Source organism: Homo sapiens, chromosome 2 (genome assembly GCF_000001405.40).
Source record: "Homo sapiens chromosome 2, GRCh38.p14 Primary Assembly".
Classification (NCBI taxonomy): Eukaryota; Metazoa; Chordata; class Mammalia; order Primates; family Hominidae; genus Homo; species Homo sapiens.
Window position 1 is genome coordinate 100,812,753 of NC_000002.12, and position 570,508 is coordinate 101,383,260.

Genomic DNA, 570,508 nt, shown 5'->3' on the forward strand with positions numbered 1-570,508 from the left:
AGGCCCACGTGTCCAACCTGGCTCTGCTCCCTGCCAGCCATGTTGCCTTATGCAAGTAACTCCACATCTCTAGGCCTCCATTCCATCATCTGTCAAATCGGATAATAAGAAAATTGCCCTCAGGGGGTAGGCGTGAAGATTAAATAAGTTAATGCTCTTAGCCCAGGGCCTGGCACAGGAAGATCAATACAATTAGTGCAAACCACAGGAGAGTTGAATAACCCCCTACTAGCCTCATCACCAACTGTATAAACCAGTGGACCTCGAATGAACTTCATGTGCATTGGAATCTCCAGAAAGGTTGTTTGACAGAGATTGCTGGGCTGGCACCCCAGGGTTTCAGGTTCCGCAGGTCTGGGGTAGTGCTTCTAAATTTGCATTTCTAACAAGTTCACAGGTGACACTGATGCTGTTCTTCCAAAGAACATACTTTGAAGACCACTACTCTGAATTATGAAGGGTCAGGAAAACAAAATGCCACTTATTGGCATTTTAAATTCTCAAGTGAAAAGTCTTTAAATAAAAGCCCTAATAACTGATCCCGGATATAGGCACCCTGAACCATCTGGAACTCACTAATAGAAAGAAAAGGTGACTTTAATTACCAATTTCTGGAATGTAAAAATACAATCAAGCCTAGTTGCCACGATAAAAGTGTCCTTTAAAGCCTTTATTTGACTGGAAAGGAAGAAATCTGAAGCAACATGTAATAGCACATGTGCATTAACAACATCAAATGAGGTTGTCTTTACCATGGAATCGTGTTCACTGTCCACACAAGTGCTCAACTGGGGCCATTGAGAAAAGCTTTTTTCTCACCAAAATCTTGCAACAAAACATACTAATAAAACAATGCTTACCCATACAGGAAATGCGTTGTCTGCTGTCTACTTGGGAGGGGCTATAAATAGCTCCTTGGAGAACATTGTTCTATAATTAGCTTTCACTTCAAGTGAACTATGTGTAATGAATTTCATATCACTAGATGTTCTTCCTGGGCAAAGTATATGGCAGATTATGCATCTGTTAATGTTGAAACTGAACAAACGGCATTGCACGGAAGTCAGAGAATTTTTAAATGAGACAGAGATGGAAACCACACTATGAAATTGACTGGAAGTGCCCATTTGGGGTGTATGTGCTCTTACAAACAGACGTGTGCAAACACATTAAATTACCTCTTCATAGTTGAGTTAAACAGGCAGGTGTTGAGAGCAACTAAAGACAATGGCTGCTTGAGCCTCCATACAGCTGTTTCTTGGCCCTATTCTTAAAGGGTGTTCCTTGCACTTTTTAGAAAAGTGCAAATCTCAAATTTGTTTGAGTCTCCACGAAGGAGGGCCAGGGCAAACACCTGAAAGAGCTGAAATGGATTTTTCTACATTCAATGCACTTTAGTTCCAATTCCACAGTGACTTCTGAAATCCTCTCAGCTAATTGCAGGAGCTAAACAACACCTCCCATTCTTCTGGTACATTTACAGTTCCCCCACATTTGCTGCCCTCGCACCTTCCTCCCCCCACAACTCCCAGCACCCTGCTACACAAAAGACTTTTCTTCATTCTATTTTCCACATGCTCTGAAATCAGTGTCCCTTCTGCATTCCATAGGTTCCCTCTTGATGGCTGTTTGGCTAGGATGGGGTCATTTAAATGCCTCCCTGGAGCACTCAGAATTTGCGCTGACCATTGAAAAATGTTCCTGTTCCAGTGAGAAAGGCTCCATCCCCGGCCACTACCTTAACCAGCAGGATGACCGGAGGTAACAGCTGAGCAAAGCCCCTGCCTTGGGCTGACCTGCACTGGTCCCATATTCTTGGGCCAAGATGAGCATGCCTGACCTGCACCCAAACTTTCCATTTAATGAGAGGAACTTGCATCCTTTCCCAACCTGAAGCCCAGAGCTGGTTTGAAGATTGCATATGTTTACAAAAGAACACTCCCATCCAGTCTGTTGCCAAAGTCCAAACAGTGCCCTTGGTGAGATGCCAGTAGGCCAATAACCCATGTATCGACCCACTGACTTCATTTCCTTATATGAATGATCAGGACCTAGTATTGCTCTTTTGCCAATCCAATCCTTTATCCTGGAATTCTATTTCAAGCACTTGGAAGACAGCTGCTTTAAGAATGGAGTAAAGATATTAATAACTGATGCACTGATGGGAGGATGAGAGAAAACAGAGACAAGAAGTGTGTAACACTGCTTTGGTATCAGTTCATTACCCAGCAAGATCTCATGGGGAGTGAATGATGCCGTGAATATCTTTGTGTTGGCATTGGATGTGGCGATGTGCTGGGCTGGGTGGGAGAAAGCCCGGGCTTGGCAGTCATCAGGGTCAGTTTCAAGTCCTGCTCTGTCTTGCATTTGCCAAGGGACTGAGGGCACCTTGAGCCTCTAAGTCAGATTCCTTATCTGCCAACTGGAAATAATTAAACACTTTTTTTGTACAGGACCTTATGAAGATGAAATGAGGTAATGTAAATACCTTGGCATATAAGTATTAGATAAATGTCACCTTTTATTCCTGAAAACATTATTAAGTAAAATATCATTTAAAAATTCTCTTATCCAGATGATGGAATAGTATTCAATGCTTTTAAAAAAAAGTGCTATCAAGCCACAAAAGACATGAAGGAACCTTAAATGCATACTACTAACTGAAAGGAGCCAATTTGAAAAGGTACGCACCATATGATTCCAACTCTATGACATTCCAGAGAAGGTAAAACTATGGAGACAATAAAAAGATCAGTGGCTGCCAGTAGTTGGGGGGAGGAAGGGATGAATAGGCACAGAATAGAGGATTTTTAGGGCAGTGGAGCTATTCTGTATTATACTATTATACCTTAATGGTGGATTTGTGTCATTACACATTTGACCAAACACACCAAGAGTGAACCCTCATGTCAACTATGGACTCTAGGTGATTATGATGTGTCAATGTATACAACAAACCTAGCACTGAGGGAGGGGATGCTGATAGTGGGGGAGGCTGTACATGGGAGGGGGGGTGTATGGGACCTTTCTGTATTTCCTCTCAGTTATTTAGAGTCAAAAGCTGCTCAAAACAATAATGTCTATTTATGAAAATCCTCTTAGAAGTAGATAGGATCTAAAATCACACTTTATTGTTAGAGAAAATGTACATGAAAGAACTTCCTCAGCGGGGCTTAAGCATAAGGAAATATTATTCTCAAGTGCCGGTATTGGCAATAATCTCACCTCTTTTTCAGATTTGTGTATATGTTTGTGCTAAGGCTTTAGGGCTTTGTCACCTCCAGACTCCTCCAGCCCTGTTTTCCTCCCTGGCTCCTCCACACGGTCTTTGTAAGGAAATCTTACTTCATTCTTTAGTTTGCCAACCACATGATCTAATAGGCACAAAAACCAAGTTAAGTCTTAACCCTACCAGGCAGGCTGTACAAGGCCTTGATTGTCTCCTGGTAGCATCCTCTGGCCCAGGCGGGAGGGCGAGAGCCTGCTGCCTCCTGCGCTCTTCTATTCTATGAAGCTTATGCAGAAACAGCACATCAAGGTGCTAACCTTGATATTGTTTCTTTTTTTAATTAATTAATTAATTTTTTTTTTTTTTTGAGAGACGGAGTTTCACCATGTTGCCCAGGCTGGTCTCGAACTTCTGAGCTCAAGCAATTTGCCCACCTCAGCCTCCCAAAGTGCTGGGGATTAGACATGAGCCACTGTCACGGCCTAATCTTGATATTTGAAACACATGATAGGCGTTCCTCAGTCTTGCTTTCAAAGGTACTCTTCATAAGCCCTGGCCTCTGAGTCAGTCTCCAATTATTGGGTTCTAAAGCCTCTTCTTCACGTTTATACTGACCCAACTTCCCTTTGCCTTGGTTGCTACAATTTTCTTCTCTAGCATAATGTTATTCTATCCAATGATGCGTGGTATTGTGTTTTTTCTTTTGAGTTTTGAAGTGAAAACTGATAATCAGAGGTAAGAATCCACAAATGGGCTTCTGGACATTCACATGAAGAAAGAGGGCCTTCCCACCTTGTGATTAACTAGAAAAACTGTGCTAACATCTGGCATGGAACCCTGTTCTTATTGTCTGTTCCAAAGCTTATGCTGAAGTCATTGAATGTATACATCCAACAAGAGTCCCAAGCCCTGGGCTAGTGCTGTAATTCGTATAGCAGCCCACACATTCTTGCCCTTGTGTAATACCACGAATGAACACCCATAGTCACCCAATACATATTTTGAAAATTTAATGTGTGCATATTTAAAATGAGGATATGCCACAGATTCAACTTCTATGATGGAAAAGAATATCCAATTTGACTGTGAGAACTTTGAATTATTTCACCGATACCTCTAAAGACTGATAAAATTGACTGCAAAAATTTTTTTATCCTCCCTTCCATACATTTGGATTCTTTGAAAAATATCTGGAGTTCCTGAATACATCAAGGCAACATTCAATCAGTAAAGCCATGTTCTTTTAAAGGCCCAATGACTGGAACTCAGTGAGAATGTCCCAAAACTGGCAATGCAGTTTTGAAATGGCTCTTTTGCTCCATGCTGCACATTTTGAACAATGCATAGATGATCTATTGTAGCTTGGCTTTGTTATTTGGTTAACGAAAAATCCAAGCACCAATGTCACCTCTTCCAAGAAGCTCATCCTGAGTCCTTCCTCGGCACCCATGGGACATCTGCTTTTGGCTTGGAGGGCTTTTCTGACCCTAGCCCTATTTGGCTGGTGTTTATGCCTGCCTCAACATAGTAAACCCTTTGTGTATAGAAACTGCCTTAATGTTCCCTTGATCCCTCACAGGCCAAGCCCAGCCTGACTCATGGCAAGCCTTCAACAGATGTCAGTAAAAGGAACTCAACCGTCAAATGCATAGAATGAACATGGGGTCAACTCTCCTCCGTAGCTCTCTTCCGCATGTGGGGGAAAGGGCCTAGTCTAACTGGCTTCTGTGATGCAGAATCCACTCTGCCTTATGGTCAGATAGGATATGTGGCCTATCTTAGAGGTATCCTTCCCATCTGGGTGAGATTAACATTAGGACACGGGATGGAGTTTGGAATAAATACGACAACCACATACACGTCATCTCCAGGACTAAAAAGGCAGAAACCACATTTAGTAGGGGCATCTACTGGACAACAGAGAAAAAGAGACCACAGCAAAAACACTTTTTGTACTGCAGAATTATTTGATGAGTTACTACTACAGGACATTCCAGGTTTCCTAAAAGAAAATTTAATGATTGTTCAACAAGTTCCCAAAAGGGAGTAGGAAAAGGGAGTTGGAATCTCTTCCAAAGCAAAAAAGGAAGGGAGGTGACTTTAAATAATGCTTTAAAACCGGTTAGAAGTACACAATTTCATCCTTTAGTAATATTAGTCATGGCCACGCTCTAAAGGCGGGGTGAAACCTACTTGCCTGGAGGAAAAGGACGGGGTAGAAAAACAAAGCAAAATAAAATCCATCAAACAAAAGTTTCTTCTTTTGGAAAGGGAGGGACTTCAAAATCATGACAGGCCAAATGCCTCCTCCTCTTTCTTGAAAAGCCCTCCAAGTCAGAAGCAAGCCTGAGAATAACAGCTGCTCTTAGGATGCTCAAAGCTCCTTGCAGCTGATTATTTTTCAGGAGGAGAATTAGACACAAATAATACAAGTGGGAAATAAAGAGAATGACCTACTTTACAGGGGGGGTAAAAAGGAGCTCTGTGTGAGCGTTTTGATCTAATTGACGGTGTGGGGTTGCATGCCCAAATAAGGCGCTGCTGGTCGGATCTGCGAGGGAGAGGGCACGTCTCAAACTCGAGGGAGAGGACGAGACAGCGAGAGGAACAGCGTCCGGGGCGACCCCCAGTCCACCGCGGGGGCCTGGCGCGCTTGGGGCAAAGGCCCTAGGAGACCCCTTCTGGCCACAAAATCGAGTATGACAGAAAAGGGCCAGCGGGGGCGCTTTCCTTCCAGGGCCACTTGCCGGAATGTAAGAGGGACGGAGAGACGTCCGGAAAAGGCTGCCACGCTCGGAGCGCTGCGCCAGGCCAGGCACCTAGGCCAGGGGAGCGGAGACCTCGTGGGAGCGGGCAGGGGGACCTTTCCCCTCTCCCGGGCTTCCACCCAGGCGCCTCCCCGCTGTGAACGCCGCCGCCCAGGTGAAGGGGAAACCGGCCACGTTTCCGGACCTCGGCGGGGCACACGGTCTCCGGTTTTCACCGGCTCTGTCTTGGAGCCCCGAAGGGCATCAGACAGCAGCCCCGGCACCCGGGGATTATTCCTGTACCTCTGCCTCCCTCCGCTTGGCGTTTGCGGGAACCTTGGTAAAATCCTCCCTGTTTCTCGCGCGCGCCTCTCTCTCCAGCTTCTTTTTCTTGGATTCTCGCCTGTCTCCTCCCACAGAGGAAAAAAAAAAAAAGGTCACGTATGTTTGGAAAAATATGTAGGTCAGTGGAACATTTCCTGCACTGGTGCAAAAGGAGAGGAGGGCAGCGGAGGAGGGGAGGGAGAGGCAGAGTGGAGCTCCAAGTGCCCGCTCCTGGCCGCAGCCCCACACCCCACGTGCCCCTGCCGGGGAGGGGGGCAATTAGCCGGTTCCTTTCCATCCTTGACCCATTTTCCGGACCAGCTACGTTCGCCTTAGGACAGGCACTGGTTATTCCTCCCCAGCAGTCGCTGCTGTCCTCCGCCGACCACCGCTCGCCCGCATCTTCCCCGACCCCCGCCTCCCACCTGCCCCCGGGCCGCACCCCCGCCGCTCATTGAGAAATCGCAGTGGTCCCCGCAGAGACGCGCTTTGTGCCCTGGGTCGAGACCTGCGCGCAACCCTGCCCCTGGAGGACAGTGTGGAGGGGGTGACAGTCGCGTGCTCGTCCCCCTTCATCCCCTGCGCGGGACAGCAGGGTGGCGGCCCGCACTGCGAGGGTCTACACTAGGCGGGGGCGGCAGATTCCTTGTTCCCCCCGAGTGACAACTTTAATGGGACCTCGGCTGGCAGCCTCTAGTCCACTTGCCTCTCCTCTGGGCCGGCTCACCTGGAAGCACAACCCCCCCCTCCCCCAGCCCCGGCGCCCAACCCCGACCCTGCGCCCCAGGCCCGACCCCGCCGCGCGTCCCTGGCAGCCCAGCAGAGGCTGCGGCGGCCTGGGGACTCGCGGGTGTCTGCGCCGCCCAGGGAAGCCGGGGGTCTAGGGGGCCGGGGGTCCGTCTGCCTGCGGCGCGCGCGGGGTGCTTGTCCCAGGCTGGGTCGGGGCCAGGAGAGACCCCGCAGGCGGAGGCAGGCGAGGGGAGGAGGAGGAGGGTGGGGGTAGGAGGGGGAGGTGGAGAGGGAGGAGGGTGGAGGGAGGAGGCAGGGGAGGAGGCAGAGGCGGAGGCGGCTCTCCCCGCCGGCTCTGCGTGCGGAAGAGTTTGCCGCGCGAGCAGCCGGCCTCTCGCAGGAGCCGAGGGACCCGCGCGGCTGCGGCCCAGGAGCGGCGGCCGCGGAGCCCGGAGACCCGCAGCCGCGGCGGCGGCGGCGGCGGCGGCAGCAGCTAGAGCAGCGCCTCCCGCCGCCGCCCGGGAGGAGCTCGCCGCGCCCGCTCGCCGCCTCGTCTCCCAGCGGCGGCGGGAGGCGCGTCTCCCCGGCCCAGTCCGCGCCCGGCCCCGCGGGGCCGCTCCGGCCCGCTCCGAGGTAAGGGGCCGCGCCTAGGGGCGCGGGGGACCCAGGGTGGGTAGTACGTGCGCGCGGGGTCGCAGGACTCGGTCACCTGCTCGCCAGCGTGGAGGACGCGCGGGGGCGGAGGGGCGCTCAGGCGCGAGGCTGCGCGGCACCGGGGACCCCGGACGCGGGGGCGCGGAGAGGTGGGTTCCCCTCCACAGTCAGGCCGCTGGGGGCTTCGCGTCCTGCAGGAGGTAGCAATCGCTGGGCCGGTGGGCTCCGGGCGCGTCTCGACGCAGAAGACAGAGGACTGGGCATCCGAGCCTCGGAATTTGGGGGTCCTCGGGGTGTCCGACAGGGTGGAGAAGGATCGTGCCCCAGGGCAACAGCTTTGGGGATTGCCCGTGGTTGTCTTCGAGACCCATCGCGCTACCCTCCGAAACGTCGGGCGTCCTGGACCCCCGGAGAGTGCGGCGTGCGCGCCCTGGGCCCGCGGTCTCTCGGAGTCCCTGGGTCGGAATTGGTTCCGGGCCGGATTGGGTGCGGAATCGGTGCCCCCAACCCCCGTGTGCGCAGACAGCGTGCAGCCTGGCTCCTCACGTCGCTGCCGCCCCCCCACCCCAACTCCGGAGCTCCCCAGGTTGGATGTATGCGTATGGTTTTGTTGGGAGATGTGCCCCTTTCCCAGCCGAGGAGGGACGCACCTTTGACCTTTCTGAAGAGCTGGGCAGGTCGGTAACCAGGGAAGGGACAGGCACCACCCGGCTAAATTCAGAACCAGTCCCGCTCCTCTGCTTGCCACTCCTTAATTGCTCAAGGTAAGAAAGTTTGTTTCAGCCCTGTGATTCATAAATAATTAGTAACTAGTTTTGTTGATTAAGCAAGATGGAAACCTTGAATATACGCACGCACTTCCACAAAGTCTAAACACTCCCGAGCTTGTGTCCGGGAGGCTTTAGTACGGAAAGTTAGAAGCCCTGGAGTTCAACAGGTGTTCAGGAGGGTCCCGGAGAGGAGTTTCGTCTTTACGCGTTGCTTTGGCATCCACCCCAACTTCATTAAAGTGGTTAGCCTGTTTTCCTACAGGTAAAACATTGATCACTTATTAAATTAACTTAATCAGCAGAGACGAGCTAAACCGTCTTGATCATTTAGAACCCAAACCTTATTTTCCTTAATAGAAAGGTTTTTCCTGTTTGAACTTCCCAGGTAATTAGTTCTAAAGTAGTTCCCAGCAAGACATCTCTGCCAGCATCTCTCTCTCACTGTAGCTTGGTCCCCATCAGTGAATTGACCAACTAATTATGGCTTGCATTAAACACAGAGCTGCCCTCCTTGGGAGGCACTGTTCACATTCAAGCGCACACACTAGCTCCATCTTCCTGCCACTAAGATGTCCTTAAAGGAAAAAGTTAGCCAAAAATAACCCCCAAATAAATAGTGTAATGTTTAAAAGAGTTATCCTGACCTGCGCCACTATTTTATAAAAGCAAAAATTCAGTGTTTCATTACAGCGCTAAACCAGGACCAGTAGAAGTATTGGTATCTCTCAGCAGTCTACTTAAATATTTAGTTAAAAATAAAGTGTGCAAAGTAAAGACGTTCAGTAATTATCTTCCATCTCACAGAGAGATGTGGAGTATGGCTTAGAAGAATTGTAAATGCGCTGCTTTTAGCCGTTTTCTTCTTGGAAATCGATGCCTCTATTTATTTGCTGATCTGTCCCACTGTGCGTAAATGTAGAATCGGTTTTATTCTCACTGCTTCCCAGAGGGGCTCCTGTGGAGGTGAAAGAAGGAAATACGTTCTAGAGGAAATATGTTATTAATAAAACGTTACCCCCAAAGAGTTAACCACGCCAAAAATAACCAAGTGAGGCTTTACTAATTAGTGGTCTGATGAGAGAGTGTTCAGATGATGACTAAAGAATTGATCTTTATGTAGAAAACAACAATTGTTTTTAAGCTCATTTGGTTCTCTTAAAACAGTTTGGGCCCTTTAAAAAAATTTCTGGCTGTTTAATAATGCAAATGATGAAAATCGTTAAAGATAACACATATAACCTGATGTGTGCCATGTTTAAGTTGAATTCACCCTATTTTTTTGAACAATCTTTCTTAACTCTTGGTAATCTTTATAGCTCACTCAACACTGCAACTTATTAGATTAAAAACTGAAAGTTAATTTTTTCAGAATAAAATAATAAGGCATGCGTATACTTTTTAATTTAACCATCTTTATATGTTCATTTTTTCAGAGTCTTGCTTTTGAATCTTAAGAACCCAAAGGGCTAAGTCTTCTTTCTTAATTTTTAAAACAAGCATGTGTTTTGTTCTTTACATGAATCGTCGGTTCTCCCAGTGTGATCACGACACTGTCCCATGCTGATTCCATGCACGGTGCAACTCTTTCCCAAGAGAGGTCAGATTTCGAGGTGTTGAAAATAGCCCAGTGACTCAGTATTCTTGGCTGCTTTATGCCAACGGTTTAATTGGCTGCATCATAGCAAGCATCTAATTGAGTTTCACATTTAAATAGTGGATAGGGTACTTGGTGCATTATTTGCTTACAGAAGTGTCTGATTAGCATGTTCCTGATCCTCGTTCTATTTGTAGCAAAGATGGGAGGTCAGGGACTGTCACATTTCATATTCCCCACAGCATCTCATCTCGATGGGGCCTTGTTCAGAATAGATGCTCAGTAAATAGGTGTGGGAAATGAGCTGAATTGTTGGTGGTCACTATCCAAAGGTGAGAAATTTCTGAATGCTAATGGGGTACTTAACTATGAGTAATTCTATTTTAAATCTCAAGGTGATGATGATTAATAGTATCTCAGGGCACTAAATAAACATGTATTAAATATGAGCGTATGTTTAAAGGGGGAGTTTTTAATGCAGTCTTTAAGGCACAACTGCTTCTCACTTGAATTCTTTAACTGAGATTAAGGAGTCCTTGGCATTTTAAGCAAAGTCATTTCTTAGGTAAAGTTCCCCCAGAGACCACTTGAACTTTTGCAAGTCTTAAAACAATGGGTGGTTCCATTTGATGGTTCAGAATAGAAAGGAGAGTGTTGATCCTCTACACTGGTATGAAAAAAACTGTATAAGGAGATGGAGGATGCTGGATATCATAGTGCCCGAGAATCACCTGGGGCCCTTGTCAAACACAGATTCTAACTCAGGACACCTGGGAGAGGACCCGAGCTGCATTTCTCACAGCTACCAGATGCTGCACGCTGGCAAGGTTTTGGGATGCACTGAATCCAGTTCAGCATGTTTACTGAGCATATACCACATAGAGAGCCCAGATGATAAAAAAATGAGAAGATGGGTTGTACCTGCCCTTGAGGAGCTAACAAGGTGAGGTGGCAGGGAGAGAGAGAGGGATTGTAAACTGAAAATGAGGTTCTGGGATGCCATTCTCTGGGGTGGTGGCCAGAAAGGGGCCCAGGAAAGGAGAGTTGCTGGTAGGGCTTCCACATTGCTGACCTTGACCTGTAGTCATATTTGAATGGAGAGCCTTGTGACTTGGCAAGAAATAAAATGCAGATTTTGAAGTCAGACAGACCTGGGGTAGCCTCCCAGCTCAGCTATGGCAACTTTTAACCTGAGACTCAGAGTCCTTGTCAGAAAAACAGTGCAAATGATGCTTACCTTGCCAAGTTTGTAGAATTACCAGTAAAGGACGCGTGTTAGGCCTAACAAAAGTGATTGCTTTTATTACTGTTGATAGGAGAGAGGAGGCTGGAAAGCAAGGAGGACGAAGAGGTTACTAAAATATGTTCCATGTAGTTCACCAATTAGAGATTCAATTTGGTTTACCAGCAAACCCAAGGCCGGCCGTGGAGAACCGGGCCAGGGCTGGAGGGCAGGCAGCTGTGGAAGCTAATCAGAGGCAAAATGGAAAATTATTGGGAGCATGCTTATCTCCACCCTCTCCTGCAGTCCCTGGCTTCTGGTTTGCTTTGTTGATAGCCCTTCCTAGGATATTTTCATCTGAAGCTTTTCTTGGTACTTAAGCTGTAGGTTCTGTTGATCAAGACTGCTAGTGGCAATCAAGCGCTCTTTAAAAATGTAGTGGAGAGGACAAACACCTCTCCTCTTTGAGGGGCATTGGTCTATTCTGTGGTGGGTCACTTTCCAGGATCAAAGCCATCAATCTGTCTTTCCACCATAGTACGAGTTACTTGAAACTAGTGCCGAGCGTGTTGGAATTCACCTGGGGTGCCTTTTATGCTTTGCACTCTAAGATATTGCTTCCTCCTGCCATCTAGGAGAGATGGATATTGCAAGGCAATGGTGTCCTTCACCCTGATATTAGGAGGGGTCACCTGGGTGGCCCTGAAAACACTTCAACCAACATCACTCTGATTTTTTAAAATATATTTTGGGATTCCATTTATTATTTGCAAAGGCGATTTCTCTGCTACCATTTGCCTTCCACGCTCCCTGAAAGTAAATCTTGAAAACCAAGTTCTAAGAGAATGGCAATGGCAGTTTGATGTTTAGGGGGAAGGAAAAGCAGAGGAACCCCCTGGAGCCAAGGCAGGCCTGGGTGAGGGTGGAGACGAGAGAGGGAAAGGAAGGCATCGTCAGGCATGGGAGTACCAGGATGGAAATGGGAGCAGTGGTGGGGGCTGAAGCTGAGAGGTTGGACCCTAGGACTCAATTTGTGGACTTTGTTGCTTTGCTGAAGGCCGTGGCAGATAATGTTCCCAGACCACTGAAAATCATCCAGGCTTCCAGAAAACACAGGCCCATCTAAAGACAGACAGGTGACGAGGTGACAGAACCTAGTGGCGTGATTCTTCTAGCCTCTTCTGAGCCAAAAATGACATGCACAATTTTATGAATGATATTTGTGCCCCTTGGTGATAAAATATTAAGAGCTCGAGGTCATCTGAAAATTATTGGTTTTTTGTTTATAAAAGTACATAGTTTTTGGAAAAGATAGAAAAGAAGGAAAAAACCCCACAATTTCAAGATATATTTTCCGTTCAGTGTTTTTTCTATGCATTGAAATATTTTTATATTAGTTTATCTTAAAAAGCACATGGATATAATCTTGTAAAAATTTTCAAATAGCACAGAACCATTTCTAGTAGAAAGAAAAAAAATTCCCTTCATCCTTGTGGCCTACCCATAATCATCGCCCTATCTTTTATTTGCCTAGCAGAAACTGGATTTTGTACAGTAGACTGCCAACCCACACCTGCCTCTGGAGGTTTATCAGATTGGCCACTCAACCCTGGTGAGGGTGGGGCTGCTGCCCTTGCCAGTGACTGGCTCAGGGTGAGCATGCGGACCCTGTTCTAGCCAATAAAATGTGAGGGTGGGCCACTGGGAGGCTTCTGGGAAAGTTTCCCTGCTCTCAAAAGAGACAAGGAAGGAAACAGTCCTTTCCTTCCACTAGATACTGTGATATGTGGCCATAATGCCTGCAAACTGGGCAGCCATCAGCCACCAGAGGGGCTGGGCCAGGTCTCAGCTGACCTGCGGAAGAATGCAAAGGTGAAGAAGGGCAGGGGGCGGGGAGGTCTCCGTGGTGCCCTTGACTTTCTGAATTACACAAAGAAGAGTCTGTTTTTGAACATGTGTGAGATCATGAAACCATTACCAGATGAAGCAAACTGAGCTAGTTTTTCTGTTGTAGCCAAAAGCATCCCATAACTCTCCACCTTTCTCAGGAGGTAATGACTGATAACCATGGGGCATGTTCTGCTAGTCATTTTTGGCGCATTTACATATACACACACATATGTACACTTTTAAAAACTAAGGCCGGGTGCACTGACTCACGCCTGTAATCCCAGCACTTTGGGAGGCCGAGGCGGGCGGATCACGAGGTCAGGAGTTCGAGACAATCCTGGCCAACATGGTGAAACCCTGTCTCTACTAAAAATATAAAAATTAGCTGGGCATGGTGGCACATGTCTGTAATCCTGGCTACTCAGGAGGCTGAGGCAGGAGAATCACTTGAACCAGCGAGTCGGAGGTTGAAGTGAGCCAAGATCCTGCCACTGCACTCCAGCCTGGCAACAGAGCAAGACTTTGTCTCAAAAAAATAAAATTAAACTAAAAAATAAAAACAAAAACTGAACTCATTTTATGTATATTATTTAGCAACTTAATATGGCATGGATTTTTAATGACATACCTTTTTCTTTATTTTTAAAGGCTACAGAGTATTATTCAGAAGTACAAATAGGACGTTATTTAACCCATCCCTATTAATAAATAATCTATTGAGTTGACTGTTACAGTTTTTGTATTAACTTCCTTATCTGTATATCTTTATGTACATTTCAAGATTTTCTAGGTCAGGGATTATTAGGCCTGGGTAAAGGCACACCTGTTTGAAATATTGATAGATGCTGCCAAATTGGGGGCTAAAAAAAGCTATGCCTGTTAACCTCCCCATCTACAGTGTGTAAGGCCGCCTTGTCTCCATATCTTAACTAACACAAGATATTTTCCAGCTTTTAAATCTTTTTTGTGCATTTTCACATGTTTGAGGTAGTACCATTTATAGTTTTCTATTCTGATTGTTTTGACGTGAACATAAGCATTTTTCCATGACATAAACAATTTAAATTAAATTTTATTGGCTACATAATAGTTATACTTGTTTTGGGAGTGTATCGATGGTACATGAAGACGCAAAGGGAAATATTTGAAATAGAGGTTGTCTATGAAAATTAAGTGGCTATGATCGACCTTGCAGTAAACCTGAAAGATTTTCTGGAAATGGTGTTGGGAGACACACCCCTCCAGTGATATGTTTCCAAGAAAACCCTGAGGAGATGACCTTCCAGGCCTTTCTCAATCCAGTCAGATGGTAGGCTGCCCCAAGCATTTCTAAGAAGCTTTGTTGCTTTTAGAATCCATCAGATTTACAGTCAGACAGGTTCTAAATTCAGTTCTCTGAATGTACAGTAGTTACGTAAACACTTCGTACATTGCATGAGACAGCTGAAAAGTAAATTTGCTGTATTCTTTTAATTTTTTCGACTTTTATTTTAGATTCAGGGGATACATGTGCAGGTTTGTTACCTGGGTATATTGCATGATACTGAGGTGTGGGGTATGAATGATCCTATCACCCAGGTACTGATGTAGTACCCAATAGTTAGGTTTTCAGTCCTTATCCCCTGGCTCCCTGCTCCCTCCAGTAGTCTTCAGTACCTGTTGTTGCCATCTTTATGTCCACAAGTACCCAATGTTTAGCTACCACTTATAAGTGAGAACATGCAGTATTTGGTTTTCTATTTCTGCATTAATTCACTTAGGATAATGGCCTCCAGCTGCATCCACGTTGCTGTAAAGGACATGGCTTCATTCTTTTTATGGCTGCATAGTATTCCATAGTATATATGTAACACATTTTCTTTATCCAGTTCACTGTTGATGGGCATCTAGGTTGATTCCATGTCCAGTAGACATGGACATGGAATCACGATTGCTATTGTGAATAGTGCTGTGATGAACATGTGAATGCATATATCTTTTTGGTAAAATGATTTGTTTTCTTTTGGATAGATACTACTATCAGTAGTGGGATGGCTGGGTCAAATTAGTAGCTCTGTTTTAAGTTCTTTGAGAAAGCTCCAAACTGCATTCCACAGTGGCTGAACTAATTTACATTCCAGTCAACAGTGCATTAGTGTTCTCTTGTCTCCACAGTCTCTCCAGCATGTGTTTTTTGACTTTTTAGTAATAGCCATTCTGGCTGGTGTGAGATGGTACCTTATTGAGGTTTTGATTTGCATTTATCTGATGATTAGTGATATGGAGCATTTTTTTCATGTTTGTATGTCTTCTTTTGAGAAGTGTCTGTTCATGTATTTTGCCTATTTTTAAATATGGTTTTTGTTTTTTTTGCTTGTTCAGTTGTTTAAGTTCCTTATAGATTCTGGATATTAGACCTTTGTTGAATGAATAGTTTGTAAATATGTTCTCCCATTTATGTAGGTTGTCTGTTTACTCTGTTGATAGGTTCTTTTTCTGTGCAGAAGCTCTTTAGTTTAATTAGGTCCCACTTGTTAATTTTTGTTTTTGTTGCAATGGCTTTTGAGGACTTTCTTTCCCAAGGCCAGTGTCCAGACTGATGTTTCCTAGGCTTTTCTCTAGGATTCTTATGATTGAAGTCTTACATTTAAATCCTTAATTCATCTTCAGTTAATTTTTGTATATGGTGAAAGGTAGGGGTCCAGTTTCATTCTTCTGCATATGGCTAGCTAAATATCCTAGCCCCATTTACTGAAGAGAGAGTCCTTTCCCCATTGCTTATTTTTGTCAACTTTGTTGATGCTCAGATGGCTGCAGGTGTGTGGCTTTATTTCTGAGTCCTCTCTTCTATTCCATTGGTATATGTGCCTGTTTTTGTACCAGTACCATGCTGTTTTGGTTACTGTAGCCTTATAGTATAGTTAGAAGTTGGGTAATATGATGTCTCCAGCTTCGTTCTTTCTGCTTAGGATTCCTTTGGCTATTCAAGCTCTTTTTTGGTTCCCTATGAATTTTAGAAGAGTTTTTTCTAGTTCTGTGAAAAATGACATTGGTTGTTTGATAGGAATAGCACTGAATCTGTAGATTGCTTTGGGCAGTATGAGCATTTTAATAATATTGATTCTTCCAATCCATGAGCATGGAATGTTTCTCCATTTGTTTCTGTCATCTATGTTTTCTTTTAGAAGTGTTTTATAGTTCTCATTGTAGAGATCTTTCACCTCTTTGGTTAGCTGTATTCCTATGTATTTTATATTTTAATGGCTGCTGCAAATGGAACTGTGTGTGTTTTGTTGTTTTTTTTTTTTTTTTGAGACAGAGTCTCATTCTGTCGCCCAGGCTGGATTGCAGTGGCGCAATCTCAGCTCACTACAACCTCAGCCTCCTGAGTAGTTGGGACTACAGGCACGCACCACCATGCCTGGCTAATTTTTGTATTTTTAGTAGAGATGAGGTTTTGCCATGTTGGCCAGGCTGGTCTCGAACTCCTGACCTCAAGTGATCCGCCCGCCTGATCCCAGCACTTTGGAACTGTGTTCTTGATTTGGCTCTCAGTTTGGACGTTATTGGTGTGAAATAATGTAGAAATGCTACTAATTTTTGCACATTGATTTTGTATCCTGAAACTTTATCGAAGTCATTTGTCAGTTCTAGGGGCCTTTTGGTGGAGTTTTTCGGGGTTTTCTAGCCATAGAATCATATCAGCAGCAAAGAGAGAGAGTCTGACTTCTTCGTTTCCTATTTGGATGCCTTTACTTTCTTTCTGTTGCCTGATTACTCTGACTAGCACTTCCAGTACTATGTTGAATAGAAGTGGTGAGAGTGGGCATCCTCATCTTGTTCCAGTTATCCAGGGGAATGCTCTTAAAACATTTTCAATTCTGCTAGAGAAGAGAGGAAGGCAAATGAAATGGATAAAACTCATAAGAAATGTTAATCACCCTTCAGGCAAGGGCACATTTGAAAAGCACCACTCTTGGGCATGGACCTCTGATCATCCTTCTACTTCCTCACTCCTAAGTGATAGTGCATAGCCCAGGAACACCCACCACCTGCTGTCCTCCAATAGGAAAGGAAAAGGCAAGATGACAAAAGAAAAAACCTTCTCAGAGTCAACAGACCACACAAGAAAAAGATACCTTGAAAGCAAAAACAACCTATCAGTAGACTTCCTGGGGACATCATGAGGCAGCCAGCATAGCTCTTTGGTCTTTGTTGCATGCATTGAGGCATCCCAAATATCCTAACGCGAATAGAATTGTTAGTCATCAGACTACGTGCAATAACATGACAGGTGGTAGAAGAAACTTTGAGACCACGAAGAAATGAGAATGCCTCTATTTTTTATTAATTTTTATGAATGCCTATATTTTTTGGCATACAAATGCAAACATTTGTTTTCTCCTTAATTCAGATGGGTTAACTCCATTTCTTTTTATTTTATTTTTATACTATAAGTTCTAGGGTACATGTGCACAATGCGCAGGTTAGTTACATATGTATACATGTGCCATGTTGGTGTGCTGCACCCATTAACTCGTCATTTACATTAGGTATTTCTACTAATGCTATCCCTCCCCCTCCCCCGACCCCACAACAGGCCCTGGTGTGTGATGTTCCCTGCCCTGTGTCCCAAGTGTTCTCATTGTTCAGTTCCCACCTATGAGTGAGAACATGCGGTGTTTGGTTTTCTGTCCTTGGATAGTTTGCTCAGAATGATGGTTTCTAGCTTCATCCAACCCAGCAGCTAGTCATGGTTCTCCGACATGGGCTGGAGTCCTTTTGGAGTATTTTCACAAATAGTCCCCGTCAGTAGAAGTCAGATCTGTCTTTAGTGTTGTATAGAAACATCCATCCATTATTTTTTCAATCTCAGAACTTGATGGCTTCAATTTTCCATTATCCATCATGGAGGGTGAAGACCTTTTAGAAGCAGACAGCATCATACGTCCACATAGGTCACGGGACAAACAGTGCTGATCACTGCCTGTTGACAAAGTGTTGACAGTAAGGGAGGGGAGGAAACATTTTCTTGTAGCTAGAGAGGTTTTTTGAGGAGGTGGGTTGGAGTGAGGACAAGGGGAAGCCAGTCTGGCTGCTACATTGACCTACCAAATCTTGTGTTTGGGCTGGGCACAGTGGCTCATGCCTGTAATCCTAGCACTTTGGGAGGCTGAGGCAGGTGGATCACCTGAGGTCAGGAGTTCAAGACCAGCCTGGGCAACATGGTGAAACCGCTTCTGTACTAAAAATACAAAAATTAGCCGGGTGTGGTGATGGCTGTAATCCCAGCTACTCGGAAGGCTGAGGCAGGACAATCACTTGAACCCAGGAGGCGGAGGTTGCGGTGGACTGAGATTGCGCCATTGCACTCCAGCCTGGGTGACAAAGCAAGACTCTGTCTCAAAAAATAAATAAATAAAAATAAAAATAAATTGTGTGTTTGCCACGTCAGCACTTCAGTTTGTGTTGTCTACGAAAGACATGGCATACAGTATCATAAGTTACTGCAAAAGATGCCTAATTCCCTGGAGATCAAGATCTAATAACAAATACGAGGAAAACTTTAAACCCCAAGTTGTGGGGTGTGTGGTAAGGTGGGGGCGGATGTGTCAGCTAGAACCTTGCTGAGAACGATTGCTCTGCAGCTCTGTCATCTCAGCTCATCTAATGACCAAAAGCAGATGGAAGTTTTTGTGTGACCTCTCCAAGGCCTTCTTAATGGTCAGAGAGAATTTTCCTTTTATGGCCTCCCCCCTTTCCCCTTCATAGCATTGTGGGAGAGAGAGATTCATTCACAACCAATTTGCATGGCAATTTTTTAGAGGTTTTATGATCTCTCAAGCAAAATAAAATCTTCTTTACTTTCATTTGATCTGAAAAGGTACCACTTTTGGAAACTGTCCAGGGGAAGCACGGGACCCCTGGATTTGGATCCAGTTCAAGGTGGCCTTGATGAAAATAGACCCCTATCCTGCATTTTACATCTCCTTCCTGGCTTTTCTATTCTCTCAAACCTGCAAACCCATATTCTTTTTGCCTTCGTTTGCTGTCATTTACCCCCTAGCATGCTGATTCTCAGCTGCCAGGGCCCCAAGTCCTTAACTTGCTCTCCAGTTATTCCTGGGATGCTTCCTGGCAAGGCTCCAGCTGCTGGCATCATTGCTCTTGTCCTGATGTGTGTGTGTGTGATTCTCATGACCAAGCTGGGCTCTGCCTGGGCCTGCGATCCCCGCTGAATCCCCTGCACCTCATGTAGGGTAGGCACATCGGCATTCTATCACATTCCATGGAGAGAATGAGAGAAGAACTGTGCTGATTCCTGACTGCCAGACAGCAGATATGAGCCCCTCAAAGAGAGTCTCAGGAAACTCACAGCACCCTGAGCCACCTGTATCTCCCTTCCCACCCTGGGCAGGTCATTCATCATCCTTGTCCCCTGATTTCTGTAGAGACCTGCTCCAAGCGCTTACCTGACGGTTGCCATGTTGTACCTGCCCTGGCAATTGTTGGCTCCTCCTCAGCCAAGGCCTGCTGCTATTGCTGTACCAGTTCAGGGAGTCATGTTCCCGGTGCTCTGTGAAAAATGGGGATTTATTGGGCAGCAAGGTGGTGCGCTCCAGTGTGCGCCACATCTGTTTGGTCTTGTACTGTTTGGTATATACACAGTCCCTCGGTGGGAGTTGTTGGTTAGCCTTCCAACTGTGCAGTAGGTTTTTCTCCTCTCGCCATGCCTGGTCTAGTAGCATTCTCCCCAGAAGAACGTTGCTGCTGGTCTGCTTAAGAGACCTGGATGGGCCCCTGCCTGGCAATGACCCAGGAAACAATGGGGGTGCTAGTGCAGGAGACACCATGCTTAAATTTTAAAAGGAATAGTTAATTCTTCTTGGGCTCCCAGTTTCTGGGAAGCTGTGCTGTGTTTGTGTGAGTTAGGTGTCCAAAGTGGTCAGCTATCTAACCTCTCTGTACAAAATCTCCTTATGTTTTCCTCGTGCCATGTGTCTAAGCACATATCTCTATGAAGCAACGGCATCTCTTTGCCCATTTTGTACTTCTTTGGGTGGTATCATTCGGATGTGCTTCCCTGAGGCGATGTCTGTGTTTTCTAACAGCTCAGACTTTGGCAGCTCTTGCATCTATTGCAGCCTGTTTATATGAGACACCTATAAAAACATTCAGCCTGCACCGTGGGTGTGCCAGCAGCACCCTATGACCTGATTTTAAATCACAGTGTGTGAGTGGCCATCGTCTTATGGGCCAGGGCATTTTTAAATGGTGTAACGAGGACAGCGCATGGCCCATAGCAGAAAGCTTTGACGCCCTGATATGGTCACTGTGACCAAGTGGCCTTGGCAAGTTGCATAAACCCCATGACTCAGTTTCTTCGTCTGTGAAAGGGAGATATTGATACTCAGGATGAGAATCAAGAGGAGAGAATGCTTGTTAGAGTTTCATAAAAATGAAAAGTAGTGCTATTGATTTATTTTGCGCTGTGACCAGTTCACTCAAACTCTTGCACACCCAGCTGGGTAAATGCCAGCCTCAAGGTGTTTTCTTCTTGAATGAAGTACTTGGTTTTTTCAGACAAGGTACATTCTAGCAAGTAAAACCCCAACATATCCCAGTGTTCTCTTGAAAGCTAACATGAAGTGGGGGAAGTGAAATACTTCAACTCTAGAAGCCAAACACTCAGAATGTCTTGGCAGTTGCTTGGGGCTGCACAGTGTGCTTTTGAAAGCTTTTGCCATTTATAAGAGCAAAGTACCCTGATAACCTTTTGTGTCTGGGATTTCAGTCCAAATCAAATAGCCTCTGTGTATCCCATGGATTCTGAAATTTTTATGGGATGTGTGGGGCTGTTTTGCCATGATGAATGTGACATGTGCTACTTCATGTGGCCTTTCTTTTTTATCTAAAGAGGCTTGGCTTGCAGAATGGAGGCTCAGCTCCCACAGTTCTTAAAGGATCCTATTGTTTGTCTCCTATGTCAGCATCCCCTGAAGAATAAGGATCACCTGGTTTTCAACGGAACCAGGAGTTTATTCTTCAGATTGGAGACACACTCCCAATTCTGGTTAATAAGCTGGTTTTGAGGTGGAAGGAAAGGACCCTAGTGATCATCTGGTACAACGTGGTGCACCTTTTCCAGGTAAAAACTAGAGGCTCAGAAAGCAAAGAGGCCTTTGCTGACTCCTGGAGCTTGCCCGGCACCGAACAGACCAGCCGACCCCTTCCTGGTGGCTCAGTGCTTCTCTTTCTCTGATGAGTCCTGAAGAGGCTTCCTCACCTGGAGAATCAGGGGTTTCTCAGGCCCTGCTTCCAGAGAATCCATAAGAATGAGGCTTTCTGGGCTCAGCCGGCGCACTCTCCACCCAGAGGTTTTGGGAGGGCCACGCCACAGGCCAACTACCCACTCTGCCTGAATCGCCTTATCTCTCTGTGTGCTCTCCACAATCTGCTCTCTGCCGTGAGTAGCATAAGATAAGGAAGGCTGGGTGCTAGAGGCAGCTGGGTACAGGGAGAAACAAGGACAAGGATGGACACGGACCGTCCACTTGACTTGTGGGAACCAGCTGACTCTCTTAGGTGCGGACATCTGACTTTTTTCAGATAGACTGAACGCACAGAGCTCATTCATGCCTATGAAGGAGACTAAACTGCCTACTTACTTGACCAGCTTTTAATAGTGCTTCTCATGTATGCCAGGCGGGGTCAGGGTCAGCTGCAGGATTTTCTCACCCGTACTTTTTAATCCCATAACATTGCCATCCTTGGCCATCCCTTTATCATTTTTCTTTTCTTTTCTTTTCTTTTTTTTTGAGATGGAGTCTCACTCTGTTGCCCAGGCTGGAGGAGTGCAGTGATGTGATATTGGCTCATTGCAACTTCCACGTCCCAGGTTCGAGCCATTCTCCTGCCTCAGCCTCCCAAGTAGCTGGGATTACAGGCATGCGCCACCATGCCCAGCTAATTTTTTATTTTTTATTTTAATTTTTGTATTTTTAGTAGAGACCGGGTTTCACCATGTTGGCCAGGCTGGTCTCAAACTCCTGACCTCAAGTGATCTGCATGCCTTGGCCTCCCAAAGTGCTGGGATTACAGGCGTGAGCCACTGCGCCTGGCCCCTTTATCATTTTTCCATAACAATTTAGGCAAGGTAAAAATATCATCAGGTCCAAGGATCATTTGGGAGGGGGGACCCTGTGTTCGACAGTCATCGTTACAGACACGAGTTTGCTCATTTGCTTTGACAGCAGTCACTTGGAGGGAAGCACTATGCTCTTCCCATTTTCCATACAGGCCACCGGGGCGCAGATAAGTTAAATGACTGGCATGAGGACAGTCAGAACAGGAACTTGAATTTCACTGTTTAGAGAAGAACCAGAAATAGAACAGCTCGTTTTTATTTACTTTTTCTGAAATGTTGCTTTGAAGAAAATAGGATGTGTGTAAATCAAATCCAGCATCTGAACCTGCCTTCTTTAGCTTCAGCAGGTTTTTCTTGAGCAGGAGGTCACTGTGCGGCGGCTGGGTGCATGCCGGAGTAGGAAACCACTCCAGTTTGGTGTCCGTGCTCGACTCCACCCTTCGGAGGAGGAGGCTGCGTGTGAAAGGGTACAAAAGAGGAACGCTTGCAGGAAAATCTTTTTTAGGACAAAATCATTATTCTGTTCCTTGCTGTCTTTTAGTAGCGATCCAGCTTTCCAAAATTGTTTCTCTGGCTGTAATAAGGATTGTTAAATCAGGACACTCATTATGTCTCTCCTCATTTTGGAGTCAGGTACATCTTTCTTCAGCTGAGCTTAACCTAGAAGCCAGCATGGAAAGGTAGGGGTCACCTGGACCACATTTGTCAAACAGCTTTTCACCTGGGTCTCATCATCCCGGGCCTGGAAAACCCGAGATGGACTGAATTTATGGGGAAGCCTCCTAGAAGTCACTCAGGGTCACCCCAAAACATATCCTCCTGCCCCTCTTCCCCTCCACAGCTGAGCACAGACCTCAGCACTCAATGTAATATAAAGGAAATACATGCAAGCAAGATATTACCGACTTTTGAGTAACAGGGTTTTCTAAGTCATTGTTCCTCGGTTTGACTCCTGGGGAGTATCTCCGTAGTGATTCACTTAACTGATTAAGGGCAGTTCAGAGCATCCTAACCCCACTCCCGCCACCAGCCTTGGTTGTAAGCAGAGATGCCAGGCTCTCTTTGCAGGATGGCAGTGAGGAGCCCAGTTAGGTTACTTCCACTTTGTCTACCTTCCTGCTGCTACCGTTTATGAAAACAGAAGCAAAATCTGAACATAAACATCAATAAAGTAATTTGATTGACATACATATACACACACAAAATCAAATTTGCCCTAGCGACCTCACTTCGATGTGTACCACCCCCATCCCAGAGAGGTGGGATCAGCCACCCAGTGCCTTCTCAGAATAAGCATATTACCCTGACCCGAGCCATTTCTGTTTTGTTTTCTTCTCCCCACCTGGAATCCTTGAATAACATCTGTCTGAATTATTCTGGGCTGTATATCATTTCAGAGAGTTCTAGGAAACAACACTGAAACTGATTTAAGAAGGCTTTTCAGCTGGAAGACATGGCCACTCAACGCCTGCGCCTGGGGACAGTGGTGGTAGGGGAGGGTGAGGTTGGGATGACCTGTGGTAGGACCAACCATGGAATAACAGGGTCAGGAGTTAACGATTCAAGGGGTGCCTCCGAGTTCCCATTGTGCAGGTCAGGGGTGGCTCTACCGAGTGAATGCCCTTCTTCTTTCTTCCGTACGCACGGAACTGTTTTGCATCTTGGTTCCAATGCCTCCCTGGGTTCTATGGCATTGCAGCTTTGCCCCGTCGTGAAGGCAAGTCCCCGGGCCACATGTATAATGTTGGGGGAAAGAGGTATACAGGGTTTGGGAGGAATGGGGTTTTCCTCCATTTTCCCAGATAGGGAAATGTGTGGTCAGAAATATGAAAGAACTTTGAAAAGAACATGAGATGAGGTCTGTGAATTGTGAAACATGGTGCTCCTCTTAGTTCTGGGGCAGATTTTTCAGGATCAAGAACTAAAACCAAGAATACCTTTGAACACTTTAGTGTGGCTCATCTGGTGGCCACACTCACATTGCTATTTCCAGTAAATTACATCGCTTACAGACACTAGAGCCATACAGCAGCGGGACCCCATCCTTCCAGAGTTATTAATGTTCTAGGACAAATCTAGTATCCCAAGGAGATTTTCTTTCAGCTAAAGCAGAAGCCTGAATTCACTTGAGTTCGGGCAGAATAGATAATTCATCCAGATTACTTGAGGCCCCAAATGGATCTGACAGTCTAAAAGTTAGATTGTAAAAGGCCGTATTGATCCTAATATCTTATTCTCTTTCTTATACCTAACTAGGGATTGCCATTTTTATTTATTTTGTTTTTTTGAGATGAATTTTTGCTCTTGTCACCCAGGCTGGAATGCAATGGTGCGATCTTGGCTCACTGCAACCTCTGCCTTCTGGGTTCCAGCTATTCTCCTGGGATTACAGGCATGCGCCATCACGTCCAGCTAATTTTTTTGTATTTTTAGTAGAGACGGTTTTGTATTTTTAGTAGAGACGAGGTTTCTCCATGTTGGCCAGGCTGATCTCGAACTCCTGACCTCAGGTGATCCACCCGCCTTGGCCTCCCAAAATGCTGCGATTACAGGCATGAGCCACCGCACCTGGCCTGGATTGCCATTTTTAGACACACAGTTTACCTTTTAATTTTGCACTGTCCTGTTTTGATAACTACCTGGAAAATACTTGGGGTTAGCTGCTAATCTGATTGAAGATAAATGGAGTTTTCCTCAGATTGGTCTTTTTGCCCTTTTCAAGCTGAAGTAAAGAACAGTTGGGCGTATGCTGGGAGGAGGAGATATGGAAGAGAGACACTGTTGTCCTCAACTGTGATTCTAATCCAGGAAGTGTCCTTTAGAGAGGAGGGTCAGGGAATGACAGAGCTGGACGAGACCTTAGAGGTCAGGAAGCCAGCACCATCATTTTACAGAAGGGGAAACTGAGGCTGAGGCTCATCAGTGGCAGAACCCAGGGTGGGAACAGGTCTTCAGCCTTCTGTCATGAGGTCACCATCTGCCTTTCCACCTCATTCTCTGCAGCACCCTTTCTTTCTTGCCCTACCTGTCTTTCAGTGGCAGTGTTAATTATTTTAGACACAAGAACGTGATTGTAGCTGTGACATCAGAAAACGACTATCTTTCAAGCCCTGAAATTGTCATCCCTGGGTTAGCTTTTTTTTTTTTTTTTAATAATTCCCCTAAGTCAGATGGGTTATAATAAACATTTAAGATTTGCTTTTCATGAATATGTGTGCTGATTTAATTTTTCCTGAAGATTATTTCTTTTTTATTTGAGACAGAGTTTTGCTCTTGTTGCCCAGGCTGGAGTGTAGTGGTGCAATCTCAGCTCACTGAAACCTCCACCTCCTGGGTTCACACGATTCTTCTGCCTCCACCTCCTGAGTAGCTGGGATTACAGGCACCCACCACCACGCCTGACTAATTTTTGTATTTTTAGTAGAGAAGAGGTTTCACCATGTTACCCAGGCTGGTCTCGAATTCCTGACCTCAGGTGATCTGCCTGCCTCGGCCTCCCAAAGTACTGGGATTACAGATGTGAGCCACCATGCCTGGCCTTTCTCTTGAAGATTGATTTGCATAGTCAGTACGCTGAGATGGAGAGAGCAGGACACCGGGGTCAGAAGACCCCTGGTCTAGGCCCTTTTAGCTGCAGAGAAGTGACTGACTTTACATCCTCTGAGAAATTGAGATAACAAGGCCTGCCTTCTCAAAGGGGTGTTCATAATAATCGGAGGAGATAATGAGGGTGAATTTGCTTTGAAAATTGTTAGTACTGCTTAGAAAGTTTAAGGGGTGCTTTGCTCCATTGCTTTGGATCAGTTATTTTTTAATATACAGAGAAGAGATTAAATTTTAGAAATATATATTAAATATATATTTACAGTTGACCCTTGAACAACAGAGGTTTGAACTGTGTGGAATCACTTATATGCAGCTTTACTTTCAATAAAAGTTATAGTGAATGTGCCTGACTCTCCTGCCTCCCCTTCCCTTCCTCCGTCTCTCCCACCCCTGAGACAGCAAGACAAACCCCTCCTTTTCCTCCTCTTCCTCCTTCTTGGCCTACTCTACATGAAGATGATGAGGATGAAGACTTGTTTTGTTGTTATTGTTGTTGTTGTTTTTGAGACAGTCTCTCTCTGTTGCCCAGGCTGGAGTGCAGTGGCACAATCTTGGCTCACTGCAACCTCCACCTCCTGGGTTCAAGGGATTCTCCTGCCTCAGCCTCCTGAGTAACAGGGACTACAGGTACCTACCACCATACCCAGCTAATTTTTGCATTTTTAGTAGAGACAGGGTTTCAGCATGTTGGCCAGGTTGCTCTCAAACTCCTGACCTCAGGTGATCCACCTGCCTGAGCCTCCCAAAGTGCTGGGATTACAGGTGTGAGCCACCGCGCCTGGCCTGAGAATGAAGACCTTTATCTTGATGCACTTCCATTTAGTGAAGAGTAGATAGATCTCCTCTTTCTTATGATTTTCTTAATAACATTTTTTCTCTAGCTTAGTTTATTTTAAGAATATGGGGTATGATATATATAAATGAAATACGTGTTAATTGACTGTTATCAGTAAGGCTTCTGGTCAACAGTAGGTTATTCATAGTTAAGTTTTGGGGGAATCAAAGGTTATATACTCATATTTTCAACTTCATGAGAGTTGGTGCCCCTGACCCCTGCATTGTTCAAGAGTCAGCCATATTTCTATACAGATTATTTTTGTAATCCTTCGAATTTTTTATGCTTTCATTTTATTTTTATCAAAAATTGCTGCCAGGCATGTCTAGAGTTTTTGTTTCATATCAGTTAAGAATATTTGTGCTTCACTTTTGAAGTCCATCTTCTTCTATAGATACTCTTAGAACCGTAAACAGCTACTCTATGTTTAAATAATATTTTTTTCTTTTTGATGGAATTTAGGATTAACTTGAAAATTGCTCATGGTTAGTAGATGCAGAGTGCGTGAAGGCAGATTTTTCTCATCTATATTCAGGGAATTTTATGCTTTACATGAACAGCAGATGTTAGTGGCATTACTCCGTTCACCTATCCAGGCCCCGGGGCCTTTGCTCATACTGTTACTGCTGCCCTGGAACACCCTTCCTTCCGTCGTTGCTTGCCAATTCTTGTTCACCCTTTCGGACAGCTCTGGCTTCTAAGATCCTGCCCACAGGGGTCGAATGTCTGTCCTCTGGGCTCTGACAGAGACTCCTGCATGTCTGTTACATGGCAGTATCTAAATTTTACAGTTCCAAGGTTACCGGTGTGGCTCTCCTTCACTTAACTACAGCGAAGACTGTAGGTTCCCGGGAGTGGGGACCACGTGTTTTTTCTCCTGTCTTTTAGGAGCTGCTGTAGAGTAGACTTGCTCTATCCATGTTTATTGAACTGCGCTGAAGGACAGGAAGCCTCTGCTCATTTGAATGGAGACCCATCTTTTAAAATTATTCATTTTTAGGTCCTTGAGACGCACCATTTTATTAAATCCACTGTGTTCACAGACCCGGCTTCCTCACAACCCTCTAATGCAACCTTCTGGTAGCCGCTTTATACCCTGGACAATCTTCTCTCCACAGCCCCCATTTTTTTTTTTAATCTTAACCCCCACAGCAACCTGATGTTCCTGAGGCTTTGTTTGGGGTTTAGAATCTGGAATTCCAGAGTCGATCTGTCAGAGAACATCAGATGCCTGTGAAGTCATCAGTTTCACAGTGGTGGGGCAGGGAACATTGAGAACCATATCCATCAGAGAAAGTCACATGTGCGAAGGGAAAGAGCAAGGGGCAAACAGCAGTTTGATTCCATTTTTGTTTAAAAAAATGGAAAAGTGAAAAGAATGATCGTCTAAAAATAAGCACGAGGAAGTCTAGAACACGGTGCTTACCAGTCAAGTTTGGAGTCAGGCAGCTGGGGTTTGCATCTCTGCTCCACTTCTGATTGGCTGTGCAACTTAGGAAAGTGGCTTCAGTCCAGGGTCTCCATTCCTCCTCTGTACAGTGGGGATAATTGTAGGATCTGCTTCAGGATGTTGTTCTGAGGATTCACGGAGACAACATATGCAAAGCCCTACAGTTGTGCCTGGCATATAGTGAGCAAACAGTGCCTATTACTTGTTACTGTTCAATTTTCTAGACTGGGCGCGACAGCTCACACCTGTAATCCTAGCACTTTGGGAGGCCGAGGCAGGTGGATCACCTGAGGTCAGGAGTTCAAGAACAGCCTGGCCAACATGGCAAAACTCTTTCTCTACTAAAAATACAAAAAAAATTAGCCAGGCATGGTGGCAGGCGCCTATAATCCCAGCTACTTTGGAGACTGAGGCAGGAGAATTGCTTGATGAACCCGGGGGGTGGAGGTTGCAGTGAGCCGAGATTGCGCCACTGCACTCCAGCCTGGATGAAAGAGCGAAACTCCGTCTCAAAAGAAAAGAAAAGAATTTTCTACAGTGACTGTGTATGCCCATGCCAAATATACCTATGAAAAATTTGGAGAAAGTGTTAAAACAAGCATAATCCCTATTTGTGTGCCTAAGATCTTGCTGTGGGCCTGTGTAAAGTGGCCAGAGGGGCTGGTGACTAGTTGATGTGACCAGTGACTAAAGGTTAGAACATTCGATAACCAGACTGACCCTCCAGAATTCCATCTACACACACATACATACACACACAAATACATTTACACATACACATATACAAACATGCATATACACGTACCACATGCATACATACCTGCATATGTGTATATACATGCACACATATGCATACACACACGCATGCACAAATACATGTATATACCCACAGAAAGACACATACATATGCACATACATGCACAGCGTATACACATGCACATATGCGCATGTACACAAATACATGTAAAGGTGCACACATATAACTGCACATGTATGTATACCATATACATAAGTGCATGTACATATACACAAGCATGCACAGCATATTCACATCCACATATGCATTCACACAGTACACATATACACACATGCATGTATGCACACCATATACATGTGCACATGCATGTTCATGCATGAGTGTGCATGTACGCGCACACACACACACACACACACACACACACTTAAGCCCCCAGGTGCCAGGAAGACTGCAGCACTGTCTTCCTAGGTATTTACATGTCCAAAGGGATGAAGCCTAGATCTTAGAGACAATTCTAGGTCATAAAAGCCCAGACTCATGAGGCTTTCTGACCCCTGGAGATATTTTATTTATACTTTAAAAGGTTGGGGTGAGAACCCAGGATCCTTTCCATCCCATCTCCAAGGAGCTAAAGGTTTCTCTCCCTTCTTTCTACTTGGGGAGGGAGGCAGCTACTCCTGCACGTAGACAGAATGCATCGTGCGCCATCCCTTGTCAATGGGAGCTAGTCTGCGCCCACATAGAAAGTTTCCTTCGACTGTCATCATCTTGCTTGTGGTCTGGGTGTCGGGGCTGCTGCTGCAGTTACTCTGGCTGTTAGTCAGGGTGTGAGTGTCAGTAAAGAAAGGGCCCTTTTCCCTGACCCAGCTGCCTCCTCTTTCTGCAGTATTCACTTATATAAAGTCCTTAGTCGTGCAAGGTGGGCAGCATCTCAGACCCTACACAGTTTCACAAAGCGGGTCCATATAACTGAGCACTTCACTGGCCTAGAGAAACCTGTGTCCTTGTCTCTGGGATGTGTTTGAGGAACTGGACGACAGGTCAGCACAGCCCACAGGTGCATTGTTGACAACAGGAGGCTCCATGTGGCCCCACCAGTGTTGCTTCTTTTAGCAAAGACATTCAGTGCCTCAACAAACAGCCAGTTTTTACACATTGTAGCTGGATTCTTTTTACAGAAAAGTACAGCTCTATCATAATGAAGTGATTCTGTCCTAAGCTGTTCCTGAGAGGAGTAGGAAATGCTGGGATCGGCCAGGTGTGGTGGCTCATGCCTGTAATCCCAGCACTTTGGGAGTCTGAGGCAGGCAGATCATGAGGTCAAGAGATTGAGACCATCCTGGCCAACATGGAGAAACCCCATCTCTATTAAAAATACAAAAATTAGCTGGGTGTGGTGGTGCATGCCTGTAGTCCCAGCTACTCGGGAGGCTGAGGCAGGAGGATCGCTTGAACCCGGGAGGCGGAGGTTGCAGTGAGCTGAGATCGCACCACTGCACTCCAGCCTGGTGACAGAGTGAGACTCTGTCTCAAAAAAAAAAAAAATGCTGGCATCTGTTCCCTGGTGTCCCCACTTTTGGTCAGCCTCACCTGGGAATTTCATACATTTTCTGATCAAAGTCCAAAGTCTCTGCTTTGCTTGAGCTTTAATCATTGGCTATAAAGCCTCCCCTGCCCCCAACATTGCACACACATTAAAATTAGATTACAGCCAAACAGCAATATAGTTTTGGGGATTGAGGGGGCAGGTAAGAAGCACATTTTTAGATAAATAGGGAATCAGAACCTCCATTATGGGAAGATGTTTTGATAGTCTCAGGTAAAAGTCTGCTTAGAAAAATTTTCACTGCAAGTTTTCAGTATGTTTTGAGATAGTTTGTCCTATATACTGATATTTGTTCATTGTTGAAATGGCTCTGACCCTTGTTTTCTGTTATTTAACACTTATGTTAAGCAGAAGAAACATAAAATGCTTTCCACACTTCAGTGTTCACTTTAACATTTTCTTGATTAAGAAAAATTTCCATTTATCTTAAGGAAGTAGATGACATTTATAAAGAGATCTAAAGGATCTCTTTATAAAGGAAAATGGATGAGGTTTAGAAAGGACTCTGGCATGAAGGAATAATTCCTTTTCAGAGTGTCCTTTATCTCACCCATCAATCAGTTGTTCAGATGGTTTGGCAAATGAGAAGATGGTGTCCTGATAAGCCATTCCAGAACTAAGGAATTCCAGCACCCATGTCCTCCGTTTGCTCAGAAGGAGACAGAAATGGAAGATTCCAATGATTAGATACACCAAGAAGAGGTGAGAAGAGAAATGGTGGTGAAGATGCCCACCCTGATAGGGCCGGGCTGCCCATAGTACACAGACTCCCAGGGCCGTGTCAGCTCTCACTGTCTGCAGGCTCACAGCCTGGCCACCCAATTTCTCCTTCAATACTGACCCAATTAATATAGGGTTTGTGTCATCATCCCCATAGTTAGTGAAGTGATTTATCTACCCAGCAACCACCATGCCCAGCTCTGTGCTGGGTGTGGGTACCACTGAAGGGGGACTCCATGGGGTCAAGGGGAGGCTCGGGGCTCAGAAGGACCCTAGGGACCCTTACCCAGGATGTTGGGAGAGTCAGGGGTTTTGATCAGCAAGTATTTTGATAAATCTCCTTAACCATATATTTTATACTTGGAACACCAATTTTCAGAGAATTAGAAGAAATAAGTATACATAAATGTTACAGAAAAGTTCACCTTTCTTTGCTCAGTTAGCCTCCAGTGGTACCGAGGAGGAGGGGCCCGTGATTCTGAACAGTTTTCTGCATGATTCCCCGCCAGCTCTGCAGGTATAAAAGGTGTAGGGTACCACACTGATATGCATCGACTGCAGAGTACATTTTGAAACAAACCCTTAATATTAATTTTTCTTTTTCATTTAGCTCTTATGTCGCCACATGAATATAGGGGAACGTTTGGTTGTTTGAAATCTAGATCAGTGAGTATTTCATATTGATGCTGTCCGGATGAGTCATACTTACTACTAGAAAGTGAGATGAGAGTGTTTTGTGATCATTCAAATGGGTTGTGTATAGTTGCGCCTCTTTCCAGAGCAACAGTTGACTTTTTCACTGAAATTAACTACTTTTCCTTTGCCACTTTCGTTAGAGAAGGAGACAGAGAGTCAAGGGTGAGGAAGGGATGAGAGACATTGTACTGTGGGAATAAACAAAGACCACCCAAATGAGAACAAGCAGAGGCCATTTATCCAGAGCTTGCACTAGTGAGGGTGTCGGCCACCAGCACTTGTGTTTGGCAGAGACTTAGAGGCAGGCAGGGGGTGGGAAAGCCTCACAGTGGAAAGAAGGGAAGGCTGCAAGCATGCCCTGATTGGAGGCTGTTGGCATGGGGGAGCTGCTGGTAACTAACTAGAAATGGGGCCTCCTGTGTGATCCGTTAGGGGAGCATGTTTGGCTCTCTCTGGTTGGTTCTAAGTTGGAAGCAGTGGATCGGGGTGGAATTAGGGCAGCTGTCATTTATTAATCAACTCCTGGCCATTTGGGGCTGATCATTATAGTTTGGCTTCGTGGATGGTGGCTGCAGATAGAGGTCTGACTTCTTCCAAGTCTGACGTGGAGCAGGCTGGCTCCATGCTGATTATTGTAGATGAGGGGCTGGCTTCCTGTACAGGTTGCTGCAGGCTGGGGATCAGGTTCTGTTTTTACATGTGGTCTGCCCATTGTCCATTTGTACATTCAGTCTCTCAGTGCCAATGTAGCACTGGCTAAGAACAAACAACAGACCCAGCACACCGGTTGGCATAGGCTAGCATGGAAGCCACCCAGCCAGGCAGCTGACTACATGCACTCAGGCACCCAGGCTGCTCTGGGTGGATGCCAGCTGGGGCCACACTGCAGCCATCCAATGTCAGCCCTGGTGGGCAGTTTCATACTTGGCCATGGGGCTTGTTGACAGTGCAGTGTCTTTGTGCTGTGAGCTCCTAACTGCCTTCCTTCAATTTGGGATTCACATCAGAGAACTGCTTCTCTGAGAGGCATGCTGTTTTATTGGGCAAGGCAGCTCTAGCTCAGATTTTAGCCCATTTTTGGTAGTGACCAGCTGTCTTTGTCATCTAGGGATCCCCTGACAGTAAAAGATTCTCCTGCATGTCATCATGCTCCTGTTCTCAGCTCTCACCTGGTTCCTCACCATGGCAGAGGGTTTTCTGGTCAGGAATGGATTATTCCAAACCACTCTGGAATTTCTGTAGGAACCGACCCCTCCTTCAGTCAGTTTCTTGCCACCCCTGCAAGTTCAATGCTGTGGCTTCCCCACCCTGGGTGCGGTGTCAGGCCCAAGGTGAATGGAGACAGTGCCCAAATGGCTTGGCCATGTGGGCCAGCCCTCGGTGCCCACGATTTCAGCACCTGCAGGCCCACATGTGGTTTTCTGAAGGTCATGCCCCTCCCCCATGGTTTTCTGCTTATATGTTTCTTGTGTGTTTTCTCCAACATTTAGGGAAAATTCTAGGGTGGTAACATCATTGGTAGTCAAGGGAGACACTGGAATCTTTTATTTTGCTAGAAGATATGAATAAAAAGTTTCCAGAGTTTAAGGCATTAAGTTTTACATAAAATGCGCTTAAAGTATTAAAGTTTTATAAATAAACTCTAAAAATGTGATGTTGGGTTTTGAAAGACATCTGTAATTTTTGAAGAGGGGATGGTTTTAAAAAGGCATTTCTTCTCTTGTCTTTGTGTGTGTTTGTACGTTTAAATTAAATGACATCCACTGTGTGTAGGAGTTAAAAGAGTGTTTTTTTCTCCTAATAACAACTCTTGTACCATTGACTACCAAGAATAACAATAAGCCTTCTTTTTAAGTTAAAAAAGAATATTTATTTTTGTCACTGAAAGAACAATTATTCATGTCTTTAAGTTAAAGTATTTTTATGAATTCTAAAACATTTTGATGTTTAGCTGCACACAATAAAAATGTCATATTAGTTGGTCCTTCAACTAAAATATTTTGGTTGCAGGATCTTGGCCTTTCAATAATACTAAGTATCATTTAATGAGGACTTATTTGTGCCATAAAGTGTTGAAAATGCCTTACATATGTTAACTCATCTACTCATGCTATTCTCATTTTATAGCTTGTAAACTGAGGCCCAGAAAGGTTCAGCCATCTGCCTGAGGTCACACAGCCACAGTTTGGACCTGAGCCATCAATCATCCACCAAAAGCCTGCATTGACCCTAGAAGATTCCATTGCATGTTGTCAAGGCGCTTAGTTTCTCTCTTGTGTCTCCCCAAAACATAAACCTGGAATGGAAGAGAGCCACTTACTCTATAGATGCTTTTAGCTCAGAACGCTTCAAGCTTTTGGAGTATGAGAAATAATAACAATCATTCCATTCTTTCCTGGAGTTTGATCTCAGCTGTTGGTGATATTGTTGGGACTGATTTGCTATCTATAAAGCCAAATTTGAGAAAAGACAGGTTAAAAATAAACAGGGAGGATGATGGTAGTAAAAATAACGTGACTGTCTTCTTATCTTGGAATTCTTTTTTAGTTTTTAGCAGAGTTACATTTCTTCGTTGTGGTAAAATACTTAATGCCACTGAACTGTCACTTAAAATGGTTAAAATTGTGCACTTTAGATTATGTATACTTTACCACAATAAAAATGAATTTTTTTTTTTTTGAGACGGAGTCTCGCTCTTTCGCCCAGGCTGGAGTGCAGTGGTGTGATCTCAGCTCACTGCAAGCTCCGCCTCCCGGGTTCACACCATTCTCCTGCCTCAGCCTCCGGAGTAGCTGGGACTATAGGCACCCACCACCGCGCCTGGCTAATTTTTTTGTATTTTTAGTAGAGACGGGGTTTCACCATGTTAGCCAGGATGGTCTCAATCTCCTGACCTCGTGATCCGCCCACCTTGGCCTCCCAAAGTGCTGGGATTACAGGTGTGAGCCACCATGCCTGGCCATAAATACTTTTTTTATAAAGCCAGTGAGCTGATGGGGAACCCGGCAAGGTGTGACATCTGTAGGACTCAAAGGTTGTAGTGAAGTTTTCTCCTAGCACGTTAATGTTCTGTGTTGATGACACATGTAATCAGAACGCCTTCGCCATATATGAAGACCTTTAGGAAAAAGCCAAGAATAGTGTAGAAGGGCCTTCTTTTGGTACAAGAAGTGGCTGATTTCGTGGCCTCAAGAACCACTTTGGTTTCTACTGTGTTTGGGGAAGCTACAAGTACAGATAAAGACACTGTGAATATATGTCTTTCTGTGTTTAAAAGAAGAGGAAAGAAAAGAGTTGATGCAGAGGGGACCCCTGGACCTTATTTTTAGTGTTGACAAATCTGGTATCATTTAGAAGTGGATGTTTTCAAGGGCTTTCCCCTTAAAGGAGGAAGCAGAGGCCCAGGGAAGGAGCTTGCATTGGGTGGGCCATTGTGATGCTGTGGCTGGGCCTGGGAGATTCGACTGGACTCATGTTTTTATTGGGATTGTTTTCGATTTTGCAAAGACCCTGGTTACAAAGTCCGGTGGGTCCTCAGTGGTCTGCCCAGCCCTGCTTTTCCCATTGGCCCAGTTTTTCTTAGGGTGTGATCTTCCAGGATCATATAGTATTCTAGAAGAGATTCCTGTATCATACTTGGGAGGTAATGTGAATGGAAAGTTCTTATAGACACAAATCTTATAGGAAAGATCTGGATGAAGCCTTGAGTGTTTGCCTTTCTGGGATCCAAGGAAACTCATGAAACAGGGAGGATTTAAAGGAGGAGGAAAGGGAAGTGAAAAGAGAATTCCCAAAGCCTGGAATTGACCCACACAGTTTGGCATGAAATGGTCACTTCCGCATCTAGAGCACACATTATTTTTCTGAAGCACCCTGTTGAATGAGAGGAATACATACGTGCCATCATAGGTTGAAAAAGTGATCTTTTCAGCATAAATTGGTGGGTGTTTGAGAGCATTACTTGCACAGTTCAACAATACAGAGCTGGAAATGCATAAAGAGGACATTCCCTGCTAGTCAACGAATACATAGATCTGTAGCTGGAAATTAGTTTTAACTTTCAAGTAGTCAAGAAACTTTTATGTCCAATAAGACTCTCTCTACGTAATTTTAGGCTGTACACTGGTTAAAATAATTCTATTTGGGGAAAATCTTGTGGTTGTTTGTCCCAAATCGCCCTGACATGTTCTCTGCCTTGAGTCCCCAAATCCCTGCCGTGGGGCGCAGCCTGTCATGCATGGGCCAGGAGGACAGCCAGCACACGGGGCAGATGCCGCAGGTCATCCAGCTACGTTTTCTGTGCATTCATCTCAGGAATACGGGTTTCCCTGCACACTTAAATCTACGTGTAACCCAAGTTTATAGACCTGCTGGGAAGTGGAAGGCAGTTGGTTGCCTTTCTCAAAGGCTGCTCCATGAGCAAGATGCCTTTCATCTAGACCATTCCGCTGGAAGCATCTGTCAGACCAGAGTAGTGCATCAGTCTAAAGTCAGCTCTCTCTTCTCTGGTTTAGGGTGGTAGTTGTGTGCTTTGGTTCTGTTTAGCTGAGTGGGTGAATGAAAGTAATTAAGATACCCTAAATAGGGTCTTTAGCTAAACGGTCACCTCCCTGCCTAATTGTGACACCAATAAATCCAAGAAAGGGGAGGACAGTGGCAGCAGGTCACAGTGGGAGGATCATGGCTTGGAGCAAAGACAAGGGCTGTGAGTTCCAGCCCTGCCACCATTAGCTGCAGTGTTTGCGCAGTTGGTTTCACCTCCCAGGTCTTCAGGTTCTTCATAGGGTCAGAACTCCAGGTAGATCATTCCTGGGCTTCCTTCACCTTGAAAAATCTCTGCCTCAACCATATTCTAATCACAACATTACTATAAAATGATAGGCATGACTTCTATATTTACAAAAAGCCATAATGTATTTCCTCACTCTCTGTAGGAAGACATTTGAATTGTTACATTCTTTACTTTGCTCTAAAGCAAGGTTGTGGAAGGTTTCAGGTGCCAGCAGGTTTCTCAGGGCTAGAGTCTGTAACAAAGAGATCCTGGAAAACTGGAGAGAGGTTGGGGAGGAGAGGAATGGACACAGCGTGGTTCTGGTCCCACAGAGGTCCTATTGTCTGTAAGAATTTGATGTTGGCTAAAAGAGACATCAGGAGTCACTGGGGAGGGAGAAATTATGCTGTAATGGTCAGGGAAAGTGGTTAGACTTTTTCAAAAACAAACAAAATGTAAAATTTTACATCTTCACTTTACCCTATATAGCCAACTTAAACTCCAAGATAGATCTAACAGTAACTCTTTTTGTAAAAAAAAAAAAAAAAAAAAAAAAAAGCAAGAGAAAATAGAAAAAAAAATTTGTGAAATTCAGTGTATAGAATTTTCTAAGATTCAATGAAATCACTAAAGAACATACTGACAGATTTGAGTTAAACTCATATACTTCATAAAAGGTAATCAAAATGTAAAGATCATTAACCTTTAGAGGAATTTGCAGAAAAGAATTAACATCTTCAGTATAAGGAAAATAAACAAATTTTAAAACTGATACTATAATCGAGTTCTCATATTCTGGCCCAAGAATAGGTTGCATCAGATTTAGTTTCAAGTGTAGATTCCTGTCCTCTGTCAAACTCTTCTGCCAAGTCTTCAGCCTCCAAAGGTTGGGATCCTTTCTCTTCTCTGGCAGAAGGCATTCATTCATGTGAGGGTACAAAAGAGGAAGGAATGGTATATGGTTAACAGGAAAATGGAAGTCAATAATGTGCAAAGAAAAAGGACGAGATCATTTTGTATCAAGGTATCCAAAAAAATGTTACAGGGCTGTACATCCAAGGTTCATACCAACATTATTCTCAGTCACCAAAAGGTGTAAGCAACCCGTGTGTCTGTCACTGGATGAATGGATAAATAAAATATGGTTTATAGGTACAGTGGAATATCCTTCAGCCTTAAAAACGAAGGACAGGCCAGGTACGGTGGCTCATGCCTGTAATCCCAGCACTTTAGGAGGCCGAGGTGGGAGGATCACTTGAGATCAGGCATTCGAGGCCAGCCTGGCCAACATGGTGAAACCCCGTCTCTACAAAAAATACAAAAATTAGCCAGGCATGGTGGTGGGTGCCTGTAATCCCAGCTACTCAGGAGGCTGAGGCAGGAGAATCACTTGAACCCAGGAGGTGGAGGTTGCAGTGAGCCAAGATCGCACCATTGTACTCTAGCCTGGGCAACAAGAGTGAAACTCTGTCTCAAAAAAAAAAAAAAAAAAAAAAAAAAAGGAAGGACATTCTGACCCATGCTACCACATGGATGAATATTGAGGACACTATGCTAAGTGAAATAAGCCAGTCCCAAAGGACAAACACTGCATGATTCCACCTAGATGAGGTACTCAGAATAGTCAAATCCAAAGACGGGAAGTAGAATGGGAGTTGCGGGGGCTGGAGAGAGGGAGGAATGGAGAGATACCATTTAATAGGAATAAAGTTTAAGTTTTGCAAGATTGAGAAGTTCTGGACGTAGTTTACACAACAGTGTGAACAGTACTGAGCTGTACACTTAAAAATGGTTAACATGGTAAATTCTGTGTTATATGTCTTTTACCACAATTTTTAAAAATCAAAAATCCTGAAAGGTACTTCCTGTGGATGTGCAATGGGCTTTCCGCAGCATTGCTTATGGCATGAGCACAGGGAAAGCCTTCTGCAGTATACATCAAGGTCCTTGACAAGTTCACACTCTGAATGCCGTCATTCTGCTTCGGGGACTCCTCCCAAGGGAGTAAGCCCAACTCAAGGAAAGGCTTTACTAACCAGCGTTGTTCATGTTAGCAAAAAGTTGGAAGCCAAGACTCTTGAAAAGCTTTGTGTGGTTAAATAAACCCTGAGCACCCACTGGCCAGAAACACATGCAGCTATGGAAAGTGTTGTTTCTCGAGACTACAGAGTGACATGCGGAAATGCATATAATGTTCAGTGAAAAAGAGAATAAGCCAAATTATATCTACAGCATGATCTCAACTATGCAAAATGGTCCCATGCCCAGGAATGAAAACACAAAACATTAATAGTGGTTGTCTGGGGTCATGAGTCCATGGAAGATTTAACATTTTTGTTTTTTACTTGTCTGGGTCTTCCGGGTTTTTGAATGAGTGAGTAGTCTTATTGGGAAGGTGCATGGTAGATGGGAACACAGTCAAAAATGATCTTTAGTGAAGGAAAAGAAAGGAAAGCAATTGCCTGCTACAGGTAGACCCTGGTGGAGGAGGCTGTTCAGGGAGTCTCACGTTAGCTACATGGTTCTTGCAATAACCAAATCAGGCAGCTGGTGTTGTGCTCCCATTTTGAACAGGAAAAAGTGAGGTTCCAGCAGGTTAGATAACTTGCCTTGGGTTTAGCAAATAAAAGTTTTTGGCCGGGCACGGTGGCTCCTGCCTGTAATCCCAGCACTTTGGGAGGTCAAGGCGGGCGGATCACGAGGTCAGGAGATCAAGACCATCCTGGCTAACACGGTGAAACCCCGTCTCTCCTAAAAAATACAAAAAATTAGCCGGGCGTGGTGGTGGGTGCCTGTAGTCCCAGCTAATCGGGAGGCTGAGGCAGGAGAATGGCGTGAACCCGGGAGGCAGAGCTTGCAGTGAGCTGAGATCGCACCACTGCGCTCCAGCCTGGGTGACAGAGCGAGACTCCATCTCAAAAAAAATAAAAATAAAAATAAAAAAAGTTTTGAAAGCCTCCAGGAATGGGTGTCTGGCCATTTTGAGGCAAGAATTTTCCCCCATGGAACTCTGCCCATCCACGTAAGAACAGGACTTGTTTTACAGATGTTTGCATCTGTCAATGCAGGGACCCCTGGCTAGCACAGCATACCCCATTTGGCCCCACAAACCTGTCCTTGTCTAGCTAGAGTGGAAAGAAGGGAGACAATGAGACCACTTGTGATGGAGCACTGCAGGAAGGGATTCATGCACTCACAGTGGAGTCACCGCCTCTACATTGCAAGAGAGATGGGAGGCACTGATCCCTGCCCTGGTGTCCTGCACTGTTCAGAGCTACAGGAGAAAAATGAGCAAAATCGCAAGTATGGACCCTTTCTGCCTGCCCCCTGCACAGGCACCAGACTCGGTAGGTTAGCACTAGTTCCTGCAGGGGCGTTCAGTGCTTTCTTTAAAAAAATAAAATAAAATAAATAAAAGACAAAAAAACCCGCTAATGGCTTGATATGAATTTCACTCATTATCTTCCCATAGCCCTTAAAACATCATTAAGTATTAAATTAGCAAGCTGAACTTCCTAAGAGGAGCAAGAATAATTTGAACTCTGGATTTTAATTACTTATCTTATAAACTTCTATCATGTGAGGTAGAGTGAAGAGCCCTGTCTACACCCCTGTGGACTTTCAAAGCAGCTATTTAAGATTTCATAAGACTATCCATTGTGACTACAGTGAATAAATTGTGGTCAAGGGAGTGTATCGATCAAACACCAGAAGGCTCCTCTCAGCTTCTGTCGCAATCTTGCACAGGAGAGAACTAGACCTAAACAGGAGGAAGAGTTGATAAGCAGTAAGCGAACGAATCTTGGTTCTGAAAAGAACAGCATCATATGTAAATTTCAATTTACATTTATTAGAATTTGCTCAGTAAATTGTGCTCTACGATGGAGTCAAGGCCAGATTGGGCTCTATTTCCACAACCCCCTAAGGAGTAGCTCACCAGTGTCCTAAGTGGCTGTTTCCTGGGTGAACATAGTACATATTTGCTGTCACGCTGGGAATACCAGTGAGAATCTCATGCATGGACAGAGGACATGATCATCTTTATGTTTGTAACCTCGGGCCTGGAACAGTCTCCTTTTGTGTTCACTTGATTCTGAAAGGTCAGTGTTTTAGAACAGGCTTTTCACATGGTTCACCAGGAGGCCAGTTAGATCCTGTAGTGAAAGGGCAAACTCATGGCACCCTTCTGCTTCTCAAGGCAGGATGCTGCAGGGGCAGTGAGGTAAGACGGTGGACACGTGGAGGAGAACAAAGGGGAGCCCCAGGGGCATCTGCAGCCAGGTGGAGCCGTTCAGCCTTCTGGCACACATCTGTTGGCTGGGTGGAGGTATGAGGGCGCAGATCTGAAAACCAAGTGGTGACCTAGGGAGGGAACAAGCGCTGTGCAGCATTGATGAAACTTAAAAGATGAAGTCCTGGTCCGGGCACGGTGGCTCACTTCTGTAATTCCAACACTTTGGGAGGCCGAGGCAGGAAGATGGCTTCAGCCCACGACAAAAAAAAAAAAAAAAACACAAAAAATTAGCAGGGCGTGGTGACATGTGCCTCTAGTCTCAGTTACTCGGGAGGCTGAGGTTGGGAGATCAGTTGAGCCTGGGAGGTCAAGGCTGCAGTGAGCAGAGATTGCACCACTGCACTCCAGCCTCGACAACAGGCTTTTGGACATAGCCTGCCTCAACAAAAAAAAAAAAAAAAAAAAAAAAAGATGGAGTCCTGCCTTTGAGTCTGGCTGGTGACCTCTCTGTGGCGTGGCATGTAGCCTTAGAGACGGGCTCCTAGGCATGGAGTGGGAGGACATGGCCATGGGCCGGAGTTGTGGGAGTGGCTGAAACCCAAGCCTAAGTGGCTTAAGGAAGTGAGAGCAACTACTGGGAAGGAAGTGGAGTAGGTGGCTGAATCCAAGCAAGAGAGAGAGACCTCAACCAGGGCCTCAGGGCATGGAACTAGGGTGTTTCTTTGCCTTTTCATGACCCCATCCTGAGACAGACTATGACTCTAGATCTCTATGATAGGGAGAGACCTAGACTCTACCCCAGCAACCCCAGGGGAAAGAGAAAGCATTTTCCCCCCAGCTTTTATACATCAGTCCTAGGGAAAGATTCTAATTGGCCTTGCCTGGTCACAAGGCCCTTCTCTTGGACTCCAGCATTAGCCTGAATTATGATTAGGAGGCCAGGGTCAGGTGCTCACCCTGCGAGTGAGGTGACAAGTACTGTGAGTGACAACCTTGTTAAAACTGTATGGCAGGAATCCACAGGAAATAAATGCAGGCCAAAATAACTGAAGCCCCACAAAGGGAGTACACTCCAAACCTGCTGCTTCGTTTGGTGATACCCATTGTTGGTACGTGCATTCACCTGTCTCTACAGCTGTGCACAGTGTGGCTATTGAGACGCTGAAATGTTGAGTGCTGGACCCTGAAACGCTGTGTGAGATGTGCTGTCAGTGTAAAGTGCATACTGGATTTAAAAGATTTAGTAGGAAAAACGAATGCAAGCTCTGCTATTATTTTTTAATATTGATTATATGTTGAAATAACATTTTGTGTATGTTAGGTGAAATAAAGTGTATTTTCAAAATTATACTCACCCATATAGCTTTACTTGTAAAAATGTGGCTTGTAGGCATTTGAAATTACATATGTGACTCATATTATATTTCTCTTCACACCGCTGTTCTAGACTGTGTTCATATTTCTACCTTGGGGGTATTAATCCTTAAGTCACTATCCACTGGGTCATTAATTTTGTTTTCCTTGACATTATTTCCTCAGACTTCAATGTGCACCCCTGTTTGAGTGTTGGGGGTTTCAGTGAGTCATTGTTTGCCCTTCGTGATTCCTAGACAATTCTCCTAACTTGCTTAGCCTGTCTCACGAAGGCCTCGACCGCGGGTAGAGCTGGAACCACCTGAGATTCGAGGGGAAAAGAGTGAGTGATAGGTGTCACAACTTTTGGAATCTCATTCTTGGATCCTATTTGTGAAGGTTTGCATGTCTCCATGAAAAGCACTAGCATTCCGAGTTGCTTGTCTGTGTTCTTACACATTTTGTTTTTACCTCATTGTTGACCCATCATGCATTTATTCCACAATCCAGATGTGAGAAAGCACTTCAGAGCCTAATCAAAATGGCAGCTCTTTGCCCTCTTGTTGCTCTCATGTTTATCTCCCTCCATTCAGCCTTCTGTCTGTCCTTCCATCCATTCTTTTATCAAGTTGTGACAGCCCCTAGTATGAGCCAGGCATAGGGCCGAATTCAGCAGTGAGGCAACCAGGCCCATTCCCCAAACTCACAGGGCTAGCAGATGGTAGCACCAGCTTCAGCTTTGCTGCATGTCTGATGAATCACTGGCTCTTGACCAACTTTCCCCAAAACTCTTGGAGGAAAAGTGCACAATGCCTAGTACAGAGGGTCTCAGCCCACTCAGCTTGAATGGGGAAGGTTAAGGTAAGGGTTGGAGTCCGTACTGCCTTCTCCCAAGGACTCCTCTGAGAAATAACCCCTCGAAATAACCCCCCTCCCTCCAAACACATTCTACTTATCACATCTTCCAGTAATACATTTTGATTAGAGGGATTGGAGCTAAGAGCCCTACTTAAGCAAAATTAAGGAGCTTTGTCTAAAATTGACATATTGAGAGAAACCCATCCAAAACCAGAACAGAAAAATGGATCCAGCTCTCTCTGGCAATTACAGGTAACTCTCCCTGTGGCATGTAACTGCCCAGTAAAAGTCAGACAAGACCATCCATTAGGATTTAAGTGTCACGTGTTTAATTCTGCTTGCTAATTAGTAGCCTTTCTTTTCCTGAATTAAACGTGTGGTTAATTCTGGTTGAGAACTGTTTCGTTACATGACTATCCACATTCCCGAGCACAGGCTCCCAATGCTGTCTGCTTTCTCACAAGCCCCCGGTCCTTGGTGCAGATCCAGTTAGAGGGGACCTGTGTTACCTGCTGGTTGGGTGTGGAAAAAGTATTCTTTGATAAGCATTTAAATGTTCATTTAGATCTAATTGGAAGTAAATTAGTAAAGACTCAGGGTAAAGAAAAGAAAATATTTTTCATTCAGACTTTGAAATTGATTTTTCAAAATTTGATGTTTATAAAGAAAAGAAGTGGAAATAATGCTCACAGAATTCAAGCCATGCGGCACACTCCGAGTGCATTGCATCTGCTTTAGCAGCTCGGACTTCGGAAGCAATGTAGAGAGAATGTGTGTATGGGCGGGGTGGGGGCGGGGGCGGGGGCATGTGTTTAGCAGAATCATAACCCCTGTGAATCAAAAGGAAGCACCTGTGGTGCCAGGGAAGGACCAAACATGAAAAGAGAGAGGTGTCCACGCTGCTTGCACCCTGACCTTTTCAGATGAGCTATGAGTCATTTAAAAATTTCAGAGCAGGTAGTAAGACAGCACCTGGGTGAGGAAGTAGGGCAGGTGATGGAGAGTGGTAGGGCGTGCATTTCTGCCAGAATTGGGAGTGGCTGGTGCGGCATGGATAGGACAGGCTGTCCAAGCACAAGCTTAAGATGTTGTCATTCCTGGCCGGGCACAGTGGCTTACGCCTATAATCCCAGCACTTTGGGAGGCCGAGGTGGGCGGATCACCTGAGGGCAGGAGTTCGAGACCAGCCTGGTCAATATGGTGAAATCCCATCTCTACTAAAAATACAAAAATTAGCCAGGCGGGCGCCTATAATCCCAGCTACTTGGGAGGCTGAGGCAGGAGAATCACTTGAATCCAGGAGGCGGAGGTTGCAGTGAGCCGAGATCACGCCATTGCACTCCAGCCTGGGCGACAAGAGTGAAACTCCTTCTCAAAAAAAAAAAAAAAAAAAGATGTTATCATTCCCTGAGATCGCCCCTGAGCTTTCATTTGTTGAAAACATTTGCTGAGCCCTTCCATATAGTAGATGGCAGGGACATGGAAATAAAAAGCTCAGTCCTTGCTCTCAAGGAGCTGGCTAATGAGAGAGCAGCCCAGTGGATTGTCAGTCAGTGTGGTGGCTGCCCTCAGATGTGGCCATGGGGCTTCCTGGGTCCATATTTAGGAACAGGCCAGAGCAGGCCACTGCAGTGACTTGGTAACCATTGGATAGGTCACTAGATATGTGTTTCAGGGAGGGTTCTAATCGTGAAAGGCCACTGCCTCCAAGAGTGGGAGCCTGGCCAAGTCTCCGCAAATGGGTGGCGTGAAAACACGCTCCTGTTAACCTGGGCTGCATGACCACAGCAAGTGTTTCTGTGCACCCGGCGTCTGCTACAGGGCAGGCCACAGTTTACTCTTGAACTTCGCTTTCCTTCAGTTCTCACCAAATGACTCTTTGTCCCACTGAAACAACCACATGTGTATATTTTGTGATCTGTAACACTTGGTCTCTCTTATGTCTGCTTCGGAGAGCTCAAGCTGCCTCCTGGCATTGAAGAAGAAGCACATTGCCTTAATTTTGTGTATTTGGCCATTATCAGCTGTAGGCAAGTTGGAAAACTGGTTGTAAAACATCCTTTAGGAATCTGGAAGAAAAAGTCAGTACTCAAGAGAAGGAAATGATGCAGCTCTTTATAAAACATGATTCAGTGTTAACCAGTTTGTTTGCATGATAGTCCTAGACAAAGAGGCCAGGGGTTAAGTCATGGAAAAGAGGTCTCGTTGCCTCTCTTTTGCATCATATCAGGGACTTTGCTGTAATTTCTAGTTCCTTCTCACTGTGAAAGCTACAGGCCATCTGACTCAGCCTCTGTCTTCAGGGATGAGGATGCTATCCATATTTTAAAACCGTGACCAGCAAGACGTAGAGAAAGAAAGTGATTTGCCAGGCTGGTAGGTGGTGATAATGGTTAGACTGGAATTCGAGTCTCTTGCCCTTGTCTCTCCCTTTGTCATCTGCTTTAATGCTTAAAAAACTGCAGAGAAAAACAAACTCCTTCCAGCGTGCACTCTCACTTCTATTAGTTACTTTAATTTCCTCGCTGAGCAGAGAAAGCATTGTCACACTAAAGTTTTTGCTGTGAGGGTCTCTGTTTCCAGTGGTCTCTGTGTTCCCTTTCGTTATGGGGAAGGCTGGCCTGATGTGGTGGGGCTGGAAGAGTTAGGGGTGCTGAGCAAGGAGCAATTCAGAAGGTGGCGGGGAGTTCCCAGGACTGCACATAAAAATTAATTACAGAAAAGAAATACATCATTAACGTCAGATCTCACAATAGGTCCCAGTGTGACTATTATGTGAAATTAATTACTCCCTACTTTATTTTTTTAATCACCTTCTCCGTACTCTGAAAATAGTCCTAATTACTGACATTAGTTGTTTAAGTCATTAAGGGTGATCATGTTACACGTCAGTGTGCACGCCCCGTCCTGTTTATTTGGATTTAAATATAGCAGCCCTTGCCCTCCATAGTGTAATTTTCCTGCTCAATAAGATATTTAGTAAAACTAAGTAAGGTTGCATAATCAACGCCTCAAGAATATAAGTTGTTGGAGTAAAATAATAAAAACACATGCATTTGTCTGGGCACGGTGGCTCACGCCTGTAATCCCAGCACTTTGGGAGGCCAAGGCAGGTGGATCACTTGAGGTCAGGAGTTCAAGACCAGCCTGGCCAACAAGGCGAAACCCTGTATCTACAAAAAATACAAAATTAGCCGGGCATGGTAACATGCGCCTGTGATCCTAGCTCAGGTGGCTGAAAGGCATGAGAATCGCCTGAACCCGAGAGGCGGAGGTTGCAGTGAGCCGAGATCATGCTACTGCGCTCCAGCCTGGGTGACAGAGCGAGACTCCATCTCAAAAAAAATAGCATGCATTTGTGATGGAAAGACCACTGCCTCCAAGAGTGGAAGCCAGGTCAAGTCTCTGTGGTCGAGATCTTTTGTTCAGTCCTTTATTCCAGAAAATATGCTTCAGCCCTGGGAATTGAAAGTGAGGAAAACAAGTCAAACCCAGAGCTCATAGAATAGTGGGATAGATGGGCATTAAATGGATAATCACCTAAATCAGTGTAGAATATCACCTTGTGATGGGGAGTTCGGTCCAGTCTAGGGGACAGGGGTGGCCCTTCGAGGAAGTGGATGGATTTGAACTTAGACCTGAATGGTGGGAAGGGAGTAGGAACCAGTGACGCCAGGGGAGCGAGCAGAGCTTTTCAGGTAGAGGGAACAGCATAGAAGGACACCTTGGGTGGAGAGGATGGGAAATGTTCCTTGAGGGGTGGTTAGAGGTATAGGTGCAGATTACCAAGGCCCTGGTAGTTTTGCCAGAAGTGCAGTGGGAAAGCGGTAAGGGTGGGTGGGTTGGTTGGTTGGTGTTAACTTTTTATTTAGAATCATTTCAAACTTAAGAGAAAAGTTGTAAGAATAGGGCAACTAGCTTCCTTATAGCCTTTGCTAAGAATGTTAACATTTGATCACAGTTGCCTATCATGTTCTGTATTTATATTACTGTTTTTTACTAAACCATTTGAAGGTAAGTTGCAGATATGAGGCTTAAGGACACTTTCCTGTGTATGTATCCATGATTCAGTCATCAAAAGAAGGCAATTAACACTGATACAGTATTTCTTTCTAATGCTTGGTCCCCTTTGGAATTCCACAGATTGTCCCAATAATGTCCTCTACAGATTCAGGATCCAATACAGGATCACACGTTGCATTTCGTTGTCTTCTGGTGTTTAGTTTCTTCCTTCTGGGATGGTTCTCTAAGTCTTCACTTGTTTTTTGTGACCTAGATGTTTTGGAAGATTACAGGTCATTTCCTTCATAGAATGACCCTCAGTTGGGGTTTGTCTTATGTGTTCTAATGATTAGATTCAGATTCTGTACTTCTGGCAGGAATATCAGAGTGATGCAGTGTATCAGACGACCATGCTGTTGATTAGTCCCATGACTGGTGATGTTAACTTTGATCTCTTGATTAAGGCGGTATCTGCCAGGTTTCTCCGCTGAACTATTTTTCCTTTTAATTATTATGTTGTGGGAGATATCCTGAGACTATGTAAATATATTGTTTCTCATCAAGCCTCACCCACTAGTTTTAGTATCCATTGATTTTTCTTGCTTGAAACATTACTATGGTGGTTGCCAAATGGTAAGTTTCTAATTCAATCCTCCCTTCTACGTGTGTTAGTTGGCAGTCTACTTGAAGGAGGAGCTTTCCTTCTCCTCCATCCATTCATTCTTTGTTTATTCTCTATATCAGTATGGGTTTGTAGATTTCTTTTATTTGGTGGATTATAATTACAGTTTGGGTTCTCAGATTGTCCCAGATTTGGCTGGGGAGAGCTCTTTCCAGCTGGCTTCTGACGTGTCCGCATCATTCTTTGAGCTCTTCTGACTTTCCAGGCTCATTCTGTACTTTCCTTCCTCCCCACTGGACTTAGCATGGTTTTTTTTTATTGTTTGTTGTTGTTGTTTGTTTGTTTGTTTTGTTTTGTGTTTTGAGACAGGGTCTTGCTCTTTTGCCCAAGCTGGAGTACAGTGGCTCATTGCAGCCTGGAACTCCAGGGCTCAAGCGATCCTCTCACCTCAGATTCCCTACAGGTACACACCACCACCCCCAGCTAATTTTTTTTTTTTTTGAAGACGAGGTCTCACTTTGTTGCCCAGGCTGGTCTCGAACACCTGGCCTCAAGGGATCCTCCCATCTCAGCCTCCCAAAGCACTGGGATTATAGCTGTGAGCCACCATGCCTGGCCCAGCCTGGCTCTTTTCGAGAAGAGTGAGGCACTGAAGGGTTCCGAGCTGCTCAGTGGCCTGATCTGATTGGCATTTCTAACATATTACTGTGTCTACCCTTGAGGAGCACATTGAAGAGAAGCAGGAGACAAACCGGGGAGAACACTTGGAAAACTTTAGGGTGTAGCTCAGTCTGCTGGCTTGGGCTTGATATTCATAGTGCAGACAGAGAATGGGATGGATTTAAGGTAGATTTTGAAGCTGGAACCGACAGAATTGTGATGGGTGGGATGTCGGGGAGAACAGAGGTGTCCTTTTCTGACAAAAGAAACACAAGGGGAGGAGGGGAGCCGCCTTGGACAGGGAAGATGGAAGGTTCTGATTCGGGCCTGTGCAGCTTGAGAGTTGTTTGTCAGCCAGGCAGTCATGTGAGGGGCAGGTGGGCTCAGGGGTCTGGGACACAGGAAGGAGGCCTGGGCTGGAGATGCATATCTGAGAAGGGTGAGATTTGACCACACACCTGGGGGCCTCTTCTACAGGTATTGAATCAGGCTGTCCTGGGTAGAAGAGTGTGTCCTTCAACTCATATTCTGCCTTGTTTTCCCTTTGCAATGCTTGGCAGATGCTTGGCATTTTCACAACAGATATGAAAGCCTTTGGGCATGTTTTCTGGGTCTGGCTGTTGGTATGTGTATCAAGAAAAAGAAATGTAAACAGATTACCTCTCTGCACCATCCTATGACTACCAACCCGGTGGACTGGGGAAGATGTCAACAGGAATTGTCACTTTTTTTGTATTAAGGGATCTGTGTTAAGAAAAGAATGTGTGTATATGTATGTATACATATGTATGTCTATATGTAGTATTTAAAATCTTTGCTGTCAAAAAATACATTATGTCAAAATTAAAATTGATAAGGGGTAATTAAAAATAGATTGTGGATAAAGAATTTATGATGAGGAAACTATAATCATAGCATTCTCACAACCTATCGGATGGGTAAAAGGAAAAAAAAGAATACATCTCAAAGAAAGCTGTAGTCAGAGCTACTGCTAAGTAGATGCGTAGTTCACAAACACAGTGGTTTTGTTGTCTGATCAGACCTCGGAAGGGGATCTGGCTTCTATGCAGTAGGTTCAATCATTTCTGTAGATACAGATGTTGTTTGTTTTGGCATTTTTGGTAATGTTTACTTGAGGGTTGGTTGGGGTTTTTTTTGCCTCTAAATCAGAAACAGCTGATATTCATCGGGCTGTATTTAACTTCTGCTTTTGTCTGAAAAGCAAAGTTGGAGGGTTTCATTGCCTCGTAGCTTAATTTTTATTTCAAATCAAGGGCTGGTATTAACCATAGCTTGGCAGTGCAGAAGGCTGTGGTCAGGTCTGGAGGTCAGGGCATGGTGATCCAGCGGCTGCCTGACAGTCACTGCCCAGAGCTTCCCTTACCATAACCTTCCTCAGTAGACTAGAAAAGGTTTTCAGGTTTGCCCAGGTTATCCACACGTACCATGGCATAGTTTCTCCAGCAAGTCAGCACACTGCCGTTCCTTTTTCACACCTGAAACACGCATTGGGCCTGGCTTTTGCATATAGTTTGGCTTTAGATTCTATGTGGAAAGGGGCAGACAGTGCTCCACTTCCTGTTGATGAGCTCTTCCTTTTACGGGAGTTGCTCTTGTACGCCTCCCATTTTGTGTCCTCCCCAGACCAGACATGGCAGTGAGGGGGACGTATGTGAGTGACCCTCTTCTTACCCTGCCTTTTGGCAGCATTAATAACAGCTATGTATGGAGCTGTTAGTGAAATGGTGTTGTCGGGTCAGGAAGGAGTAAGCTCTGCCTTGCTATAAGGTCGTGAGGAAGGATGTATCTTCACTTCCGTGTCAAGAGCCTTAGCCCGTGCACAGCAGTGCCACCATGGCAGTCACCTATCCTCTTGGTTAATCTGATGCCTCTGAAAGCCTACTTTGAAACAACAGCCCGACCTTCTCACTGTCTAAAATAAGAGCTAGAGCAGAAGGGGCTAGTCTACCGCTAGTAGCACTTAGCACAATGACCCAAGTGCTGGAGCATCTCACACAGGTGTAGGAGTTGGATGCTCAGCCACACTGGTTCCATTCAAGCAAAAGAGGGCCATGGCTGCTAGACTCTGCTTCCTCTTCCCTGCTTTGATGGTGGGTTGCTTGGTTGATTAGTTGGTTGGTTGGTTTGATGGGAACCCCATGCAGTTACCTATGAGCCCTTTCCTGAGTTGCTATCTGTGTGTTAGAGAAAGAGATCCTGGCAGATAGAAAGATGTGCATATCAGTGGCCACACAGTCCGTGGGCCCACAGATCTGTGCCCCATGTTTGGAGGAGTGGTTGCTTTTTTCAACATCCTAGAGGGATGTGAAGCCCAGCTTGAGCGTCTCATGGGGAATTATATCTAATGGGTCAGAATGGCATGAGAATGACTCTAAATAGCTTTTCTTTCTTTCTTCCTGCTAGTCTAAACACAGGAATGAGAAATAAATGCTAACGAGTTGCATCCTTAAATACAGTTGGACCATTTTCACGCAATGGTGAAGACATGTTTTTTTGTGCAAATATTTTATATCTTTGCCATTTTGACCATTCTTATTTTAGTTTCTTCCATCTGTGAGCTCTAATGTATATATGTATATAATTTATATAGCCCTCCTTGCATTCCACTTTGTAGTGTGAGGATTGCTGCAGATCTCCTTCTCTCTCTCTCATGGACAGTGTCCTCCATCAGTATAAGCTTTTGACCTAAAGCACACCTTAATTTGTCACGCTGCCAAATCCAAGCCAAACACAACTCAGCACTTAGAAATTGTCTGAAATGTGAATGAAAATATTTCTATCATATCGAGACTGGGCTAATTGTGAAAGCATTATGCCGAGATGTCATGAAGATGGGATGTGTAGTGAGCTATCAGTAGCTAGATGCTTGGTGGGAATTTGGTTGACTTACATGATTATGAATTAGCATCCTATTTCTCTGTGAGTTATTCATAATTCAGAGCCCATGTGGGATACCTTTTATCTTTTCGGCTTGTTGATTTGTATGTTGGTTTTGTAGAGGAAGAGTGCTCATCTGAATGTCAGAAAAACATTTTGTGGTTATTGTTTTAGTTGTTTACCAAATTACCTTAAGTTCTAGACTGAGTAGTCCATCAGGATAAAATATTAGTATATTTAAATTGCTCACAAATTTCCCTGATCTCTTCCAAAACTGTGTGATATAATAATATTCGGATATAAATAAAGCCTCTCCCGCATTTAATGGTGCTGGGTTCAGCATTAAGTTTCCATACGATTAGCCAACAACTCCTTGGAATAAAAAGTCCACGAGAACCTTACCTTGGGACACGTGGGAAGTGTCTTCCTTGAAACTCTGGAGCCATTTCTGAGGCACCAAGGAACATGGCATTGAAAAATGGTTGACAAGTCTTTTATATTGCTTGAACATCTACATAACAAAGAAAAAATGGGGCACAACACCCCCTTAGTCTTTAAAGTGACTGTTAAGTATTTCTGGTAAGTGTCAACATTTGTAACCAAGGATTTATGTTGAAAATTTAGAGCAGCAGTTCCCAAACTTGTTGATTTCAGGCTTCTTTTACATTCTTCAGAATTATTGAGAATCCCAAAGAGGTTTTGTTTATGTGGGTTTATCTATGAGTATTTATCACCTTATAAATGAAAACTGAGAACATTTAAAAATGTTTATTAATTCATTTAAAAATAATAAGTGCATTGCATTTTAACACAAAAATAATAACTACGTTTCCCCAAACAGTATAATTTAGTGAGAAGAGTAGCATTGTTTTAATTTTTGCAAATCTCTTCAATGTCCAGCTTCACAGAAGGCAAATATCACGTGCCAGTGTCCTCTGGGAAACTCCACTGTACATTTGTGAGAAAATGAGATTGAGAAAGACAGATAATGTCTTGGCTTTATTATGAAAATAGTTTAGACTTTATGGATCCCCTTAAAATGTCATGAGCTCCCAAGGGGTCACCAGACCACACTTTGAGAACTGCTAATACAGAGTAATTAGTTGAACTGGAATATTCTTGAACATAAGAACCCTGAACTCAACTACGAATCTGTTCTCTGTCCATGAAGTTGGGAGTCCGTGGGAGGAAGCAGGTCGTGCTGCCGCCTGAGCCAGCATGCTCCTTTGGATGCATGTTCAACCTTCCCTCTGTACTGGGAACGTAGCCTGGACTCCTGTCTGCTTGTGTGGAGCTGAGGCCCCACTTACCTGCTATGTGTTCTTAGACTACTGCTGCCTGCACTGTTGACCTTTCGGAAGCTCACAATTCACCTGGTTCCCTGACCGGTGACTGCTGACATAGTCTACTTTGTAGGACACCTTTGCTCAAGTCGGGTAACCTGGCCACACCAATCACCACCATGACTTCTAGTTAAAATAAGAAGGTAAGCTCTTAAACACTCAGAACCCTTGTTGAAAATCCACCTTCTGACCCCATTTCAGAGAAGAATTTGGAAAGGGGGCAATTCCAAGTGCCTGGTGTTACTGACTGGATCTCCAATGCACATGCAGGAAGTCATGCTTCCATTTAACTTGGAAACTCAAGGAGCTCTGTCCAGGAAGGACAACTGCTGACTTTGGGAACAAGGAGACTCCTATTTGGACCATACTCTCTAAGTTCTGGAAGGTCACACCTGAGGCAGTACTATAGATGGAAACCTTGAACTACCTCCCGCTAAAATTGTTACCAGTCCCAAGTGCTTGCCTAGACCCTGGCCCTGATATCTCTTTATTCCTGTCTCTTCACTGATTTTGACGCCAGCCTGGACCCAACCCTCAGCCTGACAGCCCAGGGTGACCCGCCCCTCTTCAGTCAATGTTCATGCTCAGCAATTCCGTTTATGAATGGATGGTTTCTCTGTTGCTCTGGTCCCTGCAGCTGTCTGGCCACACACTCTGCAGGGCCCTAGCTGTGCCATCAGTGAGGCCTGAAAGATTGGAAGTGGAGTGAGCACTGTGGCAGAGGAGTTGAGGGGGTGATGGGGAGAGAACAGTTGATCAGGGCAAAGCATTCTTACTCATCTTCTGCATTTCTCCTTGGATACTCCTGACACAGTTTGTCAAGAGCAGGCGACTCATGAGTCATTTGTTGACTGTGTGATTTTATTCCCCTCCCTGTAAGAAAAATACTAGAGAAGTAGAGCTAAGTTCACTTTTGTTTTATCTACCCTCTTTCTGCTTTTCCCAGCAGGCTTTGCTGCCATGAGCAAGCCCAGATATGTCCATCATGGCATCTTTTTCTTTGTCCAGCAGTCTCAGAGTTAACCTGGCATCAGGAGCACAAAAAAGCAACGCAGATGTTGGGTGCTTTCTTTCCAAAATACCATGTCTGAACCTAAATGTGGGATGATTAGGTCACTCACTTGCCAAGTAGCATATACATCACAAAATATTCAGAATTATTACAGTGCCACAGGGAAAGGCAAAGAACATCTAGTAGTAGTGTAGGATCTTCATTCATTTATTCAACCAATCATTCAGAAGTATTTATCAAATGCTGTTATGCACTAGATGATACATCTGTGAACAAAACAAAGATTCCTGCTCTCATTTTACTGACATTCTATCCAGCAAGTAACAAATCAACATTCTCCAAGATTTGGGGTGAAGTGAATCTTTTATCTAGGTTCTCAATGGTCATTTTAGGAGTTGTAGCTTCTATACTCTTTCTAATTTGCTGTTTATTTGCTCAGTCCAGTGAGTTGTGTGAGCGGGGAAAACAATTCTTGTTCTTTGGGGTGACATTAAGCACACCATTTTAAAGAGAGTCATTTACAGGTTAGTTAATTTATTTTGTAGCCAGTGTAATATTTGGTCACCTGACAAATAGCTGAATTTGAAGTGGATGCTCCAAATCCCCTGTTAGGAGGACTGAAACATAGTCTACTGTGACCTAAAACAGCGTCTTCCTAAATGGTCAATATTTGTTTGTTGCGTGCTTGAAGAGAATGTTTATTCTCCCATTATTGGGTATAATATTCCATATTTGTCCATTAGATCTGTGCTGCTCAATTTTATTTATCCTAATTGTTGTGTTGCCTGATATATCACTTATGAGATATGTCAGAAATTTATGACTATGATAGAGTTGTCAGTTTTTCTTTGAGGTATGGTGCTTTTTGCTTTATATAATTTGAGGCTATATTATTAGGTGCATGTAAGTTTAGGATTATCTTCTCTTCCAAGTAAGTTGAAACTTTTATCTTTGTTTTGTGGCCCTCTCTGATGTCAAAGTTATGCTTATATGCTACTAAGTTATGTTTATTGCCTTAAAGTCTGTCTGACATTAACAGATGTATGGTAGATTCCTTTTGTTAGTATTTACCTGGTATTTGTTTTTTCTCCTTTTACTCTTTAAGTTTTCTGTTTTTAGATTTCAGATGTGTTTCTTGAGAACAATGTTTGCTAGGTTTTAAAACATCCTGTGTGATGACTCTTAAATCTTTTTAACTGGAGAGATTATATGTTTATTATGATTACTAAAGTACTTTTTGTTTTGTTTTGTTTTTGTTTTGTAGACAAGGTGTCACTTTGTTGCTCAGGCCAGTCTCACAAACTCCTGGGCTCAAGTGATCCTCCCTCGTAGGTCTCCCAAAGTGCTGGGACTACAGACATGAGCCACTGTGCTCAGCTGAAGTACTTATTTATTTTTAACTATTTTATATTATAGTTGGTATTTGTCCCATTTTTTTCTGCCTTTTTTTCCCCTTTATTACATTTTTCCTCTACTAATTGGAACTTCTGTTCAAATTAATTAATTAAATTTCAATTTAATTAATGAAAATTTTAAGTTAATTTTTCTCCTCCCAAATATGAAGACCTTAGAATGATTTATTACTTACATGTTACTGTTATCCAGTATTATTTTCTATGAAGCACACTATATTTCCTCACTTTTTTGTCTTGCCTCTCAAAATTCCCATCTGGGACAATTTCCTTTTGCCTCAAGGGCATTATTTAGATTTACTTTAGTGAGATTTTGTTAGTAGCAAACTTTTTTCTTCATCTAAAATATCTCTATTTTATCAATTGTTGAAAGATAGTTTTGCAGGGTATACAAATCTAGGGTGATGGTGATGTTCTCTCAGCACATTGAAGGGATTCTTTTCCTGTTGTCTGGCTTCCATGGTTGCTCTTGAAAGTCCTGCTGCCCATCCAGTTGCTGTTCCTTATTAGATAATCAGTGTTTTCTCTGGCTGCATTTAAGATGATTCCCTTGACTTTGGTAATCTGCAGTGTCATGGTGATTGTCTCCAGGAATAGATACATTTTAAATTATTCTGCTTGGGGTTGTTAGGCTTCCTGAATCTAAGAATTGGTGGTTTTCATAAATTTTGGAAAATTTTCTTTTGAATATTTCCTAGACCCCATTCCCTCGAATATCTCTTGCTAGAACTTGAGTTTTGCATGTGTTAGGTCACTGTCTGTTGATTTTACTCTCCCTTTTATATTTTCTGTCTTTTGTCTCTGCATTCTGCAATCTGGATAATTCCTTCAGATCTGTGTTAAACTTTAGTAATTCTCACTCTACCTGTGTCTCAGCTTCTTTTTAACCAATCTATTGGGGTTTTTAAGAAAAATTAATAAATTCTTATTCCAGAAATTATCTTTTCTTCTTTTCTCAAATTTCAAATTGCTTGGTCTTCATTTTCTAAAAATAATCCCTTCTTCCTTGCTTTATTTTTAAGCCTCATGTTTATATCTTTAAACATATTAAACATACTTATTTTATTTTATTTTTTTGAGATGGAATCTCATTCTGCACCCAGTCTGGAGTGCAGTGGTGTAATCTCAGCTCGCTGCAACCTTCTCCCAGGTTCAAGCGATTCTCGTGCCTCAGCCTCCTGAGTAGCTAGGATTATAGGCATGCACCATCACACCTGGCTAATTTTTGTATTTTTTTTTTTTTGCAGAGACAGGGTTTCACCCTGTTGGCCAGGCTGGTCTCAAACTCCTGACCTCAAGTGATCCACCTGCCTCGGCCTCCCAAAGTTTTGGGATTACAGGCGTGAGCCACCATGCTTGGTCTAAACATGCTTATTTTATAACTGACATATGATCCTCAAGTATTTGAGGTCATTGTGAATCTGATTTTGTTCTTTGTTGTTTCTGCTGGATCCCATCCAGGGTGACCTTTTTCCTTGTACATTTGGTGAAATTTGACCAGGATCCTAATCCTTGGAACTTGATCTGTGAGAATTTTTTGAAGGCTGGGTTAAAGTTACCTCTGCAGAGGATTTGTGTTTGTTCTGCTACACACCTGCAGGCTGTCAACCTGAAACCACTCGAAATGATCTCTTAAGGATTTTCAAACCACGCAGTGGGAATTTGGGCCTGAACCTTGTGTGAAGGTCAGTTTGGGACTAGGACTATTTGGGAGAGGCTAACTTTCTCCTTGGCATTGAAAAAGGCATGTTCCCTTCCTGTCCCTTCCGTGTGGGCGGGTTTATTCCTCATGTCCATTAATACTGAGCACATCCTTCCTTTGAGGTCGAGCTTTACAAGCAAGGGTCTCTTCTTAGGCATACCCCTCCCCTCCAAGGATGGGCTTCATCTCTGGCCTCCTGCCTTATCCACACAATATCAAAAAGGCTTGGGCCGGGGCTCCCCTCCTGTGAGCATGCTAGTTCAACCCTGTTACTCTCAGGACCCCACTTCCTCTCTGTGTTTGGCCCCAGCAGACTCCTGACTTCTTTTTTTTTTTTTTTTTTTTTTGAGATGGAGTCTCGCTCTGTCGCCCAGGCTGGAGTGCAGTGGCACGATCTTGGCTCACTGCAAGCTCTGCCTCCCGGGTTCACGCCATTCTCCTGCCTCAGCCTTCTGAGTAGCTGGGACTACAGGTGTCTGCGACCACGCCAGGCTAATTTTTTGTTTTCAGAGATGGGGTTTCACCGTGTTAGCCAGGATGGTCTCAATCTCCTGACCTGGTGATCCGCCCGCCTTGGCCTCCCAAAGTGCTGGGATTACAGGCGTGAGCCACCGCACCTGGCCCAGACTCCTGACTTTCATATTAGCTCAACAGTTATTCAGAAGTTTCCTATTCTCTTATTCTTTTTAGCTGACTTCAGTAGGAGGCTGTCCAGGGTATACACTGAAACCACATGCAGTTAATAAGTGTTCTGTATTGTTAAGGCCAAGGGGCCCCATCTTTTTTCTTACAGGGACCAACTTCTCTGCTTAGTTCTCACCCCACCCCTCATTTTTTTGAGACAGGGTCTTGCTCTGTTGCCCAGGCTGGAGTGCAGTGGCACGATCTTGGCTCACTGCAACCTCTGCTTCCCAGGCTCAAGTGATCCTCCTACCTCCACCTCCCGAGTAGCTGGGACTATAGATGCCTGCCACCACACCTGGTGAATTTTTGTGTTTTTGTAGAGATGGGGTTTTGCCATGTTGCCCAGGCTGGTCTCAAACTCAACTCAAGCAATCCTCCTGCCTTGGCCTCCCAAAGTACTGGGATTACAGGCGTGAGTCACCACTCCCAGCCTTCTCTGCTTAGTTCCTCTAGCTGAGGGTGATATAGGCAGGTCCCTTCTTCTTCCATGTTGTCTGTAGTTGGGCACACACCCCCAACCAGCACTATGGTGTGAGGGGCTGTGCATGTACCAACAGATATGCTTGTGGCAAGCGCTGATGCTTCAGTCCCATCTAGGTGAAGATTCCTGTGGGGAGTCAATGCTTCCTCTCATCTCTGAATTCAGCTGTGTGCCCTCTAGTGGCACCTTGGACTTTGGACCAGTCAAGTCTTTTATCATTCAGAAGATCAATGACTTTTGTGCTTTCCTGTTAACGCTGTTCTGACAGCCTTCTGCCAGCTAGCCTGGGTGTCCCATCACACTGCCCTGGGCAACCTGTTGCCTTCTCTTCAATGCCATGCTCTAAGGCAGGGGTTGGCCAACCACTGCCTGTGGGCCACATCTCACCCACTCACCCACAGCTTATTTTTGTAAATAAAGTTTTATTGGAACACAGCCACACCCGTTCATATTACCTTTGGCTACTTTCCCACTGTGGTAGCCCATCAAACTGAAAATATTTACCATATCTCACTTTGCAAAGAGTTTTTCAGCCTGGCTTTAAGGTCCTGAGCTAGGATGCTTGCTGCCCACCTCTTCTTCTTCCTTGTTTTTTTTTTTTTTTTTTTTAAAGACAGTCTTACTCTGTCACCCAGGCTGAAGTGCAGTGATGTGATCTCTGCTCACTGCAACCTCTGCCTCCCAGATTCAAGCGATTCTTGCACCCCAGCCTCCTGAGTAGCTGGAATTACAGGCACATGCTGCTGTGCTTGGCTAATTTTTGTATTTTTGGTAGAGACAAGGTTTCTCCGTGTTGGCCAGGTTGGTCTTGAACTCCTGGCCTCAAGTGATCTGCCCGCCTTATCCTCCCAAAGTGCTAGGATTACGGATGTGAGCCACCACGCCTGGCCTGCCTACTTCTCTCTTCTTAACTCTTCCCTAGAGCATCCTGTATCCAGGCCTTCACCTCCTCATTAACCACACTTGTCACCTCTTCAGCTCCAGCGTTGCTCCACTGAACTTTTCCTGCTGTCCTCAGCTTGCTCATGATTTGCCCTTTGAAACACTAGAAATTCATCTCTGCATGCTGAAAGACATTGTAGTAGCTTGCCCTTGGAAACCCTTACTTAATTTAGTTAGACGCTTAAAGTCTCTCCACTCCACATCAGGGACCTCATTCCACTCTTCATGGGTCTTCTGTTGCAGACCCTTTGGGGGAAGGCAGATATCTTGACTCCATCCATTTACACATTCAGTCCAAATACACATTTCAAGCAGCAGATAGTCTTGGGAATGCAACAGCAACAACAAACTTGTAACACAGCAAGTTAAATAGCATTTAATGGCACTAGAGGAGTTCTCCTTTTGAGTCATCAGCTTGAGCAGTGAAGAATTAATTTGTACTGGAAACCATCACCAGCAAGTGTGTTTTGTGTAAGTGTTCACCAATATGCTTTCTGTGGCTGCAAGAGCACAGGCTGTTGATGGCCTTGTGGTCAGAAGTGTGCAACCTGGAATCAGACTGCTTAGTTGGGAATCCTTGCTCTGCACTGACTAACCAGTGGGCATTGGCAAGTCACTCTCACTGTGCCTCAGTTTCCTCATCTGGACAAAGGCAAACATGACAAAATGAGATAATATATTTTAAACTACTTAGAACCATGCCTGCAACCTAGGAAGCCGTCAAATGTAATTCATTATCATAATATATTATTTAATCTTTCTGACTTTGTCTTTCCTGCTGTAAAATGGAAATCATAATAACAAACTTTTATTTTAAGGAGTAACCATGATAGATTTAAAGCACCAAAGCAGGAGACACTGTAGGAGCCAAATACATGGTAGATAGATACCATTTTCTGGGGTTTCATTTATATTTGTTCTCTATCTCCCTTTTCCTACTGAGGCTATTTATAAATTCCTTTTTCAAAGGAAATGGTTTCTAGAAACATCTAGAACCTAGTGGCCATCCTCAGCATGGTGGATCTTTGGTAGCTTCTTACTGCCTCACTCTAGAGCTGAACACTGGATGAGAAGCCCAGAAAAGTTTGGTCTCTTGTCTGCTAACTCTGTTTACCAAGACTCAGCATCCACCTCCAGGAAGTCCTCCCTGATCCCTAACCCCCTACCACCTTGGTGCGTCTGTGGCATCCTGAGATCCTATTTGTCTTCTGGAGCAGAGACTGGTGTCATTCATCTGCATATCTATTGTGACTAACAGACTAAGTTCTAGTAAGTACCAAAGACTTCCTGGTTCAATGAATGAATAAATGAATGCCAGTTAAAATCTATTTGAAAACTGGCCAGGCGCAGTGTCTCATGCCTGTAACCCTAGCACTTTGGGAGGCTGGGGTGGGCAGATCACTTGAGGTCAGAAGTTTGACACCAGCCTGGCCAATATCGTGAAACCTCATCTCTACTAAAATTAAAAAAATTAGCCAGAAATTGCTTGAACCCAGGAGGCGGAGGTTGCAGCGAGCCAAGACTGTGCCACTGCACTCCAGCCTGGGCGACAGAGCGAGACTTCATCTCAAAAAAAAAAAAAAAAAAAAATACATATATATATATATATATATATATATATATATACACACACACACACACACACACACACACACACACATATATACATACACACATATGTGTATATATATATATTTTTTCAAATATATATATATTTGAAAACACACAAGGAAGCTACCTTAAGAAATTTGCAGTATGATTCATTTTCTCAATACAACAATACTGAATCTCACAAGAGCACTATATATTGTATCCCTTTTTTTAACCTATCTCCAAATTTCACAGTTAATGGAAATATGCCCAGAAAGTAACCCCCAAAGTATATGCCAACTCAGCTACATAGATAGTCCTTTAAACCTCTGTATTTTCTCCTTTACATTTTGTTGAAACACCATTTCATTTTCTTATGCTCTCTATAAAAATATTTTGTAACTACGATATTATAAAGTGCTTACTTTCATAGCAATGGAGCGGGGATTCATTTGTGAGTGGATTAGGATTGCAGTTTGAGCAGGGCTGCTGCACAGGTGTAATGGATGCACAAGTAAGCTCCAAAATCCCAACCGCTATCATACCTGAGCATCATACCTGCCCTGTTCCTCCCCATCATAACTGTCTGTAGCTTTAAAGGCTTAAAGACAGAAATGTCTTCCCATTTTGGTCAACCTGAAAAATAAGAGGGGCTTCTAGAAGCCTTTGTTCAGCTGGCAGTTTTATATATAACCAACTCTTTTTTTTGTTTTTTGTTTTTTTTTGAGATGGAGTCTTGCTCTTGTTGCCCAGGCTGGAGTGCAGTGGCGTGATCTCGGCTCACTGCAGCCTTCACCACCTGGGTTCGAGCCTTCTGTGTAGCTGCCTCAGCCTTCTGAGTAGTTGGGACTACAGGTGCATGCCACCACACCTGGCTAATTTTTTTATCTTTAGTAAAGACAGGGTTTTACCATGTTGGCCAGGCTGGTCTCAAACTCATGACCTCAAGCAATCCGCCTGCCTCGGCCTCCCAAAGTATATATAACCAACTCTTAATTGTTGAGCAAGTAGAGGAAAGTAATGGAGTACAACCCACATGATGGAGCAGAACAACGATTGGTCATGTTTGATTTTGCCATATGCGGAGCACCCCACATTGCCTTGTACAAGGTGGAGGCATAGTCTCTGCTTTACCCAAGAAGCTGAGAATTCTCATATAGCAACTACCACTTAAAAAGATAAAAATGGGCTGGGCACGGTGGCTCATGCCTGTAATCCTAGCACTTTGGGAGGCTGAGGAGGACAGATCACTTGAGGTCAGGAGTTCGAGACCAGCCTGACCAGCATGGTGAAACCCTGTCTCTACTAAAAATACAAAAATTAGCCAGGTGTGGTGGCGCACACCTGTAATCCCAGCTACTCAGGAGGCTGGGGCAGGAGAACCACTTGAACCCGGGAGGCGGAGGTTGCAGTGAGCTGAGATCACACCATTGCACTCCAGCCTGGGGGACAGGAGTGAAACTCCATCTCAAAAAAAAAGATAAAAATGAAGTAAACATCAGTTTTCTGCAAGCGTTCTCACAGCCCTGCAAAATGTGGCCAAGGCAGAGAATGCCCAGAACCCGGGGCCGTTTCCTCCAGGCTGTCTCCTATCCTAGAATTCCAGGGGCTCTCATGCCAGGCCCCACACCAAGGACCCAAGGAGACGGATGGGCCCCGGTGACTGTGGTGGGCCTCATGCTGGATCATTTGTCTATTAAGTTTCTATTTATTGAAAATGAATGTGGAATCCAAGACATACAACAGGTTGATATTTTTATCATTTTTAGGATGAAAAGCTTAAGCCCATGTGCTCTATCCATACAATACAGTGGAATATTACTCAGCCTTGAAAAGGAAGGAAATTCTGACGCATGCTACAACATGGATGAACCTTATGGGCGTTATGCTAAGTGACATAAGCCAGTCACAGAAGGACAAATGCTGCATGATTCCACCTACCTGAGTCACTTAGAGTTGTCAGATTCCTAGATACAAAAAGCAGAATGGTGGTTGCCAAACGCTGGGGAAAGCAGGCAATGGGGAGTTAGTGTTTAGTGGGTGCAGTTTCTGTCTGATGGTTGCACAATAGTGCAAATGGACTTAATGCCATTGAACTGTACATTTAAAGACAGTTAAAATGGTAAATTTTTAATTATATGTATTTTACCACAATTTTTAAAAATAAAATTTTTAAAAATTAAAAGCTTACACACACACACACACACACACACACACACACACACACACACACAGCATGTAGGGATCACACAGATGTGAGCATGATGCCCCAGTGTTGGCATGAGACAGTCGCTTTCCTTAGCTGGTTCCTACACAGCGCGGCTCCTGGACGCGCAGCTTGTCGAGGCTTGAAAGGCGCGGGCAGGGCTGCCTCCCCTTAGCTTTGTAGACCGAAGGTCGTTTACTTTGGCATTTTTAACAAAGATTTAAAGTTTCTGGAATTTGCCAGCCTGCTTGGTCCCGAGGCCCAGATTAAGCAGCATGCACTTTTTTCCTTAAACGCAGAACAATGGCAGACGGCATGAAAGCTTTCCCAGGGTTATTTTTCCCTTGAAGTAACAAAAGGGGAGACGGATGAGGAAAAAACACCCACATGGAATCAAATACCGCAGAAAGCAAACTTCAAGCCACGTGATATTAGCACAGAAGGGAAATGGGAGGATGGGTTAAAACCGTGTGAAGTGCTCAGAGTTCTGAAGTGAGGGCTCTTAAGCTATTTTTAGCCTCAAAAATGCTATAAATCCTGTTATCCCATTACACTCCAGTGGATCGAATTATTTGCTTTTCTCTACCTTTACCACTCTAATTTTTTTTTGTTTGAGTAAATGAGAGCAGGCCTTCTCAGAGGCAGCTGACATCAGACAGAGACTTCCTTTGCGGCCTCTCTGGTTCTGTTCCTCTCTTCCCCGTAGCTGGTATTTGTAGTGACACCTGGGAGCCACAGATTTGCTTAGCAACCTTTCTCCAGGGTGAACAGGGTATTCACAACTCCTGAACCAAGGCGTGTGGCTGGTATCATTTTGTGGGGCCAGAACGCATTGCGTGGAGAAATTCAGTGATGACCTGGTCCCCACGCCTGCTGCTCAGGGCCCCATCACCCTCGTGACTGTCAGTGGTGCTGCTTCCCACGTCTCCTAAGAGGGCTTCAGGAGAACGTAGAACGAGGTATCTGTCTCTTCCTTTCGGACCTGGCCTTTCCATTTGGCCATATGTCAGAATTTCCAGCTGCCCTAGGGGCCCAGGAATCTGTATTTTAGTTGCTTTCCAAATAATTCTGCTGCCCAGCTGTATTTGGAGACTATAGCCTTAAATCAGTGATTCCCCGTCAGTGGTGACTCATGAAGAGCTTAGATGTGGGCCTGGTGTGTGGTTGGTGGCAAGGGGAGTCTTTCAGATCCCTTCTGCTTGTTGCTGTTGGTGGCAGGAGCGTGCATGTTATGGTGGCTCAGGCCTAATCCCATCTGTTTGGGCATCTCGCCTGTCTGGAAAACAGGTCCCGGAGCCATGCACACCAAGCTCCTAGGGAAGGCAGAGAGCACTCCCCGACTCTTAACAAAGACATGTGGAGGTGGACGTCTGCCCTTAAGCACTCAGGGTTCAAGAAATGCTGCAAAGAACAAGAGCTGCAGCCACCAGGAGATGCAGGTGACTCCCATGGACCAGAAAAAGGACAGAAACATGACAGAAAACTGGTAGAAGAACCAAAGAGGTTTGGCATTTCACAGGGCACCTGACTCTGGAGCCCACAGTCACCCTCCTCGGGGCCCTCTCCATCAACGTCATGGATCAAGTTCCTCCTGATGACCAAGCCACCAAAGAGAGCTGATGGTTATGTTCAGTTGACTCTGCTGAGGCAGTCAGGGCAGTGTGATCTCCTCCTGGGAATTGCTGTATTTGAAATGATTGAAATAGGCTGGGCGCAGTGGCTTATGCCTGTAATCCCAGCACTTGGGAGGCTGAGGCAGGCGGATCACGAGGTCAGGAGATCAAGACCATCCTGGCTAACACAGTGAAACCCCGCCTCTACTAAAAATACAAAAAAATTAGCCAGGCGTGGTGGCAGGTGCCTGTAGTCCCAGCTACTCTGGAGGCTGAGGCAGAAGAATGGCATGAACCTGGGAGGCGGAGCTTGCAGTGAGCCGAGATCGCGCCACTAGAGTGAGACTCCGTCTCAAAAAAAAAAAAAAAAAAAAAAGAAATGGTTGAAATAAGAGAGCTTTCTGGAAGAGTTGCTTCTAAAGATTGTTTTTCTTTACAGTTGGAGCCATGCAAGCATTGGCCAAGCAGCCTTCAGCCTCCCCTCCCCTCAGGTGGGCTCACAGCCCCAAGGGTTTTCACGGGGGACCTTGTCACTTGAGAGTATCCTGTGAGTGTCATAGCACCCATTTTACACAGCACCATGTGCATTTTCTGATATGTTTTTGCACCCTGTGATTACTGTTCCAACCTTCATTGGTCAATTGAATATGGCGTGACTCATCACCGAAGCAGCTTGGCTTGGCATCCCTCTTAGGGAACCCCATCATTTGGCTCAAGTGCAGCCGTGTCTTCAGCCGGTGCATCCTTTTTATTTCATTTCACATACTGCCTTGTAAGAATGCCAAGGACCTTCTCTTGTACAATACCAGGGACCAAGTAAAATGAAATTATCAAACAGTAAACATGGCTGAAACACTACATAAAAAGTGCTGGAAACTTATAGTCTGGGGCCTGCAGAATTTATCAGTTACGTGTGGTATAGCTAATACCAGAGTGCTGTTCTTTGTAGGCCCCGTGGACCTGCCGTGATTGCAAAAAGTGGTGACGAGTCAGCATTCCCCTATGTCCACGGAAGGTTGTTTGGCAGCAGCTGAGACAAGCAGCCTGTGACAGAAGACAGCCTCCAGGGACCAGGTCAGTGCGTGTGGCCGTGCAAGGAGCAGTGGCCCTGGCTCCAGATGCTAGGGAAAGCTGGGCAGAAGGCAAAAAAATATAGAGGACTGTCCGAGGAGCTCGGGAGGGAGCCAGGAGTGAGGCAAGCAGCATTCCCTGACATTTCTGCCTAAGCAAGGGCTCTGCAGGCCAGGAGGAGACTGTCACCCACAACGGAATGTCCTTCTTTGGAAGCAGCTGAGGACCTGGAAAACCAGCAGTTCCTCTTTCCAGCGTTGGACAAGGACATGAGAAAGACCCACAGCAACAAGCTGGAGAATAGCTCCCTCTGTGACATTGAAGCAAGAAGAAAAGGCATGGAGAGATTTGGCTACTTTGTTTGTTCTTCTAAAGGAACACCTGGTTTTAACCGTCAACTGAAATGGCCGTGTGTGGTACATTAAGTTCAGTAAGAATATACACTTTCAGCTATCTGCTAACAGAATCAAGGTAACTTTGCGGTTTTGTTTCAAAAAAAGTTTTCTAATTTTGGTGGCATTGATTTTGTAGATTCTCACTGATACCCAACTATAAGGGAGAGATGTTTACTTGTTTGAAATTCATCTGAGTCCAAATAATATAACCTGGGTTTTAAACGTTCACCGCTAATTTTTTTAAAGACACTGTAAATTATTTAAAAGAAAATGCCTTCTGGCCAGGCACGGTGGTTCATGCCTGTAATCCCAGCACTTTGGGAGGCTGAGGCGGGTGGATCACTTGAGGTCAGGAGTTCAAGACCAGCCTCGCCAACATGGTGAAACCCCCATCTCTACTAAAAATACAAAAATTAGCCAGGCATGGTGGCATACAATGTAATCTCAGCTACTTGGTAGGCTGAGGCAGGAGAATCACTTGAACCTGGGAGGTTGCAGTGAGCGGAGATCGCACCACTGTGTTCCAGCCTGGGCGACAGAGCGAGACTCTGTCTCAAAAAAAAAGAAAAAAAAAAAAAGCCTTCTAAATATTTTCATGAAGGTGCAATAGATCTCCAGGGCACATGTTGCTAAACATGAATCATTTGCTTCATTGATAATTATATTTTAAGATAAATGTTATTGTATTTAGGGTTTACAACGTATTACGGGATATGTATAGACAGGAAACGGGTTACTATAGTGAAGCAAGTTAACATATCCATCATGTTACAGTTACTTTTTTGTGTGACAAGAGGAGCTAAAAATATACTTATTTAACAACAGTTCCTAATGCACTACAATGTTATTAACTACAATCCTCATGTTACTCTAGCCTTGCTGACCCCCCCTCACCTGCTACTTTGTATCCTTTGAACTCTACTTCCTCCTTTTCTCTCTCCCTTCCTTCCATCCGTCCCAAACCCCTGGTAACCACTATTTTCTTCTCTTATCTCTGTTTTTTTAATTCCGCATGTAAGTGAGATCATGCAGTATTTTTCTTTCTGTGTCTGACTTACTTTGCTTAGCATAATGTCCTCCAGGCCCGACCATGTTGTGGGAAATGGCAGGACCTCCTGATTCCCTTTTTAGAGACAGTGCTCACTGTGGCCAGGCCTTTCTTAATATCGTGCTTCACACTGGATATGGTGCTGTGTTCTTTGCAAAAGGATTTCACTTTTTTAGGTTAAAAAACAACCATCAACAAGGGACAAGATGTGTCCTAGCAGCCACTCAAGGAGAGAGGCTCCGAATCAGTGGTCAGGAGAGTCAGCTCTGGGGTTGGCCACTGGTGGCCTGCACGGCTGAGGGCTGGTCCCTCCACACAGGGACACCGGGCCCACTTCTGAAAACCACATTTCAGGGTGTCTTTGACAGTCAAGAAGTGGGGAGCAACTGAAGATATTTGGCCTGAAATGGGGGACCTCTGGGGGGGACAAGATCACTCTGCTCCAATATCTGAAGGCCAACTGCATCCCTCGGATGGCTTTAATTTAAAAGAATTCTTTTGAAATAGAAAATAACAAGTGTTGGTGAGCATATGGAGAGATTGGAACACTCATACATGGCTGGTAGGAATGTAAACTGGTGCAGCCGCTGTGGAAAACAGTTTGGTGGCTCCTCAAACCGTTAAAACATAGAATTACCATATGACCCAGCAGTTCCACTCCTTGGTCTATACCCAAGAGAAATGAAAACATATGTCCCTGCAGAAACTTATGTTAACTTATGAACAATGTTCACAGCAGCGTTATTCATAATAGCCAAAATATGGAAGCGACCCAAGCACCCATCAGTGGATGAATGAAGAAAATGTGGTACCATATGTATATATATAGGAATATTATTCAGTCTTAAAGAGGAAGCAAATTCTGAAATATGCCCGAATGTGGAGGGACCTCGAAAGCATTATGCTAAATGAAAGACGCCATGGCAAAAGGTTGTATAGTCCCTCTCTGTGAATATCCAGAAAAAGAAAATCCCTTGAGACAGGGAATTGGGGGAGGTGGGAGTGAGAGCATAGCTCAGTGGGTACAGGCTGTTTCTCTGAGGAAATAAGAAGGTTTTGAATCCAGAGAAAGGTGGTAGTTGCACAACATTATGAATGCAGTGAACACCACTGAATTGTACATTTTTAAATGGTTAATTCTATGTTATGTGAATTTTACCTCAATTTAAACAATAATCTGAGGGCTGTCATTCTGTGTGACCCCTGGACATATGGCAAGAGGAAATGAGTAGAAGCTCCAGGAGCACAGCAGGGAGGAGGGAGAGCAGTATTTTTGCTCAGCAGGAAAAACTGACTCATAAATACAACTAGTAGGAAATTGAAGAGGCCGCCCAAGAAAGCAGCAAGTGCAGGGGACTGTAGAGTGCCTGTCGGGTGCTGCACTCAACCCCGAGAGCAGCAGTTCTCACCCCGAGGACACGTGGGATTCACTTGGTGGCACAAGAAAGCCACACTTGGGCCCCACCCCAGGGATGCTGACGCTGTTGGCCTAAGGTGTGGACTGGGCATCCGGACAAAGGCCCCTGGTGTCTTAGCTTTAGGTGGAAACAGATGACCTTTTGTGTCCCTCCCATCCTACCTCGGCCCCAACAGGGATTTCTGTTTTAATGACTGTGGTGCCTGCGAGCCTAGGATCATCACTGTTCAGTGTGAGTGGTGTACCCACAGCATCCGCCTCACCTGGAAGCTGGCTGGGAATGCAGCGTCTCCCCTCCCCACCCCCGCCCAGTCAGAATCCATACTTTAGCAAGATCCCAGGGGACCTGTGTGCCCATCTGAGTTTCAGAAGTGCTGCTGGGCCGGGGCATGGGGGCTCACCCCTGTGCTCCCAGCACTTTGGGAGGCCAAGGCAGGCAGATCACTTGAGGCCAGGAGTTTGAGACCAGGCTGGCCAACGTGGCGAAACCCCATCTCTAGTAAAAATACAAAAATTAGTCAGGCGTGGTGGCAGGTGCCTGTAATCCCAGCTACTCGGAAGGCTGAGGCAGGAGAATCACTTGAACCCAGGAGGCGGAGGTTGCGGTGAGCTGAGATCACAGCACTGCACTCCAGCCTGGGCCACAGAGTGAGACTTCATCTCAAAAAAAAAAAAAGTGCTGCTGTCGATCTTTATTTACAAGACACTTCGAGGTGCTTTTCCTCATTTTATCTTCTGAACAATCGCTGGTTTGTTCAGCTGTTTGACAGGGGAGGAAGTCCAGGCGCAGAGGGCTTCACTCACTCCACATGCCACGGACAGTGCTGGTCTCCCACGTGCCCCATTCAGGGCCTTCTCCCCCAGGTCCAGGGCCTGCTTCAGCTCTCTGTGACACCCACCACCTCCCTCATGTGCTCGCAGTGCCCTGCCCGGAGCCCAGGCTGGGTAATTATTGGGTATGCTGAAACTGCTGGGGCTGGGGAGACCCCGTGCCTCAGCTTGGAGCCTGATGCCATGGGAATCCTCAATGCATGGCTCAGCTTGTCATTAGCTTTTCCCTTTCTTTTTTCATTCTTTGTTTTGAAATAATTATAGATTCAAAGGAAGTCACCAAGAGGTTCAAGTTCAGTGTACCCACCACCTGGTTTCCCCCAGTGGCAACATCTTAACGTCACTATAGCACAATATCACCCCCAGGAAGGCGGCACTGCCACAGGGGCCTGTAGAATTGTGTCATTTGCCACATTTGTGGATTTGCGTAACCACCACCCATTTCTTTCCTTGACTTAAAACAAAAAAACAAACAGCCGGGCGCAGTGGCTCATGCCTGTAATCCCAGCACTTTGGGAGGCCAAGGTGGGCGGATCACAAGGTCAGGAGTTCGAGACCATCCTGGCTAACACAGTGAAACCCCATCTCTACTAAAAATACAAAAAAAATTAGCCGGGCGTAGGTGGTGCATGCCTGTAGTCCCAGCTACTCGGGAGGCTGAGGCAGGAGAATGGCGTAAAACCCGGGAGGCGGAGGTTGCAGTGAGCCGAGATCGCACCACTGCGCTCCAGCCTGGGAGACAGAGCGAGACTCCGTCTCAAAACAAACAAACAAACAAAAAACGATGGGGTCCCCGAAAACACACTTTATAAAGACTGATTTCCTGCTGGCAGGAGAGAGAGCTGCTGTACATCACAAAGCAAGGCGGCCCACTAGAGTGGTATGGTCAGCGACCTCTGCCTTGCCTGGGTGAAGTGTCTCTCTCTCTGTCTCTGTCTCTCTCTCACACGCACACATGCACGCACACACATGCCATGCACTTTCTCTGTGGAAGACTTCAAAGTGTTTGGTGGCTGTTCTGAGACCTGTTCCTCCTCGGCTGGGCTAGGGGAGGGGCCCACTCCTTTTACCTGTGTTTCTTTTTAGAGGAGAAACTGACACAAAGTCAGATAGTCTTGGGGATGGAAGTTGCTCTCATCTGTAAGAAAAGGAAACTGACCTAACCAGCAGGTAATCACTTGAAATCACTTGTGTCCCGTGCTGGAAACAGCTCCACAGCAGTGTCTATGATGGATTGGAACCTACACAGCTAGAGGAAGAATTTGCATCCAGAAACCACAGGAGCAGATGACCCACAAGTGTAGCTATTTTACTTCTTTCATGTTAAATTCCAAATAAAAGGATGATTATCTTTGAACTGACCCCAGTCCAAAGTACAAATGCCTGGCTGAGATCCACCAAGGCCAGATGTTGTCATCAGTGACTGGGTTTATGCCAGGCTATCGGTGAACTGGGTCAGAGATGGTGCAGGCAAGGTTGCTGGGTCAGGGCAGGTTCACAGCCCAGTCATTCCTAACCAAGAACATCAGCACCTGACTGGAGGGTGGGAATGAGGTTCCTGACCTGCTGACTCATTTGCAGAGTGGTGTGTCAGAGCCACACACGGTAGCAGCATAAACCTGAACTTCAGGTAACCACACGCCATGGGATGCTGCAGATTTATGTGCCCACTGCTTGCAGCTGAGAGGACCAGCATGAATGGCTCTAATTTGTCACCATGGCACAGTCACAGATGGAGAATGCTCTGTCATAACCAGCGCTCCCAGTCTCCATAGGTTCTTAGCACCCTTCCCCATCCATGTTTACCTGTACAGCCACCTGTGCAGGTCATTCTTGCCCAGAATAGTACATGAGCTAAACAGCCATCTTCAGGTGGTTATAAAACCTCATATTTATATGAGGTTTCATAGTTTACAAAAGTTACTTCTTATTCCACCTAATGAAGAAACCACAGTCCAGAAAAGTTTGGTGCCTCCCCCGAGGCCACCTACCTGGTCAGTGATGGATCAGCACCACAGTTCCCATCTTCTCATTACACCTCCCTACTGGTTAGGCCCCAGCCCACACAGAGAAGTGTTTCTGTTTCACCCCTGGAGAGGGCCCTGAAGCATCTTGTGAGTTTGTGGAAAGAGAAGAGGAGCAGCTCTTGCTTCCGTGGGGAGCACAGCCAGACTCCTGTCTTCATGTCCTGTCCCTTAAATGCCCTCCAAAACCGGGGGCAGGTGCTCGAGAGAACTTGACCCTGATTCCGGATTATGGGGTTTTCTAAACTCAGTACTGTGGCTGAGATCTGTGGGGCATTTTGCAAGCTGCTTGCTTTTGTGTGAAACCCCTATATTTGTCAGTATTTTAAGTTTCTGTGAGGCTGTTCTTGAATTCAGTTCCTTTCTCTTTGCCTAAATGCAAGCCACACCCTCATCTCCTCCCGTTGACCATATAAGAGGTCTCAAGGGCACTGAGGAACTTAGCAGAAAGCAAACAGTACCTTCAGAAGATTAAAAAAAAATTATTGCATTTGTTTTTCTACAACCAAGATAAGAGACAGTAGATAAAGGAATGTGTATGTCTTGTACAGCTCACTAGCCCCACCATCTCTGATACGGACCAGTTCTTCCTGCCCCTTGAATAAGTATCCCTTGTCTTATCATAGTTTACATCCTGCTGTGATGCCATGTGACATACATGCTCTCGCACACACATTATTAAGACTTCACTCCTTGTGATCAAGGCTGAGAAAGATTGTGGTGGTGTTATTGTTAATATAAGATTTATGACCTCAAAATGTTTGCAAGCTTGGGGTCAGAGATGGAGCATTCCTCAGAGGGAGTCAGCCTGGGGTCCTTCTTACATAGACATGAACATAGTTTCTCCAGAGCAAGGCAGAATACACAGTTTAAACCATGGGAAGGAGGAAAGACTCAAAGGAGTGATTTAGTAAGAGTATAGGTAAAGAAGGGAGAAAATATTAGTATTTCTAGGAGAGTTAGAAGGACTTAGTACTTCTGCCGTTTTGTTTTAAAATATATTTTTTTAATATATAAAGAGACATCTTGGCTCTCCCTAACGAAAATGGCCTAAGATCCTTTATATATATATATAATTTTTTTTTTTTTGAGACGGAGTCTCACTCTTTCACCCAGGCTAGAGCGCAGTGGCACAGTCTTGGCTCACTGCAAGCTTCACCTTCTGGGTTCACGCCATTCTCCTGCCTCAGCCTCCCGCGTAGCTGGGACTACAGGTGCCCACCAGCACGCCCAGCTAATTTTTTTTGTATTTTTAGTAGAGATGGGGTTTCACCCTGTTAGCCAGGATGGTCTCTGTCTCCTGACCTCATGATCCGCCTGCCTCGGCCTCCCAAAGTGCTGGGATTACAGGCGTGAGCCACCGCGCCCAGCCGATCCTTTGTATTCTTAATGAAAGAGGGAATGAATTGCAATGAATATGTACTGCTTCTCCAGAAAACAGAAAAATTTTTAATGTTTTTATTTAAACCAGACATATACTTTTTTATTTATTTCCTTGTTGGTTTCTTTTTCTTCCAAATAGGTTGCAAAAATGAAATTTCTGTTTAAATTTATAACATGCAAGAGTATATGTGTATGTGGCCTTGGAATGATTATTTAGTTTTGTTCCAAAGATCTGATAGTTTTTAAATGAACTCTATAATTTAGGGTACTCTGGGAATTGAAAACTTCGTGCTTTATTTAGGTAAAGATATCCTGAATTGCTTACTTAAGTAAGTCAAGTAAATGGAACGTTCTTTGTGATAATGCTGTTGCATTATAAGAAATGCTTTGAATCATAGGTAGGACTAATGTATAGCCTATTTATTTATTTATGAGATGGAGTCTTGCTCTGTCACCCAGACTGGCATGCAATGGTGTGATCTTAGCTCACTGCAACCTCCCCCAGCCAGGTTCAAGTGATTCTTCTGCCTCAGCCTCCTGAGTAGCTGGGATTACAGGCACCTGGCTAATTTTTCTATTTTTAGTAGAGACAGCCTAGCCATGTTGGCCAGGCTGGCCTCAAACTCCCGACCTCAGGTGATCTGCCTGCCTCAGCCTCCCAAAGTACTGGGATTACAGGCATGAGCCACCGAACCCGGCTAGCCAATTTATTTTAACAGCATTTCACTTTCAATTTTGTTAAATTTGGCTAGACATGTAAAATCATTTATTTAAAATTTAAAAATCCAAACTTCTCCCTATTTTGTCCAGAATTTCAAAATTGCAGTGAGTTGTGGTCGCCTGGAAACCAGGTGTATGATACTTTGTTAAGCACACTAATTGGCAGCTTGGAGTTTTGCATTGCAGAAGGCTCGTTAGTGAGGGTGGGTGGGAATCCACACTCCTCCAATTAGTGGGCCCCCAAGCCACTCGCACATTTAAAGTATGATTCACTTTACCCAAGTTTGTTTGTCTTCAGCTCTTCAGGAAAACACTGTTACACAAGCCAAGGTCTCCTATCCAGCAACCTTTTGGATCCCGAGGTCTGCACATAAAAGGACTTGCTCTGCAGGCTCCCTGGTAGCTGGTGAATATCTTGGGAATTTAAATATGAAGATAGTTGATGTCCATAGCTAGGATCTGTTATTTAAATGTAGAAGCATTTAAATATGCCTTTGGAGTTGTTTTTTTGCATTGTGATAGTAGCCACCACCTGAGCTAACAATTCATTGAGTTTTATGCTGTCCCACATTCTAGCTGCTTTAAGGGATTGTGTTCTCAGGTCTCACAGATGGCCTGTGAAGGGGAGAAACTGAGGCAGAGAGGGTTAGGAACTTGCCTAAGCTAGTTAAGCAACAGTCACGATTAGAAGCCAGGATCTTTCAGGACTGTTCCCACGTTATGCGAGAGTCCTTGCCTCTCTTCATAAATGGTAGATTTCCCATCTCCTTTAATATCCTCTAGATGAATTCATGAACAAAGGCCAAGGGACAGGAGAAAGAGAGAAAGGAGGAAGAAATGATGTCAGCTCTTTCCTTCAGTTCTTAAAAATGCCAAAGACAAAACTTTCAGACAAGGTCGTTTCCTGGAAGAGGTGGGGTAAACATTCCCAGAGTCATGAGTTTTTAGATTTGAATGTTTCTAAAATGTTGATTGACAGAACCTTCTAATACATTTGTTATAAACGTGACATAAAGGGGAAAAATGTCCAGCATTTTGAGGAAGAAAGGGCTCTAAATATACATAACTGCATTTGAACAGATTCCTTTGCTTCCTCGTTGGCCTGGGCTGCAAGGCCACTGTCCTCTTATGAGCCCTAGGAAGCAGGACTGGCCTCCTGAGGACCCCAGCATTAGCCTCCAGGTTTGTGCTGGGCCCTCCTGAGACAACCCCAATCCAGACACTAGCTCCTATAAGTAGAGCACCTGAGACTCAGGGGAATTCCCTCAAAGCGTTCCAGCTTCTGAGCCAGAGAGGCCAGAAGTGGAAGCCTTTCTGTCGGACAGCTACAGCCCAGACTGGATGCAGGAACAGCAGGAACAGAGCAGTGGCCTCCTCCGTGGCATGGGGCCTTGTGCCCACCAATCCTGGCACCACTGAACCACTGACTCAAGTCCGTCCTCAGCTCCAGTGAGCCTCTTGTTATTGCCAGTGGCTGACGGAGAGGTGAGGGGAGAGGACGTCATGCAGGCGAGCTGGGAGGTAGCACCACGGTTTCTCAGCAGTGTTCGTGCAAATTATCACTATAATGCACCCGTGCAGGCCCAGCAGCCTGTGCAAGTATCACAGCACCATACAGACATGAATTCATGTGTCTTTAATAACAGGGAAATGGCAATGTGTCAATTTACACAGTTGTTTTTCTGCAGTTTTTTCTTTTTCTTTTTTTTTTTTTGAGCCATCTTCCCAAGTGTTCTCTGGGTTTTCCTCTTACCCGGGTCCCCTGTCTGCCATCCACAGGCTGGCATGAGCCACCCAGGCTGGGTCTGGGATCAGCCGAGGGCCTGGGCTGGTGCCGGCACCGCCCCTCTCCGCGAACGGGCCCTGCATTCGCATCATTAGTTCATCACCATGGAAGAACTGGGCTGTCAAGCTGACCTACTTTTCTTGTTTGCCCACAGCAGGCTAAGCCTGTTTAGCCTCATCCAGAGGGGCTGGGCAGAGCAAGTTGCTTTCCGAGTCATACAGATGGCAGTCTTCTGAGTGAGTGTGGTTGAATCTGTTTGCCCTTTTTGCCCTTAGTCTGCAGAGTTAGGGCCCAGCACCCAGGATGGCTTGAGTCCAGGTCCAAGCACAGGGGCATCCTGCAACCCATATTCAGCCTCTCCCGAAGAGATCCTGCATTAGGATGAATTATTGCGGGAACCAATGCCAGGCTTCTTTCCAAACTTTAAACACAGATTCCTAAATGGAAGCTCTTCATATTCTATACTAAGCCCTAAGAACATCAGCCACTTGCAGAGATGCCAGGAGGGTGGGACCCATGCCTGTGCTTGAGGGGTTTACCATCCAGTGGGGGAGGGTTGTGAACAGCTAAAGCCAAGGAGAAGCAGAAACAGAAGAGGATAGGGATGAGCCGTGGGGGCGGAGGAAGATGCGCTAGTAGGGTAGAAAGTGTTGGAGAGGGGGACAATGTGATGAGGATGGGGCTAAAGTCACAGACTGGCAGCTTGTCATCTGAGGGTTTGAATGCTACGATATGGAACCATGTGAAGTGCTAGTAGATGTACATGTTATCCCCCCACCCCATAGTTACTACCTTTATTCTTTGCTGAAATATTGCTATATTGCTGCCTGTGAACATAGGATAGTATCTGTTAGAGTTGTTCAGGGGAAAATAGTTAAGATCAGACCCAGACTGTCATGATTAAATAAGCTAATGTACAAGAAAACCACTAGCCAGAGCTTCATGTGTAGTTTATCTCTCAAGCTCATGGATTTTGTGTGTAGCAACATGCCTTGGGTCCTGGGCCTGTGCCTTCTAATTCTGATGCCATGACTTCTGACTCAGGCGGACATGTCTTGGACTCTCCTTGACACCCCGAAGCCACCACCCAGAGCTTTGGAGGAGGAATCGGGCCAGTGGGTGAATTATGCCTTAACTGGGGCCACTTCTTTAGACATTTGCAGAAGGAGGAACTCAGTCTCTTTTTAAAAAGAAAAATATGTACTTCTCTTTTCTCTTGCAGTTTCCCCAGCATTATTCAGAGGCAGAGTGACAGATGTAAGGAGAGGGATCTAAAACATCTTTAATATACAACATGAATATCTGAATGGACATTGAGAAACTGGAGATTTCTAGTCCTGCTGAGGCAAAACCCAGATGACCTAGAGATGACATAAAAGTCAGTCATTTCTACCTGTCCCATTACCGGTGATGGTAATGTTTGTCACTCAATTAAGGCAGTAGCTCTTCTTTAGACATTCAGCAAACATTTGTTGAATACCTGCATGGGACTCTGAGTCTTGGTGTTCGAAGAGGGAAAATGGAAATACTCGGCCCTACATTGCCTAAGCCCCTCACTAGGGAGAGCTGTAAGCTCTTGGGAAGGGCTTGCCACGGGGCTTTCTGTTTGTTGAGGTTCACCCTGTATCCAGTGGCTCTTCTAGCACAGGCAGAGACATGCCCTTTGCCGTGTGACATTCGAGGAGACGACCAGTTTTTTTCCCTACTGACCTATGATCCCCACATCCCAGCTTCTCTGCCTACTGGTTGGTCTTCCTGACATTAGTTTTGTTCTTGTGTATTTGATCCATGCACACATTTTTACCACACCGGATATCCTGAAGTTGGGCTGGTTGGGGTTTTGGGAGAGGCATGTCTAGGGTTGGTTCACTCTGTGGATTAGGATCTAGTTTTATCAAGGTGGTGGGAGAAAGGCCTCACCAGGCAGCAATCACCAATGGATCCCAAATTCCCAGCTGGGCCTGCATCCAACACAACCAACCAGGGTTTTCAGACAACTCAGATTTTAAAAAGAAAAGCAGCAACCTGTCAGTTTGGTGACCTAGCAGATACATCTCAATGCTTTTTACTTTTTAATTGACTTTTTAAAAATGGTGAATTAATGCCATTTTCCGTATGAATGCATCATTGTGTAGATTTGTGTAGATGCCTTGGAGACGTCCCCTGAGATTGAGAGCGTGGGGTGGGCATGTTCGGGGGCGGGGAGGGATATGTAGAGCAACTAGAAGGATTGAGGTTTTCCTTGCGTGCACACCCTCCTCCTGGCAGCGTGCAGTGGTGAGTTCCTGGTTCATTGGGAGTGAAATGGGCACCCTCCTGCTTCTGTGTGCATACTGTATGAGGTATGTAGCTTTGCCAGATCTTAGTGTGACACACCAGGATGACAGCTAGCAAGGTCACGTCTCTGAGGGTTGTTAGGCCCCAGCCCTGGTATAATGCCTCTGCAAGGCATGTTGGTCCCCTACAGTGGGCCGGCTGTGTCCAGGGAGCAGGCTGGGCTCAGAGGTAGTGCGAGCTCTCAGCTGGCCTCAGGGCCCAGCCAAGGCCCCTCATCATCTCTGACTATAGGGACAGGTGGGTGCAGGGAAGGGGTGGCAAACTTAGTAACGTTGATCTCCTTGATAGTTTCTACCCCTGAATGCACCTCCACACAAAATTGTGCAGGCCTTCCCAGGGACCCTAGCCTACGGGGAATCTCGGGGCAAGGAGAGGTGCAGGTGCTCTGGGCAGTACCACAGGTGTCCCTGTACCCTCAGGTCATCAGGCCCAAATACAGTGAGGAGCCAGCCACTCAGAGCCACTTGAGGGGCTCCAAATGCCCCATTTTCTCATGCCCCAGGGCCTTTGAACAAACCATTCCTTCTGCTTGCATGCCTCTTCCAGGCTCAGCTGAATTGCATGATACAGTGACAGTGGAAGGAGTGGAGGAGGATCCAACATCACAGATACTTTAACAGTGAATATGTTAAATCTAATACATCATAAGAGAGTCCCGGGTGTGAAGGAAGAGTGCTCCTTGCTGCTGGTGCTGTCCCATCTGCTCCCTGCGGGGCCCCTTGCAGCCCGTGAGCTTGACTTGGCCTTGGCTGAGTCAGCAGGGGTGGTGGGCAGGAGACCCCTGGCTGCACAGGGAGGGCCAGCAGTGTGCTGTCTGCTTAAACTGTAAGTAAAAGAAGTGAGGATGGTCCAGGCGCAGTGGCTCACGCCTGTAATCCCAGCACTTTGGGAGGCCAAGGCGGGTGGATCATGAGGTCAGGAGATCGAGACCATCCTGGCTAACACGGTGAAACCCCGTCTCTACTAAAAATACAAAAAATTAGCCGGGCGTGGTGGCAGGTGCCTGTAGTCCCAGCTACTCGGGAGGCTGAGGCAGGAGAATGGCGTGAACCCGGGGGGTGGAGCTTGCAGTGAGCCAAGATTGCGCCACTGCACTCCAGCCTGGGCGACAGAATGAGACTCCATCTCAAAAAAAAAAAAAAAGAAGTGAGGATGACAGGAGAAGGTAGATGGTGCAACATGAGGGTGCTTTCTACCAACAAGGTGTGCAGCATTGGACACGCATGACCACGTGACCTGCAGCTCTGATGGTGCAACATGAGGGTATGTCCTACCAACAAGGTGTGCAGCATTGGACATACTTGACCACGTGACCTGCGGCTCTGAAGGTCCCACCTGTTCTCGTTCTAAAGTCACCATTTCTGACCGCTGTGCTGTGGAAGGGGAGGCAATTAACCAGATGAGGCGTCCCAACAGATTCTCCTATCGATTGTGAAAAGTGGGTCCACTTCAGCTTACAGATGAGGTCATCATGCCCAGGCTCCAAGGCCACCACACAAGTGAAGGCAAGAGCACTGAGGACATTTCAACCTAGATCTGGCTAGTTTCCAAACTAATTCTGCTGCCTCAATTAGCAATTCACATCAAACCTCCTACGTTTTGATTAAATGTTATTTGAAACTCTTGATATTAAACCCAAGATTCCACAGTCTAGGTGTCCAAAACTAATTTGACTTCCTGTTTCAAGGGCACCTACTTTTTCTCTCCTTGCAAACTTGAGCACAGTGAAGATGAGCATTTCTGGACCTGAAGGAGCATTTGGGGAACAGTTCCATGGAGGGAGATGCTTGCTGGAGCAGTATTTTGTGGATTCATTTCGGCTTGTCTGTGGCAGCCGAACAGCGGTTTCCAACAAAGGCTTTCACTGACTCAGCTCCAAGCATGACTCGTAAATCTCCTTTTCCCCTCTTGCTGATTTTTCTAGGCATCTATTGTCCACACCCTGACCACACACTGTCACCCATCAGAGTCCCCAGTTGACTCAGGTTTACACTGTGCCATCCGAACTCTTGATAGAGAGTCCCCCTAAAAGGAACCTGAGGTGATTGCAACATAAATGTCAAAGGTTGCAAGAATAATATGTTGTGTTAGGATGGCCCTTCCATCCAGATATCATGGCCGTTTCTATCTTGAGAATTATTTGCTGACCAAACGATGTTACGGTACATTTACTTAATAACAAATTTTTCAACTTTCTTCATCCATTCCTTCACTGCATATGTCACCCTCTCTCTGAATAATGAATCATCAGATTCTTGGAAAAAGGAAATCATGAAGGAGGAACCATGGTTGTAACAGGCAGATAAAGCTTCAGCTTGGTTTTTTAGACACTCATGGTAGCGTTTGCGTATGGTCACGACGCTCATGAGAGTCTTGTCTTGGTTTCTTCTAGCCATCTGGCTCTATGAGGCTCCAGCAAGCACTGTGAGACCCGGCTCCTTGGGACAAGGCTGGAGAGGGCTAGTGTTAGGATTGGATCTGTCCGCCTTGCCGTTTCCAGGTCAGAGAATGTGCCAGAATGCGATGAGAACTCCCTAGTTGGAGGGGAATTGGGATTGCAGGAGCTGCCGGCTCTCAGGCTTTCACTGTCCATCTCCTTTAGAAATTTATTTTTTATTTTATTTATTTATTTTTGAGACAGAGTCTCGCTCTGTCGCCCAGGCTGGAATGCAGTGGCGTGATCTCAGCTCGTTGCGGCCTTTGGCTCAGGTTCGAGTAATTCTCCTGCCTCAGCCTCTTGAGTAGCTGGGATTACAGGCGTGCACCAACACACCCGGCTAATTTTTTGTATTTTCAGTAGAGACAGGGTTTCACCATGTTGGCCAGCTGGTCTAGAACTCCTGACCTCAAGTGATCCTCCCACCTCAGCCTCCCAAAGTGCTGGGATTACAGGCATGAGCCACTGTGCTTGGCCTTAGAAATTTATCTTTTCTCACTGAATGAATCATTGCAACACCAAAAGCCATTCCCTGGAGAGGAAGAATCACAATATGGAAGTTATTTCCTAGCTTCCCCAAATGACAAAGGAAGATAAGTGAGCGTCGCAGTTCATCAGCAACTGTTGCTCAAAGGCTTTTTATTCCTTAACATAATGAGGAAAAATCATTACCAAGCTCCCATGTGTGAGATACAGACGTTAATCCAAAACGACATGAGGTCCCCTCACCAGGGACTGGCTGGGAGGACAGAAGGTACACACTCTGTCAGCAATAAATAAACCCCCATCAATTGGGGAGATGTGTGTGCTCGGTTTTGCCTTTTATGATTCCAACTTGTTCTTGTTTTCTGTATTTTTTTCTTTTGATTAAATTCTACCAGGCTTGGTTGGTATGGTGGGGAAGAGTGTTAGGATTTTCCAGCTAACTTGGGACCTGTAATTCAAACCAGTTCTCAGCCAATTTCAATACATCATGATTTTATGTTTGTGAAAACATAGGCCTTGCAACACAACAGGCTTGGGGTAGTCATTTCAGGGAAAATTCATGATGATACAAAGTGACCCACTGGGCCTATAAAGACTTTACAAAAAATTCTAAATTAAAAGACACTGAAGAGGAAAGTTTAGTCATGATTCCAGTGATTCTTTAACATGGTTTGGCAAACTGCTGTCTGGGGACCAAATCTGGCCCACAACCTGTTTTCGTAAATAAAGTTTTATTGAAACACAGCCATGCCCACTCATTTACATGTTGTCTATGGCTGCATTGCACTATAATGGCAGAGTTGAGTGGTTGCAACAAAGACTGGATGCTCTGCACCTAAAATAGTTACCAGGTGGCCCTTTGGAGAAAAGGGTTGCTACCTCCTGCATGAGTGGAGTAACATGCCTTTCCGTGCGTGCTGCATGAGGCCCTCTCTGGAGACCTGGGTGAGCTGCTAGTCCCTGGGGGAGACTGTCACTTGTATGACTCATTAGTCTTCTGTCTCACTGCTGACGCACTTGGGACCCAGGGCGGATATGCCGTGACAAAATAATCCTGCTGCCATTTCCAGGTCCCCATTTGCCAGGGGCCAGAATTCTAATCAGTTGTGTAGTAGGTGGCTGTGAGAAAGAATGTTCTAAAGCCTTTGGGGCAGAAATTTCACCTGGGTGTGTGAATGTCATTTGCAGGCTTCACTTTTGTCCTTTGCTTCAGTTAGAGTCAACAGATTTTTTGAGGGTCTGCTGTGTGAAGGAAAACCCCAGTCATTTCACCTGATAGTCATTCCATTCCCTTCTCTCCTTCCTCACAACCTCACAATGGCCGGTTGCTTTCCTGTTTAGTTATGAGCGGCTCAGGGTCAGTGATAACCAGGTCCATGCATGTTTGTGTCTCTCCACAAGGTCAGACTTTTATTGACGTGATTTCAATCACAAAAGCTGGAAGCTCCATTGAGTTCCCAAGGAGGAACTTCCCCTTACTACTTCCCATTCACTTAGGAGTCAGAGCCGCGGGCACACAGGCTCAAGCCACTCCACAGGTCAGTCAGTGTTGCAAACCATGCATAATAGTACACTTATCAATAAATAAATGATTAAACATTTCACAATAAATGAAGTAACATTTAACATCAAAAGAAAAGGGTTAATGGACCAGTCCAGGGAGAGCAACATGAAAAAAAAAAGAATGTCCTGGCCTGGTCTGGGCAGTCCATTGGTCTCACAAGGAAGAGTCTTTGATGTGGGCAGAGCATTGGGCAGTGGATGCTGGGTGCTGATCACAAGCGACAGCAAGATGGAGTCTGTGGGGACAGCCATTTCTAGCTGGTGAAGTACTGCTCTTATGGCCGCAGAGTCCTCTGGTGAGGACTGAGTGGAGGAATGTACTTGGTTATGTCCTTGTTGGAAGCAGTCTTCATTGATTAGGCAAAACATCCAGTCTTGTTGGCAAGGTGCCTTTTAAAATGTAAGATGGAGTCTTTCTCTAAGATGGAGTTTACTGTGTCAAGGGTACTGTATACAGTTATCACTAGCTAGTCCAGTATTCTAGACAGCGTATGTGTGTCTGTCTGTCCATCATGCGTACACACACACACATACACATTTTCAACACTGGTAGAAGGGAATGATTATCCTGTTTCTCCCAAAGACACTTGTTGGGCTTAAGTACCAGTTTCTACTGTGAGCCCTTTAATTCATGATCATTAGTGATAGTGTGATTAAAATTCTGCAGCTACAATTTTGTGATGACTTATTTGTGCCGGGGACTGTGCTGGGGGCTTCCCTTGGACTCTCTTATGCTGTCTCACAGCCAAACAGTGAGAAAAGCTCTTCTGTTCTCTCACTTTGCAGTTGGGGAGCTAGGGCTGGGAGCATCACACTTGTCCAAGGTTATACAGAGATACTGAAGGGCAAAGCCTGGGTCGGTCTCAGTTTGGGTCGCCTGACCCCAGGCCACCACTGCCTTTCTCCCTTTCACAGATGTGGATGCTGGACCCAGGAACTCTGACACCCAGTGTGCCCCAGTAGCTCTGCCTGCCAGCAGCAGGGGTGGCTGTCTGCCAATTCCCTTAGGAGTTCCAGCCCTCCTCCCCGCCCCTCCACACTCAGTGCTCCACTGGCCTTGCTTGATTAGATTCCCCAGCTGGTCTGTTTACTGGGCCTGGCAGAGCTCCTTACCCCCATGCCCCCACTCAGTGGTCCTCACAGTCCTGTTTGCAGCAGCCACAGGTAGTCCCTAGGGGTGGGGCAGACTCAGGCTTCAGCTGGAGCCCCTGCCTGCGGGTGCCTCTTGGCTGTAAGGCACTCTTCCTACCAATATGGCCTTTTCTGTCTCTGTTTAGGAGCCCCTCTCTGAAACCTTAGGTCTGTGTGACCCCAGAGTCCATTTCTGTTTCACCCCTGGTGACCTCCTTACTGTGCAGAGAATGTGTTCGTTGAAATTCAAAGTAGATAAGAAAGGCTGAAGCTCAGTGTCACCTCCCTTAGCAGGGGCTCAGTGGCCACAGTGTGAACAGAAGGGGTAGGACAGTTAGGTGGGGCAGGTGTGCAATGAATGGAACTCACCTAGAGCTTTCTGTGCCCCAGGCATCATGCTGGGTCCTTTATTGCACACATACCTGTGACCTGCTTCCTGTTTGCACCTTGCACAATTGCTGCCTGGTGGGTGTTAGCTGCATTGTGTTAGGAATGAGGGGAACGGGCTCATGAGGTTTAAGGGGCCTACTCAAGATCATAGAGCAAGTAGGTTGGAATGGAGATTTAAATCAGACTGACTCTGAAGTCGGAAACCCCCTATTCTGAGCAGCAGTGGCTGGAGAAAGGCCTCCTGAGTCAGTGCCAGGAGGCAGAGCCCAGGGTCTGCTCTGTCCCCAAGCCTGTGTCTGTGGGCAGGCCACTTAGCCTTGCTGGGGGGTGGTGCTGCCTGATTTATGAGTGGAGGATAACTATAGCCAGCCCATTCCACCCACAGAACTGATGGAGACAAAATGAGATTATGTTTTTTCAGAACTTGGCAGCTGCCAGGGGTTGGTGAGGGACCCATTGGGCCTTCCTGAAGAGCCCTGGCTGCCAGTGCTGTCTGAGTGGATTTTCCCTCTAGTCAGTAGCTCCTGCACATGCAGAAGTTTTTGTTTTAATTTTAGTCACCAGGATATAACTGTCCCTTCAAATGTACTTTGTAAGCACTATTACCTTGGAGCCACCACGATCATGGGGAGGTTTGTGGGAGTGAATGTCAGGTAGTGGCACAGGAATTCAGATGGGGGTTTGGCCCTGGCTTTGTCCTTCCTTTCCTCCCTCCCTCCCTTCCTCCCTTCCTTTTCTTCTTCATTCCTCATGCATTTATTGAGCACCTAATATGGGTAAGGAGCTTGTATTAGTCCATTCTCATGCTGCTATAAAGGACTGCCTGAGACTGGGTACTTTATAAAGAAAAGAGGTTTAATTGATCCACAGTTCACATGGCTGAGGAGGCCGCAGGAAACTTACAATCATGGCGGAAGGGGAAGCAAACACGTCCTTCTTCACATGATGGCAGGAAGGAGAATTGCTGAGCAAAATGGGGAAAAGCCCCTTATAAAACCATCAGATCTCATGAGCACCCACTCCTATCATGAGAATAGCATGAGGGTAACTGCCCCCATGATTCAATTACCTCCCACCTGGTCCCTCCCAGGACACATGGGGATTATGGGAACTAAATTCAAGATGAGATTTCAGTGGGGACACAGCCAAACCATATCATAGCTGGGCGAGCCATCGTGAAATGGGTGAAGATGCAATTTGCCTAATCCTTGCCATCAAAGTAGAGAACCTGTTTTTGAGTGTCTGCTGCAGGCCAGACTTTGCAAACTTAAGTTCATTTAAGTTTCACCGCTGTCCTCTGAGATAGGTGTCTGTCACTCATGTTCAAAACCTCCAGTGCCTTCCCGTCTCACATAAAGCAAAAGCCACAATGCCCCTCTGCCCCTGGCTCCACCTCCCCCTCACCAAAGCAATCACCGGGCTGGCCTCTGGGCTGTTCCTCGCTTTCCTTGCTGTCTGGGGGAGGCACCCTCACTGCTCACTCCCACACTCCCTTCAGGTCACAGCTCACATAGCATCTCATCAAGGAGGTCTTCCAAGACTCCCTAAAACATCAGAACAAGACTCCCCGAACCCCGTCCCACCCAGGATTCACCTTTTCCTGCACTGCAGTGATAACCAAAGAACAGGCTCTGTGTTTACTTATTTGCTTGCCTGCAGTTTTCCCCAACTCCCCTGACACATGCATCCCCCGCCTCATGTAAGCACCATGAGAGTAGCGGCTTTGCTCACAGTGGGTTCCCCCTTGCCCAGGCACTCAGGGAGTATCTGTTGAATCACTGTATATCACATGCAGTTGGCACATTTGTGCTTTGGCATATACATTCTCCTGCCTCATCACAGAGCCCAAGAGGAGAGGCAAATAGAAGGAGATAGTACACACGGTGCATGGATCAGAGACCTGCACATTGTTAGTTTTCCTAAAATTGATCCCCAAATTCAATTCATTCTCAATCAAAATCGCATCAAGCTATCACTTTTTTTTTTTGAGGCACAGGGTTTCACTCTGTTGTTTAGGCTGGTGCTCACTGTAACCTTGAACTCCGGGCTCAAGCAGTGTTCTTGCCTCATCCTCCCAAGTAGCTAGGACCACAGGTATGCACCACCATGACAAGCTAATTTTTACTTTTTTGTAGAGACGGAATCTTGCTGTGTTGCCCAGACGACTCGTGGCCTCAGGCAATCCTCATGCCCCAACCTCCCAAAGCAATGATATTATGGGCATGAGCCACTGCACCCAGCTGCATCAGGCATTTCTATAGAAATTGACAAGCTAATTCTAAAATTTATGTGGCTGTGCAACGACTTAGAATGGCCAAGGTAAACTTGAATAAGAACAACGTTGGAAGGCCCACCCTACATTTATGTCAGTAATTACTGCACAACTTTAGGAGTTAAGATAGTGTGGTACCGGCATAACAATAGACAAAGGGTGTGGTGGAATTGGGAAACATGGAGTTAGTTTGTTTAAACAACAGAGGAGTTATATTTTCAAGTGAAATGCTCAATATATTTCCAGATGAAGGGCCTCTAAATGTAAAGCAATGGCTCCAATTGTTAATCTGATACAGGTTCACTCATTATATATCTAAGTCCAAAAGTACAGGCAAAAATCATATAATTTTTTTCAGCGTAATAATTGGATCTACCACTTTAAATTTAGATGTCTTTCACCTAAAAAAAAAAAAAAACAAACCTGAAAGTTGAAGGAAAACACATTGTGCATATTACATGTAAATGTAACTAACATACCTCTTATGAGTGAGTTTATCGCCACTTCAGTCGGGTGGCCAAGGCTGGCATCCACAGTGACAAGCCATGTTGACAGCATGATGTGATAAGAAGGACACTTTATTTCCTGGGTCTTCCTCTCAAAAACCCGTATTCTGAGCCTGACTTTGAGAAAAACATCAGACAAACCCGAACTGAAGAACATTCTACAGATACTCCTCAAAATTGTCAAGGCCTGAGAAACTCGCAGAGCCAAGGGGTGTCTAAGGAGATGTGCTGACAAAGCGTGCTGGGGTGTCCTGGATAGAGTGCTAGAGTGGAAAACGGACGTTACGTAAAAACTGAGGAAGTCTGAGCAAGTTTGTCTGAAAATTATGGACTTCTTTTTTTTTTTTTTTTTTGAGACAGAGTCTGGCTCTGTCGCCCAAGCTGGAGTGCAGTGGCGTGATCACGGTGCACTGCAACCTCTGCCTCTCAGGCTCAAGCGATTCTCCTGCCTCACCCTCCCAAGTAGCTGGGATTACAGGTGTGTACCATCACATGGGCTAATTTTTGTATTTTTAGTAGAGATGGGGTTTCACCGTGTTTCCCAGGCTGGTCTCGAACTCCTGACCTCAGCTGATCCACCTACCTTGGCTTCCCAAAGTGCTGGGATTACAGGTGTGAGCCACTGGCACCTGGCCTGGACTTTTCTTAATAAGAAGGTATCAGTGTTGCGACAAATGCACCATACTAATGTAAAATGTTAATAACAGGAAACTGGGTGTGGGGATAAGGGAACTTTCTCTACTCTCTTTGCATTTTCTGTAAATCTAAAGTTGTTCTTAAAAATGCGGTTTATTTTTTAATAAGTTTATCTTATGTGTCTTTCACCCCACAGACATCCTGATTCTGTCCTGCAGAATTGAGACACATAGGATAAATGAAGCTAAATATAGTCCATAAATAATGCATATAAGATCACACACTATTTGATGAAAGTGCTAATGCAATTCAACAGGGAAATAAATGCCTTTTAAACAAACTATTCTGGAGGGATGTCCATATTGGGGGCGTGGTGGGGGTGGTGGTGAATAATGTCCGAGCCCTATCCAACACTACACATAAAATTTAAGTTGCAATGGACTGTGGATCAAAATGTGAAAGCTAAGTGATGAAGCTTCTAGAGGAAAACATAGGATAATTCTTCACGACATTGAGGTGGCAAATATATTTTAGAATACAAAAATCGCTAACCATAAAATAAAAGGTTGATAAATTAGACTTTATCAAAATTTAAAACTGCTCATCAGAAGACACCATCCAAAAAGCACCAAGGCCACCCACAGACTGGGAGAAAATGTTCACCATTCATATTTTCTGACAAAGTACTTGTACCTGGTAGAGATAAACTTCTATGATCAGTATGATGAAGACTAACAGTCCAATTTTTTTAAGCAGGCAAAAGAATTAGACATCTTACAAAAGAAGATATCTAAATAGCCAGTGAAAAGTGCTCTGCATCATTAGTCATCAGGGAAATGCAAATCCCAATGAGATATCATAACACACCCACGTAAATTACTAAAATTAAGAAATATTACATGTTAGAATGGAGCCACTGGAACTCCTTGTACACTACTGGTGCAAATATGAAATTGTACGTTCACTTTGGAAAACAGCCTGGCAGTTTTTAATAAAGTAAGCATACAGCTACCCCGTGTTCCAAGAATGACACTCCTAGATATATACACCCAAGAGGAACGAGTGCTTATTTCCACAGAGACTTCTATATGACTCAACACTGGTGATGTTAATGTTGACCAGTAGGTGAAAGTGGTGTCTGCCAACCTTCTTCCCTGTAAAATGTTTTTCTTTTGTAATTAATAAATACCTTGAGAGAGATACTTTGAAACTCTGCAAATATCCTGTTTCTCCCCAAGCTTTTTCACATTAATTTTAGCATCCATCGGTGGATCTTGCCTGCAACAATGATTACTATGGTATGCCGATGGTGATTTTCTTTTCTTTTCTTTTCCCCTCCCCTCCCCTCCCTTCTCCTCTTCTCTTCTCTTCTTTTTCCTTTTTGTGGAGAACAGTGCCTCACTATATTCCCCAGGCAGGTCTCAAACTCCTGGGTTCAAGCTATCCTTCCCACTCTCCCACCCTAAGGGCTGGGATTACAGGCATGAAGCATGAAGCATGATGGTGATTTTCTATTGCCATTGTTCCTTCTACATTTATTAATTGGAATCTTCTGTAAGAGGAAGCTGTCTCCCTCCCTCCTTCTACCTCCCCATTTGTTTATTTATCTGGGGGCTCTTTGTAAAGGTGTGGGTGGAGAGTAGGGAACCAAGAGGGACAGTGTGGTTACCTGAGGTGGGGAACGATAAAACAAATAAATAAGACTCATGAGTATTTAGTTTGTGGCACAGGCTATAATCAATACGGTTGTCACTCATTTTGTTGCTCAGGTTGTTCTGGGAACCCCTCTCAGCCTCTCCTTTCATCAGGCTCCCATAATTATTGTTACTGTTGATCATGATTTCTTGTGTGGTCAGTTGCTAGGTGCAGATGCCTGGATTTCAAACTGGGGGGGATGTTACAAAGCTTAAAAAGACTCCGGAGAGTTTGTGTTCTAGGAAAACCCAAGAAACCCAGAACTGGAAGAGCCCCAGAGAGATGAATGTTACCGGGCGTGTTCCCTTCTCTCTTCCCTGACGCTCCCCTGTGCAGAGGATCCTGCAGACATGGCTAAAGGAGATGCAGCAGGAGATCAGAGGGTGGGTGGAGAATGAGAGTGTTTATTCCCTTGGCTCCCTTCTTGTCCCTTCACTGAAGGCCGCCTCCTATGGGACACACTCCTTCCAGGTTTGGGAAGTAATTTCCCTCTTGTCCCTTCCCCTTACAGGTGTTCACAGCTCTGCCGTTCCCCACCTCAGGTAACCACACTGTCCCTCTTGGTTCCCTACTCCCCACCCACACCTTTACAAAGAGCCCCCCTGTAAGTCAGCACTCCTCAGAGGATCCCACCCGCCTTCTGCTTTCCTGTTGGGACCCTGATTCACACACCTCGTGACTGTCTACGCCACGTAGGACACATGGTTATCTGGGGTAAAGGCTGTACGGCATCCCTCCATTGTTCACTCTGGGGGTTCATCACCTCAACCATTATGTCTCAGCTCCAAACAAAATCTCCTCTGCTTTCATTTAAGCTCCTTTTCTGTTTTCTGGCACTCTGTGATCAAAATAAAAAAAAAAGTAGATGCTCAAAATCCTTCTCACTGAAAACTTTATACGGTTGAGAAGAGTCATTGTCACCCCCTAAACTTCTCTGTGATTCCTTTAACCTGACCTCAGAGGACTGCTTTTCTTCCCTTCCATCCTGTTCCTTGTTTGCCTTCAAGCTGGTTCCAGATCCTATTATTAAGTAAAAGGGTGACTCTAAAACGCAAGGGGGGATGGACACCCACACTCAACAGCAGCCGAGGTGGAAGTAGCCCATGTCCATGGACAGATGAATGGGCAAGCAAAACACTGCGTTTCCGTGCAATGGGATATCACTCGGCCTTAAAAAGGAAGGAGAGTGTGACCCATGCAGCAACATGGATGAACCCTGAGGACATTACGCTGTGTGAAATAAGCCAAATACTGTCTGGTTGCACTTACATGACAGACCTGGAATAGTCAAATTTATAGAGACAGAAAGTAGAAGGGCAGTTGCGAAGCCTGGAGTGAGTAGGGAATGGGGACTTCTTGTTGAATGAATAGTTTATGCTTTGCAAGGGCAAAGAGATCTGGAATGGATGGTGGTGATGGTTGCCTAACAGTATGAATGTGCTTAATGCCACTGAGCTGGGCACTCAGCAGTGGTTAAGATGGTAAATTTCTGAGGTGTATTTTATCACAATTTTTTAAGTGAAAAAATAACATGGTAGACAACAGAGGTGACAAAATAGTAAAAATATCAGCACGGAGCTTCTGTGACAGGTGCAATGGGAACTCAGCTTAGAGGCCCTCTCCTCACACTGGGTGCAGCTCAGCTGAATGGCTTAGTCGGGTCAAGTGAGAGGAACGGGGCAGGGAAATGAGAGGGATGCTGAAGAAGAGGAAATGGGTGTAGAGCATCCAGGTTTTATAGATTCAGGAAATGTCTGCGGGATAAACATACAAATCACAGAAGATGTGGTTGATAAAGAAGAGCTATTAGTCATTTTTAGATGTTTAGTTTATGACTCAGCAACCCTGGTCATCCAAACAGGATCCCAGGAGCTCAGGAGAGTGGACTGAGGAGCAGCAGCCAGCCCTCCTGTGGACAAGCTCTGTCCAGGGGCCCCTGGTAAAGAACACAGCGTGGCCGGGTCCTTGCTCATGCCCTGGGGCTTTGATCAGCCACCATTCTCCTTGGAAGCACAGGCTTGGGGTAGGGCATCATTCAATGAATTGACATAAAACTTTGAACAGATTCCATCTGGAAAACATTAAGCACAGGCCTGTTTGCAGATGTGTTAACGCTGACTCAATTGTAATACAGGCTTTAACTTCTAAGCAGCATTTCTTGCTAGTCCATTGTGGAATATGCCTGCTGTTGACTGCATGGGCATTATGTGAACAGGGGCTGTGGCTGCAGAATTCATCTTTGCTTTGGCTCAGACCCATGTTTGTGTACGTAGGTGACCAAAATCACAAAACTAAATGAGCTCAGAGAAAGATTGATTGGCTCCATTGAAAATTTTTATCTGAAACTTTATATTTCAAGAGTAATTGGTGGTGCATTTGCGAAGTGCTGGTTTGGGAGTTCCGACTGAAGACCCTGTGTGTTGAGCGTAGAAGCGGGTGGGCAGTGGTGATTCAGCTTCTCCATGGTCCCCACCTTTACCTCGATCACACTTTGCCCTCCCAGCCACCGCAGCCTTCAGCCTCCCACTCCCACAGCTGGCATTGGCCTCATGAGTGCCCTGAGAACGGTTCTGCTTGATGTGCTGACTTGGGGGGCGCACCCCAGACAGGTGGGGCTCTGGGAAATGTGTGAATGAAGAAAGGAGCCAGGGCTATGCAGCTCTGAGGGGTGGAGGGAACCCAGGCCTGCGTGTGGTAGGAGAGGAAGCTGGATCTGTGGGCCTGAGAAGCATCAAGCCAGTGGCCTGGGAGAGTAGAGGCTCCGGTGTTGAGGAAGAACATTCCTGGATTGTTACGTAATCTTTCACATCTGTGCACCTTCGCTGTCTCAAGGAGAGTAAACGCCCTAAGGGAGGAACTGCGGATTACACTCCTTTGGGGCTGATTCTTCCAGGCCACTTGTCAGAGGAGCTTGTGTGGTTTGAATGGACAGATAAACACTCTCCTTTAGGATGTCATAGGCCACTGGGGTCCTGCAAGCAGGAGTGAACAAGGCCCGCTGTGGTGTCGCTAACGGATCCCAGGCAGGCACTGGGAGGTGCGTGCGACCTAAGGCTTGAGAGGAACAGATGCTGCTTCACTGAGCAGGTCTGGACAGCACTTCTCAAAGTGTGGTCTGAAGACCCTTGGGGTCCTTGAGGTCAAGACATTTTTTCAAAATATAATTAACTCGTTATTTGCTCCTTTTAAAAGAGCTCTCCTTGTCTCATGAGTGTACACGACATAATTGTTCTGACTTTTCCAGAAGTTACTTGACATCTGATGACTTCATTGCTCCGATGCCCAATGAAAGAGTGCCTGTGCATTTAAACATTTCTCAGCCTTAACCCACATACACAGAAGTGCTTTGGAGACCTCAGTCCATTTTGAGAGTGTAAAGGGGTGCCAGGACCAACAAGTTTGAGAACCACTGGGCTAAGACCAAAATGACAACAACCTGAAAGACTTTTAAGAAAGATGTAGAAGCAGACAGTAATTATCCATTCTTTTTAATTTTTTTTTTTTTTTTTGCAGGAAAAACTGCATAGAAAATCTAATGGATGAAGATGAGAAAGACAGAGCCAAGAGGTAAGATGCAGCTGTCCCCCTGCTCAGCAGAGCTCTCTGGCCCCCGGGGGTCTGCCTGGCAGAATCTCGCTGGCTTTCACTCTGTGCAGGTGAGGCCACCAGCAAGATAGGCAGCTGTAGGACACACTCTCTGTGACATATTGCAGTGCTCCATGAGAAACCTTCTAGAGAGCTCACTCAGCCCTGCCCCTCACTGTGAAATGACACATTGTCTAGGACTGGCTGAGTGGTCTGGGTTTTTGTCATGCTCCTGTGTACCCCTGTTGACACTGGTCATCTTTCAGGGCTTCTGGTTACTGCTTTTCCAGGACAGACACTGCTTGACAAGTCAGGCTGACTGGAGCCCAGCAGGCCTGGATTCAAGTCCTAACTCAGTTGCTGGGGCTCTGTCTGGCTTTGGATAATAATAATGATCATTGCCACACAGTGAGCATGCAGTCATCACCCAGCACTGTGCTAAGCACTTTTGTATACATAGATTAGCTCAGTTTCCTCGGCTGTAGATTGGAGATGTCATAGACACCTTGCGCTGTGGTTGGGTCAACTAAAAATACTAACTTGGCAGCTGGCATGTGAGAGCCCTGATAACCTGTCTATGTTGATTCCTTCATTGGACATGTATTGAATGCCTACTAGATATGCAGTGGAATCATAACAGTGACATTGAGAGGGTCAGGAACAGTTGAATGTCATCAGTTTCACACGATTCACCCAAGTCGGCAGTTACTGTGCCATGCTCTGGGGAAAAAAACGTGAGCAGGAAGCTCCTCAGTGGCTCACTGCAGGTCATTCGGGTGGAGGCCCAGCCACGAGCCTTGGCAGCAGGGGACATCCTCTCTGGAGACACTCTTCATTGCAACCCCACTGGACCAGCCTCCTTGCTGTGATCTCACCCCTTTCTGCCTCTGCCACTGCTTGTGTGTGGCAGGGCTCTCCGTCCTCTGTGACAGCCTCGTGAGCCTGCAGAGCTAAAGGGTTTGCCCACTTCCCTTCACAGAACCCACTGCTTGCTTGTCACCTGTAAATGGTAGTGCCCTCAGGTACCACCCAGCTCTGTGGCTGCAGGGCAGCTGTCGTTCCATGTCACCTGGAGAGGCAGCCATGAGAACCACAAATCCCTGGCCACCCCCAGACCTGCCAGACCTGAGTCTGCAAGGCATAAGGGGAGTCTGGGTTGTTTTAAACTCCCCCAATATTTCCTTTAAAAAAATCAGGGAGCAGAGGAAATGGCCAGAAGTGTAGACAGAACAGCCTTCATCCCAGGATCTGGGAGATCAGCACTGGGGACTCTTAGTACTCTTTACTTTTGCATATGTTTGCAAATTTCTGCAATAAAAATTCAAACAGGCATCAGTGCATAGAACTCCCCAGCTTATCCTGAAGTGACAAGCCCTTTACTTGGCATTGGGACCCAGGTGCTTTGCAAACTGTAGGTCACAACCTACAAGGGTTGCAAAATCCACTTGGGTTCCAAGCAACAAATGAATAGACTAGATTAGACCAGACTAGAGTTCCTTCCTCTGGGATGTTTTGGTTTCCTCCAGCATAGCTATGGATGGAGCGCTGGAGACAGATGTGAGCTGCATTCCTGGCCTGCCCTGTGCTAGCTGATGAATTCCAACTGACCCCTCATCTCTCAAAGCCTCTGTTTTCTCACCTGCAATGTAAGGGTAGTAGTGTCTGTCCTGCTTTCCTCACTGGTTATTTTGGAAATTAGCTACAAAATACACTGAGTAGTGCTTTTTAAATATTCATCATTACATGTGTATGAATATGCAGCACACTTTACAGTAATACATTTACAGGGCAATCTTTTTTGTGTGTGATGGAGTCTCACCCTGTTGCCTAGGCTGGAGTGTAGTGGCGCGATCTTGGCTCACTGCAACCTCCCTCTCCCGGGTTCAAGCGCAGGCCATTCTTATTAGAAATGATGGAAAGAACAGCAGTGGTAGCCAGCATTCGCTGGGTGCCCACAGTACTGAGCTAAGTCCTTTTATGTACGTCATCTCATATTATCTTCTCAACATTCCTTTGAAGTGTGTATCATTCTTATTCCCATTTTACAGGTGAGAAGACTAAAGTTCAACAAGGTTGAGTACATTGTCAGAGATCAGAAAGCTCTAGGAAGTGGCAGAATGAGAACTTCAATACAGACTTCTTTAATCTTAGACTCTATTCTTATCCCCAGACCACAAGAGGCTTTTCATATAAGACCAAACTCAATCTACCTGGCCGACTAGACAAAGAGCTGCATTCTGGCATGACTAAGGAGTTCATAGGAGTTTTACTTTTGCTGTTGTCATCTTTAATATCACCCTCCAAACCCCTTCTAGTCCCATCCCTGCCTCTCTCCTGCACCGCTTACCTCTAAATCAGGAAGAGATAAAAATGCATGTTTAGGCTCTACCATACGCAGAAATCAGCAAATATAGACATGCCAAAAAAAATCTGGGCTAAAAGTTCCTAGAAATAAATCAGTTTGTATGCAGTTTCTTTTCATTCATTCCCCTCCCCATTTGCTTTGGGCCATAAGCATACCTCCCCCACCCAAAAACTTCTCTACTTGGAAATCTTTGCACAGAGACCTGTGTAGTGAGGCTGGGGCCCACACTCCTCCCTTGTACTCAGATGGAAAAAGGAGTTTAGAACGTTTGGTGGTACCCAGAAATAGCAAGGACGCAGTACCCCTCCTAACACTTGGGAACACACACACACACACACACACACACACACACACCCCTAAGATCGTATTCTTTTCAAAGTAGTTTTTATAGCAGTAACATGGGAGGCCCTTCCCCTAATCCCACCTGGAGGCCTGGCATGAATTGTTTTTACTCACCCATTATTTTTGATGAGATTAGAAATGTTTAACTTGAGATCAAAACTCTCATTGCCTCCAGAAAACATGCTTTGTGTTAGGCAAGGCTTTCGATGCTTTAGGGAATTCATGGTGTATTTGGGTTGTTTGATCAAGTATTCCAAACAAGGGCACGGTTCCACTTTCTTCCGTGAATTTCCATGTAAATCCAGGGAGTATTAATTGAGTGTCTATTGTGTGTTCAGAACTGAGTGCTCTATTCTTCAGGGAAGACGCAAAAATATAGTCCTTGTACTCAAGAAGGAAACAGCTTGATTGAGAGATATTTGTAATCCCTAGATAATGAAGTTCACAGCTTTTTCTGTATTCCAGTTATAAGCATGTCTTTCTAATTCTGATGTGAAACAGTGTTGTAGGGTGTGTGTGTGTGCACGTGCATGCGCGTGCATTTGTGGTCATCCAGGAAGCAGTGTGGGGTAGCAGGAAGTGCGCAGGGTTAGAATCAGACAGGCCTGGCTTTGATTCTTGCCAATGTTTACTGTCTGTCCTTGGGCAAGTCACTAAATCTCTCTTAGCCTCAGTTTCTTCTTCTGTCAAGTGGGGTGATAATAGTAGCTACTTATTGCAGAAATTAAATGTAGCTGCGTCTGATCCCCTGGCACAGTGCAGTATGCAGTGCTGATAGGGAAAGCTAAAATTTGCAGAGCGCTCACAGCCTGCCTGGAGCATTTTACATGCAGTAATTCTCCAAGCCTTACAACACCTCCTCACAAAATAGGTTATTCTTAGCCCCATTTTACAGTTGAGAAACCTGAGGCTCAGGGATTGCACAGCCAGTTGGCAGCAGGCAGGGATTCAAATGCACACATCTGTTTCTAAAGTCTGGGCTCCTAACAGCGTCTGTGACATTCAGTAAATGGAAGCCGCTCCTTTTGAGTCACCACCTTCCCAAGGGGTAGAGAAAATAAGTTCTGATAGGAATTCTTGCTTTCCAAAGAAAGCAATTATCTAACTTTGCCGTATTGCAAAATCCAGCTTACTCCATTTCTTGACAGAAATGAGCACCTGTTGGCTAAGAAGAAACTGCTTCATATTCACCTCTTCCTTTAATCCAGTGTTAAATGAGTCCATGACCTCCTCTCTCCAGTCAGCTGTGAGGTTGTTTCCATAGTCCCATACCTTTGGTTGAGAGACGGAGAGTAGAAGGGGAGTTTATGGCTCTGCTGCCTTTGTTCATGAGAATCAAAAGTGTCAGGTCAGATTCGCTGATTCTTGGGGCTCTTAATGGAGTGGATGCTGGTTCTGAAACATCAGCTAAACAATTTTATGATTCTTTGACCCTAATTCTTAGTCTCAATGTCAATAAAGTGGTTCAGATGAGAGGGAAGAGTTCAAACATAAGCAAACAAGAAGCCTACGCATGCCATTTTGCAGAAGCAGATATTTCAGAAGGAAAAGGTTTAGCCATTTGGTTATTTCTTCTGGTCCCCCTGGGGTGGAGGAAAAGGATAGGGTAGTTTAATGACATGGACCAATGAATGGCTGAGACCATCCCATCTGTATTTGTTGACTAAGTGATGTGGTGAGCAAGTGGATGTTACAGATGAGGATACATAGCATTATCCTGCCCTCAGAGCGCTTTCAGGCAAGTTAGAGATGCATTCATGAAAATAAGCATAAAGAAGGAAAAGAAAACACTTTCTGCAGAGTCTGTTTTAGGCCAAGACAGGATGGAGATCGAAATTTGTAAACTCAACCCTTTCAGCCAATTGCTCTTTCAGGGAGAGTAATGTGGCAAAGAAGAGAGACTGTTCTCGTTTCATTTGTACCATTTCTTTGGATATAAATTCTGTAGGTCTGAAAGCAAAGGTCTGCCCAGAAAGGCTGTAGCCCTTTTGGAGGACTCCAGCCCCATGCACACTTGCAGAGTGCCCCTGCATGCAGGCACAGTGCAGTGAGAACCCCGGGCCCTCAGCATTGGACAGTGGGCTGATGCTCCCAGCTGGAGCCTGTCGTGCTAATTTTGCTGTGATTTCCTTTCATAGGCTTTGGATTGGGTTTTACTTACATCATCATAAGCTCCCACACGGGGGGAAAAAATGGCAGTAAAACATCTCTGAGGCTTCCTCTTTGTTTTTTTTTTTTTTATGGTTAAGGCAGCAGCAGGCATTGTGAGAACGCAGGAGGTAATAGGACATGCGATTCGTGTATATTACCTTGTAATTTCCAGATGAGTGATTCTGTTCTCAAAACAAAGGGGAAAGTAGAACTGTACTTGCAGGCAGAATGCTAATTCTTCCTGTAGCCCAGTAAACGATGGAATGGAAAAGGGGCCTCCCTCTGCTGAGGGGCTTTTGGCTTTTACCCTGCTAGCGTTCTTTGATTGGCTCAGAGGAGTTGTCAGAGAAGCGTGGTGTCTGGCAGGCTTAGAAACTTGGGAATGTCTTCGTTCAAGGAGATCCAGAACCTCTCTGGGGGCATCTGAGGCAAAAGGCAGTTTACTAAAGCCTTTTCAATAATTTCAGTAAATTTTAAATTGAAAAGAGATGATCAGGAATGCACCACTTGAAAATGCTGCCTTTCTTTAGAAAAGGCTAAACGTTTCTTTTTAGAATTTTGGTGACAAGTTCCTAACTATCATGTTCCAATTAAATGGTGCCTGTGTTACTGTTAACTAAGAGTCACTATGAAATTAGGCCAGCTTCCCATTTGGGCCCAGACACTTTCTGCTAACTGTGGTTAAGAGTAAAGCTGTTCTGTTGCTTCTCGGGAGAATAGACAGCCTCAGCTGCTCTCAGTCACCCCCAGACGCTTTGCTAAGTCTCTGCAATAGTTCCCTAAGTTCTCCATGAGGTGAGGATGGTATCAGCCCTTCCTGCTGGGGCAACTTTTCTCCCCACACAGCCAGATGACATCTTCTTTTTTTTTTTTTTTTTAAGACAGAGACTCTGTCTCACTCTGCTACCCAGGCTGGAGTGCAATGGCGTGATCTCAGCTCACTGCAACCTCTGCCTCCTGGGTTCAAGTGATTCTCCTCCCACAGCCTCCCAAGTAGCTGGGATTACAGGCGTCCACCACCATGTCTGGCTAATTTTGTATTTTTAGTAGAGTTGGGGTTTCACCATGTTGGCCAGGCTGGTCTTGAACTCCTGACCTCAAGTGATCCACCTGTCTCAGCCTCCCATAATGTTGGGATTACAGGCATGAGCCACCATGCCCAGCCTAATGTCTTCTTCTTACACCAAACTTCTTGAGACTCTGAGCCCAGTGATGCCCCCAAACCGCATGGCCTCAGCATGCAGGGATGCTGCCTGGGCTATGGAAGTGAGGGGTTGTGCACCTGTCTCCAGACTCTAAGCCTGGGCACAGGAGGGGACTGCACTGACCTTATATGGACCTTGATTTATGCCGAAGTTACCCAAAATGTATTATGGAGAATATTAATCCCAGGAAATGCCCCCAAAATAATTGCGGACTGTATGTTTACTGTTTCTCCCTTGTGGAGAATTTTAGGGCTTCTCAGCACATTAAAGATGCTAAGACTGCAATTAGCAAATAACCAAAAATCATACAATCCTGCATTTAAAAAATTATCCTGAAAAATAAAAACATAGTGGCAAGAAAATAACCTCCTCTGGCCATGGTCCTTCCCCTTTCTTCAAGTAATTCTTCATGATTTTCCACAGAAGACCCATTGACCAACACTATCTTAGGCAATAGATATGTCATCTGTATTCCCATTATAATTATACATTTTCTTATATATAAAAAATTCCAAAACAACATTTGAAAAATTCTGAAATGTTTGAAGATGTGAGCAAAGATTATTTATTTATTGAGACGGAGTTTTGCTCTTATTGCCCAGACTAGAGTGCAGTGGCGCAATCATGGCTCACTGCAACCTCCGCTTCCCAGGTTCAAGCAATTCTCCTGCCCGGCCACAAAGATCATTTAGAATCATACCACCTGGAGATAGCCACTGTTAATATTATAGCATATTCTCTGTCAGCCTTTCTTATACATTTCCATTCAATTTTTTTTTTTTGAGACAGAGTCTAGCTCTGTTGCCCAGGCTGGAGTGCAGTGGCACAATGTCGGCTCACTGCAACCTCCACCTCCCGGGTTCAAGCCATCCTCCTGTCTCAGCCTTCTGAGTAGCTGGGATTACATGCATGTACCACCACGCCAGGCTAATTTTTGTATTTTTAGTGGAGATGGGGTTTCACCGTGTTAGCCAGGCTGGTCTCAAACTCCTGGCCTCAAGTGATCCACCAGCCTTGGCCTCCCAAAGTGCTGGGATTACAGGTGTGAGCAATGGCGCCCGGCTTCCAGTCAGTTTTAATAGGAATGCTCATAGATGCTCTTTGTTAATGTGCATGACCAGCTCTAATGTATTCTTTAGGAAAGTTCACCTTTTATGGACAGCACTGTCTTCACTGAGCATCGTGTGCTGCAGTTGCCTCTTAAAACTGTGAGCACCTATTTGGTATATTTCAGTTCTACCAGAAATGTGTGTTCCTTCTACAACCTCAGTCGTAGGCACTGTGGAGACTACAAAGGAAGAATAAGGCCTAGTCCTGATATGCCTTCTAGAAAGGTTCAGTTTGCTCCATTTATTTATTTATTTATTTATTTATTTATTTATTTATTTATTATTATTATTTTGCTCAGTTTATAAAACTCAGATTTGAGAAGCCTAGTGCTGCACCCTTTTCAGTTCCTGTCCCATCCTATAATGCAGAACTAGTGACCCCAGGTAAGATATGCCAGAATTCCCCGTCTGGAAGGAACTTGGGTATCAGTGTGTCTTTGGTTTAGGCATTAACTATTCTGGGTTTCTGTTGCTATGTAACAAACCACCCCAAAATGTGAGGGATTAAAGCAATGGCATTCATTTTGCTCATGGATCTTTGACTAGGGTAGGGCTTGGCAGGGAGTGCCTGTTTCGTTCCAGGTGGTATCAGCCAGAGTAGCTCAAAGATGGTGGGTAGAACCCCCTGAAGACACGCTCACTCCCACACCTTTGGTTGATGTTGGCTTTCAACCAGCATGTCCACTGGAAGTAGCTTTCCCTATGGAGATATGGCTTCCTCACAACACGTGGTTGCATTCAAGGGCGAATGTCACGGGGAAGCTCTATCTCCTCTTAGTACCTGGCTTTGGAAGCCAAACATTGTCACTGCTGCTGCTATCTATTCATCAGGAGCCAGCCTCCAAGTCCAGCCTTTATTCAAGGGAAGGAGAATTAGAACCCATCTTTTGATGGGAGAGCTTCAGAGAATTTAAATGCTGTGTGTCAGAATCACCATATCAATGTCCTCACTGTTTTTTAAGAGGAAACTGAGGAACGTGTGGTTGGGAGTGCCTTGCTTACTCTCTCCTGGCTTAGGTGCCGAACGAGGATGAGAACTCACATCTTCTGAAGTCTGTCTAGTGCTCATCTCAGCCAAGCCAAATTGTCTGGATTCTCTTCTTCCCTCCACCTCTCTTCAGCTCCCGGTGGGAATTGGGAACATGAAAATAGGATGCCTCATAGAATGCCTTTAGCTCCTCACCATAGAGACCCTCCAAGGGCAAGAAGTCACTCTTCAGAGAGCTGCACATCTATCTGCATACCTATTTGTACCTCTTGTTCAAATACCAGCTCTTCTTGGCAGCAAGGGAGCCTGCTAGTGCTCCCTTCACCAGTTCCGAACATAGCTTTCCAACTTGATTGGAAAGCATTTAATTTATGAGCTTTCACTCCATTTGGTCAACTGTCTTTGATTCAGAGAGCATCTTCTATATTCCCCCATCAGGATGCCCTATTTACTCAGTTAACAGAACTAGACTTAGTGGAGCCAGTTTAAAAGATGGCACCCTTGGGAAGAGGCACCAGGAAAAGCATCTTAGTAGCAGGGAAGCCTGATAGACGTTATGGATAGTTTCCCAATGGATACCAGAGATGCATAAGCTGAAGACATTGCCAGCCAGAGCAGTCCACATATGAAATGGATTAAAAGGAAGAGCTTCCTAGGAATGATAGTTTTTCCCCCCTCTTTTCTCTTTTTACTGCCTTTTATCCTCATTCCTGATCCAGCTCACAGATGAGGAGTTCCGATTCAATGGTTTTTAATTTTTTCCCAAGGGAAACATAGGACTTTTGGTGATGTATAAAATGTACCTGCACCACTATGCATGCGTTCTTGTGAATTTAAGGAAGACAGAGGGCCAAGGACACAAACTTGGGGGTGCTCGATGTCATTCACCTGCATGCTCAAAGTATTCTTGGCACAGGGTCTCTCCCAGCAGGATGGGAAATGAGCATCTTCCTTCCTCCTCTGTGCCACAGGCCTCTCAGAAGGACCTGATCCCCATCCCAGCTACAGCCATGCATCTTGGGCAGCTGGGTGTGAAGTCCAGTCTTGCACACTAAGTGTGCACACCTGTATCATCTCTTCACCAAGAAGGAGGGGAGAGAAGCATTGAGTATGGTGTAAATAATATGCATTTGTCTTATGAAATCCTCTCAGAGAAGCGCCTCCAAGATTCCACCTGTGGGAGAAACCCAAGGGGTATGGGTGTGGGTGTGTGTGTGACACTTTGCCTTGGAACCATGGCCCTCTCCTGCCTTGCATTATGTGGTGACTCTCCTTCCTTCAGCCTTCCTGAAATACCACAGACACAGCCCCTTTGTAAGAGTATGGGGCTACTGTGCTAGGACTCGCTTGGATCCTGAGCTGCAAGTACAACCCTCCTCTGGATTCCAGAGTTCTAGAGAGCTACGCCTGAGGTGCACATCTACTCTCAGAGGGTAGGGAAGCATAGGACAGTAGTTTTATTGGGTTAGTAAAACTCCATGTTGATGTGCAATGGCGGATTCCTTTTGATGCTTTTTTAATGTTAGCTCATTCCAGAGTGATACACTAATACCAAGGGAAGAAGGGCCTGCCCAGTTCGTCTGTCATTCTCTTTGTTCTGCAAGAGCTACCCAGAAATATGTTTCTTCAAGAGTCTCTTATAATTACAGTCCAGCTCACCCCATACGCTTTTCTGCAAAAGGATCTTATTAACAGCCCCTGCCACCAGGCTTTTATATTCTCTGTTCCCACCCTTTGATTTCTATGGGTTTTTTACAAACTCATTAAAAAATATATGAAAAGATATATGAGAGTTTTGGATCTTGGTAAGATGGAGTTAGCCTACTCCGTCCTGTCCATCACACTGAATGCAGCTGTAAAGCGTGAGCAGAATGCATGAAACAGCCATTTGAGGACCCTGAAGAGTAAATAGTAGGGTGCAGATTGGGGAAGCACTACCAAACCAGCAGCGAGTTCACCATTTTTTCCCCTGTAATATCTCCTAGCCTAGACTCAATGCAGCCCCACACCCAGAAGTGGGCCTCTGCTGACAGAGAGAGGACCAGGAGCTCTAGTACTGGCTTAAGGAGCAGGAACAAGGTCTCCTAATGCTCAGATTGTGCAAGGTTAAATCTGCCCTTTTTTGTTTTTTATTTATTTCCTTGCATCCCAGAAGCAATCCTCCAACAGCAGCATAGCAGGAGCAACAGTGGCCATCAGAATCCACATGAAACCTTTTATGCAGAGGAAGGGGAACCTCTCTCCAGACAGAGCAGCTACACTTCCAAGAGGGTGGGATGAAACCCTGCTGCTTTCTTCCCCCTTGCTCTCTATCTTCCTACTGCTTGGCCCCAGATGAAAGCGCAGATGTAGGTAGTATGAGGAAGGGCAGGATAAATAGAGCCAGCTTTCTGGCCAACGGAACAGAAAGGGAGCCTGGGAACCAGAAGGTACTGGGCAGATTTCAGAGAGGGAGGTGCTCAGGAAAGTGACTCTATAAAGCTGGTTGTGAGTTTCTGAGCTCACCCCTGAGCTGAATCTGCATGGATCTGATCTTGAGCAGCATACCATAGACCCTCAGGTCTGAACTTCAGAATAGACCACCACCCAAGGTCTATGACTGGCCATGTGGAACATATTTTAGTAGCACTATGGATTTCTCATCAGAAAACAGGGAAGCCTTCTGATAGGGGTAAAATATTTTTTAAATGTTAAAAGAAAAGAGCTATTAACCCAGAATTCAACATGCAGTGAAAATATCCTTCAGGAATGAAGGTAAAATGAAGATTACTCTCAAATGAACGAAAACTTCCTGTCAAGAGACCTGCTCTGAGAGAATTACTAAAGGAAGTTTTTCAGCAGAAAGGAAATGACACTAGATAGAAACTTGGAATAGGAAGAATAAAGGAAGAAAACAGAAATGGTAAATATTTGACAAAAACAGCATAATCTGATAGGGTATATTTAGTGTATGTATAGATAGTACATAAGACAATTGCAGCATAAAAGAGGGGAGAAGGTAGAGGGGGCTATATAGAGAAAAGTTTCTAGATTCCATTTGAAATGATAAAATATTCTAAGTGGACTTTGAAAAGACAAGTTTGTATATTACAGTCCCTAGAATTATTACTAAAAGTCATACAAAGAAATATGGAGGGGAAAACAATAGATAAATTAAAATGGAATACTAAAAAATGTTTAAATAATCCAAAAGAAAGCAGGAAAGGGGAAATAAACAATAACCCAAAACAAAGAATGTACAAACAGAAAGCATGTTAAAATAGAAAATGTAAATCCAAACATATGTGATTACATTAAATGTAAATTGTCTAAATATGCCAACTAAAAAACAGATTTTGTTCCAATGATTTTTTTCAGTAACCTAAATACCTAAATATATGCTGTCTACAAGACATTCAACTCAAATATGATGCTATAGGTAGAGGGTAAAAGTAAAACTATGGAAAATGATATACCAAACAAACACTAATTAAAGAAAGCCAAAATGGTTCTATTAATATCAAATGAAATAGATTTCAGAGCAAAGAAATTTACTAGGAATAAAGAGTGACATTACGTATGATACAGGATCAATTCACCAAGAACAGATAATAGCTCTAATATGTATACACCTAAAAACAAAGCTTCAAAGTACAGGAAGCACAACCTGAAGAAGTTAGATGAGTCTTTAACATGCTCCTCTTAGTAATAGAACTAGTAGAGTAAACTTCAGCAAGGATATAGAAGAACTGAAAAATGCCATCAACCAACAGAATCTGATTGGTATTTATACAACATTCCACTCAGCAATAACAGAATACACATATTTTCAAGTACATATTGAACATTTACCAAGCTAGACCAAACCCTGCTTCATAAAACAAATGTAAATAAATTCAAATGAAAAAATTAGAAACAGAAAGATAGCGGGAAAAATATCTCCACATCTTGGAAATTAAACAACAAACTGTGTAGTAATCCATGGGTCAAAGAGAAAGTCTCAAGGATATTAGAAAATATTTTAGCTAAATAAAAATGAACATACATTTCAAAATTAGTGGGTTGCCGCTACAGCAATGCTTAGAGGGAAACTTGCAACATTAAATGCTCTTATTAGAAAAAAAGGAAAGGTCTCAAATCAACAACTAATCTCTACCTTAAGAAACTAGAAACAGAAAAGCAAAATAAACTCACAGCAAGAAAGATGGAAATTAGATATAAACACAGAAAGTAATAAAATTAGAAACAGAAAAACAATATAGAAAAATCAACTAAACTAAAAGGTGATTTTTTAAAAGATTGGCAAGGCATGGTGGCTCATGCCTGTAATCCCAGCAGGTTGAGAGGCCAAGGTAAGGGGATCATTTGAGGTCAGGAGTTCAAGACCAGCCTGATCAACATAGTGAAACCCCCGTCTCTACTAAAAATACAAAAATTAGCCAGGCGTGGTGGCGGGCACCTGTAATTCCAGCTACTTGGGAGGCTGAAGCAGGAGAATCACTTGAACCTGGGAGGTGGAGGTTGCAGTGAGCCGAGATCGTGCCATTGCACTTCAGCCTGGGTGACAAGAGCGAAACTCCATCTAAAAAAATAATAAAAATAATAAAAGTTCAATAAAATTGGTAAGTCTATCAAGGGACTGAAAAAGACACGATTTATCAATAGCAGGAATAAGAAGGCCTATCATTAGATATTCCTGAGAAATTCAAAGGGCCATAAGGAAATACTATGAACAATTAGAGCCGCATAAAATCCAACCACTTAGATGAAATGGGCCAATTACTTAAAAACCACGACTACCAAACTCACAAAAGATGAACGAGAAAACCTAGAGTCCTATAACTAAGAAATTGAATTTGTATTTGAAAACCTGAACAGGAAATCTCCAGACCCAGATGATTTCACTGGTGAATTCTGCCAGACATTAAAAGAAGAAATATCACCAATTCTGTTCACACTCTTCCAGAAAGTTGAAGATAAGGAAATACTTTGGAGTTTATTTTATGAGACCAGCATTACCCAAAGACAGTATGAGAAAGGAAATCTACAGAACAGCATTTTTCATAAGTGTAGATACAAAATTTCTCAACAAAACATTAGCAAATTATATCCAACTATATATATTTATATATATTTTAAATTACAATCAAGTGGAGCTTATCTAGGGAATGCAAGGCTATTCAGAATTCAAAAATCAATGTAATCCGTTATGTTATGAAGTTACAAAAGAAAAACCACATGATTATATCAATTGATGCAGAAAAAGACTTTGGCAAAATGCAACATCTATTCATGAAATAAAAATCAATACTGAAATTATAAATCTAAATGTAAAATACGTAAAACTGTAAAACCATAAGAAGAAAAAATAGAAAGTCTTTGTAGTCTATAAGGTTAGGCAAAGAGTTCCTAGACCTAACACCAAAAGTACAACTCGTAAGAGAAAAAATTGTTAAACCTGGACCTCATCAAAATTAAAAACTCACTCTGTAAGTTACTATTAAGAGATTGAAAAGGCAAGCTATAGTCGGGTAGAAAATACTGACAAATCACATTTCTGACAAAAGACTTGTATCCAGAAAATACAAGCAACTGTCAAAACTCAATAGTAAGGAAATAGACAACCCAATTTTAAAATGGGCAAAAGATATGAACAGATGCTTCCTCAAAGAGGGTCTACAGATGTCAAAAAAAGTGAAAAGATGTCCACTGCCATTAGCCATTAGATACATGCAAATTAAACCTCTAATAATGTACCACCGCAACTTTCTTAGATTAGCTAAAATTTAAAGTACTGACAATATTAATTCCCTTTAAGGTTGTAGAACGCTGGATCACTCATACATTGCTGGTAGGGAGGTAAAATGGCATGGCCACTCTGGAAAACGGTTTGGTAGTTTCTTATAAACATATAGTTTCCATATGACCCAGACGTTCTAGTCCTGGATTCTTTACTTCAGAAAAATACAAACACGTTCACTGAAAAACCTGTACACCAATGGGCATAGTAGCTGTATTCATAATTACCCAAACTGGAAACAACCCACATTTCCTCAATGGGTGAATGCATAAACCGGCTGTGGAACACCCGTACAGTAGAAAACTACTCACCAATGAGAAGGCACACGGTATTGACAGACACAAGTTGAATAAATCTCAAAGGCATTATGCTGGGTAGAAGCAGCCAGGCTCAAAAGGTTACATGCTATAGGATTATACTTTTACGACATTCTTGAAAAGAGCATAGGGATGGAGAACAGAACCGAGCTGGCCAGAGTTTTGTGGGAGTGGAGGGCATGAGAGTTTTGTAGAGAGCTCTCTCTCGTCTTGATGGTGATGACGGTTGCATACCTTTATACATGTGCTAAAACGTATAGAACCGTGTCCCCGAAGAAAAAGTCAGGCTCACTGTGTGTTAATTTTAAGGGGAAAAAAAACAAAAACAAAAACAAAAAAACGTTTTAAAGCACCCACCGTCAGCGTCACTTTTTCGAGGCTAATGAAGTTTGACTGAGCCTTGCTTGGCTCTTTCCCTACATCCCCCGCTGGGGGCGGTAGGGAGCAGCAGCGCCGTGCTGTGCTTTGGGGTGGAGGAGCCTCACGGACCCTTCCTGTCTCTACTCACTTCCCCTTTAAGTTGGGTCCCTCATCCTTTCCTGAGGACCCATTTCATTTCCTTTCCCTGTCCCCACTCATCCAAAAGCTCAGACCAGGTTGCTTGGCCTACCATTCACGACTGCGCCGTCGGTCTCCCCGTGCCTCCCCACCCTATCCTTTCCTTCTCCAATTGAGCCCAACTCTGCTGCCAAACTTGACCACCCAGCTTTCCCCTGGGCTGTCCTCTCCACCCCTGACTATGCACCCCTCAAAGCCACCTCATGTTCTTGCCTCTAGGGGCTCCGTGGCTGGGCTCCCTCCTTGGTGAGCACCCTTGGCGATTCGTTGGAACTTCTCACCGGGCAGTATTGTATTGCACCCCCTATACCAGCTTCTGAGGAATGAGTTCCATCTCTTCCTCTAGACACTGAGCTGCTTTTAGTTGAGGGCCAAGACCTCTTCATTGCCGCCTCCTCCATATCGCTTGATGGAGCGCCTTGTGCACAGAAGGTGCTAATCAGAGAATATAGAACAAATACTCTTCCTGTCTCTAATTGCCCTTGTCCAGAGAACCCTCAAGTCAGAAGTGGAAGAGGGTCCTCCTGTCAAAGGGGGAGGGAGTGGGGAGATGTTAGTCAAAGGGTAGAAAGCTTCAGTTAGACAGGAGGAATCAGGTTTTGAGATCTATCACACAGCAGGGTGACTGTAGTTAATAATAACGTACAGTGTTGTATATTTCAAAATTGCAAGGAGAGTAAATGTCAAATGTCTCACCACAAATAAGTGAAGTGACTGATATGGTAATTAGCTTAATTTAATCATTCCATGTTGTATATATATATATCAAAACATCACATTGTACCCCATAAACATGTACAGTTTTTAAGGGTACTGGAAGGTAACCTGTGCCCCACTTCCCTGGAGGTCTGTCTGTATTGCATTTAATAACTGGATGTTTGAGTTCCACCCATGAGTGCCTTTCTGCTCAATCCCCTACTATGTGTATCCAGATAGACTAGTTGGGCTATGTGGCCCACAATCCCCATATCTCAGTAAAGCTGACGTGCTCATCACAGAGCTGCTGGCCCCTTACTATAAAGTGTCCTCACCCAAGGACCCAGGCTGACAGAGGCTTCACCTCCCATTGCCAAGGGAGGTGAATGGAAAAAGGAATGAAACAGATTTTGCACTGACTCTTCATGCTTCTCCCTGGGAACTGACACATGGCACTTGTGCGTACGTGTTCTTGGCCAAGCGAAGGGGCAGGGAAGCACAATCCTGCTCTCTCCAGAAGACAAACTGGAAATATTTGGTGAACAGCAATCCTAACACCACAGGTGACCACGACAGTGGGAAAGGCCACTCCTCCTAGGAGCTGAAGCGAAGGTCGCAGTCTTCCCTTGATTTCCCGCAGTACCCTTCCCCAACGGGGAACACAAACACCAGCCTCCTGTTAGTGTGTGGCACTGTTTCTCTGCACGGTGTGCTTAGTTTTTGTGCTATAAACTCAAGCAGCCAGAATTAGTCACTCTCAGTTCTGTGTTCCCAGAACACTGGGTCCGTAGGTCCATAACAGATCCCGCCACAGTGATTTGGAGGGAGCTGTAGGAAGTGGCAGGAGGGTGCACGGCCTCACAGCGTGGGCACTGGAGCCAGCCTGTGGCACCACTTCCCAGACCTGTGATGGTGGTGAGTTACACAGCCTCTCAGTGCCTCGCTCCTTCCCCTTGGAATGGAAATGCAATAGTACCTGCCTTAAAGGGTTGCCATGAGAATTGAAGGAATGAATGGATGTAAAGCTCTTAACATGGTGCCCGTTACATACATAGTAAGTGCCCAGCAAATATTCCTTGTGTAACCAGACCCAAACTCCCCAAGATGCCCGATGATGGACGCTTCAGAACCAGATAACTTGGGGTTTTTGAGCCCCACATTCAAAAATCAATATCCATGTATATTTAAAACACACACATACCTTCCCTTCCTCCCTCCCTTGGTCTCTCTCTTACTCTCTCTTTCTTAAACTCAATAAGATGATGACAAACAGCCCAACTGGAAAATAGGCAGAAGATTTGAACAAACGCCTCACAAAATAAGATACATAAATGGCCATTAAGCATGTAAAAAGATGTTCGACATTACTAGTCACTAGGAAAATGCAAATCCAAGCCGCAGTAAGGTAACATTTCAACGGCTAAACATTTCAATGCACTGTATGTCAGTGCAGCCGTGTCTTATCAGGTTAAACATACGCTTAGCAGATGACCCAGCAATTCCATGCCTCTGTATTCACCCAAGAGAAATGAATGCCTATATCTACACACAGATCTGTACATGAGTGTTCAGAACGGCATTATTCTTATTACCCCTGAACTGGAAATGAACCAGATGTTGTGGCATATTCATACACAGGAATGCTAGTCATCAGGAAAAAGGAATGGGGTGTTAATATGTGCAGCAACATGATGCAACTCAAAAATGTCATGCTAAATCAAAAAGACTGTATACTCTGATTCCAGGTCTGTTAAATTCTAGACCAGGTGAAACTACACTACCAGCAGATCAGTGGTTGGTTGCCTGTGGCTATGGCTGGGGGTGGGCGGATCAATCACAAAGACACAGGAGAAACCTCTTTAGGATGAAGGAACTGTTGTTTATCTTGATTTTGGTGGTAGTTACCCAACTAATACACCAAACTATGCACTAAAATGGATGAATTTTATTGAATTTAAAAAATGCCTTATAACTCCAAAGCCTGGCCAGGCATGGTGGCTCATGCCTGTAATCCCAGCACATTTGTGGAGGCCGAGGCTGGTGGATCACCTGAGGTCAGGAGTTCGAGACCAGCCTGGTCAACATGGTGAAACCCTGTCTCTCCTAAAAAATACAAAAATTAGCCGGGTGTGGTGGTGCATGCCTGTAATCCCAGCTTCTTGGGACGCTGAGGCAGGAGAATCCCTTGAACCCGGGAGGTGGAGGTTGTAGTGAGCTGAGATCGCGTCACTGCACTCCAGCCTGGGCAACAAGAGTGAGACTCTGTCTCAAAAACAAAAACCCAAAGCCTGGTTGTTGGGGTTGTTGGAGTGTCTTTCAAAACCTTCGTCCCAGTGTCTGTGTGTGGTGGTCTCGGGGCCTGCCGAGAGGACCTTCTTTTTGGAAATAAGGTCATTCCAGGCTCATTTTCTTTCTCTTGCCTGATAGCAGTGGAACCAGCTGACAGCGACCAGTTTCCAGTGGACACCACAGTGTGTCCCAGCCGGAGGCGGATGGAAACAAGCTTGTGTCTCTGTCACTAACGATAGGAGCCTTCGTCGGAGTTGCTACCAGGCCATGTTGGTCGTCATTACACCCATTGAAGACGAGAACAGAGCAGTAATGAGCTGGGTGTTATCAGCTCACAAATAATTTATAATGGGCAAACTAGGACAGGAACAGAGCTTTTTTTGGCTAAGGAGGTTGCATGTCACTCTTTAAAATCTAGGCCAAAAAATTATTTATAATGCATAGACATTCACTCTGAAAGTTAAAGGATTCCTTTCTTCTCTCCCATGTGTTTGAACATGGTCTTTTAGCCTGGACTAGCAACAAGACTCCGCAACATCTTGCTGCCACGCCTGCAGTTAGTGTGTGATGTGAGAGAGTGCAGGTAAAGAGAGTGGCTCGGCGAGGGACAGGGCCTTTGTAGAAGGCCAAGAACAGACAGGGAGGAGGGGAGAGGCAGGAAAAGACCCCTAGGTAAAGGGTAGTGACCACACACGTTAGCTGAGCTTTGAAGAATTGCCCAAATGTTATCAGGAAACAGCCTAAACTGAGATAGGACCGGTAAAAGATGGGTTGTGAACATGTGTGTTGAAATAAAGGCAGGTTGTGTGCAATTAGGCAGGGGCAAACTGAGTGGTTATGGTCCTCGTGATGTCTAGGGAAAGGGTTTTGGAAATACGTCCTTTTGTGTCCAAGGGCTGTTTATTGATACTGTTACCTATAGATACTTACACCTGCTCCAAGGGAGGTGAATCAGAATCCAGCAGCACACTCTGTCCTGACCACACATTGGCCAGGAGCCTCCTGGTGAAGGATTTGCTCCCCTGAGAACCATGACCCCGGGCCCAAGGTGCCTGGAAAAGCAGCAATGTTTTATGGGCCTGGCCTCTGGGGCCCCTGTTCTCTCTCAGAGAGTTGACTTCTGGAACAAGTCTGTCTTCAGTGAACTGGGGAGGAGTGAGCCAGCTTTCTCAGCCCTGGATCACCTTCAAATACGTGGATTGTTGATGAAGGGCCTGTGGCGTGTCATTGAAGATGGAGGCCCCTCGAGTAGCACTGCTTCCGGACTTTTCAGGAGGGCTTTTTGCATCACGTGTTCCTTGTTCGTTGTTAATTAGAGCATTCCTGAGAGCCACGATTCCCTACTCAAGTTCCTGAGGATCTCAGGGTCCTCAGAGGTGCTTGGGTGGCTTGGGGGAGGCCCCTCCTCTCTAACCAAGCAGCTTCCCTTTGATCTCTCCTATAAGTGTGCAGCACAGGGTGTCACTTATTTAAAATAGACTTTATTTTTTGGAGCATTTTTAGGCTCACAGACAAACTGAGTGAAAGACACAGAGCGTTCCCATATCCCCCTGAGCCCTCCCTAGACACACTCAGCCTCCCCCATTATCAGCATCCCCCACCAGAGTGGTGCATTAGTTATAGCTGATAAGCTTACACTGATACATTGTTACCATTCAGAGTTAACATCAAGGCACACTCTTGTGTTGTACATTCTCCAAGTCTAGACAAATGTGTTGACACACATCCACCAGTATGGTGTCATACAGAGTGGATTCACTGCCCTAAAAATCCTCTGTTCATCCCTCCTAACCCCTAGCAACCACTGATCTTTGTGCTGTCTCTGTAGTTTTGCATTTTCCAGAATGTCATATACTTGCTATCATACAGTGTGTAGCTTTTTCAGACTGGCTTCTCCAACTTAGTAATATGTGTTTAACTTTCCTCCATGTCATTTTAAAAAGTGTTCGTCTGCTCTTAGCAGCTTGACAGCCATGGTGCAGTACCTGTCATACCTCTGCCCTGGGTCTGTACAGCCCTGGCTGTTGTAGGCAGGGTGTGTCTTGCCTCCCCCAACAGGGCGATGAGCTCTTTGGAGCAGGGGCCAGGACATATGCACTGGTGGCACACGGGATACCTGGCCACCCCGTGGGCCCTGGAACCAGGCTGGGTGTTCTGGATTGAAGGGGACTTGGTTTGAGTCTTAGGAAGGGCTCTCCGAGCACAGCCATCTCAGTCAGCAGTGTGTCCTTTGCTCTCTGAAAGTGAAAGCTCTATGAGATCCGAATGAGCAGCATCCGGCCTCAGAGCTAATCTGTCAGATTTTGCGTCTGAGTCAGAACTTACTGGTTATTAATGCTGTCTGTCTTTGTGGCCAAGAGTCTAGCAAAACATTTTCTATCCTCCTGCCTTGGAAATGTGGCCAGCGTGACCTTCCTGAAAGAGTTTTTTGATAAGATAGATGATCACAATAGAATGTGCTCTAATAGAAAGTGCTTTTGTTTCATCACAAAGCCTTTGTGACGTGGAATGTTCCAGTAACCTGCTCGTTTTGTGTTTACAGAGCTTCTCGAAACAAGTCTGAGAAGAAGCGTCGGGACCAGTTCAATGTTCTCATCAAAGAGCTCAGTTCCATGCTCCCTGGCAACACGCGGAAAATGGACAAAACCACCGTGTTGGAAAAGGTCATCGGATTTTTGCAGAAACACAATGGTAAAGGTCACCCTTCTCTCTGTTTTTTTTCCACCCTGCCCCGTCCATGTGGTGATGACTTCACCAATCTGGGCTGCCTGGTTGGTTTTGTCTCCCCAGCCAGGCCCAGCCTTACCGGTCGAGGGCTTCCCATTGTAAAGACACTCCACCCTCTATCAGCCCGTCTCTGGCTGGGTGGGGAGAGGGCACACACCTCCCAATTGCATTATAAGCCAGACGAGAGAATCCAAAACAACCTCACAGGTAGCACCCAGCCGAAGCAGCGTGGCATTCACAGTGACAACATCTTGATCAAAAATCCCTGGAACAAGTGTCTTTTATTCAATGCTGAACAGATGCAGTGGCTGAATACTCACTTCCTGTGGGATCAGACTATGTGGGCCTTTTCATCCCTCTCTGCCACTGCCCTCGAACTCTTTGGTCTTTTGCGCTACATCATGAAAAAATACATTGAAAAGAATTTATTTTCTTAATGTCACATTCATTCTGTTTTTATTGAGATATAATGTTTATACCATAAAATTCACCATTTTAAAGTGTAGAGTGCAGTGGTCTTCAGTATATTCACAAGGTGGTGTAACCATCACCACTCTCTAATTTCATCATGCCAAAAAAGAAACCCTGTATCCATTAGCCATCATTTCCCATTCTTCCCCCTCCCTCCAGATCCTGGCAACCACGAATCTGTTTTCTGTCTCCATCAATTCCCCTATTCTAGGCATTTTATACAAGTAGAATCATACGGTATGTGGTCTTTTTGTATCTGGCTTCTTTCACGTAGCATCTGTGTTTTAGCATGTGTGAGTACTTCATTCCGTTTCATGGACCAACAATATTCCATTGTATGGATATATTAATATCATATTTTGATTAACCATTCATCAGTTGATGGATATTTGGGTTGTTTACAATTTTTGGAAATTATGAATGATGCTGCTGTGAACATTCATGTACAAATTTTTGAGTTGATATATGTTTTCACTTCTTTTGTTTGTATTCCTAGGAGGGGAATTGCTGCATTAAATGGTAGTGTTTAGCTTTCTGAGGAACTGCCAAACTGTTTTCCAAGGTGGCTTGTACCTATTTATATTCCCAGCAGCAATGTATGAGGGTTCCAATTTCTCCACATCCTTGGCAACACTTATTACTGTCTTCTTTTATTATGACTATTATTAATATAATCTCCCTAGTGGGTATGAAGTGATATCTTATGTGACTTTGATTTGAATTTCCCAATAACTGATCATGTTTTCCTTTTCGTGATCTTTTCATGTACTTATTGGCTATTTGTGTATCTTCTTTGGAGAGATGTCCAAATCCATGGCCCCTTTTTAAATCATTGATTTTTCTTTTTATGCTGGAGTGGTAAGAGTTCTCCATGTATTCTAGATACTAGACCCTTATCTGGTATAGAATTCGAAAATATCTTCCCCCATTCTGTGGATTGTCTTTTTACTTTTCAAGTGATACTCTTTGACACACGAAGGTTTTAAATTTTAATCAGTTAATGTCAAATTTATTTTTTTCTTTTGACTACTTGTGCTTGAGGCATTCTATCTAAGAAATCATTGCCTAATCTAAGGTAATGAAGATTTATATCTATGTTTTCTTCTAAAAGGTTTATAACCTTTTTTCTTTTTTTCTTTCTTTTTTTTTTTTTTTTTGAGACAGTCTTGTTCTGTCACCAAGACTGGAGTGCAGCGGCGTGATCTAGGCTCACTGCAAGCTCCGCCTCCAGGGTTCACACCATTCTCCTGCCTCAGCCTCCTGAGTAGCTGGGACTAGAGGTGCCACCACACCCGGCTAATTTTTTCTATTTTTAGTAGAGAAGGGGTTTCACCATGTTAGCCAGGATAGTCTCAATCTCCTGACCTCGTGATTCACCCGCCCCGGCCTCCCAAAGTGCTGGGATTGCAGGTGTGAGCCACCACGCCCAGCCTAAAAGGTTTATAATTTTAAACTGTAGGTTAAGCATAGATATTTGATCCATTTTGTGTTCGTTTTTGTAGATGTCGTAAGGTGGGCTATGAAAATTCATCCTTTTGCATGTGGATTTCCAGTTATCCTGGCACTCCATTCTTTTTCTAACTTTGTAATACTTTATAAAAGTAACACATACAGAGAATATACAAATCATAACTGTACAGTTGAATTAATTATCACAAAGCAGACACAGCCAGGGAACCAACGACCCAGGTCAAGAAATAGAAGCTCCTTCCTGTCTTCCTCTGCTTTCCCAAAAGAAGGAACCTCTGTGCTGACTTCTAACCCCATAGGTTGCTTTTGCCTGTTGGAACCTTATTCAGATGGAACCATGAATTATACACATGATGTTTATGAGATTCCTCCCATTCTTCCCATGCTATTGCTAGTTCCCTTTCATTAGTGTATAGTATTCCATCACACGATCACCTGCATATGCCACTTGAACTCATCCTTGAGCTCACATCTTTCTCAAATCATTCTCTCTCCCTTTTCCTCTCCTTCAAACACTTTTACCTGTTAGTGTGTGGTCACACCTACCCTGCCAGTCACCCAGGATGTTACAAAAAGTCACAGAATAGTTAAGAGGGCTCAGAACCTATTAGCAAGCAGGAAGAGCAGAATTCTTTTTTCTTTAATCATGACACCAAACATAATAAGTCAGAAATGTCAGAATTAGTGAGGAAATAATTACAGTTCTTCCATGCAGGCAGTGATGTGTCTCTTCCACTGAACATTTTCCTAGACAAGATGATTTCATAAAAGAGGGTGCGGCTGGGACATCAGAAAGTTTCATTATACTTCTTAGTCTTTTATTATTTCTTTGATGATCATATATACCTATTAAAAATGTGACAGTGATGATATATCCTCATATTATTTTTTCCAAAGCTGCCCAGGAGAGAGTAAAGAACATGTTAATTGCTTTTGTTAAAAGTCAGGAAAGACCAATCAAGCAGGATTGGAACGAAGTGTTACAGCAGTATTTGATTGCCCTGATAATTTAATCAAATGGTTATATTTCCTAAATAATGATTTAGCCAAGTGAAATAGCAGGTTGGTTTGATTGCCAAGATATTTTGTGCAAATTACTCAAACTAGGTCATTGCCACCGAGAAGCAGGACAGCTGTTAAATAGGACAGCTGGGATCAAGTTCATCAGCCTGACATTTATGCCGGGCTCTGTCCACTGTGGAATTACAGAATTGTCAAATCTGGGCCCTGGAAAGGATAAGTCAGCAGAAATGCAGCCTCCAAATACCGGGAGAGCCTGCTTCAGCTCGCCTTTTTCATAAGATGAAGGCCTACTCCGCACAACCTGCTTAAACACAATGAGGATCATGCCAGGATCTCACTCATCTCTGTGATTTCATATTCAAAATAAAGCAGAAAATTCATGGTACGTTTTTTGGGGAAGTAGAGTTGTTGGAGCAAAACTTGGATTAAAGCAAAAAACAAAGCAATCACTTTCCTTTACTTGCAGTCCAAATGGACATGAACTCTGCAGGCACCTGCAACAGAGTAGAGAATACTGACCGTAAGCATCTGTTCAGGGCTTGCTATGAGCTGGGCAATATTCTAAGAGCTCTACCTACAGGAACTCCTCTACATAGAGCTCCTCTTCATGGCAGCACTTTCTTTTGGGAGACAGAGTCTTGGTCTGTCACCCAGGCTAGAGTGCAGTGGTGCAATTTCAGCTTACTGCAGCCTCCACCTCCCAGGTTCAAGCGATTCTCCTGCCTTAGCTTCCCAAGTAGCTGGGATTGCAGACACGTGCCACCACACCTGGCTAATTTTTTGTATTTTTAGTGAAGACGGGGTTTTGCCACTTTGGCTAGCCTGGTCTCGAACTCCTGGCCTCAAGTGATCTGCCCACCTTGGCCTCCCAAAGTGCTGGGATCACAGACGTGAGCCACTGCACCCGGCCCATGGCAGCACTTTGAGTTAGTTCCATTGCACAGATGAGACACACAAGGTCAAGTCACTCATCCAAGTCAGACAGCCAGGAAAATGTGGAATCTAAGCCCAGCAGCCTGTCTCCAGAGCCCAACCTTTTAGCACTACACTCAATGGCTGCTCCACAAGGGGTGATCTACAGGGCTTCTTGTGGCTATTTATATCACAGCTGCACTCCAGCTGTTCATGAGTGTGTCCATTTAGACTGCTGGTTCTCAACCTTGTGTGCACATTTGAATCACCTGAAGAGCTTTTGAAAAATACATATTACCAGGTAACCCCCCACAGACCAATATGTCATGATCTCTAGGGGTGGGACCACAATGGGATACCAGCTTGCAAGAGAAGATTGTTCACTTTTCAGGAGTTTTGCAAGCCAGTTGACATCAAGTTGGTAGCTTGAAATCAGCCATGGTAGGCGTATTTACACCACAGAAAGGGGCAAACACTGCAAATCAGGGCTGTTTGTTGTAGAGGGTGGAGAGCCTTTCACCAGCAGATGGCTAGGTAAGGCCCAGGCATCAGCATTTTTAAGGCCCCCAGGTGATTCCGGTGTGCAGTGAGGGTTAAGAACTATGAATTTCAACATGCTTCCTGCCGTCATGCTAAAGGGAGATCACATGATAAGTAAGGAAAGATGATTAGGTCCAAGTAGTTATTATTTAGCTCTTTCCCCAATAATCTTTCAGCATTGCTATTTTCTCAGCTTCGGAAATGAATTTTAATCCTGAACTGTACACTTATTCTCTCTGAAGTAATCCAAATCAAAATGAGAATCTGATCATGATTCTTTGTAGCAAAATTTTGTAACAGTAGCTATTATAAGAGAGAAATCCCTAAAGTCTGTAAATAGCAGGACATATTGGACATCCTTATCTACATCCATCTAGATGTTCTAGTGGGTCAGGCTGGCCTACACATTATCCTCTTCCTGAGTGAGTCTAAATGAAATTTTCTCCTAACATTAAATCCCATTCCTCATTCACACTTCTTTAATGTGTCTGTCTTCATGGATGGAAGATGAGGTGGGGAGAGCTGTAGAACAAGGAGAAATTTCCCTATTGAACAGGGTAATATATACCCAGGACAGCTGTGGAATTTCTGCTCCATTTTCCAGGCTTTTATTTGACCACATACATCCCAAACATATACTGCTTATTATTCAGATATACCAGGAGCAGTCGGGAGTTGAGCACTCTAGGAAATGGGTACAAGTGATATCAGAGTAGAATTTGGGGGGTTGGCTCTTAATCACAATGTTTTCCTACAAAAATGGCTCTCAGGTGGTTTTGTTTCCCTTGAAATTTGGAAACCACTTTTACCATAACACTGAATTTTACTTCCCAGTGTAACATTTTTTCCTCGATTCGAGACATCGTATCTAACATATTTTTTTAATATGCTATGAAATGAACCTTAACTTCCAAGGAGTCTAATTCAGTTGTTGAAATACAAAGTGAATGAGATGGCTGCTTTCAGTGTTATTATGCTAGCGTTAACAAAATACCCAGTCATACAGAATGATCTAAAAATTACTTAAGTTAAAGAAATGGGTATTTCATTTTCCTTCACCATTAAGTTGAATGGATCTCTATTTAAATGAAATTTGGGCTGCCATAAAGACTCTTCTGCTAGAAAAACAGTTAGTCTATAGTTTGATCCTAGTGGTCAAAAGAGTCTCACAGATGAGTGTGCATATTGGGGAGAAGAGGAAAGGCATTTATGGGGTTAAATATTATAGCACATCTTCAGTCCCTCTCTTTTCTAAGTGGTCGAACTGTGGCAACCATCTGTTTGAAGAACTGGGAGTTGCACCCTCTCTTCCTTGCCTCAGCCAGCACCACAGAATGGATTCTGGCCCACGATGTGCATGTAGCACCTGCCTCTGCTTCCCATGCTGCATTCCACCATGTGCATATGAGGCCCGACACTGGACGTTTCCCCACAGCGCGGCCCTCCCTCCAGGGGCCCTCTCAGTGTCGTTGGCTGCCTGACCATCAGCACGGTTTCCTCTCCTGGGTTTCTTCTCCTGGGTTTCTTCCAGTGTTCTATTACCAAAGGCTCATAGCAGCTCTTTTCTGCCCCTTTAAACTCACAAAGACAAAAATCCAATTTTGTATAACAGCAGCAGCAACTCGTTCTTTCTGACATCTCGAAGGAAGGAGTCTTCCTGGTGGAGACGAGCACTGCTGGGAACATTGGGTTTTGGAACAAGTGGAGGTTCACAGGGTGATGCGCATAACTCAGCTCTTTTTTTTTTTTTTTTTTTTTGACATGGAGTCTTGCTCTGTCACCCAGGCTGGAGTGTGGTGGTGCGATCTTGGCTCACTGCAAGCTCTGCCTCCTGGATTTATGCCATTCTCCTGCCTCAGCCTCCTGAGGAGCTGGGACTACAGGAGCCCACCACCACTCCCGGCTAATATTTTGTATTTTTAGTAGAGACGGGGTTTCACCATTAGCCAGGATGGTCTCGATCTCCTGACCTCGTGATCTGCCCATCTCGGCCTCCCAAACTGCTGGGATTACAGGCGTGAGCCACCGCGCCCGGCCATAACTCAGCTCTTTACATCTTTTGTTCATGAGTAGCTGCTGCATTCACTAAGATTCATTCATTCAAATGGCAGAATGCATTCCTCATGCGCCACGTAAGAGAGATTATCAAAAACACAGGCACAAAGGAGAGAGCCTTGAAATCTTTCTCCTGGCTTAAAGTTGATGGATTATCTGCCTGGACCATATGCATTCTCCAGGAAGTTGTTAAACAGGTTAGTTTTATTCTCTGAGCTATGAGTCTTATGTTCTTACATTTTTCCTAGCACCAAGGAAATAATCTCTGAAGAAACCTCTTACTACATGAAATGGAGCAAAATGTTGGCTTAAGATGGAGGATAAACTGAAGGAAAAACAAACATATTTGATATTACATTTGAGCCACCTATAATTATCTTATCAGAAATAATTCAATAATAGAACAAAACATTCTTTAAAAATGCAGAAGAACTAAAATATTTAAGGAGCCCCTTGTAGGCCAATGACTATTTGAATTTACAAATCGGCATAATGTCTTCAGTACAAGGCAGTTCTGTGAAATGGATAAACTATAGATTAACCCCAAAAAGTTTTGAGAAGAGTACATTATGTGTATGTGTATAGCACGCTGTATTTCAGTAATGGAAATGCTGAAAAATATGGTACATTCTGTATAACACAGTGGGTTATTTTCCACACGCCTAAGGTGTTTCTGGAATTTTTAAAATCCCAGGTCTGTGAAGTGTTTTGCTTCACCTGGGCCATGAAGAAGCCACTTATGAAGGTGTCACACCATCCCAGTGTTTGTTCCTATTGCCTTCATAGGTGGTAACTACCTAATTCCAACTGTTGACGATGGAGTTCGTCATGTAGACATTCAGGGCCATGGTACCACCTGCAAGGGCAGGCACCACAGCCATAGAGAAGGTGGGGGATGCACCTCCCTAAAGCCTCATTAAGGGAGATGAGAACATCCGAAGCTCCCAGTCCTTGGAAATCAGGGTAACATATTTCCTTCTGCTGGCTTCTTAAATTAAACTACACAGAAGTTTACACAAAATTACATAGAAGTAACATGTGCTTCATTTGTTAATTCCAATTTCTAGGTGCCATTGAATATAAAGGCTTATTTGTGTCTCTTTTCTAGAAGTCTCAGCGCAAACGGAAATCTGTGACATTCAGCAAGACTGGAAGCCTTCATTCCTCAGTAATGAAGAATTCACCCAGCTGATGTTGGAGGTGAAATGCACTTTCAAAATAGCTTAAACAGTTGCCAGTTAAAATGTAGCTACTTGTTGCAGATAAGTCCCTGTACCCAAAGGAAACTACTGTTCTTGATCCTGGGAAGACTTGACTTTGAAACAGATACCTCCCTGAGGCTCTCTGCCTGCTGTTGCCTATGGGCCATGTCAAGAAGAATCCCAAAATTGAATGTGGTCACGTGTTTTCACTACAGTGACCACAGGATGAGCCCCTTGATGGTGTCACAACCAGAGGACACCTTGCTGGGGAGCCAGGAAGGGTGGGTTCGAGGTAGGTAGAGAGAGGAGAAGGACAGAGGGAAGATGAATCAGCTTGCACTGTCATTTGACTCAGAGAGTCTTCTCTTAGACTGCTATGATTATACATTTTTTCCCTTAGTAGAAACACGTTTTGAAATTAAAAATTGTCTTTTTAAGATATGCTTTGAACTTGAACTCATGTTACATCCACATGGCATACAGATATCAGCCACAGGGATCCCGTGCCTCCCCATCCAGCTCATGTCCTTTCTGTGCTGAGTGAGATGCTCATGTTCCTCCCTCTGGGTCAGAGGCCCCATACTCATCTACAGGGCCGTATTTGTGAAAACCTGGCTGATCTAAATGAGTCCCTTTCCTCAACATCATGTATTTGTATATGGGTGAAACTCCTCAATGCAGATAAGCATAAGCCTCTACAGAAACAACTGCCAACGTGCTGTGGCTTCTCACCTGGAGATAAGTTTTGGAGTATATGGATATGGCAGTGGGTCAGAGAAAGCTCCAGGCATGACATATCCACGCCCGCAACCAAGAGGAGGCAAACTGGGACAGATGAGCTCAGCAAAAGGAAGTTAGACGCTGGCTGTGACCAGTGGTTCCTGGCAGGGTGTTTGGAGAGTGGTTTCTGGGGATAAATCTTTCTATCTCATATCTTATGTGCCTATATAAGACTGATGTAAACTTCAATTTACATAGATTAACTTGCAGAAAACAGAAAGTACTGGAGTAAGAAAATGCCAGAATGAAGATGTCCAAATATTATGAAATGTAAACGCATTAATGAACATTTGCATAAGATGAAAGATACTTAAATCTACATGTGAACTATATTTAAAGAAAATACAGAACTTTCTGCAGAAGCAATGCATTTTTAAGTATGTTAAATTTAAAGCAGCTTGTGAAATGTTGAATTAATGTATCATTATGCTAATTTACATAAATCGATTTATCTTTTAATTCTTATGGAAAAGTAGTTAAAACACATAACCCTATAGCAGCAGCCTTTTTTTAAGAGCCTGTAGCACAACCTTTTTTTTTTTTCCCAGTTAGTTTCAAACTATCAAAAGTATTTGAGGAAATAGGGCTTTTGTAAAGTTAAAAATGAATAAATTTCGGGGCTAGAAGACGGGACTGAGATTCAGGAGACTGGAATTTCTAGACAAGGAAGATTGATATTTGTATAGTCTTTATGCACTTTCCCTTGCTCCCGGTGTAGACTCCTAGAAGCCGGTGGAAAGGAAATCATGCTAGATGAATGAATTGGATCTGAAATTAAGCCTGCACAACCAGCAGGCCTTCTGGGTGAATGGCAGCTGTGAGTGGTCTGGAAAGTCCACCAACTAGTACTGTTGACCCTGACTGTGTCAGGCTTCTCTTCCAACCTGTTGCTCTTCAGTAGACACAGACCTAGTGCTGAGTGACTGGAGCCTTCTAGCATCTCCTCCCTGGTGGCCTGAGCCCCAGCTGTGGTTGGGGGAGATGGGGAGCTCCCACGGTGATGTCACCATTGTCCAGTGCAACCTTCCCATAGCATGGGTCTCTCTCCAGCTGCCCATCTCTCTGTTTTTTTTCAGAGCCATTTCAGAGACTGTGAAGAATCCAGGTGCCATGTCTTAGTGGCCAGGATGTTCCCTTTCTAAAATGAGGACAGAGCCCAGGAGATAACCCATCATGTCCCTAGGGAACTGCTAATGCCCTCCAGATGTGACTCCCGTCTTCTTCCCTCTTCTCTCTAAGAGGCACAAAACCAGACTCCAGGAGGACTCACATAGCTGTGAAGTTTGAAAAAACAAAATTGACCTGGCTGAAAAAACAAAATTGACCTGGCTGCAGACCAGCCAAGCTGGTAAAGTATCAGCTGGCAAAGACTGTGGCTACCAGCATTGGAGCAGTTGCACTCAAAAGGAGCCAAAGTGCCTGTGGCCTGCGGAATAGGGAGCTTGTGGAATTTCTGAATTTTAATCAGAAAAGCAATCTCTTCTCTTAGCCCAGAGGTTGTCCCAAGGAACACAAGAAATGTTCCATCTGATTCAGGAATTTGCAGAAAGGGAAGGTTTCGTTTCCCTCTAATGTGTGGCGGTTAGAAAATTCTGGGCCATTATGGCACCTTTGGAAACACCCCAGTCAAAATCACCATTCCATGGATAGGGGCACAGCACTTTGCAATCACTTGCTGTTGAATCCCTTTCAGATGCTACTGATGGGACTTCCAGAACCACAGCCAGCTTTCTTAAAGCAATGACTCAGTGCAGTTCTCATAGAGTTGATGGAAATGCCAATGAGCTGATGAAAGTTATCTCCCGTCTATAAATACCTTCAGCTTTTTAACACCCGCTTGCTTTAGACATTCAGGAGGGACATGGGCTCACTGTGCAAGACGATTTGCACTGCCCTTGCTTTTCCCAGCTTTCCAATCTGCTTTTTCCAGAAAAGTCTCACTGATGTCATCAACAGTGCCCTTACCCCTTAAAAAAATTCACCTCCTAGAGGGCTTCATAGATGACTTTAAAACATTTTTAGAAAAATACCTGGGAAGGAAAAGTTACTGGGATGTACTTCTTCGTTTACTGTAACTCAAATCTAACCCAGCATTTCTCAATCTTGCACTATGGTCATTTTGGACCTGGTAGTTCTTCGTTGTGGGGACTCTCCTGCATATTACAGGATGTTTGGCAGCACTAGATGCCAAAGTCACCCACTCCAGTGGTGACAATCAAAAATGCCTCCAGACATTACCAAAATTGCCCCCAGTTGAGAACCACTGATGTCATCCAAGAGGACGAGGTCCATTTAAGAAACGTACTTGAATCTGTTTTTCAGTCTAAATCCTACCAGCTGTCGGTGTAAAATAATAAATGAGTCTAGTGTTAATTTTCCTGGTGAAAAGAACTCTTTCCCCTTTCGGCATGGTATAAAGGTGCCCTTCATGCACTGCTCGTGGCCTCTTCCGGGTTCCCGCTGCCATGCACTTCAGCCACACCCTCCTAATGTGAAAGAATGAATTGTCCACACAGATTCTCAGACATCACGTGACCATCTAGTTGAGTGCATGCAACATGTTTCCAGAGCTTTCTAAGCACATATTTCACTTTTTTTCCTAAGCAGAAAAATGTCCAGATTCGGGGAAGATAGTCAAAGAAAAAGTCAGTGAACCGACAGTGACAGGTTTCCAGTAAAAGTCTCCCTGAGCTATTATTCCCTTAAAGACTTGCTTTCTGGAGAGGTAGGCTTCATTTCTAGTCTCCTCCCCCTCACTGGCACACCCTAGACAGCCAGTTGCCACTGTGATCCTATTCTCTGCTGAATTATGTCGTCTTTATTTTAGAAATCAACTATCAGATACATATTGTGAAAGCACTGCAAGCATCCACACAAAAATAAATCCCAATAAACAATCTAAAACCAGCAAAAGTGGCTGGGTGCAGTGGCTCACACCTGTAATCCCAGCACTTTGGGAGGCTGAGGCAGATGGATCACTTGAGGACAGGAGTTCAAGACCAGCCTGGCCAATAATGGTGAAACCCTGTCTCTACTAAAAATACAAAAATTAGCTGGGCCTGGTGGCATGTGCCTGTAATCCCAGCTACTCGGGACACTGAAGCAGGAGAATCGCTTGAACCTGGGAAGCAGAGGTGGCAGTGAGCCGAGATCATGCCACTGCACTCCAGCCTGGGTGACAGTGAGACTCCATCTCAAAAAAAAAAAAAAAAAAAAAACCATGAGCAAAAGTGTCTGCTTTATGAGAAAGCATTGCCCACCTTCAACCTATTATATCACAAGCACCCAGGACAGTGTGCCCAGCATAGAGTAGGCACTCAGTAGAGACTTTCAAATGCATGGATTTTTCAGACATTCTGAAATGCTTACGGATCCAGTTGAGTTACGCAACCCCCACACCCACCCAGCCCTGTAGAGTAATGTGAATGTTCTTTACAAACAGTTCCTTCAGTGGGCATTTCTCTTGTGGCAATGAATGTGAGCAGAGGCCTGCCTTGGCCAACAGGCACACTTTCTGTTTTTAATGCATCTGTTAGGTCTGATACCTTTATCAGGGCAAATGTTTACCATTGAACTCAAAGTGATGGCAGGGGTAGGGAGATGGGAACCATAAACTATGGCTGATGTTTTCTAATGGCAAGGGTGGTATTTCTGAATCAGGCTAATAATATGCTTATCATTAAACCTACTTAGGGAATTTCCATGGCTAAATGTTATTTGATTATGCCACTAGGTCACATTTTTCACTGATCCTGTAGTGCTTTTGCAAACACTTTTCCTGGGCCAGACACATTTTCTGTAAGAAGCTGTCCTCCGTGGAAGGCCAAGAAGTGCCGTGAGGTTATTCATGGAAATATTCTGAGGATTATAAAACAAAGCCAGTGTCCTAAAATAGTGTCCTCTGCATCAGTGACATGCTCCTCCATAAACGCATTGCTAAGGAGCTTTCAAATGTTGCATTTTCCACAGGCATTAGATGGCTTCATTATCGCAGTGACAACAGACGGCAGCATCATCTATGTCTCTGACAGTATCACGCCTCTCCTTGGGCATTTACCGGTGAGTTTCCACTCCAATGGCCTTTACCGGTTCACGTTACCATGTTTCTGTTGAGAATCATTAGATCTCAGATGGAAGGTGGTGCAGGTGTCAGGGGGCTGCAGGTGAGAAGAGGGCGGAGAGTAAAGGACTGCTGAGTTTTGGGGACAGGACCAGGCCGAGGTCAAGGTCCCAGGAGCCTTCCAGGAAAAGGGCAGATGCAGGCGTGTGCCATCCTGGAACAGGCAAGGCCTGGAGTGGGAGCTGTGGCTACAGATTCTTTTTCTGGGTCAGAAATGGGGACTGATGAGAGAGTCACAGCACTGTTAGTGGAGCTCAGAGCCATCATGGAGGCTGACAGACATCCAGGGTCACCTGACAGCTGATCAAGGGAGAGGACAACAGATGGCTTGGGTTGAAACACGGTTTGGGGCTTACTTGGGACATGTCTGAGGTTGCAAGTGGGTAGCAACACTTAGTGGTGGTAAGGGTTTGGCAGCAGGGCCGGTTCCTGGGGGTTGAACTGCTCTGGGAAGACTGATGTCTTGGAAGACCTTGGGGAGTGAGGAGTGTCTGGGTGGACCAGGAGAGGGTCGGCTTTGCATTCCAGAAGTGCACGATGGAAGCTCCAAGGTGGCAGAAGGGGCTGTGGTATGGTCACAGGCCCTGACAGATGTCCCTCCCCACTCTTTCCCTCCGTTCCTTCCCTTCTTATTCCCTCCTCCCTCCCTCCCTCCTTCCCTCCCTCCCCCCTTTCCTCCCTCCCTCCCTCCCTCCTCTCTGCATAAGCCTTGCTGGCTCTCTGGTAACCCCCAACACAGGATGAAGTGACTCATGGGTCTGCACCTGGCTGGTGGAGGACCCACCGTTGAGGCTCCCTCATGGGCATCTGGCCAGGCTTCCATCTCCTGCCACACCATTGCCTGTTCCTGTTCCTAGGCGGCAGCTTCGATCTGCACACAGCATCATTGTGAATGACAGCTGTACCAGGAGCAGCACGTGTGATGGACAAGAAAAAAACGTCCTCTCTCCGCTCTCCTCCCAGTGAGCCCAGCCAAAACCTTCCCCACCACCCCCGACCCCTGCTCATCCATGGATAGGTGGCCAGTTTATGTGATGAAAAGAGGAAGGCTTGCCCTGGATTCACACATAGGAAAGCTTGGGCCAGGATGATGCTGGAGGACCGCGGTTCCCTCTCCTTAGCTGCCCCTGCCCAGGGAACAGCGTGGCCTTGTTCCATGGGCAGCTTCCATCTGCCTTGGGGTGATGAGCCCAGCTCTGCTGATGGCCCAGGGCTCCACATCATCCTGGGTCATACCTTTCCCTGGAAGCCACTCCCTTATCCCACCATTAGTGCAAATGATGCTGTGTGCAGATCGAAGCCGCTGCCTACATTTTTCTTTGCATTCGCTGAGCGGTGGCCCACAAAAGCATTTTTTATGTTGCTAAGCAGATGCCTTCCCAGTAGGCCCTAATCTAACCTAATCTGTCTCCCCTTTGTGTTCCAGCCCATTTCCTAAAACGAGGGTGCATCAGGCTGGTGGTGGGGAGCTGGGGGGCTCTCTCCTCTTGATAGCCATCAGAAGTGGCTCATCCTCACTCGGCCTGAAGGAGGAAGCTGAGGGTGCAGCTGCACCTTGATTTTCATCTCTGGCCAGGAAGCTAGTGATGGGGCTGACACCATGAATACAGAAGTGATCCCCATCATCACCCCAGAGAAGCTGGGCTGATCTGAGGGTGTCTGAGGACAGAAGAGGAGCTGGGGTATTCTTTGGAGGGCGCTTGTGTTTTGTATTGAATGGCAAGGGCTCGGCAGTGGTAGGCACTGACCGAAAGCAACCACACGTGGCCTGCTTATTGACCTGGGAATGAGAGACAGGAGCCAGAACTGTTTGGGTAAACAGGATTTGCACTGTTCTGCTTTATGCTCTTGTAATTATCTGATGACCCAGTTGCTGTACGTGGCAGACGGGACTTAGAAAGTAAGAGGGAAATTCTTCTGACTTGAAATTATGGAGCAATTTAGGACCACTTTCATAAATTATTTTCTAACTCTACAAGGGCCAGAAATGACCCGACTCTAATTTATCAATGCTGGACCCACTTGAATGCAAACTAAGACTCTGTATATATATACCCATGCCCAGACACATACAGTGAGTCAGCCCTCAACTCCCTGGTGCAGGTGAGCCTGGGCCAGGCAGTCCCCAAATTTAACTGCAATTTACTTTCAGCTTTCATTATCCAGTTTTCACCAGGATCTTCCTTTGCAAGTGGGTAGGCAAAGGCTGCTGAGGATGGAAACTTCCCTGGTGCAATCAGCATACAGCTGGTTGGGCAGAGGAGCGGATCTGGGAGTCAGACCTCTATGACTTCCACTATGGGGAGGAAGCCCCAATGGCCCAGGCAGTGAGAGGCACAGTGGGGCTTACCCCAGGGGTAGCTGACTGCAGAACCCAGGCTGGTCACCAGTCTGCTCTGGTGTCTTTCTGGTGCCCAGGATTTGGGTCATAATTTAGGAATTCTGATTTTGGTTTGGTTTACTTAGATGCATACTTAACTATTAAATATCACTCCTTGTGAGCCCAGGTCCTTTCCACAGATGATGCAACATTTCAAAACTTGTGAGGTTGTCTTTCCTTTTGCAATTTTGTTGAGAGATTTTACCCATTAAACCTTGGGTGACTAACACTGAGCACTTACAATGTAGCAGGCACCATTAAGAGTCACTCACATGCGTTAATATGTGTAGGCGCATAGAACCGTGCCTGGCCCAGAGCGAGGCTGTTTTATATTTGCTCTCCTTATCCTTATGGATCCTATGAAGTACATAGTTACCCAGTTCACAGATGATGAAACTGAGGCACAGAGAGATTGAATAATTTACCCAAGGTTCCACAGCCAGACAGTGAAGAGCTGGGATTTGAACTCAGGCACTTTGGCTCCAGAGCTTGGTGCTTAACCACTCCTCAGAATCCTATACGGGACACAGTAAAGCTGAATGTTCTCAGAGTGTGGGGCTCAGAAAGGGAGAATGAGGAGCTGAGAGGTGGTGGTCGCTCCTCGAGGAAGAGGCGGCTCTTGAGGTGGAGGTCGGGACACAGGGTAGTCAGGGGGCAGGAGGCTGTGGGCCCCAGCAGCAACGCCCCTCTTGGTGTCAGGCCAAGCACAGGCTGGCCTGCTGGGGTCCCCTCCCATGCCCCTTGTGTGACTGGGGATTGGAGAGCCATTGTAAGGGGGATGAGAGCAGCCAGAATTCCTTCCCACTTCTCAGGCTGTGGGGCTTCAAGTCTCTCTCTGTTTCCTTCACACTGCCAACATCTCAGATGTAACAGAAGCTCATGTGATAGATTTTCGTACAGCAATTTCTGATGAAATAGCCTAGAACTTTCTTTACCAAATTGGCAGAGAAAAAAGAGAATAAAATAGCTGAAAGTGAAAGTGATTTTAAGATGAGAACTGGCAGGCGCGGTGGCTCACGCCTGTAATCTCTGCACTTTGGGAGACTGAGCTGGGTGGATCACTTGAGGTCAGGAGTCCAAGACTAGCCTAGGTAACTCAGCAACACCCGTCTCTACAAAAAATCCAAAAATTGGTCAGGTGTGGTGGCGCATGCCTGTAGTCTTAGCTACTTGAGAGGCTGAGGTGGGAGAATCGCTTGAGCCTGGGAGGAGGAGGTTGCAGTGAGCCAAGATCACGCCACTGCACCTCAGCCAGGGTGACAGAGTGAGACCTGGCTCAAAAAAAAAATAACAATAATAATGAGAATTGTTCAGCAGTGGCAGCACCAGCACATTTTGGTGTCTAGAATTGACACAGGCAAGGAACATGAGCAAGACAGACGTGCATACAATGGAGGCCAAGGGCTCACGGGAGCCTCTGGAATGAAAACCTTGCGGGAGAGATCCAAGGGGCATGAGTCACGTGCCTTGGACAGAATGGGGAAAGAGTACGGCTGAGGCAGAACCAAATGAGAGACCAAAAGTAGGCATAATCTGTGTTTCCTGTTTGGGCTTTTATTTGATGTTTTGAAAGTTAGCTTCCTGGGTTACTTTCTGATTTGTTCCTAGATGCAGTGTTGCCTAATGAGCTGGATCGTGCTAAGCTCTTAAGGCAGACATCATATCCCCAGCCCTGAACATTTGCCATGTGCCTAAGTGTTCATTGAACGAGGGACTGAATTCATAACTGGGGTTATGAGCAACTGCAAGCAGCTTGGCACGGGTGGGGAGTGCCTTGGATGTGAGAACTATGTGCATGGATAACCCTACCTTCCCCAAAGAAAACAAGGCACAAGTGTTCATAAAACTGGAGAAATCTGCAGGCCAGAAAATACTTCTGTATCATGCTGGCTCGCCAGGTACAAGCCCCAGCGAGAAGAAAATACAAGACCAGAATGGGATATGGAGCCAAGTTCCTGTGGCAGGGGCACAGCAGGAGGAGATCCCAGGAAAGGAAAGCCAAAGCCCCTGGCCTGTGTTAACACAAAACACAGCAGCAAGGCCAAAGCCATGAGACACCTTTTCAGGAAGCATCCCTCTGCCCTTCCCACCCCACCCTGCCCTCACCTGCTGGAAGCTCCCATCTGATTGATCCACATCATTTTGTCAGAGGTGTCCCTGGGTCGGAGCAGAGCCCTGACAGGTGCAGCTGCAGCTTAGAGTTGATCATGGATTAAAAGATTCCAGGCCTCTAGTTAGATTTTTTTTATGCCTTTTGATTTTTATATACCATAAATACAGATGTGTGTATAAAACATATGTTCAGTATTAAATTGACCAAGTGAACATACATGCAGCTGTCACTGAGGTGAGCAAATAGAACATGGCTGGGACCACAGAAGCTCCTGTCTGCCCCTTTTTCGTCACACGTCCACCTTCCACTTGGAGGCAACCATTTTCCTGACTTTTAAGGTCATTGTTTGCTTGTTTTCCTTTGTAGTTTCACCAACTTTGACTTCACTGCTAAACTCTTTAGTATCGCCTTTTGTTTCACCGTGTATAAATGGAATCATTGAAAATGGACTCTTGTGACTTCTCCTTTTGCTCAACATCGTTTGTGCTTCGCATCTGCCTCACACTGGCAGATGTAGCTGCTGTGGGCTCTTCTTATTGCTGGGTGTGTTCCATCGTAGGAATGTGCTGCAATTCCTGCATTCATCCCAGTTAGGGATTCTTGGAAGGTGCTTCCATGAACATCCTGTAGTGTTTCCTGATGAACGTTTGCAAGCATCCCTGGAGGACTGACTAGATGTAGAATGGCTGGGTTGAGGGAAGTTCTGCCTCCACCTTTACTAAGTAACACCAGAATGATGCCATAGTGGTGGCACCAGTCTGCCCTGCACCAGCAAGGTGGAGACGTCGCAGTGCTGTGGCATCAGAACTTGGCATTGTCAGACTTCTTGTTTTTGTCAGTCTGGTACATGAAGGTGTCTCATGGAGTTGTACTTTGCTTTTCTCTCGATTACCAATGAGATTGAGTGTCTCTTTATATGTTTGTCAACCATTTAGATTTCATCTTTTCCGAATTACTTGCTCAGGTATTTGGACATCCTCTTTGATTGGGTTTTTTCTTGCAATTATGAGTAGGCTTTCTTTCCGCGATCTGGACACAAGTTGTGGGCAGGTATTGTTTTAATTACCTCTCATTCATCCCACCCTAGGGTAATGCGGATGTCTGAAGACTCCACAGCTGACACTGGATGAGGCCAACAGCAGTTAATTAGTCACAGATACTCACAGCCCAGATGAGGACCACACAGGGCCACAGGGGGCTGCACGTGGGAAAAGAGTGAACCAGCAGGGGCTATGGGAAGCAGGCTGTGCAGTAAGAAGAGGGTGAGGTGACCCCTGGTCCCCACAGGAGGACATGATTGACATGTTTGAATAATTCCACAACCTGCTACTCAGGGATGAGCAGAAACTGTACCTGTCCCCATGATAAGAGATGGGGGCTTGGCTGGGGGACCTCATCCATGGGTCTGTGTGGGGAGGGAACCTGCAGTTAGGCCATTTGAGGCCCTTCCAATTTTACCAGATGCCAAGGCAGCATATAATTTAGAACCTTAATTTTGGGCCATACCACAGACGTATGTGTTGCAAATACCCTCTCTCACTTTGTGGCTTACCTTTCCCCCTTTTTTAGGGCATTTTGATGAACAGAGATTCTTTCTGTATAATTGGTACCTTTTATATCTCAATTAATTCTTACTATTACAAAGTCAAAGCCATTCTCTACACTACCTTCTGAAAGCTTAACCATATGGCCGTTAGTTTGACTTTGAATCTAAACTGAATCTAAGTGGATCAAATATGCCTCCAACTTCCTGGACCTTTAGGGAGACCAAGGCCCCAGTGACTTCTCTTAAGCCGTTCTTTTCTCAAGGTGAAGTTTCTCCAGGGCTGCTCACCATTGCCTCTTCTCACTGCAGCCAGCACAGATCTCAAGCCAAAACTGCCAGAGCGCCTCAGGGACACTCTGGGAGGAAGTGTCCATCCAGCCTACTTCCAGCTCAGCCTCAGTGTGCTTTTAGTACAGGCTCATTTAACATAGCTGGGTGTCCCTGCACTGGTGCTGCTGGTTCAAGGCCCGTCAGGCAATTAGGAGAGAGGACTGCCCACCTCCACAGGCAGGTGACCTTCCCGATCGTGGGACTCGGCTGTAAAGACGGCTGTGGATGGCACATTCCCTCCCTTGTCTCCATAATTGCTATTATTTTAATAAACAGAACTCAGCTCATTCAAGGGACCGTTCAACTGCCGATGTAATTTTCTCACCTGTAAGCACTAGGGTTAAAAATTTCAAGTTATCATTGTTTGTGTTGGTTTTCAGCATGTGGAAGTAGCATAATAGCAATGTACTAGCAAATACATGCAAGAGCCAAGCACAGTCTGGGGCCCTTTCTGTGTGTTAATTCACCATCCTCGCAACCTCCCACATATCATACCTGCCCCTACTTGCATCCAGCGTTCGTCTTTATTCTGTGCAGAACCCGTGTCCTGATATTGGCCCTCGGACCTGTATCAGTAAAGTTCTCTCACACAGGTGACCCGGCCAGGCAGCCACTCAGCCTTGCTCTCTGCCACACCCACCGTCAGGGGAAGTGGCTTCAGATGGAGCCCTCCAAGAAGAGGCCATGGAGTCACTTAGTTTTCATTTTCAAGTATTTGAAATATCTTTATGAAGAAAGACTACTGTCATCTGTGAACATGAGTCATCTTCTAAAAAAACTAGAGAGAATGGGCTTAAAATAAAACCAGGAACATCCGAAGAAACTTGGAGAAAGCCAGAATGAGAAATGGTAGCATAGACGAGAGAGGATCCTGGTAGAGTTTCGTCCATAAAGATAAAGACCGGTGCGTCCGAGCCAGAGCCTGGAAGCCATGCTGAGTCCTTCCTTTCCCTCCTCCTGTCCTCCGATCAGCCACCAAGCTGTGTCCACTGTCCTCACACCCACCGGAACACTGACTGCAGGCAGGGAGGGGCTCTGCCTGCTTCCCAACGTGTCTTCCCCATGCCCAACAGCGGCTGGCACATGGCGGCCCTCAGCAAGTATTGTTTGGACTACGATATTGATGAGTTGCCTGGGACTCTGTCTGCTCCTCTCCACTCCTTCCCCTGTCTCTCTTGGGACCCTGGCCATTGCCAGCCTGACTTCCAGTGCTCTCTCCTTCCAGACTACAAGCAGGATCTCTTTAAAATGCACGAGCAGTTCTGCCACCCCCTTCCTTCAGGTTCTTCGTGGCTCCTCCTGGCACAGGGTCGAGCCCTGACTCCTCCGAGGCCTCTCTCATCTGGGCCCTGCTTCCCTGTGCAACCTCCTCTGTCATGGCTTCTCGCCCTCCCTGTTGTTCCCACCTTCCTGCAGTGCTGTCAGGGTACCCACCTTATGCCTCTGTGCATGCTGAGCCCCCTGGCTGGAGCACCTTCCCACCCTGTCTGGCAGACACTGTCTTGTCCCCTGGCTCCCACTCAAGGATTCCTCCCTCTGGAAATTGTTCCCCAGGAGTCTCCTCTACCCTTTCATTGTGGAGGCAGCACACCATCCACAGTGTTCTCCGGGCACCTTGTTTTAATGCCTGTCATAGTGCTGGCCACGCCATTCTTTCAGCTGGTCAGTTCAGTCACCATCCTGGACATCAGGGATGTGGTGGTGAACAAGGCACTGGGCCCTGCTCTCCTGAAGCTCCTGTTGGAGAGAGGGAGGCGGAATGCTCAACTCAGCACATAGCTGTACAGGAAAACGTTACTGTGGTGCAGGTGCCCTTGTAGTCATTCTGTAACTGGTCATTCAGTGCCTAATCGCACTTGGCATTTATTGAATGTCTGCCACGTGCTGTTTTATCAGCAGTGGAGGCAGGTGAGCTCATGGAACCTTCATGGTTTCCTCACCTTGCAGCTGAGGAAAATGCAGCATGGAGGGGTAGAACCTGCTTTCAAGCCTGGGCTCTGAGCTCTCACGCCTTGCCATGTCACCTGATGTCCCATCAAGGGGGTCATTGTCCCCTCAGAGCCCCTTAAATCATCAGTGGGGGTGGAGGGTGTCACCTGGGGCTTTCTCAGAGGAAGTGACTTCAAAGCAGGGACCTGAAGGTTGCACAGGGCTTCGTTAAACACAAGGGGAGGGTGCAGCATGTTCCTGCCTGAGGGAACAGCCCAGGTGAGGCTCGGGGAGAACAGAAGGCAAACTGGAGGAAAAAAGGCTCGGAAGGATTAGAGAAGTGCTGGGAGCTGGGAGAGGCAGAGGCTGAGCTGTGAAGAGCTGTGAAATTGTGTTGAGCAGTTGAGGCTTTGTTCCTGGAGCAGTCGGAAGCCAAGGGACAGTTGTGACTTGATCTGTTATGAGGCTCCTCTGACTGCTGATGGAGAACAAATTGCACAGGCACTAAAGTGGATGTGGGAAGACCAGTTTGGCCAAATCATTCCCAGGCAAGAGAGGATGGGGGTCTGGACTAGGGTGGAAGCTGGAGAAATAGAAGTGAATGGAGCAGAGAATTTGAGGGAGAAAAATGGGCAGTACTATGGACACTGTTTGGTTTGAGGGTAAGGACGAGAAGGAGAGAAGACAAAGGCGCCACCAGAGGGTCTGGGACAGGCAGATGACCAACTGATGATACTGTTGATGGAGATGCAAACACAAGGGTTGGAGATGATATGGGTGGGAAAGAATGCCGATGTTCAGGACATGTATTCATCTGTGGTCCCCAGGGAGCATCTGAGTGGCAGTTGGAAGGCTGAGGCTGGAACATGAGAGAGTTGGCTGGATATTCAAACCTGAAAGTGTATACAGATTGTGTTTGAAGCTGTGAGAGTGGATGGGTTTATTGAGGGAAACTGAGGAAGAGAGAGGTGCCTGTCTCCTCGGTCCACTGTGAGCTCCTACCTGCATATCCAATATGGTAGCCACTAGCTACATGTGGCTGTTTAAATTTCAATTCAAATTAAATGGGCCAGGCTTGATGGCTCATGCCTGTAATCCCAGCACTTTGGGAGGCCGGGGTGGGCGGATCACCTGAGGTCAGGAGTTCAAGACCAGCCTGGCCAACACGGTGAAACCCGTCTCTACTAAAAATACAAAAAATTAGCCGGCCATGGTGGCAAACACCTGTAGTTTCAGCTACTTGGGAGGCTGAGGCAGGAGAATCGCTTGAACCTGGAAGGTGGAGGCTGGCAGTGAGCCGAGATCACACCATTGCACTCCAGCCTGGGCAACAAGAGCAACACTCTGTCTCAAAAAAAAAAAAACAAATTAAAATTCAGTTCCTTGTTCACACTAGCCACGTTTCAAGTGCTCAGTAACCATGTGGCTAGTGGCTCCTGTTACGGGCAGCACAGATTACAGACCATTTCCATCATCACAGACAGTTCTATTGGACAGCACTCAATCTGAACTCTACCTTGTATTTATTTTGTAACCACAGTGCCAAGGCACTCAGAAGAAAACGTGCAGTTCCATAACTTAAAGACCTTTACGAAGTAGACTGGCAGCCCTTTGCTGCCCTAAGGGTCAGGAAAGGAACCCTGTGGGCTCTTTGGAGCCATTTAAATCAATGATTGGCCTCGCACTGGGCGTGCACAGGGGCCATGCTACCCCAGCCAAAACGCAGGAGTGTCAGCAAACAGCACTTCTCAAGCAACAGGAGGACTCAGTCCTTCCTACATTTGTCTGACTTCACTCTTAGTTCCCTCCTTGGCCCACAGACAACAGCACATATGCATTTGAACAAATACAGCCCTTTAGGTTACTATTTAAAACAATGGAGTGATAAACTGAGAGTGTCCACAGAAAATCAGATATTGAACTTTCCATTTCAGAAACCAGTTCTGCGTTGTTGTGAATGTTCAATTTTTGTTTTTGCTTCTGTTTTTCATCTTCGTTGAGGGTGTACCTTTGTCCTTTATTTTCTTTTTCAGTCGGATGTCATGGATCAGAATTTGTTAAATTTCCTCCCAGAACAAGAACATTCAGAAGTTTATAAAATCCTTTCTTCCCATATGCTTGTGACGGATTCCCCCTCCCCAGAATACTTAAAATGTAAGTTTAATTTTTCTGGTTTTACAAGCTAGAAAGATAAGAATTTTGCTTTTGAAAGGAGGTTAGAATGAATTAAGAAGGGAGAACTAATTTTAAGAATAATTTTCCTCATGACTCAGAACATTTCCAAGATCCTTAGAGGTATATTTTAGGTTTAAAGCTAAAACTGGAATTTGGAATATGTAAGACATTTGGCTTTTATGTGGAAAATTTGAAAGCAGAGAACTCAAGAATAATAATTTATTTTGTGTATATGATAAGATTTCTCTTTTTTTTTGCATGAGAGTCTTTTAGTAAGAAACAGTGCAAACATCAGTGAACAATCAGCTCATCATGGAGGATACTAAGATACTAAATTCATATAATATCAAGAAACCAACTGAAAACGGAATAATTAGGTCAAAAATCCAAATTCTGTCCTCCTGAGGCTCTCACCTGGTTATTTATATACATTTTTGTGTTCTGTGGAATTCAGACGTTTTTATCAAAATATTTGGCAACCTAGGTAGAAGGCTAACCTTGATGCCTCGTGAACCACGGGTCACTTAATGAAGCATACACAATTGCATGAGGTAGCAAAGCTGCTTGCATCAGTGCAAGCCTGTGTCCATTTTCCATGAATAATCTGTCCTGTCGTACATCTGATTTTACTTCAAAGCAAAGCAAAAAGATTAAATTAAAGGGAGCAGCTCTATATGAGCCGCTTTATTTTAACATACCATATGAAAACAGCCGGAACTAATCAATGCCAACATTACCAACCACAGACATCTGGGAGCAAATTAAGACTAATTGGGTCCATGTATGGAATGCAAAATATCTATGAACTATGGAAGGAAACCCCTGTGCAGCAAGGTTACAAACCAGGCCCAAAAGTCAGTCGTAGTGAGAGAACTAGCCTGGCCATGTGTAGACTAAATCCCATAAGAGTTTTCACAGAGACGCTACTTGTTTAGAGTCTGTGCAATGCTCACGACCCCTTTCTCTCCTCTTCTTCCTTTAACGGCCCAGCTGACAGCGATTTAGAGTTTTATTGCCATCTTCTCAGAGGCAGCTTGAACCCAAAGGAATTTCCAACTTATGAATACATAAAATTTGTAGGAAATTTTCGCTCTTACAACAATGGTAAGCTTTAATTGTCATATAATTGTGACAGTGTCTTTTCTCATGCAAACGTGCACATGGGGGCATTAAGAATCGCCCAGGGAGGAGGAGGGAGAACGCGTGCTTTTCACATTTGCATTTGAATTTTCGAGTTCCCAGGATGTGTTTTTGTGCTCATCGATGTTCTCTCCCATTCAAGAGGAACACACTCCCACACCTGTTTGTGCCAGTGCACACAGTCCCACTGAAACACACATTATTCATTTATTTATCTTCGGGCTGATGAAATAATTCTGTACTGTGAGAAACAACATACAGGGAATAAAGAACAGGCTCTGCCAAACAGGCCTTCGTGGTGACTTGATGATCCATAACCTTGCCTTCCACACTGTTTCCCTCCCGCTGCAGTACTGTCATGAGCGTATTTTAGTAGACCTGGTCCGTAGGTCTTCTGCTCACTGTGGCCCTCATGCACAGCAAAGGGGTCATTTTACAATGAGCCAGGAATCTGCATTGGATGAATTATCAAGCAGGATAAGCCAAGTAGCAAAGTCTTATTTTCTGAAAGTACCCGGTTACCTGATTAACCAAACTCTGGCTACAGAGACAACAACTCTGAACGAGACTAAAACACTTATTTTTACTTTTGAACCATGCAAAATGGAAATGCAGGCCTGAGGCCAGGAATTCAGAAACCAAGTCCTAAGCCAACTTGGTTATGGGCTGAGCTCAGCATGGCCTGCATTTTGTTTTCTGGGCTCCTCCAAACTCAACACAAAACAAATAACTTTGAAACAGCTAACATTTCATAAAGCAGCAAAGATGGAAAAAAAATAAAATAAAGCATTGACAGGGAATGGGGGAAAAAAGAGGAAATGAGAAAAATACCAAAGGAAACAAAAACAGAAAGATGAGCTGCAGAAATGAGGGGGAGATGCAGAGAGCAGATGATGACAGCATTAACTTCTGCTGCGTTCTTGACCACTGTTTCACTCTGGACGTGGTGGGTCTATTCCTTCAGTCAAATTTGTCCCAGGGTTTCTATTAGAAACAGCCAAAGTAATGGCACCAAGTCCTCACATCTAACCAGGATTTTTCCTTCTACCTCAGATGGTCCTTTGTTGTATGTTATTTGCATAAATATACATGCTTTGTTTAAAAGGCTCCAACTAGATGCTAAACCTTTAGTGTGATCCTGCCAGCATGATTTTCAGGTCCAGGGTGCAGGGCTTATGCCTGGATGGTGGGCTCCTTGGCTGACTGGGAGGCCTTTCTGGGAACAGACCCATCCAGGGCTTAAGATGGTCGGAAGTGGTGGGAAGTCCATCGTCCCAGGTGGGCCCCTACATCTGGGCAAAGTCAGATGAGGCCAAGGCCTAACCATGCCTCATCCTACTCATCTGAAAGGCTTGTCTAAACTTCATGAAATGAATGTTTAATGAACCACACAAAGAAGTAAATGGAAGCTCTCGTTGGGCTACTCAGTTAAAGAAACTGACCTAAGAGGCACCTTGTAGAGAACCCAGCATCGTACTAACCCTAGCGCAGTGGTTCTTTGGGTGAGGCAACTTATTAAAATGCAGACTCTCAGCCTTTGCCCTAAAGAGTCTAGCTCAGGAGATGGGAGGGTAGGACCCAGGAATGTGCCGTTGGGGAGTACTGTGGGGTTCTGGTTCCAGGGGCTGTGGACTTTGAAAAGCACTGTCCTAGTGTGATACCAGTGCCATTCTGTGGAGAATGCAATGGCCTTCCTCCCAGACAACTTTATCATTGAGTTAATGTAAACAGTGATTTGGAATTTGCTTTACGTGTGCACTGGTTCCTCAAAAGATTAAACATAGAACTAGCATATGATCCAGCAATTCTACTTATGGGTATGCACGCAAAAGAAGGGAAGACAGGAACTTGAGAGATATTTGCACACCTGTGTTCATAGCAGCATTATTCACAATAGCCAAAAGGTGGAAGCAACCCACGTGTCCATCAGTGGATGAATGGATAAAGAAAGTGTGATATATACATGCACTGGAATATTATTCGGCCTTAAAAAGAAAGGAAATTCTGACATTCTACAACATGGAAGAACTTTGATGACATTATGCTGAGTGAAATAAGCCAACAGCAAAGGACAAATATTGTATGATTTTACTTACATGAGGTACCATAGCCAAATTCATAGAAACAGAAAGTAGAATGGTGAGTGCCAGGGGCTGGAGGGAGGGGGAAATGGGAGTTGCTAAATGGGGACAGAGTTTCAGTTTTGCAGGATGAAAGGAGTCCTTGAGGTGGATGGTGGGATGGTTGCACAGCAGTGTGAATATACTCAGCCCTACTGAACTGTGCACTTCAAAACGGTTACGATGGCAAACTTTGTTATATGTGTTTTACCACAATTTTTAAAAAATGATGGCCAGGCGCGGTGGCTCACACCTGTAATCCCAGCACTTTGGGAGGCCGAGGCGGGCGGATCACGAGGTCAGGAGATCGAGACCATCCTGGCTAACATGGTGAAACCCCATCTCTACTAAAAATACAAAAAATTAGCTGGGCGTGGTGGTGGCGGGCGCCTGTAGTCCCAGCTACTAGGGAGGCTGAGGCAGAAGAATGGCGTGAACCCGGGAGGCTGAGCTTGCAGTGAGCCGAGATCGTGCCACTGCACTCCAGCCTGGGCGACAGAGCAAGACTCTGTCTCAAAAAAAAAAAAAAAAAAAAGATGTGCTTTGGCCATAATGGCAGCTACTGTGATAGCAACATACCCCAGTGGCCTCGTGCACAGAGGGCAAAGGGCAAAGGCACCCTGGCCCTCAGGGCACCAAGACTGTGGGAATCATAGGATGCTGCTCCCTCTTGCCCCATGACAACAGTGCACACACTTCGGGCAGATCACCTGAGGTCGGGAATTTGAGACCAGCCTGACCAACATGGAGAAACCCCGTCTCTACTAAAAATACAAAATTAGCCGGGCATGATGGCGGGTGCCTGTAATCCCAGCTACTCGGGAGGCTGAGGCAGGAGAATTACTTGAACCTGGGAGGCGGAAGTTGCAGTAAGCCAAGATTGCACCATTTGCACTCTGCCTGGGCAACAAGAGCAAAACTCTGTCTCAAAAAAAAAACAAAAAAACAACAACAAAAAACTAGCCTGTGATTGGCTGGCGAACAGCAGTTGTATCCTTTGTGAATTTACATTTCCATGATCTCATTAAGATGCTGCTGAATATCCCTTTGAAGCATCCTGTCATTTACCACATCTTGGAGGATTTCAAGGAAATAGGCAGGCTTCATTCTGAATACCTGGGACTTTTTTTTTTTTTAACTAGCAGGGCTCTACTTTCACTATGGGTTGAGATAGTGTTTGTTTGCCTGAAAGAATGTGTGGAAATTATGTGTGAGGTTTTTTTTTTTTTTTTGGAAACTATTACTGCTGTAAACACGCAGCACTGAATGTGGCAAATTTAAAAGAAAGAGTGCGGAGTGTCTTTTCAGAGTCTGTTCTACAAACCAGCATTGAAGAGGCTTTCTTGAGACAAGAGTTCCCCATGTAACTGTGGAGTACGTGAAATATCATTCTAACTGGGATTAAAATAGCAAAAATTGTCAGAGACAAATGAATTTCTCAGGTTAAACCCTATAAAGGCCAGATGCAGTGGCTCACACCTGTAATCCCAGCCCTTTGGGAGGCCAAGGCAGGAGATCACCTGAGGTCAGGAGTTTGAAACCAGCCTGGCCAACATGGCGAAACCCCATCTCTACTAAAAATACAAGAATTAGCCGAGTGTGGTGGCATTAGCCTGTAATCCCAGCTATCAGGAGGGTGAGGCAGGAGAATGGCTTGAACCCGGGAGGCGGAGGTTACAGTGAGTCGAGATCACGCCACAGTACTCCAGCCTGGGTGACAGAGTGAAACTCCATCTCATAAAAAAAAAAAAAAACAAAAAAAACACCCTATAAAATTGCCAACATTTAACCACCGTGACCTATGAGATATGCTTTAATATAAGAACTCAAATTTGACTTCATAGGTTTACTTCTGAATAAACATTGAACAATGAGGTAACAAAAAAAGCTCACCCTAGGAGTGCTTTCTAAGCACCCGGCCCAGAGTTCAGGCTTTGCATTGATCGTGTAATCCTCGCCACAGCCTTTTGAGGTGGTTTATGGCATCATCCCATCTTCACAGAGGAGGAAATGGACACGTAGAAGGGTTGCATCTATGATGTGTGAGTGGGAAGTCAGGGGCCCACATTCACAGCCAGACCCTCTAACCCGGAGCCCACACTCTTCACCCCAGTGCCTGCTGCCTTTCACACATCTGTGTCGGAATGAAACAGACACAGGCCCGCTCCGGCCTCCTGGCATTCTGCTGATCCATGATGCCTACAATGCCTGTGCATGTCAGATGCCCTGCACCCACATGCCAGGCTGTGTGAAGGGCACCCAAGATGTGTTTTAATCAAACACAAAGACACACAGTCATGGAAATGACTGTCATGAAGGGAAAGGTTCATGCTCTCGGGTCCCTGGGAACAGGAGGCACACATGGCCCACCATGCAGGGCCACACAGAGAAGCACCGGGGTTGGTCAGGAGGCCGAGGGAACCTTTATTGTCGATTCCAAGAGAAAGAATGGGTGAGAGAGAGTAGTATGAATAAGTGTAGTGGGATCTGGGAGGGAGGAGCTGTCCCTAATTATCTGGTGTCTGCCCGGGGATTGGTTAAGTCAGGGGACAGGGACCAGGACATGAGAGCCTGAAGGACCTGGTTGGGGTGTGAGCTTTAGGTGCGTTGCTTTGCATACGAAAGGTACCTGGAAGGTGAGTTGTTTGTCCTCTCTAGGAATTGGCTAACCCTGGGAGAGGCAGTCCCTCCAGCACCAGCAAGGCCCCAGATGTCAAAGCATCAAAAACAGAAACCAGAAAATGTGGGCCAGGCACGGTGGCTCACACCTGTAATCTCAGCAATTTGGGAGGCAGAGGCGGGCAGATTGCCTGAGGTCAGGAGTTTGAGACCAGCCTGGCCAACATGGCAAAACTGTGTCTCTACTAATAATACAAAAATTAGCTGGGTGTGTTGGCACATGCCTGTAATCCCAGCTACTTGGGAGGCTGAGGCATATGAATTGCTTGAGTCTGGGAGGCGGAGGTTGCAGTGAGTGGAGATTGTGCCACTGCACTCCAACCTGGGTGACATAGTAAAACTGTGTCTCAAAAAAAAAAAAAAAAGAAAAAAAAGAAAAGAAAAAAGAAACTAGAAAACATAGCTATTACACAAGCCTCCCCATACAACTTCTCCAACTCCAAGTTCCCAGGTGTGGTGACAGTTGAAAAAATAAGATGTAATATTAATAATAATAATAGGTAATATGTGTAGAAGAAAAATGACCACTAACATCATTTTTTTGTTTTTTTTGTTTTTTTTGTTTTTTTTTGGTTTTTTTGAGACGGAGTCTCGCTCTGTCACCCAGGTTGGAGTGTAGTGGCGTGATCTCGGCTCACTGGAACCTCTGCCTCCAGGGTTCAAGCGATTCTCCTGCCTCGGCATCCCAAGTAGCTGGTATCACAGGCATGTGCCGCGATGCCTGGCTAATTTTTGTATTTTTAGTAGAGATGGGGTTTCGTCATGTTTGCCAGGGTGGTCTCAAACTCCTGACCTCAGGTGACCCCACCTTGGCCTATCTGCTGTATTTTTATAGGACACTTGCTCATACCTTGATGAACTATTTAGGAAACCCACCTTGGTCCATTACTGTGAAAAGTCTTAGTGTTTCTGCTGGGCAGTTTAGTTAGTGGAGTGTTACATGGTACATTCTTATTTGATGCCTGTCCTTTTTATATATATGTATAAATAATGGAATGGGAAGGACAGCGACCCTTACTGTACCCGCTTCCTGGGCCTAGCATGGTCCTTACCCAGCACATAAATAAGCAGCGGATAAAAATAGGTTGACCTAAAGTGAGGCTTGATCTTGGCCCCGGGACACAGCTGGTGGAGGGCAGAGCAGGGTTCAGACCAGACTTGAGGCTTAGAGAGCTTCCCTAGGAGCTAACAGAGCTCTCTCCTAGACCAGCTCCACAATACACTCTGGGGATAGAGTGCACTTATATGCAGAAGAGCTGCAGTCACTTCTTTGGCCTTAAATCCAAAGTGGAGATTGAACACAGGTGGGTACGCACTGGGTAAACTGGATTGTGTCACTCCTGGTGCCTTGTGATTTGTCCACACTGAGGGCCTCTGAAGCAGCAGTGAGTGGCTGGGGAAGTTCGTCTGTGGGCTCTGTGCACTCCCCACCCACTCTGTGCCTCCCACCACATCAAGCCGCCTCCTCACTTCAGCTGCTTGGGTGTTTGGAGGCCAGTAGCCCCCTTACCTGATGTCCCTACTCAGGACTCCCCGCCCCATGCTCCTGACACCCTCTCTCTCTTTTGAAAATATTTTCAGTTTTTTGTTTGTTTGTTTGTTTTTTTGAGACAGGATCTCACTCTGTCACACAGACTGGAGTGCAGTAGCACCATCATGGTTCGCTGTAGCCACCACCTCCTGGGCTCAAGAGATCCTCCCACCTCAGCCTCCCGGGTAGCTGGGACTACAGGCGCATGCTATAACAACCTGGCTAATTCTTTTATGTTTTGTAGAGATGAGGTCTCACTGTGTTTTTCAGGCTGGTCTGAAACTTCTGAGCCTAAGCAATCCTCCCGCCTTGGCCTCCCAAAGTGCTGGGATTACAGGCACAAGCCACGCACCCGGCTTAACTTTTATTTCAGATTCAGGGGGTACATGTGCAGGTCTGTCACATGGGAACCCTGCCTGACGCTGAGGTTTGCAGTACCAATAATCCTGTCACCCAAGCAGTGAGCACAGCACCTGACAGGCAGCCAGCCCCTCAGCCTTCACCCCCTCCTTCCTTCCTCCCTCCAGCCTCCAGCAGCCCCCGGTGTCCACTGCTCCCATCTTTATGTCCATGTGTACTCAATATTTAGCTCCCACTTACCAGTGAGTGCATGTGGTATTTTGTTTTCTGTTGCTGTGTTAATTCACTTAGGATAATGGCCTCTAGCTGTATCCATGTTGCCGCAAAGGACATGTTTTCATTCTTTTCATAGCTGTATAGTATTCCACGGCTAACGCGCTCTCTTCTTGCTCCTCTGATCAACTGAGTTGGTCCAAGACTGAGAGAGTCCCTGGGCCACCACTCAAAAATCACATCAACAGGAAGCCTCAGGCCCCAAACCAAAGAGAGATGTGTAGGTTCCAGGGCAGAGGAGAAAGGGTGAGGCTGAGCTGGAGAGGGCTCTGTGTGAGCCTTGAAGCACACAGACGAGGATCCCATCTTGTTGTCTGCTCGCCCACATGGCTACCCGGGATTTGTCAGGCTCTGTACACAATGTGATGGGGCTGAGTTCGTAGGAATTTGAGGGGAAGGGAGGAACAAAGCCCCTTTGCTCTGGTGAACTAGGTGACGTTACACTCTCCAACTGGACATGTCCAGGTTCCCCAGTGGAGGATGCCCCCCTCTCCTCTGCCCCCATTCACTTTGGCAGTGTGAACACACCAGCCATTGCTCAGGTCCTTCAGCCAAGTGGAATTTTCCCCTACTTCAATGTTTGCACATTTTGGTCACTCCTTAGGGCTTCATCATTTGCCACAGATGTTCTGGGGGCAGGGGAGGGAAGACAGGACTTCACATCTTTAACCTAGATTTTTAATAAATGTGAAGAAATATGTGTCAGGAAATGGGACAAGAAAGTAGTCTTTTTTAGAAGAGTTTCACTTGAGGACAGTTTCTAACCCAGTCTGTGCAAAGCCTCTTGGAGGGCTCTGAGCTGGGATATGTAACCCCGTGTCCTATTCTCTTCCCCTGAAAAGCCCACGCTGGACCTGGCCAGCCAGCAGCACTGGCATGGACCACTGGTAGGAGCAGCCCTTTTCTTCCTCTAATCAACTGTTTCCAGAATAGAGCTTAACAAGATGATTTTATTTAGGGCTATGTTTGCTTGTAACAGATACTTTAAACAACAACAACAAAAGAGAGATGCTTTCAGACAAATACACAATTCCATCTCTTGCTTCTCCAGCGAAATAGTGCCTCCTTTCTCAAACCCCAGGTGCCCAAGTCCTGTAGCCCCACCTGACCACTCTTAGTGGAAAGAAACTGGCCGGGTGATTTTCAAAGGCATGGGGAAAGGTCCTGCCGGGCGCGGTGGCTCGCGCCTGTAATCCCAGCACTTTGGGAGGCCGAGGCGGGCGGATCACGATGTCAGGAGATCGAGACCATCCTGGCTAACACAGTGAAACCCCGTCTCTGCTAAAAATACAGAAAAAATTAGCCGGGCGCGATGGCAGGTGCCTGTAGTCCCAGCTACTCGGGAGACTGAGGCAGGAGAATGGCGTGAACCCGGGAGGCGGAGCTTGCCGTGAGCTGAGATCGCGCCACTGCACTCCAGCCTGGGCGACAGAGCGAAACTCAGTCTCAAAAAAAAAAGGTCTTTGCTTTACGGGGTCCTAATATGCAGGCTTCCAGATCCTGAAAGATAACTTCATGCAAGAAGGCAATCCTTTCTCTGAGCCTTTTTGCTCCTCCTCCAGACTTGGATGTAGATGTGTGTCTGACAAATCCAGAAAGCAGTATTTCAAAAGTTGCTGGTGTGGTTCCAAATAGGTCACCCTCGGCAAACATTCCACTCTGGGCTTTCCAGAAACCACACACCAGAGTATAAAAGTTTCCCTGCCCTCGTTTTACCTACTCGCCTCTAACCGCACAACCAGATTTGAAATACTGGCAGAAGTGGAGGCTTTTCAGCTTACAACACTCGATTTTGTATGTTCCGTGGGATTTCTGGAGGTTGCCTCATTTTATGGCTTTGGGGTGGTTTGAATTTTTTCCTTGCTGAGCTTAATTGAGATGCCTCAGTAAAAGGGAACAAAGCGCATGCACGCCAGACCTCACTGGGAATGGAGACGCGAGTGTGGACGGCTTCGTGGAAGGAGTGTCTCATCTACTCCGGACTCTAAGAGTGGGAAGCAGAGTGTCCCCTCCACCCAGCAAAGAATCAGGCCGTCCTTCCCCTGCAGGGGTCAGTGCTGCCAGAGAGATCGCAGGGGAGTTAAAATCACTGTAAAAAAATTGTGCCCCAGGAGCGTCATCCTGCACAGACACCTGGGGTTCATATTAAAATGGAACAATGAGGAATGGTCAGGCTTTTAAGCAACCTCATCTTTCTGCTCGTTTCAGTCTGGGAGTGGGGGGACCTTTCATACAAGTTGTCCCATAATCGTGATAAAAATGTGTGTGAGATATCCACTTTGAAGACAGGGGCGAGGGAAGTTCACTTTCCTGAACATACAAATAATTTGGCCCATCCACACCAACCGTCTAGTGGATATCTTCTCAACGCCATTACACTCTTCTGGCCCCTAAAAATACTCATTTTAATTAATAATTGCCAGAGGAAAGAAGAAATATTTGAGTAAGACATGTAGTTTCCCTTTAGAGTCATTTTTTAATCCAGCAAATTGCAAAGCCAGGCCAGGCACGGTGGCTGACACCTGTAATCCCCGCACTTTGAGAAGTTAGATAATTTGAGCTCAGGAGTTTGAGACCAGCCTGGGCAACATGGTGAAACCCCATCTCTTCAAAAAAAAAAAAAAAAAAAACAAAACTAAAATTAGCCAGGCATGGTGGCTTACTCCTGTGATCCCAGCTGCTTAGGAGGCTGAGGTGGGAGGATCAGTTGAGCCCAGGAGGTCCAGGCTGCAGTGAGCCAAGATCGCACCACTGTGTTCCAGCCTGGGCAAAGAAGGAGACCCTGTCTCAAAAAAAAAAAATTTTTTTGCAAAGCCCCAGCTCTCTCTTGTGGCTCCTGCCTTTTCTCCAACATTGCTCTTCTCTATGCAAAACACAGCTGAAACAAAGGAAACAGAAAGGAAAGGATCAAATATGCCCTGGGTAAGGTAGGCAGTGCCCCTGCCAAGAAGTGGGCAGGATTATCACGGTGCTCTCCTAGGAACCCAGCCACCTGGCTATTCAGAACACATTGGGTCAAGCACATTGTGAAGAGAGAAAAATAAGAGTCTGAAAATAGTGCTTAATTAGTGGGAGATGATTCCTCATGAATGTGCAGAAAGTTATTTTCCCCTCAACATTCCAAAGCCATAGCCTGAATGTTTTGGATGTTTATCACGATTGGGACTTAACAACTTTATTCTTCCTGGAGCGAAACCTCATCACTGATAGTTTCATATCTTCTCAGACACCTGTCAGACTTGTTTTTCATTTGTTTCGAGAAGTGCCGAGAAAGCTATTTGTCACTTCCTTGTGGACTATTAGTATGTTTTCCTCCAGCCATTGCAACTAATTTATCATAAGCAGGTCGTCTCTGATGAGAATACTTAATTGTTCTGATGACTGAGCTGGTAATTCAGTGGAACAGAGCCAGACATCTTTCTCCAGCTCTTTGTATTCTTTTGCTGTTAACTAATGCTATTACCATTTCTGCATCTTCCTTGCTCCTTCCTGAGCCCTTTGAAAAAAGTTCTCTACCACCTGAGATCTTCCTGCCCTCATAGTCATCTTTTTCTCCTCATCATGGCTGATTTGGGAGCTCACCTTTGTCATCAGACAGACTTGGAAGCCAACCTTGGGTGCTTCCAAATGAGGCAGACATGATTCATTCTGAGTCCCAGGGACTCTCCTGGTTTTGGAATCCCAAGAATACCAGCCCAAGACAAAACTTTCTCAGGGTCTTTGAAGTTACAGTGTAATGAAAGTTTCAGGACGTGATAACCTGTGGACTGTTTTAATAGAAAGACCATCATGATAGCACGAGGCCGGGCACGGTGGCTCACGCCTGTAATCCCAGCACTTTGGGAGGCTGAGGCAGGTGGATCACCTGAGGTCAGGAGTTCGAGACCAGCCTTGCCAACATGGTGAAACCCCGTCTCTACTAAAAGTACAAAAATTAGCCTGGCATTGTGGCACATGCCTGGGGCACAGAGCAAGACTCTGTCTCAAAAAGCAAGCTAGCCCTGCATCTCCGCAAGCAGAAGACCACGCCACGCACCTGCTCTGTTTTCCATCACAGAGTGGTGATTGCCGTATGCTGATTTGCAGCAGTTTCCCTGACTGCAGCAGGCCTCCTGCTGACTAGTGTTAATGTATCAGTCGGGCAGTGAGCTCACCTGCCTGCCAGTGGAACCCAGGCCATGTGCTATGGGCACCTCCCACAGCTGGCAGAGTGAACGGGCCACCAGCAGCACCAAGGTGGGTCACACTGCAGAGGGGAAGCCACCTTGGGGTCCCAAGGTCTGTGTGCTAGTTGCTGGCAAGGATGAGATGGTGTCTTCCCGAACTGGACCTTAAGCTAGGATTTGGAGATGAGCCGGGCCATCTCATGGGAGAGTCATCTGATAAACACATGTTGAGCACTTGTTGTGTGCTCAGAGGTGGAGACAGAGAATGAGCCCCAGTTCCTGCCATGGGGAAGGCTATATATTTAGCTTTCGGCAAGAGTAAGGTCAATTTTGAGTAAGATGACCCTAGGAGGGAAAATGTAGCAAGAATGAGTTGCTTTTCTCTATATTGTGAGTGGTCAGAGATCTGAGCAAACAGGGCTGCTCCTGCAGTTAGTGGGTAATCCTGAGAGTCTCAGGAAGCCAGTTGTAATTAGATATATTCTTTCTATTACTTAAATTGAAACAACTAATTGAATCCTTAATTAATGTCTTTAAACTACCTTGGGATACAAAGTGCCAGAGAAGTTATTCTAAGTGCTAAATATGACTAGGAAGTCCCAGGGAGCAGTTTGCACCTGTGTTGCCTCTAGAATATGCAAGAAGACTCGTGCTGCAGGAAAAAGTTATTTCAAATGCAACTGGCAAAATGTTCAAAGTATCTTCTTTGCCTTAGTTTTCCCCAAGGTTTTCTCCTTGGCCTCTATTAAAGCATTCATCCTTGATTTATTATCACCCTTGATCATGCCCTCAGTTTTTTTAAGTTTTTTGGTGGGAAAGGCATATTGAAGAGAGAAGTTGCCCCGTTCTGGACATCTGTAAAATATCTAGCTCATCAAATGCAGGCTACAAACAATAATGAAACTTCCTTTTGGGGGGTGCATTTTTATCTTTAAAGACTTAGATGCTATAAAAGGGCAGATAAAACTGCATTATGGGGGCAGCCAGGCCAACAGTAAGCTCTGCAAAACATCCACCTAATGTCCATGGTCCAGGTCGCTGCTGCCCTCGAAGAAGCAACCAGGGCCTCCCACTTCACAATCTTTTTCTGTCCCCTTCTCCTCATCACAGTGAATCAGGGGAAGGCATTTCTGACAGAGCACAGGAATGTAACAGCTGAAAGATCGTTCAAAGATGTTGCATCGTTTAGAGATAGATTAAGGGGGAGGCCTTCTCTTAAATTCCTGGGAGGCCCTCAGAAGTTTGTTTGGAAGGTCTTGGTATTCTGAAAGAGTCAGAATTTTATTAGTCATTATCTGGCTGGGTAATATGTCTTAGATTCTAGCAGAGAGAGTATTTCACATCTGGGAAGTTTTCAAATGTCTCTTTTTTTTAATTATGCGGATGTTCACATCTGTAGAACCGTCCCTTATGTGGAATTGTTTTCCTTCCCTTTGATAAGTTTCTTGGCTCATCTTACAAATTCATTTGCAATAGCCTAAGCCAACTTGTGACAGATGTAAGCTCTCCAGAGACCACTGTTTTTTATTTTGCCCACTTTATATTCATGTTTGGAAACATTAGTATTTATGTGAATGAATTCAGAGAATATGTTTGGTAAAATGAATTTATTCATGTTAGTGGAGAGAAGACCACATTATAGAATCTTTTAGAAACCTATAAATATATATATTTAAAAAAATGATTGGAAAGCTAAAATCCAAAGAAAATCTTGCAGATTTCATTTTATAATGATTTAGCTTTCTGATGCTCGATATGTTCCTCATTAACTTGGAGAACATCATGATATTCCAGTTCAGAATGTGCAGGATATAATTGTGAAAAACGCAGCACAGATTATCAGCCCTGGGATCCTCAGCCTGGCTGCACACTGGTGAACCTGCAGAGCCTTTGAGAAGGCCAGTGCCTGGGCTTCACCCCAGAGTTTGTGAATTAGCTGATCTGTTTAGGGCCCAGGCAGCGGTGCCCAGGGTCCCAAGGGAACCCCACCCGTGGACGACTTTGAGAGTTCCACGTACGTAGTAAATTGGCTTTTCTCCTATTTAACAGGGTTCTTTATCCCACCTAAAAAACTCCATCTAAAAGTAACTAACTTTTTCTCTGGCCCAGAAGGTCAGTCCGTTCTCCACAGTTGCCCTGGAGGCAGGGACCAAGTCCCACAGAGAAGACTCTGCCGAGGCTACTGCAGGTGTGAGACGGCATCATGATGTGGGCCCATGGCTGTGGGCCTAGGACAGTCCCCCCTCTGCCCTGTTAGAACCCTGGGCCTAGAGCCCAAAAACTTGATGGCATCCCTGCTGTTATTTCTGAGTGACCGTGGTTAATTATAGAACCATTCCGGGCCTAGGACAGTAATGCCCTCCTAGATGTTTGAGAAGATGTAAGAAGATGCGTGAGAGCAGATTTTGTCACCTGGGCCACACTAGGGAACTAGCAAGTTTTGTTGTAGGCGTTGTGTTCCTCTGGGGGTGACCCCTAAATCCTGAGCCCTGTCTCCTCAGTGGCCCAGACCCAACCCCTGTATCAGCCTGGGCTCCCAAGGGGGAGTTTCAGGACAGAGGCCCTTGAACCCCAGGTATGCCAGCCAAGACAGGGGCAGGGAAGGGGGTGTCAATGATGCCGAGACACCCCTACTTTCCCTGGGACCATCAGTATCAGGAACACTGATTATAGAATTCACCTTAAAACACTGGCTGGAGTATTCAAACCGTTACTGCAGAATGAGGCTGTCTTCTCTTTTTTTTGTTTGTTTTGTTTTGTTTTGTTTTGTTTTGTTTGGAGACAGAGTCTTACTGTGTCACCCAGGCTGGAGTGCAGTGGTGCTAACTTGGCTCATTGCAACCTCCGCCTCCCAGGTTCAAGTGATTCTCAGCCTCCCAAGCAGTTGGGATTACAGGCACACACCACCATGCCCAGCTAATTTTTGTTTTTGTTTGTTTGTTTGTTTTTTAGTAGAGATGGGGTTTCACAGTGTTGGCCATGGTGGTCTCGAACTTCTGGCCTCAAGTGATCTTCCCGCCTCAGCCTCCCAAAGTGCTGGGATTACAGGCGTGAGCCACTGTGCCTGGCCTGTGTTCTCATTTTGTAGACTATTTTTCCCAGCATTATAAGCCATAGGGCTAGTGGAAGTGAGAGGCAGTGCTGAATGCTGGTGACCAGCATGGGCTCAAATCCCAGCTCTAGCAAGCTTTTTGGTCTTGCACAAGTTACTTCCCTCTGTTCCTCGGTTTCCTCTTTTTGCAATGGGAATAATAGTTGACCTACCTCATCCAGTTGTGAAAATGAAATGAGTTAATATACTCTACATAAACCCTGGGGGCAGCGCTTGGCTTACAGTTAAGTGCCAACTAGGGATTGGCTGCTGTCACCAGACAGGGCTAACCTATGTGTCCTCTTCTTCCCAACCCCCCAGTGCCTAGCCCCTCCTGTAATGGTTTTGACAACACCCTTTCAAGACCTTGCCGGGTGCCACTAGGAAAGGAGGTTTGCTTCATTGCCACCGTTCGTCTGGCAACACCACAATTCTTAAAGGCAAGTACCTGAGAGGCAGTTCATTGTGCGGAGCTGTTATGATTGACTCACATTTTGTTATATGTAATTAATGGTCTTTTGGGAGGGAATAAATTGCAGTGAAGTTGTCACTGGCTTTGAAAATCGAAGTGTCTGGCTTCTGTGCCTGCACACACGCCCTTTCCCCTGCCCCGTTTCCTGCAAGTGGTTCTCTTTGAAGGCAGCATCGCTTGCTGTTCAGCCCGCAGAAGTGCTGTCTGATAACTGTAAATCTTCCCACCTTTCACACCGGCGTTAATACCATGCAGGCCAGGCCTGGGTGAGAACCGAGTGTTGGAGCGCTGGGGGTTTGTCTGCCTTCTCTCATCTGTGATTGCTTCAACATCGATGGCATGAATGTTGAGTTAAATGAGTAATTCAGATTCCGATGAAAAGCCATTTTCCACATGTTTGCCACTTCTCGATAATGGGAAGGGATGGTGTGACATTCTGGCTCCTAGGTATTTTTCCCTAGCTTGTGAAATAAATTTAGTATCAGCTAATACCGAAATTAGCTACAGATGATGAGTTTCAGTCCAACACGACTTGGAGACTTGCTCGAAATGATTTTAACTTCTGTTACCCACCACGCGTTCCTCTTGAACAAACCTAGGGTGAGCATCTGGCACCCAAGCAACTTTTTTTTTTTTTCTGCTTCCAATACAGGAAATGTGCATAGTTGACGAACCTTTAGAGGAATTCACTTCAAGGCATAGCTTGGAATGGAAATTTTTATTTCTGGATCACAGGTTTGAGAAAAGAAAAACATATTTGGGTTGGGCCCTTCTCAAGTCTTGTTTGCGTGAGCCAGGCTCTCCTTGGGAGAGAAGAGTCGGCCCTGGTCCATTGAAAGAGGAGGACTCTCTGGCACTAGGAAAAGTCGTCCCTGCCAAGGGTGGGTGGTTTCCCTCCAACTTCATCTGCCCCATCGTGAATATGTTCTGTGTTTGGGTCTGATGGCTCAGCCCCGGGCCATCTTTGGGATGATCCTCACTTGAGGCCCTTCCCGGCTCCCAGTAAGGCAGCAGCAAGTGTGAGAGAAATCTCTCATCTCATTTTTTTCAACATCCTTTGATCTTTTAGCCCAATCTTTACTGTTTCTTTTGTAACATTATTTGCAGTTGAAGAACTCCAAATCTCCCCTCCCCACCCTTTAATTTATATTACACTTTGGTGTTGGGCTGATCCAATTTGTAGCTGTTTTTAATTACCCAGTAGTGATAAAGCTTATTGTTATTTGGGCCAAGTTATGCCAAGGGAAAGGAGTATCTATATGCCAAAAAAAAAAGCTGAGCCCTTTGGAAAACACAGCCTCTCTGATTTTGACCATTACAAAGTTATTTTTCTCCCCTTGTTCTTGAGAAATGAGGCCTCCATGTTGATCATTATGGAAAGGCATGGCCACCAGGGTGAGCCCTGCAGGGTGTCTCCTCCCTGATGACAAGTCCTCCTTGTCCTTGTGCAGAGCACCTCCAATCATAGGATACCTGCCTTTTGAAGTGCTGGGAACCTCAGGCTATGACTACTACCACATTGATGACCTGGAGCTCCTGGCCAGGTGTCACCAGCACCGTGAGTACCACTGCCCAGCCCAGGCATGGGGGCCTTGCGTTCACTCCACTGGGGCCCAGCAGCAGGGCTCTGGGACTCCAGAAGCCTCTGCTCGTTACCTGGTTTCTTTTTAAGGTGAGGAACTTGGTTTTCTCTGAGATGATCTGGGGGCATGGTGGAGGCCCCTTATCCGCGTCTACCCCCATGTCACTGGAATTCACTTGGCCCCAAACCCTAGCACCTTCCCACTGTCATCCAGATAGGCGCCCTGTTTAAACCTAATTAAGAAATTAAGGTGATGCAGGGATTTTTTTTTTTAAGTTATGCAATACATTTCAGAGATAAAATACCGAATTCTCATAACTGTTCTTTCATCAGCAGATAAGTATTGGTCACTAACCATAGGCCAGATACTGAGTAGGCTGGCATATGGGGATGATCAGTACCTACTTGCTGTCCCGCAGGGCAGGTCTTCTGGGAAAGCCAGAAATGGGTGACTTTGTGGGATGTGGTCGGTGCATTGAAGGGGATGTACACAGCATACTGGGGGACTCAAGAGGACCCTCACAGCTGGGGTTCAGGGAAGGCTCTTTGCCACATACGAGGCGAACACATTAGCAAATGTATGGGGGATGGGACTTACGATGTGGGGGAGTGAGAATTACAAGCTTGTCCGAGTTCTCACTTAGCAAGTGGTTTCAAGAATTAACCACTTACAGCTGTATTTTCAGTGCCAACTCTTAACTTGAAATAGGAACACTGACCTATTGATCCTAATGCATGAATCGACCACTAACATTGTGCTTTAAAAGATGCCTCACCTGTAGTACCCATTAGAACTTTTTTTTTTTTTTTTTTTTTTGAGACAGACAGATTCTCGCTCTGTCACCCAGGCTGGAGTGCAGTGGCGCAATCTCGGCTCACTGCAAGCTTCACCTTCTGGGTTCAAGCAATTCTCCCACCTCAGCCTCTAGAGTAGTTGGGATTACAGGCGTGTGTGCCACCACGCCCAGCTAATTTTTTGTATTTTTAGTACAGACAGGGTTTCACCATGTTGGTCAGGATGGTCTCAAACTCCTGACTTCAAATGATCTGCTCACCTCGGCCTCCCAAAATGCTTGGATTACAGGCATAAGCCACTGTGCCTGGCTAGAACTTTCTCTTCTGTGGAGAGGGAAGGAAGAATAGGCTTGAGTTCCATCTGGATCGGCTGTTAGAATTTAAAGCTAATCATTAAAACTGTAACTCCTTGCTCCTCAAAGCGTGGTCTAGGACCACACTGCATAGGCATCACGGGAAGTTTGCTACACTTGTAGAATCAGGCCTACTCAGAGTGTCTATTTTAACAAGATCCCGAAGTGAAGAATTACATTCAGCAATTGAAAGGCTTCTCCATGGCTTGGGCAAGACCTCCTTGCCCTGTGGAGCCCACACCCTCAATCTGCTGGGCTTATCTCCTCTTCAGATAATCACATTCTCCAAGTCAGTGTCCTTTTTTTTTTTTTTTTTTTTTTTTTTTGAGACAGAGTCTCACTCTGTCACCCAGTCTCGGCTCGCTGCAAGCTCCGCCTCCCGGGTTCACGCCATTCTCCTGCCTCAGCCTCGTGAGTAGCTGGGACAACAGACGCCCGCCACCACACCCGGCTAATTTTTTGTATTTTTAGTAGAGATGGGGTCTCACCGTATTCGCCAGGATGGTCTCGATCTCCTGACCTCATGATCCGCCTGCCTCAGCCTCCCAAAGTGCTGGGATTACAGGCATGAGCCCCTGTGCCCAGCCATCAGTGTCCTTTTGTAGCGTTAGTTTCCTAGTTGAGATTTCTCTTAACCATTTACCTAAAGAGGTGCTAAGTTCCAGGCACTATGGCAATAAAACCCAAATCATTCTTCTTCCTTGGATCCGTAGTCCATCTTTCTGCCCTGCCCAGGCTTGATACACCATCAGCATCCATTCTGCTCTGGACACCCCTAGAAAAGCCACCAGCAGACATCACTATGGGGGGGCTGCAAGCAGCTCTGGGGAAGGGGGAAGCCTGGGGTGGAGGCATCTGTCCCCGACTCTTTATTTGAGAACTGTGTCGACTGGGCATGAACTGCTGACTGGCAGCCACAGAATCCGTCCAGAGGTTGCTGGCTGGCAGGTCTGTTTTCGGGCCAATTCTGGATGCTCTCTCCTGGGCTCCTGCAGCTCCAAAGACAGCTCTGCCTGCGGCGGGAGGATGAGCACCAGGCAAACCTGAGCCTCTGTTTCATTAAACCTGCAGTTTGAAAATCTGTCTGCATCTGCCCTTATCTGAGGATCTCTTTAAGCGTCTGAGCATTTGGGAAAGTATATGGATCACTCTTCCACTGTTTAAGAATTCACGACAGTGTACCGTGATCCTGACAGTCACTTAAAATACAGGGCAACCGGGGAAACAAGCCATGTTTGGTATTGTCTTTTTTTTTGAAAGCTTATCTTTACAATAACTCTTGGGGAAAAGATCATTTTCATATTAACATTGGTTATATGCGGAATCCATTTTCTACCGACAGTGATGCAGTTTGGCAAAGGGAAGTCGTGTTGCTACCGGTTTCTGACCAAAGGTCAGCAGTGGATCTGGCTGCAGACTCACTACTACATCACCTACCATCAGTGGAACTCCAAGCCCGAGTTCATCGTGTGCACACACTCGGTGGTCAGGTACCGCGCACGGGCAGGGGTGCGGCTGCGTCCTTGTCGCACCTGGGGGAGGGGTGCAGGATGGCGTGGCCCCTGATGGCCAAGTCAGATCAGCAGTCACTCAGGTGTTCCCCATTTCGAAGATGAAGCCCAGGCCATCCCCTGCCGTTAACAGCACAATTCCCAGAGCTCAGCTCGCTTCCAGGCACCACTGGCTCTGCCCTCCCAGGGCTGAGACTCCTTTCAAGCTCTCAGTCAGGCCCCTTTGAACGCCTCATGGACTCTCGCAGGCTGCCAGGATATTACTTAGTAAGTGACTGCTTCACTGACCTACTTACATATTTTCCCATCTCTATCCAGCCCACAGCCTTCCCTTGTTCCTGCTTTGAGTAGAAAATTTAAATTTTACCTCTAAATAACTCAAACACATATTCCCCTTTATTTTTAATGCTTTAAAAACCCCTGCTGGCAACTGAGGCAGTGTTGGGAAAACAGCCTGGCTGCCAGTGGGCGCGGGTTCCTGGGAGGTCCCTGCTGGCCTCAGGGAGCCCTCCACCCAGGGCGGGTGAGCAGGACTTTAAAGAGACGCGGCATGCCCAGGGTTTCATAGATGCTGCCTTTGTGGGGTCACTGTTCCCAAGGATGAAGGGGAAAATGGTCTTCTCCCCGACTACGGAAATTTTAAGAACGTAAATTAGTTTTAAGCTGGCCTACAGAGGAGCCTTGGAGAAGGGCAAAGAAAGAAAAGTTGGAAGGACAGCATGCCTTTCTTTTTTTTTTTTTTTAAACTTTAAGTTCTGGGATTCGTGTACAGAATGTGCAGGTTTGTTACATAGGTATATATGTGCCATGGTGCATGGTGCCATGCACCTATCAACCCATCATTTAGGCTTTAAGCCCTACATGCATTAGGTATTTGTCCTAATGCTCTCCCTCCACTTGTCCCCTACCACCACCCCTGTCAGGCCCCGGTGTGTGATGTTCCCCTCCCTGTGTCCATGTGTTCTCATTGTTCAACTCCCATTTATGAGTGAGAACATGCGGTGTTTGGTTTTCTGTTCCTGTGTTAGTTTGCTGAGGATGATGGCTTCCAGCTTCATCTATGTTCCCGCAAAGGACATGAACTTATTCTGTTTTATGGCTGCATAGTATTCCATAAAATTAGAAAAACCTACTTGAAATTTCATATGCATTTCTTATATACAGCCACTTGCTGCTTGATGATGGATATGTTTTGAGAAATGTGTCATTAGGTGATGTTGTCATCATGCAAACACCATAGAGTGTACTGGACACACCTAGATGGTGTGGCCTACCATACACCTTGGCTATACCGTATAGTGTATTGTTCCTAGGCTACACACCTGTACAGCATGCTATTGCACTGAACACTACAGGTAGCCATAGCACAGGTGTAAGTGTGCACCTAAACGTATCTGAACACAGAAAAGGTACGGTAAAAATACAGTGTTCCAATCTTAGGGAACCACCAATATGTCCCATAAGCACATGACTATATATATGTAACAGACAGATGTAGACAGACAGACACTACACACACTCACACCATACATGTATCAGGTCACCAAATCAGCCATTCTTCCTTAACACGCAGAAGAGGGGAGAAACACTAGTTTTCAGCAGCAAATGACCCTGATTCTACTTGACCACACTTCATGCCTTCGCTCAGGGACTTGATCTTGGATTCCCAGCCTGCCACTGGGCGTGCAGCAGCAGTGGTCTCTGACTCCATGGCAGCCGCCTGTTGCCACCCAGCCTGGTCCTCTGCCCAAGGGCCCCCTACCCCCAGGGAAGGCTGGGCAGCACTCACCCCTCACCCTTCAGGCTGTGCCCTCTACCAGCTCTTCTTCTCCATCCTCCACCTCTCAAATCCTTGGAAGAAACTCTCAGAGAAAGGAGGAAGAGAACAGAGTGAATGAATCAGGTGGCAGGCGTTCCGGAGGCCCAGGAGCCACGTTGCTTTCCAAGGCCTCTTGCCCCAGGGTCTCCACACTCGGGGCAGAGGCACTGTAGGGTCAGCTGGGCGTCCCTGTGTTGAGTTGATTTACCCACACTGCTGAAAAGTGGGCCTGTGGGCTCATCTACAGTCTGGATTTGGCTAGTCCGGGTTGGTTTGAGAGGAAACTTTCTGAGAAATGTAACTACTAAAAAAGTTTTGTGTCACTCTTCCATATGCACGGTCCAGACTGAGCAGGTTTTAAGAAAGCCTTCTAATTATTTAAAGGCAGAAGCTTATCCCATAGACGAAAATGTGTTTTTTAAAGACAATTACAATTGGAGATTTCAGGGAAGTAAAAAGAATAGTAAATGAGAGGGGAATAAAGACATCCTGGAAATAAAAAGATTTTGAATGTAATATTATAAGTCACTCAGGTCGAATTTAAGGCAGAGAACGACGCTCATTCCTTCCAACAAGTCACAGGCTAGGCTCCTCTGTGTTGACTGTTGTGGGGGGCAGGGGTTACGTAGAGAACCTCGATGTACCTTGCTGTCTGTTCAGGTGGTGTCATCCCTTCCTGGAATGCCCCATCTCCACTGTGGTCTCTTAATTTCCTGTACAGTTACGCAGATGTCCGGGTGGAAAGGAGGCAGGAGCTGGCTCTGGAAGACCCGCCATCCGAGGCCCTCCACTCCTCAGCACTAAAGGTACGCCCATCCCTGCCAGATGGATACGGCAAAGGTTGGCTAGGAAGAAAATGCAGCCAACCAGTCTCTGAAACAAGGGTTTCTTTTCATCAATGGAAGGGTACAACCAAGCTATTCAGGAGGCTGAGGTGGGAGGATCCCTTGAGGCCGTCACATTGAGGCTGTGGTGAGCTATGATTGTGCCACCATACTCCAGCCCGGATGACAGAGTAAGACTCTATCTCAAAAAAAAAAAAAAAAAAAAGAGCCTGCAGAGCTGGGCTAGACACAGCCCCTGGACTCAAAGCACGGCTCGGCGACTTTCCAGCCTTACAAGCATGTCTCCAGTGAGTCCACTCGGCATCTCCTCCACAGATAAGACACTGGGGGAGTTCCTCCCTCCCCGGCTGGGTTGTGGAGGAATTCCAGAGTCCCTGGTCTTCCTTTGCTTGAGGGCCGTGGCACTGCCTCCAGGACCCAGGCACCCTATGGGGAGACTGCCCTCACGCCACTCTCCCTGTCACCTGTGCTTTCTATTTCTGTGTCCAGGGGTGTTAGTGAACATCATGCTGGAGCCAGCTCTGGGTCAGCGAGCCCTGCTGTAGAAAGGCCTTCCCTCCACAGAGTCTCTTCCATCCTTCCTTCCACACACTGAGCCCTCTACTCGCCTCTGCCTAGCCAGACGTCTCTTTGTCCCTGGTCCTGGTCCATCACACAGCTTCAGGGAACCTTGGGGATCATCTGCAAGTAGACCAGAGCCCTGTTCCTCGGAGTCCATTCTTAAAGCAGACACAAATGTTGGGAGAAAAAAAAAAGCAAGAAAGGGAGGGAGTGTTGTATTTCATCAAAGTTAAGGAAGGTGTCAACTGGAAGATCCATATGAATTTTTCTTTTTTTTTTTTTTTTGAGACAAAGTCTCACTTTGTTGCCCCAGCTGGAGTGCAGTGGTGCAATCTCGATCTCGGCTCACTGCAAACTCCACCTCCCAGGATCAAGCAATTTTCCTGCCTTAGTCTCCCAAGTAGCTGGGATTATAGGCGCCCACCACCACACCTGGCTAATTTTTGTGTCTTTCATAGAGACAGGGTTTCACCATGTTGGCCAGGCTGGTCTCGAACTCCTGACCTCAAGTGATCCTCCCACCTCAGCTTCTCAAAGTGCTGGGATTACAGGCGTGAGCCACTGTGCCTGGCCTCCACCTGATTTCTCCCACTGAGAGAAAAATTGCTGCCAACCAATCTCTGAAACAAGTGTTTCTTTTCATCAACGGAAGGACACGTCTTAATTTCAGAAGTGTTCAAATGTGAGTGCTGGAGAGGGGAGTACCTCTTAGAACTGGTGAAGCTCAACTTCCAGGGTGCCCAGTGACTGCGAATCCAGAGCCTTGGGCCAGAGGCTGGTGCCACAGCAATGGTCCAGTCTTTCAGGCTGTCTGTGGTCCAACAGAAGCATCTCTCACCCCTGAAGGGCCAAGTTGGGAGGAAGGAGAAATCACCTTTCAAGATCAGAGAGCAGTGGGTGCCTTGGCAGAGCCTCCCCGGCTGCTGTGCCATGTGGTGGTGTGTTCCATGGCAATTCATCACCAGCACGCTGATAGGACGCAGCTGACATTGTTTATTACCCAGCTGTGTCACACCATACATTATGTATCACGTCATAGAAGGGAATTCAGCTGCTAATAGGCAGATGTTAGACACACCATACATCATCGCTGAAGAACAGGTGTAGTGTGTATCATCCAGTCGGAAATTTATCATTGAGGTTTCTGATCCTTGGGGAGTCCTGGAGCCCTGCGAAAGAATGTCTTCTCATCAAAATGCATATATGTATAAATACAAACGCAATCGCCGGGCACGGTGGCTCACGCCTATAATCCCAGCACTTTGGGAGGCTGAGGCGGGCAGATCACAAGGTCAGGAGTTCCAGCCCAGCCTGACCAACATGGAGAAACCCCGTCTCCACTAAAAATACAAAAATTAGCCGGGCATGGTGGCGTGCACCTGTAATCCCAGCTACTCAGGAGGCTGAGGCAGGAGAATCGCTTCAACCCAGGAGGCAGAGGTTGCAGTGAGCCGAGATTGCGCCATTGCACTCCAGCCTGGGCAACAGAGCGAGACTCCGTCTCAAAAAAAAAAAAAATACAAACACAATCTTGGGCACTGGGTTAAGAAATCCCTTTAAAGTAAAAGCTCCCAAACTATCCGTGGTATTGAACCAGTTTGGTTTTTATAGCTTCGCTGTCTGTCACTGTGCAGTGCATTTGTAAAATGCAGATTCCCGTGTGTGGACGTGATGTGCAGAGATGTCAAATGGGCATCAAGGTTCCTCCGGGCTTATTCTCGCTTCCTGGACCGACTTCTCTGCTGACTAGGAACACATAATTCACAAACAGCCGTGGTCCAGGGACCCCGCTCTAAGGAGCCTGGTCAAAGGCAAACTGTAACCAAGCAGCAAGGTCCCCAAATTGCCATTTACCTCAGCACATCCAGCCACATCTGGTATTTCTGTTTTGCACAAAGGCCTGTAGGTCACATGTCAGTCACTTCATTCCTACTGTAGGTGTACAATATCCACCCCCACTGCAGCCGTGACACAAAAGACAAAACGGCCACGCAGACGCACGCATGGGATTTCATACCCAAGGCCATGGGACACAGACCAGCCCATTGACATAGCCCAGAGATGCTGGCAGTTTCCATTCTTCTAACACTAGCTAGGAATGCGGCTCAGGAGGGTAATCACTGTTTTGTTTTCTTCTTTAGCTTAAAAATTATCCCAACCTTTGTTTGGTTTATTATTATTTTTTTAGACAGAGTCTCACTATGTTGCCCAGGCTGGAGTGCAATGGCATGATCTCAGCTCACTGCAACCTCTGCCTCCGAAGTTCAAACCATTCTCCTGCCTCAGCCTCCCAAGTAGCTGGGATTACAGGCGCCTGCCACCACGTCCAGCTAATTTTTGTATTTTTAGTAAAGACGATGTTTCACCATGTTGGCCAGGCTGGTCTCGAACTCCTGACCTCAAATGATCCGCCTGCCTCAGCCTCCCAAAGAGCTGGGATTACAGGCGTGAGCCACCGCACCCAGCCCCAACCCAGCCCCTGTTTTCATGTGCCTATAACAGCTAAGCCACAGAGGATGGAAAAACGGTCCTTCGGAGTCAGACTGTCACAGCTGCTTTCTCGTCACACTGTATTTGAAGCAGAGACATCCTGGGAGCCAGGGTCAGTCAGGAGCGAGAGGTCGAAAGACAGGAGACCCCTTGCCCTCCCCGGTTCTCCACTCCAGGGGACACTGAGGCTGCAGAGAATGAGTAACAGGAGAAAGCCTGGGAAGGACCCAGGAAGGTCCAAAGGCACCTGTCCCAGTGGATGAGTTTACAGTCCACTGCCAGCAGCAACCTTATTTCTAGAACCTCCTTCCCCCTTCTTGGAAAGTCAAGATGCTGGGTGGTGAGGTGACAATGTTGAGGAAATAATAAAATGGAAAGTCAGTTACGAAAATGTAAATAATAAAAACAAAAGGCGAGAAAGGGTAATAAACGCTGCTTTTCGGCTGCAAGCCTCTCTGAGGCTTTAGGTTACGTATATGTATATACTCTACCCAAGCATCTTTGGAATCGTCCCCAAACAACTATGGTATTTGTCTCAGCAGCTTCTGAGGTTGTCGACATATTTAGAACTAAAGTCACGCCCACTGATTCTTTCCTCTTGATGCTGACATGAGGACTGTTTGATGTGTGTGTTTCAGGACAAGGGCTCAAGCCTGGAACCTCGGCAGCACTTTAACACACTCGACGTGGGTGCCTCGGGCCTTAATACCAGTCATTCGCCATCGGCGTCCTCAAGAAGTTCCCACAAATCCTCGCACACAGCCATGTCAGAACCCACCTGTGAGTGCGAGTCCATGGATGGGGAGTGGGATGTCCACATCAGACCAGAGGGACAGCCCCACAGAGGGTCCCGGGCCCAAGTGGAATCAGGGCAGTCTGTGCCTCCGACAGAGGTTGCCGTGCAGTTTATACTCCTCCTTTCCTTTCCCAGACTTCCCGCCTCCTGATCACCTCTCCACACTCTGGTATCCATTCATTGCCAAGCAAAGACATTGAGTGGGTTGTGCACAGATCTGATCCCTTGACTGCTTTTAGTAATTCTGGGGAGGCGTCTGATCAGGCAGCTCATTGGACCAAGCAGCCGAAATGAAGTTTAGGGAGTGTTTGTGGTGTCTCCTACCTGCTCCCAGGCTGGGCTTCTGTGGTTCAGCTCAACCCTGCATGGTGGACTTCCTTTATCAGAGATCCCAAGCGAGCTCTTGTACTGTGCACACCACGGTCATGGGTCCCCTCTTCGGATGAGTACATGCTAAGTACATGGAAGTTAGAAGGTCATTCGTTGCTTTCTTACAGCCACTCCCACCAAGCTGATGGCAGAGGCCAGCACCCCGGCTTTGCCAAGATCAGCCACCCTGCCCCAAGAGTTACCTGTCCCCGGGCTCAGCCAGGCAGCCACCATGCCGGTAAGTGTGTGACCCCAAACTCCTCCACGGGTGTACGCTACAATGTGGTGGGGGCTGCAGAGCCAGGCGATGTGCTGCGTCTCCCCAGAGAATCCGTTTTACTTAGGGATTGAGAGTGTAGGGTGGCAGATGGGGGTGGGAAGTTAAGTAATTTAATTGGCAACTAATTTTAAACATTTGCATGACAAAATTAACATGGATGCATATCCATTAGAATACAAAATCCAAGTGAATTTTAAGGATTAAAGGCAAAACTGCAAACCCGGGGTCATACCCTCATACCCCCAGAGCCCCTGGGGCTACACAATTAGGATTCTTCTGTTTTGAATCCCCTTTCATGCTGGTGAAAATATTTGAGCAGCTCAGTGTCAACAAAAATGTACCTCTGCACATATCAGGTAGCGTCCCCAACATGTGCCAGATCCTTCCAGAACATCGGGATGTATGGCCCTGGCTATATGTAAAGTCACTGGCATGCACCACTCTGGTCATCTATTGCCAGGTAGCAAACTACACCTAACTTAGTGGCCTAAAGCAACCACATGTATGAAGTTCATGGAGTCTGGGTCAGGAATTCAGAAAGGGCATCATGGGGATGGCACTTCTCTGCTCCTTGGTGTCGGGGATCTCGTGGGCCTAGGCTATGGAATGCACCCACCAGATGGTGTCTGCACATGAATGTCCAGCAGCCGGGCTGGGTGGCTGAGGGCTGGGCTCAGCTGAGGCCATCCGTCATTGACTTGCATGGGCCTCTCAAGCCTTAGGCTTCTCCTGGCATGGTGGTGGACTCCAGGTTCCAAGAGGAGACACCTGGAGACGCAGGCAGGAACCATGCAGACCTCTGTGACCTAGCCACGGAAGTCATATAGTATCACCACTGCCATACCTCTTGGTCAAAGCAGCCCTGAGCTCACCCATGAAGAGGGATATAGACCTCCACTTCTAGACGGGAGAAGTACCCAGGAATTTTAGGGGCCACCTCCAGATAGTTGCCAAACCCCTCCCACCCACACTTCACTGTCACTTTGGAGATGGAGTGAACGTGCCACCTTCCTGCTTGCTGTCTCCATAAAGGCTGTGCACACCCTGCTTGAGAAGCTTGGGCGATGCGTTTTATTTTCAAGTAGAATGTGGCAAAGACCACTTACTTTCTCTCCAGCCACCTCCAGATGCGCTTGCAAGCTGTGCCTGCCATTCTTCCAGACTCTCCTGTCCAGTGTGACTCACTTTGCCAACAACGGAGGCCCAGAGTGCTTCTGTCTCCTCCCAGCTGCGCAGGGAAACAGAACCCAGACCAGCTTCTGGATCAGCCCTGTGCCTGGGATTTCTCACTGAAACAAGGTCTCCTGGTGTCATTTCCTCCCAATGCTGTCCTGGGTGACACTTTCCATTTGAGCTGCTTTTTTATATAGGCCCTAGCAACTAGGGGCCGTGTCGGAATAACTTCAGACGAGTCCTTTCACTGTTCTTTAAAAAAAAAAAAAACCACTAGAAAACCACTAGCCCGTGAAGCAGAGTGTTTCATTTCTTGTTACTATACATTGTCTCCCCCACCCACCCGAGTGATCAGGGAGCGCAGATGTGACTCAGCTCACTTCCCAGGAGTCTCTTAAAAGGTTCTGGGCAGAGGCTGGTGAAACTGCCCCAGTCCTCACTGCCTGGATGAGTTCATGGACAAACATGCATGGCGTGTCTGTCCATCTGCATTAGCGCTGAGCAGAAAAGATACGGACGCACAGCAGCTCATGGTAGCAGTCCACGCACGTCGTCCTGCTTGATGACACCGCTAAGAATTAATCCATTTGGGAGGAGAGCAACCAAATCCACCCAGGGCGGAGTCCAGGACAGCAGGCAAGGGAAGGGAAGTAGAGCTGAGCTACCAGGCTTGGGCAGGTAGCAGCAGCCTGGCAGAGCACACTGTGGTGGGGTGGAAGCCTGCACCAGTTGTGCAGGGGCTCTGCCCTTGTGCCCTGCGTAGGAAGCAGTGCAGCCAGGGAACAGACACCTATACTTTCTAGAACTCTTGACTTGGAGCTGTTCACCCCAGTGCGGAACGCAGAGAACCCACCGGACCAAGAGACCACATCCCTGTCCCCTGGAATGGCAGAAGCAGTGGTAACAAAGCCCCTTTCTCTCCCACAGGCCCCTCTGCCTTCCCCATCGTCCTGCGACCTCACACAGCAGCTCCTGCCTCAGACCGTTCTGCAGAGCACGCCCGCTCCCATGGCACAGGTGAGTCTGGGACCCAGGAAAGGGCAGCCCCTCTCAAGCCAGAAGTCCGCAGTGTGCTGCGCTGATGGTCTTGTACACTTAGGTCCCAACCAAGGCCCTGACGTGGGGGAATGTCCCTCCCAATGTGTGTGTGGCCTGTGTCGAGCCATGAGGTTCCCCCCACACCCACCCTCTCGTCTCCAAGTTCTTTTTTCCAGTGTCTGGGGTTTTCTTTTTTTAAATTTCAGTAGTTTTGAGGGAACAGGTGGTGTTTGATTGTATGGATAAGTTCTTTAGGGGTGATTTCTGAGATTTGTGTACCTGTCACCCGAGCAGTGTACACTGTACCCAATATGTAGTCCTTTATGCCTCACATCCCCCCACCCTTGCCCCACCAGTCCCAAAGTCCATCATTTCATTCTTATGCCTTTGTGACCTCATAGTTTAGCTCCCACTTAGAAGTGAAAACATACGATATTTGGTTTTCCATTTCTGAGTTGCTTCATTTAGAATAATGACCTCCAGCTCCATCCAAGTTGCTGCAGAAGTCCAGAGTCTGTTTTTTTAATTCTTTTAACAGTCTCTGTTCACCTCTTTGCCACTTTTCCACATTCCTCTTGTTCTTTACGACTCCAAATTGGCCATGGTATTTTAGAAAAGGTCTGAATTGGGCTGCATGTCATAGAAAGACTGAAAGGATCTAAAAGCCGTGAGTCCAGCACTATAAATATCACATTTGTTTAAAAAAAAAGAAAGAAAGAAAGAAAGAAAGAAAAGAAAAGGATTACGGCTTTGCTGAGTAATTCCATCCTTGTTTCAACAACATTCGGTGAGTTACTATTTGGGTCAGTCAGTGAGCGAGGTGTTAGGGATGTAAAGATGTAAGTCAGCCCTTGCTTTTAGTTCTCAGAACTAAAGGGAGAGACAGGCATGTAAACAGAGACGCCGCCGTGGCAGGGCATGCGTTTTTATAGAACCGTGAAGGAAATATTCTACCCAGGGAAGTCTGACGTGGCTTCCTGGAGGAGGTGACGCTTGAGTTGGCCCCGGAAAGGTGGGTAGGAGGTTGCCAGATGGTTTGGCAGGGGGACAGCAGGGATGTGCTTCAGCAGGGAGTTCTGAACACGGGGAGTGACAAACCCTGCCCAGGCCTGAGCTCTGACTTCAGTTCCCTCATAGGAGACTTAGCTCTGCCCAGACCATGGCCACAGGCTAGAGCTGCGTCCCAGACGGCAGTTCAGCAGCAGGTGCCCCTCTCTGTCTTGGCACACATCTGTCACCACTGATGAAAACTATTTCGGAACATATGCCCTCTTAGTGGGGGTCTCTCATGCATTCCTGGAGTAAGACACATGCTAACGCGTGCTGCTTGCCAGAGTCAGGCTTGAAGATTGGTGTAAAAAAGCTACCCTTCTGGAATCTACTCATTAAAACTGCCTATATTCACCCTCATTAGGCCAAAAGAAAAAAAAACCTGAATACTGTTTTTCTCTTTAAATTTCCAAGGCCTATTTGGTAAGAAATTAGTAACCTTTTAATCCAAAGGGGCATAAAATGAAAATGTCTTTAACTTCTGGGTCTTGCATTATGAAGAATGTCTGTGTTTACAAGACACGATGGTGTGATGCAGTCTCTTTTGGAATTCTGATTTTTCATTTATTGAACTTCTTAGTCTGTCATGTGTACTATATTTAATAATAACTATATATATATATATATATATATTTTTTTTTTTTTTTTTTTTTTTTTTCTGAGACGGAGTTTCACTCTTTTTGCCCAGGCTGGAGTGCAATGGCACCATCTTGGCTCACTGCAACCTCCACCTCCTGGGTTCCAGCGATTCTTCTGCCTCAGCCTCCCAAGTAGCTGGGATTACAGGAATGCACCACTACCAGGAATGCACCACTACACCCAGCTAATTTTGTATTTTTTGTGGAGACGGGGTTTCGCTGTGTTGGCCAGGCTGGTCTTGAATTCCTGACCTCAGGTGATCCGCCCACCTCAACCTCCCAAAGTGCTGGGATTACAGGCGTGAGCCACCACGCCCAGCCAATAACTATATTCTTTAAGACATCCCTGCATAATACTGACTTTCCAAGTCACACAGTTCTTCCCACTTCATGTGAAATACCCACTTCATGTGAAACAACGAGATTCTGGGATTTTTCTCTCACTCCCCTCACCCTTCAGGGAAAGAAGGGAAAAATGAAATCCAAAATCTGAGGAGCGGTTATCTGGGTAACTGGTGGTTTTCCAAAAAAGCCTCTTTCTTCATACTATGGTTCTAAAATGTCTTTAAATTAGAGTAGCTCTCTTTATCAAAAACATCACCATCAAGAAGGTAAGGAGGGCCTAATGATGGGGTGTCTGGGAGGCCTTGAAAAAATCCGAATAACGTGAGAGGCAGCCACCACCTCCTAACCCAGCCCATCGCCACTCCCTTTCCAAGCCAACTGGGCACCGATGAGCCGCCTCCACTGCAGGTGGAAGGGGCAACGCTGAGTTTCCCGACTTCGTAGAACCTGCCAGAGAAGCTTTTGTGTTTCGTTAAATACTTGGAATAGCTCGTTTGCTTTCTCCGTTGAATTCCCTTTCAAAATCCTCACAGAGTGGTCTGATTAGTCACAATCTGACTGGGATTTTTGTGAGTCTGGGATAGCGCAGGGTTTTTTTTAATTTTTGTTATTTTTGTTTATATATATATTTTTTGAGACGGGGTCTCACTCTGTTGCCCAGGCTGGAGTGCAGTTGTGCAATCTCGGCTCACTGCAACCTCTGCCTCCCGGATTCAAGCAATTCTCCTGCCTCAGCCTCCCGAGTAGCTGAGATTACGGGTGCCCACCACCACGCCTGGCTAATTTTTGTATTTTTTAGTGGAGATGGGGTTTTGCCATGTTGGCCAGGCTGGTCTCAAACTCTTGATCTCAGGTGATCCGCCCACCTCGGCCTCTCAAAGTGCTGGGATTACAGGCATGAGTCACCGCCCCAGGCCCAGCACAGGTATTTTTAAATGCATGGGTAGCAACAGAACCTTCCTTTTAAAGGAAGTCTGAGGTCAAAGCCACTCTGGTCAAGATGGGAGTGTCTTGTGGGCAAAACTTCTTGGCCTTGCTCAGCTCCTAAGACTTGGGATTTACATGTTGGTGCTGCCACCATCTCGCTGTGTGATTTCCAGCAGGGTGCAGCCTCTTGGGGTGGCATGGGCTCGTCGTGAAGCACAACACACGTACCTCTACTTGCCTGGGGCAGCAGCTGGCACCTGAGGGTCTCTGCACATGTCAGCACCTGCTATTCTTACTCTTACTGGTTCTTTTTATTATTATTTTGCTGCTTCAAAAGCTATGCTTTCAGTTATTTCATCCTGTTTCTCAACTCTCCTGCTCTCCTTGCCTCCCTGTGTCTGGGAGGTCAAAGGGCAGAGGAAAAGAGAGAGGCCCTGGGGGCATTTGCAAAAGACAGCGGGCAGGAAACAGACTAGGGAGATTGTTGGGCTAGAGATTGAGGGAGTGGAGGTTAAATCATGGTAAAAAGGGAGAAAGAGAAAAACAGAATGAATCTAGCAAACTCATTTGCCTCAAGATATGGGAGTCATAGCCCCGAAGAGCCCAGAGCAGGGGCTGCAGGCCCCTCCTGCCATCCCTCCCAAACAGTGTTTCCTGGAAGCGGAGGAGCCTGTGTTGAGGGAGACGGGACAGGAGGCAGAGACTACCTGCAAGTTTCCTAAGGCCAGCCTCCTTCCCCAGAAAGGATTAAGGGTCCAAAGGAAGGGGAGACCCAAAACAATCACCGTGTCTTTACCCCGAGGTCAGTCACACTGGAGAGGGGGCCCTCGGGGCAAAGACTGGGTGATTGTTTTGTTCGTTTTTTGCACAGATTTCCGAGACGTGCATAGTAGCAAGTAAGGCTGGAGAGGGGAGGGTGAGGGGGAATGAAAAGTTCTTGATGATCCCAGGCTGTTTTGGAGAGAGCCAGGATCAGATTTAGGATAACGACCGGACCCAAAAATGCCTGTGAAGCTGTCACGTACAAACTGCTATGCCCTAAATGAGGGGGAAAAGGGACTCTCTGATGTCCTGCTTTTGACATTCATCTCCAGAACCATTTGTTCATCTCTCTAAATTTGGAATATCAGTTTGTGAACATTGCTTACAAAATCCTGTCCCAATTCTGTGGCCCTCCCGGACTGCAGGGCAGTAAGTCAGGTCTGCAGATTCAGGTGGGCCTGCTGTCATAGCCAGCCTGAGAAAGACTGGTGCAGGGGCCCCCAGGATGCCCAGACCTCATCTGCAGCCCCTGTTCACTGCCCAGGACCCAGCCGTGGGCTCCTTAGGGATGCTGGGAAAGACGGCTAAGGGACGGAAATGAAGTGTACAGACCGAGCAGCAGCAAGATCTGCCTGCAAGGCTGAAATAACTCTTTCATCTGATTATGTTTTTCGGCTCCACCTTGAAGTTTTCGGCACAGTTCAGCATGTTCCAGACCATCAAAGACCAGCTAGAGCAGCGGACGCGGATCCTGCAGGCCAATATCCGGTGGCAACAGGAAGAGCTCCACAAGATCCAGGAGCAGCTCTGCCTGGTCCAGGACTCCAACGTCCAGGTGATCCCCTTCCCGGGCTGGCCTCTGTCCCTGCTGCTGTGTGGGAAGGGGTCCTGCCGCCATTTCCGGGCAGCCAGGACTTCCTCCCAAGCCCTGTGAACTGCCCTGCCAAGCCCCATTTGCTTATGAAAGCATATTGCAGTCTCTGCAAAGGACAAGGAACAAATCCCGGTCCCCATCCCTGCCTCCAGGCCACACCCCTGATGTCCTCTTCCCTCGCCCCTCACTCTGACAGGCACATCTGCTCACTGCCTCCACCTACGTTTGCACTTGTGCACTTGGCGTTGGATTGCCCTGCATGGATGCCTGCCTCGGTCCTGGGTAGTACCTCCCTGCACCTCTATAACTTTGCTTTCCTAGCTCCCAGCCCAGGCTGCCATCAGGAGGAGATGGAAGCAGCTCTGTTGTTTCTCATCCAACGCAGGCATCCAGGGAGATGTGGGAAATGATGATATCCATATCACAGCCTACTGGAGACTGCAGAGGGAGCTGGGTGGCTCCCCATTTGTGGTGTGCCAGCAGGGAAGCTCTGCAAAGCCTAGCAGCAGCAGCTCTCACTGTGACCCCCAGATATTAGAATTGTTTGGAGAGGTGTTGTTTTGTTTTGTTTTTTGTTTTGTTTTGGAGGAAAACCTTTACATATTGGATCTCTTTTAATAATATATAATGTTTTACTTACATTAGTCCAGGACTGTGTATCTTCAGAAGTGCCTGATTCTGACCCAGCCTTTGATTGTAAATGTAACTCTAGCTAACCTTGGCGTCTGCCCTGGGAGCACTAAGCATTTGGAGACCCTTAGAAGGGACAGAAAGAAGCAGAAATAACATCTCTGCTGGAGCACTGTCCCTGTTGCTTCCCCCATCACCATCTACGCAGACCCTCCCCTGGCCACACAGCTTCTGAAGTGCAGCCACACCTACCATAGGTGACAGGCGGGTTCTGTCGGGGCACAGCGCCGTGAGCCGGTGCACGCTGAGATTAATACACAGTGGTGCAGGTGTCTGGGGGCTTAGGGAGATGCTCATTTGGCCATCCTGCCTCGCTGAGGTCCCAGCAGCTCCGCCTGGCCCTCAGGGGCACTCCTGGTGGCTTTCTAGATGCTCACTGTCCCTCCCCTTCCTGCCCCTGCACAGGCCTCTCAGAGGTGGCTGCTCACCTTAAAGAGAAGAGCCCCGCCCTGGACAGGCCACCTCCCCACCTGCTCCCCTCAAGACACGGCGTGTGCGCCTTGAGCAGGCTTCACTCAGACAGCCTGGGCCATGCCAGAGCCCTGCTGCTCTCCCCACCTCCTCAGTGCACCCTTAAATTGACCAGAAAAAGGCTCGGCCTTCTCGTGAAAAGAAATGGAGTCACCGAGCTGCCATTCCACCTTTTACCAGAATAGGTAAAAAGTGGCTTTTGACTTACGCCTTCCCAGCTGGAATATTTTTCTCACTGATCCAGGGCCTGACTGGGAGCCCAATGCTTGCCTGACTCCAATTACTTTAATGGAATTTTTACACTAACAGGAAGGGGGAAATCGAGCCAGAAACTGCTAAAATTGAGGTAGGCGTATGAACATCCCCCTCAGTGCCTGGAGTTTTTCTACTTCCTGCCTTTTCTGAATTTTAAAATAACAGGCAGCAAGGTTATCGCTTTCACTCCTGTTATAACAAAGTATTTTTCCTCCTTGTGACCTATGCCTTTGGTTAACCCCAAAGTACCTATGCCACAGTGCACTGAGGGATGTTCTGAGCCGGCCGGCATGGGAATTGCACCCTCCGGTGCCTTCCTGCCCTGTGTTCATTCCTGAGGCCTTATCTTTGCAGTGGAATTTTCCAGAGATCATGGAAATCCACAGATAGTCGAGACAGAGGATATTTCCTCAAGGAGCCTGCCTTGTTTTTTTGTAAGACTTAAAGAAATATGTTCCAAAATGTGATATTTGTTTTTTTTAAACTAAACTGTGTGATTCAAGTGTGAAGAATAAGCAAGTAGAAATGACTCCAGCCCACCCCCAAAAGTAGAGGGATAGATAAAATAAGAATGACAAAACACTGATGATTGTTGAAGCCTAATGGTGATGCCAAGGTTTCATTATATTACTTGTCTATTTTGTATACTTCTAAAATGTCCTGTAATGACAAGTATTTGTAGAAATAAGCAGATAACACTAATGAAAAATCATCTGTGAGTGTAGGATTGGTTTGTTCTTGAAAATTAGAAGTTGTTGGTTTGTTTTCTCTGATAACTTTTCCCACTTGGAGAACTTTTTTTTTTTTTTATGTTTTCTATAAAGTTGACCTCAGAGCCCTTTTAAGTCACCATCTCCTTAAGCCACAAAATTCTACTTTATTGTTGATAAACAGAAGTACGGCTGTGCCCAGCAGCAAACCAGGAACCAGTCCCCCACCCAGTGGCCTTTATCCCAACCTCAGTGGACTTGTGATGCTTTACTTCATTGCTTCAAAACTTTCGTCGAGGCTATATGTGCCTGTGATGCTTACTATTTTTTTTTTTCAAAAAAACCTTGGGTTATGAGGAAGAAGTCCTGAAGGGCTGTTGGTGTTTGCACCTGGATGGGGTCATGAAAATGGGGCTACCTGGACAAGAGCTGTTGTGCTGAAAGGCCCATCGCCCCCTCCAAGGCTGCCTCTTGCTCTTTTTGAGAGCATGCGCGCCCTCTGCTGGCTGCTCAAAGGAATGCCTAGAAGGACACCTGTAGCAATGGCAAATGACGTGTTCCTCAACTGGTTCATCCATCCATCTATCCATCCTTCCTTCCATCCAGCCATCATCTATCCATCCTTCCATCCGTCCTTCCTTCCTTCCATCCAGCCATCATCTATCCATCCTTCCATCCAGCCATCATCTGTCCATCCTTCCATCCGTCCTTCCATCCAGCCGCCATCTGTCCATCCTTTCTTCTGGCCACCCTCCCTTCTATACATCCTTCTGCCCGTCCTTTCTTCCTTCCATCCATCCTTTAGTCCATCCATCCATCTGACAGACACCCTTTATTTACCAGGCACGTGGTTAAGCACTGTGAGGATACAGAAAGATAAACAGGGCAGGGTTTCTACTGTCAGAGGATATACATCGATGGGACAGAGTAGCACACCTTGCTGTTACAGTCTGTTACATAAATAACACCAGCAGACATAGTTTGCCCTTCTCTGAGTGAAAGCACCATTCATATGTTTATTCATTCATACATGCATTTATTCCATTCATTCATTTATCAAACAGTTTTTATATGCCCAAAGAGGCGAAGGAGGAAAAAGCTCCTTTTTTCATTTTGAATGTTATTATCTGACATTCATTCAGTACTTACTATGTCTCAGGTCATTTATATGCATTAACTTCATTTAGTCCTTAATAAGATATATGCTCTTAATGTCACTATTTTTTTTTAATGTCACTATTTTTTACTAATGAGGAAACTAAGGCTTTGAAAAGTTATTAAAATTGCCGAAGGCCATACTGCTAGTAAATGGTAGGGTGGGAATTTGAGCTAAGATAGGTCTGCTTTAAGGTAAATTATACTGCCTCTCATCAATAAAGGTTGGATTTATTCAAACTCTAATCAAAAGGTAAATTGTGTCCTACCAGAAAAACGCATGGTAATTGGGTTTGACTACTAGGTTTTTGCTGAAGTGATGAAGTATAGGTTGCCCTATGTGCTATAAATGAGTCTTATTTTAATAGGGAGCTGGGATTGCATGAAACATGAATCCTCAAAATGTGTAAAATGATGGATACCCAGAAAATTCTTCTTAATTTCTAAAGTGACAAGGAGTCCTCATTTCAAAACTGCAGGCTTCTCTGTGGTGGGTGGGGCATGAGAGGAGTTTGGGGAGGTCCCGTGGGATGGTAGAAAGATCAGAACCCAGCCCCAGCTCAGCCACCTGCCCATCTCGGGCCTCTGGTAAGTGGCTCGACCCCACCCATGAAACAGATGCTTGAGCGAACTGATCCGTAAGTCTCCCCAGCGCGCCTGCATGGTGGGATCCTCGCCTGCCTCTCCAAACCTGCGCTGACACTCAGCAGATGTCAGCCTGTCGGTCCTGTACTGCATATGAGGTGGGACTGCACTGAGTACAGGAATGGGGTGAAAAACGTCAGATGCTGGGAGCCAGAGAGCCTTCCCCCTAAAGAACTCCAGGCTAAGGGCCTGATGGACTGGAACAGTGTATGTTGAGAATCATGATAGACACAGTGCCATCTGATGTTTTTAATACCCAAGAGGTACTTTTGTTTAAAAAGCCAGTTTCAGGTCTGTCATTAAATTATTATTAAAATTACAAAAGTTGTCTTTCTTAAAACTTTAGAGTCAACTGACAGATTCCGTTTTATTTATGAATCTACTAATTTGGTCTAAAAAGAGCAATGCTCTAACTAGATTTTTATTTATGTTCAATTAGTTGATAGGTTGATTGTGAATAATCAACATTATCTACCAAAACTATTCATTTACACATTTAATTTATCTGAATCTTTCAAGCATTTTATGTACCTAACAAGGCAGACTTATAAAGCTAAGAAGTAAAATCTTTCTAAGCACCTAAACAACTGTTTTATTTATTTATTCATTTTTAAGACAGAGTCTCACCCTGTTGCCCAGGCTGGAGCGCAGTGGCACGATCTTGGCTCACTGCAACCTCCGCCTCCCAGGTTCAAGCAATTCCCCTGCCTCAGCCTCCCAAATAACTGGGATTACAGGCGTGCGCCACCATGCCCAGCTAATTTTTATATTTTTAGTAGAGACAGGGTTTCACCATATTGGTTAGGCTGGTCTCAAGCTCCTGGCCTCAAGCGATCTGCCCGCCTTGGCCTCCCAAAGTGCTGTAATACAGGCGTTAGACACAGCGCCCAGCGTAAACAACTGTTTTAAATCAAATACACCAAACTTATTTGAACTAAATCAGGATTCTCAAGAACACCTCAAATTCTCTTAAATCTTTCAAATTAAAACCACCAAGCTAATATCCCATGGCCTTTTAAATGTCTCTGAGACACCTTAGGTAACAAAACACAGAGATGATCATGATGATTACAAAACTTGAACATAATTTTAAAGTGCATGGACTTAATGTTATGTGATCATATCCATGTTATTGGCCTGCCTGGGTATGTGGTTCCTTAATTAATGACAGATCTGCCATCTCAGCTGAGAGCACTGGATTGAAAATTCTCAACAGTAATGTGGGTACAGACACGAGTCACTGGTCAGAGATTCAAGGGCAAACACAGAGCCTGGTCCTACTGCGAGGGCAATGTGGCCCATGCCACAGGTGAGCCATCCCTCTGCCCCTATATCATGAGGCAATATTATCATGACTGCATCATGCATTCCACTCACCAGGTATTTCTCCCTTCTAGGAAGAAGCTGGTAAGCCAACCTCGACTCTAAACAAGTACATCACATTATTTAGAGAACATCTGGGTCTAAACAGCTTTCACATTGTTAGGCCTCAGTCACTTGCCTGTAACCTTCATGAAGGCAGAGAGAGTGTCTCTCCAGCCCATGGCTCTGTGGCCAGTGCCTGACACTGAGCTTGGGGCATCACAGGTGCTCCATGTCCACCAGTGGAGTAAATGAACTATTTCTAGGCAGCTCAGAGCAAGAAAGTTCTTACTGGCACAGGGAATGCAAAGGAGGTGCACACTGGTGAGGTACCCATGACCCCAACTTCACAGGCATTTCTATTCTGCTCCCAGATGTTCCTGCAGCAGCCAGCTGTATCCCTGAGCTTCAGCAGCACCCAGCGACCTGAGGCTCAGCAGCAGCTACAGCAAAGGTCAGCTGCAGTGACTCAGCCCCAGCTCGGGGCGGGCCCCCAACTTCCAGGGCAGATCTCCTCTGCCCAGGTCACAAGCCAGCACCTGCTCAGAGAATCAAGTGTGATATCAACCCAGGTAAATGTGCTCCTTGCCAGCTTCACTCCTTGCCTCTAGAGCAGACACCCTCTTGCAGTTTGGGACATACTTGATTCCTGCAGCCTACGTGAACTGAGGCCTACTGCCCTGTTCCGTTATGGACTGAGGGTAGATTTGGGAGTGAGCCTTCTTTTCCTTCTTCTGTTAAAGTCACTTTGAAACCCCAAGTTGTATTGGCTTCCTTCTGTGTTTTATAAATGTCCACCTCAGTCCCTTGCTCTCGTGCTTAAAGATATCACTCGGCTGAAATGTTCACCTTTGATGCTGACTTAGGGTTGGAGGCAGATATGGCCATCCCAGAGACCCACTGGCAGCTGAATGTCCCAACACTCAACGTCCATGGTCCCCGCCATCTACTCTGGTTTTAACCATTACCCACATGAGCAGCCACTGCTGTTCACTGTCCCTTGCCCCAGGTGCCCCCTGCTCCTCCAGGCGCCCCCTGCTCCTCCAGGCCCCCACTGCTCCTCCAGGTCTCCCTGCTCCTCCAGGCCCCCATTGCTCCTCCAGGTCTCCCTGCTCCTCCAGGTCCCCCTGCTCCTCCAGGCCCCCACTGCTCCTCCAGGCCTCTCTGCTCCTCCAGGCGCCCCCTGCCCCTCCAGGCCCCCACTGTTCCTCCAGGTCCCCCTGCTCCTCCAGGCCTCCCTGTTCCTCCAGGCGCCCCCTGCTCCTCCAGGCCCCCCTGCTCCTCCAGGCCCCCACTGCTCCTCCAGGCCCCCCAGACTCTTTGCCAAACCCTTGTAGCCATTTCCACCTATTCCAAGCCACCAGTGACCTTGCAATTGGACAAAATCGCCAGCAGATAAATGGCACTCAAATGGAATGGAATTCAGAAGTCTGGAGCAGGGCTTCTGGAGGATAACAGATGGGAAGGCAGCCTTTCCTCCAGCCTCACATTCCCATGCCCTCGTGGCTTTGGTAAAGTCAGCTGAGCTCCTGGAATTCACCAAGACCCAGGGGAACAATGATGAGCAAGAGTTGTCCTGGGCCTCGAGGAGCCTGTAGTCCAGTAGAGAATCTGGGAACTTAGATAACCTGCAGTACAATACAGATAAACACACATATGGAAGTGTTTAGGCCATCTTTCTTCAAATGTAAGGGTTTTGCTTGAAAATACAGCCTTTTGATTTAAAAGGTCATCAGAAAAATAGGTGAGAAGAGCTAAGAAAATTTTGGAAAAGAGAAAACTGAGGAAGGATTTATACTATCTGATATTGGAAAATTTTGTAAAAACTAAGAATGAGAGCACTGTGTTATCGGATGAATGGACAATCAGTGAAATAGACAGAAAACCCAAAGCAGGTGCAAGCCCACTTCCTCACTCATTTATTATTTCACTCAGCTCCCTGCGTGCCAGGCACTAAATTCTGAGCACTGAGGGAAAGCAGTGAACAAAAAAGAAAAAAGAATTTCTGTTCCAAGTGAGGAGAGAGACGAACATGTGAAAATTATAGTATGTGCAATGGTACAGGAATGCTGGTGAGGGCCAGGAATGGCTGGAGGTGTAAAGAGGTAGCCAGGTAAGGCCTTTTGAAGAAGATAATATTTGAGTCAAGACCTGAGGGGGTGAAAGAATGAGCCATGTCAATGTCAGGGGAAGAGCATTCTACAGAGCAGTCAGCTCGTGCAAAGGCCCTAGGGCAGGAGTAGGCCTGGTGAGTTGGAGAAACAGCCAGGAGGGCCATGTGTCTGCAGTAGAATTTGAAGCAGAAAGTAGTTCAGTTCAAGGCACATTTGCTACTTGCCTGCCTAGAGTCCGGCACTGTCCTAGGCCCAAGGGATTCAAATACAATCCAATGGGGAAGACAGTCACAGATCAAAGTAATTCAGTAGTTGGGAGGTTCTGATTTAGAGGAAAGGCAAGGGTAGGTAGAAGGAGGAGACACTGGGAGGTTTCCTGGAGAGATGGCCCAGGGTTGAGTCCAAGTCTTACCTTTCTCATTGAAATGATGCTCCAGGGTCCAAAGCCAATGAGAAGCTCACAGCTAATGCAGAGCAGCGGCCGCTCTGGAAGCAGCCTAGTGTCCCCGTTCAGCAGCGCCACAGCTGCGCTCCCGCCAAGTCTGAATCTGACCACACCTGCTTCCACCTCCCAGGATGCCAGCCAGTGCCAGCCCAGCCCAGACTTCAGCCATGATCGGCAGCTCAGGTACGAGACTGCCCTTGTTTAAAGGATAACCCAGGCATCATTTTACCCCATTCATTTCAGCTCTACTTTCTGCTTTAGACGGAGGCAGAGTTCAGACAGATTCTAAAGTGTCCACAGTTGATCTCAGCTAAGGAAGCAGAGGACAGGGCTTGGGATCCTGAGGTCCAGGGGAGGTTACCCGCTGCGTCCATCATCCTCAGAGAATGAAGCCAGGAGAGTGGGGATTAGAGTCAACCATAAAGGGTCCAGCCAGGCTGAGCAAGTGCTGCCACGACCAGTGGGTCTGTGGTTCAGGTGCTGATCAGTTTCCTATTTCCCCACCTCTGCTTAAAGGCTGTTGCTGAGCCAGCCCATCCAGCCCATGATGCCCGGGTCCTGTGACGCAAGGCAGCCCTCGGAAGTCAGCAGGACGGGACGGCAAGTCAAGTACGTGGACCCTGGCGGGAGGCAGGAGGCAAGCGCTGGTGGAATGGTTCCAGGCTGGCCAGACTCACCCGCCTGGGCCAGCAGCACTCACATGAGCCTTGCGCTAAAGGCAAGGTCTGAGTGTGCCCACAGCTGTGAAGGGGACGCTGCCCCTCAGCTTTTCTTCTACCGTGTCCCAATTAAGCAGAAAAAACTCAGCGCTCCATGCTTACAGCAGCACTGAATGAAACAATTCACACCCCACCGTTTGCCATCATCTTCCGACTTCCTTACACCTGTAAAGCCCTCTAAAGCCCTCACCCCTGGAGACATCCCCCTTCCCAAGGACCCTCCCCCAGGCTCCAGCTGACATGCCGCAGGCACACTTGGTGCTCCGTGCTTCTGGCACCGTGCTCGGGCCCGTCTCTCCCAGACAAGCAGCCCCCTCTCTGCCTTCCCCAGCCTCCTCTCCACTAGCACCGGTAGGACCAGAAGCAGCTTTACTCAGCTACTTAATTACTAGGGACAACGGTTACTGGAGACACGGGGAATAGTTTAAAAGCTGCTGGAAAACAGTTTCTAGCCCTTGGGAATGAGGCAGAAATAGAGCTATCACACAGACATCTCCTTCATGTTAACACTGGTTGACTTTGTGTCCAGAACTAACCAGGACAGTGCTAGCCGATCAGGCCTGGGATGCCCTCATGTAGAAGCCTCGCAGGCACCCCCAGGCCCCTCTCCCTAGAAGTCCTTCTTCTGTGCCCTCCTTCAGCCAGGACAGAGAGTAACGGCAGATGGTTACTGCCTTTCTGAGGGTCAGGGTCTGTATGTTCATTATTTAATTTTATCCCGATAAAAACCCTAGGGTGTAGGCACATGCTCGGTCTTTTTTTGTTTGTTTGTTTGTTTTTTAAACCAGTGAAGAGGCTGGGCTTTAAAGGGGTTAGATTACATTCTCGAAGGCCACACAGTGCAGATGGTGGGGCTGGAGGCCAGCTAACTCCAGGCCACGGGCCCCTTGGGCTCCCTGAATCTTCAAAGTCCACCTTGTTGGCCCTGTCTGGGGTCTCCCTATGCCTCAGGATAACTTTCTAGGCAGCCTCTGCCCCTGAGACTTTCTGGCCCTCCCTTTGGTCACAGGAGGGTAAGGAGGGACCTGCAGGTTGTGGGGAGCCATCTGTAAAGTTCCGTTCATGTCTATCATTAGGTGGGAGGAAGTGGGCTGGTTTTGCTTCTGGATTTTACCTGTTCTTCCTAAATGATCCAAATAAGTGGAAATAGGCTGGGCGCAGTGGCTCATGCCTGTAATCCCAACACTTTGGGAGGCCAAGGCGGGCGGATCACCTGAGGTCAGAAGTTCAAGACCAGTCTGGCCAACATGGTGAAACCCCCATCTCTACTAAAAATACAAAAATTAGCCGGGTGTGGTGGCACGTGCCTGTAATCCCAGCTACTCAGGAGGCTGAGGCAGGAGAATCACTTGAACTTCAGTGCTCTGTTGGTGGGAACTGTCCAGTGCTGCAGCCACTGTGTTAAATGTCGGCTCTGTGTCCCCACCAAAATCTCTTGTTGAATTGTAATCCCTAGTGTTGGAGGTGTGGCCTGGTGGGAGGTGATTGATCATGGGTGGGGACTTCCCCCTTGCTATTCTTGTGATAGAGTTCTCCCTAGATCTGTTTGTTTAAAAGTGTGTAGCCCCTCCCCCTCGTTCTCGATCTCCTCCCGGCCATGTGAAGTTACTTCCTGGTTTTTTGATAATCACCATTGTAATGAGTGTGAAGGGACATCTCATTTTGGTTTTGATCTGCTTTGCCCTAATGGAATGGCTACTGATGCTGAGTATGTTTTCATGTGTGTGTTGGCCATTTCCAGGTTCTCTTTGGAGAAATGTCAGCCCCAATGCCCATTTTTTGATTGGGTTGTGTGGGTGTCTTGTTGTGGAGTTGTAGGCATTCTTTATATATTCTGTTATCGGTCTCTTATTAGATATGTGATGTGCAAATATCTTCCCCTACTCTGTGGGCTGCCTTTTCCCTCTGTTGATAGTGTTGATAGTGTCTTTTGATGGACAAAAGTTTCTTTTTTTTTTTTGCTTTGAGACGGAGTCTCACTCTGTCGCCCAGGCTGGAGTGCAGTGGTGTGATCTCGGCTCACTACAGTCTCCACCTCCCGGGTTCAAGCTATTCTCCTGCCTCAGCCTCCCAAGTAGCTGGGACTACAGGTGCCCAACATGACACCTGGCTAATTTTTATTTATATTTTTAGTAGAGACGGGGGTTTCACCATATTGGCCAGGCTGATCTCGATCTCCTGACCTTGTGATCCGCCTGCCTCGGCCTCCCAAAGTGCTGGGATTACAGGCATGAGCCACCGCGCCTGGCCAAAAGTTTCTTATGAAGTCCAACTTATTTGTTTTTTCTTTGTTGCTCGTGCTTTTGGTGTCGTATCAATACTGCTTTCTTAAAGGACCTGTTTTCTCCTTCCCACGTGAAACAGGTACGCCCAGAGCCAGACCGTGTTTCAAAATCCAGACGCACACCCCGCCAACAGCAGCAGCGCCCCGATGCCCGTCCTGCTGATGGGGCAGGCGGTGCTCCACCCCAGCTTCCCTGCCTCCCAACCATCGCCCCTGCAGCCTGCACAGGCCCGGCAGCAGCCACCGCAGCACTACCTGCAGGTGGGTGCCACGGCCCAGGGGGCCCCCGTGCAGGCCTGGGAGCCGGGCCACGCTCCACACCCGAAGTCTCAGAGATATTTTATTCCCTTGCTTTCAAGGTTGTTCTATCCCTAGTATAGAAGTAAGCCCCAGAAAGATTGTTATTTGATTGTTTTTCATGCTTAAAGTTTATGAAGTCTATGTCTACAGAGTACATGAAATTACGAGTCGGCTATTATGCCTTATGTGGTTATGTGCTAAAAAGGTTCTTTTTTAAAAAAGTAGTTTCTACTCAAGGATTTGCATCTTGATATGTTCACAGTTTTTAGAGCAAAAGTCGAAAAACATTGATGACTATGTTGGACTTTTCAGTGTGTTTATAAAGTCCTATATAAACATAAAGTTAAATCACATTTAGTTAAAGATCCATTAACCTGCCTTCATAAATACAGTGATGTGTGAAATTGGGCTTGCCAGGAAAATTTGGAGCTCATTTACATGTGGTCACTACTTCGAAGGCAAAAATTACTTCAAGCAAGTGCCAAGTATGTCAAAAGCAGGGAGGGTGAGAGCCACTGGTCCGCAGGTTCACGTGGGAGCCACACGTCTGCGTCTGCCAAGCTGCAGAAGGGCCTGGCCTTCCCTCACCCATGTGCAGGGTGCCCCTCTTCACCCCAGCCCTTCCCTGTCCTGGGGGGGCTTCCTCCCTGGCCTGCAGCCCCACCTGCACCTGCAAAGCCATGGAGAATGAGCAGTAGCTGAGACCTCTTGAGTACTGTAGATAGTGATGAAGATAGCTGTCCTTGAAGTTCTAGAACGTAATTTAATTCCAGTGCCGCTAAGCCATCTGTGCTATAATTTTCAGATCTCCCTGACCCCACACATAGTGGGAGTCAACTCAGACTTTGGCTTTGCAGATCTTGTCAGTTCTCGAGACCCAGAAGTGATTTTGGATGGGAAATGAGCAACAGACAAGTTTGCATGCACCTGTTGCAGACAAGATGCAGGCTATGAATACAGAGAGCGCTTCGGCCCACTCACTGCCCTTAGGGGCTTGGGGTGGGGTGCAGAGAGGTGGGTTAGCACAGAATGCAGTCAGGCTCGGATTTGGGAACAGTGGGAGTGCTGTGGTGGGGAAGCCTTTGTGGAGGAAGGGACTTGAGGAGAGGGAGGGCTCAGAAGGCACCCACTGCAGAGTCTGATGTCCAGGAAATGCCCGAAATGTGGGTGAGGGTGAAGATAAAGGGACAGTGTTCCAGCCAGACAGCCTGAGCAAAAGTTCAGGGCAGCTGTGCCTGGGCAGCTTTGAGAGCAGGGGGGTGCTGGGTTACTTGCAGGAGGAGATTTCATGGAAGGGAATAGTGGGTGATAAGACTGAAGTTTCCAAAGTCAGGCTTTGGTCAGTCAAAGCTTCTAAACTTCCAATCAAGATGCTCCTAGTAGGTGCTGGTGAATCTGGAGGTAGCTACGGGATCAGGGACCAGCAGTGAAAAGTGTACAAACTGTATGTGTGTTTGGATTCTGCCCTGTCAACTACCTGCATGTGGCCTCAGGTTCCATCATCCAAAAACATTGTGGCTACATGTAGATCATGTGCACGTGTTTACGAAACCATTCCCCATAGCCATAGCCACAGGCCTCAGTCGATTGGGCCAGAAGGTGCCCCCACTATTGGCGGAGAACTTAGCTTCAGAATTCACCCTAAGGTTCCCTTAGTCCCCATCCCCACCACACCCCCAGGTCTTGCCAGAGCCACCTCTCCCCACATGACCCCCCAAGAAAGACAGCCCTGTAGTCTAACTCAACCTGCAGCATGCCCCGCACTGCCTTGTAAGACAGTTGAGGAGCGGACATCAGAACCACCTCTGAAGCCCTTTGTTCTTTTTTTTCTAGGTACAGGCACCAACCTCTTTGCACAGTGAGCAGCAGGACTCGCTACTTCTCTCCACCTACTCACAACAGCCAGGGACCCTGGGCTACCCCCAACCACCCCCAGCACAGCCCCAGCCCCTACGTCCTCCCCGAAGGGTCAGCAGTCTGTCTGAGTCGTCAGGCCTCCAGCAGCCGCCCCGATAATGCCCCGGCACTGAAGTCGGGACACAATCAGCTTTAACCAATGGATGAGGGGGGTGGCCACAGGAGATGGGGAGAGGAGTCTGAACTAAACCCCTGGCTTTTGTGCACACTGCATACGTTTCAGAACTCCTGGATGGTAACCATCTCTGGAGTGCAGCGCTTGCTGCAGTGGAAATGATCAGGAATACTGACCGTGTTTCTCTTGCCTCCGAGGTTCTTGGGCACACTCTATAGCCATACTGGACAGGAACCAGGTGCCCCGTGTAGGCATCGTCGGTCGGTTTGCCGTCAGAGATGGCGCATCTCGCTGCATCCCCCGAGAGTACACCGGTTGCTCTAGCCACCTGCGGCCCGCCCATCTGCGCTAGCTGGCCTTCACGCTCTTGATCGTCTTTCCTTTGTATTGGAGAAGGACTGGGTCAGAGATCTGTTGGAGAGAGAGAATAAAGAGATTATTTTTCATTATTTTTAAATGGTTGTTTTTGTTTTAATTTGCACAGCTACACAGAGGAAATAACTTAGGCACTTTCTGTTTTTTTTAAAAAAATAATAAGGTCTCATGGCTTCATTTAGAGACCACAGTAACAACAGCAGCCCACCAATCAGAGAAGCTGGTTGTTATTAACCAAGCTACAGATTCACACTTTCTGGCCTAAACCCTAATGGGATGAGGCTTTTCACCCCAGGCCATGCTGGTGGTGATTTTTTAGCCCCTAAATAAAACACTGGACTATTTCCTGTTTACTTCATTGATTGCAACTACAAAGGTGGACTCAAAGCAAAGCACAATCATGCCAGCCAACATTCCAGAATTCTGCTGAGAACTCCAAGTCTGTGAGGGGAGAGGTTTTACAAGCCAGACAGGCCTGGGGGACTGCAGTCCCCAAGGAGACCCTGCCACATGCTGGCCCTTTGAGTGAGAATGCTGCATCTTTCTACATATCTTCATGAGAATACTGAGAATTGGATTTTCCTTTTCAAAATGCACTTTGCTTTTTTTGTATGTTTTGTTATGTTGAGATGTTTCTAAAGAAAAGATTTTATGTAATTATAAGATGAAGCGTAGTGAATTGTACAGCTGTTGTAATAATGACCTATTTCTATATAAAATAAAATTGTATGGCTTATGTGTAAATTATTTTGTATCTGAGATACCAGTTCCTTTTCCCAAATATAAAAGTATAAAAGTTTTCTTGTGTTTTTCTGTGAGTGAAAATTTTGTAATAAATTAACAAATTTGTACAATTTCCTCTGTCCCTTGTTATACATCCCTGCATACATCTTTTCACCAGTAATTCTTTTTTTCTAATTTCAAGATGTTTGAAGGATAATCAAAGATACGGAAAAGATGAAAGCAAGCCATCAGCTTTTTGAGCTGCAATATGTGCATCGGCCTATCAGGTTCTGATCTTTGTGTTAAAGTTTGTGCCCGAAAAACAAATGGTTTACTGTAGAAGTGACAGCAAAACAAAACAGAAAAAGTTTCTGGAAACATCTCAATCTTTTTTTTGTTTGTTTGTTTTGAGACAGCGTCTCTCTCTCTCTTGCCCAGCCTGGAGTGCAGTGGCACAATCTCGGCTCAATGTAAACTGTGCCTCCTGGTTCAAGTGATTCTCCTGCCTCAGCCTCCCGAGTAACTGGGATTACAGGCACCCACCACCATACCCCACTAATTTTTGTGTTTTTAGTAGAGACGGGGTTTCGCCATATTGGCCAGGCTGGTCTCGAACTCCTGACCTCAAGTGATCAGCCCACCTCGGCCTGCCAAAGTGCTAGGATTACAGGTGTGAGCCACCACACCCAGCCAACATCTCAGTCTTGACACAGGTAAAATCCATGGAGGTGACCAAGACATTCTCCACCAAAGCATTCATTTATAGCCCATCATTAAACTCAGCCTGGAATTACATGGGGTTTCGCCACCAACACTTAGATATCAGTGATGTGGGCAGCGTATGTGTGTCTCCATATAAGATGTGTGCACATATGCCACGTTGAGGGTGGGGGCATAGCCGCAGCATCTAGAAGATTTCTGCCAACTACAGACAGCCACCCCATCATGAGGCTTCATGGGCTGAAGGAGGGTACCCTGGAGTACTGTGGTTGAGAACCACTGCAACGGCAATGCCCCTTCCAAAAGCATTGGCCCAAGAGAGCAAAGTTCCTTTCCCTGCTGCATTGCTATGGCTCTCTGCTCCTACTCCTCCCATGTAGAATGGGGATGGCTCTTCCCAGTTCTATGACTAGGATCAGTTTTGGATGGCATGAGAGGGTGCCATATAAATACATCCAAAAAGTTTTATTACTCACACAATTGTTCTATTCCTGAGAAAAAGGTAAGTGAAAATATTTTGCACGTACTAAAACACTAACTCTTTAAAGGAACCAGAAATGAACCCCCTTCTTAAAAATGCTTTGTGAAACTGGATTAACTATTTTTAAATGTTTTATAAATTCAAAGGTTTCTAGATCTGATTTGCCTGTAATAGAATTTGTAATTTAATTTGCTGTCAGCATTTTTTTAAGCAGAACAAGATTTTTAATGGACAGCATATTTATTGTCCTAGGATTTTCTAGCTGGAAGTCATTAAAAAAGGGCAGAGTGTGCCTTGCTACTAATTTGATTTAGCTTTGCTTAAATCTTACACTTGTTCAGAATTTGGATAAACTCAGAAAACGCGTGTAATATTTCTTTAAACCCACATGCGTCATGGGAAGTTTAATCCCTAAACTTTTGATTCATTAAAGTTTGCTCATTAAAAGGCTATTTTGCAACCCTGTCCTATTTCCAGAAAAACCATGACCTTTCTGTTTGTAAAACTATAAAGTCTTGGCTCATGTGAAATGACTGAAACGCGAACCCAAGTACACTAAGTTTATGATCTTTTCAACTAACTCAGTTTACTGTCTCTAATTCAACTAAAATTCATTACATTAATTTTAAAATGTTGTTTGTGCATGCGACATGGGGAACTAGCCAACTGTTCTAAGCCATGACATTTTACACTCTTGTCTAAATTATCTGGTAAAATTTGTTTTGGTACAAGACTGCTTTGGTTTCTCTCTTTACTTAGTGTAGGTACAGCCTGAAGGTCTCCAAGTCTGCCATTAATGTCCCAGATAAATAACTAATTTGGATCCTCTAGAGATACCTGTTAGCAGCTTTTTGGGCAGACATGCATTAATTTCACACTATGCATACAAACAGCTTTATTTTTCTGGCAAAAAAAGCTCACTGGAAACACAAAACAACTCTCGTAGGATTTTTCCCTAACCACACTTAGGCACATCTATGATATTGATTCCTTTTTAAAATTACAATTATCTTTTTTATATTTCGTGTTTTATTTTAAGCATGAAGTTAGGAACTCATGGCCTTTTATGGACTCAACTTTTCTAATTGACCATTGTTATTTATTTCATGCTCAAATTGGTACAACCCGGCCAGTGAGAGCCAGCTCCTGTGTTTGGCTCTTTTCTCTTTTTAGCATTGCCCATCAGAAATCAGATTCCAGATTTCCTTCTGGGAACAACACAATCAAGGCCCATACTGATTTATTTATTTATTTTATTTTTCCTCTCTCAAAGCATGCAGGCGACTACCCTCCAAGGAGTCCTGATTCCTTTTAATTAAAAAAAAGAGATTAAAATCTGGACACCTAGAGTAAGACTAAGAGCTGGTATTGGGTCAAGCGCTGCCTCTGTTGCTGTTATTGGGTCATCCTGTTGTGATGGAGCTGAAAACATTTTCAGTCATGAAATCACATTGATTTCTGCAATGTAATATATATTATACCGTAGTCTACTTTTCTAATGTGATTTTGTTCAGCACTTTCTCCTAAACTGACATTCCATATGAAGTCAGTTATGAACTGTTGATTTTAATTTCAAATACTTCTTGTGCCATTCCTCTCCTTTCTGTCACATTAGTTGCTGCCTCATTTGGGCCCCATTTAGGCTGGGTCACAGAAACAGCCTCCACACTGACCTCCCAGGCCTGGTCTACCCATACTACCTCTTTAGCACCTCTTCACCACCACGCCTCTTTCCTTGTAAAAATCTTTCGGTGGCGCTTCTTGGGAAGTCCCATTGGACCTTCCTGGAGCTCAGTCCAGGATGAAACTGCCAAGGAGGACTCCTTTAGCCCCTTAGGTTTGTTGCCCCTAAAGCTGGTGGACAGGAATGCAACCTGTCTACTTTCTTGCTGCCCCGACAGGGAAACATTCAGATCTTGTTTCATTTTATGGATTCTCTGCTCATCAGTAAAAGTAAAAAGACGTGAGTGATTAGCCCAGCTAACAAACACCAGAGAGTTACAAAGTTCCTATTATATGGTTCTGGTCTCTTCCAGGCCCAGTAGTCACTGGCCTGGTCCCTGGGGCGTGGGAGGGAAACAGAAGCTGGAAGAGTCTGCAGAGCCCCAGGCAGGCAAATGATTTTCAGTCCTCAAACCTAACAGTCTTTATTATATGTCTGTTCAACCTTTATGTAAGGCAGGAGAGTTGACATCTTAGGGGGATGTTTTGTAGATTCCCACTGGAAGGATCTATTTATTTCAACAAGTGGTAGGATCTACTCACATTTCGTCAGTTATACGGAAACTTGAGTCAGCTGGCACCAGACTTCTTTCTGATTTATTACAGTAACACTTTTACTACCTCTAATGGATGGTACCCTAGAAAGCTGTCCCTTAATCCCTCTCTAGGTGCTGGGAGCCAGATAGAAGGGGCAAGATCACATCTTCAGAGTGTGATTGCAGGGAGTCAGGATCAGAACAATGATCCCAAAAGGGCCATGGGGTATGAAAGGCCTGAGGCAGGCTTTAGGGTGCCTGAGCATGAGGAAGAGGAGGCAGAAAGGAGATGAGAGCAAGCATCATTTGGTTGAAACAAATTGTGCCAGCCCCTCTTCTTCTTTGTTAACAGAACCCCACTTCTGTGCATTAAAAGCAACGTGTCTATCTTGTAATCCTAGCACTTTGGGAGGCCGAGGCGGGCGGATCACGAGGTCAGGAGATCAAGACCATCCTGGCTAACACGGTGAAACCCTGTCTCTACTAAAAATACAAAAAATTAGCCGGGTGTAGTGGCGGGCGCCTGTAGTCCCAGCTACTCAGGAGGCTGAGGCAGAAGAATGGCGTGAACTCGGCAGGCGGAGCTTGCAGTGAGCCGAGATCGCGCCACTGCACTCCAGCCTGGGCAACAGAGCGAGACTCCGTCTCAAAAAACAACAACAACAACAAAAGCAATGTGTTTAGCCCAGGCCACAAAATACACAACCCATCATTAGGCCAAGGTAATCGTGACAATCCCATTTGCTTTTGGCAGGCATGTGCTCTCCCAGCCTAACTGAAATGGAGTCCCTAGTCCTAACCAATGACAGGCAGAAATCTACTGGAGGTTTCTGGAAAGGCCTTTGGAGTCTGATAAGAGACATGGGGGGAGGCTTCCTTGTCCACCACCATCTCTTGCCTTTGAGGACTGCTGGGATACCTAGAAGTGCAACATCTACCCTGATACAGGATGCAAAGATTCCTCATGAGATCAGAGTCCCTGTTCCAGCCCTGAAATTGCCTGCCTCCAGTCTCGTCTGTGAGGTCTTGAAACATGTCCATTGCTGAAAACCCTGTTAGTAGGTTAGGGGTGACTTGGTCCGGGCATTTTCCCATTCACCAAAGTGCCAGGCATTAAGTGGGCCCTTTCAACTTGGAACATCAAGCTCCTTCGTTCTGGGAAATTTCCTTAAATTCAAGGTACCATCGTCATGAAATTTCTGAACTTTAAAGAGAAGATCCTAAAATCTTTCAGAGAGAAAAAAATGACGCATCACTTCTCACCACACTGAAAAACTGAAGACAATGAAGCCTGCCTTCAAAATGCTGGGGAGAAATTCTTTTCAATCTAGAATTCCATACAAGCCAGAATTTAAATTTGAGGGTTGAATAAATACTCAGGTATTTGAGGGCTCATAAACTTTTTAGCTAGTGTACTCATCTTAAGAAACCACTAAAAATGGTGTGCTCCTGTGAAAGAAGGGAGTTCGACAAGAAAAAGGAAGACATGGGTCCATAGATCCAACTGTCTCCGAATCTCTAGACTGGTGACACGCAGTTCCCAGTTCTCTGGGGACCTCCTCAGATCTCCCTGTCGTGTCATCTCACATCTGTCATCTCTCAGGTCATATCCAACACACTGGGCCACCCACGCACAGGGACGACGCGACAGCCCTGTGGCTCCACCGCACAGGACAGCCACGACTGGCAATCCTGTGCCGGCCCTGCTCGACGCAAGCACCTCCAGCGCCGGGTTGCGTCTTAGTGACCCTGGGACCGCCAGCCAGGCACCGCGCCCGACGCAGGCTCAGTCAGTGTTGGTCGGATGCATGAATGAATGGGAAAAACGAAGTCTCTCTCTCCCTGGCCCTGCTCCCATACATCTGTAGGCCTAGGTCTTGGTTTTATCCGAAGACTTAGAGAAGGGACGCAAGTTCCTTCGCGGAGCCAGAAGGAATCCGTCGAGAAGCGGGACCTCAAGCTCGCGGCCCAAAAGCGCGGCCCCGCCACGACGCCTGCTAGCTGGCCCCACTTCGGCGCGCGCCGCTTACATCATAGCTCGCCTCTCCCCTTCCCTAGCCACACCCCCTTGCCTGGCGACCCGGAAGTTGTACTTGCAACTGCGGCTTTCCTTCTCCCACAATCCTTCGCGCTCTTCCTTTCCAACTTGGACGCTGCAGAGTGAGTATGGGTGGCGGAGTCTGGGCTCCTGGAATCCAGCCCCATCCTCCTTTGGGATTGTGCTAACTGGGACCGCAAAATCTCTCCCGAGCCAGCCCGGGGCTCCGGTTGTGGGGAGATGGGAATACACCCTGCTTTTAAAGGCTCCCAGAGCCTGAGGAAGAAAGTGACCAGGCTTAGGGGAGCCGGAGCGGCAGGGATTTCCGGGTCGGAGGCATCTGAGGGGCGCAGGGGCGCGGGTGCGTGGGCCACTGGGTGACCGACTTAGCCTGGCCAGACTCTCAGCACCTGGAAGCGCCCCGAGAGTGACAGCGTGAGGCTGGGAGGGAGGACTTGGCTTGAGCTTGTTAAACTCTGCTCTGAGCCTCCTTGTCGCCTGCATTTAGATGGCTCCCGCAAAGAAGGGTGGCGAGAAGAAAAAGGGCCGTTCTGCCATCAACGAAGTGGTAACCCGAGAATACACCATCAACATTCACAAGCGCATCCATGGAGTGTGAGTATCCCTCTAGCCGCCCTGGGTCTCGAACTCACGCGTCTGGTTGTTACCGAGAGATGTGCCGAATCACCTCCACCCCAATCTTTTCCTCTTGTGGCCTTCCCTGTTTCATTCATTGGCAATTTAACAAATCCTGTGGGCTCTACCCTCCGAATACATTCACAGTCTGACCAGCTGCATTGGTCTTTCTGACCGCCCCCATTATTCTTTCTTAGCCGAATGCGGACAGCAGCAGCTCCCTACTCCTGTTCCCTTCCCTACCCAAACATGCGTGGTCTATTCTCAGATCCTCCATCGGCCTTCTATCTTAGGTTAGAAATCAAGAGTTCTTGCCATGATCCCACATTGGCTGACCCGCTTAATCATACCGGGCATGCTTTTGTTTCAAAGTAGCTACTTTGTTGAATTTTTACCCTTTTTTTCCCTATGCCTGAATGTTTTTTCCACAAATAAATGCTTCGTTGCCTTCAGACTTTGAGTCCAATATCACCCTGGCCATCTGTTTTGTTTTGTTTTGTTTGAGACGGAGTCTTGCTCTGTCTCCAGCCTGGAATGCAGTGGCGCGCTCTCGGCTCACTGCAACCTCCGCCTCCCGAGTAGCTGGGATTACCGGACCCCGCCACCACACCTGGCCCACCTTGGCCGTCTTATAGAAACTTGCAGTCCCCTTCCCTAATGCTTTATTTTCCCTGGTTTGTCTTTCTCTGTAGTACTAGATACCATCTGATGTACTCAATAGGTTGCTTACATAAGCTGTGTGAAGAACAAGGGATTGCCAGCTGCTGTTATTTCTAGTACCGTTTACTTCTGGATGTTTTAAGTATTTAAGTGAAGTGAGCTTGCTTGATGGGTTCATAGCGCTAACTACTGCCATTCATCATACTCAAGAAGCGACCTGCCTGCACACTTCAGGCCCCTGCTCTTTAAGCATAGATGAAGTCAATAGCATTGAATGATCTGTTCCAAAAACATGTCCTGTCTTAAGACATGACATTTAATCAAATTTAGTATTTTGATTGAGGACTTCAGAAAGTGGATTATGCATCTTCTTGTCCTAAGTGTTATGCTAATTGCTGGGCATTGCACACTGGTGGGAAAAAAGGATTGTTACTGCCTAGTTTAAGGGTTGGTTTAGGCTGGTTTTAGGAGGACATACCATCTACAGTAAGTCTTCACTGAGCTTTAAGCACACTGGCCTACTGTATGCTGTAAAAACTTGGTTTTGTTACATAAGACATTGCTTAAAGTCAGTTTCCAGGAGCCTATCATCGACATTGAGGATTTCTCACATGTACCTAATTTAGTTTTGTGCTCCTTTAATTTGTTCACTTATGTTTGAATCGTAGGGGCTTCAAGAAGCGTGCACCTCGGGCACTCAAAGAGATTCGGAAATTTGCCATGAAGGAGATGGGAACTCCAGATGTGCGCATTGACACCAGGCTCAACAAAGCTGTCTGGGCCAAAGGAATAAGGTGCTAAAGTTATCTGTATTCGAAGGTGAACTTTTGCAATGACACCAGCTTCACTTAACCCTGCAAGAGCCCATATCAGTTCAGTAATTTGGTTAATGCATGTGGAAGTATAAAAAAAAAAAATACTGTGACCGTGACTTAGGGTGTGTAGTATCTGCAGGGAAGCCCCTTAATTTAGTGGCTTATGAACTGAGACCCAAGGGAAGGAGCCAGCAGTGTAGGGTGGGAAAGAGCATTGCAGAGAGAGGAAGCTTGGCAGGATCTGGGAGCGGGGTGGTGAACGCAGGTAAAGTGGAATAAATCACTGTGAGCCCAGTGGAGGAGGGAGGGGTGAGGGTCGCTCTAGACATCATGGCAAGTCCACCAGGAGAGAAGTGGTTCTTGGCCTGCGGCAGTTTTACCTGTCCTTCCCGGGGTTGTGGCGGGGGTGGGGGGCAGTGTTTTTTGTCACTACTGAGGGATACTGTGGGCCAGGGACTACTAAACATCCTACAACTCATGGGGCTGCTCCCTCAACAAAAAATTGCCTAGCTCAGATGTTAGTTCTCATGTTGGGGGACCCTGCTCTAAAGTGGAACCAGAAAGCAGGGGAGGCTTGTGCTGTAAAGGACGTCATGAGGTGCCAGAACAGAAGTGGAGTGAGGGGCAGCTAGAGGAATGATGACAGTGTGGACTAGTTGATTCTGGAAACGGGTTGGGGGAGGACTGTCTGCATCTGTGTGGTATTTAAACCTTAGGATTAAGTGAGATGAACAAGACAGGGACCTGAGACCTAGCTCTTCTGTGGGTGGACATTGAAGGGTGCAGCAGGAGAGGTGTCCTCCGATGCCTGCCTTGGGATAAGAGGAATGGGATTACAGGAGCCAAGAGAAGTCCTGAGTTTATAGGAATCGGGGCCTAGAACAATACCCGGCATCGATAGAGGAAAGAGAATCAGCTGTGATGCTACGGAGAGGGTAAGACAGGACAAGGGGATTGCATGTGGAAGATAGAGAAATAGAGTATGCGCCTGTGGCAGAGTTTTTAACACTGTTTTTTGTTCGTTTTGAGATGGAGTTAATGTTGCCCAGGCTGGAGCGCAATGGCGTAGTCTCAGCTCACTGCAACCTCCACCTCCTGGGTTCCAGCTATTTTCCTGCCTCAGCCTCCCAAGTAGCTGGGATTACAGGCAGCCGCCACCACGCCTGGCTCTTAGTTTTGCATTTTTAGTAGAGAGGGGTTTTACCATGTTGGCCAGGGTGATCTCGAACTCCTGACCTCAGATGATGCACCCACCTCAGCCTCCCAAAGTGCTGGGGTTACAGGGGCAAGCCACCATGCCGTTTCTTCATATTTTAATGTAACAGAAAAATCACGTAACAAAGTTTCTGGTGATAGACAAAAGACTAACACATTTGGACCATTTGGACCCAGATATCTGCTTAGGATTAACCGGTTGGGTATCAATGGTGGCTACCTTAACATGTCTTCAAACAAGCATCCCTCCTGTGGTAACAGCATTTAATGTTCACCTGGGGGTTATGTTTCATTTTCCAGGGAACTGTAAGTTCTAGGTTGGTCAGAGTAGAGCAAAGGACAGCATTAGAAGCAGGCATATGAGATATGTGAATACAGCTAGTGGCTGCTTGGTTGAAAGGAGGCATTGACTTCAGCAACACAATTATGTTTTTATTAGGAATGTGCCATACCGAATCCGTGTGCGGCTGTCCAGAAAACGTAATGAGGATGAAGATTCACCAAATAAGCTATATACTTTGGTTACCTATGTACCTGTTACCACTTTCAAAAGTAAGTTCTCCATCCCATAAAGCCATTTAAATTCATTAGAAAAATGTCCTTACCTCTTAAAATGTGAATTCATCTGTTAAGCTAGGGGTGACACACGTCATTGTACCCTTTTTAAATTGTTGGTGTGGGAAGATGCTAAAGAATGCAAAACTGATCCATATCTGGGATGTAAAAAGGTTGTGGAAAATAGAATGCCCAGACCCGTCTACAAAAGGTTTTTAGAGTTGAAATATGAAATGTGATGTGGGTATGGAAATTGACTGTTACTTCCTTTACAGATCTACAGACAGTCAATGTGGATGAGAACTAATCGCTGATCGTCAGATCAAATAAAGTTATAAAATTGCCTTCATGTTTTTGTTCTTTTTAGTTGCAACATAATGTACTTGTATACCCTATCCTAATTATGGGATCATTTGAAGAGCTTTTCCCAAATTGATGGCCTGTGCTGCCTTCTCCCCATCCCCTGGGGTTTTAAAGTGATTTCAAACTGCAACCTAGTTTTAGAACCACTGTTCTGGGTAGTTGGGATACTGAAGGCATATTGTTAATTATTCTACTTGTATGTTTTGCTAATTCTAAGATAAGCATTTTTCCAGAAACCAGGATGTAGAATCCAGTTGCCATTGACATCTTAACATTTTAGGAAACAACTTTAAAATGATATACTATCTATCTATCTATCTGTAGCATCTTAAAGGTAATGAAATTAATGTGGCAGTAGGTCTTTTAAGCTTCTGCCTACATCCATATTGAGTATAGTTGTTGTCTTCTAAAATAATTAATTGATTTTTGGTGAGATAACCAGATTCATATTTTAAGCCTTTTGTAATGGCCCCGTGGTACCTGGAGTCAAGGTTCAGAAGTAAAAAGTTCCTTAAGGTATCAATAACAAAAATTTGTATTAATAGTTCAGTCCTAAAGCAGTGTTGCTGAGATTATGTTTCACCAGCATTTACAAGCTGTATGTTAAATGCTGCCATAAAGAGGTCTCTGAAGCCGTAGGGCACACCCAAGGCAGGGCTGAGAAGTACCTAGTAGTGTTGCACCACCCAAAAACCATGGATGGGCAGCAGCAACATCTCCAGCTTACCCATTCACTGCCACAGTCTACAGCTTAAGACACTTAACTACAAGGTAAAAGAAAAGGACCAAGTAAATACAAAAAGTTTCTTATTAAAAAACTTGGAAGCCAACATTGAAAGCATGGTTTGTACACAACAACATTTTTGGAAGGACATATAAAGTGAATACAACCAAATATATTAAAATGGTTTCAATTACCAGCATTGAAACAGTGCAAAAAAAAGCCAAATACAATTGCACAGATAGTGGACTCCCTTAGATCTTGAAAGTGAACTTGATTCCTGACCTCTCCCATTGTCACTCCAAGTGAAAAATGAAAGCATGGGGCTTTTCTTGCTTCTTGGTTAGTATGAGACATTGTGTTCATCTGAGAGCAAAATCAACACTAGCATCACAGCAGAAGTGCCCATTTCAGCAAATCCGGTAAAAATTGTAAGTTGGCATCAAGGGAACCAATGGATACCTTAGGGCACTGACAATTCTCAATACATAGAAATGCTTGAGGGTTGTGTCGGTTCCCCTGGCCACAGTTTGTCAGGTTGTTTAGCCAGATGCCCCATTGGTAAGGTAGACTGAAATCTCGGTTTAGGGCTGACCCCAAGAAACAGTCTGGTTCGTGCTTTGGTATGGTGGACTCCAGTGTGCATAGCAGCTGCTGTCTTGCTACAAGTTACTCAGCTTAAGTTCAGATTGTGATTGGTGGCTCATTTCAAAAGTTTTGAGATTGTACTGATTGATCTTGGCATTTTCAAGTTTGGATTTCATGTCCAGTGGCTTTTCAAAAAAGTTGACTAATGACTGTTCAGTCAGAAGTGAAGCTAAAATATGTTCAAGGGAGACAGTCCAGTCCCTTTCTGCCGCCTCTGGAAATGCCTGGGAGTCCTGGGGCGTCTTCCCAGTGTCTGCAAAAACCGAGTCCTCAGGAGAAGGAGCTGAAGCCCGCAGCTCCTCCCCACACTCCTGGGAGCAGCTTCCAGAGCTGCTGCCTCGCTGCCCCACCTCCCCGATCTGCAGCAGCAGTGTGGTGACTGTGGCGATGGCTTGATACAAATCATTTTCTTCTGGATCTTCATGGAACATACTGTACAGAGTTTTACAGAACTGGATAAATTCTCTCTGAAATTGAAATAAGTCTTAGGTAGCAGCAGAACCAGGGTGGAAGTGTCATTTTTTTTTTTAAACATACCTGTGAGCTTTGAGAAAACGACACAGTATTTTTGAAGACACAGAATATAAGAAAAGGTAGTCTCTGCCTTTCCACTCTAAACTATTAACAGTGGTGATTCCTGGGAATTTCAGCACAGACTTGGAAATGGGTAGACCTTCCTAGAGGATGTGCACACCCTTTAACAAAGCAATTCAAGAAACCACAGCAGGCTGGGCACAGTGGCTCCCGCCTGTAATCCCAGCACTGTGGGAGGCCGAGGCAGGCGGATCACCTGAGGTTGGGAGTCAGACCAGCCCAATCAACATGGAGAAACCCCATCTCTACTAAAAATACAAAATTAGCCAGGCATGGTGACCCATGCCTGCAATCCCAGCTACTTGGGAGGCTGAGGCAGGAGAATCGCTTAAACCCAGGAGGCAAAGGTTGTGGTAGTCAAGATCACACCATTGCACTCCAGCCTGGGCAACAAGAGTAAAACTTTGTCTTAAAAAAAAAAAAATGAAACCACAGCAACGTACAGATTTATCTGTAGGGATCTTTAAGCTAGAGTTTATAATAGGAAAATGCTGGAAACAGCTGAAACGCTATAAAGTTAGGGCATGTTCCTCTGGTGGGAAGGCCATGCAGGACCTAAATGTAAAATGAAATGGAAGAGTGATGCCTGTTGTTTTCTCAGTGTAATCTGAGACACTGCTGCTGAAATTGAGAATACGTAATGTGAGGACAGGTGCTTCAGGTGGAATCTAGCTACACAATTACTCCAAGAATAGAAAAATGGTTGGGTATGGCCGGGTGCGGTGGCTCATGCCTGTAATCCCAGCACTTTGGGAGGCCAAGGCAGGCGGATCACGAGGTCAGGAGATTGAGACCATCCTGGCTAACACCTGGCTAACATGGTGAAACCCTGTCTCTATTAAAAATACAAAAAAAATTAGCCGGGCTTGGTGGCGGGCGCCTGTAGTCCCAGCTACTCGGGAAGCTGAGGCAGGAGAATGGCATGAACTTGGGAGGCGGAGCTTGCAGTGAGCCGAGATCGTGCCACTGCACTCTAGCCTGGGCGACAGAGTGAGACTCTGTCTCCAAAAAAAAAAAAAAAAAGAAAAATGCTTGGGTACTAATATAACAAATATTTATTTGGGGGAAAAGATCCATGGTTATTCTGAAAGGAAACCTGAGTATGAACATGGCCCGTTTTGTTTGAAACATCATCTATAGAAAAAAAAAGGTTATGTGTATCAGAATGTTAATACTGATAGCTCTGAGTGATGAAGTTTAACTCATTTTGATCATATATCCAGAGAGTAGAATGAGCATCTGAGAGCAATTCCCAGCACAGTAGACGAGCAGCATTTCTCAAACATGCTACGAAACACTAATCCCACAAGATGTTTTGTGGTCAAAAGAAAAAAAAGACTGAGAAACTGCATGCTAAATTCTACTCTTGAAGGGTCGTAGTCCACAGCACCAAAATGACTTAAGTCCTATAAAAAAGGAGCTTTTTCTTTTTTTTTTTTGAGATGGAGTCTCGCTCTGTCGCCCAGGCTGGAGTGCAGTGGTGCGATCTCGGCTCACTGCAAGCTCCGCCTCCCGGGTTCATGCCATTCTCCTGCCTCAGCCTCCCGAGTAGCTGGGACTACAGGCGCCCGCCACCACGTCCAGCTAATTTTTTTTTTTGTATTTTTAGTAGAGACGGGGTTTCACCATGTTAGCCAGGATGGTCTCAATCTTCTGACCTCGTAATCCACCCGCCTCGGCCTCCCAAAGTGCTGGGATTACAGACGTGAGCCAAAAAGGAGCATTTTTAACTTTAAGCCTACATTTCCTAAACATTGGGAGGAACCATTTTCAAAATGAAACAAACCATATGGAACCTGAATATGGCACAACCCTTTTCTGGAAGATGCTCAGAAGTTTTAGAGACTCCTCTATCAGTACTGTGTATCATGCAGCCAGTGATTTCCCAGGAAATGGAGCAAGCACAGTATTTTTGAAGGGAAGAATGCTGTATCCACAGTGGCCCCAAATACTTCTACCTCCCAGAGGAATAAATCTGTATCACAACCTGGATAAATGAATTTTATACAAAAACTCCTCAAAGATGTGAAGTGTGTGGCAGCCTCCTGTTTTGAAGCGATTTGAATATCTGAAGTATCTTCAGTTGATCACAATTTAGTATTTCCAATTTAATCACTATGATGTTCCGCTACCTGGACTTTGCAGGTAAAGGGGCCCAAGCTTGATTCTCAGATTAATCATCTGAAAAAACAGTTAATTCTCGGTCGGGCGCGGTGGCTCAAACCTGTAATCCCAGCACTTTAGGAGGCTGAGGTGGGCAGATCACAAGGTGAGAAGTTCAAGACCAGCCTGACCAACATGGTGAAACCCCACCTCTACTAAAAATACAAAAATAGCCAGACGTGGTTGCACACGCCTGTAATCCCAGCTACTCAGGAGGCTGAGGCAGGAGAACTGCTTGAACCCTGGAGGTGGAGGTTGCAGTGGGCTGAGATCGCGCCACTGTACTCCAGCCTGGGCGACAGAGCGAGACTCCATCTCAAAAAAAAAAAAAAAAGTTAATTCTCTGCACTGAAGAAAGTCCATACCTGGCTCATTTTGGGCAATTCTTTCTCAGTTTTATCTTTTTCTTTGGCTAAATCCTTAATCATCTGCTTCAGCTGTTTCTGATAATCAACTGCATCACCTTGAAACAAAGGAAAACAATATGTGGTTTAATTTAAATAAATTCAGTGACAGCAAAAAGGAAACTATGTAGGAGAGAGGAGCAAGGGGGTGAGGAATTCCACTAAGCAAATTCCATACAAAACTGGAAAGCAAGAGATTCCCCTGGAGAGCCAGTGGGTGGTAACTGGGGGACTTCTGCTCTAAGAGGACCCGTGAAACAGCAAACAGGAGGAAGGAACTTGGTGGTGGGGGCAAGGGGCAGCCACCCAGCAACACCCCCACTAGGAGCACTTCTGTCCTCTAAAGGCAGTGAGTTTGGGGATAATTCATTGGACGAAGGGAAAAGACAAGGCTGCTACAAGAAGAGGGATGAGGGCAACCCCGGTGCCTCCCGCCACTGCAGTGGTATGCAGGGGAAAGCAACAATGAAAAGAGGTACGTGCCATTGGGTTTCCCGAAAACCAGGGGTCTCGATGTTGACAACAGAGGATTCCTCAACGGCGACTGGCTGTCTCGGTCATTTTCAGTGAGTGCTTAAAAAAAGATGAGAGGTTTAAATTAAACAAATTTTCTGCCTTACCAAAACTGACAGTAATGTAGCTTTCTAGGCAACTAAAGGCTAAGCCAGCAGCTCCCAGCCTGTGGACTGTAGTTTTTGCAGGGTCCACGAACCCAAATGCACACCAAGCACTGTCTGGATACCCAGAGAAAATAAAATGTCCCCCACACCAAGTGTGCCTTTTCCCAGAGGTATGTGGAGACTGTTGTAATTAACAACATACACATTCATAGAAGGACACTGCTAATACTGATTTGGAAAAAATGTATGTAGTGAAATCCCATTTTGTAAAACTGAAATATATCCATGCACACATAAAGTACTCTAGAAATAAATACACTAAATCTCTGGGTGGTGGAGTAATTGGTAATGATGTTAAACTTTTCAGGATAGTATTTCTCTACAATGAGCACATACTGCTGTACTTACACGATTTCTTTTAAAAGTTGAAGAAAAGCCTTAGTGAATTCAAAGCAGCATCTTAGTATTAGGAGTGTTCTTAAGGATGTTAAAAATAAAACTGTCAGAACCCTCATATATTGACGATGGGAATATAAACTGGCTCAGCCACTTTAGTAAACAGTCTGGCAGTTTTTAAAAAAGTTAAAGTTACCATTTGACTCAGAAATCTCACTTCTACATATACACCCAAGAGAACTGAAAGTGTTCACATGCAAACTTGTACACAGATTGTTCACAGTAGTATTGTTCATAGTAGCCAAAAAAACACCCAAATGTTGAATAAATTGCTGAATAAACAAATCATGGCATACCCATGCAATGGAATATTTGGCCATTAAAAGGAATGAAGCACTGACGCATGCTACAGCATGGATGTGTCTTGAAAACATCATGCTAGGTGAGAGAAGTCGAACATGATACAGCAACTCCATTTATATCAAATGTCCAGGACAGGCAAATCTACAGAAACAGAAAGCTGCCTACGGCTGGGGAAAATGGATACACTGGTAGTGAGAGCTAAAGATATGACATTTATTTTCAGGGTGATGCAATGGTCTAAAATTGATTGTGGTGATCGCTGCACAACTCTGAATATACAAAAAAAAAAAAACCCATTGAATTGTACGCTTTAAACGGGTGACTTGCATGGTGCGTGAAATATATCTCAATAAAGCTGCTACAAAATAACAATTATCGGGGATGACAGGGAAGGTTCCCCATATTTTAAAAAGTTTGGAACTTATTCGTAAACCATTTCACTGAAAATAAATCAAAGGCAAAATTCAGCTGTGATTCAACAAGCTTCCACAAGATGGCAGCAAAGCTTTGGAAAGCTACCCTTACTTTTTCCAACTTTGCCCAAAACGAATTTTGTGCAGTGGCACATGTAAGAATCCACTCAAACTGAACAGGAGGAAAATTGCAAACCGTGAATGGTACCTGGGGCAGTCAGGATGGAAATGGATTTCCCAGAATAGTGCTGGGATGCCAAAGAACTTGGCGTACCACAAAGTAGAAATGTGTATACAAGTCACCAACAAAATGTGATGGGAGCCATAGAAAGGCAGCAATTAATCCAGGGGGTGGGCAAGTGTCCAGAAAGGAGGCAGGTAAAGTATTAACAGTGACAAGGAGCTGAGGGGCCAAACAACTCTCAGAGCAGAGCCTCCCAACCTCTGCCGTCACAGCATATGAAGAGAACGTCACCTGGACATGGAACTCACTGAAAATACTCATTCCACGATCTATTGATGATCAGAAGGATAGGATATTATGCATTATGGGAAATAGTAACTACTAAGAATGCATACAGTCTTTAAAAATCCTTTCAATCTTTTTACATGAGATATTTGGGCTGTTTAAACATGACCTTATTTTTCATTCCTATATATATGTAGCCTGTAATTCAAGCGTCTAAATGGATTGACAGACAATTTCTATTAAAGTGTTCATTGTGTCTCACTTCAAGTACTACCCAAGTTAAAATAAGATAAAGGATTTACATTTGGTCATCTGAAACCCTCATCTCAGACTTCTGTTTGAAGGTAGTAGGTAACTTCATTGCTCCAACAGATACCACCAGCAGGAAGGTCTCTCCTTTATAGCCTTAGGGACCTTCATTACACACTGTACATGGTTTCTATTTTCTATATCATTGTCATTGCCACTGCCATCTTCCTCACTTTCTAAATGGGATGCCTGTGGAGGCGACAAGCCAGTTCCACCATAAGTGTCTTCTCTGTAGTAGAATTCACATATGGCTTTGAACACAATCTGGCCTTCAGATGCAGTTGAGACATTACAGTAATCATCAAAATAATCCCATCTCCACCATGCTTATTTTGCAAAAGCAGTATAGGGCCTTCCTCTCATCCCTCCATAGTGGTTGGAAACAGCAATCAAATTATAGCAGCGAGGCCCTGCGCTTGGATTAATCAGAAATTCCAATACAGCCAAGTCATTGATAGGAAAATCAACTAAGTTATCTAACTTGTTTCTCAAGGATCTACTGTAAGAAAAATCACTTGAGATGCAACAGCTACTGGAGGCAGGGATCATACATCCAATTTCTTAGTGGTGGCTTCTTGACGATTTGGATACCAGGAATCTTTATCACTTAGTTTTCTTTTGTTGAAAAGGGTCTGAGGCAGTCTTTTAATTTCGCAAAAGTTTTTTTTTTTTCAAGGAAGTTTATATTCTATGTTTCCATATTTTTCAAAATCTTCTGTGGCATTTTAACTCAGGATCCCAATCCAAGGCCAGAATAGATCTTTCATCTAGCCCAAGCTGCCCATCATCGAATCAAACATGTCTGGTATCATTTCTGATGTAGCTGATATCAGGACTGCTTAACTGTTAAACTGGAGCTGATATCAGGACTGCGTGTTAAACTGGAATCTAAACTACCATTTTTTGTGCCCTGTGAGATGCTGACCTTTGCAAATTTCATCAACACATCATCCCTTTTCAAAGTCATTGTCTCCTCCAGCTAAATCTTTAGAATGACTGTTTTTTCCCTGAGGGAGGCTCTTAATCCTGGCTGGATTCATCATTTAGCCAATCTGCTTCCATTTCACCTGGTGAGCCTTCTTCCCCTATGCCGTTTGGGCCATTCCCATTATTAGTTTGGTCCTTAGAGCAGTGTAAGCATCCCTCAGTTTCTTGGGTTCCAGCAGATATCTTGACATATTGGCACGTTCTTAAAAGCAAGAGCGTACAGAGTTATCTTCAGTATTGTTTCTTAGCATAGCCGTAAGAAAAGCCTGACCAAAAAGTGAAGAATCAAGATAGTGGGTATAACTTGAGTGCCAAACTTCTCTCTTAGACAACCAGTAGTCACATGCTCTCTATCTTTGGTCCTACTGATGTTAATTTTAAACACCTCCCATTCCATAATGCTTGTAAGGTTTTTCTCCACAGCAAATATTCTGTGAAATCTATTATTTTATAGAGTCATGTGTCAATGAGAGGAATACGTTCTGAGAAATGCATCATTAGGTGATTTTGTCATTGTGCAAACATCATACAGTGGACTTACACGAACCTAGATGCTGTAGCCTACTACACACCTCGCCTATAAAGTCTGTTGTTCCTAGGCTACAAACCTGTACAGCATGTTACTGTCCTGAATACTGTAGGCAGCTGGAACACAATGGTAGCTGTGTATCTAAACTATCTAAATGTAGAAAAGGTGCTATAAAAATATGGTATAAAAGAAAAAAAAATGGTATACCTGTATAGACCACTTACTATGAATGGAGGTTGCAGGGCTGTGGAAGCTGTTCTGGGCAAATCAGTGAGTAGCGAGTGAATATGAAGGCCTAGGACATTACTGCACACTGCCATAGACTTTATAAACACTTAACTGTACTGAGTTCATTTTAAAAATATTCTTCTTCATCTTCAATAATAAATTAACCTCAGCTTACTGTAACTTTTTACTTTATAAACTTTTTGACTCTTTTGTAATAACACTTGCCTTAAAACACAAACACATTGTACAGCTGTGAAAAATATTTCCTTTATATTCTTATTCTATAAACATTTTTCTATCAAAAAAATCTTTTTAACTTTTCTGTTAAAAACCAAGACACCTAAGCCAAAAGAACAAAGCCAGAGGCATCACGCTACGTGACTTCAAACTATACTACAAGGCTACAGTAACCAAAACAGCATGGTACTGGTACCAAAACAGAGATATAGATCAATGGAACAGAACAGAGCCCTCAGAAACAACGCCGCATATCCACAACTACATGATCTTTGACAAACCTGAGAAAAACAAGCAATGGGGAAAGGATTCCCTATTTAATAAATGGTGTTGGGAAAACTGGCTAGCCATATGTAGAAAGCTGAAACTGGATCCCTTCCTTACACCTTATACAAAAATTAATTCAAGATGGATTAAAGACTTAAACGTTAGACCTAAAACCATAAAAACCCTAGAAGAAAACCTAGGCATTACCATTCAGGACATAGGCATGGGCAAGGACTTCATGTCTAAAACACCAAAAGCAATGGCAACAAAAGCCAAAATTGACAAATGGGATCTAATTAAACTAAAGAGCTTCTGCACAGCAAAAGAAACTACCATCAGAGTGAACACGCAATCTTCAAAATGGGAGAAAATTTTCGCAACCTACTCATCTGAGAAAGGGCTAATATCCAGAATCTACAGTGAACTCAAACAAATTTACAAGAAAAAAACAAACAACGCCATCAAAAAGTAGGCAAAGGATATGAACAGACACTTCTCAAAAGAAGACATTTATGCAGCCAAAAGACACATGAAAAAATGCTCATCATCACTGGCCATCAGAGAAATGCAAATCAAAACCACAATGAGATACCATCTCACACCAGTTAGAATGGCAATCATTAAAAAGTCAGGAAACAACAGGTGCTGGAGAGGATGTGGAGAAAAAGGAACACTTTTACACTGTTGGTGGGACTGTAAACTAGTTCAACCCTTGTGGAAGTCAGTGTGGCGATTCCTCAGGGATCTAGAACTAGAAATACCATTTGACCCAGCCATCCCATTACTGGGTATACACCCAAAGGACTATAAATCATGCTGCTATAAAGACACATGCACACGTATGTTTATTGCGGCACTATTCACAATAGCAAAGACTTGGAACCAACCCAAATGTCCAACAAGGATAGACTGGATTAAGAAAATGTGACACATATACACCATGGAATACTATGCAGCCATAAAAAATGATGAGTTCATGTCCTTTGTAGGGACATGGATGAAATTGGAAATCATCATTCTCAGTAAACTATCACAAGGACAAAAAACCAAACATCACATGTTCTCACTCATAGATGGGAATTGAACAATGAGACCACATGGACACATGAAGGGGAACATCACACTCTGGGGACTGGTGTGGGGTTGGGGGGATGGGGGAGGGATAGCATTAGGAGATATACCTAATGCTAAATGACGAGTTAATGGGTGCAGCACACCAGCATGGCACATGTATACATATGTAACTAACCTGCACATTGTGCACATGTACCCTAAAACTTAAAAGTATTAAAAAAAAAAAAAAAAGACAAACACGCACATTAGCCTAGGCCTACACAGGGTCAGGATCGTCAATATCAGTGTCTTCCACGTCCACATCTTGTCCCAACTGAAGGTCTTCATGGGCAATAACACACACAAAGCTGTCCTCTCCTGTGCCTTCTGGAATAGCGCCTGAAGGACCTGCCTGAGGCTGTTTTACAGTTTATTTTTTTTAATAAGTAGAAGGAATGCATGCTAAAATAATGATAAATAGTATAGTAATTACATAAACCAATAACATTCATTATCATTACCCAGTATTAGGTGTTACATGTAATTTTATATGCTATACTTTTATACAACGGCAATAGAGTTGTTTACACCAGCATCATCACAAAAACATCAGTAATGTGTTTTGCTATGGTGTTTACAATGGCTAAGATAGGAATTTTTCAGTCTCGCTGTAATCCTATGGGACCACCATCATACATGCTGTCTATCCTTGCCCAGAACGTCCCTATGTGGCACACAACAGTATATATTTATCAGTACCTACCATCTAATCTGCAGATACCCTTGGCAAAGCAGACCATGCTGTGCAAAGATCTTGTGTATTTCCAATTGTACTACACAGGTTTGGAAAGCAGATCATTCTAACAGATATCCATGGTACATCACTTTATCACAGGCAAGATAGGGTCAAGTGACAAAAAGGATAAGATGTTACCAAAATCTTGACAAGCTCAGGACTTTTTAATATTAGTTTTCATACTAATACTAACAGTGAAGCAGCTACATGCAATTCCCAATTAGGTCTTCAAAACGATGATCTCTTCAAAACAGATTGTCACCATCAGTGAGAAACCGAACAAGAAGAGGAAAGCAAATGGCATTTTCTTCTCTACTTGGTGAAAAGTCATTATAGAGGATTCGAACGGTTCCAATGCTCGCAATTCTACTTCAAGCATGTGCTCATTCTACATATCAACCCCTTTTTCACTGACAAATGTAATGTTGACAATCTAGGCTAATGGGACTAGATTTTGAATCCAATCAACACTTTTTCATATAAAGTTTTCAGAATAACAAAGCTTTCCCTCATTCATACAGATATTGCTGTACTAATCTATAATTATGTTTTAGAATTCAAATTATAACACTGACTAAACATCACTAATGAAACATTTGTGACCTCCTTTTTTCCGAAGTTTAATTTTTGCTTTGAATTCATATTTTATCAGTATGTGTTAATATAATGTCATGTGCTCTTTCAGTTATCAATTAAGTTCATTCAGGTTTTCAACGTTTTAAGTGCTTTTTTTTAAAAAGCCAATAATTACCCTTAACCAACTGCAAATTGGAATTATTCAAAAGGTTTCTCCTTTTAACTCAACTTCTTGACAGAACTCATCCTTTAGACAGCAGATGTACTTGGTTATGTATAAGACCTCAGAAGGAAACTTCTATTCCTTCACAGAAAGCTGAACACAAAGACTGGAGCAGCTTCAATTTTATTAATCAACATTTTAAGGACATCCTTTAATGTGGATTCAGGCTGGCAGGCAAACATTTCAGAGAGCCTATCTGTGAATAAAATAGCATATTCCCTGAATCTCAGAGTTCGCAGAAGGAACTCATGATGTGAGGGGTCCTCATAGGTTTGCTCAGTATACAAACTTACAGAAAAACCTCCAAATTGTCTCATTTGTGTGTGTCCATTTTCAATATAACTTTCTCAGCAGTTTGTTATGTTTCTTTCCAAGGAAAATAAAGTTCTCCCAGGAAGTTCTCCTCTGAAAGTCCAATTAGTATAATTAACTAAGCAAAATGGCCAATATCCGTAGGTTTATCAATCTGCAGTGAAAACTGTTGATGTCCTAATCTTCTGGAATGCTCTTCGTCTGTGTGTTACCTGACATGGTACCAAATCATCTGTAATATTTCTGTGCTAGTTTCTGTGCTAAACAGTGTTACAGTCGCCAAGAGCCCATAAAGGGAGCCCTCCTGGAAGTGGATGAGGCCTTGGGTCTCGGCTCTTCATTGCTTCCTGAGCTGCAGCAGATGCCTTTACAACCAAGCTCACCGAGGACGTCTGTCTCCCATATTACCCTGGCAGAGGGCCAGGCCTGTTCTACACGGCCGGGGTTTCAACAAGGTACTGATGTCTTCTGCCCTTGCCTCTTCGACAGGCAAGTAATAAGACTTAAGTGAAGAGAATTCTTTAGGCACACAAATTCACATTTGATGTAATCTCATTATACTTCCTGATCTGTGATTGAAAACTTTCATTTCGTAACTAGTATGTCTGTCCCACCTTTAAAAAGTTTTTCATTATGAAAGTAAGTATTTGTTAGAATTAAGTCTATTTAAATGAAAAAAACTTAGATATGAGTCTGCATGGCCTCAGGAAAATGATGTTTTAAAATAGAGATTTTAGGTTGTCTGCACTCTAGCTTTTTTGTCGTTTTCTTAAGGCTTTTTTAACTGCATCAAAAATTCAGATACGAAACATACACTAAAAAATAATACATCATATCTTAATTTCCACTGAACTTGATTTAAATTCAGAGTTACACAGTATGAATATCACAATCAGATATGTTCAAAAAGGTCTGAACAATTGATTTTCTGAAACCATGAAGGACTACAAATGCTTCTAATAAATCAATGTAATTAAAATGTCTTTTAGAAATAAACTTATTTGGAAACAAGTAGTAATTCATTAGAAAGTTAGATGAAGAGGCTGGGCGCGGTGGCTCATGCCTGTAATCCCAGCACTTTGGGGGGCTGAGGCAGGTGGATCACGAGGTCAGGAGATCGAGACCATCCTGGCTAACACAGTGAAACCCTATCTCTGCTAAAAAAAAATACAAAAAATTAGCTGGGCATGGTGGTGGGCGCCTGTAGTCCCAGCTACTCGGGAGGCTGAGGCAGGAGAATGGTGTGGAACCCGGGAGGCGGAGCTTGCAGTGAGCCGAGATTGCGCCACTGCATTCCAGCCTGGGCCACAGAGCGAAACTCCGTCTCAAAAAAAAAAAAAAAAGACAGTTAGATGAAGAATCAAAAATCAATCTTAGATGATAATTCAAAAGCCAATTATAAATTTAAAAATATACCATGGTGAAATTCCATCTGTACTAATCTATGCAACTTTTCTATAAATCTAAAATTATTCCAAAATAATGTTTGTTTTAAAACCAAGATAAAATAATAGAGTAAAATAAAAACAATCATGTTCTATTTAAGAATGCCAGATATAGATAATGACAACTATGGAAAGATGATGATGATGATGATGATATGATGAAGATAAACAATTATGCATGCCTTCTATGTTAATAGAAAAACATTTGTGAAAAATAAGGATAAATTAAAACTCAATTTGTATTGGCATAAAGGGCAGAAAACTTCAGTGATGCTAAACAATTTGCATTTATGATCAGTTGACAGAGAAAGGGAAACCAAAAATAAATAAATAATAAACAATTTGCACTCAAGTCATAATAGTGCATATTGTCAATGAGAAGGTCAAGGAGGGACTGCGTGGCCAGCACAGAATGCTCACTGGGGAGAGCGTGCCTAAGGTATAAGATGCCAGTTCAGCAATGGCTGCATCTGGGAGGTAGACCCAGAAAGCCCACAAGTAATGTCCAGGTGCATCTTCAATGTTTGTACAGTAGTCCCCCTCATCCGAAGTGTTAAACTGCATGCTGCTCTGAGTAATATTTTGAAATCTTGCACTGTTCCACTCCATCCCAGGCCAGACGTGAATCCTCCCTTTGTCCAGTATCTGCACAAGGTCTACACTACCTGCCTGTTAGTCCCTCATTAGCCATCTTGGTGATCAGATTGAAAAAATCGAGTGTATATAGGGTTTGGTACTATCCACAGTTTCAGGCATCCACGGGGAGTTGGGGGGGTTCTTGGGACATATGCCCAGTGGATAAAGGAGAATGTGTAAGTGCACTAATAGTTGTAAAAGCCACCAGGATATCATGGCTCTAGAATCCCCCTCAGTGCCTACCAGCCTCCCCAGGCACCATCCAACACCAGAACCACAACCACAGCACTGGGGGGACAGAGCCCTCTGGGATTTCTGATTCATCTCTATTAGTTTTTAAGATCCAAGGAACACCTTTTAGGTTTCCTTGGTCTTGTTCCCGTCAATGTCAAGTCTGATCTCATAGATACCCAAATGGCTTCCTTTTCCTGGTTTCTAGTGCTGAAATTTGGAGAAAACATGGTCTGATGCACTAGAAACATGAAATGGTTCTTCAGATTCAGTAGCCTAAAATAACTATTAAGGTAATGAGGATATGGCTCTCACACACATTCCACAGGCCAGAGGTTGTGAAGGTGTCCTCAGACCCAGGGTGTTGGAAACCAGGGTGGGGGCCCAGGAACTTGGTTTAACAGGCCCTCCAGGCAACTCTGGTGCACACTCCAGTTTGGGAGGTCCTGCCAGAGCTGTGCAGCACAGAACTCCAAACCTGTGACCTGAAACCCCAAGCCAGAAACACCTGTTGCCTCAAGCATAAGTGAACTTTAAAAAGAGAAGAGCTTCAGAGTCATGCACAAAGCTGATACTGTGTTGAAGCAGAGCACAGTCTGATTTTGCTACTTGGACTTTCTTACCTGGAGGGATATGAAGCCTGTATAATAGTTTAATCTTCTCATTCATTTCTCCATTATACATAATATCTGCAAAAAGTTTAAAAAGAGTGAGTTGATGCCAATGCTGAAAGTCCATTTGTCAGGACACAAACTCACTGTGGAGAGAACACTGGGGAAGGTCAATACCTGCCACCCCCAACTCTCCTGCCCCAGACACACACCATGGTAGCAATGAAAGTGTTAAAGACTGGGCTGGTGACTATGTGAGCTCCACGGAACTTTGTGAATGTTGTCTGGCCTCATACCTTCCAAAACATTTTAATTTTATGGACAAAAGTTAGGAACATGGCTCCCAACAAGCCACCACCACATCGTGGATGCCAAGGAAAGCAAGGTGAACAGCCTCGTATGTTGAGAGCGTGGGCCCCTCTCCCATCCCCCTTCAGAAAGTAGATCCTGAGAGGGGCCTGCAGAGTGATATTTCAAAATCATAAGTTCATGTCAGGCCAGTCACAAAAGTGTTACACCATGTGCATCTGCCTGCTCCGAAGATCCACTTTGTGTTCTGCTCACAGACCCACACCCCAAAGCACATCACTGCGAAATCCCACAGAGGCATACCGAGGCAGCTCACAAACGCTTTGAACTCGATGAGCTGGTCCATGTTGTCATCCAAGAGCCTGAACGTCCTTTCGGCGAGGATCTCCGTGTGGGCCCCGCAGGTCCAGGGCGAGACTAGCTGAAACAGGTGTGCAAACTGCCGGGCATCTATGCGGTACTGCTCAGCATAGGGCCGGCTGGGGTCGTGGCGTGAGGCCATGGGCCTGGGCTGCTCCCAGTAACAGCTCATCATATGTTCTCTCTTCAAACAAGAGGGGGAAAGGGAGTTCTTACCACTTATTGAACAAGCCACGTTATTAACACAAACAAATACAATAATAAATTACTCACAATCTCACCACTCTAACTGGATACGTAAAAGTGTTCCCTTGTTACCCTGACATCCTTACCCACATGAACATGTAATTTTCACGTTGGTTTTTTTATTAAGGTTTTTTTCTTTCTCATTGTGGTAAAATATACATAACGTAAAATGTACCAATGTAACTATTTTTAAATGTACAGTTCAGCTAACATAGTTTTCATTATAGAAGACACACAATTTTTATTCTGATATTTTCACTTAAAATCCTACTTTTTTGGCCAGGCGTGGTGGCTCACGCCTGTAATCCTAGCACTTTGGGAGACCGAGGTGGGTGGATCGTCTGCGCTCAAGATTTCGTGACCAGCCTGGGCAACACAGTGAAACCCCGTCTCTACTAAAAAATACAAAACATTAGCTGGGTGTAGCGGTGTGCACCTGTGATCCCAGCTACTCAGGAGGCTGAGACAGGAGAATCGCTTGAACTCCGGAGGCGGAGGTTGCAGTGAGCCGAGATCGCGCCACTGCACTCCAGCCTGGGCAACAGAGCGTTTTTTTTGTTTGTTTGTTTTCCTTTTTTTGAGACGGAGTCTCGCTCGGTCACCCAGGCTGGAGTGCAGTGGCGCGATCTCAGCTCACTGCAACCTCCGCCTCCAAGGTTCAAACCAGTCTCATGCCTCAGCCTCCCGAGTAGCTGGGATTACAGGTGCCCGCCACCACACCCAGCTAACTTTTTGTATTTTTAGTAGAGATGGGGTTTCACCGTGTCAGCCAGGCTGGTCTCGAACTCTTGACCTTGGGTGATCCACTCGCCTTGGCCTCCCAAAGTGCTGGGATTATAGGCATGAGCCACTGCGACTGGCCCAAAATCATATTATTTAAAAATCAAAAAGGACTAGCCAGATCTGTAGGATACAGAAGGAACTAATAACCCTGGCTACCTGTGGGGAGGGCCCCAGAGGTGGAAGTGAGACTTTTTATTGCATATTTTTAATACTTTCTCAATTCTGAACCACATGAATACATTAACAATTTTTTTTAAGTTTTTTTTTTAAGGTGAGTTGAAGTCTTGGGAATAGACTGAAAACTAACAAAACCGGCCCCATCGCTGAGGACCAGGTGAGCCTCTTCAGAATGCATCATTTCCACCCATACTAAATGACTACATCATCTCTTTGGACATCCCAATTCACAAAAGTCTGAAGTAGTTCCCAGTAACTGCAGGGTTCTTGACCATTTCAATGTCCTCTGTCCACAGGATGGGACAAAAACAAGGGCAGATGCTGTAGTCTGCAAGCTCATATCCTCAAAGAGACCAAAATGCCATTTATAATTTTACTGTCATATTCACTGCAGCCATGTTATTTAAATAGTCATTACAGAATCATGAAAATAACCACAAGAACTTTTAAGTGTGAAATAAAGGTCTCATAAATTTCTGTTCCTTAAAACCCAAGGTACACCATGAATTTCTATGTATATTCATGTAGACTGTCACATCAACATCCCATAAAATGCAGAAGAAAATGGTTGTAATGCATATGCCAAGGACAAATATTAGTTTACATAGAATGCCACAGGAAAACAAACCACTATAAAAATAGGCAAAGGATATGAACAGGTGATTCAAAAGAGTAGAGAACTAGCCAATAAACATGAACTGGCACTCAACCTCATTAATGAGAAAACAAGTTTAAATTAAAATGAAATGCAATTTTCCACTGGACTAGCAAAATTTTAAAAGATCCATGATATTAAATGCTGGGTGGGTGTGGAGTGTGGGGAAATGAGTCCTCTTAGACACCATCAGTGGGACTGTAATTTTTTTTTTTTTTTTTTTTTGAGACAGAGTCTCACTCTTGTTGCCCAGGCTGGAGTGCAGTGGCACGATCTTGGCTCACTGCAACCTCTGCCTCCCAGGTTCAAGCAATTCTCCTGCCTCAGCCTCCCAAGTAGCTGGGATTACAGGTGCATGCCACCACACTCGGCTAATTTTTGTATTTTTAGTAGAGACGGGATTTCACCATGTTGGTCAGGCTGGTCTCAAACTCTGGACCTCAAGTGATCCACCCGCACTGGCCTCCCACAGTGCTGGGATTACAGACATAAGCCACCGTGCCCGGCCAGAACTGTAATTTGAAAAAATTAAAAAAGCTTTAGCAGTATTGACTAAAGTTGAATATATACGTCACCCATGACCCAACAGTTCCACCTCAAGGAACCCATTCTACAGAATCAGCAGCACTGGGGTCCAGGAAATGCACAGGTGCTCAGTGTCAAGCAGCAACGACCGGAAGCAACACAAATGTCACTCAAGAGATGAATAATTAAATATATCAGAGTTCGGCCCTACAAGGAAACTGCAATCACTAAAAAAGTATGAGAAAAGATCTATAGATTCTCATCTAGAACAAAGTTCATCATACATGGTCAACTGAAACAAACAAACCTGCAGGTATTATATATACCATAATCTCACTTCTATGTGGGAAAGAAAAGTAAGTGTGTGTGTATGTATTGTAGGCATGTGTGTATTTATAGATAGATACAAGAGGGAAAATTCTGGAAAGATACGCACATTGTTAACCGTAATTATCTGTACAGGGAGGGTAATACGGGCACAATAGGCCCTTTTTTTTTTTAATTTTTATTTATTTATTTTGAGACGGAGTTTCACTGTGTTGCCAGGGCTGGAGTGCAGTGGCTATGATCTTGGCTCATTGCAACCTCCATCTCCCAAGTTCAAACAATTCTCCCGCCTCAGCCACCCGCGTAGCTGGGATTACAGGAGTGCGTCACCACGCCCAGCTAATTTTTGTATTTTTAGTAGAGACAGGTTTTCACGATGTTGGCCAAGCTGGTCTTGAACTGCTGACCTCAAGTGATTCGGCCTCCCAAAGTGCTGGGATTACAGGCGTGAGCCACTGCACCCAGCTACTTTCCTTTCTTGCTTAGAAGCTTTGTTTTTCTTTTTTCAATGGTAAGAGAAAAAAATGGTTTTTTCTTTTTTTAATGGTAAGGTATAATTTTATTTAGCTTTGTGTCTTTCAATTAAACTTTGAAAATAAGTCTTACGCAGAACATGAAAGGAAGCAAAATAACACTGAAGAGACCAAATGCTCTCTAGAGCACAATAACCCACCAACACTGGGTGAATTTCACTGCTTAGCAGTAGGAACGCGTTTGTGGAATACACAAGGCGCCGTTTCAGGCCCCAATGGCTCCAGGAGTAGCTTACGCACCAAGTCTGTATTTATACTGTTCACATCCTACTTGCAGAGATAAAGTAATGAAGCTGTTCTCAATTTGACAGAAAAGGAGATATCACAGACCTGAATTTATGTGATTTAAAGAATGGCTTTAAACTAACAATAAAAATAAATTTCCTCAAGTACCAACCAACACTGTTGGTCCTTCATAGGAAGGATAAAAACAGGAAACAAACATGGTTGGCTTTGAAGGCCTTTTTTAATCTTTCCTATGAAACATGAACGATGTGGCTGGTACTTAACAAAATTTGTTTTTATTGTGAATTTAAAGCCATCCTTTAAATTACATAAATTCCGACATGCGATAGTTCCTATTCTCTCAACCTGAGAACAATTAGCCCTAAATAAATCAAAGTCTTTTTAAGGTAAAAAACACAAGCCAAAACTCACATAATTTGTTTGCCTACTTTTATGTTCCTGGTATTCCCTGTTTTCCTTCCTTGAAAGCCAAAATGAGGCGGGGGTTGGGATACCAAGTAACCTTTGACTTCATAGTTTGCCTTCGCACAACAAAGGAAACAATAAAACTTGCAAACATGATGTGTACGGGAGAAAGCGGCCTGCTAGTTCTCACCATACATCCTGCTCATTAGGAATGAGGAGTGAGGAACCTACTAACTAACCCAACAACCCTGCAGTCACTGACTGCGGGGAAAGGCCTGCTCCATGGCTTCCAAAGCCCTGGACTCTGCTGACTATCACTTCAATCGTGCTGGGAACCTGGGCTCAGGAGGGAAAGGGGCTTGGAGCCCCCACCAAGACGAGCTGGGGCAGCCACACCCCCTTCCCTGCCAGGCTTGCTTTCTGCAACTGCGCTTCCTCCCCGTCTCTGCCAGGGTAGCAGGAGTCCACAACGTGCCTGCCTCTGTTCCTAATTTCCATTTACTGTTTTGAGCAAGAAAACTCTAGTAATGTGCCTGAAGATGTTCTTTGCAGGATGATTCCAGGTAAATATCCAAATATTAAAAATCTCATTAACTATATTAAGTTTTAGCTATATGACAGATCACAGAGTTATTAAAAATGATTAAGACTATACGGCAACATGGAAGAATGTTAAGGAAAAATAGAATATGAACTTGAATGCATATCTGCCACACAAATAGGAAAATATGCATGCATGTACTGTGGTGTGGGATCACAAGTAATTAAAAAGTATTATCAGGTGATGATTTCAAAAAGGGTCACCGCAGGACCCAGAGCCCGCACTCACTAGAGCAGCGGTGAGCAGAGTAGATCACAGCACCGAAGCCCTCCCAGCAGAGTGCAGCAGCTTCAGCGCGAGGCCAGGCCTGCTGGGCTGCCCAAAGAGCACCCCAGCTCCCTCCTCCCATGTTCTAGGGTGGAGGGTGGGGAGAGAGGTTTCTGGGTAGAAGCAGGTAGGCAGGCTAAGACAGCTTCAAGGGGGGCAGCTCCGGCCTCTGCTCCACGGAGCCCTGCAGGCAGCTGCATGCTGTCCCCTGGGCAGGCTGGGCACCGCGGCTCAGGCCAGCTCAGGGCCTGGAACCCCTCATCTTCCCAGAGCTGCGTACCTTGAATAAGTCGTAGAGCTCCTCTAGGTCTTCAGGAAGAATTGAGACTTCCGGGATAACGACTCGAAGCTTGAGGAAAGAATAAACAGCAATGGCGTGAAATCTAGGCCTGCACCCCCAGGGGTCAGGGCAAGAGGGGACTCTTCCTCCTGAAGGGGACACAAGGAGCCCATGCACCAGCTTCTCTCCCACAAAGGCTCTTTTCTGACATAAAGATCACTTCCAGGTATCTTTCCCAGGTGTTTCATCCTTAGCCTCTTTCCAGTTCACACATCAGTGCCTAAGGACAAACCTACCGAGCTCTAATGGAAGCCAGGAAGCTAGCAGAGAAACAGCATGAGCAGGAGGAGCCTTCTGAGCGCCAGCTAATGCCCCTGCGGGCCCCCTGTGCTAGGCATTATAGACCCCAACCTCATTTAACTGCGCAGCAGGCACTGTTATCCCCATTTTACACGGGGGAAACAGGCTCACAGTGTTGAGTACACTCACCACCTGGCTCCAAAGCTCACATTGTTTCTACACTACTTCACCCTTAAGTTGTTAATGTAATCCAAAATATATATATACATTTTTCAAAGCTGGCATTCTTATGACCAAAAAGGATGCGCACTCCCAGGTTGGCTCCCCAATACCGTGATCACCGGGGTGAGGCGTCTGCTACCCACCACGTTCTGCTTTGTGGTGTCCTCGTGGCCTTGGAGGACCCTGATCCTGTGCTTGTAACGTAGGTGCTCGATCTGCTCCACAGACTGGTCTCCAAATTTCTGCAGGGAAAAAAGGGACCACTTGCTCAGTCCCCTGCTCATCCAAAGTGTGGAAACAGGAAGTGGCCCAGGAACCTCCTTCCACATCCATCCCCCAGTCACAATTCCCGGGGGGTTAGGGGCTGCAACGGGGCATGGGGCGGGGGTTCCCGTTACCTCATAGGAATCCCGGATCAGGTCCGAAATATCAGTCACAGGGTAGGGCTCCTGGTCGTCGGAGAAAAAGGCATGGTGGCTGCCAACTGGGGGCCCTGGGCTGTCCTCATTCTTAATGTGATCTAGAAACCTGAACACACCGCCCCGTCAACGCCCAAGTCCATCCTCATTCGGGTACCACAACACGGGCTGCCTTCACAGTGTCAGACATGCCAGGGCACTTCCAAACACCAACACCTGGGAGGAGGGCAAGGCTGCAGCTGCTCGGCTTATTTTAGAGAAGCGAGAGGCAGTCATGAAGCCCGGCTTGTGGATTGGGCTCCACAGGTGGCTTTCCAGGCCTGAAACTCTCCAGTGAAGTAAGCCCAACATTCTGCGCATACATGCAAGGTTAAGCTTCCATCATGCTCTGAAAGAGAACCCCCTCTTTCAATGTCATCTGACTTGCCCTCAGCTCCTAGAAAGCCCAGCTCTGGCGCTCAACCTAGTGGGCCTTTTCCCTCACTGCTGCTCACTAGCCTTATGCAGAAAATGTCTGCAACCTCTAGCTGGCTGCCTGATGCCCATGATGCCTGGTGTCCCCCGAGCCCTGTTCAAGGCCACTGTGAGTCCATCTAAATGCAAGACATTTAATCTTCTTAAAGAAAAGCATCTATGGCCCTGCTCTTCCTGGAGTTTCTCACTGTGGAAAGGAGTGAGGGACAATGGCACCCTTCACCCCATGCCTGGGACAGTGCCACATGGCAAACTGGCTTGGGAGGCCACAGAATGTCAAGAGGCTGAGACGAACAGAAAACTTCCACAGGGGCCAGGCAGTGGCTCACACTTGTAATCCCAGCACTCTGGGAGGCCGAGGAGGGTGGATCACTTGAGGCCAGGAGTTCGAGACCAACCTAGCCAACATGGTGAAACCCTGTCTCTACTAAAAATACAAAAATTAGCCGAGCATGGTGGTGGGTTCCTGTAGTCCCAGCTACTCGGGAGACTGAGGCAGGAGAATCATTTGAAGCTGGGAGGCGGAGGTTGTAGTGAGCAGATTGTGGGGTGCCACTGCACTCCAGCCTGGGCAACAGAGTGAGACTCTGTCTCAATAAAAAAAAAAAAAAACTTCCCCACCGATAGCCCTGCTGGGCACGTGCTGCTGCCTCCTCCATCTCTGGTTGGCCACAGAGGTGCAGCGGGGCCCACCTGCTGAGGATCATCAAGGCCTGGCCATCATCCTTGCTGCTGCACAGGTCCTCAGCATTGGCCTCAAGCACAGCCAGTCCCAGCTGGAAGATGGCTTTGATGCCATCATAGAAGAAGCAGTCTACCACATTCACCGCACTCTCTAGAGGCATGATGCTGAGGAACAGGGTCAGGAACCACGAGAGAGAGACGGACGCCAGGGCTGAGAGGTCGTTCATGTGCTCTGCCAGCTCTGGGAGATGACCCTTGATGAGCTCCTCGAAGACAGACTGGTCAACTTGTGCCCCTGGAAAAGAAAGGGCACAGGGCTCTGGCTGGGGTAGGACTCACTCTCTAAGGTCAGTCTGAAATTAAAATCACTCTGAGGTAACCAGAACAAAGAGATGGAATTTGAGTCCAGAAAAGCGTCCATGCTTAGTTCATTGATTCTGACTTTTAGACCAAGGTAATTCAATGGGTAAAAGATAGCCTTTTTAAAAAAAATACTGCTTGATCAGCTGGAAAGTGGCATGGGGGAAATAAAAAAGGAACACTAGCCCCTACCTCACACCATACAGAAAAAATATATCTGAAATAGACCATAGACCTACATATAAAAGTTAATACTGTAAAATTTTTAGAAGAGATTTAAGAAAAATACAACATTTCTTATGACATAAAAAGTACTAACCATAGAAAAAATTGTAAACTGGACTTCATCAAAATTAAAACTGCTGTTCTCTAAAAGACACCATTAATAAAATGAAAATGCAAGCTTCAAACTTGGAGAAAATATTTGCAATCCATATGCCTGACAGAGGTCTTATATTCAAAAGAAAGAACTCTTGCAACTTAGTAAGAAGGTAACAACCAACCTTTTTTAAAGAGGCTAAAGATTTAAACACTCAGAAGAGCCAATAAACAAATGGTCAGGAAGCAAAGAGACATCATTAATCATCAGAGAAATGCAAATTAAAACCACCATAATTATACCACTTCTTACCCACTAGATGCCTAAAATTAAAAAGATGAACATTACCAAGTTTTAGCAAGGATGTGGAGCAAGCTGAATTCTCCTACAATGCTGGTATGAGACAAATGAACATGTTACATCCACTCTGGAACACTGTGAGTTTCTTATTAAGTCATACATCTAACCTATGACCCCACAATTCTCCTAGGTAAATACCCAAGAAAAATGACAGTATATATTCATAAAAAGACTTATATGACTGCTCATTGCTACTTTATCATATTCCAAGACTGGAAACAACTCAAATGCGCATCAGCAGGTGACTGGACAAGCACACCAGTGAAATCCTACTCAGCAACAAAGAGGAGCAAGCTCTACAAATGCACCAACAATGTGGCTGCCTCTTACAGATGCTCTGCTGTGTGACGGAAGCCAGACACAAAAGACCCTGTCCTCCATGATTACATTTATACAAGGTTCAAGAGTAGGCCAAATTAACCCATGGTGATAGAACTCAGTACCAGGTGTTGCCCATGGCAGGAAGGGGGCAGAAGAGAACTTGCTGGGGTGATGCATGTGTTCCAATGGTCCCCTCCTGTCTTGGGGCAGTGTCCACACAGGCACGGGCACTCTCACAGAAGGTCTAGCTGGCACTGTTGCATATGAGCTGTCACATAGCAACAATCATCAACAGTGGCTTTGACAGCATGTCCCTCAATGACGCCGAGCTTTTAATTACTCCTTGCTACTCTGTTCCTTACACCACTTCCCACAACACAAAGTAAAAAGGGAAGCAAGCCAGCTAGCCACTCAGGCACACGAAGGAGCCGGTGTGCACGGCTGAAGGCTCAGGAAAGGGTACACCTGGGCCAGAAGGCACAGAGCCATCACTGCCTTCCCAGCTGACCACACCACCCACCTGCCCCTCCTTATTCCTAGAGGCCACCCTTCAGTCCTTAGGACACAGTCTTCAAGGGCGCCTTCTTCCCGCCTTGCTCCTATATCCACTCGGTTGCTAAATTCTGTCTGAAGTTGGTTCTGTTCCCAGGGCTGCCACCTTAATTTTAGGCCAGCTCCATCTCTCATCTGAATTACTAAGAAGAGTTCTTAAGAGCATCACCAGCCCAGAACCATTTTTGTATTGTTTACTAGGAGGTTGCTGGACTACAGAGACAGCACACATTTAAATCTCAACCACATGAAAGTCAGGTACCCAGTGCAGGAGCGTTGCAAGGCCACAAGTTACCCAGAGTCCAGATAGCAGCCAACGAGCTTTCTTAAGATGTCCTTATGGAAGTGGAGGACTTTTCCAAGTCTGCCCTTTAACTGACCACATGGGCCTTGAGGGTCTCTAATTCCATCCCACCTACCTCCTCTCTCTAGGGCAACCGAGGGCCTCCTGTCTGAACAAGCTCCCTGAGCTACCGAGAGGCATCCCCCCAGGCCCCCACCCTCCCTTTCCAGGCCATGGCATCCATGTAAAACCACCCTGGTTTTCACTTTCTGACTTGTTTCTTGGGCCTTGGATCTTTCTTCCCTTCTTGTAAGTTCAGCTATCCATCTAAAATTATGTGTTTGTTTTAATCCCGACTCTGTAGGTCTTTATAGCAGGAATGTGTTTGAGTTTCTTTATTCCACTACATTGTCAGAACTGTGCAGAGAATGTCCCGAGTTAGTTTTGCAAATTCAGGAGTCAAACTGTGTTTGCAAACAGACTAGCTGAGTGGCACTGAGAGATTTTATAAACAGGACTGATGAGAAACATCCTGCCCAGGCTCTGTCACTCTTCCCCAGATACACAGGAGGAGGAAGGGGGTCTGTTTACCGATCACTCGGTGGTTGAAGTAATCGGGCAGCATCCGCTCACACACAGCAACCAACAGCCAGAAGGCTTCCTCCTCCTTGGTGTACAGCAGCAGCACGGAGGTCAGGATGTTCATGGACTGCTCGGGGGTCAAGGAGGGCAGTTACTGACTGGCCCATGTGATGCCACAGAGATGTTACAAGCATCCAAGCCCAAACAACCCACAAAAGTAAAGATTTCATAGGTGAGAGATCCAGCATACACCAACCACACTGACACTGTACAGTGGAATGACCGTGACAGCAACACAGTCCTCACAGGACACGCCCAGCTGAGCGATCGGCCACCACTCAGCTCCGGTCCCCATCTAGCAATGTGGAATTTAGCTGTGGTGCAAGTCTTAAGGTTGGTTTAAATCCAGCTATTCGCTGTTTGTTCAAGCAGACACACACATGCACACACGTGCACACACAAACTTAATTCGCTCACTGACTTTGCTTATTCACAGGAAACAAAGTTTGAAATCTTAAATTTTTAAATGTCAGGAGCTTCATTAATCCCGGCTTGTGCTGGGTTTGGCTGCTGCTTTAATGGACTAATTTTCCTTTTGTGCCTGCTGACCACACCCTCAGCTCGGGAAAGCTCAGCAGACATCTCACCTCCACTCATGTGTCCTAAAGGAAGGGGATTGGCCCTGATCATCATCTTCCTCCCCAAACAGCACTGCCATTTTAAATCCTGTAATTTCTGTAGAGGTCTAGAAATTCTATTAATGCCCTCCTACGTCTGAGCTCAAGAGGGGTGTTGAAGACTGAATCTGCCCTGCCACCAACAACCACTACACATGCACGTTTCTCTTTTCAGGCACTCGGTAAATTTTTTTTTTTTTGAGACAGAGTCTCGCTCTGTTGCCAGGCTGGAATGCAGTGGCATGATCTCGGCTCACCGCAACCTGCGACTCCCTGGTTCAAGTGATTCTCCTGCCTCAGCCTCCTGAGTAGCTGGGATTACAGGCACGCGCCACCATGCCCAGCTAATTTTTGTATTTTTAGTAGATGGGGTTTCACCATGTTGGCCAGGATGGTCTCGATCTCCTGACCTCATGATCCGTTGATTATAAGATGAGTAGTCCCTTTGGCCCTCATTTGATACTTTCTTTCCGGAAAGGGACCGAGTACAGCGCCTTCACACGACAACACTCAGGACCAGATGACTGGGAATGCAAATGAAACCCTGGGAAGGACAACATGAGACACCAACTAAAGACTCTCTGCGCCCCAGAGCACACCCCTTTCACCTGGCAGTATCCAATCTTGGGGTTCCGGTGGGCATAGGCCGTCAAGACTCTCCTCAAAGCAGCAATTCCCGTTTCGTTCTGGAAGGCGGGGTGCTCTGGCAGGGAGCGGTGCAGGTCTCGTTCTATCTCCTCGGTTACCAGGCAGCATTTCCCCAGGGACTCCTCCACCAGATTCCCGTAGTAACCAGGGTGTGAGGCAAGATCCGTCACCGCATCTGAGTTTTAAAAGCAATGTTTCAAGGGGGAATGATTACTAGGATGGTGTCATGATGAAGAAGATGCTGGTCCCATCAGGGGACCCCAGTGGGGTCTCGTTACTTACTGAGGGACAAAATATTGGCCGGGTGCGGTGGCTCACGCCTGTAATCCCAGCATTTTGGGAGGCCGAGGCGGGTGGATCACTTGAGGTCAGGAGTTCGAGACCAGCCTGGCCAAAATGGTGAAACCCTGTCTCTACTAAAAATACAAAAATTAGCCAGGCATGGTGGTGGGTGCCTGTAAACCTAGCTACTCAGGAGGCTGAGGCACAAGAATCCCTTGAGCCCAGGAGGCAGAGGTTGCAGTGAGCTGAGATCACACCACTGCACTCCAGCCTGGGCGACAGAGTAAGGACTTCATTTCTGCCATGTAGCCTAGTCAAAAAAACAGAAATAAAAGAAATAGTATGGCTTTTCTAAGAATAACCTTATAGAGCGAAGGGGAGAAAACTCATAATAGAAATAACTGTATTAATATGCTTTTAACACACTGTATTCCCTAGTAGCAGCAGTGTGCAAGCATGCACATACACACACGCAAATTTCATGCATTAATTCAACAAGAAATGACACCAAGCACTGATGCGTGAGGCACATCAAGGGGGCGCAGCTATGACAAAGCGAAGGGGCCAGCAGCACGGCGCCCACATGCAACTCTGAAGTCAGGTCTGAGATGCACAAACTGCAGCAGAAGTGCCCAGCCCAGAAAACTCCTGTGCCAGCCACCCACAGCCAGAGCTACAGCCCAGGCCTCAGCGGGCGGGCAAGATGAAGGGATGAATGCGTCCCTTATGAAAAGTGTGTGCAAGTGTGTGCACGTGTGTCTGTGCAGGCATGTGTGTGTGCACGTGTGTGTGCATATGCGTTAGAGAGACCTAGAGGAATGCAGACCTTGGGCAGTGACACGCCTCACAATCAGGTGGTGGGATTCTGAGGAAGGTCACTGTCTTTGCTCACTCCTCCATGCCTTTATTTTTCAACTATGAATGTATGTTGTCATTTTTATATACAAAAATACAGAAGACTTTTTCACTTTTAAAAGGAGGTGTTTCAACACTGCGCCTCTGGAAGTTAGCTGCAGAAGCCAGGAGGCAGGAAGGAGATGAGGGGCGCAGTGGTGCAGGCAGCATCAGTGACCACTGACCACACCCAACACAGTGAGTGTGCCAGGAAGCATGAAGGCTGTGTCTGGGCATCTCGGGCAGGAGGTTGGGGGCTGGGGGGGAGACAGGGAAGAGGAAAGTGAGGGACAAAGTTGGGGGATAGACAAGGAACCAGAAAGAGGCTGATAGTGAAGTAGGACAAGAGATGCTTCCAGTCCCAGGAAGAGTAACGGAGCAGGGCACAGGTACCCAGCCCAGCCTCCAGGCGCCTCCCTGCTGACAAAAGCGCCATGGGGTCATCTGGGGAAGGGACCCTCTCACCTGGCCTCCCACAGCACCCTGAGGAGCAGCAAAGGCACACTCCAATGGCAGGGCCTTCCCTTCCTACCCTCGGGCCCAAGCTCCTTTGCTCCAAGGAGCAAGTCGCTCACAGTTGATATGGAGGGACAGACAAATGCCTACCCAGTATGTCCCTGGGGAAGTTTGGTCCCAGGCTCAGCCCATCCATCATTAAATGTCCTGATGAGGGTTCCCAGGCGTTCCCCAATGGGTGCAGTGAGAGGCCCCGGGGCTCTGAAGCTAAAAGAGGCCATCCCTGAATGGGTCCAGCAGAAAAGAGGAAACGGAACAGAAAAGAAATCTGCACTTTTGCCTCTGGTGCCCGCCATGTGTCTTCACTGGAGGAGGGACTCATGGCAGCCACACTCTGAGGGATGTGTTTCAGCAGCCCAGCCAGTTGACAATGGATGAGGATGTTCTGTTTCATCTACTTCAGAGCTCACACACTATAGACACTTCACTTCCAGGGGGTTCTGAATAGAATTCTCAGCACTATGTAGAGCCTCGTGAAGGCATTTTTAAAAGAGTGGCCGTCACTGTGCCCAGACCTCGCATTTACCCAGTTGGACGCCACAGCCCAGAGGCCCAGGCAGCCTGACCCAGGTCCCACAGCTGACACAACAGGGAGTGGAAGTCCTCAGCTGGGAAATCACAGGAATGACTCAAAGACAGAACCATTTCATCTGCACATAAACACACGCGCTGCTCGGGTCCGGGCTGTTCCTGTGTCCATGACAAAAAGAACAATTAGCTTCGAGACACCAAGAGCGCTTACCTGAGAAGAGAAGCCAGAGTCTCCCTCGCAAAGATTCAGGGATGCCCATGGCTACGAGCTTCCGAATCTTCTCTGTGCGAAACATACACACGGTTCTGCCGTATTCCACAAAGTGGTCATTCCACAGGCTTATTTTTATCTGTTCTCTGGACTGGAAATGGGAATATTCTTAATGTACAAAGAAGTCTGTCCTCACCACCCCCCACCCACCGATGCACCGCTGGCAATGGAGGAAGTACTGCCCCTGCTCTCCGAGGGGCCAACAGCAACGGGCAAGGACACCTGTATTCAAGCCGCAAATATTTCTGAACCTTTACTGGGGGCACAGAGGATGCAAAGATGAATAACACAGGGTAAGGCCCTGCAGGAGCTCAGAGCCCAGTGGGAGCATTTATACAAATAAAATACGATTTCCTTAGCAAGGCTGATAACAAGGGTATGTGAATCCAAGTATTAAAGTAGCCCAAATCAGATGGGAGGGAGGGGTGGGTAAGGGGGACGCTGGGGGAAGCTTTCTCTGGATGTTGCATCTGCCAAAAAGACACTGGTCAGCTCAGAGGGCAAAGGGGAGTACAGGGGCATCACAATTTCCCCTGAGCTTCCTGACAGCCAGAGGGAAAACTGAAACCTGAAAAAAACTGCATTGTTCTCATTAACAGAAATGAGAAAGATACCATTTCTCTAGGCAACTGAAAATACTTGAAATTACCCCTAGGTGGCAGGAATGTTTAGTGCCTTTTAAACTAGGTATTTACATTTGCTTTTAATTATCTGTATTCTCCAGTAATGGCAGAAATAAATACATATATTTAACATTCTCATACATTTTGTCAACAAAAGTTAATTAAGGATCCGGGTGTAAAGCCTATGAGAAGGCTCAGTTTTGGATAAATAAAACCAACAATAGATTTTACAGGAGCCATTAAAGCGACCAAAAATAAGCTCGGGTTAACAGGTTCATGGCCACTGCCCAGTGCTCATGGTCCAGCGCAGCACCCTGCCTGCCATGGCCCCATTTCAAAGCACAACTTCCAGTATCTTTACCAGACTATACGTGACATTTCCCTCAAGTTCTCCCTACAAAGAGGAAATCTGTAAGTAAATATAGCAAAAATATTTCCAGTTTAGTAAAACTAGAAGACTGGTGACCTCTTCTCCCAGAAGACAAAAAAAAAGGAAAAAGGAAAGCTATAACGCGGGGCACACAGACAGCACTGGCTGGAAGGAGAGGAACCCATTCTGTGCCTGGAGACCCCCAAGGGGCAGCGCGGCCAGCTCCGCAGGCCCCACAGCTGAGAGCTGCGCGAGGTTTACCGAAGGGTGGGTGGGAGAGCAGCCCCTCAGTCCTCTGACCACCTCAGTGGTCACTTTTCACCCATGAGAACAAGACGGAGGAGGAGCGTTAGCTTCCCAAAGTCAGGTGCCACGTTCCATGGTGACTCAGACAGCTGGGCAACCCCCCCAAGCCCACGGCTCAGCTTTGTGGTCCAGCTTGGGCACCAGGCGTCACCCACCATTCGGGAGTCAGGGCTCTGGCTGCCTGACTGCTGGAAGGCGGTGACCAGGGCATCGGGGTGCATCAGCGGGCTCTTCTCTTTCTCACTCTCCTCGCTATTTTGAGAAGACATCATTTCAAGATCCCCAAATCTGTGGTCACTGCACATGCTTGTTGAATGAAACACGAGTGAAGCCTGCACAGCAAGAGAGACAGAGACAGAGAGAGAGAGGAGAGGAGAAAATCATGGCTTTAGTCGAGGGGACAGTCTTTGTTTTGCCTTTGGATGCACGGGCATAGCAGACTTCAATGACTCAGGGGGAAGACAGACTGACGCCAGACCAGACAGGGCTCCTAGGAAGACACAGTCCCACTGCATGCTCCGGGTGAGGCTGTCCCGGTCCCCAGAACCTGGGTCCGTATCTGGGTCCATATGCAGTTCCTCATGGGCAGCCCCAGCCTCCCCTCAGCTTATGGACAGGAGGACGGCCACCCTGAGAAAGCAGCCCTGGGGCTGAGAGAGGCTGCACCTCCTTTTCTCCCCATCACTATTTTGGGTGAAAAGAGGTTGAGAAAGAGAAGAGACATGAAAAAAGGAGACCAGGCCCCAGCCACCCCGGGACCACCTCTGCAGCTGCCCAACCTCAGGGCCGACAAAGCTCCTCTTTTAGCAGGTTACACGTGCCTCCAATCAGGCCATCCTCAAACCTCAGGAGCAGGGATAGCAACCCTTCTCACCTGTGAGGGGTGACCCCGTCACCCCCTCCAAGCTGTGGGGCAATTCCCCACACCCTCTCAGGACAGCCGGCACATCAGAAATGACAGCAGACCACACACAGGCCCCGCATTCTTCTCATCCCCACATGGCTCTCCCCATGTGTACTCCCCTTTGGAGACCACGGCCTGAGACATGAAGAAGGGGATCATCAGGGTCTGGAGGGACCATACCATGTCATCATCCGCAGAGGTGTCGTAGTGCACGGGGTGGTTGGCGTGGACCTGCTTCAACCTCGCAAGCAGCGCCTCCACCAGGCTGTCTCGGTCCCGGAGCTCAATGAACTGGAAGGCCACCTTGCTTCTGATACTGACAATGATGGGATGCGGCAGCAGGCTCGTGTCCTCCATCTTCTCGATGCTCACCACCTGCGCGAGAGGCAACATGCAGGGACAGAAGGGCGGGAGGAAGGTAGGCATGTTATTACATATGCAGAAGATGTCCCGAAACAGAGGGCAAGGCACAATCACTGCAGAAAGGAGATGATGCAATGGCGAGAAAGTGGCACTGCTCACCCCCACCACAAGGGGAGGCTGTGCAAGGCTGCATCAAGGGGCGACTGGATAGCAAAGTGTGGTCTATCCATACATCGGCGTATGACCCAGCCTTGAAGAGGAGGGGAATTCGGACAGAGGCTCCAGCATGGATGAGCCCCGAGGGCATTATGCTAAGTGAACAAGGCCAGTCACAAATATTGTATGAATCCACTCATATGAGGTACCTGGAGGAGTGAAATTCATAGATACAGGAAGTAGAAGGATGGTTGCTAGGGGCTGGGGGAAGGGGAAGAGGGAAGTTGATTTATGGGGACAGTGTTTCCATTGTCAGTGATGAAAGAGTTCTGGAGATGGATGGTGCTGGGTTGCACAGCAATGTGAATGTACTTAATGCCACTGAGCCATACACTTAAAATGGTTTAAATGTCATTTCTGGTTAGGTACACATTACCAAAAAAAATTTTTTAAGCATGTAAGTTGGCTCCTAGATTTCTTGCTCCACTAATAAGTAAAAATATTTGTAAAATGAAGACATCTACTACAGAATAATAACATGGAGTTAGGAGACCACAAGGAGTAATCCCAGCATTGTCAGAGGCCAAGTGGGAGGATCGATTGAGCCCAGGAGTTTGAGACCAGCCTGGGCAACACAGTGAAACCCTCCTCTCTAAAAAGAAGAAAAAAATAAGAGTTTTGAGTTTTTCCAAAGAAGAATGCTCAGTACGTTTGTTATCAGAAAGAAGAATCTGGAGGTCCTGACGTGTAAACAGAGTTGTGGGTACCATCTCACCAGAATTGCTGCCCTGAAGCCAAAGGACTGAGCTGCTCAGATCTGGAAGTAATCTGAGCCCCCATTTCCAAGAAGAGAATTGCAGAATTTTATAGGAAGAAGGGACCTGATCCCTGTCAATGGAAGCATTTTAAAATTTTTAACTGAAGTTCCAGGAGCATACAAAAGCCAGGCAATTTACCATTTATTTTTAAAAGGTGATGCTTTTTGTAGGTTGCTTTTTTTTTTCCTTTCTTTTTTTTGGTGAGTGAAAGGGGAGGATTCATTCCTAGGAGCTGCTGGAAAAATCTTTAATTGCTAGGTATGTACTTTTTAATAACAGCTTTATCAATAATGTGGAGGTTAGAGTCCCCTGTTTTCAGCAGTCACTTGTTGGCAAATTTCAGGATGCCATAGCAACAGCAGAAAAAGCAATGGCCGAATGGGTAATGGTCCAATTCAGGCCATGCCTCCCTCAAGAAGCCCAGCCTTGGAGTCATCCATCTTTAGATGGCAAAACTGTGCCGTCTGAACTTCCCCTCCCACACTCCATCTCACAGCCAGCAACCTTGTGTTCAAACAACAAAAGGCTGCTTCGGGAAGCAGACAGTAGGGCCAGTCTACCTCTCTGAGTGGCAGGATGATCTTACAGCAGCCATCTTCTCTGCTGGCAAAGCAGATGTAGCTGTCAGAGGCGAACATCCGCCCCGTGGTGTGACAGCGACTGAACGGCGTCCAGAGCGAACAGTCCACAACCGCGTGCAGCTTCTCCTTCCTCGGCAACCTGAAGAAAGCCCGGAAGAACTCATTCTGTGCTCTGGCTTCCAGGTCCCTGGGGAAGGACAGGGAGAGAAGAAGAAGAGATAGGAAAGGTGAATGGACAGCCAAGATTACAAAGGAAAATACTTTTCCTTTTTTGTTTCATTTTATTTTTGAGACAGAGTCTCGCTCTGTCGCCCAGGATGGAGTGCAGTGGTGCGAGCTCAGCTCACTGCAACCTCCACCTCCCAGGTTCAAGTGACTGTCCTGCCTCAGCCTCCCAAGTAGCTGGGATTACAGGGACGCGCCACCGCGCCCGGCTAATTTTTGTATTTATAGTAGAGATGGGGTTTTGCCATGTTGCCCAGACTGGTCTCAAATTCCTGACCTCAGGTGATCCACCCACCTCGGCCTCCCAAAATGCTGGGATTACAGGCGTGAGCCACCGCGCCCAGCCAAGAAAATACTTTTAAAGCCACTGGCACAATTTGTATTTAAGTGAGTGCAAAAAGGCACCATGCATGTCCTGTGCTGGTGCACGTGGGCATCCCACATTCTAACTGCATGGCCAACCTTCAGAACAAGGACGCAGAGCAGACGCGCTGTCTCTGCACAGCAGTAATTTAATAAACTCACAGGCCAAATAAGCATTCCTTCCTGGTTTGAGTAACACTGAGAATTACCAGAAAAACACTTGCTTAAGAATCCAAGTTTCAAAAAGTTTGATAACAAGTGGTGAGGAGGATGTGGGGAAATTGGAACCCTACCGCACTGCTGATGGGAATTAACATGGTGTGGTCATGTTGGTAAACAGTCTGGAAGCTCTGCAAAAGGCTAAAAACAGACTTAACACTTGACCAAGAAATTCCACTCCTAGGTAGATATACCCAAGAGAACTGAAAACGTGTGTCTTGCACACGAATGTTCTTAGCAGCATCATTTATGATAACTTAAAGGCAGAAATAACCCAAGTGTCCATTAACTGATAAGTGGATAAACAAAATGTAGTGTATCCATACAATCAAATATTGTTCAGCCATAAAAAAGGAATGAAGTACTGATGAGTGCCACAACAGAGATGAACCTTGAAAATATTATACTGAGTGAAGTAAACCAGACACAAAAAGACGACATACTGCCTGATTCCATTAATATGAAATATCCAGAATAAGCAAATCTCTAGAGACAGAAAATAGATTACTGATTGCTCAGGGCTTGGGGGAAGAGAGAGAAATGGGAAGTGACTGCTCATGGGTACATGGTTTCTTTTTCTTTTTGGGGTGATGAAATGCTCTAAAATTGATTGTGGTGATGGTTGCACAACTCTGTGAACATGGTAAAAACCACTGAATGGTACACTTTTAAAGGATGGATAATAATTACATGGTATGTAAATTAAATCTCAAAAAAAAAATTAAAAAATTTAATGCGGCCAGGCACGGTGGCTCATGCCTGTAATCTCAGCACTTTGGGAGGCCGTGCAGGTGGATCACTTGAGCTCAGGAGTTTGAGACCAGCCTGGACAACATGGCAAAACCCCATCTCTACAAAAAAATACAAACATCAGCTGGGTGTGTTGGTTCACACCTGTAGTCCCAGCTACTCCACCGGCTGAGATAAAAGGATCACTTGAGCCCAGGAGATAGAGGTTGCAGTGAGTCGAGATCGCGCCACTGCACTCTAGCCTGGGCGACACAGTGAGACCCTGACTCAAAAAAAAAAAAGTTGAGATGCATATCTGACACACAGTAAGTAATCAATAAACATTAGTTATTATTATTATCTTTTTAAAAATATATATTTTAAGAATCCAGGTCGGGTGCAGTGGCTCATGCATCACATCAGTAATGACAAGAGAGAATGTTGATGAGGAGGAAAGAAGGATCCTAACCCCCAGGCAACCCCACATATCCTGATTTTTGGCTCTGAAACCAGTAAAGAAAGCAACCAAATCACAATGTTTGAAAATACTGATCAAGTTATGTCATATTCCAAAATTCTAGTAAGGGGGAAATTCCAACATACAGAGGGAAAGATTCTTCTCTTGCACTTTATAAAGTTCCTTATAAATATAAGGATGAAATTAGCACTTGCTTAAAGTCAGGAATATGAATTCTTGGCTTGCTTATGTACTCTGTAACCCCGAATGAGACTCTCTGTATCTCATTTTGATTGCTACAAAATGGGAATAATGTCTGAATGCTCTGCTTCAAGGGATCCCTGTGAATCTAAAATGATCCCCACAATATGGTAAAACAGAAACTAGGCATAGTACCTACAGTATGATCCCTTTACATAAATTCCTTAAAATTTCCAGACAGAGATGTGTACAAGGGCTTTATCTTAAGTGTTAACAGTGATTGTCTTTGCATAGTGGGACTTCCACTTTCCAATTTTATTTTGCTTACATTTTCTACATGACTACATATTAGCTTTAAAAAAAAAAAAAACCTTAGCTATTTTCTTTAGGGAAAAGTACAACTTTTTGAAATGTTACCTAAATGCCATAAACGCAAGATAGTAAACTCTCAACTCTGGAATCGGCTGCACACAGCTCAAGTGAGCTTTTCAGGCACGATCTGGTTGTGAGGCCCCGGAGATAAGACCTCACCTCAACCATGCCAGGCTGGGCTCCCGGACACACGCCTTTTCTGCAGCCCTTTCTGGTCTCATGTCCACCATCACACAACTGACTTACAGGCAGCAGCCATCACACAGAGATGGCACAATCCATGGAATTTACTATCCAGCCCTCAAAAGGAGAAAACACAGAGAAAGTCCTCTGGACACATACAGAAATTAAATTCTACAGATCACAACGGGTCCAGTTCCTGGGGGCCAAAGCTGCAGTTCCTTAAATGCCTGATACAACGTGGACTACTGTTTCCACGGGCGCCTGAGCTGCCTCCAGAGAGGAGCTGGGAGAACACAGGAAAAGCACCATAAACGCTCTACCAGTTCATACACCGCAAGAATGGAAGGCAAGGCCCCTCAAGAGGACCCCAAGTTCCCCAAGCTGACTATGTCTGGTGCATTTAAATTGGAAAACTTCCATCCTTGTCCTCAGAGCGTGCTGGCTATGTTAGCTTTAACGAAAGTAAAATCAACCCTTACTCCCTGCACGTATCTCACAAACGTGGTTCTAGTCGCCAGTGAGTTCACCTGTCATGTCAGCCTTCCTTCCTAGCTGGGCATCTCTTTCCCCTTAGGACATGGCTGAAGCCAAAGTGAATACATGGTGAGTATTCAAATCACAGAAGCTTGCACTGAGCCACCAGAAGGGTGGGAGTACTTGTATTTACATTTATTTTGCACCGAATCCCTCAAATTAAGAATAAGGTGTTCCAGGCTGAGCGTGGTGGCTCACACCTGTAATCCCAGCACTTTGGGAGGCCGAGCTGGGCAGATCACGAGGCCAGGAGTTTGAGACCAGCCTGGCCAACATGGTGAAACCCCGCCTCTACTAAAAATACAAAAATTAACTGGGCATGGTGACGGGTGCCTGTAAACCCAGCTGCTCAGGAGGCTGAGGCAAGAGAATCGCTTGAACCCGGGAGGCAGAGGTTGCAGTGAGCTGAGATCGTGCCATTGCACTCCAGCCTGGGCAACAAGAGCAAAAGTCTGTCTCAAAAAACAAACAAAAAAAAAAGAATAAGGTGCTCCCGTATCTGAGGCAACTAAACCATTTTGTTCTACCCAGTGCACCTGCTGCCTGAGTTCAATCGGCTTCTCTCTCAGTGGCTTCAGAGCAGCCTGGGCAAGCTGCACACAGTCTCCATTCCCCTTTCAGGGCTGTCCTCACTTTCCCTGTAGACATCTGTCTTTTGCACATTTGGGTAGCCAGAGACCAGAAACCTCAAGTTACAAACAAATAAGCAACAGGGGGGACTTTCCTAAGATCTGAGTTAGTTTCCTTCCTCCCTACTAGAAAGTTGTCTTCCAATTTCACCATTCGTTAAATATGTATTATATACAAGATAGTTAAATTTCCAGCATAACTGAGATGAAGATATCGTGACTTTGAAAAAATGAGAAATCCTCGAGAAATCAGCTCTTTATGAAGTTTAGAATAAGACCATCCTATCCTTTAGGTCTGTTTCAAAGCAGATGTTAGTTTTGATGCTAAATATATCAACTCCTTTTACTGAACACCATCAACAACAAAGCCACTGCTCACAGCCCGCTTCTCAGACTTTCCAGTACTTCCTAAGTGCCTTCACTTTTCCTCCGTAGAGAAGAACAGACATTGGTGATGACCTGACATTCAGAACGTGGCCACACAAGCCTGTAGGTCACCGCAGAAGCACCCCTATGAGGATGGAGACCATCCCAGCTACCCCAGCTACACCTACCCTCCAGTGCTGCACACACAAGCCAAAGCAATCACTCTAAGAGAGAGCTACAGCTAAGACTAGTGGGAGAAAGCGCCACCAATCACCTTTTTGTTTTTGTTTTTGAGACAGTTGCACTCTGTTGCCCAGGCTGGAGTGCTGTGGTGCAATCTCGGCTCACTGAAAGCTCCACATCCTGGGTTCATGGGATTCTCTTGTCTCAGCCTCCTGAGTAGCTGGGATTACAGGTGCCCACCACCATGCCCAGCTAATTTTTGTATTTTTAGGAGAGATGGGGTTTCGCCATGTTGGCCAGGCTGGTCTCAAACTCCTGACCTCGTGATCTGCCCACCTCGGCCTCCCAAAGTGCTGGGATTACCGCGCCCAGCCCAACCACCCTATCTTAACACATGCCATTGATGAGACTGTAAGTAAGGAGGGAATAAATGTGGGTCAACCCGACTCTGGAACAACAAACATCAGATTTGTTGCTGAAGCTTAAATTAATATGTGCAATAATGCAAGACAACTATGCAGAAGATTCTAGAAAAGTTACACTTACACATTCTTAAAAAAATTCAGCTTAATCCCTAAGAGGACCCAAGAAGGTATGTATTTCTTTTATTTCTCTGCAAATCCAGAGTTATATTTGTCTCTCCTACTTTCGGTAAAGATGTATCAAAACAGGTTTCCCTTTCTCTCTCTGTCTCCCCATCCACCCACTAGAATGCTTTGGGAAGAACCCTGTCTGAGCTACATGCCAACTCTTGCTCCCTCTGGTCATTCGGCCCGCATCCAAGAGCCTACTGTGTGTCGGCAGGCTTAACGTTGCTTCCAGGCTTAACGCGTCCCCAAACTCAGGCTGCGTGACAGGCCAGGGCAGCTTGGCTCTCCCATGCTCAGCATGCAGGGACTTCCCATGTGTGCACTAGACAGAAAGCCTGGAGCCATGGCTCCTGCCCTCTTGGATAAGGGAGGGCAAACTCAGTCCTCTGCGGTGAGTTTGCCTCATAAAGGAGCACATAAGGATTTCCAGTGGCTCTACGTGATGTGCTCCCCCAGAGACCCGTGGCTGGGAGGTGGCTCCCGCCTGTCATCCCAGCGCTTTGGGAGGCCGAGGCGAGAGGATCACTTGAGACCAGGCGTTCAAGACCAGCCTGGCCAACATGGCAAAACCCCATCTCTACTAAAAATACAAAAATTAGCCAGCATGGTGGTGCACACCTATAATCCCAGCTACACAGGAGGCTGAGGCAGGAGAATCTCTTGAACCCAGGATGTGGAGGCTACAGTGAGCTGAGATCACGCCACCGCACTCCAGCCTAGGCAACAGAGCAACATTCTGCCTCTAATTAATTAATTAATTAATTAACTAAATCAAATCAAATCAGGGAAATATCAAGCTTTCTGAATCTAAAAACAAGGCCAGATCCACGTGCTTTTCCTCAAAGCCCAAGTCTGTATATAAAATATTTCATTTCTCAAATGTGTGTTTACTCAGAATACCTTTCTTCTGTGACCCCCCCAGGAGTCCTAAGGAAATGTGGATGAAGCTGCCATGCAGCTGCTAGGACACACTGCAGCCCACGGCCACTAGGCTCACCTGGCTGTCAGGCGCCAGCACAGGCGGTCGGCACGAAGGGCCCCTCATTCCTTTGGAAATCCGTCTGCACTGAGCACCTAAGAGACCAGGACCCTGACAACACAGGGCATCCTTAAGGCTCTCTGACGCTCAGAAAAAGGCTCATCCCTCCATCCTCTTCCTCCTGTCCTGTCCTAGAGAGAACCACCTAAGCCAACCTGCTGACAATCACCGAGCAGCTTGGGGACTGGGGTTGTGGAGGGTGAGACATGGGCCTTCTCTTGCAAGGTGGGGCCTGTCAGGCTGCGGGAGCCCCTGGGAGATGTCTTAAGTGGGCCAAGAGGACTCTGAGGCAGAGGAGGACTCGAGCTAGAATTAGAGGGATGAAAAGTCAAATAAATTACACAAAAGCGGTCCTAGTGGGAGCCGAGAAAGAAGAGCAGGAAAAGGGAGAGTGGGGGGAGGGGAGGAAAGGGGAAGGCCAAAGAGGGTCTGCAAAGCCAGCCAGACCCGAGAGTTCAGAATCCGCCAGGCCATGAGGGACCAGGTTTCCCTGCTGAGGACACCTGCCTCTGGGCAGCCGCTATTCATCTTTATAAACCGGCGAAAGAGCCTGCCTCGTGGGAAACAGAGTTTCCATTTACTACACCGCTTTAATTCAGCTCTCCTCCAGCATCTTCAGCCAGTCAAAACAGATTGTAATTTGATTTAATGAAGCCCATCACTCTCCAACTACCCTCCCCAAAAAAAACAGCCGAATACACTTTTTTTCACCCCACCATTCCCAACTTTGGGATACATCTTTTCTGTTTTGAGATTTCAGGATGGTCTTTTTTCCTTTCCGCTTCCCTCCCTCTGTTCCCTCTGTGGGCAGCTCCTCAGTCACTCTGCCCTCTTGGACTCCGAGGCTATGATGCAGGGATCCCTGGCCCAGGGCCTCCCCTGCGCCCTGTGAGGGCTGAGCCAGGTGACTCCCACGCCTGGCAACTCCAACCAGCCCAATCAACCGAGGGTGACAATGCACCCCCTACCCTCCCTGCTCCCAGGGGAGCTACGAGCGGCTCCGCACTGTGGCCATAAGTCCTGCTGGAGTGGCCACACATGGCAATCATGACTAATTGGCAATCTGAGGCTCACCCGGCTCGTGACCCCAAGGGCACCTTTCTGCAGCCATTATCTGGGAAGGGAAGGGAAAAGGGACCAACCAAAGAGAGCCAGGGAGCGAGCATGAAGAGACTGTTTTCCCCAGTTTTCAAACCTGGGCTCTCCTGGCAGGGCTTCAAGAAGACTGAGTCATTACCTGTCTATACCCACAGGCCCACGTCTCCATGACAAATGCTACAAATGAGAACTGGCCAGGAATTGGGAGGCAAGGTACATACATGCCTTTCACTTTCTGAGAAAGCTGCTGAACCTGCAGTCAACAGCTTGGCCCAGAGGCCTGCAGCCCCATCACAGGGCCAGCCCCACGCACCTGCAGGCACCCTGGCAGCTCAGCCCTGGCCAACACCAGGCCCTTTTTAGCCTTTCCTCTCCCCTCTTCTTTCTGATAATTCCCAGGGTAGAAGACAGAGGGGGAATGTCTTGTAGAATCTCCTTGAATTCTGGAATGTAAATGAAGGCTGCCAACTGATGGCTTTTCTCCAAAACCAGTTCTCTTACCACAAGGGATTTGGTGCTACAGACCTTCAATGTATTCTTTCCTCCCTTCCACCCAAAACCAAAAAACACCACATCTGGAAGTGGAGCTGTGCCGGGATATCAGTAGATTTGGGAGGAATCACCGGAAATCCCAGCGCTGTGGGGCTGGCCAGAACAGCTGCTAGCAGGCCTCCGACTCCTGCAACTACACGGTTGCACTCACACGCCCATGTGCCCCACACACACAGGGAGAGGGGGAGAAGCTTCAAATGGTGCTCCTGTGAGCCCTCTAGCAACTCACACAAGCCAGGCTTGTTGCTTCGGGGCTTCCTGCAACTTTCCCATTTTTAAGATATCTTTGTAAGCTGCACTAAAAGGACTCAGATACCAACTACTGTAGAGGCATTTGAAGAAATACAGGAGGGCATGGCACACACTGTACTGGACTGTCTTGCTTTTAAAACAGGTGCTCCTAAGATGGAGGCTGAGAGACCATCATGGGGAGCCTGGGGCTGAGAGGTGCAGGTCCAAATCCCAAAGGACACTGCCCCAAGCGTGTCCTTTCACAGGGGGCAACGAGCACCCCCTCACCCTCCATCTCAGATTATCAGAGGTGGCACAAGACCATGTGAAATTCCTTGGAATCTTAACCAAAAAAATCAAGAGCATTTGTGTTTGATTTCACCTAACTCAGGACTACACATGATCCATTTTAAAACAAATGGACACAGTAGGAAGGGGCTTTGAATTCTTTCTGAACACATCAAACCCTCAGCATGCTGCCGTTCACAGGCCATGAATGGACACTCTCTCCCCCACACATTGAGAAAAGACAGAGGACAGTGCATGGATTTCAAGAATAATAAGTCTTTTTAAAAAAAAAAAAAACACTATATTATTACTGAACACTAACTTTAGAGCTTTGAAGGAACTTGGCATGTCATCCAGCCCAAGTATGGCAGACTAAATCTCAGAAAAATCACATTTGAATATCAGTATTTGTCTTTTCACAACTTATTTCACTCAATATAATGTCCTCAAGGTTCATCCATGTGGTAGCATGGGTCAGAATTTCCTTCCTTTTCAAGGCTGAGTAATATTCCATTGTGCAGCTCACATTTTGCTGATGACTTCATCTCTTGCTGGACACTCAGATTGCTTCTACCTTTTGGTGACTATGAATAATGCTGCTGCAAACACGGGCATACAAATAGCTCCGAGCCCCTGCTTTCAATTCTTTAGCGTATATACCCAGAAATGGAATTGCTGGACACTAGGATAATTCTGCTTTTAATTACTTTTGCACCAAGATAATAAAAAATAACTAGTGGTTCTTTAAAAATTAAAAATAAAAACTTTGGATAATAAAGTTGAACTTCCTTAAAGCAACAAACAATTCAAACAACTATCTCACAAGTCTCTAGGATTAGTATCAATTTGTGGCAAACAAACCACGTAGCATACTGACTTACACTATTAGTGAGGCATATTTCTGATGACGAAGTGGTACCAAAAATAGGTCCAGCTGTCCTGAAAATGTTTTCTACAAACTAATTTCCTGTGAAAAGACAAAATATGTCAGCCAGGCACGGTGGCTCACACCTGTAATCCCAGCACTTTGGGAGGCTGAGGCGGGTGGAACATGTGGTCAGGAGTTCAAGACCAGCCTGGCCAACATGGTTGAAACCCCGTCTCTACTAAAAATACAAAAATTAGCTGGGCGTGGTGGTGGGCACCTGTAGTCTCAGCTACTCGGGAGGCTGAGGCAGGAGAATCGTTTGAACCTGAGAGGCAGAGGTTGCAGTGAGCCGAGATAGCACCGTTGTACTCCAGCCTGGGGGACAGAGAGATTCTCCATCTCAAAAAAAAATAAAAAAAGAAAAAGAAAAGACAAAATGTCTTAATGTTCACTAGCAAAGCACAGTGCTCCACAGATTTCTATTATGCAGCTGCCCATGCTACATGTCTTTTTTTTTTTGAGACGGAGTCTTGTTCTGTCGCCCAGGCTGGAGTGCAGTGACGGCATCTCAGCTCACTGCAAGCTCCGCCTCCCGGGTTCACGCCATTCTCCTGCCTCAGCCTCCTGAGTAGCTGGGACTACAGGCGCCTGCCACCACACCCAGCCAATTTTTTTGTATTTTTAGTAGAGACGGGTTTTCACCATGTTAGGCAGGATGGTCTTGATCTCCTGACCTCGTGATCCACCCGCCTCAGCCTCCCAAAGTGCTGGGATTACAGGCGTGAGCCACCGCAACCGGCCCTACCCTTACTATATTTCTAAAAGCATTCTTCATGAAAATCAGTTTTGAAATAATATCTGAAAACTTGAAGTCCACTGCATAAATGAAATGAGTAATCATCATTTCTGTCATATCTCTGTCGAGATTAACGACATACAAAAATCTGGATTATGCCACAAGGGAAATTTAAATCTAACATAACCAAGGCTAACAAAAGCACTTGTACATAAGGGATGGGCACAGCTTATGGGTCCCCCGTGCGGGTGGGAGACACTCTAGAACAGTCACTTTCACCTCTTGGTGATCTGGCTCGGCTCCTGCAGATCGGGGTCGAGGTCAAAGACCTCATTATCCAGCAGCCTTCGCAGCGTCACGTCGGCCAGCTGCTCCATGACCTTAAACACCTCATCCAGGTTCAGGAACATGGAGAAGTCACGCTCCTTATTCTGCGTGGTGATTCGGATGGTATCCGTCAGAAAGACATTGGACGTTCTTTCTAATTTCTGGATATCAACCCACGGAACCACAAGTTTAACTGTAAGAGAAAAGGGTGAAATACCTATTATGCCATGAAATTTGAGCCAAACTTGAGTGTGTCAGCAAGCAACTATCCAAAGCTCTCCTTAGGCCGATGTGTAAATGCCTTTTTAAAAAATCTTTTAAGTTCAGGGATACAGGGATACACGTGCAGGTTTGCAATACAGGTAAACTCATGTCATGCGGGTTTGCTGTACAGATTATTTCATCACCCAGGTGTTAAGCCTGGTACCCATTAGTAATTTTTTCTGATCTTCTCCCTCCTCCCACCCTCCACCCTCAAATGGGTGCCTATGTCAGTTCTTCCCCTGTATGTGTCCATGGGTTCTCATCATTTAGCTCCCACTTCTAAGTGGAAACATGCGGTATTTGGTTTTCTTGCGTGTTAATTTGCAAAGCATAATGGCCTCCAGCTCCATCCATGTTCCTGCAAAGGACATGAGCTCATTCTTTTTTATGGCTGCATAGTATTCCATGGTGTACATGTGCCACATTTTCTTTATCCAGTCTACCAATGATGGGCATTTAGGTTGATTCCATGTCTTTGCTATTGTGAATAGTGCTGCAATGAACATACGCACGTATGTGTCTTTATGGTAGACGATTTATATTCCTTTGGATATACACCTAGTAATGGTATCGCTGAATTGAATGGTAGTTCTACTTTTAGTTCTTTGAAGAATTGCCACACTGTTTTCCACAATGATTGAGCTAATTTACACCAGCAATACCATTCTGGACATGGGAACAGGCAAAGATTTTATGATGAAGATGCCAAAAAGCAATTGCAACAGAAGCAAAAACTGACAAATGGGATCTAATTAAGTGAAAGAGCTTCTGCACAGCGAAAGAAACTATCAACAGAGTAAACAGAAGCCTACAGAATAGGGGAAGTTTTTTGCAAACTAGATATCTCACAAAGGTCTAATATCCAGCATCTATAAGGAACTTAAACACATTTACAAGAAAAAAACAAACCACCCTGTTAAAAAGTGGCCAAAGGACACGAACAGACACTTTTCAAAAGAAGACATACATGCGGCCAACAAGCATATGGAAAAAAAAAGCTCAACATCACTGATCATTAGAGAAATGCAAATTAAACCCATAATGAGATGCTACCTCATACCAGTCAGAATGGCTATTACTAAAAAGTCAAAAAATAACAGATGCTGGCGAGGTTGTGGAGAAAAGGAAACATTTATATGCTGCTGGTATAAATACCTTTAAACCAGAGCAGGAAAGAAGAGCACAGACCACTTGCCAGCTGTTGGTCAAAACCCAACTCATGTTCTAATGGTTTTCTTAAAGATCTCAGTAAAACTTCCCAAGCTGCTGGCTACTGCATGTTGCAAAGGAACACTATTCTGAAATACCAAGTTAACAACATATACCTTTCTCAAGAATATTTAAACTTCAACAGTTATGCAAAAGTTTCTCAATCTACATAAATTCTGGTTTCAAAAACAGCATTCACGGTGTAAGCTATGGGAAAAAGAGGTGTGTAAATGAGGATCATTCATGATCTCGTTCAGAGAAATGGACTTAACATTTAGCCTGTGTCAATAACAGTTGTTAGAGTATTAGAAGACAGAGTATAAGCAGTTTTTATGAAACTTTAAAAAAGTAACATAGTACAAACAGTACATTTTAGAAACACCTGGTCTAGTCTCAGAAAGGTTTCTAACAGCAGTAGCCAGGGCTGGCAATACAGAGCCAGCAAGGAGAACAGAAAGTCTAAACATCTGGCGGCTTGCTGTCATCAGAGAGGCATGCAGAACACCTGAAAATCAGAAATGTCACCACATATTAGGAATCATTTATTTTTCCTAAATCTTTTTTTTTTTTTTTGAGGCGGAGTCTTGCTTTATCACCCAGGCTGGAGTGCGCTGGTGCAATCTCGGCTCACTGCAACCTCCACCTCCAGGGTTCAAGCGATTCTCGTGCTTCAGCCTCCCAAGTAACTGGGACCATAGGCGTGCACCACCGTGCCTGGCTAATTTTTGTATTTTTAGTAGAGGCGGGGTTTCCACTGTGCCTGACCTATTTTTTCCAAATCTTATCCTCCTAACACAATAAGGTTTAGTGACAATCACTAATAAGTGTAAGAAAACAATTCATTTTCCTTTTCAAATAGAGAATGACTGTTTTTATTTTTACCATTTCTTTCCATTTATCTTGCAATACCACTTTCAGTGCTTTAATAATTTTAAAGGCCAAATTTCTGCATCAGGCTCAACAATAAACTTCTCCAGCTACTTCTAGCTGCTTTCATAAAAACTCTTTTATACACAGGTATATGCTCCACCTACACCACCAACTTTCATTCATTAAGTATCTCCTTTGCGAAGTGCCTGCCCTGCATTGAAGGAGCTTGTTCACACAGAGAAAACAGACATGCATATTAGTAAGTGACCACTGACTTGCTGGGACCCAGCATAAAAATGCAAATACAGTACAAATAATATAGGGATCAGGGAAGGCTTTTGGATGTGACAAAATCTGAACTGAATTTTGAAGGATGATGGATGAATAGGAGTTTCCAATAGGCTAAGTACAGAGAAAGGAAAGAAAGCCAGGTGTACTTTGAAAAGCATTTCAAAAAGAAGGAAGGTGGCCAAGGTTAGGTCAGGGCACACTCCGAGGGTGTGGAAGGGCTGTGCAGATAGGGTGTATATCCCAGAGCATCAGAACCAAGGCTGGCGAGCTGGAAAAGGAACACCACGTGCCAGAAGCCAGCCACAGCAGACACTCAAGAGAAGCTCCTCTCACTGGTTCAACTTGAAATATAAATGAAGAAAGAAAACAAAATCACACACTCACATATGCAGCATCCATACTACCCAACATGAGCACTTGAAACAATATTTGGTTCTGGAAGAAGTGTCCGTGGGAATGACTTTTTAAACACTCAATACACAATTGACACTTGTGGCTTCTCTTTTTCACCTTGGAATCCCATTGCCTAGGACAATTCCTGCCACTGGATAAACAGGTGAGCAGTGAATCAGTGCATGAATCTCAAGGAAATAGTGAAGAATTCCCCTTCTGGAAGCGACTGCATATCCAGCCAGTCTTCCAAGGGGCAGTCCCGACCTTCAGCGCCAGGAATTTTTTTAATGGCCTGCTTTGTTAAGAAGCAGGAATATGTTCTCCACTTTGAGAAATATTAAGCCATCAGTGATAACACTATGTTTTCTAAACAACTTACAGTAGTAAAAACCCTTTAGTGGCTATATAAAGTGAACTATACAGGATGTTTCTTGAAGCAGTAGAAAAAGTGAATTCTCCAGATCTAATCCCCTGCTAGCAGTAGCATATATAAGTAATCAAGTGTCACCTGGTGTCATCTCCACCATTTATTTAAATCTGTCCAACTCTTCCTGTTAACGGCCCTTCCTGGGAGCAGCGCTGAGTCCCTGGGGCCAACTTTATCTTGGAAGAGCCTGCCAGGCCTCACTTACGTTCCTTGCCCAGGAAGAAGGAGTAGAAGCAGAGGTGGTTGATGCTGAGGTACAGCCAGCCCTGGCGGGGCACCCTGCCCTTCCAACAGCAGCAGGAGTAGTAGGTGACCAGCTTCTCCGCCTCGGGGAAGTTGAACCTGGCCTCGAACTTCACCAGGGCTTCTCGGAATTTCTCGGGTTCCTCCTCCTGCTCGGCGAGCCTGCTGCTGGTCTCCTCGGCTATCAGAGCCTGACACACAGAGATGACAGTCCCTGCTCAGTGAGCCAGCAATGGGAAGGCAGGGGGTGCAAGGGACAGGAAGCAGGAGGGACTGAGGTGCACAGGCCCCCGAGAAGTGTGCGCTGCTTCAACGACAGACACACCTGACGAGGAGAATGGCTCAGCCGTGTCATCCGTCAGCCACCCAGACACACGGCTGCAGCAGAAAAAAAAGGAATGGCAGTCGGGGTCAGAAAACCCAAGAACCAGTCTCTCACTCGGCCACTTACCGATCATGAGGCTCTGGGCAAATCATTTGACTTCTAAGCCCGGTTCTCAAACAAACAATCATTTTCTTTTCTTTTCTTTTTTTTTTTTTTTTTTTTTTTTTTGGAGACGGAGTTTTGTTCTTGTTGCCCAGGCTGGAGTGCAGTGGCACGATCTCAACTCACCGCAACCTCCACCTCCTGGGTTCAAGTGATTCTCCTGCCTCAGCCTCCCAAATAGCTGGGATCACAGGCACGCACCACCACGCTGGGCTAATTTTGTATTTTTAGTAGAGACGGGGTTTCTCCATGTTGGTCAGGCTGGTCTCGAACTCCCGACCTCAGGTGATCCACCTGCCTCAGCCTCCCAAAGTGCTGGGATTACAGGCATGAGCCACCACGCCCGGCCACAAATGATCATTTTCTAAATCTTCCCTATAGGCATATGAGGGTAAAAGGACTGGCTCAGGCCTGTGAACTCAGCATCAATCCCAAAGAACTACCCAACTTTAAGATAAAAGTTAGTCCTTTGAGCGTCCAGGTGTGGTGGTTCACACCTGTAATCCCAGCACTTTGGGAGACGGAGGTGGGCAGATCACTTTAGGCCAGGAGTTTGAGACCAGCCTGACCAACATGGTGAAACCCCATCTCTACTAAAAAATACAAAAATTAGCCAGGTGTGGTGGTGCACCTGCAATCCCAGCTACTTGGGAGGCTGAGGCACAAGAATCGCTTGAACCCCGGAGGCAGAGGTTGCAGTGAGCCAAGATTGTACCACTGCACTCCAACCTGGATGACAGAGTCCTCAAAAAAAAAAAAAGTTAGTCTTTTGAGAAAAACTCATGAAGATCTTCCTTATTAGGTTCAAAAATGTTGGTATTTAAGGCTACTACCTGCCTGACTGTGTGGCTCACTTTGTAGCCTTAAATGGATATTGGCCAAGGTTCCCAAGGTCATAAATAACCTCCAAAGCACTCAGGTCTATGGGAAAACAAAACATCTAAATCTATAATTTTTTGCCAAAACTGAGTAACAAGTAGTGTCCTTCATAATCTGGGGTGGTGGTAGAAGGGCCTAGAATTCAAGCTTGTGGCCTATTTGTTCCTAATTGACAACTCATTGCTAACATCAGAAATCTGATTTCCCATCCCTGGGAGCTCACCACAAAATCCTTCCCTGAGAATATCTTCTTGGTACCTTCATGTGAGCAGCTGTTTAGGAACTCCTGGGCCCCAAGCCTCACATGTGCTACCTGATTATAAAAATACATTTATAATTCAAATCCCAGCTACTCAGGAGGCTGAGGCAGGAGAATCATGTAAGCCCAAAAGTTTGAGGTTACAGTGCACTATGATGGCAACTGTGAACAGCCACTGCACTCCAGCCTGGGCAACACAGCAAGACCCCATCTCTAAAAATACACACATATATATAAATACTTCTATCATTTATTTTTATTAACATTTCTCTTTTTTTTTTTTTGGTAGGTATGTCTCATGAAAAGCTATGTCCCTCAAGACAAGACTACTTTTTGGGTATTGTTATGAAACCCTGCACTACTTTATAAGCTATTTTCAAAATCAAACCCGAGCACTGACATTAAAATAACAATGTAATGTAAAATTATTATTATTATTTTTTTTTTTTTTTTGAGACAGTCTCGCTCTGTCGCCCAGGCTGGAGTGCAGTGGCGTGATCTCGGCTCACTGCAAGCTCTGCCTCCCGGGTTCATGCCATTCTCCTGCCTCAGTCTCCCAAGTAGCTGGGACTACAGGTGCCTGCCACCATGCCTGGCTAATTTCTGTATTTTTAGTAGAGACGGGGTTTCACCGTGTTAGCCAGGATGGTCTCGATTTCCTGACCTCATGATCCACCCGCCTCCCAAAGTGCTGGGATTATAGGCGTGAGCCACCGCGCCCGGCCTAGAATTATTTTTAAAAGAAATCTGGAGGCTGATGAAATTTCAAGTGATTTTTATTTTCTTCATTATGTTTTTCTCTATTTCCCACATTTCATTTAACAAGACATTATACATTAATGAAGTTCTAGTTAAGAGAGATGAGTATTTTTGAAAAGCATATCTAATATATAATGAGTGCTGAGCTCTCCCCTTGCCCTGGAAGTGAGGCGTGGAGGGGTCTTTATGAAGGCTCCGGAGCAGACAGGCAGCAGGCACGGCTGCAGGGTGGTACCCAGTGGCTCCTGATGCAGGCATGAGGTGGCCGTGCTGACCCCTGCCTTCCTTGAAGTGTGGTTTCTGGTTATAGGCACAGCTTGAAACAGGGATTTTTTAAAAGTTTTGTAGAGTCATCAAAGGTTCAGGATATGAGTAGGAAAGCCTCTATTCCCAGATCCTTAGGATTTGGCCAGAGGAAAGGGAGATCAAATGTCATGCTGTGCTCCCAGGCTCAGGCCAGGCAGGCCCCTCACTCCCCAGCCCTGCCTCCTCAGGAATTATTTTTCAAAGCATTTTAGCTTCAAAGTGTCAGGGACTAGAATATGTCACCCCAAAATATGCCACTTTGGCATAAGGATTATTTTGAGCTGAAGAAAACTGAGAAACCACAAACACCAAAAAGGCTCTCTGTCTTCCCCTGGCATTTGCCTAAAAACAGGACCTGTTTTTAAAGGTCCATTTGTCGAGGTGTGTCCTGCTCCTGTACCAGAAAGAGGACTTTGACTCTCAGTCACCAGAAACAGCTCTTGACCCTCCCAAGTCCAGAAACAGCCCTGAGAGGAATCTACATAACAAACCTCACTAAAATAATCCTTAGCTTCTATGAGTTTCCCACACAGTACACTGCCCCCAAAAGCCTAAAGGCCTTTTCCCTAGTCTTGTCACCTTTCTACAAATGCACTGTTCTTTGCTGAGATGCTATGTAAGCCCAAGTGCTAACCACCCCTGTGAGTTACTCATCACTGAGTTTCTGTTACATATATGCATGCTTTTGTGTTCAAATAAAGTCTGTTTGGCTGGGCGTGGTGGCTCACATCTATAATCCCAGCACTTTGGGAAGCCAAGGCAGGAGGATTGCTTGAGCCCAGGAGTTCGATCAGCTTGGGCAACATAATGAGACTTCGTCTCTACAAAAAATAAAAACATTAGCCAGGTGTGGTGGTGTGTGCTTGCAGCCCCAGCTACATGGGAGGCTGAGGCAGGAGGATCACTTGAGCCTGGGAGGTCAAGGCTGATGTGAGCCACGATTGCACCACTGCACTCCAGCCTGAGTGACAGAGCAAGACCCTGTCTCAAAAAAACAACCAACAAAAATAAACTCTGTTTTTCTCTTGTTAATCTTTTGTCAGTGTAATTTCCAGGGCCCCAGCCATGAAATCTAGGAGAGTCAAGGACAAGTTTTCTTATTCTACAGAAGCCGTTTTAAAATCACTGTAGCGAAAGTTAATTTTCTTCCTCCAAATTAAGAAGAGCAACACCTAAATCAAATAACCACTACAACTTGCATTAGACCAAGAAACGCAGGGTAAGTGTGAAAAATAGTGCTGAATGGGGCCTTTCTGTAGCTACCCCAGTATGATCTGACCCAGGGAAGTGAGCCACAGTTGGCTGGGCCAGGATGAGGGCTGACCCGAGCCCACCAACGCCTAGCCCACCCCCTAACCCCACAGGCCAGGTATAACTCCAAGAAGACATTGTCAAGCTGGCTGGACTTGGGATGCCTTCCCTTTCACCAAATCCCACAAGTAACCCCCAGTCCCCAAAGGAAAAAATTTTGTTCCTCCAAAATCAAAAATCTGCTTTGACACCCTTTACTAAAAGCCATAGCACTTGACGTATTAGAAAGCCAAGCTTTTTGCAGAAAACAAACAAAATCGAAGGGCTAGGAGGTTTTACCCTAAGGAAGGAAAACTGTATCATACGCTAATGTGTTAAAGTATTTAATGAGAGAGTTAAATTTAGAATGAGAAACCATCTCTCCCAACCCGATGGGGCTTTTAAAGCACTGATTACCCATCATGTTATTGCAGTGAGGCCAGTTATATAAGACTGTAACTCACAGGAGGTATCACAGATACCTCCAAAAATATTCCTCTCTTGCCAACTCAAAACTTAATTGGCTTTCATTACATTTAATTTACATATTTTAAGAATAAACATCCACTTCTAGCAGGAGGAAAGTGGTAGATCCAACAGAACAGTGTGACAAGATGTCACAACTGCAAAAAAAAAAAAAAGGTGATTTAAGAAGTCAAATAATGTGTTGCTCTGCGGAAACATAAATCTTAACACTATTTTTTTTTCCTGGGATAAAAAAAGGCCTTCACTCCTGTAAAGGATAACAAAAACTAAGTCTGAGAATAAAGTCTTTTTTATTTTTTATTTTTTTTTTTTGAGACAGAGTCTCACTTTGTCGCCCAGGCGGGAGTGCAGTGGCTCTGTCTCGGCTCACTGCAAGCACCACCTCCCGGGTTCACGCCATTCTCTTGCCTCAGCCTCCCGAGTAGCTGGACTACAGGTGCCCGCCACCATGCCCAGCTAATTTTTTTTGTATTTTTTAGTACAGATGGGGTTTTACCGTGTTAGCCAGGATGGTCTCGACCTCCTGACCTCGTGATCTGCCTGCCTCGGCCTCCCAAAGTGCTGGGATTACAGGCGTGAGCCACCGTGCCCAGCCAAGTCTTTTTTTTTTTTTTTTTTTAACATGTCAGGTGTATTTTGCTAGACTGACTACAAAGTTAAGACAGGTGATAAATGAAACTTATTTGGCATTACGTATTGAGCCAAAAGTTCAGTTAGTAGGAAAAACTGTTAGTATGCTACAGTGTTCGGAATGTCTTAAGGAAGAAAGATGGAAAGATGGGGAGAAACATGAAACTCAGGGGACCTACCTTTACCTTCCCTTTGACAAAACTGGCAATGTCATCTTTATTATCAAAGACAGACAAGGTGTGGAGGAGATTTTGTTCCAGCCAGTCCCAGTGCTGATTGATTTCCTCTAATGTTGCACCTGGATTCAAACAGAAAAAGATACAGAGATTAAAAAATGCAATAGAAGTAATTCCTAGAACGTTAACTCATTTTCCAAATATTGTGTATCCCCATGTTGATGTTAAAACATCTGGCCTTGGCCAGGCGCAGTGGCTCACGCCTGTAATCCCAGGACTTTGGGAGACCAAGGCAGGCGGATCACAAGGTCAGGAGATCGAACCATCCTGGCTAACAAGGTGAAACTCTGTCTCTACTAAAAATGCAAAAAATTAGCCGGGCGTGGTGGCGGGCACCTGTAGTCCCAGCTACTCGGGAGGCTGAGGCAGGAGAATGGCATGAACCCAGGAGGCGGAGCTTGCAGTGAGCCGAGATGGCATCACTGCATTCCAGCCTGGGCGAGAGTGCGAGACTCCGTCTCAAAAAAAAAAAAATCTTGCCTCTCATACCCTGGGCCACAGTTTGCCAGATGAAAAGGAAGGCACCCCCATAGGGGCCGTGGTGCTCCTCCCTGCAGGACTGGGATGTGCAAGCGTCACTCCCACTGCCACAAAGATGGGCCAGGTGGCCAAGTGAGTTACCGCTGGGACTGTTCTATGACCATCCCACCCACCCTACTAACGCAAAGAACTCTGACCATCTCCACTCAAATGACAGAAACATTTCTAATGATTCAGCTACTCCGGCATGGAACAAGCCCTGAGTAGCAGACCAATCCTAAGCAGCCTTGCAAAGTTCTCCCATGAAAACAAGGGTGCCTTCAAGAAGTACTAAAGCCCAAGTCCACGGAGGAATGAGCCTCTTGCCAGGGCCAGGGACTGCCACTTGCACCCAACATTGCTGCAACACAACAAGCAAGGGCCTAGGAAATTTACAGCTTACAAATGCATACTTCATATCATTTATAGCAATGACCGTTAAAAACATACATAAAAAGAGGTCTTACGGTACATGTTAAAATAGAAACACAAAAGCATTAAATCAAAGGCGTAAATTCATTTCTTTCAATGACAATTTTTTTAAATCACCACATTATTAAAGCATTAAGCAAAAAGCTTAGTCATTTTAGTTGTCTGTATTTCCTCTCTATTCTCATCATCTCTACTGGACAATGGGCACTTTAACACAGGGACTACTTCCAGCTCCTCATGAAGGGCCTGGCACACAGCAGATGCTCAGTAAGCACACGACTAGAAGCACACACGGTCCTGGACAACAAAAGGCACGTGGGCATCAGGTGTTTCTACTGTAGGCAGGTTTCCAAAATGGGAAGCAGGAGATATTCTAACCTCAAAGAAATTAGACAACAACAGAGCTGAATCATCTAGCCAGTGTGAGAGGGATATGGTGCCCAGAGCCACACACCACTTACTCAAAAGCCAGATATGGACCGGGTGCAGTGGCTCACGCCTGTAATCCCAGCACTTTGGGAGGCCGAGGTGAATGGATCACTTGAGGTCAGGAGTTTGAGACCAGCCTGGCCTACATGATAAAACTCCATCTCTACTAAACATACAAAAATTAGCCAGTCACGGTGGTGGGCCCCCCTAATCCCAGCTTCTTGGGAGGCTGGGTCAGGAGAATCTGTCGAACCTGGGAGGCGGAGATTGCAGTGAGCCGAGATCACGCCATTGCAATCCAGCCTGGGTGACAGAGCAAGACTCTGTCTCAAAAAAAAAAAAAAAAAAAAAAAGCCAGGCATGCATTTTGCTCAGTCATCTTTCTCTCTGCATGTTATGTGCAGCCTTCCTCTCCCTGGAATGTAAATATAAACACCCCACACAAGAAGGTGCCAGGGGACCGGCTCTGGACTTGTGGCTGCTTTGGAGTCCATGAGAATGAAAAACATCTATCTGTAGTAGGACTGTTGTTCTGAGCGGACACTTAGGGAAGGAATAAAAAGAAGTATCTAATAGAATATTTCATAAGGAATAATGAAAGTTTAAAACAGTGGTGCCTATTTTGTATTTCTTGGGCAAGGCATTGGCCAAAGCAGTATCCTTCAGTCATCACTAAAGCCAGTGTTCTCATCAGAGCTGGGAGGGCCAGCCCAGGCTTCTCTCTGCCTGAGGTCTCTATTCACAGGCCATGACTTCCCCGGTCCCTACACCAAGAGCACTTAGTCAATGACCCTGCCCTGCTGCCCCTCGGTCCCACCTCCCGTGTCATGCTCTCCATGGATCACAGAAGTCCAAGCAGCAGCCCACTCAGGTGTAGCAGAAGCTTCCTCTGAGGTGAGGGGTCCCGGTCCTCTTGCTCTCCACTTCCTGCCATCTGGGAGGGCTCCTGCGGTGTCACAAAGCCCCTGGCCCTTCAGGCTCCCCATCCCTCTTACAATCAGGAAAGCTTATTTTAAAACAAAATCAAACCCAGCTACTCTAGGCTCCCCAGCATGACTCTCTTGAAGCTTCCGACCTTTCCCTACCTGCACTGAGGCCCAGAGCGTCTGCTTGGTTCCTCAGCTGGTCGTAACACACGCCATGCTGGCCCGACTTAGGGGTACATCTGGTTTACCTGCCTCTGGCTTAAGTCTCCCTGCCCTGTTCAGTGCTCCCAGGTGGCAGGTGTGTAGGTGTCAGCCACAAGAACACCCTCGTCTAAATCCAGTGGGTCAGCAATGGTGTCTCTCTATCACATCACTAAGTCGGGTTCCACCCAAGCTGATAATCTTGCACAAGCACCTGGGGTAGCCCAGGGCTCTGCTTTTCCTGGGTACTTTAAGACCTTTTCTTTCTAGGTCTTTATCCTTTATTATCCATTACAATAAAACCTGTCACTCAGAATAAAGAAAAAAAAAAAACAAGTGAAGAATAAGCTAAAAAGGGAGCATTTTATGGGACCTCGATCTTTTGCTATTTGTTTTCATGGACTCATTGATCCAGAAGAAGAGAGAACTAAGAGTTGCAGGAACGAAGAAGAACTAAAGCAGGGAGAAGACTCACCTTTGTGGTGCTAGTCTGTTCCAGATGCTATCTCACAGATCTGTGATGAAGACTGAATGAGGAAATGGAGGCTCAAGTATTTGTCCAAAATCATATCAAATGAAGGGCAAACCAGGGCATGAAATGACTCTCTACAACTTCAAAGTACTCTAGGGTCCTTCCATAAAAAGCTATATTTGAATCATTATTATTTATTATTTTTTTGGAGATGGAGTCTCTGTCACCCAGGCTGAAGTTCAGTGGTATGATCTTGGCTCACTGTAACTCTGCCTCCCGGGTTCAAGTGATTCTCCCACCTCAGCCTCCCAAATAGCTGGGACCACAGGCGCACACCACCACGCCTGGCTAACTTTTGTATTGTTAGTAGAGACGGGGTTTCACCATGTTTGTCAGGCTGGCATCGAACTCCTGACCTCGTGATCCGCCCGCCTTGGCCTCCCAAAGTGCTGGGATTACAGGAGTGAGCCACCGCGCCCAGCCCTGCTAATTTGAATTTTTAAGTATCATTTACATCATCCTCAGGCCCAGTTCTTGCTATGGCTGGGCATTAAAAAAGATACTTTGTGCTTCCACTTACAGCGAGCTGTCTCCCTCCACTCCCATCCTCCCAAATGCATCCTTTCGGACGACCTGATACAGGTTTTCATTTATCCTGCTATTAAGCTCACAGGGGCTAACACCGTTAACTGATACCAGCTAACCGCATGCGTCTTCCTCAATGATAACTTTAGATAACGTGAATAAATTATCATCAAGCTCCAACACAATATATCCCTATGGAATTAAGATTTGAGACAAAGTCATCAAAAAACTAGACTTTTATTCTTTAAAAAATTCATTCTAACCTATTAGGAAGGAGCTTATCATAGAGAAAGATAATTCTAAAACAAAAACAAACCCACACCTTAAAAGAGAAAATAAACCACACATAAAAAAAACTATCACTGAGCTATAGTAAGCTTTTGTTCCAATCTACCCTGCTCCTGAATATAAGACATAATTGTATGCTTCTCCCAGCAAAGACAATCAATATGATGAAACTTTTCCACCCTACTGGCTTCTATTTCCTACACAAGTTGCCAAATGGCAGGGAAATTTTCCAGACTGTAATTTCCTCTGCAGAGAAGTCTTATGATGGGTTCCACAAATTCCACAAATCAATGCAAGCCAACTGCATGTCCGTGACCGCAAAAGATTAAAAGGGAAAGTCCTTTAATATATGTCACATATCACAGTTCTCAAACTACACTACAGCAGTTTTTCAAATTACATAAAGTAGCACATCTGAAAATACCTTTTTTCAAAAAAAAAAATAGAAAACAGAATACATGCAAACTCCTAAGGATAGCTACTGATTTGTAAAATATTTGTTAGAGTTATGCACACACATGTGAATATATTTCTGTCTGTGGGTCATGGCCAAAAAAAAAACTGAAAGCCACTGCATTATAGACATACCAGCAGTGGGAAGGGTAGAGAAGAGAAAACAAGAAAGTGAGAATGTGTCATCCATTGAAGACGCAGGATGATAAAAAGCCTACAAATTAACTCAGTACCACAGCAATGTTCTCACTGCTGCTTCTGCTGACTTTCCAAAGCCAAGACAGAGGAGAGCTGCTATTATGGCCTGAATTTTGTCTCCCCAAAATTCATGTTGAAGCCCCTGCTCCCAGTGGGAGTGTGTTTGGAGATAGCACTTTTAAGGAGGTATACGGTTAAATAAGGTCATTAAAGCAGGGCTCTAGTTTGGCCTGACTGGTGTCCTTATAAGAAGAGACACCGGGGAAGTGCACCCATGGAGAAAAGGCCATGTGAGGACACAGAGAGAAGGCTGCTGTCTGCAATCCAAGGAGAGAGGAGACCTCACCAGAAACCAACCCTGCTGGCACCTTGATCCTGGACTTCCCAGGCTCCAGAACTGTGAGAAATCAATGCTTGTTATTTAAGCCACTCAGTGTGTGGAGGGGGATGGAGGTGAGGTAGAGGTGGGGAGCAGCTCTAGCAAACTAATGCAGCTGTCTAAAACCAAAATTTATAGCAATATTGTGGACCATCATGGAAGTACAATTAGTGAAACTACGCCTGTCTTATTAAGACCTCCAATTTTTCAAAAAAAGACTTTTTCGTTTTCTAAGAAAATGAAAGTCCAGTGAATCTTAAACTTCACCCACATAAGAAGTCAAAAGTCAGAGTTATAAATGCCTCTGCAAAACTAAAATTCAGTATTAGAAACCTCAGGTAAGACCACATAACGAACAACACTGATGACTTAGGAGTAACCAAATCCATGTTCTGAGAACAACCAGAGGTGGTCAACAGAGGACATCTTCTGGATGCCTGACATGTGTCAGGAATTTTGTTCCATATACCATACACATAATATTACTTATCTCCATAAAATACATAAAAAACAAGGTAACTGCCAGTATTTTAATTTTCTAGGTGAGAAGAGCAAAGTGAAAAAAATAACCAACCCGAAAGCCAATTCATCTGACTCGGGCCTGGCTCTGCCCATGACATCGTCATGGATGGAAGCTCCCAGTGGCTGAGTCACACTGAAACGCACACACAATATTTATTCTCTTAGGTTTTTCCCAGAGGTGTTTTCAGGAAATAAAACAAGCATCTCATTGTCTATGCCCACAGCTCCTGCATGGACACTGCCACAAAGAACTTGATCCAAGCTTGTTTTCAAAAGCAGCTGCTTCTCTCTGCACAGTAAATATCCAACTGAATTAAGTGCCTTCTCCAGCCACCTAAGTCCTAATCAACAATGAAATGGGCATTCTGTGTGTATAGTTCAGATCTGTTCCTCTGAAATGACAAGACATTTCTCTACAGGCCAAACACTAACCATCTACTGTCTAAATGCCTGGGCTAAAAGCCATACAGACTACAAAGGAGCTAGTTAAAAGTTAACTGTCATGGCAATGTCATTCCCAAATCTCACTCAACACTCACCCTGTGCAGGGTAACTCAGGATCAAAGAATTCAAGCAAAAATTACAAATGAAGGAGGGAAAGGGTTGGAACAAAAAGCCTTTGATTTTCAGAGAGCTGACATTCTTCAAGTGGATACTGTAACATCTAATCTGTAAGTCGAAAGCAGTATCTTTACAAGAACATGAAAAAGTTCAATGATCATCCCATCATCATGATTTACAAGATTTTCAGTCGGGTATATTTCTCACTATAGAGTTTAAGAAAATAAGCTTTAAATGTTTCTTTTTACAAAATTTCCTTGGCTTTTTTTTGCCTTCAAGTGAAATTAAAGAGTCCTAAAAGTGAAAAACAGACAAACTTAATCTCTGCAACAATAAAATTAAAATAGCCTTTTAATTTATAATTGAAGTGGTCATTAAAATGTCCTTGTAATAGTACCATTAGACATACTTTTCAGAAATAAAAGCAGGAATAGAAGACACAGGAAAAACATGATGTGATCAAATGAAAAATCAGTAAGTAGAAACAGAGTCAGAAATGACACAAAAAATAGAATCAGTAGACCAAGACATAAAACAGCTATTATAAATATACTCTAAGGCAGGCACAGTGGCTCATGCCTGTAATCTCAACACTTTGGGAGGCCGAGGCAGGCAGATCACCTGATCAGGAGTTTGAGACCAGCCTGGCCAACATGGTGAAACCCGGTCGGTCTTTACTAAAAATACAAAAATTAGTTGGGTGTGGTGGCGGGTGCTGGTAGTCCCAGCTACTCAGGAGGCTGAGGCAAGAGAATTGCTTGAACCCGGGAGATGGAGGTTGCAGTGAGCCGAGATCACGCCACTGCACTCCAGCCTGGGCGAAACAGCAAGAGTTCATCTCAAAAAAATAAAATAAAATAAAATAAATATAAATATACTCCATATGTTCAAATGGTAGAAGAAGGTACAGGCCTGTTAAGAAGCCAAATGGAAGACATTTAAAAAGACCCAGCTCAAACCTTTAGGAATGAGAAATATGGTATTTACATAAGATTAAATCAATATGGGGGAAAAATCAATTCTTAAAAAAATGGATAAAGTTAACTATTGGGTTATTAAAATAATTACACAGCAAAAATAACTAATTAAATAGTGTTTTGATTACACATATGTACAGACATACCTCAAAAATATTATGGGTTCAGTTCCAGACCCATGAAATTAAGGAAATATCACAATAAAGTAAGTCACACAAATGTTTTGCCTTCCCAGTGCATATACTGGCCTGGCGCAGTGGCTCATGCCTGTAATCCCAGCACACTGGGAGGCTGAGGCGGGCAGATCACAAGGTCAGGAGTTTGAGACCAGCCTGGCCAACGTGGCGAAACCCCGTCTCTATTAAAAATACGAAAGTTAGCCAGATGTGGTGGCATGCACCTGTAATCTCAGCTACTCGAGAGGCTGAGGCAGGAGAATTTCTTGAATTCAGGAGGCAGAAGTTGCAGTGAGCGGAGATCGAGTGCCACTGCACTCCAGCCTGGGCGACAGAGCGAGAGTATCCCAAAAAAAAAAAAAAAAAAAAAAAAATCAAAGTTATACTGACACTATACTGTAGTCTATTAAGTGTGCGATTGCATTATTACGAATCCTCCCATCTCCTCTCTCCTGCTGTTTCTGGTGGCCTCTGACCATGTATTTGTATGGTGTTGGAGATACAGCCAGTGGCTATGGGAGGAAGGTGCTTTCTGGCTGGCAGAGTGTTTACGACTTCAGTTCTTACATCAAATGCACCTTGCTAAATCTAAACAACCAGCTGTCTATTAAAATAATGAATCCTCCTCTCTTATAAGGTAGACGTACAGCCATGACAAGGTACTATACTGGCCTTTAAGGCATTTTGTTCCAAATACTGCATGGGAAGAGTAAAATGTTCTCTCTTCAAGAGCAGTGGTGACAATCACAGATGACCAAGCTTGAAGAACACAGTTTTCACAGACTGTCGTGGGGGACGTTGAGATCAGGGACAGGCATACCTTGGAGATAGTGTGGGTTTGGTTCTAGACCACCACGATAAAGCAAGTATCACAATTAAGTGAGTCACTCGCAGGTTTTTAAATTTCCCAATGCATATAAAAATTATGTTCACAGTATGCTGTTAGTCTATTAAGTGTGCGAAAGCATTACGTCTTCTAAAAAGTACATGTCTTACCTAGAGAATACTTTATGGCTTAAAAAAACATTCATGATTATCTGAGCCTTCAGCAAGTCATAATCTTTTTGCTGCTGGAAGGTCTTGCCTTAATGTTGATGGCTGCTGACTGTCAGTGTGCTGGCTGCTGAAAGTTGGGATGGCTGTGACAATTTCTCAACATAAAATGACAATGAAGTTTCTGGCACGATTGACTCTCTCTTTCACGAAGATGCTGTTGGTAGCATTTTGCCCACAGTAAAACTTTTCAAATTTGGAGTCAATTCTCTCAAACTGCTGCTTTATGAACTAAGGTTTATGAAATACTCTAAATCCTTTGTTGTCATTTCAACAATGTGTGAAGCGTTCAACAATGTTTCAACAGCCTCTTCACCAGGAGTAGATGCCCTCTCAAGAAGCCACTTTCTTTGCTCATCAGTAAGAAGCAACTCCTCATTCGTTCAAGTTTAATGAGATTGCAGCAATTCAGTCCCATCTTCAGGCTCCACTTCTAATTCCAGTTCTCTTGCTGTTTCCACCACATCTGCAGTGACTCCCTCCACTGAAGCCTTGAACCCCCGAAGCCCTCAAAGTCATCCACGAGGATTAGAATCAACTTCTTCCAAACTCCTATTAATGTTGGTATTTTGACCTCCTTCCAAGAATCACAAATGTGCCTCAGGCATCTAAAATGGCAAATCCTGACTATGACCTGCGGCAGCAGCTGAGACACCTGCGAAGGGATGCATCTTTTCTTCTGTAGGCTTGAGTCAAGAACTCTCGGTCTTCTTGGTAATACCGGGTTGGATGTCAAAAGTTGCAGAAAAAAGACCAGAACGTTCAGGAAAAAACTTAACTGTATCCAGCAATTCAGATATAGCGAAAGTGAAGTCAATGTTCCAGGAAGTTCTTCCAAAACAAAGGTAGTTGTCTCTGGAAGATGGAACCACAGTGGTGGTATGTAAACCCAAACTTTTACCCTTAAAATCTCTGACTCTGGTAAAATTAGAGAAAATGCACCAAGCAGCACAGGATACAATTCGCCAACAAGAAATGGCAGAAAAGGAACAATGGCAAATAACCCACTGGATGATACCTTAGCACTTTAGGGAACAATCTGCCTTATCTACTATTTAACAATAACTTGGCTGTATGTGGTGGCTCATGCCTGTAATCCCAGCACTTTGGGAGGCCAACGCAGGGAGATCACCTGAGGTCAGGAGTTCGAGACCAGCCTGGCCAACATGGTGAAACCCTGTCTCAACTAAAAATACAAAAATTAGCTGAGCGTGGTGGTGGGGCGCCTGTAATCCCAGATACTCAGGAGGCTGAGGCTCAAGAATCGCTTGAACCTGGGAGGCGGAGGCTGCAGTCAGCAGAGATCGCGCCACTGCACTCCAGCCTGGGCGACAAGAGCAAGACTCCGTTTCAAGAAAAAAAAAAAAAAAGGCCAGGCATGGTGGCTCACATCTGTAATCCCAGCATTTTGGAGGCCGAGGCGGGTGGATCATGAGAGCAGGAGTTCGGAACCAGCCTGGCCAATATGGTGAAACCCCATCTCTACTAAAAATACAAAAATTAGCTGGGCGTGGTGGCAGGCACCTGTAGTCTACTCGGGAGGCTGAGGCATAAGAATCCCTTGAATCCGGAAGGCGGAGCTTGCAGTGACCCAAGATCACGCCACTGCACTCCAGCCTAGGCAACAGAGTGAGATTACGTCTCAAAAAAAAAAAAGGCCAGGCACAGTGGCTTACGCCTGTAATCCCAGCACTTTGGGAGGCTGAGGTGGGCGGATCACCTAAGGTTGGGAGTTTGAGACCAGCCTGACCAACATGGAGAAATCCCGTCTCTACTAAAAATACAAAATTTGCCGGGCGTGGTGGTGCTTGCCTGTAATCCCAGCTACTCAGGAGGCTGAGGCAGGAGAACTGCTTGAACCTGGGAGGCGGAGGTTGCAGTGAGCCGAGATCGTGCCATTGCACTCCGGCCTGGGCAACAAGAGCGAAACTCCATCTCAAAAACAAAACAAAACAAAACAAACCAATAACTAGAAAATAAGGTGCAATGAAAGTATTTGTTAATAATATCAATAAAATTGATAATATTCATATAAATAATATAAAAATGCCCAAGATTGATAGAACTTGTATTGTGAATTTAAACACTCTGGTTTGTATTAAACATAGCAGTTAAACTTTGAACCAAATTTTATGGGATTTTTTTTCTCAAGTCATGTTTTTAGAATTGCAAATTAAATTATTCACTATTCTTATCGCTTTCAGTTTTACAGATAACATTCTTGGACACAAGGAACTAAATACAACATTTATATACAGAGCATGTTTACTTTTTTTTTTTTTTTCACACGGAATTTTGCTCTTGTTGCCCAGGCTGGAGTGCAATAGCGTGATCTCGGCTCACTGCAACCTCCGCCTCCTGGGTTGAGGCGATTCTCCTGCCTCAGTTTCCTGAGTAGCTGGGATTACAGGCACCCACGACCACGCCCAGCTAATTTTTAGTATTTTCAGTAGAGATGTGGTTTCATCACATTGGTCAGGCTGGTCTTGAACTCCTGACCTCAGGTGATCTACCCGCCTCGACCTCCCAAAGTGCTGGGATTACATGTGTGAGCCACTGCTCCCGGCCTACATTTTTATTAAAAACCTGAATTTGAAGATACATTCCAATCTTACATAAAGTTCATGTTGGGTTTTTACATTACCTAATTAGAAAAAACCTTTTTTAACCAATTTTCTGTGCCATGTTATGTTAAATACTATTAAATATCTTGTGTGACCAACCGATCCTACCAGTAAAGGCAAAACTGTGTCTTAAAACAAATCTGATTTTTTTTTTTTTTGAGATAGAGTCTCACTCTGTTGCCCAGGCTGGAGTGCAGTGGCACAATATCAGCTCACTGCAACCTCCGCCTCTCAGGTTCAAGCAATTCTCCTGCCTCAGCCTCCCTAGGAGCTAGGATTACAGGTGCCCACCACCATGCCCTGCTAATTTTTGTATTTTTAGTACAGACGGGGTTTCACCATGTTGGCCAGGCTAGTCTCAAACTCCTGACCTCAGGTGATCTGCCTGCATCAGCCTCCCAAAGTGCTGGGATTACAGGCGTGAGCCATCGCGCCCAGCCAACAAATCTGATTTTTAAGAAACCCTCACCTATTCTGTAGTCAGCTAAGCTTCTAATTACATTAATTTCAAGGACTTGAGAATTACATTTCTGCCTTTATCATCCACGTATCAAACAATTACAAACCTAAAAATGGTTACTGTAATTATCTACATAAGCCTAAATAATATGGACTTGAAAGACCCCAGGAGGTCAATATACATATTAAACTTGGATTTTTAATTCTAAAACATTGTACCTAAGCCTCTAATAGATACATTGCTAAAAGTATCTTTGTAAATTCTGAATGTAATTCTTGGGGGTTTGTCTCAGTCAATAATAGGCAATTTAAATTAGCATCGGCCAGGCCAGGCACGATGGCTCATGCCTGTAATCCCAGCACTTTGGGAGGCTGAGGCGGGCGGATCACGAGGTCAGGAGATGGAGACCATCCTGGCTAATACGGTGAAACTCCGTCTCTACTAAAAATATTTTTAAAAATTAGCCAGGTGTGGTGGTGGGCGCCTATTATAGTCCCAGCTACTCGGGAGGCTGAGGCAGGAGAATGGTGTGAACCCGGGAGGCGGAGCTTGCAGTGAGCCGAGATCGCACCACTGCACTCCAGCCAGGGCGACACAGCGAGACTCCGTCTCAAAAACAAACAAACAAACAAACAAATAAATAAATAAATAAATAAATAAGCATCGGCCTTAAGGCCTGGTTATTGGGCCCTGTGGGGAGGCTAGAAATGTGATCATTCTTTAGTTAATTGTTATTGACTGGTAGGTGATATTTTCTCAGATATTAAGTAAATGTAAAGCTTTGGGTATTTGGAGAATAACTTTCTATAACACTAACCATTATTTGATAATAGAACTTAAGAATGATGAAAGGTATTATACATTTTAGAAATTTAACCCAGGTCTAGATCAGAGTAGTAAACAATGGAGAAAAGTGTGCCTGTGTTTTTCCCCAGTTTAATTTTAAATAATTTACTATTGTACTCTCATTTTAAAAGTTTGCAGGGAAAAAAAAAGTTTTCAAGGCACACAGATTAAATTCACTAAGTTCAAATATGCATCCTTATATGATTTAAAATTTGCTGTGTGAAATTTAAAAGTGTTTTTAAAGATCTAAAATAAAGGTACTACAAATTTAAAAAATCAAAAAATAAAATGGTGCTTTCCAGAACGTTTTCAATTTACTTTGCCCAGATGAATCAGAGGAATCACAATTCATCTATGCAACTATAGCCTTATGAAATGTATTTCTTAAATAATAAGACTTGAAAGTCAAAATTACTCCTTGACCCATGGGCTGCAGAATGGATGTTGTATTAGCAGGCATGAAAGCAACATTAATCTCCTTGTACATCTTCATCAAGCTCTTGGGCAACCAGGTGCATTGTCAATAAGCAGTAATACTTTGAAAGGTATCTTTTTTTCTGAGCATTAGGTCTCAACAACAGGTATGTTAATCTGTTTGCACTGCTATAAAGGAATACCTGAGGCTGGGTAATTTATAAAGGAAAGAGGTTTAATTGGCTCACAGTTCTGCAGGCTATATGGAAAACACTGCACCAGCATCTGCTCCTGGTGAGGCCTCGGGAAGCTTACAATCATGGCAGAAGGCAAAGGGGGAGCAGGTGTGTCAAAAGGAGAGGGGCAGGAGAGAGAGAGAAGGAGAGAGAGAGAAAAAGAGAGCACAAAAGAGAGAAGGGAGAGGCCCCAGGCTCTCTTAACCAACCAAATCTCGTGTGAACTGAGTAAGAACTCACTCATCACCAAGGGGATGGCACTAAGCCAGCAGTCCCCAAACTTTCTGGCACCAGAGACCAATTTTGTGGGAGACAATTTTTCCATGGACCATGGGGGATGGTTTTGGGATGAAACTGTTCCACCTCGGATCATCATCAGGCATTGGTTAGATTCCCATAAGGAGTACTTGACCCAGATGCCTCGCATGCACAGTTCACAATAGGGGGTCACACTCCTATGAGAGTCTAATGCCACCACTGATCTGACAGGAGGCCAAGCTCAGGCAGTAATGTGCACTTGCCTGCCGCTCACCTCGTCCTGTGTGGTCCAGTTCCTAACAGGCCACAAATTGGTACCAAATTGGTACTAATCTGTGGCCCGTGGGTTGGGGACCTATGCACTCAGCCATTCAAGAGGGATCTGCCCCCCGACCCAAACACTTCCCACTAGGCCCACCTCCAACGTTGGAGGTCACATTTCAATATGAGATTCGAAGGGGACAAAACACCCAAATCATATCAGTGGGCTTCAGATATTCAGTAAATCATGCTATAAACAGATGTGCTGTCATGCAGGCTTTGTTGTTCCATTTATAAAGCACAGGCAGAATACATTTACCATAGTTCTTAAGGGCCCTAGGATTTTCAGAATGGTCAGTGAGTACTGGCTTCAACTTGAAGTCACCAGGCATGTTAGCCCCTATATCAAGAGGAGCTTTGAAGCCAGGCACTCACTAACTTTTCCTCTCCAGCTATACAATTTCTAGATAGCATCTTCTTCCAACAGAAGGCTCTTTCATCTACATTGTTTTATTTTTTTTATTTTTTATTTTATTTTATTTTATTTTATTTATTTTTTTTTTTGGAGATGGAGTCTTGCTCTGTTGCCCAGGCTGGAGTGCAGTGCCACGATCTCGGCTCACTGCAACCTCCGCCTCCTGGGTTCATGCCATTCTCCTGGCTCAGCCTCCCCAGTAGCTGGGAATACAGGTGCCCGCCACCACGCCCAGCTACTTTTTTGTATTTTTAATACAGATGGGGTTTCACCGTGTTAGCCAGGATGGTCTCGATCTCCTGACCTCGTGATCCGCCCGCCTCGGCCTCCCAAAGTGCTGGGATTTACAGGCGTGAGCCACCACACCCGGCCATCTACATTGTTTTAAAGTCAGTTGTGTAGTGTGGCAACCTTCATCAACGAGCTCTGCTGGACCTTCTGGATATTATAACTCACTGCAGCTTCTCCATCAGTACTTGCTGCTTCACCTTGTACTTTTATGTTATGGAGATGGCTGCTTTCCCTAAACCTGATTAACCAACATCTGCTAGCTTCAAACTTTTCTTCTGCAGCTTCCTCATATCTCTCAACCTTCACAGAATTTAAGAAAGTGAGAGTCTTGCATGGATTAGGCTTTGGCTAAAAGAGATGTTGTGGCTTGTTTGGTCTTCTATACAGACCACAAAAACTTTCTCCATAGAAGCAATAAGTCTGTTTTGCTTTCTTATCATTCATGTGTTCACTGGAGTAGCAATTTTAATTTCTTTCAAGAACTTTACCTTTGCATTCACAACTTTAACTGTTTGGCCCAAGAGGCCTAGCTTTCAGCCTATCTCAATTTTTGATATGCCTTTCTCATTAAGCTTAATCATTTTTAGCTTTTGATATAAAGTGAAAGACATACGACATTTTCTTTTACTTCAGCACTAGAGGCCATTGTAGAGTTATTAATTAGCCTAATTTCAGTATTTTTGTGTCTCAGGAAATAGGGATGCCCAACAAGAAGGTGGCCCAGTGGGTGGAGCAGTCAGAATACATACAACATTTATCAATTAAGTTCATCGTCTTACATGGTTCATAGCACCCCAAAACAATTACAACAGTAACAACTAAGATCACTGATAACAGATCACCATTAACAGACATAATAATAATGAAAAAGTCTGAACTACTGAAAATATTACCAAAATATGACAGAGACACAAAGTGAACACATTCCAACGCTGTTGGAAAAATAGTGCTAACAGATTTGCTCAGTTCTGGGTTACCATAAACCTTCAATTTGAAAAACATGCAGTATCTTCAAAGTACAATAACGTGAAACACAATAGAAGGAGGTACACCTGTAGTTAAATGTATTCTAACACCATATAGAGCTTCAAAACCTTAAAATCTCATTCAACTATTCTTAACAGCAATATTGACATTATTTAGAAATGGTGTGCGTGTACGTATATTAGATAAACAGACAAACAATTATGGGAACATTGTTAGAAATCAAGATTTTCAGTATAAGAGAAGAAATATAAAATCAAAGTTAAGTTATAACTATGTAGTTTTACAGTTGAATTGGAAAAGTCAGTATGAACTCATTATTTATTTTTCTTTATCATCACACACACTTTTTAGGTTCACACTTACTTGAAAAGCCTTAGAGGCAATGACAACCCAGTAACAATGAGCACCCCTACAGCCTAAACTGTGGTCCCTAAATACCATTAAATACGCATCATATATCAGTTAAATAATCATTAAAAAAGGAGCCATGGCTATTTGAGGAATGACCAATTCCAAATAAAAGGTAGGAAAGGTACAAGATGAGCATTTCACAGCTTGTTGGCCAGAAAGCCAGGAAGCACTTGAGACAAATGTTACAGTTTAGTCATAGAAGTCGGCTGGGCTCAGTGGCTACACCTGTAATCCCAGCACTTTGGGAGGCCAAGGCGGGCAGATCACCTGAGGTCAGGAGTTTGAGACCAGCCTGGCCAACAGGGTGAAATCCCATCTCTACTAAAAATACAAAAAATTAGCCAGGCGTGGTGGCACGCACCTGTAGTCCTAGCTACTGGGGAGGCTGAGACACAAGAATTGCTTGAACCTGGGAGGTTCAGTGAGCCAAGATTGCGCCACTGCACTCCAGCCTAGGCGACAGAGTGAGACTCCATCTCAAAAAAAAAAAAAAAATGTCATAGAAGTCACAGGAAGGGTGATCTAGTTAGACTTTGTGTCCCCACTCAAATCTCATCTTGAATTGTAATTCCCACAATTCCCACGTGTCAAGGGAGAGACCAGGTGGAGGTAATTGAATCATGAGGGCAGTTTCCCACATGCTGTTCTCATGATGGTGAGTTCTCACAAAATGGTCTTATAAGGGGCTCTTTCCTCTTTGCTCAGCACTTCTCCTTCCTGCTGCCTTGTGAAGAAAGTGCCTTGCTTCTCCTTTGCACCTTCTGCCATGATTGTAAGTTTCCTGAGGCCTCCCCAGCCATGCTGAGCTGTGAGTCAATTAAACCTCTTTCCTTTATAAATTGTCCAGTCTCAGGCAGTTCTTTATAGCAGTATAAAACGGACTACAAATGGGCTCTAATGGGCAGAAGATGGTTCAATCTACATACCAAAAAAATCCTGCAATTAATTGAAACACAGTGAATATATTTTTAAACTCCTGGCTTGTAGTGTTCACTGTATAATTCTTTCAACGTTTCTGTATGTTTGAAAATTTTCATAATGAAATGCTAAGAGCAGGGATTCTTAACTTTAAAATGATACTAAAAAGGGGAGAAGGGAGAGAGAAAAAGAAAAGGAAGCTAAAACAGAAAAATAATAATTCACTTGTCATCACTGCAGATGACCAGGGCACCAACTCCTTACATTAACAGTAGGCAACTACAGAGCAAAAGGAGGCATTTTACCCCATGTTTTCTAAATATATTATGTCTCAGGGTGACCAAATAGCACTAGTTGAAGAGACAAAGTTCTTCTTTACAGATAACTCAAGCAGACAGTTGTAAAAGGAATGATCAAATTAGAAAACCACCATTTCATGATCCATAGAGAAAAAGTGAATTCAGGCAATGATCATAACGGAAAAAAACCTTTGACGAAAGCTTGATGGGGGAGAATGCAATGGAAGCTGTCACCTGAACTCATGAACTAATCTTAGCATCAATAGGAGTGAGACATCCAGATGATACGTGCCTCCTGAGAGAACGCAAAATAAAATACATGGCGCAGCCTATAGAGTATTCTTCCTAAAAACAGCTGCACCTACATTCAATTAAACCTTTATTAGTAACTTCCAGTTTCCAGGAAACATGAAGAAAAGTGCACAAAGTTAAATGATGCCCTGAGGGAGAAAACAGACTGTGCAGCCAGCAGGATATTCCACATAAAAATTGGCCCAACTTCTTCAACAGGTCAGTGGCATGAAAAGAGGGATGGGGAGGAAGAGGGCTGAAACTGTGAAACTGCCTTTGCAAAAATTATAACTGAGAAATTATGAAAGAGATCTGCTCTAACCAATCCTTATCTTGCCTTTAACCTTCAAACTGCCCTTAGTCATTCCTGGGCTTGGGCCAACCTAACTTTGGAAGACATTTAGGTGATAGTATAAATGATGTATTAGTCTGTTCCCACATTGCTATAAAGAAATACCCGAGACTCACGGTTCTGCAGAAGCATGGCAACTTCTGCTTCTGGGGAGCCTCAGGAAGCTTCCAATCATGCTGGAAGGCAAAGGGGGACATTTCACATGGTGGGAGCAGGAGCAAGAGAGAGGCGGTAGTGCTACATACTTTTTATTTTTATTTTTAATTTTTTGAGACGGAGTCTCGCTCTGTCGCCCAGACTGGAGTGCAGTGGCATGATCTTGGCTCACTGCAACCTCCGCCTCCCGGGTTCACGCCATTCTCCTGCCTCAGCCTCCCGGGTAGATGGGACTACAGGTGCCCACCACCACGCCCAGCTAATTTTTTGCATTTCTAGTAGAGACGGGGTTTCACTGTGTTAGCCAGGATGGTCTTGATCTCCTGACCTCGTGATCGACCCACCTCGGCCTCCCAAAGTGCCAGGCTGGAGTGCAGTGGCATGATCTCGGCTCACTGCAACCTCCGCCTCCCGGGTTCACGCCATTCTCCTGCCTCAGCCTCCCGGGTAGCTGGGACTACAGGTGCCCACCACCACGCCCAGCTAATTTTTTGTATTTTTAGTAGAGACGGGGTTTCACTGTGTTAGCCAGGATGGTCTTGATCTCCTCACCTCGTGATCCACCCGCCTCGGCCTCCCAAAGTGCTGGGATTACAGGTGTGAGCCACCGTGCCCGGCCGGTGCTACATCCTTTTAAACAACGAGATCTCGTAAGAATTCACTCACTATCTATCCTGAGGACAGTATCAAGGGGATGGTGCCAAGCCATTCAAGAGAAATCTACCCCCATGATCCAATCACCTCCCACCAGGCCCCATCTCCAACACTGGACATTACATTTCAATATGAGATTTGGTTAGGAACACAGATCCAAACCATATCAAATGATAATAGCCCTTCCCTAAAACTAAAGCACCCTTGGAAAATGAAAGACCACCAGGTTAGGAGGATGAGGGGAGCCTGAATTCTGCTAAGGTGTAGACTTAAACAATTACCAGCCTTTATTCCTGGAAGTCACAAGATTGGCAACTTCTCCAATTACTCCTGCAGATAACAACACTCTTACAGAACCTAAAATTGGCCTTTTGAGATGTCTGTTCAGATTTTTGCATTTCTGATCACAGATGGCTCCACCCGGACCCACCAACTGGCCCAGTCATCCCCCGCAGAAGTGGGCTCAGCACACACAAAGACCATTTCCCACACTGCTAAGATTGTATCCCCAACCAACGAGCAGCTTCCATTCCCTGGCCCACCACACTATCCTTGAAAAACCCTAGCCTCCGAATTTTCAGGGAGACTGATTTGAGTAACACAACTCCAGTCTTCCGTTCAGACAGCTCTGTACATATTAAACTCTTTATTGCAATTCCCATCTTGAGAAATCGGTTCTAAATGGGCAGTGGGCAAAATGAACACATTGGACAGTCACAGTTTTCTTGACTCAAAGAGACTTTAGAAACACAACCAAATGGGTGTGCAGTTCTAGTTAGCTATGGATTAAAACCCAGATCTATGAAGATTCCTGAAGCAAGCAGGAAGCCTAAGAATGGACTGAGTCCAGGGACAACAAGGAATCAAAGTTAACTTTATCGGTTTAGTGAGGGCATTACAGTGATAAGACTGGCCATATTTTTCAGAGATGTTTCCTAAAATACGTAGGAGAGAAATATTATAATTTCTAGAATTTGCTTTAAAATGCTTTGGGGTAGGGGAAGGGCTTAGAGAGGAAGAAATAACTCAAGAAGGGCAAAACTTCAGTCCTCACGCATGTACACAATGAGGTTTCTGCAGGTTTCCTTACACTCTCCTCCCTATTTTGGGACATCTTTGAAAATCTTCATAACAAAAAAAAAAAAGGAAAGAAAAGAAAAACCTTTCTTAGCAAAAAAAAAAAAAAAAAAAAAGGAACAAATATGGATAACTAACTCCTACCTATGAGGAAAATATAATCAGAAGTGAAAATGTGGGGCAAGAAAACGGGCAGAAGTGGTTACTCCCTGAATTTCCTTATTATTTTTTTGATCAGGATCACTACCAGCCCCAGGCAATTCAGATATACAAGGCTCTAGCATATGTCACAGAAGTCAGTGAAAGGCAACCCTGAAGTGGGCCCCCGGGGACCTCATGGAATGGGAGAGACCAGAGTAGGCAGGCAACACACCCACTGGGGTCAGACCAGCAAAACTGGCCAAGAAGGAGAGCTCCAGGCAGCACAAAGTCATGGTGCCTCCGTGCTCATTCCCAATGTTATTTTTTTATCATTAAGGAATCATTTAATAAAAAGTCATTTGCCAGTCATCTCCTTTTGAAACCCACAGCCCCAGTCAATGTCTCTTCATCTACTAAAAATGAAAGGGATTAAACTAGACGCCTGCTAAGGTCCTCTCCAGACGGTTTCCTTGTTAATCAAGTCCTGCTCTACGCAGAAGTTACCAACTGGTTCTGTAACCTATAAGACACTAGAGAAAAGTCTGATTCCAGGCTTAAAAATTGGTTTTTTGTTTTGGAGGGTTTTATTCATGTATTTATTTAAAGACACGGTTTCATCTGTCACTCAGGCGGAGTGCCATCATAGCTCACCGCAGCCTTGAACTCCCAGGCTCGAGCAATCCTCCCGCCTTAGCCTCTTGAGTAGTTAGGACTACAGGTGCGCTCCACCACGCCCGGCTAATTTTTTTTTTTTTCTGTAGAAACAGGGTCTTGCTATGCCACCCAAGTTGGTCTGAAACTCTTGGCCTCAAGTGACCCTTCCACCTCAGCCTCTCAAAGTGCTGGAATTAAAGGCGTTTGAGTCACTGGGTCCAGTCTGGTTTTTTTTTTTTTTTTTTTTTTTGAGACGGAGTCTTGCTCTGTCGCCCAGGCTGGAGTGCAGTGGTGCGATCTCGGCTCACTACAAGCTCCGCCTCCCGGGTTCACGCCATTCTCCTGCCTCAGCCTCCAGAGTAGCTGGGACTACAGGCGCCCGCCACCACGCCTGGCTAATTTTTTTGTATTTTTAGTAGAGACGGGGTTTCACTGTGTTAGCTAGGACGGTCTCGATCTCCTGACCTCATGATCCGCCTGCTTAGGCCTCCCAAAGTGCTGGGATTACAGGTGTGAGCCACCGCGCCCAGCCCCAACCAGGTCCAGTCTTAGGAATAGTTGTTAACATCACTTTTGATATCAGCATTTACTAGATCTACAAGTTAGACTCAGTATGTCCCTGCTTTTCAAATAACTATAAACAACAACCCTAAGGGAAGAATGCCTTGGATGAGTGTAATTATTTGAGCGTAAGCAAAATGACTTTATTTAAAACAGTAAGAGCCTGGTGACAGTAACTCCATAATAGAAAAGAAACGTGAACCGCAGCACCCCGAGCGTGACCGAAAACAAGTGTAACAACTCGCATCGCCTGACCTCAGCGTGGGGACCCAGAGAAAAGCACTGTCTTCCCTCCCACTGGGTTGCTTCCCAGACTTTCCTTGAAGCACCCAGGGTGTTCTGTTCTTGAAAAAAAGATGGGGTTGGCACTTCCTTCGCTACCCTGGTACAAAGTTCACAGAGATGCTAATCTGATCCACCCTGGAACATTTCCTCCCTCAATAAAATTCTCTCTCCAAAGACAAAGCAAACAGTGATGCAGACTGCAAGAAAACCAAGATGCCACCCATGGTCAAGGGCAGGGACAAGAGAATGTGCGTCAGAAAGAACGCTCTGAAAGAACATTCTGTCAGGGATAGCACCTGACACACCCGCAGTGTTACCGATGCCTGAAGCAGCCCTGGCAAGTCCCTGAGCTCCCTGTGGCTTGCTCCTTGCCTCTCCAGAGCCAAAGCATCACACTTCCCAATATAATATTGAGAGGAACAAATAAAGAAAGTATGGGAAAGGGAAGGATTGTTTAAACTGGAAAGCCCAACTCTTGTACTCTCAATTTTTTTTTTTTTGGAGACAGGGTCTTGCTCTGTTGCCCAGGCTGGAGTACAGTAGCACGATCCCAGTTCACTGCAGTCTCAACTTTCCAGGCCCCGTCCCACCTCAGCCTCCTGAGCAGCTGGCACCACAGGAGCACTACCAGGCCCAGCTAATTTTTAAAATTTTGTTGTAGAGATGGGGTCTCACTGTGTTGCCCAGGCTGGTCTTGAATTCCCAGCCTGAAGCAACCCTCCCACCTCAGCCTCCCAAAGTACTGGGATTATGGGAGCAAGCCACTGTGTCCAGCTATTCTCAATTTTTTAAAACATATGCCACATTTTGATTTATGAAAATATCACAAACTTCTTTAACGATCTTTAACATTTCAAAAGGATGTTTTTTCCATTTTCCAAATCTAAACTATTAAGTAAGCTTTTTCAAACTACACACATACTCCCTCCCAAGATGTGGCAGTGCCCCTGCCCACCAGGTAAGCTCCTGCTCTGCTGGCACCCCTGCACCCCACAATGCCCAGGTAAGGTGGTCTCCTGACCCTCCCCTGCTACAACGTGGCACTTTCCTTTCTTTCTGTTTTCCTGCTCCCCATTTCACTCAAGACCATGGGACAGACCTTACTGGCTACATAAAAACCTTGCACTTAAGCTACCATAAACAGAGCCAACAAACTACTGGAGCAGCCCAGAGTCCAAACTTGGATCTGCAAAGCAGTGAGTGTTATTAAAAAGACATCTGTACAAAGGTTTGACAAGTTTTTCATGAAAGGCAACCCTGAAGTGGGCCCCCTGGGACCCTCCCCATGCTCTCGGGAGGACCCCCACCCTGGCTGCCTCAAAGTAAGGCAATCAGGAAGTCCTCTTCCAGTAACCAGAGGAGACAGTCCACCTCATGCCTCAGTTAATCTACAGGAAAAGGAGTCCAATTATTGCATAATCAATTCAATTCTTAGAATGATCTAGGCAGATAATTCAAAGTCCTGCAGTTCTTGCCTGTATTTTCTTTCTGCTTCCTGAAAACTGGGCAAGAACAATGCACTCAATGCACAGGGCCATGATAAAAAATAAAATGTGTACCCAGGTGTGGTGGCTCATGCCTGCAATCCCAGCACTTTGGGAGGCTGGGGCAGGTGGATCATTTGAGGTCAGAAGTTCAAGACCAGCCTGACCAACATGATGAAACTCTGTCTCTACTAAAAATACAAAAATTAGCCAGGCGTGGTGGCAGGCACCGGTAATCCCAGCTACTCAGGAGGCTGAGGCAAGAGAATCACTCGAGCCTGGGAGGCGGAGGTTGCCGTGAACCAGTATCACACCATTGCACTCTAGCCTGGGCAACAGAGTGAGACTCCGTCTCAAAAAACGAAAAAGAATAAAATATATGTGTGAATAATGCAGTTGGTAACCTTGGGAATTACCTACCAAAAAGAACATGAGACATCGACATCTCACATAGGAACATGATAGGTAACTCTCAGCCTACAACAGCCTGGACTTTCCAAGCACAGGACAGAGTCATGACTAAGACCATCAGATACGTAGAAATGGCAATGAAGTCTCCTTGTTCATCCAGAGACCCAGAGGGCTCTGCACGAGATAGGCATCAATGCAGCCAAAAACCGGCCCTCCTGCAGGCTGGGCACCCTGGCCCTCCCAGCATTCCTGCTCCCCATGACCTGACTAGGAATTAGCTCCTAGGATTTTGCTCTCCTGGTTCCACACACCACGTCCTTGTTTCGACTTATGCCCAATCATTCAGAGATATGATTTCAAACAGAAAGCCGACTTACAATGGAATATCATTCAGCTGTAAAAACGACGGACTTTCTGACACCCACTGCAACATGCGGGACACTTGAAGATAGGATGCTGACTGTAATAAGTGGTCACCAAAAGACCAACACTGCTCGAGCCCACTAACACGAGGTGCCCGAGTAGGCAAATTCCTAGAGACAGAACCTGGATCCCATCTGGGTTGCCTGGGACTTGGGGAGAGGAGAGTGAGGAGTGAGTCTTTAACAGGTAGAGTTTCAGTTTGGGAAGATGAAAAAAGTTCTGGAGATGGATGGTGGTGATGGTTGTACCATTCTGCGAATGTACTTCATGCCACCAACCTGTACACTTAAAAATGGTTAAGACAGTCAATTTTATGTTATATATATTTTACAACAATACAAACATTTGTTTTTTAAAGAAATTAAGAAACATCCCTGTTTTTCAAGTTCTTCCGTTGCACGTTGGTGGTGAGCAGGTCCATGCCTTGCCTGGAATATCCCTGGCCTGGCTCGGCAGAAAGCGCCCAAGGAGTTTCATCTGTAACTGCATGCCTTACCTTCACTCTCTTTATATGAGGAAGTCTTAACTGCTGAGACTCCCCTCCTTCTCTCCCATACTTCCCCACTTATTCACCCACTCATGGTTTACTGAGCATTGATGACACGTCAAGCTCTGTCCTAGGCATCAGAAGGTCACAAGTATGACTCTCAGAGAAATTTTACTTCCATGAAGTAAAAGGCAGACAAAAATCAAGTCAAAGGAGAGTTGGTGACAAGTGAGTGCCAGGATGGAGGACGCAGGTGACAGGGAGTCAGGGAGGTGACATCTCAGCTCTCATCCAAATCACACCACCCACAACCTCCCAAACAACTCACAACCACTCTCTCCTAGGATGTCTCCACCCACTGAAGCTGGTAATCTTTATAAAGCCTTGGGATTCTCTGGTCCATGTTAAGTTAAAAATAATAGGAATTCATTTCTCCTTCCAAACACAGTCAGCCATAGGTATCTTCTGCCAAATAATAATGTAGTTCACCCATGAAGTTATCTACCTATCTCTACTTAGAAAAAAAGGAAAAAAACTTAACCTCAAAGGCCCTCCTATGTCTCCCCATCCTGCTGTGCAAGCAGCCAAACTCAAGTGAAGATATAAATCATTCGTGCAGGCCATTCTTCCTGTTCCCACCTTGTCCTGGGGCTGCCCAGGCCCTTCCTACACTTCTTGTTTGGGCTTTATCTGAGACTTGAAACCCTGGGCAGGGGCCTTTGCTCAATGCTCAAGACACAATAAAATATTAACTACGGTGAGTCAATAACACAGTGCAAGATGCCCAAGGCACTCCCAGAAGAGGCCTAAGGATCTAAATTGATACCCTGGGTCCATGACAGAAATACACTCAACAATTCTCTCTTCCTTAACCCAAGAAAAGTGCACTGAAAGAACAAATTCTTACTCAAGGGATGTTCTGTGGGCAAGAAGGCAGCAGAAAGTGATGCATCTACAGACCTGGCCCGGGTCAGGCCTGAGGCAGAAATTGCGCCCAGTGGGAACTAAAGGAAGCTGATCTCGGCTCAACAGAAAGAGGGTCTAGGAGTTAACCTGCTCAGGACTCCTGCACTGCTGGAAGGGGAGGACCCAGGGAAGCTGGCACAAACGTCATGGCAGGCAATTTGGCAATAAACACAAAATGCATTAGGAACACACATCCCACCGGGTGCAGTGGCTCATGCCTGTAATCCCAGCACTTTGGGAGGCAAAGGTGGGAGGATCACCTGAGGTCAGAAGTTCAAGGCCAGCCTGGCCAACATGGCGAAAACCCGTCTCCACTAAAAATCAAAAAATTTGCCAGGCACAGTGGTGCGTGCACGTGTAATCCCAGCTATTCAGGAGGCTGAGGCAGGAGAACTGCTTGAACCCGGGAGGTGGAGGTTGCAGTAAGCCGAGATCGCATGACCGCACCCTAGCCTGGGCAACAAAGTGAGACTCTGTCTCAAAAAAAAGAAACACACATCCCTTCCATGCAGCCGTTCCTCAGGATGTGCTCTGCAAGGGTGCTTTTCTCTCGGGCCTCCCTAGCCCTCTGCCCACCTGCACCTGTTATTCATGTTGCTATCTGCCTTCCCCCAGGTCCTGAAAAGCTAGGTGCAGGGAGACTGCCCCTCACACACACAGCGCAGAATCTCCGACATCAAGCATGTGTCTGGTACGTGGCAGGCAACAAACATTTCAAATAAATGGACTTAAGGGATTGTGAAGTGTCCTGAAAAGTTGACATGAATGGGTATTCACTATTTTTTTTTTTTTTTTTGAGACAGAGTCTCGCTCAGTCACCCAGGCTGGAGTCCAGTGGCTCGATCTCCGCTCACTGCAAGCTCCGCCTCCTGGGTTCACGCCATTCTCCTGCCTCAGCCACCTGAGCAGCTGGGACTACAGGCACCTGCCACCAGGCCCAGCTAATTTTTTTGTTTTTTTTTAGTAGAGTCGGGGTTTCACCGTGTTAGCCAGGATGGTCGCGATCTCCTGACCTCGTGATCTGCCCACCTCAGCCTCCCAAAGTGCTGGGATTACAGGTGTGAGCCACCGCGCCCAGCCAGGGTATTCACTATTAAACTATAACAGTTTAAATGCTTTTAAACTATTAAAAAATCCAGGCCAATTAAGTATCCAATAAAGGATTGGATGAGTAAATTGAGCTACAGCCACAGAGTTGAATGCTGTGTGGCCATTAAGAACATGGTATGGCTGTGGTTACAAAGGGCATGGATTCAGGAACAGAACAGAAATGTGGGCAACTCCCCACCCTGACAACTCCCCAGAAGCCAACCTAGGGGGGAGAAAAAAAATACTCATATCAAAAGCTCCAAATCTGCAAGAAATGTGAAAAAGAGGATCCTACTCTCTCACCCACCACATCTCGTCTAGCGAGATGCCAGTCCTCCTTGCCCTGTTCCCATAACACGAGTTAAAGTCACACTACGTTAGCGCCAATATAACGTCCGGGATAACGATGCCCAAGCATGAGCAAGACAAGGAGAAACAGCACTGCAAACAAGCAAACACTCGACTGCTAAAGAAAATGAATGGATGAGAACGCAAGGTTCCAAAGAAGAGATTCTGTGCTAGAAGAGAATGGAACACTCAAGGAAGAAAAGAAAATTCTCACGAATGCTTCATGCTCCCTAACAACTGAAGAACACGGGTTCAATAAAACAAGCACTCACAGATGAGCTAATGGGTAACAGATTAAAAGGATGTTGGAAATCTAACAAAATGAATTGAGGATCAAAACAACTTGACAACAGGCCGGGCGCGGCGGCTCACGCCTGTAACCTCAGCACTTTGGGAGGCTGAGGCGGGTGGATCACGAGGTCAGGAGATTGAGACCATCCTGGCTAACAGGGTGAAACCTCGTCTCTACTAAAAATACAAAAAAATTAGCTGGGCGTGGTGGCGGGTGCCTGTAGTCCCAGCTACTTGGGAGGCTGAGGCAGGAGAATGGCATGAACCTGGGAGGCAGAGGTTTCAGTGAGCTGGGATTGTACCACTGCACTCTAGCCTGTGCAACAGAGCGAGACTCTGTCTCAAAAAAAAAAAAAAAACTTGACAACAAAATTAGTAGATAAGTTAAAAGCAGCAAGGTATAGAATATACTGCTGCAAACCAAATTATTAACTCAAAAGAGTTATGAGCTGAATGGAGAACACAGATGAAAAAGATAACAAAAAACAGAAATGAAAAGCAGATAACAGCTATCCAACATAAAGTATCCTTGAAGTGGAAAAGTTAAATGAAATGTAAAATGCATCAAAAAATATAATACATACACAGAATGATGCAAGAAAATTTCCTAAAGTGATTAAAGAAACCAATCTGCAGACTGCAACAGTATACTATGTTCCAAAACATGTAACACACTATGCTCACAGTAGTTACAGATGCTAATCAAGTTACTAAACTTCAATGATAAAGACAGAGTTGTGTGCACAAAAAAAACTCATCATATGCAAAGCAAAAAAAAAAAACAATCGGTGCTGCCTGAGATTTCTCCTATTGGCCTATCAAATACAGGAAGGCCCTAGAACAACAGCCACCAACCTCTAGACAAGGATGTCCAATCTTTTGGCTTCCCTAGGCCACATTGGAAGAAGAAGAGTTATTTTGGGCCACACATAAAATACACTAACATTAACAATAGCTGATAAGCTTAAAAAAATCGCAAAAAAATTTCTTTTTTTCTTTTTTCTTGACATGGAGTCTGACTCTGTTGTCCAGGCTGGAGTGTAATGGCATGATCTCGGCTCACTACAACCTCCCTCCTGGGCTCAAGCGATTCTCCTGCCTCAGCTTCCTGAGTAGCTGAGATTACAGGCACCCACAACCACCCCTGGCTAATTTCTGTACTTTTAGTAGAGATGGGGTTTCCCCATGTTGGCCAAGTTGGTCTTGAACTCCTGACCTCAGGTGATCCGCCCGCCTCAGCCTCCCAAAGTGCTGGGATTACAGGAGTGAGCCACCGCGCCCGGCTGAATTTCATCATGTTTTAAGAAAGTTTACTAATTTGTATTGGGCTGCATTCAAAGCCCTCCTGGGCCGCACGCAACCAGCAGGCCACAGGTTGGACAAGCTTGCTCTAGAGCATAGCCTCAAACTATCACCCAGCCAAAGTGTCACTCAAGTCCAGAAACAAGGGCAAACACTGGCAAATGGGAAAAAACATTCAGAAAATAGGACACTGACATTATGGAGGGAAAAAAACAGGAGTCCAGCCAAATAAGAGATAAAATACTCTGGATTGGGGCCGGATGCAGTGGCTCACACCTGTAATCCCAGCACTCTGGGAGGCCAAGGCAGGCAGATCACCTGAGGTCAGGAGTTTCAGACCAGCCTGACCAATAGGTAAAAAAAAAACCCTGTCTCTACTAAAAATACAAAATATTAGCCGAGCGTGGTGGCGCATGCTTGCAATCCCAGCTACTTGGGAGGCTGAGGCAGGAGAATCACTTGAACCCAAGAGGTGGAGGTTGCAGTGAGCTGAGATTACAGCATTGCACTCCAGCCTGGGCAACAAAAGCAAGACTCTGTCTCAAAAAAAAAAAAAAAAAAATTCCAGATTGGGAAATCTATACCTGAGTAAAAGCATTAAATCAATGTATAAGTGAGAACTGAGCTAAACAATAAAGTAAGGTTACATGACAGAATGGAAAGTACAATGTAAAACTAATAATAAAACTTTTTTAAATGAGAGATTGGGAAAGCAGGGAGGAGAATAAGAATGCTGGCACCCTTGACTCAGAGGGTGGAGAGCCAGTGAACACTATCAGACTTCAAACATTGTTTTTCAAAAGCCACAATTCTAACCTTTTAATGCTTTCAAAAATCTCTTCCCTTAACCTTACTTGAACCTTTTAGAAAATAATCTCTCTTGTACTAAAGAAACATTTATTTGAAGTTTAACATTTCTTTGGTTTCATTTCAGTTTATTTCCTTTTATTGAAATCAAGCAAGTGTAATACTTTTGTTATAAAACCACTGACACACAAGTTGCATTTTTATGAAAGTCCTTCTGTCCATCTTCTCAACTATCCCTGTGTGTCTAAATGTCTTAGAAAGTTATCTGGGCTGATGCTCACCTCATGAAACTAGAGGTTACTTTGGGTGGCTGGGATTTGGGGAGATAGATACCTTCTTTGTATTTTTCAGTTAGCTGATTCATTTGACACACACTCTCTCTCTCTTTTCTTTTTTTTTTCCTTTGAGACGGAATCTCACTCTGTCGCCCAGGCTGGAGTGCAGTGGCATAATCTCGGCTCACTACAACCTCCTCCTCACCGCAATTCTCCTGCCTCAGCCTCCCGAGTAGCTGGGATTATAGGCACCCACCAACATGCCCAGCTAATTTTTGTATTTTTAGTAGAGACGGGGTTTCACCATCTTGGCCAGGCTGGTCTTGAACTCCTGACCTCGTGATCCACCCGCCTGGGCCTCTCAAAGTGTTGGGATTACAGGCGTGAGCCACCACACCCAGCCTCTCTTTTTTAAGAAATGGGCTCTCCCTCTATCACTCAGGCTGGAGGGCAGTGGCACCATCATACCTCACTGCAGCCTCGAACTCGGGTTCAAGTGATCCTCAGCCTTCCTAGTAATTGAGACTACAGGTACACACCACCACGCCCAGCTAATTTTTAAATTTTTTGCAGAGATGCGTGTCTCACTTTGTCACCCAGGCTGGCCTTGAACTCCTGGCTTCCAGTGATCCTCCCTCCTCAGCCTCCCAAAGTGCTGTGATTACAGGCATGAGCCACCATTCCCAGCCTGATTTCTTTCTACCGAGCATGCATCATCTTTGTCATTTTATGCAAATACAGAATGATCTGTCTTAATTAAAAAACAAAACAAACTGAAAAAAAAATGCCAAGATGTTAACAGTGATTAGTATTGGATCCATGGGATATGAATGTGAATTCTCTTCACACTTCTTGTATTTTCGAGGAAAAAGAATTCCAATGTTGGCCAGGCGTGGTGGCTCATGCCTGTAATCCCAGCAACTCTGGAAGGCCAAGGCAGGCTGATCACTGAAGGCCAGGAGTTCAAGACCACCACCCTGGCCAACATAGTGAGACTCCATCTCAATAAAATAAAATTTAATTTTTTTTTATTTAAATCTTGCTAGAGAACATGTAGAGGTGATTTTGAAAGTTTAAGTTAACTAATAAGGTGCTATGAGAAGATAGAAAACTAAAAAACCACCACGTATATATGCAGAAAGAAGATTAGCTGTGGATAAAGGGTTGCAGGTGATTATTTTTTCCTTCTTTCTTATCCACTTTTTCATTTCTGGAAGACGAGCATTTATTACTCGTGTTTAAAAAAAAAAAAGATGTTTTGGTTTTGTTTTTTAATAAAAGGGTCTTCTCAAGAAGTGGTGACTCCTGGCCCAAGAGGAACCTGAGTGGTTAGACAGAGCACCAGGTAATGCCTGTGATAGGAACAGAAACCCCAGAAGGAGAAGATGAGCAGGTGGTTTCCACCTTCTCTTAGCCCCCAGCTGTCCAGTGACTCATTCTCTCAGTGCAAAGGTGGAACATGGGGTCAAGACTGCCCTAGGTCAGACACAGCTCTCAGAATCTGCCCACATGATCACAATAGGAGAAGACTGCCCTGAGTCAGACACAGCCCTCAGAAACTGCCCACACCATTATGTGTATGCATCCAGGAGCACATTGGTAAGTCAGAAACAAGATTAAGAAGAAAATGGCTCGATTCGTTATCGACAATATACGAGCACCATGAAACACACCAATGAAAGCCTGGCATGCCCAAGCTATGCTGCCCAAGATTACAGCCTTTATGTGCTTTCGATGGTTTTTAAAAAAAAAAAAAAAAAAGATGGGAGGGGAAAGCAAGGGTTGAGAGGGAGGGGCAGAAAGGAGAGGAGAGGAGAAGAAGGGGAGAGGAAGGAAGAGGAGGGCAGGGGAGAGGAGGGAAGGAGAGGGAAGGGGAAGGAAGGGGAGTGGAGGGGAGGGGAGTTAAGTTCCTGAAAGCAGATGAGGGAGTTATCCAAAGGGGTTACCTTCAAGCTTCACCAACATGCAGATACTCAGCATGCTTACACCTTAAGGTTTGGAACATTCCAACTGGAACAAAACTCACCAGTGGCTATGGCCCAGTAAACGTCTGATCCATTCAGTAACTCACCACATGCTATGGGAGAATAAACCTGGGAGCCGGGAACTTGAAGCAGAATTCGAAATGGAGCGACCCGTGCATTGGAATCCAACACTGCATCCAGAGCGCCGACCAGGCGACCTTCAAAAGAAAAGAGAAGAAAGTGCACCTGTGAGCATGGGGCTGGCCAGCTCCTCATGCGTGTGAGGCATGTGGTCGCTGTCTGGACTCCATGCTGGGGTAGCAGAGACAGTTTTACATCCAGTTCTTCAACTCACCTCACAAAGCCTGAGCTCCATGGAGCCAAGGGCTCTGTCTGCATCCGCAGCAGGACCTGCCCCTGACAGGCACTCAGTACTCATTTGCTCAATCAATGAAGAGGTGAACAAAGGGTGCTGAACCAGTCGCCCAGCCTAGCTAAGGCACTAAGTCCCAGTACATAAATAAGCAGGGGCTCTGGACTCAAGACTGCCTGATGCAAACCCTGGCTCCACCACTTTCAATCTGTGGGGCCTTAGGCAAATCACTTAACTTGTCTGTGCCCTGGATTCCTTGTTGGTGAAATAAAATAAGCACAGTCTACCTACTTCATAGGGTAATTGGGATAATTAAATGAGTTAAAGTATCCAATATTCAAAGTGCTTAAACTATTGCAAGCCCATAAAAAGTACTCTATGTCACCCATTATTATTATTTTGTCATCATTATCCTCCTCTCCAATATGGTAGAATAATCCCTGCCTGCTCCAGGGTACTGTGAGATGTAAATAAGAAAACCGGCCAGGAGTGGTGGCTCATGCCTGTAATCCCAGCACTTTGGGAGGCCAAGGCGGGAGGATCACTTGAGGTCAGGAGTTCGAGACCAGCCTGGCCAACATGGTGAAACCCCATCTCTACTAAAATTACAAAAAAATTAGCTGGGCGTGGTGGCAGGCACCTGTAATCCCAGCTACTCGGGAGGCCGAGGCAAGAGAATCGCTTGATCCCAGCAGGTGGAGGTTGCAGCAAGCTGAGATCGCACCATTGCACTCCAGCCTGGGCAACAAGAGCGAAACTCCATCTCAAAAAAAGAAAAAGAAAAGAAAACCTATCAAAGTCTTTTACAGACCATAAAGCACGAAATGTGAGTGCAGGATTAGCATTTTCCTGTAATGAGTGGCATCAGAAATCAATGGCAGGCAAAACAACAACAACAACAAAACAAACAAAAAAGGCATCCCAAGCTGGGTGCGGTGGCTCATGCCTGTAATCCCAGCACTTTGAGAGTCCAAGGCAGATGATCGCTTCAGCCTAGGAGTTTGAGACCAGGCTGGGCAATACAGTGAGATCTCATCTCTACAGAAAATTAAAGAATTAGCTGGGCATGGTGGCAAGTGCCTGTATTCCCAGCTACTCAGGAGGCTGAGGCGGGAGGATGGCTTCAGTTTAGGAGTTCGAGGCTGCAGTGAGTAGTGATGATGCCACTGTGCCCTACCCTGGGAGACAGAGCAGGACCTCAGTTTCAAAAAAAAAGGCATCCTGATCCTTGATTGCCTGGGAATCTAGATGGCTAAGATGGCTGAGAAGATTAGGTCTTCAATTTACTTCACATATTACCCTTAACTAATAGGCCCTGAATAAGGGCCACAGCTGCCTGAGCAATTACTATGTCTATTTTTATACAGTTTAACCACCTCAAGTGTAAAGAAAAACTGAATCACTGGGGGCAAGTTACTTACATAACACCCCGTCATATATTTAGTACAAACACAGTATCCTCCTATATAACCACAGTACAACCATCAAATTCAGAACATTAATATTGATATGGCCCTGCCATCTAATCATAAGACCCATTCAAATATTGCCAAATGTCCCAATAATGTCCTTTTGCTACAATGGATCCAGTTCAGAATCACATTCAGTTGTCAAGTCTCTTTGGACTACGTGGGTCTGGAGAAGTCTTTCACTGACTTTCATGACCTTGACACTTTTGAAGCTTTATAGGCCAGTTTTTCTTGTAGCATGTCCCAAAGTCTGGGTTTGTCTGAGGCCTGGTCATGATTAGATTCAGGTTATATATTTTCGGCAAGAATCACAGAAGTGATGCTGTGTTCTTTTCACCACATCCTATCAGGTGGCAGATGACCTCTACTTGTCCCATTCTTGGTAACGTTCGCTTTCATCACTTGACTCAAATTGGGGCTGCCAGGCTCCTGCACTATAAAATTATTCCTTTTTCTTTGAAATTAACGAGTATTCTGTGGAGAAGTATTCTGAAGCCATGCAAATTTCCTGTTCCTCACCAAATATTTCATTATTCTCTTACTTATATCAGTATGGCCTCATGTTTTTCTCCTTTTTTCAAAGGGTTATAATCTATTACTATCATATATTTTGATGCTCTGATTGTCCCAGGTTTGGCCAGTGGGAACCCCTTCAAGCAGGCTTTTGTGTCCTTCGGATGTGTCCTCATCGTTCTTCATATTTTCTGGGACAACAAAATATTCCAACTTCATCTTGTACTTTCACTACTCTGGCCCTGGAACCAGCCACCATTTCTTCAAGAAACTCTGGTTTCTTTAGTGACTAATGGTATTTAAAAGCCAGTACGGGGAAGCCAGGTGTGCTCATTGCTAATGGGGTGCCTCCAGGTCCCCTCAGTGTACAGAGCCAGGAAATATATGTCTGTACATGTGTATGTGTGTACAGCTGACCCTTGAACAACACGGGTTTGAACTGTATGGGTCCACCAACACGTGGAGTCTCTTCTGCCTCTGCACCCTGAGACAGCAAGGCCAACCCCTCCTCCTCTTCAGACTACTCAACATGAAGATGATGATGAGGATGAAGACCTTTACGATGATCCCTTCCACTTAATGAATAGTAAATATATTTTCTCTTCATTATAATTTTCTTAACCTTTTCTCTACTTTCTTTATTGTAAGAACACAGTATATAATACACATAGCACACAAAAATGTGTTAACCAACTGTTTTATCAGTAAGGCTTCTAGTTAACAGTAGGTTATTAGTAGTTACATTTTTAGGGATCAAAAGTTATATGTGAGGACTTTTGACTGCACGGGGGTTGGCAACCCTAGCCCCAGCACTGTTCCAAGGCCAACTGCATACGCATTTACATACTTACATACATACTTACATACACACACACATATACATGTATTTGTTGACACATTTACATGTATTTGCATTTTCATATATATCTACATAGAGAAAAGCGAGTTCACACCAAAACCTCCAACTGCAATCCAATACCACAGAGTTCTCATTTCTTTCCATATTTGTAACTCCTTTTCCAACACCAAGTAAACTGGCTTCCATTATTCTCAAAAAAAAAATTTTAACCAGGTGTGGTGGTACACGCCTGTAATCCTAGCTACTCAGGAGGCTGAGGCAGGAGAATCACTTGAACCCAGGTGGCAGAGGTTGCAGTGAGCCAAGATCACACCACTGCACTTCAGCCTGGGCAACAGAGCAAGACTCCATCTCAGGGAAAAAAAAAGAGATGGAGGGTCACTCTATCGCCCAGGTTGGAGTGCGGTGGCACAATTTTGGCTCACTGCAACCTCCGCCTCCCAGGTTCAAGCGATCCTCCTGCCTCAGCAACCCAAGTAGCCGAGATTACAGGCACCTGCCACCACGCCTAGCTAATTTTTGTATTTTAGTACACCATGTCAGTCACGCTGGTCTTGAACTCTTGACCTCAGGCAATTCACCTATGTGGCCTCCCAAAGTGCTGGGATTACAGGCGTGAGCCACCATGCCTGGCTGATTCTCAAAATACTTACTTATCTGATCAGTCCTCCTGTTGCTACCAATATCCCCTCCCCAGCAGAGGCCCTCTTCACCCCATCCAGGCTATAACACACCCCACCCCTGCAATCTCCTTAATCTGCCCACTTAATAACCCTCAGAAAAGAAGGAAGAGCACTGAGCTTTTCTAGCAAATACTCCTTAGGCTGCTCAGAATTCCTGCCCCCTTCCTAGTTTGCTCCTAAGTTCCAGATGACAAAGGAGGCTGGAAACCTGTCTACTGGATAAAGGGGCTGCCACTTTAATACAGAATCTTAGCCATACCTCAGGGGAGCTCAGTGATTAGGAACATCAGGTTGGGGACAGGGTTAAAGCTGCAGTTGCAGGGGATTGATAAAACAACCTTTGCCTGTCAAGGACTGGGACAGCAGGTGGTGATAAGGAAGCTGATGAAGATCAGAAAGGGGCTAAAGACCCCACTCATCCCACACCCCCACATGCTTGGCACTTTCAACTACATTAAGAGATCTGCTGTAGAACTCATATCTAGTTTGATAAAAACCGGAGGGACTTTGGACAACATCAAATGAAAGCAGCAGGGAGGGTGTGCAGCCACAATATGGAAGTAGTGACTTTTTAACTGGAAAGAGTGGAAATTTTTCTCTACAAGACTCAGGTGCTTTTGCAAAGGTCAGGACATTTTATGTCAAGACCAACCCAGCCCCTTCAACTGGTGGGAAAGTGGACAGAGCAGCCATCAGAAAGCCACAGGGGTGCTTCCGGTTTCAGCTCCAACATGCAAAGAGCTTGGAAGTTATCACTCCCATATATATGACAAAGACAAGGTGAACAAATTGAAAAGCCATGATTTTTCTCAGACTATTCAGAGAACGAAGGGCATAGGTTAAACCACAACCTCGAAATGTAGAGAGAGATGGAAGAATCCAGAGACAGCCAAGATCAGCTTCCCTGGAGCAGTTTATAGCTTCTGCTGGAGCCATAAATCGTAGGAATATTTAAATGGTGATTTTTGGCAACTTGCTGGAGGCTGAGTGTGTAAGAAGAGTAAGAAACTCTTGAAAGCCACAGTCTCTAGGGTACCCCACAACTTGCATAGGTTTTAACACCAGGAACCCCGCCAGGTTCTCACCGTGAAGAGCCAGGGAAGATCCTCTTTGGCCCTTTCAGGGCAAAGGGAAAAGTAATCATTGTTCAATATCCTCAGGCCGTTCTCCATTAATAAAGGCCAACGCACCAGAGAAGTATTTTCTTTATTATTATTATTATTATACTTTAAGTTTTAGGGTACATGTGCACAATGTGCAGGTTTGTTACATATGTATACATGTGCCATGTTGGTGTGCTGCACCCATTAACTCGTCATTTAGCATTAGGTATATCTCCTAATGCTATCTCCCCCCCCCTCCCCCCACCCCACAACAGTCCCCGGTGTGTGATGTTCTCCTTCCTGTGTCCATGTGTTCTCATTGTTCAATTCCCACCTATGAGTGAAAACATGCGGTGTTTGGTTTTTTGTCCTTGCGATAGTTTGCTGAGAATGATGGTTTCCAGTTTCATCCATGTCCCTACAAAGGACATGAACTCATCATTTTTTATGGCTGCATGGTATTCCATGGTGTATATGTGCCACATTTTCTTAATCCAGTCTATCATTGTTGGACATTGGGGTTGTGGAAGTCAGTGTGGTGATTCCTCAGGGATCTAGAACTAGAAATACCATTTGACCCAGCCAGAGAAGTATTTTCTAGAGCCTTTTCCACCCTCCCTGGCCCATGCAAAAAGGGCATTTCTCATTAACTAGAGAAAGTCTTCTCTAGTCAGTAAGAAAGCTAACTCCATCTAGCTTTCTTGTCTCATTAGGGATGTAAGGGTAGGAGGAACAGAAATCACTTGTGAAGGTCACACCGAGGGACACAGGCCCATGGAAGACTGAGATTTATGCTACTATTATAGAACTCTTCCCCTCCCCCATACCTGACCACCACACCAACAGGCTCCAGTATAATGACAGTAACGACAGCTGGAAGTATGGCAAGACTCAGACTCTATTTGAGAAAGAGTTCTTTTTTTGTTGTTTTAAATTTTTTTATGTTTTTAGTTTTCTGTAGAGATGGGGATCTCTCTATGTTGCCCAGGCTAGTCTCGAACTCCTAGGCTCAGACAATTCTCCCACCTTGACATCTCATAGTGCTGAGATCACAGGCGTGAGCCACAGTGCTCAGCCAAGGAGTTCTTAAAGAAGCCCAAAGACAAATGGAGAGACCATAACAAGGACACCTGAGGAATCTGAACACTCTGTCACCTACAACTACAGTGAAGATGAAACACAGCCCAAGTCTGAGCCAGAATAACACAAAACTCATACTTCAGGACTATTTTCTCAGTTCCTATTACCCAAAATATTATGTCTGGCTTTTGACAAAAAAAAAAAAAAAAAAAAAAAAAAAACTATAATGCACGCTACAACAAAGTCTGAAGAGGTAAAGTAAGCATTGGAATGAAACTCATATGACACAACCTTGGAATTATCAGACAGAATTTAAAATAACTGCAATAAATAAGGGCTCTAATGAAGAAGGTAAACAATATGCAAGAACAGATGGGTAAACAGAGAGATGGAAACTCTGAGGAAGAATTAATAAGAAATCCTAGACGTGAAAAGAAAATCAAGGAAAAATGAAGACTGCCTTTGATGGGCTCATCAGCAGCATGGACACAGTCAAGGAAAAAAATCAGTGAGCTAGAAGATAAGTCAATAGAAACTTCCCAAACTGAAAAGCAAAGTGAGAGAGAGGGGGAGAGAGAGAGAGAGAGAGAGAGACAGCACAAGGAATAGAACATCCAGCAACTGTGGAACAATTCCAAAAGGTACAAGATGTACGTAATTGGAATAATAGGAGAAGAGATAGTAATCATTTGAAGCGATAATGGTCAGGGATTTTCCAAAATTAATGACAGACACCAAACCACAGATCGAAAAAGAACAGAGAACACTAAGCAAAATAAATGTCAAAAAAAATTGGTAAATCATATTCAAATTGCAGAAATGAAAGATGAAGAGAATGTTCTAAAAGAAGCCATAGGGGGAAAAAACAGCTTGAGGAACAAAGATAAGAATTACTGCAGACTTCTCATTTTAAAAAGCCTGCGAACAAGAGAGTGGGGTAAAATATTTCAAATGTTTAAAGGAAAAAAAAACCTAGAATTCTATATCCAGTGAAATTATCCTTCAAAATTGAAGAAATAACGGCTTCCTTAAACAAAAACTGAGAAAATAATTTCCAGCAGACCTAATTAGCAAAAAATGTTAAATGAAATTATTCAGAGAGAAAGAAAATGACATAGGTCAGCAACCGAAATTTATATAAAGGAAATGTGTCTGAGAATAAAGGTAAAATAAAATATTTTATTTTTCTTATTCTCCATAGATCAAAAAGATAATCGTCTAAAGTAGTAATAGTAAGAATGTACTGGGTGATTACAGCACATGGATAAGTGACATGAATAATAGTAAAGTCATAAAAATGGCAGAGAAGACTTGGAAATACTCTGTTATTTAAAAAAAAAAAATGCACCTGCATTTAGACTGGGCCCAGTGGCACAAACCTGTAATCCCAGCACTTTGGGAATATCACTTGAGGCCAAGAATTTGAGACCACCCTGGGCAACAAAGTGAAATCCCATCTCACTTTTTACATTTTTCACAAAAAATGTAAAAATTAGCCAGGCATAATTGCATGCACCTGCAGTCCCAGCTACTTAAAAGGTTGAGGTGAAAAGACTGCATTAGCCCAAGAGTTTGAGGCCACAGTGAGCTATGATTGATCACACTGCTGTACTCCAGCCTGGATGACACAGTGAGACCTTGTCTCAAAAAAATAAATAAAGCCTGCATTCAATGTGAAACAGTATAGTATTGTTTGAAGGTTGATGTAGATTAATTTAGAATTTATATTGTAAACCTTAAGACAACTACTACAAATTTTTTTAAGGAAGTATAGTTGACATGCTAAAGACAGCAAATAGAATCATTTACTTAATTAAATCAATTAAAACCAGAGAAGGCAGAAAAAGAAAGGTTTTAAAAAAAGAAAGAACAAAGCAATGAATAAAAAAGAGATGGTTGCTCGCACCTGTAATCCCAACACTTTGGGAGGCTGAAGTGGGCGGAGTACCTGAGGTCAGGAGTTCAAGACCAGCTTGACCAACATGGTGAAACCCCATTTCTATTAAAAATACAAAATTAGCCAGGTGTGGTGGCAGGGGCTACTCAGGAGGCTGAGGCAGGAGAATCGCTTGAAACCATAGGGTAGATGTTGCAGTGAGCTGAGATCACACCATTGCTTTCCAGCCTGGGCAACAAGAGCAAAACTCCATCTCAAAAAAAAAAGAGAGAGACTTAGACTGCCAAACAATAGTGGGAGATTATAACACCCCACTGTCAGTATTAGATCAACAAGACAGAAAATTAACAAGGATATTCAGGACTTGAACTCAGGTCTGAACCAAGTGGACCTACTAGACATCTACAGAACTCTCTACCCCAAATCAACAGTGTATACATTCTTCTCAGTGCCACACGGCACTTATTCTAAAATTGACCACATAATTGGAAGTAAAACACTCCTCAGCAAATACAAAAGAACTAAAATCATAACACACAGTCTCTCAGGCCACAGTGCAATCAAACCAGAACTCAGGATTAAGAAACTCAACCAAAACCACACAATTTCATGGAAATTGAACAATCTGTTCCTGAAAGACTCCTGGGTAAATTATGAAATTACAGCAGAAATCAAGTTCTTTGAAACCAATGAGAACAAAAAGACAACGTACCAGAATCTCTGAGACACAGCTAAAGCAGTGTTAAGAGGGAAATTTATAGCACTTAATCCTCACATCAGAAAGCTAGAAAGATCTCAAATCAATACCCTAACATCACAATTAAAAGAGCTAGAGAAGCAAGGGAAAACTGTTCCAAAAGCTAGCAGAAGACAAGAAATAACTAAGATCAGAGAAGAAGTGGAGGAGATAGAGACACGAAAAACCATCCAAAAAAAAAAAAAATCTATGAATCCAGAAGATGGTTTTTTGAAAAAATTAACAAGACCACTAGCTAGACTAATAAAGAAGAGAGAGAAGAATCAAATAGACACAATAAAAAATGATAAAGGGGATATCACCACTGATCCCACAAAAATACAAACTGCCATCAGAGAATACTATAAATAGTTCCACACAAATAAACTAGAAAATCTAGACAAAATGGATAAATTTCTGGACGCATACCATCTACCAAGACTAAACCAGGAAGAAGTCGAATCCCTGAATAGACCAATAACAAGCTCTGAAATTGAGGCAGTAATTAATAGCCCACCAACCAAAAAAAGCCCAGGACCAGATGGATTCACAGCTGAATTCTATCAGAAATACAAAGAGGAGCTTGTACCATTCCTTCTGAAACTATTCCAAACAATTGAAAAGGAGGGACTCCTCCCTAACTCATTTTACGAAGCCAGCATCATCCTGATACCAAAACCAGGAAGAGACACAACAAAAGAAAGAAAACTTCAGACCAATATCCCTGATGAGCATCGATGTAAAAATCCTCAATAACATACTGGCAAATCAAATCCAGCAGCACAGCAAAAAACATATCCACCATGATCAAGTCAGGTTCATCCCTGGGATCCAAGGCTGGTTCAACATATGCAAATCAATAAACATAATCTATCACATGAACAGAACCAAAGACAAAAACCACATGATTATCTCAATGGATGCAGAAAAGGCCTTTGATAAAATTCAACATCCCTTCATGTTAAAAACTCTCAATAAACTAGGTATTGATGGAACATAACTCAAAATAATAAGAGCTATTTATGACAAACCCACAGCCAATATTGCACTGAATGGGCAAAAGCTGGAAGCATTTCCATTGAAAACCAGTATAAGACAAGGATGCCCTCTCTCACCACTCCTATTCAACATAGTATTGGAAGTTCTGGCCAGGGCAATCAGACAAGAGAAAGAAATAAAGGGTATTCAAATAGAAGAGAGGAAATCAAGTTGTCTCTGTTTACAGATGACACAATTTTATATTTAGAAAACCCCATCATCTCAGCCCAAAACCTTATTGAACTGAGAGGTAACATCAGCAAAGTCTCAGGATACAAAAATCAATGTGCAAAAATGACAAGCATTCCTATACACCAACAACAGACAAGCAGAGAGCCAAATCATCAATGAACTCCCACTCACTATCACTACAAAGAGAATAAAATACCTAGGAATACAGCTAACAAGCGATGTGAAGGGTCTCTTCAAAGAGAACTACAAACCACTGCTCAAGGAAACAAGAGAGGACACAAACAAATGGAAAAACATTTCATCCTCATGGATAGGAAGAATCAATATTGTGAAAATGGCCATACTGCTCCAAGAAATTCATAGATTCAATGCTATTCCCATCAAACTACCATTGACATTCTTCACAGAATTAGAAAAAACTATTTTAAATTTCATATGGAATCAAAGAAGACCCCATATAGCCAAGACAATCCTAAACAAAAAGAACAAAGCTGAAAATACTACTAAAAATTTATTTATTTTTAGTACACACTACCTGATCTCAAACTATACTACAAGGCTACAGTAACCAAAACAGCATGGTACTGGTACCAAAACAGGCACACAGACCAATGCAGCAGAACAGAGACCTCAGAAATAACACCACACGTCTACAACCATCTGATCTTCAACAAACCTGACAAAAATAAGCAATCGGGAAAGGATCTCCTACTCAGTAAATGGTACTGGGAAAACTGGCTAGCCACATGCAGAAAACTGAAACTGGACCCCTTCCTTACACCTTATAGAAAAATTAACTATTAACTCAAGGTGGATTAAAGACTAAAATGTAAAACCCAAAACCATAAAAACCCTACAAGAAAACCTAGGCAATACCATCCAGGACATAGACATGAGCACAGACTTCATGACTAAAACACCAAAAGCAACTGCAACAAAAGCCAAAATTGACAGATGTGATCTAATTAAACTAAAGATCTTCTGCACAGCAAAAGAAATTAGTATCAGAGTGAAGAGGCAACCTACAGAATGGGAGAAAATTTTTGCAATCTACTCATCTGACAAAGATCTAATATCCAGAAGTTACAAGGAACTTAAACATATTTACAAGAAAAAGCTAAATAACTCCATCAAAAACTGGGTAAAGGATATAAACAGATACTTCTCAAAAGAAGATATTTACGCAGCCAACAAACGTATGAAAAAAAGCTCAACATCACTAATCATCAGAGAAATGCAAATCAAAATCACAATGAGATACCATCTCACGCCAGTCAGAATGGCAATTATTAAAAAGTCAGGAAACAATAGATGCTGGCGAGGCTGTGGAGAAATAGGAATGCTTTTACACTGTTGGTGGGAATGTAAATTACTTCAACCATTGTGGAAGACAGTATGGCAATTCCTCAAGGATCTAGAATCAGAAATACCATTTGACCCAGAAATCCTATTACTGGGTATATACCCAAAGGAATATCAATCATTCTACTATAAAGATACATACACATGTATGTTTATTGCAGCACTATTTACAACAGCAAAGACATGGAAACAACCCAAATGCCCATCAATGATAGACTGCATAAAGAAAATGTGGTACATATACACTACAGAATACTATGCAGCCATAAAAAGGAATGAGATCATGTCCTTTGCAGGGATAGATGAAGCTGGAAGCCATGATCCTCAGCAAACTAATGCAGGAACAGAAAATCAAACACCTCCTGTTCTCACTCATAAGTGGGAGTTGAGCAATGAGAACACATGGACACAGAGAGGGGAACAACACACACCAGAGCCTGTTGGGGGGTAGGGGGTGAGGGGAAGGAATGTAGAGGATGGGTCAATAGGTACAGCAAACCACCATGGTACACATATACCTATGTAACAAACCTGCACATTCTGCACATGTATCCTGTTTTGTTGGTTTTTTTTAGAAGAGAAAGAGGAGGGGAGTGGAGAGGAGGGGAGGGAAGGGGAGGGGAGGGGAGAGACAGAAAGAGAAAAAGAAAGATGCAATGAATAGAAAACACTTACAAACATAGTAGATATTAATCCAACTACATCAATAATCCCTTCAAGGGCCGGGTGCAGTGGCTCACGCCTGTAATCCCAGTACTTTGGGAGGCTGAGGCAGGCAGATGACCTGAGGTCAGGAGTTCAAGACCAGCCTGGCCAACATGGTGAAACCCCATCTCTACTAAGAATACAAAAATTAGCAAGGCGTTGTGGCCGGTGCCTGTAATCCCAGTTACTCAGGAGGCTGAGGCAGGAGAATTGCTTGAACCTGGGAGGCAGACATAGCAGTGAGCTGAAACCACGCTGCTGCACTCCAGCTTAGGTGACAGAGCGAGATTCCATAAAAAGTTAAAAAAAAAAAAAATCTCTTCAAGTATGAAAGGTCTAAGTACACCAACTAAATGAGATTTTCAGAGTGGATTAAAAACCAAAAAAAAAACAACAAAAAACATGGCTCAACTGTATGTTGTCCAGAAGAAACTCATTTAAGACTCACATAGGTTAAAAGTAAAGGAATGAAAAAAAGTAAAGGGATATGGAAAAAGTATACTACGTTAACATTAATCAAAAGAAAGCAGGAGTAGCTGTATTAATTTTAGACAAATAGACTTCAAAACAGGAAATATTATCAGGAATAAAGAGGGGTATTACAGGCCAGGCACAATGGCTCACACCTGTAATCCCAGCACTTTGGGAGGCCAAGGTGGGAAGACTGCTTGAGGCCAGGAGTTCCAGACCAGCCTGGGCAACATAGCAAAAAAAATAAAATTAAAAAAAAAATACCAAGCTGAGATACTTTCACCGGTGAATACTACTAAACCTTAAGAAAGAAATGATAACAAGTTTCCACAATCTATTCCAGAAAACAGAGCAGAGGGAACACGCGAATTCATTCTATTACAGTAAGGAGGCCAACGTTCCTGTAATATAGTAAAATCAAATAAAGATACTAAAATAAAGGAAACTACAGACTAATAGCTCTCAAGCAAAATTTTTCAACAAAATATGAGCAAATAGAAACCAACAATGCATAAAATGAATGATACCATGATCAAATGGGACTTACTCCAGGTATGCAAGGATGGTTCAACATTGGAAATATCGATCAATATAATACATGACATCCACAGGCTAAAGAAGAAAAAACCATATGATCACATCAATTGATACACAAAAAATGTTGACAAAATCCAACATCCATTCATGATTTTAAAAAAAAAAAAACTTGGAAGGGGGAAGCAGGAAACAAAAAAAAAAAAACTAAGGATCAAGAACTTCTTTTTTTTTTTTTTTCTTTTTTTGAGACAGAGTCTCACTCTGCTGCCTAGGCTGGAATGCAGTGGCACTATCTCGGCTCACTGCAAGCTCCGCCTCCCAGGTTCATGCCATTCTCCTGCTTCAGCCTCCCGAGTAGCTGGGATTACAGGCACCCGCCACCACGCCCGGCTAATTTTTTTGTATTTTTAGTAGAGACAGGGTTTCACCGTGTTAGCCAGGATGGTCTCGATCTCCTGACCTCATGATCCGCCCGCCTTGGCCTCCCAAAGTGCTGGGATTACAGGCGTGAGCCACCGCGCATGGCCAGAACTCTTTAACTTGATAAAGAACATCTCCAGAAAAACTCCCCACAGTTAACATCATACTTAATGATGAGAAACTGGACATTTTCCCACTAAAATCAGGAACAAGACAAGAATGTCTTCTTACATCACTCCTATTCAACATCAGAGTTAATGCAGTAAGATAAAAAGTGAAAATAAAAGATATATATATAGAGAGAGAGAGAAGAAAAAAACAAAACTTTGTTCACAGATGATATGCTTGTCTTTGTAGAAATATCTCAGAGAATCAGCAAGAAAATCTCCAGGAATTAATAAGCAAGTAGAACAAGGCTGCAGGATTCAAGGTTAACATGACAACATCTCTCCTACATACCAGCAATTGGAACAACTGGAACTGGAACAACTGGAATTTGAACAACTAGAATTTGAAGGAAAAAAAATTACCATTGACAACAGTAAAAGGTATTTTTGTTAGGCATAAGCCTAAATAAATATGCATAGGGTTTATTTGTATCAAACTACAAAACTCTGATGAAAGAAATCAAAGGAGATCTAAATAGATAGATATTCCACATTCATGGTTTAGAAGATTTAATACTGTTAAGATGTAATTCCTCCCAATTTTATCTACAGATTCAACGCAATCCCAATAAAAATCCCACACACTATTTTGTAAATATTGACAACTGATTCTAAAGTTGATATAAAAATGTCAAGATATAGAGAAGCCAACACAATACTGGAGAAGAAGAACAAAGTTGGAGGACTCACACTACGCAATTTCAAGACTTGCTACAAAGTTACAGTAATCAAGACAGTGTGGTGGTACTGGTAATAGATTAGATATGTAAGTCAATACTTAGTAAATACTTATCGTTGACTAAAAAGCAAAGGTAGTTCAGTGGAGAAGGACAGTCTTTTCAACAAACGGTGCTAAATCACTAGACATCCGTATGCAAAGAAATGAACCCAGACACAGACCTTACATCTTTCACAAAAAGTAATTCAAAATGGCTCATAAACCTACGTGTAAAACAGAAAACTATAAAACTTCTACAACATAGGTCAGGCGCGGTGGCTCATGCCTGTAATCCCAGCACTTTGGAAGGCCAAGGCGGGCAGATAACCTGAAGTGAGGCATTCAAGACCTGCCTGACCAATATGATAAAACCGTCTCTACTAAAAATACAAAAATTAGCCGGGCATGGTGGCATGCGCCTGTAATCCCAGCTATTCTGGAGGCTGAATAGGAGGCTCAGGAGGAGAATCGCTTGAACCCGGGAGGTGGAGGTTGCAGTGAGCCGAGATCACACCATTGCACTCCAGCCTGGGCAACAAGAGCAAAACTCTATCTCAAAAAAAAAAAAAAAAAAACTTCTACAACATAACACAGGAGAAGGCCTAGATGACTAAGTGTGGTGATGACTCTGTAGAGATAACACCAGAAGCATGATCCATGGGGAAAAAATTGATGTTAGACTTTATTTTAAAATTTTTGCTCTGCAAAGGACACCTGAGTACCAAAAGACAAGCCACTGACTGAGAGAAAGTACTTGCAAAACACGTCTGATAAAGGACTTATATCCAAAATATACAAAGAATTCTTAAAACTCAACAATAAGAAAACAAATGACCCAATTAAAAATAGGCAAAAAATCTGAATAGATATCTCACCACAGAAGATATACAGATGACAAATAACATATGAAGTGTTTTGCAACCACCCTGGTCAACATGGCGAAACCCTGTCTCTACTAAAAATACAAAAATCAGCTTGGCATGGTGGCTCGTGCCTGTAATCCCAGTTACTCCGGAGGCTGAAGCAGGAGAATCACTTGAACCCGGGAGGCAGAGGTTGCAGTGAGCTAAGATCATGCCACTACACTCCAGCCTGGGTGACAGACCAGACTCTGTCTCAAATTAAAAAAAAAAAAAAAACATATATATATATATAGTTGTCCAACATCTTTTGTCACTAGGAAATTGTAAATTAAAACAAGATACCATTATATACTTAATAGAATGGCTAAAATCCAAAAAACTGACGATACCAATTGTGAGGATGTGTAGCAGCAGGGACTCATTCATTGCTGATGGTAATACAAAATGCACAGCCACCTAGAAGATAACTTGATAGTTCTGTACAAAACTAAACACAGCCTTATCGTATGATCCCTGCAATCGCACACCTAGGTATTTACCCAACTGACGTAAAAACATATGTCTACAGAAAAACCTGCAAGTGAATGTTTATGGCAGCTTTATTCATAATTATCTAAAACTGGATGCAGCCAAGATGTCCTTCAATAGGTGAATGGATAACCAAACTGTGGTTAGATCCATTCAGTAGAGTATTATTCTGTGATTTAAAAAAAAAAAATCTATCGAGCCATGACTTTTCACAAACAGGAAACTTAAAAGCATATTGCTAAGGAAAAGAAACCCTCCTAAGAAAGCTACATACTGTATGATTCCAATTATTCCAGAAAAAGGAAAAGGGAAAACTATAGCAAGGGTAGAAAGACAAGTGGCTGCTAGAGGGAAAAGGTTAAATTAGTCAAACATAGGGGAATTTTAGGGCAGTGAAAACTATTCTGTATAATATTGTGATTGTGGATGCATGACACTGTGTGTTTGTCAAAACCCACAGAACTTTACAGGACAAAGAGTAAACCTTAATGTTTGCAAGTTTTAAAAATAAATCCTTTAGGAGGTCAGGGACCCCTGGATTTAATGCAGGATGTGACCCAGCAACCTGACTGTACTACACATGTTTGAAACAGCCTCAGTGCGAGGAGTGAGGGAAATAGGGGACAGCCCTAAGTAATTTTGGAAATAAGTGGAGTCTGTGGAAAGGACGGCAAAGAACCATACACAAGTACAGGACTCCATGGGCCACAGGTTAACAACTCTGAAACTACTACACATGCACAGATGGTCCTCGACTAACAATGGTTCCACTTAACGGTTTTTTGGCTTTACAGTGGTATGAAAGCAACACACATTCGGTAGAAACCATCCTTTGAATTTTGAACTTTCACCTTTTCCCAGGCTAGTGGTGCAAGGCACAGCACTCTCTCGTGATGCTGGGCAGCAGCTGTGAGCTGCAGGTCCCAGTCAGCCACGTGATCACAAAGATAAACAACCGGTACTGTGCCCTACAGTGCACTGTATTCAATACATTACATGAGATATTCACACTTTGTTATAGAATATGCTTTGTGTTAGAAGACTTTGCCTAACTGTAGGCTAATGTAAGTGTTCTGAGAACGTTTAAGGTGGGTGAGGCTAAGCTATAATGTTTGGAGGGTCAGGTGTATTCAATGCATTTTTGACGATGATATTTTCAACTTAGGATGAGTTTATTGGGATGTAACCCCATCGTAAGCTAAGGAGCATCAGTATATTGTAAATGAACCATTAAGAAAAAGGATGGCAGAGCGTGAGAGCCAGGTTTCTCACTTCTGCAGTAGGAGCTTATAGACAGGCAAGGGAAAGAGGCAAGAATGATCCAGATGGTAATGAACTAGAGTCAGAGACAGGTGTGAACTCAGGTTCAGCTTACTATAGATACAAAGGGTTACTGCAATGGTTAATTGTAGGTGTCAACTTGACTGGGCTAAGAGATACCCCAATCGCTGGTAAAGCATTATTTCTGGTGGTATCTGTGAGGGTGTTTCCAAAAGAGATAAGCATTTGAATCAGTGGACTAAGTATGGAAGATCCAATCTCTCTGTGGGCAGGCACTATCCAATTGGCTGAGGGCCCAGACAGAAAAAAAAAAGGCAGAGGAAGATATATATCCTAGAGGTTCTGTCTCCCTGGAGAATCCTAATACAGTTGCATGAAGAAATATTTATAGACATGCATATACACAAGAGTAAATTCACACAGATGTATTTCCTTGCTCTATCAGGAAAAAAATTCCTTGCCCTCTGAGAGGGCCTAGAAGCAATGAGCACACATAGAGCGCAGATTTGGTTTCTACTACCATGCTCCAATGAAAGGAACCAGGGCTCCTTGGAGAAATGGCTGCTTCTGGAACTGGAACAGGAAATATACAAGATGAGCCTGGAACCATTTACAGTGTCAAAAAGTAAGGAATGCTAACCATACACAACCCACAGTATGAAAGGTGGGGGAAGTAACTTTACATTGAAGAAACTGACAAATACTACCTCAGCCAGGTGATTGAGGACAGCATCAATAAAGGTAAGTCATGTTGACAGAAGGTACCCTTGAGCCAGGCATGGTAGCAGGTGCCTGTAGTCCCAGCTACTCAGGAGGCTGAGGTAGGAGGATCACCTGAGCCAAGAGTTTGAGGTTGCAGTGAGCTATGATCACCACTGCATTCGAGCCTGGGCAAGAGAGCAAGGCTCTGTCTCAAAAAATAATAGAAAGAAAAAGAGGGGAGTGGGGGGAGGGAGGGGAGGGGAGGGGAGAATGTACCCTTGATATGAACTGATGAGAATGGCACTTTATCCCTGTGGTCTTCCTCTCCCAAAGCCAATCACCCTAATCTATCATAAGAAAAGCATCGGATAAATCCCAACTGAGCGACATTCTATAAAATACAGGACCAGCATTTTCTCAAAACTGTGAAGGTCATCCAAAACAGGGAAAGTCTGAGAAACTGTCCCAGCCACATTGACAACTAAATGTAATGTGTTGTCCTGAATGGAATCCTGGAACACAAGACTAGGGAAATCTGAATAAGACCTGGACTCTGGGTAATAATAATTGTATTCATTTGTTACTGCTGCCATAACAAGCTACCACAACCATAATAGCTTAAAACAAAACAAACGTATGAGTCTGATACAGAACGCACTGCACTAGGATCGAGGTGGTGACAGGTGCGCGTCTCCGAGGTCTGCTTGCCCTTTCCAGCTTCTGAGACCAACAACTTTACTTGGCTCGGGGCCCCTTGCTCCATCTCCAAGACCAGCAACATCAGGCCAAGTTCTTCCCACACTACCAACTCTCTGGTCCTCTCTTCAGATCCCCTCGTCCAGTTATAAGAACCCTTGTGATCACATTGGCACCCCACCCTCCCCACCCACCATTACTCCAGGATAATCTCCCTATTTTAAGGTCAGCTGATAAGCAACCTTACTTCCATCTACTACCTTAATGCTCCTTTGTCACGGGGACCTAACATTCACAGGATGGAGCCTTTATTCAGCCTACCACAATAATGTAACAATATCAGTTCATTAATTGTAACAAATAGGCCATACCACTACAAGTTGTCAGTAGCATGAGAAACCAAAACCAGGTATGGGGTATACCAGAACCCTCTGTACTGTCCTCACAATTTTTCTGTAAATCTAAAACTGTTCTAAAAAATAAAGTTTATTTTTTTAAGAAGTGTCAAGGAAAATCAAGTCAATCAGTGCCCACCTGCAGAGAAGCGGGGGAGAGTGACCCCCACATCTGTGCAAATGCTAACTGCCCCCATAGGAAACCAGGGTTGGGGTGGGGGAGTCGCATGAAACCAGGGGGTAAACTAGAGCATTCAGGGTGGAACCACCCACGGTACAAAGGACCAGCACCACAGAGGAGATGCAAAGCTGGCAGGCAGGGCAGTGAGTGTCCCTGGCACAACTCTGCAGACAAGGGGAAGATACGGGTGAGAAAAGAAAACTCAGGAAGAAAGAACTACCCATAAGTTTTTGTTGAATGGGCAAACAAAAAACGGTTAACATGGCAAAGAATGCCTTCAACATTATCAGAAAATTGGATAACATGTCTGCAAATTTCAAACGGGTCAAAGACAAAAATATATACATATATACACATAGAGAAAGCAACTATACGGAAAAATGTTAATGCATGCTCCCACAACAGCGTGCAGCCCTACTTAGTCCGTCCTTTTATAAGGAAGCTGAAGATAACTCACAAGGAGGCCTTTGGGCAATACTTATGAGCAGGGTCATAAAAAAAAAATACTGCTGTTCTTCCTACCCACGTGCATGTTTTCTCATCTGATCCTCCCACCACCTTTCCGCAGATGGGATGAAGCAGCTGAGGCCCTGAGCACTGAGAGATGATGCCGGGCCTCCCCAGCCCTGGCTCCAGAGCCCACGTTCTCTTCTACTGGGTGAGGACTGGTTAGAGACAGGCAAACACTTATTTTTAAAAATACTACATCATTTACAAACCTACAGTTCCATCTACATTCAGACTGACTTTCCCTCCACAAGCCCAAACCGGCAAACTCTTTGCTGCATCTCCAGGAATGAGGCCCCACTCAAGGGCTGCAGGGCCGCCACCTCGTGCATCCTGCTTTCCTTTCCGCAGCAGTTCCATATGGCTTGTCTGGCGCTACAGGAAAATCCTCCTGGCGTCTCAGCGAGCACAACACTCCTATTTTTAGGCTCTTAGAATAACAACTCTGGCTGAGATAGATGTCAAGTGACAAGTTTTATAATTAGGGCCCAAATAGAGGCCTACTAATAATTTGCTTCTAAGCAATAGTGCAGCAATTCTTTCATTCTGGCTGGATCTGATGCACAGTGATGGTACTAAGTCTGAGACAAAATGACAGCTACTGATTCAGGGCAAACAGGGGTACTCAGAGAAGCCTTCCCATGGCTTAATGGTTTTTATAACCACTGTGTTGGGCCTTGTGCTAACCACAGGCAGTGGTGGCAGAGTGCTCTGCTCTCACCAATAATAGTACCATAGCACAATAAAACCCGTTTTTAAGAAACAGTAACACCCATCCCTCTTCCCCGCCCCACTCCCACCTACATTAAAGAAAGTATGCCTTCCCTAACAGCTTTGGGCCCAGAAGTACATCTGAGCAGCTCAATGATGGAAAACGTTATTACTGGAGTAATAGAAGGACTTCTCACTATACACAAGCCGTTAAACAGTGATGGCTCCTTCACGGTACACCACAAGCCACTGTGGGGAAACCAGCTGCACTAGATAGCTGTCTTCATGCTAGGGCTGTTTGCTTTGGCTGCTGTCACTGTTTTTGAGGGTTAGAGAGAAAAGCAAATAAAGAACCAGAACAGGCCAGGCGCGGTGTCTCACATCTGTAATCCCAGCACTTTCGGAGGCGGGTGGATCACCTGAGGTCAGAAATTCAAGACCAGCCTGGCCAATATGGTGAAACCCCATCTCTACAAAAAATACAAAAAAAATTAGCCGGGCAGGGTGGCACACACCTGTAATCCTGGCTACTTGGGAAGCTGAGGCTGGAGAATCACTTGAACTTGAACCCGGGAGGTGGAGGTTGCAGTGAGCCGAGATTGCGCCACTGCACTCCAGCCTGGGCAACAAGGGCAAAACTCCATCGCAAAAAAAAAAAAAAAAAAGAACCAGAACAAAGAGAAAAACTTTTATTCACGAAAAGTCACAAATAACCGAAAAAGACCACATGAAGTCCTTTCTAATGACTAGTAAAAAGAAAAGAAAAATGTTGGGGAAATTTGCATTGGCAACATGAGAAATCTACCTATTCAAAGTAAAATTCATAATCCAAATTATCCAACTTTTGAATATTGTTTTTACAAAGCATTTCATAATTCAATATCACTCTTAATGAGAGCTCTTATGATCCCCACGAATTCCCACTAAACCAAGAGATGACTGCTATTTTTCAGGGCGTGCAGCAGAGCAGCGGACAAAGCTGCAGGGCGACCATATCACGCAGGATGCTCCGGCGGTGGCAACCTGAGAAGCTCACCGTTTATAACTAAGCAGACAACATGCGCGGTCCTGTGCCCATCATGGCTGGTGGAACGAGCCTGCCGAATCCACAACACGAATGCCTGAGTGTGTGCGCGAGTGCAGGTCCGGAGGAGCATTTCAAGGGCATTGCAAGGGAGGGATGCTGGCCCTCGTTCTCAAGAACAGAATGAGCAGTCACCTGCACATGGTGCCCCAGATACATGGGAATGATGACATCCACACAATGGTCCTTTGCTTTCTCAGGAAACCAAGAGAGGACAATGGGTGTGGCTGCTAGCCTCAGGTGTCTGGAGCGAGTTACGCTACCTGGACTGACTGTCTGATTCACACTGAATTACAGGAGGGAGAAATTGGTTTGAGTCTTCACTCAAAACCTGAAAATTCTTTATTGGGTGCAGAGATTCAGTTTTGCAGGATGAAAAGAATCCTGAAGATGTCTGGTGGTGATGCTGGCACAGCAATGCAAATGTACATAATGCCACCAAACTGTACATTTAACAGTGGTTACAATGGTCAAATGTTGTGTACTTGACCATAGTTTTAAAAAAAAAAAAAAAACCTGTGAAATTCTAGTGGTCAGAGATTTCTGCAGTTGAGCTCCTAATGTAAATAAAAAAACAACTTTTCCTAACCTCATCCCCAAGCAACGAATCATAAATCCATCTGAACACAGATGTGCTCTGGGTCCACATTGCTCACCCCTGACACAGTCCTCTAGCTGCTCCATAAATAACCCCTGGATGGGGACCAAGTCATCTGCTTTGCCTCAGACCAAACGTAGGGGTCCTGTTGTATTGAGCCTCCAAGCAGGGTGATATCATGCTCAAACACATGACAGCAAGAACCCTTAGCATCACAGCAGCCAGCTCCAAACCCAGTCACTGCTGTGTCTTTCTCACACTTGTTGCTGTGGCTTTAAAGAATACAGTTCTGTGGAAACTCCCCAGCGAATCTATCCACTTGGCCATCCATTGATCTAAGGTGGTCTCCTGCCATGATGGTTATGAAGAGCAATTAGATTTCATTTCTCGTCGTGAACAGATGATTCAAGTCTATAAAATGAAAGGCCAGGGCCATAATGGGAGAAGGAAAACCAAGATGTCACAAAGAGCTTGGCTTTAAGATCTGATACAGTCTTCAAATGAAATGCCAGGTGCCAGAGACATCAGGGTTAGACTGGAACAGCCTGGTCCACCTCCGCTGCCAAACGCAGGACAATCCAGGACTATCCACAGCTCTTCCCTGGACGTTGAGGTGCCATTCTCAGTCTCCCAAAGGCCATGAATGGAGGCCTGACTGCTCAGGGTATTGGCCACTCACGGTCCTGATGGTTCCAACTTTGTGTAACCCGCCCTTACCTTTCTTTTGGGCTCTTTCCAGACATGCCCATTTTAATCCCAAACCTTCCTCCCTTAGAGACCAGTAGCCCCTAACTCATGAAGACTAGAACAATATGACACTATGTTGTAATCAAACGTAACGGCACAGGCAGCACTCTTTTGCCAGTTTCTGCTACGTCAAAAGAACCCTTGCTGAAACATTTCTGACTACTTCTCCATTTCATTGAGACAGTATCTGCCTTGGGTCAAGTACTTTAACAGCCCAGCGCACTCTGATACCCGTGCAGGCTGTAACACAAGACTTCCCATCTGAGTCTGAATAACGTATCACTTTTGACATCCCATTTTAACAAGTCCAACAGGTATTACCTGTACTCCCAAAATCACATCAAGAGAACCAGTTATAAAGAATATCTTTCCCAAAAACCTTCCCTAATAAGGTCTAATCTCAATTTGTCCTCCTAAAAGCAATTTTTCCTGTTGATTCCAAAATTAATCCATTTTTGTTATAGAATTTTGGAAAACATATAAAACCACAAAGAAGAAAACTAAGCTTAATCGCTCATCTTGCCACTCAGCAATAACTAATTGGTATATGTCCTTCTAGCCTCTTTCCTTACTGGCCATAGATTTAGACAATTCAGTTCCCACACAGGATACTGAGAATTGGAAGTTAAAAAAAAAAAAATCAACAAAACAAAAACAAGACTGAACATGAAATACTAAGATTTCTTGTTTCATGATCAGAGACAGCTGCAGAAAGGCTGTTAAACTTGTTCAGCGAGACTCACAGCCCATGATGCACAAATCAGTTTCCCAGCCAGATTTAATCACAAATACCGCCTGCAGCCTGACAGCCCTGTATGCTACTGTTACAGACACAATTCTACCTCCACCTTGCAAACCACACTCTTGTTTAATGGCCCTGTACATAATAAAAGGCAGGAAATGGAGTTTGGAGGCACTCCTGGATCAGAGAAAAACATATAAATAAGACAACGCAAGAGTGCCTCCTTTGCAAAATGGAAATCAATATGAGAGGCAAAGGGGTCAGTGAAGGAAGACAACTCCATAGGCTCAAGTTCAAAATAAAAAAACGGTTGCTCTGCGGCGGATTCCGGCTCCTCACGCAGGAAGAGCTCCCCAGGGAGCCTGTAAAACTGCAAACAAATCTTGAAAAGGAATGAGTCTGCCTGTTTCATCAGGCTCACCAAGCTACATGCATTTCAAGACAGCAACTCTTGTGCAATTCCTAAAACAAGCAACTATCTATTGAACACCCACTACGTGCTCAGGACACTCTAGTTGATTAATCTTCCCCTAGGGGAAGGATGAATCATTTGCAAACTGCAGCCAGTGAGGCCACAGTGGGTTCCATTCATCTTGAAAATGTGCAGGTATATTAAAAACAGTCAGGCTTAGCACAAAAGTGTTTGGCACGACTGTTTCCAACACCCTTTACAACCTTTGCTGTAAAGCTCATATTTACTTGATTTTTATGTCAACATTTCTATCTTTGATAACAGAGGCATAAAATTATATCTAGTTTGCTACAACTAAATGTCAGATATTTACAAACTACAGAAGCTTTCTCAAGTGCACATATAAGGGGGTGCAAGGGTAAGGGCTGGGATCCTTTATCGGTTCGCAACACCTGGCATAAATACCTGGTTCCTGCTGTGCCCTCAATAAATATTTGTTTAATTAGCCCTTTCAGTAAAATAAATTCAAAGAACCCAGTTGTTTAAACTCACTTACAGGAAACTTTTTCCGTATGCTCCAAGTACCTGGAGTTTTGTTCACTGTGGATTCTGATCTTGAAATCCGATTACTCAAAGCCTGCCATATGTCCTTCAGTAATTTGCAACACAACAGTTACATGGTTCTGTTACAGTACCCTACTAATCTCATCCTGGACTGGGCAGAAGACACTGTGTCAGTAATTAAATTTATATCACGGACTAAACAGAGTTTCTTTTTGTTTTTACTTTGTTCTGGTTTTAGAAAGAAGCACACAGTGCAGACATTTCAGCAGGTACTAAAAGTGTACTCTCAGACACTGTCTTCTCTTCTGTAGGGTCATTCATATGGGAATTTAACCATTAATTCTAAAAAGCAGAGAAAGTAGGAGAGTAGGGCAAGCTAGAGGTAAGGAAGGCAAACACCCAGAACAGGGGTGCCACCCCACGGAAATAAGGAAGTGCAGTTGGCCCCATGGTCCCTGGTCTGACTTCCCCATAAAGTGACAATACATAGAGCTAGTCTGTAAAACACTGCCAACTGGTGTGTTTCACAGAACCTGTCGCTTTCTCCAGCTACCAAGAAAGCTTTGGATCGGGGCTCAGTCACGTGCGGATCCCAACAGTGTCCAAGATAGAGACAAGGAAGAAAGGGAGTAAGGATAAAATGACAGCTCATTCTCTCTCTAAGGCTATCACACATTATGACAGACAGCGGTCACCCAATCTATCTTTAGAAAATCTGTCCTTTTGACCCAAGATGCATCTCCGCCAACATCCACAAACAGACAACCTGTGGGAAGAACAGACGTGGAGCCAGTAATTAGAAAAAAATCAAATGAAATTAAAATTTAATAAGATGGAGTGGAGGAGACTTAGCAGGAGCAATTTACTTCCTCAGACTCATGGACGTCTCTTTATTAGCAGGAGTTTTCTACTGGGAATTCTGATCTTGAAATCTGATTGTTCAATGCCTTCCATTTAGGGGAAGTTGCAGCCTTCAAGATTCTGAATCTGCCAGGAGCAGTGGCTCATGCCTGTAATCCCAGCACTTTGGGAGGCCAAGGCAGGTGGATCACTTGAGGCCAGGAGTTCAAGACCAGCCTGGCCAACACAGTGAAACCCCATCTCTACTAAAAATGTAGAAATTAGCTGGGGTTGGTGGTCCATGCCTATAATTCCAGCTACTTGGGAGGCCAAGGCACAAGAACTGCTTGAACCCAGGAGGCAGAGGGTGCAATGAGCCGAGATTGTACCACTGCACCCCAGCCTGGGTGACAAAGCAAGACCTTGTTTCAAAAAAAAAAAGATTCTGGATCCTTGAGACAAACCAGTACACAGTACTTGTTTGCAAAATGCTCTGGCAGTGGTAGTGATGGAACCGGACCATCACCACCAGGGCCCCAGACATCCCATGACCTGGATCTGTTACGCACACGCCAGCAAGGCCAGCCACCAGGAGAAATGGGGCAAGTCTTCATCAGGTAAGGCTGACAACATAAAAGGATTCCAGGAGACCAGCAACATTCAGCAGGGTGCTGATTATTACCAAAGCTCTAAAAACCTCCTCTTAATTCCATTTAAAATATGCTTAAGTTGTTATAGCTATAAGAACGGAAACAAAAATAAATATAAGAAAAATCTCCACCAATCTTACCCCCTCAACAAATCAAACCAACTTCATGTTTCCAAGTTTCTTTCTGGTAATGGGTGAGGAGGCAGGGAAGTACTATCTTAGTATTTGACTGGTTGCCCACAGATGCATAATGTCCACAAGGGCCCTGAGAATGCCCAAAAGACATATGGACTCCAGTCCAAGGAAGTCACAAAAGAACCTATGTTTGGTCTAACCTACAGAAGTTGTACACTGCTCTAGAGTCACAATCCTCACTCTGCTCTGTATCAGCTGTGTGGCTTGGGTAAGTAGCCTCACCTCTCTCAGGCTCAGCTTCCTCATGTGTCCAACGGGGATCATCCCCACCGCACTGGTCTGCGTGGAGATTAAACAAGCAGGTGCAAAGTCCCTGGCCCACTTGCCTCTTACAGGCTGAATTTTGGAAGGGGCCAACTCGCCCCTTCCAAAAAAGATACATTGAAATCCTAATCCCCCATACCTCAGAATGTTACCTTATTTTAAAACAGGGCCACATTGAAGGTGTGATGTCAGTTAATATTAATTAAAAGTAGTGAATTTTTTTTTTTTTTGAGACAGAGTCTCCCTCTGTCCCCCAGGCTAGAGTGCAGTGGTGCAATCTCAGCTCACTGCAGCTTCTGCCTCCTGGGCTCAAGCAATTCTCCCTGCCTCAGCCTCCCCAGGGGCTGAGATTACAGGCGCACACCACCATGCCCAACTAATTTTTGTATTTTTAGTAGAGATGGAGTTTTGCCATGTTGGCTAGGCTGGTCTCGAACTCCTGGTCTCAAGTGATCTGCCGCCTCAGCCTCCCAAAGTGCTGAGATTACAGGTGTGCACCACCATGCCCAGCCGAGAAGTGAAATTTAATGTTATTTAAGATGAGGTCATACTGGAGGTGGTAGGCCCTTAATCCAATGTGATTGGTGTCATCACGAGCAGACGGCCACTGAAGACACAGACACACAGGGAGAGCACTGTGTGATGACTGAGGCAGGGATTGAGCCATGCAGCTGTGAGGAACCCCAAAGCATGCCAGCCAACCCCCAGAACCCCAGGCAAGGCAAGGAAGAACTCCCCTACAGGTTTCAGAGGGAGCATGGTGGACAAGCTGACTTTGGACTTCTGGACAACAGAACTGTGGTTTTGTTTTCAGCCACCTAGTTGGGGATCAGCCCTTAGAAACTGAGACAATGCCCAACTCAGGCCCTGGCTCTTTTCCACGCACAGAGTGAGAGAGCTTTAAATATACAAAGAGATGGCTCTCCAAAGCCTCCCACAATAGACTGACCATCTCACCCAGCCAATCTTTCTGGACCCAAAGTGGATTTCGTAACCAATTTCTATTTACTAGTCATTAACGTTGCTATTTACTTTACCTATTCCCCTGACCTGTCAATAATCTAAGTCCAGTAAAGGGCAGATTCAGCGGGGAGGCACTCATATGTTCAAGGCCTATGACAGTTGGTTAGGAGGCAGAACTTTTTTTTTTTTTTTTTTTTTTTGAGACAGAGTCTCGCTCTGTCGCCCAGGCTGGAGTGCAGTGGCGCCATCTCGGTTCACTGCAAGCTCTGCCTCCCGGGTTCACGCCATTCTCCTGCCTCAGCCTCCTGAGTAGCTGGGACTACAGGCGCCCGCCACCATGCCTGGCTAATTTTTTTTGTATTTCTAGTAGAGATGGGGTTTCACTCTGTCAGGCAGGATGGTCTCGATCTCCTGATCTTGTGATCCGCCCGGCTCGGCCTCCCAAAGTGCTGGGATTACAGGCGTGAGCCACCGCACCCGGCCTTTTTTTTTTTTTTTTTTTTTAACCTTTAAAAAGAGTGACCTCCTTCTAATTTCTCCATACAGAAGGGGGTGGGAGGACGGCCTCTTGCAGGGACACTGGAAAGTCATCTCTCAGTAACTTCCTCCTCCTTGACATGAACACAATGCTGGTTTGCTGAAGTTCCTGAAATAGCAAATGCCACTCTTATCACATCCATCATCAACCATAAAGTCACGAATGAGTGAGGACTGAGCTCCCTTCAACATGGGGAGGGGACTGCTTGGCAACACAGCCAGACCGCCATGTACCCTAGGTCCTACCTCCAGAGCCCTGGGTTCTAATGGGCCAGGTTGGGGCCTGGCTTTCAGTACTTTTTTTTTCATTTGTATAAATTTTGGGGGTCCAAATGCAATTGTACGTAGTGCTGGAAGTCCTAGCCAGAGCCACTGGGCAAGAGAAAGGAATAAAAGGAATCCACATTGGAAAAGAGCAAGTCCAATTATCCCTGTTGGCTGACAATATGATCTTCTATCTAGAAAAGCCTAAAGACTCCACCAGGTAGCCGGGCACAGTGGCTCATGCCTGTAATCCCAGCACTTTGGGAGGCCAAGGCGGGTGGATCACAAGGTCAGGAGATCGAGACCATCCTGGCTAACACGGTGAAACCCTGTCTCTACTAAAAATACAAAAAAATTAGCCAGGCTTGGTGGCAGGCACCTGTAGTCCCAACTACTCGGGAGGTTGAGGCAGGAGAATGGCGTGAACCCGGGAGGCGGAGCTTGCAGTGAGCCGAGATGGCGCCACTGCACTCCAGTCTGGGCGACAGAATGAAACTCCATCTCAAAAAAAAAAAAAAAAAACTCCACCAGGCTGGGCACAGTGGCTCACGCCTGTAATCCCAGCACTCTGGGAGGCCAAGGCCATCAGATTGGCTTGAGTCCCCACGAGTTCGAGACCAGACCGGGCAACATGTTGAAACCCCATCTCTACGAAGAAAATACAAAAATTAGCTGGGTGTGGTGGCACACAGCCTATGGTCCCAGCTACTTGGGAGGCTGAGGTGGGAGGGTCACTTAAGCCTGGAGGCAGAGGTTGCACAGAGCTGTGACGACACCACTACACTCCAGCCTGGATGACAGACTGAGACCCTGTCTCTGCCCCCCCAAAAAAAAGACTCCACGAAAGACTCTCAGATTTGATAAATGAATTCAGTAAAGTTTCAGGCTACAAAGTCGTCATACAAAAATCATAGCATTTCTACACACCAATAACAATCTAGCTGAGAATGAAATCAAGAAGGCCTCAGAATTTTTAAGGCTCCTCAAGCAGTTCCCATATGGAGAAACATGGGCAATGCATGTTTGCCAGTAGCTATTCCACATAAACCTTCAACTAAGTCCCCCTGGCCCTCCATGTCTCCCCAACATGAAGCCCCCTCCAGCCAACAGGGGAACAGTATCAGTGAGATACAAACCACCCTACTTACGGATGGCTCCACACTTTACCTGGTACCCACCCCCTTCTGACTCAGGAGCCTGTGCCTCCTCTTCCACCCTAAGTGTCCCATCTCTACTCCTTTGCTTCCCCTCCCACCAGGTTCAGAAGAAATGAGAACCCCTCTGACTCCTTTCCTTCTAGATGTGGTTGCATTAACTCCCTGGATTTCCTTCTAGAGCAGGGGTTCTCAACTTTGGCTGCAGTGCAGAGCCGGCCTGGGCCCCACTCCAGAGTCTGATGTCATTGGTTTGGGGTGCTGCCTGGGCACGGGCATTGTCACAGGATCCTCCATGACTCACTGTGCAGCCAAGACCAGGACCACTGTTCTAGGATCTTCTCTTGTTCCCTCTTCCCTAAGGCTCTTGACTCTGCCACTATGTCTGCCCTTAAGCTGCAATTTCATTTCTGTAGTTACTTTCACCTTGAAAATTACAGAGAAGCAGAAGGCACCTGCTGCCCCTTTCTTCTTTATCCATTGCATCTAGCCTCCATCCAGACAGTTCTTCTACAGCAGGTCCTTGAAATGACACCAATCAAATATTCCAGCCTTAGCTCTCTTATCTGCAACATGAAGATAATAGTCTCTCCTGCTGATGAAGGTGATGAATTTGAAGATGCTCCCTCCACAGAACAGGCAAAATAACCCAAGTGAGCCAGGAGCCCAAGAGAGCTAGATCTCCCTCATGCCTTCACTCCATGTCCATCCCCACAGTGCAGAGAGGGTCCCTGACTCCACCACCACCAACACCGAGGTGGGGGTGGCAACAAGGACGCTCCATCATCCAAAAGCCAGCTCCTCAGACCAGGACAGAGAGCAGCTTGAAGACCCCCTTCACATCTTGCCCACAACACACTGGAGAGTCATCCTGATCCTTCTGCCTCTTTGGCCGCTGCTCCCAACTCAAACCATCTCTCATGTGCCCGGCCTTCCCGGTGCCCACCCTTCCTGGTGCCCAAAACATCTTAGGCTGAGCTGTGGGTTGCTCCACTGGTTCTCAATCCTGCCTGAGCTCTGGAATCCCCTGGGGAGCTTTTGAAATCCCAATGTTAGAGATGCTAGTGGTCTGTGGTCCGGCCTGGGCTACTGACAGTTCTCCAGGCTCTCACCTGTGTGGCCAAGGGTATGAACCACTGTGTCTATCCTATTATTTGCACAACGAAGCAGGGACCTTTGTTATCTGATGCATCTGCCAGCTAAAATCTGCCTAGGAAAACATAAAGTACAGGCAGGAAAAAGCCAGCCTACGTTTAGGAAGAAACTACCTGTCAGTGTCATTCATCAAAAAGCTAAATGCAAAAGGATACAAGGCCCATGCAAAGATGTCGATCTCAGGTTCAACCTCGTGGCAGAAACACTGGGTAGGACACAAAGTCCCAGGAAGCTCTGAACAGAGCCAAGTGCCCCATGGGCAGTGACTCATGTCTGACCTTAACAAGAGCTGGCTCACAACCACGGGCTAGGGACATAAGGCCATTAGAAAGTACTCAGAGGGCACAGCACATGTACACATGCACACTCCCACGCCCAGAAGCATGCCTGAGTGGGACAATGACACCTGAAAGCTGAGAGCTGATCCCTACACTACAGCTGGATGTGTAGCAATCATTACAGGGTATCTTTACGTTCATTTTTTTAAAAACTCCTTAGCCCTATTAAATTCAGCTGCCTAGAAATACTGAACTCACAAGTAGCATGATAACGTTGAAGAGCCTAACCTAACAGATCCTATGAACGGGCAAACCTCCCTCTTTTCTAAGAAAATATATTAAAGTATCTCATATCACTAAGGCGCTCTTTTGAGGAAAAGAAAAAAATAAGAGAAAAAGAATTCCAAAGGACTTTGTTGACAAAAATATAAAGTAATATTCTATTCCATCCTTTATAAGGTTGTTATCAGCTGTGCCTGTTTGAACGTGTCATTCCAGTCCCTCCCATCATTAACTAACACATATCAGACATATGACACGTGCCAGGGACTGCGACAAGCTCCACCCACTCATCACCTCTGTTTAAGCCTTGCCACACTAGAGGCGGACACAGTCCTATCCCCGGGGCTCAGGGAGGCTCTGTAGCTGCTACAAGGTCACACAGCAAAGAGTGGGAGAGGGACTGGCACTCACATCCCAGATTCAGTGTCTGGTGACAGCCCATTTCCTGATTTAAAGATGGTGCCTTCTAGAGCTGTGTCCCAGGACGGTGAAAGGAGCGAGAGAGCTCTCTGAGGTCTCATTTGTAAGGGCGCTAGTCCCATCTTAAGTGCTCCACCTTCAAGAAAAGGCCCCAGCTGCTAATACCATCCTGCTGGTGTTTCTGTTTCAACATATGGATTTGGGAGGGACACAAACATTTAGACCATAGCACAATGCTATTATTCCAGTAAGTGAAAAGACACAGGACTGATATACAGAGTTCAATTATATAAACGAAATGCGGCCAGGCACAGTGGCTCACGCCTGTAATCCCAGCACTTTGGGAGGCCAAGGCAGGCGGATCACCTGAGGTCAAGAGTTCGAGACCAGCCTGGCCAATATGGTGAAACCCTGTCTCTACTAAAAATACAAAAATCAGCCAGGCATGGCGGCAGGCGCTTATAGTCCCAGCTACTTGGAAGGCTGGGGCAAGAGAACTGCTTGAACCCGGTAGGCAGAGGTTGCAGTGAGCTGAGATCACGCCACTGCACTCCAGCCTGGGCATCGCAGTGAGACTCCATTTCTTTTTCTTTTTTTTTTTTTTTTTCTGAGATGGAGTCTTGCTCTGCCGCGAGGCTGGAGTACAATGGCACAATCTCAGCTCACTACAACCTCTGCCTCCTGGGTTCAAGTGATTCTCCTGCCTCAGCCTCCCAAGCAGCTGGGACTACAGGTGTGCGCCACCATACCCAGCTAATTTTTGTATTTTTTAGTAGAAACGGGGTTTCACCATATTGGCCAGGCTGGTCTCGAACTCCTGACCTCATGATCCACCTGCCCTGGCCTCCCAAAGTGCTAGGATTACAGGCGTGAGCCACCGCGCCCGGCCAAGACTCCATTTCAAAAAAAAAAAAAAAAAAAAAAAAAAAAGCATGGATAATGCCAGGAAATCAATACAAAAAGGTTAACTGTGGGATTATGAGTTTTTCTTTTTCATTTATTTTTCCAATTTCCTACAATTGACATTTATTTATAAAATCATGACAGAAAGCATCATTACATTTGTTTTCTCATTTAAATAGCTAGTTCATGACTGAAAACAATCTTTTCCAATAATACTCTATTGACGATTTTGTTACGTTTCATTCCCAAGGACAGCCAGTCCTTTTGATAGCTTGGTTGCATAAATGTAATACTGTACATGAAACCGAAATGAATTGAAAACTCATAGACTATTTGAGTTTTCAATTAAAGGATTTAAAATAAACTTTTAAACAAAACAGTCCCCCCAAATTTTGAAGACAGATCCGCTTGCGTTTTTCAACAGTGTGCAGTTGAGAGCAGCACCACCGCGAGCCCTTCACATTGGTGTCAAACACTGATCAAGGTGTAAAATGTGCTTTGCCACAGCCGGGAATATAGACTTGTATGGTGGTACTTGTTGGAGAAAAACATCAGGCCCCGCATGTGGTACAGCGATGTGATGTGGGTGTGTAAGCAGCTGCCAATCAAAGGCGAAAGGCACAGCACAGTGTCAAGCCAGCACCTGTGTCTACCAAAACACACAGGTACAAGTCTTAGGAATATATACCTAAAACAGAGCAGGAAACTGGGCATGGTGGTGCGCACCTTGTAGTCCAAGCCACTCAGGAGGCTGAAGCAGGAAGATCACTTGAGCCTAGGAATTCCAGTCCACAGTGAGCTATGGTCACCACTGCACTCCAGCCTGGGCAACAGTCATCGTGACCAGCCTGGGGAGTCTTTAGGCTTTTCTAGATAGAAGATCATATTGTCAGCCAACAGGGATAATTGGACTTGCTCCTTCCCAATGTGGATGCCTTTTATTTCTTTCTCTTGCCCGATTGCTCTGGCTAGGACTTCCAGCAGTATTCAGCGGTTGTACATAGTGCAAATTAGCACTGTGGCTAATTTGCTTGGCGACCGTTCTAGCAGTATTCAGAGTAGGCCACAACCACAAAAATATTGTGGAGCCACTGCCCCAAGATGCAACTTCTCAAGCACGCTCCAAACCAGTGTGCACGGCTAAGTCATGTACCTGATCTCACCTGCCCCCGTGACAATCTGTGGAAGCTGTGTTCTTGGGCTGCTTTACCCTGTGATTGAGTCTCACCACTACTCCAAAGACAGAACATGCTTCCCACACACTGGAACAAATCACCTTAAGGACCAGTATACTGTCACAGATATAGGTCTACCTTACAAAAAGAGAGGAGTCAGTTGTTCGCTTTGTTTTGTTGGGGCTATACTTACAGCTACAGTCTTATGATAAAGGAACAGCCACATGGAGAAAACACATAAAGGAAGGTCCTGCAGAGCCCCTGACAGGGAGCTTCCATGGCCTCTCCCTGTGGGTCAGGGGGCATCCCCCTCCTGGCACATCAGCATACTCACCAACCAGGAAGCTACACCAAACCTCGGTGTTTAGAGTAATGAAACTCACCAGAGTTTTATTATGTAGGCAGGAGTGATTAAAACATCGGCCATGGACTTGGTGCTTGGACTCAATCTCCAGCCCCTGTTGTCCTGTCCCTGGATTCATTACTTCGATAGACAGCTGGTTGTTTAGATTCAGCAAGAGGCTCCTGGAGTAAGAACTGAAGCCATAAACCCTCTGTCAACCAGTGAGCACTTCCCTCCCACTGCCACTGGATCTCCGACACCACACAAACACAAGATCAGAGGCCACCAGAAACAGCAGGAGAGAGGAGGTGGAGGATGCATTACAATCTCCAACAGAAAAAGAATTCAAACCTTCTCTCTTTCTGTACACACATGTATAAAAGAATTGTCATGATTACATAGGGCATCTAAGCAGTGGGTGACTAAGACAAGCTCATTTCCTATCTCAAGGCTCTATAATAAATGCTTCAAATTTCCTAAAAATAATTTCTGGAGAGCGCTATAAGGGTTGCTTGCAGGCTAACCAAGATGAAAACTACCACATTTCTAGTCTCCAAATCCAAAAATACTAACACTAAAAAACAACTCTTCCAATTTAAGGAAAAAAACCTGCTGTTAATACAGTACACTCCGCTGGCTGAGGAGATGTGGCAAGGAATCTAAGTAAACCCTCGGCTGAAATGATGAGGTCAGTTAGGGTTATCCCCCAAGAGAAGAGAACTTCTGCACATGGCAGCAGAGCCCACCATAAGCCAACCCTGAACTCAGGGACCAGATCAAATGTGACTTTTTCCCCAACTTGCTTAGGGACATGGTCCCTGGGTTGGTACACAGCCCAGGTCTATCAGCTGCCAGAAGTACTTGCAGTTCATTACTTAGGAAGCTGTGGAAAAAATACTACAATCAGAGAGTGATGAAGAGGCTGGGTGGCCAGGAATCCTCTTTCGAAGCATCTGGAGACGTGATAGGGCTTCCTACAACAACAGGACAGAAGGCCAAGTACCCACCAAGTGAGTCAGAGCCCTTACCTTCCCATGTGCCTTAGAAATAAGCTCTTCAATAACCAAACTATCCCACGGATAAACAATCTAAGATCACCAAGGTTCGTGACATTTGTGTGTGAATCCATTTCCTCTGAGCAAATGATATTTTTATGCCTGTTTGAAAAACAAGCAGCCTCCCATGACAAATGCATTCATCATCCAAACAATCAAGCAGCCTCCGGCCACTCCTCCGGCCAACATCACTTCCAGCCAACAAGAGCAATCTGGCAAAGCAGCACCTACAGAGCCCAGGGGGCACCCGGGGCCAGGGTTCAGATTCTGACAACACAATCCCACATTCCTGAACCTGCTATTCATAACCACTCCCTTCTAAGAGTACACAAGAAAAATAGTTTAAAAAAAAAATCACATTTTCCAGGTCTGGTGCAGGCAGATATGAATAAAATACTTACAGATTTATGAAACACTTGCAAAGTCAGGAATCTGAGAAAATTATACACACAGACATTCACTCACACACAGACACACACAGGCCTCCTTCCAGAAATTTTATTTCCACAAAGCACAGTATAGTGTAATCTATTAGAATGTCACTTATTTTAAAAATCCTTATTTCTGTTCCAAAGAAAGTCCTGGGTCAGCCCCGTGCCCTTACTATCAATGATCCTCTGAAAAACTAAGCCACAAACCACAAGCATTCAAGATCAGAAATAACGCATGTTAGGCAATGTTTCCTGTCTTTTTACACTTAACAATAGTGTGAAATAGCTTGCAGAGATGAGGTATAGACGCACCTTTATGGTGCAGCAATACAATGTAGAGCCCAGAGACTTAAGGATATCTAAATGTATTGTTTAAAAACCATTACCTTTCCTTAATGCCAGAGTGAGGCAGGGTAACCAATATCCACGCATTAAATTCAGAAACATTCCCGAACTTCATTTGAGTTCTTAGCTCTTCCTCCATCCACCAGACATTTTAATTATTAGCATTACCAGAGAGTAACACACTTGAACTCCATTCTCCTTCCCCTTGAGTCCCTATTAGGTTATAATGCTGTCTTAGTCCATTTGTGTTGCTATAAAGGAATACCTGAGGCTGAGTCACTTATAAGGAAAAGAGCTTTATTTGGCTCACAGGTCTGCAGGCTGTACAAGAAGCATGGCACCAGTATCTGTGTCTGATGAAGCCTCAGGAAGCTTCCACTCGTGGTGGAAGGTGAAGGGAGCTGGCATATACAGAGAGCACATGGTAGGAGAGAAAGGCAAGAGAGAGAGGAGATGGTGCCAGGCTCTTTTCAACAACCAGTTCTTGCAAGAATTCACTCTCATGAGTATGGCACCAAGACATTCATAAACGATCCACTCCCACAACCCAAACAGCTCCCACCAGGCCGTACCTCCAATACTAGGTGGGCATCAAATTCCAACATGAAACTTGGTGGGGCCACACAAACCATATCCGAACCATAGCAAATGTCTTGAAGGTAAGAATTCTCTACCACAAGCTTCTCTGCTGGGTACATATGTCCTGCCCATAAGCAAATCTTGGGTGAGCACTGGTGACTAACCAGCATCACAGAAAGAAAAGACAGATACCAGGGCCCTGTTACCAACAGCCTGGCAAATAGATGACCACACTGGATCTCAATTTACAAAATGGGGGTAACCAGGTGGCCTAGATAAATCTTGATAGATATACAGAGAGAGGTAAAGTAGTGAAAGCCCTATGAAAAATGTAATTCAATATGAAAACGTATGGTATTATTACTACAATGCTAATAAGCAATAAATGTTTCTCAAAAATAGGAAGACTGGAAGAAGGAAGCATTACAAGCTAAGCTGGCTGTTCTTCCTTGGAGAAAATGAAGATTGGTAAATAAGTAATAAAGACAGACAAGGTCAATTGTAGAAAACGGCCAAGTCTTGAAGTGAGTGGAGCAAGAGAGTTTCTCTGTCCAATTCTTTGAAGACAGTTTAATTCTATTTCTGAGCAATCAAAAATCACATCCAGTGCCCCTTCCACCTTCTCATCTCCTTCGCAGATGTGGATGGCCCCAGGTCACAAGGGCTTGGGGGTTGACTCCTCATAGGTATTGGAATTCTGGGCTAGAGCCAGAGAACAAGCTGTTAAGAAATTGAGGCCCCTGGCCAGGCGCAGTGGTTGATACCTGTAATTCCAGCACTCTGGGAGGCCGAGGCAGGTGGATCACGAGGTCAGGCATTCGAGACCAGCCTGGCCAACACAGTGAAACCCCATCTCTATTAAAAATTCAAAAAATTAGCCAGGCGTGGTGGCAGGTGCCTGTAATCCCAGCTACTTGGGAGGCTGAGGCAGGAGAATGGCTTGAACCTGGGAGGCAGAGGTTGCAGTGAGCCAAGATCCCACCACTGCACTCCAGCCCGGGCAACAGTGCAAGACTTCATCTCAGAAAAAAAAAAAAAAGAGAAAGAAGGAAATTCAGGTCCCATATGGCCCTAAAGATCTTAGAATGACAAAAACTCCAGTCTGGGCTTTTCAATCTCTCAACTCACTTCATACACCACTGAGGAGATGGGTCTACCACGTGTAGAGAACAGACGTCAGTATGGAGAAAAGAAAGCACTCTGCAATCAAAAGAAGGCTACCCACAAACCTAACACTTTTTTTGAGACAGGGTATCACTCTGTTGCCCAGGCTGGAGTGCAGCAGAACAATCACAGCTCACTACAGACTCAAACTCTTGGGCTCAACCGATCCTCCCACCTCAGCCTCCCAAAGTGCTGGGATTACAAACTTAGCAACCACACCCAGCCTTGTTGACCTTTTAGCACCATGAGAAATCAGAGAGATGAGTCCAACCTCCTCATTGGATAGGTGAGGAACCTGAGCCTGGAGGAAGTTGGTGGAGGATGTGAGGGTCACAGCTCCTGAGTCCTGCTCGGAGCTCTTCCCATTGTTGCTGCTCTACCCTTCGGGAGCCTAGGACCACACACACAGCTTACTTAATGAATCCAGAACCACAAACAGGTAAGGACAGGCTGATGTTAACTAAGCACACTGGCTGTTAAGCCTGTCCCAGATACTTCAGATCCATTTTTTCCCCAATTACTCATAACATTCTTATTAGTTACATTATTAACTCCCTTTCACAAAATAAGAAACCAAGGTCCAAGGTCATTCAGGTTAATAAGGACAAGATTTCTTTTCTTTTCCACCTCCTAATAGTCCTATTCTTTCCCCCCAATAACCTTAGGTATAGATGTAACTGAGAACATGTTAGAAAAACTACCAAATACAGATTAAGCATTCCACTCCATATCTTAGTTATGAAAAACAAAACTACATGAAATCCAAAACAAATGACTGAACAGTAAACCTGAAAATGCCCCAAATCAAATTCTAATTCTCATTCTTTGTTTTTAAGTCAATTGCAATGCACCTCTAAACAAGCTTCAGCTCTCTTCAATTCTCCACTCAAGCTTCCTGGGAAGAGTAATGAGGGTCTCAGGGCCAGGCTTAGGGTACTCAGGAAGCCAGGGGCCCATGACTGGGGCCTCAGCCCCAGCAAATTCAGTACAATGCTAGCTGGGCAGTCAAGTCCTCAGAGGCCAGGAGAGACAAAGAATCAGGTGCAAAAGTCTAGGATTGTCTCAAAAAACTTAAGCACAGAATCACCATGTGATCCAGCAATTCCACTTCTGGGTCTATACCCAAAAGTGAGAGCAGGATCTCAAACAAATATTTGTACACCTGTTTTCACGGCAGCATTATTTGCAATAGCCAAAAGGCGGAAGTAACCCAGGGGTCCCTCAATGAATAAATGAATGAATTCTTTAAATGTGGCATATACATACAATAGAATATCATTAGCCTCAAATAATATTCCCTGAGAATCTTGAGAACCTTGATAACATTATGCTAAGTGAAATAAGCCAGACACAGAAAGACAAATACCGTGTGATTCTAATTATATGAGGAACTTGGGATAGTCAAATTCAGAGACAGAAAGTAGAATGATGGTTACCATAGAGGGAGGGAGCAGTGGTTACCATAGAGGGAGGGAGCAGGGGGAGTTATTTATTTAATGGGCTCTGACTTTCATTTAGAGAAGATGAAAAAGTTCTGGAAATTAGATGGTAGTGATGGGTGCACAACACTGCGAATGTATGTAATGCCACTTAAAAATGGTTAAGATGGTAAATTTTATGTTATGTATATTTACCACAGTTTTTGTGTGTGTGTTTTATTTTGTTTTGTTTTTTTTAAATTGAGATAGAGTCTTGTTCTGTCGCCCAGGTTGGAGTACAGTGGCACGATTTTGGCTCACTGCCAACCTCTGCTGCCCAGATTCAGGAAATTCTCATGCCTCAGCCTCCCGAGTAGCTGGGACTCCAGGCACACGCCACCACACCTGGCTAATGTTTTTGTATTTTTAGTAGACACGGGGTTTCGCCATGTTGGCCAGGCTGTTCTCGAACTCCTGAACTCGGGTAATCTGCCTGCCTCGGCCTCCCAGTGTTGGGATTACAGGCATGAGCCATGGCATCTGGCCCTGACCACAGTTTTTTTAAATATCTGTTACTTAAACCATTAAACAAACAAACAAGCATTTCAACAGTCGCCAGCCCAGAACAAAAGTAGCTGGAGAGATCTGGAGGAGCCAAGGTGGGCTGGAAGAAGGCAGCCAGGAACACCCACATTTCAGGGGTTTCTAGATTTGCTAGAAAGGGCTAGCCCAAGTCCGTGGCGGCTCACACCTGTAATCCCAGCACTTTGGGAGGCCGAGGCAGGCAGATCACGAGGTCAGGAGATCGAGACCATCCTGGCTAACACGGTGAAACCCCATCTCTACTAAAAATACAAACAATTAGCTGGGCGTGGCAGCAGGCGCCTGTAGTCCCAGCTACTCAGGAGACTGAGGCAGGAGAATGGTGTGAACCCAGGAGGCGGAGCTAGCAGTGAGCCGAGATAGTGCCACTGCACTCCAGCCTGGGCAACAGGGCGAGACTCTGTCTCAAAAAAAAAAAAAGAAAAGAAAAAGAAAGGGCTAGCCCGAGCCAAATCAAGTAACAGCATCCTCCCTCAGATCAGTCAGTGGACCTTTTCCTGGGCCCCAGCTTGTTCATCTGTAAAAAGGGGTACGAGCTGGTGGGCTCCAAGATCCCAGCAACGACGTTCATCCAGCCATGACCCTCAGAGCCACAATGACCAGGAGTCGCAACAATGAGTCGAGGGCCGGTCCTGCCATTGGGGTACTTGAACCCACAGCTGCTGGGGTTATTTTTAACTAAGAAAATGAGTCCACTTCATTCCAGTCACCTCCGGAAGGCTCCTGAGCTGCATCCCAAAAGGGAGTGAGAGCCGAGGAGGCCTGGAAGCGTCGATCGGGCCAGCTGTGCTGACACTTCAGTGGCTTAGCAGGGCTGGCCTGCAAGACAGGTGCCCGCGCCCTGAGGCCCACTGCAGGGTCGCAGAGGGCTAAGCTAAGCTGTGCTTCCCCTCACCAAGTCGGACCCTAGTGAGAAGGTGCCAGAAAGACTTCCAGGGGCAGAAGTTCCTCGCCCCAGTGCTTTTGATCCTGTCACAGAGCTTGCAGATGACACAGCCAACACAGGCAGGAACCTAAAAGACAGGGCTCAAAGGCCCTAACCCCCTTGACTAGATATTTCCATTTTCAAGGGCAAGAGCTACAAAAAGTCAATTTTTTGTGGTTCAGTGAAAACAGCACTAACTGTTTTAATGAAATAAGTTTAAAATGATGCCTGGGCTGACATATTTAGAAGGATTGGCAGTGCATATTTGAGAATTCCAACCCCAGATTAATCACTAGAGTAATCTTCAAGCTCCATGAGGATAGGATCTAGTTTTGTTCACTGCTACATCCAGGTGCCTGGGAAAGAGCCAGGCTCCTAGCAGCATACAGTAAATACCTGTTGAATGGCCTTCTTTTCCAAGGTCTTCATTCTCTTAATATCTAACTGTTATTGACCACAATCAAGCCCCAACCTAACACTGCAATAATGCATATACATTATATCAAAAACTCCTGTGTTGAAGTCATTTAATTTTAGGAAGGGATTAGATAAGATACCCTCATACACATCAAATAATACACAACCTGCCCTGCTGGGTGTGGCACCCAGGACCCCTGGGAAACCTCACCTCTTTATTTTATTTATTTATTTATTTATTTTTAGAAAGATGAGGTCTTGCTATGTTGTCCAGGCTGGTCTTGAACTCCTTGGCTTAAGTCATCCTCCCACCTCAGCCTCCCAAGTAGCTGAGACTATGGGCACAAGTCACTGAGCCCGGCTCCCTTACCTCTTTAAAAACAAGGTTCCAGGCCGGGCACGGTGGCTCACGCCTGTAATCCCAGCACTTTGGGAGGCAAAGGCGGGTGGATCACCTGAGGCCGGGAGTTTGTGACCAGCCTGACCAACAGGGAGAAAACCCATCTCTACTAAAAATACAACATTAGCCGGGCATGGTGGTGACGTGCGCCTGTAATCCCAGCTACTCGGGAGGCTGAGGCAGGAGAATCGCTTGAACCCGGGAGGCAGAGGTTGCAGTGAGCCCAGTGCGCTATTGCAGTTCAGCCTGGGCAACAAGAGCGAAACTCCGTTTCAAAAAAAAAACAAGGTTCTGGCCGGGTACAGTGGCTCACACCTATAATCCCAGCACTTTGGGAGGCTGAGGCAGTTGGATCACGAGGTCAGGAGATTGAGACCATCCTGGCTAATATGGTGAAACCCTGTCTCTACTAAAAATACGAAAAAATTAGCTGGGCGTGGTGGTGGGCGCCTGTAGTCCCAGCTACTCGGGAGGCTAAGGCAGGAGAATGACGTGAACCCAGGAGGAGGAGCTTGCGGCGAGCCAAGATCGTGACACGACACTCCAGCCTGGGCGACAGAGCGAGACTCTGTCTCAAAAAAAAGAAAAAAAACAAGGTTCCAAATATAGTTGTTCAACAAGAAAAGCTGGGAGTGGTTAGTTTCAGACTTACAATAAAGTTATTTTTCTGCAGAAATTTCCTAAATGAAAGGTTTTTTAAAAATTGTTATAGGTATATTTTACATCTTGTTAACACAGACTAAAAATACTTCAATCAAAGTAGACGGGTGCTTCCAGATTCACACATAAACTGGATTTGCATGTTCATTTCACTTTTTATTTGGAAATAAAGTCAAACTTAAAGGAAAACTAGAACTAAAATAAGACAGAGAACACTCATCCCCTCTCTGCCAAGACTCAGATTCATCTACTGTGAGCAGCTTATCCCATTCACTATATCATTTGCTATTTTTCTTTTTCTATTTCTTCCTCTAAATATAATGATACAATATGATATATGATATAATTACACACACACACACCTTTTCTAAATCATTTGAGGGGAAGCCTATTCCTATGAATGGGGACACTGTCCTACACAAAAGAGCAGTCATCAACTCCAGTGAATTTTACACGTGTATATCTGTATCTACCCTTCATATCCCCAAGCTGCCAGGTGACCCCATGATGTCTTTTATAGCACCTGCTCCCTTCAGTACAGTATGTATTCTGTGGTTCGTATTACATTGAGCTACCATGTCTTTTCAGTCTCCTTTAATAAAGAACTTTTCCAAACACAGCCTTTCTATGACTGACATTTTTGAAGACATAAATCCACATCCCATCCCTGTTTTGTGTTTGACAATTTTGATCAAGTTGTTTTGTTTGAGATAGGATCTCACTCTGCAGCCCAGGCTGGAGTGCAGTGGCATAAACACAGTTCACTGCAGCCTCGACCTCTTCGGCTCAAGCAATCTTCCCGCCTTGGCCTCCCAAGTAACTAGGACTACAGGGATATGCCACCATGCCCGGCTAACTTATTTTTTGTTTTTCAATTTTTTGTAGAGATGGAGTCTCCCTATGTTGCCCAGGCTGGTCTTGAACTCCTGGGCCCAAGTGATCCTCCTGCCTCAGCCTCCCAAAGTGCTGGGATTACAGGCGTGAGCCACTGTTTCTGTTTTTACTTTGCAATAAAAATATTCTTATATCTGCAATACGATTATCTTATTCAAATTTATAGATGTTTCTATAAATTTTTAAGTTTGGTTTTACTTAAAATGTACATCTCAAATTAGCTAGGCGTGGTGGCGGGCGCCTGTAATCCCAGCTACTCGGGAGGCTGAGGCAGGAGAATTGCTTGAACCCGGGAGGCGGAGGTTGCAGTGAGCTGAGATCGAGCCACTGCACTCCAGCCTGGGTGACAGTGCGAGACTCCATCTCAAAAAAAAAAAAAAAAGTATATCTCTCTGAACATGTAAGCAATAAGAAAATTATCTAACTTAGACAATTCTGATTCTAAATAAAACTTTTCAGAAATGCATATAGAAATATTAATCACATAGCATATTAGAATGAGCACTGCCAAATGCTTCTGGGATCATGATCTCTTTTTGTGTGAGTCCATTTGCCATTCAAGTCTCTCTCTGAGATATTCGCTCCCTTCCCCTCTCCCTCTCTCCTCTCTTTCCATCTTCCCTCTCTCCCTGTCTTAGTCCATTTCGGATGCTATAACAAAATCTCCACTACCTGGATAGCTTATAAATAACATAAATTTACTTCCCATGGTTCTGGAAGCTGGGAAATCCAAGATCAAGGCACCAGCAGATTTGGTGTCTGGTGAGGGGGGTTCACAGATGGTGGCTTCATGCTGTGTCTTCACAAGGTGGGTAGGGAGAGGGAGCTCTCTGGGGTCTCTTTCTAAGAGCACTAATCACAATCAGGAAGGCTCCACCCTCATAACCTAATCACCTCCAAGGAATCTACCTCCAGTACTATGACCTTAGGGGGTTGTATTAGTCCATTTTCACTCTGCTATTAATATAAAGAACTTCCCTGAGACTGGGCAATTAATAAAGGATAGAGGTTTAACTGACTCACAGCTCTGCATGGCTGGGGAGGCTGCAGGAAACTTACAATCAGGGTGGAAGGCTAAGGGGAAGCAGGCACCGCCTTCACAAGTCAGCAGGACAGAGAGAGTGTGTGAAAGTGGAACTATCTAACACTTATAAAACCATCAGATCTTGTGAGAACTCACTCACTATCATGAGAACAGCATGGAGGAAAACCACCCCCATGATCCAATCACCTCCCTCCCTCGACATGTGGGGATTACAATTTGAGATGAGATTTGTGTGGGGACACAGAGCCAAACCCTATCAGGGTTAGAATTTCAACAATGAATTTGGAGGGGGGACATAAATATTCACACTTTAGCACTCCCTCTCTTCTCTTTCTCTCTCTCTCTCTCTCTCTCTCTCTCACACACACACACACACACACACACACACACACACACAGACTTTCTAATGATCTTTCTGGTATAAATGGATGCTAACCTCTGGGGCCTCTGTCTCATCTTGGGTCTTAGTATGTTCAGGCACCATCAATACTAATCAGATCTCTGGCTTTGCCTAAGTTAGAGTCTTTATAAATTTTAATTCAAAGAAAGTAAACAAATTTACATTACATTATATGATTCTAACTTGTCTTAGCTCAGGCTGCTATAACAAAATACCACAGACTGAGTGGCTTAAACTGCAGAAGTTTATTTTCTCATGGCTCTGGAGGCTGGAAGTCCAAAATCAAGGGGCTAGCAAATGTGATGTCTAGTGAGGGTTCTCTTCTTGGCTTGCAGACAGCCACCTTCTCATAGTGTCCTCACATGGCAGAGAGGGTAAGCTCTCTGGTGACTGTCCCTCTTCTTATAAAGGGAACAGCCCTATAGGATCAGGGCCCTGCCCTTATGGCTTCAGTTAACCTTAGTTACCTCCCTGCAGGCACTATCTTCAAATATAGTCACACTGGAGGTCACAGCTTCAACACAGTAATTTAGGGGGCAGGGGGACACATTCAATCCACAACATAACTTAACTTTTGGTATTAATACAGAATGTTGAAATCTGGCTTTCCAGGTTGCACATGAAGTTAAAACCAAACAGAAAAAGCCATATTTGGCCGGGCACGGTGGCTCACGCCTGTAATCCCAGCACTTTGGGAGGCCGAGGCAGGTGGATCACAAGGTCAGGAGTTCAAGACTAGCCTGGCCAACATAGTGAAACCCCGTCTCTACTAAAAATACAATAATTAGCCGGGTGTGGTGGCGGGCGCCTGCAGTCCCAGCTACTCAGGAGGCTGAGGCAGGAGAATGGCATGAACCCGGGAGGCAGAGCTTGCAGTGAGCCGAGATCGCGCCACTGCACTCCAGCCTGGGCGACAGAGCGAGACTCCGTCTCAAAAAAAGAAAAAAGAAACAAGAAAAAAGAAAAAGCCGTTTTTACAGTGAGATACACGTCTTGTCAAAGAGAACCTTCCAGTTCTACAAGAGGCTCTCCAACCCCTTTTCTCCTCAAATCTAAATGTTTTATTTGGCTAAATGAAGACAATCAAAAGGCTGAAAGACGAAACAACATCTTCTTAGTACAGACCTTTTTGTTATAAGCCATCTGAACAGCAGAAAACAGAATTGTAGCTCAACTAATAAAAAAAAAAAAATGCCACCACCAACCTCACCTAACAGCAATCCCCCATGTAATATACCAAATGTAGGCATGATCACTGCTGGCCTCACCTGACTGTGAAGCCACCTCAAATGTTCTACGTGGAGGCGCAGTTGGCGTTATGGAGTAGGTCACGTGAATACATCACATTCAGCGATATGCACTGTCCAAACAAAGAGCAGGGAACAACAATTCAAACCAACTGCCCACCATCAGGGAGCACAGGCCCTGGCCTGAGTTCATGGAAGGGCTGGAATTCCCCAGGTCTCTAGGGGTCCTCACTTCCCAGGCCCTCCTGATAACATGAGCAGATTGCAAAAAGACAGGTAGCTTGCTGATTTCTGCAGTCGTTTTTCCCTCAAGCAATGTTTGTTCTTCATGTTGATTTTGGAACCTGATTTTGTTTGGATGTTTGTCTCATACAGGTCTCAGGTTGAAATTTGGTTTTTTGGTTTTTGTGTTTTTGAGAAGGATCTTACTGTCACCCTGGCTTGGTTCACTGCAACCTCTGCCTCAGGGCTCAAGTGATCCTCCAACCTCAGCCTCCCAAGTAGCTGGGACTACAGGCAGGCACCACCACGCCTGGCTAATTTTGGTATTTTTTTGTAGAGAAAGGGTTTCACCATGTTGCCTAGGCTGGTCTCCTGGACTCAAGTGATCCGGCAGCCTCTGCCTCCCAAAGTGCTGAGATTACAGCATGAGCCACTGGCCTGGCCTCACGTTGAAATTTGATCTCCAGTGTTAGAGGTGGAGCCTGGTGGGAGGTGTTTGGGCCATGGGGGTGGATCCTTCATAAAAGGCTTGATGCTGTCTTGGTGGCAATGAGTGAGTTTTCACTCTATTAGTGCCTATAAGAACTGATTGTTAAAACGAACCTGGCACCTACCCCTACCCTCACCATGTGATCTGTGTACACAGGGGCTCCCCTTCACCTTCCATCATGAGTGGAAGCTTCCTGAGGCCTCACCAGAAGCAGACGCCAGGACCATGATTCTTGTACAGCCTGCAGACCTGCAAGCCAAATAAAATTCTTTTCTTTATAAATTCCCAGCCTCAGGTATTCTAAAGGACTGAAAGAGAACCGAATCCCCACATTAACAGACAGCTACATAATACTGGGATTAAACATGGTCCAATTTGGAGCCTAAGTGAGCATCAAAGCCTTCCTTTACCTCAAAAATCTAAAGGAAGCTACAGGTTAAAATAAAAACACACGAGTATGCACACTTGTGCATACATACAATTTTGGGACACTGGATTTACGAAGATCTAGTCTGACCCTTCACTCCAGCCAAACCCTTGCCATGGCTGAATCCTTGATGATGAATGATCACGAGCTATACATTCTGTAAGCAATCTTAATGCCTTGCTTACGTTTCACATTTATTTTTAATTATAATAACAAAACAGCAATATAACAGATACTCAGAACCCATTTAACTCTCTATGCTCCCATGGTGGGTAAAATACCTACATCTCCATCTGAGGCTGCGCAATGCTCTTTACGCCTTTTTAAAGTGTTTCTGTCAAGCAAACACTGTTTTTCAAGCAAGAAAGCCCAGAAGCTTTCTAAACCATTCATCACTAGGCTAATTCTTTTTTTTTTTTTTTTTTTTGAGACAGTTTGGCTTTTGTCGCCCAGGCTGGAGTGCAATGGCGCGATCTCGGCTCATCACAACCTCCGCCTCCCAGGTTCAAGTGATTCTACTGCCTCAGCCTCCCAAGTAGCTGGGATTACAGGCGTGTGCCACCACGCCCAGCTAATTTTTGTATTTTTAGTAGAGACGGAGTTTCACCATGTTGGTCAGGCTGGAGTCGAACTCCTGACCTCCAATGATCCGCCCACCCCAGCCTCCCAAAGTGCTGGGATTACAGGCGTGAGCCACCACGTTTTTGAGACGGAGTCTCGCACTCTCGCCCAAGCTGGAGTGCAGTGGCATGATCTCGGCTCACTGCAAGCTCCGCCTCCCGGGTTCACGCCATTCTCCTGCCTCAGCCTCTCGAGTAGCTGGGACTACAGGCGCCCGCCACCACACCCGGCAAATTTTTTGTATTTTTAGTAGAGACGGGGTTTCACCGTGTTAGCTAGGATGGTCTCGATCTCCTGACCATGTGATCCGCCCACCTTGGCCTCCCAAAGTGCTGGGATTTGAAATGACTTTTAATCTGTATAGTCCTTCTGGAAATAGATATTTTTTGAATCCTGACAGTATTATTTCTAACAAAATACTAAATACATCTAAGCTGAGAAACATACTGAGTGGAGTTAGTTTCCTACCAGCATTTACCCCAGACAAGACAGTACAGGGGTGTCCTACATGCAGGCTCCATGTGACATGAAATGCCAAACCAGTAACATTACATTTTTAAGCTGCCACAGTCTCCTCAAAGAACTCTTTTTGCCAGGTGAAAACATCACTGTATAGTGCTAAGCCAACAGACTTGGGTTCTGTATGAGTTCATTCTCTTACTGCTATAAAGAAATACCCGCGACTGGGTAATTTCTAAAGAAAAGAGGTTTAATTGGCTCACAGTTCCACAGGCTGTACAGGAAGCATGGCTGGAGAGGCCTCAGGGAGTTTTCACTCATGGCAGAAGGCAAAGTGAGAGCAGGCATCTTCATACGACCGGAGCAGGAGGAAGAGGGAGAGGGGGAAGGTGCTACACACTTTTAAAGAACCAGACCTTGGGAGATCTCTATCACGAGAACAGCACCAAAGGGGAAATCCACCCTCATGATCCAATCACCTCCCACCAGGCCCCACCTCCAACACTGGGGATTACAATTTGACATGAAAATTGGGTGGGGACACAGATCCAAACCACATCAGGTTCCATTTAAATTAGTTAATTGTTTTGGTGGTAAAAGAAAAAAACATTATCCTTTACTATTCACATTTGTGACACTAAATGTATGGGGAGTTTTCCCATACCAACCAATTCTCCAACTCTCCAGATGCCACCTGGGTGTTCTACAATTCCATTCAATTCTGACACTAACTACCTGGAATTAGTGCAGGTTAAAGGCTCGGTCCCACGAGACTGGCCCCATTTCAGACGCCAGTCACAAGCCCAAGGCTGTCACCTGCACTTCCGACCAACCAGCTACAAGTCAGGGGTTCCCATAACCCCATCCTCAGGTTTGATAATTTGCCGGGATGGCTCACAGAAACACATTTCCCAGCTTATTATGTAATAAAGAATATGATCAAGGATACAGAAGACAGCCAGATGAAGAGATACACAGGGCGGGGTGTACTGGAGGGGACGTGGCACTTCTGTGCCCTCTCTGGGTGGGCTACCCTCCATGTGTTCAACAGCCCTGGAGCTCCCCAAACCCTAGAGTCCAGGGATTCTTAAGGTGGCTTCACCACCACCACCTGAGCATGACTGATCATTAATCTCCAGCCCCTGCTCCTTCCCAGAGAATGGAGGTGGGGCTGAAATCCCCAAGCTTCAAATCTGTTCTTGCTGGTGACCAGTCTCCACCCAGGAGCCCACCAAGAGTCACCTCATTAGAACAAAAGATGCTCCCATCACCCAGGAAATTCCAAAGGATTAGGAGCTCTGTGCCAGGAACAAGAAGCAGAGGCCAAACAAGAAATACATTTCTTAATATGTCACAGGTAGTCAGAGACAGATTCTTCCATGCATTTTTTTTTTCAGTAGTGAGTACTAACCCCATTTCTAAAACAACATTCCTCCGGAACTGGCTCCTGAGGTTCCCTCACTTGGATGAGGTGAACTACTCCCTCGACCTATTCAAATCTTTCCCCAGCCTGTCTCAAGACCCAGCAGCTTGGCCCCAAATCTACACTTGTGGATCCAGCATTCAACAGAGACTCCATTCATTGACAAATAATAAATATGTATCCAAAAACAAAAAACAACAAAAAAAAAAACACCACCACATCCCACCTTGAGAGAACTGCCTTCATCCGCCATCCCTACTTCCTCGCCACCCTCCAGTCTCCAGCCCGCTCCCACGCCACATCTGCCTGCATCCAAGCTGCTGTGGCTGAGGTCTCCAAGGTCTTCCTAGCCTTTTCCATACTGCAATGCAGAGCAGACCCCTCCCTCCTTCTCACATACACTTCCTCCTGGCTTCAGGGAAAATACACTGCTGAGGCCCTCCTGCCCCTTGCCCATGCCTCAGTCCCCTCTGCCCTTTCCTCCTCTACAGGCCTTTCTAGACAAGTCCCAGGTATCCCACACTTAACTTGTCCAAAACAGACTCTCGGAGGCCTCAGGACCTTTGCACATGCCATTTCCTCTGCTCAGACGGCTCTTTTCCCAACTTCTCACCAGCTACCACCCTCCTGCACACCATGCAGGTCTCAGTGGAGATCACAGCTCCTCAGAGACAGCTCCCTGATGTTCCAACCCAAATTCATTTCCTTCTTATTCTCTCTCGCATCCCCTGGCACTCACCACCATTGATAACTCAGTGTTTCGTGGCTTAGTATCACCCCACAATCACGACTACAAACTCCACCTCTCCAGACTATAAGCTGCATGACAGCACAGGGCCTGGCACTGCTGAATAAAATGCTCTTTGGGTTTCTTTCTGCTGCTTTATCTACAAGTAATTTCATTGATTTAACCAACATATTTAGAAAACATAACAGTTTGAAGCATAAAACCTCCCCCACAGCAAAAACTTTCATTATTTTTATGCAATCGTTGCTACTGTTTTACAGGTTAATAAACTGAGACCCTACAAAGAGTGGGTTATGGTCACAGAACCCCTCTTTAAAGTTGAGAAAGAAGACAAAGATCATGAGCTTGCAACTCTAAACCTATTTCCTCTACTGAGAGAGGGAATAAAATCCAGAATAGATATCTTTAATTTCAAATAAAAGTACCTGACTAAATTAGATTTCTGAAATTTAAAACATTTCTGAAAACAGTTTTAAAAGCTTCTGTAAAATGACACACCCCACGCATGCTAGACATTTTGAAGGCTAAATATAGCACACTGAGAGGACAAATAGCTGACACACAGGCGTCCGGGGAAAATCACGGCCCCTGGGCAATGAGGGGACACAGCTTCAATGACTTCCTGATCGCCACTACCCAAACAGAGCTGCCCACCAGAAAAAATGCCAAGCTCTCCCTGAGTTTAGATTCTGTCTGCATTATATCAACGTTACAGGTACGTGTCAATCAGCATATAATTCTGCAAGGCTCATGAGAAACACAAACAGTCCCCTTATTCCTTGCTGCTCCCACTTACCAACTCCCCAAAGGCAACCTCTTCCAACTCTTAATGGATTATTTTTGTATCCACCTTCGCATCTCCAAATAACACATCTATATTACTACTTTTTTTTTTTTTTTTTTTGAGACAGAGTTTCACTCTTGTCGCTCAGGCTGGAGTGCAATGGCACAATCTCAGCTCACTGCAACCTCCGTCTCCGGGTTCAAGCCATTCTCCTGTCTCAGCCTCCAGAGTAGCTGGGATTACAGGGATGCGCCACCATGCCTGGCTAATTTTTGTATTTTTAGTAAAGACGGGGTTTCACCACGTTGGCCAGGCTGGTCTCAAACCTCCGACCTCAGGTGATCCACCCACCTCAGCCTCCCGAAGTGCTAGGATTACAGGCGTGAGCCACCGTGCCCAGCCTACTTCTTGGATATTTAGTGTAGGCATTAGCTGTCAACTTTCAGAAGTGGAGGCTTTAGCTCCCTTTCACTGACTACCACCCGAGACCCAACACTCACACCCCAGTTATGCAATAATTTCAGTTAGATCGTGAGTCAATATTTACATTATTATAACTACAAAAACATTAACAAGAGCTGAGTTTTGCAGCAAAACTACAGTACTTTTTCCACACTATACAACTTTTTATTTTCCCTGGAGTTAACAACTATCCCAGAATTTCTGACTTACTCAGCTTTCCATCTATGGATAATCTAACCACAAATTCTCCCCTGATGTGCAGATCTTCATTCAATATGTGCAAACACACTTTACAGTCTATCACTTTCTCTTCTCCTAGAAGTTGTCCTGCAGCCTCCTGCCAGGCTCCAATCTAGACTGAACGCTGGGTTGGGGGAGGGAAGAAGAGAGGTTCTCACTGACATCTCAGGATTTCCCTTCACCATCATCTTAGAGATTCCCCTCCAAGCAGCTCTTCTTAAACAAGTAACAAAAAGAATAAACTCTGAAGGAAAAAGATCTTGCCAGAAAAGATCTAGGTAAATTAATTAATTAAAACAAAAGGGAAAAGACTGATACATCTGACTGCATGAAAATTAACAATGTGAGTTCAAAAAACCTACAATGAAAATAAAAAGCCTGACTTTAAAAAAAAATACATACAATTGAAAAAGAATACAGAAAAACCACACATGAAGGCGCGCACACACACACACACACACACATACACAAGGCTCATAAAAAAAACTAAAAAAAAGGTAAGCCAACAAAAAAAATGAGCAAAAGACTCAAGTATTTCTCAGAAGGAAAAACAAATACTTAATGAACACATAAAAATATTCTCATCCCTATTAGTAACAATGAGAAATAGTATCTTAGTGGTTCTAAGATACTATGTAAATACCTACCAGATTGGCAAAAAGTAACATCTCTGACAATATCAAGCATTAGCAAGGATGTACCACTGTGGGAAGTTTTTTCTTAGAGACAGTGGTCTCACTATGTTGCCCAGGCTGGACTTAAACTCCTAGGTTCAAGCAATCCACTTGCCTCAGCCTCCCAAGTAGATGGGATTATAGGCATGCACCACCATGCTCTGCTTGGAAACAATTTGGAATTATCTAGAAAGGTTGAAAATACACATAGCTATGACCCAGTATTAGGGCTGTTCACAAAAGTCCCAGTTCTCCGTCAGAAGAGATCCTTGCTGACCCACATTGAATATACAGCATGACAGAGAAATAAATTTATGTGTCGGGGTGTTTGTTACTGCAGCATAACCTAACTCATCCTGATGGATACACCCAACAAGGTCACTCATAGAAATATTCTCTAGAGAAATGTATACCTGTGTGAACACTACAGGAAAATGTTCACAGCAGCTTTATCTACTAAAACAACTACAACCCAAATATCCAAGGACAGGAGAATGAATAAATAATAATACATTCACTCAATGGATTACTACACATCCATGAAAATGAATGAACCACGGCAGCTACCATGGGTCAAAGTGAGAAAAACATAATGCAGGGGGTGGGGTGATCAAGTGACAGAAAAATACATAAAGCATGAATAAAAGTATATTTTGTAATAAAGTTACAAAAACACACAAAACTGAACTATGTATTGATTACGAATACATATAAATGTGTTAAAACTATAAAGAAAAGCAAGTCAGTATTAACACATAATCCAGGGTAGTGGTGCCTGCAAGGAAGGGAGGGAAATGTAATCAGGAAAACACAGAAGGGGTCTCTCAGGCATAGGATATACTCTTATTTTTTTACTTACAGGTGGTAGATATATAGTGTTTGCTCCATTACCTACAACTTACCTTAAATACTCTTATGCACACCGAAAAGTTCCTAACTAAGAAACAAACCATAAAATGCAGTACCTTTTCATAAGGATATCTTACTAAGGCACTGTTTATTTTATTGTTGATTTTTCTTTCCTTTCCTTTTTTTTTTTTTTCTTGAGACAGAGTCTCACCCTGTCACCCAGAGTGGAGTGCAATGGCGAGATCTCGGCTCACTGCAACCTCCGCCTCCCGGGTTCAAACGGTTCCCCTGCCTCAGCCTCCCAAGTGGCTGGGATTACAGGTGCCCGCCACCACACCCAGCTTAGTTTTGTATTTTTAGTAGAGATGGGGTTTCACCATGATGGCCAGGCTGGTCTCGAACTGCTGACCTCGTGATCTGCCCACCTCGGCCTCCGAAAGTGCTGGGATTACAGACATGAGCCACCACGCACAGACACCTTTCCTTTTTTTTAAAGTAAAAAGCAGGAAGCAGGAAAATAATAAAATCCAGTAGAATGAAAGACTCACCAAATGTTAAAGAATATGGATGACTCAAATTCATACACATGTGCTTGTTGGCTGGTGATACACTAGAGGAATAAGTCTGGTTCTGTATGGAATCATTTACATCAAGGTTACCAATAGGTAGTTCTTCCCCCGCCGCCCCTACCCCTTGAGAGGGTCTCACTCCAATGTCCAGGCGGGAGTGCAGTGGTACGATCACAGTTCACTGCAGCCTCAACCTCCAGGGCTCAGGTGATTCTTTCACCTCAGCCTCCCAAGTAGCTAGGACTACAGGCACACGCCACCATGCTCGGCTAATTTTCTGTATTTTTTTGTAGAGTCAGGATTTTGCTATGTTGCCCAGGCTGGTTTTAAACTCCTGGGCTCAAGCAATCCACCCACCTTGGCTCCCAAAGTGCTAGGACTACAGGCGTGAGCCCCCTTGCCCGGCATCAACAGGTAGTCCTAACAGCTGGGCTGGTTCAGCCACAAACTACTGCTAGTCCTTACAGCACACAGTGCTGGTATAAGACAGTTAAGAACACCACTCTATTATTTATTCCTGCATTCTACATAATTTCCATTTGCAGGATGATACACACAAAACACTTCTCAACTGCACAGGCTCACATCTATCCATTTTACTTGATATGTACAACTTGATATCTCCTACATGACATCTACATGAAGTTTGTACTTGATCCCCTCAAGATTGTACTACTTGATGTCTACATCCATGTATTTCACAAATATTTATCAAGAGTGCTCTGGTGACAAGAACCATCAGCACTAAAGGCACAGGAGAGAGGGGCACAGACCTATGACCTCCCTCCTGGAGCTCAGGATCTGGTTCACCCTAAACAGACAAACCCTCAAAGAGCCTCTTCATGACTACAGTGGTGGGAGTAGGGGAAGGGTCAGGTACATCTCCAGGAAGTGGAGCTCAGGCGGAGCCCCAAAGGTTCACAAGAATTAGCCAGATGCTTGGGGGTGGGGGAGGAGACAGCCATGAGGGGCCTGGGAGAGAAAAGTGCCAACATGCTGCAGGGTCTGTGCTTAAGAGCAGAAGGGGGAAGAGAGGCAACCCAAGAGGTGGTTCAGGGGCAGCGCCTGCAACCCCCAACAGTGATTAAAATAGGCTCACGGCTGCTTTTTAATACCATTGATGTAAGTTTTTAAAATAGGGGGAAAAAATCCATGCTGAAAGAATTACCAGATTTACTTTCATTTTAAATAAATTCCTCTTGGCCGGGCGCGGTGGCTCACGCCTGTAATCCTAGCACTTTGGAAGGCCTAGGCGGGCAGATTGCCTGAGCTCAGGAGTTCGAGACAAGCCTGGGCAACAATGGTGAAACCCTGTCTCTACTAAAATACAAAAAATTAGCCGGGTGTGGTGGTGCGTGCCTGTAGTCCCAGCTACTCAGGAGGCTGAGGCAGAAGAATCGCTTGAACCCAGGAGGTGGAGGTTGCAGTGAGCCAAGATCACGCCACTGCACTCCAGCCTGGGCAACAGAGCGAGACTCTGTCTCCAAAAATAAAAATAAAAATAAATAAATTCCTCCTTTATCCAGTGCCACCTAAAATGTGGAGTCAAGATCATAAAATCCTTCTGCCTTCACTTCTAGTAAATGAATTCTTTACAAGCTACCAGCCTCTCAATAATTGTCAGCTCTTCCTAAGGAGTTCCAATTAGGTGGAAAAGGCCACCCTCCAGTATCCCACCACCTGCACAATTTGTACCTTATATTATCTCCTGGAGTGACACAGTCCGTGCCTTGTTTGATTATCTCATTACAAATACATTGCCCTTATTATGCTCTCACTAAATGCAACTCTTGGAAACCTCAAGGCTTTTATTAATAGATTATCAGCCCCTAAAGATATATCAGTTATTTAACTTAATTTTTCAGATGTATGATCCTAAAATCAAACTACTTCCTTTACTTGTGGTTTCTTCCCTATTATGCTTTTAAGAAAAAATACCAAAGCATGTAAGACTCTGGAGCCAACATCTGGGACTTCTATAGAATGCAACAGGCTGCCCTGTTAAGTCAAAGACTTTCACTGTTGGAGGAGACAAAATTCACCAACAAACTCAGCTATATGAGCAGGACTCCAGCCAACCTCAGACAGACTAGCCAAGAAATGCAACATCCATGCTGGACTTCATCAGTTTCCAACCTTCTGATAAGAGTCCTTCTGAGCAAGCCTTGTAACCCCACATGAATCCTTAGCCTGTCAGTTTCACCTCCCCCAGTCATTAGGACACTCTTCCAAAGGCAGTAGGTGATTCACTGGAGGCACAGCATGAGCACTCACACTCAACATTTGAAACAAGGTGAAGCTCCCTTTACTCACTACGATTTAATGTGGTGAGAGGAGCCGTGTGCCCAAATCCTATAAAAACACCTTTCTCCTGAGCAATTCTTAACCCAAGCTGTTGTTTAAATATTTCATCTTTTAATTACACATATTAAATACTGCACTAATAGATAAGTGAATGTTTCTTATGTCCTTCACTACAATGCAAATGTTTTTACACCTTTATTCTCAGAAGCCATTATTCAGTTTTTTTAAATTGTACTTTGCTTTTCTTCTGTCAAACCTACCAGGTGCCAAGCACAATTAAGCCCTTGATGTATACTGTTTATTAATTCTAAGCCTTATTTTAATCATAACCATTATGCATTGCTGATGGGAATGAAAAATGGTACCGCTGCTGTAGAAAACAGTCTCTAACCCTCCGAAGTAAGATTCATTATTGTCCCTTTCTTAAGGCTGAGTTATAACTAAGGCTCAAAGAAACTGGATAAACTAACTCAAAGCCTCTCAGTCCAGATTCTTAATGAACAGACTTACTTACCTTGACTCCAAAGGTTGTATTTTACACTATTTTTCACTATACCATACTTCCTCCCTTCACCCTAACTGTTTAGGTAATCAGCCCATCACTACTACAAATGCAATGACAGGAACAGGGACTTAAGGTAACCATGTTGCAAAGCAGAAAACATCAATTCAAATTACAACTTTTAAATTGTCAGCCAATTTAAGAGAAGAATTGCAAGATTATACAGGAATACACGCAATAAAACCCTGAAAAATCAAATCCTTCAGAGGACACAGCTGGGTGGTGATATTTGTTATTTAGAGTAATGTTTATTCCACTCACTATTTTTTAATTATCACACTGTAATTGTACATATTTATGGGATACAATTTGATGTTTCAATACTCATATATGTTACATAATTATCCAATTCGGGTAGTTAGCATATCCATTACCTCATGCAATTATCATTTCTTTGTGGTGAGAACATTCAAAGGCTTCTCATTCTCATAGCTATTCTGTAATACACGGTACCACCACAGTCACCCTACTGTGCAAGAAAACAGCAGAACTTACTTCTCCTATCTAACTGTAACTCTGTACCTGTTGACCAACCTCTCCCTATCCATCTTCTCCCATCCTGGTAACCACTGTTCTACTCTCTGCTTTTATAATACCAACTTTTTAAGATTACACATATAAGTGGGATCATGCAGTATTTGTCTTTCTGTGCCTGGCTTATTTCACTTAACACGATGTCCTCTTCCAGGTTCATCCATGTTGTTGCAAATGCGCCAGGCACGGTGGCTCACACCTGTAATCCCAGTGCTTTGAGAGGCCGAGGCCGAGGCCGAGGCAGGAGGATGGCTTGAGGTCAAGAGTTCAAGACCATGTTGTCGCAAATGATAGGATTTCATTCTTTCGTATAGTTGAATAGTGTTCTGTTGTATATATCTCACATTTTCCTTATTTATCTCTTGTTGGACACTTAGGTCGATTCCGTATCTTGGCTATTGTAAATAGTGATGCAATAAATACAGGAACGCAGGTATCTCTTCAACATACTGATTTCATTTCCTTCGAATATATACCCAGTAGCGGGACGGCAGGATCATGCAGCAGCTACATTTTCAGTTTTTTGAAGACCCTCCATACTGTCCTCCATAGTGGCAATATTAACTTACAATCCTACCAAGTGTGAGTGTTCCCTTTTCTGCATATCCTCACCAACACGTTTTTCCTTTGTCTTTTCAATAATAGCCATTCTAAGAAAAACATTAATTAAATAAACAAGTAATAGCCATTCTAACTGGAGTGCGGTATTTCCTTGTGGTTTTGATGTGCCTTTCCCTGATGATTAGTGATGCTGGGCATGTTTGATGTACCTGTTAGCCATCTGTATGTCTTCTTCTGAAAAATGCCTATTAATGTCTTTTGCTCATTTTTCAATCCAGTTATTAGATTTTTTTGCTCTTGAGCTATTTAAGTTCCTTATTATCCCACTCACTTGAAGTGCTTCAGAGACCCTGGGAGAGAGGGCAGCAATGTTGTGTGTTCTTTCTCTGCACAGTCTCTTTCCCACATGCTAACATCTCCGGGCTCTTTGTTCTCCCAGAGCTGGCTGAACTTGTTACAAGAGGTTGGAGACTGTATCAAAGTGAACACTGTATAACTTTATTTCCTTTCCAGAGTAGCAATATCACTTCCGCAAGCAGAAGTTTGGAAACATCTCATAATCCTGAATTCTGCCATGCTATGCTCTAACCTGAGGAAAAGATGGGCACCTCCCTAGTAGTGCTCAGAGCCCAGGAGCTAACAATGGCAGCCACATCTGTGCCCGCCCTTTCTGGCCACCAGAGAAGTTAGTGTGATGATCCATCCCCCTCAAAAGAGGGAGCTACAAAAAAAGACTGGAGGAAACAATTGTGTTTCCCACCCACACCCCTCCAGCTTTCCATAATGGTCAGACTGCCAGGTAAACAGGAAGCTGAGAAGAGACAGGGGTTGTTCCTGTTCCAGGCAATCAGTCCGAAATGCTGGGCCTCTACTCCCACCCAACTTTTAAGAAAAAAGTGGGATCCATCATCCATGCATACAGTCACCCATCCATTCATCCTACAAATGTTTCCTGAACAAATATGCTGGGTACTATCACAGGTAAATACCTGCCCTCATAGAACAGGCAATTTAGCAATGAAAAAAATAAATTGGTATATTGTAAGAGAAAGTGAGAAGGAACTATGGAGAGAAATAAACCTGGAGATGTGAAGAGAGGGAGAGAAAAAGAGAGAGAGAGCATGTATATGCATGTATGTAAGCAGGAGGGCCGATTTTAATCCTCAAGGAAACAAAAGCTGATAGTATTTCTGAAGTTAGGCAATTAAGATTACTTCAACCACCAGATCTCCTCTGTCTAAACTCCTACTAATACAAATTCAGCATCACAATAAAGGAAAAGAGATGTTTATTGATTACTGCTCTCTTACATTTTACTTCCAATCCCCCTTAGGCCACCACTGCTTGCTTCCCTCCAAACAAAAGTCTACAACCTGCCAGAATGTGTATCACTGTAGCCCTCATTCTTTTCATAAACTCAATCTAGGTTTTAAACTCTTAAATTGCTAACAATCTGCCACATTAGAATTGCACATTTTCCAAAAACCGCCACCACCACAGAGCTGCCCTGTGTCCCATGGGTCTTGACTTTACCACAATCCTAAGTGGTCCCATGAAGACCAGCCCCCCACAGCACACGTGGCAGGTCAGCGCTGCTTCATCGGCATTGGCTTCCCAGCTAAATGCTCAAAGGTAAAGTGTCTGGCTGCACATGTCATCCTTTTCAAAATCAACAGGGTCTCCAAGAAATACATCAAGTGTCCTCTTTTTGTAGACTTTTCCCTCTTTATGGTCGATCTTGTTGCATTTAAGCATAAGAAAATTCTGCACATTCACAGTAAGTCCAAACCGAAGTAAATATCAAGGAATGCCAGAGCCACAGGTATAATAATAATATGGGACCTGCTTGATTTTGGAATGAAACAGGGAGGGAATTCACTGAGTTCATCACAGAGACTCTGGACAACAGAGTCAGAAACCCTCTGGACAGGAAGCGGGCTTGAAGCCAGGCATCCTATGGCCAGCTCTGCCCTCCGTGTCTGGAACCATCTCACCCACTAACTAGATGGTGAATCGGCTGAAGGTAGCCGGCCCTCACCGCCTGCTCTCGGGCCTCTTTCCAGAGCAGCGAGCAGAGTATCCTACATATGTGCACGGAACTCAGTGAATGAATGAGCGTTTACGGGACAAACTGTCCTTATGTTTCTCACTTCACAAATCTTCAGGCCTTGTCCTCACTCTCTACTAAATGAAACATTTATAGACCAGGAACCCTGCTAAATGCACCATAAATAAAGATACACTGCCCTCAAAGAAAGGGAGGGACGACAAATTCCTGCCTCTTCGCCTCTTCCCAGGGCACCACCCACCTCCATTTCCTGAGAGCCTGGGCACTAAGCACCAGGGTGCGTCACGGGGCCCAACAAGGCCACTGTGGCCCCTGCCTCCTGCACAACTCCCTCCCCCAAAGCTCAAAACAGCTCCTGGAGCAGGCCCACGTGCTGCCCAAGTTGCCCAAGTTGAGTCCTTGTTGCCACTCAACAGGACCACTGGTTACCAAAGCACCGCCTCCGTCCAGAATCCTAACTACACTCTGCCCCTTCCATGGGGAACCCTCAGCTGCCTACAGCTCCCTCCATGCAGCAACCTGCCAACTCCCACCCACTCACCCGGTCTCAGTGTAAGTCTGCACTCCTCTAACAAACCCAACCGCCAGCTTTCTCAGAAGCTAAAGTCCAGCAAAATCCAGTTCCTTTGCACTTGGTTCTGCGGTTTCCAGGCGTGTTAGTACATCTCCTACCAGACTCAACCTCAAAAAGGCCTTCCCTAGACTGGTCTGAGAGCAGAAAGAGCCGCCAACCACTAACCCGGGGACCTAACCTAGGTCCTTTGACCTCTCTCTGGCCTCTGTCTTCTCCTCAGTAGAACAGGAACAAGACAGGAGATCTAAGCTCTCTTTTATTCCGATTCCAAAATTGGAAAGAAAAATATAGGCCCCCTAGATACAAATGAAAAAGTCTAATTGTTCCTTCACTGACCTTTAAACAGGTGTCCTAGCTACTGCAAGTTGGCGTCAATTTCAAAGAGCTTTGGAACAAAACTTTTAGAAAAAAAATGCTTTGTTTTATCATCAACTTTACGAGCCTGGGTTTTTTTTCCTATCATTCCTTGTAAGACACTGAAAGAGAGGAAAAAACTGATCTGTTCAATTTCTCTACTGAGATCACGAGCTTGGGATTCGCCCACCCTCAGTTTCCCCTCCGGGCGTGGAGACAGTTCCCGCTCACCGCGGCCTCCAAGAGCTGCGCCCCGCGCGCATCGCCGCGCGCCCCCAGCCACGACACCACCTGGAGCCTCCGGCGCCTCCAGATGGCCGAGTCCGGGCTGGCTCGGCGCACCCCGCTGTCACCTGGCCCCACACAGCAGCCTCGCTGCTCCAGGGCGGCCCCGAGCCCTCCGGCCCCGCTCCACCCGGCGTTTCTCCTTCGATTCCCAAGTCGAGTCCGGCCTCCAGCTCACCGGGCCAGGCGGCGAAGACACCTGCCTCGCCCGGAAAACGCACGCGCCCGGGAGCCCCCTCTACCACCACCTCGACGGGAGCCCGCGGGAGAAACGCAGAAAAAAGGAAAACAAGCCCGCGGCAGGGCCGTCCGGGCCCCGCGTCTCCCAAGAAATCGCCTCTGGCGACGCAGCCCGGGACTGGGGGCCGCGGGCCCGGCGGGGTGCGAGGCCCCGGGCCCGGCCGCCGCGCCCGCCCCGGCGAGCCCCTTACCGGTGAGGCGGCCGCCCCCCTCGCCGTGCCCGCGGCGCCGCTGCAGGATGAAGTAGCAGCTGCTCTTCTGGGTCACCCAGAGCTTCAGCGCGTTCTTCAGCAGCACCTCCTCGGGCTTGAGCCACATCGCGGCGGTCCGGCCGCGCCCGCCGGCCCCAGCTCACATCTCCCCGGCCGCCGGTCGCTGTGAGCCGAGCCCGCTCGAGAGGCGACGGCGGCGCGCGGGGACCACAGCCCGGCCGGTGCCCAGCGCTCTGAGAGCCCGCGGAGCGCAGCAGGCGCAGCTAGCCCCGCGCACCCAGCGCGGCCCTCACGTGGCCCCGCCCCGCACCCGCCCCTGGCCCCGCCCCGCACCCGCCCCTGGCCCCTCTCCAGCCGCCGGCCCCGCCCCCGACCGCCCCTACCCCGCGGCTCCCGCGGCGCCTCCCGGGTTTCCGCGTCCAAGGCGCTCCGGCGCGCAGTTCCGGAGTGGAGGGAGGAAGTCCAATCCTGCGCCAGGCTCCCTCCCTCCCGCCTCTCCGCGCTCTCAGGGGGAACTCGGGAGAGCTGCCGTCCCTGACCTCGACCTGAGACGTGGAGGAGGGACAGGGAAAAAGCCTTCTTCTCGCAGCTGCAGGTTGCCCCACCGAGGGCATTTTTCCGCACCGAGGGGGCGGGGGGCAGAATGCACGCCAGAAAACCTAAGTGCGCTGGGTTTAAAATAGCAACAACAACAAAAATTACAAATAACCAAAAAACAGCATAAGAATTAAAAACAGTTATATTCCAATGTTTTTAATACTTGGTTCACATTTTGGATGCTCTCCCCAGGGATCCGACGGCGCTGCGGAGGCGGCAGCGATGTTTGGGATCCTAAAGAAAGCATCAGACCAGACTCAGGTCTGGACGTCCCTCAAGTGGCCCGGAGGTACCGATATTAGTGTCACCGCCGTCAGTGCCCTGCCCAGAAATAAAACCTTTGTTCTGAGAGAAATTGAAAAGCTGGAAAATATGGAGTAGGCGATGTGAAGAGAAACTACAGGGAATGTAGAGGTCGGGTTTTAAATGCGTATTTCCTCAAGGATGTTGTGGAAGCAGAGACAAGGTGGCTGGCCTGGAGCAGGCTGGAGGACCTCCAAGGATCTCCACAGGGAGGCAGTTACATTTAACACCCTACCTAGCAAAAGAAGAAAAGAACAACCCCATGAAAACATCCCTGGGGTTTTAACAAAGGAATCCCTGACAAAACGTGACTGATAACTAGGACAGAACTGAAAAGTGGAAGTAAAGTCAATCCCGACCCCCCAGGACGCCTGGGAACTCAGGGAAGCGCCTCCAGAAGGGAACAGCTCAGAAACCCTGACCAGACCTGGCGGACAAGAACCGTGTGGGCGGGGGACAGGAACGCCCACCCAGAGGCCGGGAGAGCATGGTCCAGGACTGGCAGCCACTAACAGCCTCTGAATGAAACTGAGGAAGGAAGTCAATGGTAATCGGGACCATTAGGGTGCACCAGGGCATATAGAACAGTCGGGGACGGTAAGAAAACATTCCTTCCAGAGACATTCACTGGCACCTCCCGCGCAGACACACTGCCAGGCCCGGGAATCGCAGAGATGAACTGGGAGACTTGTCTGCCCTGGAGAACTCACAGGTAGGAAAATGAGGCAGAAAAGAGCCGTAGGCTTCCTAACAGGAGCCCACGCAGGGGGGCAGTGAGCAGAGAGCAATGCGCAGACCGCGTGGTCAGTTCTTGGGGGGAGGGAATTGAGAAAGTCCCACAGAACAGCTGTTGCTAGATCAGTACTTGAATATGAGTTTGACAGGAGGTCAAGTAGGGGAGGTCATGTCTGGTAAATGGATGAGCACAGATGACCTTGTGGTTTAGAGCAGCCTCTGGTGGCTGACAGCCCCAAATGGAATCCTGCAACTGCTGCTAATTAGCTGTGTGATCTTGACCTTGGGCAAGATACCAATCTCAATGAGCCTCAGTTTACTCAACTATAAAATTAGGATAATCGTAGTGCCTCCCTTGTAGGAACTATCAAGAGCATACTGTAGTAAGTACTTAGAACACAAAGTAAGTACTCAGTGAACATCAGCCATTATTATTAAATGTTCAAAAACTTCTGAAAGGGTTCACACACGCTCACCCATGTTTTAAACATTATTCAGCTCTGATCTGCCAAATATTAAATATGAAAGAAGCACGGAGAGGGATATGAAAGTCATTGGGAAGGCATGGGAGGGTACTATGAGGTACTGTGTTTCTATTATCTCTCTCCCACCTCCGAAGCTCCTGCCTGTGCCATTACCCAAGTCAAACAGAAGCCAATAGGAGGCAAGGGGTCACAGGCTGCAGTCTGCGGCAGTCAGCCTCCCAGACACACAACAAGGTGGAGGAGGGTGAAGAGGGGATCTGGAGGAGCGGGTGGAGAAAATCCGGCAGAGCCCTACCCACTTCCCGCTGTTGCTCATCTCTACGTTCTCATCACCCTTGATGGTGTTACAGGTTGACTTATGTCTCCCCAAATTCATATGTTGAGGTCCTAACTCCCAGCAACTCAGAATGTGACCTTATCTGAAAAAAGGATGATTACAGATGTAATTAGTTAAGATCAGGTTATTAGGGTGGCCCCTAATCCATAATGACTGGTGTCCTTATAAAAAGAGGAAATTTGGGAAGACAAATCCACAGGGAGAACACCATGAGAAGATTAGAGTTGTGCTGCTACAAGCCAAAGAACTGCCAGAAGCCGGGAGAGGGGCCTGAAATAGATCCTTCCCTGCCGACAACCTTGATCTCAGATGTCTAGCTCCCAGAACTGGGAGATAATACATTTCTGTTGTTTAAGCTACCTCCCTTCTCGTACTTTGTTACAGCTGTCCTAGCAAATTAATCCAGTTGCCTCTGTAATCCTGCCCACAGCTGTTGAGCAGCAAATCTCTTCAACCTTTCGGAGATGGACTGCATTTCCTACCAAGACCCTGGCTGATAGCAGAGTGACCCCAGGAAACACAGTTCCTCAATTGTGGGATTCTGGCTGGGTTACCCACAGATTCGTGCGTGCATAGCGAACAAAAGGGATGCTAGTAACCCGTGGCATGGAGGGGCAGCAGGATTACTCCAGTTAGCACTGGGAATAGTGTGAGGGGCATATGGACCACAAAGCTTTGGGGGCTTTTGCTGCTGTTGCTCTTGATTGCTATGGCAACAGTAATAATTATAAAGATTGTAGAGTGAAATGGATGTTTCTGACTGCCCTGGAGAGTTTTTAAACAATGGAAGAGATAAACATGAAGTATTAAATTCTTATTTTAAGGTACAGATATGCTGAAATCCAAAGAACCATTTATCTGGGATAGGCACAGGACAGAATAAGTTCATCTTCAGATACTAAATATAATTGTACAGATTACAGAATTGTGGCAAAGGTTAAGTGCTCAACCTCAGCAAGTTCTCTTGCTAAGATTAGGACACTGATTGGGAAGGAGTAGGACCATAGACTTGTGATAGGAACATTTGGACAGACACAGACAAAGCCGAATTCCCAAATCTCAAGGCTCCCTTGTATACAGAAGCAGCCCCGCCTCCCCTGTGCAAGGAAATTAGCCTTCACATACACTAAGAGCTTTCAAGACTTCACTGGGGCCTCTGCCTCCCACATGGATGCCTGTTCTCCTCCAAACTTGCCCCTGATGCACCTCATTGACTCCAGGAGCATAACAAGAATAAACTCTCTACAGAGCCCAGAAGGAGAAATGCAAGGTCAGCCAGAGAAGAGGAGGATGGAAATAGATTATATACCACGAAAGCTGGAAAATCTTGCCAATATGTGTTGCAGAGAAGCTGAGAACTGTGTATGGGAATGGATTCTAAAGTGTTAGACTAAGGAGGATGAAATACTAGGTTAGGCCAGGCATGGTGGCTCACACCTATATTCCCAGCACTTTGGAAGGCAGAGACAGGAGGATAGCTTGAGGCCAGGAGTTCAGGACCAGCCTCGGCAACGCGGTGAGACACCGTCTCTACAAAAAATGTAAAAATTAGCCACGTGTGGTGGTGCACGCGTGCCTCTGGTCCCAGCTGCTCAAAGGCTGAGGTGGGAGGATCATTTGAACCTAGGAGGTCAAGGCTGCAGAGACCTATAATGGCACCATTGCACTTCAGCCTGGTGACAGAGCAAGACCCTGTCTCGAATAAAATATAAAGTAAGATTCAGCAAAATTTATGAATATGCATACATTCCCCTGGGATTTATGATTTAGTGTGTTATATATTGGAGTGATTAAAATGTTTTAGACAACGTGGTGATGTTTCTTTTCTTTTTTTTTTTTAATTGCGATGGAGTCTCGTTCTGTTGCCCAGGCTGGAGTGTGGTGGCATGATCTCTGCTCACTGCAACCTCCACCTCCCAGGTTCTCGTGCCTCAGCCTCCTGAGTAGCTGAGACTACAGGCGCACTGCACCACGCCCGGCTAATTTTTTTGTATTTTTAGTAGAGATGGAGTTTTGCCATGTTGGTGAGAATGGTCTCAAACTCCTAACCTCAGGTGATCCACCTGCCTCCGCCTCCCAAAGTTCTGGGATTACAGGTGTGAGCCACTGCACCCAGCGATGTTTCTTAATATACTATGAATATACAGAAAACGCTGAATACTTTATTTTTTTTTTATTTATTTTTTGTGAGATGGAGTCTCGCTCTTGTCGCCCAGGCTGGAGTGCAGTGGCGCGATCTCAGCTCACTGCAACCTCCACCTCCCGGGTTCAAGTGATTCTCCTGTCTCAGCCTCCTGAGTAGCTGGGATTACAGGCATATGCCACCATGCCCGGCTAATTTTTGTATTTTTAGTAGAGATGGGGTTTCGCCATGTTGACCAGGCTGGTCTTGAACTCCTGACCTCAGGTGATCTGCCCACTTTGGCCTCCCAAAGCGCTGGGATTACAGGCTTGAGCCACCGCACCCGCCCCACGCTGAATAGTTTAAAAGGTAATTTGTGGAAAACAGATCATAATGCACATGACTCTTGTCCAAAGCAATGCAAATAAACTTTGGTCCATAAAGACATCCTATAGAATATTAATTAGTTTTGCATCCACTAGCAAATTTACTGGGCATTCCTCACTAATATCCATGTCTATACCTATATATCTGTTCTTTGAATTCTCCTTTGAACTAATCTTAACGTCTTACTGATTCCCTCATTAATGAATGAGTCGAATAAAATCTTTGATCCATGTTCATTTTATATTTACAATGAGAATCATGCTTTTAACTTTTTGGAAATTATTCTTTAGCAGTAGAAGACAGGGAACAGGACTGGTAGGGTGTTGAAAATATTTTGTTAGCCAGGCACGGTGGCTCACGCCTGTAATCCCAGCACTTTGGGAGGCCAAGGCAGGCAGATCACGAGGTCAGGAGATCAAGACCATCCTGGCTAACACAGTGAAACCCTGTCTCTACTAAAAATACAAAAATTAGCCGTGCATGGTGGTAGACGCCTGTAGTCCCAGCTACACGGGAGGCTGAGACAGGAGAATGGCGTGAACCCGGAAGGCGGAGCTTGCAGTGAGCCGAGTTTGCGCCACTGCACTCCGGCCTGGGCGATGGAGCAAGACTCCATCTCAAAAAAATAAAAATAAAATAAAATAAATATTTTGTTGTAGTTGAAAGATGGAAAAAAGAGAAGCCAGGGACAGTGGCTCACACCTGCAACCCCAGCACTTTGGGAGGCTGAGACAGGAGGATCACTTGAGGCCAGGAGTTTGAGACCAGCCTGGGCAACATAGTGAGACCCCATCTCTACCAAACCAAAAAAAAAAAAAGGAGAGATAAGAGAAAAGGACCCTCAAGGCGGGGTATGGTGACTCACGCCTGTAATTCCAGCACTTTGGGAGGACAGCAGGCAGATCATGAAGTCAGGAGTTCGAGACAAGCCTGGCCAACATAGTGATACCTCGTCTCTACAAAAATACAAAAATTAGCTGGGCATGGTGGCGCACGTCTGTAGTCCCAGCTACTAGGGAGGCTGAAGCGGGAGAATCGCTTAAACCTGGGAGGCGGAGCTTGCAGTGAGCCGAGATCACGCCACTGCACTCCAGCCCAGGCAACAGAGTGAGACTCCATCTCAAAAAATAAATAAATAAAATAAAGAGAAAATGACCTTCAAAGATACTTTTGCTCTCCTATCCAGGATACAAATACCCCACTAAACATACTCTCTGGCCCCAAGAAAAGATACTAGGCCCTTAGACCTTGGCAAAACCTTGAGAAATAGACCCAACCTCTAGGACACCTCTCTCCTCTGAGAGCACCCAAAGCGCAGTGACATCTCCCTGATGTGGTCCCCCTCACGTGCTGACTGGCAGTCTGAGAAAGGTCACAGAAAGATGAGCACACCGCATGTCCTGCCGTGGGATGGCAAGCATTCAGAGATGAAAGCACACCACTCATTCAACACTTCACTGCCAGCATTTGCTTGTAGTTAATCTGAACTCAGCTGGCAGGTGACTGGCCGAACTCATCATTGGTTTGGCGAGAAGTACCAAAAATCCCTTGTTGTACAGGTGAAGGAAACTGCACACACAAAGCCTATCCATGTGACGATTACTTCCACTTGGGGGTGAGAGGTGGTGCTGGGCCGGGACTTCTTTTCCTAGATCCAGGACCTGGCTCCTAGGTCTCTGTCCTAGCAGCCCAGCCTGCCCATGTCAGCCGTTCCAGACAGCAATCACCAGCCCCTTGCCCTTCCCTTCATACACGCAGAGGAGGAAGAAGGAAAAGGAGAGAGAAATGGGGAAGAAAAACTGAATATTCTGAAATGTTAGACCCAATATAAAAAAGCAACGGTAAGGCATTTCTGGTTTTCCTTCATAATTAATACTCTTTTTATTTTATTTTATTTTTATTTTCTTGAGACTCTGTTGCTCTGTTGCCCAGGCTGTAGTACAGTGGCACCATGTCAGCTCACTGCAACCTCTGCCTCCCGGGTTCAAGTGATTCTCCCCCCTCAGCCTCCCAAGTAGCTGGGACCACAGGCATGCACCACCACACCCAGCTAATTTTTGTATTTTTAGTAGAGATGGGGTTTCACCATGTTGGCCAGGCTGGTCTCAAAACTCCTGACCTCAGGTGATCTCCTGCCTCGACCTTCCAAAGTGCTGAGATTACAGGCGTGAGCCACCACACCCGGCTCATAATACTCTTTAGTTCTTAATAGAATTGTCACTTATGTTACCTACAAGCTTCTGTTAGTGTCCAGATACCTACTAAATGTAGTTGTTTTTTGGTTTTTCATTGATTTAGTTTTTTAATCTTTAAAATAATTTTTAAAATGTATGCTTTTGATATTATTGATTTCCTTTTGAAAACTGCTATCACATTTTCCTCGTTGACTTTTGGCTCACATTTCTAGCTCGATTCCTTGTCTGAAGCATGATTTTGTATTTCCTCTTATAACATGAATGCTGTGAAGGACAGATCATTGGCCCAGGCTGCAGCTTCTCTCCCACTTCTGACAGCTCAGTTGTAAGGTAACAGGCAATGAAGGAGCCCTCTGTGTGTGCTCACACCTTTTGCCACAGTGCCTTCCACCCAATGGGCGCAAAGCACACTCAAAATCAGTCACAAGAAGCCCAGAAATAAGCTAACAAGTTTCAAGGGATTTGCAAAGTCAAGAAACAGCCATTGAATATGTTCAACAGACTAGCACTGTGAGAAATTCCTGGGATTCAAAAAAAATTGTAGGCCCGGTGCAGTTGCTCATGCCTGTAAACCCAGCACTTTAGAAGGCCGAATGGGGCGGATCACCTGAGGTCATGAATTTGAGACCAGCCTGGCCAACACAGTGAAACTCTGTCTCTACTGAAAATACAAAAATTAGCCGGGCATGGTGGCAGGCGCCTGTAATCCCAGCTACTCGAGAGGCTGAGGCATGAGAATTGCTTGAACTCAGGAGGTGGAGGTTGCAGTGAGCTGAGATCACACCATTGCTCTCCAGCCTGGGCAACAGAACGAGACTGTCTCAAAATAAATAAATAAATGCTGGTTCCTGGCTTTATATCATGGTAGGAGGAGTTTCCTCCAAGGGAAAAGAACACTGTTGGAGGACTACTATATACTAAGCTCTGTGCTTGTACTTTCAACAGGTATCTCACTTATTTCTCACAATAAATCTAAAAGAAAATTAAAATTAGTCCCATTTTACAGATGAGAAAACTCAGCCCACAGAAAAGTTTAGAAACTTGCCAATATCACATACCTGCTACATGGCAGAACCAGGATTTGCTCCCAGGCTTTTCTGAATCTCAGCCCCCAATGCTCTTTCCATTAATGAACAGTTTAAGTTGGTTTCAGTCTTATTAATGGAAGGAGAGTGGCATCTATTTTTTTCCTTAGCATTACTTTCAATAAAGATTAGAGCCATCATCCAAATAACATGCGCTTCGAAGGAGGCAGATATGGATTCAGAAATCTTTCCCTAGCTCCTAGCTTTGCAACCACAGGCAAGTTCCTTAATCTCTTACAATTTCAGTTTCTTCACAGGGATACCTATGTCTCTCTAAGATATTATAAGGCTTAAGTGAAGTAACCTAAGTCATACACCTACCTCAGGCTTGTCCTGGGCATGTCTTCTAAATAGCAACTGTTATAATCACCTCTGGGTTATTCTAACCCTGGCCCTGGGTATAACTGTGACATATCTCACCTCTGTCTGCAATTCTGAAATTGCTTTTGTATCCTGCAGACTGAAGGACCTTCCCCAGCATTCTTCCAAGCACAGTGAGAGGCAAGCACCCCAGGAAAGGATGATAGCAACTCAGAAATAATGACCTCTCCACATTGAATCTCTATTGCAAACAAATATTAGTTAGTTTGGTTATGTGTAACCACTAGATTCTTTTTGCTAAATGTCGGTAGCTACTAGTGGTTTGAAATAAGCGAGGGTGTAGATATGCCTTTCATCACCACCGTGTACTCAAAAGAGTTAATTTGTTAAAATGGAAGCAAGTCTCTTAAATTTTGCAGCACACTCAAGCATGTATTAAACATTTATTAGAGACCAGGAACAGTGGCTCACACCTGTAATCCCAGCACTTTGGGAAGTCGAGGCAGGAGGATTATGTGAGCCCAAGAGTTTGAGGCCAGCCTGGGCAACATGGCAAGACCCTTTCTCTTAAAAAAAAAAAAAAAATTTTAATTAGCTGGGCATGGTGGCATGTACCTGTAGTCCCAGCTACTCAGGAGACTGAGGCCAGAGGGTCACTTGAGCATAGGAAGTCAAGGCTTCAGTGATACATGTTCATGCCACTGTATTCTAGCCAGGGTGACAGAGCAAGTCCCTGTCCCAAAAAAATGTACCCCATAAATATATACACCTACTATGTACCCATAAAAATTTAAAAAAATTAAAACTCATTTATTAGAAAGAGAGCCCAAGATAACCCTATATCCTGTTCTGTAAGCTCCTGAAGTCTCAAGTCTTTGACCACAACTTGCATTAAATGTTTACTCAAAGTAAAAATGTGACTATATCCTAGAAGTAACTTCATAGTTGGCACCAGGCAACCAGAATGCTTTGAGTCAGAAGCTGGACATGGGCCCATTTAGGTCAAGCCTCAAATGCCATTCTAGGAGGGGGAGGGACAAACGCCTTGCTACCAACCAATGTTTTGGGTTTTTGTTTTGTTTTGTTTGTTTGTTTGTTTGTTTGTTTAAATGAGACGGAGTCTCGCTCTGTCACCCAGGCTGGAGGGCAGTGGCATGATCTCGGCTCACTGCAAACTCTGCCTCCCGAGTTCAAGCAATTCTCTCCCTCAGCCTCCCGAGTAGCTGGAATTACAGGTGCCCACCACCATGCCTGGCTGATTTTTGTATTTTTAGTAGAGACGGGGTTTCACCATCTTGGTCAGGCTGGTCTTGAACTCCTGACCTCATGATCCACCCACCTCTGCCTCCCAAAGTGCTGGGATTACAGGCGTGACCCACTGTACCTGGCCTGTTTTGTTTTGTTTGTTTGTTTGTTTGTTTCTGAGACAGAGTCTTGCTCTGTTGCCCAGGATGGAGTACAGTGGTGGGATCTCAGCTCACTACAACCTCCACCTCCTAGGTTCAAGTGATTCTCCTGCCTCAGCCTCCCAAGTAGCTGGGATTACAGGAGCCTGCCACCACACCCAGCTCATTTTTGTATTTTTAGTAGAGATTACACGTTGGCCAGGCTGATCTCAAACTCCTGACCTCAGGTGATCCACCCACCTCGGCCTCCCAAAGTGCTGGGATTGCAGGCGTGAGCCACCAAGCCCGGCCTACAAACCAATTTTAGCCAACCTACCTTCTTGAATGCAATGAATTTCACCAATAAAATTACTCTTCTAACATCCCTTGGGATAATTAACAAAATCCTTGCCGTTGATTGGAGAGAAAGACAGCTGGAGTGCAGGCATTTTTGCTTTTTTTGAAATAGGGTCTGCTCTGTCGCCCAGGCTGGAGTGCAGCGGCGGGATCTTGGGTCACTGCAACCTCTGCCTCCAGGGTTCAAGTGATTTTCCTGCCTCAGCCTCCTGAGTAGTTGGGATTACAGGCACACACCACCACCACCCCCCGGCTAAAAGTGTAGGCATTTAATTACAGGTGCTCTACCGCTCCTGGAGTGTGCATTTGTTATTGGGATGAGGGTATATGCTGCTGTCTCTGGCATGTGGATTGAAACCAGTGAGCATGCACATATATGTCATTTCATAGCCTGTGCTAATATATTTTAAAGCAAATTACAGCCAACACAACCACCGCCCTCTTCCCTACCCAAGTCAGCCTTAGAAAGCACTTGCTTCAGGGGTTGGTGAGGAGGAGGGTCCCCTGGCATCCCCTTTCATAGGGACAGTGCACTCATCCATCTGTCATCTAGGGCAGTTCACCCAACCTCTGCTTGCATTTCCCTATCTCTGTACTTATATTATGTCAACATATTTGAAAGGCTCCAACAAAAGTCTAGCTAGCATCCAGCTCCTCAGAGTACCCTCCCAAGACTTTCCAGCCTGCACCCAGGCCAGGCACTCCTCTCTGGAGAAACAAGGACAAGGAGAGGCCAAAAGAGATGAGGGAGCAGAACTAGGCAGGGAAAAGCAAATCTTAGGTTTCCTTTTTAGCTCTTTTTGCATCTCAAAACACACACACACACACACACATTAGAATAGAAGAATCATAACAAATGGCAATGATTGTGAGTCTGCACATGTGCCAAGGAAAATTACGGTAGGGAATGTACAAATGGCCCTGTCCTATTCCAGATTCTTTCCCGATTTTACAACCAGTTTGTTTCATTTGTTTATAAGTCAGAGAACCTATATTAAGAACCCCTACACCATAATAGTATTAAATCAAAGGACAAAACCTTGCAATGTTCTCTAATTAGCTCTGAAAGATTACTAATCTTCAGCTGATACAGAATCTGCATTCTATTTCAATCATAAGCTCCTAAGCAGAAAGAAAAGAATTTTGATCGATTAAAAGGACCTTCATAAACTGGAATCTTCCCAAGGTACAAATTACACTGTTCATTCTGAGAACCCAGGATTTGACCTAAAAATGTTTTCTTTGCATGTTCAGCCATCACTGAACCAGTAAGAGCAGGACATCCTCTTATCCTGTCTGATTTCCGATTGTTATTCACCAGACTATACTGCGTCCTTTCCTCTTTCACTTCATCACACCTATTGATGTTAACATATTTTTTCTTCTGGATTTTAAGTATGTGTTTATTACCGTATTATTTAATCTACCCCCTAATTACCGAAATCTGTGTAAAACTATTCATGTCCCAATTATGTTATAACATATGTAGTCTATGGACATGATATAGTTGGGATACTGTTCTCCTCCAAATCTCAGGTTGAAATTTTGTAACCACATCAGAGCAATCTGGTTCAATTATCATGTAATAAAGTTGTGAGTTGTTTATTGGTTGCCATGGACGCCCAGGTTAAAGGTCAGGTAACCTGAGCACGCTCAAAGGAACCAAGCTTTGCAACCCCAGGGGGAACCTAAATGCTCAGACAAAGGAACAGGGACTAAATTAAGAAGCCACGCTGCCTGGCAGAATCCAGGATCCAATCAGATTGAGCTCTGGCATCACCCCATGGCAGGATCCAGTTAGATCATGCCTCCCGGCATCACCTCATTGCAAGATCTAATCAGATCACACTTCATTACCCTATACTTATAAGACCGAACCCAGGCCAGGCGCGGTGGCTCACACCTGTAATCCCAGCACTTTGGGAGGCCGAGGCGGGCAGATCACAAGGTCAGGAGTTCGAGACCAGCCTGACCAACATGGTGAAACCCCCATCTCTACTAAAAATACAAAAATTAGCTGAGCGTGGTGGTATGCCCCTGTAATCCCAGCTACTCAGGAGGCTGAAGCAGGAGAATCACTTGAATATGGGAGGCAGAGGTTGCAGTGAGCTGAGATGGCGCCACTGCATTCCAGCCTGGGTGACAGAGCAAGACTCTATCTCAAAATAAATAAATAATAAAAATAAAACTCAACCCAAACCCCTGCTTGGCAAGACAGATTTGAGCATTTCTCCTGTTTCCTTGCCAGTTGAATTGCAATAAAGTTTTTTTTTTCCCCATACAGAGTCTCATTCTATCGCCCAGACTGGAGTGCAGTGGCACAATCTCAGCTCACTGCAACGTCCACCTCCCTGGTTCAAGCAATTCTCCTGCCTCAGCCTCCCAAGTTGCTGGGATTACAGGCGTGTGCCACCATGCCCGGCTGATTTTTTTCGTATTTTTAGTAGAAATGGTGTTTCACCACGTTGTTCAGGCTGGTCTCAAACTCCTGAACTCAGGCAATCCACACACCTCAGCCTCCCAAAGTGCTGGGATTACAGGCATGAGCCATTGCACCCAGCCAGAGCTTTTCTTTTCTCAGAAGCTAGTGCCATGGTATTGGCCTCAATGCATATTGGGCAGTGAGCCTATTGATTTCTCAGTAACAATATGATCCCTAGTGTTGGAGGTGGGGCCAAGTGGGAGGTGTTTGGGTCATGAAGGCTGATCCCTCATGAATGTCTTGGTGCTGTCCTCATGGTAATGAGTGAATTCTTACTCTAGTAGTTCTCACAAGATCTGATTGTAAAAAAGAGCCTGGCACTTCCTCCTCTCTCTCTTTCCCCCTCACCATGTGACACGCCAGCTCCCTCTTTGCCTTCTGCCATGAGTAGAAGCTTCCTGAGGCCTCACCAGAAGCGGATGCTGGTGCCATGTACAGGCCTGTACAGCCTGCAGAACTGTGAGCCAAATAAACCTCTTTGCCTTATAAATTACCCTGCCTCAAGTATTTCTTTTCTTTTTTTCTTTTTTCTTTGTTTTTTTGAGACAGAGTCTCACTCTGTCATCCAGGCTGGAGTGCGGTGGCATGATCTCAGCTCGCTGCAACCTCCACCTCCCAGGTTCAAGCGATTCTCCTGCCTCAGCCTCCCGAGTAGCTGGGATTACAGGTGCCTGCCACCACACCCAGCTAATTTTCTGTATTTTTAGTAGAGATGGGATTTCGCCATGTTGCCCAGGCTGGTTTTGAACTCCTGAGCTCAGGTGATCCGCCTGCCTTGGCCTCCCAAAGTGCTGGGATTACAGGTGTGAGCCACTGCACTCAGTCTACCCTGCCTCAAGTATTTCTTTATAGCAACACTAGTGGACTAAGATGACACATGAGTGCATAGCTTCAGTGAAAGCAAGCTCAAATGTTTAATTCCCCTCATGTTACAGAAAATGCTATGAAATGAAAAAAAGGAAAATTTCTGTGAGACTCTAGAGCTCTGCTGTCCAATATGGTCACCACTAGCCATGTGTGGCTATTTAAATTTAAATGTATTTATTTATCTATTATTTTTATTTATTTATTTTGAGAAGGAGTCTTTCTCTGTCACCCAGGCTGGAGTACAATGGCACCATCTTGGCTCACTGCAGCCTCTGCCTCCCGGGTCCAAGCGATTCTCGTACCTCAGCCTCCTGAATAGCTGGGATTACAGGTACACACAACCACACCCGGATGATTTTTGTATTTTTAGTAGAGATTGGGTTTCACCATGTTGGCTAGGCTGGTCTCGAATTCCTGACCTCAGGTGATCTGCCCGCCTCAGCCTCCCAAAGTGCTGGGATTATAGGTGTGAGCCACTGTGCTTGGCTCTAGATTTAAATGTAAAGTAATGAAGTGTTTTTTAAAATAAAATTTCATTTTTCATTCACACTGGACACATTTTAATTGCTTAATCACCACATGTGGCTGGTGGCAACCCTAGAGTCTCAAAGCTGGAACTCACCAATTATAACTCGGTGATAAATAGAATTGTGTCTGTTAAATATTTATTTCTCCTCTTAAGTTTCCTTTGACAAACAAATACCTCACTGAGTTATATGGCTCTCGTTAGTGTGAACATCTATAAAGAAGATACAGGCTGGGCACGGTGGCTCACGCCTATAATCCCAGCACTTTGGGAGGCCAAGGCGGGCGGATCCACCTGAGGTCAGGAGTTCGAGACCAGCCTGACCAACATGGAGAAACTCCATCTCTACTAAAAATACAAAATTAGCTGGGCGTGGTGGTGCATGCCTGTAATCCCAGCTACGTGCGAGGCTGAGGCAGGAGAATTGCTTTAACCTGGGAGGCAGAGGTTTCAGTGAGCCGAGATCATGCCATTGCACTCCAGCCTGGGCAACAAGAGCAAAACTCATCTCAAAAAAAAAAAAAAAAAAAAGAAGATACAAATTAGAACATTTTTAGCTAATTATTTGCATTGTAAAAGAGCCCTAAACCCAGATTATAAGCCTGAAAAGAAAGGCCCAGGAAGTTCTATCTATGAGTTAATTGTTTCTTTTTTTCTTTTCTTTTTTTTTTTTTTTTTTTTTTTGAGACAGAATCTTGCTCTGTCGCCCAGGCTGGAGTGCAGTGGCACAATCCTGGCTCACTGCAAGCTCTGCCTCCTGGGTTCACACCATTATCCTGCCTCAGCCTCCCAAGTAGCTGGGACTACAGGTGCCCGCCACCACACCCGGCTAATTTTTTTGTTGTATCTTTTTAGTAGAGATGGGGTTTCACCATGTTAGCCAGGATGGTCTCGATCTCCTGACCTCATGATCCACCCACCTCAGCCTCCCAAAGTGCTGAGATTACAGGCATGAGCCACCGCACCTGGCCAATTGTTTCTTTTTAATGATGGTGGGGGAAAATAAATGTTAGGGGTGGGTGGTGGTCCATATGGAGAAAACATCATCTTGATGCCTTGCAGAACTTATAAGGAGGAGCATTTGAGACTGAATTATCTAGAATTTAATTTAGTAATTGAAAAGTTGGGAGGAAGATTTTACATTAAATGAAGCTGAATGAACACAGGCATTTATCTTTTCTCTCCTCCAAAGCTCCATTAAAATTATAGTAAATGGGATTAAAAGGAAATAAACTCGCAAGGATAAAAATAATAGGAGGGTAGAAAACAGCAGACTAGATAGCAATAACACTTTGGAAGTTGGAATGGAATGGAAAATGGTCTAAAAGATGGAAAAAGCACAAATCTAAAGAGACTCGGGAGAGCCCTGGTTGCACAGAGCTGAGCAATGTCTAGACAATTAGCTCTGAATTTCCCCAGGTTTCTGAGGGCTGGTTGAAACATGTGGATGAAAATAAGAAGTGTTGGTTGGGCCAGGCACGATGGCTCACGCCTGTAATCCAAACACTTTGGGAGGCCAAGGAGGGAGGATCACTTGAGTCCAGGAATTTGAGACTAGCCTGGGCAACATAGCAAAAACCTTGACTCTACAAAAAAAAAATAAAAGAAAAAAAAGAAGCATTGGTTGAAAGTTTATGGAACACTTTCAGTTTCTTTTCCCACATGCATAATCAGGAAAGTAGGTGATATAGTTTGAATGTATGTCCCTGCCCAAATCTCATGTTGAAATGTAATCCCCAGTGTTGGAGGTGGGGCCTGGTGGAAGGTGATTGGCTCATGCGGGTGGATCTCTCATGAATGGTTTAGCACCACCTGCTTGGTACTGTCCTCACTATAGCAAGTGAGTTCCTGTGAGATCTGGTCATTTAAAGGTGTGTGGCACCTCCCCCATCTCACTCTTGCTCCTGCTCCTGCTGTGTGAGACGCCTGATCCCCCTTCACCTTCTGCCGTGATTGGAAGCTTCCTGAGGCCTCTCCTGAAGCAGATGCTGTCATGCTTCCTGTAAAGCCTGAAGAACCATGAGCCAATTAAACCTCTTTTCTTTATAAATTACCCAGTCTCATATTTCTTTATAGCACATGAGAATAGACTAACACAGAAAATTTGTACCAAGGAGTGGGACATTACTATAAAGATACCTGAAAATGTACAAGCAGCTATGGAACTGGGTAACAGGCAGAGGTTGGAACAGTTTGGAGGGCTCAGAAGAAGACAGGACGATGAGGGAAAGTTTGGAATGGCTTAGAGACTGGTTAAATGGTTGTGACCAAAATGCTGATAGTGATATTGACAGTGAAGTCCAGGCTGAAGAGGTCTCAGATGGAAATGAGGAACTTACTGAGAACTGGAGCAAAGGACACTTTTGTTATGACTTAGCAAAGAACTTGGCTGCATTGCGCCCTTGCCCTAGGATCTGTGGAACTTTGAGCTTGAGAGTGATGACATAGGGTACCTGGTGGAAGAAATTTCTAAGCAGCAAAGCATTCAAGATGTTGCCTGGCTGCTTCTAACAGCCTGTGCTCATGTGTGTGAGCAAAGAAATGACCTAAAGTTGGAACTTATATTTAAAAGAGAAGCAGAGAGATTTGTATAATTAAAAAGAAGCCAAGTGCTCATAGCCAAGATGAAGGGGGAAAGGCCTCAAGGCATTTCAGAGACCTTTGAGCAGTCCCTCCCATCACAGAACCAGAGGCCTAGGAGGGAAGAATGGTTTTGTGAACCAAGCCCAAGGTCCCACTGCCCTGAGCAGCCTTGAGACATTGCTCCCTACAGCTCCAGCTCCTACCACGGCTCAGAGGGCTGCATGTACAGCTCAGACCATTGCTTCAGAGAGTACAAGCCATAAATTCTGGTGGCTTCCATGTGGTGTTAAGCCTGTGGTGTACAGAGTGCAATAGTTGAGGCTTGGGAGTTTCCACCTAGATTTCAGGTAATGTATGGAGCCTGGGTGTCCATGCAGAAGCCTGGTGCAGGAGTGGAGCCCCTGTGGAGAACCTCGAGTAGGGCAGAGGAGAGGGGAAACATGAGGTTGGAGCCCCCACACAGAGTCTCTAGCAGGGCACTGCATAGAGAAGCTGTGAAAAGAAGGTTGCCATCCTCCAGGTGCCAGAATGGTAAATCCACCAACAGCTTACAACATGTACTGAAAAAGCTGCAGGCACTCAACACCAGCCCAGGAGAGCAACTCTTGGGGCTGAACCCTGCAAAGCCATAGAAGCAGAGGTGTCCAAGGTTTTGGGATCCCACCCCTTGCACTAGTGTGTCCTGGTTGTGGAACATGGAGTCAAAGGAGATTATTTTGGAGCTTTAAGATTTAATGACTGCCCTCCTGGGTTTTGAACTTGCATGGGGCCTCTAGTCCCTTTCTTTTGGCCAATTTCTCCCTTTTGGAATGGGAAGGTTTACTCAATGCCTATAGCCCATTGTATCTTGGAAGTAACTAACTTTAAAAAATATTTTACAGGCTCACAGGTGGAAGGGTTTTGCCTTGTCTCTCATGAGACATTGGACTTTGAACTTTAGAGTTAATGCTGGAATGAGTTAAGACTTTGGGGAACTGTTTGAAAGGCAGAATGTATGTTGCAATGTGAGAAGGACATGAGATTTGGGAGAAGCCAGGGGAAGAATGATATAGTTTGGATGTATGATCCCACCCAAATCTCATGTTGAAATGTAATCCCCAGTTTTGGAGGTGCGGCCTGGTGGGAGGTGACTGGATCATGGGAGTGGATAGCTCATGAATGATTTAGTACTATCCACTTGGTATTGTCCTCATAATAGTGAGTTCTCACGGGATCTGTTCATTAAAAGTGTGTGAACCAAGCCAGACTGGAGTGCAGTGGTGTGATAGCAGCTCACTGCAACCTCCGTCTCCCAGGTTCAAGCGATTCTCCCGCCTCAGCCTCCTGAGTAGCTGGGACTGTAGGTGCGTGCCACCATGCCTAGCTAATTTTTGTATTTTTAGTAGAGACGGGGTTTCACCATGTTGGCCAGGCTGGTCTCAAACTCCTGACCTCAGGTGATCCGCCCACCTCGGCCTCCCAAAGTGCCAGGATTACAGGTGTGAGCCACTGTGCCCGGCCCCAGATCGCATCTGAATTGTAACTCCCACAATTCCCATGTGTTGTGAGAGGAACCCGGTGGGAGGTGATTGAATTATGGGGGGCAGGTCTTTCCTGTGCTGTTCTTGTGATAGTGAATGAGTCTCACAAGATCTGTTGGTTTTATAAAGAGGAGTTCCCCTGCACAATCTTTCTTTGCCTGCTGCCATCCACGTAAGATGTGACTTGTTCCTCCTTGCCTTCTGCCATGATTGTGAGGCCTCCCCAGCCACGTGGAACCGTGAGTCCAATTAAACCTCTTTCTTTTATAAATTGCCCAGTCTTGGGTATGTCTTTATCAGTGGCATGAACACAGATTAATACAGTAAATTGGTATTACTAGAGTGGGGTGTTGTTAAAAAGATACCCAAAAATGTGAAATCAACTTTGGAACTGGGTAACAGGCAGAGGTTAGAAGAGTTTGGAGGGCTCAGCAGAAGACAGGAAAATGTGGGAAAGTTTGGAACTTCCTAGAGACTTGTTGAATGGCTCTGACAAAAATAATGATAGTGATATGAACAATAAGCTCCAGGCTGAGCTGGTCTCAGATGGAGAAGAGGAACTCGTTGGGAGCTGGAGCAAAGGTGACTCTTGTTATGTTTTAGCAAAGAGCTGGCAGCATTTTGCCTCTGCCCTAGAGATTTGTGGAACTTTGAACTTTAGAGAGATGATTTAGGGTATCTGGCAGAAGGAATTTTTAAGCAGCAAAGCATTCAAGAGGTGACTTCGGTGCTGTTAAAGGCATTCAGTTTTATAAGGGAAGCAGAGCATGAAAGTTCAGAAAATTTGCAGCTTGACAATGCAATAGAAAAGACAATCCAATATTCTGAGGAGAAATTCAAGCTGGCTGCAGAAATTTGCATAAGTAACAAGAAGCCAAATGCTGATCCCCAAAACAATGGGGAAAATATCTCCAGGGTATGTCAGAGGTCTTCATGGCAGCCCCTCCCATCACAGGCCCTGAGGCCTAGGAGAAAAAAATGGTTTTGTGGACCAGGCCCAGGGACCCTGTGCTTGTACAGTCTAGGGAATTGGTGCTCTGCTTCCCAGCTGCTGTAGCCATGACTAAAAGGGGCCAAGGGACAGCTCCGCCTGTGGCTTCAGAGGGTGCAAGCCCCAAGCCTTGGCAGCTTCCATGTGGTTTTGAGCCTGAGGGTGCAAAGAAGTCAAGAATTGAGGTTTGGGAACCTCTGGCTATATTTCAGAGGATGTATGGAAATGCCTGGATGTCCAGGCAAAAGTTTGCTGCACAGGCGGGGCTCTCATGAAGAACCTCTACTAGGGCAGTGTGGAAGGGAAATGTGGGGTTGGAGCCCCCCCCCACAGAATCCCTACTGGGGCACTGCCTACTGGAGCTGTAAGAGGGCCACCATCCTCCAGACCCCAGAATGGTAGATCCACTAACAGCTTGCACCATTTGCCTGGAAAAGCCACAGACACTCAACAAAAGCCCATGAAAGCAGCTGGGAGGGAGTCTGTACCCTGCAGAGCCACAAGGCCAGATCTGCCCAAGACCATGGGAACCCACTTCTTGGATCAGCGTAACCTGGATGTGAGACACGGAGTCAAAGGAAATCATTTTGGAGCTTTAAGACTTGACTGCTCCTTTGGATTTTGGACTTGTATGGGGTCTGTAGCCTCTTTGTTTTGGCCAATTTCTCCTATTTGGAATGGCTGTATTTACCCAATGCCTGTACCCCATGGTATCTAGGAAATAACTAACTTGCTTTTGATTTTACAGGCTCATAGGCAGAAGGGATTTGCCTTGTCTCAGATGAAATGTTGGACTGTGGATTTTTGAGTTAACGCTGAAATGAGTTAAGACTTTGAGGGGCTGTTGGGAAGGCATGATTGGTTTTAAAATGTGAGGACATGAGATTTGGGAGGGGCCAGAGGTGGAATGCTATGGTTTGGCTGTGTCCCCACCCGAATCTCATCTTGAATTTAACTCCCACAATCCCCATGTGTTATAGGAGGAACCCAGTGAGAGGTGATTGAATTATGGGGGCAGGTCTTTCCTGCACTGTTCTCCCGATAGTGAATGAGTCTCACAAGATCTGATGGTTTAAAAAGAGGAGTTCCCTTGCACAAACTCTCTTTGCCTGTTGTCATCCACATAAAATGTGACTTGCTCCTCCTGGCATTCTGCCATGATTGTGAGGCCCTCCCACCACCACCCCCGCCCCCCCACCACCACCCCTGCCCCCCCCAGCCACATGGAACTGTGAGTCCAATTAAACCTCTTTCTTTCGTAAGTTGCCCAGTCTCAGGTATGTCTTTATCAGCAGCGTGTAAATGCACTAATACAAAAGCCTAAAGAACTGTGAGCTAACTAAACCTCTTTTGTTTATTAATTACCTAGTCTCAAGTATTTCTTTATAGCAATGTGAGAACAAGCTAACACAATGTGGAAAGTGCCTAGTTCAAGAAAAATGACCTACATATGTTGACATTTGGGGCTCCCTCCATGAAAAATACCAGCTAAGTACCTTGTCCCCACTATGAGAACCTCCCATCAACAAGCACAGTGCATGCCCACACAACTTCCATCCACTTTTTAGAGGTTCATTTTGAAATATGAATGGACCACATTGTATCTCAGGACACTTAGAGAATGCCTTTTTAGGAAAGACAGAGACCAAAACAAACAACCAGAAGACAATGGAAAAATAAAACAAAAACAGAGACAATGCAGGAAGTAGAAGAAAACTTTTCCAAAATCTATAATAAAAATCCCCAGAGAACTAAGAGCAAAATATTCACCATAACACTGGAGCAGGAGACTATAAAAAAGGAATGGAGAACAAGGAAAACTCTACAAAATTTAAAAATATAATTGCAAAAATGAAAATTTTAATAGAAGAACTGGAAAATGAGGTTGAGGACAATTTCCCAGGAAGTACAACAAAAACAAAAAAAGGAAAGCAAAACAGTGAGCTGAGATCACACCACTGCACTCCAGCCTGGGTGACAGAGCAAGACTCTGCCAAAAAAAAAAAAAAAAAAAGATACAGAAAGAAGGAGAAAAGAGATAGAGTCAATCTAAATGGGTATCTGACAAATTGAAGTACATAAAGAAAGAATAGACAAAAGGAGGGAGAACATTATTTATAACAAACAAAAATCATGAGATAATTTCCCAGAACTAGAGGAAATGAGTCTCTATATTGCAAGGGCCCATTTTCAATGAACGATAAAATTTAAGGACCCAGTTTGAAGGATATGTAGCTCAATGAACAAGAAAAGACCTGTACTGGCTGGGTGTAGTGGCTCCCACCTATAATCCCAGCACTTTGGGAGGCTGAGGTAGCAGGATCACTTGAGCCTAGGCGTTCAATATCAGCCTGGGCAACATGGCAAGACCCTGTCTCTACAAAAATAATTTTTTAAAAATTAAAAATTTTTAATTAAAAAATTTAATTAGGCTAGGTGCAGTGGCTCATGCCTGTAATCCCAGCCCTTTGGGAGGCCAAGGCGGGTGGATCACAAGGTCAAGAGATCGAGACCATCCTGGCCAACATGGTGAAACCTCGTCTCTACTAAAAATATAAAAATTAGCTGGGCGTGGTGGCTGGCACCTGTAGTCCCAGCTACTCAGGAGGGTGAGGCAGGAGAATCACTTGAACCCGAGAGGTGGAGGGTGCAGTGAGCTGAGATTGTACCACTGCACTCCAGCCTGGCAACAGAGTGAGACTCCATCTCAAAAAAAAAAAAATTAATTAATGGTACTCAATCATGGTCCCAGCTACTTAGGAGGCTGAAGTGAGAGGATCTCCTGAGCAGGGAGGTTAAGGCTGCAGTGAGCCTGATTGCACCACTGCACTCCAGCCTGGGTGACAGCAAGACCCTGTCAAATCAAAAAAACAAAACAAAAAAACCCTTGCCAAGATTATTTCATAGCATCCAGGATAAAAAGATCCTAAACTCTTCCAAAAAGAAGGAAAAGATCACAAACAGATGATTAGGAATCAAATCAATATTGCAATTCTCAGTAAAGCACTGAAGCTATTAGACAGTGGAATAAAATTTTCAAAACTCTGAGGGTGGCCAAGCTCAGTGGCTCACACCTATAATCCCAGTATTTCGGGAGGCTGAGGTGAGAGGATCACTTGAGCCCAGAAGTTCAAGATGAGCCTGGGCAACTTAGCAAGACCCTATCTCTACAAAATAATTAAAAAATTAGCTGAGTGTGGTGGCATATACCTGCAGTCCCAACTACTTGAGGGGCGGAGGTGGGAGGAACTTTTGAGTCCAGGAGTTTGATGCTGCAATGAGCTTTGATTGTGCCTCTGCACTTCAGCCTAGGCAACAGAGCAAGACTGTGTCTCAAAAAAAAAAGAAAATTCTGAGGGAGAGTGATTTTAAACTAGGAATTCTATACCCAACTAAACTGTTAATCAAATATGAGAGTAAAATAAGACAATTCCAGACAACTTAAAAACTTTACTTGCCAAATGTACTTTCTCAAGAAATACTGAAGAAAATAAAACAAGAGAGTTAGTCAAGAAAAAGGGAAGGAAATGGGAGCCAGAAAGTAAAGGACTCAACACAGTACACAGTCAAAGGGAATTCCCCCAACAAAGGTCAAGGCGAGTGAATCTCAGCACAACAGCCTTGCAAAAGGTCAGAAAGCGCCAGATCTGGTGTGAAGCAGGAAGTCCCAGGGCACCAGGGGAGCTAGTAACTTGAGAGATTTTCTGATGGAGAGGAACTGGGTTCAGAAGAACTTGAAGTTCTGACAGAGTGTTTGAGAAAAAAGTTGAAAGAGGTTGTCTGTAGGGCATAGGCATGAGATGGGAGGAAATGAAGCAGAAGGCTGTTGTTTTTCATTATACATTTAAAGAACAATATGTCATAAAATTATGTACTGTAAGAAATATAAATTTTTTTTGAGACAGGCTCTCACTCTGTGACCCAGGCTGGAGTGCAGTGGCATGATCACAGCTCACTGCAGCCTCAAACTCCCAGGCTCAAGGAATCCTCCCACCTCAGCCTCCCGAGTAGCTGGGACTATAGGCATGTGCCACCACACCTGGCTAATTTTTGTATTTTTTTGTAGAGACAGGGTTTCACCATGTTGCCCAGGCTGATCTCAAACTCCTGGGCTCAAGTGATCTACTTGTCTTGGCCTCCCAAATTTTTGGGATTACAGGCATGAGCCACCACACTGGGCCAAGAAATGTAAAATTGTTAAATAATTTTAAATCATGAGAGGAACTTTAGAAATAGACAGTATACATTTAGGGAAAAAATAATGTTTAGAAGTAGGAGTGCTTAGAGGTAGGAATGCTTTATTTTATTTCAGAGGACCTGCCGAGACCAGCTCAGTCGGGGAGACCCTAACCAGCAGCGCTAGAGGAATTAAAGACACACGCACAGAAATATAGAGGTGTGAAGTGGGAAATCAGGGGTCTCACAGCCTTCAGAGCTGAGAGCTCCGAACAGAGATTTACCCACGTATTTATTAACAGCAAGCCAGTCATTAGCATTGTTTCTATAGATATTCAATTAACCAAAAGTATCCCTTATGGGAAACGAAGGGATGGGCCGAAATAAAGGGGTGGGTCTGCCTAGTTATCTGCAGCAGGAACATGTACTTAAGGCACAGATCGCTCATGCTCTTGTTTGTGGTTTAAGAATGCCTTTAAGCGGCTTTCCACCCTGGGTGGGCCAGGTGTTCCTTGCCCTCATTCCGGTAAACCCACAACCTTCCAGCGTGCGCGTTATGGCCATCATGAACATGTCACAGTGCTGCAGAGATTTTGTTTATGGCCAGTTGTGGGACCAGTTTATGGCCAGATTTTAGGAGGCCTGTTCCCAACAAAGACCATGGCCTATAATTTCCTCACTTTACTCCTAGGAAGACAGATGGCCAACACTGAATTTTCTATTTCAGTTACTGCTGGCATGGGAAAATGAGTCACCAAAATTCACAGATTCCTCCTCATTGCGTAATAACTAAAACGAATGTTTGGGTTTCCGGTGGCACCAGCTCTTATTTCTCAGTTCAGCACACCCTTAAACCTCCGTCCTAAAGGATTGAGCATTGTTTTAGATGCTTGGGAATGGGCAAAAGAGATCACAATTTGAGTGTGTGTGACCCCCCCAAAATTCATATGTTGAAACCTAATCCCCAATGAGATGGTATTAGAAGGTGGGGCCTTTGGGAGGTAATTAAGTCATGAAAGTGGCCCCTTGGGAATGGGAGTAGTGCCCTTTTATTTATTTTATTATTATTATTATTTTTTTTTTTTGAGATGGAGTCTCTCTCTGTTGCCCAGGCTGGAGTGCAGTGGTGCGATCTCCACTGCAACCTCTGCTTCCCAGGTTCAAGCAATTCTCGTGTCTCCGCCTCCCAAGTAGCTGGAATTACAGGTGCCTGCCACCACACCTGGCTAATTTTTGTATTTTAGGTAGAGATGGGGTTTCACTATGTTGGCCAGGCTAGTCTCAAACCCCTGACCTCAAGTGATCCACCCGCCTCAACCTCCCAAAGTGCTGGGATTACAGGCATGAGCCACCGCGCCTGGCCTTAGTGCCCTTTTAAAAGGAGCCTCAGAGAGATCCCTGGCCCCTTCCACGCTGTGAGGACAGAGGGAGAAGATGGGCATCCATGAATCAGGAAGCAGGCCCTCAGCAAACGTGGACTCTGCTGGCACCTTGACCACCGGCTTTCCAGTTTCCAGAACTGTGAGAAATAAATATCAGTTGTTTATTAGCTACCTAGTCTAAGCTATGTTGTTATAGTAGTCTGAACAGACTAAAATGCCAGGCATTCACTCATTGCAGCAGGTTGGGCTTAACATTTCATTGTCAGAGCTATTTTGCAAGTCTGTAGGAACAATGATTAACTTGTAGAATTTTGTCTCATGGGAATGCAAACTAGTTTCTGTCCAGTGGAACAGATAATCCCACAGGTTATAGTTTTTGGCCCTGTTGGACATTAATCAGTTCCATTCCTGAACCAGCAATGTATAAAATTGCCAATCTATAACTAGTTTCTTAAATGCTTATACTATCTTATTAATTACCACATTTTACTTGTGCCCTTATAATTAATGAGTTAACTAAATCTTTGACATATTTTCAGTTTATATTTGCATAAGATTCATGATTTTACCTTTCTGAAAATTATACCTTAACAATGACTAAGATTAAATCGATAAAAACATTTTTGAAATTCTAATTATTGGAACCAGTCTTTCAAACCCACAGTTACAGAAATTGACTTTCTTTTTCTAACCAAAGCAACTAAGTAGAAGAAACAGATTGGGTTTCATCTTCTTTCCTGTTCTGGTTGGAGATGCTAATTATGTTACAGGAAAGGGGTCCCAATCCAGACCCCAAGAGAGGGTTCTTGGATCGTGCACAAGAAAGAATTCGAGGAGAATCCATAAAGTGAAAGCAAGTTTATTAGGGAAGTAAAGAAACAAAAGAATGTCTACTCCCTGGGCAGAGCAGCAGCATGGGCTGCTTGATTGAGTATACTTGTAGTTATTTCTTGATTATATGCTAAATAAGGGCTGGGTTATTCATGAGTTTTTCAGCAAAAAGGTGGACAATTCCCAGAACTGTGGTTTCCTCCCTTTTAGACCAGATACAATAGCTTCTTGACATTGTCATGGCATCTGTAAACTATCATGGTGCTGGTGGGAGTGTCTTTTAGCATGGTAATGCATTATAATTTGCGTATAATGAGCAGTGAGGACGATCAGAGGTCACTTGCATCACCATCTTGGTTTTGGCCAACTTCTTTACCAAAACCCGTTTTATCAGCAAGGTCTCTGTGACCTGTATCTTGTGCCAACCTCCCATCTCATCCTGTGACTAAGAATGCCTAAACCTCCTGGGAATGCAGCCTAGTACGTCTCAGCCTTATTTTACTCAGCCCCTATTCAAAATGGAGTCACTCTGGTTCAAACGCCTCTGACAATTAGACTCAATCACTCAACACAATAACAACAAAAAGATTTCCTGGGAGAGCTGTCTACACTCATGAGATGGTCCCAGTCTTCACAAACTTTACAAAATAAATGAGAAAAAGGAAAGACCCAGTGTCAAAATGAGTCTTGGAAGCAGTGATTTCTCTAAGATTCTGGAGGAAGACAAGACCACCTTCTAGATGGGTGGTGTAACTGTAATAGGTTTGTTGCCCAATGCACACAGCAAGTCAAAATGCTGAGATACCAGATTGCAGCAGAGAAACAGGTTTGATCACAGGGTCACCAAATGAACAGATGGGAGGGAACCTCAAATTCATCTCCCGGAGGAGTTTGGGGCTAGAGTTTTTAAGGGTTTTGGAGTGGTCCAAAGTGTGGAGATTGTTGATTGGTTGAAGAGTACAGGGTGAAGTCATGAGCCAGGGAGAGGAAGAAGCTGTATTCTCAGGCTGATCCTGCTCCTCTAGTGGGGCAGGTGGGGGATCTTCAAACTGGTTGCTAAGATTTGATGTCGAAAAACATCTTAAATGATCCTTAAACAAAAGCCTTATGACTCTGGCCAGGCTAAGTGGCTCATGCGTATAATCTCAGCACTTTGGGAGGCTGAGGTGGGAGGATTGATTGAGGCCAGGAGTTCCAGACCAGCCTGTTCAACATAGCAAGTCCTCATCTCTACAAAAAATTAAAAATTAGCCAAGTATGATAGTGCACACTGTCACATGCGTCCAAGTGAAAAGACCACCAAACAGGCTTTGTGTGAGCAACAAAGTTTTTAATCACCTGAGTGCTGGCAGGCTGAATCCGAAAAGAGAGTCAGAACTGGAATTGGAAGGACAGGGAGATTGAAGGCTAGCGAGAGAGGATAGAGAAGAGAGTGAAAAGACCCCTTAACCGATGTGAAATTGGTGAGATGTTCCTTGGGCTGGTTGGTCTGAGGACCCAAGGTTGTAGGTGGATCTCTTCACGGAGTGAGGGTGAGGACCGGGGACTGGTCTCCCGAAGGAGTCCCTCTGTCCCAGGTCTTTGGCACCAAAAGTCACGCGCGTCCGAGTGAAGAGACCACCAAACAGGCTTTGTGTGAGCAATAAAGCTTTTTAATCACCTGGGTGCAGGTGGGCTGAGTCCGAAAATAGAGTCAGCAAAGGATGGTGGGATTATCATTAGTTCTTATAGGTTTTGGGGTAGGCGGTGGAGTTAGGAGCAATGTTTTGTGGGCCGGGGGTGGATCTCACAAAGTACTTTCTTAAGGGTGGAGAGAATTACGAAGAACCTTCTTAAGGGTGGGGGAGATTACAAAGAACCTTCTTAAAGGTGGGGGAGATTACAAAGTACATTGATCAGTTAGGGTGGGGCAGAAACAAATCACAATGGATGGTGGAATGTCATCAGTTAAGGCTATTTTCATTTCTTTTGTGGATCTTCAGTTGCTTCAGGCCATCTGGATGTATACATGAAGGTCACAGGGGATGTGTTGGCTTAGCTTGGGCTCAGAGGCCTGACACACACCTGTAGTCCCAGCTGCTCAGGAGGCTGAGGCAGGAGGATAGCTTGAGCCTGGGGGGGTTAAGGCTGCCGCAAGCTATGATTGTGCCATTGCACTCTAGCCTGGCAACAGAGCAGACCTTGTCTCAAAAGAAAAAAGCCTATGATTCTAACGGCAGAGATCCTATCTATAGGAACAATAGAAATGCAAATCAGTTCTGTTTTTTGTTTGTTTGTTTGTTTGTTTGTTTGTTTGTTTTTGAGAAGGAGTTTTGCTCTTGTTTCCCAGGCTGGAGTGCAGTGGCTCCACCTCAGCTCACTGCAACCTCCGCCTCCCAGGTTCAAGCAATTCTCCTGCCTCAGCCTCCCAAGTATCTAGGATCACAGGCATGCGCCACCACACCTGGCTAATTTTTTTTGTAGTTTTAGTAGAGATGGGGTTTCTCTATGTTGGTCAGGCTGGTCTCTAACTCCTGACTTCAGATGATCTGCCCACCTCAGCCTCCCAAAGTGCTGGGATTACAGGCATGAGCCACCGCGCCCGGCCTCTGTCTCTTTTCTTATAAGGATGCCAGTCTTATTGGATCAAGGCCCACCTGTATTTAACCTTAATCACCTCCTCAAAGGCCCTATCTCCAAATATTTGGAATGGTACCGGAGATTAAGACTTAAATGAATTTGGTGGCCAGGTACGATGGCTCACACCTGCAATCCTAGCACTTTGGGAGGCTGAGGCAGGCAGATTGCTGGAGCTCAGGAGTTCAAGACCAACCTGGGCAACAGAGTGAGACCCCCACATCTCTACAAAATAAAAAAATTAGCTGGGTATGGTGGTGCCACCTATAGTGCCACCTACTCAGAGAAGGCTGAGGCAGGAGGATCACTTGAGCCCAGGAGGTAGAGGCTGCAGTGAGCAGTGATTGTGCCACTGCACTCCAGCCTGGGTGACAGAGTGAGACACTGTCTCAAACAAACAAACAAAACCCCCAAAAATACAAATGTGGGGCAGTGGGTGAGGTTGGTGGGGGGAGCAGCACAATTCTATCCATAACACATGGTAAAAATGCAAGCAATACACAATGATTCACACTGAAAAATCTATCTCCCACCTACAGCTCCTCCAGTCCTACTGTATGAAATACATGTTATCATTCACATTCTACATGTCTGGGAATGTAAGTACTTTGAGGCTGAGACCATGTGGTATAATCGTTGCAAAAAAAAAAAAAAAAAAAAAAAAAAAAAAGAAAGCAGTGTGTCTTGCGCAGGCCTGCAGAGGGAAGTGAGCCCTGGACTTTACAGACCAATATTCCCCTTGACCTCTGCCATCCTCAGAACAGAATGAGGGAGTGGTAAGAGGAGAGCCTGCTGTTTGCTGAGAACACACTTCCTGGGTGGGTACAGCTCTAGGCAGAGGAGAAAAATGGGAAGGAACCATCATCAGGCATAATTCGTCACTTTTTAAAGAGGAAAAGACCAGGGAAGAAAAACTAACAAACAAATTAAGTGGCCTGGAGACTTTCTAAAGTCTTTTAACCTAGTGGGCAAAATAATATATTGGTTACTGTATCTACATTTTGAAAATACTATTGGCCGGGCGCAGTGGCTCACGCCTGTAATCCCAGCACTTCGGGAGGCCAAGACAGATGGATCACAAGATCAGGAGTTCAAGACCAGTCTGGCCAACATAGTGAAACCCCATCTCTACTGAAAATACAAAAATTAGCCAGGCTTGGTGGCACGTTCCTGTAATCCCAGCTACTTAGGAGGCTGAGGCGGGAGAATTGCTTGAACCTAGGAGGTGGAGGTTGCAGTGAGCCGAGATCACGCCACTGCACTCCAGCCTAGGTAACAGAACAAGACTCGGTCTCAAAAAAAAAAAAAAAGAAAGAAAAGAAAAGAAAAGGAAATACTGTTAATTTTACGTTTGCATACACTTTTTTGAAGATTTAAAAAAATAAGAGCTTTACTGAGACAACTCACAATCATAAAATTCACCCTTTTAAACTATACAACCCAGTGGTTTTTAGTATATTCACAAAGTTGTACAACCATCACCACTATCTAATTCCAGAACATTTTCATCAAATATTCTAAAAGAAACTCTACCCATTAATAGTCACTCCTATTCCCCATTGGCCCCAGCCTCTGGCAACCTCCATTCTGCTTTCTATAGATTTGTCCATTCTGGACATTTCGTATAAATGAAATCATACAATATGTTGCCTTTTCTGTCTGACTTCTTTCACTTAGTTTAAAGTTTTCAAGGTTTATCAATGTTGTAGCATGTAGTACTCTATTCCTTTTTGTGGCTGAGTAACATTCCATTGTATGCATATGTCATATTTTGTTTGTCCATTCATCAGTTGATGGGCATTTGGATGGTGTAGTTGGCCATTCTTGCATTGCTATAAAGAGATACCTAAGACTACGTAATTTATAAAGCAAAGAGGTTTAATTGGCTCACAGTTCTGCAAGCTGTACCAGCATGGTACTGGCATCTTCTTGGCTTCTGAGGAGGCCTCAGGAAGGTTTTACTCAAGGTGGAAGGCACAGAGGGAGCAGGTGTATCACATCGTGAAAGCAGGAGCAAGAAAGAGAGTGTAGGGGGAGATGCCACAAACTTTTAAATGAACAGATCTCTCAAGAACTCACTCACTATCATGAGGACAACACCAAGAGGATGGTGCTAAACCATTCATGAGAATTCTACCGCCATGATCCCATCACCTCCTACCAGGTTATATCTTCAACACAGGGGATTACAATGCAACATAAGAATTGGCAGGGACATATATTCAAACTCTATCAGATTGTTTCCATTTTGTGGCTATTATGCATAATATTGCTATGAACATTCATGTACAAGATTTTTTGGGAGCATATGTTTTCACTTCTCTAAGGTATATACCTAGGGGTGGAATTGTTAGGTCAAATAGAAACTCTATGTTTAACTTTTTGAAGAGCTACCTACAACACTGTTCTCCACAGTGGTTGCATTATTTTACATCTCTACCAGCAATGTATGAAGCTTCCAATTTCTCCATATCCTTACTAAAATTTGTTATTGCCTTTTTTTTTTTTGGTCACCCAGGCTGGAGTGCAGTAGCGCAATCATGGCTCACCGTAGCCTCGAACTCCTGGGCTCGAATGATACTCCTGCCTCAGCCTCTCAAGTAGCTAGGACTATAGACACACATCATCACACCCATCTAATTTTTAAGTTTTTTGTAGAGGCCAGGTGTGGTGGCCTTTGGGAGATCAAGGCATGCGGGATCACTTGAGGTCAGGTGTTTAAGACCAGCCTGGCCAACATGGTGAAACCTCATCTCTACTAAAAATACAAAAATTAGCCAGGTGTGGTAGTGCATGCCTGTAGTCCCAGCTACTTAGGAGGCTGAGGCAGGAGATTCACTTGAGCCCAGGAGGCGGAGGTTGCAATGAGCTGAGATGATGCCACTGCACTCCAGACTGGGCAAAAGAGCTAGACTTTGTCTATAAATAAATAAATAAGTAACTTTGTTGTAGAGACAAGGTCTCCATATGTTGTCCAGGCTGGTCTTGAACTCCCGGGCTCAAGCAATCCTCCTGCCTCAGCCCCGCAAAATGCTGGGATTATAGGCGTGAGCCACCACGCCTGGTCATTATTGTCTTTTTGATTATAGCCATCATAGTCAATGTGAAGTGGTACCCCATTATGGTTTTCTTAATAGCTAATGTTGTTGAGCATCTTTTCAAGTGTTTATTAGTCATTGGTAGATCTTCTTTGAAGCACTGTCTATTCAGATCCTTTACCCATTTTTAAAATGGGTTTTCATTTTATTATTGAGCTGTAATAGTTCTTTACATATTCTAGATACAAGTCTGTACTCATTTGCTCCGGCTGCCAAAACAAAATACCACAGCTCAAACATAAGAAATTTATTTTCTCACAGCACAGCTCTGGAGTCTGGAAGTCCAAGATCAAGGTGCCAGCGGGGTTTGTTTCTGGTGAGGCTTCTCTCTTTGGTTTGTAGACAATAACCTTTTTCTCTGTGCTCGAGCACCCCTGGTGTCTCTTCCTCTTCTTCTTATTTTTTTTTTTTTTCCGAGATGGAGTCTTGCTCTGTTGCCCAGGCTGGAGTGCAGTGGCATGATCTCAGCTCACTGCAAGCTCCACCTCCCAGGTTCATGGCATTCTCCAGCCTCAGCCTCCCAAGTAGCTGGGACTACAGGCACCTGCCACCACTCCCGGCTAATCTTTTGTATTTTTAGTAGAGATGGGGTTTTGCCGTGTTAGCCAGGATGGTCTCGATCTCCTGACCTCGTGATCCGCCTGCCTCAGCCTCCCAAAGTGCTGGGATTACAGGTGTGAGCCACCACGCCCGGCCTTTTTTTTTTTTTTTTTTTTTTTTGACAGAGTTTCACTCTTGTTGCCCAGGCTAGAGTGCAATGGTGCGATCTCAGCTTACTGCAACCTCTGCTTCCCAGGTTCAAGCAATTCTCCTGCCTCAGCCTCCCAAGTAGCTGGGATTACACGGATGCACCACCACGCCTGGCTTATTTTGTATTTTTAGTAGAGATGGGGTTTCACCATGTTGGTCAGGCTGGTTTTGAACTCCTGACCTCAAGTGATCCACTGGCCTTGCCTCCGAAAGTGCTGGGATTATAGGCATGAGCCACCGCGCCCAGCCTCTTCCTCTTCTCATAAGCACACCAGTCCTATTAAATTAGGACCCAACATTTATGCTGTCATTTAACCTCAATTACCTTGTTAAAGGCCTTAACTCCAGATATTGTCACATTAGGGGTGAGGGCTTCAATTTATGAATTTGTGGAGGGCACAGTTACATTCATAACAAAATCTCTTATTGGATATATGATTTCGAAAAATTGCTTCCCACGTGGATTGTCTTTTCGCTTTCTTGATGCTGTCTTTTGAAGAGCAAATGTTTTTAATTTTTGTAATGTTCAGTTTACCTATTTTTTCTTTTGTTGTTGTTTGTACTTTTGGTGCCATATGTAAGAAACCTAAAGTCATGAAGATGTACACTTATGTATGCTTCTAAGAATTTATAGTTTTAACTTTTAAATTTATGGGTTTTTTTTTTCCATTTTGAGTTAATTTTTCATGTGGTTGAGGTAGGGGTTCAATGTCATTCTTTTACGTGTAAATATCCAATTGTCCCACAACCAATGTGACATGTTAAAAAGATTATTTTCCCATTAAATTGTCTTGGGACATTTGCTGAAAATCAATTGACTATAATGTAAACATTTATTTCTGGATTTTCAAGTCTATTCCATTGATCTACATGTCTACGCCTATGTCAGTATTACATAGTCTTGATTATTGTAGCTATGTTTGTTTTGAAATTAGAAAATGTGAGTCCCGGCTGGGCGCGGTGGCTCACGCCTGTAATCCCAGCACTTTGGGAGGCTGAGGCGGGCGGATCACGAGATCAGGAGACAGAGACCATCCTGGTTATCATGGTGAAACCCCGTCTCTATAAAAATATGAAAAATTAGCCAGGCATGGTGGCGGGCGCCTGTAGTCCCAGCTACTCCGAAGGCTGAGGCAGGAGAATGGCGTGAACCTCGGAGGCAGAGCTTGCAGTGAACCGAGATTGTGCCACTGCACTCCAGCCTGGGGTGACAGAGCGAGACTCCCTCTCAAAAAAAAAAGGAATGTGTGAGTCCTCCAACTTTATTCTTTTTCAAGATTGTTTTCGCTACTCTCAGTTTCTTGCATTTCCACAGGAATTTGAGATCAGCTTGTCAATTTCCATTAAAAAAAAAAAAAAAAAGCCAGGTAGGATTTTGATAGGAATTGCACTGAATCTGTAGATCACTTTGAATAATATTGCCATTTTAATAATATTAACTCTTATAATCTATGATCATATGTATGTTTTTCACTTATTTAGGTCTACTTTAATTTCTTTCAAAAACATTTTGTAGTTTCTAGCATTCAAATCTTATACTTCTTTTGTTAAGCTTATTCCAAAGTATTTGATTATTTTAGATGCTATCCTAAATGGAATTTGCATAAACATTGTTAAATGGAGTTAACTTTGTTTTTTTTTTAAAGTTTTTGTAGAGATGAGGTCTCACTATGTTGCCCAGGCTGGTCTCAAACTCCTGGGCTCAAAGGATCTTCCCACCTTGGCCTTCTAAAGTGCTGGGATTACAGGTACAAGCCACCACACCCAGCCAAAATGGAGTTAACATTTAGTTAAATGTTTATGGGAAAAAGAGTTACAGTTTTAAAAGTTAGAGTTTTACAGGTGATTTTCTTGTAGTGGCAATCATTAAAACTTCCCCACAAAATTTTCCTATTGGTTTTTCATCACTTTGCTCACATTTTCCTTTCCTTTCTACCCATACCTTTGCCTTAATACACTCAAGACATGTATGGACAAGCTCTAAGCGGTCTAAGGTGAACAAAAGAAAAGGGAAGGAGAATAAACAAGACCAACTGTTTCTGTTTGCCTAACAGCTGAGGCCTTTTTTATCTAGCCTCGTACATGCAAACTGCACCATGTAAGATGTTATATCCCAAGCTTCTTCCTCGAAAAAAATTGCCTAAATAGAGAAACATGCCTACGGAAGTCAAGAGCTTTCTGCAATTTGCATTTGTGCTGTATTAATTGTGGCTGAGGCCCACCTCAGCCATAGGCAAAAAAGCTGCCATCCGTAAGATCCATTTTCATGCATTTAAAGAACAAACTACTCAGGAATGATTCCCTTACCTGAGTGAGTTTGGTACTTACAGACCCCAGCTTCCAGAATGGAGGTTGATTCCTTCTGCTTGAGGCATTAGGGATTAAAAGCAGTTGGCTCTGAGAAGGCTTATTTAGTAAACCTTAGAAATCTTTTACACCTGAGTGTTTTTACTTCCCCCATGAGGTCTCCAAAGCATTTTTCAACTGAGAAAAGGGCAGGAGAGTATCTGACCAGGCAGAGCAAACTCGCTCCTGTACCTAAAACACCTGCTCTGACCACAACTGCAACTCACAAGTTAGAGCATGCTCCAGGTGCAGAGGACAGTGCGAGGATGTGATTTAAGCATTAGATCCAGCCTCCTTGTCCTCATATTTCACCACTGATGAGCAACACTTCTAGTTGGAACTGATTTTCCGTAATCTTGCCTTTCCTGGTCTCCATGGGTGTGAAATACACCAAAAAAGCATAAAATGGCCTAACAAGGAAAAAGTAGAGAAATAAAGTGTCGACAAAAAGAATCAAAGTCTGTAAAATATTTGCAGATTTATTCTGAGCCAAATATTACAGCAGGACAAGCTGCAGACAAAACCCCTCAGACACCGAGTTAAAGAAGGAAGGGCTTTATTAGGCCGGGAGCTTTGGCAAGACTCATGTCTCCAACAACTGAGCTCTCCGAGTGAGCAATTCCTGTCCCTTTTAAGGGCTCACAACTCTAAGGGGTCTGCGTGAGAGGGTCATGATCAATTGAGCAAGCAGGGGGTACATGACTGGGGGCTGCATGCACCGGTAATCAGAACAGAACAGGACAGGGATTTTCACAGTGCTTTTCTATATAATGTCTGTAATCTATAGATAACATAACCGATTAGGTCAGGGGTCGATCTTTAACTACCAGGCCCAGGGTGTGGCGCCGGGCTGTCTGCTTGTGGATTTCATTCCTGCCTTTTAGTTTTTACTTCTTTCTTTGGAGGCAGAAATTGGGCATAAGACAATATGAAGGGTGGTCTCCTCCCTTAATATGAGTGACCGATGGCCTGTGACACAGCCCTCAGGAGATCCTGAGGATATGTGCCCAAGGTGGTTGGGCTACAGCTTGGTTTTAAACATTTTAGGAAAACATACGACATCAATCAATACATGTAGGATGTACGCTGATTTGGTCTGGAAAGGCAGGACAACTCAAAGCAAGGTGGGGCTTTCAGGTCACAGGTGGATTCAAAGACTTTCTGATTGGCAATTGGTAGAAAGAGGTTAAGTTATTGTCTAAAGATCTAGAATCAATAGAAGGGAATGTCTGGGTTAAGATAAGGGGTTGTGGAGACCCCTTAATTGTTCCCCTTAAATGAGAACCGAGGTTCCCATTACACAATATAAGCCTCCAGGTAGCAGGCTTCAGAGAGAATAGATTGTAGATGTTTCTTATCAGAGTTGATTCTCTCCTGGATCAAGAAAGAGGCCTCTAAAAGAAAGAGGATTCTCTTCAGAATGTAGATTTTCCCCACAAGAGACAGCTTTGCAGGATTATTTCAAGATATGGCAAAGAAACATAATTTGGGGGCAAAATACTTCAATTTCTTTCAGGGCCTCTTACCTGTGATGTGATGCTATACTAGAGTTAGGCTGGAATTCGATATCTCTTATTGCTACAAAAGGTCTGTTTTGTCAGTCTTGGGATCTGTTTTAATGTTAATGCTGGTCAGCTGTGCCTGAACTTCATAAGGGAGGAGGGTATAATGAGGTATATCTGACTCCTCCTTTCCATCATGGCCTGAACTAGTTTTTCAGGTTAACTCTGGAATGCCCTTGGCTGACAGGAAGGATCCATTCAGATGGCTGGGGACTTAGAATTTTATTTTTAGTTTTCAAAAGTCAGACAGCCCACAACCTAGGCAATCCATCTCCTGATATATGGAGACTGACTAGTTGAAAATCGTCAAGACTGTGGTTTTAATGGAGTTTTATGATAGAAGCCAGGTGCATAGTACTATAAATTGAGCCACTTCTTAACCATATCTTAAGCCAAAATATTAGGGGTCACAAGTCCCCTAAATAATGTGCAATTTGGAAATAACATCTAGATGTAACCCCAGACTTGTCCGAAGGTGTCATTCTTCTGCTATGTCACCAAAATTCCAACACTCAAAATTGATCTCTGATGTGGTTTGGCTGTGTCCCCACCCAGATCTCATCTTGAATTGTAATCCCATAATCCCCACATGTCATGGGAGGGACATGATGGAGGTAATTGAATCATGGGGGTGGTTTCCCCATGCTGTTCTTGTGATACTGAGTTTGTTCTCAGGAGATCTGATGGTTTTATAAGGGGCTTTTTCCTCCTTCACTCAGCACTTCTCCTTCCTGCTGCCATGTGAAGAAGGACGTGTTTGCTTCCCCTTCCACCATGATTGTAAGTTTCCTGAGGCCTCTGCAGCCATGCAGAACTATGAGTCAATTAAGCCTCTTTCCTTTATAAATTACCCAGTCTCGGGTATGTCCTTATAGCAGCATGAGAAGGGACTAATACAATTTCCAGTCACTGATAGAACATCAGGAAAAAGCCAAACCTGTAAATAAGGGAAAAGCAGAAACCCTCTAAAAAATACTCTGAGCTTGAATATTCAATATTTTGTTCTAGCATTATGTAGCTGTGATACACATGAGGGTTTTTGTCTACCTGAATTGTCTGAGGTCTGGTGCCATATACAGGATATTCCTGAGAACTTTCTTTGAAAGAGCATATGTCAGGCTGGGCTTTATCTTCCACAACAACTGTAAAAAAAAATTAACATTATTAATGGAAAATTATTTTTTTTTTCTGCTGGCATGCCGTGGTGTAATCCTAGCTCATTGCAGCCCCAAATTTCTGGGCTCAAGGGATCATCCTGCTTCAGCTTCCTCAGTAGCTGGGACTACAGGTGTGTGCCACCATGCCTGGCTAATATTTTTATTTCTTGTAAAGACGAGGTCTTACTGTGTTGCCCAGGCTGGTCACAAACTCACAGCTTCAAGCTATCCTCCCATCTCAGCCTCCCAAAGTGCTAGGATTACAGGCGCAAGCCACCAAGCCTGGCTGGAAAGCTATTTCTTGAGTGTACTTTCTTTAACTGGATATCTAGCACAATTTACCCCAATACCCGTCCAGAAGAAGAAGTACTTTTCGCTTTAAAAATAGAGCCACAGATGCTCATACTTGATCCAAAGAATAAACCTTGAATGTGGTCCTAGGGCTTCTGATTCCCTGCTCCAGAATCCATGGAAGCTGGGAGAGGGGACGGTTCTCAGAGTGAAAATCTGGCCCCCTACTGGCAGCTTTGGGAAGTCTGAGAGGTCCTGGACATGTGGGAGTTAAACTGGACTCTGAGCTATAGTTTTCCTTTCAAATGTTTCCATTTTGATAAAGCCATCGGGGCAGAGACTGCTGGCTGTCCAACAAAACTGGCCCTCCTTTCTACTTGGACCCAAGGCTGGAGTCTATTTTCCAGCTTCCTTTGTAGTCTGGAGTGGCCATGAGATCAAATGCTTGCCAGTGGAAGTAGAAAAGAAAGATAGGTCCCTATTCCAGGCTTGGCGTGTAAAGCCCCTCATGTGGTCTTCTCCATGCCCTTTGCCTCCTTCCTTCTAGCTGGGATGGTACCAATCAGAGCCCCTCTGGATGCCAAGTAGGAGAGATGGCAGGGCTACCAGGAGCCTGGGCCCCTGAGTGACTGTGTGGAGCAGAGTCCTGCTGACCTAGAACTCCTGCATTGGACTATTAGTGAGAGAAAGAAAGTGTCTGCCTTGAACTATCACATGTTAAGGCCTGTTGGTTGCAGCAGTTTAGCTTTTGACCCAAGTCACTGACATCACATTAATCACTTTTACTGTTTACCCTCTGTGATATTATGACAGAGGGTCATAATTTACTGTTTACCCTCTGTGATATTATTATATATTTGGTCTTCCTACCATTTTCTGGCATATAACTCCTAAAATCCTTGAAATCTCCAGAGTGCTATCTTTTTGTGTGTTAATGATGACTGACAGCTCAACATTAGGGATGGGGCTGGTCACTGGAAAGACCAAGGCAGGATTAGAGAGTTGGGACTTTCAGCCCTACCCCTGCCCTCCAGGAAGGGAAGAGGGGCTGAAGGTTAAGTTGATCATCAATGGCTAATTGTTTAATCAATCATGCCTATGTAATGAAGCCTCCATAAAAACCCAAGAGGACAGGGTTCAGAGTGTTTCCAGAAAGTTGAACACATGAAGGTTCCTGGAGGGTGGTGCCCTGGAGAGGGCATGGAAGCTCCATGCCCCTTCCCTTAAACCTTGTACTACACATCTCTTCATCTGTATCCTTTGTAATATCCTTTATAATAAGCCAGTAAACATAAGTGTTTCCCTGAGTTCTGTGAGCCACTCTATTAAATTAATTGAACTCAAAGACAGGGTTGTAGGAACCCCAACTTGAAGCCAGTTGGTCAGAAGTTCCAGATGCTCGGACTTGCAACTGGTGTCTGAAGGTGAGGGGGCAGTTTTGGGGACTGAGCCCTCAACCTGTGGGATCTGATACTATCTCCCATGTTAAGAGAAAACCAAATCCTGTAAAATATTTTAAAGAGGTTTATTCTGAGCCAATATGAATGACCGCAGCCTGGAGGAAAAATGAACCCAAGAAGCCTTGAATAAGTGGTTCCGAGGTGGTCAGGTTACAGTTTAGTTTTATGTATTTTAGGGAGATGGGAGTTACAGCTTTTAAGTCACTGAAGTTCTGCTATCCAGAGTCACCCTCCCTTCTCCCTCTAGTCGCGGTCCCCTCAGCTTCTCCCATACTTGGAGAAATAGTAGAAGGGGGCTGAGTGTGGTGGCTCATGCCTGTAATCCTGGCACTTTGGGATGCCGAAGTGGGTGGATCACTTGAGGTCAGGAGTTTGAGACCAGTGTGGCCAACATGGCAAAACTCCATCTCTACTAAAAATACAAAAATCAGCCGGGCGTGGTGGTGCACGCCTGTAGTCCCAGCTACTCGGGAGGCTGAGGCAGGAGAATTGCGTGAACCTGGGAAGCAGAGGCTGCAGTGAGCTGAGACTGCACCACTGCAGTCCAGCCTGGGCGACAGAACAACCCTTTTGTCTTAAAAAAAAAAAAATATATATATATATATATATATATATATATATATATGAGGGAGGAAAGGGCAGTCAGACTTCACAGAAGGGCTGGAACACAGGTGTTTTCCAGTGGGGTAGATTCCTGTCAGGGGTAGTGTTTCCCACCGTGGGAAGCTATCAACCCCCAGGTTTTCCCTCCCACTCCCAGTCCCACCCCCGCCCCAGCCCCCACTGAGCCAGCTGGCATGTGAAATAGGAACCTCTTCAGCTCCACTTCCAGCTTCTGCAGAGTTAACAGTAATGCAAGCTAAGGGGGTTGCCAAGGTGACTTGGTGGGTCTGCGGTGAACAGAGAGTGGAACCGAAGGCTCCTGTTCCCAAGGTGTCCTTGTCACCACACACGCAGCCCTTTCACTCCATAAAAGAGAGGAGGGCATGCTGCCACATGCTCAGAGCACGGGGAAGGACAAGAACAGCCTTATTCTGACACCTCCCATGTCAAGCTGAGACATTCCTGACCCCTAGAGCTTCTCCTCTCATGGGAGGACAATTAGCATGGCTCACCTAGGAGGAGAGGCACACACAGTCAGAACTGCCCAGGGAAAGAGCTGAAGAGAAACAGAGGAAGCAAACATTTCATATGGCTATGACCTACCCATTGCAAAACGCCTCCAACCTCATGAACAGCACTCACTTGCTTTGAGCTCACAAGCGTTTTTTTTCTGTTTAATAATAGCAAGAAGATTTTATGATGTGAAACTGCCCATAAGCCATTTTTCCCAGATCCAGTGGTGACGTTAATCAACTGTGGGTCTGTGACAAATAACCAGAGAGAAGTAGGTCAACAAGCAAAACCCACTGAGCATAAACTGTACCTCTATGGAAAAGAAAAGCAGCTAACTTTAAGTACTATGTTTCTAAGCTAGTATTTGTGTTAGCAAATTAATTAATTGTAGAAATATTATTCAGAATTTAGAAGTGACTTCTAGGTTGGGCAAGGTGGCTCACCTGTAGTTCCAGCACTTTTGGGAGGCCAAGGAAGGAGGATTGTTTGAGATTAGGAGTTAGAGACGAGCCTGGGCAACATAGTGAGACCTCCATCTCTTAAAAAAAAAAAAAAGTTAGCTGGGCATGGTGGTGCATACCTGTTGTCCTAGCTACTCAGGGAGACTAAGGCAGGAGGATGGCTTGAACCCAGGTGTTCAACGCTGCGATACTGTGATTGCATCACTGCACTCTAGCCTGGGAGACAGAGCATGACCCCATCAAAAAAGGAAGAAAGGAAAGAAAGAAAGAGAAGAAGGAAAGAAAGAAAAAAAGGAAGGAAAGAAAAGAAGGAAAGAAAGGACTATGGTTTTTCTTTTCTTTTTTTTTTTTCTTTGAGACAAGGTCTTGCTCTGTCACCCAGGCTGGAGTGCTGTGGTGCAAACATGGCTCACTGCAGCCTCCACCTCCTGGGCTCAAGCAATTCTTCCTCCGCCTCCTGAATAGCTGAGACCATAGGTGCCTGCCACTGCACCCGGCTAATTTCTTAAACTTTTTTGTAGAGATGGTTCTCACCATGTTGCCCAGTCTGGTCTCGAGAGATCCTCCCATCTCAGCCTTCCAAAGTGCTGGGGTTACAGGCATGAGCCACCGTGCCCAGCCTTTAGTTTTCCCAAATGAATCAACTTACATGTATGTTTTGGGTGGTCAGTGCAAAGCTCAGGTGGGGATTAGGAAACAGGAGCTCCAGCTCAGCTTGAGCACGAGTTCTGACTACAAGGGGCTTGCAGCCCCTCAGTCGGGTTGCTCACTTATCTGTGTACCTAGGGCCCTTTGCAGTTCTGCAGCCTGCAGTTCTCCCCAAGGGGGGCTGAGGGCCCCCTGAGAGGAGATGCTGGACCCCAGCCCAGTCAGGGCTGGATGAGGAGGATGCCCTCACACATGGTGATGTTGTTCAGTGTCTCAAAGCAACTCTCAAAGCCTAAACAGTGAGAGTGGTTCAATTCTTGGGGGAAAAAAAAATAATAATGCTAAGCCCTGGTCTTCTGCAGCCTGATTTTTTTTTTTTTTTTTTTTTTTTTTTTGTGATGGAGTCTTGCTCTGTCACCAGGCTGGAGTGCAGTGGCACGATCTCAGCTCCCTGCAACCTCCAACTCCCTGGTTTGACTGATTCTCCTGCCTCAGCCTCCCGAGTAGCTGGGATTACAAGCATGTGCCACCACGCCCAGCTAATTTTTGTATTTTTTAAGTAGAGACGGGGCTTCACCATGTTGGCCAGGATGGTCTCCTTCTCTTGACCTCATGATCCGCCTGCTTCATCCTCCCAAAGTGCTGGGATTACAGGCGTGAGCCACCATGCCCGGCCTTCTGATTTATTTTGAATGCAGTCCTTGATGTTTTTTTCCCCAGCTCCTGACCTTTAAGCATTTCAGTGGTTACCTGAGCTCTCCCCTCCTCCTGAATCTCTCTTAAAAGTCTTCAGTGTTGAATTTCATGGTCACTCTAAGGTTAAGTGTGGAATTGTCTTACTGCCTTTCTTTGCCTAGTGCTTTATCATTTCAGAGGAAAACTACACTTCCCTGCTTCCATCACCCCACAGCAGACAAAAAGACATTTGCAGAATCATCAACTTTTAATGATTCTGCTGAAACTGGGCTCCTCGGAGGGCCGCTAATGGAGAATGTGTGTCTGCTTTGAGATTCACAACCGTCCCCCAGGCGGCTCAGGTTCCTACGTGGCCCCTTTATCAAATCTGACCATCAGAGACCATGGTGAGATGGATTTCAGCTGAGGCCCTTCGGTGCGGGAAGCAATCAGAATGGGTTGGCTGAAGGTTTCAGGTGTGCTGAGCTCTGGGCTCTGGGAGAGAGGCATGTTCAGAGCAGCGAGCCACACTGGGCCGGGAGCCTGTATGAGTTCCAGGGCTCTCAAAAATGGTTGAGGCCAGGCGCAGTGGCTCATGCCTGTCATCCCAGCACTCTGTGAATCCGAGGCAGGAGGATGGCTTGAGCCCAGGAGTTCAAGACCAGCCTGGGCAATGTAGTGAGACCGCCCCCATCTCTTTTTTTTTTTTTTTTTTTGAGACAGAGTCTTGTCTGTCGCCCAGGCTGGAGTGCAGTGGCGCAATCTTGGCTCACTGCAACCTCTGCCTCCCGGGTTCACACCATTCTTCTGCCTCAGCCTCCCAAGTAGCTGGGACTACAGGCACCCACCACCACACCCGGCTAATTTTTTTGTATTTTTAGTACAGATGGGGTTTCACTGTGCTAGCTAGGATGGTCTCAATCTCCTGACCTCGTGATCCGCCCGTCTTAGCCTCCCAAAGTGCTGGGATTACAGGCGTGAGCCACCGCGCCCGGCCGAGAACCCCCTATCTCTACAAAAAAATTTAAAATAAGCCAGGCATGGTGGCATGTACCTATGGTCCCAGCTTCTTGGGTGGCTGAGGAGGGAGGATTGCTTGAACCCAGGAAGTTGAGGCTGCAGTGAGCATGGTCATGCCACTGCATTTCAGCCTAGGTGACAGAGTGAGACCCTACTTCAAAAAAAAAAAGTTTGAGTCCTAGAAATAAAATTTTTTGACCCCCAAATATGAAAAGAAAAATGGGAAAGTCAAATTAATATTCATTTATAACACCAAATAGTAACAGCACTAACGTTTTAAAAATAGTGAAATGGCTGGGTTTGGTGGCTCACGCCTGTAATCCCAGCTACTTGGGAGGCCGAGACAGGAGAATTGCTTGAACCTGGGAGGCATAGGTTGCAGTGAGCGGAGATCATGCCACTGCACTCCAGCCTGGGTGACACAGCGAGACTCTGTCTCAATAATAATTATAATAAATAGTGAAATGTACTTAATGTGGTATATCAGCTGCTTGAATGAGCCTGGTGTGATGTGGTGGAAGGACACCTGGCCTGGGGAGAAGAAAGACACCCAGGCCCCTGGAGGTGTCCAGGGCTGCTTTCAGCCCTCATGGAGGGCCCACCAGGCTGGTGGGGCCCCTAAACACTGAACTGATGTCTTCCACTTGGGTGAAGGCCTACCCTTGTACAAACCTGTTGTGCCTTCTACAAGTGTGCACCCCTGGTATCCTAGTCTCTGTCCTGAGTCCAGCTTTCAGTCTTGGATTCTTAGCATAAATTCCCCTTTTTGCTTAATCCAGCTTGAATTGGTTATTTACTTACAAACTAAACTCTTAATTAAGGCAAAAATCCAAGCTTCTTGGCCAGCCCCATCCTCTTCCCACAGTTGGGGAATCTAGTTAGTTGGTTCAAGAAAGCAATGAAAATATTCAAAGCATTCAAATCAATTTCCACAGTAGGCTGGTTTGGGGTTTCCACTTGGCTAGGCACTTTTGCTGAAATTATCCAAATAAATAATTGTTGCCTATTATATAGGCTTGTTTTTATGGTGTTTATTGTTTAGGGTCTGCATTTTCCTGCTAGAATGTAAGTTCCACGTGGGGTAGGAATCTTTATTTTCCTCACTGTTTTATCAAGTGCCTAGTAGATGCTCAATAAATATGTTGTGGAAGAATGATAAACAGTTTCACTAGAAACATTCAGGCCTAATATTAATCCTAATATCAGAAGTAACTGTGTTACCTGTAGTCTCAGCTACTCAGAAGGCTGAGGCAGGAGGATGGCTTGAGCTCAGGAGTTGGAGGCCAGCCTGGGTGACACAGCCAGACAGACCCTGTCCGTGAAAAAAGAAAAAAGAAAAAAAGAATGCTGTTAGTTCACTATTAACTAAACTTTTTACATCATTTTCAAAGAGATTGATGAGCAAAAGCTAGATTTAGCCTGGGGGGCGCGGTGGCTCACGCCTGTGATCCCAGAACTTTGAGAGGCCGAGGCAGGTGGATCACCAGTGGTCAGGCGTTCGAGACCAGCCTGACCAACATGGTGAAACGCCGCCTCCATTAAAAATACAAAAATTAGCCAGGCATGGTGGTGCACACCTGTAGTCCCAGGTACTCAGGAGGCTGAGGCAGGAGAATCGCTTGAACCCAGGAGGCGGAGGTTGGCAGTGAGCCGAGATCACGCCATTGCACTCCAGCCTGGGTGACAGAGCGAGTCTCTGTCAAAAAAAAAAAAGAGCTACGTTTAGAAGGGGGCTTCCTAGCTCATTTGATCCAGTTCTTTTATTTTACAGATGAAGAAAAACAGGTGGAAGGAAAGGGATGACTTGTCCAAAGTCTGCCAATCTGATATGGTTTGGCTGTGTCCCCATCCAAACCTCATCTTGAATTCCCACATGTTGTGGAAGGGACCTGGTGGGAGGTCATTGAATCATGGGGGCAAGTCCTTCCTAATAGTGGGGACAAGATGGGGATAAGATAGATGGGGGCAAGCTGTTCTCCTGATAGTGAATAAGTCTCATGAGACGAATCACACTTTTATTCTTGGTCCTGATTTTCCAGATTCAGCTGTTTCTTTGATAGTGAGTAAGTCTCATAAGATCTGATGGTTTTAAAAAGCGGCATTTCTCTGTACAAGCTCTCTGATTTTTTGCCTGCCACCATCCACATAAGATGTGACTTGTTCCTCCTTTTCTTCTGCCATGATTGTGAGGTTTCCCCAGCCATGTGAAACTGTAAGTCCAATTAAACCTCTTTCTTTTGTAAGTTGCTCAGTCTTGGGTATGTCTTTATCAATAGCATGAAAACGGACTAATAGACAACCCCAAATTGACAGCTGAAAACCAGAGCTCAACTCTCTCAGCTCAGATATCTCCCTGCTACACCAAGCAACCGCTCATTCATAGCACTCATAGGTGAGACATTGGGCAAAGTTTGCTTTTTCCCTCTGCTATGCAACAGCACCATCATTCCACGGTAAACACAAAGTGACTGGATGCTAAGGGAGTTGGCTCTCCTGTCCCAAAGTACCAGCAAAACGGAAACTTCAGACCATAGGACTGTGGCAGTCAGTGTGCTGTCCACTCTGACCATTGGAACAGGTGTTGTCAGACAAGCCTGAAGCTGTATCCTGTACCCGCTAAGAGGGAGGACCGCGGGCAGTTTCCAGGGTGAATCACACTTTTACTCTTGGCCCTGATTTTCTAGATTCAGCTGCTTCTTTGATAAAGCTCAACCTCTAAATCCCTTTGCCCCAGCCCGGGGCGCAATTGGATCCCCTTTGGACAGGTAACAGAAGAATTTACCATGCCTGTGCAATATTGTAGCATTTTGTAGTCCCCAAACCCCAATGGTTCAGCATGGGGGAAATAAAAATGATTCTGGGAAATCCTGAGGTTGAGCTCCTGAGGCTGCCCAGCAGATTATGGAAGAATCCAGGAATGGAACAGCTACATGAAAGTATCGGACAATTCAGTGATGTGCCCCATTAACAGACTGAAGAGTGCATTATCCACAGTGTTTCTGCTGAGAAAGTTCAATGTGCTATTCAATTGTGATCATCTCAGAGTATTTCCGTCTTATTTACCACCCATGATCTATTATAATGGCTTGAAGCATAGTGACACGCATAGAGTGGTCACTATATTAAAATAAATCAGAAATCAGATGTATTAATCATATGAAAAAACTGATCACCTGGCATAAAACCAATTCTATACATGCACATTTCCACTTAATATCCAAAAAAACTGAACAAAACTAGATGTTTGGCATTTGAGGAGCTCTGGGAGAGGAGAAGAACCAGCCTTGGGCATTGGATTAAGGACGGTTTCTATAGAAATGTAAAACTATCAGGCACTTGGAGAGGTTTTGCTTTAAAAAAATAAAAGAAAAACTTCCTTGATTTGTCACCACAAGGGGGTGAATTTTCATTCAAAGAAGGCTGTGGCACAGTCCTTATCAGAGATAGCTGGTCAGGGCAACTCCAGCTGTGGGTACCCTCAGCTGGTGAATATTTGGCATCCCTCCAAACTGACATTTTTAAAATATTTTTTCAATATTTTCTTTGTGGGGACAGAAAGAACAGATTGTCTAGTAAGAAAAACTGTACACCTCTTTCTTTATATTCAAAATAAAGGATTTATTGTATTACATGACTGTGAAAGACAAAATGCACTGGACAATTAAGGAGATGATTTTATTTAGGCTGTTGCAAGATGGAGTCACTCATTAATGAGGAATGCCTCAATGTGGACAAGGGGTCTGAGTTTTCTAAAGGCAGGTAGCCCCGAGAGTAATCCACGAGGCCCACAGCATTAGGAGAAGCAGTGGACAGCAAGTCTTATCTAAGCATATGGGGCAGGACTGTTCTTGGTGATTAGGGTTGGCACTTTACTGGAACACAAAAGCGTGGGGGCATTTCAGAAAACAAACAAACGGGTGGGGGACTTGTCACCGTTGCCCTTTTCCACGAGCATGGGTCTCAGATAATGGTCAACATTGTCCGGCTCTAAATGACGACGTTTGCATTTTTTAGAATTGTCTTTCATGTCACCATTTTTCTGCGATTTATTGCTGAACAGTATAGGTTGCGCACGCTCCCAAAGATCTGCTTGAAATAATTTACATGTTTTTTCTTCTGGTTTGCATAGAGCAAACACTTTCCTATTTTTCTTTTCTTTTTTTGTCAAGACAGAGTCTCGCTCTGTCGCCCAGGCTGGAGTGCAGTGGCGCGATCTCGGTTCACTGCAAGCTCCGCCTCCCGGGTTCACGCCATTCTCCTGCCTCAGCCTCCCGAGTAGCTGGGACTACAGGCGCCCGCCACCATGCCTGGCTAATTTTTTTGTATTTTTAGTAGAGACGGGGTTTCACCGTGTTAGCCAGGATGCTCTTGATCTCCTGACCTTGTGATCCGCCTACCTCGGCCTCCCAAAGTGCTGGGATTACAGGCGTGAGCCACTGCGCCCGGCCTTTCTTTTTTTTTTTTTTTTCCAGACAAGTTCTCGCTCTGTCGCCCAGAGTGGAGTGCAGTGGAGCAATCAAGGCTCACTGAAGTCTCAGCCTCCTAGACTCAAGTGATCCTCCCCTGCTACAGCCTGCCTCCTGAGTAGCTGGGATCACAGGAGTGCACCACCATACCCAGCTAATTTTTAAATTTTTTTTGTAGAGATGGGGTCTTGCCATTGCTCAGGATGGCCTCCAATCCCTGGGCTCAAGCAGTCCTCCCACCTCAGCCTCCCAAAGTGCTGGAATTATAGGCATGAGCTGCCGTATCCAGCCTGAAATTTTATTTTCATTTTTAGAGATGTAGTCCTGCTATGTTGCCAGGCTGGTCTTGAACTCTTGGCCTCAAGCAATCCTCCCACCTTGGCCTCCCAAAGTGCTGGGATTACAGGCATAAATCATTAAAGTCATTAGAATAAATGGGGGTGCCGGAGCCACTGCGCCTGGCCCCCATTTATTCTAACAATTTTAAAAATTATTATCATTGAGACGTGATTCATGTACCATTAAGTTCACCCTTTTACAATTACAGCCACTAAATGCAATTCAGTGGTTTTTAGTACGTTCACGAAGTTGTACAACTATCACTACTATCTAATTCCAGAATATTTTTGTCACCCCAAAAAGAAACCAAGTACCCATTAGCAGTCACTACCCATTCACCTCTCTCCCCAGCTCCTAGCAATCATTAATCTACTTTATGTTTCTACAGATTTGTTATTCTGCACATTTCATACAAATGAGACCATACAATATGTGGCTTCCTTTTGTATGTGTCTGGCTTCTTTCACTTAGCGGATTGTTTCTGAGGTTCATATGTTGTAGCATGTGTCAGCACTTCATTCCTTTTTATTGCCAAATCATTTGTCATTGTAAGGCTATTCCACATTTTGTTTATCCATTCATCGATTTATGGATATTTGGGCTGTCTCCACATTTTGGCTATGATGAGCAATACTGTTATGGACGTTTTTATACACGTTTTTGCATAGACATATATTTTCATTTCTCTTGGTTATATACCTAGGAGGAGAATTGCTGAGTCATAGGATAATTCTATGTTTAACTTTTCGAGGAACTGACAAACTATCTTCCAAAGCAGCTGCATCATTTTACATTCCCAATAGCAATTTATGAGGGTTCCAATTTCTTCACATCTTTGCTGGCACGTATTATTGTCCATGTTTTTTAGTGCAGCAATCCTAGCGGGTGTGAACTAGTATCTCATTGTGGGCTTGATTAGCATTTCCCTAATGACTAATGACTTGAACATCTTTTCCTGTTCTTCTTGACCATTTGTATATGTTCTTTGGACAAAGAAGATTTTATTTCCTTTCCTCTTTTTTCTTTTTTTTTTTTTTTTGAGATGGAGTCTTGCTCCGTCGCCCAGGCTGGAGTGGAGTGGCATGATCTCGGCTCACGGCAACCTCCGCCTCCCGGGTTCAAATGATTCTCCTGCCTCAACCTCCTGTAATCTGAGCTGGGATTACAGGAACCCACCACTATGCCCAGTTAATTTTGGCATTTTTAGTAGAGATGGGGATTCACTATGTTGGCCAGGCTGGCCTTGAACTCCTGACCTCAAGCGATTCACCCACCTCGGCCTCCCAAAGTGGTGGGATTACAGGTGTGAGCCACTGTGCCCGGCCAGATTTTATTTCTTTCTTTTTTTTTTTTTTTTTTGAGACGGAGTCTCGCTCTGTCACCCAGGCTGGAGTGCAGTGGTGCGATCTTGGCTCACTGCAAGTTCCGCCTCCCAGGTTTCCACCATTCTCCTGCCTCAGCCTCCCTAGTAGCTGGAACTACAGGCACCCGCCACCACAACCGGCTAATTTTTTGTATTTTTAGTATAGACGGGGTTTCACTGTGTTGGCCAGGATGGTCTCGATCTCCTGACCTCATGATCTGCCTGCCTCGGCCTCCCAAAGTGCTGGGATTACAGGCATGATCCACCGTGCCCAGCCGATTTTATTTCTTAATTGGGTTATTTGTCTTTTTATTTCTGATCTGTCAGAGTATTCTATATATTCTGGATACTAGTCCCTTATCAGATATATGGTTTGCAAATATTTTCTCCCATGCTGTGGGTTGTCTTTTCATTGTCCTGATAGTGTTCTTTGATGTATAAACCTTTTCATTTTGAAGAAGTCCAGTTTATCTATTTTTTCTTTGATTGCTTGTTTTAGTGCCACTTGGAGCTTAGTGCCACAGTGTCAGCTGCCCAACACTTGCCTTGAGCTGGTTCAGTCTAGGGCCTTGAAGGCTTTGGAAAACACTAATATGCAATGTGTCAAAAGAAAAACTTCAGACAAAATAAATTTAACAGTTTATTTGAACAATTAACAATTAATGAGTCAGGCAGTACTCATAAGCAGGAGAGGTTCCAAGGACTCCACCCGTAAGTGTGAGCAGTGAACTTTTATAGACCGAACACAGAAGCAAAGCAGAGAAATCACCTGATTGGCTACTGCTAGGCATTTGCTTTATTTGAGCATGATGTGATCAGCTGGCTGCCTTGATTAGCTGAAGTTTGGCTGTTTGTGATGGGCTAAAACCTGGCTATTTGTTATAAAAATATGCCCCTGCTGGGCGCAGTGGCTCATGTCTGTAATCCCAGCACTTTGGGAGCCTGAGGCAGGCGGATCGTTTGAGGTCAGGAGTTCAAGACCAGCCTGGCCAACGTGGTGAAACCCCATCTCTCCTAAAAATACAAAAATTAGCTAGGTATGGTCGTAGCTACTTGGGAGGCTGAGGCAGAATTGCTTGAACCCGGGATACAGAAGCTGCAGTCAGCCAATATCATCCCACTGCACTCCAGCCTGGGCGACAGAGTGAGACTCCATCTCAAAAAAATAAATACAAATAAAAATAAAGTCTCTGAGAAGTTCTGCAATAAATAAACAAGTTGAAACCAATGTTTCTCAAATTATTGAGCAAGACACTATTACAAACAAGGAACTTAACGCTTTTTGAATGAGTACACAGTTGATTGGTCAGAAAACAGTGAAACTCCATCACTCTTTTCGCTCACATGAGAGATTTTTGGGGTCTGGCCCTAATCATCACCCACACTCTTCTGTCCACATTTCCTTGGCCAGAACTCATCTCTTATTTCTCTCTCTTTTTTTTTTTTTTTTTTTTTTGAGGTGGAGTTTCGCTCTTGTCCCCCTGGCTGGAGTGCAATGGCATGATCTTGGCTCACTGCAACCTCCTCTTCCCAGGTTCAAGCTATTCTCCTGCCTCAGCCTCCCAAGTAGCTGGGACTTCAGGTGCGTGCCACAATGCCTGGTTAATTTTCGTATTTTTAGTAAAGATGGGTTTTCACCACGTTGGCCAGGCTGGTCTTGAACTCCTGACCTCAGGTGATCTGCCCGCCTCTGCCTCCCAAAGTGCTGGGATTACAGGCGTGAGCCACTGCACTCGACCACATCTCTTATTTCTCTAGATGCAATGTGGTCTCTTTGTGTGCTTAGAAGGAAAAGATTTAGTGACACATAGGGTAGTCCCAGCTATACATGCTCTTGGGCACAATCTGTGGCTGCCTTGTATGGCTTCAGAATAGGCATGCATGCTGATTGACATCACATAGAGAAGCTCCCAAGAACATGGTGACCTTTTCTCCTGGATGCCTCCTGGTGGGAGTGCTGGAAGCCAGGGAGAATACTGTTTATTCTGACCTTGCACTTACCTTGCCATCAATAACATGTATTTCTGCAAAAAACAGAGAAACATTTGGAAAATGACATGCCAAAACATTTTACATTTTTATTTCATCAAAGACGAAATTGGACAGGAGCAATTGAGTGTATGGCTTTAGATGGTACCACTGAAAATCATGCCAGTGGAATACTAATGTGAGAATACAGCTCTATATCTGTGCAGACCAGAAAAAACTCTGAAAAAATGGAAACAGCTGATGCATTAACAGGACTAACCTATATCAGTTATTATTGAGTGTCTGGACATGCAATAAAAATAAAAAGGGGGAAAAAAGTAATGTTAGTGGTAATACTTAATGTTTTCCCAGAAAGAAAAATAGGTCTTGGTGTGGTTTGTACATTAGGAAACACTATGTGAGCTGCATTCTAATGACATACAGCAATAGCCCTGAAAGACACATTAGTATTTTACACCCAAAATCAATCCCTACTGAGCGCATAGGATTACTATTATGCTTCATTAACGTTTATTTGAAGCTTTTCAACATCAAGTGGGGTTGCGAAGGACAATAAGAGCCACTGGGAATGTAACGCTGAAAAAGAAAGAGAGAAATAGATGATAAAAATGGTTAGAAAGGGTCCTGTGTGTGCATGGATGTGAGGTGCTTGGGAGGGTCCCCAGGTGGGGAACAGGCCAGGGGCAGGCAGGACTCCAGCTGGTCTGGCGTCCTCTCTGACGTTTTCTCTCCGGCATTCTCCTGACTTCTGGCCTGGGCTGCAACCTGTCAAAGGTGGCTGCCCACGGAGGCACCCCAAAGGAGGGCTGCTCTCAACCCCCAGACATGAGGGAAAGCTTGTTTGGCATGCTCAAGAGCACTCACATTGGAGCAGAAACTTGCTCTGCTGCTTTGGGACTTGGAACAAGTCACTTTCCCTCCTAGCAGGGCCTGCCTCCTCCCCTGGAACCGTGGGCTGCCTCTGCACCCCTCCCAGGGTTATAGCCAGTGCTGGGCATGATTGCATGGGGAGGGCTTCCATGATTAGTGAAGACAGAATGGAAAACCTTAGGAAACTCAAGACCTAAGACACAGGGTCTGGCCAGGTGTGGTAGCTCAGGCCTATAATTCCATAGCACTTTGCGAGGCTGAGGTGGGAGCATCTCTTGAGCCTGGGGGCCTGAGGCTGTAGTGAGCTGTGATCATGCCACTGCACTCCAGCCTGGGTGACAGAACAAGACCCTGTCTCAAAGAAAATAAATAAGTAAAAATAAGAATAAGAGACAGGGCTTGCCCTCCAGGAAGCATGGATGCTCCGCTTTCCTCCGACTCCTCCTGGCATTTTTCATATACGCAGATTAGAACTGACAAATGCTGGGGAGAGATAAGACTTTAAATATATTTTTTAATTAAAATAGGAGACATGCTACTTGTAGAATTTTCAAACAATACAGAAGCTTATCAAATACAACACCTGAGTTCCTCACAGCACCCCTAGATTTGCTGAATCTTTCTTTCTTTCTTTCCTTCCTTCCTTCCTTCCTTTCTCTCTCTCTTTCTTTCTCTCTCTCTCTTTCTTTCTGTGTTTTTTTTTTTGTTTTGTTTGTTTTTTTGAGATGGTGTCTCACTGTCCCCCAGGCTGGAGTGCAGTGGCACGATCTTGGCTCACTGCAACTTCTGCCTCCCGGGTTCAAGCAATTCTCCTGCCTCAGCCTCCCAAGTAGCTGGGATGAAAGGCACATACCATCACCCCCAGCTAATTTTTTGTATTTTTAGTAGACACGGGGTTTCTCCCACGTTGGCCAGGCTGGTCTCAAACTCCTGAGCTCAAGCGATCTGCCCACCTTCGCCTCCCAATGTGCTGAGATTACAGGCGTGAGCCACCGCACCTGGTGGTTTGCTGAATATTTCATTAGACCTTTTTCTCTGCACAGCAGGGGAGGGGAAGAGTGTGCATGTGAGGGAGGGGATTGAGGGCTCAAAAGGAAGACCATGGAAGCAGGGAAGCAGGTGGAGCCTTCACACCTGCCCAGCTTAGGGGGCCAGAGTGCCTTTGTGGAGAAAAACCCAGGATTCCTTAGGGTTCATAGTAAATGAGCCCTAATAGAGAGTAATTTTCCACTAAAAATCATTGACTCATACATTTTAAATAGGTGAATTGTACGGTGTATGAATTTTGTCTCAATAAAGCTGTTTTTGTTTGTTTGTTTTAAGAAAAAGGATTTTAAACCAAGTGAGGTTTCAGATGGTAAAAAGAGAAGAAACACTCTTTTATTTATTTATAATTTATTTTTTGAGATAGAGTCTTGCTGTGTTGCCCAGGCTGGAGTGCAGTGGCACCATCATAGCTCATTGTAACCTCGAACTCCTGTGCTCAAGCTATGTTCCTGCCTCAGCCTCCCATTCCTGTGCACCTCCCAAGTGCACAGGCTTGCACCACCACACCCGGCTAAGTTTTAAACTTTTTGTAGAGACAGAGTCTTACTGTGTTGCCCAGGCTGGTCTCAAATTTCTGGCCTCAAGCAATCCTCCCACCTTGGTCTCCCAAAGTGATGAGATTATTGGTGTGAGCCACTGCACCTAGTCTAAGAACCCCCCCCTTTAAAACCCAGATACAGGCTGACAATTTTCAAAGCTTATATATTTACTATTTTGAATAGGATATTACTTTTTTAATGAAAAAAATTTAAATAGTACAGGAGAGAATGCATTGAAAAGAGAGGCTCCCCGGACCTCTGTCCCCCAGTGGAGAGGCAATGGCAGTACAATGGATTTCTGGTGTATCTGTGGTATTTGTTCAGCGATCCTATAAATGGACATACACATAGAGTTAGTCTTTTCAGAGTAGGAAATGTGGACCAGGGAGGGAGACACATTTGAGAGGAAAAACATACCCAGGGGATGACTACTGTATTTATATTCTTGATTTCTTTTTCTTTTTTTTTTTTTTTTTGAGACAGTCTTGCTCTGTTGCCCAGGCTGGAGTGCAGTGGCACGATCTCAGCTCACTGCAACCTCCGCCTCCTGGGTTCAAGCGATTCTCCTGCCTCAGCCTCCTGAGTAGCTGGGATTACAGGCACACACCACCATGCCGGGATAATTTTTGTATTTTTACTAGAGACGGGGTTTCACCATGTTGGCCACGATGGTTTCGAACTGCTGACCTCAGGTGATCTGCCCACCTCGGCCTCCTAAATTGTTGGGATTACAGGCATGAGCCACTGCGCCTGGCCTATATTCTTGATTTCTTAGCCTGGGGGACGGGCATGTAGGTGCTTATTATAGTAATGCTTACAATTTTTCATATGCCTAAGCAAATTTCTTTTAAGAGAAAAAGATTAGAAATAGCTAAAATTCATTCAAAAAGATAACTTCACATACCATAGATTTCCTTCATCAGATTAGCTCCAAGGGGTATTTTATATATTGGAAGAAGTTACATAGCTGTTACTTATAGTTGATACTCTGTTTTTGCTTGATTTTAAAATGAAAGTAAGGGAAACGATGGTTTCCGGGCCTGATGAGCTCCGGGCCTGGGGTTTAAGACTTGGCTGGTGCATCGGATCAGTTTCTGATGCCATCTAGTGTTAATGACATGCAATCTTTGGGAGCAGCCTCCAGGACTCAGCCTTGGAAACTCCTTAGAGATCAGAAAAGTACTGATGGGTAGGGTGCGGTGGCTCATGCCTGTAGTCCCAGCACTTTGGGAGGCTGAGGCGGGCGGATCGCCTGAGGTCAGGAGTTCGAGACCAGCCTGGCCAAAATGGCAAAACCCCATCTCCACTAAAAATACAAAAATTGCCTGGGTGCGGTGGCTCATGCCTGTAATGCTAGCATTTTGGGAGACTCACACGGGTGGATTGCCTGAGTTCAGGAATTTGAGACCAGCCATGGGCAACATGGTGAAACCCTGTCTCTAGGAAAATACAAAAAATTAGCTGGCCATGGAGGCATGTGCCATGTTATAGAGACTATTGGGGTGGCTATTTTTCTTGAGACCAGAAACTTCCTGGGAGCAGCTGGGCATGAAAGGACAACACGGAACCAGCTGTCCTTGCAGAGGAAATAGCACGCGCAAAGGCCCCAAGGCTGGAGGAGGTTTGGCCTGTCTAAAGAACTGCAGAAAGGCCGAGGTGAGCAGAGCATGGGGGAAAGGAACAAGTGATGCCACACAAGGTCAGAGAGTTGGGCAGGGGCAGGGTCATTTGGACTTTGTAAACTACAAAAAGGAGTTAGGATTTTATACCAGCTGTACCAAGAAGCCACTGGGCTTTTAAGCAGGGTAGTAAATGATCTGTAAGTCTAAAATAGGGGGAACACTAGCACTCACTAAAGCAAAATAATTTCATGTATCTTAAAATTGAAGTTTTTCGTCAGATTTTTCTAAAGGGTATCTTATTCAAGATTGTCTCAACAGGTAGACATTAGGTGCATGTTGATTTGCATGTTGATTGTTTATTAAGGGTGAGTACTCTGTTAGATTTTTAACTTAAAAAAGCATTGCAAGGCCAGGCACAGTGGCTCAAGCCTGTAATCCCAGCACTTTGGGAGGCTGAGGCGGGCGGATCACCTGAGGTCAGGAGTTCGAGACCAGCCTGACCAACATGGAGAAACCCTGTCTCTATACTAAAAATACCAAATTAGCCGGGAGTGGTGGTGCATGCCTGTAATCCCAGCTACTCAGGAGGTTGAGGCAGGAGAATCGCCTGAACCCGGGAGGCGGAGGTTGCAGTGAGCCGAGATCACACTATTGCATTGCAGCCTGGGCAATGAGAGTGAAAATTCATCTCAAAAATTAAAAAATTAAAACAATTTGCAATTTAGGGGTCCCCCCGGCCACTTGTAGGTTCAATGATTTGCTAGAAGGGCTCGCAGAACTCAGAAGTGATTATATTCATGGCTATTTATTTATTTATTTGAGATTGAGTCTCACTGTCACCCAGGCTGGAGTGTAATGGTGTGATCTCAGCTCCCTGCAACTGCTGCCTCCCAGGTTCAAGCGATTCTCCTACCTCAGCCTCCCTAGTAACTGGGATTACAGGTGCCTGCCACCATGCCCAGCTAATTTTTTTTGCATTTTTAGTAGAGACGGGGCTTCACCATGTTGGCCAGGCTGGTCTCGAATTCCTGACCTCAAATGATCTGCCTGCCTTGGCTTCCCAAAGTGCTGGGGGTTATGGTTTATTGCAGAGAAATAATACAGAATGACGCAGAGGGAAGAGTCACAGAGGCCCAAGGGACAGCAGGCACAAGCTTCCAGGAGTCTCTCCCGTTGGAATATTATGGACAGTGCTTAACTGTCCTAGCACAATGCATGACAACCCACATGGAGTACTGCCAAACAGGGAAGCTCATTTGAGCCTTGGTGTCTGGGGTTTTGATTGGGAGTCAGCCGTGTGGGTGTGGTTGACTGACCATGTAGCTGACCTTAGTCTCCAGGCCCTCCATAAGTTGAGCTGCTACTGTGTGGCCCAACGTCCCCCAAGCCACATATCAATTGGCATACACGATCTTGGTGGCCCAAGGCCCCCAGATAAACAAAGGCACCTTATCTTATCAGGCAGGATATTCCAGGCTTAGAGGTTACCACCCAGGAGTTGAGCAACCACCAAACATTTCTCTGGACAAAGTTAATTTTTTTTTTTTTGAGAAAAAGTCTCATTGTGTCACCCATGCTAGAGTGTAGTGGCATGATCAGAGCTCACTGCAACCTCCGTCTCCCAGGTTCAAGCAATTCTCCAGCTTCAGCCTCCCAAGGAGCTGGGACTACAGGTGCCTGCCACCACGCCCAGCTAATTTTTTGTATTTTTAGTAGAGACGAAGTTTTGCCATGTTGGCCAGGCTGGTCTTGAACTCCTGACCTCAAGTGATCCACCTGCCTCGGCCTCCCAAAGTGCTGGAACTGCAGGCCTGAGCCACCGCACTTGGCCAGTGAATCCTTTACCGCATAATTGTGATCATACATTTTATGTTAAAAAAGCTTTATCATTTGTCCCATTTATGTTTTCTCAAAGGTCACTCTGGCTATTATGTGGAAAACGGAAGCAAGAGTGGAATCGGGAACACCAGGGAGGAGGTGCTGCAGTTATCTGGGAGACGACTGATGATAATATTATCCTTGAGGCTGTCAGCCATTGCTATGTGCCAGACACTGTGACAAGCGCTATACATGAAATATCACATTTAAGCATGCATGGCTTCTTGGAGGACATGGCATCTAATTTTCTCACCTTAGAAATAAACAGAAGGCCAGAGAAGACACGCTCAAAGACATGCTCGAAGCTAGCTGAAGGCAGAGGCTGCTCAAAAGCTCAAGCCCTCTCCCTTGCTGCCCTCTCTACAAAGCTAACAGTGTCTCCCAATGGTCCAGATACTGGCACTCCAGAGAAATCTACCTTTAAAACACAAACTTTAAAAAACAGATACATAATTGTACACATTTATGAAGTACATGCAATATTTTGATGCAAGCATACAATAAGTAATGGTCAAATCAGGGTAATTAGGATATCCACCTCCTCAAACATTTAGCATTTCTTTGTGTTGGGAACATTCCAAATCTTACCTTCTAGGTATTTTGAAATATACATTAAATTATTGTTAACTAGTCATCGTGCTGTGCTATCAAATGTTAAAATGGATTCCTTCTAACTGTATGTTTATACCCATTAACCAACCTCTCTTCATCTGTGCCCTCTTCCTAGCCTCTGGTAATCATTATTCTACTTTCTACCTCCATGAGATCAATTTTTTAAGTTCCCACATATGAGTGAGAACATGCAATATTTGTCTTTCTGTGCCTGGTTTATTTCACTTAACATAATGACCCCCAGTTCCATCTATATTGCTGCAAATGACAGGATATCCCTTTTTATGGCTGAATAATATTCCACTGTGTGTTAAGTACCACATTTTCTTTATCCATTCTTCTGTCGATGGACACTTCAGTTGATTCCACATCTTGGCTATTGTGATGTTTGCTGCAATACACACGGGAGTGCAGCTATTTCTTCCACATAGTGATTTCCTTTCTTTTGGATATATACACACAGCCGTAGGATTGCTGGATCGTATGGTAGCTCTATTTTCAGTGTTTTGAGGAACCTTCAGACTGCTTTCCATAGTGGTTGCACTAAATATACATTCCTCTCAACAGTGTACCACTGTTATCCTTCTTCCGCAGCCTTGCCATTATCTGCTATTTTTTGTCATTTTGATAACAGACATTTTAACTAAGGTGAGATAGTATCTCATTGTGGTTTTGACTTGCATTTCCCTGATAATTAGTGATGTTGAGCATTTTTTCATATACCTGTTGGCCATTTGTATATCTTCTTTTGATAAATGTCTATTCAAACTTTTAAATCCAATTATTTGACCTTTTGCCATTGAGTTATTTGAGTTCCTTATATATTCTGGCATATAACAATGGTTTGCATAACCCCTTGTTAGATGCATAGTTTGCAAACATTTTCTCCCTTTCTGTAAGTTGTCTTTTCACTCTGTTGATTATTTTCTTTGCTGTGCAGAAGCTTTTTAGCTTGATGTAATCCCATTGATCTATTTTCGCTTTGGTTGCCTGTGCTTTCGAGTTCTTCTCCATAAAATCTTTGCTCAGATTAATGTCCTAAGGTGGTTCCTCTACGGTGTTTTTTTAGTGGTTTTATAGTTTCAAGTCTTACATATCAGTCTTTAATCCATTTTGATTTGATTTTTGTACATGGTGAGAGAGAGGGGGGTCTAATTTTATTCTTCTGCATATGGATATTCAGTTTTTCCAGCATCGTTTATTGAAGATACTCTTCTTTCCCAAGTATATGTTCTCAGAGCCTTTGTCAAAAATGAGTTGGCTGTAAATGTGTGAATTTAGTTCTGGGTTCTCTATTCTATTCCATTTGGTTATGTGTCATGGTTTTATACACAAGCCATACTGTTTTGGTTATTATAGCATTGTAGTATATTTTGAAGTCAGGGAGTCTGATGCCTTCAGCTTTGTTTGGTTATGGGTTACTGCAGAGAAAGAACATAGAGGGAAGCAGAAGGAAGAGGCACACAAGCCCAAGGGACAGCAGGCCCAAGGGACGGCAATCCTTTTTGCTCAGGATTGCTTTGGCTATTTGGTGTCTTTTGTGGTTCCATAAAAATTTTGGGATTTTATTTTTTATTTCTGTGAAGAATGGCATTGGTATTTTGACAGGGAGCATATTGAATCTGTAGATTGCATGGACACCATGGGTACCATGGACAGTTTAACAATATTCTTTCAACCCATGAGCATGGGCTTTCCATTTTTGTGTGTATGTGTCTGATATTGTTTGGCTGTGTTCCCCACCCAAATCTCATCTTGAATTGTAGCTCCTATAATTCCCATGTGTTCAGGGAGGGACCCAGTGGGAGATAACTGAATCATGGGGGGTAGTTTTCCCTGCACTGTTCTCATGGTAGTGAATAAGTCTCACGAGATCTGATGGTTTTATAAGGGGAAACCCCTTTTGCTTGGTTCTCATTCTCTTACCTGCCGCCATGTAAGACATGCCTTTCGCCTTCCACCATGATTGTGAGGCCTCCTCAGCCACGTGGAACTGTGAGTTCATTATATTTCTTTTTCTTTATAAATTACCCAGTCTCGGGTATGTCTTTATCAGCAGCATGAAAATGGGCTAATACAGTGTCCTCTTTAACTTCTTCCATCAGTGTTTTATATTTTTCACTGTAGAGATATTTTACTTATTTGATTATATTTCTTTCTAGGTATTTTTTGTAGCTACCTACATGTGATTGGTCTATTTTTCAGATTGTTTGCTGTTAATTTATAGAAATGCAATGATTTTTGTATGTTGATTTTGTATCCCACAACTTTACTAAATTTGTTTATCAGTTCTAGCGGACTGTTGGTAGAGTTTTTCTAAATACAAGATCATGTCATCTGCAACAAGGATAATTTGATTTTTCCTTCCCTATTTGGATGCCCTTTATTTTAACTTTTTCTTGCCTAGTTGCCCTGGCTAGGATTTCTAGTATTATGTTGAATAAAAGTAGGCATACTTGCCTTGTTCCAGATCTTAGAGGAAAGGCTTTCCGTTTTTTTCCCCATTCAGTATAACTCATACATTTGTCATACATGGTCCTTGTGTTTTGACAATGTTCCTTCTATACCCAGTTTGTTGAGAATTTTTATCATGAAGGGAGGTTGAATTTTTTCAAATGCTTTTTACCATCTATTGAAATGATCATATGGTTTTTATTTGTGATTCTGTTAATGTAAGTCGTCATGTTTATTGGTTTGTATATGTTGAATCATCCTTGTATCCCTGGGATGAGTCCCACTTAATCATGGTAAATGATCTTTTTAGTGGGTGTTGAATTCGGTTTTCTAGTATTTTGTTGAGGATTTTTACATCTATGTTCATCAGAGATACTGGCCTCTAATTTTCTTTATTTTTGTGTGTCCCTGTCTGGTTTGGTATTTGGGTAGCGCTAGCCTCATAAAATTAATTTAGAAGTACTCCTTCCTCTTTGATTTTTTGAAGAGTTGGTGTTAGTTCTTTAAGTGTTTGGTAGAATTCAGCAGTGACACTGCTGAAACCAAGTCCTGGGTTTTCTTTTTTTCTTTTTTTTTTTCTTTTTTGAGACAGAGTTTCGTTCTTCTTGCCCAGGCTGGAGTACAGTGGCGTGATCTCGGTTCACTGCAACCTCCACCTTCCGGGTTCAAGTAATTCTCCTACCTCATCCTCCCGAGTAACTGGGACTACAGGCACGCACCACCATACCCAGCTAATTTTTGTATTTTTAGTAGAGACGGGGTTTCACCATGTTGGCCAGGATGGTCTCAAACTCCTGACCTCAAGTGATCCACCGGCCTCAGCCTCCCAAAGTGCTGGGAGTACAGGCATGAGCCACCACTTCTGGCCAGGTCCTGGGTTTTCAAGAAGTCTCCCTTTAAGCAACTGTGGCCTTTGATGGTCATGCTAAACTGTTAAGTTACTATGAAGTTTAGCAATACACAGAAGTGCTGATAAATATTGGTCATTTTGCATATCATATTTTGAACTAAGGCTGTTATTTATAGCAATAATCTTCAAAATAGGCCTAATCACCAAAAGAGGTCTAAGCACCAAAATAGGGCCTAAAATTATTCGATGAAATCCATGGCTTAAGTACTATATTATATGGTTTGGCTGTGTCCCCACCCAAATCTCATCTTGAATCGTAGTTCCCATAATCCTCACATGTCATGGGAGGGACACAGTGGGAGGTAATTGAATCATGGGGACAGTTACCCTCTGCTATTCTCATGATAGTGAAAGAGTTCTTATGAGATCTGATGAGTTTTTTTTGTTTTTGTTTTTGAGATGAAGTCTTGCTCTGTCACCAGGCTGGAGTGCAATAGCATGATCTCGGCTCACTGCGACCTTTGCCTCCCGGGTTCAAGCGATTCCCCTGCCTCAGCTTCCTGAGTAGCTGGGACTACAGGTATGTGCCAACACGCCCAGCTAATTTTTGTATTTTTACTAGAGACGGGGTTTCACCATGTTGGCCAGAATTGTCTCGATCTCTTGACCTTGTGATCCGCCTGCCTCAGCCTCCCAAAGTACTGGGATTTCAGGCGTGAGCCACAGCGACCGGCTGAGATCTCTTGGTTTTATAAAGGTCTTTTCCTCCTTTTGCTCGGCACTTCTCTTGGCTGCCACCATTTGAAGAAGAACGTGTCTGCTTCCCCTTCTGCCATGATTGTAAGTTTCCTGAGGCCTCCCCAGCCATGCGGAATCGTGAGTCAATTAAACCTCTTTCCTTTATAAATTACCCAGTCTCAGGCAGTTCTTTACAGCAGATCATGTCATCTGGCTAATACACTATAACTTCTATAATACCCTGTAACTTTTCATTTATATTTATTTTTATATCATTTATTAAAGATGGATTCTTACTCTGTCACCCAAGCTGAAATGCAGTGACACAATCATAGCTCACTGCAGCCTGGAGCTCCTGGGCTCAGATGATCCTCCCACCTCAGTCTCCCAAGTAGCTAGGACTACAGGCATGCACCACCATGCCTGGCTAATTTTTAAAAGTATTTTGTAGACACGGCAGGGGGGGGGGTCTTGCTATGTTGCCCCAGCTGTATATCATTTGTAACTTATATTTTTGTATATTTTTATGCTGTACTTAATAAATTAGCATAATAATATACACATTTATATAAGTATGTATATATGTGTGTATAAATAGGTTGAATATCCCTTAAATTTCTTGGGACCATAAGTGGTCCCAAGATTTCAAATTTTTGAAATCAAAAATTTTGAAAATTTCAAAATTTTGAAATCTGGATTTCATATACATAATGAGATATCTTGGGGATGAGACCCAAGTCTAAAATCAAAATGTATTTATGTTTCTTTTCTTTTTCTTTTTTTTTAGAGAAAGAATCTTGCTCTGTCACCCAGGCTGCAGTGCAGTGGCACCATCATAGCTCACTGCAGCCTCAAACTCCTGGGCTCAAGCAGTCCTCCCACCTCAGCCTCCCAAGTATCTGGGACCACCATGCCTTACCATGCCACCATACCTGGCTAATTTTTTTTTACTTTCCTTAAAACAGGGTCTTGCTGTGTTGCCCAGGCCAGTCTTGAACTCCTAGCCTCAAGCAATCCTCATGCTTGGCCTTCCAAAGTGCTGGGATTACAGGTGTGAGCCACGACTACTGGCCCATTTTTGTTTTACATACACCTTATACATGTAGCATGAAGGTAATTTTATAAAATATTTTTAAATAAATTTGTGCATGAAACAAAGTTTTGACTGTGACCTGCCATATGAGGTCAGATATGAAATTTTCCACGGTGGCATCATGTCAGTGCTCAAAAGATTTCAGATTTTGGAGCATTTTGGATTTTGGACTTTTGGATTAGGGATGCTCAACCTGTATAATATGGGGGTCCATATTAAAAAACAGTTTTACTGATGGGTGTTATGACCAAAAAAGCTTGGAAAACACTGATTTATTAGATACCATTTAGAAACTATTCCAAAAATCAACTATTGACATTTGGTTTCATACAAATTTATATATTGTGTATAAATATATGCAATTTTGTAGTTTTACTTGTATATGTCTTTACTGTATAAAAACTCAACATTCAGATATAAAACAAGTTTATGTTTTCTGTTCAAATAAACAACCCTGCACAACTGGATCAGCCAGAAATTTGTCTCCCTTACTCCCCGAAGCCACTATATCAGCCGGTCCTGGGAATTTTATATCTTTTGTTTCTTGAATTTGTTTGCCTCTCTCCATCTCCATTGCCTGTACCCTAGTCCAAGGGAGGACAACTCATTTAGTAGAAAAGGGGAAATTGTAACTAAGCAGCCACAGAAGAAGATATATGTGTGAAGTAAACAAATTTGTTGAGAAAAACAGCTGGGAGTCTGAACACTTGGAGGTCCCAGGAAGATACCGGAGGAACTGTTTTAGCAAAATGAGGAGGTAAGTTGAAGTTGAAGAGCACGTGAGATTAGGAAATGGGACACAGAACAGGAGAACAGCAAAAGGAGGTCCCAGGAAAGTAGCTAACTACCAGGTCTAAAGGTCCCAAAATACCTGCAGGGGGGGCAGGAGCAATGACGAATACAATTGTCAGTCATTGACATGCTTGGGCCATTGAGAAATTAGATAGATCTGAGTATCTGGATAAATGTTAGTGATAAGTACATAGGAAGACGCACATAAAAATAGATGCACTTATGAACTTCAGGAAAAACACAAGGCTATTGGAGGGGAAAAAATAAAAACCCATAATTTTGGCATATCATCTGGCTTGGCAGTGAGCAATATCACATTATCTAAATGCTGGTGACTGATTTAACTAAATGTTGTGACAGAACCTCACCGGGAATATAGGGAGGGAAGGTTAAGAGAAAGGGGGCATATAAAGATACTAAAATCCCAACTACCAAAAATAAGTCAATAGGTAATACCTAAAAGTTATAAATCAAGAAAGGGCAGTATAAACATAGTATTTGTTTATTTGTTTACTTTGTGGATCAAAGCCAAGGATCTATGTTTTAAAAAGCTTCCAGGTGATTTTGATAAACATTCAAGAAATTTTCACCCTTCCGGTGTGATTCCTGCCAAATCAAGTCCCTACATTTCTTGTGATTAACAGGAATTCTGTATCTATTACCCTTTTTTTCCATATACAATGCTATGTTTACAGTACACTGTGTGCTGGGGAATGTTGAGAAAAGAAGCAGGGAAAGTAGACAATGGTTTCTCTGGCAAGTATGGAGGACACCTCAAGATTGGAATGACCAGAACTTTTCATAGGTGAGCAGATGGATCTGTGAGGGTCTAAACAGGTGTGATAAATAGAGCTAAGTGGAGTGAGAAAATCTAAACAAAGACTATATAGGGCAGGCTGGGTGTGGTGGCTCACACCTGCAGGGAAGCCATGGCAGAGGGATTGCTTGAGAAGTACGAGAACAGCTTAGGCAATATAGCAAGACCCGACTGACCCTGTCTCTAAAAAACAATTCAAAAATTAGTTGGGGCCAGGCGTGGTGTGGCTCATGCCTGTAATCTCAGCACTTTGGGAGGCCAAGGTGGGCAGATCGCTTGAGGTCAGGAGTTCAGAGACCAGCCTGGCCAACATGGTGAAACCTTGTCTCTACTAAAAATACAAAAATTAGCCAGGTGTGGTGGTGCACGCCTGTAGTCCCAGCTCCCCAGAGGCTGAGGCAGGAGGATCACTTGATTCTGGGAGGTGAAGGTTGCGGTGAGCCGAGATGGCACCACTGCACTCCAGCCTGGGCGACAGAGCGAGACTTCATCTCAAAAAAAGAGAAACTACTACTTGTTAAGTTTTGGTGTTGTGTCAAAGAATAGCCACAATTATACAAAAAGGCTGTCTCAAAAAATAATGATAATTAATAAAAAAAATATTAGTTGGGCATGGTGGTGCATACCTGTAGTCCCAAATAGTTGAGAGGCTGAGTTGGGAGGATCACCTGAGCTCAGGAGTTTGAGGCTGCAGTGAGCCAGGATTATGCATTCCATTGCATTCCAGCTTGGGTGACAGAGTGAGGGGAAAAAAAAGACAACATACGGGAAAAATCTGGGAGGGAATATTCAAGTAAGAAGAGAATTCAAGTTAGAAGGATTTTTTAATAAAAATGAACAGCCAGGGCTGGGAGTGGTGGCTCATGCCTGTAATCCCAGCACTTTGGGAGGCCAAGGCAGGTGGATCATCTGAGGTCAGGAGATCGCCACCAGCCTGGTCAAACATGGTGAAACCCCATCTCTACTAAAAATACAAAAAATTAGCTGGGTGTGGTGGCGGGCACCTGTAATCCCAGCTACTCGGGAGGCTGAGGCAGGAGAATCATTTGAACCTGGGAGACGGAGGTTGCAGTGAGCTGAGATTGCACCATTGCACTCCAGCCTGGGCAACAGAGTGAGACTCCATCTCAAAAAAAGAAAAAAAAAATGAACACTCGGGTAGAAGAGATGCATAGGGCAGGGCATGGGGGAAGGCAGATGGAGTTTCCATGCTCTCCCTGGGCACCTCCATGTGTTCAGCTATCTGGAAGCTCTTAAATATGTTATTTATTTATTTTTTAATTTATTTTTTTGAGACGGAGTCTCGCTCTGTCGCCCAGGCTGGAATGCAGTGGCGTGATCACGGCTCACTGCAAGCTCCGCCTCCCGCGTCCAGGCCATTCTCCTGCCTCAGCCTCCCGAGTAGCTGGGACTACAGGCGCCCGCCACTACGCCCGGCTAACTTTTTGTATTTTTAGTAGAGACGGGGTTTCACCGTGTTAGCCATGATTGTCTCGATCTCCTGACCTCGTGATCCGCCCGCCTCGGCCTTCTAAAGTGCTGGGATTACAGGCGTGAGCCGCCGTGCCCGGCCCCAAATATATATTATCTAGACAACATGAAGGTTATTCAGTACTAGAAGAAACAGCTAAAAGAGTTCAAAATGGTTACCTTTTGGAAGAGAAACACGTAGGGAAGAGTAAGCCAGGAGACAGCTGTTTCTTCATTATAAGCCTGTTAGAACTATTTGGTCTCTTGTGCAAGTACCAGTTTGGTAAAATAAAAATTAAGGTCTTAATAAATTAAAATATGATAAAAACGTACTAATTTTTTAAGAATTATAAAAGGATAGTAAAAATAAAAATCAATTAAAAATTTAAGGCCAGGCGCAGTGGCTCACGCTTGTAATCCCAGCACTTTGGGAGGCCGAGGTGGGCAGATCACCTGAGATCAGGAGTTCGAGACCAGCCTGGCCAACATGGTGAAACCCTGTCTCTACTAAAAATACAAAAAATTAGCCAGGCGTGGTGGCACACACCTGTAATCCCAGCTATTTGGGAGGCTGAGGCAGGAGAATCGCTTGAACCCAGGAGGCAGAAGTTGCAGTGAGCTGAGATCATGCCACTGCACTCCATCCTGGGAAACAGAGTGAGACTCCATCTCAATAAAAAAAAAAGAAAGAAAAGAAAAAAGAAAAAAAAACTGTTAAGAAGAGATGGAAGATAGGTATCCAAAAATGTTCCACGATGTCAAAGATGACAAATGAAAACCAGTGGGACTTATTTATGTGATATAAAATATCTTGAATTATTCTGAGTGCTGTTATTTATTTTTATTTTTATGGGCTTGAAAAAACCCATAAGGGTTTTCCTAGGTTCATTTACAGCATCAATCACTTTTTGCAAAAAAGGCAGTGGGTTTCAGCTCGTATTCCTCCGAGCTGTGGGATGATGGAGACACCTCTAAGCCACCTGAAGGATTTCGTCCAGGGGAGGCAAAGCAAGTCAGGTCCTGGGCACCTCCTCTTTCACCAGGATAGCTCTCCTTTTATCTGGTTTACATGCTTTTTTTTCCAAGCTGGAGTCTCACTATGTTGCCAGGCTGGTCTCAGATTCCTGAGCTCAAGGGATCTTCCTACTTCAGCCTCTTGAGAAGCTGGGACAACAGGTGTGTACCACCGTGCCCAGCTCACATTCCTATTCTTCACAGGATTTCTCATGAATGGGGACCTCTGCTGGTAAAAGAAAATCTGGAAACCACTGCCAGAGTTTTAAGTCCTGCCATGGCTTCTGTTTGAGGAAGGCTTCTATACTTAAATTCAGAAATAATCGCAGCTCACACCATCTCTAGTCACCAAGTTTTTTTTTTTTTTTTTTTTTTTTTTGAGACAGAGTCTCTCTCTGTCACCCAGGCTGGAGTGCAGTGGCGCAATCTCGGCTCACTGCAAGCTCCGCCTCCCATGTTCACGCTATTCTCCTGCCTCAGCCTCCCGAGTAGCTGGGACTACAGGCGCCCCGCCAACACGCCTGGCTAATTTTTTGTATTTTTTAGTAGAGACGGGGTTTCACCGTGTTAGCCAGGATGGTCTCGATCTCCTGACCTCATGATCCACCCGCCTCGGCCTCCCATAGTGCTGGGATTACAGGCATGAGCCACCGCGCCCAGCCTAGTCACCAAGCTCTTTATTTGGACAAGTTGTGCTAGGTGAGGAGGAGGGGCTGGAGATCTGATCCACTCAACACTGGCTCAGCAGCAGCCATAGCAGGTCAGGTGCCTTGAGTTTTGGTGCTGTGGTCTCCTTTGCAGGCAGGCTCAAGGGATCCCATGATGGATAAATGAGTGGCTGAGGGTTCCTTGGCTCTGTGGCCCACCCACTAGTCACATCATCAGGACTCTCATGCATCCTTTGTCAGTGAAACTTTATTGACCCCACAGTGGGCCAGGCACTGGGAAAGAGCTGCAGATCCCACAGTAAAGAGGGGCACGCACCCGACTTCATGTTGGGCCAGCTAGCTGAGGACACACGCTGGTCCACGGGCACTCACAGGACATGGCCGAGCCATAGATCTTTCATCCACCCCACCCCTAGCCTCCCTCCACCTTTCTGTGCCCTGCCCTCTACCATGGAAGCCTGACCTTCATGGACCCCATTGGCAGGCTCCCCAGGCCCCTGGCTTCCGTGTGGGTTTTGCCAGCAGATCTGAGAAGGCAAGACAGTCAGTTACGGTATTTATTTCCTTAGCTTAAATGGAGGTCACTGATCCTATGTGATTCCTTCCAGATTCTGACAACCCCTCCCTCCCTTTGTTTCTCTGGGCCCAGAGGTGGTAACCGACCAGGGGTTATCACATCATTCCCTGTAATTCCCCAACCACACTTCCCTAGAGTCATCCAATTTGAACATGCCATCTATTTCCTGTTGGGTCCTTGACCCCAACAACTCCGACAAGTGCAATGTCAGGACAGACACAGAGCATAGCATTGCATAGGGTATATCTTGTAATGAGGGTGTGGGCAGGAAGTTGTGTGAGACAAGAATGATGGGATATATTTGTTGTGTCCTCATTTGATTGGCTGAGGTTACATTAATAGTCATCTTGTGGCTTAAAAGTCCACGAGCAAGGCGGGGCGCGGTGCCTCACGCCTGTAATTCTAGCACTTTGGGAGGCCAAGGCAAGGAGATCACTTGAGGTCAGGAGTTCAGAGACCAGCCTGGCTAACATGGTGAAACCCCGTCTCTACTAAAAATAGAAAAATTAGCTGGGTGTGGTGGTGGGAGCCTAGGGAGCCTATAGTCCCAGCTACTTGGGGAGGCTGAGGCACGAGAATTGCTTGAACCCGGGAGGTGGAGGTTGCAGTGAGCCGGGATCGCAACACTGCATGCCAGCCTGGGCCATAGAGCGAGATTCAGTCTCAAGAAAAAAAAAAAAAAGTCCACGAGCAATTGGGATTGTCTAAAGCAGGGGTAGGTAAACTACTGCCTGGGCCAAATCTGGCTGTTTTTGTAAATAAAGTTTTTTTTGTTTTTATTTGAGATGGAGTTTTGCTCCTGTTGCCCAGGCTGGGGTGCAATGGCGCAACCTTGGCTCACTGCAACCTCCACCTCCCGGGTTCAAGCTATTCTCCTGCCTCAGCCTCCTGAGTAGCTGGGATTACAGGCATGCGCCACCACGCCTGGCTAATTTTATATTTTTAGTAGAGACAGGGTTTCACCCTGTTGGTCAGGCTGGTCTCGAACTCCTGACCTCAGGTGATCCGCCGGCCTCGGCCTCCCAAAGTGCTGGGATTACAGGCTTGAGCCACCGTGCCCCCCTGTAAATAAAGTTTTATTGGAACACAGCCACACCCCTCCATTTACACATTATCCAGGGCTGCTGTTGCACCACACCTGCAGAGTTGAGTAGCTGTGACAGACTGTCTGGCCTCCAAAGCCTAAAATATTCACCATCTGGTTCTCTACAGAAGAGGTTGGCTGATCTCAGGTCTAAGGCAGCAGTTCTGGTCCATGGGATTTGGGGGGTACCCAAGACCCTTTCAGGAGGCCTATAAGGTTGAAATTATTTTTCTAATAAAAGTAAGACATTATTTACCTTTTTTGACTGTGTTGTCATTTGATAGTGCAATGGCCATGGTGAGTAAAACTGCTGCTACTTTATCATAAATCAAGGCAGCACTGTTAAGTTGTTCTGGCAATTATATTCTTCACACACTCCCAGTAAAAAAAAGGAAAAAGGCCAACTTCACTGAAGAATGTTCTTGATGAAGCAGTACAAATTATTAATTTTATTAAATATCATCACTTGAAATGAGACCATGTCCTTTGCAGGGACATAGATGGAACTGGAAGCCATTATCCTCAAGAAACTAAGGCAGGAACAGAAAACTAAACACGGCATGTTCTCACTTATAAGTGGGAGCTGAACAATGAGAACACAGGGACACAGGGAGGGGAACAACATTCACTGGGGCCTGTTGGAGGGGGTGGGCAGGTGGAGGGAGAGCATCAGGATAAATAGCCAATGCATGCTAGGCTTAATACCTCGGTGATGGGTTGATGGGTGCAGCAAACCACCATGGCACACGTGTACCTATGTAGCAAACCTGTACGTCCTGCACGTGTATCCCAGAATTTAAAATAAAATGAAATTAAATGTTTTAAAAAACTCATCCCTTCAACACGTGCTTTATTTTTTCTTTTTATTTATCTATTTATGTATTTATTTATTTTGAGACGAAGTCTTGCTCTTGTCACCCAGGCTGGAGTGCAATGGCATGATCTCAGCTCACTGCAACCTCCGCCTCCTGGGTTCAAGCGATTCTCCTGCCTCAGCCTCCCGAGTAGCTGGGATTACAGGTGCGTGCCACCACGCCTGGCTAGTTTTTGTATTTTTAGTAGAGATGGGGTTTCACCATGTTGGCAAGGCTGGTCTCGAACTCCTGACCTCAGGTGATCTGCCTGCCTCAGCCTTCCAAAGTGCTGGGATTACAGGTGTGAGCTACCGTGCCCGGCCTTTATTTTATTTATTTATTTATTTATTTATTTATTTATTTTGAGACAGAGTCTCACTGTGTCACCCACGCTGGGGTACAGTGGCACGATCTTGGTTCACTGCAACCTCTGCCTCCCAGGTTCAAATGATTCTCCTGCCTTAGCCTCCCGAGTAGCTGGGATTACAGGCGTGTGCCACCATGCCCGGCTAATTTTTTTGTAATTTTAGTAGAGACGGGGTTTCACCATGTTGGCCAGGCTGGTCTGGAACCCCTGACCTCAGGTGAGCCGCCCACCTCAGCCTCGCAAAGTGCTGAGATGACAGGCATGAGCCACCATGCCTGGCTGAACACATGCTTTCTCAATATTCTGTGTGACAAAATGAGAAATATGTGTAAAGCACTCCTTCTCCATCCATAGTTGTCTCAAAGAAAGGCAGTTCGACGATTGTTTGAATTTTGAGCTAAATTAGCCACTTTTTTCATGAAACATCATTTTTATTTGAAAGGTGGGTTAGCAGATAAACTATGGCTATTTAGATACCAGTACTTGAACAAACATTTTCTTGAAAATGAATAAAGTGAGCTTGACAGTTCAAGGAAAACTACTGACAGTATTTGATGCCAATGACAACATTTAGGCATTCATGTGAAAATTAGAATTTTGGAAAACTTGTGTCTGCTCCCGTGAGCTTGACAGCTTCTCAATACTTAAAATACGTTTCCAATGATATCAGTGATGATATTAATAAATGTGAGTTTTGATATTGTATAATATAATGAAATGTGTCAACATTTGGAAGATCTGCATATCACAGTCAATATTTTCCAAATACTAATGTATGATACTCCCAAAACATGCATGATTAAATATTTCTACAATGTGCAAGATAGACGAATTGATTTTAATGTAATCAGCTATGAACATTCATTGATATGGTTTCAGATTCCTCATTATGAAGAACCTTTAAGAAACTACTACTTGGGCCAGGAGTGGTGGCTCACACCTGTAATCCCAGCACTTTGGTCTGTAATCCCAGCCAAGGCAGGAGGATCACTTGAGGCCAGGAATTTGAGACAAGCCTGGACAACATGGTGAAACCCCGTCTCTACTAAAAATACAAAAATTAGCTGGGTGTGGTGGCACACGCCTGTAATTCCAGCTACTTGGGAGGCTGAGGCATGAGAATCACTTGAACCCGGGAGGCAGAGGTGGCAGTGAGCTGAGATCACGCCACTGCACTCCAGCCTGGGTGACAGAGTGAGACTCCATCTGAAAAACAAACAAACAAAACTAGTACTTGTTGAGTTTTGGTGTTGTGTCGAAGTATAGCCACAATTATATAAAAAGGCTATTAAAATACTTCTCCATTTCTAACTTCATATTTAAGTGAGGCTGGATTTTCTTGATATACATCAGCCAAAACAACATATTCCAACAGATCAAATACAGAAATGAATGTGATTAAGCCAGACATTAAAGACAATTGCAAAAATGTAAAGCAATGCTACTCTTCCTACCAAGTATATTTTTTGTTTTTTTTTTTTAATTATTCAAGACCAAGTCTCACTCTGTTGCCCAGGCTGGAGTGCAGTGGTGTGATCTCAGCTCACTGCAACTTCCACCTCCCGAGTTCAAGTGATTCTTGTGCCTCAGCCTCCCAAGTAGCTGGGACTACAGGCATAAGCCACCAGGCCTGGCTAATTTTTTGTATTTTTAGTAGAGATGGGGTTTCACCATATTGGCCAGGCTGTTCTCGAACTCCTGACTTCAAGTGATCTGCCTGCCTCAGCCTCCCAAAGTGCTGGGATTACAGGCGTGAGCCACTGTGCCCGGCCCCAAGTGTGTTTTGTTTGGGAAAATATTGTTATTTTCATTGTTACAAGTTTTTGAGACAGGATCTCGCTGTTTCCCAGGCTGGAGTGCAGTGGTGTGATCATAGCTCACTGTAGCCTTGACTTCCTGGGCTCAAGCAATCCTCCCATCACTGTAATTTTTAAGTGAATAAATATTTTAACATTTTATCACGTTTAATTTTAATACAATAAGTCTTGATAGATATAACCCACATAGAAGAAAAGCTCTTTGGGGGCCTCAGTAATTTTTAAGGGTGCAAAGGGTTCCTGAGACCAATTCATCTGAGAGTTTCCAATCTGAGATAGGGAATGTGGAAGTCTTTGTTACTGAGCAATGGGCTCACTTTCTGACGTGCATGGAAGCCAATCCTACGGCACTGGCTTTTGAGGAAAGTAAAAGGTTTATTATGAGTTGGCTGGCAAGGAAGGAGACAGGAGGCAATGCTCAAATCTGTCTCCCTGCTCTGGGGAGTGGGGTCAAGCTTTTATGACATTTTTAACTCAGTCCAGGTGATGCCACTGCAGCCGGTCTGCCAGGCTGGTGGTGCTAACCATCAGGAGGGTAAAGCGTTTTCCCATTGCGCATGCCTGAGCTACATGACTTTCAATTTTGGCTCTGCACCATAGCGGCAGCTTAAGCAGTGGTTAATTGGTTTGAGCTGGTCCTGTGGTTACAGCTGTAGACATTCAGAAGGCACTTGGGACACGGAGACACTAGGCAGACCACAAACGTTAGGGCAGGAAATGATTTTGCACATCACTAGAGCTGGGGTTTTGTGTTACTAAGTATGGTGCCAAGCCTTGACAGTGGTTGTCTAGTTTCAATGACCCTCTGACATTGGTACTATTTAACTTGCCACTCTCAAATGAGGAAAGTGAGACACAGATCTCAGTTCACGCAGCTGGTAACTGGAGTGGGGACTCGAAGACTGCCAGTGGCTTTAGATCCAGTGTTCTCGCCGTGCTCAGGCTGCCCTGGACACACACCCATTCCCCAATACACTGAGGTGGCTCATGAAGATCCTAACTCACTGTTTATCGCCCTACAAATGCTGAAGGACCTGCACTGTAGCCCTTCCTCAGTCATCCTTGGTCATGCTGAAGGAGTTCCAACACAAGCGAAGACAAGGACGGTCAAAGAGTTCACAATTCTCTCCAACAGGAAAATGGAAATAACCGCTTAGTTCCTTATGAGTTTCCCACTTAACTCACAAGTTACAACTGACAGCTGCCTTCAGTACTGGTATCGCCATTTAGTGCCCTGGATGGCACTCCGGGTTCTCCTCAGCAGGGTCTTTCCTCGCTGCATGGATAAGACAGCTGTTTACAGATATCTACGATCATAGGTTTGGTCTTTTTCACGGGAAAGATTTAGGAGTGCTGGAAACTAATTTTATGTCAGATGTGTCCTGTTGAAGTAATCCAAAGGCTAGAATGAGAGTTTTATTGAAGAAGGTGAAAGGTAGAACCAGTTTTATGCCTAAAACTCCACAAAAGAAAGATTCATCCTTTTAAAAAGAAACCCTTATTGGCTGGGCACAGAGCCCTCAGCCTGTAATCCCAGCACTTTGGGAGACCAAGGCGGGCGGATCACTTGAGGTCAGGAGTTTGAGACCAGCCTGGCCAACATGGTGAAACTCCTTTTCTACTAAAAATACAAAAATTAGCTCGGTGTGGTGGTGCCTATAATTCCAGCTACTTGGGAGGCTGAGGCAGGAGAACTGCTTGAACCCAGAAGGTGGAGGTTGCAGTGAGCCAAGATGGTGCCATCGCACTCAAGGCTAGACAACAGTGAGACTCCATCTCAGAAAACAAACCAACAAACCAAAAAAAAGACCCCTTCCTCCCCATTCTCAACATATTTAAGAAGAGGCAAGGGATCCCAAGCAAGGCCCCCGTCCTTGTGCTATCAATCTCCTGCCCACAGAGGAAAGGTTTTCTCTGTAACCCAGGTGAGGACACCAAAGCTGAGAAGGGTCAATGTATTAGTCCATTTTCATGCTACTGATAAAGACATACCTGAGACTGAGCAATTTACAAAAGAAAGAGGTTTAATAGACACAGTTTCATGTCACTGGGGAGGCCTCACAATCATTGCAGAAAGTGAAAGGCAGGTCTCACATGGCAGCAGGCAAGGGAAGAGGACTTGTGCAGGAAAACTCCTCTTTATAAAACCATCAGATCTCGTGAGACTTATTCACTATCATGAGAATGGCATGGGAAAGACCCACCCCCATGATTCAGTTGCCTCCCACTGGGTCCCTCCCACAACACATGGGAATTGTATTGTGGGAGCTACAATTCAAGATGAGATATGGGTGGGGACAAGCCAAACCGTATCAGTCAACAACTGTTAAAGCAAACTAAATATGGCCTGAGAAGGACTCCATATTTGAGTCCTTGTGGATGAACTGTAACCTAGATTAACAGGCAGACAAAAGTGAAAACCTAACTTAGTAGTATGCACCTGTAACAATAGCTAAGTCTTGGCCAATCCCAATGGCCGTACTTCAACCATTCAGACACTGCTGAGTGTTCAAACTGTGTTCAAATAAGGCATACCCCAAGCTTTAACCAATCCAGCCATTCTGTATCTCACTTCCAATTTCTTTTTCTTTTTTCTTTACTTTTCTCTTTTTTTCTTGAGATGGAGTTTCACTCTTGTTGCCCAGGCTGGAGTGGAATGGTGTGATCTCAGCTCATTGAAACCTCTGCCTCCCAGGCTTCGTGCAATTCTCCTGCCTCAGCCTCCCAAGTAGCTGGGATTACAGGTGCACACCTCCATGCCCGGCTAATTTTTTTGTATTTTCAGTAGAGATGGGGTTTCACTATATTGGTCAGCTGGTCTCAAACTCCTGAACTCAGGTGATCCACCCATCTCAGCCTCCCAAAGTGCTGGGATTATAGGCGTGAGCCACAGCGTCTGGCCCTCACTTCCAATTTCTGTATGTCATTTCCCTATTTTTGGTCTATAAATCTTCTTCCGCCTCATGGCTGCACTGGAATCTCTGTGAATCTGCTGTGATTGTGGGGGCTGCCTGATTTGTGCATTGGTCATTGCTCAGTTAAACTCCTTTAAATATAATTTGGCTGAACTTTTTCTTTTATCACAACTTGCCCACATTTACAAAGCAGGCTCCTCCTCATGCAGTCTGAACCCTCCTGGATGGCAGGGACAGGGTCTCTTTCCCTTTGCATCCGCAGGGCCAGTGCAGGCCCAGCACACAAGAGACTCGGCAGATGTCTGTTCAGCCGCACCTAACTCTCAGGCCAGGGATACTGACCAGCTAAGTCTGATTCTGAAGCCTGTGCTTACCTCCCTGGCTTCCTCATACTCTTAACAGGATTGGGCAAGTCTTTTGAATGCCTTGAATGGGTAAGTTAAAGAGATCCCAGGCCAGGCGCGGTGGCTCATGCCTGTAATCCCAACACTATGGGAGGCTGAGGCGGGCAGATCACCTGAGTTCAGGAGTTCAAGACCAGCCTGGCCAACATAGTGAAACCCCGTCTCTACTAAAAATACAAAAATTAGCCGGGCGTAGTGGTGGGTGCCTGTAATCCCTGCTAATTAGGAGGCTGAGGCAGGAGAATCTCTTGAACCTGGGGAACGGAGGTTGCAGTGAGCTGAGATTGTGCCACTGCCCTCCAGCCTGGGCAACAGAGTGAGACTCTGTCTCAAACAAAAAAAAAAAAAAAAAAGAAAGAAATCCCAGACAATTGATAATTGTATGGGGAATATAGGAGGGCCTCGGGGAGAAAAAGAGAGCTTTTGGATGCTAACATCTGCACAGGAAGGTGTGCCATTCCTCCAGTGGGCACAAAACCAAATGTTTCCACTGAAGCTGCCTCATTCTTCTTTGCCTCTCCCAATTTTCCTGAAAGAACCACTTGGGAGGGATGAGAAACAGACCAACCTCAAGAACCATTAGACAGCACCATGGGGAGAGTGAGAACGTTGGGCCTTGTGTTTGGTGGTGTTCCACATTGAGAGCGGATTGAAACTGCTGTCAACAGCCTGTGTCAATGAGCTAGAAGGGAGGGGGCTCAAATCTCAGAAGGGAGAATGCTGAAGCACATCTGGCATTTCCTTCAGTTTGGGAAACGAGGGAAATTTCAGAAAAGAACACATAGGCAGATGTCTGAGTTACAAAGGACAAATTCCAATCATCAACTTACATGGATGCTTTACCTCTTTTAATACTTTTTTTCATTCTAAAAATAATACATGTGTGTTTGGAAATCACATGAACATAAAAAAAGTACCTAAAGACAACCATTATTAACAACTTTAAGTATGTATGTGTGCATACACTTTATACAATACATAAAGTGTGTATATACATATGGTATACACACATATAATATTACATATATTTTATTTATTTATTTTTGAGACAGGGTCTTCTTCTGTCACCCAAGCTGGAGTGTAGTGATGCAATCATGGCTCACTGCAACCTCGACCTTCTGGGTTCAAACGATCCTCCCACCTCAGCTTCCTGAGTAGCTGGGACTACAGGCATGCACCACCATGCCCAGCTTTTTTTTTTTTTTTTTTTTTTTTGGTAGAGACATGGTCTTGCTATGTTGCCCAGGTTGGTCTTGGACTCCTGGGCTCAAGTGATCCTCCCACCTTGGCCTCCCAAAGTGCTGGGATTACACGTGTGAGTCACTGCACCTGTCCTATTTTACTTTTTGCGTGTAGCATTATGCCATAGGAATGTTGCTAATTTTTTTAAACTTTTTATTTTGAAATTGTCACAGATTCACAGGAAGTTAATTTTTAAATATATGGCAAGTCCCCATGTACTCTGCACCCAGCTCCCTCAATGGTAAGATCTTGTGGAACTACGGTTCAGTCTCAACCAGGAAGCACGCAGGGTTACAGTGCACATCCCTGTAGCCACCATCACAATCAAGATACAGGACTGCTCCCTCACCCCAAGGCTCCCTCATGCCACCTACTTCCTCTCTGCCCCCCACCATCCGTAACCTCTGCCAACCACGAATCTATTTTCTATCTCCAAACTTTTGTTATTTCAAGAACGTTAAGTGATGGAATAATATAGTATGTGACCTTTTGAGATTGTCTTTTTTACACTCAGCATAATTCCCTTGAGACTCATCCAAGTTACACATATCGATGGTCCATTCCTTTTTTGTTGTTGAGTAGTATTCTATGGTATGGATTTATAATATTTATCTTAAATAGTTAGTAAACAACATTTTTAATGACTGCATGATGTTCCCATGGGTGGAGATGTCATCGGTTTCCTAACAATTCTATTATTGTTGGACATTTAGATTGTTGCTGGTAAAAATAAATGCTACTGAAAATCTTGTATACAAGGGTTTCCTGATTCTGATTTCTTTAAGATAGATTTTTTTAGAAGTGGAATAACTTAGACAAAGGATATTGACAATTTTCAGACTCTTAACGCCTGTTACCAAATTAATTTTGCAAAAGATTGTACAAATGTATATAGGTCCACCAGCAATATAGAGGCTGAGGTAAGAGGTTTTCCTAAATTATAATACAAGCTGAATAATAAATATGTAGCTTGCTTTCTGCAAAAGCCAACTCAATATCCATAGGAAAAACCAATGAGCCTTATTATACCCATGATGTACTTGGTCTGGGTATGTATGATCTAAAGTTACTTGATATCATGCTGCCCTTTTGGTGAGCAACATGATTGGAGGCAAACTGTGGCATACATGCATAGTACAATGGTGGTCTCTTGGCTGCATTTGTGTTGGCTGTCTGTGCTAGGGCTGCCATAACAAAATACCACAGACGAGGTGGCTAATACAACAGACATTTATGTTCTCATAGTTCTGGAGCTGGAAGTCCAAGATTAAGGTGCCAGTGGGGTTGATTCCTCTGAGACCTGTCTGGCTTGCAGATACCCAACTTCTCCCTGTGTTTTCTTTTTTTATTCTTTTTTTTTTTTTTTTTTTTTTTGAGATGGAGTCTCACTCTGTCGCCCAGGCTGGAGTGCAGTGGTGTGATCTTGGCTCACTGCTAGCTCTGCCTCCCGGGTTCACGCCATTCTCCTGCCTCAGCTTCCCGAGTAGCTAGGACTACAGATGCCTGCCACCACAACCAGCTAATTTTTTTTTGTATTTTTTAGTAGAGACAGGATTTCACCATGTTAGCCAGGATGGTCTCGATCTCTTGACCTCATAATCTGCCCACCTCGGCCTCCCAAAGTGCTGGGATTACAGGCATGAGTCACCAAGCCCGGCCCTCCCTGTGTTTTCACACCATGTCCCTCCAAGCATGTATTAGTCCATTCGCATGCTGCTATAAAGAAATACACATGACTGGGTCATTTATAAAGAAAAAAGGTGGAATTGACTCACAGTTCTACATGGCTGCGGAAGCCTCAGGAAACTTACAATCATGGTGGAAGGGGAAGCAAATATGTCCTTCTTCACATGATGGCAGGAAGGAGAACAATGAGTGCCAAGCAAAGGGGGAAGCCCCTTATGAAATGATCAGATCTTGTGAGATCTCACTATCATGAAAACAGGATGGGGGAAAACTGCCCCCATGATTCAATTATCTCCACCTGATCCCTCCCATGACATGTGGGGATTATGGGAACTACAATTCAAGATGAGATTTGAGCGAGGACAGAGCCAAACCATATCAATCCATGAATTCCCCTTGTGTCTCTCTGTGATTCCTATCTCCTCTTCTTATGACACCAGTCAGATTGGATTACAACCCACCCTCAGGTCTCATTTTAACTTAAAGACCCTATCACCAAATACAACACATTTGCAGGTACTAGGCATTAGGACTTTAACATTTGCATTTTGGGTGGAACACAATTCAGCCCATAACAGAAGGTGTTCACTGCTAGAAAAGAAGGAAAAGTGAGAGAGTCAAAAGAGTTCAGATCTAGGAGGATAGGTGACTGGCCTGGTTGGTGCAGGCCACTGACATGTTGAGCCCACCCAATGGCAACACCTACCTGGGAGCTCCATCTTCAGGGTTGACCAGCAGTTTAAGTGAAATCAGCTAATTAGGAACCTTGCTTTTATTGTTAGTGATATTAATCAGCTAAACTCATGAGTGAAAACTGAATTCTGAAGCTATCTCATCCACGTAGTACAAAGATCTCTGAATATAGACATGGACATTCCTTCTAGTATCAGCAGTTAAAAACTTCTGGCCAAAGATGCTACTGTCTTAGCTGCATTTGTCCAGTGTCATAAGCAGTCCCATGCTCAGCACAGGACATATTGGTAGCTTTAGTACCTGGAGCCAGCTGAGAAAATTGGCCAACCCTCTAGGCAACCATAATCCAGAGCCAAGCCTGAGACAGCCTGAAAACTTGTCAGGGTCCTTGACCAATGGAGTGGACTGGACTCAGTACCATCTTTTCTTGAAAAAGGCAATGGTTTTCAACAGAGTTGGGTGTTATTCTTCTTAGCCCCAGAAGTCCACCGGGGCCTAGAAAGGGGACATTGAAAATAAGGATTTAGGGTTTGTGGTTCAGCTGATAGAAGTTGCTGCAACATGCTTCACTGGAAATCAGCTATGTTGGTGGATTCCAGTGAGCAAAGGTTACAAGTCAGGAAAAATGAGCTGGCTGTTAAGGTATTTAGCTGTAGTATCAGCAACCAGACATGCTTAGCATTGTTTGGACCCACACTCCGAACTGATGTGGCTCCAGTCCCTTTAAGTGGCTGGCTTTTATACCATATTACATATATCTCACAAAGCCCTCTCACGGCATGGGAGAAAATATTCATAGTACCTATATCTGAAAGAGGAGTTATCCCTAGAATATATAAAGAATTCCTACAAATCAGTAAGAAAGCAAATACAAAAATGGGCAAGAGACTTCAGTGGGAACAAAAAGAATACCAAATGTCCAATAACATGAAAAAGTGCTCAACTTCATTAGTTATTAGAGAAGTAAAAATTAAAAGCACAATGCTATACCACTACACACCAACCAGAATGCTTAAAAAGTATTAATAGTTAGTGGCTATGTGAATCAATCCATATTCTTATGCACTGCCCGGAGTGGGGTGGAGTATAAGTTTGTACAACCATTTGGGAAAGTCTTTGCCAGTACTTACTCAAGCTGAACATGCAAGTATCCTATGACCTAGCAATTCTACTCCCAGCAAGAAAAATGCTTATGTCTACAAAAAAGAGCTTTACTTGAATATTCATAGCTCCTCTATTCATTAGAGCCCCACATTGAAAATTATCTAAATACCTGTCAGTAATAACATGGGTAGAGAAATTCTTGTAGACTCACTCACACAATGGACTACTGAATCTGTTGTGCCACAAACTGGGTGGCTTTAAAAAAAAATGTACTCTCCCACACTTCTAGAGGCTAGAAGTTTGAAATTAAGGTGTAGTCAGTGTCGTGCTCTAGGCCTCTAGGGCAAGAACCTTCCTTGCCTTTTCCAGCTTCTTGTAACCCAGGTGTTCCCTGGCTTGTGGCAGCATCACTTCAGTCTCAGCCTCCAACATCATGTGGAGTGTGTAACTTTTGGATATGAGCTGTCTGTTTAGTTGCTTCCTCCTCCTCCTTCTTTCTTTCCTTCCTTCCTTTTTTCTTTCTTTCTTTGGCTTAAGCAAGAGAAATGTATTGTCTCACAGTTCTGGAGGCTGGGAGTCCAAGATCAAGGTGTTGGTAGGGTTGGTTTCTCCTGAGGCCTCTCTCCTTGGCTTGCAGATGGCTGCCTTCTCACTGTGTCCTCACATGGTCTTCCTTCTGTGCATGCATGACCCTGATGTCTCTCTGTCTGTTCTAATCTGCTCTTCTTATAAGGACACCAGTCAGATAAGAATAGGGCCCACCTCCACCAATGGCCTCATTTTAACTGAAATACCTCTTTGGGTATTTAAGCTGAAGTCCTTATCTTCAAAAACAGTCACATTCTGTGGTATAGGGGGTGAGGGTTCCAATTATAAATGTTGGCGGGGGACATAATTCAGTCCATGACTCTCCATTCTCTGAATCCCCAAAATTAATGTCCTTCTCACATGGAAAATACATTTACCCCCATCCCAATGCCCCAAAAATCTTAACCTATTCCAGCATCAATTTCAAGTTCAAAGTCTCACCTAAATATCATCTAAATCAGGTATGAGTGAGACTCGAGGTTCAATTGTCTTTTTTACTTTCATTTTGAGCTTCCCAGGATCCTTGCAGCCAATTGAAGGGACAATGAAACATTTCCTTGCCTCATACCAAAGTTATTGCTTAAATATCAAGCTACCTTTGAAAGGGGAATCCCTTGTTAGTAACGGCCAGGAAAGAGAATGTTAGAAGAAAAGCATGAGAATTTCTACAAAACGGTGAAAGCAGAACAACGAAGCAAACATCAGGCAAGATTATAGCTTAGGTACTGAAGTGGTTACGTTGTTTGGGATATATACCCTGGGGTTCGTTTTCACGTGCCAGGAAAATTTAGGACACAAACACCACACCGAGTTTAGGAGCGGAGGCTTAATAGGTAGAAGAAAGAAAGAGAAACAGCTTCCTCTGTAGAGGAAGGGGTCTCGGAGTGGAAAAGATCTGCTGGTAGTGAATGCACTGAGTTTTATTGTCCACTTTGATGAGGCGGTGTCTGATTTACATAGGGTTCATAGATTGGTTCAATCAGGTATGACATTTACATAGTATGTGGGGAAGGCTGGTCGCCCCACCCTAATCTTCTTATGCAAATGAGCTTTCCAGTTGATCAGTGTCTTGTCTGCCCCTTTACAGTACATGTGACTGGAAGAGAATGGAAGATGGAGCTGCCATCTTGAAAATGTCTAGTCCTGAGCCAGCATGGTGGTTCATGCCTGTAACCCCAGCACTTTGGGAGGCCGAGGCAGGCAGATCACGAGGTCAAGAGATTGAGATCATCCTGGCCAACATGGTGAAACCCTGTCTCTACTAAAAATACAAAAAATTAGCTGGGCATGGTTGCACGTGCCTGTAGTCCCAGCTACTTGGGAGGCTGAGGCAGGAGAATTGCTTGAACCCGGGAGGCGGAGGTTGCAGTGAGCTGGGATCATGCCACTGCACTCCTTCTCAAAAAAGAAAAAAAAAAAAAAAGAGAGAGAAAATGTCTAGTCCTTAGTTCCTGCCGGCATTCACCCGTGCAAGCTCCCAGCTTGCAGGCTGCTCTTTGTTAGAAAATGATTTAGGACTGCTTGGCCAGGTGTGGTGGCTCATGCCTGTTATCCCAGCACTTTGGGAGGCCGAGGCAGGCAGATCACCTGAGGTTGGGAGTTCAAGACCAGCCTGACCAACATGGTGAAACTCCGTCTCTACTAAAATATAAAACATTAGCTGGGCATGGTGGTGCACATCTGTAATCCCAACTACTCTGGAGGCTGAGGTAGGAGAATCACTTGAACCTGGGAGGCGGAGGTTGCAGTGAGCTGACATTGCGCCACTGCACTCCAAAAAAGTCTCACTGAGGACTCCCATACCCTTGCTATCTGCCTAAGTGATTTATTCTTAACTCCTATATCAGTACAAAAGCCAAATATCCAGTAACCTCAGCTACCTGCAACTCAGGAAGGGATCAACGAATGAGCAGCAAAGTTTCTCAAGCAGCCAAATGAGTGTCACAAAATTAAGTTTCTATCAACCATGAATCTTTTCTGACTTCATCACTCTTGTCTGAACAATATCCTAAAAAGTAAGATGCTCAGCCCTCTCAGCTTTGAAGAGCAAACTGTGAGGTTTGCAACAACCTAACAGGAATGAAAGACCTAGAAAAACTATAAAAGGTAGACATAAGAATTCAAAAGGCATAGCAATCCAGAGGTCACTTTTCTATAGCAAAGCTCTCTGTGCTTTACTGGCTTCATTTGTAGCAGGACAAGCCGTGGACAAAACCCCTCAGACACCGGGTTAAAGAAGGAAGTGGCTTTATTTGGCCAGGAGTGTTGGCAGACTTGCGTCTCAAGAACCAAGCTCCCCGAGGAAAGAGTTCCTGGCCCTTTTAAGGGCTTACAGCTCTAAGGGGTCCACATGACAGGGTCGTGATAGATTGAGCAAGCATGGGGTACGTGACTAGGTGGGGGTAAGCAAGGCAAGCATTTCTCCATACCATTGTCTGTGATCTATAAATAGCACAAGTGATTAGGGTGGGGTTAATCTTTAGCCTACAGGCCTGGCCAGTGGCCCCGATCAGTCTGTTATTTTTCAGTTCTTACTTCCTCCTTTTCTTTGGAGACAGGAGACAGTAAGAGAAATGGCCTCTCTCCTCACATTTAGTGGGAGAATAGCATCTCTAAACCATCAAATTAATATCTATCTCCTAAACAGCTTTCAAAAAGCACATGACTTTGCCAGTTGCAGTGTCTGATGTCTGTAATCCTGGCTCTTTGGGAGGCCTAGGCGAGAAGATCACTTGGGCGCAGGAGTTGGAAACCAGCCTGGGTAACGTCAGAGGCGTTCAAACCAGAGTGACCCCATCTTGAATAAAGCCTGGGTAAAATGAACCTGACACCTATTGGACTCCATTCCCAGGAGGTTAAGGCATTCTAAGCCACAGGATGAAATAGGAGGTCAGTACAAGACACAGGTCACAAAGACCTTGCTGATAAAACAACATGTAGTAAAGAAGCTGGCCAAAACCCAGCAAAACCGAGAATGAGAGTGACCTCTGATCGTCCTCACTGCTCATTATGAGAGGTGAAGCCAGCTGGACTTATAGCTTTTCTATCAAAAATCCTTAACCCAGCAGGTTTCCTAACAGGGGATCTAAATCTTAATTAATTACCATAAAAAGGTCCGACCAGATCTAGGAGGAACTCCTTTCAGGACAGGAGGATAGATGGTTCCTCCCAGGTGATTAAGGGAAAAAGATACAATGGGTATTCAGTAAGTGATAAGGAAATTCTTGTAGAAGCAGAGTTAGGAAAAGTGCCTAATAATTGGTGTGCTCAAATGTGCAAGCTGTTTGCACTCAGCTGAACCTTAAAGTATTTACAGAATCATGAAGGAGCCATCTATACCAATTCTAAGAAAATATGTACTGAACGAGGTCTTATAAATAGCAAAGAATAATTGAAATCCCAAACTTACAAGGTTTTCAACAAAAGTAAAGTTTGCTAAAAGTTAACAGTGTAACATGTATTATCCTGACTTCTAATCTTGTGGAAATCAGACCCTATCCATGCCCCTCAAAGCTCAAGTACATCAGCACAGGGCCATACAACTAATACTCCTACTTATAGGGTTACGAATGGCTACTGCTACAGAAACCAGAAGAGCAGGTTTATCTATTTGATTATCCTATTACCAGACACTCTCAAAGGATTTCTCAGACAGTTTACAAGAAATAACAAAATCTATCCTCACTCTACAATCCCAAGTAGACTCTTTGGCAGCAGTGACTCTCCAAAACTGCCAAGGCCTAGACCTCCTCACTGCTGAGAAAGGAGGACTTTGCACCTTCTTAAGGGAAGAGTGTTGCTTTTACACTAACCAGTAAGGGATAGTATGAGATGCTGCCCAGAATTTACAGGAAAAGGCTTCTGAAATCAGACACCTTTCAAACTCTTATACCAACCTCTGGAGTTGGGCAACATGGCTTCTCCCCTTTCTAAGTCCCGTAACAGCCATATTGCTATTACTCGCCTTCGGGCCCTGTGTTCTTAACCTCTTTGTCAAATTTTTTCCTCCAGGATCAATGCCATCAAGCTACAGATGGTCTTACAAATGGAACCCTAAACGAGCTCAACTAACAACTTCTACTGAGGACCCCTGGACCAACCCACTGACCCTTTGGCTGGCCTAGAGAGTTCCCCTCTGGAGGACACTACTACTGCAGGGCCCCTTCTTTGCCCCTATCCAGCAGGAAGTAGCTAGAGTGGTCATCACCCAATTCCCAACAGGAGTTGGGGTGTCCTGTTTAGAGAGGGGATTGACAGGTGAAGCCAGCTGAACTTCTGGGTTGGGTGGGGACTTGGAGAACTTTTCTGTCTTATAAGAGGATTGTAAAATGCACCAATCAGCACTCTGTAGCTAGGATTGTAAAAAGCACCAATCAGTGCTCTGTGGCTACCTAGAGGTTTGTAAAATGGACCAATCAGCACTCTGTAAAATGGACCAATCAGCAGGACATGGGCAGGAACAAATAAGGGAATAAAAGCTGGCCACCCCAGCCAGCAACAGCAACCTACTCGGGTTCCCTTCCACGCTGTGGAAGCTTTGTTCTTTCACTCTTCATAATAAATCTTGCTGCTGCTCACTCTTTGGGTCCATGCAATTTTTAAGAGCTGTAACACTCACTGTGAAGGTCCATGGCTCCATTCTTGGTGTCAGTGAGACCACGAACCCACTGGAAGGAACCGACTCCAGACACAATTATATGCTAATTATAATGTATTAACATGCTAAAAGACACTTTCACCAGTGCCATGACAGTTTACAGATGCCATGGCAATGTCAGGAAGTTACCCTATATAGTCTAAAAAGGGGAGGAACCCTCACTTCTAAGAATTGTCCACCTGTTTTCCCGGAAAACTCATGAATAATCCACCCTTTGTTTAGCATATAATCAAGAAATAACCATAAAAATAGTACACCAGCAGCCCTCAGGGCTGCTCTGCCTATGGAGTAGCCATTCTTAATCCCTTTACTTTCCTAATAAACTTGCTTTCACTTTATGAATTTGCCTCAAATTCTTTCTTGCAAGAGACTCAAGAAACCTCTTGAGAGGTCTGGATGAGGACCCCTTTCCAGTAACAGTAACACGGTGAAACCCTGTCTTGACACAAAAGTACAAAAATTAGCCAGTGTGGTGGTGCATATCTATAGTCCCAGGTACTCAGGAGGCCGAGGTGGGAGGATTGCTTGAGCCTGGGAGGTCGAGGCTGCAGTGAGCCAAGATTGTGCCACTGCACTCCAGCCTGGGGTGACAAGTAAGACCCTGTTTCAGATTTTAAAAAGGTAGAAATAGGAAAAAGAAGAAGGAAGAAGGAAGGAGAAAGGAGGAAGGAGAAGGAGGGGAAGAAAAATATTTATAAGGACTGCCCCCACCCCCCGGCATGGTGGCTCATGCCTATAATCCAAGCACTTTAGGAGGCCAAGGTGGGCAGACTGCTTGAGCCTAGGAGTTTGAGACCAGCCTGGGCAACATGGTGAAACCCCATCTCTATACAAATATATAAATATAGATATAGATATAGATATAGATATAATTAGTCAGGCATGGTGGTATGTGCCTGCAGTCTCAGCTATCTGGGAGGCTGTGGTGGGAGTATTGCCTGAGCCTGGGAGATTGAGGCTACAGTGAGCCTCACTGTAGTGATTACACTACTGCACTCCCGCTTGGGCGACAGAGGGATACCCTGTCTCACAAAGAAATAAATAATAAAAAAGCTGTTTCAGGCCAGGCACACTGGCTCACACCTGTAGTCCCAGCACTTTGTGAGGTTGAGGTGAGCAGATCACCTGAGATCAGGAGTTCAAGACCAGCCTGGCCAACATGGTGAAACCCTGTCTGTACTAAAAATACAAAAAATTAGTTTGGCATGTGGAAGGAGACCCCCTGAAACTATTGCTACGGAATAAAAGATAAAATGCCCCTGATTATTGTAAATACAAAATTGCAGGCAGGATTGTGTAAAGACAATGCCAGGTTGGGCTGCCAGAATGAGCCAACAGCACGTGATGTGCTTCCCCCTGCAGAAAGCCTATAAACGGACATGCAGTCAGGGAGGTTTCACATCACCAAGATTCCTATTCCACAAAAGCAGATGTTCATAGCTCTGGGAATGGAATGCGACCCTTGTGGAGAGACTATATATGGACGCATAAGGGGAGCCTGTTCATATGGATAAGATAGTGCTATAAATACCCTCATCTTGCCACGGCTCTTCTAGGCCTCTTTAGTGTTAAGGCATGCTACCTTCTGAGAATTTCTGGTCTAACCAGTTGTCTAGCTTCATGTCCTGTTTCTATGGATTGTGTGAAATCAGCTTTTACTGCAACTGTTACTGCTGATTAATATCTTGCTAATCACAGGTTATGGAAAGACTGTGTTTCTGTTTTAAGGTTCTGTTAGAAATTACTGATGCACACACTATGTTGTAAATTCTTATCTCTGTATACTGTACTTCTGCATAGAGATGTTATGTTAAAGAACTACTTCATCTCCATGTGACCATCTCACCTCATAATCAAACGACTCTAAATCCCTCACTAACCTACCCCCGCCCTCACTAAACTTAATAATAAATGCTGGTATATCCAGTGCATTGGCGGCATTGCGGGACCAGAAGGCGGTGACCCCCCTGGACCCAGCTTTCACTATCTTGTGTGTGTCTATTATTTCTCAACCTGCCGATCCACCTGGGAACAAAGAGAGAGCCCCATTGCATTGTGGGCTGCTGGCCAGACCCCGCAATATCTGGCGCCCAATGTGGCCTTCTTTGTTCCTCGACTAAGTGCACTCCGAGTGCGGGATTGTGACGAGTAGTCTTCAGTCTTGATGGTAAGGTCTCTGGGTACACTTTTTCCAACTCTCCCCTCTTTTTGGGTTTTTTGACCGGTATTATTCCAGGGTTATTATGGGACAATCACAGTCTAAACACCAGGCTTATCTGTCTTTTATTAAACTTCTTCTTAAACAGGGTGGAATCAAGGCTGATTCCAATAACCTTATTCTCTTATTTCAGACTATTGAAAAATATTGTCCTTGGTTCCCTGACGAAGGTTCTATGGATCTGTTAGACTGGGATAGAGTTGGCACCACTCTCCACCAATTCATGAGAGATGGTGTTTTACTTCCTATTTCTGTTTGGGCTGACTAGGTTCTTATTCATGTCGCTTTACTTCCTTTTCAGTCTGGTGATCCTCTTCAACTGCCACAAGTTAACATGGATGGTGAGCTGCTCCCTTTACCGTGGGTAGCTGACCCCCCTACTAGTCTTCCTTCTGATGATGAGGAGGAATTCGATCTCTCCTTGTTTTCTCCCCAAGAGAAGGAACCTGGTGATGATCCCCTCCCTCCACCTCCTATCTTGGAACCTGTATATGTTAACTCTTCTTCTACCAAGCTGTTGCCCCCTCTGCCAGAGGAGGACGTGTGGCATTCATCTGAATGGCCCGTTTCTCATTCCTCTCATCCTTTCAGACCTCTCCCCTCTTCTAAGCCTACTGTTTCTTTCGACGCTCTGGGACCCCTTCTTTCAGAGGTTTGGAATCCTGCTTCCCCCCGGTCCATATCCCAGAACCCTCACTCTCCTTCTCTTCCTCTGCCCATGCACAATGGATGTGTGAGTCACCTGTTTGGGTAGAGCAGTGGCCGCTTTCCAAACACAAGTTGGAGGCTTTAACTGAAATTGTTAATGATTTACTACAAGCAAACACTACCGAGCCCTCCTGGTCTCCATGGAACTCACCTGTGTTTGTTGTACAAAAGAAGTCAGGAAAATGGAGGACGGTAACAGACTTAAGAGCTGTTAATACAGTTATTAAACCTATGGGGGCATTACAACCCAGTATGCCCTCCCCCTCCGTGATTCCTGAGGCATGGCCTTTAATTATCATTGACCTTAAGGACTGCTTTTTTCATATTCCTTTAGACAAGTCAGACTGTGAAAAATTTGCTTTCACTACACCTTCCATTAACAATTCAGCTTCTGCAGCTAGATATCAATGGAAAGTTTTACCTCAAGGAATAATTAACAGTCCTACTATTTGTCAGTTGTTTGTCAGTACTGTGTTACAACCTATCCAACAGACTTTTAAAAATAATTACATTCTTCATTATACGGATGATATACTGACTGCTGCTCCCACTAAAGATGAATTAATTCAATGTTTTACCTCTTTAAAATTAGCTGTTGCCAATGCAGGACTCCACATCGCTCCTGATAAAATTCAACCAGCCACTCCTTTTCTGTACTTAGGAATGCAGCTAGAAGCTCTCTCCATTAAGCCCCAAAAAGTCCAACTTCATACTGACAATTTAAACACCTTAAATGATTTTCAGAAATTACCAGGTGACATCAATTATCTCAGACCAACCCTAGGCGTCCCTACTTATGCATTATCTCACCTATTTGTTACTTTATCGGGAGATACAGATTTAAAGAGTCCTCGCTCCCTATCTGAACCAGCAAAACAAGAGCTGTCTTTTGTAGAACAAAGAGAGAGGTACAAGTCTCTCGTATTCACCCAAATTTGTCTTTACAATTTTTAGTTTTTCCTTCCATCCACTCTCCTACGGGACTTATAGCACAAAATGATTCTCTAGTTGAATGGGTATTTCTTCTTAATTCAGCCTCTAAAACTCTTTCAATATATCTTGATCAAATGGCCACTTTAATTGGGTTAGGACGTCAACATATCACTAAAATTTCCGGCTTTGATCCAAACATTATTGTGGTCCCTTTGTCAAAAAATGAAGTTAAAAATGCCTTTTCTACATCCTTCTGCTGGCAGACTAATCTGGCTGACTTCATTGGCACTATTGATTATCATTTGCCTAAGTCAAAATTCTTTCAATTTCTATGAAATACTTCCTGGAGTCTACCAAAACTTACTCGTTCATCACCACTAGAGGCAGCTGTTACCATTTTTACTGATGGATCCAGTAATGGAAAGGCAGGGTATGTAGGGCCAAAAGATAAAGTCATTCCTACTCCATACACTTCTGCTCAAAAAGCCGAGTTGTTTGCTGTTATCTCTGCATTACAAGATTTTGATCAGCCTCTTAATATTGTCTCTGACTCAGCTTATGTAGTCCATGCCACCAAGGCAATAGAAACAGCTACCATCAAAAATATTGCTGACACTAATCTGTTTTCCGTGTTCTCTTTGTTTCAAAAAACTGTCAGAAACCAAAAGCACCCTTTTTTCATCACTCACATTCGATCTCATACTAATTTGCCTGAACCTTTATCCAGTGGTAATCATAAAGTTGATACTCTAGTTTCTCTAGCCATGACAGATGCAGAACAATTTCATCAACTCACTCATACTAATGCCTCAGGTCTTAAACACAAATATTCTCTCAGTTGGAAACAAGCTAAACAAATTGTACAACACTGTTCTCAATGTCAGCTTCTTGTCTTACCCACACAATCTCCCGGAGTTAATCCCCGAGGCCTTTCTCCTAATGCTATCTGGCAAATGGATGTTACTCATGTTCCTTCTTTTGGAAAATTAGCTTATGTGCATGTCACAGTTGAAACCTTTTCCAATTTCATCTGGGCTACCTGTCAAAACGGAGAAGCCACTTCTCACGTTAAAAAAAATACGTTTTCATGTTTTGTGGTTATGGGATTCCTAGTGAGCTCAAAACAGACAACGGTCCAGCCAATTGCAGTAAAGCTTTTAAAAATTTTCTTGATCAGTGGCATATTAAACATATTACTGGTACTCCTTATAACCCACGAGGCCATGCTATTGTAGAAAGAAGTAACAGAACTCTAAAATTACAATTACTTAAACAAAAAGAGGGGGATAAGGAGAGGTCTACCCCTCACATACAACTAAACTTGGAATTGTTCACGTTAAATTTTCTTAATATTCCTAAATCTAGTTCTGTTACTGCTGCTGAAAAACATTTCTCTGGTAACTGTCCCATGGTAAACCAAGAAGGGAAGTGTGGTGGAAAGATGTTCAATCCAATATATGGTCAAAAGGTTCTATTTTAACGTGGGGAAGAGGCTACGCTTGTGTTTCCCCAGGTGAACATCAATCTCCTGTTTGGATTCCTGCTAGACACCTGAAATTGTGTCCTGAAGATGCGTGCAACAATGAGACGGAGAAATTTGCTGAAAAGTCGCCAAGCAAAAAACAACTAACACATCCAACCATCAAAAAAAAAGAAAGAAAATAATCATGCTAACTCCTTTAAAACAGACAATCCAGTCAGCCATCCTGAACAACTTGTCTCCAGCGATCCAGGAATGGCTCAACCTCTGCCTCCTCCTGATGACACTGATCCTTCTACCCTCTGTCACTCCACAGACTGTTAAAAACTATACATATTGGGCCTATATTCCTTTTCCTCCTCTTATTCGAGCCATGACATGGATGGATGCTCCTATTAAGGTCTATGTTAATGATAGTATTTGGATGCCTGGTTCTGTAGATGATCGTTGTCCTGCCCAACCTTCAGAAGGAATCCCTTTCAATATCACTTTAGGTTTTAGGTATCCACCTTTGTGCCTGGGACCCACTAATGGATGTCTCTCATTAGATATTCAAACTTGGGCAGTCACACTACCATCTGGTCACTCTGTCCCTCCTTTAGGACACTTGGTATCAGGGCTCTCATTAAAACCTCTAAGGCAGATAAAATAGGAATTGCTGATTATATTCACACTTCCCAATATAAGCCTTTAGGACCTGCGTGTCCTCTCAACTTGTGTTAAAATGCTGACAAATTAATGTGGAAGGATTGTGTTAGTCCAGAAGGAACTGTGTTATTTAATTCTTCTCACTACACCATTGTTGACTGGGCTCCTAAAGGTCATATTACTAATGATTGCTCTCAAGGTCACAGAGATTATCAACATTTTCTCTATGATATTACTTATCAAAAAAGTAGTGACAGCCCTCCCCTATTATATCGTAGATTTAACTCCTTTTTTCCTTTTAAGTGGAAAGGGGCAGGGGTTGCCCCTCCAAAGCCAAGGCTCGTTGTTCCCCACTTAGGACCTGAACATTCAGAATTATGGAGATTAACCATAGCTATGACTGGTTTGAGAGTTTGGGCTGGAGAAAGTGTTATAAGTAAATCCACCTTGTCACCTCAAAAACTAAGACAACAGATTAATTTACACTACTATTTCCACACAGCCAAAAATATCACTATGGCAATCATCAAAATGTCAATTCAAAGATGGGACAGTAAAGACTATGAGGACTTGTACCCCCCCATTACTAATGACCCCCACCACCTCTCATACAACCTATTCCCCCCACCCCACATTTCACAAAAACGAATACCATCCCAAAATATATACACTATCTATACGGAGTCCAATAAAACTATACCACTTAAAAGTTGTGTTAAACCACCATATATGTTATTAGTAGGAAAGATGCATATTAGTTCAAAAATCAACATAATTACATGTGTTGTTACTTGTATACTTGCATTGACTCATCTTTTAATCAATATCATGGTATTTTAATAGAGCCAGGGAAGTTATTTGGCACCTCGTAGCCTTACATAGGCCTTGGGAATCTTGACCTTCTATCCTTGTTATTAATAATATTCTACAGAAAAATCTTAAAAGGAGTAAATGATTTATTTTTACATTAATTGCAGTAATAATGGGCTTGATTGCTGTTACTGTGACTGCTGCTACTGCTGGAGTTGCATGACATCAATCTATTCAATCTGCTCATTTTGTGGATAAATGGCAAAAAAAATTCTACTCAGATGTGGAATTCCCAGTCAGGTATTGATCAAAAATTTGCCAATCAAATTAATGATCTAAGACAAACTGTTATATGGATGGCAGATAGAATTATAAGTTTAGAACATCGATTACAAATGCAATGTGATTGGAATACTTCTGATTTTTGTATAACTCCATTCTAATATAATGAGTCTGTTCACAATTGGGAATCAGTAAAACGCCATTTACAAGGAAGTGAAGATAAATTAAGTTTAGATATAAGCAAGCTAAAAGAACAGACATTTGAGGCCTCTCAAGCACACTTAACTGCTTTACCTAGTGCTGAAGTTTTAGATGGTATCTCTGAGGGGTTATCTAATCTCAACCCCATTCAATGGGTAAAATCTTTGGGAGGATCCACTATCATTAATTTTGTTCTGTGTATAATTTGTGTTATTGATTTATTGTTCATGTGTAAAATTGGAAAAAATACTCTTCAATCCAATCGTGATCAGTGCCAACCTATGATTGCTATGGTTCATTTAAATCAGAGAAAAGGGGGAGATGTAGGGAGACCTCCTGAAACTATTGCTACGGAATAAAAGATGAAATGCTCCTGATTATTGTAAATACAAAATTGCAGGCAGGATTGTGTAAAGACAATGCCAGGTTGGACTGCCAGAATGAGCCAACAGCACATGATGTCCTTCCCCCTGCAGAGAGCCTATGAACGGACATGCAGTCAGGGAGGCTTCACATCACCAAGATTCCTATCCCAGAAAAGCAGATGTTCATAGCTCTGGGAATGGAATGTGACCCTTGTGGAGAGACTATAAACGGATGCATGAGGGGTGCCTGTTCATATGGATAAGATAGGGCTATAAACGCCCTCATCTTGCCACAGCTCTTCTAGGCCTCTTTAGGGTTAAGGCATGCTACCTTCTGAGAATTTCTGGTCTAACCGGTTGTCTAGCTTCATGTCCTGTTTCTATGGATTGTGTGTAACCAGCTTTTACTGCAACTGTTACTGCTGATTAATATCTTGCTAATCATAGGTTATGGAAAGACTGTGTTTCTGTTTTAAGGTTCTGTTAGAAATTACTGATGCACACACTATGTTGTAAATTCTTATCTCTGTATACTGTACTTCTGCATAGAGATGTTATGTTAAAGAACTACTTCATCTCCATGTGACCATCTCACCTCATAATCAAACAACTCTAAATCCCTCACTAACCTACCCCCGCCCTCACTAAACTTAATAATAAATGCTGGTATATCCAGTGCATTGACGGCATCGCGGGACCAGAAGGCGGTGACCCCCTGGACCCAGCTTTCACTATCTTGTGTGTGTCTATTATTTCTCAACCTGCCGATCCACCTGGGAACAAAGAGAGAGCCCCACTGCATCGCGGGCTGCTGGCCAGATCCCGCAATATCCATGGTGGTGCACGCCTATAGTCTCAGCTACTCAGGAGGCTGAGGCAGGAGAAATGCTTAAACCTGGGCGTGGAGGCTGCAGTGAGCTGAGATGACGCCACTGCACTCTAGCCTGGGTGACAGAGTGAGACTCCATCTCAAAAAAAAAAAAAAAAAAAGCTGTTTCATAAAAAGCTGTTTTATCACATGGCACAAATTAAATAAACAGACGTTAATTAAAACTATTAAGGAGTTCCGTGAATTTCAATATTTAATGCCAGCTGTTATTCACATTAATATTTTAACATTTTACCATTAAGATATTTACTACAAAGGATTGATATGTATTTAACTGTTTAAGGCTGCGCGTACAGGCTTACGTCTGTAATCCCGGCACTTTTGGAGGCCAAGGCAGGCGGATCACCTGAGGGAGAACAGCCTGGCCAATATGGTGAAACCCATCTCTACTAAAAATACAAAAATTAGCTGGGTGTGGTGGTGCACATCTGTAATCCCAGCTACTTGGGAGGCTGAGTCAGGAGAATTGCTTGAACCTGGAAAGTGGAGGTTGCAGTGAGCTGAGATGGTACCCCTGCACTCCAGCCTGGGTGACAAAGCAAGACTGTCTCAAAAAAACAAAAACAAAAACATACGTCATGGTTTAGAGCGCTAGTTAAACCTGCTCAAATCGTTCCTGGACCAAACTGAGGGTCAGGCTGCTATTTCTTGTGGCCCAATAATGAGATGCAGATGAACTGGGTAGGAAGACAGTTTTTATTTCTGCAACCAGTTACAGGGTGAAGGCCTGGAAATTATCACCAGACCAACTCAAAATTACAAAGTTTTCTAGAGCTTATATACCTTGTAAGCTATAAGTCTACATGTAAGTGTGCATTCATCTAATGACATAAGTGATTAACTTCTTTTAATCTATAACTAAGGTCTGAGTCCTGAAAACCTTCCTCTGGAGCCTGAGTAAATTTACTTAATCTAAATCCGTCCAGGTGCTGGGGTGATTACCCTTATTTTGCCTCCTGCTAAATCATGGAGGTTTGGGGAGTTCCTTCAGACCCCCAATAAACTTGTTTGTGGAGGACTGGGGGAGTTTCTTCAGACCCCCCCCCCCAAAAATTCATTTAATCCTAAATGGGTCCTGTTAAGAATTCCTTCATTATTTTGTCATGCTTTAAAACCCAGGACAGGCCTAGGCAAAACTCTTGGTGGGCTTCTGTTACATTCCAGCCTTTGTACAAGGACACTGGCTTTTTTAGCTTTTAATATTTAACTTAGGTCCAGCGCAGTGGCTCATACCTGTAATCCCAGCACTTTGAGAGGCCACAGTGGGTGGATCACGAGGTCAAGAGATTGAGACCATCCTGGCCAACATGGTGAAACCCGGTCTCTACTAAAAATACAAAAATTAGCTGGGTGTGGTGGTGCGTGCCTGTAGTCTCAGCTACTCAGGATGCTGAGGCAGGAGAATTGCTTGAACCCCGGAGGCGGAGGTTGCTGTGAGCAGAGATCGTGCCACTGCACTCCAGCTTGGTGACAGAGCAAGACTCCGTCTCAAAAAAAAAAAAAAAAATTTTAACTGACCACTCAGTACTGAAACAGTTGTTTTGGAGGCCTGCATTAGCGAGACCTGGCCTGCCACAAAATGACTAAGAGGAAATGGAAAATAACATTCCCTGAATGCCTACTATGTGTACAACTCTACTTATGTATCTTGCTTAATTTTTATGATGATTCCATGAGGGAGTTTTTTTTTGTTCATTTTTTTCAGTGATTGTCCAATCCTGCAGACCATGAAGTAGATTTTAATTCTCATTTTAGAAATCAGGAAAGTAAGGCTCAGAGAGCTTATTCAAATTTCCTGAAGATACATAGCTAATAAATTGTAGAATTAGAATCTGAACCTAGGTCTACCTGACTGCAAAGCCCATGTTTTGTGGAAAACTCTCCTCTTTATTCTTTTTATTAATTTCATAAAATTAATCTCAACTGACATTTGAATCAGCATCTCTGTGGGTTATTGAAGAGAAGTTATAAGTTGTCAAGCCTCTGCTTTGCAGTGAGAAAATATGGGTAGGATTTGAATGAGATAAGAATGGGATGCTTGGCCGGCACGGTGGCTCACGCCTGTAATCCCAGCACTTTGAGAGGCCGAGGCGGGTGGATCACGAAGTCAGGAGATCGAGACCATCCTGGCCAACATGGTGAAACCCCATCTCTACTAAAAAAATACAAAAAATTAGCCGGGCATGGTGGCGGGCGCCTGTAGTCCCAGCTACTCGGGAGGCTGAGGCAGAATGGTGTGAACCCGGGAGGTGGAGATTGCAGTGGGCCAAGATTGGCCACTGCACTCCAGCCTGGGCGACAGAGCAAGACTCTGTCTCAAAAAAAAAAAAAAAAAGAATGGGATGCTTGCACAGTATTTTGTGGTTTTTAAATTTTTTTATTTTTTGTAGAGATGGGGGTCTTACTATGTTGCCCAGGCTGATAGTATCTTATTTATGCTGCTAAGGGAATATTTTTGTCTCCCTTTTTAACAGCAGGGTATCCTAGGAGAATCTTTTGAAATTGAGCTCAGTCCTGAGGTCTGAACTTTTCCTATTGTTAGTCACCTTCAAACCAAGTGATTTGTTACCAGCTAAAGGTTATGTTATTTAGAAGGCTTTACTCGATTTTTATTTTTTTATTTTATTTTTGAGATAGAGTCTTGCTCTGTCACCCAGGCTGGCATGCAGTGGTACGATCTTGACTCACTGCAACCTCTGCCTCCCAGGTTCAAGCGATTCTCCTCCCTCAGCCTCCCGAGTAGCTGGGATTACAGGAATGTGCCACCACACCCGGCTAATTTTTGTATTTTTAGTAGAGATGGGGTTTTGCCACGTTGGCCAGGCTGGTATTTATTTATTTGAGTTGGAGTTTCGCTCTTGTTGCCCAGGCTGGAGTGCAATGGCACCATCTTGGCTCATTGTAACCTCCACCTCCTGGGTTCAAGTGATCCTCCTGCCTCAGCCTCCCGAGTAGCTGAAATTACAGGTGCCTGCCATGCTCAGCTAATTTTTTGTATTCTTTAGTAGAGCTCGGGTTTCACCATGTTGACCAGGCTGGTCTCAAACTCCTGACCTCAGGTGACCCACCCGCCTCGGCCTCCCGAAGTGCTGGGATTACAGGCGTGAGCCACCACTCCCGGTCTGGATCTTTAGAAAAGGACGTGATGGGGAGGGTTAGTGAAGAAGTGGGGCAACGAGAATGTAGACTGCAGTGTGGAAAGGCAGGACCAGTAGATGCTTGGAGAGCAGTTGGGGGGAAAAAAAGAATGATCATTACAATTAATAGCAGTAGCTTTGCTTCAGTTATAACTTAAGGAAAAAGGCTAAGGGGCCTATATTTTTTGCTCCAGATCCAGTGATTTAATTTTGAGAAGCAAGATCCAGTGATTGAACTCATGCAAGGGGATGACCTGGGGCCTGTGAAAAGTCAGGTTGCAGTTTCCATTGTATTCAGGAAAACCAGAAAAATAAATACAACTTTTGGAAGAAACTTTAAGTTTTCTCCCATTCACATTTAACCCTAGGGGTCTCACACTTCTGGAATTGCTTAGTGTCACGTGTGTCCATATAAACCACCTAAACAGGCTTTGTGTGAGCAACAAGGCTGTTTATTCACTTGGGTGCAAGTGGGATGAGTCCAAAAAGAGAGTCAGCGAAGGGAGATAGGAAAGGGCAGCTTTATAGGGCTTGGGTAGGCAGTGGAAAGTTACAGTTAAAGGTGGTTATCTATCGTCAGCAGAGGAGGGGGTCACAAGGTGCATGGTGGGGAGATCATAAAACTCATTGTCCAGAAGAAGAATGTCACGAGGTCAATTGATTAGTTGGGGCAGGGCAGGAGCAAGTCATAATGGTAGAATGCCATAAGGTGGATTAATTAGTTAAGGCAGGAACTGGCTGTTTCACTTCTTTTGTGGTTTTTTGGCTGCTCCAGACTTCTTGGCTCCTGCAGGCCATCTGGACGTGCAGGTCACAGGGGTTACAACGGATGAGCTTTGGCTCAGAGGCCTGACATTCCTGTCTTTTTACTTATAAAATATAAAGTTATAAGAAAAGATAAAGAAAACATAAGTTTTTACTGGGGATTATTGGGGTAGGGGTTATGTTAATCAGGGCTGCTTCTGGCATGACTTAGGGGCGACGTGGACACCTAAAGAAAGTTTAATTTTATAGTGAGTTGGTCTAGAAAGTTTTTAGGTACAATTCTGTGTGGCTAACAAGGCACCAGTTAGCATATTTTGAGCTTGAAATTGTCCTAATAAATTCTCTAAAAACAGCAAATAAGCATAATAGCGTTAAGGTAGGTGTCAGTGAGTTTCTATGCCAAGGTAGGAATAATGTTTTAGGTACCAAAGCCTTTTGTCCCCATTTTCCATCATATGAACAGGATTCCCTGTTATTTAGGCAATGATCTATTATATTACCCTTTTCCTATAGGTGTGAGTGGTGGTCCAGATGGAGAAGTTCAATAGTTCTGATTGCAGATCCTATGCAGGAGAGATAATAATCTTTGTCTCCTGGGTTAAGCTAAGGCTGGCAAAGAGACAAATGTCCCAAGCCTTCTAACAACCAGTGGCATAGTTTATGTTGTCCTGGATGCTGGTCTGGTTGCCAAATATGGGGAAGGAAATGAGGGGCTATATAGGAGGCAAGCCAGAGGCTTATATCCTACGTGGTAATGGTCATGAAGGGAAAAGAAAAAAGAAGCAAAAAGCAGCCCAAGAAATCACTTATTTTCTAACAAAGAGCAGCCTGAAAGATCGAGCTGCAGACATAAATAAGGAAGCTGGAAGCTTGCACAGGGTGATGCCAGCAGCCACACAGACACAGCAACCTGGGGCCATGCGTGTCCACCATGGGGGCTCCACCTTCCCTTTTTTGTTAGCATGTACACAGTAGGAAAGAGATCAGTCACAAGAATAGCTACCTGCCTGCATAATAAAAGACTGGGGTGGGGGCTGCCAGAGATTCACACTCTATGCAGATGGCACACCTAGTCCTAACCGGTTTTCTTTTTGAGACAGAGTCTCTATCACCCAGGCTGGAGTGCAGCAGCACGATCTCGGCTCACTGCAACCTCTGCCTCCAGGGTTTAAATGATTCTCCTGTCTCAGCCTCCCAATTACCTGTGATTACAGGTGCCCACCACCACGCCTGGCTAATTTTTTTGTATTTTTAGTACAGACGGGTTTTCTCCATGTTGGTTAGGCTGGTCTTGAACTCCCGACCTCGATGATCCACCCGCCTCGGCTTCCCATGTTTTTTATTTTTTTTTTAAGATAAAATAAAATGTTCAAATATTTTTGAAACATCTTGGAAAAAACCCACACAGCATTAGTATTACTACATTAATAACTGGCAATTGGTATAATTACTACTATTAAATAGTATTAGAACTGCAGGAAAATTACAATAACAAATAGACCCATAGACCACCCAATGTAAAATGGCTTGCACAAAATACAGTTTATTATAATAACAAAAATTTTTTTTTGAGACAGTCTCACTCTGTCGCCCAGGCTGGAGTGCAGTGGTGAGATCTCGGCTCACTGCAACCTCCACCTCCCAGGTTCAAGCCATTCTTCTGCCTCATCCTCCCAAGTAGCTGGGATTACAGGCATGAGCCGCCATGCTCGGCCAATTTTTATATTTTTAGTAGATTCGGGGTTTCACCACGGCCAGGCTGGTCTCAAACTCCTGGCCTCAAGTGATCCACCTGCCTCGGTCTCCTAAAGTGCTGGGATTACAGGCATAAGCCACCTTGCCCAGGCCCTATAATAAAAAATTTATGAGAGTACTTTTGAGCTAATTTGAATCAGTTCCCCAAGTTACCACATTATATCTGCTGCTGTTAGGAACGTTAATTGGCAGGATCTTTCTGAAGTGCAATTTAGCAGTAAATTGAAGAAGCCTTTAAAATTCAGTAGATATCACACCTGTTGACCCAGCAATTTCTCTTCCTTAAATTTTTCATAAGAATTGAGGTAGCAAACCAAATATTACACTTCTAAGTGGGAGCTAAGTTATGAGGATGCAAAGACATAAGAATGATATAATGGACTTTGAGGACTCTGGGGTGGGAGGGGGTATACGTGGGACAGGGCTGAGGGATAAAAGACTATATTTTGGGTACTGTCACGCGCGTCCGTGTGGAGACCACCAAACAGGCTCTGTGTGAGCAATAAAGCTTTTTAATCACCTGGGTGCAGGCGGGCTGAGTCTGAAAAGAGTCAGGGAAGTGAGAGAGGGGTGGGGCCATCTTATAGGATTTGGGTGGGTAGTGGAAAATTACAGTCAAAGGGGGTTGTTCTCTGGCAGGCCGGGGCGGGGGTCATAAGGTGCTCAGCGGGGGAGCTTCTGAGCCAGGAGAAGGGATTTCACAAGGTAATGTCATCAGTTAAGGCAGGAACCAGCCATTTGCACTTCTTTTGTGATTCTTCAGTTACTTCAGGCCATGTGGATGTATATGTGCAGGCTTGGGCTCAGAGGCCTGACAGGTACAGCGTACACTGCTCTGGTGACGGGTGCACCAAAGTCTCAGAAATCACCACTAAAAACTTATCCATGTAACCAAAAACCACCTGTACCCCCAAAACTACTGAAATACAAGTTTTAAAAAGATGAAAAAAATTTTTTTTACATAAAATATCTTTCTCCCCAAAAACACATAAAATAAAATAAAAATATGTTTTAAAAAAGAATTGAGGTGGCTCTTAACTAGATAATTAGAATCGCTGGTGGTAATCACTGGCGAAATACGCGTACGTTTCTGTAGGTTTAGGGACCGGGCAAGTCTGGGAAATGCCACCTGGTGGTTCTCAGCCCAGACTACACCTCAGACTCACCTGAAGAGGTGGGGTTTATTAATATCTCAATCAGCATCTCTGGGGGTGGAACTAGGTATTTGTAACGTCTCCCCGTGGGTTTCTAATGCACAGCTAAGTGCCCAGGATAAGTGCCCTAGGGCAATCTAAGTAAAACGTGGCACAGCAAACAATTTTGTAAATGAATATTAACTGGAGACATGTTCTCGAAATCATGTTAAGAGAAAAAACCATGTACAAAAAAGCTCATAGTGCAGTATGATTCCATTTCTGCAATGAGTGTAAGACTAGAAATTAACCGTGGTTATGTGAAATGTGTGGTATATTTGCATTTACTAAATTAAAAAAAATGTTTCTGAGACAGAGCGCCCGGGCTGCAATGCAGTGGTGATCACAGCTCACTGCAGCCTGGGACTCCCGGGCTCAAGCGACCCTCCCGCCTAGGACTCTCAAAGTGCTGGGATTACAGGCACGCGCCACCACGCCCGGCCTGCATTTACAATACTTTTTACGACGAATACTTACGGATGTTATATTAAGAAAATAGTTAACATCTGAGGTGCATTCTTCCAAATAATAACGTAGACAGCACTTACTGGGACCGTCTGGCACCAGGAACCGTCCTGGGGACCGCCAAAGGGCGGCTTAACCTCGCAGCTGCGCAGACGCATGCAGTCCCCGGGCTCTCCTGCCGCGGGACCTCGGCAGACCTAACCCTGAACGCCACCAGCCCGACCTCGCCCCGCCCCTCCCCTCCCTTCCCGGGCCCCGCCCCCGCTTCCTGCCAATTCGCCCCGCCTACCCCGCGTCTCCGCATCCTCTTCCTGGCTTCGCTCCATCAGCCTCGCTTTCGCTGGGCGCTGTCCCTCTCCGCGGCGGTCTGGTTTCCCCGACGTGTTTTGTTTGCGACGCTGTCGTGTAACAGCGCGCTTTACGGCCGCGGGGACGGAGCGAGCCGGCGCCAGGGCCCCTCGGGCCGGGAAGAGGGGAAGGGGAGCGAGGTTGATGCCCGGCGGAGGGGCGAGCGCGGCGTCTGGCCGGCTTCTCACCGCCGCGGAGCAAAGAGGGTCCCGGGAAGCGGCAGGGTCGGCGTCCAGGAGCGGCTTCGGGGGCTCCGGCGGCGGCAGAGGCGGAGCAAGCGGCCCCGGGTCCGGGAGCGGAGGCCCGGGGGGCCCCGCGGGCAGGATGAGCTTGACCCCGAAGGAGCTCTCGAGCCTGCTGAGCATCATATCGGAGGAGGCGGGCGGCGGCAGCACCTTCGAGGGCCTGTCCACCGCCTTCCACCACTACTTCAGCAAGGCCGACCACTTCCGCCTGGGCTCGGTGCTCGTCATGCTGCTCCAGCAGCCCGACCTGCTGCCTAGCGCGGCGCAGCGCCTCACGGCGCTCTACCTGCTCTGGGAGATGTACCGCACCGAGCCGCTGGCCGCCAACCCCTTCGCCGCCAGCTTCGCGCACCTGCTCAACCCCGCGCCGCCCGCCCGCGGCGGCCAGGAACCCGACCGCCCTCCGCTCTCAGGTACCTCCTGAAGCCAGCTGTGCCGTGTGGATAGCGTTAGATTCCGCAGCTTTCCACCTGCGCTGCTGGGAACTCACCTGAAAGGGAAATTAACTATCCCTGTGAAATGATCATCCTCTTTTTCCGCCTCTCTCTGCGTTCCCACGCCCCTCACTCCTCCCCGCCTTAACTCTAAAGAATGGAGAGGTGGTAGCTTAATTGCAAGTTCGTGACACCGAAAATGATTTCTCTATACACCCCATCACATCATACAGCTCAGTGTAGGTCTTGACATGTTTAGTGTCTCAAATACGGTTCGTTCTTCGAAAACCCGTCTGTGGTGTGTGAAGTTAAAACCAATGATAAGACTGGATCTGTCCCCGGTTTTTAGTCTCAAAGGAGTACGTGGAAGTCAGTATTAAGAAGCTGAAGAAGTTGGTGGGCGGAAATACACATGAAACACCTTAAAGACTTTGCAGCCGCCTTTCTTAGCCTGTTAGGGATGGGGGCAGAGGATAGAAAGTCTCAAATTGATGATCTCGCGTTTGGAAACACATGACTTACTGGACATTATGTAAAGTGCATACGTGGTATACATTATGTAAAATGTATTTACTATTGTGTGGCATTGGTGAGATCAAACTAGTAGGTTAGATGCGAGGCTGCATTTTTTTTTGTTTTTAAGCTCAAGCAGGTGATGCTTTATGTGGATTTGCTTTGCGAGAAGACTTGCAGTCAGAAAACAAGAAAAATGGCATGTTGACAACGGGACCTGAAGGATTTAGGAACCAGTGTAGTGGAGGAAGCACACAGAGATAGGAAACAGCTTGATCTTACATTCCTTAACCAGTATAGGTAGGGCCTGCTATACAGTGAGTCAAGGCTAGGCAGTAGATTTTGAAGTAACACCAGGAGTTTGTTTTTATGGTACAGGAGGGCCGCGTTTCTAGTTAGTGTTCCTGCCGGGCATCCCATCAGGATCTTCTGATAGGTGTCCTGTAGTGCCCTTATCTAAGAAGGGCAACCCTTTGTATTGGCCTGAGATGCCTTTAGGGTACAGGTACTTAACCTGCTTCTAAGAAGCTTGTGACTGCCCAGAAAGTGAATGTAACACAGGTTTGTGGTCAAAACTCACCACCTAGGCCTGGCTAGGTGGCTCACGCCTATAATCCCAGCACTTTTGGAGGCCGAAGTGGTGGAGGTTGGGGGGTGGGAATTGCTTGAGGCCAGGAGTTTGAAACCATCCTGGGCAACATAGTAAGATCCTGTCTTTACAAAGCAATAAAAAATTTGCTGGGCATGGGGTGGCTAACACCTGTAGCCCCAGCTGCTCAGGAGTTTGAGGCAGGAGGATCACTTGAGCCTAGGAGTTTGAGGCTGCAGTGAGTTAGGGTGACAGCTTCTAAACACACACACACACACAGACAACCACCACCCTAGGGTGCTTGTATTAGAGGATTGGGACACTGGGATTTAGATCAGAGGGCCCTTTGAATTCTGAAGAACAAGTGAGGCAAAGAAACCGTGACTTATATAATGTCATTCTCATGTACAGTGAATCTAAACCCACACCTAGTCCGTAGACCGCATTATACACACAGATTTGCCATAGGTGGGATGGCAGTCACCAGAGAAGGAATCCATGGATGGATTATATTTAACCATTTTGTGCCTCAGATTCCTCATCTGTAAAATGCAAATAGTAACAATTCCCAGCTGGTAGAGTTGTTACAAAGAATAAAAGTACCTGTGAGTGGGCTGGGCGCGGTGGCTCACGCCTGTAATCCCAGCACTTTGGGAGGCCGAGGCGGGCGGATCACAAGGTCAGGAGATCGAGACCATCTTGGCTAACACGGTGAAACCCCGTCTCTACTAAAAATACAAAAAATTAGCCGGGCGCGGTGGCGGGCGCCTGTAGTCCCAGCTACTTGGGAGGCTGAGGCAGGAGAATGGCGTGAACCTGGGAGGCGGAGCTTGCAGTGAGCCAAGATTGTGCCACTGCAATCCGGCCTGGGCTAAAGAGCGGGACTCCGTCTCAAAAAAAAAAAAAGTACCTGTGAGTGTTACCCACTATTATACCATTATTAAAGTAGGTAGGGATGGTGTGTAGATAACATAGAAGAGAAAATATCAGTGCCTACACTCCACTCCCAGAGCTGCTGATATTGTATGTTTAGGGTAAGACATTTAGTGGGTATGTCTTCAGAATGCTTTTCAGATGACTCTGAACAGAGGCAGGGCTGCGATTGTGTAATGCTGGGTAGTTAAGAGGAAGGAACGACCACCTGTGGAGCTGGAGAAATTCTCAGGAGTGATATTTTTTGCTGGATATTGATTAGGGATGCAGGAGGGAGGGCAGGAGTAGCTCTGCCAGGTATTATTAAAAAACTGGGTGTAAGGCCGGGTGTGGTAGCTCATGCCTGCAATCCCAGCACTTTGGGAGGCCAAGGCAGGCAGATCACTTGAGGCCAGGAGTTGGAAGCCAGCCTGGCCAACATGACGAAACCCCATCTCTACCAAAAAATACAAAAATTAGCCCGGCATGATGGTGCACTCCTGTAATCCCAGCTACTCAGGAGTCTGAGGCAGGAGAATTGCTTGAACCTGGGAGGCGGAGGCTGTAGTGAGCTGAGATCGCGCCACTGCACTCCAGCCTGAGCAACAGAGTGAGACTGCCTCAAAAAAAAAAAAAATAGTGTAGAAGTTGAGGGATTTTGTGCAACCGGGGTGTAGGGTACATGGATGGGAGAGAAGGTCAAGAAGTGAGATTAGGAAGGTGTGGTGGGACCAGATTTTGAAGGGTCTTGTAATGGTGTAGAAATCTGGGTTTAATTCTGTGTACACAGGTTAAGTAATGTGATCAGATTTGTACTCTAGAGATATAACTAAATGGTAAGAGGAAGTATGGACTATGGGTGGTGGGTGAGCAGGGGTCAAAACTGGGAGCTGGGGAAGTCAGTAGAGGGGGCAGGAGTAGTCCCAGCAAGAGAGGCGTGGGGACTACATCTGAGGGAATGCAGCCTGGTGACATTTCTGCAGTGGGAGAGATGAGGCTTCATGAGCAATTAAACATGGGACAAAAGGGAAGGAACATTCAGCCTTGTGGGAATTTGTAGCTGCATTGTGTGTTGAATCAGGTAGTGTATTTGGATAGCTGCTGGTTGCTCTTCTATTTATTCAACTTCTACACAGTGGAAACAGAGAAGAAAGAAAAGCATTTCCGAGCACTATAGTGTTGTCTGTTTTTGTTTGCATATATAAGCTTTAGCCTTTGCAGGAATTGAGGCACTTTAGAAAATGCAGTTATTGGGCCAGGCGTGGTGGCTCACGCCTGTAATCCCAGCACTTTGGGAGGCCGAGGTGGGTGGATCTCGAGGTCAGGAGATCAAGACCATCCTGGCTAACACGGTGAAACCCTGTCTTTACTAAAAAGTACAAAAAATTACCTGGGCGTGGTGGCGGGCGCCTGTAGTCCCAGCTACTCGGGAGCCAGAGGCAGGAGAATGGCGTGAACCCAGGAGGCAGAGCTTGCAGTGAGCCGAGATTGCACCACTGCACTCCAGCCTGGGCGACAGAGCGAGATTCCATCTCAAAAAAAAAAAGAAAAGAAAATGAAGTTACTAATGTGAGAGTTAAAGAGGAAAGAAACACCAGGCGGGGCACGGTGACTCATGCCTGTAATCCCAGCACTTTGGGAGGCTGAGGCGAGTGGATCACCTGAGGTCAGGAGTTCAAGACCAGCCTGGCCAACATGGTGAAACCCCGACTCGACTAAAAATACAAACATTAGCTGGGCATGGTGGCAGGTGCCTGTAATCCCAGCTACTTGGGAGGCTGAGGCAGGAGAATCTCTTGAACCCGGGAGGTGGAGGTTGCAGTGAGCCAAGATCATGCCATCACACTGCAGCCTGGGAGACAAGAGTGAGACTTCATCTCAAAAAAAAAAAAAAAGCCACAAAACGCAGCTTGGCAGTCAAAGACAGATTTTCTTTAGTTAGAACCTGAGAAGCACTCCTGGCCGATGTTTTAACTAAAGAAAACCTGTCTTTGACTGCCAGGCTGCGTTTTGTGTTTCTTTCCTCTTTCTTTAACTCTTACAGTTAACAAGTACAAAAACCTTAAGTTTCATTTGTAGGGCCACAGATCATAGAATTTCAAATGACATATTACATAGTTTGTAAATGTATATATTTGGTTGACTGAAACTTAATCATAATTTAGTTCTTAAAACTATGTGGCTTGAAGTGGCAAGTAGCAAGTACTGATTTTACCAGATTCAAGTTGATTTTTAAAAGTAACCATTGGAGAAATCGTTATACATTTTTGTTTGCAGGATTTTTACCTCCTATAACTCCACCAGAAAAGTTTTTTCTTTCCCAGCTGATGCTGGCACCCCCACGGGAACTCTTCAAAAAGACGCCTCGCCAGATTGCACTGATGGACGTTGGAAACATGGGCCAGTCTGTGGACATTAGTGGGCTTCAGTTAGCCTTGGCCGGTAAGGAGGAATCAGTGTTTTGGGCATTTCTGTGTGGTAATATTAGGCCTCTCTTGTTGAGGACTCTACTAAAATGATGTTTTTTGTAACTGCTAAAAGGTTAGTATCATCCATTTTAAAAAGTAGTTTTAGTACTGGATCTTAAATGGAAGTCTTGGCTGGGCACGGTGGCTCACACCTGTAATCCCAGCACTTTGGGAGGCTGAGGTGGGCAGATCATTTGAGGTCAGGAGTTTGAGACTAGCCTGGCCAGCATGGTGAAACCCTGTCTCTACTAAATATACAAAAAATTAGCCAGACATGGTGGTGCAGCACGCCTGTAATCCCAGCTACTCAGGAGGCTGAGACAGGAGAATAGCTTGAACCCGGGAGGTGGAGGTTGCAGTGAGCTGAGAACAAACCACTGCACTCCAGCCTGGGCTACAGTGAGACTCCATCTCAATAAATAAATAAATAAATAAATAAATAAATAAATAAATAAATGGAACTCTTTAAATTTTTGGATGCTAATAGCATGTAAATTCATTTGGAGTTTTCACTTGAATTGATTGCTTTTTCTGTTTTAGAAGAAAGCTGGATAAAATTTAGTGGGTTTTTTTTTAAGTTTTGATTGGAAGACTTACTATTTGTTAAAATGTCAATACTACCCAAAACAATCAACAGATTTGGTGCAATTCCTGTCAAAATTCCAACAGTGTTTTTTGCAGAAATAGAAAAATCCGGCCAGTCACAGTGGCTCACACCTGTAATTGGGAGGCTGAGGCACAAGAATCACTTGAACCTGGGAGCTGGAGGTTGCAGTGAGCTGAGATTGTGCAACTGCACTTCAGCCTGGGTGACAGGGCGAGAGTCTGTCTCAAAAAAAAAAAAAAAAAGAAAAATCCATCTTTAAACCAAAGAAAGGCTGGCATAGTAGCTCATGCCTGTAATCTTTGGGAGAGGCCAAAGTGGGAGGATCGTTTGAGGGCAGGAGTTCAAGACTAGCCTGGGCAACATAAGGAAACTTTGTCTCTGCAAATAATTAAAAACTTAGCCGGGCGTGGTGGTGCATGCCTGTGGTCTCAATTACTTGGGAGGCTTAAGTGGGAGAATCACTTGAGCCTGGGAGATCGAGGCTGCAGTGAGCTGTGATTGCGCCACTGCACTCCAGCCTGCACAATATCGTGAGACCTGTCTCGGGATGCTGAATAGCCAAAACCCAACGTTCTCTTGGCATCCTTGTTGAAAATCATTTGCCCATATATGCAAGGGTTTATTTCTGGGCTTTCTATTCCATTCTATTTGTCTATATGTCTGTCTTTCTGCCAGTACCACACTGTTTTGATTACTGTAGCTTTGTACTAAGTTTTGAAATCGGGAGGTATGAGACTTTCAACTTTGTTCTCGTTCAGGATTGTTCTGGCACATTCTGTGTTAAACCTGTAAGCAAATGAATGAGTGCTCTTGAAGTAAACAGTGTGTCCTGACAGAAAATAATAGGAGAAGGAGAACTGGTGGTCAGAGAGAGGCTCTCTGAGTTCTGAAGGAGTAGAGGAGGCACTTTGGGCTTGCCTGCTGTCAGCATTCATTTTCTCACTTGAGAGCAACTCAACAGGGAAATTGTAATATGTAGCTGGGTTTGTGAACCCTTGACTTTGTAATTAAGTAAGCTGAAGTATTTTGACAATGCCCCATCCTTCTTAGACTTCATAAACCTGTGACATTTGGCTTCTGATATAAGGTGACATGTTGCAGTAAACAGCTTTTCCTTTGCAACATTGTGAACCTTTAAACTATTGGGTATTAACAATATAACAATGGGGCCAGGCACAATGGCGCATACCTATAATCCCAGCAGTTTGGGAGGCCAAGGCATGAGAATCACTTGAGCCCAGGAGTTTAAAACCAGCCTGGGCAACATAGGGAGACCCTGTCTCTACAAAAGTAATTAAAAAAATAAAAATTACCTGGGTATGGTGGTGTGTGCACTTGTGGTCCCGGCTACCCAGGAGGCTGACATAAGAGGATCACTTGATCCTGAGAGGTCAACGCTACAATAAGCCATGATTGTACTACTGCACTCCAGCCTGGGCAACAGAGTGAGACCCTGTTACAAAAGCAGAGACAAGAACAATGTAACAATGGTTATGTTCTGAAACCAAAAGAAATCTTTTTAAGACTTTTTAAGGTTGTACTAATAAGTACAAAAGTACTAGCCACTAGTGCCAGATATAATTTAATAGAAATAAAATGATTACTTTTATTTATTCCTGACAAACACCAAAGATACTTTGAAAACTGGATACAGAAGTGATGTATTCTGATGGTTCTAGCTTAGTATTTATTATAATATTTATTTATAGTATTTAAATAGTAATTTTTTTTATCATAATAAAGTGAGAATCACATCTGACCTTCCTTTTAACTTGGGATGCCTTGAGTAGCCGTAAGAAAGTTGTGAAGTATATCACGTGGAGGAAGGATCACATGTCTAGAGTAAGGGCTGAGAAGCCTGGCCGAGTGGCTAAGCTTGCTGCCTGCCGTCCTCTACCCAGATTGCAGATGTCCGGATCCATTCCTCTTCACAAGTGTAAAGAAAAAGCAAGCATGCCTCCACTCTGGAGCTAGCCACCCAGATCTTCTCTCTGGAGGTCTAAAATTCAGATGTCTTCCAGTGGCATCCGTGGACCAAAGGTGTATTTTTGGATGATGCAGTTTGTGTTTTCTTAACTTTAAAAAAACAAGTAGACAAGTTAAACATAAGTGACTACAAGGGGTGAAGTTTTACCCTAACAATGAGTTTTCATTTCAGAGGTTTTGTTTTTCTTTATGATTTATTCCTGACAAACACCTACCACTTACTAGTTTACCAAACAGCTGGCCAATTTATCTTTTTTTTTTTTTCACATTTTGGTTGATAATATGTTATCTAACTTTTTGTACTTCAACAATCTGAGATTTTTTTAAATGGCATTACAGGATAATTTTAGTGAGCATTTCTCCTAGTAAGTGGATGAGAAAAGATGCTATATGTCTAAGGCATCTTTTCATATGTCTCTGGCCATTTTTCCATTGGGTTGATGGTCTTTTATTGATTTGTATAGTTCTTTAATCAGGAATTTAGCCCCGTGTTTTTAAAATTACACAATCTGAAGTGAAACATGCATTCACTTTTTAAAGGAATTATAATTAAGTGAACCAGGAGCAACCTGCCATCCAAGTTAAGAAAGAGAATATTTTCAGGGCCTACAGGCTCCCTGTTTCTCCCAGTGGCTGCCTCATCACTAACCTGATTTTTGTGATAATCATCCTCAATTTGCTTCCCTCCTGTGCCTGCCTATAGTTTCACTTTGCATGCCCTTGAACTTTATACATGTGGAATTGTACTGCATTTATTCTCTTGTGCCTTCCTTCTGTTGGGGGTTGACAGATGAGTCCATGCTGATGGCGTGTAACTGCAGTGGCTGCCCTTCATTGCTGCTGTGGTACCTTCACACTGTGGAGTACCAAGTTCTGTGTCCATTCTGTTGTTGATGGACATAATACTGCTGTGAACATTCTTGCACATTATTCTGGGGCGCGTGTGAAAGTGTGTCTCCTAGATGGAAAGAAATGCACATGTAAACATTATAAAGAAACATCAAATTATTTTCCAAAGTTGCTTTGCCATTTTTCACTCCTGTAGCACCATGCAAGTTACCTTACATCCTCTTCAGCATTTGGTAATGTCAAGTTTATACATTTTTGCCAATCTGGTGGGTATGTTATAGTATCTTGTGTTTTAACTGGATTTTCCCTAGTTCCTAATGGGATTAAATATCTTTTCAGATTTTTTTGGCCATTCAAGCTTTTTAAACAAAATCCTTATTAAAGTTACTAGTCCATTTTTTCCTGTTGGTTTCTTTCTTTCTTTTTTTTTTTTTTTTTTTTGAGATGGAGTCTCGCTCTGTCGCCCAGGCTGGAGTGCAGTGGCGCGATCTTGGCTCACTGCAAGCTCCGCCTCCCGGGTTCATGCCATTCTCCTGCCTCAGCCTCTCGAGTAGCTGGGACTACAGGCACCTGCCACCATGCCCGGCTAATTTTTTGTATTTTTTTAGTAGAGACAGGGTTTCACCGTGTTAGCCAGGATGGTCTCGATCTCCTGACCTCGTGATCTGCCTGCCTCGGCCTCCCAAAGTGCTGGAATTACAGGCATGAGCCACTGCGCCTGGTGGGTTCTTTCTTTTTTTAAAACATTGATTTAAAAATATATGTACAGTAAGTCATCACTTAACATCACTGACGGGTTGTTGGAAACTGCAGATTTAAGTGAAGTGATGTACAGCAGGTCCTTGAATAACACTGTTTCATCAACATTGTTTTATTATAACATTGATAAAAATAGTTGTTTTGTTACACGTCACTTCACTTAGTGGCAGATTCCAAGAACCTTTCAACAACGCTAAGTGAGGACCTGCTATACGTACAGACATACACACATTTTCTCTCTCTCTCTGAATCTGGCCCTTTGTTTTTCTCTGTTACAGATAGCTTGCCTCAGTTGGTAGCTTGTCTTTTCTCTCTCCTCATGATGTCCATAATTTTAAAATGTCTCCTATTTCCAGAACGCCAATCTGAATTGCCAACGCAAAGCAAAGCGAGCTTCCCCAGTATTCTCAGTGACCCAGACCCGGATTCTTCTAATTCTGGATTTGACAGCTCAGTTGCCTCTCAGATCACAGAAGCTTTAGTCAGCGGACCAAAGCCACCTATTGAAAGTAGGTACATATAAATTAATTTATACTCTTTGTTTTATTCTGTCAGCAGGATCCTCTAGGACTTTTCAGTTTTTGAGACATCATTTTATTTTTATTATGACTTAAATTGTAATTTAGTGTGAATCTTTCTAGTGTAGTGAGTGTCTAGAACATAGTAGAGATGTTCAGTGACAGTTAATTTCTTCTTTAAGAAAAATGCATGCCAAGTTGTTTGTTGCATGTCTATCCTATGCATACCTAAAGATACAGGCTGGGCGCAGTGGCTCACACCTGCAATCCCAGCATTTTGGGAGGCCGAGGCAGGTGGATAACTTGAGGTCAGGAGTTCTAGAGCAGCCTGGCCAACATGGTGAAACCCCATCTCTACTAAAAATAAAAAATTAGCCGAGTGTAGTGGCATGCATCTGTAGTCCCAGCTACTTGGGAGGCTGAGTCAGGAGAATTGCTGAGGCAGAAGTTGCAGGAGCCGAGATCGAACCACTGCACTCCAGCCTGGGTGACAGAGTGAGATTCTGTCTCAAAAAGGAAAAAAAAAAAATACAGATTCTCATTTTACTGAAATGAGTCTTTTTGTAGCAGCTCATTATCTTTTTGTTTTATACCTGTTAAATCTTCTTATTGCTATCATTTCCTTTTCCATTTTAAAGTTTTTCTTATAAACTCCTAATTTACTTTAATTCAAAGAAAACACTTGTAGAATTTGAAATAATATAGCTGCATTTTTTGGGGATTTCTTTAAGAGATGGAATCTTGCTATGATGCCCAGGCTGGACTCAATCCCTTGAGGCTCAGGGGATCCTCCTACCTCAGACTCCCACATAGTTGGAATTACAGGCATGCACCACTCTACCTGGCATCTGTTTTATAGGCTTCTGTGTGCTTTGAATTATGAAGGCAAGCTTTCTGCTTTGGGATGAGAACATGTTTACCAGATGATAGTGTAGTATCACCATGAGTTTGAAGTTCACACAGTGACTTTTGTACCATTTGGTTTACAGTAGATCTTTGACATACATAGGTTTAATATTTGAAGTTTCTGCTGGTCACAAGTGTGACTGAAATGTCCATGGCATGTAATGGCTTCTTTTAAATATTTGCTCGGGCAGAACTCTAAATTGCATAGGTCACCAGGAAGATATATGAAAAGCAGATCACTCATAATAAGTGGGTCTAGCCAAACACCAGGTGTCCCCACCTCGCAAGAACTCTCTATCACATAAGTAGTATTTCTCATAAATTGTTAAAAACTTTATTTTTGTAAGTGGTTGAAGGGAGATTCAGATGCTAGTCCTGGTGAGGTAAGTGAAGAGGCAGTGGAGATGTTTAAGATAAAGTGATGATTTTTAACTAAAAAATATTTTCTGTAAACTCAACAGTAGACTCTCAAATTTGGCAGGGCTAGGATCCATGACAGGAATAAGCCACTCCTGCCCTATGTGGAAACTATGTGAGATGTGAAATTGGTTCAGCAGAAGTCCTAGCCAGCATTTATTTCAGTGGGTTTGTAACTCAGGGATGAATCTTGTTTTATAAAATAGTTGAGTTGAACCACTTCATTTTCCTTTTGTACTTCTATTGTTTTCTGAAAATGAATATAGTATTTGTGAATTTAGGGATTCGTGACGGTTTCCACATTCGTTTCGAAATATCAAAAGGCAACCATACTTTTCCTCCTGCTGCTTCATCGCCACGTAATTTGTTACTTCAGTTATAAGATGCAAAGATAAAACTAGTACAAATCATAGTGGCAGCTGAACAAATAGTGGTAACTAAGAATAGGATGTGTGAGGGCATAGTATTTCATTTTTTCATCAAAAGACTTCACCCGTTTAGGAGTCGTGCCCTTTTGCTGTTGAGTGGCCATGCTCAAGTGCAGCATGGGCAGATCACGGCCAGGCTTTCCTCACTTCTGCAAAGCGAATAGATTGTTCTCTGGCATCATGCTGGCATAGTGTTCTTTCATTGTCTTGTTTGCATTCTGACTGAAACCCTGACTTCCTGTGTCATTCCTGCTTCTGATTTTGAAGTATGAGAGTTCTAGTCACATCATCCTTATTAAGAGATTTCTTTGCATACTTTATTAAGTGAAATGTGTGAGATGTGTAGAGATGTTAGCTTCCTGATAGGAGCAACTATCACGGCTCTCATTACAGGCCATTTTCGACCAGAGTTTATTCGTCCACCGCCTCCACTCCACATTTGTGAGGATGAACTTGCTTGGCTAAACCCCACGGAGCCTGACCACGCGATCCAGTGGGATAAATCGATGTGTGTTAAGAATAGCACTGGTGTGGAGATCAAACGAATAATGGCCAAAGCCTTCAAAAGCCCCTTATCCTCTCCCCAACAAACACAGGTGTGTATTGATTGTAAGCATTTTCTTATCTTTTTTTTTAAATTTATTTTTAATTAAAAAAATTTGTTTTTGAGACAGAGTCTCACTCGGCTGCCCAGGGTGGAGTGCAGTGGCACGATCTCGGCTCACTGCAGCCTCTGCCTCCCGGGTTCAAGTGATACTCGTGCCTCAGCGCCCCCAGCAGCTGAGACTACAGGCATGCACCACCATGCCCGGCTAATTTTTGTATTTTTATGAGATGGGGTTTTGCCATTGTTGGCCAGGCTGGTCTGGTGGCTTCAAGTGATCTGCCAACCTTGGCCTTCCAAAGTGCTGGGATTACAGGTGTGAGCCACTGTACCCAGCCATTGTGAGCATTTTCTTATCTTTAATCCAACAAGAGTTTATTTTTTTTTTGGAAAGTGGTAAGCAATAAACTAATCCTGTCACTGTGAGTGAGCAGTAGGAAGTTGCAAAGGTTTTTGGGTCTCTGAAGCTTTGTTCTACTCTTTGGTAATTTTGCTGTGGTGGGGCAAGAAGTCTGATGGCAAAAATGTTCTAACTTTTCTTTGTGATGTTTGTCCCTGGGAGAGGTGGGGTAGTGGGGGTGTCACTGCTGTGTACAGTGGGACACTACACAATGGTTACGTTTGAGCTGATGGTAACGCTTCTGATGGAAAGTGGAGTTACTGACAGGCTGTAGGGAGGAAAACAAGGCTGGGAAGGGGAACCCGCCCCCATCACACAGCTGGATCGTGGTGTATTTGAGATTAAAGTAGCCCCCACTGCCCGAGTGTGAGACTGGATGACTCTCCTCAGGAAAGGCAAGGCCACTCTTCTATTGGTTGGTGAATTTTATCCAGTTTGCACACTTTTGAGTTAGAACTTTTTAGGAGATGACCTCTCCTATCACGTTTGCCACCAAAAATATCATTTTCAAAACGAAATAATAGCAACGTTTGTAGTTCGCTTTGCTCGCAAGACCATCCTGAAAACACAGTCCACTGTGGAACATATTAAGTAGACGGGGGAAAAAAAGCATAGGACATTTAAAGAGGAAGTGCTTACTTCATAGAAAAAGTCCTTTGAGGATACCTGTTTGAATTACAAAGTGTGGGTGTGACTTGAACTGTAAAGTTCTGCAGACTGATGACTCGCAGCAGGTCAGCTGTCCGGATTCCCGCTCCGGCTTCCCACTCCGCCCCCTTCTCAGGTATTTCTGGTCTCCACCTGGGTGGGGTGGGGCAGGACTGTTTCTTGGGAGAACTAGTTGGTCATTAAGATTATTTTTAGTTACAACAGATGACAGAAAAAAAAAACCTGCAAAGGACTTGACATTGTTACAACCAGACAGTATTTTATCTGACCAGACAGTGTGGAGTCTGGTTTGATGCCCAGGAATAGGAATCACTAGCATATTTATAAACTGTCTTAGATGTGTTTGCATTTTAGTTTGTTCAAAATTAAAATGTAAATTTAGAAATGTCAAGACATCATGGGTTTGAAGGAAGAAATTTATGAAGTTGGTTCAATGCAGATAGTTTTGTAGCTTTTTGTATAAAATGCTTATTTCATATACATGGGAAAAAAAATTGACTCAACACCCTTTCTCTCTCCCTCTCTCTCTCTTTAAAAATCTGGTGTATTTAGCTACTTGGTGAGTTGGAAAAAGACCCCAAACTTGTCTACCATATTGGCCTCACCCCAGCCAAACTTCCTGACCTTGTGGAAAACAACCCTTTAGTCGCTATAGAAATGTTGCTGAAATTAATGCAGTCAAGCCAGATCACTGAGTATTTCTCTGTCCTGGTCAATATGGACATGTCTTTACATTCAATGGAAGTTGTAAATCGGTAAGTTTCTAGATTTGATCAAATGTGTGGGGATAGATACAGATTAGATGGCCAGGAAAGAAAAATTGTAACAGATTTTTGTCTTGATATTATTGGCGTAAGATTAACTATTAAAGAAATAATGTAAGCCTTAGCATTCACTACATGTAAATTTAGCATGCGTTAATAAGAACTGAGGGTAGGATTTCAAACATATTTAGTGTTAGTAGAAGCATAAATGAAATTTAATTGCTGAAATTTATTTTATTTATTTATTTTTTTGAGAGGGAGTCTCACTCTGTTGCCCAGGCTAGAGTGCAGTGGCGTGATCTCAGCTCACTGCAACCTCCACCCGCTGGGTTCAAGCAATTCTCCTGCCTTAGCCGCCCTAGTAGCTGGCATTACAGGTGTGTGCTACCACACCCGACTAATTTTTGTATTTTTAGTAGAGACGGGGTTTCGCCATGTTGGTCAGGCGGGTCTCGAACTTCTGACCTCAAGTGATCTGCCCACCTCAGCCTCCCAAGTGCAAGGATTACAGGCATGAGCCAGTGTGCCAGCCAATTGCTGAAATTTATTTCCCTATACATAGTCCTGTCTTCTTTATCCCTATACAAATATAGATACTATTTTTTCTTAGTGACTAACAGCTGTAAGTGTGGAAAAATATGGACCTTAAGAGCTGAGAATCCTAGGAATGCTGTCCTAGCTTCCTCGTGCTCTTCTCCCAGCCTTTCTGACCCCCAGGCTCCTGACCCTGCCATCCTTGACTGTCAGGAAAACAGAACATCTTCCCTTCTTGATGTGTGCTGTACAGTGTTTGCATTTTAGAGTATTTTCCTTACAAATATCTTTTAGGTAAATTGTGAATTAGATGGGCTGGAGGGCTTAAGTTGTTTATGTGCAGGGTGGCCAGAGGTTCAGGTGTGCCTGAGAGTCCTGGTGGAGGCTTTGCATCCTGAGCTCCCTTTCACGTGGTATCCTGTTTTGGATGATAAATTATATGGTCCTCCTGTATGGGGAAATCCATTCTGAGTGCCAAGCAACTAAACTTCAGTACTGGAGAGCATAGTTTTTGAACACCTGTTTGTAAGTTGGGGCTTTTTGAAAAAATCTATGTGAAATTGAACTACAGAATGTGTCCTTTTTTCATCAACTATTGGGGGAAAAAAAGCCCAGCTGGAAGCTGAGGGAGTGGAAGTACGTGCATAGAAGGAGAGTGCGTTCTTTTAGCGGTAGCAGAGGGAGGAAATGTGAGGTTTCCAAATTAATTTTTAACTTTAACCGTGGTCACTGGCAAAACCGGCTAGCTGCTTGTTGAAAACGTGCTGCTGCACATCTCCCCCCTCTTTGTTCCAGTCTTTCCCCTACTGAGTGAAGACTCACTCTTTTCAGTGGCCCAGTTCTGTGCAGGTCCTCCGGATTGACCACGCTGAGTGTTCACTTCCCTTTCACCATATTCTTATAGCAGTTCTTGTCTCTACCAGACATTTGGCCCTGAGTCCAAGATGCAGAATCACTTACATCTTTTTATCAATGTGATTCTATCTGCTCAGTATCTTGGAATTCAAGGACAAGGTCCTGTTTGTTTTCCCCCGATACCTATCATAGTGCATCATCCTTAAACGTGAAACACGTTTTTTGGCGACGCACAAATCTCAAGAGACTGCAGCAGCTCATGACAGTGTCCTTGGAGCACTACATCCTCATGCCTTATTGAAAAAAGTTTTGAGGTCTGTTAAGTTTAGAAAAGGCAGCATATATTAATCTTCTTTTGGAAATTCATACTTTGAGTACGGAATTCCTGTTCCCACCCCACTCGTTTTTCTCATTAAAACATTCCATGTAATCCTTTGGAAAATACTGGCTTTGGCCTTTATTATGACTCTAAATTCCAATAACAGACCATGACTTAGGATTTAACCAAGAATACTCAGGGACAGGGCTCAAAAAAATAATTGCGATATGTAAATGTAAGTAGAGACATTTTAAACAGTGTTATTTATGAGTAAGTAGGTATGGCTCTTAGGTTAATTTGCCCAAGTATATTTAAAACTAGGGAATTGGATATGTCAGAAAATTCCACCAGATGACCAAAGCAAATTTTGTATTTTATGGTTAACAGTGTTTCTCAATGTTAGCAAATGAAATTAATGGGCCAAATTTTCTTTTACGAAACAGACTAACTACAGCTGTTGATCTACCTCCTGAATTTATTCACCTTTATATATCAAATTGCATCTCTACTTGTGAACAGATTAAGGATAAATATATGCAGGTAATATAAATTTTTGTAAATTTTATAAATGGCTGCCAGGAAAATGAGCAGACTAACATTTTTTTTTTTCCTTTTTCAGAATCGGTTGGTGCGTCTTGTGTGTGTGTTTCTCCAATCCTTGATCCGTAACAAAATTATTAATGTACAGGATTTGTTTATAGAAGTGCAGGCATTCTGTATTGAATTCAGTAGGATACGAGAAGCTGCTGGTCTTTTCCGGTTGTTGAAGACATTGGATACTGGGGAAACACCTTCTGAGACCAAAATGTCAAAATAATACCTCATCAGAACCATCCCATCCATTCACTGTTCAGCTGTACTGTGATTTAGTTTTTACACCGTTAAAACCCTGAGTGGATTGCTTGGTTTAATGCATATAAACAGTACTTTATCTACTTAAAGCAAAGTTTTGCTTTCTTGAATGACTTTTTCTGTGAGATGAATTTTTGATAAGAACTAGGGAAAACATGTCTTTTAGGTGTCTTGCTGATGACTATCCATAGGAGGAATGGCTATCCCAAAAAAAGTTCCGCAAAAAAGTAGATGAGTTTCTTTTTTTTTTAAGCACTAAAGAACAAAATGCATTTTTCATTAATACAGGCTTCTGATGAACCAGGAATCCTGTTTTCGTAAAGTTCCAATGTTGATGAGAGTAAATTCTTAAGCATTTGTCCTAGAGGTGAAAGCAGCTGAATGTTTCTGAACCATCAAGAGGCAAACAAACAGGAGTTTGTTTCTTGAACCTGCTTATGCACACAGCTCTTAACTCCTCATGAGGCACACAGCTCTTAACTCCTGATGAACCAAGGATTTACTCATAACTTTCTCCTTGTCATGGAGGCTTAATAGACAACAGAATAAATGCATTTCTTGGGCCTCTTATAAACTTGGGAATTCTTAGAAAGCTGCTTCTATTACCAGGCTGTAATAGCTGGTATAGTTTTTTTTTTTTCTCTTAAGATGTTCTGTTATTAGTCTGAGACAGCCATTTTTTTGTTTTAAGGAAAAATATCAGTCAGTGCTCCGGGAGGTAATTTCCTGTGGGGTCTGCACCCTCCTGTCTGGGTGGTGGATGTGGGTTTGAGAAGTAGGAGAGCAGGGTGGTACCGTGTGGGCTCTTACCCTTTATGTGATTTTGGACAACAGTGCCTTCCATTAAAGTTCTTTTTATCAACTGTTATCTGATGTATTTTTTACTTTAAGAAATCATGAGAAATTCCTTTTACTGAGGTATTTTCAAAGCATATTTACAGGGAGATAATCTGTTCAACAGGAATTACTCTCTAACACCTTGAAAAAGTTAAAGGAAACCAAGCCTGTGATTTTTAAGATAAGTACAAGTTCCAGTCTTAAAGCTGGAGAAAGAGCAGTACTAAAGATTTATAATAAATTGTCTATAATAAATTGTTTTTCTTACAAAAGAAATGTTTAAGAATGTTTGCTTAGAGGAAATAATGAACTAAGCCCATCTATCAGAGGAATGCCTTCAGACAATTAAAATGATGGCAACAGAGATTTCTTTTTACACCTAAAAGCGAGCATCCCCGTTTTGCACGTTAGCATTGGGAAAAGGACAGCTTATTACTGAAGTACTTTAGGAGTGGCAGTTTCAACAACCCAGCTTTAGGTTCTAGGACCTACAGGACCTACTGATTCTCTGGCATAATAAAACACTGAACTCAGAGCCAACACCATCACTCATGCCTGAGTGAAGCTGATCTAACAGACACTTAGTCCATGAGGCACATCACAGCCTTGCCCTTAGAGCAGCAGGCAATATTTTGCCACACCTGAGGACCATTTTAAATAGTGAAATTGCCAACAAAAATTGCAGAAATGCAAAAAACATGGTACTGTGAAGAGACTATGAAAGGACACTTGCTTGTAGTAGGAGAGGAAACGGCAGGGCATCCCGTCCAGCCTCCGTCAGGAACGTGCGGGTCAGGCAGCTTGGCTCATTCGCTGCTCTGTGCATGTCTGAAAGTGACCGCATGGGATGATTTTGGAGTAACAAATACATTTTAGTAGGGAGGTTCTCAAATAGGGACTTCGTAAGTGAGGATCAAAATCACAATATTGGTGTTTACTTGAAAGACTTTAAAATTTATTTTAAATAGCTTACAAGGAATAGTGGTTATATTTATAGAACATTTTATAAAACAGATTTACACTTGCAACACCAACAAAAGCTTGAAAATAAAAGTTTACCTAAAGTAAAATTGGTGGCTGGGTTTGGTGGCTCACGCCTGTAATCCCAGCACTTTGGGAGGCCAAGGTGGGTGGATCACTTGAGTTCAAGACCAGACTGGAGGACATAGCAAGACCTCGTTTATATTGGGGAAAAAAAAATTATCAGGGTGTGGCATGCACCTGTAGTCCCAGCTACTCTGGAAGCTGAGGTGGGAGGATTTCTTGAGCCTGGAAGATTGAGGCTGCAGTGAGCAACAATGGCACCACTGCACTCAAAAAAAAAAAAAAAAAATTGAGAGTCAATAACTGCAATAAACTTTTTTAAGTATAATCAAATGAGTTCAACTGTCACGTTAAGATGCCTTGAATTCTTTTGATTTTCTAGTTCCAATTTCTAGCTTTAATATCTTCAAATCACCTGTTAAAAAGAAGACAGCAATGAGTAACATCTTAGGGTAGAAAGCAGTTATTTCAAAAGAAAAATAGTTTGAGAGCCTAAAATGTAACTATTAGAAATAATTAAGTTTATTTTAGAAAGCTTTAAAGAAATGGTATCGATTTTTATTCTTATAGTGTACATATACATTTACACCTAATTTTGAGTAGCACACTAAATGATTCACATTCGCTGGGAGAATGATGGTCACATGTCTCTTTTAAACAGTATTTTGAATTACATTCCTTAAACATTTTAAGGGTATCTGGAAAATTAATGCATAGGAAGAACTTTTTACACATTTGTTAAAATTTCAGCACCCTCTGTCTACTAAGATATTTTACTGATTTCACTTTACATCCTGTCCTTTTTATGCAATCACTACTGTTCTTATCAGGAAAATCCCCAAGATACTTCCAACAGTACCTGTATAATCCCGGATCTGATACCTGCAATCAGCCCACACAAAGTCCTAGTGTTCCCAGGCTTCTCACTAGCCAATAATACAGCCCTACATCTCGGCAAAGAAAAGCATGGGTTGGCTTTTTTTCCTAATGTTTAAATAAATGTAGTGCAAATACTTTTTTTCACAACTTTGCTGTACAAAGAGGGCAAGTCTCCAGCTGCATGGCTGATTATGACACAGTAGAAATTACACTTTTATAACTAGTAATCCAAATGTTAGTATTTTTCAAAATATGGTGACAAGTGTTTTAAAAAAAACTTTTAAAACTTAAGTACCTGGGTTGTTGTAGGTGGCGTTTCTAGTTGACTATTAAGTCACAGAAACACAACACATATTAACTACAAAACTAGTTTTGGTTTGAGTCAACATCCTGTGCTTTAGCAAATCACAAAGTAGGGTTTATACCAAGCCCACAGAAACTGCTTTTGACTAAAACATATAATTACCTCAAGTTCTACTTAGTAATACATATATACTGACTTATAATTTCAGCCTTCATTGAGCAAATAAACTTCAACATGCTCAAAAGAAAAGACTATTGCCAAACTAAGTGATCTTACTGGGGAATTTGGTTACATTGGGTATTTCATCCCCAGTATATGGGGACAATCACCTATTCCTGAAGGTCTATTATTATTTTTAAATTTCAGTTCTCTTTGGGATGCCTTTCTTGACAGCTCCCATGGCATGAAGCTTCCAATCCTGCTACTGAGGTCAGACTAGTGGTTCGCTTCAGGATATTTTGTCATCGTGTGCCCATGGAGAGCAAACTGCTGATGGAGACACTGCAATTCGGCCTTTTCTTGTCATCATTCCTCAGTAGCTGGAGGGAGCAGTCTTCTGGGAAAGGCTGTGTGTTCAGGATCCCTAAAAAGATAGCATGCGGGGAAATTATTACCTGCCAAGTGGTGTGTGTTTTTACACCTCTCTGGCCCTTTAGTTTTCTGCTGGGAAACCCAGAACGCCAGTCCAGACACCGAGGAGCCGAGGAAACAGGACAGCAGGCAGGGGGCTGCGGAGAGCAGCACAGTCACGGACACTGCCTCCTTCTCCATGCCACCCGCGGTTTCCACAGTTAAATACTGGTCCACATGACATGTGAACACATGGCTCCTATAATGGTTAGGAGGAAGGTGATTCATGTGGTAAATAATATAACAATGAAACCTGATTTATTATACATTCCCCCAATTCTCTGCATCTTATCAACTTAAAACTTTCAGCAAAAACTCTTGTAATATTTGTTTCTTTTTTTTTTTTTTTTTTGACAGGGTCTCACTCTTGCCCAGGCTGGAGTACAGTGGTGTGATCACAGCTCACTGCAGCCTCAACCTCTTGGGCTCAAGCGATCCTCCCACCTCAGCTTCCCAAGCAGCTGGGACTACAGGCAGATGCCACCACACCTGGCTAATTTTTTAAATTTTTAGTAGAGATGAGTTTTGCCTTGTTGCCTAGGCTAGTCTTGAATTCCTGGGCTCAAGAGATCCTCCCATCTTGGCCTCCCAAATTGTTGGTGTTAAAAGCGTCAACCACCACACCTGGCCTGTCACTTCTTTATCATGTTAATTTTCATCTAAAAAAACTATCACTGAAAACTTTTTCCTTTCAAAGTACTGAACAGTTTTCTTCTCTTGCTAATTTCTTTTTTGCTACTAAAGACTTGTGTTTCTAGAGATATGACCGTAATTATTCCAACCTCTCCAATTTATAATTTAGTGTTCAAGCTTTTAAATTAAGGAACACTATGTTTGACAGCTGCTGATTAAGAAATCACACTTCTGTAATTATCAAAAACAATTTACCTTGGTCTGTCACAGTATTTTTTTTTTTTTTTTAAGAGAAACACCCGTCAAATTTATTGCAGTTGTCCAGTCAGCAATGGTGATCTTCTTGCTGATTGCTGATCTTGCCATTCTTGGACCCCAAGTGCTCCATGACCTCCACAATATTCATGCCATCTTTCACCTTGCCAAAGACCACATGCTTGCAATCCAACCACTCTGTCTTGGCATCTTGGCAGGGCAGATAAAAAACTGGGAAACGTTCACGCTGGGTCCAGCATTTGCCATGGACAAGATGCCAGGACCCGTATGCTTCAGGATGAAGTTCTTGTCATCAAATTTCTCCCTGCAGATGGACTTGCCACCAATGCTGTATGGCGTGTGAAGTCACCACTCTGACACGTAAACCCTGGAATAATTCTGTGAAAGCAGGAACCCTTATAACCAAATCCTTTTTCTCCAGTGCTCAGAGCATGGAAATTTTCTGCTGTCTTTGGAACCTTGTCTGCAAACAGCTCCAATCTGTTAACATAGTTTTATGGATTAGATGAGCAGTCACTTCTTGCTTTCCAGGCCCCTTACCTCGAAGGAGACACAGCCCAAGGGCTCGCCATCGACAGCAATGTGGAAAAACATGGTGGGGTTGACCATGGCTGGAAGCAGGGGGCCCTGGGCGGCAGCAGCATCTGCAAAGCTCACAGCCTTCTTTTTAAAAGTCAGCTTCATTAGCTACTGGGAAGAATGACTAGTTAAAACATTTTCCCCTAGCATTTCTTTCTTTCTTTTTTCTTTTTGAGATGGAGTTTTGCTCTTGTTGCCCAGGCTGGAGTGCAATGGCACGATCTCGGCTCACCGCAACCTCTGCCTCCCAGGTTCAAGAGAATCTCCTGCCTCAGTCTCCCGAGTAGCTGGGATTACAGGTGCCCACCACCATGCCTGGCTAATTTTGTATTTTTTTTTTTTTAAGTAGAGATGGGGTTTCTCCATGTTGGTCAGGCTGGTCTTGAACTCTTGACCTCAGGTGATCCTCCCACCTTGGCCTCTCAAAGTGCTGGGTTTAGAGGCGTGAGCCACCACGCCTGGCCCTTCCCTAGTATTTCTGTTTTTTTTTTTTTTTTTTTTTTTTGAGGCGGAGTCTTGCTCTGTCGCCCAGGCTGGAGTGCAGTAGCGCAATCTTGGCTCACTGCAACCTCTGCCTCCCAGGTTCAAGCGATTCTCCTGCCTCAGCCTCCTGAGTAGCTGGGACTACAGGCACATGCCACCACGTCCGGCTAATTTTTTGTATTTTTAATGGAGACAGGGTTTCACCGTGTTAGCCAGGATGGTCTCGATCTCCTGATCTTGTGATCTGCCTGCCTTGGCCTCCCAAAGTGCTGGGATTACAGGCGTGAGCCACCGCGCCCGGCCCTCCCCTAGTATTTCTTTTTTTTTTTTTTTTTTTTTTTTTTTTGAGACGGAGTCTCGCTCTGTCGCCCAGGCTGGAGTGCAGTGGCGGGATCTCGGCTCACTGCAAGCTCTGCCTTCCGGGTTCACGCCATTCTCCTGCCTCAGCCTCCCAAGTAGCTGGGACTACAGGCGCCCGCCACTACGCCCGGCTAATTTTTTGTATTTTTAGTAGAGACGGGGTTTCACCGTTTTAGCCGGGATGGTCTCGATCTCCTGACCTCGTGATCCGCCCGCCTCGGCCTCCCAAAGTGCTGGGATTACAGGCGTGAGCCACCGCGCCCGGCCCTCCTAGTATTTCTTAAAGACAAAGAGCAAACAATCTACTTGCTACAGAATCAGGATGTATTTTCCTATTTATAATAAACTACAGAAGGTAGATTTCAAAGGTAATGGCTGTTATGGAAACCTACTTGAGGTTGTCTGCTAAAACCAACTCAGTGTGCAAAGCGAAATACATTTTCTACTTCAATAGCTCCTCATACTGCATCTGTCTGTAGAGTTTATTTCAGTAAAACTGTTTACTATTTCATGATGAGTAGCTAGAATTAAAGCATTAAGTAGCTTGAGAAAATAATCTATATAAATCTTTATATCCTACATATGGCTATAAAAATAAATTTATAATTTTAAAAATTGTTTTAAATAAACATTTATTTTTACCTACAAAGTAAAGATATACAGAATAACTAGGAGCAAGGAAAGACTATAATTCCACACTCTAAAAAATAACTGCCTCATACTCGACTTCTACCTCCAAGAAGTGAAAAAATAGCAGAGTGTGTGTTTAATCACTTTTTAACACTTAGCAGTCTCCAAAAGCTTTGCATTAGCCTGCTCCTTTGACCCAAAAGAACAGCAAGCAAGTAAAAAAGAAGAAACGGTTAAGCAAGGTCATGGTATTAAATCTGCTTAAACTCTAATCAAGAAAACTGGTTATTTCGAGTCAACAACAAAAACTAAAATTCTACATCTTTCGCCCTTTTAATTGTAAAGATTAAATTGTAACTGAAATCAATATAACAGATTCTGAGTCTGCCTACTCATTTTCCTTAACAAGGCAATGAAGAACTTAATGCTCATGTGCGATATAGAATCTTAGCTTTTTATTTGTAGGAAAAAATAAACAGATTTCCCTCCCCAACAAGGCGTCACAAGAAATGAGGCAATAAAGGGAAAAATGCAAATCCTAAAGTCATCTAGTGCCTTTCTCATAATTCTAAACAAAGAAAAAGTGCTCTCAGGTTTTGAAATCTTCACATACACTACAGATGGGCAAAAAAGCTACAGACATCTCAGTTTACAAGTTTCAAGTTCTTAAAAAAAAAACAACAAAAAAAACCTTTCCTCCAGGGAAAGCCCATGAGATCAATTATCGAATTGAATTATACAATTCCACTTCAACTAGTCTAACATTGATGTGCTTTGCCAAAAACCTTGAAAAATAGAATTAACTGGTTTTTACAGAACCATAGCAGCCAATTATTTAGAAACACCACCTGTCCTTTATATTAGAGTACCTGCCCCAGTTGTCTTTGTAATAGTCTGAAGCAACACACTGTTCATGGTAAACACTCTATTTTAGTAGATAAATATATGAGGACTAATCGAAAAGTCTCTTCAAGAAGAAAATATCTTAGTCCTTTGTATATCAAATCAGAATCTAATAGGTAAAATAATATACATTATTTTCAAATATACAAATTATGTGCTAAAGTAAAAAAAATAAAATGTCCTTTAGTTCAAGCCAAACTTCTGTTGGTGCCACTTCAGTGGGCACGTGTGCTAGGAGATGGGTCCTCCATGCCGAGAGTCACTCCTGCCGGCTTCTGCAAGAGAGCAACATAAGCTACTCCATCAGAAGAGGGCAGCATATTCCGAGCTTCAACTATGCAAACACACTTACTCACTTGGAGATAATTCAAGATGGTAAACAGAAAAAAAAATTTTTTTTGAGACGGAGTCTTGTTCTTGTTGCCCAGGCTGGAATGCAATGGCACCATCTTGGCTCACTGCAACTCCACCTCCCGGGTTCAAGCGATTCTCCTGCCTCAGCCTCCTGGGTAGCTGGGATTACAGGCACCCGCCACCACATTCAGCTACTTTTTGCATTTTTAGTAGAGATGAGGTTTCACCATGTTGGCCAGGCTAGTCTCGAACTCCTGACCTCAGGTGATCCACCCACCTCAGCCTCCCAAAATGCTGGGATTACAGGCATGAGCCACCGCGCCCGGCTAACAGAAAATTTTAAATAAAACATACATGGAAAACTGATAACCCATTCCACTGATAGCCAACAAGAAAAATCGGTAAACATCTTCATCATATGAGGAGTTTTCTAGCATTAGCCTAGCCAACATTAATCTCATCAGCAGATCAGTCTTTAAAGACAGTCAGAGATGGCGGTACCAGAAGATGTTCCCAAAAGTTGAACAAGTAGCTAAGGTGATGGTGATGCTGCCACCAATGAAAACAATAGCCAGTATTTATATTGACCCTAAGAGGTAGAGATTAACATGTCACCAGCCCCGGTTTATAGATGGCAAGGAAGAGGAGGAGCTGGTACTGAAATCCAGACAGTTGCTATTATGAAGTATACAAAATCACTTCACACAAAAGGCTCTTAGAATAGAATACTTCCTTAAAGATAGCAGCAGATCCCATTACTTTTTATTTTGCCAATTTAAAGTTTCTTTTTTCTTTTCTTTTTTGATATAGGGTCTCACTCTCTCACCCAGGCTGCAGTGCAGTGACATGATCATGGTCACGGCTCGCTGCATCCTCGACTTCCTGGGTTCAAGTGATCCTCCCACCTCAGCTTCCCAGAGAGCTAGGACTACAGTAGGCACACGCCACCACGCCCCGCTAATTTTAAGTAGAGACAGAGTTTCTGCATGTTCCCCAGACTGGCCTCATGCGATGCAATCTGCTCCCTGCCACCCTACCTCCAAAAGTGCTAGGATTACAAGTGTGAGCCACCATGTCCAGCCTGAAGTTTCTATTAAATGGTGAAATAACATAAGTAATCTCATAAAATGCTTCCTCTTGTTTTATAAATATAAGTGTATATTTATAAATACAAAATTTGTATTTACTGTTTAAATTGACAAAAACTGTATATATATATGGTATACAACATGATGTTCTGAAACATGTATACATTGTGGAATGGCTAAATCACACTAATTCATGTGCATTACCTGACATATTCATTTGAAGTGAGAACATTTAAAATCTACTCTTTGGGCATCTTTCAAGAATACTATACACTGTTATGAACTGTAGTCACCATGCTGTACAATGGAGCTCTTGAACTTGCTCCTAACTGAAACTTTGTACCTTTTGATCAATCTCTCCAATTCCCCCCACACCCAACCAAATATTTTGCACTCCCCTTCAAGGAGGTGAAGTAGGTGGAGAGTGATGTAACTGGAGAGTGGAAGGTGCACTTCCACAGGGAAACACCTTCTCCAGGGTCTACCATGAGTAACTTCCACATTCATTTCCTAGTTGCTCCTGAGAGTCTAGTAAATGTTTTCTCAACTATAAGTGAAACCACAGTTTTTTCTGGAAGTATTAATGCCTGATTTTTCTAATTTAGTGTTTTTCAATTTATGTCGTTACCGTTATAAGGCTGAAAGAACATTAACAGATAAAGTCAACTTGCTGTTGCACAATACTTGAGAATTTAAAAAAAGGACAAAGAGAAAAATAGAATGTGAGCCCCATACGGGGTGGGGTGGGGACACTGGGGAAACTGGCTGCTTCAGAATGTATCTGACATTTTGCTGCTTTGGAAACCTAGCTGCTTCTTCCACCTTCTTTATTTCTACCCATGATTTCATGATTTCTACCCATGATTTCAAATTGTATTATCTTAGTTCTAAGAGGGTATTTCAGGACAGCCAATGGTAAACTGTAAGGCACTGCAAGTTAACAAGGTAGCAAGAATGCAGAAAAATCTGGAGGCTGCTCTTGAAAGACATTTAGTCAGAATAAGAGTTTTAGTATCTCCAGGGTGCTCATGTACTAGAGAAGGCAAAGTTAGTTTTCTTTCTGGAGTTGGAAGGCAATGGCAAAATCACACTGGTATGCACTCTGGCTCTATATAAAGACATTCTTAAAAATAAGAGCCATTTACCAAGGGAACATGCTGCTTTGCAAGGTGGCCCAGTCTTAGCTGGAGAGCTGTTAGGAGAATGCCTACACAGATCAATCGCTACAATTTTATAATTCTCTGAAATCTATTCTCCTTTTTTTGTTCCACAATGCAGTCTTTTCTTCCTCTGGTGCTGGTTAATACTTACATTCTAATATTTCTACCGATTTTTGCCTCACAGATCCTAAATGTGCTACAAAAAAACTGACTTAGTTTCAATCTTACTGCTTTGGAAAAATATGCTTCCTCTTCTAGGATGACAAAATTCAAAACCTGAAGCATCGATTCTTCCCACTTAAAATAACCTTTAAGTGAATCCAATTCCAATAAAAATTCTGATGAGATTTTCTTTTACTTGGCAAAATGATTTTAGAATTAATCTTTAAAAAATGTAGAATAGGCTGGGTGTGGTGGCTCATGCCTGTAATCCCAGCACTTTGGGAGTCCCAGGAGGGTGGATCACCTGAGGTGGGCAAATCACTTGAACCCAGGAGGCAGAGGCTGCAGTGAGCTGAGATCGTGTCACTGCACTCCAGACTGGCCGACAGAGCAAGACTCCATCTCAAATAATAATAATAATAATAATAATAATGATGATGATGATGATAATGTAGAATAGTCCAGAAATTTTTTAAAAGAAGAATAAAGATGAAGGAAATTGCCTTGCAAATATAAAAACATATTATTTGCAATTATTATTCACTAAACAATATTAGGACAACTGATTAAACATTTGGGTTTAATAAGTGGAATAAAAGGAAAAAACAGATTAGTTAAATCTCCCCTCACACCTTAAACTATATGTGTTTAAGATGTTTAAGATTTACATTTAAATCTTACATTAAGATTTAAATGTAAAATACAAAACCCACAAATACTAGCAAAGTACAGGTCAATATCTTTACAATCCTAACATAAGAAAGACCTTCCTAAGTCAGCATGCAATCAAAGGCAGAATCATGAGAGAACGGGAAACTAAACTACATAATTTCTATCTGGAAAGTACAATGAAAAGCCAAAGGATACAGAAATTGGGGGAGAAATACATAAAATATATGACAAAGCCCTAGTATTTTCAATGTATAAAAAGCTCTAAGGATCAATATGAAAAAATTACTATCTCCATAAAAAAATAAGCTAGGGATAAAATAAGCAGTTCATCAAAGAATAAAGATGACCAACAATGTGAAAAGAGGACAAAAATGTAATTTAAAAAATGCAATGAGTCTAGACAACATGGTGAGACTTCATCACTTCAAAAAAATTTAAAAAGTTAGCTAGATGTGGTGGCACACGCCTGTGGTCTCAGCTACTTGGGAGGCAGAGGTGGCAGGATTGGTTAAGCCCAGGAGTTTGAGGCTGCAGTGAGCTGTGTTCTCATCACTACACTCCAGCCAGGGTGACAGAGCAAGACCCTGTCTCAAAAACCAAAATAAAACACAAAAAACAAAACAAAACAAAAAACATGCAGTTCACTACATTTTACCTATCAGAGTGACAGAAAACAATTAGACAAGGCATAAGTATATATACATAATGATTTCAAAGTGCTACTGATAATACAAACACTCATTAATTAGTTTCAAGAAATTATAGAAAATTCAAAATGTAATACTCTGTAGCTGTAAAAAATTATCTATTTATCAACATAGAAAGAGCTTCATATATTAAGTAAAAAGTAGGTTACCTAACAGCCCATAAGTGATATTCACCGACCCTTAAACACCTTTCGATTTCCAGAAAAACATCTGGAAAGGTAATTATCAAAGTGTTAAGATGACATCTCTACGTGGGGGACGACTATTTTCATTTTTTCCTTATGCTTTTCTGCACTTTATGTATTTCTTTATTTTCTTTCACAGCTACTAATAAAATTCCTTTTTTTTTTTTTTTTTTTTTTAAGAGACAGGGTCTTGCTCTGTCACCCAGGCTCAGGCTGGAGTACAGTGACAGGATCATAGCTCACTGCAGCCTGAACTCTTGGTCACAAGCCACTCTCCTGCCTCAGCATTCTGAGTAGCTGGGACTACAGGAGAATGCCACCATACCTGGCTAATCTGTGAAGTTTTTGTAGAGATGGGGTCTCACTATGCTGCCCAGGCTGTTCTCAAATTTCTGGTTACTTACTCTTCGATAGCTCAAACTCGAGCAATCCTCCCACCTTAAACTCCCAAAGCACTGAGATTACAGGTGTGAGCCACCACTCCTGGCCACATTCTATTGTTTTATAATTTGCACACCGCTCACCTAGCAATGCCGTATTTTCTCCTGCATCTCCTTTAAAGCTGGGATCACACTGTGGCTCAGATTCAGCAGGGGAGGCTGATGGTGGACTGCTGTCATCACTTCCGTCATCATCTGGTAAAGCTAGACTCAAATTTGCAGCTGGATCCCTTCCAGGAGGAGATTCTGGAGCAGGCATCTCCTGTACATCCCCAGGCTCTCCCTTGAGAATTAGAACAGAAGAAAAAACATGATCAAAGCTTAAAACATGATCAAAGCTTATGTATCATCTGGCTCGTAATTCACACACAATATTACGTACTTCTGTACAATGAATCTGGCAAAAAGCACATCAATGTCTCCCTTATCTAGTATCACAAGAAAATGAATTCCTTCTCGACAACCAATCTCCTAAGGCCAACATGTTTTTTATTCTAAAAAACATTTCCCCTCCTTGATACAAGCAATGCCACCTTTTAAACTATTGACAGAAAGTGAAGCTTTCTTCCACTTCCTTGCCTTCCCAGACAGAGGATTTGAGGCCATAGCCATGAACTCTGATTACCGCCCTGTGCTGGTTTACAGTGAGGCACTAGGGTTTCAGAAATAAACAAGGCTTTTGAACAGATGCCTTCAGACTGTATTATTTTCTTGAAAAAGTTACTCTGGCTCCTTCCGTATGGACAGGGTGTTGATCAGCTGTAGTTTGTCTCCACCTTCCCTCCCTCCTTCCATTTGCTGCTTTAAAGAAAGGAAGACAGTGAAAGTGGAGGGCTGGGGACACTATCAGCATCACTGCATTAAGTCTCAACATTTGGGGGACAGCTAGAAACTTTATTTGATTAATACCAGAGTCAAAGCTGTGTTGTAAGTGGATGGAACTCCTGGTAAAGTGACTTATTAGATGAGGGGTTACTGCAGGTTGACTATGACCTTCTGGCTCAGCATCTCACCATTGCTTCAAGTAAAAACACCACTCACGGGCACCCCTCCTCCCTCCACTGGGCTGTGCCCCCCACAGCCCTGCTCCACCTGTGTTCTAGAACCTGCCCCTCCTGCCTCACCAGTAACGTAACGCCCTCCCATCCCTACTCCTGACACACCAAGCAACAAATCCTGTGGCTGTGACATCACAATACCCAAACTCCTGCCCAGCCTAGCTCCAACCTTTTTACCTAAATATCTGCCAACTTAACTACCTGCCAACCTCCAACCCTGTCTGTTCACTCCACAGACACAGCATTAGCCTCAACACTTTGGTGTGTCTGATGGATAATGCAACACCCAGCTCAACTGCCCTCTCAAATGCACTTGCCCCACCTTCCAACTTCTACCTGGCAGCAGGGCACGTGACCCCTCCTCTGTGCTCCTACGGGCAGCACTTCAAACAGGCCTCTTTGGCCATGTCATGTCTGTATGCGTGCCCTGACCCCCTACCAGTCCAGAAAGTGAAATCTTCAAGAGCCCATGAGGGGAGGGGCTGTGTCTTACTCATCTTTGTCTCCCCAGAGCCAAGTGCAGATCTAGCACCTTAGATGTCATTTCTTTGACCCATCCTTGCCAAATGAATGAAAACAAGTGACATGGACACACTGAAATGGTTACAGCTGTAAACCTTTAAAGCCTGTGTGGTTGACTGAGGGTGACTCTCACTACAGTTATGGGGAAATAGAAAACTAGTTACTATAAGAGGGCACAGCATGGCTAACTAAAGCATACACTGCAGGAGGGGGTCAACAGGTCCACAGAAAAGGGTGTACTGTCTAAAGATTCAAAAGTCAAAGGCAAGACAGTAAGTTTCTGAGGTCTGATGTTACTATAGGTTCTGTTCTTCAAACAATAAATTAGGCATTCTGGGGATATATATTCTAGCTTTCTGAAATTAACATTCTAAGAAAGCAACTCAACCTTATGTGAGATGAAGAGTCTTAATTTTTAATATATGAAATATATATATAGCTTATTTCCAAAAACAAAACTCATGAGGATTAAAGTCCCTCTGCTATGGTCAGTGAAATTCCTTTCATACAAACATCCAGAAATGAAAAGCAAGTTTAAAACTACTGAGTAATGAAGAAAACAACTTAGAATACGCTTTAGAGTGTATCTAATGAAGGAAAAGAGTTCTAAAACCTTGCCAAGAAAGAAATCCATCAAGCTCCCTGTATGCTATTATTTAAAATGCTGTCCCACAAAGGCTCATTCTCTCATCTAAGCTACAGTTTCTGGAGCAAAGAGGGGATGAGCCAGGTTCATTAAGAAAGCATGTTATGCCATGCTAATCATAGCTACAATTACTGAAAACCATGAATATGTGAAGAAATTCTAGAAGAGAGACAAATTTTCTGGACATCAAAACAGTCTCAGTTTCTAGTCAGACAGTTCTTGAACACTGACCTCCACCTTCCTGTGATCACAGAGTGAAGGCGTTCTGGAACTCACATTTAAAAAACATAATTCAGTGGCCAGGTGCAATGGCTCATGCCTGTAATCTCAGCACTTTGGGAGGCTGAGGCGGGTGGATCACTTGAGGCCAGGATTTTGAGACCATCCTGGCCAGTGTGGTAAAACCCTATCTCTACAAAAAATATAAAAAATTAGCTGGGTGTACTGGAGTGCAGGTGTAATCTCAGCTACTTGGGAGGCTGAGGCTGGAGAATCACTTGAACCCATGAGGCAGAGGTTGAAGTGAGCCAAGATCACGCCATTGAACTCCAGCCTCGGCGACAGAGTGAGGCTGTCTCAAAAAAAACCAAACAAATCATAATTCATAGAGAATGACAGTAGTTGTTAAGGAAGTGGTCTCTTAAGCTAGAAGATGAGGGGGCATTTTAAGTAGACTGCAGTCTGGGAAATAAGTCTTGTTTAACGGGTCAGTTCTTTAATGATGCCACTATAGAAGCTTACATGACCATAATGGCTTAAAGCTACATAAAGTGATCATCATTTAAAAAACCCCAAATTGTAGTTTCTAATTCTACAATAAACTCTATGAAAAACTCTAAAAATATGTTTAGCAACAAGACTATATTTGATAAATTATTTTCCCCAAAGATCTTTATTTAAAAACTGTTATTGAGACAAGGTTTCACTCTCATTGCCCAGGCTGGAGTGCAGTGGAACGCTCTCAGTTCACTACAACCTCTGCCTCCCAGACTCATGCGATCCTCCTGCCTCAGTCTCTTGAGTAAATGGGACTACAGGAGCGTGCCATCATATCCGGCTAATTTTTTTTGTATTTTTAGGAGAGACAGGGTTTCACCATGTTGGCCAGGCTGGTCTTGAACTCCTGACCTCAAGTGATCCGCCCGCCTCAGCCTCCCTAAGTGCCGGGATTACAGGTATGAGCCACCAAGTCCAGCCTAAAATTGTTTATCTTTTAAATGAGAATATGTTGAGACATTAATAGATTGTATGAAGACTCTAAAAACAATAAAAAATATAACCTAAAAAAATATATTTTTCCCCTCTATGTTCCCCTCTTTGGGTAGGGTAATAGTTAAGTGCTTGGACCCTGGAATTAGGCAAACTTTATTTGAAAGATGATTCCCCATTAGCTAACTGCATGACCTCAGGTGAGTTATTTAGCTTCTCTAAGCTCAAGTTTCTAATCAGTAAGATGGGAATAGTGACAGCACTTATACAGCAGCTGTGAGGATTAGACATAACAAGGTATGGAAGGCATTTGTTCAGCATGTGGCTAGCTACTACTATGATTTCCTTTTCATTTCGCCCCCGTGTCTTCTGTGTAAGGCCCTGTGACCATCGGTGATGAACCAAAGTCAATGCAGGACAAACTGCCCCAGGTCTATTTGATTCTGAAACCTAGGAATACGGAATATTTGATGTTAAGTATTGGCTTTGTTTTCTTCACATGTAAAATGAGCATATTAAGCCTGACAACCTATGAGGCTCCTTCCTTTTCAAATATTTTATGATTCTTGTCTATACAAAACTAGCATACATACATTCTGTGGTGCAGCATGCCAAAACACATTACTCTGTAAGTAATTACAAACTCTCTGGGAAACATCTGAGCATATTATTCTACCATCATAAATTTATTTCACTGATTTTTTTACACTGCCTTAATAACTCATTTTTAATAATGAGGAAAATTTCTTCAGAGAACTACAAGGATATTAGGAGCATTTCACCTGTTCCTCTTGTTTCTAGTCAATAATGAAACTGAATCACTCAGGAAGAACTGGGGCAGAGATTGAATATAAACAAAAATGTAACAAACCCAATATCCTAGGGCTTTGATGACATCAAGTTTACACATTGGACATGTTCGGTGATCCAAAAGCCATGGGTCAATGCATATTCTATGAAAAATATGCCTAAAAAGATTAAGTATGTGTTAATGTTTTTAAAATCAATGTTTATATAACTTATAAAGGAAATAAGACATTGTACCAACTCATCCTCTCATTACAAGTTAGCTGATGTCAAATAAACATTCTAGTCTACTTACTTATCATGTCATTATTCTCTCTTCCATATGAAACAGAATCTGGCACTTCTAGGGAAATTTTCCCTTCACTCTACAAAAACCATGGCTTATTTATGCTCTCACGCTAGGTTGTACATTTTTATGTGCCTCTGTAAGTTATTTGAAAGCTTTTTGGGAAAAAATGTGGCATAAATCAACTAGTAGTAATAAGTAAACTAATACTAAACTGGAAGTACCTTACATAAGTCCATAAAATGACTCAAATGGAAATAACAACAAAAATATTAACAGATCATCTTGCGGTGGTAGGCTTATGCAACACTTATTTACTCTCTTACACAGTTTTGTATACACTCCATTTTTCTATAATGAACACCTATCACTTTCAGAATAAAAAAAAAGGCAGACATATTTTCTTCTTTTGCTGATTTGTCTCAGTTGGCTAACTTTTCCTCCTGTGTGATAGATCTATTTTCTGCAAGTGATGAAGAAAAGGAGTTACCAGTATAGTATGGGTTTCAGAGCCAGACAGGCTGGACTCAGATACGAGCTCTGCGACTCAATGGCTGGGACTCTGAACTAGGTTCCTACACTCTGCCCCACACCAGGGTTAGAGGGGCACATGCAATGTGCATACAACTGTGCCAGGCACAGAGCATACTTGGTAATTGTTTGGTATTATTACTGTTGTTTGAAGACTTTTTTACAAACAGAAATCTGCTAGTGGAGTTAAAAGTAACAGTACTCGCGGCCGGGCATGGTGGCTCACGCCTGTAATCCCAACATTTTGGGAGGCCGAGGTGGGTGGATCACCTGAGGTCAGGAGTTCGAGACCAGCCTAGCCAACATGGTGAAACCCGCTCTACACTAAAAATACAAAAATTAGCTGGGTGTGTTGGTGGACACCTGTAATCCCAGCTACTCAGGAGGCTGAGGCAGGAGAATCGCTTGAACCCGGAAGATGGAGGTTGTAGTGAGCCAAGATCACACCCCTTGTACTCCAGTCTGGGCAACAAGAACGAAACTCTGTCTCAAAAAAATAAAAAAAACAGTACTTAAGAAATAATTTTTACAAAAACATAAAAGGAACATGTTGGTTTTATTGGGAAATTTGTTACAGAAATAAAGCACAGGAGAAAATAAGGGAAAAGTCAAAAGCCCAGTAAGGAGACCACGAAATGTGCACATGCACCTGTGTTTGAGGGTCAGGTCCAAACTCCAGCTCAGCCACCAGCATGACCTAGTACTGCTCATCTGTGCAGCTTCCTGGACACTGTTTTTAAATCAGAAAGACCTGCCCTAAACCAGTCTGGAGTAAAAACTCTTTTCTCTACTTTAATAACTTTCTACATGACATGATCAACTTATACTGATCCAACCCAATTCATTCAGTACCCATCATACCAATCACATGTAAATGTTTGTAGGTTTAAACCAGCTACCTTTAGTCAGGAAACTTTCATTTGGTTACCCTGATACTCACGCCTTCATTTCCTTCACAGAATTATCAATCTACTATAAAGTACTTGGATATATACTAACGTACTCTGCAAACAAAGCAAAATATAATTATATACTGACTTGTGACTTGCTTCTAGTAGGTGTGAAGTATAATTAAAATTCATCAGACTTAAAACATACAATTTCTGTACATAAAATGAACCCTTTTAGCAAAGCAATTCTTTTAAAAAAGTTATCAACTAAAGTATCCCATTACTTTTTTTGGAGACAGAGTCTTGCCATGTCACCCAGGCTGGAGTGCAGTGGCGTGATCTCAGCTCACTGCAACCTCTACCTCCCAGGTTCAAGCAATTCTCATGCCTCAGCCTCCTGAGTAGCTGGGATTACAGTCATGAGCCACCATGCCCTGCCTTCCTTCAAGCAACTTCCTGCTACTAAAACAAAACCCTTAGTATAACCAGAATAAAGGAAAGAAAAACTTTTTTTTTTTTTTTTTTTTTTTTGAGACGGAGTCTCACTCTGTCACCTAGGCTGGAGTGCAGGTGGTGCAATCTCGGCTCACTGTAACCTGTGCCTCCCGGGTTCAAGTAATTCTCCTGCCCCAGCTACCTGAGTAGCTGGGATTACAGGTGTACGCTACCACACCCGGCTAATTTTTGTATTTTCAGTAGAGACGGGGTTTCACCATGTTGACCAGGCTAGTCTTGAACACCTGCATCAGCCTCCCAAAGTGCTGGGATTACAGGTGTGAGCCACAGTGCCCAGCCAGGAATATTGATTTTAAACAACCTCAGAAGGAACGCAAGCCCAGGGTGCAAATAACAGCAGACTACTGCCCTCCTCAACCTATTTCCCTTAGGCTGTTTCAGGCCCTTCTCCCTGGTCCCTCATTTTCCTTGCTCCCAACACAGCTTACTTTTTGCACTGCTAAATGTATAATGGAATTCCTAGGATTCTGATAAAGCCTTGCTTAGAAGACTAAAAGTCAATCTACGACAAAGATACTTAACGAGTCTTAGTGTCACCTAAGAATCTCCTAGGCAAAGCAATCTTAAAGGGCAGGGAAGATATTATATTTAAAATCCAAGCTGCTTTTCTAAAAAGAAGAGATGATCACAAATTACAAGATCTTCATTATCATAAAAAACAAATAACTATTTTGTCAGACACCTAAAACTTGTCAAGTAATTTTTAACATCTCAATATGTAAAAAGAACATACTTGCATGGCAGAATTCTAATAATATCCTTTACTTTGAAATTTTCAATACACACTGCACAATTTTCAGCATCAACATCAATTCCCTGTAAAAAGAAAAGGAAAGTGTTACTACATTCTTGGTACACAGTATATCCCTTGGTAAACTCACTACATCCGGACTAAAACAATGACGAATTCCCTTCTACAGTGGTACAACCGGTGAAATTAAAACACAAATAACTGTACTTGGTGTTTACCACTATTAGAGGATTATCTAAATACGGTTGAAAAGGAAAAAATTTCATTGTTTGCCTGATCAGATATGAACAGTGTTTAAATACTAATACACTATTCACATGTAATTACTGTATTTCATATATTTAGCCATGTGCACCACCTGTCAATATGGAAGCAGTAAACATTTTATTTATTATTGTTTTATTTATTTATTTATTTTTAAGAGACAGGGTTTCGGCCAGGTGCAGTGGTTCACGCCTATAATCCCAGCACTTTGGGAGGCCAAGGAGGGCGGATCATGGGGTCAGGAGATTGAGACCATCCTGGCCAACATGGTGAAACCTCATCTTTACTAAAAATACAAAAATTAGCTGGGCATGGTGGCGCGTGCCTGTAGTCCCAGCTACTCAGGAGGCTGAGGCAGGAGAATGGCTTGAACCAGGGAGTCGGAGGTTGCAGTGAGCCAAGATGGCACCACTGCACTCCAGCCTGGGCAACTGTTGAGCAAGACTCTGTCTCAAAAAAAAAAAAAAAAAAGAGACAGGGTCTTACCGTGTTGCTCAGGCTGGTCTCGAACTCCTGGACTCAAGCAATCCTCCTGCCTCAGCCTCCCAAGGTGCTGGGATTACCAGCATGAGCCACTGCACCAGACCAAGTTTGATTTTATATGCAGATATTGTTATCAAAGACTGTATTAAAATGAACTTTCACAGCCAGACACGGTGGCTCATGCCTGTAATCCCAGCACTTTCAGAGGCCAAGGCAGGTGGATCACAAGGTCAAGAGATCGAGACCATCCTGGCCAACATGGTGAAACCCCACCTCTACTAAAAATACAAAAATTAGCTGGGTGTGGTGGTGTGTGCCTGTAGTCCCAGCTACTCTAGAGGCTGAGGCAGGAGAATCGCTTGAACCCAGGAGGTGGAGGTTGCAGTGAGCCAAGATCGCGCCACTGCCCTCCACCCTGGTGACACAGCGAGACTCCGTCTCAAAAAACAAAACAAAAAAAGGAACTTTCAACAACATTTAAAATTATATGTTTCAATGAAAGTAAATACTATCATTTATCATACACAGGGCAAGAATGATGAAATAATTTTTAAAGTCTCTAATAATGGTTTGCAAGTTTATCCATTACTGTGAATGAGTCTACAAGAAAATAAAAATTAGACAACACTAGTCTCTCTAGAATGGAATATGATGTAGACTGAAGAAAACACTTTTGTACAGTTTAAAATGTTTAAATACTAAGCAAGTGTTCACGGGTTGTTAAAAAGTATTCATGTTTTAAGTGCTGTAGAAATGCAAATGTCTGCTATATTATAAAATAAACTATTTTTCAAACATAAAACTTATAATAAAAAGAGAATAAATATAAATAAGCTACTAGTTTTCTGGAATCATATAAAGTAACGTATTTACATTTGCTAAAGAATGGAATTACAACTCACAAATGAGAAAATGTAAATGGCTAAATATTTGAAAATAGTTACCTCACTAGTGATTAAAAAGAATGACAAATTAGAGTAAGTTACCATTTTTCATCTAACTACTTAATAAAGGTACAAAGAAACAAAAAGTGCTGGGGAGAAAGTAGTCTTGTGACAAAATTTCCACTTCTAAGAATCTATGGGTCATGGACCTCTTTGGTGGTAATCAGCCCTCCCTACTTCTCTGGCTAACCCCTGGATCTACACACCTGGTCTCACCCATCAACCAAGGCAGCCAGGGCCACAGTGGCCATCTGACACAAGATAGGCCAACAGGATTCTCTTTCCCAGGATGCTGGGGTAGAGACTCAGGGACTACCAATCAGTATCAGCATGTGGCTGCAAATTTAGGCAGTTCATTTTATGGAACACAGTTACACTGTTCTTATGTAATTACTGTATTTAAAAATATATTTAGCCATGTGCACCACCTGTCAATATGGAAGCAGTAAACATTTTATTATTAATTAATTAATTAATTTTTTTTTTTTGAGACGGAGTCTCGCTCTGTCGCCAGGCTGGAGGGCAGTGGCGCGATCTTGGCTCACTGCAACCTCCACCTCCTGGGTTCAAGTGAATCTCCTGCCTCAGCCTCCTGAGTTGCTAGGACTACAGGCTTGCGCCACCATGCCCAGCTAATTTTTGTATTTTTAGTACAGATGGGGTTTCACCATGTTGGCCAAGCTGGTCTCGAACTCCTGACCTCGTGATCCACCCGCCTCGGCCTCCCAAAGTGCTGGGATTACAGGCATGACCCACCACGCCCAGCCTATTTTTTTTTTTTTTAAGAGACAGGGTTTCGCCACGTTGCCCAGGCTGGTTTTGAACTCCTGGACTCAAGAGATCCTCCTGCCTCAGTCTCCCAAAGTGCTGGGATTACAGGTGCGAGCCACCCTGCCAGACCACATTTGATTTTATATGTAGATATTGTTATCAAAGACTGTATTAAAATGAACTTTTAACAACATTTAAAATTATATGCTTCAATGAAAGTAAATAGTATCATTTATCATATGCAGGGCAAGGATGATTAATTTTTAAAGTCTCTAATAATGGTTTGCAAGTTTATACATTACTGTGAATGAATCTACAAGAAAATAAAAATTAGACAACACTAGTCTCTCTAGAATGGAATACAATGTAGACTGAAGAAAACACATTTTTTTGTACAGTTTAAAATGTAAAACTGCAAGAAAATCCATGTACAGCTGCTCTTCAGCTTACCATGGGGTCACACCTCACTGAATCCACTGTAAGTTGAAAATAACATTAAGTTTAAAATGCATTTAATGTACCTAACCTACTGAACATCGCGGCTTAGCCTGGCCTACCATAAACATGCTCAGAACACTTACATTAGCCTACACTTGGGCAGAATCATCTAACACGAAGCCTATTTTATAATAAAGTATTGACTATCTCATATAATTTACTGCATACCATACTGAAAGTGAAAAACAACACTTGAAGTATGGTTTCTACTGAATGTGTATTGCTTTCACACTGTTTAAAGTTGAAAAATTGTTAAGTTAAACCATTGGAAGGTGGGGGCCATCTGTATATACCTCATGGGTCATTTAGAAATCTTCTTAAAAATATATATACCATAAGGCTTTTTTGCAAGGGATCCTCTTTTTTTCAACCATTATTTTGACAACTTTCAAGAAACAGGCCCTGGAAGCATATTTTCAAAAGTGTTCTGTATGGGAAGAGGATAATACCAATTTACTTGTGTTCTCAAAGATTTGATTCAGTAAATTAAACATATACATCTATGTCTTCTCATACTTAAGAACTGCAATTTCCGGCCGGGCGTGGTGGCTCACGCCTGTAATCCCAGAACTTTGGGAGGCCGAGGCAGGTGGATCACGAGGTCAGGAGATGGAGACCATCCTGGCTAACACGGTGAAACTCCGTCTCTACTAAAAATACAAAAAATTAGCTGGGCGTGGTGGCAGGCGCCTGTAGTTCCAGCTACTCGGGAGACTGAGGCAGGAGAATGGCGTGAACCCGGGAGGCGGAGCTTGCAGTGAGCCGAGATTGCGCCACTGCACTCCAGCCTGGGTGACAGAGCGAGACTCCATCTCAAATGAAGAAAAAAAAAGAACTGCAATTTCCTGCTAAGGAGGGTAAGAAGTCATGTTCCAAGAGGAACATAAACCACGTTTGTCAAGTAACTGACTATGCTGAATGTGTGCAGAGTTTGTCACAGGGATTAACTGGAAACTCTATCCCCAAGGACCTTCTGAGTGATCTGCAAATCAGACACTAATCTTAAGCCATGAGATGTGATCTTTTTTTTTTTTTTTTTTTACTTTTTCTGTTCAACACATTTGTATGGAAAGAAAATAATACCTTGCACAAACTATCAAAATTGAACTGTAGTACGAAAACAATCAGCAAAGGAATGGTAGCCACCAATACAATTCTCAAAGTCTCATTAGTATTAATTCCAAATTAAAAAAAAAAAAATCAAAAGTCTGTAAGCTAATGTGTTATTTTTGCTTTAATCCTTTAAGGTCAAAGAAAGAGATATACACCATAAGTGCATGTACTCTTTCTTTCTGAAGGGGAGTAGAGATTGGAGGGTGGAACAGATTTTTGATAACTTAGTGAGATAACATGAAAATCAAAACAGCTGAACCAAGTCATAGCTGCAAGTCAACATAATTATCAACATTTCAGAGCGCACCAGAAGAACTAGGAAAAGAATAAATCCTATGCATTAGCAACAGTTTTCCTTTTAAGGCATCTATCCTCCAAGAATCTGAGCTTCTAGATTCAGGATTTGTCCTATTTCAAAAATGCTTTAAAATTCTGGTATGATTTCGAACTTTTAAGTGTCAGATTAGCCATGTCAAAATGTTTCTTTTTCCAAAAGTAGTTTTAAAAACATCTTTTCCCCCCTCCAGAAATGCCAACATTTTCTCCCTGTAACTAAAGGACTCCAAGGGAGTGGACACATAGTCTCAGATTTAACAGAAATGAACTGAAGCTATCAAGGGTCTGTGAAGACTGTATGTCTTTATAGTTATCTGGTTCTAACCAGTACCACTTTCGTCACTGCTGGGAATGTAAGAGCTGTCCAGGAGGGCAGCAACCAGCCACTGTGGCTCCCAAAGTGCTTGAAGTGTCACCAGTGAGGGGCTCAATTTTAAATTAAATTCATTTAAATGCAAATTGCTATATGCGACTAGTGGCTACCATATTAATGCAGGTCTAGAAGGCCCTTCTCAATGACAAAATATTTCTGCCAATCCTTCTTTAAAATAAACACGTACAGCATATTCTCTACTCTAAACCACAAAACAAAAGAAAAACCATGAAAATATTACCTTTTCTCCATGCTTTACAGTATGAAGTAGAAGCTGGCCAATAACTTTCTTAGTTTCTTTTCTATGGCTCTTGGGTAGGAAAATATTAATACAGTTATTGAAAAATTTAAATTAAATCACTATTTTTCTTAAAAGTCACAAATATAATACACATAAGCATACAGAAAACATTTCATTTGAAAGGCAAAGTCAAATGACTATACTGAAAATAACTTTTAATGGCAAAACTGCGATTACTTTTGCACCAACTTCATAAAAAAGCCCCCTAACAACAAAAGCCATTCAAATCTTAATATGCAGAACAGCCATATGTAACTTTAAGAGGTGTTTCACCAAGAGTACTGATTTTAATTTGTCTGAAGAAGCAACCACTTCTTATGCTTAAATATTGTCAAGAAAGTAAGAAGCTGAGGATAGGGGTACCACATGCTCATCTATTCAAGTACCTAAAAGGTAAAGGCCTCTTCCTAGTCCTCAAGACAGAACAGTCAACTTTCCACAATGACAGAAATAAGTGGACGCTCAAAAGGCCTGCCTTGGGAAGCCACTGGCTCTCTGACGGCCCTTCTCTTTGCTGTCACTGAGAGAGATAAATGGCTTTACTACGGCTCCATGATGGAGACAGAGAGGCCCCCCCTTCCATTCATCACTCCTTTGGGTCTGGCAAGGGACTAAGAGGGTTCCTGCAGGAAACAAATGTGCAAAAGGTAACCCAGACTTAAAGGTATCTAATTTCCCACAAAACAAAAAATTTAACATAGTCCAATTAAAAAGTTACTTCCAAAAAGTCATGTTGAATACTTAAATAATATAAGCGAAAATCAAGATTATGGTCAAATGTAACTTCTAGGAATATATATGCGGCATATTTATGAATTATCTTTTAAAAAGCAAAATTCAGAGTTATCCATCATTACCTGACTTCCAATCTGAGAGCCAGTATATAGGAAACGCTGTATATAGTAAAATATTAGCCAGGCTAACGAGATAATCATCATGGTGATGAAGGCAATGGCCACAAACACCACAGACTGACCGCTGATGAACTCCTGTACATGCCGGGTGCCAACCCCTATGGTCATCGTTACTGGAATTCCTTTTTGCACCAGCTCCAAAATTTCTCTTCCTTTTGGATAGCTAATCATAATGACCACTATATTTCCTGTTCCTGTAGGAAAGAACAAAGAAATCAATGTGAAGAACACAAAATAAGATACAGAGAACATTAAATTAAATATAAGGGTACTATGTTCATCTACATATATAAATACATTAGAAAAATTCCATGGGAAACATAAGTTACCAAACCTGGTTCCAAAAGAAACTGATTACATTAGAAGTAATAGAATAAATCACTAAGAACTATTCCCCTGGCCGGGCACGGTGCCTGCCTGTAATAGCACTTTGGGAGGCCTAGGCGGGCGGATCACTAGGTGAGGAGTTTGAGAACAGTCTGGCCAACATAGTGAAACCCTGCCTTTACTAAAAATACAAAAAATTAGCCAGGTGTGGTGGTGTGCGCCTGTAATCCCAGCTACTTGGGAGGCTGCAGCAGGAGAATCACATGAACCTGGGAAGCGGAGGTTGCAGTGAGCTGAGATCGCGCCACTGCACTCCAGCCCGGGCGACAGTGCGAGACCCCATCTCAAAAAAAAAAAAAAAAGAACTATTCCCCCAAAAGCTAGAGCACTGTTCAGTTTCACAGGTGAAATCTACCACCAAACCTTTAAGGCACAAGAAACACCAACAACATTTAACTTGTTCCACAGCAGATTAAAAAAAAAAAAAGTTTAAAAATTACTTCTAAGATAATAAAACCAAACATTAGTAATAAACAACCAACAAAAGAACCATACAAGCCAGGTATGGTAGTTCACACCTGTAATCCCAGCACTTTGAGACACTGAGATGGGAGGATAGGTTGAAGACAGGAGTTGGAGACCAGCCTGTGTAAGCGAGACCTTGTCTCTACAAATAATTTAAAGAAAAAATGAGTTGGGAGGCTGAGGCAGAAGAATTGCTTGAGCCCAGATGGTCAAGGCTGCAGTGAGCTGAGATCATGCTACTGCATTCCAGCTTGGGCGACAAAGTATGACTGTATCTCAATGAAAAACAAACAAAAAACTATACAGACCAATTCCACTTATGAGTACTAATACATAATACCTAAAGCATGTTCATTAAAATCAGGGAGACAATATGAGAATTTCTACTATGATCACTATTATTTAGCATTGCTCTGAAGGCATAAGCAGACATGAGAGAAAAATTAAGAGACATAGAAAAGAAGGGCTAAAATAAAAAATTTTACATGTATTTAGCTACAAATTAATGCAATAATCATAAAATATCGATAAGATTAAAAAAGAACTAAACATATTGCTTCTAAGTTCACTTAGAAGGAAAATAAGATGATCAGAACAATGTTTTAAACAGTGAAACCTGGACTGGTCTTTAGAGTTAAAGTAATTAAAACATTGTGGCTGTAGCATATGGAGACACCCACAGAATGAGACAGAATAAAAGTCCAGAAATAGACCCAAATACATGAAAGAATTTAGTGCATAAAAGCAGAATTCCAAATGCATGAGGCAAAATGAATTATTTAAAAAATCACGTGGGGCAACTGGGTATCATCAGTGCGGCGGGTCGGGGGAAGCTGCATCCATTTCTCACAACTTACGCCAAAATAAATTCCAACTAAATTAAAGACTTAAGTGTATATATAAAAAAAGAGGAAACATCCAATGGCTAGAAGAAACATGGGAATCAAAAAATACATATTGACGAAAAACTTCTCCAAGTATAAAAACTACCTCAGAGGTTCTTAAAAAAAATTTTTTTTTAATTACATAAAAATGAAAATTTTCACCATGAGTAAAAGCAAAACCAAGTTCAAAAGAGTAAATGGTTGGCCGGGCACGGTGCCTCACGCCTGTAATCCCAGCACTTTGGGAGGCTGAGGCGGGCGGATCACCTGAGGTCAGGAGTTTGAGACCAGCCTGGCCAAAATGGCGAAACCCCGTCTCTACTGAAATTACAAAAATTAGCTAGGTGTGGTGGTGGGCGTCTGTAATCCTAGCTACTCAGGAGACAGAGATAGGAGAATTGCTTGAACCCAGGAGGCAGAGGCTGCGGTGAGCCAAGATTGCGCCACTGCACTCCAGCCTGGGCGACAAGAGCAAGACTCCATCTCAAACAAAATACAAAAAGGGCAAATGGTCAACTTGGAAAAAATAGATGTAACATAACAAAGACAAAAAACTAATTTCCTATAAGAGTAATAGAAAAACAAAGAAAATGAAGTTGATTTGCAGAAAAGAAAATAAAAACGGTTTTTTGTTTTGTTTTTATTTTTAAAGAGATGGGGTCTCGCTCTGTCACCCAGGATGGAGTACAGTGGTGGGATCCTAGCTCAATGAAGCCTCAAACTCCTGGGCTCAAGTGATCCTCCTGCCTCAGCTTCCTGAGCAGCTGGGACCACAGGCACACACCACTACACCTGGCTAATTTTTTTCATTTTTTTTTAGAGATGGGGTCTCACTATGTTGCCCAGGCTAGCCTTGAACTCCTGACCTCAAGCAATTCTCCCACCTCGACCTCTCACAGTGTTGGGATTCTGGCATGAGCCACTCTATGCCTGACCAAATGGATATTTTAAATAGCAGCTTTATTGAGATATAATCCACATACCACAAAATTCACCCTTTTTAAGTGTACAAGTCAGTGGCTTTTAGTGGATTCATAAGGTTGTATGTACAACCATCATCACTATCTAATTCCATAATGTTTTCATTACCCTAGAAAGAAACCCTGTGTCCACTGGCAGTCACTCTCTCCCTGCAAAAGGGATTTTAAACACATGAAAAGTCTTCCTTGGTAACAAATGAAAACATTTCCTGTAAGATTGGCAAAGATCAAAAAGTCTGATACACTATACTGGCAAAAATAGGCACGAATGAGCACTCTCGCACACTGCTGGACAAGGGGGTGAATAAATTATTACACTCTTCTACGAAAGGCAATGGCATTCAAAAAATTCTAAAAGTCCATATCTCTTTGGCCCAGCAATTCTGTGCCCAGGAACTTAATTGCACAGATGTAACCAATGAGGTATCTATAAAGATTTACTGTTGGCCAGGCACGGTGGCTCACACCTGTAATCCCAACACTTTGGGGGGCCAAGGCGGATGGATCAGGAGTTTGAGACCAGCTTGGCCATCATGGCAAAACCCTATCTCTACTTAAAAGAAATACAAAAATTAGCTGGGTGTGGTGGTGCATGTCTGTAGTCCCAGCTACTAGGGAGGCTGAGGCAGGAGGATCACCTGAGCCTAGGAGGCAGAGGTTGCAGTGAGCTGAGATCACGCTACTGTACTCCAGCCTGGGCAACAGAGCAAGACACTGTCTCAAAAATAATAATAATAAAATTAAATAAATAAAAAAGATTTATTGCCAATGTTCTTTCCTAAGTTTTTGCTATCACAATCTAAACGTCCATCGAAAGGAAAAAAGGTATATAAATTACAGTATGTGTATGAAGGCTGAAGTAGCAGCTCTGTAAGTACTGACAGTACTCAAGATAGAAAACACACAACATGTAAACTGTGTGGACAGCATGCAGTCCTTAAAAACAAACAAACAAAAAAACCCCAAAAAACAAAAAACAACGAAAACCCAAAGACCTATATGCTCCCATCAACACATACTACCCTCTGGAAGGTTACCCCAGAGACTGGAGACCATGACTGTTTCTGGGGAGAGGCGCTTCGGGATGCAGGACAGGCTGGGGGGTCTTATTTGCACAGTAAGAATTCTGTACCATGTGCACATATTAGCTATTCAAAAAATAACTTTTAGGCATGGTGGCTTACGCCTATAATCCCAGCACTTTGTGAGGCCAAGGTATGTAGATCACTTGAGGTTAGGAATTTGAGACCAGCCTGGCCAACATGGTGAAACCCCGTCTCTACTAATATTACACATGCAAAAAATTAGCTGGGCATGGTAGCTCATGCCTGTAATCCCAGCTACTCTGGAGGCTGAGGCAGAAGAATTGCTCGAACCCAGAGTTGGAGGTTGCAGTGAGCCAAAATCGCGCCACTGCACTCCAGTCTGGGCGACAGGGCGAGACTCTGTCTCAAAACCAAACAAAAAATAATGTGAAAGGGTATATAAAGAACGTTCCCTGACATTACACTAAAACCACACTCTAACACTATTTTATTGTGGAGAGAAATTTCATCTGCAGCAAATCCACTGTGGATCTCAAGCTTTGGGATTCAGTTACTGAAACACCAGAAGGGCACCCTTCTAAGGTAGCCCCTGTGTGGAAGCTGATCCTATCATCTGATGACCTGCCTGTCTAAAAGGGTCCCTTGGCAAGAACTGTATTTCCGAGGCACCCACACAACCAACCATGTCATCACAAGGGGACACAACAAAGGAGGAAGGCATTTTCTAAACATCTAGTAGTTAAGAAGGATGTATATAGAAAGAATTATGATGGTTATATCTGATATAACTATATGGCACTTTGCAAGCTAGAAGTCTTTTTTGTAAACTTGCTTTTGTGGAAAATTTCAAGCACATACAAAGTAGAAAGAATAGTACAACGAAGTCTCATGTTCCCACCTCAGTTAAAAGCTTTTACACAGAAAACTAAACTATGCTATGATGACAGTTGAATCAATTTCTGGTACTGATACCACGTTCTTTGTGTGGTAATGGGGAAGAACACGTTCACATTTATGTCTCACTTGAAGCAGGCAAAGGCCACACTATCATTCTACAGCTGAGTGTTCAGAAATCCCAGGGAGTTGCTCAATGTCACACACCACCTGAAAAAGCCAGTTCTAAAGTCTGAAGACCCAGCTCCGAGGTAACGTCCCTTCCCCATCCGCCTTCATAGGATCACAGGCTTCACAGCCAGACAGACCTGGGTGCAAAAATCACTGTTATCCACTGCCTGGGAGGTTGGAAAAATCCATGGTCACTGAGAATGCTTCTGCAGCTACAAAATGGGAATGAGAATGACTCTATTTTGGACTAACACTTTTTCAATAAGAAAGCAGAGTAACAAAGAGCTACAGAAGTAAGGAGACAATTTTGCTTGGGGTGGAGGGAAATCTCCCCAGGCACACTGGAGCCACATCTCAAAGGAGACAAAAAAGTTTACAAAGCAAAGGAAGAGGGTTTCTAGACTGTAGACCACAACAAAATATATTTGGGATGGTGACCAGCCCAGTTTGGCTGGTGACTAAGATACATGTAAAGGTACCTTGTTGAATAAATGAACAGATGAGTGGGAGACAGAAGATTAACTGAGATTTAAAAGGTTCTTTAACACCTACAATCTCAAGGCTGGGGGTGGGGGAAGTGATACTGCCGCAACAAGTATCAGGACACCCTGCACAGAAAACACTTGCAATATCAATCTGAAATTTCTCACCTAGGAAATTCATCTTAGCTTGCTGAGTTAAAAGAAATTATTATTTTTTAAAAACTTCCTAGCATTAGCTGGGTGCAGTGGGTCATGCCTGTAATCCCAGCACTTTGGGAGGCCAAAGCAGGTGGATCGCTTGACCCTAGGGAGTTTGACACCAGCCTGGGCAATATGGCAAAACCCTGTCTCTATTAAAGCAAACCAAAAAAACCTGCCTAGCATGAGGGCTAAACATTTTGCTATATTATAATCATAGCAGCAAGATTGCTTCTGGGAATTATTTTAAATTAACAAAACCCAGAACGACGGCTCTTTATACCCTGAGATTTGCTTTTCCAGAACATTTCAGGGGATGAACTGGAGGCAGGGCAGTTGGGTAAAAACATGCTAGTTCAGGGGTCAGTATGTGCACAACTGCAAGGGGTGCCAGGCACGGGCACCTTGCGGGCCCTACTCTTGCCTCCGATGCATCGCCGCCTCTCTGGCCAATGCTAATGAGCTAAGCTGCTCAAGTTATTGTGCACCACCCTTCCTTAATTGGCACATGAGACCAAATCACAGCTTATTTCCAAACTAAATGACTGGATTTCGTCACAGAAACTCAAAAGACTTGGGATGACAGAGAAAAAGCCCTTAGAGGTTATCTCTTCCTTCCTTAGGCCTTAACGTTGTTACCAATATTGCTTGACTAAAAAATGTCACCTTGCACAATCCCTCTTCCCCAAAAGAACCTATACACCTTGGCATTAAGACAGGAAAATTTCCTGAAGGCAATTTCTGTTTTTTTTTTGTTTTACACTTAGCACAATATCTTTGCACATAGTACATAATCATAAATCTACTTGCTGAACAATACTAAATAACAAATATAGATTTTTTTTTTTTTTGAGACAGGGTCTCACTCTGTTGCCCAGGCTGGAGTGCAGCTGCACGATTATAGCTCACTGCAGCTTTGACCTCCCAGGCTCAGGCGAACCTCCCATCTCAGCCTCTCTAATAGCTGGGACTGTGCCACCTCACCCAGCTAATTTTTATATTTTTTGTAGAGACGGGGTTTCACCATGTTGCCCAGGCTAGTCTCAAGCAATCCGCCTGCCTCATCCTCCCAAAGTGCTAGGATTACAGGTATGCATCACGATGTCCCACCTCAAAGATAGTATTTTTAACAAACCAAATTACCCGTAACATAATTTAACATTCTTCTGTGCCAAAAAGTGTTTACTTCTGTTTTTTTGTTTGTTTTGTTTCATTTTTTCAAATTTCTGTGTTCCTCTTATCACCTTGTCAAAATAATAATAAAAGGAAAAAAGTTCTGACTTGGTCAACAGCTTTAAAATTCTTCTGGATGACATGAGTCTAGTGTACTATTTCTCCTCTCAAGACAACTATTTAAAGTAGATTTCAACATTCTCTTGAAGGAGATGGCAGTTACTGAAATATTTAAAGTAGTGGATTAGATTTCTGTTCTAGAAAACTAATTTAGGCAGCAAGAAATCATTTTAAAGTTCCAGAAAGAGAATACTATAAACTTCCAGGTTTTCTTTTCCCCACTAACTAACTGCAACACTCTACTTTTTTTCCCTCCTCTCTGGAGAATTTCTGGTCAAATCTTTAAGGTTCAGCGTAAGCTCAACTTAAGGCTTTTCAGCACCATCTGCCTCTTAGATACCTCTTTTTGCACACCTACTATAATTTATTTATAGGTCTCCCTCACTAGACAAGTATTACCTGTTCTTATTTGTTTTTGTAGCCCTAGCATGAAGCAGTGACGGCCCATAAAAAGGCTGCTACGTGAATGAATCAATCTGAAAAACTGGCTCATCTTTTAGTGCTATAGTTAAAATGGCCCAATAAGGAGAATTCCCAATAAAGAGATTCCCTAGCAGGTGAATTTGGTGAATTCATCAATATGAATGTAAATATCATGGAAATCTGAAGCCATTATGCAAAACAAACGTTTTTATGGTTGGTTAGAGTGAGTTAGGAGGACCCCAACGTAAGTGCAATATTATGTTTTGGACAATTTGTCTTGCTCAAAAATATTTTGTATTTTTGAATATAATACTATATTCAATGTTAATGTAACTTGACAATGTTAAGAACTCTTTTGCAATTTTCCCAAATGCATTGCTTTATCTCAGACCTTCTGCCACTCAGAATGTCCTATAGCCTACTCACCTCTACCGCACACAACACACCTTCCCCATCGACTTTAACTTGTCCTTCAAAACTCAACCTCGGCCAGGTGTGGTGGCTCACACCTTCAATCCCAGCATTCTGGGAGGCCGGGGCAGAAGGACAGCTTGAGTCCAGGAATTCAGAAGCAGCCGGGCAACACACGGAGACCCCATCTCTACAAAACATTTAAAAAATTAGCCAGGTGTGGCAGCATGCACCTGTAGTCCCAGCTACGCAGAAGGCTAAGGTTGGAGGATTGCTTGATCCCTAAAGGGCAAAGCTACAGCGAGCTATGATGGTGCCATTGCACTCCAGCCTGGGCAACAGACTGAGACACTTGTCTCTAAAAAAAAAAAAAAAACAAAAACAAAACCCCAAAACCAACCAAAAAACCCTCAACCTTTCTGGGAAGTGTCCTAGCTAATCCCACCCTCTGTGAGGCTATGAGGTGCCATTTGTCTTCCTATAGCACCAAAATACATTTTATTTTATTTTTGAGACAGAGTCTTGCTCTGTCACCCAGAGCTGTAGTGCAGTGGTGCAATCTCGGCTCACTGCAACCTCTGCCTCCCAGGTTCAAACTATTCTCATGTCTCAGCCTCCCGAGTAGCTGAGACTACAGACACTTGCCTCAACGTTGGCTCATTTTTTTTTTTTTTTTGTATTTTTAGTAGAGACGGGGTTTTTGCCATGTTGGCCAGGCCAGTCTCGAACTCCTGACCTCACGTGATCCACCCGCCTCAGCCTACCAAAGTGCTGGGATTACAGGTGTGAGCTACTGCGCCCGACCCCAAAATACATTTTAAATTCAAATCTAAATTTTTCGATCATTTGTGAGAGTGTAGCATTACAGAGCATCAAGAATTTATTATCCATTCATAAAAGACTATTTAACCTGCTCTGCAAATACAAACTGCACACCCCTCTCAACATGTGAACTCTCTAGAGGTCAGGGATTTCTTTTTTAATTTTATTCTTATACCTCTTATCAATAGGAGGGATTTCTCATACCTCTTTGTAACCTCCCCTGGAGAGTTCAGGGATTTCTTTTTTAATTTTATTCTTATACCTCTTATCAATAGGAGGGATTTCTTATACCTCTTTGTAACCTCCCCTGGAGAGTTCAGGGATTTCTTTTTTAATTTTATTCTTATACCTCTAATCAATAGGAGGGATTTCTTATACCTCTTTGTAACCTCCCCTGCCACCCAACTCTGGCAGATTCCCAAATATAGCTCCAAGCCTTGCCAGTACTTGGCACTCAGTAAATAACTGTTAAAAAATGAAAGTGCCATTCTTAAAAGACCACGCTAAGATTTCAGTTAAAGGATCAGCCTATTTGTTAACAAACATATGTATGTTAATTTAAGGCCAATATCCTGTAAAAGCTTTTGTTGTAGTGCTTTGATGTTTACTAATTTCCACCTACCTTGGTCAAGCTTACTTTGATACTTTTGCAATACCTGCATTAAATCCCTTTCCTTAGACAGGTGTGGTGGCTTACACTCCCAGCACTGTGGGAGGCCAAGACAGGCAGATCACTTGAGCTGAGGAGTTCGAGAACAGCCTGACCAACATGGCAAAACCCCATCTTTACAAAAAATACAAAAATTAGCCAGACACGGTGGCGTGCACTTGTAGTCCCAGCTACCTGGGAGGCTGAGGTGAGAGGATCACTTGAGTCCAGGATGCAGAGGTTGCAATGAGCCAAGATCATGCCACTGCACTCCAGCCTGGGTGACAGAGCAAGACCTTGCCTCAAAAACAAAACAAAACAAAACAAAAGCAAACCCTTTTCTTTATGCTTCCTAAGCACCTGTGCATACTGGAATTATATGAGGTCCAAACCATATTGTCTGGAAAGTTCTGTGTATCACTCCTACTAGACCTCTCAAGGCCTACACCTCTCATGGGCAGGCCTGTGTCCTAGGCATTTCTATCCCTCAGGAGGTATAATACTTAACCCAAAGTGGCTGCTGAATATATGTCTGCTAAAGTAAACAGAATTGACTTTGGGCAACAGCAACAGTCCTTACAGTTGTTCAGACAAAAAAATTCCAGTCACATTTTTTTTAGAGCCACAATAAAATACTGATTTAAATCCCAAAAGCATCTTGTACTGGATTCTAGTAGAGACGAGCAATAGGTTTCAGAAAAACTGGAGACATTCTCCTGAGGCTTGGGAAGAGACTACTAGTATTTTTTTTTTTTTTTTTTTTTTTGAGACAGGGTCTCACTCTGTCACCCAGGCTAGAGTACAGTGGCACAATCTCGGCTTACTGCAACCTCTGCCTCCCAGGTTCAAGCGATTCTCCTGCCTCAGCCTCCTGAGTAACTAGGACTACAGGCACACACCACCATGCCCGGCTAATTTTTGCATTTTTAGTAGAGACAGGGTTTCACCATGTTGGCCAGGCTGGTCTCAATTTCTTGACCTCATGATCCACCAGCATCGGCCTCCTGATGTGCTGGGGATTACAGGCATGAGCCAACGCACTCGGCCTAGTATTCAATTTTACAGGCAGGCCACCTCTACCTATTTCACAGAAAACCAGTGTTACACAGAACAGTGAGAACCACTGAATCAGTGGTCTTTCCTGGCTCTAGTCACACTGACTAAATACAGAAACCTAAGTCTGAGCTGTCTTCAAGGCTGTCTGTACACAGTCACCTTGTGAATTAATTCCATTCTCAAAAAGTTATACCCAATGTGGCCAAATTCTGTAAGGGTCTTTTCATTTCTGCAGTCACGACTATAGTACTGGCCCTTATATTTCTACTTAGACTAGCCCCACAGTCTAAGTGGATTCTGTTTCCAGCTTTTGCTCTGTTTAATCCATGTATCACACTGCTACCAAACTAATTTCCCTTTAATCAGTGCTTCAAAATGTTGGATAATTTTGTCGGCCTCTCCCCTACTCTCTAAACATTTGGCAATATCTGGAGACATCTTTGATTGTCAGAAGTGGAATTTAGTGGGTGGAGGCCAGGGATGCAGCTAAGATATCCTAAATGCACAGGGCAACCCCCGCCCCAACACACACAGACACATACATGGGGTGAGGGGGGTATGAACAGGGAGGGAGAGGGAGAGGAGGGGGAGAGGGAGAGAGAACAAAGAATTATCTGGCCCTAGATTACTAGATTACTGTGTCGTCTCTGGCTAATCTTTTAAACTCCTTGAGCATCAGTTTCCTCATCTGTATGTACTCCGTGATCAAATACCTTCCTTAAAGGCTGTTGGGAAGAGTGAGTCACTCTATGCAGAACACTGAGCTGTGTGGGCTGTGTCTGCAGACTGGACACTTCACACATCTTTAAATTGTTTCGTTGGTCTTTTCTCTCAAACAGAATTATTCTCTCACTAAAAAGGCTAGAATGGACACCGATAATGGGAAGAGAAGCTCCGAAGAAGTGGATTTCTCATGAACATCATGGTTGTTTTTCTGGCCCTGGATAAATTACATGTCAATAACATAAGCAGGCAAGGTTGCTGACCCATGGTTACAACAAGTGCTATTAGCCCAAAAAGGAGTTTCTTAATGCTATTATCAAAAAATGCAGTAAGTAGATTTGGAAAACTGTAGGCTGATGAACCTGCTATTTGAAAAAAAGTCTACATTAAGACGGGTGTATAAGAACCCAGCATCAGAGAATCAATGGCACACTAACCTTTTTTCTTTGACAGAACTACTAAAGCAGGGAACACTGTTGATAGTATGTATGTGGAGTGCTATGTCAAATCTGACAGGACCTTTCATGACATTCTTGTGCAAACGCAGCCTGGGTACCGTGACAATAGATTTGTAATCACTGGAATAACCGCACTGAACGTAGTGCCTAGCCCAGTGCCACCACATGGACATCTGCTCTCATTCCCATGCCCTCCTTTCTGCTGCGACTGAGGAACTGTCCTTGGACCGCCTGTGACCAAGCCTCCAGTGTTCTGGACTCAGCCTTCTTGCCTTCTGGAAGACTCTCGCAGATCACTCCCACACAATTTCAAACACACCCTACCAACTCTGTCCCACCAACCCATACTCCCACAGTTTCTGCCCATTCCTCTGCATCTCCCTCAGTCTTCAATCTTCTTGAAAGAGTTGTCCTAACAGTCCTTACTTCTTCTCAACAGTCTCTCAACTGACTACCTTTCCCATCACTTCACAAAATAGGCAAATCCAAGGTTATTTTTCTGTCCTCACTTCACTGTTAGGACCTGAACTTGCATTCAGGAAGCCAAAACAGAGCAAAAAACAGAAGTATAGGAAAAAGAATGTCTGACTTAGTAGCAGTGGAAACTGAAAACAAAAACCAAAACTAACCACATTAAGCTGAGAATGAGTCAACTAGTTGTGTGATGCATAAAGTGATGTTATCTTACATAACAGAGTATGTTCACTCTCTGTGTACTGGTCGTTATTTTACCCGGAACTTAGTTTCAAGGACATTTTGCAAAATAAGACTTAAACTATGACTACTGCCTGAAGATACAACCTGCTGCCCTAGGGAATGGTATGTGTAGGAAGGGTTGCCTGGCAAATAGCAAGGTCTTTTTTGTCTTTTTTCCTTGAGGTCTTGCTCTGTCGCCCAGGCTGGAGTGCAGTGGCACAATCACAGCTCACTACAGTCTCGATCTCCTGGGCTCAAGTGATTCTCCCATCTCAGCTCCTGAGTGCCTGAGACTACGGGCGGGCGCCACCACGTCCACGCGATTTTAAGAAATTTTTGCAGATATGGGGTCTATGTTGGCCAGGCTGGTCTCACACTCCTGGCCTCAAACGATCCTCCCACCTCGGCCTCCCAAAGTGCTGGGATTACAGGCGTGAGCCACTGTGCCCGGCCCCAAGGTCTTTTCTTGAATGAATACAGTAATTTTAAAATTTTGATCGTAACTCAAGACTCAGGAAATCTGACTGGCAGTACAGCCAGTGTTATAACCCTAAATTTAGCAAGTCAGAAAGCACAGGTCAAGGCTTACTGACTCAGTCAGATGCAGGTTTTCTGACTCAGTTTAGAATATTCAGACATGATTCAAGAAAGTGAAGAAACCAGAGTGCCAACGAGCCATCACTTTATGTTGGTGAAGGGACAACCGATCGTGGGGCGCGCTGGGGGAAGAGTTTGGATTCCTACTCACCCCTCCGACTTTGGGAAGCGGTGAATGGAAAAGAGGCCCATGATTAGGAATCATGAGATTTCCTCACCTGTTAGAACCACAAGCCTCCTTCTGTGGATTTTAACGTCTTTAGTACTCCCTTCACCTCATCGATCAAAGGCGAAGATCACATCTTGTCCGCAGACTTACCTCCCTCCCAACAGCGATCGGGGAGCCGCACCGAGCAAACGAGGGCTTCCCTGAAAGTTCCAACAGCCAGAGGCCTGAGAGCCGTGCCAGGCCCGCTTCGCGGCCTGCGGTTCAGGGCCAACCCTGAAGACCCCAGCCTCGGCTGCCGCGAAGTCCCCCTCCCGTCCTCGCGCCCCGGCCTGCTCACCCGCGTGAGACATGGGCAAGGTGATGTTCCCGTAGCGCTCCTCATTGTAGAGGACGACGGCCGAGGCGTTCCTCCGCGCCGCCACCAGCACCTTGTCCTTGAAGGTGCAGCCCCCACGAGCCACCAGGGCGACCCAGGGCGCGGCCCCTCGGCCGCCGGGCTCGGGCACGAAGAAGCGCGTGTCGGGCGCGCAGCCCTCGAGGTCTCCGCCGGGCGCCCACGGGACGCCCACCAGGCCATGCGCGCCCTCCTTGGGCGAGCTGTCGCCGAAGCGGCCACTCTCCGAGACGCTCCACACCGTCAGGTTGGTCTGCGGGTCCACGTACTCGATGTTTACCACGGCCGAGAACCACTCGAGAGCCCGGCCCCGGGCCCCGGGCACGCACAGGGCCAGGGCGAGCAACGCCAGAGCCAACACGCCGCGAGCCCCGACGCTGGCTTCGCGCCGCCGCCACGCCATGGCAGCACCGCTGAGCTGACTAGGGGGAGTCAGGGTCACGCGCGAGTGCGGTGCAGTCGAAGAGCAGAGAGAAGCGGACACCCACCGCCGCCCTGGAAGACTGAGGCGGGGTCGGGGCCGCTGCGCACGCGCACCTGGCGGAGTGGACGAAGGGCGTGATCGGCCCTGGCTCCGCCCCCGTCCGACCGGCCGCGTTGTGCGCAGGCGTAAGCTCCGCGGAGCCTCGGACCGCGATCCGTCCCGGGATCTCAGGCGCCTGTGGGCCGAGGCGGGGCGCGCAGCCTGTACCACAGCTTGCGCCACGGCGGACCCTGTGGCCAGGGGCCAAGTTTGCGCAATAGGACGTCTAGCACCCCCAAAGTGAAGGGAAGTAACTCCAGAGAAACGGGAAGCTTCCCTGAAAGCAGGTGTGGGACCGCAGTTCTGTAAAATCGCTGAACAGATGTTTGTGGAGAGTTTATTGTGCAAGGCACATGGCAGAGGCCTTGTCTAAGTCGTTTCAAAGTTAATTAGCCAAGCCTGGTGGCGCCCAACTAGAGTTCCCACTCGGGAGGTCGAGGTGGGAGGACCACCTGAGCCCCGGAGGTCGAGGCTGCAGTGAGCCGAGATCACCACTCCACTTCAGCCTGGGCGACTAAGCGAAACCCTGTCAATTAAGAAAAAAAAAAAATCCAAATACATTTTGTGAAAAAAAAAAAAAAAAATCCAAAGCTACGCACACATTATCCAACTGCCTTTTGCTACTAATATTATGATGCTAATTGATTCCTTACAGCTTAAGTATATTTACAACAGCCCTTTTTGTTATAGTATTTTATGCATAATCTATAATTTTGAAATAGGCATAAGCATACAACATAAGTGCTCATTTAAGTAGTCTGATGCCTACTACTGATGACATACAATGTAAGTGCTCATTTAGGCGTCAGACTACCTAAATGAGCACTTACGTTTCATGTCAATAAAAAAGGGAAAAGGATTTATTGTTTGGACATCAATACCCAGTGATAGAGAATCCATATAAAATTACTATTGAGTACAAAAGCCTACTGCTTTCAGAAAGGAAGTTCAGAACATTGATTTCTGATAGACTCATCTTCCTGCGTTAAGGGTCTATAACTGTGGGAAGTAGGTTGTTACTGCCTGCATCACGTGTTTTTTGTTTTGTTTTGTTTTGACGGAGTCTTGCTCTGTCGCCCAGGCTGGAGTGCAGTGGCGCGATCTTGGCTAACTGCAACTTCTGCCTCCCAGGTTCAAGCGATTCTCCTGCCTCAAGCTCCGGAGTAGCTGGGATTACAGGCGTGCACCACCCAGCTAATTTTTGTATTTTTAGTAGAAACAGGGTTTCGCCATGTTGGCCAGGCTGGTCTTGAGCTCCTGACCACAGCCTCCCAAAGTGCTGGGATTACAGGCGTGAGGCTGTGCGACCGGCCTGCACCACGTGTTTTTTGTTGGTCCTTAAACCCTCTCCATTTCCTCTTTGTTGCTGTCTCTGTGCTCCAAAATGCAGTCTGACCCACAACCCGTAAGTTTTCCATGAAGATGGATCTCCTCTCCTTTCCCATCAGGAAACTGAATTTTAAAAGGCCCAAAGGGCCTCAGGCTTAAATTATCGTGGTCTATGCAGGCTGAGAACGGGTTTTAGGAACGCCTCCACCGCCACCCTTTATGCTCCAGCAAAACAAATACTGAAGTTCCCAAAAACGTGTCCTTGCAGTTTCATGTTAGGTCTTGCAAATTCATTTACTTCTTTCTCCCATGACCTGCTCCTGGCTCTTGTTCCAGCAAACACTAAGTTAGTCTTCAAGTGTTAACTCAAAAGCTATTTTTTTGGTGAAACCCGTCTTGGGTAACTATGGGCAAACTTGGGTGCTCCTCCAGTTGTCCATGTTGCTTGTATGTATTACGTTTGTACATTCATGCTGTACCAGCAATACTGCTTTCCAAGTTTTGGGCCTTCTTTTAATGTTGTGAACTTTGCAAGGGCTGGGATTGTGTCCTCGGTCTTTTCATGAGCCTACCTCAACTAGCACAGTGATGTATGTGTAATTGATAATTTCTGAAATAGGCAGAATAGGTTTTTTTTGTTTTTTGTTTTTACTGTGCCAGAGTTGAGTACTCAGGATTGGTTACAGGCTTGTTGAGCAAAGTCCGGCAGGCTAATAGGAACAGACCTTGCAGCTGTTGAGCTCTTAAGTTTAGCACAGTTCCTTGGTCTTTATTTTTTATTACTAGCTCCAGGCCTCAGTTGGTTTTCCCTGATCAAAAGTTGCCACCACTACCTCAAACTTCCAGGACCTTCTTTCCCTACACTGGCTGCCAGGGGCCACCCAGTCTCGTTAATTTCCCTTTCCCTTCCGTATTGCCCCAGAAGAAAAACTAACAAGCCTTCCCCCTCACTCTTTGGTGGGGGGAGGGAGAGAAAGGGGGCGAGAGTTGTCATTATCATTTCTTTTAATCACTTTATTGTAGAAACTTTCAGATACTTTCAAAAGTAGAGAGAACAGTATAATGAAACGTTATGCACTTGTAACTTAGATTCAACAATGATCTGTAACCATAATAGGTCTATTGCCTGAAACACATGGTGAGTCAACACACTGATACACCAGATTGCAGCAGAGAGAGGTTTAATTGTAGAGCTGCTGAACGAGGAGATGGGAGAAACCTCAAATCCATCTCCCAGAGGAGTTTGGGACTAGGGTTCGTAAGAGTTTTGGAGTGGGCTAAAGTGTGGAGATCATTGATTGGTTGAAGAGTGCAGGGTAAAATCATGGGATAGGGAGCTGAAGAAATTGTATTCTCATGATGATTCTGTTCCTCTGTGGGGGTCTTCAGATTGGTTGGCATCATCTGTTTTACTGGAATTAGAGATCTCAAAAACATCATACACAATTCTTAAAAGCCTTCTGACGCTAATGTTAGAAGTCCTATCAATAGGAAGAATGGGTCTACAAACAGTCAGTGTCTACTGCCACATGACTTGTGGTTACAAGGAAGTGGGTCAAAGTGCAGCCTGATTACTGCTTACCTATAACTATTTTTCTATCCAGAATTCTTGTTAACCCTGTGAAGATGGCTTCAGATCAACTCACAGCTAATTTGATTTCAAGTATATACCTGGCCACTTCCTATCTCCTCCAATGGATTGCTTTGAACGTGTGAAATTAAATAATTCAAACTTAAAGCTGTTGGAACTTGAAAGTATTCTGAGCCTTGAGAGCGATGTCGCTGTGCAACCTGAGTCACATGGCATGCAGCTGCAACTTCTGCCTTTTTTCCTGTAAGTAATTGGAAAGGCCAAGCAGCACCAGAGATAGGACCCCCACAGATTTTTACCCCTCTTCACAGAGTAGTAAAGTAAATTAATAAATAAATCCTCCTTGGAATGTAGCAATCAAATATTTGTAGTTATCAAATAACTATAACATATGCACTGGTCTGATATGGAAAATATTGTAATCCTGCTAAAACTTCTCTGTCTCTACCTATACAAGTAAAATCTTAACTTTCCTACTTTGGAACACTGACCCTGCTCATTTGGACTCTGTGTTTCTGGATGGCCATCCTCAAGCTTTGCACTTGAATTATAGAATTTTCTATAATTAACTATATGTTCTGAATCTCATGAGTTAAGGTTGACAAAGGAAATCCAAGATATTATATAATTTTATTTGTAAACATTTTAATGTATACCTTTAAAGCATAGGGACTCTGTAAAAACATGAAAGCACAATATTATTATCACATTAAAAAATGTGACCACAGTTCTTTAATATCATTGAATATCCAGTCAGCACACGAATTTCCCGATTGTCTCCTGAATGTTATTTTACATTTAGTTTGTTTGGATCAAGATTCACACATTGCATTTGGTTGAAATGTCTCTCAAGTTTCCTTTATTTATAGGTTTTTTTTCTTTTCAGTTTTTAAAGGAAGAAATTTGATGATTTGTCCTGTATAATTTCCCACATTCTGTATTTGGCTCATTACATCCTCATGCTGAACACAGTATTACCTATGAGTGTCAACGAGGGTTTCCTTCATAATACGCAAAAACAGCCTCCAATAAAGAAGCACTGTAGAGGGCAAGGCTGATATAGAATGGCACATGTCATTCACAACCTCCAACTGAAGAATTTTGTATTCATCAAAATGGCTTGTTGTCTTATTTATTGACCTTGTAATACACGTAGTGGGGAAGATTCTCAGTCTACAGTCTCAGGTGTACAAGAATTCTCCAGTTCCGTATTCTTTTGGGTGGTGGTATATTTTGTTGTTGTTTCCACTGTGTTGCCCAGGCTGGACTGCAATGGCTATTCACAGGTGCAATCATAGTGCACTACAGCCTCAAATTCCTGGGCTCAAGTAATCCTCCTGTCCCAGCCTCCCAAGTAGCTGGGACTACAAGCCATCATGCCCACCTTGTTTTTAATAAAAATAAATTGATCTGTGGGATACATCCTATGATGGGTGTCTCAGTCAGTATAGGGGCCCCTCAAATGGTGGTAGCCCCCATGGGGTCCAGAGGCCAGGGCTGGGGGTTTCGGCAGGGGCTTCTGGTTAGCAGCCCCAGTTAACACATTGCCACTCCCACTGTCTATGCACTGTTTCACGGCCTGTTGTGGGTGGCATGGGGCAGGAAAAGGCTTTGCTGGGCTGGGATCCTGAGTGCCACCTCACCCGAAATTGTAACACCCCCTCGGGTGCAACCCTGGAGCCTCACATGTACAGGGGGCTTACTCCCTCTCTTGTTTCTTCTCCCCAAAGGTGAGTGCACCCCTCCACCTCTGGAATCCTTCCTCTAACCTGATGGTTTTCACACTTTAATGTGCATACTCATGGCCTGAAGAACTTGTTAAAAAAAGGTTGTTCAACCTCACCCCCAGAGATTCTGATTCCAGAGGTCCGGTGGGCCCATTTGTTCCCACTGCTAATGAGCTCACAGGCCCCTTAGAGGAGTCTCCTTTCTATAATACTGTCTGTGCCCTCTTCAGAGGGTGGAAGAGCCTTAGAACCGCTTTTGCTGTCCACTCTGCACACCTTCCTGGGTCAGAGGAACATCAAACCTGGCACCTGCTCGAACTGGCTGTGGGATGATATGGGAATAGAGGGGAGAACAAACAAATTAGTATTTCAAAATAAATATCACTAATTGGAAATTAGGCTCTACTAATAAAACATCACTTATCTGATTTATATGTAGACTGTATACATACTGGCATTTTGTTGAAATTGGGAAGAAAAAAGTTTCTAAGGAGACTTAAAACCCATTTTCCTGGACAGGGGGCCTTCATGATGACAGGGACTGTGGCTTTTAGATTTGTCTACCCAGATAAGCATAGGGTTGCATGAATGATAACTTATTGAAATATTAAATCACACATTTCACCTTCATAGAACTCACCTGTGTATGAAAAAAGACTCGGTCTTACGTAATTGCTAATAGTGGTCATTTTGGATGTTGATACTGCTCTGAGTGAAAATTTTTCTGAATTTAGTTTTATTTTATTATAAATTTAAAAAATTGGCCAGACATGGTGGCTTACACCTGGAATTCCAACACTTTAGGAGGCTGAAAGAGGAGAATCATGTGAGGTCAGGAGTTTGAAACCAGCCTGGGCAACACAAGGAAACCCCATCTCTACAAAAATAATTTTTTTTTTTTTGAGACAGAGTCTCGCTCTGTCGCCAAGCCGGAGTGCAGTGGTGGATCTTGGCCCACTGCAACCTCTGCCTCCAGGGTTCAAGCGATTCTCCTGCCTCAGCCTCCCAAGTAGCTGGGACTACAGGTGCCTACCACCAAACCCAGCTAATTTTTGTATTTTTAGTAGAGACGGGGTTTCACCGTGTTTCCAGGATGGTCTTGATCTCTTGACCTCGTGATCCACCTGCCTCAGCCTCCCAAAGTGCTGGAATTACAGGCGTGAGCCACCATGCCTGACCCAAAAATATTTTAAAAAATTAGCTAGATGTTGTGCTGTGTGCCTGTAGCCCCAGTTATTTAGGAGGTGAGGCAGGACGATTGCTTGAGCCCAGTAGGTGAAGGCTGCAGCGAGCTATGGTCATGCTGCTATACTCCAGTCTGGGTGACAAAGCAAGACCCTGTCTCTAAAAAAATTAAAACACAAATTATTTTCTGTATTTCAGACATTTTCTCTAATGCACTTACATGATTTTATTGCTGATAAAATAAATATTACAATCCTAGCCAGGCATGATGGCTCATGCCTGTAATCCCAGCACTTTGGGAGGCCAAGGCGGGCGGATCATTTGAGGTCAGGAGTTTGAGACCAGCCTGGCCAACATGGTGAAACCCCATATCTATTAAATATATAAAAATTACCTCGGCGTGATGGCACACACCTGTAATCCCAGCTACTCAGGAGGCTGAGGTAGGAGAATTGCCTGACCTGGGAGGTGGAAGTTGTGGTGAGCCCAGATCATGCCACTGTGCACTCTAGCCTGGGGGACAGAGTGAGACTCTGTCCAAAAAGAAAATTACAATCCTAAGGAAAACCTGGAAAGGTCTACAAAATTTTTGTTCTGTTTGGGGTAGTAGGTGTATACTCAGGGAGGGTTATAGGGTAAGGGACACTTGGAGGTACAAAGAATGGATCTTTTCTAAGCTATTTTGGAGAGTGTGTGAAAGGCACCAGGCATGTGACCTCCCAGATGGATTGGCAGAGAGGCCCCAAAGTGGACTTCTACCGGCTTATATTCAAACCAGAAAATCTAGGGGTGCCTCCTGAGAAGCAGGAGTCTCCCCAGGCTCATCTAGGTCTCCAGTGGCCTAGATGAGTATGGCCAGGCTCTAATATGGGTCAGGAGTGCCTGCAGTCCTCTCAACTTTTTAATCTCTGTTTGAAATGAGTACTAATGGAAGAGCCTGTAAATACGGTATGAAAGCACCTAAGGGGGTAATTTGATAATGTTGCTCATTAGGCCATAAACTGGAACATTATCAAACATCCTTTCCAGGGGTTAAATCAAACTATAATCAGACCCAGGCCTGGGCAGCCCTTTACACAGTAGCCTGTTTTTTGTTTATTTGTTTACATCTTTAGTTTTCTGAACACTAGCAGCATTAAAAAAGTGAAGAAAACCAGATTCCATTGTCCACCAGTTCTCTATGATGAATTTTTCAGGAAGAAAACGTCTGCAGCCATTCCTGGGCATTCCTGCAAGTCCGTGGTGCCAATTCCAGCATCTTCCAGTGGATGTGTCAAGTAGTCTGTGATAGACTAGGTTTTTGCAGTCCAAGAGACCTACAAGATAAGCCACATATATAATTTAGAATGTTTGAGTAGCCACATTAAAAAAAAGAACAGAGGAGGAACAAAAGGCAGCAGAAACTTCTGCAGACTTAAATGTCCCTGTCTGACAGCTTTGAAGAGAGTAGTGGTTCTCCCAGCATGGAGTTTGAGATCTGAGAATGGACAGACTGCCTCCTCAAGTTGGTCCCTGACCCCCAAGTAGCCTAACTGGGAGGCACCTCCCAGTAGGGGCCAACTGACACCTCATACGGCCAGATGCCCCTCTGAAAAGAAGCTTCCAAAGGAAGGATCAGGCAGCAACATTTGCCATTCTGTAATATTTGCTGTTCTGCAGCCTCCATTGGTGATACCCAGGGAAACAGGGTCTGGAGTGCACCTCCAGCAAACTCCAACAGACCTGCAGCTGAGGGTCCTGACTGTTAGAAGGAAAACTAACAAACAGAAAGGACATCCACACCAAAACCCCATCTGTACGTCACCATCATCAAAGACCAAAGGTAGATAAAACCACAAAGATGATGAGAAACCAGAGCAGAAAAGATGAAAATTCTAAAAATCAGAGTGCCTCTTCTCCTCCAAAGGAACGCAGCTCCTTGCCAGCAACAGAACAAAGCTGGACGGAGAATGACTTTGATGAGTTGAGAGAAGGCTTCAGACGATCAGTAATAACAAACTTCTCCAAGCTAAAGGAGGATGTTCAAACCCATCGCAAAGAAGCTAAAAACCTTGAGAAAAGATTAGACGAATGGCTAACTAGAATAAACAGCATAGAGAAGACCTTAAATGACCTGATGGAGCTGAAAACCATGGCACGAGAACTATGTGACGCATGCACAAGCTTCAGTAGCTGATTCAACCAAGTGGAAAAAAGAGTATCAGTGACTGAAGATCAAATGAATGAAATGAAGTGAGAAGAGAAGTTTAGAGAAAAAAGAGTAAAAAGAAATGAACAAAGCCTCCAAGAAATATGGGACTATGCGAAAAGATCAAATCTACGTCTGATTGGTATACCTGAAAGTGATGGGGAGAATGGAACCAAGTTGGAAAACACTCTGCAGGATATTATCCAGGAGAACTTCCCCAAACTACCAAGGCAGGCCAACATTCAAATTCAGGAAATACAGAGAATACCAAAAAGATACTCCTCGAGAAGAGCAACTCTAAGACATGTAATTGTCAGATTCACTGAAGTTGAAATGAAGGAAAAAATGTTAAGGGCAGCCAGAGAGAAAGGTCGGGTTACCCACAAAGGGAAGCCCATTAGACTAACAGCGGATCACTCAGCAGAAACCCTACAAGCCAGAAGAGAGTGGGGGCCAGTATTCAACATTCTTAAAGAAAAGAATTTTCAACCCAGAATTTCATATCCAGCCAAACTAAGCTTCATAAGTGAAGGAGGAATAAAATCCTTTCCAGACAAGCAAATGCTGAGAGATTTTTGTCACCACCAGGCCTGCCTTACAAGAGCTCCTGAAGGAGGCACTAAACATGGAAAGGAAAAACTAGTACCAGCCACTGCAAAAACATGCCAAATTGTAAAGACCATCGATGCTAGGAAGAAACTGCATCAACTAACGAGCAAAATAACCAGCTAACATCATAATGACAGGATCAAATTCACACATAACAATATTAACCTTAAATGTAAATGAGCTAAATGCTCCAATTAAAAGACACAGACTGGCAAATTGGATAAAGAGTCAAGACCTATCAGTGTGCTGTATTCAGGAGACCCATCTCATGTGCAGAGACACACATAGGCTCAAAATAAAGGGATGGAGGAAGATCTACCAAGCAAACAGAAAACAAAAAAAAGCAGGGTTTGCAATCCTAGTCTCTGATAAAACAGACTTTAAACCAACAAAGATCAAAAGAGACAAAGAAGGCCATTACATAATGGTAAAGGGATCAATTCAACATGAAGAGCTAACTCTCCGAAATATATATGCACCCAATACAGGAGCACCCAGATTCACAAAGCAAGTCCTTAGAGACCTACAAAGAGACTTAGACTCCCACACAATAATAATGGGAGACTTTAACACCCCACTCTCAACTTTAGACAGATCAACAAGACAGAAAGTTAACAAGGATACCCAGGAATTGAACTCAGCTCTGCACCAAGCGGACCTAAGAGACATCTACAGAACTCTCCAGCCCAAATCAGCAGAATATACATTCTTCTCAGCACCACATCACACTTATTCCAAAATTGACCACATAGTTGGAAGTAAAACACTCCTCAGCAAATATAAAAGAACAGAAATTATAACAAACTGTCTCTCAGACCACAGTGCAATCAAACTAGAACTCAGGATTAAGAAACTCACTCAAAACCGCTCATCTACATGGAAACTGAACAACCTGCTCCTGAATGACTACTGGGTACATAATGAAATGAAGGCAGAAATAAAGATGTTCTTTGAAACCAATGAGAACGAAGACACAACATACCAGAATCTCTGGGACACATTTAAAGCAGTGTATAGAGGGAAATTTATAGCACTAAATGCGCACAAGAGAAAGCAGGAAAGATCTAAAATTGACATCCTAACATCACAATGAAAAGAACTAGAGAAGCAAGAGCGAACACATTCAAAAGCTAGCAGAAGGCAAGAAATAACTAAGATCAGAGCAGAACTGAAGGAGATAGAGACACAAAAAGTCCTTCAAAAAATCAATGAATCCACGAGCTGGTTTTTTGAAAAGATCAACAAAATTGATAGAGCACTAGCAAGACTAATAAAGAAAAAAGAGAGAAGAATCAAATAGAGCAATAAAAAATGATAGAGAGGCTATCACCACCGATCCCACAGAAATACAAACTACCATCAGAGAATACTATAAACACCTCTATGCAAATAAACTAGAAAATCTAGAAGAAATAGATAAATTCCTGGACACATACCCCCTCCCAAGACTAAACCAGGAAGAAGTTGAATCCCTGAATAGACCAATAACAGTCTCTGAAATTGAGGCAATAATTAATAGCCTACCAACCAAAAGAAGTCCAGGACCAGATGGATTCACAGCCGAATCCTACCAGAGGTATAAAGAGGAGCTGGTACCTTTCCTTCTGAAACTATTCCAATCAATAGAAAAAGAGGGACTCCTCCCTAACTCATTTTATGAGGCCACCATCATCTGATACCAAAGCCTGGAAGAGACACAACAACAAAAAAAAGAATTTTAGACCAATATCCCTGATTAACATCGATGCAAAAATCCTCAATAAAATACTGGCAAACCGAATCCAGTAGCACATCAAAAAGCTTATCCACTATGATCAAGTCGGCTTCATCCCTGGGCTGCAAGGCTGGTTCAACATACACAAATCAATAAACGTAATCCAGCATATAAAGAGAACCAAAGACAAAAACCACATGATTATCTCAATAGATGCAGAAAAGGCCTTCAACAAAATTCAACAACACTTCATGCTAAAAACTCTCAATAAACTAGGTATTGATGGGACGTATCTTAAAATAATAAGAGCTATTTATGACAAACCCACAGCCAATATCATACTGAATGGGCAAAAACTGGAAGCATTCCCTTTGAAAAGCAGCACAAGACAGGGATGCCCTCTCTCACCGCTCATATTCAACATAGTGTTGGAAGTTCTGGGCAGGGCAATCAGGCAGGAGAAAGAAATGAAGGGCATTCAATTAAGAAAAGAGGAAGTCAAATTTTCCCTGTTTACAGATGACATGATTGTATATTTAGAAAAGCCCATCGTCTCAGCCCAAAATCTCCTTAAGCTGATAAGCAACTTCAGCAAAGTCTCAGGATACAAAATCAATGTGCAAAAATCACAGGCATTCCTATACACCAATAACAGACAGAGAGCCAAATCATGAGTGAACTCCCATTCACAATTGCTACAAAGAGAATAAAATACCTAGGAATCCAACTTACAAGGGATGTGAAGGACCTCTTCAAGGAGAACTACAAACCACTGCTCAAGGAAATAAGAGAGGAGACAAACAAATGGAAGAACATTCCATGCTCATGGATAGGAAGAATCAATTTCGTGAAAATGGCCATGCTGCCCAAGGTAATTTATAGATTCAATGCCATCCCCATCAAGCTACCAATGACTTTCTTCACAGAACTGGAAAAAACTACTTTAAAGTTCATATGGAACCAAAAAAGAGCCCGCATTGCCAAGACAATCCTAAGCCAAAAGAACAAAGCTGGAGGCATCACACTACCTGACTTCAAACTATACTACAAGGCTACAGTAACCAAAACAGCATAGTACTCATACCAAAACAGAGATATAGACCAATGGAACAGAACAGAGCCCTCAGAAATAACACCACACATCTACAACCATCTGGTCTTTGACAAACCTGACAAAAACAAGCAATGGGGAAAGGATTCCCTATTTAATAAATGGTGCTGGGAAAACTGGCTAGCCATGTGTAGAAAGCTGAAACCGGATCCCTTCCTTACACCTTATACAAAAATTAATTCAAGATGGATTAAAGACTTAAATGCTAGACCTAAAACCATAAAAACCCTAGAAGAAAACCTAGGCAATACCATTCAGGACATAGGCATGGGCAAGGACTTCATGACTGAAACACCAAAAGCAATGGCAACAAAAGCCAAAATGGGATCTAATTAAACTAAAGAGCTTCTGCACAGCAAAAGAAACTACCGTCAGAGTGAACAGGCAACCTACACAATGGGAGAAAATTTTTACAATCTACCCATCTGACAAAGGGCTAATATCCAGAATCCACAGAGAACTTAAACAAATTTGCAAGAAAAAAATCAAACAACCCCATCAGAAAGTGGGCAAAGGATATGAACAGACACTTCTCAAAAGAAGACATTTATGCAGCAAACAGACACATGAAAAAATGCTCATCATCACTGGCCATCAGAGAAATGCAAATCAAAACCACAATGAGATACAATCTCACACCAGTTAGAATGGCGATCATTAAAAAAAGTCAGGAAACAACAGGTGCTGGAGAGGATGTGGAGAAATAGGAACAATTTTACACTGTTGATGGGACTGTAAACTAGTTCAACCATTGTGGAAGACAGTGTGGTGATTCCGCAAGGATCTAGAACTAGAAGTACCATTTGACCCAGCCATCCCATTACTGGGTATATACCCAAAGGATTGTAAATCATGCTGCTATAAAGACACATGCACACGTATGTTTATTGTGGCACTATTCACAATAGCAAAGACTTGGAACCAACCCCAATGTCCATCAATGATAGACTGGATTAAGAAAATGAGGCACATATACACCATGGAATACTATGCAGCCATAAAAAAGGATGAGTTCATGTCCTTTGTAGGGACATGGATAAAGCTGGAAACCATCATTCTGAGCAAACTATCACAAGGACAGAAAACCAAACACCACATGGTCTCACTGATAGGTGGGAATTGAACAATGAGAACACATGGACACAGGGTGGGGAACGTCACACACTGGGGCCTGTCGTGGGGTGGGGGGACGGGGGAGGGATAGCATTAGGAGATATACCTAATGTACATGACGAGTTAATGAGTGCAGCACACCAACATGGCACATGTACCCTAGAACTTAAAGTATTAAAAAATGAATAAAAGTAGTAACTACTTCATAAAAAAAAGAACAGAGGAAATTAATGTTAATAATGTATTTTATTCATCCAGATTTATGCAAAAACAGTTCAACATGTAAGGAATATAAAAAATTTGAGATCACTTACAAGGTTTTTTTTTCTTTTTCTTTTTTTGAGACAGAGTCTCCCTCTGTTGTCCAGGCTGGAGTACAATGGTGCCATCTCGGCTCACTGCAACCCTCACCTCTGGGTTCAAGCTATTCTTGTGCCTTAGCATCCTGAATTGCTGGGACTACAGGTACGCACCACCATACCCCACTAATTTGTGTATTTTTAGTAGAGACAGGGTTTCACCATGTTGCCCAGGCTGGTCTTGAACTCCTGGTCTCAAGTGATCCACCTGCCTCGGCCTCCCAAAGTGGTGGGATTATAGGCGTGAGCCACCATGCCCAGCCCTACAAGTTTTTTGTACTAAGTCTTTGGGATTCCGTGTGTGTCACACTTACAGCACATCTCCATTTGGACTAGCAACATTGCAGGTGCTTAACAGCCACATGTGGCTTATTGAACAATGCAGGGCCAGGTAAATGCAAGCAGATTTCCTAAGACATTGCTTTTGTGTTTAGCAAGAACATATTATTTGTTAATGAACCCAAAATACGACTGTGCCTTCACGTTACACTCAAAGTCTTCAAAGATCTTTCCTGACATTTGGTGAATAATCAATCTTCTTTTTCAAATACCAAAGATCTTAATTCCCAGGAATTTTATGTACCTCATATTTTCTGTGTTTAAAATGTGACTCTCACAAATATTGCAGAATGGATCAAAGAAAAATTTGCCTTACTACCATTTGAAAATTTAGCTCTAGTATATGAAAAAAAATTTACCAGATGATGAAAAATTATGGGGTTATATATTTACCAAAACATTTGTATTAACCCTTTCTTATCCTTATGGAAAAAGCAGGCTATGACGTCCTACAAATCCTATAAATACACAGATTTGTAAATGGTTTTGGAAAGCCCATAAACAGGGGCTATGGTATTACCCGCAGGTACAGGCTGCAATTTATAAGTACATTAGTACACTCCTAGCACCAGGTCGTGCAGTGAATATAGCTTGTCTTGGCAGAGCCTGTTACATAATGATAGCCCACCACAGTGAGAAATTCTTCCATTTCCTCAAGTTTGTGGATTGCACTGCTCTCCTGGAAAGACGTAGCATATTCTTTTATACTCATACAATGAGCCACTCTCCTGAGGTTATTTCAAAGAAAAGCCAATATTACTCAACTGTACTTCATTCATCTTATATAATCAGTTGTAGCTGTAGAGCTCTACAAACAAAATAAAAAAATTAAAGAAGACATGTGACAGACTCATCTGCCAATATTCAAAATGCAGCTATCTCCTTCCATAGTTTTCAGCTAATCCTTGGAAATATCTATTTATTAACAGGTAAATAAATGTAGCTCCCTTGTGTAGACAACTGTGTTATATTTGTCTTTCTAAGAATTTGTTTCATCTAAGTTATCTCATTTGTTGGCATATAATTACTCATAATATTGACTTATAATCCTTTTTATTTCTGTAAGGTTAGTAGTGATGTCCACCCCCCACCCCCCCACTTTTTTTTTTTTTTTTTTTTTGAGACAGAGTTTCACTCTTGTTGCCCAGGCTGGAGCGCAATGGCATGATGTTGGCTCACTGCAACCTCTGCCTCCCGGGTTCAAGCGATTTTCCTGCCTCAGCCTCCCAAGTAGCTGGGATTACCGGCATGCGCCACCACGCCCAGTTAATTTTGTATTTTAGTAGAGATGGGGTTTCACCATGTTGATCAGGCTGGTCTTGAACTCCTGACCTCAGGTAATCCACCCACCTCGCCCTCCCAAAGTGCTGAGATTACAGGCGTGAGCCACCGTGCCTGGCTGATGTCCTTTCTTTCATTCCTGATTTAATAAAGTGAGTTACCTCTCTTTCTTCTTGGACAGTCTACTACAGTCTTGGACAGTCTACTGAAGGTCTGTCAATTTTGTTCATCTTTTCAAAGAGCCAACTTTTGTTTTAATTGATTTCCTCTATTTTTTTTTTTCTATTCTCTAGTTTATTTCTGCTCTAGGTTTTGTTGTGGTCTTCTGCTTGCTCTGGGTTTGGTTTGCTTTTCTTTTTCTAGTTTTTTAAGGTGAAAGATTAAGGTATTGATTTGAGATATTCTTTTTAATAAAGGTGTTTGCTGCTATAAATTTCTCTTTAAGTAGTGCTTTAGCAGTATCCCAGAAGTTTTGGCATTTTTTTCATTTTAATTCATCTCAAAGTATTGTCTAATTTTCCTTGTTTTTTATTCTTTGATGCATTGGTTATTTAGGAATGAGTTTTTAAAATTTTCACATATTTGCGACTTTCCCAAACTACTTTTTGTTGTAGATTTCTAATTTTTTTGTTTTGTTTTGTTTTGTTTTTTGAGATGGAGTCTCACTCTGTCGCCCAGGCTGGAGTGCAGTGGCATGATTTCAGCTCACTGCAATCTGTGCCTCCAGGTTCAAGTAATTCTTGTGCCTCAGCCTCCTGCGTAGCTGGGATTACAGGCGCACGCCACCACACCCAGCTAGTTTGTGTGTGTGTGTGTGTGTGTTTTAATAGAGATGAGATTTCACCTTTGGCCAGGCTGGTCTCAAAATCCTGACCTCAAGTGATCCACCCACCTTGGCCTCCCAAAGTGCTGGGATTTCAGACGTGAGCCACTGCTTCTGGCCCTAATTTGATTTCATTGTGGTTGGAGAACATACTTTATATAATTTTAATACTTTTAAATCTATTCGAATTTAAAATTCAATTGTTTTGTGAGCTAACATACAATCTATTCTGGGGAACATTACATGTGCACTTGAGAAGAATGTGTACTCTGCTGTTGCTGGGTGGAGTCTTCTATAGATACCTGTTAGATCTAGTTGGTTTACAGTGTTATTCCAGTCTTCTGTTTCCTTGTTGATCTTCTGTTGTTTTTCTCATTATTTAAAGTGGGGTATTGAAGTCTTCAATTATTATTATTATTTTTTTCGAGACAGAGTCTCGCTCTGTTGCCCAGGCTGGAGTGCAGTGGCACTATCTTGGCTCACCACAACCTCCACTTCCCAGTTTCAAGCGATTCTCCTGCCTCAGCCTCCCAAGTAGCTGGGATTACAGGCACGTGCCACTGTGCCCAGCTAATTTTTTTAGTAGACATGGGGTTTCACCAAGTTGGCCAGGCTGGTCTTGAACTCCTGACCTCAAGTGATCCACCCACCTCAGCCTCCTAAAGTGCTGGGATTACAGGTGAGAGCCACCATACCCGGTAAAGTCTTCAATTATTATTGTTGACTAATTAGCAACAACAGAGTCCCAACATACATGGAGCAAAATCCAACAGAACTGAAGGAAGAAATATCGACCTTTTAAATTTACATTTAATGTAATTACTGATAAAGTAGGATTCACATCTGCCAATTTGCTGTTTATTTTCTATATGTCTTGTTTTTCTTGTTTCTTCTGGTTCTGCTTTCTTTTGTGTTAGGTAGATATTTCTAGTTTATAACATTAATTCACTTGTCATTTTTCTTGTTATCTATATATATGAGTTATATTCTTTCTGATTGCCCTAAGGATTGCAAGTAACAACTTATATCCATCTAGTTCTCAATAATTCCAACTAAATTTCAAAAGAATACAAACTTTGCTTTTATATAGTTTTGTTTCCTTCACCCTCCTTTTTTCCTATTATTGTCATACAAGTTATATCTTTATACATTATAAGCCCATCAACATAATTTTATATATACTGGTTTATGTGGTTGTTTAAAAATCTATCAGGAGAATAAAAGAGTTACAAACAAAAAAATACAGTTAAACTGTCTTTTATATACACCTCTGTAGTTAACTTAATCAGTGTTCTTTATTTTTTTGTATGGATTAGAGTTACTGTCTGATGTTTTTTCATTTCAATCTGAAGCATCTTTTTTAGTATTTGTAAATACAAGGGCAGATTTGCTAGCAACAAATTCTCCTATTTTTTTTTTGTTCATCTGAGAGTGTCTTAATTTCTCCTACATTTTTGAAGTATAGTTTTGCTGGCATAGAATTCTTGGTTATCAGTCTTTTTCTTTTCCCAGCATTTTGAACATGTCATTCCCACTGCCTTTTGGCCTCCATGGTTTTTGATGAGAAATTAGCAGTTAATCTTATTGAGGATCACTCGTATGTGGTAAGTCACTTCTCTTTACTGCTTTCAAGATTCAGTTGCTGTTTTCAAGATCCTCTCTTTGTTTTCCAACAGTTTGATTATAATATGTCTAGATGTAAATCTCTAAGAGTTTATCCTACTTGGAATTTTGTTTAGCTCCTTGGAATTGTAGAATAATGTTTTTCATCCAATTGGGAAGTTTTTGGCCATTATTTCTGTAAGTACTTTTTCTTTCCCTTTCTCGTCTCAACATACTCCTACCGTATGATCCGGCAATTGTGTTCTTTGGTATTTATCCAAAGATGTTGAAAACTTATGTCCACACAAAAACCTGCATATGGATGTTTATAGCAAACAGCTTTATTAATAATTGTCAAACCTTGGAAGCAACCAAAATGTCCTTCAGCAGGTGTATGGATGAGTAAACTGTGATATATCCAGAAAATGGAATATTATGAGACTGAGCTCTTCAGTCATGAAGGGACATAGAGGCTATGTAAGTGCATGTTGCTAAATAAAAGAAACCAATCTGAAAAGACTACTGTATTATTCCAACTATATGACATTCTTGAAAAGGCAAAATCACGGAGACAATAAAAAGGCCAGTGGTTGCCAGGGGTTAGGGAGAAGGAAGAGTAGGTGGAACACAGAGGACTTTCAGGACAGTGAAAATATTCTGTATGATACTATAGTGGTAGATACATGTCATTATACACTTGTTCAAACCCTTAGAATATATAACACCAAGAGTGAATCCTAATGTAAACTATGGACTTTGGGTGATAATGATGTGTCAATGTGGGCTCATCAGTTGTAACAAATGTTCCACTCTGGTGGGGGATGTTTAGTTGGGGAGGCCTGTGTCAGGGCAGAGGGGATATGGGAACTCTCTGTACCTTTTGCTCAATTTTGTTGTGAACCTAAAATAAGTCTTTAAAAAAATCTATTGAAAGGTACTGTTCCTAAGGCAATACGACTTAACATGTGAGCTGTGGTCTGGTGCCAGTCAATGAACCGTTTGGTACTAATCTGCCATGAGATAAGGAGCTTGTTCCAGAATGTACATCAATCTACTGTTGACTTTATCTAAACAGCCTTGCTATAGAATTAAAAAAAAAACTTCAGCTGAATTGAACACTGTGCTTAATGATGTAGACCATACTTTGAGTATGAGGAGATGCATACCATACTGTATGAGGAGATGCAAAGAGAAATCTGACATAAGCTCATTTACAAATGAGTAGCAGAGATAAGACCTTCACTTCAGTGTGTCTTGTTATTAGGTAAATTGTAGTAAGTACCATAAGATGCTCCAAACAATAAGAGAGCTTCCAAATGGAAAAATTGGGCACTGTTTCATGGAAGTAGTGAATTTGAAGTCAACTTTGAATGATAGTTAAGATTTCAATGGGGTAGGCAGGGTGAAAAGGAAAGGCATTTGAGATAGGACACAAAATAAGGCAAGGTTTGGAAGTGGGAAAATGGGGGTTGTGTTTGAGACTAGTTAAATTTTGAATGAAAAATAGGGTATACAGGTTAAATCAAGTAAGGCAAGGTCAGAAAGCATTTGAAGCCATACTACAAAGGACTAGGATTCTACACCATGGAGTTTTTCTTCCATTTGGTAGATAATAGGGACAGGAAATGACATGGTTCTACTGTGATGTAAAAGATGTACCTCGGCCAGGCGCAGTGGCTCAGGCCTGTAATCCCAGCACTTTGGGAGGCCAAGGTGGGTGGATCACCTGAGGTCAAGAGTTCGAGACCAGCCTGGCCAACATAATGAAACCCCATCTCTACTAAAAATATAAAAATTAGCCAGGCATGGTGGCGGGCACCTGTAATCCCAGCTACTTGGGAGGCTAAGGCAGGAGAATCATTTGAACCCGGGAGGCGGAGGTTGCAGTGAGCCGAGATTGTGCCACTGCACTCTAGCCTGGCCAACAGAGCGAAACTCTGTCTCAGGAATAAATAAATAAATAAAATAAAAATAAAAGATATACCTCATATCATTGAGAAGAAGGCACCTAAAGAGGAAAAGACTAGTGGAAGGAGACTAACTAGGATGCTATTTAAATAATAAAAACCCAATAATGAGGCTCTGAATCAGAGTGGTGGCCTGAAAGGGATCTGAAAGGAATGACAGCATGTAAGGAGAGATGATGGAGGCAACACTTACAGGTCCTGAAAACTGCTCAAATAGGCACAAAGGAAACGAAGGATGCCTGAAAATAATGATGATGCAAAAACTAAGCTAGGTAGGGCAGCAGGAAGAACCGGTTTGGTGGGAAGATGATGAATTTGGCTTGAGGTGCTTGGCAAGACATGCAAGTCTGCTGCACAGGCAATGCAGGTCAGCAATTTGAGAGAAAGGTAAACTTTCACAATCCTAATTTGAGAAGCAACAGCACGGAGATGATTATGGAGCCATGAGGGCTGAGACACTCAGCGGGGGAGACAAAAGACTAAAGAGACTCTTAGCCAGGAGAGAACTGTGGTGGTGGGAGGGGAGAGAAGGAGTGGGGGTTGGGAAGGGCAAGGAAGTGAGGAGGAGCCACTGACAATGGCAGATAAATGTTCAGAGAAGAAGACCCTAAAGACTACAGCTTTATGGCACCCAGGGCTGGACAGGCTCAGAAGACAATGGGAATAATGTCGTGTGCTGCAGAGTCTTGGTATTGGCCTAAGTGTTGGGGGCCATAAGAATAGACCACTTTAAGTTGTTTGAGAAGAAGCAAGATCAGTAATTCCAAGAAGTAGAAGGGTTGAGGGAAGTGTTTTCTTTCTTGGGGAGTGGCAGACAGTAATGTTTGTCAGCTGAAGAGAAGGAACCAGGGGTAAGGGAAGATTGAGGCTGCAGAGTAGAGGAAGTGGTTGTGGGAACAAGTTTGCAAAATGAGCTAAAAGGGTGGGGTTGATGTACAGAGGTAACGCTGGGAGGAAGGAAGTGTATTTCCTTTTTTGACACAGGGAGAAGGATGAGAAGGTCAGTGTGGACACAGACATTTTTGACGTGCAGAGGCAGGAAGCTGAAATCGTTCTGGGCAAATGACTCTTCTCTTCTCAAAAGAATAGGAAGTGAGGTCACCAGAAACTAAGATGGGGCAAGTGTTGGGATTACAGAATAAGGGAAGGAGCAAAACAGCTGCTAGGAATGAGACAAGGAGTCCACCAGAAATGGGTAAACAGATTTCTGAAGACCTCTGAGAACTCCACTGAGTCTAAATTCCAGAATGTGCAGTAAAAACCACTGGTGCCATTACCCCCATGAATCAGAGGAAGCAGATGGTGGGGTCTCCCTGAGATACAATCTAGTCAGCCATCTGGATATTTCACATTATTGCTGCAAATAAAAAGGAGGCTCATACCTTATTCATCACTGTGTTCCCAATACCCAAGACAATTAACCACACTCATACTTAACACATATTTATTGAATAAATAAATGAATTGTGCAGCAAGATCAAAGTTCTCGTTAACTGCAGAAGGAGATATTAGAAGGAGAGAGGCAGTGTTATTACTAAGGCTGAGTCAGTACCCTGTGAGCACCTGCCAGACAGAAGGCCCCAGAACCTTGCATCCCTCTCCTTTTGCCTGCAGAAGCTCACCCTGCCTGGCCTAGGCCACAGAGGAGATGCATAAAAGCCCTCCACCCTCTTTCGTATGTCGCCATGCTTATCTTGCAATCTTGAGCTATAATCTGGCTGCCTGAAAATCTAACAGGTGTAACATTAAGGCCACAATCGTGGTGTGCTACAAAGATTTTATCTGCTTTTAACATTAATAAATTGTGATGATGGTGTATAAACCAGTCGTGTGAACTCAGTTCATGGGAGGCATAGTAACTCATGGGCGAGTTAATAAAACAAGTTCTAAAGCTGCATAGCTGGGCATCAGCATCAGGATCAGAGGCAATTTTCTGTAATTATACTTCTTCCAGAAACTACCTTTCTACATTGCTGAGGCTGAAGTCAAGAAATATAGAACCTAGAGCTCCTATTCATAAATATCTTGTATTTTAGCAAAAGATAGGTGCTTCTCTCAAAACAAAAACAAACAAAAAACAAAAAACAGCAGAGACCCCATAAGGAAGGCATAAAATGAAATCAATTATCATTTATATGTTGTATGAATATTTGTAGTCTGCAGACCTAAATTCTCAGAATTTCATATTTCTGGGCAGAATACACCCTTAAGGTTAAGTGACTTTGAACTTGCTGTGCTCATAGAATGCATCTTATAGACCTCAAACTACAGGGGCATAAATGACCAGGGCTGCTGGCTGCTCTAAGTCAAAGACTGGGCACTTTAACCAGGCATTTTAAGGCAGTTCTTGGAAGATGGGGACTTCTTCTGATGGCCAACTTTGTCTTGAGGGCTTTCCTTTGGTCTTGTGGAAACTTCTTTAGTTCACATAAGGGTCTAGGACACCTCCAGCTAGTCTTTCTTCCCTTTCTCCTTCACTCAAGTCAGACTTGCATGGGGTCTAATGTTTCTCTCAACCTTTCCCAGCTTCCTCTCTGTTATCTCTCACAGGCATAATAAAATCCTTGCCCTATTCATTCCATCTTGGAGTCTGCTTCTTGGAGGACTTGGACGGACGTAGAACCTTTGCATCAGAGCCCAGAGGCCGAGAGAGGCTGATGGCAGGTGAGAGTTTCCGTAGCATTGCTGTAGCCACTGTATAGGCTTATGCATTTGGAAATCAGCAAAACATCATTAGCAAACAAGCAAATACGTCTGCACACCCAATTTCCCTTCCCTCTGACTGAGAAATAGATATTCCTAGAGTAGTTGGCCTGGAAGCAGAGACTGACCAAGCTGAGGAGGGCTGGGCTGCCCCACCAGCCTTGGAGCCCTGCTCTCTGAACCTGCTCTGAGATCAGTGGGAGAATGCAGCCTTTGTTCAGCCCATTTGCAAGTCTCCCCACCCCCGCCGGCAGGACCAGGCGGGTGAGCTCAGCGTGCTGGGTGTCTGCTAGGCGTTCCTGGCCAGGCCTATTTCCTTTTCTTCTGGTACGAGCATGACTATTTTGCTTTGTGGAAATAGTCTTCCACACAGGACTAGTTTTGATGGATAGCACTCAAGTGCTTCCTTTTCTTTTGGTCAAAGTTTGGGTAAGTAACTCAGTGTAGTGCAAAGCAGGGCCCTCTCTCAGAACCTGAACTAGAGCAGCACAAAACTGGAAATTGTTGAAGAATCATGCAGGGGCCAGAACCCTGAAGCGCCACTCCCTGTGCTCCTGTGTAAAGCTAGTTGCTCTGCTTCTGCCCTTCAGAAGCCAGGAATTTCAGCTCGCAAGATCGTCCTCCTTCTCCTCCCCAGGGGTAAATAAAGCTTGCCCAGAATTACATAGGTAGGGAGTGTCGGGTTAGCACATATAGTCAATCTGCCAGACTCAGCAGTGCCATGCTAGGATCTCCCAAACCACTCCTCAGAAAGCTTACCCTGGCCTTAGATGATCTGCATCCCACCATTTATACTCTGTGGTACCTGGGCTTCCTTGTCCATGTCTCTAGCATGAAGATGTTGGCTTCCCTGCCTCCTAATAGCTACTCATTCCCTCCTCAAATTTTCTCTTTCTGTGAGAAATTGTGGATAGAAAATAGAATGTAAGACAAACTCACATTTCCTCTGTGCTTAAGATGTGGCAGGCCCTATTCTAAGCACTTTATATGCATGAACTCATTTAATCCTCATAACAACCTGAGGCACCATGTTGACCCATTTTACGGGTGAGAAAACTGAGGCACAGAAAGTCCTGAGTAACCACATGGCTAGTGAGTGGCAGGTCTGCTAAATGCAGCACATTCTGCTGCAACAGAGGCTCCTTGAGGGCATGGGATTCGTTTGGCTCACAACTGCATCTACTGTGCATTTGGCATAAAGTAGATGCTTGATAAATGTCAGAACACATGAATAAACATGTTTAAAAAATAAGATAAAAAAAGAAGCAATGAATGAATGGATAGGGATGGGAAAGAAGGTCTAATTTTCTCCAAGTCTAATTCGGTGGTGTTTTGGTTTTCTTGATGCTTATTTGTTTTTATTTATTTTTCTTTTTTTTTAATCCTGCTCCTTCTGTAGATGCTCATTTGGGTTCTCATTACTTCTCAGGTAGGCTCTGGGTGTTTTAAGGAAATTCCTGAATTAGTCCCCCTTTTCCCAGCTGATGTAAAGGTATGATTTCTGAACCTGCTTCATTACAGTAACTATGTAAGAGCCCAATGGTGCAAGCACTTAGATGAAAAATAGATGTCGTTTATTTCACCAGGATTTAGATCAGGAAGCCTCTAAGGGTTGTGAGATGATGTGTTAGGGCCCACATAACCTAGTTCTCATGGGGAGTTTTCCATTCTTATGGGGAGTTTTCTATGATCAGTTCATTGAGGAAAAACCCAAACAAAACTTGGGCTTAGTTTACAAAATGGGCACAGCTGCAGAACATCCCTGAAAGCCAACAAGCAAATTTTTTTTTTTTTTTGAGACGGAGTCTCGCTCTGTCGCCCAGGCTGGAGTGCAGTGGCGCGATCTCGGCTCACTGCAAGCTTCGCCTCTCGGGTTCACGCCATTCTCCTGCCTCAGCCTCCCGAGTAGCTGGGACTACAGGTGCCCGCCACCGTGCCTGGCTAATTTTTTTTGTATTCTTAGTAGAGACGGGGTTTCACTGTGTTAGCCAGGATGGTTTCAATCTCCTGACCTCGTGATCTGCCGGCCTCGGCCTCCCAAAATGCTGGGATTACAGGTGTGAGCCACGGCGCCCGGCCTACAAGGAAATCTTAGACCCAGCTTCCTGGATGGAGAAGTGGCCAAAGAGATGGTCTCCCCTGATACCAGTGTGGGTGGTGGCTAACTTTACAATTTGGTCTTCAGTTTACAGAATACCGAGGCAGGAACTAATATTACCTAGAGTAGGATACAGTGGCTGATGGGACGTCTGGTTTCCCCTTTTCAGGGGGAAAGTGAGAGTATCTTTATTTCTGCAAAGTATAACTGCATCTTGTAAGGCAGAGCGTTTGGCTTGTTAGGTCTTTTAGCTGTCTGTACCTTGAAGGGTGCAGGTGCTGAGTAGTCAAAGCAGTGGGCTGTGCCCGTTATTGGCCAATTGTCTCCTACAGCCACAGTGGATCTTTTCTACTTGGCTCTGCGGTGTTAAGGCTGGGAGTTTGCAAATTCTCTTGGGTGTGGGATCTGGGTGTCCCAGGCTCTCTTGCCAGCAGACTTACTGTTAGATTCTACCAATAGGAGGTACTAGTGGGAGCTCCAAAGGTAGGAAGGGAGAAATTGCACTTTTTAAATAGGTGAAATCTAATAAGTGTTTAAGAATGTTTATCTTCAAATGAACCATTTAACTGGCTTTTTTTTTGAAACAGAGTTTTGTTTTTTTTCACCCAAGCTGGAGTGCAATGATGCAATCTTGGCTCACTGCAACCTCTGCCTTGCAGGTTCAAGCAATTCTCCTGCCTCAGCCTCCCAAGTAGATGGGATTACAGGCACCTGCCACCACACCTGGCTAATTTTTGCATTTTTAGTAGAGATGGGGTTTTACTACGTTGTCCAGGCTAGTCTCAAACTCCTGACCTCAGGTGATCCTCCCACCTCGGCCCCCCAAAGTGTTGGGATTACAGGCACATGCCATCGGGCCCAGCCAGCTTTTCCAGCTATTTGAGTCTAATATTTGAAGCTGCTAATTAACCAAGGAACTATAGAAGACTAAGCTACCCAGTACTAAAAAATACAAATGCCAGCATGTAATCATTACTGCTAAAGTCACTTAAAACCTATCAAATTTACTCTGGAAATTCTGAGTGTTCTCTCTCAGAAAGCCTGTGTAACATTACCCACCCTGTAGGTCATTGAACTTTCCTGACTTTTTCAAATGTGTAAAGAGAGCATCAGTTTTTTCTCAGCAGCAACGTTAACCGCACCTTTGATTTCTGTTGACTTTTTCTACTGAAAAGAGTTGAAAGTCTTTGTCAGCATCAGAAAAGACAAAGAATTGTCACTGTAAGATAGCTGTTTGATATTTGGCCTCTTGTAGCTGAAACAATTGAAGTCTTTATAGCAATCATGTACTAATATTTGGTGGATAACTCTGTGCTTAATGGTCTGTGAAAATAAAGGTGTTTTAAAAAGACCATTTTTGGCTGCACAATATTGTGAAAGTACCAAATGCTACTGAATTGTACACTTCAAAATGGGTAATTTTCTTTCATGTGAATTTTACTTGAGTAAAAATTATTTAAGTGTCTTTTTCACATTGAAAAACTTATTTAGCTGTAATTTCACCAGATTGAAGAATGCTTAAAAGATTTCTTACTGCCTGCGTCAGCTTATCTTTATACCCAGAACCATTTGATAGCTTTTAGATCATGGCAGTTTTTATTTTCAGTAAAGTTTATGATTTTTAATCACATAATAGATGAAACGAGATGTGAAGGACGCACTTGCACTGGTTACTTTTTTTTTTTTTTTTTTCCTGAAACAGAGTCTTGCTCTGTTGCCCAAACTGGAGTGCAGTGGTATGATCTCGGCCTGCAACCTCTGCCTCCCAGGTTCAAGCAATTCTCATGCCTCAGCCTCCCGAGTAGCTGGGACTACAGGTGCGTGCTGCGCCTAATTTTTTGTATTTGTAGTAGAGATGGAGTTTCACCATGTTGGCCAGGCTGGTCTTGAACTCCCAACCTCAGGTGATCCGCCCTCCTCAGCCTCCCAAAGTGCTGGGATTACAAATGTGTGCTGGTTACTTACTGCACTGGTTACTTAACCTAACTACTTCAAAAGGATCAACTATGAAAAATGCACAAAAGTCTCAGGACACTTTTTTATGAGCACTCAGAAAAGTTGCCTATTTTAAACTTGCATGAAATCATTATAAAGGGACTTTGGAAAAGAACTAAACTCTGCAAAGATTTCTTAAAATAGTTACAATGGGCCGGGTTTGGTGGCTCATACCTGTAATCCTAGCACTTTGGGAGGCTGAGGCAGGTGGATCACCTGAGGTTAGGAGTTCAAGACCAGCCTGGGCAACATGGTAAAACCCCAACACTACTGAAAATACAGAAATTAGCCAGGCGTGTTGGTGCACACCTGTAATCCCAGCTACTCCGGAGGCCGAGGCACAAGAATCGCTTGATCCCGGGAGGCAGAAGTTGTGGTGAACCGAGATCATGCCCTTGCACTCTAGCCTGGGCGACAGAGCGAGACTCTGTCTCAAAAAAAAAAAAAAAAAAAAAGTTACAATGAAATAATAAATTATATTTTTATTTTTCACAATTCTCGCCTTTATATATAGCTGATTGTTCTTTTTACAAAATAAAGCTATTTAGAAGAAAACAAATGTCTACCAGAATTAGCATTGCTCTTCCTCATATGTTGTTAATGATTTCCTAATGTCAAATTATGAGAACCATCATTATAAGTTTGTTTGGAAATTTAAATTCTCATGTATTGGAAGAATATATCCTTTTTACTTTGTATTTTATCTTTAATCTAGGTTGTGAATTTCAAAACAGATAGTCCTGTTTTGTTTTATCAAAAAAATCACATTTTTATAGTAGTGATGCCAATTTATAGCAAGAAGAGCTCTTTTTATTGTATGTGGGGATCCTGGCTACATCAGACTTTCTCTCATTTCTCCCCATTTTTACTATTTAGGCCTCTGGCATAAAGAATAAAAGTCAGCTTGTAATCCTAGCAGTTTGGGAGGTCAAAGTAGACAGACTGCTTGAGTCCAGGAATTTGAGACCAGCCTGGGCAACATGGTGAAAACCTATCTCGGCTGGGCACGGGGGCTCATGCCTGTAATCCCTGCACTTTGGGAGGCCGAGGCAGGCGGATCACGAGGTCAATAGATCGAGACCATCCTGGCCAACATGGTGAAACCTCGTCTCTGTTAAAACCACAAAAATTAGCTGGGCGTGGTGGCACGCGCCTGTAGTCCTAGCTACTTGGGAGGCTGGGGCAGGAGAATAGCTTGAACCTGGGAGACAGAGGTTGCAGTGAGCCGAGACTGCACCACTGCACTCCAGCCTGGCAACAGCAGGAGACTCTGTCCCAAAAAACAAACAAACAAACAAACAAACAAACAAACAAAAACTATTTCTATTAAAAAAGTGCAGAAATTAGCTGAGTGTGGCGGCACACACCTGTACTCCCAGCTACTGGGGACGCTGAGGTGGGAGGATCACTTAAGCTAGGGGAAGTCAAGGCTGCAGTGAGGTGTGATTAGGCTGCTGCACTCCAGCCTGGGTGACAAAGTGAGACCCTGTCTCCGAAGAAAAAAATAATAATAATAAAAGTCAATTAGCATTATTATTTAAAAAAAAAATCTTACAGGGCATCTTATTCAATTGAATTGAGCAAGGTCTAATTTATTCATGTGAACTGAGTTTTGTTGTTAACTGGATCCTATCCTCCAGCTTTTATTCATTTTTCATGAGAACGAATTTGTCATCAATATCTACTGCACTTGGCTGGGCATGGTGGCTTATGCCTGTAATCCCAGCACTTTGGGAGGTCAAGGCAGGTGGATCATCTTAGGTCAGGAGTTTGAGACCAGCCTGACCAACATGGCAAAACCTTGTCTCTACTAAGAATACAAAAATTAGCCGGGCATGGTGGCACACGCCTGTAATTCCAGCTACTCGGGAGGCTGAGGTGGGAGGATCTCTTGAACCTGGGAGACAGAGGTTGCAGTGAGCCGAGATCGTGCCACTGCCCTCCAGCCTGGGCTACAGGGCGAGACTCCGTCTAAAAAAAAAAAAAGTACTGCACTCATTTCCTACTGCTTCTGTAACAAATGACCACAAAATCAATGGCTAAAAATGACACAGATTTATTGTCCTACAGTTTTGGAGGTCAGAATTCTGAAACTGTTCTCAATGAGCTAAAGCTGAGGTCTCTCAGCACAGCCTCCCAAGTAGCTGGGACCACAGGCACACGCCACCATGCCTGGCTAACTTTTTAATTTTTTTGTAGAGATGAGGTCTCACTATGTTGCCCAGGTTGGTCTTGAACCTCTGGGCTCAAGTGATCTTCCTGCCTTAGCCTCCCAAAGTTCTGGGATTACAGGCATGAGCCACCACACCTGGCCCCCTTGTACATTTTAAAATTCACTTGCTCCCCTGTTTTCTTGCTTAATTTTTACTATCTGGTTTATTTTTTAAAATCAGTATCTTTTTTTTCCTTTTTTTTTTTTTTGAGATGGAGTCTTGCTCTGTTGCCCAGGCTGGAGTGCAGTGGTGCAATCTCGGCTCACTGCAACCTCCGCCTCCTGGGTTCAAGCGATTCTTTTGCCTCAGCCTCCCCAGTAGCTGGGATTACAGGCATGCACCACTATGCCCAGCTAATTTTTTGTAATTTTAGTAGAGATGGGTTTCACCATGCTGGCCAGGCTGGTCTCGAACTCCTGACCTGAAGTGATCCGCTCACCTTGGCCTCCCAAAGTGCTGGGATTACAGGCATGAGCCACCACGCCTGGACTCAATGAGCTAATTCTATTTTCCTCACTCTCACTCCTTTCTCCCATATGTTACTTGTCTTATTTCAACTTTGTCATAACATATAACATTTGTACATTAGTCTTCCACATTTGTCTCATTTTTGTTTTAATCTTAGATGTATACTTCTATGTTCTTAAATGCTCACCATCAGTCTGATTGCTAAAGTTTTCCCAGTCATCATTTGGTTAGATAACAGTGATTCTTGGCCAGGTGCGATGGCTCATGCCTGTAATCCGAGCACTTTGGGAGGCCGAGGCAGGTGGATCACCTGAGGTCAGGAGTTCGAGACCAGCCTGGCCAACATGGTGAAACTCTGTCTCTACTAAAAATACAAAAAATCAGCTGGTCATGGTAGCGCACGCCTGTAATCCCAGCTTGTCAGGAGGCTGAGGCAGGAGAATCGCTTGAACCCCAGGAGGTGGAGGTTGCAGTGAGCTGAGATTGTGCCATTGTACTCCAGCCTGGGTGACAAGAGCGAGACTCTGTCTCAAAACAGAAAACAACAAACAAACAAGCGAAAAACAGTGATTCTCTAGTAGATTCTTCAAGAAAGGTAGATAGGTACAGATTTCTCTCAGTTATTATCTAGTGAAAACTATGCTTCTTTAGCCTTGATATTTAAAGGACAGTTTGGGTATAAAATCCTTGGATCATACTTTCTTTCATTTTTTTTTTTAAATAATGCCCATTGTTGCTTTGTTTGTATTTTGGCTTTGAAATGTTTGATTCCAGACTAATTCTCTTGCTTTTCTAAGTTATCTAATATTTTTGCCTGGGGGGCTTTGGGATTTAATCTCTGTCTTTGAAATCTAATCATTTTCTTGGGCTATATCTCAGAGTCGATATTTCTGGTTTAGTTTTCCCCTTCCCCTGGCAAGCCCGTTCACTAGGCATTTTTTTCATTTCTTCCTGCCATTCCTGTGAGTCATAAAATTAGTACTCAGATCCTGTAACTACCCAGATAGTTAGCTTTTGGAATCAGAAAAGAGCAATTCTTTGAACTAAGATATCAATGTGCATGCTAAACACTAGATTATATTAGTTCCAACTAGCAACCTAAATACTGTATAGAGAAGCTGACTATAATAAATGTTATGAAAATAAGAGCCTGGAGTGGTGGTGCACACCTGTAATCCCAGCTATGTGGGAGGCTGAGGCAGGAAGATTGCTTGAGCCCAGGAGTTTGAGACCAGCCTGGGCAAAATAACAAGACCCCTGATATGGTTTGGCTGTGTGTCCCCACCCAAATCTCATGTTGAATTCTGATCTTTAGTGCTGGAGGAGGGGCCTAGCGGGAGGTGATCGGATCATGGAAGTGGATATCCCCCTTGCGATAAGGCAGGGGGTCCGTTGAGCTGATGAACACACAAGCCATCTGCAGACGGCAAATCTAAAAGAGCTTGGTAACACACGCCCACTTGGGCGTTAGGAGTTGAAGACACCCATCCTTAGATGCTGCTGTGGGGCCAGAGCCCAAAAGGGCTTGGGTGGGCCTCTGCACCTGCCTATCTGCATGCTGCCTTTAGGGTTTTGAGCTGCAGGGCAACCAAGCAGGCGACACCCCTGTCACATGTCCTATGAGGGGAATCAGGGAATTCTCCTGTTTCATTGGAGCCTAACATAAATCCTATTTGTATTACTAACCTGAGGAATGTGAATATGCTGTTACACTAAAACACACAACAACAAAATCTTCCACAAGTTTGCATTCATATGAACTTACTGAAGTAGATAATATCTTCATTAAATAAGGAATAGTATTGTTATACCCAAGCAAGTTAGAGAAAACGCCACACTTTGAGATGAATTAAGAGTCCTTTATTTAAGCCGGTGGCCAAAGAGACGGCTAACACTCAAAATTCCCTCAGCCCTGAGGAAGGGGCTTGATTAACTTTTATACCTTGGTTTAGGTAGGGGAGGGGAGCTCAAATGCAATAATTCTACAGAAGTAAAAACATGCAAGAATCAAAAAACAAATGGTTACAGAGAGATAAACAATTTAAAAGACAAATGGTTACAAAAAAAGCAACGGAACAGTTGCGGGGCTCTAAATCCTTTATTAGAGTTAGATATGGATGCTATGCCGGACACAGACTCAAGGCTTTATGTTGTTATCTTTTGAGCAAAATCCTGGGAACTTCATACATGTTGTTCGTTCCAGTACCTTATCAGTTAATTGGGCTCCTTTGAAATGCTGAGGATCTGCTTACACAGGTTAACTCCTTGAGGAAGGGGGTTGGGTAAGTAGCCCTTAATGTCTTGTAAATCAAGGGGCCAAATGTAGTTTGTCCGGCTTTCCCAGCTAAGGGAGAGTCTTACTCATATGAGAAACAAGGCTAGGTAATTAAGGAGACAAAAAGGGAAATTTGAAAATAGGGTTCGTAAAAAAACAAGGTTAGGCATTACAGTATCATATTTATTTTTACCTGGATTTGAACTCCCTAGAAATTCTAGCAATGTGCATAATATGCATTGCTGGCCTTAGAAACTATATGATGTAATACATGTTTGTTGTTTTAAGCTGTTACATTTTTGGGGGTAATTTGTTACACAGCAATAGATAATGAAAACAGTTAGATATAATCTAGATTACTTAAGCAGAGTATTTGGAAATTGTTGGTTGCCATGGCAGGACATCCCGGGACTTAATGAGTAGTTATAATTAAATCAATATATAATACATTGTTGGAGATAGAGTATCTTATGGCTTATAGTACAATGTCTTGAAATACAGCTTCATCAGTGATATTAAGCATTTCCCCATCCCTGTCTCCTAGCAGGAGAGAGGCACTACGTCTGGATTATGAGAGCAACTTGTCTGCATTGTCTGTTGGAAAATAAAGATGAACTTACTTGCCTGTTTCTGAATTTAGGTGAATAGTACCTTCTGTTTGCATGCTCATCGAACAACTCTGAATAATCACTTGGCTTTCCTGGTGGCTAGGAAGGTGTGTGGGGTGCCCTGGTTATGAAGTGCGAGCATTTAGGTCTGTGGATGCTGTCCTAGCCAAAGGCCATCAGGACAGATCTGATGGACAGGACAGAAGTCCAATGAAATCAGGCTTATTGGCTCTTGGAAATGAGGGAGACTGCATGTCAGTGGAACTACTGGGCATTTCACCAAAGAAAGAAGAGACAAGGTTCTTTGATTTGGGGGAAGGGAGGCCCTTAGGTAAAATTTAAATGAAGCAATGTTTTGATGGAGTCCAGGCAAACAGGCTGTGGGTTAGGGTTCAGCATTGGGCCTAAACTGCAAAGTTCTCTGTTTCTTGGAAATTAGGAAGTTAAGATAGCTTTGCTGTGTTGTGTTTAGAAGCCCTTGTCTGCAGCCTGCATCTGAGTGGGAGATTGAGGCTGCTTCTCTATGTTGAAAGACTTGGATCCTCCAGGCAAAAGTGGATCATTTCATTTTTACTGATTTGATTTTAAGCAGCTAAGTTTCTGAGTGCGTAAGACTTCAGAACAAGGTTTCTCACTGAGGCAGAAAGCAGAAATCACTCAAAACTGGGTTGGTGACATTTTACAGATGTAGCATGACCCTGGGACAAACATTGTTTCCAGTTAACTTTGCAGCAGCCTTTGTCTGTGTTAGGCTAGCCTGATTCATAGCAGGGAAGATTTTTCCTTTCTCAATCTGACTTGATTTTTACTTTCTCAATAAAATGTCTGGAAGGAGAATTGCTTGGGTCTTTATAAAAATATCACCAGCTGCTTTTGCAGAATATAGTACACCACTGATGAATACAATAAAAAAATTTTCTGTTAAAAACCAAACAAAAAACCCAAAACATTCATACTTTTTTTTTTTTTTGTACCCAAACACTTTTAGGTCAACTACATGATTCTTTCAAAAATATCTTGGCCAGCTGCGGTGGCTCACGCCTGTAATCCCAGCCCGAGGCTGACGGATCACTGGAGGTCAGGAGCTTCAGACCAGCCTGGCCAACATAGCGAAACCCCGTCTCTACTAAAAATACAAAAATTAGCCGGGCGTGGTGGTGGGTGCCTGTAATCCCAGCTACTCCAGAGGCTGAGGCACGAGAATCGCTTGAACCTGGGAGGCGGAAGTTGCAGTGAGCCGAGATCGCACCACTGCACTACAGCCTGGGCGACAGAGCCAGATTTTGTCTCAAAAAAAAAAAAAAAAAAAAAAAAAAAAAAAAAAAAAAAAGGATCTATTAAAAATGGCTCTCATACTAAGACAGATCCAGAGCCTGGTTTCAGAAGTAATTAAAATATAATAAGATGACACAGGAAATGTGAAATGTGGTTATGATAGAACAAATGCCTTCATTCCATGAGAAACTAAGAGATCAGTGCCCTGAAAATGTCTGTTAGGAGGCATGTCAGTCAGCGTCCAATCAGGAAACCAAACACACTATTTCAAACAGAGAGAGATTTAATCCAGGGGATTCGCTATAGAGAGGTTGGTAGGGACGACAAAGCAAAAGACCCAAGAAAGGAAGGGGCGGAGCCGGGGCGGGGCCAAAGCTCCCCAGCCTGGCTAGAGGCCATCATGAGTCCCACTGAAGTTATGGTTCTTGTAGGTATCATTGAATTAAAATCAAAATTTCAATCACAATAGAATACCAAAATATACATAAATACGCCAGGGTAAGACTATTGGGTGGTAGTTGAGAGCATGAACCTGGGCTCACAATGGACCAGTTATTACCTGTGTGATTCTGGGCAGCTTCTGAGTTGGCAATTAGCGAGAATAGGAGGACTTGCCTCACAGGGTCGCCGTGAGGACCAGGGAAGACACGGCTTGTGAAGGATGCAGATGGAGCCTGGTCTCGGTCCGCTGGAGCTGCTCCTCCCTGAGCCTGGGGCCATTGCCAGGGACAGCCACTGTCGAGAGCAGGGAGAGGGTGGGGTGCTGAGAACGGAAGGAAGAGAGGGAAAACTCAAGGAGGGGAAAATAGGTCTGACTGCGTTCTGGAAACCCCCAAAGCATTGAGAGGAGAGAAAGGAGGTTGGAGTCAGTCATGGGTTTAATACCTGCTCAGCCTCCTCCCTGGCCCTGGAAGCCCAGGAGCGCAGGTCTGTGAGTTTGCTGAACCTCAGGTTTAGCATGTGAAAAACTGAAGCATTTCTTTCTTGCAGGGTGGATGTGAACACCAGATGAGGTTAATGTCTGCACCTAGCTCCTGGCAGGATGCTGGGCTCTGGGAAAGGCGAGGTTTCTAAGATGGAGCCACCAGGGGGCGCAGTGGTTCTTTTCCTTGGCTGCAGTGAAAAATTGCCAGGCTTGCAAACCCGGGAGCTGATCAGAAACTCCGGGAGGCTCAGGGGCTAATCTGGAAGTGGTTAGAAGGGTGGGAGACCTCAGTGAGGCGGGGTAAGAAGGCGAGGGAGGGAGTCGCGGGGGAGCAGGAAAAAATGAAGCGTGTCCGTAAGGCTACCCACTGAGACCTGGGCAGGGGCTCCGGCCCAAAGCCCTCAGAAAACGAACTCATCCGTTCTTTCTAGTCATTTGCTGAGCACCTACCAGGAGCCATAAATGGCCGTGTGCAAAATCAGCCCCTCTACTGGCTCCCAGTCTTGCTAAGGCGACTGACACGTGGACAAATGTCATCTATACGATATGCAAATGAGAAGTCCTATAATGCCACCATATCCTATAATGCCGTAACCTTTACGGCATGCCAGGCATTGCATAATAATTATCCCATTTTACACGGGACGAAACTGAGATTCGAAGGATTCACTCAGTCCCGAAATTCACAAAGCTAAGAAACAGTGGATTCAAGCTACGTTAGTCTATTATAAAGCTATGTTCATGCTTTGCAGATCATTCCTCCTCCGGTAAAGCAACACGAAACACGAAACAACCCTGCTCCTTGAAAGTTCACATCAGTAGCCCTCAGCAGTAGCCGACAAGCAGGATGGCGGCACCCTCCCCTACCCGCATGGCTCCCAGTCAGCCTCTTCCCTCCTCTCTGCTCGTCTCGCCCCTCCTGCTCACCTTCACTGTGACTGCGGCATCTGGCTCACCCCAGCCACCATGTTCCCGGTCACCTCCACCGTCCATTGCCACAGCTTCAGCCTGGCCTTGTCATCGCTGTCATCTCTCTGGAACTGGGCGTTCACATGTCTCACTGTGGACAATGGTGGGCCTTCCAGATCGTGGTCTCAGGTCCCCCACTGCGGCTGTCACAGCCGCCTGCTGCCTGCACTACCTTCCTTCCCACCCTATCCGCTCTTAGAAAACACCCTAAACGGCTGGGCGCAGTGGCTCACGCCTGTAACCCCCGCACTTTGGGAGGCCGAGGCGGGTGTATCACCTGAGGTCAGGAGTTCGAGATCAGCCTGGCCAACATGGTGAAACCCCGTCTCTACTAAAAATATAAAATTAGCCAGGTGTGGTTGTGCGCAACTGTTATCCCAGCTACTCGGAGGCTAAGGCAGAATTTCTTAGGCTAAGGCAGAGGTTGCAGTGAGCCGAGATCACGCCATTGCACTCCAGCCTGGGTGACAGAGCAAGACTCTTGTCTCAAAAGGCCGGGCGCGGTGGCTCACGCCTGTAATCCCAGCACTTTGGGAGGCCGAGGCGGGTGGATCACGAGGTCAGGAGATTGAGACCATCATGGCTAACACGGTGAAACCCTGTCTCTACTAAAAATACAAAAAATTAGCCGAGCGTGGCGGCGGGCGCCTGTAGTCCCAGCTACTCGGGAGGCTGAGGCAGGAGAATGGCGTGAACCCGGGAGGCGGAGCTTGCAGTGAGCTGAGATCGCGCCCCTACTCCAGCCTGGGCGACAGAGCGAGACTCCGTCTCAAAAAAAAAAAAAAAAAGGAAAAGAAAACACCTTAAATGCCCCCTTGCTTCCCCTTCTTCCATCACACCTGTCTCTACCTGGGATGAGTCTGGACCCCGGCTCCTGCCCACATCCAGGCCGGGGAACCCTGCCCTGGAAAACCATCCAGCAGGGCAGGCAGGAGGAGGAAGGGGCTGCAGCCACTGGAGGAATTCTCCAGGGAGTTGAGGGAGTGCTCATTGGAGAGAGCCCATTTCCCCGGGAGCATATAGGAGAGGGTGGGAGACAGCTGCAGGGAAAGCCCTGCTACAAGGAGGGCCTAGTCAGGGATGGCAGCCCTTGGATTTAAGGCCAAAGCAATCCTTGTGAATGTTATTCAGCTGCAGAGATGAATGCTGAATTTATCCAGGCTGGAGTTTGCCACGTGGTTCTGATGAAAACAGTGGGGATGCTGAGACTACTGGCTGAAGGGATGGGGCACTGAATCTACATAATGATGACCTGGGGTCCAAGCGTGCTTGTTTACTTACTGTTTAGAAACCATTTGTATCTTGAGTGCAGGGCATGGCCGTGTTCTCCACTGCAATCCCATCCTGTTGTCGGTCACCTTCCTGAGCAAGTGCTCTGGCGGCAGGGGAGAAAGGCTGGAAGGACAGAAGTGTGGGTGGAGATGTCTGAGTGCATGGTCAGAAGTGGGTCACCCTGGAGATGGCCTGCTCCAGGGGGTGGCCCAGGATGTGGGAGACTGAGAGGTGGCGTCAAGGGAGGGGTACCAACCTCTTTCAGTATGGTAGTATTTTCCTGACTTTACCACTGAGAGCCCCACGTTCCAGGAACCTCCCCATTCCTAGGTGAACCAGGCCAGTTTGCCACCCTAAGTGGAGGACAAGAATATCCTGGAGAAGCCAGGGTGTTGGCAGGTGGTCTGTGGAAGCTACAGTCACACAGGGTTGACCTCGTGGGCACACATCATTTTTTGCCACACTTTGTATGTGTGACCCCTTGTGCATGTTTGTTCATCTGTGGGATGGGGCTTTTTCCTAGCCCTGAACTCCAGGAATAACAACTATGTTGAAAATGGCAAATATTTTCAAGAGTGGGAATACCAAAGCATGGCTACATTGGCATTTTTGAGTCTGCAAATTAGGTGCATTTTATGCAGAGCCTTAAGAAATCAACAAAAGTAACCTGGCTAATTCTTTCTTTTCTTTTTCTTTTTTTATTTTTTTGAGACTGAGTTTCGCTCTTGTCGCCCAGGCTGGAGTGCAATGGCACAGTCTCGGCTCACTGCAACCTCTGCCTCCCAGGTTGAACCGATTCTCCTGCCTCAGCCTTCTGAGTAGCTGGGATTACAGGTACCCACCACCACCCCCGGCTAATTTTTGTATTTTTAGTAGAGACGGGGTTTCACCATGTTGGCCAGGCTGGTCTCCAACTCCAGATCTCAGGTGATCCACCTGCCTCAGCCTCCCAACGTGCTGGGATTACAGGCGTGAGCTACCGCACCTGGCCTAATTCTTTCTTTTCTATTGGAAAATTAACTGCTGATTCTCTGCAGTCGTGTCTATTTTCTTAGAACTTCTAGTAATGGTAATTTGTAGTATGACATGAAAGGACTATATATCAATATCATAAATTCATTTAATCAAGCACACAAATCATATCAGGAATGAAATAGTCTTTGGTTAAATAGATCTAGTTTTGAAAACAGATTTTACATTTTACATGCATTACATGGCACAAATAATCACATCATTACAATTCAAATTGTACAATAATTGACTTTCTGTTATAGCAATCAAATAAGCATCAATAAATTATCCTAGAGAGGTTTTATTTTCAGAACAGTATTTGATAGTTCAATTATTTAAATAAATACAGACTTTTTGGAAAAATTGTAGAAATACCTTTTTTTTTTTTTAAGAGACAAAGTCTCACTCTATCACTCAAGTGTGGTGGCATGATCACAGCTCAGGAGGTCAAACTCCTGGCCTCAAAGCAATCCTCCCACCTCAGCCTCTTGAGTAGCTAGAACTACAGGTGTGCACCACCATGCTGGGCTTTTTTTTTTTTTTTTTTAATAAATATTTTTTGTAGAGATGAGGTCTCACTATGTTGCCCAGGCTGCTCTTGAACTCCTGACCTCAAGTGATCCTCCTGCCTTGGCCTCCCAAAGTGTTTGGATTACAGGCATGAGCTACCTTGCTCAGCCTAGAAATACTTTTCAACCAAAAAGCGACTCTCTTATAAACAGCTAATATATACAAGGCATATTGAAATAAGTAACATCAGAATTATACTCTATGTCAAAATCATGGATATATATAGTCACTGTAAATAAAAACATGGTGGTCTGGATAGACTTTAATTAGCTTATTCACTAAAACAGAATTATTTCCCACAATATTTAGGGGAAGATTACTGGAAATATAGTTCTTCTCTATAAAATCAGTGGAGAATCATTATATACACACTTGGATACTTATATACACCTATAGCTTACTCAACGTGTTTATATCAGAAATTCGAAGATGTCCTCTCCTCCTAAGTGACCCACTTAAAATCTATACAGCAGATTTGTTGAATTCTTGTTAATTTGTATTTAACATTAAATTGAACATATTTAGGAAAATTTTAAAGAATTTTACACCTCTTCTGCAAATGGATATATTAACGGTTAACAAATGAAATGCTGTCTCTTTGTACTAGGTTTTGGCTTATAGCTCAGTTCCTCATTTTATTAGGGACTAATAAGAGAGAGAGTATAAATGCTTTATTAAGCTAAGCCCTAAATCTTGTTTATGTTAAGCTTTTTACTCAGAGATAATTGTAGATTCTGAGATAGTTGTAGATAACTGTAGATTCACATGCAGTTGTAAGAAATAATACAGAGATCCTGTGTTCTTTTTACCCAGTTTTCCCCAATGGCACATCTTGCTAAACTACAGTACAATATCCCAACCAGGATTTTCACATTGATTTGGTCAAGATACTGAATATGTCCATCACCACAAGGATCTCTTGTGCTATCCTTTTATAGTTATGCCCAACTCTCTTGTTCTCCCCACTCCTCCCTGGCAACCCCTAATCTATTCTCCATTCCTATAATTTTGCATTTCAAAATGTTATGTAAATGGAATCATACAGTGTGCAAACTTTTATGATTGGCTTTGCTCACTCAGCACAATTCTCTGGAATTCATCCCAGTGGTTGCCCATGTCAGTAATTAGTTCTTTTTTATCGCTGAGTAGTATTCCGGGCATAGAGGCACCATCCACTGTTTCACCAGCCACCCGTTAAAGGCCATCTGATTTCTCCAAGTTTTTGAACATTATGGATAAAACTGATATGAACATTCATGCACAAGTTTTTGTGTGAACCTCTTTTCATTTCTCTTGTATAAATGCCCAGGAGCAATTGAGGGTCAGTATGGCAGTTGTATGTTTAGTTTTATGAGAAACTGGCAAATGGTTTTGCGGAGTGGCTGTTCCATTTTCTATTCCCACCACTAGTGTATGACTGACCCGGTTTATCTGCATCCTTGTCAGCGTTTGGTGTTATCATTATTTTTTATTTTAGCAATTTTGGTAGCTATGTAGTGATATCTCATTGTAGTATTAGTTTGCAGTTCCCCTAGTGACTAGTGCTGTTGACTGTCTTTTCATGTCTTTTCATGCGCTTATTTGCCATTTTTATATCCTCTGCAGTGAAATGTCTGTTCATGTGCTCCATTTTCTAATTAGAATTTTTTAGCTGTTGAGTTTTGACAGTTCTTTATATATTCTAGATACTAATCTTTTGTTGGATATGTGGTTTGGAAATATTTTCTCCCAGTATGTGGCCTGTCTTCTCGGCCTTTTAACATGGTCTTTTGCAGAACAAATGTTTTAAATTCTGATGAAGTTTAATTTATCAAATTTTCTTTTATGAATTGTGCTTTTGGTATCAAGTCTAACAACCCTTTGCTTAGCCCTAGTTCCAAAAGATTTTCTATATCCTATAGTTTTATAGTTTTACATTTTATTTTTACAGATATGATCTGAGTTAATTTTTGCATAAGGTATGAAGTTTAGTCCAAGGTTCATTTTATTTTCCTATGGATGTCCACTTACTCCACACTTATTGAAAAGGCTATCCTCTGTTGAATTAGTTTTGTACTTTTGTAAAAGAAAATCAGTTGAGCATATTTGTGTGGGCCTATTTCTAGATTCCCTATTCTGTTCCATCAATGTGTTTCTATGCCTCCACCAAATACCACACTTCTTGAATACTGTAGCTACATCATAACTCTATATTAAATAGAATGATTTCTCCTACCTTATTCTGCTTTTACAAGACTGTTTTAGCTATTTCAATGCCTGTGCCTTTCCATGTAACTTTTAAAATAAGCTTGTATAGGTCTACAAAATCCTTGTTGAGATTTTGATAGGAATTGCATTAAACCTAGAGATGGAGATGGGGAGAACTGATATCTTTACTGTTTGTATCTTCCAATCCAAGAACATGGTATCTCTCTTTCTTTGTTTAGGTCATTAATTTCTTTTCTTAGCATTTAAAAATTTTCACTACATAGGTCCTGGGTAAGTTTTGTTTATACGGAAGTATTTCACTTTGGAGTGATTGCAAATGGTATTGTGTTTTTAGTTTTTTTCCCCACATGTTCATCGTTAGCATAGAGAAATGCAATTGACTTTTGTATGCTGATCTTGTGTCCTGAGACCTTGTTGCACTCACATACTAGTTCCAGAGTTTTTTTTTAAAAAAAATAGATTATTTGGAATTTCTATGTAGGCAATCCTCTCATCTCTAAATAGGGGTACTTTTTTTTTCTTTCGATCTGTATGCATTTAATCTCTTTTTCTTGCCTTATTGCCATGTCTAGAACTTCCAGAACAGCCTCTAACATTTTAATCAATGTAAATTTCTAGAGATTTGCTGAAACACACTTGCCTGAATGGAGACCATCAAACTTAAAACTGTGAATTTTCAACACTATTCTTACCCAACCTTTTCAGGTTTCATTTCCTGTAATTTGGATAAATAGCTGATAACATTCATCAGTGGTTATGAATGGCATCCACTGGGCAAAGTCCTTTGAAGCAGCAGTGACCTTTAATGAGCTAAATGGAACCTGACTATAAACGCAAACCTAGCCAGGGGACCTTATCTGCAAGACAGGATCAGGAGGCAGAGAAGCTCCCAGTATTAAGGTGTGAGGTTGACTTATGCAATACATTTGAGCATGTCATTTGTTCTTCCAGCTTTCTCCCCATTTTTCTAAATTGGGAGTAGCAATAATTTTAAACTCTGAAAATATAAAATTCCCTCAGAAGTACCTTATTCTTATATATTAGAAATCACTACTGTTAGGAACTCTTTTGAGGACTGGCTTATGACAAATAAAGAATTCTCTGCATCTTACTATGTTTTTAGCAATAGATAATTAAAATATATTTTGACAACTCAAGCTCTCGTCGTATGTTATTTTGTTAAGCAAAAGTTCATAATCATTAATAACACTCTTATTTACTTGAAAAATGTATATTTCCTACATATAGTGATGTGTTTTTTATGTTATACAACCTCCCTAACCTACCAAAGAAAGTTTGTAGCCATTACAGAAAGACAGAAAACTTGGGACAGCTCAACCCTTTATAGGTTTTAATGATCAGAGGTCTTAGATATATATACATAGGTCCATGTAGACCTTAGAAGTGTACACAGGTACAGTCTAATTTCTCAAAAACACTAGGAGCTCCTACATATAATATGTAGAAAGTTTTAAATCTGTAGTAAGAATCAAATTTCAGAGACTTTTTTTTTTTTTCCAAAAGCAAGAAACATCATCTCCAGGCAAGCTAGTCCTTCTTTTTTACAATCACTTTACTGATTTTCCTGGTTCAATTTCTACCCATGCATTTCAATAACTCTTTTGTTGTTAAAACTGGATGTCTTGTAGGAACCACTCCACCTGTGTCTGCAGTGAGCTGTCTGGGATGTGGACTCAGCCCCTCTGAGTCTAGTTTTCTTGTCTGTAAGAGCCAATGATGACGTGCATCTCATTGGTTGCAGGGCTTAAATGAGATGGCTTCTGTTGAGGGCCTGGCCCAGGGCCGGGCAGGCAGTGGGCCCTCAGTTACTGGCTTCCTTTCTTCCTTCTGTAACGTGCTGCCTTTACTTTCCCAGCTTCACCCACTCCCCTCTCCGCTTTCCCCACCACAGAATGGAGAGCTTCTTATTTTGGATGCCCCTGTTCATGCATGAGAGAGGGGAACCCTTGCCAGAAGTATGAGCAGCAGGGATCTGGGGAGCTTAATGTCAAAGCTACTCCTTTCTCTTTAATGACTGCCATGGCTGCTTACATAGAGAAGGGCTATGCACAAAGCACCCTATGTTCTTACACTGTTTTCATGTTATGGTGGGAGAAAAGCTGCATTCTAGCCAGTATGACCTAATAATGCATCTGCAATCCACCAGCAGGAGGAGTAATCCACGGACACACAGTCCTCCACCCTCACCCTAAAAACAATATTGTGACTGCGTGATGCACAGTCAGCTGCTTCGTGGTCACAGTGAACTTAGAACCAAGACTGCATTTGGCAGAGCAAGCAACAAAGATACTCTCACAATACAAAGCAATCACATTGTAGGTACAGGCATTTTTTTTTTTCCTTAAACAATGAAACAACAATGATCTCAACATGTCATTTTGACCACCAGCTATTATATGATTTCTGAATCGATGAGTCTGGATTGAATACAATGGAATAAAGACTATCTACGTGAAGTATCTGTGTGAGTTGGAGATCTGCAAATGACCACTTTAATCTCAAATCTAGCATAGAGTTCCCTGTTCACCCTCTCTCATTCTGCTGCAGGGATGGCAGGGCTGCTATGAACCCTTCAACAAAGAGACAGTGGTCAATAGCTGTCTGGCTGCATCACTGAAAAGGTTTTCATTTAAGTGCAAACACCAAGGACTTTCTTCTCACTCCATCAGGCCTTTCTGGGAACTGCTTTGAAATATTCCTCCCTTGAAATACTGGATGCGCCTCCATACCATTTCTGAAGCCAGATATGTTCTATCCTCATCTTCATAAAGAACCATTCATATTGACGAGGCCACTTCCTCATCCCTGGGTGCCTGCAGGAATAAAGAGAGACCACAGTAAAGCTGCTCTTATCAGAGAGGTGCACCCTGGGCCAAGTCATAGGACCTCCAGAGTCCAGGCCTCATTTGGGCTGACAGCTGCTCACATCAGCCAGAGGCAGAACCAGGGAGCTGAGTGTCAGTGCCTGGGACCACCGTAGGAAGCCAGGGACTGTAGACCTTACCCCATGTGGCTAGAGGCTCAAGACGTGGGCCAGGCTCCTTGGTGTGAATCTCAGTTCAACTGCTGATGAGCTGTGACGCCAGTGGGCTGTTGGCACTCACAAGCCTCTGTCTCATTACCTGTCACGTGGAGTGATGCTGATGCGGCTCTTCATAGGGCTGTGTGGGGAAGCAGGCAATGAACCACACAGAAAACACCTGCAGAGAGTGAGTGCTCAGTGGAGGCTGGTTACCATTCTTTGGAAACATAAAGAAAGGCTTTATGCATCTCTATATGAAATGTTAACAAAATGGTGAGCTTGTGAAACCAGTTCGTTCATGGGAAGATTTCCAGTCGTGCAGCAGGCTGAGAGCTACTGAGGCAGGTGAGAGCCAGCTAGAGTTGACAGGCAACGTCACATCCCGTCTTGTGCTGTTGACTGACTTGCCTCTCCCCGATGCATACCCCTAAACACGCTGCAGTATCGTTGAGGGCAGGGGCTGTGGCTTACTTCTTTTTTTTAACTTCATAAAAATTTCCTTTATATCTAAAAAATGTCATAAACATAATTCAAAGACCGAGTCCAAACTGGGAAAAACATTTATTACAAAGCAAATGCAATAATAGGTTGATGATCTTTATTTATTAAAAAATTTTTTTTTTAGAGATGGAATCTTGCTCTGTTGCCCTGGCTGGAGTGCAGTGGCGGGATCATAGCTCACCGCAGCCTCGATCTCCTGGGCTCAAGCGATCCTCCTGCCTCAGCCTCATGAGTAGCGTGCCACCATGCCTGGCTAATTTAAAAAAAATTTTTTTTTTTTTTGTAGAGATGCAGTCTCACTATGTTGCCCGGGCTAGTCTTGAACTCCTGGCCTCAAGCAATCCTTCTGCCTCAGCCTTCCAAAGTGCTGGAATTATAGGTGTGTGCTACCACACTCAGTCAATCATCTTTTTAAAGAATAATTTATTTTGAAACAATAATAAACATACAGGGAAATTGGAAGTACAGTATCCAAAACTATTTTATTTTCTTAATCCATTTGAACAAAAGTTGCTGATCTGATGCCATAACACCCCAAATATTATGCAGCCAAGATAATAACATGATTGTTGTTTTAAGAAACCTACTTTTGTACTGATAACTGGAACAAAGTTTGATACCTGGAAGTGGTGCTGGTGCAGCAAACCCTAATCCATGGGGCACTGGCTCTGGGCCCAGGCACTGGGTGGAAGCTGGAAGGACCCTGAGGAGACTGACAGTGAGGGCTTATAAAAAGGTAGTGCCTGGCTGGGCGTAGTGGTTCACGCCTGTCATCCCAGCACTTTGAGAGACTGAGGCGGGAGGATCACATGAGGCCACGAGTTCGAGACCAGCCTGGACAACATGGCAAAACCCTGTCTCTACTAAAAATATAAAAATTAGCCAGCCGTGGTGGTGCACACCTGTAATCCCAGCTACTCGGAAGTCTGAGGCACAAGACTCACTTGAACCCAGGAGGCAGAGGTTGCAGTGAGCCGAGATCATGCCACTGCACTCCAGCCTGGGCAACAGACCTGGACTGTCTCCAAAAAAGGTGGTGCCTGTGGGTAGTCCTAGCTACTCAGGATGCTGAGGCAAGAAGATCCCTTGAGCCCAGGAGTTGAAGGCTGCAGTGAAATATGATTACGCCACTGCACTCCAGCCTGCACAAAAGAAAAAATCCTTGCCTCTAAAATTAAAAATAAAAGCAGAAAAAGCTACTGAAAGCTGGAGGTAAAGGGATCTACATTATGTAGTGGTAGGCAAACTTGGCAATGCTGTTGTCTGTAGTTAGGTAGAAAATAGGAAATGTTCACATCTTTCACCCACTTTTTGATGGGGTTGTTTGTTTTTCTCTTGTAAATTTGTTTAAGTTCCTTGTAGATTTTGGATATTAGACCTTTGTCAGATGGGTCGATTGAAAAAATTTTCACCCGTTCTGTAGGTTGCCCGTTTGCTCTCTGATGATAGCTTCTTTTGCTGTGCAGAAGCTCTTTAGTTTAATTAGATCCCATTTATCAATTTTGGCTTTTGTTGCAATTGCTTTTGGTGTTTTAGTCATGAAGCAAAAGAAGACATTTATGCGGCCAACAAATATATGAAACAAAGCTCATCATCACTGGTCATTAGAGAAATGCAAATCAAAACCACAATGGATACCATCTCATGGCAGTTAGAATGGCAATCATTAAAAAGTCAGGAAGCAACAGATGCTGGCGAGGCTGTGGAGAAATAGAATGCTTTTACACAGTTGGTGGGAATGTAAATTACTTCAACCATTGTGGAAGACAATATGGCGATTCCTTAAGGATCTAGAACCAGAAATATCATTTGACCCAGCCATCCCATTACTGGGCATATACCCAAAGGATTATAAATCATTCTGTTATAAAGATACATGCACACGTATGTTTATTGCAGCACTATTTACAATAGCAAAGACTTAGAACCAATCCAAATGCCCATCAATAATAGACTGGATAAAGAAAATGTGGCACATATACACCATGGAATACTATGCAGCCATAGAAAAGGATGAGTTCATGTCCTTTGCAGGGACATGGATGAAGCTGGAAGCCATCATCCTCAGCAAACTAACACCAGAGCAAAAAAACCAAACACTGCATGTTCTCACTCATAAGTGGGAGTTGAACAATGAGAACACATGGACACAGGGAGGGGAACATCACACACCCGGGGCCTGTCGGGGGGTGGAGGCAAGAGGATGGAAAGCATTAGGACAAATACCTAATGTATGGGGGACCTTAAAACCTAGATGATGGGTGCAGCAAACCACCATGGCACATGTATACCTATGTAACAAACCTGCATGTTCTGCACACGTATCCCAGAACTTAAAATAAAAATAAAAAAAGAAAATAGGAAATGAACCTAATGAACCCACTGATCTAGGGAAGATTTTGGCCTCTTCTCATTGCTTATAATAACATGTGAGAGGAGAAGAACTAAAGAACTAGAGTTGAGTTTAAAAGCTAGCAATAAAAAATAAAAATAAAAAATAAAAACGTTTGTGCGCACACACACACGCACACTGACATCTGTTTCTTTAGGTATTGAAAGCCATGAGCTCATGTGAACATATCCAATCCCAATCATTCTAGTTTTCTCCGATTGTGCCTTTAGCCCTTTTCTGTGTCCTTACAAGGCTTGCTTATTCACTGCATCCCTGCGTGCAGGATCTTCTTCCCATGGGGTTGTGGATCGCCCCTCCAGCTCAACACTTGCCTTCGTGTTACTCTCCCTCTACTGCAGACCAATGCCTTCTAGCCTGTTTCCATTGCTGCACCAGCCTGCACCCCAGCTCCGAGCCTGCACTTCCGGCGGTCCCTGCATGGACACCTGTGGAAAGGCCACCCCCGCGTGCATGCGCGGTCCTCTGCTTGCACAAGCTCTGACTCCAGGCTGGGCCCCCCTCTCACTTGTGTGGACCCCTACAGCAGTAGTTCTCAAACTTTAGCATGCATATCAATTTCCTGGAGCATGCCTTTCACAATACAGATTCCTGAGCCTCATTTCCGGAGAGTTTGATTCAGTAAGTAGGTTGGGGTTGGGCCCATAAAGCTGCGTCTAAGTCAGCAGCCTACTGATGTAAGAGCGAGAGCACCACACTGAGAAACGCTGCGCTGGCATCCCCAGCAGGCAATGGGCTTTGTTTCAAGTGGATGCTTGAAAACGTTGTGTTGACGAGGAAGGCTCAGCTATTTTCACGGCAAGGCAGGGCATTGTCAAAGGTTGGAAGTAGGTAGGAATTGTACCTGGAATAGCTCAGTGCAGTGCTCTCCAGAGGCATTCACCCGGCTTCTGCTGCCACTGCTAGTGATCTCCATAGCCAGGCTGAGCTTGGCCCTATTCCCACCGAAGGGCAGTGGAGACCAATCACTTATTGCATCAGAGGCATCTAATGGCACAGCCTGACCTCTGCTTATTAGTATTGTGTATTTCTGGGCATATAAATTTTAAAGCATTTACACACCTTGAAAACATGGCTTGCTTGGCAAATTCTACTTCTTCTGGAGACACTGCGATCATCTGGCCAGTGAGCGTTAACTGGACACATCGGGGATCTTCCGGATCAACGATGTTTTTTCTGCATGTGAAAAACATTTTTTGTATATCAGAACAAGGACAGAACATCAGCCAGCAATTCTAACGATTTTATAAACTTAAAAATAGTAGTCACATTCCTGGTTATATCATTCAGGTTATGGATATTCCTGGTTATATCATTCAGGTTATGTTACGGATAGTTACTTTAAAATACTCAGGCCTTGCAATAGGTGTGCTTATGTAGGTTAGATATCAGTCTGCATTCTGGGGCAGTGAGATAACATCTGAAGCGCCCTAGGCAAAAGTGCACATTTGAGGGTGGAGGAAATTGAGACGGGAAAGTTCCCTGACCCCCTCGAGGGACTTGCGACAGTGGGGTAGGGTGGGGTTCGGGGGGGTGGGAGTGCTTGTTTTGCTTGCAGGAGGGGGAGTACACAGGTGAGCAGGTTCAGGAGCTGGGGTGAGTGCCTTTTTAGGCAGGAATGAACCCTGTACCAAGTTGCCCACAAACTCTGGAGTCCCAGAGGGCATGTATTACAAACAATGCTCTTTTAGTGGTTGCCGTCAGTGATGGCTAAGTGTTAATCAGCTCAGTGGCGAGTCAGGGTGACGTACACCCTGCCCTCTTGGTACCCAGGTTCTTGTCTGGCATCCAGGAAGAATCAGGTCATACAGACTTAAAGGCTGGTGAGTGCAGAGGTTTTATGAAGCAGTGGAAGTGGCTCTCAGCAGAAGAGCTGAAAAGGGGCTGGTGCAGGAAGGTGATCTTTCCCTGAGGCCTGGCCATCTTCAGCCAGGCTCCTCTCCAAAGTCATGCCGTCTGAAGTTAAGCTGCATCTATCCATCCTCTCCGACTCTCAGTTGCTTCTTCGCCTCTCGAAGTCCAGCTGCTTTTCCCTCTGCCAGCTGCGGTCTGGGGTTTATATGGGCCCAGGATGTGGGGGCAGGGCAGGCCAAAAATCAACATTCTGGCTCAAAAACAGGAATGCCTGTTCTCATTTAGGGCTGCCGGTCCAGGCTTGAGGGTGGAGCCCTTGCCAGGGGCCCTGCCCTCCTGCCTCCCATTCCTATCAAAATGGGGAGTTATTATTCAGAGGGAACAATGTTTCAGTTCTGTTGTGAATATGTTCTAGAGATCTGCTGTACAACATAAGAGTTCACAAAATAATATTGTGCACATAAAAATTTACTAACAGGGTAGATCTCATGTCAGGTGGGTTTTCTTTCTTTTTTTTTAACTGCAGAAACAAAACACATCAAATGGACACAAGAAAATTTTGGCAGGTGTTGGATGTGTGTGTAATAGGAATGGCATCCCTGGAGTAGTACAACGCTTCTGTCTGGATCCAGCAGTGACTGGAATAAGGGCTTTCAAATATTGCTGTCAGAACCTGCACTGGAGGGTTCCTTAATCAGCAAAAAGCATATTAGAAATAATAAGAACAGTAGTGTGATCATATTTGTGACTGCTTGCTAAGAAATGTTTCTGTGGTGACAGAATTATCCTAAGACTTGTTTCCACTGTAAAGGTCACCTGGCAGTGACGATGTGGGGAAGGGAACTTTTTCTTCTTTTTTTTTTGAGATGGAGTCTCGCTCTGTCACCCAGGCTGGAGTGCAATGGCGTAATCTTGGCTCACTGCAACCTCCGCCTCCCGGGTTCAAGCAATTCTCCTGCCCCAATCTCCTGAGTAGTGGGGACTACAGGAATGCACCACACGCCCGGCTAATTTTTGTAGTTTTAGTAGAGACGGGGTTTCACCATATTGGCCAAGCTGGTCTCAAACTCCTGACCCTGTGATTCGCCCGCCTCAGCCTCCCAAAGTGCTGGGATTACAGGCGTGAGCCACTGTGCTCAGCCCAATTTTTGTATTTTTAATAGAGATGGGGTTTCACCGTGTTGGTCAGGCTGGTCTTGAACTCCTGACCTCAGGTAACCCACCCGCCTCAGCCTCCCAAAATGCTGGGATGACAGGCGTGAGCCATCGTGCCTGGCCTGTGGGGAAGGGAACTTAAAGCTGTCACCTCCTACTAATCATGTCAGGGTGCCTATTTCTGGAAGAAGCATAAACAAGAGAATCTGATTCTCCAAATGTCATTTAGAGACTGGCTTCATGTAAATCCACAAGAGAAAGCTCTTCTTGGCCACAGCTTGTGCCTTATGCTGTTGCAAGCTGTGTCCATAAGTGTTTGGGAAGATGGTTCAAGGATGAGGCAGCACAATGATAATATTAGTCACTTACATTCACATAGTGTTTTCAGTATTTCTGAATGGCTTTGATGTGTATTCCATCATCTGCTGCTGTAGTAAGATTTGTTAATTTTTATACCAAGGACATTTGTACATCACCTCATTTTGTTTGATCTTCATGACAACCCTAGGAGGTTTTATTATTAACCCCTGTTTAGAAGTAAGAAAAGTGAAACTCAGAGGGGTTAAGTTGTCCAGGGCCATGGAGCTCACAGGGGTGCAGCCAGGCCTGTAGCACCCTACCTGAGGTCCTCTGGTCTCAAGTAGAAAGCTAGGCTACCTCCCAGCTACTTGGGAGGCTGAGGCGGGAGAATGGCGTGATCCTGGGAGGCGGAGCTTGCAGTGAGCCACGATTGCACCACTGCACTCCAGCCTGGGCGACAGAGCGAGACTCCGTCTCAAAAAAAAAAAAAAAAAGCTAGGCTACCTGTCATCTGGTCAGAGTCTCACTCTGTCTCCCAGGCTGGAGTGCAGTGGCGCGATCTCAGCTCACTGCAACCTCTGCCTCCCAGGTTCAAGCGATTCTCCTGCCTGTTTCCCAAATAGCTGGGATTACAGGCTCACACCACCATGCCTGGCTAAGTTTTGTATTTTTAATGGAGGTGTGGTTTCACCATGTTGGCCAGGCTGGTCTCAAACTCCTGACTTCAAGTGATCCACCTGCCTTGGCCTCCCAAAGTGCTGGGATTACAGGCGTGAGCCACCGTGCCCAGCCCCATCTGGTCCCTTATATCTGGGTATATCCCAGACTCCACCTCTCCTCTATCTCCCAGATCCAATCAGTCCCCAAGGTTTATGGATTCTTTATCCCAATATCTGATTATAAACTTTTAAATATCATGCTGGGACATTTTCTCAAAAGCTTGCCTTGGGGGTAAAAAAATACTACCACATGGGAAAAAAAAGAGCCTGTTGCATAGAATTGTTTATGATGGCAAAAATTGGAAGTAACCAAAAAGCTTAGCAGTGGGGAAATACAAATAAATTAAGTTTTATCAATACTATAACATACAGCCTTTAAAATAGATGAGATAGAGCTATAGGTGTCCATGACAAAGATATAAGTAAAACTGTTACAAGCAGTGAATCTGTATGGATCTGTAGCAACCTCAATTCCTGCCTCCTCAGAAGAAAGAATTCAGCTGAGGGGGGCATAAGGCAGAGTGAGAACTGAGGTGGCCGGGCGCGGTGGCTCACGCCTGTAATCCCAGCACTTTGGGAGGCCGAGGCGGGCGGATCACGAGGTCAGGAGATCGAGACCATCCCGGCTAAAACGGTGAAACCCCGTCTCTACTAAAAATACAAAAAATTAGCCGGGCGTAGTGGCGGGCGCCTGTAGTCCCAGCTACTTGGGAGGCTGAGGCAGGAGAATGGCGTGAACCCGGGAGGCGGAGCTTGCAGTGAGCCGAGATCCCGCCACTGCACTCCAGCCTGGGCGACAGAGCGAGACTCCGTCTCAAAAAAAAAAAAAAAAAAAAAAAAAAAAAAAAAAAAAAGAGAGAACTGAGGCAAGTTTTAGAGCAGGAGTGAGAGTTTATTAAAAAGTTTTAGGGCAGGAATGAAAGGAAGTAAAGTACACTTGGAAGAGGGGGCCAAGCGGGCAACTTGAGAGATCAAGTGCATGCTTTGACCTTTGACCTAGGGTTTTATATGTTGGCACACTTCTGGGGCCTTGCATCCCTTCTCTCTGATTCTTCCCTTGGGGTGGGCTGTCTGCATGTGCAGTGGCCTGCCAGCTCTTGGAGGTGAGCATGCACAGTGCATTTATGGGACTTGTACACATGCTCACTTGAGATGTTCTTCCTTTACCAGTCAAGTCTTCGTATAAGGTCACATACCAGTTAAACTCCGCCAGTTTTCGTCTTGGTGCACACATGTGAGCCCACTTACCCGGCTCCTGAGATATTAGTAGGAAGTCGCTGATCACCAACTTCAGGTTTTTTCTATCTATTGGGAGACTACCTTTCCCTGGCACTGGGTGTGACCAATTATTTTTTTAGAGAGACAGTTAACAACCACCTGACCACCACCTGATAGTCACCCGACATTCCTGGTGGGGGTGGGATTGGGCCCTCTCCTGGCCTGCTCATGTCTGACTAGCTACCTACAGTAATAAAAACAGTTGAAGAAATTTTAAAAATCTCTGGACCTTCAAACTCCTTATGCCAAAGGGAAGGTTAAGCCTAGAGGTTGAGTTATGCAACTCCCTCTTCCAAATAAATCGCTGTTACCAGCATTATGCATCAACCAGACTCCCTGGGAAAAGATGAAAGGCTTCAGGGGTCTCCAAATGACTGCCCGTAGAGACCATTCATAAGAATTTTTTGCTGGCCTCCCATAAACAAGGACATGCCAATTGCAACTTTAGGTCTGCAATCTAAGTCTGGCTCCTGAAACTAAAGTCTGTTTGATTCCATGCTGATAATGGAATTGACATTCAATTGCAAGCTTATCTTCCCAGGTGCAGAATAAAGACAAGACTAGATCAATCATTCCTCTGCTTACCCAGAGACATCTGCATAATAAATTCTTCCTTTACTCCCTTTTTTTCTTTCAAACATTCACCTTATCTTATGTAAAATGTTGATTTACTGGGCACTAACTAAAGTCTCACAAAGATATAACCATTGCCTTACCACCTACCTGCCTCTCTTCCTACATGCCTTTCTCCCCTTTAAGAAAATGTACAAATACTAAACCTCCTGAAAACCTCTTCAGGAAAATAGCCACAGATAGGTCTGTGGCTTGCGTGTTCCTGGACATGCACTGAGGTTACCTTAATAAATCTCAACTGATTGAGACAGTTGCTTCAGTGACTCATTTTGGTTATCAAGAAAAATATGTGCTGTGTGGCTCCATTAAAAGAAGAAAGAAAGGGCTGGGTGCAGTGACTCACACCTGTAATCCCAGCACTTTGGGAGGCCAACGTAGGCAGATCACCTGACATCAGGAATTCGAGACCAGCCTAGCCAACATGGGTGAAACTCTGTCTCTACTAAAAAAATACAAAAATTAGCCGGGTGTGGTGGTGGGCAGCTGTAATTCCAGCTACTCAGGAGGCTGAGACATGAGAATAGCTTGAACCTGGGAGACGGAAGTTGCAGCGAGCAGAGATTGTACCACTGCACTCCAGCCTGGGCGACAGAGCAAGACTCAGTCTCAGAAAAAAAAAAAAAAGAAAGAAAATTATAATCTGTGGTAGTTTTGATACTGGAAAAATGTGGTTGTTAAGTTGTAAATTTTTCTTCTGAGTTAAGATGAAAGAATGATGGAATGTAATCTATGTAACAAAAGCCAAATCTATATCTTTGTAAAAATAACTGAGACGCATAGGAGAAAAGAAGTAAAAATTGTAAGAAGAAACTGAATTCACATATATGAAAAATATTTAGAATTTGTGTCTGAATGATACTGTCATTAGTTGCACCCAATTTATTTGTTCACTATTAAAGCTAATTTCTTCATTAAATTGTTCTGTGATGAAAGCAATGAAATTAACCTTCAGATGTAAGTCATTATAGAATAATAACACAGTACATTTACATAGGGAGCATTTTTGCTTCTCTACTGTGGGTAATTACATAGAAATAAAAAGGAGATTATATATTTTAAAAGGCAAATAGAAAACTTTGCATTTACACAGTGGAAAACCCAGCTAAACTTGGTATCACTTCCTTCTACATGTGGTAGACAGGCTAATGGCCCCCCAAAGATGTCCACATCCGAATCTCTGGAACATGTGAATATGTTCCCTTACATGGCAAAGAGGAAGTCGGTTGCTAATCAGCTGATTTTGGATGGGAAGATCATCCTGGATGATTTGGCTGAGCCCAAGGCAATCACAAGGATCATTAAGTGGAAAGCGTTGAAGTGATTTGACTGAGAAAGACCTGCCTGGCCATGGCTGGCTTTGAATACAGAAGGGGCACGAGCCTTGGGTTGCAGGCAGCCTCTGGAAGCTGAGAAAGGTCAGGAAACAGACTCTGCCCCAGGGCTTCCAAAAAGGAACATAGTTCTGCCAACGCCTTGGTGTTAATCTGGTGAGTCCTCTTTTGGACTTCTGACCTCCAGGACAGTAACATGATAAATCTGGGTTACTTTAAGCCAGTAAGGTGTGGTAATTTTTTGCAGCATCAATACGAAACTAATACACCATCTAAAGGAAGTTGGATGGCAGCCCCACCCTTAGTCACAGGAGTGCAACACAACTGTGGTTACTGGCAGCTGCACCCCTGAAATGGCCAGCAAATGCAGCACCAGCTAGGCAAGAGGGCCCTGAGCACCCTGGGGACCCTGATGCATGCTGTCAATTGGTGAGAGGCTACTTTGGTAAACAAGGGCTGTAGGAGGTGTTGCCCCTCCTCTGGGTAACAGATCTCATCTATTGTTGAGGCATCCACTTCCCTCTCACACGCAGCTTCAGGAACCCTAGTCCATCCCCAGGTCCCGAGAACCTGGATTGCCTAAGCCAACCAGCATATTCCAGTCCCTGGCTATAGTGATGGATTCAGGGACCGGCACAACAGCAAATTTGGTCACGAAAGCTCAAGGAGCTGCTTGCTGAGGACTTCCAGAGTGGAAATCCCCCTAACTCTTCTTTGGAGTCTACCTGGAGAGATGCTCACTTTTGTTGGACATAAACAGGGGAGGATCCGTACCTGGGGGGCAGCCACACTGGATTACAAAGGAGCCACCCTTAAAATGAAACAGACACCACAGGAGAGAGGGAGAGAGAAAAAAAATCTCATTTCGTTGACATTGTTTAGCCCCTAAGAAAATCCTTCCTCTGAATTTTTCAGTTAAGTGAACTGTTAAATTTCACAATTCTTTAAGTCCATATGAGCTTACTTTTCTATTTCTTTCAACTGAAAGGTTGCTCACTAATTACAGGGCTTCAAGTTTCTGGAGCTCTGTTTGTCTCTGTTCTTAGATGTGGTGGAGGCGTGCCCACCTACTGTTAGATGTGTTAATAGCAATCAATGAGCTATTTTTCATAAAGGCAATAAAGAAGCACCCTGGGGTGTCCCTTTGGGCTCTCTACCTCCTGCAACTTGAGCGAGCTTACTTATTTCATTTGTGTTTCACTGGTGTGGGTGACCCTGGGAGCTGAAGGACATGGGCTGTGCTGATTGCATCTCTCCTTCAGGCCAGTGGACATTCTTTTGGGTATTTCTCCCCCTTTCACCTGACTTTAGAGTCAGCTACCCATGCCCTGTGAGGATGGGCAGCTTGTAAACCAAGAGGATTCAGGTCTCAAGGGTAGGACCAGAAAAGCCTGATCCAGGCTCTCAAAGTGGCCATCTGGGGAGCCCAGAGGGATGTCCTTCCTGCCTGAGGACCCTGGTGGAGAGTGGCAGGAGCTGTCCTGGACTGTGACGTCTGCCCTCCGGACCCTGACTGTGCTCACTCATCGAGGCTGGCCTGGTCCCCACCCAGCACTCAACAGGTGGCCTCTGCTGGGTGAAATGCTTGCATACCCAGCCAGGAGCTTCTTTTAACCTTTTTATTTTTATTTTTCCTATAACAGGGCCTATAATGGTATGTGAAGATTCAATCTAGGGAGTCAAGGGATCAAATATCTGTTCTTAGCGGGTGGGTTTCATGCCCAAGGCATGGACGCCATTGTACTGGGGATTCCAGAATGCTTCTGAATTGGGAGAATGATCAGTCACAGCACTTTGTATGCAGCGGAGTGGATTACATGGACCTGAGGAGTCATAAAGGACACAATAAGGCAGTGCTCTTGTACTCAAATGATCTCCAATTAAACGTGAAGCTTGCCTTCTGGATAGTTAACCTTCTCGGAGATAAGTAGTCCTTCTCTTGCTACAACAATTTCTTTTACACTCATATTTTTATGGGCTACAATTTTGTAAGAGCTTCACAAGGGATGCGTTTTTCTAAAAATACATGTAACCTTCCCAAACACTTTATGTCTTGATAGTATATTTAAAAGTCTGTTTTATTTTTATGTGTTTGTGTTCAGTGGTAAAGAAAAATATTGGAGGAAAGGATGTATTACGTTTTTTGAGGATTTCAGAAATTATACCTATATATAAACATACTGAACAAATGACATTAAAATATTTGTTTAACCTTTGATTTTTTTATAATATAGAGAAAATTGGCCGGGCGTTGTGGTGCACACCTGTAGTCCTAGCTACTCAGGAGGCTGAGGCAGGAGGATCACTTGAGCCCAGGAGACTGAGGCTGCAGTGAGCTATGATCATGCCATTGCACTCCAGCCTCGGTGACAGAGTGAGACCCTGTCTCAAACACACACACACACACACACACACACACACACAGACACACACACAGGAAGAAAGGAAGTGGATTGGACCACCCAATCCTGCAAATGATAAAATCACCATCATTGTACAATGGTTCTCAACTGGGAGAAGTTTCCTCTCCATAAAAGGCAACTGGAAATCTGGGGAGCATCTTGGTTGTCACAGAAACCGGGTTGAGGGGCTCTATCTCCTTGCACTTGGTTGGCAGGGGTCAGGAATTCTAAATGTCCTGCAATGCATGGGACGATCTTACACAAGGAACTGTCCTACCCCAAATGCCAATAGAACCCATTGAGATATGTCACAAGGCTTTGTCTCTCCCTGATGTATCCAGCCAGATAGTAACAGAAGGAAGGTAGGTGTAGACCAGGCTTTCTCAACCTTGGCACGGTTGACATTTTGGGCTGGATGATTTTTTGAGGTGGAGGGCTGTCCTTCGCATAATAGAGTATTTAGCAGCATTCCTGGGCTCTACCTGCTAGATGCCAGCAGTACCTCCCACCCCAACCCAAGTTGTAACAACCAAAAAGGTCTCCAGACATTGCCAAATGTCCCTGGGGAGGAGTCTCTCAGCTCCCTGTTTGAGATCCACTGGTGGAAATGCAGGTAAATTTTTCGACTTAGTGGAGGGAGAGGAGTGAGTTGCCTCGTGTGATTTCGTACTGTGTCAAATAAGTATGGGTGTCATCTGCAACTGAGAGAGAATGAAGGGGAACGTTTAGGTTTGTTCTTTAAAAAAGGGCTCTTACTGGGGAAATGAAATGGGATGTTCTAGGCGTGCTGAGAATGCATGTGAGGATTCTTTTCATGAATTGAAAGGGGCAGCCTCAGTTTGGCCACATGGTTTCCCTGGGCAGACCTGAGCCACCTGGGTGCAGGAACAGAGGAGGTGGAAGCAGGGCTTAAAGGGGCTGGGTATGGCCAGGCAGGAGGCAAGAGGGTCAGAGGAGGTGTAGGTGGTCTCAGGGCAATCGTAAAGATAGACCATGGAGTCTAACCTGGGCAAAGAGAAAGGGGAGCCAGGACATGCTGACGGGTGGGAGGATCGTGATGGGGGCAAAGGGTTGGCAGCTCCATGTGGTCCAAGCATGTTGCAGGAGGGTTGCACAAGCAAGAAGCGTAGGAGGCGTGGAATGGAAATTCTGGATGTGGTGCTTTTGCTAGCAAATCTGGAGTGTGGGTGGTGAGAACCTGGCTGGAGAAGCTGGAGTGTAGGATGCGCCTTCCACACAGTGCTGAAGGCAAGAACAAGAGGATGGCAGCAGAGAGGAAAATGGTGAGGCCTGCAGCTTCCACTGCCAGTTTTATTCCTGTTCCCTAGGGTAACCCTAGAACAAATAGGATTCTCCTGTTCGGTGCTAGCCTTTCCGGCATCTGCAGAAAGCACTGTGTTGTTCCTGAGACTGCTCCTTTCCAGGCTGGCTGCTTTCAGACATCCCAGCTTGTCAATGTTCCTGTTAAATTATGGGATCCAGAACTGCCCTTGAAACTCCAGCAGGAGGTGAGCAAGGTTGGGGAGGCGTCTCACCTCCACCACCCTCTACTCCATCCTCCTAGGGATGCTATCCACAATAGTTCCCTGATTCATCATCACAGGAAACCTATCAAAGAAAGGAATGGTCTTTGGTATGACATCCTTCCCAACCAATATTGTCTGTAGGTGGTCACTTCTTCCTATTCTTAGGGCACAGAAAAAGCTTGTCTATTTTATTAATATCTTGCTTTTAGTTTTTATTTTATTTTACAGCATACCAGTATAATGCCTCATACTGTCCTAGTTAATTTTTTTCCCAGTTTTGTTCATCCTTCTTGGCACCATTTTCCTGGTTATGACATTGGCTTCTCTTGACAAATTTCTATGTCTCCCATATATGTATTTTTCAGTGTCTCTCACTGTATCAAGCTTCCAGTTGGTTCAACCCCAGAATCCTTCCTCTGGCTTCCAGAACCCTTCCCCCTACTTTTCAGGGTATTGTGAAAGGTCAAGGAAGCAGAAACCTCCTACATAGAGTTCAGATAAAACCCCGCCCTACCAGTAGACCCTTTTGGTCATTCACCCAATTGTTCATTCATCCACAGTTTCACAACCATTGTGAAATTAGATATAAGAGAAATAAGCAAATATAAATCTGCCCAAGTTATTATTCCCCAGTTTACGTTATTCCATCTTGTCTATGAGAATATGACCATGCAAGTTTCTTCGAATGCCTCAGGGAAATCCACAATAGTTTCCTAATTCATCATCTTAGGAAAACCATAAAAGAAAAGGATGGTCTTTTGACATGACATCCTTCCCAACCAATATTGCCTGTAGGTGGCCACTTCTTCCTACTCTTAGGGCACAGAAACCATCTCTTCAACAGCCGTTCCAGAATCACTATGTAAGTTATTTGTGTTTACCCACAGATCCTCCCAACCTCTGATTTTTGAGACTCTGAATGACGCTTGCCCATTTTCAGGCTGTTGATGTCTCTTTTACTCCTCAATTCAATGTTCCCATCCATGACTTCCCTGATTTCTCTGAATGAAATGTGTATTGTTCAGAAGCCTTGGACATACAGTTGGCCTTCCACATCCATGGATTTTTGCATCTGTGGATCCAACCAACCACAGACTGAAAATATTTAGGAAAAAAAAAGCTACAGTACAAAATAAGAAAATAATACAAATAGGCCAGGCGCAGTGGCTCATGCCTGTAATCCCAGCACTTTGGGGGGCTGAGGCAGACGGATCACCTGAGGTCAGGAGTTCAAGACCAGCCTGGTCAAATGACAAAACCCCATCTCTACTAAAAATACAAAAATTAGCCAGGTGTGGTGGCATGCACCTGAAATCCCAGCAACTTGGGAGGATGAGGCAGGAGAATCGCTTGAACCCAGGAGATGGAGGTTGCAGTGAGCCGAGATCGCGCCACTGCATTCCAGCCTGGGCGACAGAGTGAGACTCTGTCTCAATAATAATAAGAATAATAATAATACAAATACAAAACCAATATAGTATAACAACTATTTACAGAGCACTTAAATTGTACTAGGTATTATAAGTAATCTAGAGATGACTTAAAGTACGCAGGAGGATGTGCGTAGGTTATATGCATAATATCCCATTTTATATCAGGGACTTGAGCATCCACGGATTTTGGCGTCTTTTGGTGGGGGGCTGGAGGAGGGTTCCTGGAACCAATTGCCCATGGATACCAAGGGATAAATGTATGTGTTTAACTGGAAGAGTGGTCCATTACATTTCCTTACTCATCTTGGGTTAGAATTTTCTCTTATCCAGTGTCAAATGTTGTGATTCAATAGACACTGGCCAGCCACACACAACAGATGGCACCAGAAAAGGGGGGATGTGGACCCACTTCCTGGACAGGAGAGCAACAGGCGTGTTCGAACAGTCCACTCTTGAGAGTCAAGGAACTGTCTAGCAAGACGGTTCAATGTATGATGACCCCTTTCCTTTGAGTTTTCACATTTATGTATAACTTTGATATGCTGAGATTATATTAAAATTTATCTTCATCAATTGAATCTCACATGTGTTTGAGCCATTTTAATTTCTATATTTAAAACATTTGTATTATAAATAAGTGCAATCATGACACCTCTAACATACCAAAGAGGGCTGTAGCATACATTAGAATAAATCACCATGTTTCTATCTCCAGTTGCACATCCATTTAAACTGTTACTTCCATCCTGAGGTAGGTGGAATAGCAGCTCGCCCAAAGATGTCTTAATCCCCAGATGCCAAAGAAGTCCTAATCCCCGGAATGTGTGAATGTGACTTCATATGGTAACAGGGACTTTGCACATGTGATTAAGTTAGGGATCCTGAGAGAGAGAGATTATCCTGGATTATCCAGTGGGCCCAATATAAACAGAAGATCCTCCTAGAGGGAGGCAGAAGTTTCAAGTGAGCAGTAGGAGGTGGGATGACAGAAGCAAGCCCTGAGATTGAGGTAAGCAAGGGGCCACAGGCCAAGGAATGCACGCGGCCTCTAGGAGCTGAAAAGGCAAGGAAACGGCTTCTCCTCTGTAGCCTCCAGAAGGAAGCAGCTCAGCCCACACCTTGGTTTTAGCTTTGTGAGACTCATTTCAGACTTCTGCCCTCTAGACCTTAAAAGAATGCATCTGTGGCCGGGCACGGTGGCTCAGGCCTATAATCCCAGCACTTTGGGAGGCTGAGGTGAGCAGATCACGAGGTCAGGAGTTCGAGACCAGCCTGGCCAACATAGTGAAACCCCGTCTCTATTAAAAATACAAAAAATTAGCTGGGCATTGTGGCGTGCACCTGTGTTCCCAGCTACTTGGGAGACTGAGGCAGTAGAATTGCTTGAATCCGGGAGGCGGAGCTTGCAGTGAGCCGAGATTGCACCATTGCACTCCAGCCTGGGCAACAGCGTGAGACTCCATCTCAAAAAAAAAAAAGAGGGAAAAGAAAAAAGAAAAAAAAAAAGAATACGTCTGTGCTGTTCTAAAGCACGAAGTCTGTGGCAATTTCTTACAGCAGCAATGGGAAATGAAAACGCTCTTCCTTAATGCCCCCATGAATATTCCTCATATGCAACCAATAAATGGCCCCACACTGTGCTCAAGGCTCTGCACTTGTTGAGGGCTGCAGACAGCAAGAAAGACGTGGTCCTGGCCTCTGGGGAGCTGCACTCCAGCAGGAGACACAGACACCAGACGGCTTGCCACGCAATTAGTGATTTCATCACCTGCTATTACAACATGGAATCCTGAGAGTCAATGAAGTTCTGAGGGTCAATGAAGGCTGAACCCTAGAAAATGAGTAGGAATCAGATAAGGTGGTGGGCAGGGAAAGCACGCTAGACAAAAGTGCTTCCAACCCTCCTGAATGGGATTAGTGTCTTATAATAAAAGAGGCCCCAGAGAGTTCTCTGGCCCCTTGCCCCAAGTGAGGGCACAGTGAGAAGATGCCACCTCTGAACCAGAGAGCAGGTGCTCACCAGACACTAAATCTGCCTCAGCCTTGGCCTTCCACCCTCCAGAACTGTGGGAAATAAGTTTCTGTTGTTTCTAAGCCACCCAGTCTGTGGTATTTTGTTACTGTTATTTGCACAGACTGAGAGCCAAAAGGCCACTGGGACCAGGATAAAGACAAGGCAAGAGAGTGATGTCCGAGGCTGGAACTGTGCCGGGGTGGGCCATTTAGGCTTCGCAGGATATGTTAAGACTTTAGAACTTTCTCCAAAGAGCAATGGGAAGGATTGAAGAATTTTAAGCTGGACAGTAGAATGATGAGACGGGTGTTTTGAAAATATCCCTCTGGCTTTAGAATGGAGAATGGGTTGATCCAGGGAGACCTAGTTGGGAGAATTTAGAATACAGTGAGTGATGCCAAGGGCTTGGGCCAGGGGGTGGAGAGAAGCAGTGAGTCGGGAGAAGCCTGGGAGGTAGAGCAGGTGAGCCCTGCAGACTGGGTGGGGGTGTGAGAGGGAGAAGGAGCCACAGCTGGCAGCTGAGTCTGCCATGCAGACAGGGAGCCCAGGTAGAGGAGGCCTCTGGGGAGGAGAAGAAGCGGGGTTCGAGGTGCCCAGGAAGCAGGTGGACTTGGGTCTAGAGCTCAGATGAGTGGTCTCAGCTGGGACTATACATTTGGGAGTCACTGGCACATATGAATGGAGGTTTGAGGGTAGACTGGATAGAGCAGGAAGAGGTGTAGACAGAGAAGACACCACTGGCTCAAAAGAGCTTCTCTCTCCCACCAATCTTCTACAGGCCGATAACTTGTAGGGGATTTAACACAAGCAGCTTGAAAGATGCGTATTTCCATGTGCGTCTTATACCTTCTCCCTCCCCTCAAAGGCAGATGCTCTCTTTTTTTCATATTTATCCGTGACGGTGTTTAGCATGGCTCGTTACCCAGCAGATGCTCAGTGAGTATTTGTCCACGCGAATGCTTTATTGGAATAGGTGGCCTGCATGGACCTGCGTGCACGTATTTAGAGCAAGTTTCATGTCTTGCCTCTGTTGCAGTGCAAGCCTATGATGGACATGATATTCGAACAATTCAAATCAACTTAAAAAATACTTCTGTGTTTTTGTTGGTTCTGCATCAGTGCTTTCTGAAACGTGGTGGGGGTTCTCACTGCCTCTGGGATGCAGCTGATTCCACAGAGGCAGGGAATACAGTGGGTAACAGTCCGGCTCGGGAGCCAGGTTGCCTAGGAGTGAATCCCAGCCCTATGAGGATTTGGCCTGTGGATCCTTAAGCAAGTCCTTCACACCCTCTGTGCCTCAGTTTCCTCATCTTTAAAAAGGTGCTAACAAGTGTACCTCTGTCTTGGGACTCTTATAAGAATCAGGTGAGTTATTTCTATAACTCTTCATGTATACCATATACTGTTCCTCCCTTTATACATAGGAGGGTTAGAGTATAAATAGGGCACTATTAATTTCCATCTTTTTTTCTGGTCTCTGCCATCCCAGTCCTGTGCAGAAGAAACACCTGTTACTGACCATAGCTACCATTTATTGGTGCTGAGAGTGTGCTCAAAACTTTACACAAATTGAAACGTTTCATCCCCACAGTGGACCTAGGGTACTATTATTCCCATTTTAGGGTGAAGGAGATTGAGAATCAGACAAATTAAGTTTCTCAAAGCCAGGCAGATATTAATGGGAGGGCTTAGGACTCAAATTGATGATCCTCAAATTAGAAGCCCTTTTCTCTAATGTCGTGATCCTCTTATTTAACTGTGGATCAGGAGTACTCTGGCTGTTCCTTGAAAGTGCAGATCCGAAGGCCCTTATTTTCAGAGACTGCTGGAGCCCAGAATTGGCATTTTCAACAGAATCAGGTGGCTCTCCTGGGCTCAGGCTGCTCCTGAGCAGGGTTTAGTCATGCTGAAGCCCACCAAATGGTTCCAGAATCAAGCCCAGCAGGGTCAGGCTGGCCTCAGACCTGCTCCCAGGCCCTGAGCTAGCAGCCAGGCTGAGAAAGCAGGTGTCAGGGTCACCCCAGGGCCCTCTTGGCTCATCTTCAGGATCAGGTGATCCTCTGGGACTGAAACGGGGCACGCTGGCAGCTCCCCGCCTGCTGAGGGTCTTGCTGCAGTGCTGACCTCTGATTGGAGGCCACTCTGAAACCACGTCTCAGATTCCTTCTGAGTTCCCTCTGCCATTTCTGCAGACACTGCCAGGACCTGTCCTGGGCAGGCAGATCTCTTGCTACTCAGCCCTGGGTCCCTGTGCCTCAGCCTGGATGGCAGATGTCAAGAATAGACCCATGACCCCTGCCCCCTCCCCGTAGAGGCCTCCATGGACCAAAGGAAGCCTCAGGGGGTGCTCTGCCTTTTTTCTTTTTCTGCATCACGGAGGATCCAGGAGGTGCCCCCTAGTCTAATATGCGACACATGCTATGGAGTGACGCCCTCCCTGCAGTGCCTGTTCAACTGTCCTTTCCAAAAGCCTGCTATTCATCTCGTTAGAGATGCACCACAAACAATGCATTTAAAAAGGGACCTGCCTGCCATTTGAATGGGTGATTCATTTAAAGGGAAGAAGGTGGCTACAGGGAGAGCAGAGGCCAAAGGGAAAGGGAGGCTGAGCCAGGATTGGAACTGTCTGTAGAGACCACGCAGCAGAGAGCAGGATATGGTCATGAAGACTAACTGCTGCACTGTCCATTTTTCTGTCTTGCTATTCTCAGCCCCTCAGCCTCCTAGTCTGAACGATGAAAGGCAGGAGTGGATGGCCAGGGCCCTTCCAGGCCATAAATACTTCTAAGCACAATGGAGTCTCATCTTATTTTACAGGGGAAGCTTTGCTGCTTCGAGGGTCACACTGGCCAGCAGCCCCAGCTGGCCTTAGCTCTCCCCGTGCTGCAGAGACCTCAAGGACAAACAAGCAGGATGGAAGTGGCTGCACAAACCAAGGTCAGCAAGGCTGTCCTAGAAGACCAGGGAATGGTATGGGCTTTTCAGAGGGAGGAGCCTTGGACTGGGAAGTCCCAGGAGGCTGAGTCACAAGAGAGGAAGACAATGAAATCCTGGGGAATAAATCGGTGAGGGAACTCTAGTCCGTAGGACTAGAAAACTGAGATATAGTCTTAAGATGAGAAGAAAGAGGTAAAGAAGGGAGGGAACACCAAGGAGGAGCTTAGTGTCTTATTTTTGAAGGCCAGGTCAGGTTGGGCAGGAGCTGGAGATGATGGGTAGATGGATGGAAGGACTTACAGATGGGGAATGAGGATGTCAAGGTGGGGGAAATGGCAGCCACGCTGTGGAACCCTACTCAGCTCCCCTATTGTGGACAGCCTTGGTGTTAACTGTTAGGGGACTTTGTATATGTGGTCACGTGTTACACCTTGTTGTCTTGATTCAAATGATGGTGACAAGTAAGCAAGGAGGCAAGAAGAGCCTGTGCCTTTAAGTGTTCACGCCTACGCATGCCTGGCTTATAGTAAGTGCTCAGTAAATCTCATCTGAAGGAAAAAAGTCTTATTTTCATCACAATATTTAATACGTTGTCTTGTACTCAGTATGCTTAATTGAATTGAGTTTATCATTAGTATCTCCCTACCTCGTCTTTATACGTTTGGAGTAACAGCTTTCCCTCCCAAATTCCTTTCAGTTAATTGAAATCTTTTCTCATGTTTAGACACTTTCTTACCATTTCTACACACTAGAGAACTTAGGTACACTTCTTTGTCATCTCAGGAATGTTACTTTAATTATTTGCTTATCTGATGGGAAAAGCCCAGCCTATAAGCACAAAAGGACATTGACAGAGAACATGTGCAACTGGAATGTCAATATTGAATCCTCAGCAGTTTTCCTGCTTCTTCCAAGACAAAAGAAGAGAAAATTAGAGAAAGACACATAAACACAATATTTGCAAGTCATATATCTAAAAAGGTTCATATCTAGAATATATAAAGACTCTTACAACTCAACAATAAAAAGATTACCAAATTTAAAAATGGGTAAAGGGTTTAAATAGACAGTTCCCCAAAGGAGACATACAAATGGCCAATAAGCACACAAAAGGATGCTCAGCATCGTTAGTCATGAGGGAAATGCAAATCAAAAACCACATCAAGATATTACTTCACACCCACAAGGACAGGTATGATAAAAAAGACAGACAATAACAAGTGTTGGTGAGGACAAAGGGCAATCAGAACCCTCATACATTTAGGAAAACAGTTGGGCAGTTCTCCAAAAAGTTAAACACAGTTACCATAAGACCTAGCAATTCCATTCCTAGGTATATACCAAAGTGAAATGAAATCATATACCTGCACAAAAACTTGTCCATGAATGCTCATAGCAGCATCACTTATGAGAGCCAAAACATGGAAACAAATGTTCATCAACTCATGACGAATGGATAAATAAAAATGGATAAATAAAATGTGGTATATTCATGCAATGGAATATTACTCAGCCATAAAAAGGAATGAATTATAGACACATGCTACAACATGATGAACCTTGAAAACATTATGCTAAAGTGGAAGAAGTCATTCATAGAAACCCATATATTAATGTCCAGAATAGGAAAATCCATAGAGACAGAAAGAAGCTTAATGATTGCCAGGGGCTAAAAGTCCTGAAATGAAACCCTTATGTCCATCTTAACAGCCCTGAAAGCTTTTTGGTGGATGTATATTTATGGGTGTCACATCCTCATCACTTATTTGTGTCATTTCTGCTTAAGATGGAGTCATGTCTAACAGATAAATAAAACATTGATAAGCTGGATGGGGACAGGTGGTCAGAAGATGGAGGAAAAGGATAGTGCAATGGCAGAGGAACTACAATCATTAGTGAATTCATGAAATAGACAGGAACCACAGAGACAAAGCTCAACAGAGTTGAAATAAAATTAGGGAGAAAGAAGTGACTGCAGGTTACTATGATATATGACCTCGGAAACCAGAGGAAGGTGAAAGAGAATACTTGAACACTGGCTCATCAAGCTTTCTCTTTACAAAGTTCTCTGACTCTTCCTAGACAGCTGTTTTATTTATTTTTATTTTTTGAGAACAGGGTCTACACTCTGTCACCCAGGCTGGAGGGCAGTGGCACGATCGCTGCTCACTGCAGCCTCAACTGCCTGGGCTCAATGGAGCCTCCCACCTCAGCTCCTGAGTAGCTAGGACTATAGGCGTGCACCACTACACCTGGCTAATTTTTTTATTTTTTGTAGAGATGGGGTTTCACCCCATCGACTCAACGGCCTGCCCTGAGTCGTTTTTAAAAGAGCTATCCGCCAGGTGTGGTGACACACTTTGGGAGGCCGAGGTGGGTGGATCACTTGAGGCCCAGTAGTTCTAGACAAGCTTGGCCAACATGGTGAAACCCCATCTCAACTAAAAATACAAAAATTAGCCAGGCATGGTGGCGCCTGCCTGTAGTCCCGTCCAACGGGAGGCTGAGGCAGGAGAATTGCTTGAATCTGGGAGGTGGAGGTTGCAGTGAGCTGAGATCGCACCATTGCACTCCAGTGTGGGTGACAGAGCAAGACTGTCTCAAACAACAACAACAACAAAAATGACTCAGGTTAATGTTAGCTCTAGGAATACAGGAAGGTGCAGCAAAGAAGAGGTAACATGAATCAGAACACAGAGCAATTTATTTAAACTTATATGTTCCTTTCAAAAGGAATGAACAAGATTCAGTGAAGAGAAATTGGATTCAGTTTCTATAACCGATTAGGTCTGGGCCCTGGGCTTTGAAATGCACATTCTGTCTCAGGTGGATATAGACTCCAGACAGAGATACGTCTTGGCTCTTAGCAAGCCAGCTGCTGCAAGCAGGTGCTCACTGTGTGTTCGCTTGATCCAGCTCATCTAAAAATGACTGAATGAATAGAGTGCTAAATCCAGTTCTAGGGGAACAAATCCCAGGCCTGCCTTTGGAATTAGATTGGTTTGAGGTTTTCATCTATCATTCCACATTTTCTTCCTACCAGTATAGTTAAAAAGATGGAGGCTGGGGGAGGAGTGGCCACAGGCCATTTTCATTTCCAGAATCTCTTTTTACTTTTCACACAGAAGAAACAATTAAACTTGGTGCACCCTCATTTAGTTGTGTGCACTAAGGGTTTATCTTGAACCCACAACATAAAGGCAAACTGACCCGCCTGCTGACACCCTCCCCTCAGTTACTCTGCTTCACAGAAGCAGTTCCTCTTCCTGTTGATGTGTCTGCAGTATAAGGGACTGCCTATGAGATAGGGCAGGGATTACATCTACGTCCCCGCACACTATCCCAGTTTCTCTGGTGTGAGCAGTCCCTCTCTGGTGTGTGATTCCTCAGTGCTAATTTGCATCTTCAATATGCGCCCCTACAAGCAAGTTGTTCCGAGGGATCCTCATTTCTGAGAGGCTTCCATTCTAGGTCTCATTGAGGCCCACTGGGCTTCAATCCATTCCATGGTCTGGCACCTCCCCTCAGAAACTAGATTCCTTTGCAAACTGGAATCTATTCAGTTTGCAAAACCACACCGAGGCCTGTCAATCAAAGGGCTCTGCCAAGAGCCACTGGTCATGGTGGGGCAGGGACGCCTTCATCCTGGGGGAGTAAGAAGGGGTGTGGCCCATGGCCATCTTTCATTAAGAGCCTTTGGAGGAAGAGGAAAAAGTACTCCTGGATCCTCCTTTCTTGATAATCAAACCAGTCTACCTAGGAAACTAGCATGTGTCCAAAACTATCAATAGGAATGTTTTCAGGAGCCCTCAGGAGTGAGGTGGCTGAGTGCCCTCTGTGGCACCCCAGGAGGCCGAGCTCTGCTTCTCCAAACTCCAGTGGTCAGACCTGCTCACGTCTAGGCATTTCCTCGGGACCACCCTACCCCAGGACGGGGTGGGGTGCGGCACATTCACCTGACACCGAGCCACCATTCTGGCTCCAAGGCTGTGTCTCTCCCCTGAACTAGTGAAAGGGCTGACAGTGTTTTACTCCTGGACCTGCTCCCAGCTGCTTATCTGAACCATTGCTCTGCAAGGGCCTATGCTGCGGCTGCACCCCTTCCTCTCCACAGTCACTGGGGCCTTGGACAAGTCGTTACTGACTGTGTTCAAGGGGGTGGATCTCAGAAGGCTGTCAAGGCAGGCCTGTCGGCAGTTTCAGCTTTCAGCTTTGCTGGGCTGTGCTGTTTCAACTGTCACGACATGGGCATCTGCAAAGCTGCTGTCATGCTGTGGAAGCTCTGATCTTTTTGATGGAATACTTTAAACCCATGCATACATTTATGTAGTCGGGAGACACCTGTCCATGCTTATGTTATTGAAGGAAAGGGAAACTGGTGTCTGCCTCTTCGCCTCTGCTTTCTTGTGCCATTCAACTTACAACAGGGAGGAAATAACAGAGAAGTCCGTTGAACAGACATCTTCTCTTAATCACGTGGTTATTTTCCGAATTTAATTTTTTTCTTTTTCTTTTTTTTTTTTAACACAGAGTGTCACTCTGTTGCCCAAGCCGGAGTGCAGTGGCCTGATCTCAGCTCACTGCAACATCCACCTCCCGGGTTCAAGCGATTCTCATGCCTCAGCCTCCCAAGTAGCTGGGACTACCGGCCCCCACCACCAAGCATGGCTAATTTTATTGTATTTTTAGTAGAGACAGGGTTTCACCATGTTGGCCAGGTGGGTCTTGAACTCCTGACATCAAGTAATTTGCCTGCCTCGGCCTCCCAAATTGTTGGGATTACAGGCATGAGCCACCTCACCTGGCCCAGAATTTAATCTTTGAGGAAAAAGGTTTGAGAAGAATCTTACCCAAAAATTGTGAGACCGAGTTCTGTATTCTGGTAGGGTTGCCTCCCAGCTTCTCACAAGACTCACAGTATAACTCAACATGATACGAGCTTTTGCCTTTTAATTTAATAATCTCTTAAAGAGAATCCAGCTTTGTTACCATCACATGATCAAATTTCTCCTTTATTTGCCCCGGGAATAATGGACAGAGGGAAATACTGTTAATTCATGAAGAAAAACTTTGCAGAAAATTAGACAGTGTTTAATTTTAGAAAACTTCCCTCTCGTCAGTAGACACCAGCTAGACTAGGGAAACTGTAAAATTAGGAAATGCTGATTTCCTCTCACATCATGAATTTCTAAATCCTAGGAAGAAAAGCTTGGAGAGCTTCTGAATATAGAGAAGTTCCATTTAAAGATTAGGCCCCCCCTTGGAGATGTATCAAAATATTATAAATTCTAAACTGAGACTTAATTCCCAAAGATGTTTTACTTGTACTAAAACGATCTGTCCACAAATATAAAACTCTAAGTGATAAATTGTTATTTTTTTCCCACTGTGGGAATCTCTAATGTGAAAATATACTCTATGAAAAGAAATTTTTTTAAACCACACAAACTGTTGTATAACAAAAATGTATTCTACTCTTAAAAAAAAAAAGAAATGTTTTTATTTCAGGAAAAGCATCTGATAAAACCTCTTTGGGTTTCATTTACATCCTGATCTTCAAAATGAAAATTGATCCAATACGATCAGGGAGAATATCACCCCACAGACGAGTCCTCCCCGGTCCCAAAGGCTTGCTGCCCTGATTCACCAAGAAGGTGCGAACCTAAAACTCATGCTATTCAAGGCTGCATGCTCTGTAAGGGAAGATATTGCAGGGAAAGAGACATTTTTGGGTGGCCTTTCTTTGTCAATCAATATTGATTGAATTTTCACAAAGTAGATTTCTTGGCTGAGCACAAATTCATTTGGTCAAGGGGCATGCGTCCATGCTTATGCCATGGAGGGAGAGGGAAATAAAGAGGAGAGGGCGTTGCTGATTGCAAGTGACTCTTTTAAACTAGACAGTTATTCTCCATTTGCCATTTTAACCTGAGCTGGGAAATAGATTCCCACCCCTAATTCATCTCATTAATTAAATGAAGGCATCACAGCACCCAGGAGTAAACAGAATAATTGGATAAAACAGACTTTAAATAAACTAACAATTATTAGGCAAGACATGTTGGTAGGCTCCGACTTGTATGGGTATGATGCCTGACAAGTGGAAAAGCCACCTTCCTTTCATGGCTTTTTAGACTAATCTTTTAGTATTTTAAAAATATTTAATTGTCAAATAAAGATTGAATATATTCAACATATGCAATGTGATGATTTGATGTTCATATATATTGTGTGAGCATGGCCACAATCAAATGAATTCACACATCCAACCCATGCTGTACGTTAGATCCCCAGAACGTGTTTGTCTTCTAACTGAAAGTCAGCACCCTGTAATCAACATTTCCCCATTCCCCTCTCTCGCCTGGTCCCTGGGAACCACCATTCTGTTGTCTGCTTCTATGAGTCGACTTATTTAGATTCCACATATAAGTGAGATCATGCGGGATTTGTCTTTCTGTCAGACTCTAATCTTGACTTCATTTTACAAATGACTTAAGCCATCCTGGGCCTAAATCACAGTTCTTAGTAGCCTTTACTGGAAACCCAGGAAATGCATATAAGACCGGCTTAAATGTCCTCATTATCCTAAAGCAGCGTTAGCATCACTTGGGTGCTGCTTCCCCTAAGAGGTCCTAGGGGAGGGGCAAGCTGTCCAGGCCAATAATACGTCCCTCTCATCCTTGCCCTTCAGGCAGTTGGAAGTCACTCTTCTACTCTAAATTTGCAGGAGTTCGCACTTTATAACAGTCTATGTAGAAATCTATATATCAAATCTATATCAGCCGTGATGGCTGTGCTCACCTATTCCTTCTTCACCATTCTTGGAGTATCCTACCTCCAGTCAACCATGGAGCCAGAGGGCCCTCAGATATCCGCCTCTCCCCTCTTCGTCATACCAGTGGGAAAAGTGACACCCTGAACCGGCCGGGTATTTCATTCTAGCCCAGCAACTTTGTTCCACAGAAATCGCCAACCTAGCTGGGTGCAGCACTTTGGGAGGCTGAGGCGGGGGGATCACGAGGTCAGGAGTTCAAGACCAGCCTGGCCAAGGTGGTGAAACCCATCTCTACTAAAAATACAAAAATTAGCTGGGCACGGTGGTGGGTGTCTGTAATCCCAGCTATTCAGGACGCTGAGGCAGGAGAATCGCTTGAACCTGGGCAGCAGAGGTTGCAGTGAGCCGAGATTGCACCACTGCACTCTAGCCTGGGCGACAGAGTGAGACTCCATCTCAAAAAAAAAAAGAAAAAAGAAAAAGGAGAGATCACCAACCTAGTACTTTTCCAGCTGAAAGTCACATTCTACTTATCATCCAGTCAGATTCACTTTCCAAATTATCTCCTCCAAAAAGAAGGGCAGGCCAATAATGCCCAATTATTATGCCCTGGGGTGGGAGTCAGGACAACTGCGTCCCATTAAATCTAGGAACTTTATTGTGACATTTTAGGGAAAGTTCAGGGAACTGTGGATCAGGGCAATGAAAATATCTGGAAAAAATCCCTAACTAGGTGGGATGAACTAGCCCAGGCTGGACTTGACAGATTCATTTAAAAACTCTTTAAGGTCCCTAGAAAGCTGTAAAATATGAAGAGCTGTTCATTCCTTTCATCATTCTCAAGATATTGGCTTCTCACGGCTGTGGTTAAGGAAATTACATCTGCTGAGCATTTTCTTCATTAAATTTCCTGAGACTTCTGGAGCCATGGATACTCAATGTCCTTCACCTATTTCAACTTGGATCTAACTTTATCTTTAAGACACAGGCCTGTTAATGGATCTAAATATCATTTTTGAGTGACATGACTTGTCAACCTACATGCAGGGATTGCTAATGGAAAAGCACTTTCTTAACTCCATGCCAAAGAACATACATCAGCTTTGACTACAACAAGCTATCAGGTTGATGCTTTTAATTTGATAAAACTAGGTATAAATCAAATATTAAGTCAATCAGTAAAGAGGCAGACACCGCTATTTATTCTGAGAGGGAGGCAGGCCCCTGGCCATGAAGGGCCTCCTAGGCCATATTAAGGATTCTGTTGCTTTTCCTCAGGATCTGATTTGGATTTTAAGAGAGTATCCCAGCTGCTGGATTGGGGATGAATTCAACATGATGAAGAGTGGACTGGGGAGACCAAGCAGGGGCAACTGTAATATTCGCTCTTTTGAATAGAGAAGAGTTGAATGTGTGAAAGCTTCTATCTATCTATCTATCTATCTATCTATCTATCTATCTATCTATCAATCATCTATCCATCCATTCATCTATCATCTATTCATCCATCCATCCATCCATCATTCATCTATCTATTCATCCATCTATCATCAATCATCTATTATCTATGTATAATCTATTTTTCCATTTATGTATCTGCTTATTAAACACGTACACATTATAGATACAATTGTTTGGCACCAAAGGGAGCTCTGAAAGTAGCCTGTCCTCGGAATAGTCTCAGACTTGCATTCCTCCCTCCCTAAGCCTGAGCTGTTCTTGCCCCAGTTGTTGGAGGCTTCTTGCTCCCGGGCTGTATCCTTGGTGGAGATGGCGCTCACTAGCCCATGCTGGTGCAGAGTCTGCAGTAACCGGGGCTAACTTGATGAACGCAGAGGCAGGCTTGCAGCTGAAATGCCCCCTCTCCCAGGGATGCCCAGTAGGCTGTAGGAAACGGCCGCGAAGGCACCCCTTTTCCTTCCTCAGAAGTCAGTGGCCTCCCAACTTCCTCCCTGTCAGGACTTGCTTTATGGTCCAGTAAAGCCCAGTTCTGGCTTTGTCTTCCCCCTTGGGATGAAACAGGGATGACTCACGCCCTCCCCAGCTGCACAGACTAACAGAGGAATAGGAGCGCCCAGAAGACACCACGTGGGATGGTTAAAAATGCTGTTGCAGGCCGGGCGCCGTGGCTCATGCCTGTAATCCCAAGCGTGGGAGGCTGAGGCAGGTGGATCACCTGAGGTCATGAGTTCAAGACCAGCCTGACCAACCTGGTGAAATCCCATCCCTACTAAAAAAAATACAAAAATTAGCTGGGCATGTTTCATGTGCCTGTAATCCCAGCTACTCGGGAGGCTGAGGCAGGAGAATCACTTGAACCAGGGAACTGGAGGTTGCAGTGAGCTGAGATTGAGCCACTGCACTCCAGCCTGATGACAGAGTGAGACTCCATCTCAAAAAAAAAAATGCTGTTGCAAGTTTTCCAGTGCACAGGCTGGAAGGCAGTTTTCATTGTTCTGAGTATGAGCTGCCTTCTGAAGCTGAGAGGAGCAGGTGGCCTTGACCTGTCGTTATCATCGTAAGACATGGGCGCTTTCTTGAATCTCCCCGCTCCTGTGGGAGATGCTGTGAAGCTCTGAAGCACGTGACGACGATCTCTGCCTTTGCTGGAGACCTCTTCAGGCCCGGCGACAGGCAGGAGGGGCACCTTGCTGGTACCTTGCCGGGCTGTCCTTCGAAGCTCTACCCAGGTGTTTGGGTAGCTGCGGACACTTCTACCAGATACCTCGCTATATTCCAGTGGCCCTAGGAACCCCTTGCTTGGCTTGTTTATTCGGGGCTCTTTTTCAATGCCAGCCACATGGCTTTGACTTGTTAAGTCCCTGTGTTCAGTATTGCCAAGATTCTGAAGGTGAAACCTAAAATGTAAAGCTCCACTTGGAATGCGAACCTCACACAGGTGAGTCACATCTGGGCTTACGCCGATTATGGGAAGTCGTAGACCCTAGGGTGACAAAAGCCCCATTGCTTGGTAAGCTTTGCATTGAAGTGTGATGCTTACTAAGGCCAAACTTGGTTTTGTAGGCATTTATTTACATCATATTTCAATACTTCAGAAGCTTAAACAGTGTCAGGGGTATAGCAGTTCTGAGAAACAGTTTTACAAGAAGACATAAACTAAGGGGTACCCATGAGTGCGTCTCATCCTTCCTCTCCCAGGCCAGAGTAACAGGTATGCTGAGATGCTCTTGCCCTTGGCCCCGGGGTGCTCACCTCCAGCCTCGAGCTGCCTCACCCAGTTAGCCAGGGGGCTGCACAGGTGTTTGCGTGTCCTACATGTGGCCTGTCATGAAGAAGGTCCGCATACGTGGCTCTAGGCTGTGCAGGCAAGTCTTCCCAAGGGACTGAAGGAAGTCACCCTGAAATCCTCTCCCCATGAGGACCTCTCCTAAGTCAGATTTCTCACTGCTCCTCGCTCCAGCTCCTGCTGCCATTTGCCTGGGGGTTGCCAGTTGACAAATCCTCCCCCAGCTGGAGTGCTGCCGCAGCTTTGTCCCAAGTATATATTCTGTTGCCTGTCCCCAGAGCGGCTGTGCTCTGGGTTCTGGGAGCCACATGCTCCAGCACGACTGCTTTCAGGATACCTGAATGAGGAAAGCCTGGGAAGCTTAGAAAGGTATCCTGGATTGGAAGGCCGAGGCAGGTGGATCACCTGAGGTCAGGAGTTTGAGACCAGCCTGGTCAACATGGCAAAACCCTGTCTCTACTAAAAATACAAAAATTAGCCAGGCGTGGTGGTGGACACCTGTAATCCCAGCTACTTGGGAGGCTGAGGCAGGGAGAATTGCTTGAACCTGGGAGGCAGAGGTTCACGGTTGCAGTGAACCGAGATTGCGCCACTGCACTCCAGTCTGGGAAACAAGAGCGAAACTCTATCTCGAAAAAAAAAAAAAAAGAGTAAGAAAAGAAAAGAAAGGTATCCTGGAAATGTACTTCTAGTAACAGTAAGCTTGACTGACCAAGAACAGGGAGAATATTCCATGAGAAAGGAAATGTTTCTTTTCCTGGCTTCTTGCTGTAACCTGGTGGGGAACAGGGTCAGCTGAAGTGTCTCCATGTGGTCTGTCGTGGCTGAGGGGAAACAATGGCTTATCCAGGATGCATCTTGCATTGTATAGTTGCTTTGATTAGCCTCTGTAAGAACTAATACATTGTTTGGTTATTATGTTTTCCGTGCTGTGCATAAAGAATAATAGAATTTCACAGATGGGATGAGGCCTGTTGATTTTCTAAAGCATCACTACATTTAGGTGGAGTGACTAAGGTCCTGGAGGTTAAAGGGCTCACCCCAGGCCATCCTGGGCATTTGCTGCTCCTCTGGGAAGGACGAGGGGATCTCACATGCAGCTCCCACACCAGCTCCATGCAGACATTTCCCGGGGAGGATGCGAGTTCAGGCTTTGCATTTTGAATTCAGATAAAGGGGCCTGCATCAATGTTCTGTTAGTGCTTAAATGTCTTTAGAAGTGTTTTCTTTCAGAGAGCTTTTGAAAAAGTGAATTAAAAAATGCTGGCTCCTTATTGCACATATCTCTGGGGACAGGATAGAAATAAATTGGAAAGACAATATATAGACTCTGTGTTGCACGCCTCCGTGCTGGGGAGATCAACTACTGGCTCTTCCTTTACCAACCCTCACTCCCACCCTCGCCCTTTTCCATAACAACAGGAGCTGTCTGGACTCCTGCCAGTGTTGCACAAAGCATTTTACAC

General features: G+C 44.5%; 6 protein-coding genes, 7 long non-coding RNA genes, 2 other non-coding genes and 3 pseudogenes across 50 annotated transcripts in view, besides 48 other annotated features; 9 read left to right on the plus strand and 9 right to left on the minus strand.

Moving 5' to 3' along the window:
• On the plus strand, nucleotides 5,971–184,077 carry NPAS2 (neuronal PAS domain protein 2). 21 transcript variants are annotated; one of them, XR_007075420.1, is made up of 22 exons: nucleotides 8,403–8,447; nucleotides 91,981–92,034; nucleotides 112,394–112,542; nucleotides 120,158–120,249; nucleotides 125,001–125,090; nucleotides 135,483–135,603; nucleotides 136,615–136,728; nucleotides 151,306–151,424; nucleotides 152,109–152,191; nucleotides 152,908–153,014; nucleotides 155,529–155,676; nucleotides 158,238–158,322; nucleotides 162,051–162,192; nucleotides 162,706–162,815; nucleotides 164,958–165,047; nucleotides 169,479–169,625; nucleotides 175,327–175,524; nucleotides 177,504–177,694; nucleotides 178,028–178,120; nucleotides 180,595–180,775; nucleotides 181,672–181,828; nucleotides 182,648–184,077. XR_007075420.1 is itself a non-coding variant. In XM_047444506.1 (21 exons), exons 2-21 carry the CDS (start codon nucleotides 92,003–92,005, stop codon nucleotides 182,828–182,830), a joined length of 2,475 nt encoding a protein of 824 aa, XP_047300462.1. In that variant the 5' UTR covers nucleotides 5,971–6,151; nucleotides 91,981–92,002; the 3' UTR covers nucleotides 182,831–184,077. The 21 variants fall into 21 exon arrangements, 20 of the variants coding, with proteins under 20 accessions (XP_047300462.1, NP_002509.2, XP_047300466.1 ...); XM_047444506.1 differs by lacking the exons at nucleotides 8,403–8,447; nucleotides 181,672–181,828 and adding an exon at nucleotides 5,971–6,151; NM_002518.4 differs by lacking the exons at nucleotides 8,403–8,447; nucleotides 181,672–181,828 and adding an exon at nucleotides 7,387–7,662.
• Nucleotides 74,926–75,695: an enhancer, noted in NCBI's record as "H3K4me1 hESC enhancer chr2:101504140-101504909 (GRCh37/hg19 assembly coordinates)". NCBI's record gives its function as "activates a minimal SCP1, AML or CMV promoter by ChIP-STARR-seq in naive H9 embryonic stem cells {active_cell/tissue: H9 hESC(naive)}" and the evidence as "EXISTENCE:reporter gene assay evidence [ECO:0000049][PMID:30033119]".
• Nucleotides 89,629–90,828: an enhancer, noted in NCBI's record as "MED14-independent group 3 enhancer chr2:101518843-101520042 (GRCh37/hg19 assembly coordinates)". NCBI's record gives its function as "activates an origin of replication core promoter dependent on BRD2, BRD4, P300/CBP and CDK7 cofactors, and independent of MED14, by STARR-seq in HCT116 cells {active_cell/tissue: HCT116}" and the evidence as "EXISTENCE:reporter gene assay evidence [ECO:0000049][PMID:35650434]".
• Nucleotides 89,629–91,057: a biological region, named in NCBI's record as "MED14-independent group 3 enhancer GRCh37_chr2:101518843-101520042".
• Nucleotides 90,535–91,057: an enhancer, noted in NCBI's record as "H3K4me1 hESC enhancer chr2:101519749-101520271 (GRCh37/hg19 assembly coordinates)". NCBI's record gives its function as "activates a minimal SCP1, AML or CMV promoter by ChIP-STARR-seq in primed H9 embryonic stem cells {active_cell/tissue: H9 hESC(primed)}" and the evidence as "EXISTENCE:reporter gene assay evidence [ECO:0000049][PMID:30033119]".
• Nucleotides 108,895–109,189: an enhancer, noted in NCBI's record as "tiled region #12407; K562 Activating DNase matched - State 5:Enh". NCBI's record gives its function as "activates a minimal TATA promoter and a strong SV40 promoter by Sharpr-MPRA in K562 cells {active_cell/tissue: K562}" and the evidence as "EXISTENCE:reporter gene assay evidence [ECO:0000049][PMID:27701403]".
• Nucleotides 108,895–109,189: a silencer, noted in NCBI's record as "tiled region #12407; HepG2 Repressive non-DNase unmatched - State 15:Elon". NCBI's record gives its function as "represses a minimal TATA promoter and a strong SV40 promoter by Sharpr-MPRA in HepG2 cells {active_cell/tissue: HepG2}" and the evidence as "EXISTENCE:reporter gene assay evidence [ECO:0000049][PMID:27701403]".
• Nucleotides 112,197–112,266: an enhancer, noted in NCBI's record as "active region_16295". NCBI's record gives its function as "activates an Ori minimal core promoter by ATAC-STARR-seq in GM12878 lymphoblastoid cells {active_cell/tissue: GM12878}" and the evidence as "EXISTENCE:reporter gene assay evidence [ECO:0000049][PMID:35858748]".
• NPAS2-AS1 (NPAS2 antisense RNA 1) lies at nucleotides 159,896–164,409 on the minus strand. Its single transcript, NR_110213.1, has 3 exons — nucleotides 163,964–164,409; nucleotides 162,533–162,661; nucleotides 159,896–160,091 (listed from the first exon to the last, which is right to left on the minus strand). It is a non-coding gene; the product is annotated as an NPAS2 antisense RNA 1 (long non-coding RNA).
• Nucleotides 170,193–170,694: an enhancer, noted in NCBI's record as "H3K4me1 hESC enhancer chr2:101599407-101599908 (GRCh37/hg19 assembly coordinates)". NCBI's record gives its function as "activates a minimal SCP1, AML or CMV promoter by ChIP-STARR-seq in primed H9 embryonic stem cells {active_cell/tissue: H9 hESC(primed)}" and the evidence as "EXISTENCE:reporter gene assay evidence [ECO:0000049][PMID:30033119]".
• Nucleotides 170,695–171,194: an enhancer, noted in NCBI's record as "H3K4me1 hESC enhancer chr2:101599909-101600408 (GRCh37/hg19 assembly coordinates)". NCBI's record gives its function as "activates a minimal SCP1, AML or CMV promoter by ChIP-STARR-seq in primed H9 embryonic stem cells {active_cell/tissue: H9 hESC(primed)}" and the evidence as "EXISTENCE:reporter gene assay evidence [ECO:0000049][PMID:30033119]".
• Nucleotides 172,126–172,321: a silencer, noted in NCBI's record as "fragment chr2:101601340-101601535 (GRCh37/hg19 assembly coordinates)". NCBI's record gives its function as "represses an EF-1alpha promoter that drives an FKBP-Casp9 reporter gene in an ReSE screen in K562 erythroleukemia cells {active_cell/tissue: K562}" and the evidence as "EXISTENCE:reporter gene assay evidence [ECO:0000049][PMID:32094911]".
• Nucleotides 172,126–172,345: a biological region, named in NCBI's record as "ReSE screen-validated silencer GRCh37_chr2:101601340-101601535".
• Nucleotides 172,206–172,345: a silencer, noted in NCBI's record as "silent region_11817". NCBI's record gives its function as "represses an Ori minimal core promoter by ATAC-STARR-seq in GM12878 lymphoblastoid cells {active_cell/tissue: GM12878}" and the evidence as "EXISTENCE:reporter gene assay evidence [ECO:0000049][PMID:35858748]".
• Nucleotides 178,153–178,795: an enhancer, noted in NCBI's record as "H3K4me1 hESC enhancer chr2:101607367-101608009 (GRCh37/hg19 assembly coordinates)". NCBI's record gives its function as "activates a minimal SCP1, AML or CMV promoter by ChIP-STARR-seq in naive H9 embryonic stem cells {active_cell/tissue: H9 hESC(naive)}" and the evidence as "EXISTENCE:reporter gene assay evidence [ECO:0000049][PMID:30033119]".
• Nucleotides 182,598–183,098: an enhancer, noted in NCBI's record as "H3K4me1 hESC enhancer chr2:101611812-101612312 (GRCh37/hg19 assembly coordinates)". NCBI's record gives its function as "activates a minimal SCP1, AML or CMV promoter by ChIP-STARR-seq in primed H9 embryonic stem cells {active_cell/tissue: H9 hESC(primed)}" and the evidence as "EXISTENCE:reporter gene assay evidence [ECO:0000049][PMID:30033119]".
• Nucleotides 189,197–189,736: an enhancer, noted in NCBI's record as "active region_16296". NCBI's record gives its function as "activates an Ori minimal core promoter by ATAC-STARR-seq in GM12878 lymphoblastoid cells {active_cell/tissue: GM12878}" and the evidence as "EXISTENCE:reporter gene assay evidence [ECO:0000049][PMID:35858748]".
• On the plus strand, nucleotides 189,537–206,972 carry RPL31 (ribosomal protein L31). 3 transcript variants are annotated; one of them, NM_001098577.3, is made up of 5 exons: nucleotides 189,537–189,563; nucleotides 189,950–190,056; nucleotides 191,406–191,531; nucleotides 193,207–193,319; nucleotides 206,246–206,972. In NM_001098577.3, the coding sequence occupies exons 2-5, from the start codon at nucleotides 189,950–189,952 to the stop codon at nucleotides 206,284–206,286; spliced, it is 387 nt and encodes a 128-aa protein (NP_001092047.1). In that variant the 5' UTR covers nucleotides 189,537–189,563; the 3' UTR covers nucleotides 206,287–206,972. The 3 variants fall into 3 exon arrangements, with proteins under 3 accessions (NP_001092047.1, NP_000984.1, NP_001093163.1); NM_000993.5 differs by lacking the exon at nucleotides 206,246–206,972 and adding an exon at nucleotides 193,598–194,515; NM_001099693.2 differs by lacking the exon at nucleotides 206,246–206,972 and having other exon boundaries at nucleotides 193,207–193,666.
• Nucleotides 189,873–190,527: an enhancer, noted in NCBI's record as "NANOG-H3K27ac-H3K4me1 hESC enhancer chr2:101619087-101619741 (GRCh37/hg19 assembly coordinates)". NCBI's record gives its function as "activates a minimal SCP1, AML or CMV promoter by ChIP-STARR-seq in naive H9 embryonic stem cells {active_cell/tissue: H9 hESC(naive)}" and the evidence as "EXISTENCE:reporter gene assay evidence [ECO:0000049][PMID:30033119]".
• Nucleotides 191,997–192,497: an enhancer, noted in NCBI's record as "H3K27ac hESC enhancer chr2:101621211-101621711 (GRCh37/hg19 assembly coordinates)". NCBI's record gives its function as "activates a minimal SCP1, AML or CMV promoter by ChIP-STARR-seq in naive H9 embryonic stem cells {active_cell/tissue: H9 hESC(naive)}" and the evidence as "EXISTENCE:reporter gene assay evidence [ECO:0000049][PMID:30033119]".
• On the minus strand, nucleotides 194,476–338,630 carry TBC1D8 (TBC1 domain family member 8). 3 transcript variants are annotated; one of them, NM_001102426.3, is made up of 20 exons: nucleotides 338,375–338,630; nucleotides 277,502–277,612; nucleotides 246,669–246,787; nucleotides 241,356–241,584; nucleotides 237,649–237,889; nucleotides 227,426–227,633; nucleotides 225,709–225,903; nucleotides 224,780–224,956; nucleotides 223,266–223,416; nucleotides 220,792–221,006; nucleotides 219,516–219,633; nucleotides 216,739–217,024; nucleotides 215,551–215,680; nucleotides 215,296–215,394; nucleotides 214,631–214,699; nucleotides 209,529–209,769; nucleotides 208,929–208,994; nucleotides 198,699–198,788; nucleotides 198,177–198,274; nucleotides 194,476–195,521 (listed from the first exon to the last, which is right to left on the minus strand). In NM_001102426.3, exons 1-20 carry the CDS (start codon nucleotides 338,499–338,501, stop codon nucleotides 195,069–195,071), a joined length of 3,423 nt encoding a protein of 1,140 aa, NP_001095896.1. In that variant the 5' UTR covers nucleotides 338,502–338,630; the 3' UTR covers nucleotides 194,476–195,068. The 3 variants fall into 3 exon arrangements, 2 of the variants coding, with proteins under 2 accessions (NP_001095896.1, NP_001317277.1); NM_001330348.2 differs by having other exon boundaries at nucleotides 277,457–277,612; NR_138475.2 differs by lacking the exon at nucleotides 219,516–219,633.
• Nucleotides 199,695–199,764: an enhancer, noted in NCBI's record as "active region_16297". NCBI's record gives its function as "activates an Ori minimal core promoter by ATAC-STARR-seq in GM12878 lymphoblastoid cells {active_cell/tissue: GM12878}" and the evidence as "EXISTENCE:reporter gene assay evidence [ECO:0000049][PMID:35858748]".
• Nucleotides 200,980–201,641, minus strand: LOC100420429 (ubiquitin specific peptidase 15 pseudogene; annotated as a pseudogene).
• Nucleotides 210,605–211,280, plus strand: LOC105373510 (uncharacterized). Its single transcript, XR_923107.3, has 2 exons — nucleotides 210,605–210,948; nucleotides 211,088–211,280. It is a non-coding gene; the product is annotated as an uncharacterized LOC105373510 (long non-coding RNA).
• Nucleotides 231,369–231,538: an enhancer, noted in NCBI's record as "active region_16298". NCBI's record gives its function as "activates an Ori minimal core promoter by ATAC-STARR-seq in GM12878 lymphoblastoid cells {active_cell/tissue: GM12878}" and the evidence as "EXISTENCE:reporter gene assay evidence [ECO:0000049][PMID:35858748]".
• Nucleotides 232,285–232,786: an enhancer, noted in NCBI's record as "H3K4me1 hESC enhancer chr2:101661499-101662000 (GRCh37/hg19 assembly coordinates)". NCBI's record gives its function as "activates a minimal SCP1, AML or CMV promoter by ChIP-STARR-seq in naive H9 embryonic stem cells {active_cell/tissue: H9 hESC(naive)}" and the evidence as "EXISTENCE:reporter gene assay evidence [ECO:0000049][PMID:30033119]".
• Nucleotides 233,844–234,388: an enhancer, noted in NCBI's record as "H3K27ac-H3K4me1 hESC enhancer chr2:101663058-101663602 (GRCh37/hg19 assembly coordinates)". NCBI's record gives its function as "activates a minimal SCP1, AML or CMV promoter by ChIP-STARR-seq in primed H9 embryonic stem cells {active_cell/tissue: H9 hESC(primed)}" and the evidence as "EXISTENCE:reporter gene assay evidence [ECO:0000049][PMID:30033119]".
• BBIP1P1 (BBSome interacting protein 1 pseudogene 1) lies at nucleotides 255,626–255,919 on the plus strand (annotated as a pseudogene).
• Nucleotides 274,183–274,232: a silencer, noted in NCBI's record as "silent region_11818". NCBI's record gives its function as "represses an Ori minimal core promoter by ATAC-STARR-seq in GM12878 lymphoblastoid cells {active_cell/tissue: GM12878}" and the evidence as "EXISTENCE:reporter gene assay evidence [ECO:0000049][PMID:35858748]".
• Nucleotides 274,253–274,312: a silencer, noted in NCBI's record as "silent region_11819". NCBI's record gives its function as "represses an Ori minimal core promoter by ATAC-STARR-seq in GM12878 lymphoblastoid cells {active_cell/tissue: GM12878}" and the evidence as "EXISTENCE:reporter gene assay evidence [ECO:0000049][PMID:35858748]".
• Nucleotides 276,727–276,946: an enhancer, noted in NCBI's record as "active region_16299". NCBI's record gives its function as "activates an Ori minimal core promoter by ATAC-STARR-seq in GM12878 lymphoblastoid cells {active_cell/tissue: GM12878}" and the evidence as "EXISTENCE:reporter gene assay evidence [ECO:0000049][PMID:35858748]".
• Nucleotides 296,884–300,278: an enhancer, noted in NCBI's record as "VISTA enhancer hs1933". NCBI's record gives its function as "enhancer in: heart[5/9]" and the evidence as "EXISTENCE:transgenic organism evidence [ECO:0001131][PMID:17130149]".
• Nucleotides 297,095–297,389: a silencer, noted in NCBI's record as "tiled region #6519; K562 Repressive non-DNase unmatched - State 21:Repr". NCBI's record gives its function as "represses a minimal TATA promoter and a strong SV40 promoter by Sharpr-MPRA in K562 cells {active_cell/tissue: K562}" and the evidence as "EXISTENCE:reporter gene assay evidence [ECO:0000049][PMID:27701403]".
• Nucleotides 297,577–298,076: an enhancer, noted in NCBI's record as "H3K4me1 hESC enhancer chr2:101726791-101727290 (GRCh37/hg19 assembly coordinates)". NCBI's record gives its function as "activates a minimal SCP1, AML or CMV promoter by ChIP-STARR-seq in primed H9 embryonic stem cells {active_cell/tissue: H9 hESC(primed)}" and the evidence as "EXISTENCE:reporter gene assay evidence [ECO:0000049][PMID:30033119]".
• Nucleotides 311,711–312,910: an enhancer, noted in NCBI's record as "P300/CBP strongly-dependent group 1 enhancer chr2:101740925-101742124 (GRCh37/hg19 assembly coordinates)". NCBI's record gives its function as "activates an origin of replication core promoter dependent on BRD2, BRD4, P300/CBP, MED14 and CDK7 cofactors, with strong dependence on P300/CBP, by STARR-seq in HCT116 cells {active_cell/tissue: HCT116}" and the evidence as "EXISTENCE:reporter gene assay evidence [ECO:0000049][PMID:35650434]".
• Nucleotides 338,397–338,746: a silencer, noted in NCBI's record as "silent region_11820". NCBI's record gives its function as "represses an Ori minimal core promoter by ATAC-STARR-seq in GM12878 lymphoblastoid cells {active_cell/tissue: GM12878}" and the evidence as "EXISTENCE:reporter gene assay evidence [ECO:0000049][PMID:35858748]".
• On the plus strand, nucleotides 338,908–342,660 carry TBC1D8-AS1 (TBC1D8 antisense RNA 1). The gene is made up of 2 exons (NR_135594.1): nucleotides 338,908–340,007; nucleotides 341,283–342,660. It is a non-coding gene; the product is annotated as a TBC1D8 antisense RNA 1 (long non-coding RNA).
• Nucleotides 339,334–339,834: an enhancer, noted in NCBI's record as "NANOG-H3K4me1 hESC enhancer chr2:101768548-101769048 (GRCh37/hg19 assembly coordinates)". NCBI's record gives its function as "activates a minimal SCP1, AML or CMV promoter by ChIP-STARR-seq in primed H9 embryonic stem cells {active_cell/tissue: H9 hESC(primed)}" and the evidence as "EXISTENCE:reporter gene assay evidence [ECO:0000049][PMID:30033119]".
• Nucleotides 346,196–347,395: an enhancer, noted in NCBI's record as "MED14-independent group 3 enhancer chr2:101775410-101776609 (GRCh37/hg19 assembly coordinates)". NCBI's record gives its function as "activates an origin of replication core promoter dependent on BRD2, BRD4, P300/CBP and CDK7 cofactors, and independent of MED14, by STARR-seq in HCT116 cells {active_cell/tissue: HCT116}" and the evidence as "EXISTENCE:reporter gene assay evidence [ECO:0000049][PMID:35650434]".
• Nucleotides 350,138–350,655: an enhancer, noted in NCBI's record as "OCT4-NANOG hESC enhancer chr2:101779352-101779869 (GRCh37/hg19 assembly coordinates)". NCBI's record gives its function as "activates a minimal SCP1, AML or CMV promoter by ChIP-STARR-seq in naive H9 embryonic stem cells {active_cell/tissue: H9 hESC(naive)}" and the evidence as "EXISTENCE:reporter gene assay evidence [ECO:0000049][PMID:30033119]".
• Nucleotides 437,183–437,682: an enhancer, noted in NCBI's record as "OCT4-NANOG-H3K4me1 hESC enhancer chr2:101866397-101866896 (GRCh37/hg19 assembly coordinates)". NCBI's record gives its function as "activates a minimal SCP1, AML or CMV promoter by ChIP-STARR-seq in primed H9 embryonic stem cells {active_cell/tissue: H9 hESC(primed)}" and the evidence as "EXISTENCE:reporter gene assay evidence [ECO:0000049][PMID:30033119]".
• Nucleotides 437,826–439,919, minus strand: LOC124906053 (uncharacterized). The gene is made up of 2 exons (XR_007087160.1): nucleotides 439,804–439,919; nucleotides 437,826–438,155 (listed from the first exon to the last, which is right to left on the minus strand). It is a non-coding gene; the product is annotated as an uncharacterized LOC124906053 (long non-coding RNA).
• Nucleotides 439,909–440,408: a silencer, noted in NCBI's record as "silent region_11821". NCBI's record gives its function as "represses an Ori minimal core promoter by ATAC-STARR-seq in GM12878 lymphoblastoid cells {active_cell/tissue: GM12878}" and the evidence as "EXISTENCE:reporter gene assay evidence [ECO:0000049][PMID:35858748]".
• Nucleotides 439,909–440,951: a biological region, named in NCBI's record as "H3K27ac hESC enhancer GRCh37_chr2:101869253-101870165".
• Nucleotides 440,039–440,951: an enhancer, noted in NCBI's record as "H3K27ac hESC enhancer chr2:101869253-101870165 (GRCh37/hg19 assembly coordinates)". NCBI's record gives its function as "activates a minimal SCP1, AML or CMV promoter by ChIP-STARR-seq in primed H9 embryonic stem cells {active_cell/tissue: H9 hESC(primed)}" and the evidence as "EXISTENCE:reporter gene assay evidence [ECO:0000049][PMID:30033119]".
• On the plus strand, nucleotides 440,134–457,564 carry CNOT11 (CCR4-NOT transcription complex subunit 11). Its single transcript, NM_017546.5, has 7 exons — nucleotides 440,134–440,726; nucleotides 445,039–445,203; nucleotides 449,787–449,939; nucleotides 452,093–452,295; nucleotides 453,925–454,127; nucleotides 456,288–456,384; nucleotides 456,464–457,564. The coding sequence occupies exons 1-7, from the start codon at nucleotides 440,213–440,215 to the stop codon at nucleotides 456,659–456,661; spliced, it is 1,533 nt and encodes a 510-aa protein (NP_060016.3). The 5' UTR covers nucleotides 440,134–440,212; the 3' UTR covers nucleotides 456,662–457,564.
• Nucleotides 440,779–440,828: a silencer, noted in NCBI's record as "silent region_11822". NCBI's record gives its function as "represses an Ori minimal core promoter by ATAC-STARR-seq in GM12878 lymphoblastoid cells {active_cell/tissue: GM12878}" and the evidence as "EXISTENCE:reporter gene assay evidence [ECO:0000049][PMID:35858748]".
• Nucleotides 446,063–453,925, minus strand: LOC105373511 (uncharacterized). 2 transcript variants are annotated; one of them, XR_007087158.1, is made up of 4 exons: nucleotides 453,370–453,925; nucleotides 448,472–448,780; nucleotides 447,597–447,912; nucleotides 446,063–447,289 (listed from the first exon to the last, which is right to left on the minus strand). It is a non-coding gene; the product is annotated as an uncharacterized LOC105373511 (long non-coding RNA). The 2 variants fall into 2 exon arrangements; XR_007087157.1 differs by lacking the exon at nucleotides 453,370–453,925 and having other exon boundaries at nucleotides 447,597–449,120.
• Nucleotides 457,565–458,466: 902 nt separating the features above from the next.
• Nucleotides 458,467–495,949, minus strand: RNF149 (ring finger protein 149). Of its 8 annotated transcripts, none has more exons than XR_001738712.3 (8): nucleotides 495,377–495,949; nucleotides 482,179–482,429; nucleotides 481,262–481,330; nucleotides 476,221–476,303; nucleotides 473,329–473,425; nucleotides 469,107–469,305; nucleotides 460,090–460,343; nucleotides 458,467–458,992 (listed from the first exon to the last, which is right to left on the minus strand). XR_001738712.3 is itself a non-coding variant. In XM_005263921.5 (7 exons), exons 1-7 carry the CDS (start codon nucleotides 495,834–495,836, stop codon nucleotides 460,222–460,224), a joined length of 1,281 nt encoding a protein of 426 aa, XP_005263978.1. In that variant the 5' UTR covers nucleotides 495,837–495,949; the 3' UTR covers nucleotides 459,076–460,221. The 8 variants fall into 8 exon arrangements, 5 of the variants coding, with proteins under 5 accessions (XP_005263978.1, XP_024308579.1, NP_775918.2 ...); XR_922908.3 differs by lacking the exon at nucleotides 460,090–460,343 and adding an exon at nucleotides 460,375–460,589; XM_005263921.5 differs by lacking the exon at nucleotides 458,467–458,992 and having other exon boundaries at nucleotides 459,076–460,343.
• SNORD89 (small nucleolar RNA, C/D box 89) lies at nucleotides 460,184–460,297 on the minus strand. The gene has a single exon (NR_003070.1). It is a non-coding gene; the product is annotated as a small nucleolar RNA, C/D box 89 (small nucleolar RNA).
• Nucleotides 485,662–491,442, minus strand: LOC124906052 (uncharacterized). The gene is made up of 2 exons (XR_007087161.1): nucleotides 491,041–491,442; nucleotides 485,662–490,953 (listed from the first exon to the last, which is right to left on the minus strand). It is a non-coding gene; the product is annotated as an uncharacterized LOC124906052 (long non-coding RNA).
• Nucleotides 493,797–493,896: an enhancer, noted in NCBI's record as "active region_16300". NCBI's record gives its function as "activates an Ori minimal core promoter by ATAC-STARR-seq in GM12878 lymphoblastoid cells {active_cell/tissue: GM12878}" and the evidence as "EXISTENCE:reporter gene assay evidence [ECO:0000049][PMID:35858748]".
• Nucleotides 494,117–494,166: an enhancer, noted in NCBI's record as "active region_16301". NCBI's record gives its function as "activates an Ori minimal core promoter by ATAC-STARR-seq in GM12878 lymphoblastoid cells {active_cell/tissue: GM12878}" and the evidence as "EXISTENCE:reporter gene assay evidence [ECO:0000049][PMID:35858748]".
• Nucleotides 495,373–495,452: a silencer, noted in NCBI's record as "silent region_11823". NCBI's record gives its function as "represses an Ori minimal core promoter by ATAC-STARR-seq in GM12878 lymphoblastoid cells {active_cell/tissue: GM12878}" and the evidence as "EXISTENCE:reporter gene assay evidence [ECO:0000049][PMID:35858748]".
• Nucleotides 495,473–495,632: a silencer, noted in NCBI's record as "silent region_11824". NCBI's record gives its function as "represses an Ori minimal core promoter by ATAC-STARR-seq in GM12878 lymphoblastoid cells {active_cell/tissue: GM12878}" and the evidence as "EXISTENCE:reporter gene assay evidence [ECO:0000049][PMID:35858748]".
• Nucleotides 495,673–496,122: a silencer, noted in NCBI's record as "silent region_11825". NCBI's record gives its function as "represses an Ori minimal core promoter by ATAC-STARR-seq in GM12878 lymphoblastoid cells {active_cell/tissue: GM12878}" and the evidence as "EXISTENCE:reporter gene assay evidence [ECO:0000049][PMID:35858748]".
• LOC105373512 (uncharacterized) lies at nucleotides 496,016–499,992 on the plus strand. 2 transcript variants are annotated; one of them, XR_923109.4, is made up of 3 exons: nucleotides 496,016–496,243; nucleotides 498,890–499,119; nucleotides 499,763–499,992. It is a non-coding gene; the product is annotated as an uncharacterized LOC105373512 (long non-coding RNA). The 2 variants fall into 2 exon arrangements; XR_007087159.1 differs by lacking the exon at nucleotides 499,763–499,992 and having other exon boundaries at nucleotides 496,028–496,243; nucleotides 498,890–499,238.
• Nucleotides 496,698–496,782, plus strand: MIR5696 (microRNA 5696). The gene has a single exon (NR_049881.1). It is a non-coding gene; the product is annotated as a microRNA 5696 (primary transcript).
• Nucleotides 517,116–517,892: an enhancer, noted in NCBI's record as "NANOG-H3K27ac-H3K4me1 hESC enhancer chr2:101946330-101947106 (GRCh37/hg19 assembly coordinates)". NCBI's record gives its function as "activates a minimal SCP1, AML or CMV promoter by ChIP-STARR-seq in naive H9 embryonic stem cells {active_cell/tissue: H9 hESC(naive)}" and the evidence as "EXISTENCE:reporter gene assay evidence [ECO:0000049][PMID:30033119]".
• Nucleotides 517,116–518,669: a biological region, named in NCBI's record as "NANOG-H3K27ac-H3K4me1 hESC enhancers GRCh37_chr2:101946330-101947106 and GRCh37_chr2:101947107-101947883".
• Nucleotides 517,735–518,029: an enhancer, noted in NCBI's record as "tiled region #6404; HepG2 Activating DNase unmatched - State 1:Tss". NCBI's record gives its function as "activates a minimal TATA promoter and a strong SV40 promoter by Sharpr-MPRA in HepG2 cells {active_cell/tissue: HepG2}" and the evidence as "EXISTENCE:reporter gene assay evidence [ECO:0000049][PMID:27701403]".
• Nucleotides 517,893–518,669: an enhancer, noted in NCBI's record as "NANOG-H3K27ac-H3K4me1 hESC enhancer chr2:101947107-101947883 (GRCh37/hg19 assembly coordinates)". NCBI's record gives its function as "activates a minimal SCP1, AML or CMV promoter by ChIP-STARR-seq in naive H9 embryonic stem cells {active_cell/tissue: H9 hESC(naive)}" and the evidence as "EXISTENCE:reporter gene assay evidence [ECO:0000049][PMID:30033119]".
• Nucleotides 526,147–526,931: an enhancer, noted in NCBI's record as "OCT4-NANOG-H3K4me1 hESC enhancer chr2:101955361-101956145 (GRCh37/hg19 assembly coordinates)". NCBI's record gives its function as "activates a minimal SCP1, AML or CMV promoter by ChIP-STARR-seq in primed H9 embryonic stem cells {active_cell/tissue: H9 hESC(primed)}" and the evidence as "EXISTENCE:reporter gene assay evidence [ECO:0000049][PMID:30033119]".
• The window catches only part of CREG2 (cellular repressor of E1A stimulated genes 2), a 41,954-nt gene continuing 4,243 nt past the window's right edge, over nucleotides 532,798–570,508 (minus strand). Inside the window, exons 3-4 of one of the 3 annotated variants that reach the window (NM_153836.4) lie at nucleotides 542,501–542,614; nucleotides 532,798–538,318 (exon numbers count right to left, since the gene is read on the minus strand). In NM_153836.4, the coding sequence (NP_722578.1) occupies nucleotides 538,171–538,318; nucleotides 542,501–542,614 (262 nt within the window). In that variant the 3' untranslated portion in view covers nucleotides 532,798–538,170. Of the gene's footprint in view, nucleotides 538,319–542,500; nucleotides 542,615–568,807; nucleotides 570,329–570,508 lie in introns of those variants that run through there. The other 2 variants (XM_011510777.3, XM_017003565.2) reach the window with 2 other exon arrangements.
• Nucleotides 557,745–558,246: an enhancer, noted in NCBI's record as "H3K4me1 hESC enhancer chr2:101986959-101987460 (GRCh37/hg19 assembly coordinates)". NCBI's record gives its function as "activates a minimal SCP1, AML or CMV promoter by ChIP-STARR-seq in naive H9 embryonic stem cells {active_cell/tissue: H9 hESC(naive)}" and the evidence as "EXISTENCE:reporter gene assay evidence [ECO:0000049][PMID:30033119]".
• Nucleotides 561,643–563,306, plus strand: LOC107985789 (succinate dehydrogenase [ubiquinone] cytochrome b small subunit, mitochondrial-like; annotated as a pseudogene).

Excerpts from the sequence above, each read along its gene's own strand:
- NPAS2 (XM_047444503.1), top strand. The coding sequence starts at position 65,814 with ATGGCCGTGTGTGGTACATTAAGTTCAGTAAGAATATACACTTTCAGC. Across the intron at positions 136,729-151,305 it reads TTTTCGCTCTTACAACAATG|TGCCTAGCCCCTCCTGTAAT; the intron begins GTAAGCTTTAAT and ends CCAACCCCCCAG. Across the intron at positions 152,192-152,907 it reads TTTTTATTTCTGGATCACAG|AGCACCTCCAATCATAGGAT; the intron begins GTTTGAGAAAAG and ends GTCCTTGTGCAG.
- RPL31 (NM_001098577.3), top strand. The coding sequence starts at position 189,950 with ATGGCTCCCGCAAAGAAGGGTGGCGAGAAGAAAAAGGGCCGTTCTGCC. Across the intron at positions 190,057-191,405 it reads CACAAGCGCATCCATGGAGT|GGGCTTCAAGAAGCGTGCAC; the intron begins GTGAGTATCCCT and ends TTTGAATCGTAG. Across the intron at positions 191,532-193,206 it reads GTCTGGGCCAAAGGAATAAG|GAATGTGCCATACCGAATCC; the intron begins GTGCTAAAGTTA and ends TGTTTTTATTAG.
- TBC1D8 (NM_001330348.2), bottom strand. The coding sequence starts at position 338,501 with ATGTGGCTCAAGCCCGAGGAGGTGCTGCTGAAGAACGCGCTGAAGCTC. Across the intron at positions 215,395-215,550 it reads TGATCCGGGATTCCTATGAG|AAATTTGGAGACCAGTCTGT; the intron begins GTAACGGGAACC and ends TTTTCCCTGCAG. Across the intron at positions 195,522-198,176 it reads AATTGCCCAAAATGAGCCAG|AGAGAATTTATCCAGTTCTG; the intron begins GTATGGACTTTC and ends TTTCAATTTCAG.
- CNOT11 (NM_017546.5), top strand. The coding sequence starts at position 440,213 with ATGCCCGGCGGAGGGGCGAGCGCGGCGTCTGGCCGGCTTCTCACCGCC. Across the intron at positions 449,940-452,092 it reads ACCAAAGCCACCTATTGAAA|GCCATTTTCGACCAGAGTTT; the intron begins GTAGGTACATAT and ends CTCTCATTACAG. Across the intron at positions 454,128-456,287 it reads TCAATGGAAGTTGTAAATCG|ACTAACTACAGCTGTTGATC; the intron begins GTAAGTTTCTAG and ends TTTACGAAACAG.
- RNF149 (XM_005263920.4), bottom strand. The coding sequence starts at position 495,836 with ATGGCGTGGCGGCGGCGCGAAGCCAGCGTCGGGGCTCGCGGCGTGTTG. Across the intron at positions 481,331-482,178 it reads GCTCTCAGATTGGAAGTCAG|AGCCATAGAAAAGAAACTAA; the intron begins GTAATGATGGAT and ends TTCCTACCCAAG. Across the intron at positions 469,306-473,328 it reads TCAAAGCCCTAGGATATTGG|GGAGAGCCTGGGGATGTACA; the intron begins GTTTGTTACATT and ends CTAATTCTCAAG.